Source organism: Rhopilema esculentum, chromosome 3, assembly GCF_057945365.1.
Source record: "Rhopilema esculentum isolate cy_ngs chromosome 3, ASM5794536v1, whole genome shotgun sequence".
NCBI lineage: Eukaryota > Metazoa > Cnidaria > Scyphozoa > Rhizostomeae > Rhizostomatidae > Rhopilema > Rhopilema esculentum.
The window spans coordinates 1832852-2295680 of NC_142817.1; the positions used below are offsets into that span (position 1 = coordinate 1832852).

Below are 462829 nucleotides of genomic sequence, written 5' to 3' on the forward strand. Positions count from 1 at the left end.
CCGTGGCCCCCTCTGCTTCCATAATTTGATGGATTTTCGGATAAAATCATTGTTTTGTCGAAAAATTCCCAGACTTGAGCAGTGGATGATTCTCAAACTTTTAGCAACATAAATTACAACATAAATTACTGCTTCTACTTAAGTAAAATTAATCATGCCCCCTCTAGAATTAATTCACCACGGCGCCCTTGTTATACCTTATCAGTTTCGGTCTACCACCTTCAACATTTGTTTTTGCCGCTTTCATAGAAATCCTTACATTGTCTACCCAAACCTGGTACTCCTCCATGTTTCTTTCTTTATCTATCGTCAGCTTCCCGATCTTTTCCACCAGGGCACAGGGATGCAAATAAAATAATTTTTCATGGGGGTGTCAGGAAAAGTTGAACCGGCTCATGTACAAAATTGACTGTCTCTTAGAAGCCAATCCAAGCAGATAAACTGAATAAAAATGTGTCGAGAATATGTTTGGGAAACTTTCAAGAGACCCTACGATGTGGTAGAATGAGGGTTTTGTTCTCTTTGTAACTGTTGTGTTCATTTGGCACGTTGGAGGGGAATCCAAAGCGCCAGATAAAATATTTACCTTTGTTTTGCTAAACTTGTACTTTGGGGCAGCTAAACAAGCTCAAAACATGCATACAACTCAACTAACAGTCAAGGGGCAACTTAGAGGAGTGTAGGGGTAACAAATAAGAAAAAAAAATTGAAAGAGCCGGTCCTAGCTAATAAGTGGAGGATTCCAGTTACTCATAAGGCTAGAAAATGCGTTTCTAACATATCTTTGAATGCATCATGTCATTTGATACAAAATAAAGTAAATATTCCATCGAACTTTAAAGAAATATTATTAAAGGCCAAGCAAAACGCAACTGTTAAGAAAATTAGGCCCGATCCAAATTTCTTGTCATAATCATCCTTTATGAAAAAACCTAATAAGAGCTTGTTAGGCTTTAAAACCTAAAAATAACATATGGACTAATCTAGGATGAAGCAATTGAACAATCAAACTGTCTGTTAATTAGGTCTCTGAAGGCCAGCAGAGCCAGAGAGACTCGTCGAAAATCAAAATTTTCCCTGGAAGTCCGGACGGCATGAGTCCGGACACCCTAAACACAGACTGTCCTCCGACACCCTAAACACAGTCTGTGTGCCATAGGCGTAAACTGGGGGCTCTGGGGCTTCAGCCCCTCCAGACGAAAACAGAGAAAAATAGGTAAGTGCTTTAGCAATTTTTAGATTAGTTTGTTATATTATTGGTTTCACGCATAAGATTTGTTGCATTAGATAATTGCGTTTACAGCAAAATAAAGTATGAAATTATTGTGAACATAAGATCAGATCCAACTCGAGGCCAATCCTTCAGAGAGGCTGGAAGCATAAGAGGAAAGCAAAATGCGATCTTTGCTGACGTGATAATAGCGTGAGAAAGGGTACATTTTGGGTGCCTAAATAGAACTGATGATCTCAACCTAAAGAAACTGATTATGATTTAAAAATAAACTTTCAACCATTTCATTTGAAAAATCACCTTTAAACCCTTAGCTAATCCACTTTCTATCCTGTGACACCAGCAGCTGCCATTAGGAATTGTCATTAATTTGTGCCTAATTTGAGCCCCCCCCCCCCCCCCCCTGGAAAAATGCAAGTCTACGCTTATGCTGTGTGAACTACAAGTGCTGTGTTCTCCACAGCGGACGTTTTCGAACTTTCGCGAAATATTTTCGGCTCACTTGGCAGCTTCCTAGCAACAAATGTTATCTCGTGCATTGTAAGAGCAAACAGACATAGTTACGTTAGGATATTTCAAAAAGAAGGTTTTCATAAATGTTAACAACTTTGTGGCATCTGATTGAGGGTTGATATGTTAATTTTAATACTTTTGAGCATTACAAACGAGAATCTTCAGTGACACGCAATACCTCAGCTTCATATTGTTATCGAAACTCTGGTGTGGCTTCTCAGTAAAAGATCAAATAAACAATGGCCGCACGAGCAGTTGGTTTTTTATTCATCTCTGCAGTTACACTCGCAGTCGTTGTAAACTTTGCAAAAATATCAGAATTGTTACACTCTAAAAATGGCGGATATTCAACGTGGACGTCATGGAGCCGTTGCAGTCGAAGCTGCGGTGGAGGAAGGAAAGGTAAGTGAACTATAAACATAAGTTGGCAACTTCTTGCTTGACACATGTTCAAATCTTTTCGCACGACGAATTGTGGTCTTTACGAATAACTAGCTGTAGTTTAACCATAGTTCCATGAAAAGCTACATTACTGAAATATTTGCCTTCAAACTTAAGGTTTATTTCTCTTCTACAGCTTTTAAGATACTAGCCCTGCTCAGGTTTAGGTATCTAGCCTTGCTAGGGCAATTGTAGTCGTATTTCCGCCTAGGGTAGCGAAGGTACGAAAATTATTCTAAATGATGACTGTATGTTGCGAATATTAGGCAAAAAGAATCATATGGATAAATATATATTTCTGCAGACTACGCTTTATACTCTATCAAGCATGTTTTGAAGCGGCTTCAAGAGTTTAGAAACGTGAGCGAGTTTAACATCCTTGACGAAGCAAATGCTATTCCAAGTGTAAGAGAGCCTCACACTGGACCAGGACAACGTCCATGAAAAGTGCCAAAACAGTTTAATGATAAAAATGTTATGCTTTATGCTGTTTACCTGACAGGTAGCCTACCTGAACGACAAGATAAAACAGAGGTAGTGCGTATACAAAGATCATTTTATGGGGCCATTGATGCAGTCATTGTCAGTCTTACAGACATATTTGATCAAAAAGAGTTCATCCTTGCCAAAAGCATTTAAAAATTTTTATTGAACTCAATGAAAGAAACAAGCATCTCTATATCTAACCTGAAGAAAGATCTTTTGAATAGAGATTTGCTGGGAACGCAGTTAGATAACCTCCCCACCATCTTTGGCCTCTGCAATGATGAAAAAAAGAAGATCACCTCTGTGCTCAGAAGTTATTATAATGATCAATTGTATTACACAGTTCCACTTTGTTCAGCATCTTGTGAGCGAACATTCAGTACCATGCGGCGAATGAAAACATGGTTACGAGCTTCAACTGGTGCAAATCATTTAAACCACATAATGTTTGCAAATATCCAGTAAGAAAACAAGGACCGAGTGCATATCAAGTCTGTTGCAAAGGAATTTGCGGAACAGACAGAAACAAGACTGAATTACTTTGGAAAATATGGACAATAAGCACACAAATACCTTCTTATTTTTGTTTCTGTTGAAAGGGATTTTACCTTGATTGGTGACAAACGGCCTAAAATTATGGTGATAAAACCAAATCTGAGCTTGAAAAATTTGTATAATGGATTTGGAAAAATTTCCAAAACGAGGCAGTGAATCGAATTGGTGTACGAGGCAGTAAATCGAATTGGTGTACGAGGCAGTAAATCGAATTGGTGTATTGCTCAGCGGCAGGCACTGATTGCAATGAGACTATCGCTAGGAAGGGGTGAGCCTAAAAAGGAAGAGAGGGTTGCGGCTCCTCCTTTCTAACGATAGTCACAGAAGTGCAAGCAGTCTTTTGTCACGTGACCTGTCCTCATTTTGGAATCAGGGTTAATGGCGCTATTGTCTTTCCAAGGCTAATCTTAATATTCTACCCTAGGGCCACTGGCTGCCCGCGTAGCAGGCCTCGAAGGGGGGGCTATATGAAAAATATTAGTGCACTGTTGTTGTGATTGATCAAAGGGATAGTAATGTCATTTTCTTTAGTTTGAATTGTTCTCAAGGAAATACCTATTGAATCTAATTCCTGTGTTTTGTTCTAGTTCGGACAAGAAATTGCACAGCTCCAAGACCAGAAGGCCTAGGGAAAAGTTGTTTACAGCTAGGACCACCTTATCAGTTAGAGATTTGCAATTCGAATCATTGTCCCATACATGGAGCTCCCGGTGGATGGGGAGCATGGGGGCCTTGTGACCACCAGTGTGGGGAGGGAACAATGGAGCGCCGAAGGGAATGTGACTCCCCGCAGCCCCAATATGGCGGGGCAGAATGCTTGCAGATGTATCTAATCGACAAGGCTTCATGTCCAAATCTAAAACCTTGCCCTATCGACGGGAAATGGAGTGACTGGAAAGATCAACCATGTTCAGTTACATGTGGGGATGGAAAATTGAAAAGGGTGAGAGAATGCAACAACCCCTCTCCCCAGAATGGCGGAAAGGAATGTGAAGGCATAGCCGAAGAAACAAAAGACTGCAAACAAAAGGAGTGCCCTGTGCCCACGACCGCACCTCCAACTACAACTGTAGCTACAACCGCCAAGCCAAAAGAAGATAAAAAACAAATGGACGAAAAAAAAGAAGAGAAAGATGGAGAAAAGAAAGATGAGAAAAAAGAAGAGAAAAAAGAAGAGAAAAAAGAAGAGAAAAAAGAGGAGAAAAAAGATGATAAAAAAGAAGAGAAGAACGAAGAGAAAAAAGAGGAGAAAAAGGAGGAGAAAAAGGAGGAGAAAAGGGAGGAGAAGAAGGAGGAGAAAAAGGAGGAGAAGAAGGAGGAGAAAAAGGAGGAGAAGAAGGAGGAGAAAAAGGAGGAGAAGAAAGATGATAAAATTGAGGAGAAGAAAGAAGCGAAGAAAGAAGAGAAAAAAGAGGAGAAAAAGGAGGAGAAAAAGGAGGAGAAAAAGGAGGAGAAGAAGGAGGAGAAAAAAGAGGAGAAAAAGGAGGAGAAAAAGGAGGAGAAGAAGGAGGAGAAGAAGGAGGAGAAGAAAGAAGTGAAGAAAGAAGACAAAATAGAGGGAAAGAAGGACGAGAAAAAAGAGGAAAAGAAAGACGAGACAAAGGAAGTGAAGAGGAATTAGACAAAGAGGGAGAAGAGCTATCATGATAATCAAGAACGCGACAGAAAAAATTGACGAAAAATGTAGAGAAAGTTTAAAATAAAAATGCTAGCTAAAGGTGGTTAAAAGTTGCACGTGACATAAAAGCTAGAAATATTTTATAGGATTGAAAATGTAGTTAAAAAAGACAAATAAACCAGTTGTATTTCTGTAGAATATTGTTTTATTTATTCCAATGCAGAACGATGTAAGTTTTTTAACAAATGCAAAAGTTTGTAGTGTTGCGTTGATTCCTTGGTTGATTTGATCACTCATTTTGCATTTAACAATGTGCAATAGCTGTTATAGCTTTAGCCTATATGGATTCAATGTTACGTAACAGTACCAACGAGTAAATAAGTGCTGATGGAGAGAAGATACAGAGAAAGGCAAAAAATACTCTTCATAGAGCAGAATGTAAAATTAACCAGAAGAAAAACAGCAAAGATTGATTTCTTAGCCCGATTAAAGACGATACTCTCAACCAAATTGGAATTTTCATGCTAGCTTTTCCAGTGTTATCTTTGTTCCACAACTTTGGTATCATATTTTCGAAAAAGTGAGGGGGCTAAAAACCCTTTATACCCGGCTCCGGCGTGCCTGTTTCTTCAAACTTTTCTAAAAAAGAGTTTATTACAAAAACATTGATAATGAGTAGATAATTTGCACATGTTTTCCAACTCAGATGATAGTCACTTCGGTTAAAACACACACAATTGGGGACAAAATATGCAAAATCATTGAAACATGCTTCAGTATTTGCCGGAAAATTTCGGAAACTCTCGTACTTTGTCGGAAATCTAACTCCCATAGCGCTCCTAGTTTACAATCACACTCAGATTTCCAAACAAGACTTGATATGTGCATTAGCAGGGCCTCCCACAAGGTAATAAACAGTGTTCAAAATTTTCGAATTAAGTCCGTTCTCCTTGGAGTAGAATCGCAAAATGCCCGAAAAGCATTTAAGAATCCAGTTTTTTAAGGACTGAAGCAGTTTAGTTTCTATTTTATCGGTTGTCTAAAGAACGTGAAATTCTTTTCTACATAAACCCTAAAACGAGGGAAAATTGTAAAAGATTTTGTAGAGGTACAGATGAGGAAAAGCTTTTGCCACCACGTCCTTTGAATTAGCTTAAAATACATTTCAGAATATTTCTTACAGTCGTTTGCTTGCAGTCTCTAGCAACGTTTTAGTTTTATCTTAAATATCAACCCCCCCCCCCCCTGAGGTACTAATTCTATTGCAGATCTGCACTTTCTCAAACACCAAATTGCAGAGCCAAATTTCTCAAACACCAAATTGGCTACCCCCTCGCCCCCTCACTACGCCACTGCCCCCACTTTTCAACCTGCGTCGGAGCCCATGATTAGCCATGCCCACTGTAATATATTGCTACAGAAGCATTGATTTGAACATATCATTGGATGATTACGATAAGTCAGGCCCGTAGCCAAGGGATGGCATGGGGTGGCAATGCCACCCTGGATCAAGAGAATAGTAGCTATTTGCCACCCGATAATTTTTTCTCTAAACTTTTTAATGGCGTTTTTCTTCGTTATCATGGGATTGTCATGACAATTTGAGTTAAGCTAATTCTGACGGATAGAAAATTGTTTATTGAGGTCTCTTATTATCCATTTAGGACTTAAGATGGTGCCTGGCAACCAAAAAAGTTTCGCTGCTAAGCAAAGTCTTGAATAGAAATCAGGGCCGTAAATCTGTCATGTCAATTGGGGTGGTCAGCAGAGCAAATGAATATAAAGTGTGCAGTGGGTCATGGCACCACCAAGCAATTTACGGTATGTGTTATGGAAACAGCTTGAGCGGCAAACGACTTAAAAAACAAAAAGAAAGATTATTAGATTTGTAAGGTTTTTTTAGCTCTATAGAAGGTATTTACAGATATTTCTTAGCACGTTGACTTTTTTATAATTGAGTTGATAACATTTTTCAAATACAGCTTGAGGAAATTGAACTTGAGGGGCTGAGAATCGCGCTTAGTGATGTAGGAGGACCCACCATGTTTGGGGCCGACGCGAAAGAAAATTTTTTAAACCATACCTTCTAAATAGCAAGAAAAGCATCTCCCAGACCAAGTTTAACAAAATACTATACCGTTCAGGATAGACAAATCGACGTTTCTGAGAAGAACACTGATTATTGTTCTGGGAGAAATTGGGAAAGGGAAGAGTCATGCTTAAACTCTAGTGACAGACGTCGGGGAAAGAAAGAAAAGGCGTTTTCTATTCGAGAGCAAGCGATTTTTTCCTGAAATCATATCGGATTAAAAAAAAGGATGTATCTGAGAACATATTAGGGCTCAAAACGAAAATTTTCTTAAAAAAATAGAGGCTGAGCAAAAATATTATATTACATGCAAAAGTACTTCTTTATTGACGTGGTACTTTTACGCAAATTAATTTAACTTCTTTCCTTTTTTGTCTTTTGGCATGTTCCTAAACATAAATAACTGCCATCAACAATAGTCAACTTGTGCTTGACACCATGACATAGAGTGGCTGTGGTTTGTTGCAAGAATACATAAAAACTTAGTTTAGTTCTAACCCAGTTACCAGGGATTCCTGAAAATAATTTCTCAAAAAAGTCGTTTTGCTAAAGATTTTTTTTTGGGGGGGGGGGGGGGTCCAGTCCCCCCCCCCCGTTCCCCCGGGATTTACGGCCCTGATAGAATTGCTGAAACGTCTGCCTGCAACAGGTTTGGGGATTTCGCCATCCCTACCCCACAGGCTCTGCTACGGGCTTGCAATTCTCCACTGTAATGCTTATTGTGTGTGTTCCCAAAAAAGATCTTTTCCAGCGTTATAGGTATTTGCTTCAACTGCATCCTCGTTTTGGGTTGAAATAGGCGGCAATATAAGCCAGAGAGAGACTTGCCAGGGTTTGTAAATATCAATCAGTGAATGTGTGGATTTGCGTGTAGCAGTTTTATCACAATGGACACGAGCAAAGATGATGACTCTGAACAAAGATTGCAGGAATGCCCTTCAGATAGTGTAAGTATAATGTGATTCATATGAAGTCGAAAGATAGTAAGCTTAAAATGCTTATCAAAAGTGTTTGTGTAGCTTTCCAGTGTTGTGTGTTCCAGCTTTAAATAGTCACATCAGATGCCAAATATCATACCAGTGTCGCAGCGTCTATGTATGCTACACTTGCGGCGTAAAAATTCTAGACAAATTCTGAAATCTTGCAATACGTAGGAGGGGCAAAAAATCCAGGGCCAGTGCTCCGATGGGGCCCGCGAAATGTGATAATAAGATCTATTTATAATGCAAAAAGCTATGTATTACTTCAGCTACTTATATGGAACCAATGCTTGTAATTATCGCAGAGAAATGCCTGCAAACTTTTAACAAGAAGCAATACAAGAATACCCTTTGGCTTTCGGGGTGTGACAATTCATGTAAATCATTTTGCTGACCATACTAATTTCTCTAACACTAATTTCTAGAGAAAAGGAGCCATGGGGTACCACAGGGTTCTCAAACCTCAGCATACTTTCATTGTCATTGAAGAGGCACAAAACACCTCAAAATCACTTGAATTGGATTAGAATTAGTTTAAAATTTGGTGTTTTGAAAGACATAATTTATAATTATAATGGTTGCCTTGAATTACCGCTTGGTTTTTTAAGGAACTGAAATTATGATTCAATTCATTCATCATAACCATATCACATGTTTTTATATGCCTAGGTTCTGTGCTCATGTCATTTCACCGTTTCATACTCTTCATTTACCAGAAAAAAACTTTAAAGCTAAGTTCATTTCTGAAATGTTGAAGTTTTTCCATAATACAAACCCAGCAAGGAATAAATGCAGAGGGGATTTCACTGGGCTTTAAGATTACAGCATACAGACTATATAGAGAATTTTGGCACAAGCTGATCTATTACTGTGCGCAAAACTTTAGTAATGAAAGGAATGTAACAAAAGGATTCAACCATGCTTGAAGTAAGTTGTTGCCAGCAAAAGATTTTCCCAAGGACTTATCACCCTCTCATTTCAACTGAAAAGTGAAGCACTTTCCAGCAAGATCTTGAGTAGGACACTAGATCTTTAGAAAAGTTTGGTGTGACATTGAAACTTCCTTCAGGTGCCTGATTAAAGTGTGCTATGTAGTTCAACAGAATATGTTTTAAATGAAATAAAGGTAGTTCAGTAGCCTTGTTGCATATTGAGCGTTGGGTCTATTTGCCAAAGAAAATAAATATATTTATTGATAGTATTTCAGGTCACTAATGTGGAAATCAGGCCTTGCCGTTTGAGGCGAGCGATGGCCTCCACGCTCACCTCCACGCTCCCCTCGCAACCTGAGGCGAGCGATGAATTGCTCTCCTAAACAGAACATGAAGGAAGAATCGCTCCCCTAAAATTTCCTATTCAGAGAATTATGAAAATGCACAAGGGTTAATTGGTTTATTTTTGTAACAGCAATTTCTCCCGACATTGCATTTTTTGCAATTAACTTTTTGCTTGTTGGGCGGTTTTTGTTATGATAGGCATAAACTTCGATCTATTTGGAAAAAGATAGTCAACCGAAAGGTACATTTGTAGCGATTAGAACCTTTCAATCTTAAGAAAACAGGAATATTTTTGGAAGGAAAGTCGAAGAAATTGGTAGGAATTGTAGATTGGGGATATAATAAGACAGCAGGTCCCTTCCAGCAATAGAAACAAAACTATCCCTCAAAGAGAACAAGGTACTCTGTCATGCAGATCAAAAACGACAACCAAAACATGGAATTCCACTATCCAGCGGCATTTACTGAAAAACCCAGATTGGGTGAAAACTATAACGGCGACATGTTTCGCATTATTGGCAAAGCCTGATCATCATTCCATCTAGCAGTTTGTGAATCTATCTACTATATAAACATGACCAACCGCTTTTGTTTAGACATAAGTGAGTTCGTTTTCACCTTAGGACTCCGTTGGTAATATTTTCAATAGGAAAGCGGCACTGATTGGACAACCTCAACAGTCATGTGCTCGCATTTTCTGATTGGCCTATTTCGATCCAAAACTGGGTATTTCAGCGTAGAGTTTTCCATCTATGTCCTGACGTTTTATTCTCTGAAGAGTGCTAGACGTATAACTTCAGCTTGCTTTAAATTTTTTTTTTCAAAGCCATTTTCAAATTCTGTGCAACAAAAAGATTGTTTTGCAAGAGAATTGTTGTTTTTGTGTTGTGCCAGCTTTACATGAAACTGAAAGTCTGTTCTTTTAAATACTTCAAGTAAAGGGGGTGCCTAAGTCCCGGTTAAAGCAAATACAAATTGAAAGAAGTAAAACAGCATACTCCTGACTGAGGCTATTAAAGGCAACCAACAGATACTAAAGGGGCTTATTAAATCATCTGTTGATTGTCTTTAAAGTATATTCTATGTGTTACTGATTTGGGAAGCGATTCACAGCTCATCTATAAAAATACAAACGGCCAGGCCTGGTGGAAATCCTAAAAATAATTTCCTGCAACTATTACAATGTATAAATTTTCTACTATTCCTTTCAGGCTAGCTCCCAGGCTTCAAATTTTGATGACCCTACATGGTTTTTGAAATATAGCATCCTTGTTAAAGTCTTTGCTTGAACTTAAAATATGATTTCAAGTGCATTATTTTTAGGCCCCGTTTCTTGATAAGAAAACCACTAAAAAACAAAGTTTGAGTAGCATTGATGGCGAAATCTTTCACTCTGTTTGCCCAGTAACTTGAGAGGTGGCCCTAGATACATGAAGTGAACCCAGTTGTCTCATAGATGCTCTTTAGTAACAAACTTGGTGTCTTTTTTATTTTAAGAATCAAGCTGGGAAGGCAAGGGTATGCCAAGGATGTCCAGGACAGGCCTTGTGTCAAAGTGGAGGTGAAGCTTATTTATACAAAATCATATTACTTTTACAACAAAGATAACAACACAGTATTACTTTGCCAGCAAATTGTCATATTTAAAATTAATACTCCAGACTATTTCCCGGCAAAACAAACATGCCATCTTTCAATTTTATTTACTTCTTTATTTTCATATATCTGTTGTTAATTCTTTATCATTCTATGATACAGTTTTCAATTTATTAGAAAGCAAAACCATCTCAAGTAAGGTGTAATTCAAAAATCAAGATAAAAATGATTTTTTTAATGCATCTCTCCTTTAGGGGTATCCAAAACATCTAAATCACATCTTGTTGTCCTAAGCATTTTTTTGTTATAGAAATTTTAAGATTACATGTACGTTTTTATTTTCATCATATTCAAATTATTTCAATGAATTTTTATTCTATTATGTTTCTTTTGAACTTTATTTAATTTTTCAAATTAATCCAAACACATGATTTTTTCTAAAATTTGTAACATTTGATGGCTATGAATTATCAATGATTTTTTTCTTCTCAAGGGGGCATTGACCCAGACCAGAAGTACATTGATGTCAGAATGAAGGCAATCAAACACAAGATTCTTGTTCTTTCAGGAAAAGGAGGTATAATGGCTAATTGGCATTCTCATGTTTTTGCTGCGAAATTATTGCTGCTAAAAGTACTTTGACCTTAATGTCTGATTTTGCCAAAACCATAAATTCCTCTCAGATTCTGTAGAGATCTTTTGATCTGTGTGGTATTTTAGTGTTTTGGTTGCGATTTTACTAATGGCAAAGGAAAGATGGGTTTTGCTACTTGCCTTTCATCACTAATCTTTTGAAGATGAAGATGAATTGCTACTTTTTTTCAATACTGCAAAACCAAGTCATAAATAGGAAGAGTTCCTATTTTAATTACAGTTGTTTCAACACTGTTGTCTGAAATTTGAAGGGAAAGGCTCCAGAAAACTACTGCCATCTCAAATAGCTTTGTAGTGGATTTTCAACCCCTCCCTCTCTTTAATAGTATTTCTGTTGCCTTATCCTTAGTCTATAACTATTTTAATTCAATCTTACCTTGAAGAGGCCTGACAGACATGCATCACTCGAGGAATACTGAACAGTTTTCTATGCATGTCAATTGAAAATGAAACTATTTTTTTAAATGAAACTGTTTGATGTTAATTTATGCCCTGCTTTTCAAATTGATGTCAATAATTATGTTGATGAATGCATGGAAATGAAATTTTGTGCTTAAGGAACAGCTTCCTAAAATGATATGACATGAAATACAAATAAATGAATGCAATTTTAAAGTTGAGGTTTGAGCAATGAAGATGTCTCTTATTAGAGAAAATTATTTGATCTATTCTTGAATTAATTGCATTTAATAAAGTATGGTTGTGTGATTCATTCTGTTCAATTTCTATTTTATTTTAGGAGTTGGAAAGTCAAGTATTGCAGCTCTATTAAGCATGGCCCTTGGGAAAAGAGAGAAAACAGTATGAGCTCAAATTGGTTTATATATTTCTTGATTTATATTTTAGAGATTTTTGCAATCAAACCATCAATTTTCCACATCAGCTAATGCCAGTAGAGTGAACCAGAAATTTTATTTATGCATCGGATATGCACCCATGATTTTCATCTAAAAATACAATGACTTTTGCTATTGTATGCCTAGAACACTTTTCATCCCATATGTTGATAGCTTAATGACTTTTGCTTTGATATTTTAGGTTGGTCTTTGTGACTTGGATATCTGTGGCCCCAGTATTCCTCTTATTTTGGATGTGAAGGACCAACAGGTGGTGCAAACACCTTATGGGTGGCAGCCATTAAAGTAAATTGGTCTTATATATTAATCTCATTTACCTTTTTTGTTCAAAATAGCCTATTTGCAATCTATGGAGCCATTTTCATATCAATATACCAGTTCCTACTTTGAAGATTACTTTAATTGACAATCACTACTATATAAAGGATTAACTTTCAGACTATTTGTAATTTTGTTCTTCATAGATATTCATATTTTTGTTATTCAAAAATACCAAATTTTCAACAAAAATAATCTTTGGGCAATTTTCTCATATTATAGAAAGTATTTTATTGAAAGGTACACTCGCCACACAAAAGTACTCGGACAGTTCGAAGATCGATTGCGCTTTCAGACAAAAACAAATTTACGCAATAATGACTTTTTAACTTAGTGACAATACTTTTTTGAGAAACCCTTTCAAAATAAACCAGAGCATTAAAATGCTGCAAAACTTCTGCCCTTTTTATCCGTAATCATTTTCTGTTAAAATCAGAAACCTTTGCGCTACAAGCCTTATGCAAATCAACTGATGTCAAATAAGCAAGTCTTGCTGAAATCGGTCGGTACGAGGGTACATTCACAATTCTTTATCATTTTCCTTGCAATATTTTACGACAGCTTTTAAAAGTCCAATTGTTTGTGAACATTTTTTGCAATTTCGCGTAATGATGCAAACCAGTTTTGATGCAAATTTGATTAGGACGGAACACTCAGACGTTGGTGTCGCGAGAGCTCTTGCGCGAGAGCTTTTAACCGTGAACAATTTTTTAGACTTTTGTTTTTCAAATCTTTTTGCATATCTCGAAAGCGGCAGTCTTTCTGCATCCAATGATACTAGCAATTTAATGATAACTTTTCCCCATCATTGTGATAAAACATTATTTCTAGACACTGCTCAGAAGTCAGTTCTGATGTTTCGGTCGCTACCATTTTGAGGAAAAACCTTCACAGAGTTTGCTTACATATCGATAAGATTATTTTTTATCGACGAATAAATAGGTTAAAGGCCAAAAAAACTTCATGAAAAAATTCGAGGAAATTGATAAAAACGTTTTCATGAAAACTGACTTTGAAATTTGTAAACAAATTTCTCTAAGAACAGATTCGCAACTGAATTTGAAACTGTCCGGATACTTTCGTGAGGGGAGTGTTTGTGTCCAGCTAGAGCAAGCAGCTCTGCGGTGGTTTTCAGAAACATGCGATTTTTCATGTTATCGCCCCAGCCATTTCGATTGTTCTGTTTATCTTCTACACTGCTAGGCTAGCTTTTCATGTGAGCAGTTTTGAATCGCAAGAATACTGACCAATCGCAAGCCGTTATTTTGATGTTACTTGACAAGTTAGGTATATGCAGCCCTTTTAGATGGACACATTACCTTTAAGTATGATAAAACTTCTAGAAAACCTTTTGAAAATGGCTTTGAAAAAGCAAACATTTTGAAACAAAAACCTTTTGAAATTTATCACTTTCAAGAATTAGGAGTAAAATCAATTAAAAAATAAATAAATGTTTTTTAGGTTTAAAGATATTAGATGTGTTGCCTAAAACACTGGTGCCCAGAGCGTGGGCTATTTCCTGGGTCAGAATAAATGAAAGATGTTTTTCATATAGAGAATCTCTTGTGGTATTTATTTAAGTTATTTTTGTAAGTCATAAAACCATATTTTGTATCATTTAATGGAATTTTTTTTAGATTTGTTTGTGACAGTAGGTGAAATTTGCAGTTTTCATTGATGTTTTGTTTGGTATGAGGTATCTGATTGTTATATTCTTGAAGTAAATTTGAGCTTAAAGAACAGACCTGCATCCACTGTCTTCGTTTTAGATCCCGTCATTTTAACGTAAAAGTAATGTCAGTTGGCTCGCTGTTGCAAGACCATGACTCCGCGTGAGTAAACCTGGATTTTTTACCCTCGTTATGCATCACTATGGTGATATTCTATCCCTGGCAACTGAATAGATCGTCTAGGTGTAAGCGAAATATGAAAGATCTCATGCTATCAACAATAATAGCGAAATGACGCTGATTCAAGAGTTTGTTTTTCTTACTAAAGATAAATATTGTCCAACTCTTGCCAACGTAAGTCTATTGCCTTAAGCAAAACAAGCTTTCTGGATGCAGTACACTCATATTTAAATGTGTTAGGCCTTTGTGTACAAGGAAATGTGCCAAAATTCCTGCTTCAATTATTGCTTTTGAATACTTATAAGATGTATTTTATCAAAATCTTTCGATCATGGGAGATTTCAAGCAATAAAATGTCTTACTGAATGGCGAAATTTTTTTCTAAACAAAATTCTCAATTGATTAGAAATTCATTTATATCTCTTTAAATATCATGGAAAGTTTGCTTGAATGTTAGTGTCGTCATGTGAACTGATGTATTCATTCGCTTTTTCTATTCCCTGAACACGTTTTATAAAAACAATATTGCTCTCGAAAGCAAGACTTCATAATTATGCCCACGTGTTTGCTGTTGTCTTGCAAATGATAATTGCCACCTTTACTCTGGCATATTTGACTTGTGGTTTGAGCACAACAGTATTTGATAATTGATACTATTTAGTCTATAAATACGTTCATTATTTCTAGTGTTGTTTGGAGAGGTCCACGGAAAACGGGTAGGCCCATTAACACTCTACACTGTACTGATATTGAATCCATTCCTTGTCTAGGCTTGCTTTACGCTTATTGACATAAACGAAGTAATTTCGCTAGTAATTTTTTATGTCTTTGTAGGTTTTTATAGGTTTTTGATGGATAAGACTTTGTAGATAAGAATGAAAGACGAGCAAGGGACAATGGGGTCCTTGTCATGTTTGTAAATAGCATCTGCTGTTTAAATTGAAAAAAGATCCAGCATCGTCTCTGCATTTCGAAAATTGACAATTTTTCTAATTTTATCATTAAAATAACAGCCACCCGCATTGTGTTCTTGAATGAACCAAATGGGCATGTTCAGGCCGGCCGTTTGTATACAACGCAATATTCACCTGCGTAAAACCAGGCAAAGTTTAGCAGTAGGCAAATTATACAGGCGGTATCTTTAAATAATCAGCATTTTGAAAAGCTCTTTCCTGGACCTACATTCCCCCTACGCATGTTTGTCGGCTTCTTAAAGTTTCAAGAATCGTGAACCATTTTTTAACAAACGAGTTAGTTATCTCGAACATGTCATCTGCTTGCAGCCTCGTACGAAATCGATTTCATTGAAAACTGCCTCGTGGGGATTAGCGTTAGATTACGAAGCGGCCTTGACATCTTCTGAATAAATTCTATGTAATCGAGCCTAATCTGACTGTGCTTTATTTTGACCTTGTCAGATAAACCTTTAAATAATTTAAAAGTTTTTATTTGCAGGAATGATAAAAAGGTTTCTCAAAGATACATTTTGGGGAAGACTCGATTTTCTAGTTTTTGGTAAGCAGGATAATTTTTGTTGATTGAATTTTAAGAAAAATCTAGTTAATGATGTAGATTGTTGCATATTTATTAAAATGCTAGTTGACAATACCTTGAAGATCAGCTACATCTGTTGCAAGTTGAGTGGAATATGCCAAACCTGGGATGAAAAATTGGGATGAAAAACAGGAAATTTCAAATTTGTCTGTTTTTGGAGCTATTTGAGATATTCATTTGAAATTTCTGTACAACCCATAGCTAGCTACATTTTCTCAAAAACCTAGCAAAATCTGAAAGGATGGGTGACAAAGATTTTGTCCACTTTGACATGGAATGACCCAAGTGATAGAACTAATTTTCCCTAAAGGATTACTGTTGTTTTGGTTCGGTTCAAAGTTTTGATTTCTGTTGATACCAAGAGAACGATGTTGGGACGGAACCGTCGCTCTCATGCAAATGGTACCCCACTATAGCCGAACCATGCTAGTGTTTCGGTAAGAAACGTCCGTGTTTCTTTGGTTATGTTTCAGCCAATTTGAACACTTGTAGCTGATTTTGCATACTTAGAGACATTTCATGGTGTTCTTTTATGTGATAGGTCCAAACCCAAGAATTTTAAGAATACATGTTTATGATGTCATATCGTAATACATGAAGCTCTATTTGCAAAATGAATCTCAAAATATCAAGATAAACTGCATCAAAACGTCGACAAAGAATCAATGAAAAAATCTGAATACATTTTTTTTTTCAATCGACAAGTTGAACTACACTCACGTTTTACTGAAATGTGCTTAACAAATTTAGATAGATTTGTCTTCGAAAGTTAAAAATCTCGAAGTAAACGAAGTCTAATTTTAGAGTTGGCTCTTTTACATAAACTTTTATGGTTTGAGAAAGTTCTCAAACAAATGTTAAAACATAATACCCAGTCACTCCGAAAAAATATCCTATTTGTTTACATTTTTCATTATATTCTGTGCTCGAAAGTAGTGCGCTGTACGCTTCTGGATAGTATTCAGTCAATCAATTGAATTTAAGGGAAATTTACAATTTTTGGGTAACGATTCAAGGAACCTAAAGTGACTATTTAGTCAGTTACCAAGGCAACGATGGTGGTAAGAGCAGGTATCATCAGGTATTTTGATAGAAATTGGTTTAACGAAAAAAAATTATATTTTGTAAACAATCCTGAATGGACGAGAAGAAAAGACCATCCTTGCAATGTTTGTGCTTCACTTTTTTGTATGTTTTGTATTTGTTTCTACCCATCATCCGAAGGTAGTTTTTAGTACACTGAAAAGCAAGGCTTATCGAGCAGTGTCCTGGTCCTTCCTCTCGATATGACCGCTCCTCTTGATTCCTGCGCCTGGAATTGCAGAGAGCTGGCGACTCCCCTCACTCTGTGTGAAAGATTGGTCATGTCATGGACTCGAACTCCTGACCCTTGAGGCCCTTAAGTGCAATTGCCTACAAAAGTTAGTTTTTATGGGTCTTACAAAAAAACAAAACTGAGTTTCTTAGTAGTATTTATATAATTTTTCTGCAGATACTCCACCGGGTACTTCAGATGAACATTTAACAGTTGTCAAGTGCTTGAAGAACGTATCTCCTGATGGAGCTGTGTTAGTTACAACCCCACAGGACATTGCTTTAAATACCATCAAAAGAGAGATCAGCTTTTGTAGAAAAATGAACCTGAAAATTATTGGAGTAATTTCAAACATGTGTGGCTACGTGTGTCCCTGCTGTCATGTGAGTATATTATGTGTTTTTGAAAAGCAAACATTTGGTTGGATTCCACATGCGTCCGTGTTGTGATTGCCTCATTTGGGACTTAATGTAATTTTTCATGAATATTTTTATGTTCTGAGACTAGGTTGCGATTTTGAGACCAAGATGGGCCTCTGTGTTTAATTTGCCCTCGACTATCTCAAGTCTTGGCAAAATCTGTGTTAACAGCAAACACGGAAATATCATTCCGATTAAATGAACTGTTGCATTTCTCAAATTTAACTGCGTCGTCCTTTGACCATGGACTTATTCGCTCCTCGTGCACTAAAATTTTGGATTCAATTTTGATTTCAAGTCAAAAATTAACCAATTGCCTGTTTAAGATTGGTAACCTGAGTTTGATGGAAGCAAAGAAAATGGTGCAAAAATGTTATAAAAGTAGCATAAAATTACCACCTGGCAATTGTAGATATGAGATATGGGATTAAAACTTGCGGAAAAGAAAGGTCCTGCCAGAAGTGTTTATTTTATAAAAATGTGGATCTCATTTCGGCATTTTTAAGTCATCAAGGCATCATACATTAGAACGCGAAAAAAATTTAAGATTAGCAAAAAGCGTTGAATTAGCTAATTCTATAAAGGACAGTGCAGCTTTAGATCGTGCTCTGGACAAATTGGATCAGGAACAGAAAGTTTTGCATTTCATTTCCTTAGAAGCCAAGCTTTAGCTTTAATCATGTCGTTTGTTTTGAACTGAACTGGGCTGATAAAAGGTTTAGTTATTGTAACTGGTAATTGGCCGGCTTTTCACGTGATATATCGCTGTCGGCCAAGCCTGAACGCAGAAGATGTTGCAAAGGAAGTTAAACCAATCTTCAGTATTTTCCTTAATCTTATTGTCATCAGTTAAAAGGCTTCGACAAAATGTCTATAGCCAATGTGATGCTCTGTCGAAGTTTTGACGGCATATTTCGATTCAGAATCGTGAAATGTAAAAGACAGTGTACTAGCTATGTTTAATGCAGCGTATATGTGTAAATCCGCGAAAAAGAATAACTTTATTCGCCTATTATTCATAATTTATCCATAACTCTTTTAAGTATGAACTTCATGTACAACTTTATGTTTTTAAATACGTTTGAATCTATGTAATCATGTAATTAATATGTGTAAAATTTATTTTGTAAGAAATGGGCCAAAAATCTTGTGTTTATTGCCATTGACGAATCAGATTCTGTTAGTTGTGATGGTAAACTTACCCTTTTAAAAAACATTGTTTTGCAGTCATCCAGGATTAAAAGGGCTAACATTTAAATGCTTTGTCCACTTATATTTCCTTTAACCTCTATTTTTATTGGAAACCATGCCCCACACTCCATATTGAAACTCTAAGCACTCTTAAGAAGTTTCTAAAACGCTGTTTCATTAAAGAACACGATTAAAGGCACGAGTTTAACAAAGAATCGATTTTCATAAAGCATGTTTAGTTGAAGTCCAGAAGTAATATCTATATGTAGAAGAAATTGAAGTTATTATCTAAAGGGTATGATAAAATATTCATGGCAGCTCATGTTTGCAATACACACATGTTGTTGTGAGAAATTTTATTTAAAAAGCCTAGCGAAAAGGTAACCATGAAATTAAGAAAGAAATTTCTCGAAACTCTTTCTTTAAGACGATTAAAAACCTACTTATGATTCAATTGAGATTTATACTAGAAAGAGAATTACCTTGTGACTGACTGCAATGCCTGCCAAAAGTCTTGGAACACATTTTGGAACACCAACGGCATTTTGGTCATTCGCATTAGCAGTTTCCCCTCCCCTCTTTTAAACAATGTTGAGTTATTCACCATAGCATTTCTCTATTCGGACAAAACTTGCAATTTCAAAACTAAGATGGCTGGGTTGCAATTCCATGTTATGTATAATTTTTGTTATATGTTATATGTAATATGTTTTATGTTTTATGTATTATGTTACATGTTATGTTATGTTATGTTATGTTATGTTATGTTATGTTATGTTATGTTATGTTATGTTATGTTATGTTATGTTATGTTATGTTATGTCATGTTTTGTCATGTGATGTTATGTGATGTTATGTTATGTCATGTTTTGTCATGTTTTGACATGTGATGTTATGTAATTATTTTGTTATGTTAATTGTGGAAGTTTATGTTCTATTCTCGTCTATATAAGCTGGAAGGGTTCGGCTAACCGGAATTTAGTGTGTTATCTTCTATTCTATCTAAAAGTAGCTAAAAGTAGCACTTTGGTTGTTTAAGGAACCTTCAAGAAACTTTTGGTTCTAAGATCAACAACAATAATCAAGAAACCAAGAAGGAATTCTGAGCTAAGATTCTTAAAAAATTCGTGTTTTGCTCAAGTCAATGTAGAGACACAAACTCTAATCTCCAGGAGTCTCTCTTCAAGTAGTCTAACCTCGAATTGAATAAATGAATCGTTTATTGGAAGATGTGATGGAAATAATAATTTGGACGAGTTGGCAGCTATTTCACGTTGACATATATTATGGAAAGAAATAATTTGTTCTGTTTAAGGTTACATTATGTTACACTTTTGTGTTTCTTAAATTTGTTTTTAAAACTTAGTGTACAAGAAACCTACCAGAACTTTAAGTACTATAAAAATAATATAAAAAAATTAGGTACAGTAAAAAAACAATCAGGAAACTGGGCACTTATCCCTAGCTGCATTTATCAAGCACTTATCCCTAGCAGATTGCGTGAAGCTCGCTGTATCTGCCGAAGGTTTAGCTTGAAAGCAACTGCTCGAGCACATTTGCACAGTATTCTCTTAACAGCCAATGCTTTTAATATCTTCTGCGAGTATTTAAGTTTTAGTTTGAAGATCCATTCCGGAACCGATCGTTAGTAGATCATACGTTTAAAGAAAGCCTTAAACCGTTTTTTAAAGAGAGTCTTATTTCACCGTAGGAAGAGTTTGATCTGTTCGTTAACAAAGGCACACAAGAGCTTTGTAATCAATATGGAATTGAGTTTCTAGGACGACTTCCTATCGACCAGGTGAATTTTTCTTGCAAAATTTAAAATCTGTGAGAGTGAACTCAGACAAAATAGATAATCTGAAGATGCCTTTTTTCTGGCTTTGTTTATTTCTTCCAACTATGCTAAGGTTATAATGTTGAAAATCCCGCAAAGTTATAATATAGAAATGTTTTGACATCCTTCTTAAATTTTCTACATAAATCCGCTTTTTTTCTTCTATTTTCTCCACATGCGTTCAATTTGTTGAAAAACATTGCGTTTATTTTCCGCCAGGAGACTTTGTCTGTCAAAAATGCATTAGGTAAGTGAGAAAGGCAAACTACGTTAAGAGTCATAAGAAATGTTTCGTGTTTAGACGGAATAATCATCGATCTTACTTCATCTTATAGGAGTTCGTCAAATGCTGCGAGCAAGGATCATCAATATACGAAAAAGAGAATTCGACATTAACTAGAGATTTTGATATAATCGTGGATAGAATTTTAGAGAAGTTATAGCAAATAAGATTCCTTGACTTATATCAATTTTTTCCATAATTTTTTATATCAATAATAAGTGTTTATTTTAAAAAAGAAAAGTGGAGCGAGTGGCTTTTAAGAGGTCGTGTTGCGAACCCATGACTCTATGAATAATATTTTTAACTTTTGCAAAAAATGATTTCTGTGAATTAATTTGTAAATTGAATTGAGTAATCTGTGAGCGAATATTTTGGTGAAATGCCTTTCAGAGTGAGAGGAGAATATTTTTTCTGCAGACCTGATGTAAGGAGTTGGTTAAGTTATTAGTAACTAATAACAGAATACTCCATTGCTGGTGTGGTACTAAAAACAAGCTTCGTTTTTGCATGTGTAACAGCATAACAGTATAAACTGAAAGAAAATAGGGTTAATGTACAGCTAAACTGTGAAAATTAATAGAACAATTTATCATTTTCACCATCACGATTTTTACTCTAACTTAAAGTAAAGTATGAAACACATAATATGGTCTTAACATATCCAACATCATATTTCTTGTATGTTCTGTGATATGCAAGAAGAAGCTTGAGGCACAGTGTTGTATGTAATGGGCATTTACTGTATTTCCATAGTGCTTCTCTAGTGATAACTGTAAATTATTCAGTCTTCAACTACAACCTGATTTGAACAGAATTTCCAATCTTGTCATATTTCGCAAAAGTCGAACTCATTTTCCTCTTCGTTGCATCTAAAAAGAGATAAGCAGCACTTGTGAGGTTTTTTCGGAGCCCACGTTTATTGCCGTGTGTTTTGCAAGTCATGATTTCTCTAGATAATGGCTTCGACTTAGAGAAAATCGAACGAATTCGTTTTAAACAGAATGGAATGTGCAACAAATTGCTAAAATCACTAAGCCAGATGCAGATGGCTTTCGTTGGGCATGTTTTGACGTAAAAAATGTTGAAAAGGATTGATTCACAGGAGCTGTATGTGGTAAAAGAGGCAGAGGGAGACTTTGAAGAAGTTTTCAAAAACCTTGATTGGAAAAAGTTGTGTTGAGATTCCAAACTGGCCCAAGCTAGCGTCTATATTAAAACCACGGTTGCTTTTTACATAAAGCTACTTTGGAATTGAAATTCACTCAATGGCTTGGTGGATATCTACAATGTTATGTTTTCTCTGCAGATTGAAGCATAAATGAAAATGTTTAGGATTCAAGGTTGTTTTATCTGATTAATTGTCCAAAAGTGCCACGGATGTGTGTCAGAGATAGCAAGAACGTTTTTGAGAATTATGTAGCAACACCGATATGAAAAGGTATTTTCAGGTTTATGCCATTTTCAAGTTTAAATTTTGAATAGCACCACTTTGTAGGTATAGAGTTATTTCTCAATGGATTAAAAGCTGCAGTGCCCGCAGGGGAGGCTTTCATTTGACAATGAAGGGTGTTTGGTGTGTGATGTCTGGCTACTTGTCAAATGTCAAAAAATACAAAACGACTTCACTACTTTGGATTTCACTACGTGTTATAGATAAAAAGATATAAAAACTTACTTGCTTTCGTCCACGAACCAGTCCCCAGGCAGCGACCTACACCTAATATCAGATATAAGGGGCATTAATGTTTTGCTTGGCAACAAGTTGTATACCAATGTGATTTCAACCAGTAATATTGTGCAATGAAAAGAACAAGGAAGCCATACTATACAATTCTAAAAAACAATAGCAAATTTAGAAAAGGACTTCTTAGACCCCTCAAGCTCCCTGGCTATACCTACTTGATTTTAAGTCATCATTAATAGTGTGTTACTGTATTCCTGTTATTTTTAAGAGCCAATTTGGTTCAGGCCAGGGACTTTTTGGGTGGCTTAAGTGAGTTTCTAGTGGATTTAGTATCAGGGGGCTATAGTAATTAGCAGTATACAATTATTTTTTCGGCGATTTTGCTGAGTATTTGGTCAAACAAATTTGTTACTCTGGTGCAACAGCAATTTTGTCAACTCCGCAGCTTGATACGCATCTTCACTTACAGCACTGTCATCAATCCCTTTGAAAATTATGCTGAACTGACGTCCCTCCATTTCTTAATTTAAATTAACAAATTGCAAGCTGATTAACTGATATTGCATGAGAGATGCTTCATACGTCATACCTTTCTAGCTCAGCCGCCTTGCTGGTAGATTCATCTGAATCTATGTTACCATTAATCGATAAACCAAAGTGGCCTGTTTTCCGCTCTTGTACCCCATTTCCAGTCTCGCTCTCTGCTGAAGAAATTGTTAGCACTTCTGTGTCGCAATTTATATCTCTTTTGTAGACAGGAGAAAACAGCCCTTGATCATTTCCCATGTTTCCATGCATGCTTTGGTACTGGGCATTTCTTGATAGTACTTTGAATGGTTGTCTTTCGGTTGCTTCATGCTTTTTCTTTTCTGGTTCATAGTCTCTTCTAGAAACTGGGTTGCTATCATACGTCAAGTTACAGAAGGGGCTATCGCTTATATCTACATCTTCTATATCATAATAACCAGGCTGTTGTACAAACTTTCCAGTACCTATCTCATCAGATGCTGCCTTTTTTCCCTTTGAAATGCTTTGTTGTTCTTTTGAGTGGTTCTCATTGGTCCATTCTACAACCATAACATCTGTATCCCAAGATCCTTTTGTATTTTCATCGAACTGTCCCTTAATAGGCTGCTTGGACCTTCTGCTATCATTCTGATCCGACCCATTAACGCTACTTAAATAAGGTTTTCTACTAAGCACAATATCATTGTCGCTTCTCGTGAAAGATCTGCCTCTTGTGGTTAACTTCAGTGCATCTGTTTTCTCTCCGGCAGACTGATTCCTAGTTTCCCCCACATCCTTTATATGATTCATTTTCACAAATTTCCCACTTTTTTGCCCATTTGAGAACTCTGGACCATGCCGTGTCATATCGAATTTATTGCCCATGTTTGTGGCACCTGCTTGGAAGAATTTTCCAGCCTTAATCTCTTTCGTCGTGTTGCTTTTGCTCCAAATGTCCCACTGAAATATAATAAATGTTTTTCATTAAAGTTTAATAGTCAGTAAACATGCAAATTTGCAAATGAAATGTTGAGTTTAAAGACAACTATTGCAACAAATGAATTTGGTTGCGAAATGTCGTTGAATTTTGTATTTCGTTATGCATCGCACAGTAATTTCATTCTAATCACAAGGATAACAATTTTTTCATTTCATTTTCCCTTTCAATTATTGACCATTGTGGATGTGTTCAGTGGTGTATTTTTCTAACCTCTTTACAAACATTTGAGATTTGATTGTAAAAGTTTTGATTGTATACTCAATTAGAAATTTGAAAAAAAAATAAACCGGATGAGAAATGATTTTATTTGCTTTTCCAATGTACCTCATTTTCGATGTTCCTCTCCAACTCATATTTTAATTCATCGTCATCAAACTGAAAACATCCATCATCTTCATCATAGATACTGTTTTTTTCTGATTTCCGCTCATTGTTGGCCTTATTTCTGATAGGAAGACTTTCGGTTCCCTTGTGAAGGAAGGTAACCCTATTGTCATTCAGAATGTCGTCAGGAAGCAAGCTGAAGTCGCATTGTATTTCATCATCTATATCATTGAATTGGCCATCGCCAAAGACGTCTGCAAAAATTAAGCAGTTAAGTTATTTTGCAATATAGAAGTTATACTGACAGCAATAAAGGTAGATGATGTGCCACGGCATTGGAAAGTAAATCGTACAATACCGTAGTGTGATGTGGAAGATGTTTTGTTTCCACTTCCAAAGGAACCAGAATGTCTGCTGCCAGATCTTAGATGTTGGAAGGCGTCCACAATGCCGGATGGGGTTCTCATGTTGCCTTGCTTTATTGGTGAAGGCTGGAATAAATGAGGAAGTTTGAAGTTTAGTCTTACGTAGCACGTTGACCCTTGGTCTGCTGCAGTTTTCAAGTAAAAAAGCTTTCTTTCATTCCTATTGTATTTGTCTGTTGAATGTGATGTAGTGGCCTTGGTAGGGGGTAGAGAGAATATGATGAAATGATGAACTGATGGCGCCCAATATAGATAAAAAAAAGCCAGGACATTTTCTGAAATCTGATTCGAGAAATTTATGGTTGACTGCACGCGATCGTTGGACAGCAATAGTTTTTCCTATCGGTTAAGCTTTTCCCCATACTTATAGAATGCTACTTGCGATCTTTTATTTTTTAACCATGGATAGGATTAAGTGCTTATTCCGTAAGGTAGAGGAGAAATTCCTACCGATGATGAACTGCTAGTAGTGGAGTTGCCATTGTTTAGTTTTTTGAGTAGTCCCTTGAAACTGACTTTCCTTGGTTGGTAACTGAATTTCATCTCAAGGTTAGAAGATGGTACAGATCTCAACAGATCATCTGTGGAGTCATCGTCTATTTCTGAGGGATGATGCATGGTACCAGGATACTGAGAAAATGGATTTAGTTTAGGGCGTTAAAATATGCTTTTACAGAAGTAAATTGTCATTCATAATGCAATTATGATAGCTATATTCGTGGTTCCACTTGAAGTATGGTTTTGATTCCCCTTACATTCCAGTATAAGAGTCTAAAATATGCCCAAGTGGAGTAGTATTTTTGTATGCCTTTGTTGTTGTGTTCTCCAGGCATTCTTAATTTTGAAATGTACTTCCAGGCATTCTTAATTTTGAAATGTACACAAAAATATATTGCGAAAAACATGCTTGTTGTATAAATGACAAATGTCATCTTTATATCTTCAAGATCTTTAATGTTTTCGTGACGATTTAAGTGGTTGTGTTGTCGTCATGAAGAAAAGTATATATGGCATATGAAAGTAAAACAAAAATTATCTAGTAGATAATGCGGCCAGTAAACTGAATACTGACCTTGATGCGTTTGGCTCCGGGAGTTTCTGGCAAGGTAGATTTTTTGCTTGACAGCTTTTCTAAGAACCCATCCATAGCATTGCCTAGAATGATTGCCAATTTTCTTAAGATACAGCGTTCTTAATCAATTATCGTTTTCAAGAGACTACGAGGTTCCCGGCGGAGAACGTTATTCACGTGTCACATACTAGCCTGACGTACTCAAGGCACGCCTATCATCCGTACTGAAAATCACTTGTGGCAACCAATAGCTTATAAACTCAGCTATCTACCCCGAGCTGCTTACCTGCCTTTTTCCTCCAGTTATACACTATCAGTTCATTAAACTTTGCGTTTGCGCAGGAAATGCCTGATGTTTTACTGGTTAGTGATGTCAGTTATGCCCTATGAACATCATCATAGGTAATCATTCATTTTGAAACTCAGCACCTGACGTCTTCTATAATAAAAATTGATGTTTCTTTGAACATTGTTAGATATGGTATACCTTTTCGCTTTGCTGGTGTTTTCGGATTCGTTTGTTCTGATTTTTGCCTCTTTGGTGTCTAGAGTATTTTACATAAATTTATGAGTAATAATTTATATCAGCATATCAAAGAAAATTGGTGTCTCTACTCTAGAAATTGTTTCTTGAAACCCCTAATAAAGTTCAAAATTATGAATATATTTAGAATTCATTTTTCGCTTGTTGTAACCCACTTACATGGATACTAGAATACTTAAAAGCTAGTATAGTAAGAATAGGCAAGTATTGATTAAGCATTAACATAAACTTTTATATGATATTTACTCGGGGCACATTGCCTTAAGAATTGCCAAAAATAGTAATAAAACGTAAAAATCACTTTTCTATTAAATGAATTCAGTTTACAAGAAGCTGTTTCAAAGGCGTTATGAGTCTGTTTACATACCTGGTCATCAGAAGCCTGGTCCAATTTCTTTTCACTTCTTACCTCTTTTACAGCCACCCCATATTTACAGCATTGGTGGCCGCACGTGGTTTTTGTCAAGGATATTTGCTGTCTGGCCATCAAAAGAACAAGCGACCTTCTTGAAAAACAGAATTTTGCTTCTGAGTTGCATTGATGTTGCATGGTGAATGGCAGGTTATATGTTAAATTATTTTCTAGTGATTTGTGATTGTGATTTTGTAATGGTTTATAAGTGATTGTTGTGGTTTTTGATGGTATTTTTATGGTTTCTGGTGATCCCAAACCCCCTTTAAGAAGTTTTCAATTTTTGGTAATTCCAATCTGCCACTGTCCGTAATAGTGATCCTATGTGTTCAGCAATATATAAAGCATTTTAAGCTAAATGGACACATTAATTGAAGGTAACCTACTAGATGCTTCACAATATTTGCTTGACTGCTAGCATGCTCGTTGATATGAGAAATTGAGAGAGAAGTTCTGGTGTTAATGCTGGCTCAGAGCTTTGATTAATAACAGTATCAAGTGCAGAAATAATAGAGAATATCCGATTTCCACTATTTACTTCCATTTCTGCGCTCGCAATTTTGTGGCTCTAGTATCCTGGTTATTGTAACAGTTGCCAGTCTGCGTTATTCCTAAGAGAAGGCCAAAATATACGGTTTCTTGTACATAATTGAATCCAGAATTACTTAAAAGATTGATAAAAATATTATCCGATAAGCTATAATTATTGGCAGAAAAAGGATATCAGTTTTTGTTGAGGCATTTGTGTGTGCAACTTTTCCTTCTTTTAGTTTTTGAATCAGCAGCTGCATTTTCTGCCAAAAAATGGTACATTAAGAGTGATCTATTGAATAAGGTCATGCTTAATAAAAAATAGAGAAAGACTTTCAGATCAGAGGTTCAAATGAAAAGCTGTTTTGAAGTTGGTCTTGAGGAGGCATTCGATGTTATAGCTTTTAGTAGTGTTGGTTTAACTTGGTCAATATTTGACAGATCATCTTACCTTTGTTTTCCAAGCATTTTGAGGGCGTTTTGTCTTCATCCCGCATCGTGTTTTCTTTCTAGCAAAACACGTAGAGAATTAAACTTTACATTATAATGACAATGATCCAAATACAGGCTACTTTGCTAAATCTGTAATGCAAGGTTGAGTTTTGTGAAATTGATGATTTTTAGTTCTGCTGGAAATACACTTCTAGGAGTTTAATCGATCTTTAAAAAGCTTTCTATAAAATCTACCCTGTTCTTATCCCGGTCATGTACTGATTTTATTATCATATATATCAATCTATAAGATATCGTAGGGTATATATAAACAATGTTTGCCAAAAGTGCTTGGAACATCCAAACAGTTTCAGTGATTTCTCAATCTTTTTTCCTTTAGCTCATTTTAAAAATAAATATACCAGATTGCGTGCGGTGCAATATAATGCTATAATAACGATTAATGTAAGTAAATTGTACCAGGAGATAAAATGATTAAATGAATAAACGACGCTTCGACCATAGCCCGTTATCAAGACATTCATCGTTATCATTCATTTTAGAAATAGCTATATTGCTCCTTTCCCTCTAAAACATTCTTGGAACTGCACCTTAGCTCAACCACCCTAGTTCAAAATTGCAAGTTTCGTTCGAGTAGTGTATTTTTACGGAGAGAAATCCCGCAGTGTTTAAAAATGGAGAAGGGAAATTGCTAGTGTGAATAACGTAACTTAAGTAGAGAGTCTATTACACACGATTTAACTGTTTGTCTGTACACTAGTATGATCCACTACAAGTAGAGTATACAGAACCTGCTATCTTTCTTTCGACAAACAAATAACATGAAGGTATTCGATACACACCGGGAAATAGGTTGGGAAGCCAGGCAGGTAGTTTGGTGTAAAGGAGAGCTGCAAGTCGACGCCAACTGAAGGTAAAATGGGAAAATGGTAAAATGTATTAGCCAGGAAAAATAGTGATTCGGTGAAGATGTGTTTATTAGAAATGCAGTACTTTGGGCAAGGAGTTGTGAACAGTTACAATTATTACGTCAATATCGGAAATATTATTGCTTTAAAATATTACAAAAACTCAACGAAATACCGAATTAAATTTTACATTTTTTAGAAAGGAATACACCCAAAGTTTTTGCAAAGAGTTTTAATATTTCCAAAGCTGACTGGAAATTTTTAAGTAGAAAGTTGAAATACCGTAGTCAGAGCTTATAAGATTTGCAGTCAATTCTGCGCTTCTATGTGTTCGCTTGATTGTTATATGTTTTGACCAACTGCCTTCCTTGAAGAACATTGAATCCCTTAAATTATAAGATTGATTTTGTCAGATGGATGCAACCATTATATCCAAATTGAAATTGTTATATTTGGGCTTGGTATATCTACAAAATATCTTTCATTATGGAATATTAAACAATGTAATTTTTTAATATTGGTAAAAGCAATAAAATTTCATTCAGCAGGTTAAGGACTGGATTTATAGACATTTCCAGAATCGTTCCAAAAAGCACCTCAGTGACTAGGAATTGTGTAATAGAGAAATTTATGTAATAATTATTTTATAAAGAATTGGCACGTACATCAATCTTTGTTTGAAAACGATGGCATTTGAGGCATCAGCGATTAGAAACAATGAGCTGTGATGGAACTGTGTTTTCTTTGTTTTGGTGTGCTTCGAACGTGTCTCCGCATTTAACATTGTCAGCTTTATGTATAGCTCTGCTTTGTCCTTCTGGTAGTTCTCGTCCTGTGTAACATGAGAGCATACCTATCACTTGAGTTAGTGAGACTCTTGAGTAATGTGTTAGCATACCCGTAGCTAGAAAGAGAAACATTGTGTGTGGAAGACCCCTTTCTTTCTCCAATTCCGAGTACTTGTAATTGAACCCCATTCGCTGAGGAGACGGCCCCTTAATTTTCTTTCCGAGCAATACATTCAGTGATATGCTGCTAGCTGTAGTTATTCAAAAACGTGGACTTTATTTTTATTAAGTTGAAACTTATAAATATAAAAGATGAAGACATTTACTCTGCCGCGGGTTCCACCCTGTCCTTCTGGTCATGTAACTCGCTTACATTCTCTCTCAGTATATCTTTTTGAATCCTGTTCTGCTATCATTTTAAAGCATTTTCGAAGCTGCAGTTATCCTGACATATTTTTCATTTTTCTTTCAGTTTAAATGTATGAAGAAAAACATGTTATTATCTTTGAGATTACAACGATACCTGGTCGATAGCTATATCGTATTTTGGAAGGGCTGCCAATGCGTCTTTTACCTGGGAAACATTGAGATAATTTTGAACATTGTTGCATTTACCAATTTGGCTGATACAGTGTTATGTTATTTAAAAGTATTTTAATCAACAGCTGCAGTGAGTACTGAGTTTAAATTTGATCTGCGTTCCATAGAAATGAAGCATAATTCGATGGATAAACTTTTTTAAAGAAGCATATGCTTCAGTTCATTCTATATTCTCTGCTAGACTTCAAGACACTTAAATCAGACACGATCTTTTCAAACGAATTGTACTTTGCTGGATCTTTCTTATTCAGTGTTTCCAAGAACGAAATTCCATTTTTTAGGATCATAGATTTGCCAGTGTGGTAATAAGAACTGTCCTTTTATAAATGATACTTTATCAGTAAAGTTGTAATTGAGGAAAAGAAAGGGGCAACTTTTAACTTGGTCAGACATTTACGAAAAAGCTTATATTGATTGAGCATTAATCAAGTCTGTGGCAATAGTGGCAGTTAAAACACTTAATATGCTTTATACCTGACTGCCAAAGGGTGGATGCCTCCCAACGATCTAAATGAAAATAACAGAAAGATTGATTCCGTTCAACTGAACAAATAACTGAGTTTATTCACAAATGCATTTTGATATAGGCCAAAATGTATTATAATGATATTGTAGGAATGTATTATAATGCTATTGTAATTATAATTATGCATAATAAATCTCAAATTTCCTGGCAGTTATGTATCATCGAATGACCCGAGAGAAAAAGTAAAAAAATAGGCAGATGAGGGTGTGTTGACTAATTCTTAAGTTTTGATTAATGAGAGGCATTGCTTATCACTATTTGAAGCTTATGTTAATTATGATCCTACTTTAGTACTGACATTGAGAACACAAAATACATATCTGTCTGATAGCTTGCAGCTCAATGAGAACGAATCATGAAAATACTAAGTAAAAAAAATTAGTTACCATTTCCAGTTCTCTAGGGTTTATGTTCTCCATTTTCTCCAATGTAGTAAGGCCTGCATGCACTAAGGCTGTTGACATAGTAGCCCCTAAAAAGAGTAAGGTTATGAAACATCGTATTATATAATATAATATAATATAATATAATATAATATAATATAATATAATATAATATAATATAATATAATATAATATAATATAATATAATATAATATAATATAATATAATATAATATAATATAATATAATATAATATAATATAATATAATATAATATAATATATAATATATAATATAATATATAATATATAATATAATATAATATAATATAATATATTATAATATAATATAATATAATATAATATAATATAATATAATATAATATAATATAATATAATATAATATAATTTAATATAATATAATATAATATAATATAATATAATATAATATAATATAATATAATATAATATAATATAATATAATATAATATAATATAATATAATATAATATAATATAATATAATATAATATAATATAATATAATATAATATAATATACAGTAATACATAACGATAATATAATAAAGGCTTTATTACCTATTTTATCCAGTTGCCTTGATACAAATTTTGAGTTCTCCCACAACCTATAAGCAGGTAAAAGCAACATTTACAGATTTGGGGAGTGTCAGGCGAAAAAGCTTTTAACCAATATGTTATAAAGTGTTTGCTTTTTCAAAGCCATTTACAAATTTAGTTTGAATTTTTTCAAAATTTCATTATTCAAAAATTTTATTTCAGAGTCTTAGCACTTGGCACCAGAAGGCCAAGATACTGCAAAGATATCTGTATTTTGCTTGTCTTTCTTTTTTCCAGACAATACATTTTAGTTCCGGGAACCTCCACCAGAAAATGCAGTAGAAGCAAGACGGGGTTCGGGTGTTTAATTAATTTTCTTTCGGTAAATGGGCCTTTCCCACGGCCGTTGACCGTGTGATCGTCACGTTTTCTTGGCTCTGAGGATTTTGTGATGAACAGTCATGCGTCTTTTCTTTTTTCCAAGATAGGATCACTCTGCAAAATTGTCAATCACTGAATATTTTGGAGATTTTCATGGCACTACGACACATTACTTCTGCACTTACGCTCACAGTGCCAAAAGCGTATACCTAAAATCAGAAACTTTCTTACTCCACTGAACCAATTACTGTCCTCAAGATTTCTGTTCAATATATTTTGCTAATATATTGCCAATGATTGTATCACTTTGTAAATACCTGGCTCTGATGCATTTGTTTAAAATCACTGCATTCATTGCTGCTTTGTGAGCTCCCTTCATCAACAGGTATTCTGAAAGGACTGCAGATAAAAAGTGTAAAGATTGCTCTAAGAATTAAGCAATTTCACTGTAAATGATTTTTAAAGGATCCATGATAAGGTAAAGTGCAGGAAATGTTGTTTAACCTCATTGTATTACTCTAGCAAGTGTTGAAGTTTCATTTTCAATGGCTGATATTTTGACTTCATAACAGATTTCTCACAAAATTTACTAGATTAATAATAAGAACAACATAAAGATACCTAAAACCAAATTCTCTATAAAAAACGCAAGTATATCGGTTTTTATTTAGTTTTCGCTACAAATTTAACGCCAGCATAATTCATTTTTTTGGTAGAATTCACAACTTACAGCGTGACACTCTCTGCCCAGATCTGAAAATTTTCTGAAAGAGAATTTCACATGTTATTCTATATTCTCCAAAAATCAGCATGAAATATATTTCCATGCCTTGAATCATATTTCCTTGCATTCTCTTAGTTGGTAAAATAGAGCTCTGTAAGTAATAATTTGTTTGGAAGAAGCTTCTACATTATGAAACACGAGCACAATATGCTATAGGATGTTAATGTTAGAAATGCGCCTTAAAATTGCAATCCATACAGTAATCAGCTATTGCTTTAGTTGATGAATAATTTCCTGTCGAGTTATTAACTAACTCAATTTTTTATGATAAAGAGGAACTTTAGTGCTGTAAACTAGAACCAATGTTGAAGTAACATTTTCCCCACGTTCTTTTATTTCATTTATTAACTAATTCCAAAAGAGAGAATATAGTGCTAAATTTATACTAGAAACATCACTCTGAGAGCATTTCAGGTGGTAGACTTGTCAGGGCGATTGAAAGTTTAATGTTAAAGCTATGCTGTAGCAGAATTCTATTGGCAACAGGCGGGATGATCCATTTGCTTTGTATAAGATTCATTATCTTGAGTTCAAAACGCATTTGACCTTGGACCTTTATATGCGAGAAAGATATTACCTTTGTATATATCTTTTAACCTTGATTTCAAACTTTACAAAGATGAATGTTTGAAAAGTAAAGTATATAAAATTTGGAAATAATTTTCTGTCTTACTGCAATATCTTGCATCAGTGAGAATTCACTGACTGTTAAACAACCAAGAACAGCTTGAATCAAGCTATGAAAAAGAGATAAATTGTATGTTGATACTTTAATGAAAAGGTCGTGAACACGATTTGTGTATGATGTACCACAAAATACATAATGTACTTTAACAATAGTTCAACGATGAGCTTCGTACTTTTTGTAATGACTTAACAACATTGCCAAATTCTGATAGTTTTGTTTTAGCCACTAGTGGCAACCAGATTGATGAAAAAGCTTATCTTCTGAAGGGAAGTAATTGTTGTTTATTTTGATTTCTTCCGTCATTATCGTTATCTTATAATTCAAGAAAATTGTTTACTGTAGACAAAATTACACTTGTATTGGCTTAATACCAGAAGCAGTTTAAAAATCATTTTATAGATCATTTAAGAATTTTTTTATTCATTCGATAGTTTATCATTTAGTAAGACGCTGATAGTTTTTGAATGGCATTGTAGTACCTAGGTTTAGCCCATCATTGGCTTTCTGTTGTCCCACCTTTATATTGTTAGATAGTTTTGATCACCTATTTAAGTGAAGATAACCCTAGTATCACACAGAGGAAAACCCTCTAGGAAAACCCTCTGTTATGCCAGTTAGAATTTCACCCAATTTTATACTAAACATAAACCATAAATTAGAAGATAATTACAAACCAGTTAATTTTTTGGTCGGTTGTTTTAATCTTGTTTTTCATTTGAAATCTGAAATAAAGATCAATATTTATGAGAATATTTTCCCATGAAACTGATTTAAAATAATTTCTAAATCTCTTTTAATTAGTATTAGCAACTGATTTTTTCAATGTCCAACCTGATAGTCACTCTGTGTTTGTCTTTGTTTAGCGTGTTCAGCACCTTCTTCTCGCTGACCCTCAAAGTTATGTCCTCAAATTCCTTCGATTTTGAAAGAATTTCCACCTGTGAAAGTCATAATTTTAAAAATGTGCATCTTTCCCAAACACACTAGCTTTAAGAGCCTTTAAAAGACCTGTATTTTTATTAAATTTTATGCCTTTAGACATTTATTTTTTCCGGTATAGAAACAACCCCTAGGTTTGAAACCCACGAAGAGAATAAAGAAAGCTCAAAGGGGAGAGATAATTTGCAGTTCATGTAATATCTTTACCGGCAAAAAATAATTGGCCGATAGATAAAAAAGTGTTTAAAACCGCCATATTTGAATCCCAGGTTTGAATCTTCGTACGATTTTAAAATTTTTAACAGACAATCTTTTCATGGAAGTATCTTATTCTTCTTTAATCTGTACATTATGAAATGTCATTCTTCGTTTGAATGCTTTGAATGATAAAGTCATGATAAATTAAGAGCTTAAATTTACCTGTATAAACCTAGACCCATTACTAAAATATTAAAGATGATCAAAAGTCGTACTCTATATTGATGTCGTCTTACCAATTCTTCCATGCTCTCGGATCCTTTTACCTCAGAAAAACTCTTAACTGTGTTGAAAGCAATGCAATACCGTGCCATAAGCTTCCCTGTATCTGAAGCGGAAATAATTATGATCCGCATTTATAAAATTCATTTTTACAGTTAGGCATTAGAGGAAGAGAATAAGAACAAGGGTAGCTTCTATAGCAACGATATCGATGTTTTTTTGTATTTTTATTATCATTTCGTCATAGCTGCTACTTTTTTTCCCTCTTCATCCCATGAGCGATGGCTATAGCCTAGGTAATTGTTATAAAATATACACGAAAAACATCTGCTTTGTATTATATTATATTGCATCAATTCTTTAGTGTTGAGAAATCGGAAATTGTTTAAACCGACACCTTTCGAAGTATGAGGGATTTTGTTGAATAGAACACTGACGAAAATGTATTCCTGTATTTCTGAAATTTGTTCTCTTTTAAGCTAAGTGTTTTTTGCGACAGTGTATTAAAGATAATTTTCACCTGTTGGTATGAGACTGCCGTCTTCCTTTATCTCAAGAAGGTTGAGACTTTGAAGTGACCTCAGTGCCCGTAGGCCCATAGCTGAATGGAAAACCTCAAGTATCACAAAACTGTACCTTGCAACAGAAGTTATAAGTAAACAAAGGTGAAGCTAGCTAATTTACTTTTATAGATAGTGGTAGATAAGCACGGGCTGGAATTGCAATGTGCTAAAGAAATGAAATGAAGATTTTTTCTTCTAATATACTATATCAGGACCCTTATAGACCAGGCTACAGTGGCGGTAGGTGCCACCTCAGGGCGGAGAAATTCAAATGGATATTTTCAGGTAGCTATTGGTCTGGTTACTTGGAAAAGTGATGGTGAACGGGGAATTGTTGGGGTTTAAGGGGTAAATACGGGGGTTAAAGTTCGTCATATTAGCATATTACCTCTGCGGAGGAGCCACTGTTTTGTTTACGACTTCAGAGCATGGCAAGTGCTTGTTATCATAAAAAAATGATCTAGAGGGAGTCTTTTAGAGCCTCTTCTTTAAATTCCGACATATTGCTACAATTAGAGTCGTCACGTGACCAATTTTTACCCCTTACCATATTTGGAAGGTGAGCCTTTTCTAACAGAATACCTGAAATTTCTTTTGTTTAATACTCTTAAATGTTACAATAATGTATAAATCAGCAAGATTATTCTACAACCGAGCTGTTGTTGATAGATGCCCTGAATAACTTTGGGTTTATGACTGGTTTTAACTATGTGTAGAATAATGGTTGCGAAGACATGATACTTTATTAGGTCCGTTTGATTTCATGCGCATTTGGTTTTTTCGTGATGACTCCACATCTCCTTCAGATGCTGGGCAACTTTTTTCGCAATTCATCGCTTTGAAAATATTTGTACAAATAGTAACACGAATATGTAACGCAATGAACTCAAGAAATCACGGAAATACGTAGCAGAACAAAAAGACCTGTGTGCATCATTACCAAGAAGGAACTGTTTTGCTCCAAGCGTCATTTTCAGTATTTAAGTTGTTATTTTCGCTCTGAAAATTGGATACTCTGTGTACCTTTAAAGTATTGAGGAGGTCGTGTTTTATTTATATTTTTAAACATGCAAGGCCTAAGCTGTATTGTTCATTACCCGAGCAAAGATTGTCTGTACAGTATTATTAAAGATTTGTCTGACATCAATAAAGATAAAATTTATGCTGCAAAGGCTACTCGTTTACGACTTGGTGGCAAAAATCTCCACGAAGAACAATACAGCTCCATTCCTGACGAGGTTGATCCAAATTAGCACAGAGTTCGCTTAGAACCTTGTTATAAAAAATTTACAAAGATCCTGTCCCATGAGAAATTCCTCGCAGAAACTAGCACTGAAGCTATTCAGCGTCCACAAAGACTAAAGACTGCAGCTACTCAGAGACCAGATTTTTATCCCCAGGTGTGTAATTTTTGCCAAAAGTACCGGGTAAAGAGGCAACAGAAACATCATGTACCAATAACGATCACGACGAAGCAGGCCGAACTAACGTATAAGAAGCTGCTGAAGCCAATATCGATCAGAACATTTATTATGAAATTAAAGATGTTGATCTCATAGCTAAATAATTTTGATACCATGAATTCTGCTACAAAGAGTTTACAAGGAAAAAGAAACGCTTTAACTCGGCATCCATCGAAAAAAGTTGTTGTACGCTCTCCATCCTCAGACATCGACATCTTGGTAATTTTATTAAGTATTATTAAAGAGCAAAGTCAAGTATATCTCGATTTTGGAGTTGGTTTGAATTGAAAAGGACTATTTTTGTCTGGTATTGAGATGGAAGATGGTTTGAAGAAGTGCCTGATAGGCTTTCATGCATTCACGGGGAATGACTATGTGTCATCTTTTTTCCGCAAAAGGAAATCAGAATGTTGGGAGGTTGTCCAGAAGAACAACAGATTTGTTAACACATTTTCGCTACTTGGGCAGGTATGGGAACTTGATGAGCAAAAACCTTGAAGAATATGTTTGCCATTTATAGAATATGTGAATATGTTTGCCGGTATGGATACCGGCAAAAAAATTTCAATGATGTGAGGAAAAAATTATTTGACAAGAAGTATGTAAGGCAAGGCAAAGCCATAGACATTTCACTCTTGCCTCCATGTCAATCATCACAGAGGCTACACATATTGCGATCAAACATCATTGCAAAGATTTGGAAGTCATCGGGTGAAAGGTCCATAAATTTGCCAGATCTTTCTACTTTTGGCTGGAAATGGAATCTGACTATAGACTGGCAACGACAAGCATTTCCAGACGAACTGACTGACTTGTTCCTGGATCTTGAAGAAGACGTGACCTTCGGAGATGATAAAGAAAGTGAAAATGAAACCTAAAATGGATAAACAATGACAAATGCAGGTATCTTTGCCTTAACTTGCATCTTTTAACATTTTAGAGTACCAAACAAAAGAATACGTGGTACAAAAAAAAACAAAGGTATTCTGTTAAAAAAGCTCACCTTCCAAATATGGTAAGGGGTAAAAATTGGTCACGTGACGACTCTAATTGTAGCAATATGTCGGAATTTAAAGAAGAGGCTCTAAAAGACTCCCTCTAGATCATTTTTTTATGATAACAAGCACTTGCCATGCTCTGAAGTCGTAAACGAAACAGTGGCTCCTCCGCAGAGGTAATATGCTAATATGACGAACTTTAACCCCCGTATTTACCCCTTAAACCCCAACAATTCCCCGTTCACCATCACTTTTCCAAGTAACCAGACCCATAGCTACCTGAAAATATCCATTTGAATTTCTCCGCCCTGAGGTGGTACCTACCGCCACTGTAGCCCGGTCTATTAGTTGAAGAAGTGCCTGTCGGAGAAAGCAGTTATCCTAGGCAAACTCTCTGATAAAATAGGGGGTCAATTTCTTTTATTATTTTTTAAGCCTTCCCAGCGTCAACACCTATCGCTATCAGATTGATAAGGGCGAGTTTCTAATTGCTCACACCTCACACCTTGCTCACACCTTGGCTTGACCCAGCAACCTTGCGCATGCACTATCCACTTGGCCCTAACATAGTACAATGCATGAAAGATGTGTTAATAAATAAGCGTATAGTTGGAATACAATTTGGGTGGTAGAATATTTAGATGGATGAGAAAATAAATTGTCTAAGTTATGCAGATCTACTATGCCTTGCAGTTTCCGTCCAAGTACGTCTTCACAGAGAGTTTCCGGGGCATCTAGGAGGAGAAGGTCCATTAGAGATGGTCCATCTTTTAAATGCAGGTATAACTGTTTTATAGATTTTTCATGTGATGAATTCATAAGCATTTTTGATCAAATAACCTAAAAGAGAATGTGGAAATATTTCTGAATGTGCAGTCAGTCAAATGTGTTATGAATTAACAACATCTTTCATTGGCCATATCGCTCCCAACTTTCAACAAAGTCAGCTGATTGGCAATTTCAAAGTTATTTCATGGTGAAATTTTTGGTCTTGTTGAACAAAAGTTAAAACCTCTTTATTAAGTTTTTTTGAACTCGCACATCGAATCAACAATACAAGTAATTAGAGTTAAAATTACCCATGGTATATTATATGTTTAAGCTTAGATAAAATAACATATCTGATTAACCTTGCAGAAAGGTAAGCCTTCGATATTCCCATACAATGCATAATTTTTGTTTCAATTCATCCAAACAGACATAGTTTTGCATCGCCACTAAAGTGGTATTAAGGCTGAAATAGAGCTATTCGTTTGAAGGGTCTTCATTTGAAAGGTGAAATTGCTTACGGAGTGCTTGTTGATGCGTCCCTGAAAGAATACTTCACTTACTATAATGACTTGGGTTCTTCTGCATGCGCTTGTACAAAAAAGTCGACTTCAGCCATTCTTCGGCCATTTTCGTGGTCGGTATTGTTCCAAGAACAATCTCTGCATTTATATGCTCAATAAGATGGCGATGTAAACTGCAAGAGAGTTTATGTCTATATATTCTCATGTGTAACTTTTCAAAACGTTTCTTCATTTGTTATTTATATTAATACGATAATCCTTTTTTCGAATGCTTTTTCGGCATGATATTCTTTCCCAGACTCTGTTAACAAGCATTTCGGCTTGAAAATTCACATGATATCAATTGGAATTTCTCTGCTAATAAGAATGGAAGTACAAGAATTTTACTTTCGGTGCATATAATTGCCGCCAGATCATGCCTGCTTTTGGCTTTCGATCAGACGTAGAAAAAAGACGATACATAAAAACTTTTGTAGATTAAAATTACACTTTTCTTAGTTTACCTGCTTTCGATGGTCTGAGCACCGTTGACAAGGGCTTGGTATTTTTGCTGAAAAAGTAAGCATCGAAGTAACAGCAGCATACCTATTTACTGAAAGAGTGTAGGTTTATTTCATCTTGGTTTACTGTGGAGACGGCCTTATCTTAATCTATTTTTTTAGATTCTAAATTTATGTTCCTAAATTTATTGTGAATTTGTTTAATGTTGACATGATAATTGATACGGTCATATAAATGTTGACATGGTCATGTGGAGTAAGATTATGCTTGGCAATTTCAAAAGATTAAATTTTGTTTGACAGTTTAATATTGGTGTTGTTTAAATTTTCAAAGTGGCAGTTTCATTTATTCGTAGATGATTGTCGCCTTCTACCTTGTTGCTTGATTTTGTCATTATGACGGCTGTGGCACTTGTGTCAAACTAGAAGAGACAGTGACTTGTGTCAAACTAGAAGTATTGTGATGGAATTTGAATGCTGGAGCATTTTGATACAAATTGCTTTCACAACATTTTAGCGCAAAAAAATATCACATTATTTTCACAACATTAACAGGTTCAAATTTCTTTTATTTGGCATTTTACAAAAATAAAAGCTATCTAAAATGTTAATATCGATTAAGCAGCAATAATATGGTAATATCCTTAAAACAAAAAAACAGTATCAAGATTTTATTGCTGAATCGATGTAAATCATTTCCGTACAGTATCAATATCACATTATATCGAATCAGCGAAAAAGGAAAGAATATTGATAAATTGTAAATGTAGTGTCACTGCTAGCATTATGTTGCAGCGTAAATGTAATAGCGTCTTTTGATACATTATCAAAGTTTGACATATTTTCTGTAGAAAGGAAACCAAGTACTTCATGTAGAACCTACACAAAGTACTACCGTGCAATACCAATATTGAGATGTGTCAACCAGTATTATCACTAGAGAACTTTCATTAAGAAAACCTAATAAGATATATGTATTTCAGTATATATCTAGTGTATATGTGACATAAAATGAATATTCTACTTGGTTGTCAGAAATAAAGAACACGTACAATTGTTATCAACACTGCAGTTTTATGTTGCTTCAGTTGAGCATTAATACCTGTGGCCTGCCAGCTCTACCAATCATTTGCAAGACTTGTGACTCAGTGTACTCCTCGTACATCCCAACGACGTAGTGCATAGTTGACTTTATTACAACCAAATGGGCTGGCAAATTTACCTGTTGTGTGTGTTAGAATATCGTGTAAAATGTTTTCAGAAGCGTTTAAACTATAAGAAATGTTAAATTCTTGCCAATATCTCATAAACATTTTCTAAATTGCAATCTTCTCCCGATTTTATCAAGTTTTGATGCGGAGGGAGGGGAAGCAGAATGTTTGAATAGCGTTGATAACTTGTTCATATTAGCCCTGCAAGGTTGAATGGTTTAGGAACTGTTGTGTGTTATACTACACATTGAAGAAGAAAGATTGCGTTGAGAGCATAAGAGATAGAACACTAGAATGTTCTGTCAGCGTGGTGTATTTTGCTTTTTGGATACCTAGACAATGGCCTAGAAGATCATCCACTATTTGTATTAAAAGGTAGACGCATTTCCTCAGATTAAGAGTTAATCAACAATTACAATAGTTTTACGATTTGAAAAATATCTATAAAGACTTAACAGTAGAGATTTAAATGTTGCTTTTAAGAATAATGACATAAAAACGAGTTACATATTTTAACAGTAGATAAGAAAGATCCAATTCTTCTGCTTTTCCACTATGATTATGTGGAATCTATGGCTGCATTTCTTATTCATTATATTCAGTAAATCAAGAGTTTAAATCAGAGCATCATATTTGTCTAATTATCAGAACAACATAATTCAAAAGACTCACTCCCATTGCCAATGTGCTTGTGCAAACTGTGAAATAAACAAAGTATCAAACTAGAAAACTTTGATTTTTAGCAATGTTAAGAAAAATCTGTATCATTATATGTTTTATGTAGCATGGTACCTTTGATGATGCGAAGTGTTAAGCGAACTAATGTAGAAGATAAAATGCTTGATTGTATATTTCATGTTGGATATTGCAGAATAATAGCTTGATACTAGATGATATTTTGGAAGACTGCCTTTTTAATTCTTCTATAATACGTACAAAGTACCGGAAGCTCTCCTCGGACAAACATTGATTCTATACTTTTTCTGTCTGAGACATCCATACCAGCGTGATGGTAGCCAACTCCGAAAAGGATAATATCTGCAATTTAAAGAAAGGATGTCATATTACATTTTATCATATTGCTAAAGTACAAGTTATAAACACAAAATATTAGAGCTATAAGTAAACATCAATAGCTCTTGCTTTCAAGAAAAACCTAGTATCAAAGAATCAATTTTTTTTTTAAAAACTGAAACAATTGTTGTCGTGTATGGTATTTGAATATTTCCACCATAAAACCATTGAAATCGAGGAAAAAATTGTCAAATTTTGAATATAATTAAATCTTATATTGAATATTTTATGTTAACAAAAATAGGTCTGTGAACTTTCGCTGTTTCTGTAGAAATCTGTGAAATGAGAATTAATGAACAGCGAATAATGTATTTTGTGGATAATGTATAAATATATAGAATAAAAGGGTAATATTGAGTCAGAGAGAATATTGATACAAACCCCGTAACTTTGCGTCGTGTATGGTATTTGAATACTTCATAAGCCTTAAAAAAGTTAACAGAAGAAATAGTTTATAAGGGCTCTTTTATCCGGACATTTCTATACAATGATCGTTTAAGCAATTGATTTCTTCTTCCTTAAAAGCTGCGAAAGAATGTCTTTTTTCTTCTGGTTTTCGAAACCTTATAATCTAGTTGGCATTTAAAAGTCATATAGGAATTTTCAACAATACTATGTCAATATTGCTTTTAATTGATTACATGTAAACAATTGCATGAAGGAGTTTTTCTGCTTTGGTTTCAATCACTTTTCAAGTGTTCATTCCATTCAAACTGACATTTTTGCTAACTTTCTTTTGCTTCAAAGTTTCTCTAAGCCTTCTTATGTATCTCTGAAAAAATAAATCTTAAGTGCAAGAAAATGTGAAGGAGGCTAGTCTCAAAATACCTTGATTTGTGTTGTGAGTCCATAATGAATCTTGCCTCTTTCGACAGTGTTGCTGCAGCCTGGGCTACTCCTTTTCTCGTTGAACAAAACTGGATTGAAACATTGTTATCTCAAGTTTTGTTAACAATTCTACAAGTGGAATCTTTTTTTCTTATCAAATAGCACTTATTTTTATTTTCGAGAGTTGACATCCCAAATTTTTCATTTAGAGAAATCAGTTGGCTTCTTTAGCTCTAATATTTTTTGCATGTACTTTGGTGTTATGTGTTATATGCTATTAGCCATCATGTTGAAAAGATAAAATGATTCCTTAAAATATTCCAGGCTAAATCACTTACAACCAATGTTGGCTTGCAATCCGAGTATGTTTGAATTATACCACTCAGCTTGTAGTTAAGAGATAAATCAAATTTAAAATCTGACATGTTCTCAGAACAAGGGTAGCCAAGGACAACTCTTCTTAAAGTAACCGGCCTGTATTCATCACCCATGCTGTGAAGATAATTGCAAAAATGGTTATAAGGGTTTATATAAAATTCCAGAATGGAAATATGGAGAAAGGGTGATCAAAATTTTGGAAAATTCCTTGATCCTTTAAGACTATTGTACACAAGTCAAAATTCCTTGGCAATATGTACAATTCCTATCAAAAGTCTTGGAACAATGACGTCAATTTCCAAGGTCAAAATCAATCATCCCCCTCTCCCCTACAGAACAATGTTGGTTTACTATCAAACGGATCAGGATTTTAGGAAGCATATTTCTCTAAATTATCAACATTGTTTTAGGGGGATGGGGCGGAAAGAGGAGCAACTTTTTCTTCATGAAAGAAATGAAAGATATCAAGTGCAGCGTAAATTGCTGGGTGTTCCAAGTACTTTTGGCAGGCATTGTATGAAGATATTATTTCTTCAACAATGTTGTTTAGAATAAACATGACCTTTCTTGAGGAACATGAAGATATGTAGACATGTTGAGAACATATCAACATTTGTTCCAATCACATCTACACGTTTTCTCCCAAGGATTGCCAAATTCAAAAACAAATGAAGCAGTTATTGTGAACATCTTCCAATCTCATGATAGTACACAAACCTATATGATTTTGCACAGCAGTCGTCGATTGTCAGCCAATCTGCAATCTAGAATTAAGGTGAATAGATGGTTAGCTAAAGCAGTAAACGTATTACTGATGATATTCTTTCTCTTTGCCAACATCAGTAGAATATATTTAAGATTTTACAAAGGATTGTTGGCTAGTAGAACCAATTAGATTCTTGTAAACTTTGAGAAGAGGGTGATTGTGAAAACATTGGAATACCCTTGCAGCGATCTTCAAAGTATCCCAAGCACCCCCATTTCAAGGCAATAGAACAAAAAGAGACAAAGAAAGTCTTCACCAGCTATTAATGGATCGTACAAGACCTTAGGATTGGATAAGCACAGCCCGTAGGCACTGCAGAAATATGGTAGTGCGTGTGACTAATCTATGGGCCTAGTGGATTCAAAAGGTTTAGGAGTGGGAGGTGGATGCATATTATGGGTCTTGCCTGAATATTATTGCTTTGAGGAGGTAGAGCTGCCTGAATGGGGCCTGAAATGTCTATGAGTCCGAGTCTCTCCTATACGCCTACGAACAAATCTAATACCCAGCTCCCTGTGGCATTGACCATTTATTGACGACATTTCATTCACAAAGTCCCTAGTAACAGGCATGTGTCAGAGCACTTCATTTATTTGTCCTCTCAAACAATGATTTGATTTATTTTTATGAAATGCAGACTAGATCTGTCTTTTAATGCACTGCCTCAATACTGCAGCAAGTTTTGAAACCTGTTCAGCGTTTCAATGTTTCATTAGTCGTGACTGATATGCTGTTGACCTACATCTTCAACATTTGGAATCGTTGCCGATACAGCAATGATCCTCATCGCCTGCATTTTTTTATTTTCAGCCTTCTCTTTTGTTATTGAACACTGCACAGTCTTCATTCTGCTTACTACAGCCTCCATTGTTGCTCCTCTGCTTTCGTCACTGAGAAGATGTACCTGTCAGATTAACATAAGGTTATATGCATTCACTTCAACATTCACTCATTCCTTTCACTGATAACTGCATCTCAGTACAACATTAAGTAATTTTTACGATATACATCAAGCTTAAAAGAGTAGAGTTTAGCCAAGAATATGATCCATATGTAGGTAGAAGTGTCTGTTAGTTAATTTTCGTTTCATAAGTGTTGCTAGCGTGTTTTCTTTTTCAGCTGCTTTTACGCTAAGCCACTATCATAATCCTACATTTTGATACAAAATTTAACTAACTTAATGATATAGCTATTTGGAAAAATATAGATGTGGTACACGGTCAAGAAAGGTCTTACCTATCCTCATCAATAATTTTGCATAGTAATTTTCATTATCCATCATACTCAAAAAAAGGAACAGAACGGAAACCTTGTGACTTAAGTGTAGTATCTTTCTGCATAAATATGTCTAAAAAAATCTTTCTGAGTTGTAACGATAAGAATTAAAAAAGATTAGAAGGCGAGTTTTGCATGTTTTGCAAGACATCAAACAGTCCAGTGACATTATTTCATTGGTTTTAAAGCCATTTCTTATACCTTTGGGGCACCCTTCTAGCGACTGTGACAGGCCAACAATGTATCAATCCCAAATAACTCGTTAGATAAACCCTTACTTAGTAGCTCAATAGTACCTCATCGATAAGAAAAAGCCTCACTGATTGTACCAGACTTTTGTGATCCTTCCATTTTCTTGTCATGCTGTCCCATTTTTCCTTAAAATAGAGTCACAACACTTAAAAAAGGTTTTTCAATTCAAAGAACAAGAGTAAGATATTCAAAGCGTTAAAACAAGCGTTAAAGAGGCATTCAAAGATTGAGTAAATCTTCATCATCAAATCTGATATATTTGCATATAGAAGAAAAGTAAAATTCTTTGCTGTTTTGCTGCTTTGAGCTCCTATAGCTTAGACATAATAGTAAGTGGTATGTAGTAGGTAGAAATAATGAAGTCAAAAGAGACTTTTTGTAATCTGAGTATTTCATGTTGTTTCAAATTAAAATGTGTTCTGTTTTCATTTTCAAATACCTGTCAAATATAATTAACTTGGTATGTACAGTATTCATAACCCTAATAGCACTTGATAAGATTGTTCTTGAAGTAGTTCAATCAATTTATTGGTCACGAAAGTATATACAGATATATTGTACTGTGTCCTTTGTTGAAGCGACATGGCCTGAATAACATGAAAGATCTCGGAGTAATCACCGGTGTTGTTAGAACAACGTGTGCGTATTGGAGTACATGGAAGTCATCCATGTCAGTGTCTCCAGTCAACTCTGTACATTTTAGGCCACATGACTCAAATTTTGTCGACCAGTCCTTGTGTCTCTCGCTACATAGTGCTTTGATGGGAGCCACTGCATTTAGAAAAGAGATTTTAGGTCATTATTAGGCATTGTAAACCGTCCGGAATGGACTTATACTAGCAAAAGAAGTCTACTGCTTTGATAACTTAGTCTATGGTCAAACAGAGTGAAAGGATGACTTTGATGTTGAAAGTTGGAATAAAAAGATGAAACAACTTAACAGCTGACTGCAACATGGCACCATCTCTATATAAGTTTAAGATTTTAACTGGTAAAATGATGATGGTGGTAAAAGGGCGCGTTTTTTAAATGCTTTAAAGAGATTTAATGATAAAATTGTGTTGATGTTAGTCATAAACTATACTTATCTGAACAATAAACTATGTTATCTAAAATGGGAGGGCACTTTAAAAATCAGTTACTTTGCTAGACAGGTACCTTTCTTCTTTGTATCTATAAATAAAAATCAAATATAATATTTCCAAAGCAAAAATGATCACAAAGCGATATTTAAATTATGTTTGGGTGAATAAGAGAAGACAGCTTGTGATCGAAGGTTATCAGTCATTCTGTGGTGGTGGTTATCAATCATTCTGTGGTGGATCTTTGGTACATCTATCTCTACATCTTCCATTTTACTCTCAGCTGTACGCTATATCTCTTTGTAAATAATCAGCCCCAGTCTTATTTAATGCATTACTATCATTTATGATGAATATAAGATGTAGGAACGCAGGTAAACTTTAAAATTAAGCACTAGCTATTGACAACAGACAATTGGCTTACTGTATACAATCTTGTACTCAAGATCAGCTTCGAGTGCATTACACAGCAACAATCGTATAATTGCCAGCTCAAACAGAACAGTTTTTCCAGACCCAGTTGGAGCACATATCACAAGGGGCATGTCTGAATAAAGAACCTGTTTGGAAATTATTTAACATTCTTTTAGCAAGAGGAATTGACGGAGCTTTTGCATCAAATATCATCAAAAAATTTCTGTCTGCCTTGAAAATTGGGAGAGTCCTAGTTTTGACCTTTTTTCTGTCATATAAACCTTAACCTGGGCATATTTTGATAAGAAATGGGGAATATTTCTAGAAAATAAGCAAAAATAAATATAACAGCCTTATTGAGATTTGGTCAGAAGTAAAAAAGAAAGGTATTCCTGTTGTCTATGATCTAAAATACCTAAGAAAAATTTTCATATATAAATTTACTTACATCATCAAACACCTTTGATTGCACCACGTTGAAATATGGAAAGTCGAATATCTTTCGATATTTTTCGGCTATTTATCAACAATATCAAGGAATTAATGCTTGGTTTTAGTAAAAAAAGTTCGTATAACACTCATCTTTGTCCACATTTACTTCAAAAAAGGTTTCAAGTGTTTTCAAATGTTTTCAAATGCCAACTTAAATCCTTGAAGAATTACCAAAAAAATTACCTCTGAAATCCATGTCTCGCATGCATTTCAAACACAACCAAGTTAGCATAGTATAGAATTATTAAACATTTTTTAATGTTATAAACTGTTTTTTCATAAGAAACGTTTTATAAGAACACGAGCCTTAGAACTAGCCAAAGTTAAAAACAAATCAAGAACAAGCTGAGGCTGAGCTACTGTATAATGTAAGTTTGATCAATGTTGTGAGTACATCTAGGGCCTTTTTTGGTGAATTTTGAAACAACTCAACAAATGAAGGATGTCTCACTCAGTTTTTTTGGCAAACGAGGTCTGAACACTTCCTAGAGCACAATAGATTGCAATTGCACTTTTTACATCCTAACAACTTAAGAACAATTAAGAACATAAATTTTCGAGAAAATTTAGAACATCCAGCCTGAACTTCAAGTTACTAAAAGCGCAAAGAAATGATTGCATTTCCATTTAAGAAAATATTCGTGTAGACAAAATCTCTAGATAATTTAAAACGTCTTATGAACAAATTTAGAAATTCATCCTGCAATTTGCCATTGCCTATTTTTTCAAAAAGGATACGGATCTCTGATACGGGTCGAAGGGAGACGCTGTTATCACTTTTATTCCCACCACAATTCACTAAAAGAGAAAAAAAATGAGGACAAAGTTGCTTGATGGAGGTCGACAATGCTATTTTCTTGTTTAATTGCAGCTTTTATGCTTTGGTCTATTTAAAGACACTGTGTACCTATCAACAAGGACCGCGGGAGCCCCTCCATTGATTTCAAAAGTGTACTTAAAACCATACAAAAAATTGCTTTGCTTTTGGCTTTTACCATGTTAAGCCACCCGAAACGTCCCTTCAATCCGTAATATACTTCACATTCTTAGCCTATCGAAAGATAAAGGAATTTCACGTATAGCTAGGAGTTTCATTCTTGCAAAATTGATAAATTGTTGTAATAAAAAATGGTATGAAAAATTGTAATATTTTGTCGCACTATATCTAATTTATTTTCATACAAATTAATCAATGTAAAGATTGCCAGAGATAAACATCTCGTAAAATTCATTATCTTTATGATTGAATTTTTAGAAAATGTTTTTAAGAATCGTATCAAGGAATTCAAAAAGTCTTGTAGCTTGCGAAGATGGGATGCCAGATTCATCGGATGTGAAGAAAAGTCTTGTGAAAGGATTTATGTTTTTTTAAAAAATATAATTCTTACCAGAGATCGAAGCATTGCTAGGTGTTTCAAGATGAATTTGTTGAGATCCTAAGCCAGGCCTACCAAACTGAGCTGAATAGATATAGAAACATTATTAACGGCAACTTAAAAAAATTGAAGGAAAAGACTGGAGAAATACAGACGAAAAGGTTTATTTAAACCATAGTGAATTATGATTAATTTGAAAATAAAACTCCAAGCATGCTTTATAAATTGAATTGGGCTTATAAGTTTATTATGATTCATCCTTCAAAAAATTGTTTTTATGATCCACTATTCCTCTATTCACAAACAATGTAATCATGTTTTACTATGGTACCTCCTTGCTTTAGAATTTAGACTAGGCAAGTCTAAGTTGCGAGTGAGAAAGGAAGAAAAAATATAAAGAAATGATAGCTCAAATGTTTTTATCCAAATTAACCTTAAGCCAAAAATTGATTAATCAAACAATCCTTTTGTGGTACAAAATTTAAAAATGGCTTTGAAAAAAGCAAACCGTTTAGAAAATACTTACGCTTTTTGTCTGACACTCTTCAGAGTATGAAACGTCAGAACATAGATTAAAACACTATTTCCTATCGTAGTGTTTTGATATATTTTCTGACGTTTTATATTCTGAAGAGTGTCAGACGAAAAGCTTATTTATTTTCTAAAATGTTTCTTTTTTCAAAGTCTTTTTTGAATTACTTAACCTCGTACCTGATGCTTGAGGTTCTGCTTTTTGAGGTGATCTTGGAGTGAATGAGCTGCCATATTGAAAATTGTTATCGAACAACTTTCTCTTCACCGCAGGAAAGGAAGAAACTTTTATATCTCTATTATTAAAATCAATTCTATTAGAGAATGGCGTTGAATTATAGTCAGCAGCAAAATCTTCGCGAGATGTTTCATAGTTGCCTGTTTTTGCTTCGAATTTTTTATCGTTGTACTGATCAACAAGAAAGTTTTGAACTTTCTTTACAGGCTGACTTTTTTGTGAGGCCCAAATCTCCAAAGTTGGCGCTGGAGGAACAATGTTGGCTTCGATATGTGGTTTACATCCAGTTGCAATGTTTCTAAACCTGCAATTGACAAAATGTAATTGATACACAGTCAGAATTTCAAGTGCCTCTCTTATTTGCTATCTCCTTGCTAATAAACCAAGATATAAAGAATATTGCACCAATACGGTCATTAAAGTCGTTAAAGAAGGGGTGCGTGATCCTAAACCCCACTAGCTATGACAGCCCCGCTAAGCCAGCTGATAAAGGCATTTGAGTGGCAGGTTTACGCTTTAAACACATCGCTAGTAGATATTTATTATAAGGCAGAAAGGTCGTTATATTCAATTTTGAATTTTGCTTTACGTGGTAGATAAGTGATTCTTTAAATCTAGATTCAAATTGTAAAAATGCGTCGTGCCAACAAAAAAGTTGCAATTATATATGTTTATAAATTTGCGAAACCTACATAGAATTTAGCTTTGAGCAACAGCATATTTTGGCTGGCGATTTAATTGTGTTAAAACAGGTTTTCAAACCTGAATCAAAAAGGATTCTTGAATCACTGTGCAAAAGAAATGTAAGACGGCCAATGAATTAACTTTATATTTAACTTAACCAAATGCTAAAACTGAGACCTCAGTAGTGTAGCGATGAGTTGCTAGACACGAACTTTTAAAACATTTCATGCAAATAAATTTCTTACGGTGCCACAAATCGTTTTTTCTTGATTGACTGAGAAAACAGCGTACCAAAGTCATCCCCACTTAAAGACTCTTGAGATGTCATTATCAAAGATCAAGAAGTCTATGCCTTCAAAATTACCACTCTTAATCTAAAAGGCCATTTGCATTCAATCAAGATGGTTACGATGAAAATGTTGCTCCCATTCCAGTCCTAGGATAAACTGGCGTCATCAATCTTTTTTTATTTTTCGCGCGCTGTGTTTTGACCCGAGGCTGGTGACGAAATGGAGGCAGAAATTTAAACTGTGTTCTTAAATTGTTCTGGAGGAGAGGAATAACAATAAGTTCTTGGGAAGACCTGGACAACAGAATATTTTGATTTGCTGTTGTACCGGAAGACCAGAGAAGGAGTTTTCACATGTGTCTTAAAGAGGTTTTCACACTTAGACCTTCTCGTTAATACGACAGAGGTGGCATCAGCTTTTGCAGAGTACTTTATACCATGTGCATTTTGCTTAAGGAAATCTTAAAAGACACAACCCACCCTTACTTCAAGCATTTTAATAACTTGTTACGATTTGTTTTGACAAAAGTGGGGGTAGGGGAGGGGTGATGAGTAATTACCACTTTCAGTCGAGGATTAAATAGGAGTTGAAATTCGACTTTTTAAGTGACGAGTTACACTATATGTCACGAGGATGAGTGGTGGACAAAATTTATCTGTAAATTTGAAGATAAGATTTGCATATTTTTTATCTTTTGTATTTTATAGATCTTTTGTATTGTTATTCGTTGATGCTTATTAAATATTAAAGTCAAAATAATTCATCAGATCCAATCTACACATTTTTGCTTCGCATGTAAAATTTTTAAACAGTTGTTAAGAATCAATTCTAAATTGTGTTCTTTTCCGAAGACAAAAAAGGAGAAACGACTAGCTTTGAAAGTACAAGTTCTTAAGTATTCTTTCTATTGGTAAGTAAATTTTGTATTTTATTTCTTGCATTTGCTTTCATTCATTTGAGATTCTCTTCAGGTCATCTAATCTTGTTTTGACTAGCATCACTCCGCCCTACCAAAACAAAAATTGGTTTGCAAGGTCAGACCTGAAGTTATCGAGCTTTTACTTCAAATATTTTTTGATGGAAAATGCTTCTCCACGGCAGTTGCACAGTGGTTACTTTTTCTAGGGTGGGCTACCCTGGGTGCCAGAGCCTCAGAGAATGGAACAGGAAAAAGTAGGGTGAGGTCTCCAGCAGGGGCGTTGTGGCTCCTAGAAAAAGTTCGGGAAAAAATGATCATAAGGAGGTGCGCTCTTTTGTTTGACATCTCCAATCACAAACCACAGGTCACCAAAAATGGTACCTACCTGAAAACCATGCACCTAAATTAAAAAGATGCCAGTTTTCATCATTTTTAAAGGTCCATCTGCTATATTTTTGGGGTGTATCCCCTTTTCTCTAACCATAGTCTCTTTAAGACTGCAAATGCATTTCAGAATGTCTATTACAATCGCTTACCACGTTTTAAAATTTTCTAGGCATACGTTGCGTTTCTTTAAAATTCAATTCTCGAGGCCCTGGGGCAGTTTGCCCCTCATTGCCCCCCATTCGGCGGCCCTGTTCATATTCAACGCATCTCTTTCACAGGGGCCTGTTTGTGTATGTTGTAGGCTTGTGCAGTGTGCACAAACGTAGCATATCCACAAATGCAGTTCAAACCGATGGTGGTATTTTCATATGATATAATGTATTCTTTGGTATGAACATATAAGAATAAGCAAGTCTTAAATATCATTGACGGAAAACATTTAGAGAGAGGATTTCTTGAGAAGAAAATAATGAAACTATGGTCTATATGATGAAATCATGTTAATTGTTTACAGTAAATGCTGTGAAGCGAGCAAATTACCTCTGCAAGCCTTCACCCTAATGTAATATAGCGCACTTTTCTCACTGGTTCAAAAAAATGGATAGAACAATCAGGAAGGTTTGACATCGGCCAGACATCGGTTCGACATCGGCGTACAGTAAAACCCCTCAAACAAGAACATAGGAAAATAAGAACCTACAGACTGATTTTGTGGAAAATAACACCCAAAGATAGAAGCCAAAAACAGATAGATTTCTTTCCATGTTCTTATGAGATTTTACATCATATAAAATAAAACATGAAATTCTCAAAGTCAGAATATATAGTTTTCAAGTCGTCATTGTGGTTTGATTATTGATATTCAGAGCTATGTCATTTTATTTTAATTTTTTCATATTGTGATTGAAATTAGTTTGTCCCCAACAAAATACTATATCCTCTACAATTTGAAATTCAGTCCGGCCATTCCCAAATCTAGTTACGTTTACCTTGTGCATCATAGTTGTTAGTGTCCTTGCGATAAGAGCCACACCCTGAAAATATCATGAGTACCACATTTATAAGAACCTAGTCAGTCTGTTTTTTAGAAAAGTAGGTTCTTGTTTGCGGGGTTTTACTGTATCTTAGACATTCGAAGGCAAGTATTTTGGTATTTCGACACAGTGAATGGCATGCAAGACTTTCCTTGTCTTTCAGACAAGGAGATATAAATTGGTAAAATTTTAACGTCATTTAAAGAGTTTCCATGTTTTTAATTTCTGAGCGCAAGAATCTCGAGAGCTTATAAATAGTCACTAGAAATACCTATTATAGTAAAAGAATACCTTTAAATTTCCAAGATGGCCTTCAGGACTTGTGTTGTATTGTTTTGGCTTGGTTCGTCAATTTTAAAACTATGGTCAAATTACAATAATTTAATGGACAGGAGCCTGTGTTCATGTGTAGCTAAATCTCAACAAATTTCTGATAATTCCAAATCACGTTTTTCTCTTACGCATAACTGGCTAAATTTGTAATACCCATTCAAAAAATAATAATTCAAAATTTCAAATTTTCAAAAAAATGTATAGCATTAAATACGAATAGTTTGGTGTCTGAAGCTAAGGCTAAGCCTGGATCAGTTTTTGTCCATAAACCTGTTCACTAATTGAATCTTTACTGCTTCATCTCCGCTAGAAATTTCGCCAAGGCGTTATCAGTTGGATTGAAAACTTCACTTTCAAAGTGTAGTCCATCAAGTGTGCCCTTTGGATACGAGGCAGTGATGCTATATACATCAAATATATCAACTCCTATGGAGCATAGCTTCCAGTTAGCGTAAGAATTGAAAAGCTGAATTCGCTGGTTTGTCAGGAAAAATCTGCCATAAAAAGGATGTTTGCTGTTTTCTAAGACCGCACATGTTGTTGTTTTCCAGATTATTTTCGCTGCGCCAAACTTGCCTTTTTCACGTCGCAATTCCAAGATAATGCTAGCAAAGGAATCGACAACATCTTTTAATTCTTTGATATTGAGGCCGGTAATCAGGTGCAGCCCAAAGTTAATGATCAATACACTGTTGTTTGTCATTCTTTTGTCGTATAATATTTTCTTTATTGGTGAGAAGAATTGCGTTTTGTTGAATTTCTGACCAGCTGGTATCTTTTGCCCTCTATCTCTATCTTCATAGGTATGAGTGTATGTGTGGTCACATGACCTGAATGCTCTCCGGCACAGCATTTGTCGAAATGGTGTGTACCACCATCGTTCGCAAAGAGAATCTCCGTATGCCCACAAGAAATCATATTTATCAGTTAGGCTTTCAGGGAAGCTCTCATCTCGTTCTCTTTCAGAAAACCATTGAATATTACCTTTTATATCCTTCCAGTACCCAAAGTTTCTCCATATCAATCGACAAGTACTAAGCTTTTTGGCATCAGTGTGGCTCAGTTTGTCGGAATCAGTTGATATGCCACAAGGCTCGCTTCTGTCTTCTTTCATCCTTTCGTCACACCCTTTGACTTCAAACTTTGGCAATGAAACTGTCTTGAACAGCCAATCAGTGTTATTTCTCATCAGACTTTCAGGCTGATTTTGACCCTGCTTATTGCCCATCTCAAACCAGCCAATTGGAGGATCTCTTAGTCCGTTGCACATTGAATATTGCAGTAACAAATCCAAGTGATACGTCCCTGCTTCGTGAACCCAAAACGTAATTTCGTATGTCCCATCCATGCGATCTATCACGTAAGCCATCTGCCTTGTTCTTTCGCCACTCAATGTTGTTTGGCCGCGTAATGTTGCTCGCCACGAGTCACCACCGACAGTTTTTCTAATACCACCATCTGTATATGTTTGTATTATTATCCTGCTGTACGAGTTCACAAAGTTGATATTTTCCATAATTACTGAAGTTCTCTTTGCACTTGTCTCCATACCGTTTAGTTCCGCTCTCTGATCTCTGTCCACCCATGAGATATTTAATTTGCATGGTTCGAGAACGCTTTTCCAGTAGAACAGAAAATTTATATCAGGGTCTGTTTGGCAGTTGTTAATCTTGCAAAAGTGTTTAAAATCATCAGTCATTTGCTCATTATTAACTGCCTCACTGAAGCCACTAACTTTGAAGCTGCTGGCGATGCCAGAAAGTACAACGATAGTTCCAACAAAGCTGTGCATGGTATTACGTTGATCTTGCCAAACTGATTTCTGGACTTTTTAACACCCTTTATGAATCACACATGTCTGTCAATCACCATCGTTGCTAGGTAATCGATTGCTTCATTTTGTGAGTTAAACACTAAAACTCGGTTAGTCTACAGTTACATCACTAGAATGTATTTTGTATGGTTTGTGATACTTTATATCAATATAAGCATACGCTGCTATCTTGCAAACCTTGCCTTTATTTCGAAAGAAGATAAGTTGGTTGCTATTTTACAGAGGCATCTCTCTTGTACAAAGAAGGTGATAGGTGAAACAAAGAATTTAGTTCTTCGCTTAACTATCTTTTAATTTCCATGTTGTTTTCACCCGTATTGTTTTGTTAGTGTCAACCACGTGACACGATGTTGCCATATTGATAACACCGTGAATTTTTAACATAATGTTTTTATTATCTACTTTGTTAAGCGCTTGCAATGTTCAATTTAAATAGATTACCGAGGCAGTTTCAATCTCGAAACTCTTATCTTGAAATTTTACGCAGATGTTTTATCTATTATGCTTTTCCTTTAGAAATGATTGCATCTGAGGCATAAAAAGACTAAAATAAGCAGTTAAAGCCTTTCTGATTACGTTCCAATTTACGTCGACATCAGCCCCGGTAATTTAATTTCTTCATTGGTGCCTCCTATATTGCTATACGGTGTATTTGTTTTCCAATATTATATCCCGTATACGGTACTGTACTGAGTATGGCCTATATTTACCGTATTGAATGTGTGCAAAACTCCTCAGTTGTCTTCCAATGCTTTTAATTTTCCAGGGGGTGTTGACAAGCTTGTTTCTCTGAGCAACTTGGCATAGCAGAACATTTCCATCCAACAAGAAGCTCGACTGAAATTTATATCTCCCATTTTTGTAAAATTGATGAGGGCTAAAAGAGTTTATCCCACCTAGGTCCTGAAGTCGGAAGCAACTTGCCAACAGATATTGAATCAATTGGAAATTTGAACACCTTTAAAAATTAAATAAAAAGTAATTTCATGCAAAAGATAAAAAAGGCAGCAGAAAATTTCCACCTCTAATTAAAGGGTAATGATATTTATAAAAACGAAAAGATTTTATACTATTTTTATGAACCGCTAACTTTTTAGGGGACCAGAATGGAAACAACACCTTCGACATTTTAAGGCAATCCCTGCCCCTTCAGTTTAGGGTTTCGTGTATTTTTAACTTGTAATAAATATTGTAATAACTTGACGCAACCAACAGATTAAGGGAATCTGCTTAGTCAGGCTGATTGTAGCCTGCGCCCCAGTCCACAAATGCTGCAATATTGATGGACTGTGCATTATTGATATATATATTTATATCCTGTCTACTTCTTATCTTCTTTACCTTAAAGTTGAAAATCGAATTTTAAAAATGGGCTTTTCCATCATTTATCAGTGACCTGAAGGGTCTGGCACCAAAATCCAGTTAGTGTTAAACACCCCTCCCCCTAATCGTTGTTGCTTAAAACAAAGCAGAAATTAAAAAACAGACGATAAGTACAATGATGGGTTCATTATCATGTGACAGTCACGTGATGCAGGCGTCATCGATGAATGCGTGCGGTGAGATCATCTGATTGCTTTTTAATCATTCTCAATTGCCTAATGTGGACATGTGGTTTAGTTTGTAATTCTTGAAGCACTTCATCAATGTTCCTAGTCGCTGTAAAGGTGCAGTAACTGGGTGGTTGGAAAGAGTCTCACAACCCTTATAAACATCGACAAATTGATTCAGAAATGAGGGCTTGTTGCACGTCAGAAGGAGACATGCTAATTGTATGGATAACTTCGGAGAATGTTGCCACCCAGTAGTATAAACCCTTCAAAAAAGCCCCCCCCCCTCTGGTAGAAAACAGGTGAAGTTTTTATAAATTCCCACCCTGTGAAATTTTGAAATGGTGACCTAGAGTAAGGTATATCGGTTTATGGGCAATTTCTGTGTACACTTGTTCGAAATGTGTTGTACCAATTTGAAGAACGAGTAATTTGCAACGAATATTACCTTTGAAGTCCAAACTACTTTTGTGAAGCTATTAGACGTCATTTTAAATTTCAAAACGAATAAAATATATCTTCAGAACATTGGCAACATTTCAAGTTTAAATTTTGAGAAAAATGTTAATATGATATCAAATAGAATATCAAAAATATAAATTTTTAATGGCCAGGAAGCTAAATTTTATCAAAAACTTTTGAGGCAGGCTGTTTCATATGTCACATGTTGATTTTAAAAAAACATTCGCAAGATCATATTTAGGTGTCTGAGCTCTCACAGATGATCATTATTGGCCTTGAATTTTGCAGAATATGGCACTTTTAAGGCCGATTTTTAATGAGGACGCTTTCGATGCCATAAACAATATCGCAATTGACTTGAAAACATGAAAGTAAAGACTAGTAACATGTTTTATGGATTGGATTCTTTTGAAAGATGCTACGAAATACTCTTGCAAATTAGGCCTATTGCAGTACAAAAAACGTGCGACCAAGATTTTTAAAAAGTTCTTTAATATCATTCAAGGAAATATACAGTTTTTGACACCAAAGCAGAAAAGGGATACCTCTGAGTTCGCCTTTATAAGATCTTATAAGTTTGTGCTAAGAAAAGCATTTTTATTGCAATTATTTTTCAGGTAGAATCACAGCTCGCTTTTCGTGTTTTCGCAGTGGTTGGCATTGTTTGGAAATAGGGAAATATCAAGCGTATATCCTTATTTTTTATTTTCGCTACTATTCCTTAATGAATTTTCCATTTTTTTCCACACAAACTCTATTCCGTAATCAGGGACGGACTTAGCGGGGGGTGGGGTGGGGGGGTGTAGGGCGTGCGACACCCCCCCAATATTTCTGTCTCCTTCGGTAAATTTGGTTTTATTCAGTAAAAACCATTTTTTGATAATCAGCAGTAACAAATTAACGTCAAGATTTCACTTTATTTATCTCCTTAATATCAGTATTTATCTTCTTATCAGTAGCGGAGCGGGTGGAGGCAAAAGGAGCGGCCGCTCAGAAAGTCGGTGACTGACAAAAGTACAAATCTGCAATAGAATTAGTACCTTAAAGGGGGATTTTATATTTCAGACAATATTAAAACGTTCTTAAAGACTGCAAATGACTGTAAGAAATATTCTGAAATTTATTTCAAGCTAATCTGAAGGGCGTCGTCGCAAAAATTTTCTGCTCGCTTCGCTCGCACAGAGACCCTTTTTTATAACTCTACAGAATGTTCAACAATTTATCGCACGTTATAGGATTTAGATAGAAAAGTATTTAACGTTCTTTAGACAATCCCGATAAAATAGAAACTAAAATGCTAAAGCGCTTCAATCCTTAAAAAAATTGGATTCTGAAATGCTTGTCGGGGATTTTGCTCCAAGGAGAACGGAATTAGTTTTTGGAAAACATTTGAATCCTGTTTGTTATTTTTAGATATTTGATTAAAACTGTGGAGAATCCCCGACAGTTTTTCCAAGTAGTGCTTCCTCGCCTTACATACTTCAGAATGTAAGCGTTTGATGAATTGTCAAGGAAAGAGGCAGTTGTAGAATGGGGTCAGCCATAAAAAGCCAGATATGACCTTGTATAAAGCGAAATTGCCACGTATAAAAGCCAGCAAAAATTTTCTCCTCTTTGCCCCTCCAATCTTTCAAACCTGGCTACGCCACTGCTTCTTATCGTCTTTACCTTAAAGCTAAAAAAGGAATTTTAAAAATGGGCGTTGCCATAATTTACCAGTGACCTGAAGGGTGTGGGACCAAAATTAGTGTCTAACACCCCTCCCCCCCCAATCATTGTTGCTTAGATCCGCCCCTGTCCGTAATGAATTTTCCATTATTTTCCATACAAACACTATTCCGTAATGAATCTTTCATTATTTTCCACACAAACAGTAATCTTGAAACATTTATTTAACTTGCTATAGCTATTTGAATTTCGGTTAGCTAGAAAAAATTGGCGGCAGTGCTGCCATTCTGTGACGGTTGGTGCAATACTTTCGAACGTAAGTGTATTTTCGAGTTCCCTCGACCGTCATTTAGATAAGAGGACTGGGTAACAAAATCGCGCGCGAACCTGAAGCCGAATCACAGGGGAGCAAGTTCAGGCGCGAAAACAGGCATTGAGATTCTGCGTGTTCTAAACATCACGAACATCGAAACAAGAATAAAGACAAATCTAAGACATAAACATTGATTGTAAGTATTCTGATTTTCTTAGCTTATTCCGATCGCTCAAATATGTATAAACACATTTGTTATTTTGATGGTGAAGCGCTCTACACTACAGGGAGGCCTGGCCTAGTGCCTCTAGGACAACATTTGGAAATCTGCTCCGCAGCCATCAGTTTTACCGAGTGACTCAAACAGGTTTCAATGAGCTAATATGTGTAATGTTTTGTGTATGGGCCATGGAAAGCAGTGCGTAACGACTGCATACTCTACAAATGTTTTCCGACCTTGTAAATTTTCGCTTGAATTTCTAAATCAACTGTTTACGTGTTTTTTGTAGTGTGTCGCGAGGGAGGGCGTTGTGTGTAGCAAAATTACTGCCTCGAACCCCACCAAAAACAATTCTATTGATCTGTCTTTGAACTGACAAATGGACTAGTTTCTTTCAGGCACCGCGGAGCGTTAAGAAAAGGCTAAAACCAAATCAAAAGTGGCTTGACTGCTGATTAATTGGTACATTTTTGCATTTTTGGCAAAAAGTAGGTGGGAGGGCTATAGCCCCCAGCCCCCTACCTCAGCAGTGCCTGTCTTTGACTGCATATCCAAACTTAGCATGTCACCAAAATTGACTAATTTTTTGGACATGTAAATTATAAAGTAATCTTAGCTTCTTTTTCCTCAATATATCAAGCAATTGCAGGTTGTATCACTTTATAGTTGTTTAATTACAATCATAAGTGTAATTTGTGAGATTTGATTCACAAAATTAAGGATAAGCCACATAAATTTTCACTAAGTTACCTGATGGTCACATGGAAAAACTCAAGACAGAGCTATCAAAGCCATGTGCCCAGTTGATCAGTGGCGTAGCGTCTATGTATGCTACGCTTGCGGCGCAAGCGTAAAAATTTATAGACAAATTCTAAAATTCTTGCAACACTTTCAATGCATAACAATTTCCGCAATAAACGGCTTCTCTTTCTTGTCATGAGCAGCATGCAGTGAACTCTAGCGCCAACAGGCCAATTGGCCCCAAATTGGCTATTTTTCCAAGTAAACAGATCGCTAAAAATTATGAAATTCGAAAAATCTGAAAAACTGAAGCCCCTCCACATCACTCTTTTTGCCTGTCCAAAATAAGTGAAACATGTGATGCTCCAGTGCAGCTTCAGTGCAACTCGAGAGAAGCTTCTGAGAGAAGTGAGAATTTTCCGGACTGGAGCTTGCGGTCGGCCTGAGCGCAAGCCTTCCCAAATATTTGATAATCCACAACATGTTTCTACCTATAAGCTGCTTTTTGCGAATACTCTTTGCGTGATACATCATTTCAAATCCAATTATTTTCCTTTCTTTACTTTGTGACTGTTGAAAAGAGAAAAAGTTTCGTCAAAGTGGGGTCAGAGTCTATTTGTCATGATCTGCATTCCGTAATTCAAGTCAAAAGGCTTGCCAGTATAGTCAGAATTTACGGACCAGGGCATGCGGTAGACCTGAGCGCAAGCCTTGCTAAAAACATGATGATTTGCCGCGACTAACTTTCTGAAACTTTACACATGGAAGCATCTTCAATTCTAACAACTCTCACAGCTCACTATTTTCATCTTAGTTAACTATGAGAGTAAAAAATGAGCAGAAACTGTTGCTCCTGTTCGCTTAGGCTCTGCAGTGTGTTAACAATTTCGCAATGTGGAGAGCTCCTTCTTGCGGAAATCCCCAGCTTCATTATAGCATAAAAAATTCTTACATTAGGTGGGCATTAGGTGATGCCTTTTCTTGAGGAATATGAATAAGAATAAAATCTTTTGCAAAGCAGTTTTAGCACTAGGAGTTATTCTGAAAAGTCTTGCTAAACAATTGAGCTTTTTTCAAAAACTTTCGCACGGGTGATAATTTTTCCCTTGGCCCCTCTTCACTTTCCAACCTCTGTCGGAGCCTCTGATGCTAAGAATAGACACCTTGATTGATTAGAATTAGAGTACAAATGATTTGTTACTTTGAAAATCAAAATTTGCTATCACGATTATCATTAATTACCGCTTGTATTTTTTAGAAACTGAAATTACCATTATATTTATTCAACATAGCCGTATATTTTATGTTACCGCATGCCTAAGTTCTGCGCTCACGCTACGCCACTGCAGTTGATATGATTTGATGATATATCTATTTTGATTTTGAAAAATTATTTCGGATTGAATATTAACAGCAAGAATCAGCAGAGATCAAAAGTCCATTAAAATCAGCACAGATTAGAAACTACTTTGAATAAAAGTTTTTTTAGAGTTCGAATCACAAAAGCTGGAGGGTTTTTGTTTTTCTGGAACTTGTTTTTCTGGAAAACAAGTTGAAGGCAGACTCTTTTTGAGGTTACAGGGAATGCTTCTTGAAAAAATTTTTTAAGACAATTCTTATGTAAAATATTATTGTGGCTAAATTACGCTGGAGGCTATTACTTCTGATAACAATTTAAACAAATATGATTTATCAATATCATAATGCATAAAAAACCTTTTAGCCATAAGATATGCAGTTTTTTGTTGGTGGGTTGGTGTGATACACCCCTAACACTTTGTCCGTTGACATATTAAGGATTTTTGCCATGCATTAAAGCAATTTTTGTACTCACCCTGTGACCTTTTTGCAACAACTATAACATATTAACATTTCTGTAGTAGTAGAACTTTCAAGTATGACTGGCACTTAACTCTGAAACCAACATGCATGAAATTCCTGAGTGTGCATATCTTTATTTTTAGCTTATGCCATATTAATATCAGGTCAAAAAATATTTTGCTTCTTCTTGTCTTGATCTTGTTTGAGTTAAATTGTTATTGGTTTGCAAATTGTTGTAGCATTCCAAACCAACAAATTTAATATCATTTTAAACTTCAACTTATTTTCAAAATATTTGTTTATCTTCACTTCCATGAACATTAATCATACCACCTTTTTTGTTTCCTTTTTTCAAAACCTGTTCTTTTGAAATTCGGTAGTTCAGGCATTTTCTATTGTACCAGTGTTGTCAGAAGGAATTTCATTTTTGGGTGCATGCCCATTGTATTCCTTCTCATTCTGTACACTGTTATAAAGATAATATATTACAGTATGAGAATTAGGGGGGGGGGGGGGCTGCCCAGCCCTCTGCATCTGACAGCCCTATGTAACATTGTTGAAGTGATAACGGGCTACATTGCTATTTTTTCTAGAACATCTTGAATTAGACAAAAGAGGTTTTCCTTTTCTTTTTCTATCTTGATGTCAGAATTTGATAACCCATCCTTACTTGCAGTCAACGAGATGGATGATGATTTAGATGATTTGGTTGACTTCCTTGATATGGGTGATGATAGTGACTCTGATGAAAACAAATTGACAAATTCAGACAAGAATAATGTTGAATGTGTTGATTCTGATTCTGATGATGATTGTGGTATATGTGTTGCTGAAACAGAAACCTTCAATGAATGCAAAAATGACAAATTCAGCAAGAAAAAGCAGCTAGCTGATTCCTCTCAACTGAAACCTACAAATGAGAAAAGTGAAGAAGAGGAAATCCAGTCAATCAAAGGTAAGATTTCTGGTCATGAGTTTCAGCTCAACTTTATTCATTTTGTTTCTTTCCCTGATTCAGATGGGTATATTTGATGTCAATCTGAACAGTTCTGTAATTTGATACAATTTCGCCATCTGTAATGAGATGGAAGTACAATATTGAAAAATGTGAGTGTTTGAGGTAATTTGAATTATTAAAGTACCTTCCAAGTAAATTTTGGTTAACAGCACTGCTGGGTAAATTGACAAATTATTTAGATTCAAGTATAAAGATAATTGCAAATATCATATTGTGAGAAAATATGGAATTAACTACAATGTTTGCTAATACATTGGCACTCTATTGCTTTTTTAAAGAGGTTTTATCAAGGATTGTAGCAAATCTGTGGCATAATATTCTAACTTTCAGTCTTTGTAATATGAAAATAGGCTGTGTGTGGCATTTCCCACATTTTGATTACTTTAAAGCAGTAGGTGTTGATTGCAGTTAGTAATCTGGCACCCCCTTGGCACCCCCTTGGTTAATAAACTGTTATGTCAAGTGATCTTGGATCTTGCCCGTAACTACTTTGTGGTGCCGTTGTTAAATCCTGTATGGGAATACTTTAACAAAACCCTAGAAAACGATAGAGCTGCCTTTGAATTTGGCCGCTGCTTTAGAAAGCTTCAAAACATAAGCAACAATTAAGAAATTTGTATGCCTCATACTACAAAGACTGAACTCTTATAGGATGTATGTATATTACTGAACATGTCCCTTCATATTTGAATTGTTAGGTTTTTTGTCATGACCCTTATGTATAAATTCTAGGTTAATGTTAAACTTTTTAATCAATGTTTTTTTTTGTTCATTCATCAGTTTTGTTGGCTTTTTGCGACTGTTTTTTGTTACCTTAATTACAGATGAAATAAAATCAACAAAAGAAAAGTTAGCAATTTTAGAAAAGAAACTAGCAGAAAAAGAGCATTTGAGAGATGCAAAGAAGTCAAAGACTGTTGAGAAGTCAGATCAAGTGAACTCATCATCAACAAAAACAAAATATGAGTGTGGGTCACATGCAAAGGAGAAAATAGAAAAGACACCTGAAGGATCAAATATTCTTTTTAAAAAGACAGAAAGGGTGGCTCATGCAACAAAGCGTGAACCTAAAATGGGTATGACAATTATATATACTTTAATGCCATTAACATAGGAACTAATTGGCTCATGGGGGTGCTTGCGCCCCCACTTTTTGGAAAGAATGATGAAGTGCCTGTTTCCAGCTCATAGAGGTGCCTCTTTTTGCCTGCATGTGCCCCCCAGTTTCAAAATGCTTCGTAATTCTATAGTTAATGCAGTTTGATCAGCTTAGAACGTAAATGTTTTGCCACTCATAGCAAGTTCCTATGTAGATTAATGTCAGGATCATTTTGGTACAAATTATAACTGTAATTAACTGCTAAAAACAACTAAATATAATAAAAACAATGGAAGTTATTTTTGATTGATATGAAGTATTTATCTTTTTCTTTCCTAGATCGAAGTGGAATTGACAATATCCAACATGAGAAGAAGAAAATGTACATTGACAAAAAGAGAGCACCATCTTCAAAAAGAAATGAAGAGGAACAACCGTGGCAGATGGAATCATATTCTGGGATTCGAATTGTGTACTGTCTTCTTTGCTTCTTTATTCTTCAAGCAAGTTTCCTAGACTCCCTTTAAACAGGCCCTAAAGTTCCTAATCCTTTTATTGTATCATCCAATCTATGGCTATGCTCATAGTACAGGAATGAATGCCACGATGATCAAATTCTAGAGAGCAGGAGGGGGGGGGGGGGGGGGGAGAAGGGGTTGTGGGAAAGGTTGTTCAAAATGAAAACAAGCTTTAGCATTGAGATTCAAGAAGCGTAACTGTAATATTTCTTATCTATTGTTTTGAAAAATTTATCCCAAATTTTCAACAAAGACAACATTTCTTAGAAAAGAAGATTGGTGAATGACCATAGATTCCTGCACCCATGCTACTCAGCCACCTAATTGCCAGCAGACTGAGCCTTTGCAGAAATTTGTTCTTTAAAAATTAATTTTTTGAATTACAAAGTGTCTAGATTTGCTACTCAAGTATTTGTTGCCTGCAGTTTGAAGATTTTGCAAGCTGCTTTTGATTGTGAATTTTCTTACTGTTTTTAGGAACACAAACTTTTCATTTTCTTTTGCCTGGATTTCCTTTACTTTAAAACATTACTTTGAAAAAGACCCTTTTATTCAAAAACATTGTTCCCTGTTTGTTTGTTTTCATTGTTTTCATGAAATGATAAATGAGGGATAGTTGTGTTTTGATTAATTCTTTCAATTTTGCACTTTTTCATTCATTGTTATGGCTATTCATGTAGAAATCCTCGAATCTCGAGCCAAGAAATGGAGACAAAAATGGATGACCGTCGGTTTATCAAGCTGCACATGCTGTCAAACTACGTAAGCAAGGGTGAAATAACTGGAGATTGGGTGACAATGGGCGTGGTTGTGAAGAAATTGCTACCGAAAACTGCTGCTAATGTGAGTTGAAAATTTGCTCTTAAAGGCGATCTTAAAGGCTGAGTTTTGTTTATTTAGAACAGCAGTAGTTTAAATCCCGTCAGCATTTTGTCTCTGTTGCTAAATTGGCTTAAACCATAGGTGAAACTGTCACAAGAAACAGTTTATCTAGATAATTAAACATTAGTTTATGTATTGTTTTTAGACCTTTATTCGTTCTTGTCATTTTGTAAACCGGCAGCCTATCGGGATATAAACAGCGTTGAAGATTTCTCTTTTATACGACCATTTTCATAAGCGTAATAATCTCCACACGTTTAGAGATTGACCGATAGTTGAGTGACAGCTGCAGTAAACCGCTTCAGTATCTGTTGATTGCTTTTGAAAAGAAAACTGTTATTGCAAAACATTAGATAACAAAATGTCCTTGCTCGTCAGAATTCTAATTTATAATTTGTTTTCCGCTAGTAGAATATTTCTGTTTTTTGTAAAAAATCATTCTTTATTTCAATCACTGCAAAGTAGCCAGTTTTGCATTGGTAACAGATGGGTAACAGATCATATTTTTATTTGCAATGTCATCTTGAAGTCGTTAAAAATTTCTTATTACCTTGAGTTTTGTCGAACCTTCAGTACTCTCTTTTACATATTTTCTTGTTTCAAGACAGCTTGGTTTTTGCAGGGGAAAACCTTCAGTATTTGGAAGCTCTCAGATTTGGCTGTTGGCAAAGAAAATTCGGCTGTTAGCTTCTTTCTTTTTGGTGATGTATATAAAGAGTATTGGAAGATGGCAGAGGGCAACGTGATTGCATTACTCAATGCCGCTATAATGCCACAGAGAGATGTAAGTCCATGGTTTGAGACCAGTGGCGGACACCTGGGGGGGCGGGGGGGCGAGGGGGGATGTCGTCCCTAATATTTTGGAGGCCAATGGTCTTTTGTTCTAAAACAATGTGAACATGTTATGTCATCTTGCCAAAACAATAGGCTTGCTCCCCCCAATGTGTCCACATTTGTTTGACCACCAAGTGAACATTTCATGTATTTTAAATTATAGCTTTTATTTCGATAGCCCCTTTTAATCCTGTTTTAAACGATTCTCACGTGACAGGGCAAATCGACTTTCAAGTTACTGGTCTCTTATAGACATATGTAAACATACCGTAAATTCTCTTTTTAGCCCCGCCGGGCCTTATTGTTTGTCATCGTCATCGTCAAAAATCATTAATTCTAGAGGCATGGTGTGAATTTTGATTTGATGCGAAGAATTGAACGACCAATGAATGAAATGAGAATCTCTGTTTTATGTCAAGTTTACTTATTTCAGCATCAGTGAAATTTGGGCAGGGGGGCTAAATTGAGAGGGGGGGGGGGCTAATTAAATTTTTCCTTCTGAAAAGGGGGAGAGAGAGGTTGCTTAATTGAGACGGGGGGCTAAACAGAGAATTTACAGTAATTAAAATTACTGTTCACTGGTCTGTCATAAAATGTTCTATGCCGTATATACATGGCTGTACACGCTTTTGGTATACAGAACAGGATGCCTGTAAATTACTACTCCGAGTTTTGCACTTAATCATCATCTGGCAATTCATATGATATAAGTTTATTATGTTTTACTAAAGTAAAACGTAAATATGCCAGGTAGGAAATTTTGGCAAGACGCAATTAGTGTCAGTACGTTCTGACTCTTTGATGACTTATTTGTGAGAAGAACCAGCGTTTGTTCAAAGGTCTGTAGGCTTTATACATTTCCAGCATATGCCCAAACACAGTTCAAATCGATAGTGGTTTTTTCATATGATATAATGTATTCTTTGGTATGAACATTCGTGGGTCTTATAAAAATAGGCAAGTCCTAAATATCATTGACGGAAAACATTTAGAGAAAGGATTTCTTGAGAAGAAAATAATGAAACTATAGTATATATCATGAAATCATGTTAATGGTTTACAGCGAATGCTGTGAAGCGAGCAAATTACCTCTGCGAGCCTTTACCCTAACGTGATATGGTGCACTTTTCTCACTGGTTCAAAAAATGGATAGAACAATCAGGACCGTTTGACATCGCCCAGACATCGGTCCGAGTCAAACTATGGTCAAACGGAAATTATTTAATGAACAGGACAATTCCTGATAATTCCTGAAAAATCTTTGATAATTTCAGATAATGATTTTTCTTATGTCCAACTAGCTAAATTTGTTATACCCATTCACGTAATAAGAATTTCAAATTTCAAATTTCCAAAAAATGTATAGCATTAAACACGAATAGTTTGGTGTCTGAAGCTAAGGCTAAGACAAGATCAGTTTTTGTCAATGGACCTGTTCACTAATTGAATCTCTATCGCTTCATCTCCGCTAAAAATTTCGCCAAGGCGTTATCAGTTGGATTGAAAACTTCACTTTCAAAGTGTAGCCCATCAAGTGTGCCCTTTGGATACGAGGCAGTGATGCTATATACATCAAATATATCAACTCCTATGGAGCATAGCTTCCAGTTAGCGTAGGAATTGAAAAGCTGAATTCGCTGGTTTGTCAGGAAAAATCTGCCATAAAAAGGATGTTTACTGTTTTCTAAGACCGCACATGTTGTTGTTTTCCAGATTATTTTCGCTGCGCCAAACTTGCCTTTTTCACATCGCAATTCCAAGATAATGCTAGCAAAGGAATCGACAACATCTTTTAATTCTTTGATATTGAGGCCGGTAATCAGGTGCAGCCCAAAGTTAATGATCAATACACTGTTGTTTGTCATTCTTTTGTCGTATAATATTTTCTTTATTGGTGAGAAGAATTGCGTTTTGTTGAATTTCTGACCAGCTGGTATCTTTTGCCCTCTATCTCTATCTTCATAGGTATGAGTGTATGTGTGGTCACATGTCCTGAATGCTCTCCGGCACAGCATTTGTCGAAATGGTGTGTACCACCATCGTTCGCAAAGAGAATCTCCGTATGCCCACAAGAAATCGTATTTATCAGTTAGGCTTTCAGAGAAGCTCTCATATCGTTCTCTTTCAGAGAACCATTGAATATTACCTTTTATGTCCTTCCAGTGCCAAAAGTGTCTCCAGATTAACCGACAGGTACTAAGCTTTTTGGCATCAGTGTGGCTCAGTTTGTCGGAATCAGTAGACATGTCACAAGGCTCGCTTCCTTCTTCTTTCATCCTCTCGTCACACCCTTTGACTTCAAACTTTGGCAATGAAACTGCCTTGAACAGCCAATCAGAGTTATTTCTCATCAGACTTTCAGGCTGATTTTGACCCTGCTTATTGCCCATCTCAAACCAGCCAATTGGAGGATCTCTTAGTCCGTTGCACATTGAATATTGCAGTAACAAATCCAAGTGATACGTCCCTGCTTCGTGAACCCAAAACGAAATTTCGTATGTCCCATCCATGCGATCTATCACGTAAGCCATCTGCCTTGTTCTTTCACCACTCAATGTTGTTTGGCCGCGTAATGTTGCTCGCCACGAGTCACCGCCGACAGTTTTTCTAATACCACCATCTGTATATGTTTGTATTATTATCCTGCTGTACGAGTTCACAAAGTTGATATTTTCCATGATTACTGAAGTTCTCTGTGCACTTGTCTCCATACCGTTTAGTTTCGCTCTCTGATCTCTGTCCACCCATGAGATATTTAATTTGCATGGTTCGAGAAGGCTTTCCCAGTTAAACAGAAAATTTATATCAGGGTTTGCTTGGCAGTTGTTAATCTTGCAAAAGTGTTTTAAATCATCAGTCCTTTGCTCATTCTTAACTGTCTCACTGTGGGCACTAACTTTGAAGCCGCTGGTGATGCCAAAGAGTACAACGATAGATCCAACAAAGCTGTTCATGGTATTACGTTGATCTTGCCAAACTGATGTCAGGATTCTTTTTAGCACTCTTTATTAATCATACCAATCTGTCAATCACGATCGTTGCTAGGTAATCGATTTTTTAGTTAGTTAAACGCAGTCCGTGACGTCTGTAGAAATGTCTATTAATTTTTAATGGTTTGATTGTACGCTGGTATCTAGCAAACACTCTTCATTTTGGTAGTAAATACCATGGTTGGTATTCCACAGACGGATATCTACTTGTGATCAGAGGTGATCAGTTCAGGCAAAGAATTTTGCCCAAGCATTCAACTACTGACACATTCCATTTTCCAAGCTTTCAAGATAACCACAGTAAAACATAGGGGATGCCTTGAGGTTGCCTTTGTCAAATGCCTTTCCATATGGTTCTTTTCTACTTTACTCAAGAGGTTGCAATGCTCAGCCGTTACGAACAATAGCAAAACTTGCTTAAGTCAGTTTGATTTTCGAAACTCGAAGCTTGAGTTTCGAAACATACATCTTATTTATCAGGCCTTTCCTTAAAAAACAGTTGTAAATGAGGCATAAGAATACTTCAGAAGGCGCTTGAAGTCTTTTCTGAGGGCTTTTGCTTTTTACGGGAACATCAGCACCAGGCACGTAAATACTGGGGGGTGTGGGGGGTGTGACACCCCCCCCCCAATCTTTCATCCAGTCGGAAAATTTGAGGACAGTCGGAAAATTTAAAGCTGTTGGTAGAAAGCTGGGTTAATCGGAAACAATTTGAATTGTTTGTGAAAATTGAAGTTTTGACTCAAATGACCTTGTGAACTGTAGCTCAAAGAGAAGCATAAGAAAGGTATAAGTTCAAAAGAAAACAGTCCTAAAAAGAATGAGAGGCGACGCAATACAGAAAAAACGAAGTTTTGTATTAAAATGCAAGTACTTTCAACTCCATTCGTCGTAATGGGGATAGTGCGATGGTCATTCCATCAAATTGCTTCTAAAAACGGGATACGAAATTGAATTTTTTAAATAATATTTAACAGTAATGCTTAAAGAACCGCAGTACATTTCCCATGACTTGTCAAGAACTTTCTCCGTTCGAGGTCGACTGATGAAACATAGGCGGCGCCAGGTGGAGAGTTTGGGGCTTCAGCCCCCACTTTTTTGCAAAAATGTATTGTTAAGCAAATAGAAAGAGTAAAGGAAAAGTATAAAGAAAAGAATAATCCTACAAATCCTTTAGTTGCCTAATTTCCAAGGAATACGCCAAAGTCTATTTTAAGACTGAATTAATCAAACGTAATAAGAGCATGCCTTAAAAATAACAAAATGCTTTAAACGATTGCAAGAGAATACCTGCAAGAAGTATTCTGAAGTTTATTTTAAGCTAATCTAAAAAGCGTGGTCGTGAAAATTTTTTCGCTCGCAGGGAAGCCACTTCTTCAGGGAATCCCTAAGGCCTCCGCCAACCTCCCGCCGGCCCCTTCAAACGTACCGCTAGCATAATGAGTGCCCCATAAAATATCGTGAATCGTTTTAATGAATTTTTCAAAAGATGGTTGTTTAGTCTAATAATTCTATCAACTCGAGCACCCTCCCCCAACTTTGAATTTCTGGGCGCCGCCTCTGTGAAAGTCTAAACGACCTCATGATTCTTACTTGCGAGAAAGACATTTTGGACAACGTAAATTTAGATAAGATAGTGGAGCAATGGGCAAGTCGTAGAAGGAGAAAGATTACCTGATACCTGATACCTGATTTTTGGACTACGTATGTTTTGATGCACTAATTAAACTAACATTCTTTACGCTCGATCTTCCAAATTTACGAAATCTAGAAAGTGAAGAGACAATTTATAAGGTTTCGTTGGTAAACAATTATTAAAGTTTAGGCCCTTAAACAATAATAGAATTGACCTTTGTCAGTCGGAAATTTTGACCCCTTCACCCCCCCCCCAAAATATCTGCCAATTTACGTCCCTCATCAGCACCTCCATTTTGCGATCCATCTGGTTGATTTTTAATTTTTTGCAGAACGATGAATCATCTTGCGTTGCAATCACCTTGGACAATCCAAGAAAGTTGATGATACTGGGCACATCAAAAGATTTTGGATATTGCCAGGCAACTACTAAAGTAGGAAAGCAATGCAGCTTTATTGTGAATAAGTAAGTAGTCAACTTCTATGCCGCTTAATTAATATTTGTTTGTGATTTAAGGCACTTACTGCTGCGAAAGCAACTGAATGATGTAAATATCGTTCTATTTATTGTTCTGATATAAATATCGTTCTGATGTAAATATCGTTCTATTGATAACTGACAATTTTACGGATTTCAAAGTGTGAAATACTTTAATAGCAAGTCATATTGTTCTCGTTTATAGCAGGCTTTGAAAATCAATTTCAAAACCTAATAAGAAGATTAATAATAAAAATTTGGTCAGATTTCTCTCTGTTTGGTTCCAACATCTAAAAAATTGGACTGTTTCGTTGTTCAAGAAATTAAAGATCGATTAAAATTTTGGAGGTTTAAAAATAATGTTTGCTTTGAAGCCGGGAGTAGCTTGTTTTACGTAATATTGATTTTCGTTGTAAAAATTAATTTTTATTGTTAAGTTGAAATGAATCTTTTCTTAAATTGATTATTTTTTGTTATATCATTACGTTTTTGTCTAAAAGATTGCATGTTTAGGTTGAATGCAATTATTATTGCTGTTTCACCGTAGACTGTGGTTTTGTTCTTGTATAATTGTCTCCCTTATGACGTTTTCTTTATATTGATTGATCTATTTTTAGGTTTCACGGAGATTTCTGTGAGCATCATATTTCACGCGAATACAAGAAGATTAAATCAAAACGGATGGAGTTTCAATCTGCGTAAGTCTCGAAAATTGCTCTTCTTTCAATCGACTTATTTTGTCCAATAACCCTGTCTGTTCGCAAATCTACCATAGATGCTCGAAAATGAACTAACTTTGAAGGCACGCCCACTCTAACCAAACTTCAAGGGAATCACCCCTAAAACAGGCCAAATCCTTTTAGGGGGATACCTCCCTAAAGATAACACCTTTCCAGAATGATGCCTTCTTACCAAAACATCTTCCCTTATAAGGAACACTTATAGATAATAACATGATTCCGATAATATGATACGGATGAAGGTAATATGACTCTGGATTTTTAGAACTGCTCCGTTTTATACAGTTTATAGAGAATATTATCGTGTCAGTCTTTCTTGATCTCTTGTCCATTGTAACAGCGCCTAGTTTTAGATGGAAGGACAAAATGGACCTAAAATTGAAACTATCAACAATACTGTGTAAGTGCAGTGCCGGATTTAGCCTAAATATGGCCTGATCCTCCAGCAAAAATGGCCGATTTTGGTTTAACTTGAATCATTACTTGTCTAGCCCCTATTGCACATGAAAAATTATGACAGCAACGACATATTGTCAGGACATTAACTTGTGAAGCATAAACACTCAATATAGTATTATTGACGTGCCCCCCCTCTTCCAAGTGCAACGAAATGGTCTTTTAATCAGCAGATTCGGTATCAGTTGCTGATGACAAATTCTGCAACCTGGCGTTAGTTATAAATCAAAAAGTCAACTTGGCAACGAAAAAAAGCGTAATATGCAAAAAACTGAGGGCGCAAAACTAGCTATTTCATTTAGATATGGAGGTCGATTCGAGAGAATTTAGACTAAACCAACATTTCATCCCTCAGAAAATGATGGGATGTTTTCTTCATTGAAGCATCAAAACATAGCAAGTCAACTTGACAGTTATATGAGTTAATAAAAGGAAGGAAAACTCTTCAGCTTCAGGAAAATTCTCGTCGGTTTTCACCTGAGCCTATTTGAAGAATGGGCCTAATTCGTTAACGTCAATTGCTCCCGCCTTTATCGGTGCAAGTGAGATCTTATACATCACAAACTAAGAACGTAGTTAGGATGCAGTGAAAATCCGCATAAAAGAAACACCAGTATTAAGGACCTTTACCCTAAAATTACATTATTTTTATCAATTTAATAAAAACACAACTGATCTCATAAAATTTTAGGTACTTGTATACATAAGACTAAAATGTGAATTTTAATCGTTCAGTAAGATAGCTGGCGCCTTCTTCCAAGAAAACATGGAGGTTCTTTTATGCGGGTTTTTCACCGTAGTGCAAAACTCTTGTACCAAAGAGCAATGCATTCGGCTTTATAAAGATACATTTTCCTACAGGTCTGTCGGCCCTGATGCTAGAAAGGCTCGAAATATGAAATCAGTGAAGAAGGAAATTCACTCAGGCCAGCTGTATTACGGAGGGCAGGCTCTTACTTGGCATGATAAAGGGGCATTGAAGAAGAAAGCAGACACTAAAAAACAGACGTTAAGTGCACTGATGGGTTCATCAACAACTGAAAGTCACGTGATGCAGACGTCATCGATGAATGCATGCAACAAAGGTTAGATCATCTGATTGCTTTTAAATCATTCTCAATTGCCTAATGTGGACATGTGGTTTAGTTTGTAATTCTTGAAGCACTTCATCAATGTTCCTAGTCGCTGTAAAGGTGCAGTAACTGGGTGGGTGGTTATCGTGAGTTGTCCGTTATTGTGAGGTGTCTGTTATTGAGAGGTATCTGTTATTGAGAGGTATCTGTTATTGAGAGGTATCTATTATTGAGAGGTATCTGTTATTGAGAGGTATCTGTTATTGAGAGGTATCTGTTATTGAGAGGTATCTGTTATTGAGAGGTATCTGTTATTGACAGGTATCTGTTATTGAGAGGTGTCTGTTATTTAGAGGTATCTGTTATTGAGAGGTATCTATTATTGAGAGGTATCTGTTATTGAGAGGTATCTGTTATTGAGAGGTATCTGTTATTGAGAGGTATCTGTTATTGAGAAGTATCTATTATTGAGAGGTATCTGTTATTGAGAGGTATCTGTTATTGAGAGGTATCTGTTATTGGCAGGTATCTGTTATTGAGAGGTATCTGTTATTGACAGGTATCTGTTATTGAGAGGTGTCGGTTATTTAGAGGTATCTGTTATTGAGAGGTATCTATTATTGAGAGGTATCTGTTATTGAGAGGTATCTGTTATTGACAGGTATCTGCTATTGAGAGGTGTCTGTTATTTAGAGGTATCTGTTATTGAGAGGTATCTATTATTGAGAGGTATCTGTTATTGAGAGATATCTGTTATTGAGAGGTATCTGTTATTGACAGGTATCTGTTATTGAGAGGTATCTGTTATTGACAGGTATCTGTTATTGAGAGGTGTCTGTTATTTAGAGGTATCTGTTATTGAGAGGTATCTGTTATTGAGAGGTATCTGTTATTGAGAGGTATCTATTATTGAGAGGTATCTGTTATTGAGAAGTATCTGTTATTGAGAGGTATCTGTTATTGAGAGGTATCTGTTATTGAGAGGTATCTGTTATTGAGAGGTCTTTGTTATTGAGAGGTATCTATTATTGAGAGGTCTTTGTTATTGGGAGGTATCTATTATTGAGAGGTATCTATTTTTGAGAGGTATCTGTTATTGAGAGGTATCTGTTATTGACAGGTATCTGCTATTGAGAGGTATCTGTATTGAGAGGTATCTGTTATTGAGAGGTATCTATTATTCAGAGGTATCTATTATTGAGAGGTATCTGTTATTGAGAGGTATCTGTTATTGGCAGGTATCTGTTATTGAGAGGTGACTGTTATTGTGAGGTATCTGTTATTAAGAGGTATCTGTTATTGAGAGGTATCTGTTATTGACAGGTATCTATTATTGAGAGGTATCTGTTATTGAGAGGTATCTGTTATTGACAGGTATCTGCTATTGAGAGGTGTCTGTTATTTAGAGGTATCTGTTATTGAGAGGTATCTATTATTGAGAGGTATCTATTATTGAGAGGTATCTGTTATTGACAGGTATCTGCTATTGAGAGGTGTCTGTTATTTAGAGGTATCTGTTATTTAGAGGTATCTGTATTGAGAGGTATCTATTATTGAGAGGTATCTGTTATTGAGAGGTGTCTGTTATTTAGAGGTGTCTGTTATTGAGAGGTATCTGTTATTGAGAGGTATCTGTTATTGAGAGGTATCTATTATTGAGAGGTATCTGTTATTGAGAGGTATCTGTTATTGAGAGGTGTCTGTTATTTAGAGGTGTCTGTTATTGAGAGGTATCTGTTATTGAGAGGTATCTGTTATTGAGAGGTATCTGTTATTGAGAGGTATCTGTTATTGACAGGTATCTGCTATTGAGAGGTGTCTGTTATTTAGAGGTATCTGTTATTGAGAGGTATCTATTATTGAGAGGTATCTATTATTGAGAGGTATCTGTTATTGAGAAGTATCTGTTATTGAGAGGTATCTGTTATTGAGAGGTATCTGTTATTGTGAGGTATCTGTTATTGAGAGGTATCTGTTATTGAGAGGTATCTGTTATTGAGAGGTATCTGTTATTGAGAGGTATCTGTTATTGGGAGGTATCTGTTATTTAGAGGTATCTGTTATTGAGAGGTATCTCTTATTGAGAGGTGTCTGTTATTTAGAGGTATCTGTTATTGAGAGGTATCTCTTATTGAGAGGTATCTATTATTGAGAGGTATCTGTTATTGAGAAGTATGTGTTATTGAGAGGTATCTGTTATTGAGAGGTATCTGTTATTGTGAGGTATCTGTTATTGAGAGGTATCTGTTATTGAGAGGTATCTGTTATTGAGAGGTCTTTGTTATTGAGAGGTATCTGTTTTTGAGAGGTATCTGTTATTGAGAGGTGTCTGTTATTTAGAGGTGTCTGTTATTGAGAGGTGTCTGTTATTGAGAGGTATCTGTTATTGAGAGGTATCTGTTATTGAGAGGTATCTGTTATTGACAGGTATCTGCTATTGAGAGGTGTCTGTTATTTAGAGGTATCTGTTATTGAGAGGTATCTATTATTGAGAGGTATCTATTATTGAGAGGTATCTGTTATTGAGAAGTATCTGTTATTGAGAGGTATCTGTTATTGAGAGGTATCTGTTATTGTGAGGTATCTGTTATTGAGAGGTATCTGTTATTGAGAGGTATCTGTTATTGAGAGGTCTTTGTTATTGAGAAGTATCTGTTATTGAGAGGTATCTGTTATTGAGAGGTCTTTGTTATTGAGAGGTATTTGTTATTGTGAGTTATCTGTTATTGTGAGGTATCTGTTATTGAGAGGTATCTGTTATTGAGAGGTATCTGTTATTGAGAGGTATCTATTATTGAGAGGTATCTGTTATTGAGAGGTCTTTGTTATTGAGAGGTATCTGTTATTGAGAGGTATCTGTTATTGAGAGGTATCTGTTATTGAGAAGTATTTGTTTTCGTGAGGTATCTGTTATCGAGAGGTCTTTGTTATTGAGAGGTCTTTGTTATCGAGAGTTATCCGTTATCGTTAGATGTCCGTGGTTGATATCTATCTGTTATCGTGAGGTATCTGTTATTGGGAGTTGTCTGTTATTGTAAGGGAACTGTTTTTGAATGGTGTTGTTTCTGAATGGTATCAGTTATTGAAGGTTGTCCGTTATTGAAAGATGTCTAATCGCGTCTTCACTATTTTGACATTACATAAACTTGCGTTAGAAAGGCATTTTCGCTCTATGGTAAATTGTTTTCTGAAATTATGCTTAATCGATATCGCCGTTCAGAAATATAGCCTCGTTTCATCTCTCTAAAGATAAAGATCAAGGTGAAGTGAATGGAATATCAGAAGAGTTGTAAGTTTTGTAATATACGAATTTTTATTACTTTGGTTGTGATTACTATAGCATCATTTTTGGTTAATTTAAAGATTGCATAAATGTTCAAGAAGGGCTTTATAAAATGACATGAAAACTTATCATTTAAGGAAGACGAAATCAAAGCATGATCGGAGGCACATCAATGCCTCAATATTTTGACATCTTTGTAAGAATACCCTACTGAGAATATCCTACCATCCTTAGCAGAGATGTGAATTTGCTATAGAGCCAATCTGTATTTTGATACTTTAGAATTCTAGTGTAATGACGTCGCAAAAGTATGTTCTCAGCATTTTAAAATTTGCTTCACAAAACCTGAAAGAGCATATGCAAGATCACTCATATCGTAAATCTTCGAATTAGCCCCCTTGGGGCTTATTAATTTTTGATATTTTTAGATGAGGGTTTATTAGAGGGGGGCTTATACGAGGGGGGGGGGCTTATAAAATTATTGTTGACATTAAGAAGACATTATTAAAATACCTCGTTTATTTTAGTAGGAATTTCTTTATGAGCATTTAATTAATTGCTACCAAAAGTATGAATTTGTTGTGGTAATTCAATAAAACGCCATATGGAAACACAGATGGCGAAAATCATCAAATTGAGGGGTCCAATTCGAGAATGTACGGTAGCAGTAGGGGCTTATTAAAAGCCAAAATAACATTGATCCGTTGTCAAGCTTCGAAAATTTCTTAATTATATCCCAGCCAATGGTAAAGATTTGACGTCTTTTTAGAGTCAGTGGTCAAAAGTTACAAATTCTTAAAATAGATTTTTTATGACGTCACGCTTTTGAACTTTATACTTCTGTAAAGACTAGTGTTTATTTCCCTTAGAATCCAGGAGAAAAATTGTGTAGACTTTGCTGTTTCTAATTCATTACAATCTGTAATTTCGCGAAACCCTTGAATGTGATTCCACCTGCCTATTTGTTTTCAAAGACCTTTTAATAGCCATTTGCTTTCAATCTGTGGTTGCTACTTCGCTGAAGGAAAACATTTTTTTTCAGCAAAGATCGACTGAGAATGCCCACCGTGGGGTCAAGAAACCTAAAGAAGTTTTTGCAGAAAGATGAAGAAGGTATTAATTTTGAAGATAATTTTTTTCATTTATTGTAATTATTCTCCTATTATCCTGGATTGCGCATTATCCATTTTGCGCGCAGCTGCGAGGAGAAGGGTTTTGTAGATGTTACCCTTGGTGCTAATTAGATTAAAGAGCATTTAAGAGCTTTGCTTGCATTTGTGCTTGTGCTTGTGTTGCTAGTATAGACCAAGCTTTAACCCCAACTTTTCTGGGATCGTTAGGCGGTGTAGCTTAATCTGGCCCTCTGTACTCATTTTTTCTACACACCTCTCTGCATTGTGGATTTTTATATATCATGAGATATGCGTAGTGTGGTGTCTACTTGAAAATATGCAAAACTTGTTTTTTGCGGACTTTTAAGAAAGAAAATCGATTTGTTGTGCCTACATACAACAGCCTTTGGCAAGATTGGATCCAGAATCCCAAGGCAAAATATTTTTATAGGCGTTTTCTCTAGGCGAATGTTGATCAAAATATAAAAGCTTGTGCTGTATTTTAAAATTTTATTTCCAAATTTCCAATCCTATTCTACATTACTTTACAAATATTCCAGCTTATATTAACCGTAAACCCACTCTGCAAATACCTTGTACCTTTTGTATTTAAACAGAGCAACAAAGTGCTGTAGCTGAAAAAGTTGAGATAAAATCAGCCAAAGATCTTATCAAAGAGGAAAAAGAACTCAAAAAACATAAATTGAAACCAGCCAAAATTGAAATTGCATCTTTGAAACCAAGGCTTTCAACTCCGCCAGCTTTTAATTCAAAATTCAAACCAGTAATTGGAGGTGTTTCTAAAGAAGACGATTTTATAGAATTTTGTGATTCAGATGATATTGTTAGCGATTCATTAAATTCAAGAACACCAAGTGATGTTCCGGTTGGCTCAAGCCTGAAGAAACCCCCACTTGTTCCCAGACCAGCTAAGCCAAACGAAGCAAAGGTATCGATACTTAAATTAGATTGATATTGGCTGACATCTGTCTTTCCATTTTTCATTTCATTATGTTTATACACGTAAAAGTTTCAGTGGATGTACTGTTCTTCAAACCGAAATGTTAAAAGCAAAATTAATAGACAAAGCAAATTCATGCTTAGTGGTAATATTGTTTAACAACGATTTATAGTGAAACAAAGATAAGAAAGCATTAACTCTAGCTCTGTGCGTAGATTTCATCTTTAGATAGCCGTTAGACGTGCCCCTTTAGTTCTTCTACTCAAGCTGCTCCAGAGGCTTATGCCATGCAAAGCCCTTGTATTGCCTGTCGAATCATGTAGCAATTTTTCTTAAAATGTTCCCATTAAAGTTTTTTTAATATCTAGAATCTAATTTCCGGTTGTCTGTGGTTATTTTTCGACGACAGGACAAGGTTATTCTAGTATTTCACGCTTTTCCGTGCTTTCTCCAAAGCAACGATCCAGCACCTTATGGTGTCAAATTTGATGCAATTATCGCGCATTAATAAGAACTCTTTAAACAACAAGCAACTGTTTTTGGTATTTTTTGGCTCATATTTTATTGATCCGTCTTTTCTAAACAGATGAAGGCCATTTCACTTCTTCGTGCCCAGAAAATCAAACTAGATTCGGAGAAAACGGAGACGAATGCGAGAAAGAAATCTCCTGAATTTTTAAAAAAGATCAAAGATAGAGTCAGAAAGAACACCATAGATGAAGGTTTGTTCCTTCAAATGTATTCCAAACTTTCATATGTTTTTCTACTAGACCTGAAGATCCTTGTCTACTGACGGATGCCTAGATGAAGAATGGATAAGGATCACTAACTTCCAAACGAAGTCAGGCGAAGCGCTCTGTAGATTTTTGAAAAAGTTAAAACTTTAGTCATAACATCGTTAATTTTGATTCAGACACTAACAAAATTTTATTTATTTTCGTTGCATTTCTCCCAAAATTAACGCTTGTTCTGTTTCTTAGGGTAAACGAATTAGGACTTGGAAAATATACAATCATCAAATTAAAAAGGTCTTTTCAGTTTTTTGTAAGTAAGAATCTTACAGTTTACATGGTCTTTTTAACTAAGGAAAACGAATTTCCTCTCATTATCCCGCCTCAGCCATAATTTCTACAGTTCTTGTAGTCTGCCCCCTGTTTTCTTCTTTTACCGTGTTTTACTTCATTGAACTTATATTCCAGATTCAGAGAATCACGAACCTTCAAAGAAAAGACGCAAAGGAATTTTAGACGATGCTTTAGGTATTTTGGATTTAGAATCAGAGGAAGGGAAGAAAATTTTGAAAACACAATCTGCCCATGCAGACACCGTTCAACGGGTGGGTAGCATCTATACTAGCTTCTATGTACTAGGTACGGATGGCAACGATAATACAGCCATGAATGTTGTAAATGCAATGATTGCTGTTGCTCAAAAGCATGTCGCATGTTATGATGCTAATACTGTTGATTCTTATTGCAGTAACTATTATTCATTGATCATTTCGTTCTTTTCCGTAATACAAACGTTAGAATGTTTTCCCCTTCAGTTCTGGTTTTTAGGAAATTGCATTCGATTTCACCACTCATTTTGTCGACGTCGAATAATAAGTCGAAGAAAAACCTTAGAAAACTCTTTAGAATCTTCGGTCGAGTATCTTATGATATGTAAAAGATTGGAAAGGTCACGGTACCACTACTTTTTTGACAGACTTCAAAAGAATAGTTTGTAGGTGAAATATTTAAAGTAAGGAACCGCGCAATGCGCCAATACCGGAGAACAACGAACAGAAATAAACCAAAGATACTTAATTATTTTCCCCGATATACCGAACTTCATTAGGGCGAAAATTGTTGGCTGATGAAAGCTGTATTTATGTTAATCGCGACATTGTTAATGTTTAATTTATTGTTGCTTCGATTTTATGCGATATCTAGGCTGAGGCTGAAAGAGAGGCGGCCTATTTTAGCGTCCTTGAGAAGAAGGAAATGTACGAAGAAAAGATGAAGAATATCACTGAAATGGATGTCAAAGTCGTTTGCTGTAAAATTGTAAGTTTTAAAAACAAGCGTCAAATCAATTTTATTTGTTCTTTACAGCAATAAGTGCTACCAGACAGCAATGTCATAAAAATTCTCGTTTCGCCATAGTTTATTGTGATTACCAAACACATAAAGATATTGTGTTGGTTTGATTTCTGTTTGGTTCGGATTTGAATCCTTCACCTTCTCTACATAACTCTGAGTAATCTAATAAGAAGTATTCCCACACAAGGTAGACACTGAATGAACTAGCAAGCATAAGTATTTGTTGCCCTTCAGAACTGGCTGTAAGTTTCGAAGATTATAGTCATATTCTTTAAACAAGATAAAATATATAAAGAGCTTTCTTCTAGAGTTCGGAATTTTATCTATTATCATGTTCCACTCTACCTGATTTTTCTGCTACATTTTCTTATTTTTCTGTCTTTGCCATTCTTTCTCTGGTCTATAGGGCAAAACCTTGAAAGCCTTTCTCAAGAAAATAATGAAAATTCGAAGGCTTCGTTAGTGATGAAGTCCTAACAGTCTTTTTCATGAATTCATTAATTTGGAACAAATTACCTAAAAGAGCATCATGCAATACCTCTAAATATTGAAACTCAATTAACTGTGATACGAATTAGCAGAGCCACATAAGTACAGACTCTTTCCCCATCAAATCGCTGTAACTTGGTCTCTGATAATGGCTTTTAACATAATAGCAGTCACCCGGATTAGCAACTTCACATTTTCCATGGGCCATATTTCACCGGATCTTTAACATATTTCACCGGATCTTTAACATATTTCACCGGATCTTTAACATATTTCACCGGATCTTTAACATATTTCACCGGATCTTTAACATATTTCACCGGATCTTTAACATATTTCACCGGATCTTTAACATATTTCACCGGATCTTTAACATATTTCACCGGATCTTTAACATATTTCACCGGATCTTTAATTTATTTCACCGGATCTTTAACATATTTCACCGGATCTTAACATATTTCACCGGTTCCTTAACGTATTTGATTATTTTGCACTTTCAGAGGTATTAGTTGTGTTCTATCAGGTCAAGAATAAATATTTTAGAATTAGATCTTTGTGACATCTTCACTTCAGAACTAGTGATGTCAGTGATGCTTCCCACTGTCGTCGTTGATTCAGTTGCACCTTTACAGGCCTCTATTCAAAAAAAGTACAACATATTTCCAAAATGATTTTACAATTAATGTTTACTTCTTTCAGTGTAAATATATGCATGAATTCCAGTCAAGTTATTGCAAAGATAAAGGTCATTTCACGGTGAAAGTGGATGCAGTCAAAAGGTTTTTCATGTGTAAAAACTGCAAGCATAGGACAACCAGTTTTAAGAAGCTTCCAGTCCAGCCGTGCAGGTATGCTTATGAATTTCGTTTTTGCATTGCATTGCCTTTGGAGCAATCTCAAGTAATCTTCCACGAATGGGCTAGTCGCCTCGTTATGGATGTAAACGTCCGTAGTCTCACTCGATCGACCTCATAAGTGGACCATTCGCCTCATAGTTAGTATCTGTCTCATTAATGAACCAACCTCGTCATAATCGAAGAGTTTGAATAATTTAACGCAGTCCCATTTACAGCAGGCCAATTGTTTTTGACTTGAGGGGACTAATAATTTCACATGGTCGGCGGACATGAACAATCCGGAATGGTTTCATGTCCTTCTTGATGTCATATTTTTAGAAGAGCGTTCCCTGACCCTAGGCAACCCGTGATTCGTTGATGCAGTCACAAAACTCCTTGACGTGTATGACACGAGGTTAATCGGATTATCCGAACCGGATTCTTCACCTTCGCCCACATAGTCAAGACTGAACGGGAGTGCGAACAATCTAAAATAATCTGACTGACGATTAGACATTAGCATTTTGTATAAAAGAGACCAATGGAGTAATGTCACATGATCTGTCTCAGGAAGAGGGCCGATAGTATCTTGATTAAGCAACACAGTCTCGCGTGATTTACTTTGTTGTTTTGAGGTCTGTCTTCTCGATGCAAATGTTTGCTCAATGTTTACTTTTATAGCAGGTTGTAGCAGGAATCTTTCAACTTTGATGCATCACAAAAGATAACTGATGCAGTCATTGTATTTCGCACAGCCAAATATTGAGTAATATAAGGCATGAAAAGGAACAATGTTACTGTTCATCACTCTTCTTAGAATAAGATATCTTATCAAATGATGACAAGCAAAAAGTGATCGAAAATTAATATTCAGGTACCGATTGACAATAGCATGGGTGAAAGGATGGCGCGTTTTTGTAGCAAATAAGCTTCCAGAAAAAGACCCTGTTTGTTCTTATTAATTCGAGATAACAATTGCTTAAAGGCATTCAGTCATGATAAAAGGACAGGGTACGCCCAAACGTAACCAAATCCGCTGAGTCATGGTTTTCGTGCTGCAATGCTATTGGTTGACCTGGAACTGGTCACATGAATTACCTCGTACTGAATAACATAACAGTTTCCATCAATAGCAAGTTGTCAACAACGGATGCCGATATCACGTGAAATTGCAGCGATCACACCAAAACCAAATGACCCCCTATATAGAAGGCCTATTTACGAAACCGAATCCCCCCTATATATAGAGAAGGCCTATTTACGAAACCGAATGACCCCCTGTATATAGAGAAGGCCTATTTACTACCATGACTCAATGCTTTTAATGCTTTTTGAGCATATTCAAGCGGCAACACAAATATGCTGCAAATTCTTTTCGCTTCTCTTTTTCTCATAGCTTTGTGACTGTTTAATTAGCAAGGAGTTTTAAACTGAATTGGCAATGAGTAATGAATAATGAATAATGAAATATAATTAACTATGTTTACATAAAGCAATATTTACTCGTCATTTAATCACAAGACAAGCTCGGTTAAATGATTTTTTCATCATGTTTAGCATTTGTTTGTGCGAAATATGCATCAACACGGGGCTTTTGAAATACAACCTTTCTCCTTCCACAGTCAATTGTTTGCAGTTTTTATTGAAAAGGTGCCTTTCCCGTCAATTTGCTGAGTAGGCAGTTGCAATGCTTATGTTGATTTCTTTGTTTCCATAGCACCCTGCCATATTGCTCATCCACGTGATACCATCCATCTGTGTGTAGTCATGTTCATCTTCTATTTTTCATCACAGAGTTATTATTTTGTATATTAACACCAGGGAGTCTTAAAACTAATTTGTTCTCGTTGTTCTCGACGCGGTAAGATATCTGCTGGTGTCCTGAGCATATGATCGCCATCCCTTCCATCTTCTTTATTGTTTCCATCAGTTGAAAGCCTTTCATTTACGTGTTGTTACTTGCACACTTCTGCTTTTCCAATCTTATACCTGGGTTAATGTTTTGTGCTTATCTTGCTTTGTCGATGCCAGTTTTGAGGCTGTTCATCTGTGTCTTGTTGAAATTATTTATGTTCTCCCACTTTTATAACACTTTTATCAATCTGTACACATTCGAAAATGCTTAATGAAGACAAAGAGTGATTCCAACTTTTAAGCCTATAGGGCAATCTGCTATCTCAAACCCAGCAAGATTTTGGTGTACACGCGTTAACCAAATCACATCTCGTCAACATAAACAAAATATATTAAGCATGTATATGTAAGAGAAAACAAGATAAAAGACCAAAATATTTGCAATATTTTCTTCAATTTCTCAATATTACAGATATATTGTGGTATTGATAATGAAATAGAGCAAGAAAGTATAGATGTTGAAAAAAGCATTGCAAAGAAGGGATAAAATGCTTTATTTTAAGAAAAAAAATTGCAAGAAGAGAGCATATTAAATTATAGCATTGATCCTGCCAACTTCCAAATGCGGAGAGAATAAAAATATAATAGCGTTCGAAAGAGTAATGCAGTTGTATAATTGGGTAATTTTGGAGTTACAATCGAATAATCCTGTCGATTAACTGTGTGTTTTCGAATAGCTTTAATATTATATAAATTGATAAACTATGTGTGATGGCACAGTGTTCATTTTGGAGTTACAATCCAAAATAAAAAGGATCCTTTACAGAGTAATTTCGCTAATTTGATCCACTATTTATTAAAATACCAACACGAGTGGCAATTTCATCTGAATTTAAACACTTTTTTCCATATCGTATTAGATTAGCTTAGATTTTATTTTATTTTTGTTCTGTACATTAGTTAACTGATTTTTCACAGAGCAGGTCAACCAACTATTTTTTTACATTACTTAATATCATATAACATACATTAGCCTGTGTAAATGATAAAAATGAAAAGTAGAGACGCGATGGCATGAAAACGTGCTTTCGTTGCTATAGTTGTTTGTAGTATATATCCTTTAAATTATTAAGAATGGAATATGTATATATGCATGAGCGATATAATTCGACAATGTGTGTGCTTACCATATTTAATCGATTATAAGCCGTGACTAATAGTTATTTTAAGCACGTTTTGGTGCGGCTTGTAAACGAGGACAGCTTATAAACGAGGACAGCTTATAAACGAGGACAGCTTATAAACGAGGACGGCTTATAAACGATGACGGCTTATAAACGAGGACGGCTTATAAACGAGGACGGCTTATAAACGAGGACGGCTTATAAACGAGGACTGCTTATAAACGAGGACGGCGTACATTATTTATCCAGGTTCTACCAAGCATTCCTGCAACCTTGAAGGTGAGGGTGAGGGTTGTAAAGGAACGAAGAAGAAATACTTCTGGACGATATCAATGACTCGTCATCTGGACGATATTATTGTTGGTTGGACTTCTACCGTCTATTTTGTGGTTTATGTACATAATCAGGTTTTCATCAGTTTTTGTGTCCGTCATTCCAAGCCAAGTATTTCTTCATGGTTTTGTTGGTGCGGCCTATAATCAAGGGTAGCCTACATTTTTATAAACCCAATTTGCTGCAGCTTATCATCGAGGGCGGCTTATGAAGGAAAAGGCTTGTGATCGAATAAATAACGGTTTGCTTAACAGAAGTATGCATTTTTTGCATTGAATTTATATACAGAGAATGCTTACTCTAACATTATAACGTTTACAAGCTCATAATTTTAGCAACATAGAATACATAAGATTTGGCATCTTCGAGGGAGAGAACGGATGTTCTTGTCACGATAGTTCGATTTGACAACAAAACTTTATTTCACCGAAAACGCCTTCACTCTATTGCTGCCAAAAAATTTATTACCAAGAAAGCTGAACAAAAGAGCAAAAATTTCAATTAAAGATAACAACGAAGCTCCCAAAAACAAACCCATTTGCCCCCCTAAGTCACTGGTAAAAGCTGAAAGATCATACATCTCTTTTTCTTCAAATGTTGTTTCCGTCATCTCATCGTAATAGACACTTAGCCTCATCAGCCTTTCTCTAACCTCATCTGGGCTCACACTTTTTACTCCTTTCATCGCCGAGACGATATGTGACACTGAGGATGCCTGCCAACTTTGCGGCCATGGGTTACGATTGACTTTAACCTCGTAAGTCTCTTCTTCGCAAATAGGACTGCAGTTGCATTTTCGATAGTCATACTTCGCTATGGATTTGATAAAGCACTTCCAAAACTGTGGGTCGCTGTAGTTAGCCACTTTTGGGTACTTTGGGGGACCCATGAAGCCTCGCATCTCTAACAATACACCAGGGCATTGTTTATAGCAGTTTGTGAAGAAGCACGAACTGTAACATTGCATTTGAGTGTTCTTGCCAGGATATATGCTTTCTTTGTCTTGTTCGTCCCCTCGAACGCATTTCGACGGGTAGGGGCTGGGTTTTAATTTTATAATTCTTCTTCTTATGGCAACATGTGTATGAAATCCTTCTGGGATGGGAATTCCATCAGAAATAGGGACATGTTGCTTTGGATCGTGTATATGTACAATTACTCCTTGGCGCCTCTCTGTAAGTGGTTCGGCTTTTTTCGCATAAGTGAATGTTTCATCAGCCATTTCTTCGTTGTAAAGGATCATTTGCAAACCATATTTTTCACCGGTGGCTTTTTGCTCAAGTGTAGAGTTCCTGTTAAGAGTGACACACGGATAAATGTTTGGAAGAAATGAGAATTTTTCTGGGAAACGAAAGTATTCTGGCAATTCCTGACCAACTCCTGATGTTTTTGCGTCAAATATGCCGATGAACAATCTGCAAGCAAAGTAAAACATATGTTTGTTCATGTCATTCACAAAATATTTGTCGTCCATGAAACTGCAATTTTTTGGAAAATGCTGAAACATTGGTGCCTCTTCGCCATAAAGCATTGGGTTGTAGAAATTTGTATGGCAGAATGTGACCGCAGGTAGATGCATGTGGTTGGTAGGTTTTGTACCCACTGCAATGAAGACTTCGTATCTGTAATACTTGATAAGGCTTCTTGTTGCCGTAATGACAAGAAATACGAGGGCAGAGACGCAAATAACCAGCCAGATAATCCTTGAAATGTTCGTTTTTGATGAAACAATTTTTGGTAACCCATGAATTGTCAAGGATCCGATGTCGTTTGTAACCTGTTCCTTTTCTTTGTCTTCCATCTTCCCTCATAAACCTTTTCTTTTATATTCTCAGATTCTCTTCAGAGTTGAAAGCATTTAAACTTCGACGTAGTTGACAATCTGTACGAGTCCCCGATGCGTTGATGTTACTTTAGATATGGTGGCATCTGGACTACATGTCGTAACTTGTTACCAACGCTTCAAAATATCATGCCCATTCAGCAACTTTACTGCTAACCAACCCACCACCAGGTCACAAAATAAAAGATCGTTATTGTTTCTGGTTCACACCCTACATATGACACCTTGTTGAAATACTTCCCTTCTTTGAATCAAACTTGTTAGATTCCAAAAATAATGTTTGCTGCTGGTGCTGGAATCTTTGAAAGTTAACGAGAAGCTAGCATTTCATGAAGTTTATTGCTATGACAGCCCGATACCAACATGCGAGAGAGTCCAACTATTCCAACACAAACAGCTCGTTAATATCCAACCAGTAGGATCCTAATTAAAACGACCAGATTTTTTTACAATATGTTCAAACATGTTTGGGCAAAGGCTCCTGACATGCCTTTTTACATAAAGAGTATTAGCGTCGTTTGCTTAATCAATTTCGCCGTGCATTATTTACGGTTATTATAGAGTACCGAAGTGATGACGTCACAAAATTCTATTTTTAGAATTCTTCAGTTTTGACGATATATCCCAAAAGGACTTTATGAAGTACCACTAAATTTGCAAAATAAGTTTAAAGTGTTATAAATTCGCTGAGATATGGCCACATAAGCACAGGCTCTTTCACCATCAATCATCTGTAATTTTGTCGTGATTCATAACTTAAATTTACCAGGCCAGTACTCGTTGGCAAACTTAAAATCTTTGATTGGCCATTTCTCGTGCAATTTTGAACACACCTAACTGATTTTGCGTGTTGAGTGGTATTATATGCCGCTCTTTCAGGTTAAGTGGTCAGAATAACGAAATTTTAAAAATGCATTTTTGATGACGTCACATTTCGGTACTCTAGTGATTGATTATACGGAAAGCAGCCTGCTGGTTTCGAATTTCAAATCAAATGCATGTTTTTTAATGACTAATTGCCTTGTTTGATCTTCAATGTTTTTTTTCACTCTGATGTTCGGGCTGCTAACACCTTTTGCAGGACTGTAATGGTTGCGTGTGGATGCGTCTTCTTTTCATCTGTTATACCGCACATAAATATGACATTTTCATAAAGCATACATCGACTGCAAATTTGTTCAGCGTGACAAACTTTCGGATAAAGATTTGCCCGAAAATTTAATTGTGAAAAACTTGGAATTGTCCGAAAGTTTGTCGCGCCGAAAAAGTTGTACCAACTGTTATATTGTGATATGGACACCCTATGAATGCTTTTTAGGCACATGTCAGTTATGTAAATAGTTAGTTGAAATTTGAGGATCGACTCGAGAACATGGCGTTTCTTTAAGCATTTCTACACAGTGAGAATATAATACCAACTGCGAATGCTCATTGCTGATCACATTGGAAACTATGTGATATCCGAATCTGTACTCCTAATACCAAACAAAACCTAAATAGTTTTTACAATCTTTAAACATGGGTAGGTCTGCAAATTTTTTCTACAACATTTGTTTTTCCAAGGCAATAGAATGGTCAGTCCATACAATTAATGTTCATTGTTTTCAGTTTCCTTTAAGAAAGCAATCCTTACCGCCAGTTATTGCACAGACCATCACCAGTAAGGATATAGAACTTGAACATGAGCCAGAAGACTTTTGGAAAGTCTAAGAAAGCAATAAAAATTGAAATGCGTCTGCAAAAATAATGTGTAATGAAATGAATGAGCACCTTAAACAAGTCACGAAAATACGAACGTTAGCAAGAAGTTTTTTTTATTTGTATTTTAGAAACTTTGATCTCGGACCGGTACTTTGTTCGAGCGGTGGCTAGTTTCAATGCACGTATTTTTTTGGTAGGAGATTAAGAATTTGAGCCAGGTTGGTTCTTAGAGCTTCTTAACGTTATCATATTTTCAGTACTCAAAGTTGCTTGCAAGTTTCTCAAGAATTCAATTACAGTCTTAAATTTGTTTGAATCAGTCAATAACTTGAAACATCCAAAGCATCGGTCAACATTTGTTTGAAAATTTGTTTGTCCGAAATGTCAAAAATATGTCCGATACTTTTCGCCAAAGTTTATTGTCCGAAATTTATCCACTGAAAACTTTTGTACTTAATTTTGTCTATGCTTAAAGGCAATCGACAGATTCGAGTGGTTTGAACCATGTGTCAATCAAAATTAGCCAATCAAGAAGCGTAATTCCACTCACGTGATTATTGACTGGCCATTAGCTCATGCACAGATGGCTTGAGCCACTGAAATCTCAACTTATTGAATCATATACTGCAGAGAACACAACAATCAAGAAAGGCCATTTGTAATACGTGATATATTCTCATAATGTCTCAGCATCATGCTGACTCAATCCGACTAACTGAACAACTTACTTACAAATAATATAATGCGATACCATCCACAACTGTCAGGAATAATAACAACTTTTTATGTGAAAGTGCACTATTAACCTCTCTAGACTTTACACTAATCAGTCTGAAGCCTCTCTTGTTAAATAAACCATCCGTGTCCACTGCTTATAGAGTATAGAGGTGCAAATATTATACTTATCAAAAGTTATTCTTCTTACTAACCAACAAAATTTAAAATCATAGATGACCAAATAACTATTGTTGCTACTTGGTAGATTTCGTAAATTTTACTAAAAACAAATTTAAAAATGAAACAGACACTAATAAATTTTGAAATTTCCTCTTGCCGTTATTTCCTCTTCTCTGTTTCTCCATACTATATCATGTTTAGAAGACAACTGAATAGCAGTTTGCATGGCATTTTTAAAAGCATAATTCATTAGCTGATAAAATCTGCTCTGTTTTGTTAAAACGAGAAAGCACGTCCTTTTTTCTAATTTACCATCCGAGCTGGACATGTTCTTGTATTTTCTGAAAATCGAATCTCAATGTTTTTATAAAGTGTTTTCCTATAAAAAAGAAAGTAGTTTGTCCCAAACCAATTTTGATAATATAGCGGTTCAACGAGGCTTGAAGAGAAAGGATTTTTGAGATTTATGGATTTAGAAGAGTTTTCAAATATCTTATGTTGCGTTTATACCGAAAAGCAAAGGGAAGAAATTAAAGGATAATCTTGTTTAAACTCACCAGCCACAAGACTTGGGTGCTATCGATTGCAATTCTACCAGAAAGTTTGTTCCCACAAATATAGCGCAAGATTCAAAGTAAAGCTCCAGGAAAAGACTAAATTGTTCCGTGTTTTTTTTCAGCAAACCGAAAAAGGACGGTGCTGAAAAAGAGGAAACCAAACTAATAAGGGGAAAAAGGACCCCCCGATTGCTTATTTGTTTGAATGATGCTGTATTATTCAGCTCTGTATATCACCCCTCCCGATAGAAGGACGGCAGAGTAAGCCTTGTAAATTAAGACAACAAACACTTTTAGGAAATATGTATCCTTCGTTAGCAACATGAAATACATTAGATTAGATGTTGCATCTTCGTGGGAAAAACAGTTTTTCTCGATCTGTTTGGACAACAAAACTTTATTTCACCGAAATCGTCTTCACTTTATTGCTGCCAAAAAATTTATTACTAAGAAAGCTGAACAAAAGAGCAAAAATTTCAATTAAAGATAACAACGAAGCTCCCAAAAACAAGCCCATTTGCCCCCCTAAGTCACTGGTAAAAGCTGAAAGATCATACATCTCTTTTTCTTCAAGCGTTGATTCCACCATCTCATCGTAATAGACACTGAGCCTGATCAGCCTTTCTCTAACCTCATCTGGGCTCACACTTTTTACTCCTTTCATCGCCGAGACGATATGTGACACTGAGGATGCCTGCCAACTTTGCGGCCATGGGTTACGATTTACTTTAACCTCGTAAGTCTCTTCTTCGCAAATAGGACTGCAGTTGCATTTTTGATAATCATACTTCACTATGGATTTTATAATGCAATTCCAAAACTGTGGGTCGCTGTAGTTAGCCACTTTTGGGTACTTTGGGGGGCCCATGAAGCCTCGCATATCTAAAAATACACCAGGACATTGTTTATAGGTTTGTTTGAAGAAGCACGAATTGTAACATTGCATTTGAGTGTTCTTGCCTGGATATATGCTCTCTTTGTCTTGTTCGTCCCCTCGAACGCATTTCGACGGGTAGGGGCTGGGTTTGAGTTTTATAATTCTTCTTCTTATGGCAACATGTGTATGAAATCCTTCTGGGATGGGAATTCCATCAGAAATAGGGACATGTTGCCTTGGGTCATGTATATGTACAATTACTCCTTGGCGCTTTTCTTTCAGAGGCTCGGGTTTGTTCGCGTAATTGAATGTTTTATCAGTCATTTCTTCGTTGTAAAGGATCATTTGCAGACCATATTTTTCACCGCTGGCTTTTTGCTCAAGTGTAGAGTTCCTGTTAAGAGTGACACATGGATAAATGTTTGGAAGAAATGAGAATTTTTCTGGGAAACGAAAGTATTCTGGCAATTCCTGACCAACTCCTGATGTTTTTGCGTCAAAAATGCCGATGAACAATCTGCAGGCAAAGTAAAACATATGTTTGTTCATGTCATTCACAAAATATTTGTCGTCCATGAAACTACAATTTTTTGGAAAATGCTGAAACATTGGTGCCTCTTTGCCATAAAGCATTGGGTTGTAGAAATTTGTATGGCAGAATGTGACCGCAGGTAGATGCATGTGGTTGGTAGGTTTTGTTCCCACTGCAATGGAGACTTCATATCTGTAATACTTCATAAGGCTTTTTGTTGCCGTAATGACAAGAAATACGAGAGCAGAGAGGCAAATAACCAGCCAGATAACCCTTGAAATGTACGTTTTTGATGAAAACACTTTTGGTAACCCATGAATTGTCAAGGATCCGATGTCGTTTGTAACCTGTTCCTTTTCTTTATCTTCCATTTTCCCTCATAAACCTTTTATTTTATATTCTCAGATTCTCTTCAGAGTTGAAAGCATTTAAACTTCGACGTAGTTGACAATCTGTACGAGTCCCCGATGCGTTGATGTTACTTTAGATATGGTGGCATCTGGACTACATGTCGTAACTTGTTACCAACGCTTCAAAATATCATGCCCATTCAGCAACTTTACTGCTAACCAACCCACCACCAGGTCACGAAATAAAAGATCGTTATTGTTTCTGGTTCACACCCTACATATGACACCTTGTTGAAATACTTCCCTTCTTTGAATCAAACTTGTTAGATTCCAAAAAAATGTTTGCTGCTGGTGTCGAAACCTTTGAAAGTTAACGAGAAGCTAGCATTTCATGAAGTTTTATGCTATGGAAACCCAGTACCAACATGCAAAAGAGGCCAACTATTCCAACACAAACAGCTAAATAATATCCAAACATTAGCGTCGCAATTAAAATGACCAGATGTTTTTCATAGTGTTTTCAAACGAGTGGTCATGAAATGCCGTTTTACGCTAAAGTGTGTTAGCATTGTTTGTTTTATGAATTTCGCAGGGCATGATTTCTTCTTTACAGTTATTCTTGATTAGTTATTGGAAGAATTGGCAGTTTATTTGGAGCTTTAAATTAAATACAGTTTTGAGTAAATTAAAGCTTTGTTTTAACCAATGTTTACGCTTACTTTGATGTTCAGACCGCTTACACATTTTGCGGTACTGTAAAGGTTGGGTTGTCAATGGATGCATTCTTTTTAAAATGTTGAGATGTAAATAAAGGTGGTACATTGCAAATCAAGTAATTAAAAATTGGCCAATTAATAGAGTTCTTAAGTTTGAGGTCATTAAATTTTTTTGAAGTTTTTGAATTTTGACCACGTAACCTAAACGAACACCACGAAATTATTTGAAATGTGCAATTCAGTTAGAATGTCTACGGATTACCGTTCTTTTGGCTCTGTTGATGAAGTTATGAACAGAGAGACCAAATTTCAGATATTTGATGGCGAAAGAACCTGCCCTCTTGTAGCTTTATATCAGCCAATTTGTAACACATTTAACTAATTTTGCACATTTAGAGATTTTTCATGATGCTTTTTTGGCAAATTCAAAAATTTTAAAAATAGATTTTTGTGACTATTAGATGGACTATAAGCGTAATATAACTTACACGCTTTTTGATTGGCCAATAGTTTACCGACACGTGACTTGAGCCACTTAAATATCCTCCGATTGCCCTTTAATGCAAAGTCCAGGAAAATGTAACAGTTCCGCGGCTATGACCCGAGGAAAGTTTTCCAAAGTTACAATAGTTTTGTGAAAGGTCAATGAATAAATTGACAAGAGTATACGATGTCAGAGGAATTTTCCGTCGTTTTGCCTGGACTTTTCTTTTTTCCTGTCAAAGCATAAAGCGCATACCATAAATGTTTTCACTTAAATTCCATTTCTATGACAATTATTGAACGTAATCTTAGTCAGTGACCTAAGTCACCTAATTTATGGGAAATGTCATACACTGCCTATTCTTCATATAGCATCTCTGCCATTTCTTTGAAGAACACGATCAGAGTATGATTTTCGTGTTCGCAATCATGCTTGTTCATTCTGGCAACGTTTGCCTTTGTTTGTTTTGCTTCTGTTTCGGAGCCTCAATTTTCTTCGATAAATCTCACTTCTTTTTGCATGTTCTGTTGGCTCTAATGAACGGGTCGTAAATTCAATTTGTTTTCTCTAGCGTGTTTTCTATGACAACAACCTAGACTTATCTTCTGCGCAAGTTTTTTGTATGCTGTCTCTTATTTATTCTTCCTTTTTATCTTCCTTCCTTAATATCAACACCTGCATTGTTTTCCTCCTCCTCCGTGCAGTTTCTTTCTAAAAACTTCGACTATTTGGGTATCCTAAGTATTATATGTAGCAACGGCAGTAAACTGTTTTTGTTTTCTTTCCATACATTTTATTTATTGAATCTTTTAAATCTTTTGATAATTTACAATGTCATGTGATTTATTTAAAACGACATTAAACGAAACTCCATTTTTCGGCTTATTCTACTTGGACAATGCTTATTTTTTTCTTAAACTATATTCATTTGGAAAGAAATCCTAGGTCTTATATCTGTAGCCCTAGGAACGTTTAATAAAATGAAGTCAACATTAACAAATAACCACATCAATCTTGAGACGAGAAAGAGAATTCTGAAATGCTATTTATGGAGTACCTTATTGCATGGAGTAGAGACATGGACTGTAACAACAACACTTGAGAAACGTCTTGAAGCATTTGAGAGGACGGAGAAAGTGAAAAATGAGAAGGTGCTTCAACGAATGAATGAAAAAAGAAAGCTGATCAATATCTTGAAGGAAAGGAAACTGGAATATTTTGGGCATTTCATACGGCTAAATAACATATACAGAACACTGTTAGAAGGATATATAGATTGAAAGAGAGGCAGAGCTCGCCCAAGGATGAGTTGGTATGACAACATCAAGGAGTGGACTGGGATGCAGTATGAGCGGGCAACAAGAACTGCAATGGACCGAGACAAATGAAGAGCTACTGTGTCATCCAACGTCGAAAGATTTGGAACATAAAGAAGAAGAAGATATTAATTGAGTTGGTTTCGATACGTCAGCCCACAGTGACCTTCTCGACGATGGTTTATGCTGTAGCTTCTGGTTTTGCGTTTTTGTTGTTGTTGTTGTGTTCGCTTTTTGTTGTTGCTTTTGATGGTTGTTGTTGTTGTTGTAAATTTGTTTATTTCGATCTTTCATTTCAGGTAACATGTACACAATTGCGCACATATACAGAGTTAGCTTATCAAAATCAAATCTTCCTAAAGAATTAATTTATCATGTCTAAATGAGAGGGTTATAATTGCAATGACCTTCACTATAAGCTGGTCCTTGCAGGTTGGTCCGTTCCATTTTTTATTTGGTCCTTGAGGTTTTTGGTAGGCTATTTGAACCATAAAGGCTCTCGAATTTTCTGCTGAATTTCAACTCGTTTGGTAGGCTATTCCAAATCTCCGGCTGTTGGGTCAGACAGCAGACTATTGGGAGTGTGTTGACAAAGTAGCTACGCTATTTCACGAATCAATTATATGACTAAACGAAACCGGGTCTCTCACAGAGTGTCTTCCCCCTATCCATACCAAGGACCATACCATACCTATATATACCAGGACCATACCATACCAACTTGTGATTTCGTAACGATAATTTCAGAATTTTCATTATAAAGTCTAAAATGACACACAAGAATTCCTTAATGTAAACAAAATCAGTGAAGTATATCACAGATTGTATGCCAGCAAATAGCCCGAGGTTTACTGATTAAGAATCGCTATTGGTTTTTGCTTTCTCCATTAAATTTTGAACCAAGCCAAAAATTCAACGATTTGTGAGGGAATGTCAATGCGTTCGTTCCATATCAACTCAGTTGATACAAAAAGTAAATGCGTTCGTTCGGCTTTATCAATATTTATACACGAGATACATTTCAGCAAATAAGTAACCTATTAACAATATTTGCTCAATATTTGTTCAAGAAAGGGTTCGTGTTTGGGTCCTATGAAAGGTTCAAAAGATGCTCTCTAAAGCCTGTTCTAAAACGAGCGATTGATTCTTTTTCTCGAATGTTGTTAGGGATACCATTCCAGTTTTTGACACCAGAGAAGTAGAAACTTCGCTTTGCATATTCTAACCTAACTTTGGGAATTTGCAGATCTCCACGGTTTCTGGTCCTATACTTTGAAATCATGGATCTTGCAGTGAATTTACAGCGAAAATTTTTGGGAAAGAGGTCATGCAAGAGCCATTTACAAGTCCATCCGTCCTTAAACTTGGCATTCACTATTAACTTCTTTGCCCTTGTCTGTAATCGTTGCAGTTGGGGTAGTTTGGTGTTGAAGAGGGCACTCCTAGCAATGATTACAGTGGCGGATCTAGACAAAAATTTAGTGGGTTCCTATATGGGCGTGGTCCCATATTTTCGGGAAACGCCCTTGACTTTCGCTCAAAGTTGATAAGATAAGATTTTTGATAAGATTTACAATGGCAAGATTTAATGCTAACAAGATAAAATGTTATTTCAGCCTGATTCCAAGGCATGTAAGAAAAAACAGTCTATAATCCAAGCCAGAAGTTGTCATTGTGAATTCTAAAAAAAGATTTCAATTTTGTGCCAAACAGAGAAGTTTAAAAATTCCTTTAGCTGCATAAAGCAGGAGATAAGCTTACTGACTGTTGCAAGGTTTGAGCAAATTCATGCTATACATATTACCTAATAATAAACAAGGCCAAATGCTTAAGTATTCAGCAAATGTTTCAAGAATGGATAACGATAGACAAAGCCTCTCAGCACATATAGCGAACAAGCCTAATTATTCAAAGTGCAAAATATGGTATATGGAATAATCTTATCCCATTCCCTAAAATCTTAGTCAATTTTATCTTGATAAATTTCTCACTCTATAGAGAGATATATTATATATACGATTTCAAAATGTCAATAAATTTTGCACGTCAAATGGAAAATGTTTTCGACATCCCTGAGTTTCCTGCAAATAATTCTCTCCTGCTTATTGTAACATCTTGTGAACATCACTTAAAAAATATCTAGCATTTCAAATTGACTTTCGTCTGATCCATGAGCAAAGAAGCCATGATATGTCTTCTCGAGAACAGAATAGTTAGGCCTGTCAAGAAAAGTGAGCGAGGCGTGTAGGAAAAGATCTGTTGAAAATCCACAGCACTCTTCGATACCAGCCTTTAATTTCATTGAACTTCAGATGCTTTTCTTTTCACGTTTGAGTACTGAAAGCAAGCTCTCGTCGTCACTCGTCATACAGTCATAGCCTTCACCCGCAGCTTCACGTCGCCATTAAGCCTAGTTTCCATATAGATTTTATGCGTCGGCGATGCATCGTCGGTCGCCTACGAGTGAAAGTTTGATGGAAGCACTACCACAAGGTTGTCACCGTCGTGTCGGCGATGCCCTGCTGAATCTAGTTCAACTTTTTTCTGTCGGCGATGACTGAAAATTTTAATAGAAACATGCATCACCGACACGTGGGTGACTCTGTGTGAACACGTGACCCACACTAGCCGATCAAAACTATTATCAATCAACATTCCTACTCATTAGGCACGGTTTGTTGTCAAAAGGCTCCCTTAGCCTGAGAGCCTGATCTCAGGCTAGGCTCCCTAGAAGGCCTGTGTTGAAAGTGTCGCAGATGCATAAAAGCTATATGGAAGCCAGGCTTTATGAAAACAGGACACATTTATGGTCAGCGGTTGAAATGAGGACAATCAACCGCCATGGCTACGACAGGGTTCCTCTCTTAAATAATACAATATGGTACAAAGGGCTGCCATGGCTACGACAGAGTTTCTTTATTTCGAGGAATATAATATGTTACAAAAGAACAGGGTTCCTTTTTTTCTCAATACCATATTTAGAGAGCACCAAAGGCTGTGGAACAAGAGCCCATTTGCCGTTGGGACTCGTTGCGATTTATTCGAAAGTAAAGGGAAAACTGTTGCCATTTGTCTTCGGAAAATTCGACAGGGTTCCAGAACCCTTGGAACCCAGTCTGGATGCGCCACTGGTGAAGGTGGCTTTCAAAGAGAGCTTTGTAAACTTTAGCCTATATCCTACGGCCTATAACCATATATTCATTTTTGCTGGTATTCTAACTAAGTTTGTGAATCCACATCCAATTCGATATATTTTCCAGCTCGTTTTTCGGACACGATATTCACACATGTATCATCAGCATACATATTCACACATGTATAATCAGCATCGTGCTTTCTAGACGATTCTCAAAATCATTAATGTATAGTATGAAGAGTAAGGGTTCCAAACACGAGCCCTGCGGAATACCACGCTCAATGCAGCTTTTGCTTGAATTGGATCCTTTAAATTAACAGAAATGCACCCTATTGATCGAATAAAAAGTGAACCGGCTGAGGGAAGTACCCTGAGCACCATACTCTTGTAACTGCAACAATAAAGTTTTATGGTCAATTGTATCGAATCCTTTTTTGAGATCAAGGAATATACTCAAGTTTTTTCCCCTCATCAGAGATCTTGAACCATGGGTCTATAACATTCAATAGACATGTCATTGTACTGTGCAGTTTTTGGAACGCAAACTGGTTCAAACAAAGCCTGTTTTGTTCCTTTAAAAACTCCATTAGTAGGTCGTGTACAATCTTTTCTAAAATTCTCGAAACAACTGATAACATTGAGATAGGCTTGTAATTTGTTACATCTGTTTTCGTGCCCGCCCTATGAATAGGTGTTACTACTCTGGCTAATTTCCAGATTTGGGGGAAAATACCCCTTTCTAGAGATGCATTATATATCAGTGTCAGTGGTTTCAACACTAAATTTATGGCATCTTTCAATATTTTGACTGGGATTCTGTTAACACCAGGAGCCTTAGAGTGTTTCAGAGCTTTTATAGCATGTTCTACAGACCCTACATTTGCTGGCTGTAGTTTAAATTTGGTTCCTCTGGCTTTATTTCCAAGGTACTTAAGAGGGTAATCGAAAGGCTGACTTTCTATTTTCCCCGCTAACTTAGGTCCAACCGTTGTAAAAATTTTGTTGAAAGCTTCTGAAATTTGTGAAGGTGATTCTGGTTCTGTACCTTTAAAAATGATGTTTTCAGTTACCGTGTCATTTGAGTTCTTACAGACCTGTCAACCTAAAATTTTCAAAACCTGGAGATTTCAGTTTTTGGTAAGAAAAACAGAGAGATTTGGCTAAAAGCATGGAGATCCTTGGAATCTGTCGAATTTATAAACAGCATACCTGTCAAAAAAGTCATGTTGGACAAACAGTAAATGGCAATAGTTATCATGCAAAGCTTTTTCTTAATGGTTTAACACTAACAAAAGACTTTGTTGCGAAGAAAGTCATTTCTGTCATTTTTATTGTAAGAAAACCTCAGCTGAAAGACAAGGAAAAACAGGGAGACGATCATAAATAACCGGGAGACCGGGAAAAAGCAAGCAAAACCTGGAGTCTCCCAAAAAAACCGTGAAAGTTGACAGGTCTGTTCTTATGTAGAACCTTATTTATTGTTTTCCACATAGCTTTCGGATTGTTTTGGGTTTCATCAATAAAGTTATGGTAGTATTCCTGTACCCTGGCACGAAATTCAGAAGTGACTTTGTTCCGCAATTTCTTATATTCTGATTAATAGGAAGCATCTCAGTTAAGAGGGAAAATGAATACGCGCATTCGGGTTATCTCAGCTAATCTTTTTATATGTTAACTTAAAAACTGTTCGTTTGATTTTAAGTTAAAAATTTTCAAATTTCACAAATGCTACAAAAATATTTTGATTTGCTCATCACTTAACTATTCTATACTCTTCATAATTCTTTGGAAACTCATTTTCACCTCGGTAAGAAGCAAGATTTGCTTTTCTCGTTACTTTCTCATTGCCTTTTTATTTGCTACTTTTCTAATTATATCATTTATAAAAGATGTTCCGCATCTGCATATGATATTTCTAAACTTAGTCACTTTTCAGGAATTCAAAGGAGATTATCTATGTACACATACGCTTTCCGTTATTCATATCTCACATGTTTTTCTTTTCACTGTTTTTCCTGCCAGATCTGTTTTCTTAAGGCCTCCTTTCTGTGGAATTTTATTTTGGTATTATTACTTGACAGATCCCGCTTTTTCAAGTTCCGAGTAATTGTGTTTTATTAATTGCTTCAATTTCTCTGCAAGCTGATGAATTATTGAATTCAAAATCAAATGAAACTAATTCGACAGAAACAATATCTTTTTGTCTTTCTTGTTTACTTAGACAAGCAAAAGTATTGTTATCAGGGTGGTAGTTTTCTTTAAACTTCTTTAATCTGCCAAAGCTTGTTTGTTTGTACCCAAATGCCCAATCTAACAATTCCTGTAGAAAGTAACGCTGTAAATTGATTGATTTGTTTTATAAACGAGAATTTGTCAAATAACATTGTGTGAATTTTCTTTAGTTTCACCTTTTAATGTTTTGAGGAGACCTCGACACTTATCAACCGAACATTGAAACATATCACAAAGCATTGATGGGATAATTTCTTTGCTTTGCGTTTTGTTTCCCTTTTACTCATGGTAAAAAAATTGTTTATTTCAATGTTCCATTAATTATTTTCCAGCAATTGTGGTGCAAGTAACTTTGAAAGAACATCAATGTTTCAGGTGAGTCCTGGCTCAGCTGATATTTATTTTATTCAAAAGGGTGTCTGCATTGCTCGGGCACAGTTTTCAGAAGGATAATACTGAAATAAATATATTCAAAGTCAAGGTTTGACGTTAGAAGTATAGGAAGGCGTAACTCACCTTAATTGCAAAAAGATAGAGGGTAGGAATAAATAACATGTTAAGGTAGCAGTCTACCATGAAAATGGTCAGTTATGAAAATTTTGTCAAAATTCCTTTTTCCTTGGATATGATCAGGAAAATTACTGCAAAATTTGATTTTGAAGGAAGTTTTCCCGTAACTGTTGTAGTTTTTGCGAAAATTTGATTTATTTATCCCCTGGGTTGATCATCTTTCCTTAGCAACCAAGTTTCTATCGGTTGCTAGGGGGTCTGTTGACACCCATGGGACCCGTTTTTGAAAAAAAATTATACTAGAAATAGCTCTTGCTAGTACTGCCCGCAAACAATTAGTTCCTTGATAATGATTGTTTTGAAAATGTAGGTCAGGATATTCGAAGAAGACACCATCTTGGGTTTTCACAATTCTATAAAAACAGCTGCTCTAGTTGATGCTAAACTATTCTTTTTATCAAGAATTTTTGGTGTTCAGTTTGCCTTTGATTTAAGTCCAACGCCCTTTTGAAAATCATGAAGTTTTTCGAGGGTTTGACATTAATTTTTCGATAATCACGATAATCATAACTTTTGCTCGTACGGTCCCGAGTTTTTGGGAGAAAAGTGTGGCATTCGACTGGTTTTGATTCCCAAAACTTCGAATCAAAACTTCAATCCATTGCGGAGAACAGAGCTGTGATGCAGCACCGTTTTCGTGCCAAAAAAACCGAAGGCCTTTAACAGAGTCTTGGCAGAGCAACGCTCCGAAGATAATTCCCTTCCGCACAAAGAGGTGGCGGTTTACGACCTCCTCGACAAAGCCGATTGATTGACAATGAAATTGATTGACAGTTGTCATGGCAGCAGAAAAGTGACAAAATCTGCTGAAAAAGTGCTGACAACATGAACTGAAGCTTCCATATGCTACTTATACGCGGGGCAGACTATAAGCCCTTCACTCGCGCGCTATCGCGCGCGAGTTGCGGGCAATTACGTAATCTATGGTCTTCTACCCTATCCCAAAATGCATTTATACCACATTAAAAAGCACAGGGAACGAATGAAGCATAGTTTCTGTTTGGCCTGGCCGACGAAAGTTGTTCGAAGAGTCCTTCTGTTTATGAAGCGAACTTATCCGACAATGAACGCCCTGAAAAGAGAGTTTTTAATCGAAAATTTAGGTCGGTAAAGCGAAGAAAAGAAAAAGATCTGCTGGAAGTAGAAAAAACTATGTATTCGAAGCAATGACAAGGATTTGGATTACTTAGGCCAAAGCGAAAAGGTGATGAAGATGTACTGCCTACTTCGTCTTCACAAGCAACAACGGATCAAAGCAAAGAATTAGAGGAACACAGTGCTTCACTTTATAAACTTATGAACTCTTTCTTTGGTTCAGAAAACCTTAGATCCATAAAAAGACCAATTTCCGGATAAAAGGAACGAAGGATGCTGCTGCTGGCAATATTGGCAGTGCTGACGATGGCTACAGCCTTAAAGATAAGAAACTTTTGATGAATGCAATCAACAAAATTGCTGTTTGTCGTACATGTAGGAATCCAAAGGCACAGTTAAGCCTGCTGCTTAGTTTGGCCTCTAGTTTAGCAATAAGTTTGGCCTTGCAGAGAAATATTATCTTGTATGTAGCCATTGTCATACAAGTTAACCACTTGAGACCAGTGAAAAGCTCAGTGGATCTAAGAGGGCAGACAAGAAAGGGGGACAGACCACATATGAAATAAACTGTAGATCAGTTGTTGCTTTACTAGAAACTGAATGTGCTGGGTTGGAGAGATCTTTTGACTTATGAGTCTTCCAAACACTGTCTCAAAGTCACCTTACAGCAAACATTTAAAAAATCTTGAGGAAGTGGCAGTAAATGTATGTGAAAACATTATGAATGAAGCAGCTGCTAGGCTTATAGAGATCATTGAAAGAGAAGAGCATACAATGATTGAATTTGATAAACCATCCACTGGAATGAGTCCTTGCATGGTATGGTATGGGCATGATGTCCAAAAACCTGTCAGGTTTAGTGGTTAGAGATCAGTGATTTAGTGGAAAACGAAAAGTCACTGTTTGCCATTCTGTTGGAAATTTCACTATTGGGCCATCATCAATTGTAGATGTTTTGAAGGCATTACAACTTAAATGTGGCCAAACAAACTTTAAATTATTTGAAAACTGTTGACAATAGAAGGCTGAAAGATGCTGCAAGGAAGGTTTCACAGAAATACAAAGATCGGAGACAAAAATTACAAGCTGCCACCTTAAAAACATCACAGAAATACAAAGATCGGAGACAAAAATTACAAGCAATAAAGAAGCGAAGACTTGATGTAGCTAGGAATAGCTATTTATCAAGGGCTTTTGGTCTTTCTGCAAATCCTGAAAACATTTCTAAAAAGGTAGTTGATGCAAGTCTAAAAAGGAAAAGAGGAAATAAGGAAGGAAAGAAAAAGAGACCTAGAAAGTCGACGGACCTGTCGAGTAATGAACATGGATATTTCAACCAGTTTGAGCCCCCAGTTACCTTTATGATGCCTCTAAACATTATTATTGACTTCTTTTAACATTTTTGGTTGTATCTATGGGTACATTATGTGTGATACACAACCAAAATTCAGTCAAGTTGCAAAAGATAAGAAAAATTAGTTATTCAGTACATCTCAAAACTTCAAATGCACTTTTCTCAAATCTCAAATACGGACATCTATTAAGCTTGTGATTAAGATATCTTTGGCTCTGTATAAGATATGAAGATGAAATTTTCAAATAATATGTATCTTTTAATGCTCTATGCAATAAATACATAGATTTTTGATAGAAGAAATATTTCACAAAATATTTTAGAAAACTCAACTTTTCACAATAAAATATCTAGCTGACTTGGTATCATAAAACTGTGTGTTCATTGCATAGATTATGTAAGTAGAAACTTGTTGCTAAAAAATTTTCACCATAGCCTTTAGCATTCATGAGATATCATTTCCACAATTTGCAGAAGTTCGGCCTTTGTTTTTGTGTTTCTATGGCAACGTCATTGCCACACCCTTCCAGACATCTATTTTTGCTTTTTAAATCTTACATTGTTTATAACCTGAAAGTTTCAAGCTTCAAGCTCAAGCCATTATCAAGTTTTGGCCAGTTTTCCATATTGCTGCTTTCAAGGTAGACTGCCACCTTAAATATCAAGGTTTGCTATTAATCATGCTTAATAAAGCAACAGAAAAGGCTTCCTATGTACATCTTTATGCCCAAAATAGATAGATCTTTAATTACACTTTTTGTGCATAGAGCAGGACGGTTTTAAGTTGTTACTCTGAATACTTCACTCCTGATGCGATCAGGCAACACTGATGGTCAGACTGAACAGTCGCCTTATAATGGATGGGTGATGTGACGCCTGATGAGCGCATCAAGCGAGGATCTCGTAGTAGCAACGTAGAACCGTCATGTTCTATTCACCAAGTGTGTAAACCTTTGGCTTTACGGCATCGAGTGCCTCATGACAGAGAGGTAGAGAGTAATTTTCATTTAATATATAATTATATGGATACACCGTAAAATATCTAAAACCGCTTTGATATTAAATGGAATGCTATCTCTTTACCTCCCCTCTTTACCTGCGATATCGGTTTATCTTTTAAAGCAATTGAACAGCTAAAGAAAATTTATTGTAATTCTGATTGGCTAGTTGATAAATTTTTTTTTCTCCCTATTCCAGGGGAAAAAAGGACCAAAAATCGGGGCTGAGACATTGCTTGTTCGTGGGGAAGAGCATTCGAAGTTTCTTACTACTTTAAAATGAACTAATTAATTATTGTCTTTCTGTTTTTGTAATATTTTAGAATTTGAAGATGTATTAGTCATTGACTGAATGACAAAATCAAATCAGTGCCAAACTGCATATTCTCCAAATAATTTCAATCTCGTTACGCTCTTATTATTCTAACGTTGTCTAGGGCCAACGAGAGGTTTCGGATGCCCTAGGACAAAGCCGAAAGACAAGTCCCCCTGCGAGTGGAACGAACAGGAAATTTTTGCGAGCACGCCTTTCAGATTTAAATACATTTCCAACTTTACTTACAGTTGTTTTTCTGCAATCGTTTGAAATGTTTTACTATTTCAAGAAATTGCTAGGTCTGATTAATTCCATTTTTAAGATGAGATCCATTACTTTATAGGGCCCCTAGACCTTGAGGCCATAGGGCAATTTGCTTATCTTGCTCTCCCTCTAAGCGGCCCTGAGGCTGTCAAACAAAGCCGAAGAACATGCTCTGAGAGCCAGTGTCTTAGGTCCTGTTTATATGAGCAAATTTATCCCACCTATCAGCCCATAATCTTGCAGGTCGGATGAAATCATCGAATGTTTGCATGCAGATGCTATCCCACCTTCAGCCTGTTTGCTGAAAAGTGAGACAAAATTTGATCGCGTTTATATAAACATTTCATCCCATCTTCCAGCTTTATCCCACGTTCAAGCATTTATATGGAAAAAATTCATCCCACCTCAGTGAGATCCCACCTTCATGCAGTGGGATCTCACTTAACCGGACTGGTTTTTTCCATATAAACGCAAAACGAAAAACACAAAGGACTCTATAGAAGAGTGGGATCTCACCTCTCAGCTCACAGGCTGGAAGGTGGGATGATTTTCTTAATATGGCCAGGCCCTTTTGACTCTAAGCATAGGGAAAAATCCAAATATACATGAGTTCGACAACCAAAGGAAGAGTGAGAAAATGGATAAACTTGAAAGGAAGATGTTCGTTCGGACAAGTAACATGCATGGCGGAGCATCAAGGGGACTGGGAGGACACATGTTTTCACTTTTACTAGTTGGATGTGTGAATGTCGAGGAAGGGGTAATTTTTGGGAAAATATTTGTTGTGACGTGGCTCTATGATTTTGAAACTGCCTGTATGCATCTTGAGCGTTTGCAATGGAGAAAATTTGTGTTGCCTGTTGAAAGTACACTTTCTGTAGCAGAAAAGTAGGCAGCCTAAGTTTTTTGATTTTGTCTCCCTCAAAGCCCAATGGCCAGAGCTGCCACTGAGCAACAGTAGAATTGCCTAAGCATTCTTTAAGATATATCGATGGCAGGCGGACACTGTCACTGTGGATAGAAAAGTTGGATATACATGGATGTTATACTTTTCAAGGTGTTGGTTGACTGAGCTGGCGAATCATCTGTGGACTAGGGTTATGGTACAATCTGTTCAGATATGACATCCAACAAATCCAATTCCGTATACTGATTTGAAAGGACCTTCACAGCCAAAATCTTCATTTTCTGCATTACGATCAATAATTTATCGAGAGCATCTATAAATTTTTTAATCACTCAAATTGGCCAGCATGTAGGACAATATATTATTTCAATCCTAGAAAAATTTTGGCGTCCAGTTAATCAAATCAAATATCATCAACATATAACGCTCGTGTAAGCAAGTATAGTGTAAGCTCGAATAAAGCCATATAATTCAACATTGTGTGTGCTTACCGTATCTACTGTATTATAAGCCGCGACATTACATAATTTCCTTTGTATTGTTACCAATGAAAAATGTAGAATTAATCTTTTCTTAAAAATAGTGATATAATTCAACAATGTGTGAAGTCCGCATTGCATCCATTTTTATACAGCGAATGCTTACTCTAACATTATAACGTTTACAAGCTCATACTTTTAGCAATATAGAGTACATAAGATTTGGCATCTTCGAGGGAGAGAACGGATGTTCTTGTCACGATAGTTCGATTTGACAACAAAACTTTATTTCACCGAAAACGCCTTTACTTTATTGCTGCCAAAAAATTTATTACCAAGAAAGCTGAACAAAAGAGCAAAAATTTCAATTAAAGATAACAACGAAGCTCCCAAAAACAAGCCCATTTGCCCCCCTAAGTCACTGGTAAAAGCTGAAAGATCATACATCTCTTTCTCTTCAAATGTTGTTTCCGTCATCTCATCGTAATAGACACTGAGCCTGATCAGCCTTTCTCTAACCTCATCTGGACTCACACTTTCTACTCCTTTCATCGCCGAGACGATATGTGACACTGAAGATGCCTGCCAACTTTGCGGCCATGGGTTACGATTTACTTTAACTTCGTAAGCCTCTTCTTCGCAAATAGGACTGCAGTTGCATTTTTGATTATCAAACTTCGTTATGAATTCATTATAGCACTTAAAGAGCTGTGGGTCGCCATACTTAGCCACTTTTGGGTACTTTGGGGGGCCCATGAAGCCTCGCATCTCTAAAAATACACCAGGGCATTGTTTATAGGTTTGTTTGAAGAAGCACGAACTGTAACATTGCATTTGAGTGTTCTTGCCAGGATATATGCTCTCTTTGTCTTGTTCGTCCCCTCGAACGCATTTCGACGGGTAAGGGCTGGGTTTTAGTTTTATAATTCTTCTTCTTATGGCAACATGTGTATGAAATCCTTCTGGGATGGGAATTCCATCAGAAATAGGGACATGTTGCTTTGGATCGTGTATATGTACAATTACTCCTTGGCGCCTCTCTGTAAGTGGCTGGTCATTTTTTGCATAAGTGAATTCTTTATCGATTATTTCTTCGTTGTGAAGGATCATGTGCAAACCGTATTTTTCACCGCTGGCATTTTGTTTAAGTGTCGAATTCCTGTTGAGCGTGAAACACGGATAAATGTTTGGAAGAAGTGAAAATTTGTCTGGGAAACGAAAGTATTCTGGCGAATCCTGACCAACTCCTGATGTTTTTGCATCAAGTGTGCCGATGAACAATCTGCAGGCATAGTAAAACATATGTTTGTTGATTTCATTCACAAAATATTTGTCGTCTATGAAACTACAATTTTTTGGAAAATGCTGAAACACTGGTGCCTCTTCGTCATAAAGCTTTGGCTTGAAGTAATTTGTATGGCAGAATGTGACCGCAGGTAGATGCATGTGGTTGGTAGGTTTTGTACCCACTGCAATGAAGACTTCGTGTCTGTAATACTTGATAAGGCTTCTTGTTGCCGTAATGACAAGAAATACGAGAGCAGAGAGGCAAATAACCAGCCAGATAATCCTTGAAATGTACGTTTTTGATGAAAACACTTTCGGCAGGCCATGGATTGTCAAGGAATCGATATCTTTCAGAATATGATTTTTCTGTTCGGAGTCATGCTTGTTCATTATGGCAACGTTTGTATTTGCTTCCAAACTTGCTTCTGTTCCAGAGCCTCCATTTCCTCCGTTAAGTCTCACTTTTTTCTGCATCTCCTTATGGCTCCCGGGAAAAGGTCGTAAATGCAAGTAGTTTGTTTTCTCTAGCGTAAGATAACAACCCAAACCAATCCTCTGCCAAAAAGATTTCTGTGTGCTGCTTCTTGTGTATTTTTCCTTTACCTCTTCAATATCAACACCTGCATTTTTTTTTCTTTCTCCGTCCAGTTTATTTCTAAAAACCTTTTGACAATGCGGGTATCCTTAGTATTATACTGTAACAACGACAATAAACCGTTTTTGTTTTCTTCAATAAATTTCATCAAATATATTGGAAATGGCAGGTGATATCTTCAAGCAACATTACAGCAACATGCTACAACAGCAATATGTCTGGATCACAGGCTACATTTTTCTTTCGGCTGATTCTTCTTGGCTGACTCTTCTTGGCTGATTCTTCATGGACAACTGCTGTATTCTTTCAAGAACTTTATTCATCGAGCTGGTTTCGAAACGTCAACCTACAGTTAACTTTTGCGATGATGGCTTTTGCTGTAACTTCTGCTTTTGCGTTTTTGTTTTGTTGTTGTTATTGTTTTGTTGCTGCTGCTGTTCTGATTGAGATTGTTGTTGTTGCTGTTGCTGTTGTTGTTGCTGTTGTTGATGATGATGGTTGTTGTTGTTGTTGTAAACTTAATTTAATTCGATCTAACATTTCAGCTAACATTATATGCAAAATTGGTTTATTGAGGCCATACGTCTTGACTCCAATGTTTAGATCGTTAAGCCTTTTGAATTTTCTTCAGTTTCACCTTCAATTGTTCTGAGGAGACCTTGACGCTAATTGATGGAACATAGAATCATACGAGAGAATCACTCTGTCGTGTTTATTAAAGAATGTCATCTGCATTGCTCGGTCACAGATTTGAGAAGGATCATACAGAAATGAATATGTGACGTCAAGCTTTGACGTTAGAAGTATAGGAAGGCTTCACTCACCGTAATTTCAGAATAGACAAAAGGCAGTACTGATGCACCGTAACAAGGGTTTATAGTGTATAATTATGCTTTATGCATATTTATAATTGAAATGTTGTAATATGTACTTTTTCCAAGGCCTGTCAGGGGGGGGGGCTGTCATTCTCACTCTCCGTAAGACTTACGAAAATTTTCGCTGTTTATGAAAATTTTTTATGTTTTTTAAGAGGTAAAAAGAGATTTTTGGACAAGTATCCCAGTACAGTTTACAGCTGCCACGGTCAACAAACAATTTTTTTGAAGAAGATTCCAACAGGGAAACGAAGAAAATATTAAACCTGCTAGATATCGAGGTTAACTGTTTGTTTTATTTAATAAAATAAACGATTGTGCTTTTATATTTTAAGATGACAGAAGGATATTCAAAAAGGCTTTAATCTGGAATGCTTTGATCTTTAATCTAATCTGTTGACCTACCCACTTCATCTACTATGCCGGTATATCTGATAAAGTAGTTAAATTGTTCAAATTTTTTATCATGATTCGCTAGTTGATTAGTTTTTCATTTACCTTTTACATCTTTTCCTGGAGAAAAGAGGGCCGAAGATTGGAGCTGAGATGGTGCTTGGTCGTGGACAAGAGCATTCGAAGTTTCTTAGTAGTCTAAAATAAACTATTGATTGTATTATTGTTGTAATTTTCTAGAATGATAAGTGTTATTAGAAAGATATTCACTGAATGAGAAAATCGGTGCCAAATTGTGTATTACCAATCCTTTTAATTTTATTCTCGTTACTCTCAATATACCGTCCTTGAAAATACAGGATTCCAAACAAGATTCCAAGCAAAACAAGAACCTCAAAGTAACTTTTTCATTTCGCTTTGTGCTTTTTCCAATCTAAGACTCTGAGGTCTGAATATACATGAATTTGCTAGCGGAGGAGAGAGGCCGTGGATAAACAAGCTTTCTGCTCCTCTGTGACTTTTGATAATCTCCCGAATCTAGTGATTCATAGTTTTTTGTCTCGTTTATTCTTAATTGATATCAATTTTACTTCGTCCATGTAGCTTGTAAGTGGTTGAGGGGTCTGTGGATTACATAATACGATTTGCCAAATTGTCATACATGTCAGGAAGTTTGCTAACTGATCGTCTCGCGCATCATTGATCGTTTAGGGACAGGCCATGCTCTGTTGCAAGTATGACAGCCATTAAATCCTATTCCTTATCCTGATTTGCTGTGACATTTACAGCCCTACGAAGTGAACACTTTACCGACAACTGCTGCTATTGCTCGAACCATTCTGTTTACGCGAGCGCGATGCGACTGGACCAGTGCTTTCTTCATTTTCATTTTCAAATAATTTAAGGAGGTTAGTTCTTTAGTAAATACTGGTTTACAAGGGACCCTCCATTTAATTATTTTAATTGCGTATGCGTATTTTAGGATCGCTTTGGTCACATAGAACAGATTTCACTGGCCTTGAAGGAAGCTGTGATCCTACTCCTAAAGCGCTACTTTGCTCCTTTAAAATCTCATCGTACGCACCTAAATTAGGGCTAAAAATTTGCTACTGACCAAACCGTCTATCTAGTTTTCTTAGATCTTTTTAATACTAGGACCTGGGTTATGAAATTTTTTTGAAATTTTTCCTAGTTACCTAGTATACGGTACGTATGCAATCGTTCGCAAAGTGACTCATTGCTGATTTACTCAACCCATTTCTTGTCTATAGATCATTTCAATATTGCATAGAGCAGCTTTTTGAATTTGATTGCAAGAAACAAGCTCATAGCTACTATTTTTATGGAGGTGAGCAGCCTTGATGGTGTGCGGTGCGAGGATGACTCTGGTACAAGGATGGCTCACTAGTTAGGGTTTCGGACTAGAGATCCAAGAGCCTGAGTCACTGACATGTACAAACTTTCACCCAGAGTGAAGAGAGTCGCCAGCTCTCTGCACCTCCGGGCGTAGGTAACACGAGGCATGGTCACATTTAGAGGAAGGACCAGGACACTGCTTGATAAGCATTGCTTCTCAGTGTCATAAAACCACCTTCGGATGATAGGTACCGTAAATACAAATTGTAATGTGTGCGGGCGAAAAGCACGTGCAATATTGGCTAAGCTCACTGCGCATGCTCCAACGGGGGACGGAGAGGGTTAGCTTATTCGACTGAAAAACTCTCTGTCATTTAGCTAGCTCATTTAATTTTCTACAGCAACTTTCAAAACTACCTAAAAATGATGATTCCAGCTGTTCAAGATTTGATTAATACTATGACTACATAATCAAAGATTGCAATATAACTTCTATATATTTTCATTAGGTAATTAGAGATCATGAAAATTATGACTGATCTTGTAGTTAAAAGTTTGCATAAGCAAGTCTAAATTCAGAAGTATTAGCTTGTTTTTAACTAAACTATTCAACTAAAGTATTTCTTGCCAGCTGCCATTGGAGGCTTTGTAGGGTGTATTTCTGTATAGTTGTCGATCACCAAAAGCGTTCGGTTGGGCCAGTTTTGCAGGCGACTGCATACCACTCTGCTGGCGTTTCTCTACGTTAAGCCTTGAAAGTTGAAACAAAACAGTTTGTAATACTTAGAGGAAGATTTTTAGATCCAAAATTGCTAAGATAAGACATACTGAGATAGGTATCAGAAAGTTACCTGTGAGTTTCCTGAAGATAAGGCATTGCTAACATGAAAGAACAAGCTACATGAAGTTAACGGATGCCGAAGACTAAAGACCAATAATCAAAAGCTGTAAAGCCGTACATATGAGGGTGAAAAGCTGTTCCATGATAATATAAACAAGATCTACCAACAATTGATCATTCATATTTCATCGAGATATATTTAACTAATAAAAATATATTTTACAAATAAAAATTACTAATAAAAGAATGGAGTCAAGGACAGAACAGAGGAAACTGCAGCACAACATCAGTTCTTTAACGATTCATGGCTTACCAAAGATTTTTTCAGTAAAGATATATTGTTCTAAACTACTATGGTTGACTTTGTGCAGTGCAGCTTTTATATCCTTGTTTTATACAAGTGCAATATCTCTAATCAAGTACTTCAGGTATGACGTTTTTCTATCTTTTGAGAAGAAGCCAACAAACAGCCTAGCGCTTCCTTCAGTGACTTTCTGCAATACAAATCTTTACAATCCATCAATGTACATGAACGAGGCACCAGTGTTTCAGCATTTGCCAAAAAATTGTAGTTTTACAGACAGGAAATACTTTGCAAATAACATTACCAGAGAAATTTTTCAACACGGCTGTAGATTGTTCATTGGCACATTTGATGCAAAAACATCAGGAATGCGTCGAGATATGCCAGAATACTTCCTTTTCCCAGAAAAATTCTCAATTCTTCCAAACATTTACCCGTGTTTCACCTTGAACAGGAATTCTATCCTTAGGCAGGGTATCGGCGGTGAAAAGAATGGTTTGCAAATGATACTTTACAACGATGAAATTGCTGACCATACATTTGCTAATGGACACGAAGAGGAACCGCTAACTGAAGTGCACCAAGGAACTGTTGTTCATATTCATGACACAAAGGTTCATGTGCCAATTTCTGATGGAATTCATATTCCTGCAGGTTTTCCATACACACATTGCCATTCATAAAAATATCAATAAGCGGAAACCTAGCCCATATTCATCGCATTGCGTACAAACCAATGAAGAAGACAGACAAACCATTTTTCCTGGCAAGAACACCCAACTGCATTGTTTCTATTCGTGTGCAATGAGGCGTTTCTATAACAGATGCAATGGCGTATTGATGGAGTATAGGAGTTTTATGGGACCCAAAAAGTACCCCAAAATGGCAAGTTATAGCGCCTCCTTTCTTAATTGTTTTTGGAATCATTCTTCAAGAAACCAGACTTGCTAACTTGCAACTGCAAGCCGCTCTGCGAACAGGAGAGTTACGAAGTTAGAGTAAATCGTAATCCATGGCCGCGAAATTTGCATGGTTCAGCGCTGTCTAATATAATATTTGTTATGACGTGGCTCTATGATTTTGAAACTGCCTGTATGCATCTTGAGCGTTTGCAATGGGGAAAATTTATGTTGCCTGTTGAAAGTACACTTTCTGTAGCAGAAAAGTAGGCAGCCTAAGTTTTTTGATTTTGTCCCCCTCAAAGCCCAATGGCCAGAGCCACCACTGAGCAACATTAGATTTGCCTAAGCATTCTTTAAGATATATCGATGGCAGGCGGACACTGTCACTGTGGATAGAAAAATTAGATATACATGGATGTTATACTTTTCAAGGAGTTGGTTGACTGAGCTGGCGAATCATCTGTGGACTAGGGTTATGGTACAATCTGTTCAGATATGACATCCAACAAATCCAATTCCATATACTGATTTGAAAGGACCTTCACAGCGTACATGTAGGAGAAAGCGAGAAAAAAAGACCGAAATATTTGCTCTTTTTTCTTCATTTTGTTAAACTTACATATATAATGTGTTCTTGATGATAAGAATGAGCAAGAAGAGAGCATATTAAATTTAAAATATTGATCCTTCCAATAAAGAAAAGCAGAAAGAATATAAAAGATAATAAAATTTGAACGAGTAATGATGTTATATACTTTGTTAATTTTGGAGTTACAGTCGAAATATTGTGTTCATTAACTGTGTGTTTTCGAATACAGTAAAAACCCGCGTGTAAGAACCTAATTTTTTGGAGTTTGGCGAAACAGGTTCTTGTATTATAGGGTTCTTGTAAAAAGTTTAGGCTAAATAGGTTCTTAGTTAAGTTCTTAATTTCTTAAGACTAGATACTGCTGTTGATTATCAGAAAATAGCATTATGTCTGGTCTGTTATTCGTTCTAAATGTTTTATTGTGTTCCAATGTTGCCAAAAGTCCACCAAAAATTGATCGATTATACAGTACTGTATATAAAATAGCTGCAATAATTTTCTCATAATAACAGTTCAAATTTAACATACATTGTGCATTTTGTCACCTTTTTGGTTTTTGGTAAAAAGTAGGTAAATCAAATGAATTACAATCGAAGATAATAAAGGACCCTTAACAGACTAATTTCGCCAATTTAATCCAATATTCATTAAAATACCAACAGGAGTGGCAATTTTATCTGAATATAAACACTCTTTTCGTTAACGTATTAGATTAGCTTAGATTTTATTTCAGTTCGTTCTGAACTTGGCTTTTCAACAGTTATCAGCAAATCTATCAGTTTTTACGTTTTGAATATATTATCCTGTATAAATGACTAAATAGAAGAGATGCGATGAAATGAAAACGTACTTTCGCTACTATAGTTGTTTGTAGTGTATCTCATTTAGATTATTGAATAAGTATAGTGTAAGCTGGAATAAAGCCATATAACTCAACATTGTGTGTGCTTACCGTATCTACTGGATTATAAGCCGCGACATTACATAATTTCCTTTTGTATTGTTACCAATGAAAAATGTAGAATTTATCTTTTCTTAAAAATTGATCTTTTACGGGGGCTGAAAAATTAAATTGTGCGAAGTTAGCACGGCGTTCTACAGCACTTTTAAACTCAACTGATTAGGAACTGAAACTACGATGATATCTCAAAATCGGCACTTTGCAATGCTTAGATATTTAAATTAAGGCAATGTGAATTGGTCACGATGACAATGCTTGTATGCTTGTAAGTGGGAAAATATTCCCTTCAAGGCTACAATTGATCTTTTACGGGGGCTGAAAAATTAAATTGTGCGAAGTTAGCACGGCGCTCTACAGCAACTGAAACTACGATGTTTCGATATAATTCTGGAACTATTTACGTCTCACCTTGTAAATTTCATTACGTTGTTCACAGAGTATTATTTTATTCCTGTTTACTGGCACTGACAGTTTCATCTTCGCCTCCCAGATTTTACTGGGCACGTGTTAGGTGTAAATGTGCACATAAGCCCGCGATACTATGACCAGCGGCAGACATTTTTCCTATCTGTTCATTGTGTGTGCTTACCGTATCTACTCGATTATAAGCCGCGACATTACATAATTTCCTTTATATTGTTACCAATGAAAAAATTAGAAGTTATCTTTTTTTAAAAATAGCGATATAATTCAACAATATGTGTGGTTATATCTAACAGAAGTAAGAATTATTTCCGTTACATTTATATGCAGAGAACGTTAGCTTTAATGTTAAAGCATTTACGAACATATAATTTTAGCGACATGAAAAATATTAGATATTGCATCTTCGAGTGAGAGAACAGGTGTTCTCGATCTGTTTGGACAAAAATGTTTTTAGTTCACCGTAAACCCCTTTATTTTATTGCTGCCAAAAAATTTATTGCCAAGAAAGCTGAACAAAAGAGCAAAAATTTCAATAAAAGATAACAACGAAGCTCCCAAAAACAAACCCATTTGCCCCCCTAAGTCGCTAATTAGAGCTGAACGATCATACACCTCTTTTTCTTCAAACGTTGATTCCACCATCTCATCGTAATAGACACTGAGCCTCATCAGCCTTTCTCTAACCTCATATAGGCTCACACTTCTTACTCCTTTCATCGCCGAGACGATATGTGACACTGAGGATGCCTGCCAACTTTGCGGCCATGGGTTACGATTTACTTTAACCTCGTAAGTCTCTTCTTCGCAAATGGGACTGCAGTTGCATTTTCGATAGTCATACTTCGCTATGGATTTCATAATGCACTTCCAGAACTGTGGGTCGCTGTAGTTAGCCACTTTTGGGTACTTTGGGGGGCCCATGAAGCCTCGCATCTCTAACAATACACCAGGGCATTGTTTATAGCAGTTTGTGAAGAAGCACGAACTGTAACATTGCATTTGAGTGTTCTTGCCAGGATATATGCTCTCTTTGTCTTGTTCGTCCCCTCGAAAGCATTTCGACGGGTAGGGGCTGGGTTTTAGTTTTATAATTCTTCTTCTTATGGCAACATGTGTATGAAATCCTTCTGGGATGGGAATTCCATCAGAAATAGGGACATGTTGCTTTGGATCGTGTATATGTACAATTACTCCTTGGCGCCTCTCCGCAAGTGGCTCGGCTTTTTTTGCATAAGTGAATCTTTCATCAGTTATTTCTTCGTTGTAAAGGATCATTTGCAAACCGTATTTTTCACCGCTGGCATTTTGCTCAAGTGTAGAATTCCTGTTGAGAGTGAAACACGGATAAATGTTTGGAAGAAGTGAAAATTTGTCTGGGAAACGAAAGTATTCTGGCGAATCCTGTCCAGCTCCTGATGTTTTTGCATCAAGTGTGCCGATGAACAATCTGCAGGCAAAGTAAAACATATGTTTGTTGATTTCATTCACAAAATATTTGTCGTCCATGAAACTACAATTTTTTGGAAAATGCTGAAACACTGGTGCCGCTTTGCCATAAAGCATTGGGTTGTAGAAATTTGTATGGCAGAATGTGACCGCAGGTAGATGCATGTGGTTGGTAGGTTTTGTACCCACTGCAATGAAGACTTCGTGTCTGTAATACTTGATAAGGCTTCTCGTTGACGTAATGACAAGAAATACGAGAGCAGAGAGGCAAATAACCAGCCAGATAACCCTTGAAATGTACGTTTTTGATGAAAACACTTTTGGCAGGCCATGGATTGTCAAGGAATCGATATCTTTCAGAATATGACTTTTCTGTTCGGAGTCATGCTTTTTCATTATGGCAACGTTTGTATTTGCTTCCAAACTTGCTTCTGTTTCGGAGCCTCCATTTCCTCCGTTAAGTTTCGCTTTTTTCTGCATCTCCTTATGGCTCCCGGGAAAAGGTCGTAAATGCAAGTAGTTTGTTTTCTCTAGCGTAAGATAACAACCCAAACCAATCCTCTGCCAAAAAGATTTCTGTGTGCTGCTTCTTGTGTATTTTTCCTTTACCTCTTCAATATCAACACCTGCATTTGTTTTTTCATGCGGGTATCCTAAGTGTTATACTGTAGCAAAGTCAATAAACCGTTTTTGTTTTCATTCAAAAAGTTTCATTTATCAAATCTATTGGAAATGTACAATGTTAGGTGATATTTCAAGCAACATTACAGCAACATGCTACAACAGCAATATGTCTGGAGCACAGGCTACATTTTTCTTTCGGCTGATTCTTCTTGGCTGATTCTTCATGGACAACTGCTGTATTCTTTCAAGAACTTTATTCATCGAGCTGGTTTCGAAACGTCAACCTACAGTTAACTTTTGCGATGATGGCTTTTGCTGTAACTTCTGCTTTTGCGTTTTTGTTTTGTTGTTGTTGTTGTTGTTATTGCTGCTGCTGTTTTGATTGAGATTGTTGTTGTTGCTGTTGCTGTTGTTGTTGCTGTTGTTGATGATGATGGTTGTTGTTGTTGTTGTAAACTTAATTTAATTCGATCTAACATTTCAGCTAACATTATATGCAAAATTGGTTTATTGAGGCCATACGTCTTGACCCTAATGTTTAAATAGTTAAGCCTTTTGAATTTTCTTCAGTTTCACCTTCAATTGTTCTGAGGAGACCTTGACGCTAATTGATGGAACATAGAATCATACGAGAGAATCACTCTGTCGTGTTTATTAAAGAATGTCATCTGCATTGCTCGGTCACAGATTTGAGAAGGATCATACTGAAATGAATATGTGACGTCAAGCTTTGACGTTAGAAGCATAGGAAGGCTTCAGTCACCGTAATTTCAGAATAGACAAAAGGCAGTACTGATGCACCGTAACAAGGGTTTATAGTGTATAATTATGCTTTATGCATATTTATAATTGAAATGCATGTAATATGTACTTTTTCCAAGGCCTGTCAGGGGAAGGGGGCTGCCATTCTCACTCTCCTTAAGACTTATGAACATTTTCGCTGTTTATGAAAAATTTTTATGTTTCTTAAGAGATAAAAAGAGATTTTTGGACAAGTATCCCAGTACAGTTTACAGCTGCCACGGTCACCAAACAATTTTTTTAAAGAAGACTCCAACAGGGAAACGAATGAAATATTAAACCTGCTAAATATCGAGGTTAACTGTTTATTTCAATTAATAAAATAAACGATTGTGCTTTTATAATTTAAGATGACAGTAGGATATTCAAAAAGGCTTTAATCTGGATTGCTTTGATCTTTATTCTAATCTGTTGACTTCCCCACTTCATCTACTATGCCGGTAATCTGATAAAGTAGTAAAATTGTTCAAATTTTTTATCATGATTCGCTAGTTGATTAGTTTTTCATTTACCTTTTACATCTTTTCCTGGAGAAAAGAGGGCCGAAGATTGGAGCTGAGATGGTGCATGGTCGTAGACAAAAGCATTCAAAGTTTCTTAGTAGTCTAAAATAAACTATTGATTGTATTGTTTTGTAATTTTCTAGAATGATAAGTGTTATTAGAAAGATATTGACTAAATGAGAAAATCGGTGCTAAATTGTGTATTTACAATCCTTTTAATTTTATTCTCGTTACTCTCATTATACCGTCCTTGGAAATACAGGATTCCAAACAAGATTCCAGGCAAAACAAGAACCTCAAAGTAACTTTTTCATTTCGCTTTGTGCTTTTTCCAATCCAAGACTCTTGGTGCCTTATACTTGAATCAATCTCAGAATAATAGAAAGGTCTGAATATGCATGAATTTGTGCTTTTTCCAATCCAAGACTCTTGGTGCCTTATACTTGAATCAATCTCAGAATAATAGAAAGGTCTGAATATACATGAATTTGCTAGCGGAGTGAGAGGCCGTGGATAAACAAGCTTTCTGCTCCTCTGTGACTTTTGATACTCTCCCGAATCTAGTTATTCATAGTTTTTTGTCTCGTTTATTCTTAATCGATATCAATTTTACTTCGTCCTTGTAGCTTGGAAGTGGTTGAGGGGTCTGTGGATTACATAATACGATTTGCCAAATTGTCATACATGTCAGGAAGTTGGCTAACTGATCGTCTCGCGCATCATTGATCGTTTAGGGACAGGCCATGCTCTGTTGCAAGTATGACATCCAATAGATCCTTTCCTTATCCTGATTTGCTGTGACATTTACAGCCCTACCAAGTGAACACTTTACCGACAACTGCTGCTATTGCTCGAACCATTCTGTTTACGCGCGCGCGATGCGACTGGACCAGTGCTTTTTTCATTTTCATTTACAAATAATTTAAGGAGGTTAGTCCTTTAGTAAATACTGGTTTACAAGGGACCCTCCATTTAATTATTTTAATTGCGTTTGCGTATTTTAGGATCGCTTGGTCACATAGAACAAATTTCACTGGCCTTGAAGGAAGCTGTGATCCTACTCCTAAAGCGCTACTTTGCTTCTTTAAAATCTCATCCTACGCACCTAAATTAGGGCTTAAAATTTGCTACTGACCAAACCGTCTATCTAGTTTTCTTAGATCTTTTTAATACTAGGACCTGGGTTATGAAATTTTTTTGAAATTTTTCCTAGTTACCTAATATACGGTACGTATGCAATCGTTCGCAAAGTGACTCATTGCTGATTTACTCAATCCATTTGTATTCATATTCCTGCAGGTTTCCATACACACATTGCCATTCATAAAAATATCAATAAGCAGAAACCTAGCCCATATTCTTCGCATTGCGTACAAACCAATGAAGAAGACAGACAAACCATTTTTCCTGTCAAGAACACCCAACTGCATTGTTTCTATTCGTGTGCAATGAGGCGTTTCTATAACAGATGCAATGGCGTATTGATGGAGTATAGGAGTTTTATGGGACCCAAAAAGTACCCCAAAATGGCAAGCTATAGCGCCTCCTTTCTGAATTGTTTGGAATCATTCTTCAAGAAACCAGACTTGCTAACTTGCAACTGCAAGCCGCTCTGCGAACAGGAGAGTTACGAAGTTAGAGTAAATCGTAATCCATGGCCGCGAAATTTGCATGGTCCAGCTGTCTTCAGAAAAATTTTGCCGTCCAGTTAATCAAATCAAATATCATCAACATAGATAAAACATATAACGCACGTACATGTAGGAAAAAGCGAAAAAAAAAACCGAAATATTTGCTCTATTTTCTTCATTTTGTTAAACTTACATATATAATGTGTTCTTGATGATAAGAAAGAGCAAGAAGAGAGCATAATAAATTTAAAATATTGACCCTTCCAATTAAGAAAAGCAGAAAGAATATAAAAGATAATAAAATTTAAACGAGTAATGATGTTATATACTTTGTTAATTTTGGAGTTACAGTCGAAATATTGTGTTCATTAACTGTGTGTTTTCGAATACAGTAAAAACCCGCGTGTAAGAACCTATTTTTTCGGAGTTTGGCGAAACAGGTTCTTGTATTATAGGGTTCTTGTAAAAAGTTTAGGCTAAATAGGTTCTTAGTTAAGTTCTTAATTTCTTAAGACTAGATACTGCTGTTGATTATCAGAAAATAGCATTATGTCTGGTCTGTTATTCGCTCTAAATGTTTTATTGTGTACCAATGTTGCCAAAAGTCCACCAAAAATTGACCGATTATACAGTACTGTATAAAAAATAGCTGCAATAATTGTCTCATAATAACAGTTCAAATTTAACATACATTGTGCATTTTGTCACCTTTTTGGTTTTTGGTAAAAAGTAGATAAATCAAATGAATTACAATCGAAGATATCAAAGGACCCTCAACATACTAATTTCGCCAATTTAATCCAATATTCATTAAAATACCAAGAGAAAGGCAATTTTATCTGAATATAAACACTCTTTTCGTTAACGTATTAGATTAGCTTAGATTTTATTTCATTTCGTTCTGAACTTGGCTTTTCAACAGTTATCAGCAAATCTATCAGTTTTTACGTTTTGAATATATTATCCTGTATAAATGACTAAATAGAAGAGATGCGATGAAATGAAAACGTACTTTCGCTACTATAGTTGTTTGTAGTGTATCTCATATAGATTATTAAATAAGTATAGTGTAAGCTCGAATAAAGCCTTATAATTCAACATTGTGTGTGCTTACCGTATCTACTCGATCATAAGCCTCAACATTACATAATTTCCTTTATATTGTTACCAATGAAAAATGTAGAATTTATCTTTTCTTAAAAATAGTGATATAATTCAACAATATGTGTGGTTATATCTAACAGAATTAAGCATTGTTTTCGTTACATTTGTATCCATTTGTATCCATGTAAAGTCAGCATTGTATCCATTTTTATACAGCGAATGCTTACTCTAACATTATAACGTTTACAAGCTCATACTTTTAGCAACATAGAGTACATAAGATTTGGCATCTTAGAGGGAGAGAACAGATGTTCTTGTCACGATAGTTCGATTTGACAACAAAACTTTATTTCACCGAAAACGCCTTCACTCTATTGCTGCCAAAAAATTTATTACCAAGAAAGCTGAACAAAAGAGCAAAAATTTCAATTAAAGATAACAACGAAGCTCCCAAAAACAAACCCATTTGCCCCCCTAAGTCACTCGTAAAAGCTGAAAGATCATACACCTCTTTTTCTTCAAACGTTGATTCCACCATCTCATCGTAATAGACACTGAGCCTGATCAGCCTTTCTCTAACCTCATCTGGGCTCACACTTTCTACTCCTTTCATTGCCGAGACGATATGTGACACTGAGGATGCCTGCCAACTTTGCGGCCATGGGTTACGATTTACTTTAACCTCGTAAGCCTCTTCTTCGCAAATGGGACTGCAGTTGCATTTTTGATAATCATACTTCACTATGGATTTTATAATGCAATTCCAAAACTGTGGGTCGCTGTAGTTAGCCACTTTTGGGTACTTTGGGGGGCCCATGAAGCCTCGCATCTCAAAAAATACACCAGGGCATTGTTTATAGGTTTGTTTGAAGAAGCACGAATTGTAACAATGCATTTGAGTGTTCTTGCCAGGATATATGCTCTCTTTGTCTTGTTCGTCCCCTCGAATGCATTTCGACGGGTAGGGGCTGGGTTTGAGTTTTATAATTCTTCTTCTTATGGCAACATGTGTATGAAATCCTTCTGGGATGGGAATTCCATCAGAAATAGGGACATGTTGCTTTGGATCATGTATATGTACAATTACTCCTTGGCGCCTCTCTGTAAGTGGCTCGGCTTTGTTTTCATAAGTGAATTCTTTATCGATTATTTCTTCGTTGTGAAGGATCATGTGCAAACCGTATTTTTCACCGCTGGCATTTTGTTTAAGTGTCGAATTCCTGTTGAGCGTGACACACGGATAAACGTTTGGAAGAATTGAGAATTTGTCTGGGAAACGAAAGTATTCTGGCAAATCCTGACCAACTCCTGATGTCTTTGCATCAAGTGTGCCGATGAACAATCTGCAGGCATAGTAAAACATATGTTTGTTGATTTCATTCACAAAATATTTGTCGTCTATGAAACTACAATTTTTTGGAAAATGCTGAAACACTGGTGCCTCTTCGTCATAAAGCCTTGGCTTGAAGTAATTTGTATGGCAGAATGTGACCGCAGGTAGATGCATGTTGTTGGTAGGTTTTGTACCCACTGCAATGAAGACTTCGTGTCTGTAATACTTGATAAGGCTTTTTGTTGCCGTAAAGACAAGAAATACGAGAGCAGAGAGGCAAATAACCAGCCAGATAACCCTTGAAATGTACGTTTTTGATGAAAACACTTTCGGCAGGCCATGGATTGTCAAGGAATCGATATCTTTCAGAATAATATTTTTCTGCTCGGAGTCATGCTTGTTCATTATGGCAACATTTATATTTGCTTCCAAACTTGCTTCTGTTTCGGAGCCCCCATTTCCTCCGTCAAGTCTCACTTCTTTTTGCATGTTCTGTTGGCTCTAATGAACGGGTCGTAAATTCGATTTGTTTTCTCTAGCGTGTTTTCTAAGACAACAACCCACACCTATCTTCTACGCAAGTTTTCTGTGTGCTGTCTCTTATATATTCTTCCTTTACCTTTTCAATATCAACACCTGCATTTGTTTTTTCTTTCTCCGTCCAGTTTATTTCTAAAAACCTATTGACAATGCGGGTATCCTTAGTATTATACTGTAACAACGACAATAAACCGTTTTTGTTTTCTTCAATAAATTTCATCAAATCTATTGGGAATTTACAATGGCAGGTGATATCTTCAAGCAACATTACAGCAACATGCTACAACAGCAATATGTCTGGATCACAGGCTTTTCTTTCAGCTGATTCTTCTTGGCTGATTCTTCTTGGCTGATTCTTCATGGACAACTGCTGTATTCTTTCAAGAACTATATTCATCGAGCTGGTTTCGAAACGTCAACCCACAGTGACCTTCGCGACGATGGCTTTTGCTGTAACTTCTGCTTTTGTGTTTTTGTTGTTGTTGTTGTTTTGTTGCTGCTGCTGTTTTGATTGAGATTGTTGTTGTTGCTGATGCTGTTGTTGTTGTTGTTGCTGTTGTTGATTATGATGGTTGTTTTTGTTGTTGTTGTGAACTTAATTTAATTCGATCTAACATTTCCGCTAACATTATGTGCAAAATTATGTGGCCATACGTCTTGAACCCAATGTTTAGATCGCTAAGCCTTTTGAATTTTCTCCAGTTTCACCTTCAATTGTTCTGAGGAGACCTTGACGCTAATTGATGGAAGATAGAATCATACGAGAGAATCACTCTGTCGTGTTTATTAAAGAATGTCGTGAAAAATTGGTTTATTTGGTAAATTGGTTTGTTATTAAAGAATGTCATCTGCATTGCTCGGTCACAGATTTGAGAAGGATTATACTAAAATGAATATGTGACGTCAAGCTTTGACGTTAGAAGTATAGGAAGGCTTCACTCACCGTAATTTCAGAATAGACAAAAGGCAGTACTGATGGCTCAGTGGTTAGGGTTTCGGACTAGATATCCAAGAGCCTGAGACACTGACATGTACAAACTTTCGCCCAGAGTGAAGAGAGGCGCCAGCTCTCTGCACCTCCGGGCGTAGGAACCACGAGGCATGGTCACATTAAGAGGAAGGACCAGGACACTGCTTGATAAGCATTGCTTCTCAGTGTCATAAAACCACCTTCGGATGATAGGTACCGTAAATACAAATTGTAATGTGTGCGGGCGAAAAGCACGTGCAATATTGACTAAGCTCACTGCGCATGCTCCAACGGGGAACGGAGAGGGTTAGCTTATTCGACTGAAAAACTCTCTGTCATTTAGCTAGCTCATTTAATTTTCTACAGCAACTTTAAAAACTACCTAAGCATGATGATTCCAGCTGTTCAAGATTTGATTAATAATATGACTACATAATCAAAGATTGCAATATAACTTCTATATATTTTCATTAGGTAATTAGAGATCATGAAAATTATGACTGATCTTGTAGTTAAAAGTTTGCATAAGCAAGTCTAAATTCAGAAGTATAAGCGTGTTTTTAACTAAACTATTCAACTAAAGTATTTCTTGCCAGCTGCCATTGGAGGTTTTGTAGGGTGTATTTCTGTATAGTTGTCGATCACCAAAAGCGTTCGGTTGGGCCAGTTTTGCAGGCGACTGCATACCACTCTGCTGGCGTTTCTCTACGTGAAGCCTTGAAAGTTGAAACAAAACAGTTTGTAATACTTAGAGGAAGATTTTTAGATCCAAAATTGCTAAGATAAGACATACTGAGATAGGTATCAGAAAGTTACCTGTGAGTTTCCTGAAGATAAGGCATTGCTAACATGAAAGAACAAGCTACATGAAGTTAACGGATGCCGAAGACTAAAGACCAATAATCAAAAGATGTAAAGCCGTACGTATGAGGGTGAAAAGCTGTTCCATGATAATATAAACAAGATCTACCAACAATTGATCAATCATATTTCATCGAGATGTATGTAACTAATAAAAATATATTTTACAAATAAAAATTACTAATAAAAGAATGGAGTCAGGGACAGAACAGAGGAAACTGCAGCACAACATCAGTTCTTTAACGATTCATGGCTTACCAAAGGTGTTTTCAGTAAAAACATATTGTTCTAAACTACTATGGTTGACTTTGTGCAGTGCAGCTTTTATATCCTTGTTTTATACCAGTGCAACATCTCTAATCAAGTACTTCAGGTATGACGTTTTTCTATCTTTTGAGAAGAAGCCAACAAACAGCCTAGCGCTTCCTTCAGTGACTTTCTGCAATACAAATCTTTACAATCCATCAATGTACATGAACGAGGCACCAGTGTTTCAGCATTTGCCAAAAAATTGTAGTTTTACAGACAGGAAATACTTTGCAAATAACATTACCAGAGAAATTTTTCAACACGGCTGTAGATTGTTCATTGGCACATTTGATGCAAAAACATCAGGAATGCGTCGAGATATACCAGAATACTTCCGTTTCCCAGAAAAATTCTCAATTCTTCCAAACATTTACCCGTGTTTCACCTTGAACAGAAATTCTACCCTTAGGCAGGGTATCGGCAGTGAAAAGAATGGTTTGCAAATGATACTTTACAACGATGAAATTGCTGACCATACATTTGCTAATGGACACGAAGAGGAACCGCTAACTGAAGTGCACCAAGGAACTGTTGTTCATATTCATGACACAAAGGTTCATGTGCCAATTTCTGATGGAATTCATATTCCTGCAGGCTTCCATACACATATTGCCATTCATAAAAATATCAATAAGCGGAAACCTAGCCCATATTCTTCGCATTGCGTACAAACCAATGAAGAAGACAGGCAAACCATTTTTCCTGGCAAGAACACCCAACTGCATTGTTTCTATTCGTGTGCAATGAGGCGTTTCTATAACAGATGCAATGGCGTATTGATGGAGTATAGGAGTTTTATGGGACCCAAAAAGTACCCCAAAATGGCAAGTTATAGCGCCTCCTTTCTTAATTGTTTGGAATCATTCTTCAAGAAACCAGACTTGCTAACTTGCAACTGCAAGCCGCTCTGCGAACAGGAGAGTTACGAAGTTAGAGTAAATCGTAATCCATGGCCGCGAAATTTGCATGGTTCAGCGTTGTCTAATATCGTTTCGACAATGAAAGGCGTAAACAAATCGAATCCTCAAGAAGCTCGAAAATATTTGGCGAAAGTAACGGTATATTACGAGGAAATGACAGAAAATATTTTTGAAGAAAAAGAGAAATATGATTTTTCAACTTTTATCAGTGAAACCGGAGGGCAAATGGGGTTTTTTCTGGGAGCTTCACTTATGTCTTTTATTGAAATATTTGCTCTGGTGTTGAGTTACATGAGGGATAAACTTTTAGGTCCAAAAGAAAGGAGAACAGTTTCTACAGAATAATACGTATATATATATATTTTTAACAGTCGCCCTATTCGGTGTTTTTGGGTGTTCTTTGTAAATGTTCATAAATATTAGCAATATTTATTTTTTAAGCTACTTGTCTTACATATATAAAATATATAAATATGTATAAAATTATAAGATTATAGTAAATATCCTTTAGCTGTTAATTATGTCACCTTAGCAGCTGTTAAAATTGTTGTTTCGAAATACATTAAAGGTATTTATGTTCAAGTATTTGAGTATTTAAAAACTTAAAATGGGACATTAAAAATGCTCCAGTCAACTCTGGGTAATTCAATTTGTCCAAGGAACCGTTAAAATGCTCGAATTATGAAATGTTCGACTTATACGAGTTTTTAAAAGATCCAAGGTTTTGCCAAAAGCCTAAAACAAACGGTCAGTTTTTATCAGTTTTAAACTGTAAGTTTTCAGTCTTCAGTCAAAAACTGATCTTGTATTAAAAAAAATTGACAAAAAATGATGCATTATTGACTGAAGAAGTTGAACACTTGCAGACTAAAATATTTTAAGCCGGCACCATTGTAGTACCCTAGCGCAAGATACACATTTCTCAGAGCAACGTTGACTTGAAAATAAGGAAAAGCTACAAGCACAGATGAATTTATATATGCATGGAAGTACGAAAAATCATTATGAAACGTCGGATTCAAACGTAATTTCGATAAGCGAATAGTTTGAAAACGATTTTTTTCGGTATTTTCCCCTTTTCTTGTCAACCAAAGCTGCAGCAAAAAACCTGCAGTTCTTTCACGATCAATCTCCATATCAAAAGAGAGTGAGCTAACTGAAGAAAACTGATCATATATAGAGATCAGTTTATTCAGTTTATTATAGAGGCTATTCGCAAGGGTTTGTTAAGAGATTCTCAAGGGGCCTGAGAATTTTGTTCGAATTAGCAGAATTTCGAATTAAAGGAGTTTAAATTAAACAGATATTTGGATTTGTAAGAGTATATACTTAGAAAACATTTTAAAGTGTCAAAGCAGGAAAGAGGGGACACCTTTATGAGCTGCAGATAGGCACATTTCTGAATAGTGGGTGTTTGGGGTGAGTTGGGTACACTTGCTTGGGAGGATGGGTTGGGTACACGTGCTTACTAAGGAGAGCCAGGGCAGAACCCTTCTTTGCATTTTGAAGGTAACGTCTGCGCACAAACCGGATACAGGAACTCTGGAGAAACCCAGTACGCAGTTCCTTACGACGGGAGTTCGTTTAACCAAGCAGGAATTCCTTTACCAATTTGTTAAGTAGCATTGAGGGGACCAGTGTGTTTGTTCGTCATATCAAGAGGAACGTTTTATCGGGTGCTCGTTAACTCTATCAGCACCTGACGGCCGGTGTCATATGCGTTTCGGTAACCTTATGCATTTCGGTCTGGGTACACAAACACATGGCGCTGACTACAGATCCAAGGTTCCTTGGTTCCTTGGGACTCACCCTGGCATGACAAAACTTTCAAACAGAGTGTCGCCAGCTCTATTGCGTAGGAACCACGAGGTGTGGTCACATCGAGAGGAAGGACCATGACACTACTCGATAAGCATAAGCTTCTTAATGTCCTTAAAAACAATCTTCGGGTGCTAGATAGAAACAAACACAAATAACATCGCACTACGATGAAATCACATGATTTGAAACATTTTGCGTTTCACAATGTTACACTTTTGCATAGGGTACCAAAACGCATATTACACCCGGCACTTCAATTAAGGATCTTTGTATAAAGACCATCTTTGCAAACGCGTTGCTTGGTTACAAGGCCTTGAAAATACCTAGGTGCTGCTTCACTTTTAACGTTGACCTGGCATGAATACTTTGAAAACTGTTTTTTATTAGTTAAAAATCAGAATATTTTGGTAACATTGGCATAGGTTTATAAGCCTTGCTATAAGAATAGCTAAGTGTTTTTGATGTTTTATTGAACTGAATATTAATCCTTTGTTCTACAATTGCTTAAGAATGAATTCATCTCATTTTTTCACCTGGTAATTTTGATCAATGATTTTCAACTTAATGAAAATCAAAAAATATTAAGATTAATTGATGCTGAAACCGCTTTTCATCAGACGGCAACGGAATAAGCTATGTTGACCTTAGGATCAACGGAATAAAATATGAATTTGGGCACCATATCCCAACTAGGCGTACTTGCCATGCAAGCCATGTTGACAAAAACTCGCATCATTTATTGAAGAATCGCACGAGTAATTAAAGTTATTCTGGTCATAAACAATAATAAAGAAAATCGACGTTAATTGTCTTTCTTTCGGGATGCAAGCAATCCATGATTTTCTGCCTCGAGTTGTTGATAAGGGAAAAGCAATAAGGGGTGTGTATGTGCAATCTTTTGCACTTTCTCCTTCACTCCTCGAATTGACAAATGCTGTGACTCAATTAATGTTAATTGGTTTCTATAGACCTTATTATGTTTCCGTTTATTGTGCTTTATACCCAAAATTACCTTTTGGAATCTACGTATATCGCTTCAGTTTTCCATCAGTTCATATGTGATCCTGCTGGGATGACAAAGATTCTGAAGAACTGAAATCGTCTTGTGACAAGAAGGCCTTGATGTAGATCCCAGAGAACTTGTATTTATCTAACCCTAAATTTTCTCTATTTCACTCAGTTTTTCTGTATCTACCCACAAAGTGTGTTTCCACTGTTTAAGACAATGGTTTATTGCCCTTCCCTCTACAGAAAAACAGACCTGCCCTCCCCTCCTGTGACATTTGTAGATTTCAGCTCTTTCTACTGAAATATTCAGCTACTCATTGGAACTTCTTTCAGCTTTCAAATTTTATTGCTTGAACATTGTCTTTCCAGTCGCGCTCTTCTTGATCTTTTGTTTTTATTTTTGTAAGAAATACAATAATAAATTACTTTAAGTGAAGAGAAAGAAAAGTTTTCGTTGTCGTTGATTTACGTTTGATGTCAATATCTAGTTTTTTTTGTTAGGATTCCAAGGAATGCTTCAACTACCTTAAAAAATTGATGTTTTTTGATGTTTTTGGATACCGATATCTTTAAAGGCATTTGACACAGGTCAAAGTGGCTTACAGCCACTCGACCACGAGCGGTTGACCAATCAAATTGCACACAGAGAAAAGCACGTGAACAGTTTCTGTCTTGCTTCGAATCGGTGAAATCCTAGAGCAACGCGCAGTGGTTTCAGGTGAGCGGTTTTCAATACCTTTCTTGTGCGAGTGCTCTGATCAATTTGGCCTAAGTTATTTTTGGATTCGCTGTACTTATGCACGTCAAATGCCTTTAAAGGCAACGTGTCCATATAAAAGGACTGCGTATACCCAACTTGTCAAGTAATATCAAAATAACGGCTTGTGATTGATCAGTATTCTTGCCATGCAAAACTGCTCACATGAAAAGCAAACTTCGCAGAAGGGTAAATACACAAAATGACCGTGATGGCTGGGGTGATGATATGAAAAATCACATGTTTCTCAAAACCCCCGCAGAGTTGCTTGCTTTAGCTGGATACCTTTAACCCTGAACAACTAGCAAACAGCAGGACATCTTGTTTTTACTTTCTCTTTAGATTATGTTAACCATTACGTAGATGATTATGCAGAAAGAAGGCCTGGCCACCCCCATCAAATAAACATCAAATCTGTTTTCCCTGTTTCTCACAAGCTAGTCACCAAATTATGATTGTCCTAGCAGATCTTTCCCATGCATGTATAAAAAACAAGGTGAAAAAGTATCACGCAGCTGCTTTAAAGGAAAATCCATAGTTAAACTTTGTTAAATTAAGTGTGAGAGAAAACAGACTGACCATTTGCACACAAGTTTGCACGCATGAAGAATGCAGAACTGGCCTGTCTCCCGTAAGTCAATGATATGTCAAAAGTTTGTTTGGACTCATTTTTGCTTTTTCTATGGAATTTATAAAAAAAGGTTTTCATTTTTTTCTAGGCATGAATAGAATTTCTTGGATATGTAAACGTTTGTTGATTTGTAAGTGAAATGTAATTGGTGATTGGTAGCCCGATGTAAACTTATTTAGTCTTTTGAGATACGCTAATGGTGAAAATTTAGTTTGAAAGATGCAAAATTAATCTATCAACGAGAGCAAAGGTTTTGAAAGACGTAGAACGCAAAGCGTTTAAATCAGTATAAATCTGTCATTTAGCATAAGAAATAAAGATTTTCTAGCATAAAGATCAGCTACCTTTAGCTCGTGGAAGTTTAATGGACTAAACCAATACAAAAAGGTACGGACGTTTTGAGGCTTGAACTTATGGCATCATACTTGGTAATCTTTGGCTATCCTCTTTCCAGGCTGCTCACTCTTACAAATACAAACGGACAAGCAGTGAAATAACGAAGAAACAGGTATTACTACGAATAAGTACATTGACACTAACGAATACTTTCATACATATGAGACATAGGCAATGAGCGACGACAAAATTGTATTGAGAAACTCAGATAGAGAAGCAGAGGAAGATAAAAAGAATGTAGGTCAAGGAGAGTACTCGAAGACGACTTTTAGCCGCCAATTAGAAGTGAAGCGATATCAGCTTTGCCAATCTCTTAGTCCCAAATTATTAGAGGAACATATAGATTTTTATTTCAATGATCAACCAGTAGTATTATTTGAATTCAGCTTGGTTTTTTTTAATTAAATGTGCACGGGAGTAGGAGCTGGTCTAAACAAGCCCACAGAAGGTTGTTTAGGCATGAACTGCGAAAAGACCTAAAAAACTTTTTCTCCCGGTTTAAAGAACTCCCGATATAACGAACTTTTCTCTGGTTCCATAAAGACGGTATTCGTTAGTGTCAGTGTACTCATTCGTAGTAATTCCTGACGCAATCAATATGTTCATAGTTCTTTGTATCGGGATTCTACTGTAGTTCTTAAAAATAAGCTTGAACTTTATAAACTTTGCGTTGTATTCATTTTTAGAGAATTTTGACAAATTCTGAAGGCGTTTATCAAAATAAAGCGCAACGAATCTGTATCCTAAGAGTATTTAAAAGATGAATGGAAATGGAAAGATGCTTGGCTAATCTAAGCTTGGAACTTTACAGGTGTCAATCATGGGATGTTCAGCCTCGATTGGACACTACGCTCAAGCGACCGACCCAGAATTCGATAGAGGGTTTGTTATCTTGCTTCTTGGAACGGCCAACTGTGGGAAAACAACGCTTTTAAAGCAGATGAAAATAATACATAAAAATGGTTTTCTTGATGAAGAAAGGAGGGAATATTCTCTCTTGATTAAAAACAATATTTTGGAGAGCATGCTCACCATAGTCGATATCATTATGCTGGATTCCGAGTTATGCTTTAAAGATACAATCAATGAGGACAGTGCCACACAGCTGAAGCACATGCTCAATCGACCTGTGGACCAGATAGACATACTTGCCACCCTTTCTATCGTGGAGACCTTACTAAACGACCCAGCCGTAGAACAATGCATGTTCACACATCGCTCATCGATCCCGAATTTCGAGGCTGTTAGTTACTTCTTCAACGAAATTGAGCGTATATGCTCAGATGATTTCATACCAAACAATGACGATATACTTCATACTAGACTATCCACAACAGGGGTTAATGAAGTTAACTTTGATTTTGGCAGCCAGAAGCTAACTCTGGTCGATGTTGGAGGGCAAAAGACCCAGAGGGACAAATGGGCTCGTTGCTTCGACGGGGTTCACTGTCTTATATTTTGTGTTTCACTGGATGACTATGTACGCAATTCAAAGGTAAATGTTGTATTTGTTGTTTTCTATCTTTTTTCAATGAAACACCAACAATAAATAAGAAATAATAGCAATTGCTCGAATGATAGGTACCTCTCTGTCGCTAGGAAATGGCAAGATGACATTGAGCAGCAAATTGCATTGCTTTCATTTTAAATTTCCTCCGTGTGAAACTCTATAAGTACCATTTCTCTACAGAAAAGCAGAAAATTCAATGCTTAGAAGACACACGTATACAGGTACTTTTGAGTCCGCATATTTTTATACGATGACGTAATACTGGCTTCAGTGCACGATGGCGCATTCTCTAAATGAGATTTCAGGCATAGGAGCTGTGAAAAATTCAGTGAATCTAAATTTTGTGGATGGCTGAATTCGATTTGAACACGCTACATATGTATTGTGGACCCAAAAAAAATTAATCCACAAAGAAAAGTTTGTGGATTCAAATGATTTGAATCTACATGGTATATTTTGAAAAGCAATAGAAATCAAAATTACTTCATTTTCGCATTGTAGCAGTTCGTACACAGAGAAGCTCTACTGGTTTATTTCCACATGTCGTCTATCTTCAAGAGATATTTATTGACCATCTAACGATGTACCCAAACAACTATCAAAGGTGAAGGTTAGGAAGAGATGTCACATTTCTAATTTGATAATTCTGATTCAAGGAAGCAAAACTAAGGAATGCACGTTTTTTGGTAATCTGTTAGATCTGGGGTGGCACCAGAAATTTTTTGGCGAAGGGATGAGGCTGACTATGTCGAAAAGGGGTAGGGGCAAAGTATCGAAAAGGAGTAGGGGCACAATGATAATGGTCTTTCAACGGAGCTTGGGCGATAGTCCCCTAATCTTCATTGCAACGATTGAATCTTTCGTTTGCTCTGAATTCCTCTTCTGAGATCTTCAGACAGACATTAAAACCTTAGTACTGATCACCCTCAACCTTATGAAACTGTTCAAAAATCAAAGATTGGCTGGAAATGATTGTCTTCGATGTTTGAGCACCTATTTACTGCTTAGTTTACGCAAATAAATAGAATGAGGAGCTCCTTGGGGTTTATAAGGTCTTCTACTTTATGTCATGCCCATAAGGAGCTCTTTAGCATTTGGTATCTAAGATACCTTCAAAAGACTTCTAGTACAGAAATCAACAGAGAATGAAAAATTTGAATGCATTTGAATTGATGTTAAGTTAAGATGCAATATAGAAACTTACAGGGTGTCTTCCTAAAACTTTGAGGTGTGGGCTGTGATGTAGGCAAATTTTTAAAGCCACAATCAGAATACATCTATTGTAATACTCAGTATACACGTAAAAGAATTTGCTGCTGTGTATATGAAATAATTCAAACTGCTTATCTACTACAAACGGATGAAAGAAGTTGCTCATTCACGGAATATCAATAGCACGTAAAAGGTTATTTCACATTGCCAGGTAAGGTATTCACCCATCTAAACATGCACTGGCTATTTGAGGGGGCTGTGCCCCCAAATTGCTCTGAATTTTAACAAGGTGGATGAGCCCCAACCCCTTCCATCACACCCCTGTATAAGCTGATGTTAAATACGTAACGTTTCATAGACATTTGGATTTTTGCAGGATAACCCAAACATGACGGCGTTGGATGAAAGCCTAGAGGTGTTTGAAAAGATTGTCAATAATAACTGGTTTAAAAGTAAGGAGATCCTGATTTTCCTCAACAAAAAGGACATTTTTGAAAACACACTAAATCGTCATCCTCTTTCAAGATATTTTGCAGACTTTGATGGTAATTCAGAGAGCTTTGATGACTCTTACAAATACATTATGGCTTTGTATTTAGCACGGAATGAAAACGTAGAAAGGAACATGTATATCCATGCAACATGCGCTGTTGACACAAGAAATGTGGAATTGGTATTTTGTGTCGCCATGGACTCAGTCCTAAAGCAAGGAGCACAACAGTTTGGTCTGTTTTAAAAGGCAAACTCTAGAAACAAAGAATGACCGAAGAAACAGCTAGCGAGTGCAATTTGGAAATACTTCGATGATCGGTAGATTGCAATACATTTGTGAAGTGCTGCTGAACAGCAGGAAAAATTGAAAAAGTATCATTAGAGAATTTTTAAAAAGCAATTGCGAATCGTTAGGTTCTCGATGAGAAATTCTACAAATCATGTGAGAACAGAAGCATAGATGGCGTGTTTACATGACTTTCTCACAATTCTGTTGACTCATTTTGTGGAGATCTTTATTTGAGATTATCGGGAGAAATTTGGCTGTTAATTTTGGCCATTTTTCAACTCTAGAGGTGGGGTAGGCTCTGCAGCATTGGAGTTCCCTTGCCTCTCTTAACGTCTTAAAAATTGTTACAATATCACCCATAACGTACAAATTTCTCAAGTGTTACACCTGTGATTGGAAATAACTAGTTCTACCTGAAGAGAAAGAACACAAGATAACGGAGAACTCTCTTGAAATAGAAGCGAAGTATAATGTTGTTTTTTGAATCGTAGAAACAGTCTTTTTTCAAAACACTTATGTTGTTTTCACATATTATAACTATATTAAATTGTTTTACTTATAGGTTATCTATGGAGGTTTTTCATTTAAGTTCAGTCAGCCTGTTGTGTGTCTTAGTTCTTCAAGATGTGGTTTCGTGTTAGACCTTCAAGATATTACGACCACGGGGCCCTCAAGGACTTCATTGCCATGGGTGGGGTGTAGCCTAGAAGACTTAGAATATTCAATTATATCAATGCTACTCGATAATCTACTTGATGGGGACCAGTTTGATTTGCTATTCACTAATGACGAATTCGAAGAATAGGACAATGGCTGCTTAGGGAAGTGTAAAGTTTGTATATCCTTCATCAGCGGTTATGTAGAATATCAACGGGAAGCACCACCCCTGTTGGAATACATCGTGAAAAATGAAAGTAAAAGTCTGAGTTTTTGTCATAGTAATAAAAGAAAAAAAGTTTTGTCATCGTAAAAGTCTTTCAGTATCATAATATTTTCATGGCAAATGTTGAGCTATTTCTGGGAAAATTTCTCAAGGTCAAAAGTATACCTTGTCGGTATCAAAAGGTCAGATGAGAAAGGTTTTCTTAAAAAGAATAAATTTATAAACATAATCTTTTACTATCAAACAAAATAATTATATCTTTCTTCTGCCACTGTTGAACTATTGAGTTACCAACAAAAGTATCGTCAGGCCCACTAAAAAAATTGATACCTCAATACTTCGAAAATCCAGTTTTGCTTAAAAGAATTAAATCAGTAGGTTTGATTGTCCGATCTAAAATATACCTTTATATGACATAAAATCAATTTACGAAGAACGGTGTGCAAGCATATTTACTTTGAAGTAGTAGGAGGATCCATGCAGATACCTTACCTACCCTTTTAGATAATCTGGGGCCTTGTAGGAAGAGATGAAACTAAGGGAAAAATCATTGCTTAAATTTTGAATGATTTTTACACTTTAGTCACAACTGAGGAATTTAATGCTGCTAAAAGTTTTTCGAATTAATGGAATATTCAGTCAATCCATCGCTCTATAAATAGCGATACGAGCTTGTCAAAAAAAATTCGTTGACAAAGAGAAACTTCTTCAGGATACGGAAAATGAATAGCTCAGTGACAGTGAAGATTAAGGAGCAATTAACGACATGATAGCTTATGATTTTGAAAATGTTATCTAGACAAAATAAGCTAATGTAAATGTGTTATGGTTTCAAGTTTGAATGTTGCAGAGAACTTACAGACCAAACGGATTCAATAATTTATTTTTCCAAACCAGATGATCCTAATTTCATCCCTCTCCCTAAATCAAGAGCCCAAGTGCTGACAGCAGTGCTAGTCTATGTCCACTGGAGATGATTTTTTGCTAAACATGCATAAAAAATGAGCTTGATCTATTTATAGGACATTCAGTGGATTTATCCCAGATTTTTTACAAAGACCCCTGTATTTCGGAATAGCCTCCTCTCCCACCCGATCAACATTTAGTTTTGAATTATACTCATAGTAAAGTTCCTCTTCGGGTGGACATGGGACAGCCAGGACCGCGGAGAGGATTGATGGGCCCCGGGTCAGGACAAAAGATAAATAGTAAAGCATGCCTAAGGCAGACGCTTCTAAAGGGTACGGGGAATGTTCCTCCTGGAGGGTACGGGGAATGTTCCTCCTGGAGGTTACGGGGAATGTTCCTCCTGGAGGGTACGGGGAATGTTCCTCCTGGAGGGTACGGGGAATGTTCCTCCTGGAATTTTTGAAATTGATGATTGCTTAAATTGCTCTCGTGGCTATTTTGGTTGCTAAAATTGCTATGGTGGCTAAACTGCTTTGGTGGCAGTGGCGCAGATAGAGGAGGGTCAGATGGGGCAAAAAACCCCTGTAGAGCTAAACTGCTATATTATTGGAAAACCTATGTTTATTTAATTGCTATGTTTTGATAGGAAAGAATTCAAAGCTGAATAAACATAAGAATATCTGAATATATCGAAAGATTTATTTATTCCAGTTCCTAAGTCGTTATGTTATGTTAAAACTTGTCAAAAAATACAATTGCTTGTTAGATTTAAGTTTCTCACCTTCCTACGGATTTTCCAATCTAAGCCATTGTCTGGTGGCTATTTTAATTCTGTTTGCTGTTTGATATAATTTGAGCATAACTGATATCTTAACACCAAAACGAATAAAAATGAAAATTTCTTTAAAAATTTTGAAAGTCTTAGAAAATGAAAAATGTTGAATTCGTTAACTGAATTCGATCACAACCGACACACTGTTGCAAATAGATGCGCATGCCATAGTTTAAGTCTGTATGACATACATATTGCTGTATGTTGCCCTGTTGCAATCACATTTTCTAGTTACATTCAGAAGCTTTTCAACCGCAAAGATGAAAAATTCTCAACAAAAATATATTTAACACTCAGGCAGTCAAAGACTCAAACTGCTTCTACCTTACTTCATTCATAGACTTTTGTCACTATTGTCTCTACTAATGACGGTAATGGAGAGGTTGGATTATCACTTAGAATTTTATTAAATTTGTTTTCTCTTTATGGGCCCCTAAAGCAATGGGCCCCTGGGTCAGTGACCCCCCTGACCCCCCTCTCCTCAGCACTGGGGACAGCTCATTCACAGGCTGCGTCCTAGTGTTTTGACAAAACCCCCCTGTATCTACCAAAATCTGGTCCAGAAAAAGTAAAAAGTTTGAGTCCCAATCCCAATAGCCTCTGCGGAGAAGAGTAATTATTTTGGTGGGAATGTTTATGGAGATGAAAATCGAATTGAATTACTGAAGTTCAAAGATACTCTGAAATAGCCATAAGTAAATGGAAAGTTAAGAGTAACAACTGGAATAAAGTAATGAATAAATGTAGAGTATTTATAGTCATAATCCTGTTTTCCTCGTCGTTTATTTTCATTCAGACATTGATTTATGGATTGCTTAACAACTGGGTAAGTATGCATAAGGTTGATATTCACATCTAGGCCTAGGCCCTAAAATATGCAGCTTTCAATTCTGTTTTATTTCTTTTTGTTGCGAGAGATGGGATGGAGGCTTTGCTCAAACCTGTGTGTATGCAATGGGTATGTTAATTTTTTGACTAAACCCCAGATGCCTTTACAGTTGCCTGATGATTACATCAAGTGCGAAACTTGAAGTTCAAACTTGCAAACCCCCTGTTCTATACATCAAAGCATAAAGAGCTCCTTTATAGCACGAAGCACTTTATGACAGACAGTTACAAAATTTATTTGAATAACCTCCAGATTGGATGTAGGAAGGCTATGTAGCAAGGATTGGCAACAAACTAAAGGAAATACTTGTGTCTTATTTCCCATGGAATGAAACTCTAATAAATTGGGGTCCATTTGCTCATATTGTCAAGCAAACATGGTCAACTGCTCCTCACCCCCCCCCAAATGTGTAAACTTATAGATGGTAAATTAACTTTTTGATTGTCAGAACCAAAACGAGCAGTTTTTCTATTTGTCTTATTCGAACATGTTCATTTTTGTTTGTATTAAATTTTAAAATGTAAAAATCAGTTAAATTTTCTTCAGGACTTGTTGGCTTCTTTGAATCTAATTGCCATCAAGAGGAATCATATAGATGTCAAAAGAAGAAGTAAAGATGTGAGAGTGAGTAACTTTTGCCTTGAGCAAAAATATTATTGAGCAATGTGCAATGTTGTTGAGCAATATAAATAATCCTATGTGCTCTTTTCAAAAATATCAGAAATGGACAGTTTATAATAAGGAATGTACATATTTAGTAATTTTGAATTGTTTTCATGGCAGCATTATGAAAACTTTTTGGAAAATTAGCCATTCATGTCTCTCTCTTGATAAAGCACATGTAAAATTATCACCTTAATGAGCAGCTTGGACATTCAGATATAATTTTGTCACTTGCCCAGTGTGGGAAGACAATAACAAAACTTTAAAAGGTGCAGGATCATAGATACTATGGTAAATAGGCATTAGTCTGAACCATATTTTTTAAAAAGTAATGCAATAACTTTTTCAAATATCTCATAATCTAGAGATAAATTACATCCAGAATGATTTTTTAAGGTCAACTGCTTGATTACTTCAGTCTAAATTGAAACCTATAATCATAAGCTACTTTTTACTAGTCTGTGTGACCTGTGACCAGAGAAATAAAATCTCATTTTCTTATAGATTTTACCATATAGTTATTGCTCTCAGGACATCAGAGATATGATCCCAGGTCCACCAGTGGCATAGCATGAACTTTCTCCCTGGGGGGGGGGGGGGGAGGGGGGGGGGGTGTATAAGAGATGCAAAACCATATTTTGCCATTAGAATTCCTTTTGTTACATTGAGCATGAAATTATTTTGTTGTGAATGTAATTCTGCAGCTTCTATAGAATTTGAGAGGATTGACACCCTACACCCCATTGCAAGCTACGCTCCTGAGGTCCACTTTCCCAGTACTAACCCTTTCCAAATCTCTTGTTCAAATTCACAACATCTGTCCCCTATCTATTCCTTCCTCCCTAGATCTTGTTAACTTTGGAATGCTATAGTATAGTATACCCCCCTTCCACCTTCTTTAGACTCTTGGAATAAAGACTCATACAACCAGTCTTTATTCAAACAACAATAAACAAGCTTGATATTTCTTATCTCTCTTCCTAACCCCTCCTCCCTTTCCCTTGTTTGGGCTTAGCTATGGGCTCCCAAGCCTTTCCCTAACATTACCAACTAAAAATCAATGTCTGATTAAAGCTTGTAATTAATAATACAAATAATAGCAAGACTGATATAAATGATAAGGATAATGACTTCATCTTTATACAGTATTATGATGATAACAACTTTTTATACATCATATGTATTTACCTAGTGTGTTTTTAGGATGCTGTTTCAGAGTTTCTGAATGCATGTGGAAAGCTACCGTTAAAAGTTACATTAATTGATCAAAAAATACTGGGACACCTTTTGGAGAGAATAGAAAGATTTTCAAAGGATGGAAGGACGGAGAATGATGGACATGGAGGGTGTCATTACTTTTGCTCTCAAAATGTCATCACATTTGGGACCTTTGGGCCAACTTTCGAGGACAAAATGCAGTGGGTATGAGATATTTTTATCTGTAACTTGTTCATTTTTCATGCAAATACTTCTAAACATTTTGGCCTATATGGCAGCAAGCACTAAAATCAGCATGGTTACCAATCTTCTTGATGAACAGTTTTGGCAGTACATAACTTGAAAATATCTTTGAAAAAAGTAAACATTTTATATCATTTTGGCCAAAAGCTTTTTCGTCTGACACTCCTCAGCGCATAATACGCCAGAATAAGGGTCTGAAAGAACACAATGAAAAATATATACCCTGTTGTGGATCGAAATAGGCCAGTCAGATAAATGCTAGCACAATAACGGTATAGTTGTCCAATCAGTGCCACATGCCTAAAGAAAAATTACCAATGGAGTCCAAGAGAGAAAACAAACTTCTTCTGTCTACAGAATGGCTGCTTTTTCGTTTTTATATAGATTGACTCCTTAAACTGCTAGATGGAAGGACAACTGGTCTCTGCCAATTATCTAAAACATGTTGTCATTATAGAGTTTTGCACAATCTCGGTTATCTAAAAGATGTTGACCAATGGCAAAATTCCTTGTTTTAACAGTGTTTCTAGACCTACAAGATCTACAAGATCTTAATTTTTGTAGACCTACAAGATCGAGGAGGCTGTTCTCTTTGAGGGGCAGTCTTGTTTCTTATGTTGGTTCCAACATAACTGTTATACAGGACATAAAGCTTAGGCTGCATTTATTGGGAGGGGGGCTTCAATAAGTGAAAATAATGTAAAGTTCAAAAATGGAAATAGAAAAAGAAATGATAAGGAGTCATCACTACCATCTGGTTACAACCTTAAACACAGATGGGAGGGACTGACAGAAGGTTCTCGAAGAATAGAGATATGTATCAGGATTTAGCAATGCTAGAGCCAAGAAGATTTGTTGGCACAAAAATGAAGCAAGAGAGCAACGAGAGCCTTCTTTTCAAGAATTCTCGTTTAGAGAATGTCAGAATTGCTGGCATTGGAACCAACTTCCAAGGAACATGTTGTTTTATCCTATCCCCAAACCTCTTTGGTTTGTGCTTCCTATGTGCCAGTGTGATTCTGGCTACGTTCCTTCCAAACTTAAGAAACAAGACTGCCCCTCAAAGAGAACATCGGCCTTGACAGCTCGGTATATATTTTTGATTGTGTTCTTTCGGACCCTTATTCTGACCTTCTATGCTCTGAAGAGTGTCAAACGAAAAAGCTTTAAGCCAATATGATATTAAAAGGTTGCTTTTTTCAAAGCCATTTTCAAATCTTCTTGATATTACACACATATGCATGAATAAATTTAAAAGGAATATATGTCAGAAAAGAATACATGGATATAGTTGTAAAAGCTAATCTGCTTTTTAGGTTGTTGAAGGTAATGTGTCCTACTAGCAACTCTGCAGGGGTTTTCAGAAACATGATTTTTCATGAGATTGCCCTAGCCATTATGATCATTTTGTTGATCTACACTGCTGCAAAGTAAGCTTTTCATGTTAACAGTTTTGTGTTGCAAGAATACTGACCAATCGCAAGCCATTATTTTGATGTTACTTGACAAGTTGGGTATATGCAGCCCTTTTATAGGGACATATTACCTTTAATATGTTCATAAACAATTGATATTATTTTTTACTAAGGTACGGATTATCCTTTCAAAGTTTTGTTCCAAAAGAATAGTGTTTTGATTTTGTAGGAAAGATTCTCAGAGCTGGTAAGCATAATGAATTTCAAAACTGATCTACTGTCTGGTCCAGACAATAGGCAAGCTAAATTGGAGAGTGTTGGAGAATTTCCAAGCATTCTGTCACATGCAGTGTTCTATAGAAGAAAAGTGATAATTCATCTTGTACTGTTTCATAAAAGACATGATCACTGGTGGTCATCAACTTGTCAGCCTAAGATCTCAAACAGGAGGCTAGAATATTATTGGAGGTTTCTAAAGAAATCATCATTTTGTACTCAAGAACATATTTTGCCCAGGTAATTTTGTTTGTATTTTGATGTCATTTTTGCTGGCAGTTTCTATTTTACTATTTTATGACAAGATAGATCACCTTATTGCTGAACAAAGTTTTACATGAGTGAGTACTCATAGAAATAAATTTTTCGCAAAGTCCTGCTGGATTGAACAGAAAAAAGTTATTTTTGCATCAAAAATATGATTGCATTTTAAATGTGACAAGAAACAAAATATAATTACACTCTGGCAGGGAGGATGTATAGCAGCAAATCAAGTTTTCATTGAAATGTAATTGTTATTTGAAAGTATGGCATGAAATCCATGCCAATGATACTTGTCTTAAGATTTCACCTTTTTATCAAAATTTTTTATTTTTACCAAATTTCAATAACCCAAAATTTGCGGACTGTTCTAAAATTTCAACAACTCTTACTCCTGTCCAACTACTTAAACAAGAAAATGTTGATACTTGTCTAATATGTTTGTTACTTTGAGCCTTGGTTTGCTTGTGCTGATGGTTGACAAAGTCTTCATAGGGAAATAAGTTTCTTTTTATATTAAAATTAAATATCTAACAGGAGAGGGAATATCTAACATTAAATATCTAACAGGATTAAATTATCCAGAAGAATAAAAAGTTGCTGTTTCTTATTCAAGACCTTTCGAGGCATGGAAGTATTCTAGCTTTGTTTGGAGAATTTTTGCATTTGAGTCGGTTTTTGCAACCCTTCATTTGCTAAAAGAACAATGGTCATAATCATGTATTTAGTTGCCTTTTTCTCTCATGAAGGACCTCAATAATCCCAGTCCATGTTTGAAAATCGGCATCCATACTCATTCATTAATCATAGTTGCAGCGATCTGTTCAGGCCTGAGTCAGAGATCCCCAGAGAAAGTCAGAAACACTAAAAATTTCACAAAATACATCATTGACTGATTAACTGAAATAATTGAGAAAAGTTGGTAAAAGCTTAGAACAGTCTGGAAATTTTAGCCTCTTGAAATTTTGTCAAAATTAAAATTTGATTATTAAGTGTAATATTAGAACAAGTATTATTTGCAGGTATTGGATTCCATGTAAAATTGTAGAACCAAATGTTTAATTGCTACATAACATACAGTCATAAATCTATATTTTTATTTCAGGGCCATTTGAACCAGGGGCCCTGGGAGGCTGCAGTCCCCCCAAAAATTGCCAATTGTATATTTCCTTTTTATTGTATTTATTTCCAATTGTATTTAAAAATTTTAATATATTTCCTTTTTAAAGTGTAGTGAATTAGAAGACATACAATGGGCAACCCCCCCCCCCCCAATATGAATTTTTTCCTAACGGCACTATATTTACATGTTTTCTGTTTGATTTCAGGTTGCAAAAAGGATAGGTTATGTGAATGTTTCAAATAGGGGTTACTTGACTGTAAACATGAATTAGTTTTTTTATCAGACCATTGCTAACTTGAAAGTGTATCTGTTATTGGTATTATATAATTTCATTTACTTTATTTAATTTCGTATCTAACTTTTGCAGGGTCCTGTCAACAACAACTCAGTTGGATGGTCTCAGTGTTTCTGTTCCTCTTTACATAAAAAAATTTGCTGGGAGAATCAATAATTCTATTTATATTAACTGTGATCATAGCAGAGCAAGGAAATTCTATTCAAAATATGGTAGAGACGAAAGCGAAGATGCTGAAGTATTTAGACTAAAAGCAAAGAACTTATTAAATCAAGTGAAATTTGCTTTGGACCAGCTAGGTGTTCCATTTTGGTTAAGCAGTGGGACATGCCTTGGTAAGTTAATTTATATTGTACCAGTTATGTCTGATTTGTATCATGGTCAGCAGAAGTTAAACCTTTTTCAACTACTGTTCTTGAAATTAATTATTTTGACCATTCTGATTGCAACAAAGTTGCAGCTCAAAGCAAGTTGAGACAAGTACAATTTTTAAATTAAATCAAAGCAAATATACATTGAAAAGGATAATACAGATGTATTTCTAATTTAAAGTGCAAATAACACCTCTTGGATAGTTCAGATTGCAGGGAGTATTGAAAAGGTCAAGGAGAGACCCTGTTTCCATAATGTTTTCTCTTAAAGGTAAAGTTGTTCCTTATTTGGAGTCTGAAGGGTAATGAAAACCTTTCTCGTTTTAAGGCTGGTTCAGGCAATGTGACTTTATCCCACATAGTAAAGATGTAGATATTGGAATTTGGATCAAGGATTACAACCCAAAAATTTCTGATGCATTGCAGAAATCTGGTTTGGTACCAAAGCATATTTTTGGTAAGGTATGTATTTGGTAAAGAATATTTTTCTAAATGGTTCTGTTTGTTGTAAATTGTATCATTTTACCTTAGACCCAAATAAATCCTCAGGAATTTGACAAGACATCTGTAAGATCTGTAAGATACACCAGACATTTGAATAATCTGCAAGACATGATATCATCAACCTGCTATCATCCAATCATCCATGCTGTTGGTCTCTTTAGTTGATTTTTTCGAGTCAAGAGCTGTATCATAAACCTTCAAAATTAAAACATGATAGTACAGGCAGAGTTATAGGCGCAATTCCTTGCTGTTTTACATTGCAAAGCTAAAGGAAGGATTGCTGGCTTTAAAATGGTAGCTTTCACAATAATAACATTATTCTTAATGGTGTTATGTTGAAGAATATTCCGAGAAGCTTCAGGTGCTGTTCAAAAGAAAATTCATCTTTGAAATTCTAGACAACACACTATTTAACCTTGGTAAAGCTTTATCTTGTTGGGAATATCTAGGTTTGCTCATGTTTTTGACACTGTTGAGAAACACCTATGTCCCCTAATCCAGTGATGTCACACCTTTCTGGATTTCAATTGGTTATTAGAAAGACAGTTTTTTTATAAGGAAAGCAGAAATTTAGAAATGTTATTTTCAATCTGCAAACAGCGCTGCTCTGCACTTTGTGGGCGCATCAGTGCAGCACAGAGCTGGTCTGAGACACAATCCAAGCCATGTTGTCACACAACAAGGCATTTTAATGTATTGATTGATTGTGGTAATGTTAGATAGGTTAAGGAACTATGTCATGTTTTGGCATGTTGTGTATGAGGGCAAGTGTCTTTTGTTTTGGTATTGCTCGATGTCTTTCTTGAACCCATGAATTTTTGGTGTTATGATACTAATGGTATATTTGCAGATAGGATCAGCTTTTTGTTTCTATTTTTGCCAGCTGGAAGATAGTTTGGAGTTGTCATTTCGCACACCCAGCAATGACCTGAAGCTAGACATATTTTTCTTCTATGAGGAAGGAGACACAATGTGGAATGGTGGAACCCAAGCGAAAACTGGAAAAAAATTCAAGTGAGATGTTACAGTTTGTTAGCTATGAGAATTTCTGTTATTAACTTCTTCCTTTTCTTGAAAGTAAACAAATCTTGTTTCAAACCAGGAGTCATTGGTGAAGAGTAAAGAAATTTAGAGGAAAAACTTCGGAACCTCAGTGGAAGAGCAGTAGACATGAGTGCCTTATGTAATTGTTCGTTCTTAGGAGGCTTGTGCGCCTTATGTTCTTATTGCTCACATAAAATTGCGCCCCTATTAATTCTTTCCTTTCTACGGTACTTTTTTTGACCCTTATTAAATTTGTCTTTTAGATATCGTTTTCCCAAGTTTACAATTTGCTGGACTGAATTTGTTGATATTCTTGTCCGCGTTCCATGTAATACAATAGATTACATAAAAGCTAATTATGGACCATCTTGGAATATTTTGGTTAAAGAGTGGGACTGGAAGAAAAGCCCGTCAAATATTGAAGAAAACGGTCAATGGCCGTCCGATGAGTTGGCAAAAGTGGTACAAGTATTTCAATGACAGAACACATTATATGAACACAATTTTGCAGGATCGAGGGAGCAACAAATTTTTTAGAGGGGAAGCCAATCATGCAAGGCTATAAATTTTGTGTCTATTGTCAAGAATATTTTGAAGATAATGGGAGGAAAAAGGCCCCTCAGCCCCAAGCCCCCTCAGCCCCAAGCCCCCTCAGCCCCAAGCCCCCTCAGCCCCAAGCCCCAAGTTCTGGTTTCCATAACTTACACCAATTTTCGTCTAAATTTTGTTGGTGTATTGTATAATAGGTTTTTATAATGCTAATAGGTTTTTTACATCTGTATTTCGTCTATGCTGATGTTAACAAGCAATTGTTGAAACTGCTTCCTGATAACAATGTGAAACTGCACAGAATGTAAAAAAGCTGTCAATTTTCAAACATGGCTAAGCAACCTTCTTGTAGACTTGATTTTCTTTTCCTGTTAATCTGATTTACTTTCGGTCAAACTACTTCACCTGATGGCATTGGAGATCTATTGTTGCTAGGGGTTGATATGCCTTAAATGTGAGCGGTCAAGCATTATTACCTCTTAAGTTTCTTTCAGTTTTCACATGACTCAAAACCTTTTCAAAATTTTGGCGGCAACTTCTCCTCCATGCCCCCCTTCCACTTCGGCAAAGCAGTAAGGTAAAATTATCACCTTGCTTGTTAATTTTCAATGGTTATTTTTTCACTGAAGAATGACAAACTTTGAGTAAACTCGCATGTGTTTAGTCAGGATAACATCTTGCCGTCATGCCATTTAACGATTTATAAATTGTTAATGTTGTAAAGTGATTGTTCTGGACTTCTGGACAATAACTTAACATATAGGTCAATAGAAAATTGTAGTTGTAATCATCGGCCTAGCCGATGCAAAAACTTTACAGGGGCTTAGTGTGGATCTTTAGGGGGACAATTGTTTTTGCTTCATTGAGATAAAACTGGGAGAATGGAGCCTGAAATGCGATAATTTTGCCTTATTTAGGGGCAGGGCTACATCCCTCCTAGTCCCTACTTCTCCTACCCCTATGACTGTAATTGAATTGCTTTTTTGTTATCTGTAAATTTTGATGTTAAAAGATAGGTTTGCACACTGATTCTAAATCAAACTTTGTTATTCAATGTAAAATTCACACAGTTTTCACAGCTACCATCCTGTGTTGTGTTTCTATAAATACTCTGATAGCCGAAGTGACAGGAATTTGTTTTTTTGGGGGGGGGGAGTGAAAATGGGGGGAGTACAAATTATGCAGAAAATTTGCTTGCATATCACCCTCACTGGTTGTTCTTATAAATTTCTTTATTTAACGTTGACATTGCATTGTTATCTAACAGCATTTCACTAAAAAAACAACTCGATCTTAGATTATCTCCACAACATGCATTCATATACAAGGAATTGATTCACATTTTTGGGAAAGGTCGCTATGGTATGGAGAGCGCTCGTTGAATTTCTGTATGCTTTTGGGTGGAGGAACTCATTTGAGTGAGGCCCGCACTCGATGGGGGCACTGATGTGCATAGACAATTTTGCTTGGGGGCGTTTAGAAAAAAATTGACCAACTATTCTTTTTTGACCAACTATTTTTCCATAGAAAATCTATTAACAGTGAAATAGATTACCATATACACTTAATGATAACAAAGTAGAGAGTAATGGCATGAAAGTATAAAGAAATTAAGTTTGCGGAAACTAAAATTTCTGGATTTCGCGTTTTTGGGTATATCCATGAGCATCTTTTGTGAAAACCAATTTTAGGTTAATCTGCAAAAATTAACTACAGGTTCTTTTTAACTCCCCATAACATCCTTCAGATTAGCTTAAAATGCATCTCAGAAAATTTCTTGCAGTCATTTTTTGCATTCATTTCTAGCAGTCATTTCGTATAGTCGTTAGCTAGCTACTTATAGCAAGTTATCTGCAATACATTCTTTTTTGTACGAACCAGTAAATTTGAGTTCAGGCTAACTGTTTTTTCGAAAATCTGAGGCTGGATTACTGGCGTTTTAACTCTAGGGAGGTGTTCAGGCATCATTTGCCAACAAAGTGAGTGAGGCAACCTTTATAGTTTGAAATTTGGTCAAACTTCCTATTTAATGCTAAGGTTCCTGCTGCATGACCAACTTTCTTATAGTTTGCAATATTGCGGGGCGTCACGCCCCCCCTCTCGTGGCCCCGGAGATGTACTGGGGTCGTCCACCAGATGTAAGAGGTGTTTCATAACAAAAATTGGTAGAGCGTGAGGCAAATAATAACGCACTCTTATGTGATCATCTTTCACGAATCAAATCAACTCAAAAAACTCCCGATCAAATTTCTATTTACAATATATATAGTAAAAGTCATGTGATTAGTAATTAACGGCGCATGCGTGATACGTGACAGGAGAGTGAACCTGTTACACATCCCTGGATGGAGGGTGCTCGTTTCAGGTTTCAGGTCAGGCCTTTGACGAATACGAAGGGAGGGCCAGGAGGGGCCATGGCCCCTCACTTTTTGCAAAACAATATACCTTTTTTCAAAAGCTTTTGTTATGATTGTTATATTTTCTCTTGGCTTCTCAACTTTCCAATCTGCGTCGGAGCCCATGTTTAACGGTACAGGAAAAATACAGGAATGAATAGCTTTGTTCTCACATATCGTCGTCCTCATCAAGGACTCTTCAGACGAATTAAGTGATCTGATGACGAAACAACCTATGTCTGCCGAAAAAATGTGATATGACATGACAGCCCGATGACAGTTCTGTTCTGGTGGGAATTCAAAAAGCCATGTGGCTTCAAACGATTAAAAACTGTATTTTCTTTGAAATATTCGATTAAATTAACAATTCTACAAATTTTGCGAAATTCAAGATTTGTCAGTTCCATAGTAACAAGGAATTTGCCCAAAATGGGAGTTTAGGGACAAATTATCAAAAAATTATTGAAGATCACTCCCTTTGGAGGATGCTCTCGTGCTTTATCTTATCAAATCACCAAATGCAAGGAAAATGTTGAGCACCCTAGCCTCGTCCCCAGCTCTGTGATTTGTGATGTGTTACATAAAGTATTTTGACATCACGATAATGGCGACCAACATGAAGAGAACGTTGGACGTTTTGAACGTCGAAAACACAGAATTCTCGTCCCTCCTGTTAGCAGAAGATGTTCTCAAAGGGCTGAAAAAATTGGGTTTTAAGAATCCATCCCCTGTTCAGCTAAAGTCAATACCACTTGGAAAATGTGGGCTTGGTAAGGCTTGGTTTTAATGCTTCTGTTTGTGTATTGGTAAATATATAAATTTCAGAATAAAAATGAAATTTAACCCATTTTCCCAAAAATCAAGATGTCATTGTATAGTGCATTAGTAGGGTCATTTAGTCTACTTTGACTTTATCATACAACCAAATTGTTGAAGGCAAGTAGTTTGTACTTCCACAAGTTGTGGAATTACAAACGACTCAGTCTGCAGAGCGTGACAGTTCTCGACAAGATTTTGTGTGTGCAAGAGCAAATATAAATGTGTGCATGTGTGCAAGAGTGCTGACAAAATGCAATGTGTGCAAACTGCTCAGTTTTGATCCAATGTGTGCAGCAAGTTTCTAATGGGCAAAGTCTTTGTCAATTTGTCTCACAAATGTGTGCTCAGAAATTATTTCTGCAAAAGTGCTTTCGAGCATTCAAAAAAATTTTGACTGCAGATTATAATTCAGCATGGGGTCAATCATATATTTTTTATGATTAAAATTCAATTATTTCTTGTACTTAGTCAAACTTCCAGGTGGGGGTATGGGGTTGAAATGTAACCACTAAAAGTTCACTGCAGTCAGTTGATTTTAACATAATTCAGTCCACAGAATGATCTTACAGAGTAAATCCTTGACCCTATACCCATGATTGAGCACAAGTCAGATACTGCAGTTTACCAAATAATCTTACTTTCTTTGATTCAGACTGTTTATGGCCTCTTCTTACCAGCCCTTGCTTAGGAAATTGAGAATAACCCTTCCTGACCAGCCTTAAACATAATTTATTCGACTATAGAATGATGTATCATATTTATAATGCTATAGATATGATTGTGCAAGCTAAATCTGGAACTGGAAAGACTTGTGTCTTTGCTGTTATAGCACTAGAAATGGTTTTGACATCATCTACTGAAACACAGGTATTTAATCTTTCTATGAGTGAAATATTGATTTATATTTGTTGATTAATTATTCTTCTTTTGTGGCATCCATCTACCATCCAGCTCTACCAATCAATAGTTTTTGTCTATAAAAGCAAAACAATGTTCTAGCCTTGCTCAGTATCACTATTCACTGATATTTAACGCATAGAAGCCCATTGTGAATTGCCACAGTGTGCTTTCTATAACTTTACTTTTCTCTACACCATGCAACATCTGACATTTCAAAATTCTAAGAAAAATTTCAACAATTATTATTCTATGTATACAATTATACACAACCCTTGTGTATTAGCTGTCCTTTATCTTAAGCAGTACCCACAAAATTAGGCAACCATACTTAGTTTTAAATGACAAACATAAGAATTGATTGTAAGGTACAAAAATTACTTAATTGTGAAAGTAGAAGTATTGTCTGCAGCCTATAATGAAATAAGTATGGTTGGTTAAATTGTTTTATAATTAGTCAGTCCATCAGTTTTCTCTGCTTTATCTGCTATTGGAATTGAAAGCTATATTTTGCCAAGGCACAATAATTACAGATCATAGGGTTGCACCTTTCAGTAGACTGCTAGACATGTGGTCTGCCTTTATTGTTGATATTATATATCATTACATCAAATGTTTTGGTAACCCATTGGCGGTAATCACATACCAAGAAAGCTAAAGGTTTGGCAGTTTCAGGTCCTGGAGGACCTCCTAAAACAAATATCTCTGGATAGGCAATTGCCTTTATAAGCTCATCCACATGGACGATATGTTACCCTTATGAAAAAGGCCAGTCCATTTCTCTTCTTTTCATAGGTAATCATTCTTGCTCCAACCAGAGAGATTGCAGTACAAGTACAAGGAGTCTTGTCTGAAATTGGTTCCTTCAAAAAGAACTTGAATTGCCATGTCTTTATTGGAGGCACCTCATTGGAGGATGACAAAAAGAAATTAAGAAGCTGTCATATTGCTATTGGAACACCAGGTATTTGAAGGATCAAAGGTATTTTAACTGTATGGTAAAGTAAAGTTGTAAAAGGTTTATGAAATATTGAAAATCAAGCATTTAAGTGGCAGAAATAGTCAACAGATGTCTTCAGGTAATGCTACAGAAACAGCGTATCACAAGAAAGTGTTTTCACAATGATTGCAAATTCTATTGATAGACTTAGGTATTCTAACCATTTCAAAATAAAAGATTTGAACCAATTTCTGGTAAATTACATGTATACAACTTATCAAATGATTATAATCATTGGATAGATATATGAACATGCTTAATAGTTAGGAAAGCAAGTTTTATTTTCAGTAAGTAGACAAAGATCAATATTGTAGAGAAAATATTCTAATTTCTAATGAACGTTATGATAATTGGCTCTAATCATCTTTGTAATTAATATCTGACTTATTAATTATGATCATCATGATTTGCATTTTGATGTTTCTGGTATTTTAGGTTTTTTACTCTCATCTTGTTCTGTATAAACTTTTTCTTTTTCAAGGCAGACTGAAAACTTTAATTGAACTGGAGCACCTCAAAACTGATTTTGTCAGACTGTTTATTCTTGATGAGGCAGACAAGCTACTAGAGCCAGGATCTTTTCAAGAGCAAATAAAGTATGACATCTAGCTCTTTAAAAGTCAGAAGCATAAATCAATGATATTTGGAAGTTCGAATTTAAGCTAGTTGTCTAGAAGGTTATGTATAGTGAAACAAAACAAATTTGCCAATATTTGAAGATTAAATTGTATGCGTTGTTTAGAGTATACTATGTTATTTTCTAAGTAATAAAATGAAGCTTCAATAGTCATTGGAGATTTGAAAAGTCAATGAACATGTCTTTTGCTTTATTCTGACCTCAAGGAATATTTCAAACATAATTCCCTCTAAATTGAGAGAAAATGGGAGTGAAAGCATAACCAGTGCAGACATTGAAAGTTTGATCTGTGTCACACTGGTTGTATCACTTGTTCACATTTTTCTTAGTATGCTTTCTCAATCCTGTTTTGCACTCATTAAATGCATCAAGTCATAATAAAAAGGGAGGGGATTTGCTAATTCATTTTCCTCATGCTGCAGTTCTATTGGTGGGCCTGACTTTCAGGCACTTATCTCATGAACTCACTTCATACTGATTTACAATACAGCTTCTGTTATAAGCAGGTTGTCAACAACAAATACCAATATCACAAGAAACTATATGCCAAAAGCGAATGACACCCTATAGATAAGGCCTATTTATAATGAATCAATGTCTTTAGGCTCTATGTTTTACCTGACCCAAAAAGAACTAGGCTATTTGACCGAAATGAAGAGAATTCAAAATATCTTCCATGTACCTTGAAATTCATTTAATTGCGAAAATTTTCACTTCTATGTACCTATGTATCTCTGAACCTTTTTTATTTCCTAGTTGGATATTTTCTACCTTACCAAAACATAAGCAAATGTTGGCATTATCTGCTACATACCCAGAGTACTTGGCGAAACACCTGAATAACTATATGAATGAGCCCATTCATGTGAGATTAAATACAGAAGAGCCTACACTTTTAGGTATTTAGAGTCGATTTTATTCTTGTTCTTCATCATTGCATTAGAAATCAGTATCTATTGAGGTAAATATTATCTTAGTGAAAATAAGGCCAAATCTTCTGGTCTCCCATAGAAATGTTTTAGTACTGTGTCAACAAAAGAAAATATTAGACCCCCTTTACTTTAGATATTTCGCCTCCTTAGTGTTCTAAAGGTATTTTTTCCTATCAATTGATACTTCTATTACACTAGACAAATAATTTCGACTTGAGGAAATCATGCATACTAGAATGACTTTTGAAGAAGATATTTTTCTACAACCACTATTTGAGATTTTTCATGAACTATTCATAAATCAGATAAATGTTTTTCTGTATAGTCTTAGCTTTATTGTATCATACATAAAGTTGTTTTCTTCTTGAATGTATCGAACACACCTTTTTATTCATTTTTTTAATATTCTAGGAATAAAACAGTTTTACTTAAAGGTACCATCACATCATTTGCCACATGTTGTTTTTAATCGAAAGGTAAGTACCTGTTTAAATAATAATAAAATGGTAACTAATATTTATTGGTCAGATGGAATATCATCTGTTATCATTCATCATTCAAGGACCTGTATCCCAATTACAAGCATTGTACTAAAAAGGTAAAAATTAAATAAGAGTAAAAAGTTTTATTTGCAACTGAAGTATACTATCTTTATTCTATGTCTAATAACTTGGAGCTGACCACTTGCACTTTACAATGTCCCAACAACAGTGCAAGTTAAAATGCCGTTACTTGCAAGCAATATTTAGATGGAACAAGTTTGGCATTTACTTGCTTTTAATTTGAAACCTATAATATCTAAACGAGAAAATATGTTGAGTAAGCATAGCTTCTTGAGCACAAAATTTCAATTTTTTCGTTAGGCAAAGAGGCTTACAAGATTTCTAAGGAACACACCCTTTCAGCAGTGTATGGTTTTCTCAAATTACCAGACCAGGTAACCTAAAATATTCTCATTTTGTCAGAGGCTCTCATGCACCTGGTGTATTTATGGTCCCGGTTGTACTGAATCCTCAATGAACACTCTTGATAGCAACCATGCTGAAGATCCTTAAATTCAATCAAAGCCAAGGAAAAAGCAGTTTATAAAATCCGAAGGCCAGACCATCCAAGTTGTTAAAATACCTTTGCATGAATTTTTCGGCCTTTCAACATATATTGGCGGCCCATATGGGAGTTTTTGTTAAATTATGATGTAGGCAATTCAATTGAAGCTTCTGTTAAATTGGTTTTCATAAAATGCTCGATGCCATGTAGCAGAGCTCTACGTGCTTTAGTTACCTGATAGTGGCATTAAACTCGGGGTTGCACTTAGAATCATCCTGTTCTGCGCACCAACGTATGTCTTTTATTTAATTTGTTATCGATAAATGTACCATTGTATGACATCTTGTCCATTCTGGCTGCATCAAGTCTTTGTTATGCATCGATGTTTTTCTGTCTGCCACTCGAAGTAACAGTTAAGGCCAGTCCCCGATGCAATCTGCACGTAGGGAAATCTTCTTTAAGATTGATCACCTGTCTTGGACCAATAGCTCGATGGGGTGGGTTGGCCCGTTCTTTTCCTTGCTTCCTTTATTCTCTCAATGTTGCCATTGGGCACCTATTGTTGATTCTGAATATTCATGTTTGTAACTTTACGCCACTTCGCACCAACTGCTACCCCTGTAGTCATTTGAATTCAAACTGCGGTGACAAGGATATTCTTGGTGGCTACACCTATTAGCTGCAGGGTTGGCCGGCGGCAACCTTCCAAATAATGGCACGAACTGCATCAGATGGGTCGTTTATGTACCATCGTAGTTGACGAAATAATGGATTGTCTTTTAATGCACATTATTCATGCACTTTTTCTTTTGCATTCAGGGCGCAAATTCTTGTCGATATCCTGTCATCAGAAGGCTGGCCTGCATCGTGCATTTCAGGTAGCTTTTATAATCAATTACGTGCTAAAATATGGATTTTGTTATGGTAATATTTTGCTTGTTGTCAGCATACCGAATTGATTTGCCATCAATCAAAGCCAAAGAGAAACCTTTTCCATGCAAAATCCACAGGCTGTAACATCTCACTTGTTAAAACTAGCTTTACCTGAATTTCTGCCAGATACTTTGGTGTTTTGGTAGAGTTGGTGGCAGGTTTGAAAAGCTAGTTGGTTACTGTCGAATTATGTCGTTTTCAATCCAATGAAACTTACCGTTTACCGCTCTGTTATATAGTGCTCGATTCCTTAAAGGCAGATATTTCGTTTACGTATAAACTGTGATTGATACATCAAATGGTTAAATATTAATCTTTCTTTGCAGGCAATCAATCCCAGGAAGAAAGGTTAAAGGCAATGAAAAAGCTGAAAAAGTTCCAATGTCGTATCCTTGTATCAACTGACTTAGTAAGTACCTTAACTGCATTCATTATTTAACAAAATATCATTAATAAGGTCGAACTATAGCCTAGCTTCTTCATTTGTCTTTCTGTTATTGCCATTTGCATGTTTTTGTCTAAACTAAACTTCTTAGTGCGATTTAAAAAGGAGGTAAAAGGTCTGAATTGCTTCAAACTGTAACTCGTATTTTCACGTTTTATGTAATCGCTTTCAGCGCCCATAATTATATGTAGTCACGTCCTTAACTTTGTTATATTCAGCTATAGTCAGAGTTTCGCCAACATCCGCACTAGTCGATGTGAAAAATTCCCCAAAGGACACTTACAAAAAATAGATGCTCCGGAGCAGACTTTGGTTGTGCCAGCCACTCAGGGGCAGGAGGGGAATAATACCCCCAGGGAGCTTGCAAGACAAATTTACTGACAGTGGCCAGGAAATTGTTCTTTGGTTGCACTTTCTTCGTGCTTGTTTGACAGTCAGTGGCGGCACCAGAAAATGGGCTGGTTTATACTTGAGAAAGACCTAGCAAATATTTGTCTTATGATGAAATGACCCAGCTGGTTGCAGATCAAACAAATCTGTATTCAGTACAGTGTGATGTTGCCAAAAGGAGCATTGCAATTACAAAAACAGTCTTTCTCAAGATGTGCATTGTCCAAATGCCAATATATTCAATATATTGGGAAGCTGAAACAAGGTACAGCCCAATTGCTAGCTTGATGAGCAGGGACCGCTTTAAGAAATTAAAGAGCTTCCTGCACTTCAATGACAACTCAAAAGCACCCAGCAAAACTGACAATACGTATGATAAGCTGTACAAGATAAGGCCACTGCTGCAAATGCTAAGAAAAAATTGTTTGGTTGTGGCACCTGAAGAAATAAATTCTGTTGATGAGCAGATGATTCCTTTCAAAGGGAAAAGTAGCCTACGAAGGTATCTCCCAAAGAAGCCAAAGAAATGGGGCTTCAAAGTTTTTTTCCAGAAATGGTCAAAGTGGATTCTGCTACGATTTTGAGGTAGAAGGTGCCCCGGACCCACAACAAGAAAACAGAACTGGCACTGCTGTCGTCCGCTGGTATGATAAGAAGCTGGTTCAGCTAGCATCAAATTATGCTTACACCCACCCAACTGATGTGGTTCAGAGGTGGTCTAAGAAAGATAATAAATATGTTGAGGTACCAAGACCTCAAATTGTTGTAACATACAATGCAGGAATGGGAGGTGTTGACCTGTTTGATACGTTTCAAGCCATTTACCGTCTCCATCATAAATATCGGAAAGGATACATGCGTTTCTTTTTTTGGATTCTGGGCACAGCTGTCATAAATGCATGGTGCTTATACCGCAGAATTATGAAGCAACAAGGTGTGCCCATTGCCAAGCAGCTTGACCTTTTGCAATTCACATGCTCAGTGTCACACTCACTTGCAGAGGCTACAATACGAAGAAAGGGAAGAGGGAGGCCAAGCATCGAGGCATCATCTGTACCCACAGATAAGCTGCCCCGCAAAGCACCCGAAATGGCACCACAAACAAGAATTCGCACTGATTCTGTCAACCATTGGCCTGTTCATAGGCCAAATCGTCCTCGCTGCTTTCACTGTGGGGAAAAAACCAGAATGGGGTGCGAAAAGTGCAAAAAAGGCTATAAACTACCACTATCATAAATACCAGACTACCATAAATAGACTGAAATACTGAAATATTTTGCATGATTTTGTACACTTTTGTTCATGCTATTTTTACGCAGTTTTACATGAAATATTTCATTGATTCGAAAAACTATCGTTCCTTGAATAGCTGGAAGGGCAATTAGTTTTTTTCAGAAAATTATTCTGAAATTCAACTTCTCCTTGTCTGTTTACCTAAAAAACATGTTTATTTATTTTTTATTTCAAATGAACCTATATTCAGCCTTGAAAGGGTTAAGCAAAATATATTCTAAGGCTTGCACTTAATCTTAAGTAAAAAAGATACGGTGTATAATATTACCTTAGAAATAACATTCTTCAGACACTTAGAAATTCATGGATAGTTTTTACCGAATTGTCAATAATTTGCATGTTTAAAATGGATAGTTTTTACCGAATTGTCAATAATTTGCATGTTTAAAATAGATTTTATTTTTTTCGGAATAAATAAGGTTGACTATTTTCTCGTATAATGGGAATGAGTCTCTTCTGCCTTCATATTTTTGAGTTGCGGGATCTCGAAAGTTTTCCTTTTGAGGAAGACGCATGTTTTTTATTTTACCTTAGATGAAGACGTTTTTATCATAATCGGTCGTGTTGCCGTAATAAATAAACCTTTAAGATAAGATTTGAAAGAAAAAATCTTGGATTGACTTTACAAAACAATTCTGTTAACTTTTGCCAGACATCTAGAGGCATTGACTGTGACAAAGTGGATCTTGTCATCAACATGGATCTTCCCTGGGACACTGAAACCTACCTCCACCGTGTAGGCAGAGCAGGAAGATTTGGAGGATATGGTCTTGCAGTTAGTTTTATCTCAGAAGGAGATGAAGAGTTAAAATTGAAAAGGATTGCAGATGAAATCAAATATGACATATTGTTTTATCCAGGTAAAACGACACCTTTCTTTTTGGTTTACTATAATGGCCAAACAATCTACATTTTATTCGCGACTAGAAATCACAACAACCGCTGCTCACCAGCATATATACAACTTTGGGCATGTTTTATTGTATATTTACCAAACTTGGGTATTCTCAAATAAAAAAATGACCCAAATTTTATTTTCGCCTCGTCTTGAGCATCTAGCATTTTAATAATATTCCAAAAATTTTGTAATGATAAAGACAACGGCAAGATAATGCCATCCCAACCTTTGATAATTTATAAGATTCTTTCGAGAATAATAAACAGGAGCCCTATGATCATAAATCTATTTAAAATTTAATAACATGTAAACAGCACTCCACCGTGATACAGAGTTCTCTTTTGACCACGCTATGCACAGTTCGATCCTTGTCAAGCTATATGGAATATTCCGATGAAATTCCAATGTATATCCATTCACTCGATTCTAGAAAAAAACTAAACCGAGCTAACATGAAAGGGCATCCATTCACTTCCCATATGATACAGTTATTAAATAGCAAATGAATATAGAATATTGAAGCATATATGCCTCGGCGTGACTTACCTGCAGAATCTCTAGGTCACTCTGATTAAATCCTTTATGCTAGGGGGAGTATGGGCAGATTTCCTTTAATCAATTCACCTTAATTCGCAATTAATTTTAGCAAAATCGTTTCTTGTTATTTTACATTGGTATTCGTGGGTCTGAATTTCACATTCCAGCATACATTTAATCAAGCTAACTTTGTAAACATTATTCTGATTTCACGAATCTCTAACATTAGGGTTTTGTTGCCTTAACATACGAACGGAAAGTCTAAATGTTTACTTTTTTGCCTATGTTTCATAAACTTTTTCTTTTGCAGTCTTATTTTATATGATATCGCCAACTTCATAACCCTCTTACCACGTAGTTCCGTCTCATCCGAAACAAAGCCCTCTACATTTCTCGCGATCAGTTTTTATACATTGACTAGAAAAATTTCTCAAGCAGTTGTTATTTTGTTTTGCCTTTCTCAAACTTTAATTTATCGAAGGCGTCCCTGAGTTTTTTTGGAAAATATGTGTTGCTTATTTCTTTTATATTTGTCTTGTATTTAAAAATTTGTACTCAGGGGCAGATGATGATGTGGTGAGCCAACAAAGAATTTACGATACCAAAAGCGAAACTCAGGAAAGTAGTTCCAATGAAAATAGTGGAAATCCAATACCAGATATGAGAGAAGAAGATAAACAGGAACACATGGCCGAGTCTGGTCATCAGAATTTCATGGATGATTTGCACGATTCCCTTGCCGCAAACCAAAATGGCTCGTTGAATAATAGGGGCTACTTAAACCAAGAAGATGCCTTCCTTGAAATTAACTTCTTTAGTAACAGTGCAGAAGAATGTTTGGATGGTGCAGTGGACTGCTCTGCAGAACAGTCATTGGGCAGTCATGGTAAGCATCCTAGTTTGATTTTCCTCGTCAAAAGTTTCCTATCTTTTCAAGATTAGAGAGCAAGAAAAATTTTAGAAAAAGAGTTTCTAGGCTATACAAATGGGGAATCGAATTTAAGATGACTTTTTCAGCAGTTTGACATTTTTGATGACATTTTTATCAAAAGAAACAATTTTTTATTCAGTAGGATTCATTGATGTAACTTCTGTTTTCTTTTTTGATAAGCATGAACATTTAATGCTATCTGAGATATCAAAATCGTCAAATTATGTTATTATAAAGTCATATACTTTTTTTGATTTTTACAATCAATCTTTCTTACCGAGTCCAATGCTAATTCTAAGAATACATAAGTTTAAATTTTGTCTGTTATAAGTATTTGGTATGATTCAAGATAGGGGAAGGGGGGTATTTTGGGTCTCTATTAAAAATGGTGGTCATTTAAAAAATATGTTTTCCAGGTTCGGTAGGCACTTAAATAAACAATATTGAAATGTGGGCACAAAATTCAACCCAAATACAAAGCTATTGACTTGAATCTAATTGTTTTTAGTGAATATATCTTGCTCGTAGTCTTAAAAATCGTAAAGAAAGTTTTATTTGAATGTTCTTTGATAAGGTGGAAAGAAGGAAGACGTAGAAGAAAAGAGAAATTGTCCATTCTTTGTGGAAGGGAAAATACATACTGAAAAGGCAGTTGGTGTTGAAATACTAGCCAGCGATTTAAAAATTTGCGAAAAACAGTCAATGGACAAGCCAGAAAGCATTTTAACTCCTAAGCGTGAACTTGCTGACTCAGAGTCAACAGAGGGCCTACAAATAAACTCTGGGACTCGGTGCTTGCATGACATATGTAGTTGTCCTTGTTCAGATTATGCTGGTGACCAACAAGAAGGCATATCAAAGTCAGATTTGGGTGTATCTTTGTTGGCTAGTAACAAAAGTAAACGTATAAATAGCACTAATGATTATTCTAGTGAACCACTTTCCGATAGCATGGTACAAACCAAGGAGTGCTGTAATGGCCTAATGAAAGGTGATTCAGACAACGCAAGTTCAAAACCATCTGATGAGTATGCTGATTGTGAACCAAAAATTGAAAACTCTTTTGTAGGTGACTCTTCAAATGCTGAAGAAAAAAGTAATAATCGAAAGGTGATATTGTCCTGTGACCTTGAAAAGCTGCTAGAGAATTTTCTATGTGAGGAGATAATAGAATCAGGGGTTCGATGTCTTGATGAACATTATAAGCAAATGGGAGTTAGTGAAGTCAAAACCAATCGATCCAACCAAACGTCTGCTGTTTTCAAAAGTAAAAGCTTAGACTCTTTTGATCCTGAAGAAAATGATACAGAAATTATGAGAGTTAAAGAACAAACAACTAATAATGATGGAGGATATTTATCGACTGGAGTATCAGAAGGGTCCTTTTCTGAAAATTCATCTTATGCTAGTAGTATAGTGAATGTTGACTTGGATAATACTTCAGTAAGTTTTGTTATGACCCATCAAACAAGTGAAAGTGCTGGACTAGATGAGGATCGTGAAAGGGATGGAAAAGATGTGAACATGTTAAATGATAGCAAAGAACTACCTAACGAATTTTCCGATGACAGTCAAGTTGACAGTGTCACTGCGGATGCACACTCTTCAGCTAGCGAAAACGAGGTTGTATTTAAGCCATATAGGACTCGTAAACAGAGGAAAGACCCAAATAAGCTTCTGTGCACATGTATAGAAGGAGAGAGGCAGGGACAGACAGCGAGACAGTCCTCTTTAATTAGAAAAGTGAGGTTTCTTCAGGCATGGAATAATGCATATAACTCACAGGTGGCCTGGCTACAGCATTATCGTAGGCAATTTAAAACATTTTAACAACAAGAGAGGTTAGATTGATAAATAGATTGCTAAGGGCTCTATATTATCGCCTTTGTGTTTACACATAAAATGTGTTGCGTAAAAATGTGTTATTAACATGGCATACAATGCACTATTTTTATTAGTATCGAAGACTTCAAACTGATGATTGGGTAAAAATTGCCTAAATATTGGAAGACTGACAGGGGGGGAGATTTGGCTGCAACGCCCTCATATTCGGTAATAATTGATGAGAGTCAAAACTTTTTTCTGGGTTCTTGAAAGGTTTTTTGTAAGCTCTTTAGGTAATGTTTAATTGGGTGTTGCTGGCTGGCAGTTTTGATAAATGTGTGACAAAATTGAAAGATTTTGGAATAACAAATTATCAGGTGTAATTTCGTCCGAAACTTAAATTCTTTGATGTCTTGTCCCGGCGTTTTATTGTTCTCTTGGATTTTTTAAATTCTTTGGAAAGAGAAAAACACAAAGAAACCTTTAAGCTTTTCACAGGAAATTAATATTCAAACGTTTGGAAAGTTAACTTGACTCTCAGAAAAATCTCTTAAATGTTTTAGGTGATTCATAACAGTTGCCTAAAAATCTCAAAACATATTGGAAGAAGTTTCCTTAAACTTTGTGATGTTCCGACTCTCCTTCATTGCTCTTAGTTTTCTCCTTCCATTTAATTTTTCCTTTGCACCCGTGATAACCTAAATAGTTGAAGTTTCCAATGATTAATTAACTTAAAATTACAAACTAATTATACGTTTATTTTGGTGACAATATATTTGTACAAAACTCTTGAAAATATATCAGAAGTTCTTTGTCAAATTGCTTTTGGGAAACTCTTTTGTCCAGGAGTTCTTCTTTCAAATGTATACCTTATCAACATATAAATATTGAGAAAAAAGTCAGCATCATATAAAAAAAATTTGGAGGAAAAATTCCTCTGGAAAGTTTCACATCATAATATTTTTCTTGCTGTTGCAGTTCATAGTTGCAAACACTCTAAAATTTGGTTAGTATTCTTAAGATTTAAAAGTGAATTTAAAAATAGAATAGAACTAGGCTGAAATAATCCTTTGGTAAAATAGTTAAAAACTGCTTTGAAGAAAGCAAATGTTTTGAAGCATACTAAAGCTTTTTGTCTGACATTTTTTGTCAGAGTATAAAACATCAGAACATAGATAAAAAACTATTTTGTTTATTGCTCTATTATTTTAAAAAACATTTTAGACTCATTCTGGTAATTCTATTAATTTTGGTATTTCTGAAGGTGAAAACCCTCTTTTTTTATTCCTTTGTTTTAAAATTTCACATTCTAAGATAAATTTTTAAGTGACATCAAATCAGAAATTTGTACTTAAAAAGCAGGCAAAAAGTCATCATACAAAGACAGTTGAAAATGGAAACCAAATTTATTGGATTTATAAAAGAAAAAAATTGAACACTATGTATTGGTAGCAGATAACGTTTAAAAGAGAGTATCTTTTGTTCTCTTATAAATATGATTTTTAAATGTTGATGACTCTGCTTAGTCTCTGTATTCTGTTCAGCAGATTGTCTCCTTGCTTTATAACAGCCTGAAAGAAGAAAACATTTTGTTACCAAAACACTTTGACAGAGCAAACCAATCTCATTCAAAATGATCACAAGCCTTTGGCTTGCATTATTCTTGATTGAAGCAATATTTACAATATAGTTATACTGCTTACATGTCCTTTAACAGTAAAAATGAATTTTCTAGCATTCATGGATGATATGCAAAAGTTCTCACCTGGTACTGATAGTTTTTGCTGTCAGGTCTAGAAATACAAGAAAACTATTATTAGCCAAATTACATTAAACATTGTCTGTATGTTGGAATGATTAATTCAAATGACAAGAATTATGAGCGAAAACAGGTACATGCCATATAGAAGTGTTATATTTTTGAAGTTGTAAAAATCAACACAATAAATGCATAAGTTTAAAGATGCTTAACAAAATCAAGTGATTGCCAGCAGTTTATAAATGTATGTGACATGTCCCTCAACAATCCGTTCTTAAGTCTTTAGAAATTAAAACTATTATTGGAAACATATGCTTTGTAGATGATGTAATATAAAGTTCAAATTCAACAGCTGTTAACTTTCGACTGAAAGTTGTTTGCTTTCAAAACATTAAAAATGTACCTGTTTGTCTCTACAATGCCTCCGACTTTATCAATTTTGCAGTTTAATCTACCAGCTGCAATGAAACGAGCTAGTTCCCTGGAGAGAAAATTTTTGTTTAAGGTTCATGTGGCTAAAAATGATTTGGCTCAAGGAGCTGAAATATCTCAACTACAAAAGAGCAATGTAGCTTTACAATGAAAAAAGATTTATTGCATTCAGAGCAATATAATTTAAAACAAAATAAGCTACAAAAATATGAAAAATATGTCATCAATAGGGTGCAAGGATGACTCAGTTGTTGGAGGAGCTAACTACAGACCCAAGGGTCTGTGGTTCGAGTCCCTGGCATGACCAAACTTTCACATAGAGTGGGGAGAGTCGCTAGCCCTCTGTAATTCCAAGCCTAGGAATCACGAGGTGTGGTCACATTGAGAGGAAAAACTTGGACACTGCTCGAAAGCATAGCTTCTCAGTGTCCTAAAAACTACCTTTGGATGCTAGGTAGCAACAAATACAAATCCAGATACAAATTAGTATCAAAAGATAAATAAAAAAACAAGGAAGGTACCTGTCAATGAAATCAACTGTGACTCCAAAAGCATTAGCCATGTATTCCAGTGTTAAACTGCGATATGATTCTAGCAACTGAGTGTATGCCAAGATGCGCATTTCCCTGACGTAATATGTGTAATGAGGCTCCAACAAGCGATCTTTCATGAGGTTTACCTCAATTTCAGCTAGAATAATAGCGATAAATTGTGAAAATAAGACTATGGTAATAACATCATATTTCCATTATTATTTGGTTCATAAAGACATATTTGTTTATATATGAGCAAAATTTATCTGTGTGCTTTGATGTGCAAAAGTTATTCCTCGCGCATCAACAAATATTTCCACACATAGTTCTGTTTAAGCTTCTTGCTACTTTTCAATGTTGCATTTTCTAAAGTCTTTGGGGATTTTTCAATCAAATATTTGAATTCAAATTTGATTGTATTACTTTTTTTTATTAATATTTCACATTAAAAAAGCTGAACTGTGTGAAGGGAGTGACAAAACAAAATAAAAATCTATGTTGTAAATTGCCATAATTTCTCCAGATTTTCATGCAAACACTAATGTATAACTGGGATATAAGTCGGTTTTACTTACCCAAGGCTTGGAAGAAATCTGCATAATGACACTCGTACAATGAATTCAAGTATTTTTTTGCTAAGGGCAACTGATGTAACTGTTCCTGTATTTCAGCTCCTTGAATGACCTAAAAAGGAAGTTTCTTGTTGATACATGCTTCCTTCTAAACATCCTTGAAAATATTTCTATATTCAATGACCATGTGGCCTTGGATATGCCTTTGAAATTTCATAATCTGATATAGTTTACATGCTAAGCAATAAGCTGAGTTTCGTAAATATGCTTATTGTGCATTATATGCCAGGATGATTCAAAACGTTTGTGTGGAGCCCAATATAGTCTTTATAATGTGAAGGCAGCTTTTATATCATTTTTTCCCTCTAATATCTTATACTTAAAATATCTTTGTTTACTAGCCTGTGCTTTCAACACTATTGAGAATAAGTTGATTTTTTTGTGATTTATAATAACAATTCTCTGCCAGTCCTTGTTTTTCTAGTTGATAATTTTAGTGGAAGGCTAAGGAGCCTAAAGGAAAGTCCTGACAAGGGAAAGGAGTGAGGGATTTGAAAGAGGGGGAGGAAAGATCAAGCGTTTAGATTTTTGTTTTGAATAAAGACAGTTTGTATATGAAACAGCTTGTGAAACTGCCAGAATATGATGAGCTCTGTAGTTCTAATTTTATAGAAAGAGTTGCTGAGGAAACAATCATGTGTAGTCTCTCAACTATATAAAATAATCCTTATGTCTAAATGTGTTACCTTTGTTCTTAATTCTGTCCTCTCCAATGCAATCATTGACACTAAAATTGTATATACAACAAAGCTTTTGTATTCCATCAATTCATATGATGTGAAAGTAGAGATGCTTTCCAGAAACCTAGTTGCTGCTGTTTTAAAATCTCTGACAGTCATTGAGTAATAGCCTTGATAGACCTTCAAACGATTTCTTCTGTCCCAATCACCACCTTCTTCTATCAGGCTAAAAGAAAATTTCAAAAATAAGGGCTTTAATAAAAACATTAGCAGTCTGGGAACCATAAACTCTGCAAATCTGGAATAATTTTATTGAAAGCTAAATTTCTCATCTACTTGTAAGTAGGAAATATGAACCTATTCACAAAAAACTTTATATTGTCAAATGGATTGATTGCAAAGTTTGTTTTTATGTGTATTGATGAAGAATTCAAAAAAAGGAACATCTAACATAATGGGGTCTGAACCATCTACTCCATTGTTGATTCATCTTTTCTATCAAAATATGAAGTTAAATTTATTGCATAAAAATTATTCTAGTGAAAAATAAAAATTACAACCACATGGCAGAAAGGCACAGGTGTTTTTTAATGTAGTAGTTTTAAATCTTACGTTTTGGCTTTTGCCAGATTCCTAGACATGATATCATGGTCTAAGAAAAAGAACCCAATACGAATTTGATGAAACACATTATCCAGTTTATGACCCAGCGTTGTAGTCTTTTCATATGCTTCTCTAAGGGCTTTAAGAGATCCATCCTGGAAAAAATTGAATTGATTAAATGAGCATGGTAAATGATAAGATTGATTATTGAAACATGTAATGTAAAATAAAGTATTTGAATTCAAAACCAGGCAGTAGGGGCTGAAACCAGAAATAAACTGTTATTATGTCAAATTATAAACAACCCATGAAAATCTGATAGACAGTTGGCTTTTGGCAGATTTTTCAATGATTCTACTGTAATCATCTTTCAATAATTTTTAAGGATTTGTCTAAAGTGCATAAATCTATCAAAGTTTCTATAGCTTAAATTAAACTTCGCTCGTTTTCTTCTTGTTTTTTTTAACTTTTTCTCAGGATCAGTTTAATTTAAGGCAATTTAGTATGACAAGGGCTTTGTTTTCAAGAAAATATAAAAAAGCAAATTGCTACCTTGTCTCCAATTTTGCTTAAAAATTCTGCCTTGGCAATCTTTGCATCCCTTATTTCAATTTCACCAAGATTTTCTTCTGCATCTTTAACAGCTTCTTCAAGTTTTTCAACTTCAGTCTTATTTGTTTCCTTCATCTTCGCTAACAAGCCTTGGTCGACTGGGAGCTGCAACTCATTGCAGACGTATTCATAGTAAGGTGCCATATCTAAAAAAGTATCGTTGTTAGTGTGGTTACCTTGTTGGTCAAATCAAGTGAATTGAAAATCAGCCATTGAAGAAAAACACTACTAAAAACAGATGATGACCGGACTTTAGGTTTAGGCAATGTGTTTTTAAAATGTTTAGAATATTTCTGCATAAAATCTGCATAACAATTAATTAAAAAGCTTACTGGCTTTTCTTTTAAAATGTGAAAGAAAACACTTACTGTTGTCCACAATTTCTTTCATGAGCTTCGCTTTCACGTCTTTCTTATCTTCCGCTGTTGTGCTTTTCGACTGTAAAGCAAAAAGAAACTCTGCGTATTCCATATTTGGGTTCTTGGGGAGCCCTTCGTCTGATGATATGTCAGTTGCCATTCTTATTGCTGCTAGAACGTACAACCAAGAAGTAGATGTATTTTAATTTAACAATCAAGATTGCCTAGGCCGCCGTAAATAATGGGATCTGAGATTGAGGCAAAATCCCCCAAAACGGATCCACGCCGCACACGGAGCCTCATTCTGAGCTGCAAACAGCTCACATGGCGAACAAGAAGTAAATGTTGATAAAATTTGAGGTAAGTTTACGAATTCAAATTTTACTATATTGGTTGTTCATAGATTTTGTGTAGAACTGTTACATACCCTGCAACATAAAAACGGAATAGTTAGAAAAAAACATTTTTATGTGAAAAAGGAGACGTTTTCCCCGTCATATGAATAATCAAGCAGAGAAATACCAAAACCAACCCGATGCAGAAAATCCAAAAATCCACCCCAGTAGAGAGCTTAGAATAAATTTTTGTAAACCTTATGTTTTCCAATAAACCACTAAGAAAAAACTGCGCCTTTGGGTTGTTTCTTTTACTAAGTTTCCAATGACGAGCTTTATTTTATAAATATCTCTGGCTTGAAGTAAATTTTGCTCCTCAGATTTGTCAAACACGACAGAGCTCTTATAGATTTTGTAAACTTGTGTACTTTTTGCACATCTGGGCCCTGGACACGCGCTGGAAAACTTTCTATTCACTGCCACATGTCCCTGGATCTCATCAAAGGTCTACAGTATAAAGAAATTGTTACCCACCTGGAATTCATCAACTGCATTCAAGACCTGTTTTGCGCCAGATCAGCAGCGAGCATAATTCTTTATAAAAGTTTGCCAGTTAAATTTTAGCAAATTTTGGCGAGTTTCATTGGTGTTTTATCAGCCAGGGTGGAATCCATGTGAAGCTCACACCGGACAAGCACCAATAAACAATAGAAAGGCAATGGGAAATTGTTAGTCTACACCGGATATCTCCGGCGTAAGCTGCATGGATTCCACATTGGTTTATCAGGTTGATGTGATAATGCAATTTTGTTCCCCATTTCAACTGGTGAGCCAATTTTTTTGGGATGAATTTTGTCTAAAGTCTGTGGCAGGTAAAAATTTAAGAATGCATAATGGTCCATTTCCAGGCTGATATGCAGAATTTTTCCATTTTGGTAACTTCTCAGGTGTGCAACTTTGCACTGTACAAACTCTTCTTACTGGTTGCCAGGGTTACTCTCTAGTCATTACATTTAAATATGGAATTATCAATGATCTGGGGTCAGAAATTTCATGCTAAAGCAATTATGGATATATTATGTTATCACATAATTGACATTAATTTCATTTGATAGCAGTTTTAGAGCAATGGTGTGTTGCTGGTTGTAGGTTCGAGTGGTCCGTTGACTTAACCTGGTCATTTCACTCACTGACGTTTCTCTCAGTTTATGTAAAAATGTTATTCTAAACCATTTTTAAATTGATGTGGGGGAGCTATGTGAGTACATGGTCCCTTTACCCCACCCAACCCTTCAAGTCAGTGGGAAAAAAGTCTTAATGATCCATGCTTTGATTGTGGATTTTGGATGATTGAGTATATTTGTTTCAATCAACAGACATATATGCAAAAGCTTTGGAAATTTTGATATTTTTTTAGCAAAAAGTTGGGGGAGGAAGGCTTGGCTCTCACATTTCCTTTGATGCTTGGTCCGTCTTCTTAGACATGACATGTACTGCTTTAATAAATGCTCAACAGTATGATTCCCATCCTTTGCAAATAGCTTTTTGTTGTTTGAACCCTGTTGATGCGTGAAAAATGAGAAGCCATATTGGCAGAGTTAAGTTGACAGTTAGCAAACTAGCAGCCAGTGGACATGGGTAACAGGTGTGCCCAATTGTTTTGTAACAATGTATATAATAAACATGAGCAAGGCTTTTCATTTTTCTGAATGGTATGTTATTTATAGAGTGGCTTGTTATTTGCAGGTCAATGGCTTCAAAGAAAAGTGGTTTGGATGATGCCAAAAAGAGGATCCAGGGAAAACTATCTGATATTTCAGAACAAGTAAAAATTTTGCATGAAATAATAAATTCTGCAAAAGATGAGGTATGACATAACTTGCACTGCTCAAAATTTGGAAGCATTTAAAATTTATAACAATTAATGTTAAGCCAGATTTGTAAAAGTATAATTATCAGAATTTGCAAATGCCTTGATGTGCCTTGTAATATCAAATATTTAATTATTTATTGAAAAGGTATGCAAAAAATTTAAAACCCAAGTTAGAAGGCCAAATATAATAAAGTTTATTTACACTGGCCCATCAACTAGGATGCAATTCATTTTTGTCTCATCCTTTAGTTTTAAAGCTGTCTTGTTATTTGTTTTTAACTCAGTCCCATCAATCATTTTCCCTTTTATTCTTCCAATAGGCAGAAAAAGCAGGTGCAGATCTTCTACAGCTGAAAAGCAAAACTAAATTCTTTCAAAAGTTCCCGACTGTGAGTCAAAAACTGGATGGAAGTTTAACTCGTTTGTTACTTATCAAGGATGCCATTTACTCCCTTGATGAAGAAAACTCAGCTTGTAAGTAATCTTGAGCAATTAATACTTAATGTTGCAATTTTTATCTAGTACTTAAACCCAGGGGAAAATTTCTTTAGCATTTAACTGGATATAATAGGGGATTATATTCTCTTCTATTTCTTTTCAATATTTTCTCCCTCTGTGTTGTATTAGTTACAGGGTTAGATTCATAAAGAGCTGCAATTTAATTTTTTAAATGCACCAGTTTAAAAAGTTAGGTTTAAGCGATTGTGCTTATTTGATCTTGTGCCCTTCTAGATATTTCTAAAGATAGAGATAGACCAATGAAAATTTTCATGTTCCACCTGTCAGCCCAGATATGAATGTGTTACAGGTTACAGTGAGCTATAACTTATGAGTAGTCATATACAGTAAGAAGCAAAGACAATAGCGTGCAACTTGTGTTGAGACTCGAAACTGACTAATAATCCTAAGATAATTACAACAATGCATACTAAACACAAGCAACATGAATTAACATAGTAATGTAGACTAGCATCAGGTCCTATTACAAATATGAGGATATATAAATATGAGGAAATATGAGGACAAATATAAAGGCAGGAAGATGTTTTGGTCAATAGACATGTAAATAGACATATATATGCCTAGAAAATGGTTGGCTGCACAACCTGTGTACCATCTGTGTACTATATGTGGGCATTTTCATAAAAACGCTAATTTTAGTTTTTCTTGGGGAACTTTAGAAACTATTGCTTTTTGCAAACATATACTTGTTGAAGATAACAAGTCATACAATGTCATACATTTAATCATTAATTAGGTATAGAGTAGGTATGTTCAAGAAATAATTAATTGTTATATCAGAATGATGTCCTAAATTGATGCTTTATTTCAGAAAAAGTTTCACAAAATTCTTCTTTGCCTCAATTTTCTCAGTATTGATTGAATCAGCATTTAATATTATGTTCATATTATTACCATCTTCATATTTTATCTGCCTTTGAGAAATGTCATCATTGATGGTTTACAGTGCTTTATTTCAGAAAAAGTTTCACAATATTCTTCTTCGCCTCAATTTTCCCAGTATTGATTGAATCAGCAGTTAATATTATGTTCATATTATTACCATCTTCATATTACCATCTTCATATTTTTATCTGCCTTTGAGAAATGTCATTATGTTTAATATCGCATTGTGCCGATACTATTATCAGTAAATAAAATATATGTACTCTTATTCTAATTTGTATCTTATGACAGCTGGTGATTCAGAAGATGGATATAGCAATATTGAAACACATTCAGAAGCATCTACCCATCTAGCAGCATCAGTTGTAACAGGCGTGGAGACAGTTGTAACAGGCATTGAGATAATTGTAAAGGAAAAAGAGTCTGATAAAGGTGCCAATAATATGTTATTTGTATATGTATCAAATTCATTACACATGAAATGCTTTCCCAGCATATAAATTCGGCAAATGAATCATCTGCCTAAATAATTAGTGTTCCTTGACTCAGTATTTCTGTCACTTGGTTCCTCTTGTCATGTCAATCTGTTACCCTCTACTTTTACAATGTCTACTTAAGCACTTCTCACATTTCTGAAGCTTTACTGAAGCATTGCAAAAATCAAAACACTGAAGTAAAATGTGGTTCTGCAAAGGGTGAACATGTACTCACAAATCCAGAGTGTGCTAAGACATATGGGGCTGACAGTTTCAAAATCATTAGATAGGCAAGGTTGTCTTTTCAGTAACGAGTTTTGGAACCTGTTCGCATCAAAGCAAAGGATGTGTAGACAGAAAGAGTTTGTTTTTTCATTTTGGTCTCTTCAGGGTCTCTGATTGGTAAAAAGACAAAAGAACTAGTCAAATGCATTTTTCTCTTTTTCACTTTGTCCACAACTGGATTTAAATTAAATGCTTACTTCAGTCATTATCTGAGGTCAAACGCTGAAGAGTGTCAGCTGAAAAAAAGCTTAAGTATAAAATGTTTTTGCTATTTCATGCCATATTCCAATTTTGCGGCATCAAAAACTTATTTGGTTTTTACAAGTCATCAGATTGTTGTCTAGTCATTCCAGTCATTCCAATCATTTGTATTGTTAAACATTTTTGTTCTCTAACAATTCATGCCTCTTGTCTGCTGCTTTAACTATTGATTTTGGTCAAATTTTTTTTGGTGATTTTTTGGTGACCTAATAACTTTAGGCTTACATTTGATCATTATATGAACCCTTATATCACAGTTCTTTTATGGTAGGTATATACTGTAAAAGCTCTTCAGCTATATAGCAAATCTTTTTCTGTAGATGTTCCTTCTATCTTAAAAGAAAAGCCTGTTGTGCAAGATGTTGCAAAAGAACAGAGGTCTCAGCAGGTAAAAGAGAAGAAACAGCAAGTAGAAAAAAACTCGGATTCAGTTGTTGCATATGTTGCAAAAGAACAGAGGCCTCAGCCAGAGCCAGTACAAGAGGAGAAACAGCAAGTAGAAAATAAACTGGACCCAGTTGATGAAGATTTTAAAGGCCAAAAATTGAAAGAACTGATATCTGCCAACTATGCTCCTTCAGAGGACAGTAGCACTGCAGGTAATTTTGTTACTAGCTTGCCCTCCTGTTTATTCTGTGTTGATTCGTTTTTATAATTTGCTGAAATATTATTTTCAACCAAACTTGTATTCCAGCTACATAAAATGCCAACACAGTTATCAAAATCTTATCCTTGCTCTCCGATTCATTTAAAGGCAATCTAAAGATACAAAAGTGGTTTAAATAATCTGTCAATCAAAATTAGCCAGTCAATAAGGGTGTAAGTGGAGTCACACTCGCTGATTGAGCAATTCTTGATTCAAAGACAGTTCATGCTCCTTTAGTTTCTGTTGATTGCCCTAAATCGATGGTAACTTTATTCTGCCTAACCTTGTAAAGCAAGACAAATTGATTGTGTTCTGGAATAACAATGAAAAGCAAAAACAAAGAACAAAAAAGTGCTACATCCTAGCGTTGCATGCACACTCCCAGCAATGTAGGCTGAGATGTCCAAAGGACCCAACATTTCGCCTGAAATTTCTTTGAACAATTTCAGCCAATATTTAAGAACTATATTTAGGTCAACCAACATTGTGTTCACACAACCCAATATGTTGCATGCATTTTGGGAGAAATTTTTGGTCATTTCAAAGAGATTTAGAAATTTTTCAGAATACTTTCAATATATTAAAGGTTTTTCCATGGGCTAATTATGTGAAAGGCTTAAAAAGTCCGTAAGGTGATGCAGGCCATGGCATATTTAAGTGTGTGTTTGTGATGGGCATGGAAATACAAGAAAGGCGTGGGTTAATTCTCAAACCATCAGACAATTTTTAAACTATGTGTGCCGAAAGGAATTTATATTGTCTAGGTTCAAAAATCGACATTGATTTCCACAAAGTAATGTCTATTATAGTAAAATATTTTGTAGCATTTCCAAAAAGTTGCATTTTTTGCTGATTTGAGATTTTCGTTTTTTCGAAAACCGAACAATATTGTTTTTTTCATTTCGTCTTATTTTTCACTGACTTTTTTTAACGAACAATTAATTCTAAAATGGGAGATATGGAAACATATTTTGTGTTTTCTTCAGATATGTTTTTGTGATTCAGTTTTATCAAGTTTTAGTTGATAAAGCAGCTAAAGATTATTAAGACGACCTTTCTAGTAGTTGCTCATTTTTTATCTGCAATAAACAACAAAAAAATTCTAATCTTTGTCGTGGATGGCTGCATAACACAAAATCAGTTTAAGACACTGATGTCAATTATTATTCTCATTTTCTTCCAGAAGCCCCTTCCAGAAAGGCCCAGAGAAGTTTGTCCATTTCACCCCTGCCGCCTGTGTTCCAAAGAGTTATTGCTGATGGTAGGTAACTCTTAAGATGTAAAAAACATACCTTATCTTGCTGAATAGCAAAAATGTTTTATCACGGCAAAATTACGTTACAGTCCATGTACATTCTGAAACTTTTGAGATTCTAAAATAGTACTCTTGTTCTTGAGACCTATCTGTGTACAAAATCTATTTTTTGTATCTGCCTGTGCTCAATTTCTTTATCTTCAAACATTTTTTATCCTGAATTAAGTATAATCATGCCATAAATTTATTTGAGATTGTTGGGACATAGAATTCTAGAGAACAGTACAGTTAACACATTGTTGATATAAAACAGTTATTCGCATATGTTTGTTCTCTCAATGAGACCAACACTGCGTTACAGATGTTCATGCAATAAGATGCTTTTCCAGTCCTGTAACGAAGCTTGAGGACTCGTGCTTGACTCCATGGTGTCGTTTTCAATGACAACACAATAAGTGCTCTATCATCCCATAAGTGCGGCTATTCAAACTTAACCGTTTCTTGTTCGTATCTCGCAGCCTTTCTCTATTGTTTTTTAATCAAATTGAGCCATGTTATTGCAAAAATAAAAGTTTGTTATTTTCCATTTTTCCTTTCAGATGTCAAAGTCCCGAAACCCGTTATTAAATACGATACAGCTTTAACCCTACTTGTACCAGAAAATAACACTCCTTGGGATTTCTATTTGCAGATTTTTGGCAATGCGTATGATCAATTGATGGAAGAGTTATGGTGCGTAAGTTTTCTCCAATTATCTGAATTTTCTGAGAATGTTTATCTAGCATTAAAAGGCCTATGAAAGTTTTATATTCCCGATGCAACAAGCCTGATTAATCAACGTTGCAAAAAGAACTCTAGGATTTCAATCCTTGTTGCCCGAAGTTATTTGCCTGGGAAAACTCAACTCGGATTGGGAAACCTCATATCAACGAATAAAAAAGACAATGGCAGTCACTCAAACTCAACCGGGGTTGATACTCAGTATAGCTCAACCTTCCTTGTGTAAGGTGACTCTTAGTAAAAGAGCATGTGCATTAAACTTAATTACTATTGCGCATGCTCACTACTTCAAGAACGGGGGTTTGCTCCTTCATGAGGAGACTTTAATTGGGTCGTCTTCAAAGCAGAAAATTTTTTAAAGTTTGTTTAGCTCTGTTTTCTGTTTACGCCTTAATCTTATCAGTTGTTGAATTCTTCAGCCGCTTATTTGATTCTTATCTTAATGTTTCTTATTGCTATTTCAATTGATGATACATTTTGATTTGGGGATAAGTAACAAATAACTGAAAACTATAGTAATCCACTTTTTATGATATACTGACCATTCGACGATCAACTGACTAGATGGTGTGTGTATCATAATTATTTAGGCCACTGCATGCCTACTTCCCCAACATATGACTCTATATTGTCTGACTCTATGCTTCACACACCGATACAAGCACTGCCTACCAATCATTTCATTTTTCTAATTTTTGAACCCCATTTTCCAGCCTATATTTCTCAAGGCAAGCCAGTCAGGGATATAGAGGAGGTATCATCAATATACCGTCTCCTGGATGTTATTGCTGTGCAAAGTCACCCATTGACGGAACTTGGTATAGAGCGCAAGTCATGGATGTCAAGTCAATAGATTCAACTGAAAACCCAATCAACACGGACTGTAAGCTGCTGGTGTATACATTCAGATTAGTACAAAATTATCATTAAACCAATGATAACAAAACGAATGCAGTGTAGGCCATTTTCAAACGTCTTTGGACGTAAAAACTAAACCTTCCGCCATATTTCAAGTCGTTTGTTACGCCTACATCGTTTTACATAACAGTTCACGGGGTTGCCTTATGACGCGAACATTGCAATAGCCTTTTGTGTCAAAGAAACCTTGCACACTGCATATTTGTACCTGATGTATCCTATAAGCGTTTCTTATAGGTTGATTAACGATCATGTGATCATTTGCAGTTTATTACGGCAACAAAATGAATTGTCTGTGCATGCGTACAAAACATTACATTGACTGATGATGGCTTTACTTTTGCTGATTTTAGAAAGCATTTATACACCAGGCTTTTCCTTCTCTTATTTCCAGGCACTGTTATCGCTTTATAATTGTATGTTGCTTTATGGTAGATTGTATTTTGGTTTTTAGACTGTCCATCGGAGAGTGCCATGAGCTGTTACGAGGACCCCATTCTAAATAATTTCAAAGCAAAAGTGTTTTTAATTGACGAAGGCATTACCAACGAAGTTCCTCTGAAAAACTTAAGACCATTAGATCCACAGTTCAGTCAGTTACCTGCTCAAGCAATCCATTGTATGCTTGCTGGAGTTGGACCGGCAGAGGATGAAACGCTTTCAGGTAGATTGCTATTAGCTGTTTAAATAATACACAATCCTTGCTAAACAATTCAATGCTAGAAGTTCTTGGAATGCCTTATTGCTTAGGTGTTGGTTTTTGGGCATTGACCTAACAAAAGTAAACATTATTGCTTGTAGACTTTAATATCATAACTATCTGACAGAATCAAATTCGACAACAACAAAGCCCTCAACATTGAATACAGCATCATTGTATAGGAGGGAATTCTATTGACATTATGCAAAATTCTAATGTTGTGTAGAAAGACTTTAAGCAAAGAATGAATTTAAGGTTTTTTTAATACCCCTAAAAAATCGCTCCTATCGTCAACTAGGACACAAAAATACGTCCTTAATTTGCACTATATGTAGTTTCAAATCCCAACTGAGCTTTAGGCCTTTTCGAATTGTAACAGGCTTTGTTACAATTGTTATCCTGTGTTCGCTGCCTGATTCAATCAGTGTAGATGTTTCTCTCGTTTAAAGCAACAGATCTGTTCACCACATAAGGCGCCTTTAGTTTCTGTTGATTGCCCTAAATCTATGGTAACTTTATTCTGCCTTACCTTGTAAAGCAAGACAAATTGATTGTGTTCTTGAATAACAATGAAAAGCAAAAACAAAGAACAAAAAAGTGCTACATTCTAGAGTTGCATGCACACTTCCAGCAATGTAGGCTTAGATGTCCAATGGACCCAACATTTCACCTGAAATTTCTTTCAACAATTTTAGCCAATATTTAAGAACTAATTTTAGGCCAACCAACATTGTGTTCACATGACCCAATATGTTGGATGCATTTTGGGAGAAATTTTTGATCATTTAAAAGAGATTTAGAAATTTTTCAGAATACTTTCAAGATATTAAGGGTTTTTCCATGGGCTGATTATGTGAGGGGCTTAAAACGTCCATAAGGTGATGCAGGCCATGGCATATTTAAGTTTGTGTTTGTGATGGGCATGGAAATACAAGAAAAGCATGGGTTAATTCTCAACATTGAATACTGCATCATTGTATAGGAGGGGATTCTATTGACATTATGCAAAATTTTAATGTTGTGTAGAAACATTTCAAGCAAAGAATGAATGTACGTCTTTCTTTATATTCCTAAAAAATCGTTTCTATCATCAACAAAGGGCACAACAATACGTCCTTAATTTGCACTGTATGTAGTTTCAAATCCCAACTGAGCTTTAGGCCTTTTCGAATTGTAACAGGCTTTGTTACAATTATTACCCTGTGTTCGCTGCCTAATTCAATCAGTGTAGATGTTTCTTTCGTTTAAAGCAACAGTTCTGTTCATCACACAAGGCGCCATTGGCCAACCTAAATGCACGAAATAACCGGTCTTTCAATTGCAAGAATTCTGGGGCAATGTATCAATAAACTACGCTCGAAGGGAGCTGTAAAATAGGACATAAAGCTGAATATTAAATGCTAATTTTTCTGCTTACTGTCTTTGGTTTGAGTGACGTGAAGCAGGAAGGTCGGGACTAGACAAAGATATCACGAGGTGGTTGAGGTCTAAAGTTTGCTAAACATAATGTACTGTTCGTATATTTTGTATACAAATGGACAGTTTTAAGGTGATTGTTATCTTAAAAGATTTTCTCTTTTTGGAGCTTTGAACTTAGACTTTCTAGGCTTTCTTAACTGTGTGAGAAAATGCACCTTACAACTTGATTTTTAAAAACGTGATTTTTGACAATTCTTGATTTCTACAGACATTGTTGACTGGTCTGATGAGTCAATCGATTGGTTTAAAGCGACAATATCTTCAGAGCATTTCTTTACTGGCTACATCCATCACTCGCACATTGATGGAGGCTGTTTGCCGATCGATCTTTACACCGGTGAGCAGCCAGTCAAAGGGACTGCTGCAGCATTGCCTCCAATTGATGACAATGTGGGTTGTATGATGTTAATGGTAAACATGGCGAGTCCTTTCTCTGCTACTCCGTCGCATTTGCGCTCGCATTACAAGAAAATTGACAGCATAAGTTGTACGTTAACACCAAAATTGCTTTCTTTCAGCTTTGTTTTCTAGAGGTTTAATACAGGCAAGCGTCATTTGAGTGGGGGGAGGAGGGCTTGGTGGGGTATTAGATTTTGGGTTGGGTATGGGGTGGGGTTGGTTAGGGGATGGACTGGGTATGAGAGGTGGGGCTGGATAAGGAATGGGCTGGGTAGGGGAGGTGGGGCTTGGTAGGGGAGATGGGGCTGGGTAGACAAGTTAGGGTTGGGTAGGGGAGTTGGGGTGTGGGTAGGGGAGGGGTGGAGGTAATGGGTAGAGGGTGGGACTTGGTAGGAGAGGTGGGTGACAGGTTGTACTGTATATGCTTGCTACTTGGCATATACTTAGGCTTTCTTCTAAAAAGCTGTATTCGGTTTCGTAGTGAGTAGCCCATACATTATCAAAAAATTTGTTACATCGATTGAAGTTTTTCGTCTTATAATTTCTTTGACTGAAAATTAGAGAAGTGAAAATTAACTTAAATTTGTTTGTATTGTGCTTCCGCTTCATTTTATTAAATCAAAATTGTCATGCTTTCTTGTCGTTATTGAAAATGCCGACTACTTCTTGTTGCAGATAAGCCAATTGTTTCTGAGAATGAGTTTCTTGAAGAAGAAGAAAAGCCACAGAATCTGCGAACTGAAACTAGCTGCAGAGATACGGAAACTTTTCAGTCGGTAGAAAATAATCAGTCTCCTGATATCAAGGAACCTTGTAATGTGGAATTGTTAGCAAGAGATGTAGAGAGGATAGCTTTAGCAGAGGCCACTGTATTCAGACAATCAGTGGATAAAAAACTTGGCAAGAAGGAAAGTCAAGTAAAGAATAAGCCAGTGGAAACTGCGAAGAGTGACGTCACAAGGACTCGTGCTTCTGAAGCAAAAATCAGTCCACAAGATTTGCCTAGAATAGAACAACCTCCTGCGCAAAACGCCACTTTTGAGAATAAGTACAAAGAAAAGACTTTTGATATTGGTCAAGAAGGGTTTTGCCCCGTTATAGTTTCAAGCGTGAATGATCCATCGCTATTTTATGTTCACCTAATCACCCCTGATGTGGCTTTGTTTGGCACAATGATGGATAAACTAAACAGTGTTTACTCAAATACAGGTAGTACAGTACATAGTGTTTCATTTGCGAAATAATACTGCAGTAGACCTCACAGTAAAACCTGTTATTTGACTATAGTTTTTGCAGTATACTAGAAGTAACACTATAGTTTTTGCAGTATACTTAAACCAAACTAGCACACCTTAGCTCTCCTGGGTCCCCCTAGCTTTTCTGAGCCCTCCCCTGCATTCCTTAGCCTTTCAAAGCCCTCCAAACCCCTCCAAACCCCCTCATTTTGCCCTCCCGAGCTCTCTGGTCTCTAGGCCTTTTATCCCATCTAGCCCCTTAAGCTAGCTAGCACTACAACTCTGTTGCCTTCTGAATGTCAGATTGAATAAATGCATCTGTCCTGGCATTTTGTAGAATTCAAAGTTTCAGAAGAACATCTAAACATTGGCAATGCTGTCGTGGTCAAGTTCTCAGAGGACGGAAAGTGGTATCGGGGAGTGATCAAGCATCTGCGTATACCACAAACTGGCATCGATTCTGCAAGCGGTACTGGTTCTTTGGCATGCCAGTTCGAGTATGAAATACTACATGTTGATTATGGAAGTTTTGAGTGGGTGAAACATGCTGAGGTCTGCCCAGTCATTGAAGAATTCTTCGAATTGCCAATGGAAACACTTCCTTGTTGTATGGCCGACATCGAACCAATGGGTACGGCTCATTTATTCATGTCTTAACATGGAATTCTTTTTTGAAGGCCAGTTGTATTCCTCAAGTGGTCTGTCACTCTATCTTGAACCTCTTTTTCTTTCTTACCTCAGAAATGTTTCCAGAATTACGTGTTAGAATTTGAACTGTTAAAACACTCATCTACAAAATGATTTAGGCAGTTCTAGGTTCCTAGTGTCCTGTTGTTGCATTAAACACTGTGACGGCTCAAAATGTGGATATGTCAACTTTGTAAATTTCTCTGTATTTTGAAAACAGTTTATGTAAATGTGACTCTTAAAATTGTAATCTTTTTTTCTTGGAAGGTAATACTTCACTTCTTCACAAATCTATCAAATTCAGATTCATTTGCTATTCTAGGTTTTTATCATACAATTAGTCCATCTTAAATATTTTGGACGTTACATAAATCAAATAAAGTCATAATTTAAATTTTGTATGAAATTTGCTATTAAATAGAGGTTTGCTTAAAATATGTTTTCTTCTATTGTAGAAATATCACGTGATGTAAGTGTCCCATCATCATCTGCATCAAATGGTATTGGCAATGACCGAAAAAGAACCTTTTCTCGGGAGATGAAGTCGAAAATAAAGAATAGGAAAGACAGGAGGAGTTCTGATGAGCTTATTGAAGTGGCAGCTGGGGATGAAATGTTTGATGATGCCTTTTACACGAAAGAACTGCAAGTAAAATGGTCAGAAAAGGCCATTAAAAGGTTCAGAGAGCTTACATTGGATGGTCAGCTGAGAATTGCGAGTCTTAAGGACAATGTTAGCAAGCATTTAGCAGACGATCCGTGGAAAGTTTGCTTGTATAACACAAATGATGACGCAGATGTCTTCATAAATCAGGTTCTGGTTGACGAGGGTTTGGCTGTGTCCCATGTTTACACTAAAGCAACCGAAGAAAAAGTTTACAATAAAGGTAAGATATGCAAGAAAATATCTGTAACTAGTGAACCTGAACTATACCAAAGCCAGGAACATCTTTACATTGTGAAATATGCTTTGCAGCACTATCTGTCCCTTTTTGTAATGGCATAAGAAATCTGGGATAACATGCAGTTTATTTTCGTTATTGAAATGCTCAATGTAACTTTGCCGATATATTGTTGCTGCCTGCTGCCTCTTAGCTCTTCGACTTGGAAATATTGGTTTATGTAGCTAGGGCTTTTTATTTGTGTGGCTATGCTTAAGTAATGGAGTTTGTTTTTTAGTAACAAGAAAAGTCGTCGTAACAGAGCAAGAGCTAGAGACAGCGCTTGAAGGAAGCAAGGGTAACATAACTTCACTCTTTCTAGCATACTGGGCAAATGCTTCAGGCTTTTTTTACACAGAACTGAATTCATCAGTAACCTTTTTGCATTTCATATTTGGTATAGCTTGAAATTAATGAAAATTGCTGTTTGCTGGTCTACCAAAAAGTGCGCGATCCTGTATAGGCAGAGCTGCCGAGTTTTGCTCTTAGTTCGATCATTAGGCAATTGTTCTAGTTAAAAATTACAGCATGCTATTTTGCCATGTTCCACACTGATCCGTTTTCAGGGAGTGCAGTGCATGCCTAAGGAATTGACGAGAGACCCAGCATCTAGCTCTTTAACAGCATAAACATAATGTGTTCCAAATTTGAACAGCCAAGATACTTAAGTTTTCGATACCTTATTGACCAATAAAAGTTCAGGAATTTTACAGCAAATGTTCCTCGTAGCTACAGATAGGCCACTACCATATCTACCATATCTTATTGGACACTCGGGTTTCACGAATTTAACAACAAACACGTCTTTCAGGTAGATTTAGGCCTGTTTTGCACATTTTTATCAATACCCCCTAGTATAAGATGGTAGGGTAAAATATGTTGAAAGATAATGTTTTTAAAAAAACCGACACTTTTTATTATATATAATAATAAAAATAATTTTTATACAGGATAAAAAACTTCAACAATTGATTGCTGCTATCAATGTTTGTCCTGTAGAAATAAAAGATACTTAAAAAGAAAAAAAATTAGATGATAATTAAATCTTTAAGAATATAGTTGTTTATAAATTGCTATGTTATGCATAAAATTGTTTATGATGTCCCTGAAAACAGCTGCATTGTCAGACCTCTTGCAGCAAGTGGCAGTTCAGTAAAAGTTATTACACCCCTGTAGAAGAAGCCTTTCCTTGCGTATTCAGTTCTTAATCCTGGGAGGCATACATTATATTTGTTTTATCTTATTTTCTTGGAATGTTCTTGATACGTAAAGAATTGGCTGAAAAGATGGCAGACATTTTTCTGTAGAATATTGTGTGCTGACATGCAGGTCCTCCTTTTGGTGGCATTCATTGGTGTTATAATTTCGCATGCTCGATTTCTTGCAATTATTTTCATTGCACGATTTTCGAATGAAATGAACTTATTTTCTTGTGTCCTATTCGTTTGATAAATTTGCAAAAAATGCTGTTGCATGCTTAGTGGAAATTTTTCCGCGATCCTCGGTTATAAAGGCTTGCAAATGGCCTTTCACAGCTCTCCTATTTATTTCTTGATGTTGGCTTAAATCTAGCTGCAGGCGTGTTTGTTGTCAAATTCGTGAAATCTGATTCTTCAGTAAGGTATAGAAAATTAAAATCTCTTAGCCAATCAAAGATTTGAAACCTTTGCTAGCATGAAATAATTGTACTACAGCAGTATAAGCCAGCAGTTGTTTGCTGTCACAGTGCAGATGTTTCAGATGTTGTGTAACTACAATCTTGTCATGTCCGAAATATGTTTAATTTCGCCACTGTCAAAGTAAAGCCATCCGATGCAAAAACTAATCCAGTATTGTATATTTAGAAGCTTAAAAACGAGCCATAACCCTTCACATTTGCATGGTCCACCGTCACCGAATTTGACATTATTTCCTTTAAACGCAGATGAACAGTCACCAACTTCTCCTGTAAGTCCAACAAGCTTATTGATGAATAAATGGAATCCGATGGAAGAGGCCTTCCATTCTTACAGAAACGCGTACTCAATCGACATCGATGACCCTGGTTTAGCTACAACCGGAAACGGTAAGTTATTGGCTTTAGAGAACTTCGCAGCTAATTTGTTTCAAACTTTATCTATGAAGAAATTAAGAAAAGGAAGGAAACACACAAATAGTATTACAGTTTTTTCAAACTTTTTTTCTCGAAATATGAGCCCAAATCTTATGTTCGAGGTAGTGGCTTATTCCGAAGTAAGTTTAATTTCCAGTAATGGAAAGCTACTGACTGTATTGGTGGGGGAGGGGGGAGTATGGTACATTCATCCTACGCATATACAAGACATGTAGAACCTACACAAAGGAATAAATCAGGACTTGGTTATGCTTAGACTTAGTAATATAAGCGGCCTCGATCTAGGTTATATTGATCTAAGTGAGGCTACCTGTGCCATGACAGTTAATCAGATGGTATAGAGCGGAATATCTTCTTTGATATGATCTAGCGACTATATTTCTGTCATATGATCTAGCGACTTTGTAACAGCTATAGACGTTTCATACATTTGAGTAATTTGCCCCATAGTTTTATGAAAACATGGCCTTCGTCAGTCTTCACTTGATTGTGTCACAAATTTCATATTTCAAAATTCTATGTGTTTCCATGTATTTGACACATTTATTCAGTTGCTCCTGTGCTTTGCCATAAAATACTAAAATGTTTTCTTTTGCAGTGGAGCCAGCGAGAAACATTTGCCGAAGTTTTTTGTCTCGCGCTGGGTGCCGAAGAGGTGCATCCTGTAATTTCGAGCACGCACGCCCAAGTGAGTACCTAATGTGGCTTAAAAACTGCAATGCTTTTTACCCCTTATCCACAGCTATAATAGTTTTCATCCATTCTATAAGAAAATCATAGTCAAAGATATGCCTCTTGGCGTCTACGAAATTTTATTAATTCTTGATATCATAGCTTTGTGATATTGTACCGATATCAGCTCGTTGCTGCTGGAGCTCTTGAAAAACTGTGGAATAAGCCATAATCTGTATTTGTTCTTTATGAATTTACACTTCCCTCCCGAAGCATTCAAACGGCCGGGCCAATCATTCGCCTTACTTTTTCTTACGCCATGTAAAAAGTTTATTTAAATTTTGGCGGGAAAATAAATCAATAGTGTCAGGAAATAAACGAACTAAGCAAAAAACATAGAGATTGATAAGCCTTGTATGATGCATAAACCTTGCTTTGACCTGCTTAGCAAATTCTTAACTGCATTAAGATTGTTTACGTAAGGTTTTATTCTATACTAGGTGACCCTTCTAGGATGAAACACGAGGCATTTTGTACCACCGTTACTGAAGAGCAAATGTCTCGCTTACTACCAGAGTTTGGAGAATTTGTTCTTGTGAAAGTCACTGTCGTCATTTCACCATTAAAGTTCTACGTTCGGTTGCCATTTGGTCGTAAACCATTTGGAAACATTCTCAAAGGTAAGGGCCATTTTAAGCTAGAATCATCCGTTTGGAGAGTTACTTTTTTATGCTTGAATTCTTGAAAAAGATAATCCACTTTCACAGATTTGTCCACAGAACGGATATAATTCCAAAAGTTCACCTCTGTTATAGGTTTATTTCCTCGGGATGAAATTCTTCACCTTTCCTGTTTATGTGGCTCTATCTATTTTATTCTAAGATGGACAGGTTATTAATTTGATTTTTCAAATTAGCAATTGTAACAAAAGGGAGCTTTTTAGCGGAAGCAATAAAAAAGTCAATGTTTTTTAAGTTTAAATTTCGGAATAAATTTATAGATGACGGCATTTTAAGATTATTTCAAATTGTCTATGTAACGACGAGTATTTTGCAGAGTTGCCTCTTCGTCGTATTGTCATGTTTTGACCTTTAAATTCTTCTCCTTTCCTTCATATCTTTCATTGAAATGTTTTACGGATATAAAGTAAGAGTGAATTATGATATTTACTTGCTGAGATTCCAGAAGAGGGTTTTTTGAAAGTGTGGCATATTAGAAATACAACATAAATCTGATAATAAAATCTTTTTAAATTTTTATTCTGCCATGCAACCTTAAAGATGACTGATACTAGCAGCTTCTTAATTAGATGGTTATATATTATGTCCCATTACAAAACTCAGTGTCGAATCAGGGGGTTTCGATAGATATGGGGCTTTCTCCATAGTTTTCAGATTTTTGTTTAAAATGAGGTGGGGGTTGATCTAGAGGAGGCTGATAGAAGAGAGGTGGGGGGCTTGACCCCACTGTTTGTATCTTTTCATGTAACCATATTGGCGTATCTGCGTTTATAGGGTACTTTAAAAATACCATCTTTTTATCAAGTTTAGTCTAGCCATTACGGTCCAGCCTTAATTATGTTTATGAATTGCCTTTCTAGCTGCTTCATTTACCAGAGAATGTAATGAAGTTGACGAACTTTTTGAGCTCCGTGAGAAAATGAAGTAAGACCACAATTTATGTCTGAATATAAGATTTTTCCTCCTTTGTGACTCATGATGTCAACCTGCGAGGACTCTTTTGATGACATTAATGCACAGCAATTAGCTGACTTTGAGTTTAGAATGATCAAGTCTTCGAGTGTATATTTTAAAGTCTTCTGTTTCTCCTGTGCTAATGATCAATAATTAATTGCGGGCGGTCTTTAGTTAATGGGATTTCTTTTTCACGTGTTAGCTTGTGAATCTTTCCCATTTTATGACTCTTTTAGTATCAGGTTTTTCTGCCGTTATTATTTCAAGTGTCTTTTCATACCTTTATTAAAGTAAATGTAACAATTATCCGTACTTTAATTAGAATTTAAATGAAAGATATTGGGAAGGTGGGATCTCCATGAGAGAGAAAGAAACCTCTTTGGCATTGGCACATTGACCAATTAGTTTGTTCATTAGATAGTAACCCATTGATAATTTTTTTAATAATTTCATTTTAATCTCATCCATCTAAACTTACAAACAAATTTCCAAAAATTTATTTAATCTAAAAACCTACATGCTTACATTCAGTATAACAGTTCTTTAATTAATCTACCAAAAAACAAAAAACAAAAAATCTATTTAAACAAGAATTCAAAAAAAAGTCCCTGATCATTTTAAGCACAGCAAACTAGATTTTGTTGAGCTAAATGATACTTTCGTTACTGTCCTATCGTCACTGATCAACTCAGAATATTTCTCGTTCAATTTTGCTGACAGTTTCAAAGCAAGTTTCTTGTAGAAAATTTGACATTCTTTACCCATAGAGCCATTGGTTCCAAAAACTAAAGGGGGAAATGTTCTATGCTCTACCTCTATGATGCGTTGATTATTAGCCCTTTTTTCTCGTTTTCTGCATTTTTCAGAATTCTTTCTGTTGTCAAATTATTTTGTAACCTGGCGCTCAGATTAGACATTGTCACATCAAATAATGCCTTTATATTCAGGCTAGCACTATCTTCATAATTAGCTGTAGATGGTACTGGTGAGGGGGTAGCAGCAGTGGCTCATTTGCAACGTCTTTGCATACTTCAGAAAGTAGGCGAGCTTCGAGGTCCCTTAAGTCATTATGGAAAAATCCACCCTTTTTTTGCAGTTCGTGGCGTGGATCGGGTTAAAGGGTTGTTTGCAAGGACACCTACTTTGCAGTTCTTTTATTGGCATATTGTATCTTAAGTATAAAGCATCTCGAAATTCCTCTTTGTTTTACATATAACCCTCCTCTTCCAAAGGAAGAACATTCAGCCAGTTGGAAGTTCCTTTGTCCTTTGCAAGTGTGACTGCTCTTTTCATTTTATTTGGAAGTTTGTCTTCCAGTTCCGTGGCTTTATCTTTGAGCTTTGTTATTCTTTGGTTCTTTAAATTCCTAGCTATCTCTTTAACCTCTTCTTCTTTTGGAATTTCATTATATTTTTGTTGAATTATCAATACTGCCAGAGGTGTACTGATGGATTTTGATGCAAGATATTTTTCCCGAGCTTCTCCTTGCCTGTTATCAAACCCCAGCTCCCCCCCCCCCCAAAGCTGTGTTGGAAGGGATAATGTATCCTGTAGACCTCTGGGGTTTTCCACATCCAAATATTGCTGGTAACAACTTATGATGTAGATGATCGCTCAATGATTTCCGCAAATGGCTTATGTTATGAATTGTTCTGAAATGAAAGGTGAATTTTTGCTTGTATCCTTTGACATAGGCACAATAGGCTGCTTGTGGTTGGGAGTTTGCAATCTCACAGAGGTTATCTAACTCCTTTATCCATTGATCCACTTTTCCACTGATGTACTTCTCTTTAAAGCTTGTTGATCCTATTGCTGCTCCAAGGTGTCTTTCGCCTTCGGTTGTCATTTGAATTTCATAGCTTTTGAATATTTGCTTGGCCTTCTGATGATCTATTTCATTTTTCAAGATCAACCATGACCTTTTTGCATTTACATAATAGCCAAATTTCTTTCCTTCAGCTAATAAGCTGTCAAAATATGATAACAGTGACTGCAACTTTCCTTCAGCAGAGGTGTCATCTGCAAGCCACACTTGTTTCACATCTGGGCTTGCGCTGCGGAGAGTTAAGATAATCAGTCATGTAGATACCGCATTGAAGGGCATTGCTAGGGGGTCCCCTTGTGTGGTCCCTTCTCTGGCGACAGTTATGCTCTCCCAGTGATGAACAGCCTTGAAGGAGCTCTGTACGTGTTGATGAGAATAAACGATGCTCTGGGGCAGAGAATTTGAATGTTGTGGAGAGCTACTTTGCGGTTCAGGGAGTTGAAGGTATTTGACGCATCTACTAGCAATACACTAAGTGAGTTCTCTTCTGCAAAATTTCCTGCATAGCATGGGTGGCTGCCTCAGCTTCAGCCTTGTGGCCGGCACAAACTTGAATGGGGCCAGCTGGAACTTTGAAATCCTCTTTCAGCTCATTAGCATCCCACGGATAGTTGCATGACGTCACTGTAAATATAAATAAAGCTGGTAATAGATGGTTTCAAACTCTAACCTCTCTCTAAACTTGCAAAATCTGTAAACCTTTTCGTAATTTTTTGTTAGGGCAACAGTTTTCAATTTATTCCAATACTTTATTTCAGCAAAATGTATGCAAGTATGCCATACAAAAGATCTGATATTGTGGTGTTCTTGGAGGGGGAGCTCATAGCAACTAAATACGCTCATGACGGACATTGGTACAGAGCACGTATCACCAAAGTATTGGAAAGAGAGTATGAGGTGACCCAATCAAATCTGTGTAGCCTTGTTATTGTGTTGTTGAAGAAATGATATCAAGCGAGTTCTGATATTGCGCTTTTCAGGGCTGCCAAGAGGGGGGAGCCAGAGGGCCAACTGCCCGAGGGCCAAGAGGTCTAGGTGGCTTCATATAGTAATGAAGTCAATTTTTAGAATGGAATTGATCAAACGTAGCAAAATCATTCTTAAGACTAGTAGAACATTTAAACGATTGCAAGAAGGACTGCAATAAATTTTCTAAATGCATTTTAAGCTTATCTGAAGGGCGTGGTCGCAAAAATTTTGTGCACGTCTGTTCGCAGGGGCTTTATCTTTCATCACTGAAACCTTTTGGCGGCCCTGCCCCTATTACAAAGTTCAAGCAAATTTCGAAGACTTTTAATTCGGGAATTTGCTAAAATTGTTCTCGACTTCTCTCCAAATTTTTGTCTTGTTAGCGGTTCTATTAGTTTTCTTATAGAGGTATTCAGGATTCAGTAAATGCTTAAAGTTTTTTAGGATACTATAAGGAAGGTATTTAAGTCACACAACAGGCAATAGATGTCTGTTAGAACTGCGTTGGGTGACTTTGACTTTCTTTAATAAATACTACTGTTTACCGGCCTTTCATGATGAGCTTAACACAAATTTCTGCTGATAGCATTAAGCTTGAAACTTGGTTGCAACAAATCAAATCACTTCTTTTTTTGATTGAATGATCGATCAAAATGATTCCTGTTCTTTTATGATGTATTGATTTTTACCTGATAGGTGTTTTACATTGATTATGGTAATGTTGAAGTGGTGCAAGAAAAGCAAATCAGAAAACTGATACCAGAATTTTTGTTTGTGGACCCACAAGCAATGGAGGTTTCTTTGTCAGGAGTTGAGATGAACGAGAATGTTGATGGGAAAGGATATACAGTGGAGGAAACTTTGTAAGTAGCGTTTGCGCATCAGTACATTGATGGATGAAAATAAGTGTTTTCAAAGTCTGTTATATAGTGGTCGATTCTTTTAAGCAGAGTTGTACACGCTGTGGTGTATAGAACTTGGAACTGTCTCCTTGAATTCTGCTTAAGCCTGCAAAACTTTGTTATTCCCTTTCCTGTATAGCTTTCCATCCCGCTTACATGTTGCCAAAAAACCTATTCAAATAACAACAGCTTTGTATCTATACTCATCAGATTTAGATATGTTAGTCCATAGCTCCAGTCTTTCTTTTGTCAAGGTTCCATTGACTATAGGCCCCTGCGCATGGCTTTTCTAGGCACCCCTGAGTAGGCAAGCTAGTGTTATGCAAGAATTAAGAGTAAAATAGTTTTAGTTAAGTGGGGCAAGATTTTAATCAGTTGCTATCTTGCATTTTAGGGAGTGTTTGAAGGAAATGCTTGGCGATGGTGTGGCTATAGCCCGGGTAATGTCAAGGTTTGTATTCATCTTCCATGTTTTATACAAACTATTGTAACTGAATTTCTTTATCTTATTATTAATTTAACTATTTTTTGAGTGTTTTTACGACATTATGCCTTTCTCTATCTAATTATTTATATAGCTATTTGCTTAGCGTTTTTAGAACATCATTGTTTTAAATCGCTTTGGGTATCAAAAGTAATTAATAGGGAGGGAGTTTTATGATATCTTTTTCAACTTTATATACATTAACAGATTAAGAGTAAAGTACGGAACCTCTATACTGAATATATACTTGAAATAAATATTTTCTGCTTGCACCTTATGAAGCTTTAAGTTTCTCATTCCCCTTAAAATATGATCTACTTTTTGTAATCTCAATTTCAGATGGATAAATGGGACCCTGCAGATCGAGCTGTTTGACAAGAAGACAAATGTGAACATAGGCAAGGAGATGATTCAAATGGGATATTTTCAGCCCATATCAACCAAGAAGGCGTTGAGCACCGCAAAGCCAATTAAATTTAGCTCTGCTAATCCTCGTATGATTCCAGCGTAATCCTGGATTGTTTGTAAATGAAATGATCAGATCTAGCTGTGACTCTGATAATCATTCAATTTCCAATTACAATATCAAGTATCAAATCGTAACAGAGTATATCCCCCAAGAAATTTGGCTTTTTGATAAGTTTCTCTTACAGAACATAAAGCACTTGATACGTCATAAGGGGTTGATTGTGTTACATTTAGATGTTGAAATGGGAGTAAATCTAATGAGGTTCCCGTTTCACCAGTACTTTTTTGTTTTTGTTGATTGACTAGCAACATTTCAGTTATGTTCTACTGTGTTTTTGTTTATTTTTCATTAAAATGATTTCATTTTGTAAATTAACTGTAAATACTATTAAACTTCTCCCAAATTTCTTTTTAAGATTAGTCAAATTATAGTATCTGTGTATAAGAGACACTTAAAAGAACTTGCTCGTGTTACCTGACCTGGTCTTATCGACCGCCAGGTCATATTTTAACATAAGCCATTATGTTAAAATATTTCGGTTTGCAGTAAAAAGGAAATATCTATATAGGGTTTTATTAAAAAATCCATAGTCAACCATGTTAGGATATTTTTTAGCTTACTTACTTTTTGAGCTAAGAGTTTTAGTTTCTAACGTACCTCATTGATGTACTAAAGCACCGAATATTTGAATAGGCACCTAGGCAAGTCAGTTTTGCAAAACTTGGGTGCTAATACAGATTTTAATTTACTCTAATACAAATTTTTTGTTATTTCTACGCTAGTCAAAAATTAGGTGGTATTGTTGATTTTTTATCACAGCTACGATTTGATTTGATTTTCTCTGATTTGAAACTGATTTTCTCTGAAATCTTAAGCTTGTCCTTAAGCTGGCAAAATCATGTTGAACTCAAAGATTTAATTTGTTATTCTATTTTTAAATATTTACCCTAGAATACAATTCAGTTTTGAATAGGCATGTTTTTTAACTGCTCTCCATGCCTCGAGAAAAAAAAGAAAAAGATTTTGATATGATTTTAACTATCAAGATTAGCACATTTTTACCATTTTCGTAATAAAAACTTCTAACTAAAGATTATAGAAAGACACTGTAGATCAGATTTACTAAAATAAGGTCAGTTCTATTCAAGATGTGCAGTAAAATCAGATGCATTCCTAAGGAGAGAAGATTTTCGAGAATTAAGGAACTTAATACGGTATTTTTGTATGTAATGACTTTTTATTCTTGCGTTTGTTTTATTATACACAAACTTGATATTTAGCAGTATATATGGTCGTATTCTCAGTATAAATTTTTAGAATTTATGTGCATGTTCGTTAAAGATCTTAATTTTCGTTGAAATAATGCTTTTATGACTTCATTTTTGACAAGAAAATATGCTTTTAGATCAGAAAATATCGTTGAATTTTTATTATAATTTGTTTTGTTCATGTTTCGTCATTATTACTTCACATGTAAAATTTTTAGTTCGATATTTGTATATTGTTATGTTATTTTAAGCAGTGGTATTCAAATTTAATGGTTATTGTGTAACACTGAGAAAAATTTTTATGGAAAACTCAAAAATCTGAAAAAGAGTTTGGTTACTCAGCTTGAAAGCTCTCGTGGATACTTAACTTATCTATTTTCTTTTGTGAAAGTAAAAATAACAATTTTAGCCAATCTTTTGTCAGTACATACTTAATAAGAATACCCTAATATTTTTCTCAACATTCTCAAGAATTTCCGATATTGTACCGAAATATGTTTTTAATGATTCTTTAACGACACTAAAGGCAATAGTAGAAGGGAAAAAAGTTTTTAGCCGTGAATATATAATATGATTAACACATATAAAATTTTCGTAAAAGTAACTGTAATATTAAATAATATTGAAGCTTAAAATTGCAATCAAAACTCTAGTAAATACTTTTTTATGAAGTTATAGTATATCTATTATTTTCAAGTTATTCTTAAATTTTAGCAGTTTCGTGCCTCGATTCCTATAAAAAATTCTTATAAAGTGCGTTGAAATTGGTAATGCATATTCTACTAGGTGTACATTCTTAGATAAAATGTTCACGATTTCATGTTATCGATTTCCCAAAAATGCTGTATTTTCAAATAAAGTTTCGTAAAGAATTTATATCATATTTGAGAAAAGTTTGGAAAATAAGAAGAAAATCACAATGCTCGAAAATAGTCGTTGTCAGTTAGGGAACTTAAAAAATTACGTTAATAACCAAACTTTTTAATTTGATAAAAGTAGAGTATTGAAAGAATAAAAGTTCAGCTTGGTAAAACATATGTTAATCACATTTGAGCAGTTTCGCAACTATAAATTTACGCATTTATAACCAAAAAATTTTTTAAAACATTTTCTGCTAGTTTTTAGGATATGTAACGAAAATTGTTTAAAAGGTAAACTTTAATGAAAATAAGTAATACCTACATTTACGAACTTAACGAGCAGAAAGGCCTTGGAACAAATATTCGAAATTAAATTATCAGAAATATCGATGATTGATAAGAACACTTTAAAGCAATACTAGTTCTTGTACAAATATTTTTTAGAAATAGAAAGCCATAAAAGAATTTCAGACAATATTATTACAATTTATAAAAAGTTAGTGTTTGTCATATCTACTTCGTTTATATTTACGGGTAATATTGAAATTTTGCCGAAGCTGAAGAATCCGGTCAGGATAATCCGATTAACCTCGTGTCATATACGTCGAAGAGTTTTTTGACTGCATTAATGAATTACAGGTCGCACAGAGTCAGAGAACGCTCTCCTAAGAATATGACATCTAGCAAAACATGATACCTATTCGGATTCTTCATGTCCGCCAAAATTTGTAAGTTTGGTGTTTCTCAAGTTTAGACAAAACAGCTTTTAATGTCTAGAATCCTGTTAGATGTTGCTACTAAAAAGATTAGCAATAGCATACATGATAAGATTGTTAAAAATAACATAAATTTACTGTTTTCTACCCTGACTTGATTTGCTTTTTCCAGTGTTCTTGATATTTGGTGGTTCATTGTTTCAATGCTTCTTCTGATTCTTTTGTTTGCCATTTTGGTGATTGACTCTGATTCATTTGTGATAAATGGATGATTCAATAAATCTTTGGCCAGTGGACGGCTCTTGGGATCCCTGAATCATACAGTAGTTATATTGCCAATGTAATCAATTGTATTATTATGCATGAATAGCCTATGCATGAACTATGCGTTTATACCATGCTAGCATTCAAACTTTTTGGCTGCAAAGTTATTTTCAGATTAAAAGAGAATACTAGATTAAATAGATTGACGATTAAAGGCAGTCTGTCCCCTCAATGATTGGCTTATATGAAAATTTCGCCTTCCCGCCTCAACGGATTACGCTGCTCGCTTTGGCTGGCCTAGCTGTGGTAATGGACGACATTTGAAACTGCGAGCAAAAAGCTATCGGAAATGGGTTGCCTTTAGGAAACAGAGAGCAAATTGAATTCACACTTATATTTCGTGACAGAAGAAAAACCTAGAGACGTGTGGAAAGTGGAATGTCAGGGCATCTTTACAAAGCTTCCAAAAATTGCAATTTAAAGAAATTTTTTTCATTAAATCTTTTCAATTTATTCTTAGAAAAGCCATTTTCTTTTTTAATATGACTTTTAGTTTATTTGTGCTCAAAAATAAACCAAAGTGCTTGAAAGTGCTTTGTATTCCATTTTACAAATGCTTCGTACATCTCTGTCTGTGAACAAATTTCTTGTTACGATAATATAGTTAGCAAATAAATTTAGTATAAGAATCAAAATATAATAGTTTGATTGTCAAAAACACGACGTTTCGAGTACATGCTGTTATTCTGGATGAAGTACCACACGCAACGTACATATTTTATTGAAATTTCGTGTTACCTTTTGAACGTCTGTGATAGAAAGTCTCTCAGGCTCCCTGAAAGGTCTTTTGGTACCTCAGGTGATTTGTTTCCGATTCCAATGTTGTATACTGCAGACATTGGTTCCATGTCACTCCACGGTGGCTTGCCAGTTAACATTTCAATGACTGTACAACCAACGCTCCTTTTATTACAAAATAAATATAATCACATGTCAATTTGTTTCAGTGTGCTTTTTGACATTATACAAGCTCAAAATGTTCTTCTTTCATATTATCACAAAATAGGTACTTCTGTATTTGGTACTTCGACGTTTGTAGAACATGTGTTTAAGTTTTTTGGTAGCTCTATTCTGGTCAACCCAGACTTCTAAATTTTGTTTAGGTGTGTTGATCTGTCAAAATTCGTATGAAATGTTTCAAGGAAAGTGGAAGACAATACGAAACAAAACCTAATTCAAATATCTTTGTATAATTCAAATAGCATTTATCTTCTTCAAATATTCTATCTGACACGACATAATTTCTCAAAAAACCTCTTTATTTGAATCTCGATTGATAAATGTATATTCGCTGATATTTCTGACTATATAAAAAGAGAAAACCAAATTGTATGTACAACAGGTTTAACTAAATGCATCAAAGATACGTCACGATAAAAAAACCATTATTGCAACTGCGATCATGATTTTTCACTTGTTTTGAAGTCTGACCAAACTTTGTAGAATGTTTACACATGCCATGCCAGAACACATACCATATATCTGCCTTTCTCCCATATCCTTCTCCTTTAGTTGGCGAGGCTCTTATAACTTCTGGGGCCATCCAGTATGGCGAACCAAGAGTGGCGCTAAGGCCACTTGCGGCACTGCAGCGCTAATGAACGATAAATTTTAATACCGCGTGCATCATTAGGCATATAAAAAAACAATTTAGCAAAATGTCAAAATTTCCTTGTTAGAGATTTTGCAAAACTTTAGCAAGAGGAAAAATGCATCATTGTTTGCAAATATTAATCTACTTTGACTAAATCATAAATTGATAGATTTTGATTAACTGCAAACAGGAAGCCATTTTTCATTTTTCAAACCAGAAGTTGGTAGCATACATTCTCAGAAGAAATAAAAATAGCATTGAATCTTAATTCTGTATTGAGTCATATCGATCTATGGAATTCTTCTAAGTAAATATGAAAAAGGGGTACAACTTACTTGAAGTCGTTTAGAAAGCCCAAAGTCAGCCAATTTAGCGCTGCTGTAATCCGAACTAAGAAGTATATTAGCACCTAGGATTAGATGTAAAAGAATTGCACTCTGTTTTTGACTTTAACCTCTGTGGCGAATCTTCGTTTTTAGACTAGGTATACAAGTTATGTTGGCCTAAGCTTCAAATAAACTTTACATCGTTTCTACTTTGTTCACATCATATTCTAATATTAGGCATTTTATCCAACAGCAAAGCTTCCAGAGACGCAAATCTATCTTTATTTGTCACCGTGAAGTTAACATTTTACATTCAGTGATCAAATCGTTTATTCTCTTGAATCTTTTGTCAGAAAAATCTTCGGGTCAGTTAATTAAATCAAATTAACAACAGCATTTGACCCATCAATTACAGTTGTATGGTGTCTGATTTTTCAATCTAATTTCTAATTCAAAAGCAATTTGTATATATATGCTTAGAGTAATTTTTTAAGTTGCTTTTTATTACGAAATTGCCAAAGCTGATAATAGATAGAGAGTAGAAATTGTTATGCAGTAAGGTATTTTGCAGTAACAGAGACTTTGGCTTTGCAAAGGTTTATTCAATTTTTCACTTCGAATGAGACAATTTGAGTAAAACGTCTAACGTTTTTAAGATTCTCAGTGAAATAGAATCAAATCTTAAACCATTGTTTCTTCTGCCATGTTAATCAGCAACTGTCGTGTCATCATTTTAGTTATATGAGGTTTCAGGTAAGCAAGATAAAAAAGTTTTCATAAAAATAGCAAGGCTGTTAAAAGCACTAAGAAAAAGTCACTGGAGAGACTTGATGCTGTTTCAATAAGCACGTAGGTAGCAAAGTTGAGAGAGGGAGCTAAAGAAAAGCATCTCTTAATGTCAGAATATTATAAATATGCCAGAAAATGAATCATTTTAATATTCGATAAAAATGAGGCAAAAAATGTAGTTGTAAGTTGAAGCTACATTTTAAGGGGAGAAATTAAGGTGGCTACAATGCCTAAATACTATGTTTTTCTCTCAAAGAGAGAAACAAAAAAGAAAATATTTCTTAGAATGGACCATTGTTTTTGGATAAACACTTGATCCAGAAGAACGGCCATTTTTAGGTAAAGCAGGAAACATTTTTACAAAATGGGCACTTTTTAACTTTAGGAAAAGGTGAGAGCTTGGAATGTGTTGGTTTATTATTTTCAATTTCTTTCATAGCACTTATTTCTGAATGCTTGTATGCATTTTCTATAAAATTTTTTGTGGTTTAGGGACATATGGCCACAGGTTTTAAAAATACATGAAAAGATGTGAACAATTATAGCTTCTTTTTGAAACCTTTGTCCTGTGCTACCTTCAAGTTTGATATGCTTTTCACTTCCCTACTTTTTGGGTTTATTTTAACTTTTCATGACAGAAGCTAAAAGCAAAGAATTGATTCTGATGTCTGCTTACCCTTGATGTCTCTATGAACGATCATGTTGGCATGGAGGTATGCAACTCCATCAAGAACCTGATGACAGTAACGCCTAGCACTGTCCTCCTTCAATCCTCCATGTTTCAAGACATAATCCCGTATCGATCCCTGTAAAACCCAAAGTTTGCGTCAATACAAAAATGAATTAAAGGCCTTTTCAACCGACAGTTCATAATTGATCAAAGTTTTTTGTTTCAAATGTTAAGCAAACAAGCAACGATAGGCAAGCAGCGTTATTCAAAAACGTCATCCTAAAAACAAACATACATTTGCCAAAAGAGCAATATTTTAGGGCTGGAAAACTTGAGGGAAGTTGCAAATAGTGCCGCTGGCTCTCATTTTCTCCTTTTGCTTGCATTTTTGTTGACATTTTAATGACTTACATTTGAAATTGCTTTAAGTGTCGAATTTGACAAGAGCTGCTCTTTTCAGTTTGATCGCTCTGGTTTAAGGTCCAAGAGTATAAACGTCAAATAATGACCAAAAGTAAGCTGAAAATCTATATCCAGGTGCCATGCCGTAATACTGGACAATGAAGAATTTTTTCTCGAGCAATTATCAAAAATTGTATAGCAATTAGAAAAATATAGAAGAAAAATAGTAGGATGTAGTGAAAAATTTTATACGAACAAGAAAGATAATGCTAATACTTTTAATTTCAATGAATTTTCCGGTTAAATAAAGCTGGTTATTAGGTAGAACTAACTTACTCCGGGCAAATATTCCATGAAAATGTGCATAGTTGATTTCACCATTTCCATACCATAATACTGCACTATGGAGACATGACTTAGATTTCTAAGAACCTTTATCTCAGAATCCAACGCATTCATTTCCTAGAAGGAAGTAAATATTCAAGGAAGTAAGTTATTTAAAAGAGGAACGAAAATCTATGGTTTGATTAATCATTCACATATGAAGAAAAAGAATGAAGATGCTTTCAAAGCATACTTCAGCTTTTTGTCTGAACCTCTTCAAAGATGAAACGTAAGAATATGTTTTTTATACTCAGAAGAATGTCAGGTGAAAAGCTTAAGTTTGTCTTAACGCTGGTTTTCATTTCACTTATTTCGACGTATTTCATCGCAATTCAGAGTCTACGATCTACCCACCGTAAATAATCCTAATAGAATGTAACTCAACGTAACTCATCGGAAGATATCAAAAAATTTTGTTTCTCCCGACAAAATACGTTGAATTACGATGAAATACGTTTTCGGTTTTCATATACCATGAAAATCGTGGACCCTGAATTACGATAAAATGCGTCGAAATACGTCATATGAAAACCAGCCTTAAAAATGTTCGTTTTTTTCAAAGCCATGTTTAAACTCTTTAAGGACAAAATTTGTTTGGACATGCTTGGCAATATCTTTGCATGCTTAATAGAAAAGTATGAAACAAACTTATTTCTTGCTTTTTCTTATATCTTGAAAAAATTTGATTTTAAACTAGTAATTAGAAACAGAAAACTTACAGCGGATATCGAACTTCTTTTACCATTTGTGTTGACTTTTTTCACGGCAATTTGACAGTTTCTGATCAGATCATAGCCAATAAAAACCTTTAAAAATAACACGTGTTTTCTCACTATGTCTTGCATGTTTTATGAATAAACTGCGAAAGTATATGACATTGTCTACCATAATATTTAAAAAAAAGCATTTGTATAATTTGTTTTCAGCACAATTTTCCAAAAAGAAGTTTTTGAAGAATTAGAATTAATAATTAATGGCTTTCAAAAAGATATGACTTCATAAGAGCTTTAAGAGTTTTTATAATAAATCTGAAAATGTATCATGGAATAGTTTTTCATAGAGAAACCAGTCAAAACACACAAATATTATCTGAGAAATAGTCTAGATTAGTTTTGTTTATCAACTTTAAGAGCTAAGCCAAAACGAAAAACTCTTAGCAAATTTCAGGACTCGTCATAACTTAGCCGATCAACCAAGTTTAAGTATTACGGGAGTGTGAGAATGGCCCAGTTGTTAGAGGCGCTGACTACAAGCCCAAGGGTCCGTAGTTCGAGTCCCTGGCATGACCAAAATTTCACCCAGAGTGAGGAGAGTCGCCAGCTCTCTGTAATTCCAGGCATAAGAATCGTGAGGCATGTTCACATTAAGAGGAAGGACCAGGACACTGCTCGATAAGCATAGCTTCTCAGTGTCCTAAAAACTACCTTCGGATAATAGGTAGCAGCAAGTACAAATAAAAAAGTTTAAATATTTGGAAGCATTATATAAAGCTATTTCAATTTGTAAAGTGAAAATTAGAAAATTCACATGCATTTTTTTGTGAAATCATACTTCTTTTCATCTCTTTACATTTTATGTAAATATTATAATGAATTAGAACGACTGCAAAGCGTAGAATGTACGTAAAAATGTCAATTTTAATGAAAGTAAAGATGAATGAAATGAAATTAATGTTCTTTCATTTACTTCTACATGATTTTCGTCTTTCAATCTCATTCTGGTTTACGGAGCATTGGATTTCTAAATGACTTGTAAATGATGTCACAAAGCGTTTTTCATCATGACTGCATTACACTTTATCAGTATTTGATAAAGATCAGTCTAAAATCCTGTCTCTCTCGACAAACCTTGTCTATATTTACCTTTCCAAAACCTCCACAGCCAAGTAATTGTCCTAATTTCCATTTTTTTGGTATTTTGATGCTGAGATTTTCCCTCTTCTATAATAAAGAAAAAAATAAACACGTTATAATAGCATATAATTTAAACACTTTTGGTGTATAGAACAGAATGGTTCTAGCTTGGTACTCTGAGTTTTACGCTTAATGCGGTCATGAGGCAATTGAAAAACGGATACAGTATTACACCACCTATGCAACAAAACTATACCCCAAAGGAATGCACATATCTGCCTATACATCATCGAGCACTTTATAACAGCCCAGTAAACAGTAATTGTGATTAATATGATACTCTAGATTAATAAATGATAATAATAAATATACAGATAATAATTTATATTAATGAAGGAATACTTGTTCAGCTTGCACGGAAGCTGCTGTTAGTGCGAGATAAAAGATTAGAAATTTTAAAAGTTAAAACTCGCAATCAAGTTGATCTTGTATATTGTCTATTATTAATAATATTGCTATTAACATTAAAATCGTTCAATAACTGTACCAGAAAGCTAGTACCAAAAGATCTAACTACTTTACTTTTCTTACTTTACTGAATATTAAACTTATTCAACTTTTACCTCTTGGGCGGATTGCAAAACAAACAGGATATCACCAAATCCTTTTTCTTCTGCTAATTCAACAGGACTTGGCAGATTCTAGAAATATTGAGTTATCAATTAGCTAACAAAATACCTTTGATTACAAATATTGTTAGCTGTATTTTAGAAACGCTTAATTAATCTCTAGTATTTTGAATTTGTTGCGTAGGTCGAATCAAATTGGAAATGAACTGAAGTGCGTTTGAGGTCGAGCCAGTCGTGTCTTATAAAACCTTTGAATACTATTTGTTACTTTAGACTTGGAATAGCTCTTTAGATTATATTCGCCGTCACTATATTGCTTTGTTCATGCTTTATTCTTTATTTAAACTTAATTCATACTTTTGAAATACTTTTTTGAATGCTGGCATATTGAAATGCTCCAGCAGAGTATTACCTCGTAGAAGATCAAATACATGCGTTTCATGAGGAATCTTGTACTCTACTACTTAGAACAGCTTTGAAGCTAGCAAAATTGTGAAATGCAACCAAGCTAAATGAAAACGTTGAATCTACAAACACAGATATCGGAATATAGTCAGAATTTAAGGTTCTGCCAAAAGCTTACTAGTTTATGATTGTGTAAAAAATTTCTTGCAAGGATTCAAAATATCTCTGGCAGTGTTTCGAAATCGCTTTTAATGCAATATTGTGACCACCAAGATCATTTCAGTGGTAACAAAAAGCAATAGAAATCAATTCTATTTAGATGGGGATAAGCTCCTAAAAGTCAGGTTGGGTCAAAAGAATTACGAGAATAGAATTAGAAAACAAAGGCTTTACAAAATTATTATTGGAAAAGTTGTTGCCAAATTCATCATCAACTTTAATAGAATGCTTTTCTATAACGTCTTCCATTTCTATAATAGAATAGATTGTTAAGAAAAAGCCCACTTATAATCTGTCATTTGTCTAGAAAAGCTTGCGGAAATATTTTTTGACCTAGGTTTCCCCATACATGGAGCATCTGCTGTTTACTATAATGAAAAAGGGAGGGGCTTCTGAAGAGAACTTACCCTTTCAAGTAATTAAACATATTTAATTATGATCGGTTCAATCAGTGTCTCCCTAGCCACTGACATGTTTCAGGCCTTCATTTCATGCCATGTTTTACTACTGTTTTTTTTGCTTTTGCTAAATTTGATTCAATATCGCGTTTGTGACCTCTGTGAAATTACTCTGGCCAGAATAAAAAAGGCAGCGTGAATATAAGCAAGGGGGGGGGGTCACTATTGTACAGAATAGGGATTCTTAGGTAGGATTAGTAACTGCTTATCAATTATATTTTTTCGCTTCTACATACTTGAACAGGCTGATTTTAAGACTTTTGCTGTCTTACAGTTTGCCTAAAGAAAACCTTCTTTTTTCGATGTTATTTGTTCGACTAATATTTGTCCTTAGTATTGCTTTTTAACTTATCTTTACAAAAAAAGAACTGGGTAACAATTTTTTAGTCCTTCGGTTTCCAGAAATGAGACTTTGGTTGAAAAATTGGAAAACTGGCCTCCTTAAAGATACACCTTTTACAGTGTCTTTGAGTCAGATAACCTATCTTTGAGCACAAGATACTTTAGAACCAAGATTTTTTTTCCAGAACAGATTTGTGATTGAAAGGTTGTTCGTGCTTACCTGTTGATTGCCGTTGATTTCAGCCCCATATGTTACAAGCAGCTGAGTAATATCTTTGTGTCCTAATTTTATTCCAAGTTGCAATGCTGTGTATCCATCCTACATTGATAAGAAAATGCTATGAATTTTGATCAAGATAAAAAATATAAGAAACTTCAAGAGATTGAAGTCCAATTCAAGAACATCGTTATGCAAGCTAAGTTGACAGAAAAAAAACAAGATTTCTGCAAATTGAAGGGGCAAAAAATTTGATAAAAATACTGGACATCAAAATCTTGAACATTTTGATTGGCTGTTGTGTTTGTCTGTTAAGGGGAAAAAGGCTTTACAGACAAGATATTTTGGCTATGTCATCTACATATAGAAAGCTAGAGAGATAGCTCAATAATAATTTTCCTGTTAAATATGGTATTTTTGAAAACGGTTAAAATGGAGCTACAGTACCTTGTCTGGAACATCGACATCTAGTCGCTGGGATCCGTGTGTTAGTAACGCATGCGCACATTCCGGCCTGTCGTAAAGTGCAGCCCAATGCAACGCTGTATAACCACACTATTTGTTGAAGAAAAGTATTTAGATTCAGCTCCTTAAAGTATAGGATAAAGAAAAGGACGATAAATGCAAATCTTTATTTTCTTACTGCTTTCAGCTGTTTACGGTTTATGTTGTTTAATGGCTCAAAACCAAAAAAATAAAGACTTCCTTCTTATCTTTGCCATGTACCTACTTCTCTTTAAAAGCTGTAGTTTCGCAGCTTTTCGTTATCTTGAAGCATCCAGCCTACTAAAGGCCTATTTTCTCTTTAATGTGCCCTAATAAGCAGACCTCAATGTCAATTGGCGTTTCTTTTCTTGATTCATTCAATAGCTTGTAAATCTCTACACAGCAAGCATTTGACATTAGTTTAACATTTGTTAGTTAAACAATTTCTCACGAAAATTTTCAAGAAAGCTTTTTCGCTGCTTCTAGATGTTTTGAACATATAAAAAATCATTCCTTTCCCTTGTGTGTGAAGAAAACATCGAAATTACTTTACTGAGTGCAAACCTTAATAACAAGGCTTAAATTTTTAACGTTGAAATCGATAATAATTCCACGATAACAATGATAAGTACTATGTGTTAAAGAAAGAGGCTTCTGAAAAGGAAATACAGTCTTCTTGCTGTCAAGGAATATGTGATTAATGCATGTGAAACAAAACCTCGAATGGACGCAACCTCAGTTTTGTTTCACTCGATTATCTTGCTGCGTACTTGTATACAGACCTCATCAATAGCATCAACCGGTGCACCTTTAGCCAGGAGCATTTTCACCAAATACAGATCATTCTCCTTGACAGCCTCAATAAGAGACTGTCCAAAGCAGTCTTTAACAAGCACCATAGCCGCTCAAGTCCAAGGCAGGAAGAATTCCATTTAAACACGATATAGTGGAAAATGGTCCTATAACGTCGTTTCAGCAACTGGCTTGATATTGAGTACAAATGTCTTAACTGGAAGGTACTAGTAGATCAAAACAGGTGGTCTTAGTCAGTAAGATACACACATTTAGTTGTGGTGTCTTTAAATGGAAAAGTGAATAGGTCACCATGAATTGCTTTCAACAATCCACTGCAGAAAAGTTGTCTGCATTAGAAAGTCATTCATGCTACATCCGAATCATTAATCTGAGTCACCAAGTGATTCTATCTGATATCCAAGCGTTTCGAGACAATCTTCAGCTTGTAAATGGTCACATGATGTACCTGCATGCATTTTCACTCCTGCGAGTGACTCGCACTGAACATACGCGTAAGCAGTACAGATCGTCTAAATGAAAAGGGGACAAAAGGTGTGTCTGAAATAAAGAAGCAGAGGATATCCCAAGCAAAGAGGAGCCGAGAGTTGCCAAAGCCCGAAAGAGTGGAGGGTAGCCCAAGCATAAAGAAAAAAAATTGTCTTAAAATAAGATCTTTCTCCTTGATTGGGTCATTGGCAATCTTGTTTTTCCATTTACGGAGATATTAGTTGGCCTTTTGTCTGGGGCCTGGGCAATTTATAAATGGCCACCAATCGCATCTCCACTAATTTGTCACACTCTACCCCGTTGTTGCGAAAGTTGATATTGTCGTGACAGTAATGGCAGAGCATTGCCCCCTGCCAACAAAAGATAAACTGGATATAGAAGAAAAAGTGAAAGATGTTGCAACAGAGACTCTTCAGGGATCAAGTTGTAATGGCCTAGTCAAGATATTTCAAACATCCGTTGTCCATGTCCTTGACAGTTTTTGATGTTGTTGTTGAAAATTCATATCCAACTTTACTAAAACAAAATTGACCGTTTCACAACCATCAAAATCTAGAGTCTTGTTTTTCTTCTGTCCCGCGCTAATTATATCTATATCTCCCTTGTCTGGCATCCTTCATTTGTATTGTACACTATCTCTAAACAATTTAGACAAAATACTTCATTTTCTAAAATTCCTCAAGGGTCATAAAAGGTCCCTTAGCATTCCCTTAGCTCTGGCCCCAGAATTTTAGCATATCAGCAAAGTAAAAGCTACTTCGGTGAGCTTGAACATGCTACCTAGTGAAAAGCTAAACGATTCTTTTATCATTCTTTTCAAGAAAGGAAAAGAAGTTTTTATCGTATCAAATCTTGAAGGATAACATTGCAAGGTTGTTCAATTCAAAACTTATAAATGACAAACCACAAACCACAAACCACAAACGTATTGAGAAGAGCCTTAATGAACTATCAACGATGTCTTAGAAAGGGTTGACGATCATATGTCCTATTTATTCAGACCTTTATACATAATAGCAAGTGACCAAAATATCATAAATCCTTTATAATAAGAATATTCATAGATAAAAAATTCTTTATAATAGCGTGTAATCAGAAAATAAAGAATAATTTTTTATCCTAAGTCCTACTTATAAAGACAAAACGTTAAGGGCGAAAGTAGCTTTTTACGAAAAAAAGAGTTATTTCGAGAGAGAATTAACTTTTCTCCATGGCTGTTGTATAATTGTGCTCAAACTTCACATATAGTTTGCAATTTATATCTTTTTGTTTGTATTGCTATCGAACATAACAACATTCTGTTTTGATTAGGAGAGGCCGGGGTATAATTCTGCTCTCATGACGTAACTTTGATTTCTAGGTCATTACTAGTTGCAGGTGAAACCTGAGGCATGATCAATAATAATTATTCAGGCTGCCTACAAAGCCTTTCGCGGAAACAAAGACGATTTTATCATCAAATTTAAGGTTAAACCAAACTGCATTTGCCGATTCTCAATCGGAATGAAATTATTCTGATTTTCAACATCACGTAGATTGATCTCATTGCATTCTCGCACTACTGTTAAAATAGTCATTCCATGACCGCACAACAGAGGAAATCAATACACTTTAAACTTCATTGTAAGACGTTTTAACTCAGGTAATCATAAAATCTAGGCATGAAACATAACAGGGAGGGGGGGAGACAAGTTGGAGGGTATTTTATATGGCTGTTGGTTATAGGAATGAAAAATACACACTTAATATGCTTTCAAATGAGTTTTAATGTTTTGGAAATAAAAGATTTACCAAGTTTGATTGTAGTTTTCCCTTAATTTTAGAGAAGTGCTTTCAATGACAAAAAATAATGGCTTGAAATACTCTGTCTTCTAAAGTTTGGAGAAATTTCATAAAATAAAATAATTTTAACTTACATTATGAACAATTTTTTTGGCGGTACAGAACTTGAAAAAATATTTTTTTTTCATCGTGTACTTTCGGACCCTTATTCTGACGTTTTATGCTCTGAGGAGTGTCAGACGAAAAAAACTTTCTCGTTTTCTCTCTTGGACTCCATTGGTAATTTTCTTTAGGCTCGCGGCACTGATTGGTCAACTATACCGGTCTTGTGCTTGCGTTTTTCTGATTGGCCTATTTCGACCCACAACTGGGTATATATTTTCCATCGTGTTCTTTCGGAACCTTATTCTGACGTTTTATGCTCTGAAGAGTGTCAGACGAAAAAGCTTTAGTATGTCGTAAAATGTTTGCTTTTTTCAAAGCCATTTTGTAATCTTTTCCTTTTTCTAGTTCCTTATATTCATAGTTTTTTGTAAAATCTCAACCGTACAAAGTAAACCCTTAGATTTCTGATTTTGTATATGAAACAAACAATCTTGATTTATCTTTGTATGAATGCAATTTTCTCTGAAACTATGCAAGATACTGAAATGAAAATTTCACAGAATATTTTTGAAGGTACGGCCAGTGCAAATATGGTCAGCAATTGTCAACAAAATATTTGGTTCATGTTTTATTCACAATTGAAATGTTAGTTTTCAATTTGCAGTTTGAAAAAATTCCTCAAAAACTTTGTAATTTCAAACTCTCAGCGGCATTAGAGAACTCAAAAGTGTTTTTAAATGTTCCAAAAACTTATTTTTCTGGTTTGGTTGACTTTCTAATTGATAATTCCTTAGTTTCATAGTTTTTTGTAAAATTTTAACCGTACAAAGTAAACCCTTAGATTTCTGTTTTTGTATATGAAACAAAAAATCTTGATTTATCTTTGTATGAATGCAATTTTCTCTGAAACTATGCAAGATACTGAAACGAAAATTTCACAGATTATTCTTGAGGGGACAGGGAGTTCAAATATGGTCAGCAATTGTCAACAAAATATTTGGTTCATGTTTTATTCACAATTGAAATGTCAGTTTTCAATTTGTAGCTTGAGAAAATTCCTCAAAAACTTTGTAATTTCAAACTCTCAGCGGCATTAGAGAACTCAAAAGTGTTTTTAAAAGTCCCAAAAACTTATTTTTCTGGTTATGTTTTGGTTTTATAATGAAAGATGTTGTTAGAAGACAGTCTTTCATTTCGACTCTCAAGAATTTTTAAGGGAAAGCTTGTGCCATAACCCATAATTTTGGGTGTTGTCATCACTTAGTTTAACAATAAAAAATTACCTATAAGAATGTAGCTTCTAGTAAGCATATATTCGAATGAGACGATATCTATTCTTAATTTGATAAAATGCCAAAAAAATATCTTGGCTATTAGAGTCCTCACTTGCTCATCGATGTTGGCAAAATTGAGGCAATAACCTGTGTATTTCTTTTGCAGATTTTTCTCCAACAGATTACAAATCTGCTAATTTTTTTATTTCATCTTTGACATTGGCAGACATTCATAGTTGGTTAAATCATTAAATTGTTCTGAAATATATGTTATATCAAATATATGAAGTCTCAATTATTCACCGTGCAACAAGACTCTTTTTTTAATCGTCCACAAGATAGAAAACATTACAATATCGCAACTGTATTGTTTAAAATTTTGTCGTCAGAGTTTGATAGTTCTACTAGATTTGTTTGTGTTTCAAAGTTTTTAGATACTTCTTTCACAAGTACAATAAACCCACTGTTAGATCGTTACCTTCCATTCAAAGTAAAAAAGCCATATATTTTTGCAAATAAGTGTCTCCATGCCATACCTTCTCCTGTGTTTAAATTAGATTGCTATTGACCATAATTATCGGCAAAGAGTTATAATTTTAATGCAATTTTTCAAAGATATTTATCTACAAAACCCCGCAAGGTCTGAGCATATTTTGATAATCAAATGAAAAATAGCTAAAAAACTATTTCTTGATTTTCTTGCTAGCAATTTTTCTCAAAAACGAACTAAAACTAAATGCTACTTAGATGACTTAAATCATAATCAAAAAATGATCTTGCACCTGGTAATTTTTTACTGAACTTTATAAAAGTAAAAACTCATTATGAATAATATGATTAAAGGTCTTGTCTTTTTTCTATTTGACCTTTTTCTCATTGGAACTGAATTCTCGGAATATTTTGTCAGACGATCGTTTCAAGGAACAATGACTTATTAGTCCTTCAAAAGCCTGCCACAAACGTAAAACACTACACCTTGTAGTAATCTGACACAACAGGTTCTTGAAAACAAAAATTACAATCGTAATGTCTTTTGTACGAAATCATTTTACAAGAAGCAAACTGGATTGAATGTTTACAACAATACGAATTTCACAGTTAAGAGGATTACACTTAATCTAAAACAATAAATTTTATGAAAGAATGAGTCTCATTTCAATTGAGAAAACAAGAGCAAAGGAATAAGCTCATTACTAACTTCATGTCACTTTGTAACTTTCCATAATATATAAGCGATGATGATGGGGATGACTTGATTATTATCATGATCATAATGACAAATGAAATATCATGATTGATTATAATAATGTATGACGATTGATGATGATCGATGATGATCGATGATGATTAATGGTGATTGATGGTGTTTACGATTGAAGATTTTGATTGATGAATTTGATTGATGATTTTGATTGATGATTATGATTGATGATTGATGATTGATGATTATGATTGATGATTATGATTGATGATTATGATTGATGATTATGATTGATAAAGATGACTGCTACGTAGGTGCTACACATCTTCATTATGCTTCCTATTTGATATCTATATATACATAATTTCCACTAACACGACGATCCCTATAGCAAGTTATCTTTTGTACTTCATCTAAATCTTGTAGCAGTACTCTTTGCACTGTCCTTGTCAAAAAGAATTACATGTCACATATGAAGTAGACTTGTGAGGCCACATTTTCATAGCATCTATAATTTCAATTAGCAAGAGCCAGATGGGACTGATCTAAGTATACCAACCAATAGCATAGGTTGAAGACAATGAATAGCAAAGGAAAAAGTAATCTAGAAACCACATCCACCGCTGATGGTTCTTTCAGCATCATGAGTTCCTCAAGGAGCATTTCTTGGCTCTCTTTTGATAAATGGTCTGTAATTGAGCTACCTTTTGAGTTATTCAATTTCAGGGTAAAGTGAGACTTGCCATTTTGAATGTTCCCTCTTTTCCGAGTATTATTTTCATAATCACTGTAACCATTCAGATAAGTGGACTCGGAGATGCTGTCATCGCAAACCTTCACTACCACACTGTGGCTCTGAAATCAAGGAAAAGAAATGGGTATAGTTGAAAGTAATTTATCTAGCTAAATAGAATACAAGAGCAAAGTTCAATAAATGATTTGATTTTGTAAACATTAGATCTGTACGGTCTGTTAACATTAGATCTGTACAGATTTGATTTTGTAAACATTAGATCGTACGATCTGTTAACATTAGATCTGTACAGATTTGATTTTGTAAACATTAGATCGTACGATCTGTTAACATTAGATCTGTATACAGAGAATCCAGTTCTATTGAAAAGTCCATTTTACGTACATGTTTGAAAATAAAGGCAAAAACGAGATAGACTGAGTATAAGGAAGAACTAATGATCTCAAAATTCCAATTAAGTGCTTTATTCCTCAAGGGTGGTTATTCCTCAAAGTCCAAAGAACATGACAATCTCACTGATGGAAGAACTCTGTTTTGGAATCTGATTCTTTATTCTGAATTCTTGGTTTAAGCTTTTCAAGATAAACATATATAAAGAAAGTAGACTCTGAAATAACTTACCTTGTGGTTGTTTGAGAAAGAGTCATTTTTCTTTTTCTGAAGTCTCCTTTTGCAGAATGCCTCAAGGTTAAGAACTATTATATACTCTAGTAACGACAAGAACACCATCAGGAAGGATATAAACAAATAGAAATCGACAGCTTTGACGTATGAAACCTTGGGCATGTTGACGTTAACAACCCCAAGCATTGTTATTATTGTTAAAATTGTCGTCACGCATATAGCCGCTCGAGCCGGAACTGCTTCTTCGTGGATCCAAAACGAGGCCCAAGATACCATTACAATGAGAATACACGGCAGGTATACTTGAAGTAAGAAGTATGTCGTCTTGCGTTGAAATACGAATTTGCCAGTGGCTGAAGAGAAGTTTTCTGAAAAAAAGACGTTTAATGGGTTGATTAGTCAGCAATATTTGATGATGAAATATTTTGTGAAAATTTTTGAGCATTTGTTATTTCCCAAGTATTTTGCTTAGGTTTCCAAATCGCTTGCATAGATAGGCTTATCGCTTCGAGGAAAAATTTCCATTTCCGAAGGGGCAATTGAAGAAGAAATTTGTTCACAATACCCATAATTCTATTTTGTGGCTTTCCGGTACCTAGGTTTCCATTTTCTTATACTTTATATTTCGAAGTCTGAACAATTAGCTCAAACTGCTACGTCTCAGCCTACTTTGGCGAGAGGCAAGAGTTTAAGGCAAGGGGCACTGATTGGTCAACTTGAACAGTCATATGCTTGTGTTTCTGATTGGCCTATTTCGATCCACAACTGGGTATATATATTTCCTAGCGAAGAGTTTTCGGTCTATGTCCTGACGTTTCAAACTCTGAGGAGTGTCAGACGAAAAGCTTTAGTTTACTAAATGTTTGCTTTTTTTCAAAGCCATTTTCAAGAGTGTTTTCCAATACACAGCAGAGACAACAATTTCCACAACTGCGTCTAAATATAGCGATTATCTTTATTTTCCTTTGTGAATCAACAATTTTACAGAGCATGGAAAATTCATGCATTCATACTGTAAACCTTTTTAAATGATTTCTTGTTCTACAATATTTTTAACTGAACATTACCAATTCAAGGTAAAAATTCCCCGTTTTCACCTTAAAAACGATACTAACAAATGGCCAGAGGAGACAGAAATCTAATCCTAACATGAAATTAAAAAAAACAAGATGGCCAAATTCTATATTTCTAAAAATAGATTTTTATTCTGCAGATTATCAATATTGTTTACAAATGGAAAAATACATTCTTCCTATATTGTTGTAAACAAAATTTTCTCTGCACCTTCTCTAAACGTCTTTTAAACTTTCTTTACACAGATTCTAATGCTTTTCAAGATACTAAGAGATACCATCTATGCATCCATATGATACATGTCAGAATATCATCAGGAATAGGATTATGCATCCTTTCTAAACATGAAATTAATCTTCCATCTCAAATTAGAAATGCGAAGTGACTCACCAGTATGATAAATAGTTTTCTCAAGTGTCTTTACAGCTTCAATAATTTCAAAGTTGGCTAAGTTTCGTTCGTATATATAAACAAGACCGCAAGAGTCATTACAACCTCTAGTAAACCATTGATACTGGATATCAATTCTGTCATGTCCATCTGCGCAAAAAATACAATAATATTAAAAAAGACTCTTTTGAAGTAAAATGTATAGTGAAACAATATTATGTCGAAAAAATATGTGCACTTCTGCCAATTTCTTTATAGTGTTCAAATTCATCAAAATTTGCTCAATTATTATCCTCGATTAGTCTACCTATTTAGAGATCTTGAAAAATCTTATTGGATCGTATCGTTACGTATCGTATCGTATCGTTACGTATCGTATCGTATCGTTACGTATCGTATCGTATCGTATCGTATCGTATCGTATCGTATCGTATCGTATCGTATCGTATCGTATCGTATCGTATCGTATCGTATCGTATCGTATCGTATCGTATCGTATCGTATCGTATCGTATCGTATCGTATCGTATCGTATCGTATCGTATCGTATCGTATCGTATCGTATCGTATCATATCGTATCGTATGTACTATGGTACTGTATCTTATGGTATCTTATCGTATCGTATGTACATTGCATTGCATTGCATTGCATTGCATTATGGTCATGATTATGATTATTGTCATTGAAGGTTATGATCTGACCTTCAAAAGCAAATCATTGTAAGTCTTATCTTGGTTTTTAAGCAATCATTTGACCTGAAGAAAATAATATCCCGCTCTTTACCAGCTGGATCCTAACTGATTTTTGTTTTCGTGTAAACGCGAAAAAAATCTGCCCTTATGGGATGAACGTTTTACATTGGGTTGGAATCTGTGGTTGTGGGCAAGCTTACACACACTGGGACGTCAGACGAACTATTCGTACCTGTTTATGCAAATTTGCAAGTCGTTTATGGAAAAAGTTCAATTTAAACTCAACTATAATCTTACTAGCTGGAAGATTGTAACTATATAGAAAGACTTAAAAAGAGCTTGGGTCACTGGTGATCATCTTCTAATTAAAGAAAAAGCAAGAATCTAAACGATTTTGATGTCGCAAATTAAGCAGCACTGTTTAGAATACTCAGCAATAGGACTAAATATCTTCAGATAAACGTATGATTAAAATAACCATCTCCTTTTGAAGCCTTCTAAGGATTCCACTGTAAATTTTGTAAGCTTTTTTGCAGGCCAGTGATTTATTTTAGCAAAATGTCTAGATAACACCTATCTTATGAAAAAACATCGAGAAATCTCTATTATTCTGGTAATCTGAAACATTTGCCGCATCTGTTTAGAACTGTCGTTATCAAATAAAGCTGTGAGGCTTTAGAAAAACAGATAACTGTTTATGAAAACAAAAGCTAGAATCCATAATTTAATGTCAAATGTTTTCAATAATATTTATAAAAATAATGAGACAATCCATTTATACTGTGCTTTAAATTCAAAAAGTTGTTTAATCTTTTAAAAATGTTTCCAGGTAGCAAAAACAGTGAACCAAGTTATTTTTTTCAACGATTTAAATAACCAAACGCAGTTGTTGCCCAAAACAGCTTGAATGAGTGAATTTTGGAACATTTTCGTATTAATCTCCTTTCCTGTACTCCCCAGAGTTTCCTCCTACTCAGGCTTGGATTTCGTTCATCAAAATGCCGTTGTAACAGTTGAAAGAGGGGAATTTAGGGAGGGTTTTTTTTGGGGGGGGGGGAGAAGTTAAAGATGAAAAAGCCAAGATTCAAGATTTTTGAAATATTGACAGCTTTTGAGAGCATTATTGATTGTGCAGAATTATGCAAAATAAAACCCACATCTGTGAAATACAAGATTTTGACACTTTATTGCTTGCAAAAAGCTCAACCTTAACGTCAAACAGAAACATTCTTTTATCAATAGTAAATAATTGTGATAGTCTTGGGCATATTGCTGTTCAAAATTTTGCAATCTTTAATAACCTTCTTGTTACGTACGACTTGAGTGCAGATTCTTGTTTGAAAAATTGTTGCCTATTTTTTCCAAAATTTATAGGTTTATGCATAGAGCTTCACTTTAGGCTCTTTTTGTTTTAATGTGCTGCACGCACCCTCGATTTTTGTTTATTGTCAAAAAAGTCTCTACACATCCTTACTGCCTTAATAACAGTTTAATCTACAGAATAAATTCATCTGTAGAAAAACAAAACTATTTCAAGAGATACTTACAACTCTCTAACGCAATGTAGCAGATTTGCTGATCAAATGGATAGTAACGGAGGTTCATGTGACAAGCACCTGTCAATGTTATTCTGAAAAACGAATGCATATCAATAGAACTTACAAGAAAGCATGAAAAAAATTACTAGCAGTATACGTCATAAGTAATAGTAAGTAGATCAGTCCTAGAAAAAAGTTAGACTTAATGTTTCAACTGTTTCTAGGCAAATATTTGATAGACGTTGTTGAGAACAAATCATCAGTTTTCAAAATGATAACTGGTAATGCAGAATGATTTAGTATGAGTTTGAGAGAATTATTGTAGTATAGACGTTTTTTGCAGGTATGTTCATCTTTTTAAAATCCGCACCATCTTCATGCAATACTGTTGATTTGAAGTCTGGGTGTTGTCCAATTACCTGTCATTAAATGATTAACTGCTTTTAGGATATCGTGAAGCTAGACATTTAGAAAAGCTTTAGTTCTTTACGAGCGGTGAATTAAAAGCTCTGGTGTGCATTGAAAATGTGCAATAATTAATAAACTGACCTGGCATGATAAACGATTTCGCCTGTTGATAGATTAACAGTCATAAATCTATTTTCAAGAGTCACGTGGTGGAAATTCGATTTCTTTGAGTTAATGAATATGGTGTCAGGCACCCAGATCTGCTCTACGTCAGAGCCAATTAGTTCTATTGTAGCATTCTCATGATGAATCCCAGATATATTGAAACGAGGATCATTCCAGAGCTGCAGAAAGTACAGATCCACCTCGAATTCCTAACAGAACAATAGACATTAGTAAGCAATAATTTTACTAACGTTAACAACATAAATTTACAATAAGACATCTTCTCAACGCCACAGATCACGAGGAAATGTCTCAAAGACGCAGAATATAAGAAACACAGTCAAACAGTTCTTCAAATTTTGTCCAAATTCATTTCATTTAGATTCCATCATAAATATCCATACGTTCTTTTCACATAAAAAGATGAAAAAGATAAGATAGGAACTGCAATTCATGTGATAAAGTAAGTATTTAAATAAAGTTCACAAAAATATTGGTTTTACTTGCCATTTCTACTTCACGGATATTTCCAAAGGACAATACAATAAAATTCAGCGCAACTTGAAGTGCTTTCTCTGCAAAGTTAGATAAAGATTTAAAAACATTAAAATAACGATCCATTGAATAGTACGAATGAATATGATACCTAGAATTTACAACAATAAAAATAGGTTTTACATAAAATGAGCTTTTTCAACTCTCTCGTGTTAGAAAGTTTTTATTTGGGAAGAATCTTATAATTTTCACAGTAATACAAAAATAAATTCATCTTTGCTGACATTTAAAAATCTCGCGTTCTAGCGCACGATAAACGCTTGAAACTGTTTTGATTCGTCTATTGACAACGGAGCAGCTCCCTGACCAATCGGACCAATGAAAAAATTTGCTTGCAAACACCTGCCAATCACCATTGTTTTAACCTCTGCCTTCCCCCAGGATGCAGTGTGGCAATGAAAGTCTCTGTTTAGACAATGGAAAGTCTCTATTTGCTCATTATTTGCTTTCTAGATCATATTTAAAATTCCATTCTTCTTCACTTTGTCTTCGATAATCCTCTTTGGGCACAACTATTGCCATATCTCAGTTAGCAAGCAAGCAACTTTTATCACATTCAAACTTCCAAAAGTTACCAAAGAAACAAATTTTGAAAATTGGGGCAAAATTAGACCTTTTTTATTTCCTTTCAAAAATCTAACTACCTGAAATTTCAATCTCCCAACTTTTCTCAGTACATCAAAGGAGAATTAACCAATCACTTAACAGGTTAGAGGTTATTTAGAGAAAGCAGATAATTGTTTTGGGCATGAAAGCTTGCACCTTTGCATGACTCACCCAAATTATGCAGTAGATCTGTTAAATAAATTATCTTAGAGGTTTAATTTGATTTATTACATACAAGTGAATTGAATCAAAGCAGCAAATCGTCTTATTGAAAATACTAACTGGTTTTGTCACATAGCACCCTTCAAAGAATATAATTTATCTCGGACATCAAATCTTGCACCAAAAAGGATTCTAAAAATGTAATTTGGGCATGTCAAAGAAGCCCGTTAACTTTGATTTAATTTTGATTATGTCTTTTCCTTAAATCTCAATGTCTTTAGTTTTTTTTAAGCTCAAAGACCTTTTGTTAAGGCTTTAGTTTAATTTGTTCTCACAGAATTTGAAGGTCAGGGAGAAAATTCGTTCAATACGATGAATGCACCTGCTGAATCCATTATTAGAGCAGGCTTTTTCTCAAATTTTGGAAACTAAGAGCATCGAAACATTCATTAAATCAAAAACATTATTGACCTTCCTTAATTCATGAACAAAACGCCAGCTCTGTATTCAGGCATAAGCTTTTGCTGTTAATAGCTAATAATCCTTAAATTTGTACATACTTTGTATAAGCTTACTTTTTTAATTTCTTTTCCATGTGGTGTAGCCTGAACTCCCAGAATAGGGGCTGGAGGGTCACGAGTAGTAAAATTTACCAATGAAGACATAGATAAAGAGAAGTTTAGGTGCTCTTTCACCTGCCGATAGATGATTTTACCATCATTTAAGGGAATTTTTGCGCCAACAAAAAATTTACCGACAAACTCATGAAAAACGTGTCACACCCCCTGCACCCTCGCTAGCTACGCCCCTGTATGTTGTTTATTGTTTCATTTTATTGCTTTTGATATGCATAAATCGCATATGACTATTCAGCTTATTCACATGATGGTAGGTGTTTCATTTGAGACCATAATATCTGACTGAAAAGTTGCAAGCAAACATTTTTGGTGCTTTTAACTGGGAAGTTTACATCTCTGCACTACTCTGTGATGGGCTCATAGAAAAAGCAGAGGATGCTCTAGACTTCAAATCACTTAACAGTTTAGTCTAATACGCTGAATATTTTGATTGCAGTAATGTTACCTCCATATAACGGTCTGAATTTCTTGTCATAGGTTTTCATTACATTTTCAAACGCTGTAGATAGCTCTGCTGGTGTTGGCCTTTTGTCTTGTCTGTAATGAAAAAATAATTGCTCAGAATTGGTTTGATTTATAAATGATTGTATTCGGTATTGAGTATTTCCCAGCTGATTATAATAATTAAATGATCAACAAGCGTCAAGATCAAAAGAAAATTATTTAAACATTTCTTAATCAGTAACAGCAGTATGAAAGTTGAGGCTAAGTTCTAGATTTTTTCATTGATTGTCAAAAAATTATAAACTTGGACTATAATGGTAAGGTGAGTACAGGCCGAGAGTTGTAATTGAGAATGGGGGAGAAAATGAATCTGGTACATAAATGGTTAAAAGATCCATTAATTTTGATTTAAGCCAGAAACTTATTTGTGGATATGATGGAAGGAATTCAGCTTTCTCGACGCTCAAAATAATTTTTTTCGGGATAGATCTTCAATTCATATGGATTGATCCTGGAATTTTTATTTTGAAATAATCAACGTTGCAAAAAAATAGTTGCGATTACTACCCAATAATGAAGGAGTATCTAAAACCGATGCGTGTAGTTATCCCTTCGGATCTCAATACCTGGAACTAATAGCTTTTGCTGGTTACAAATCATTGAGGTTCTAGGGAGCATGTATGTATCTCTAGTGTATATGTAGTTTGGTGAAGGTGACAAAGTGGGGCAGTATAAAGAGGAAAGACAGTATCCTTGCTTGTTACTATCTTAGCCAAGCGCTCTGCATGCATAATATTCATTTTTTTTCGTGCTGATTTAGTTCAACGAGCATGCCGTTGTTTCAAAGTATTAAACTTTTATGAAACTTTGATTTCAAAAGATGACATGACACTGCTTGTTAGAGGCCGTATGTCCCCCATTGTCCTCAGAACCTCTTTTCATGGCCACGATATTCATGCATCATCGATTCAATGCACAAATAAACAATCAGAATGAAGAACCACAATAGCGTAATTTCCCTGAGCATCACGAAGGAGACAGACTGCCTTTAAGCTAAAGTATTCTAACAACATAGACTTGGGGTTAGTCATCTAAATGTTGTTACTTGTTTGTCTGAATAAACCAATTTCTAAAAAACTCTTACTTGATGCCATAAATAATTTGCTTGAGCATGCTGTAGTATTTTGTCAAAAAAACAAATAATCTTACTTTCACGGACCAAAGTTCTAACAATGTAAATGTATAAATCATACTTATACTCAGGATTGTAAGCGCTTGCTTTTATCCTATCTCTAAAAGATAGCTACAAATAAGTAAATTTTCGTTGCTGCAGCAGTTGTGTTCAGTAAGCCATGCTTGATTACAACAGTTATCACAAGACAACCGGCAATGCGTGCTATTGTATCCATACATTGAAATACAATGCCATATTGCATACGGTTCTCGGTTTGTCGTCTGATGTGTTTTCTGAGGCTTAGTAATAATTTAGAAATCATTTAGCAAATATTTACAAAAAAATGTCTTTGTTTATAAAAAACATTCACTGTAGATAATATTTTGACCACGAGTTGCCTTTTAAGAATCTGCATTGAAAACGTCTGACGGAATCTTGTAGAGACATTTAGTATATACTATTCAAAACCTATAAATACACTAGTCATAGCAGAGGAGCCTCCTGCAGAGCAATATAGAAGAAAATGTTTGTATTCTAAAGTAACATGCAAGTGAGTAAAAACAAGGCTTAATTAGATGCGTATACAATGCTATTGATCAAGGCCGTGATAGCAAAGAGAGACAATTCTCTGCCGTTAGTAGCAATCAGGACCAACTCTCCCACATCACTAAAAACTTTTTAAGGGTTTAATAGTTTAATCATTTCATTTCACATTATTTTACGCTATGCTAAACGTTTATAGAAATTTTAAATTAAGGTCCTTTTCCAAAAGCAACATAATGAGTTTTTACCTTCACATGCAATATTCTAAATTTGAAAACAATGAAAGCAATTTTAGAAAACGAATAAAATACTGAATACTTCAAAGAAAAAGTATTACGACTAGTTGCTTCTATCAGTGAACCAAAGTTGATTCAGCATAATATAGTGAACCAAAGTTGATTCAGCATAATATAGTGTCCTTTCTTAAAAAGGAAAGAAAATTTGCAAGGGCAGTACAATGCATTAAACTAATTACATTTTTAAGCAAAACTGTTGAATTTTATGGCGGTTCGTACTATCACCAATGTTTAACGGTCTATTGCAACTATCAGCTGCTTCTTTCTAGTTATTCTGATAATTATACACAGAAAAACACTAAAGAGGCGTCATTTTAAAAGCAAAACATCTATCAAAATGCTAGTTTCATGTTTTCCTAGAAAGTTCATTTACTTAAGAATAAAAGGACTTTAGAAATTCAAAATACAGCCCACGCCCAAGTTCAAGGTACAGTTTACCCCTCCCCCCTTTTTGCTTTGGAGTCTAGAGTGTCACTATCCAAAACCTACCTCGTTTAGAAGCTCACGCAAATCTGATGGTAAGACTGTAAGGGAACTAACTTTCTATCTCCTACATTAAACAGTTCCTTGTTAATGTTCAAACAATATAAATTGCCGGTTTTGGTGTCATACATCAAATTTAAATTTGGCTCTTTGATCATCACTACCTTCTTTAACCTTATCAAACCCTTTTCTGACACTTTGTAAAAGTCATCCCTTTTCTGCCAATCCCTATAATCCGCCACCTATCTGACCCAAAAAGCTAATAGCAGCTGCCTTGACTTAACCCTCTTAATCTACTGCCACAGTCTATGTTTTTGAATATCGTATAGTCCCAATAACTCCAACTGCTTTTGCTATTCCCTTGAACATTTTCCAGTACAGTTGAGCTCCTATAACCCAAACTCTCGTTAACTCGAACACGCGTAAACTCAAACGCTCGTTACCTCGAACACGCGTAAACTCAAACGCTCGTTAACTTGAACACGCGTAAACTCAAACGCTCGCTAACTCGACGAACTTTCAACTTTTGCTTGAAGACCGAGTTATCTATCTTACCATTCATCAAAATTCTCACTTTAACTTTATTTCGAAATTCTTCGTTGTTTTGATGATGCATTGTCAAAGATTTTTCATCGTGCTTTTGATTGAATAAACTCACCTTTTCATCGGGGGCTTTGTATTGGGGTCTTTAACAAGCATAGCTGGTCTCATCGTGTTCAGGCTGTTTGTTGCTGGTGTCTTTAATAACTTATTGTCGATATTTTTTGCCCGAATTCGTGCCATGTTGACAAAAACCATTAGCAAAATAAATGAAACTGGTGTGTTCATGTCGGCTTGGAAACAGTCACTTTCAGGCGGGCAATACGTTCTTTTCATCGATAGTCTAGAAAGTAAAAATCCATTATCACCAGCAAAAATTTGAAAAACAGTACTTGAAAATATCACTAGACTTTGACTTATATTGACCTGTACCAAATCTCCCCTGTATTCCAAATGTATAAAGTGTGATGGAAACTCAATGAAAACAAAAACACAAGTTTTCCATTAAAATTTACCTAAATTTTGTGATAAAAAGTATTGAAATGAACCAATCCTTGCCTACAAAATTTAAGCAACAACAAAGGCTTAGCCATACACTATAAGCTAAGAATTTTGTCAACAAACACAGTACGAAGCATATTAAAAGATAAACATATTTTGGAAATATGTATTCACCTTCTAGCACGGTGGATTTGCTGTGTTTGATAACTTACATTCAAAACTACTTGTGATTCTATCACTTAAGCGAATGTTTAGTTTAAACTAAATGTGTTTCAAAACATGTTTTTACCATGGTTCTTATCCATGTGATACCGTCAAAGTGCATATATGTTAAAGTAGCGTACGTTAGAAAACAGCTGGTAAATACCCCTTATGCGTTGCGTTGGTCATACACTTCGTCTTCCATTATTTCATAAAATGCTTCTTTTCCTCTGCTCGATCGAATTTCATGCAACTGAGTTACAACAGATTCATATTCTATCTATGCGTCTATGCTGAATTTCACATTGTTTTATATTTCTATATAATAATCTGCTGTTATTTCGCTATTAGGAAAATGGCGATAAACTTAACGATGTAACAAGATTAAAAGACAAAACTCCTTTGTATTTGCTTTGTTTCTTTGACTGCTGGACCTGCTAGACTCGTGTTGAAAGCAAAAATGTTTTTATAGACAGAAAGACGTCCTGGCAAGGTGGGTTGAGTTTAGACTTTCTGTATCAGCAGGAGTTGCATTAAAGCCCATTATTTGCTTGAATCTCTTTGTAAATCTAGTCATAATTTGGCGCTAATTAAATGTGGAATGACGCACTTTCTTGAATTTCTATTGTTCTTTTAAAAAATATCTTACCATTTTATGATAATTTCAGAATTGAGTTTCTTCTACTCGAAAGCCCTTTTAGACTTGAATGTTTAGCTTAAATTCGGAAAAAAGTACAAGTGCACTTTTAAGAAAGCTTTTGAAAATTTGCCTTCCATTTCAAGCAGCAAATATTGAAAATCTACAGCATTTTTTGACTCTATATTTTACAATGTTGTGTCTTCAAAATAGATAAAAGAAATTTCGGAGAACTCTAATAAAGTTGCTCAAGAAATTGTTTAGAGAAAGCTGCTGTTTTATTTGTTAATTATTGCTAATGGGTTTTAATGTTGCTGCTTGTCGAAAAGTATAAGCTACTGAAGCAAAGTTTAAGGTCTTATCTTTGAGAAAATTTTGAAAATAAAGTTTATTAAACTTTATTTTTGCTCTTTCATCATATTGAAAGTTTTTCGCCAGGATTTATACGAGTTAGACAATAGGCTATAGTCTATATTCTAAAACAACAGATGGCATTTTGAGCCATATTTCATAGATACATCCTAGGATCTAAACTTTAGAATTGTAGATTAACACTATTTAGATCAAACGGAGCTGGTGAAAGTAACACCTGCTGTATCTTCAAGCACTCGGATTAGCAAGGTCGTTGGAAAGTGGCTTTACGAAAATGTCATATTGCTTTTCTGCCTATATTTCCTTGACGTCTGAGAAAACGCCTACGGAGATCCAATATAATGGTAAAGAGATCGTCAACATAAATCGATAAACATTACAAAACTGGTCCCATAACTTGCAGAATATAGAAAATAATAACTTAAGCCGCATTCTTTGCAAGATAACTGCAGAATAAAAAAAATCAAAATTTCAGAGTGAATAAAGTAGGCTGGGAATTTCCATTTGTGGTTAGAAAGCAAAACGAAAACCTGCTTTTTATCAATAAGCAATCATTTTGACAGATATTCTTGAATGACCCTTTGAGAAAGGCTGGTTTTTACATTCAGTTTTGCGTAAAGTTTTGTCAATGAAACATTGTGTTGACATTCATTATGCAAAAATAGGAAGGCAGAGTTGGTAAGCTTATCTACCCTAAACCTAACAATTTTAATCAGTTTGTAAATCTTGCAAATTCTACGCTTAGGATCCATGTGATTGGTTGTAAATGTCAAAGTGACTAACTGATTTAGAGACAGTATAACTGATTGCAGGCACCCCCAATGCTTTTCAAAACAAAACGATAGATAATTCATAACTAGATCGTAACATTTGTTGATCATAGTAGTATTTTCGAAAAAAATTGCCAATTTTTTCTTCCTGCTGACTAATCTTCGTTTCAGGTGTCCATTGTTCGTGCTTAACAGGGTTTATCTATTGGATTTCAAGCTAATCTAGCAAGTGTAGTTTTCCACTCCATGAAATACCTTTCTTTCTGCCGGATAATTGCTCCTCAACATGTAAATGAACCCTATAAAAATATCCCTAACAGGCTGTTACAATGCAAGTTGCCTACGGTACCCTTTGATTTTGACAATCGTGAATTCTCTGTTATATATTTCTATTCGAAACTCCTCCTGCCTGAAGATGTAAATAAAGCTCAGTCTATTATGAGTTGTGGTTTCGCAACCAATTACGTAAAAGCTGTTGCAGTTAAATTTAAATTTCTTACCTTATCCTGTTGGAAAAATCATATTACTGGCGAGTAAGGTAGACGTGGAAAATAACAAATGTGTTAAGGTGATGTAGAAACTTCTTCCCTCTCAGCTATCAATCTGCTTATGAAATCCCACAACGAACGGTACGTGGTCTATCTAAGCATGTATAAAGGCTTATGCATGGAAAAAGTACGAACGTAGTCTCCAACTGCACGACCATCATACCCCCTGCAGCTCATCGTCATAGATGATAGAAACAAGATAATTTCCAGGAGGTTAACTGATTTTCTTACAGCGTGGTTACGCTGCTCAGAAACTTACATTGCTAAATGAAGTTTATGATCATAAGTAATAATCAAGCGAATAAAACTTCAAAGCTTTAGTCAATTTAATCTGCATATTTCTTGAGTTTTATAGTTGTCTTGGGTTCTTTGGAAAGGTACACAGCCATCGAATAGAGCAAATAACGAACAAGCAAGTTTTTCAAATATTTGAAGGTTTACAAACATTCGGTAAGCTGATGTGGCTGAAGATATATATTGCAGACACTTACAGAGGCTCTGCTAGTTACAGAAAGACCGCGGAAAACTTGCTTAGGAAACACAGTATAATACGAAGCTAGAATCTATCCTTTTCTTTTCATTTAAATTAAGGGATTATTAATGATTACGTTAACTAATAATTTTCAGGGAGATATTGAAGAAGTTCAGGTAGTATATGTAATGCCAAGCTTATAGAAACAGTTACGGTTGCAAAATGTTAATATATTTTGCATTCGCGATGTTAAAATTTTAGAATTTTCACTGCCTAGGTAATCCTGTGTGTTCGAGATTTCAAAATACCTGGAGACACCCCGCAGTTAACAAAAGAAGACGTCTTGTGATGTAAAGTTGTTTTGCAAATGTGACTTCTTGGTGACATTAGGGGGATACCACACAAATGCTAGCAAAGTAAAATTGTTTTGCGATTTTTGATACTGACTATTCTGATAAAGTACAGGTTATGGGTTCGTTGCCTCACCTTTAAACTTATGTGCATAGGTTCAGACGAACTTTAGAGTTGGTGCGAGTAGAATAGAAATATATTGAACTGAGCAAAACCTTTATGAAAAAAGAGGAAAACTATTCTTGTACGTAAAAATTTATAAATAAAAAACATTACCAAAATGGCTAGAATTCTCATGATGCATATCACTTTATGTAACTGACCAATTGATAAATTCAGTTTGGGACTTATAGCGCCATAGATGCAAGAAGAACACGATATTTAATCACGTCACAGCTTGCAAAATTTTCGCAAATTTATCTGTATGGGAATTGTACGGCTTGAAATTCGATATACTTTACTCTAGTTCAAAATTAAAAAAACTTTGTAGGGCGTTGAAGAATGAGAGAAAGAAATTGAGTTTTTAAAGTTTACTGTTCTTTCAAAACACAAGATTGTATCTGTTAACGAACTCAGAAGTGGTCGTTCATAGAGAAAACTCTCCTTTTCTCACGCTTTCTTTTTCGGTCAAGTATTTAATTTTGGCATGCAATAAATTTTGTTTCCTGTTATAAGGCAGAATTTGTGGTAGAAATTTGAAAAAAGATAATAATGACGCAACCTATTAATTATAAAGCTACTGACGAGTAATTTTTAGTTTTCCTAAGCCATTATCTGGCCTCTAAAACTTCCATGTAGGAGAAATAATCTACAAGTTCCTTGTGGTTGACCTGTCAATGATTATATTGCTCAACATCGATACCAAAAATTTCAACGTAATCTGTGGACAGGAAAATCCATTTACAGACTTACCATTTCTCTTGGCAAGTAACTTGAAATTTCATCACTGATTAATGAAAACGAACAAATGCAAAGAATAGCTGGTCAAAACCATTTTAATCGCAGGTTGCTACACTGTTTTCTGATGCTTGAATCTTTATAAATAGCAATGTACTCGATATAGCTTGCTATCTATCAAATGCTTCAACGCTTTAAGCCTTGCGGTTCAAATTGCTTCCCGTTGGAAGTAGCATTGTCCTTCTATGTTGTTGTACTTGAATCTAGAGTTAGCCTGTTGCTTATCAAGTCGATAGTCTTTTGCAGAACGCCGACAATTGAAACAGTGAATGTAAAGCAGGTATTCTGCTAAGGAGTCCACTTAATGTTTAGGGCGATTCATTCTTTACTCATTCTTAACAATAGCTAATACATAATTGATCGGCAGAAATAGGGAGACCATTAGCTGTGCCTACTGGGCTTTGTTTCTAAAGTCGTGTAGCATGCATCACACGTTATTGGAGTGTGGCTATTTGCATGACTGCATACTCTTTTTTATTTCATTCAAAGACATAGATAATAGGTTTATGAGAATTCATAATAGGAACAGAACATACTCACACAGATAGTGTGGTATTACGTAGAATTTTCCACAGTGATACGACTATAAATGCTTGCCTGCTTTTGCAAGGGTTGCAGTTTTGTTTCTAGAATACAAGCTCCCAGGTACTGCTAGTAAGGAACTAAATTTAGAGAAAGAAGAATCTTTCTCTTAATTACTTATTTATATCCGTATTTCTAAATTTCTCTATACTACTTCCGACTCTTACATTCAATTACTTGGAACGATAGATTATCATTGCGACATAAGTAATATATGTGCGTATGTAGAAATGTAAAAGAAGGTTCAATGATTGAAAAGATGAACAGATGAACAGATTAGATTATGATGAACAAATAGGTGAACAGCCTTTGCTGAATAAAAAGATACTTACCAGAAAATGTTCTCGTTTTCATTGCAAGCTTTAAATTTGGTAGCATTGTCGATGTAGACTGTAGCTTTAAAATCTTTACAAGGAGTTCACACCACAAAGCAAGGGATAATCGTTTCTTTACTATCTTACAGCCAATTTAAACCAAGAGATTACAAGAAAATTTCATTGACGATATCTTAGCATCTATAAATGCAAAGAAACTTGGCATTAATGCTCTCAATTGAAAATTTTCAAATGAATGATTAATTGAGACTCAGATGGCAGGCAGCAAGCTACTTCATGATAATGCACTCCAGACTGACTTTTCACAAATAAAGTAGTGGATGAAGGTAATTGAATAGCAGAGAATACAATGGAAAGAATTCTGTTACCTTCGGTGCACCTGTAGCAGAAATTGATATGGAAGCTGGCATCGAACTTTTTAAAGCCATCTGCATAGAGACGTTATAATCATAATACCCTGCCTTGCCAGCGTAACAAAAAACGTTGCAGAACTGTATGGGTAGCTTTAAGTTATTTATCCACTAAAAGGAGGTACATAGACAGTACTTAGCCAACTAAAGAGGCGATTGAAGCATGATTCTTTGAAATCTTATTAATTTTACGCTGCTGGCTACAGTATTGTCAGGATTCTAAAAAAATGTATGCTCATTGACCGACTGTGCTGTCCTTAGAGGTTTTCAACTGCTAGAAGGTGTAAGATAGCTAGCATATGTCGCAGTACTAAATACCATCCAATAAGTTCCTTTTCACTTCCCATTTTGAAGTATTTAGGTACGGTAGCCCTCATTTGGAGAAAACTGATCTACAGGGGCAATGCAGATCGTTTATTCTCACCTATGCTGGGATGGGAGATATCACATGTTGGTATCTCAGTAGAAAAAGCCCACAAAAGGTGCCTATCAAGATTAGATGTCCTCTACATATTATAATATGGAGTTTTGCATAGTCTCCAACAGTTTCTTTAAATGCTTAAGTATTTACACGAAACCTGCATCAATTTCATGAATATAGTCGATGAATTATGAAATCAAACAAGTAATTTAGTCATGATGCCCTCAGACTGTTGAGGATTACAAGCTAATTTATCTTTGTTTTTATGAAGTATCAAGCCATAACCTGAGATGCTGCAGAGATCAAAGTCGTCTTTGAATTCTTGATACAAAGGTCCTCTTTCGAAAAAAATCTATACTTCTGTACAGTATATAAATCGCTAGAATTTTCAATGAATTATTCCGAATTAAGAAATATACATTTACTAATTTTTATCAATATGCGGAATTTTTTCTTATTCTAGATGATGTAACTAACAAAAATTTGTGATTTGCAATTGTGGAACAATGTTTTCATTTAAGGATGATTAAATGGTCTCCAGAAATCATAAAGTATTTCAATTTTGGACATTGCTTTGAATCATTTAAGCGATTGATTTGTCATCTATGATTTCACATGTTTCAATTAACAAGTACTATGATAAAAACGTAGAAATGTATCAAATGCATCACATGCAATGTTAAGCTATAATTTGATTAGTCTAAGTGATTAATCATGATTAATCGTTGATTATGTCAGTATGATATTAATGGGATTTTGACTTGTGGAAGCTATAGACCAGGATATAGCTATGAAAGAGCATTCTCCGTCTTATACCAGCAAAAGCTGTGGTTATGTAATGAAGCTCATACTTCCAAGATAATGCGATGAACGAATGATGCAGCGTTTACCAAAGAATGCTATTGAAAACTGATCCGTATATCCTTCGTTTGAGTAAAGTCTTTCAACATACAAAGTTATATTGAATAACAAAATTAAATCCATAAACTTCAGTAGCCGTGCAATTAAACATTTATATTGGCAATGAATGTTTGGTAATGTAAATAAACAAATGTTGGGTTACACTTTATTATCAAAAGCTACTATGTTTGGTATCTGATACTGGGTACTCTTGAAATTCCTATTCTATTGTTTCTTGATACTTTAAGACTTGATATCAAAGAAAATATCTAAAAGCTATTTTTGTGCTGTTCTTTTTATGTTTTTCTTTCTCAATTTGTAATGTTAGGGAGAGGCCCAGGTGCCAATAGCTAAGATTATGGCATAGGGTGAACACCCTGGCTGTCTATTTGCATAGTTGTTTCTAAAAATTCAGGAATTGGCATGGACCCTAAATATGTGTGACTAAAATAAACACCCAGATATTGAGCCTGCTTATTGCTTGGAAAAAGTGAACCTGCTAAGAGCAAATCTCTATCTAGAAAAGTTAGTTATACCCTAGCGACAGGTCAATGCCTAGTTTTTAGCTTCATAGAAGCCTCTTAGAATTATTCGGCAAGATAAATTAATCTAGACAAGTAAAGTATGACATTTGGAGGTTAATTGCATTGTATCTCAGTTTTTATTAACAAAGGCGATGTCAAGATGGGTTGCCTAAGCAGAGTTGTGGTTTCTAGCTAAATCTGTGCAAATGAATTTCAGCTAAACCAAAGATGCTGCAACTTAACAAAATTATGTCATTTATCTCATTAAATCATTAACTCATCAACTCATGCGTACGATTATGGGCTTGGAAAACATCGAAGCTGTTGCCGGAAAATTCGAAAATGTGAACTAAGAAAAATACAGTCAAATCAAGTCACAAGAATCAATTCTCGAATTAGCCCTTGTCATAATTGGGTAGCAAATCCTTTAGAGAATGCTAGAAAGTAATTTTTTGCCTGTCTTCTTTCAACGTTAAATCAATCAGGAAAATTTTTACATATGTTCGGTAAACCGTAATGTTTGGAAACAATATGTGCGGTAAAGTAATTAAATTTGCCATCTTTAAGGTAATGAAACTTGAATGATTTGTCATCTTTCCATGAGGAATATACATAAAAATTCTCTAATTTGTCCTTGACCGCATTTTCGTAAACAGAAGGGGGACCACGCGAGCATGTTCAAAGACAAAGTTTCAAATATGTATGAAAGGAACCATTGAAGTTTAGAAAAGTATTTTCGTTCTGCTTTTTTTAATCCTTTTAAAGGCATTTTTCAATTCTTGACCAAAAATTGTATTTTTCCAAGACAAAAACAATATTAAAAAAATTTTCTTTGGAAAACCTTATAATAATAAACGTACAAGAAAAAGGGCCAAGAAAGGTATTGAAGCTTTTAGGTGAGACACAGAAATAAACATAGATAAATATGTATGGTAATTCGTCTTGTATAACGGTATGTATGGTATGGTATATATAGCATAGTATGAATTGAAAAATGATGTATTGTATAAAAGGCTATTTTTCTTGTAGGGTGTAGTATAGTAGAGTATGGTATAATAGGGTGTGATTGGATATATATTGTATGTCATGATATGGTAGGGTATGGTTAGGCACGTTTGGTACGGTATTTGTAGAACGGTACTTTAATGTATGGTATGTTGTAGTATGGTATGGGCTCTGTTTACTAAATACTCTGTGATAACCACTTAATGATAAGTGGCATTACTCAAAATTTATTTTATTCGTAAAATCCACGGAAAAGGTGGGAGCTGATCTCACTGACATTACTAAAAGACAGACTTAGCCTCAAATTTATTTTCAAGGTTCCAAAGTTTGCCCTGAGTTTAAGCATTTTCTGAATGGATGAGTTAGCTTGCATACTTTCTAGGATCATGTTTAAAATTAAACTCTGTATCTTTCCTTATCTTGAAATATTATAGAGAGCTGGAACTGCAGCTAAATCAGCATCTGTTCATCTAAACATCTGGCTTAATGTTGTGCTTGTCTACCGCATTGAAATGAAGTCGTAATATTTTGTTATTATATCACGTATGGTTGTCCTAACTAACTTTCGGCGCTTTTGTTTATATTCTATCATCTGTAGTTTTGAAAATTTTATCAATGCATTCAATCATAATATTTGTTTTCCATTAAAATATCTTTCAAAATAAGGCATATGAAAATTATCATTGCTGTTTATTGAAAAAAAATTGCATCATGGATCTCATTTAAAGCATTAACGATTTTCCATTCTTGAATATAGCACCTTCGCACTATAACGTCTGATAGTATGCAGTCATTTCTAAACTGTGATAAATAGAAGAGTGCAACTCTAAGTTGCAGCTCAAGTCGTTCTGTCATTGCTTGTTGATTGTTTTAGACGCCAAACTTGAACTTACAGCTTCTTTATAATATTTTGGATTTGATTCCCTTTTGATGATTCAATGACTGTAATTGTAGAAAATAGTTCTTCAATTATGATGCCATTGTACAAAAGAAAGTAAGATTTCTATTGTTTTGATGTCCAAAATAAACCAGTAGCAAATTTCTCTCAATGAAGCTCGCTTTTAACAGATCAAATTCCAGGATATTTACGGCCTCTCTGCAGATTCAAACTCTCAAGACCATATATATTAAAATTCTTTTGTAAAGATAAAGAAGCTAACAACATCTATAAATTTCAAGCATTCGCAGATTAAGTCAAAATAGAGGTCTGGAAATTTTATAGGAATTGGTCTATCCGTAGAAAGATATTCTTGAACTAAAATAAACTTTGCTATGCCATCAAATTGACAGCAATTCACTTCTTTACAGCATTGCTCCTAAAATCACCCCCAAGAGGGTGTGGCAAGGTACAGTTTCATAGAAAATCGTTTTTATAAACCCTAATAGGTTTTCTATCTGGCAAGTGGACAAAATTGTCCCTTCCCAAATATTCCACTCTTGTTCATTGGCCCAATATATTCTTCATAGAATTACCTGCTACTTGTGGCGGAAATTGTAAGAAAGAGTAGAGGTTGAGTGGCACTTGACATCGCTCAGACAATTTCCTTGTATAACTAAAGTCGTGGAAAGGAAATAGCAGAGAAAAGCCTACTAGAACAAGAAATACGGGGAGGTTTACTTCGCTTTCCCTACCATCAAAAAAGCTTCATGTCCGACGCTACCAGCAACATTCTTTCAACTATGAATGTTCTGAAAATTGTTTTATTAGAGAAAACTCACATGAAAGGTGTTAAAATCGGCTTTTCTCTCCAAACATCAATAGGTACCTTCACAATATCTTAAATTCACTACATTTAATAGAAGAAGAACTTGAGCTTTTTGCTTGAAAACTGCAATACGGAGAGCTAGAGAGGCGTCTTAAGGCGCATTAGAAATGAACTTTTGAATCAAATTTGCGAGAGACTACTTTAGCTAAATCAATTTTCCTGAAATGAGTTTAGCATCAAAATCTATTGGCAGAGTTTTCATTTGTCTCCATGAGACTTTTGCAGTATGCAGGAAGAGGCAAAATTAAAAGATTACACTTTCATTAAGGTGCATTAGTACGAGTATAATTTTTATCTCACTTTATTACTTGTTAAGTTGATAAAATTAAATGGTAGGCCTAGATATCTCTCATGCTTCCTTTTTAAGATTTTAGACTAGCTGCAAGTTTCATTTAGAATCTTAGCAAAAACCGATACACTAGAAAAATTCTCTTGCTAAATGAGTTGTCTTTTAAATCCTTATTCGTTATCTTACAATTTGTGCACAGCCTTAAGTTTTTTTCCAAATGAAATCGACTTATGAATAGGTTTAAGTTTTACTTGGTGGCATTTTATTCCTTTGTTCTTTAAAGAATTTAGGAATATCCACAAAGCTCAACACGGACAAACGACAAATGGGCTATTTCAAAAGTTAGTAACATGTATTACTGACATTTAAAAACTTTTGAAACAAGAAGTACTTTGCTAAGACAGTATAAAAGGTCTTTAAAATTGAATTTTGCGACCAAATCTATTGATTGTAATAAAATGGTATTTTCTCTCTATTTTCGAGGATGTTTTTCAAAACCCCTGAATTCAATGTCTAATATAAGCGCAAAAACACTTTCCGAGATTAAAATTCTAGCCACACCTTGATCCAGTTTTATCTTTGTGATTCCAGTCACCTGTAGATAAAGCTTAGCTAATGTGTTTATTGCATTACCTTGGTTCTGACGCCTAATTCAGCTATTAAGTAAGATAACAGATTTCAAAGTTTGCCTTACAACCTAGCGTTTTTTCTGATAACAATCCTGCTTTACTGGTCGATTTAGAATACTGTATTCAATGATATGGTTCTTAGAGATGGCTTTGTATAAAGCAAGCATTTTTTAACACATTGGCTAGAAGCTATAATTCTGCAAAAAAGCTATGAACAGATATGATTCATTAAAACAAAGCAAGTCTAACTTTTTTAAATGTCATATACATGACTATTATACATAATCACTTGTTTATCTCGAGCTATCTTAACATTTCCGAAAATCTTATCTACTAATGATAAATTTACGAAAAAGTTTACAAAGCTTCACATTTGCTAAAATCTTCATGATAAAAAGACGTCTCATAATGCTGTCGGGCGGATTAAGGCAATGCTAATTCGTAATCCAGTATAAAAAGGTTGGCCCTACCTTTGTCAATACAGATGTTTTATTGCCAGGACCATCATGATAACGCATAGACTGTAATTATTCAGGCAAAATCCATGGGTGGCAATACCAACGAAAATGATATGTAGCGACACGGGGGTTAAGTTAAATTTTTCTTAGAAGAGGTATTGACAGAACGTGACAGATCTTAGTTGTTTGTCTGAAAAATGAGATATAATTTTTTAACAGGAATCCTATTGTTCTGCCTATTAACTGGTGAAAGAATTTGACAATAAAAGCCAAAAAGCCCAAGTTTGTACTGGAAAAAAGCCCTCTGCAGACAATGAATATTATCAGTTCAGCATGAGTCTGACAATTTGAGTCTAGACAATAGAGGGAAACAGAGTTTTTTGAGCAAATGAATTACATTCTTTCGCTTCGATAATTTATTCACGTACGTCTTAATGCCAAACGTATTTCAATTATGATAGTAGATTTCAGAGCCAGAAAAGCACTATACAAACACAAGAAGCCTTATTGAGAAAAAGAAGCATATTGTCTTAAGGTTGAGAGAGATGGAGTCTTGAACTAAAATTAATATGTTCCTTCTTTTCAAGATTTCATGCAAAAAAAGACATTCCTTTTTGCTTTGAAACGTATCTTAGTCACTTATTGCGCATAGAGTGTTTCCTGAATTTCCTCTTCATCTTGAAATCATTATTATATTAAAAAACGATATATTTACTAGGTCATGTACACAAAAACAGATCAAGAAAACAACTCAGCGAAAATCACGCTCTTGTTTTGAAGTTTTCACTGCTACACACACCAAATGCTGATTAATTTGCTGGGTAACAGCAAAAACATATTTTAAGTCTAACTAAATTATCCGGTGGTTTTCAGGCTGTACCGTCTATCAGGCCTAAAGAGACCGTTAAAATGCAGACAAACGCCTTATTGCGGCAAAATTGCAAAGAAGAACCTCAGATATGATTAAAAAACTTTAAGAACAGCAGGAACCGAAAATAGCGCAGCTGTAATTGTAGACGAAGAAACTTGCAAAAATATGGTTTCTGCTGGTTAGCGAAAAATATATTCGAAAAGCAAGTACTGTGTATTTTTATTGTATATATTCATTCCAAAGTCATGATAAAAATTAGAAGAGTGACGTCACGATCAAAGAATATTTTCAGAAAGAGGCTGCTTCAAAAGACCCCTGTTGTAAAAATTTCTATACAGTATTTTTTCGAAATTGATTTTCGTCTGAGAAGCACTTAGAATCAATATAATGAGATAATTATAGCTGCTTATAATCTATATATATCTGAAAGTGCTTGCATCTAATTTGTGGTCTATAACATCTTTCTAAGCCCAGAAAAGACATTTATCTATTTGCGTTTAATGTGACGACATCACAGAAATGTACTTAATTTTTTCAAAATTCTGACCATATACCCTGGAAGAACATAATAGAATATACCCAACTGTGGAAAATCAGTAAAACACGTACTCCGAGACAGGCCGAAAAGTGAGGGGGCCAAGGGGAAGTTGAATACCCAAAGCAAAAGATTTCGTGAAAAGTTCTATTGTTTTGGAATAAAGTGGGGAGGCCATGCCCCCCACCCCCCTTCGCCGACGGCCCTGTTTAATGTATAACAAATTGGCTGAGATATGGTAAAATGAGCAAAGACTCGTTCCTCGGCAAATACAGTGGAATCCTGATATAAAGAACTCCAAAGGGAACCAGAAAATAGATCGTTTTACATGAGGAGTTCGTTAAACCGAGAGAAAATGTTTTTTTAGAAAAACCTGCGTTGGGCTTGTTAAGGCTATCTTCTGTGCATATTTTGCTCCAAAAAACAAAGCTGAATTAAGATATTACTAATGGTTGGTCAGCGAAAATGAAAATCTTTATGTTCCTTTTATAATTTCGGACCAAGAGATTGACAAAGCTGGTAACATTTCACTTCTAATTGGTGCCTGAATGACGTCTTTGATTACTTCACATTCTTGTTTGTTTTCTTTTGCTTCTCCATCTGGGTCTCTCAATAAAATTTTGTCGTTGCTCATTGCCAATGTTTTATATGTAAGAAGGTGTTCGAGCATATCTTCCAAAAGTTTAAAAATTTAGCGTATTTCATCATTCTAAAGACAGTCAGAGAATATGTTACACGATTCTTAATATTTCTAAAGACAGACAAAATCTTTCACATCGAAGTGTTTGAAAAAACAGCAAACAAACATTGTGTTCATTCCTTAGACCAAAAAAAAATTTCCTTGTCCTTTTTTATCTAAATTTACCCCAACATGAGATGTTAAAACTTGTAATAATCTGATGGAAATTGAAGTTGAATTGCTATTAAGTGCACACAACTACAGTTAAGACAGCAGTTAAGAATAACCCTTTTTGCAAACTGGGGAAATATAACTAGATTTATCAGCATACAAAAGCCAAAACCTTTTCTAAATAAATCGATATTTACTAAAATTCGTCACTTCTCCGTTTATAAGACTTTCTCTTTCTAATTATTATTCGATAAACTAAATTTCCATTCCTGGAGATAATTTTGCTGCAATTTTTTTCTCTGAATATTCAGAAATAAAGTTTTCTTTATGTTTTGAGTTTGCAAATCTATTTTGTTTTAAGATTTTATTCAATGTAGCAAATTATATTGTAATTAGTAAGAAACATAAGTAGTAAGAAACTGGCATCGCTTGCATAAAAAAGTAGGTAATTCTCTTTTTTTGATTTTTTCAAAACATTTCACAACTTTATGTTTGACAAATGGATTAAAGTTAACGCATGTAATCCTTTTCTCAGTTTTCTAATACTGCGTAACAGCCTAAAACCTTCTTGAAATATGTAAAAGATAAATCAAGATAGGCTCAAGGAAAGTATCGAGTGTAAGCATTGAAGAAACAAAAGATGCAAGTCTTGATATTGATAACAATAGGTTCTTAAATGGTGTCATTGATTTCAAATCTTGCACCAATATCATCGTAACTTATTCTAAGATTCTAAATGGTTCATTACAAATTGCATAGTGCAAACAAAATGTTGATTCACGTAATATAAATCGTACAGACAGTGAAACATTGCCAGGCATAATTGAATACTGCATAACAAAGGATGTTGATAAATAGAGAACTTTATTGATCAGCTATTTGAAAATCGTTTCTTTCCGTCAAAAGTCTTTTTTGCACTCATAGCATTTATCATATCGAAAGAGAGAAAACACCTTTAATACAGATCCCAGTTCTAGACAAGAAGTGAACGATCTTCGATATAACTTTTATAGAGAAACAGTTTTAAGACATATTATCTTACCCTTGAAAGAGTGAAAGCCAAGGACAGTAACTTGGTTCCAAATCATAACATTGCTGCACACTCACGACTTTTGCATGTCAGCAATTCATCAAATATGGTTAATACAAGAAGGCCCAATACATTCGGCACTTTGAAACATTTCTTCTCTGTTTGGTCTTTTTTATAATTCATGAGTTCCGAACTAATGTTATTAATTATGAATAAAATATGAAATTATGGAAAAACTTTTTCAATTAAAAAGAAGAGAAATCATAAGGACCTAAACAGGTATTTTTCACATGTAACAACTAAACTTAGTAAGAGCATCATTTAGCAAATGTGTTTTTGCTTATCAATCTGCCAACCTGCCCTTTAGCAAATTCAGAAGAATTAGTTTTCAATGTGCTTATACACATCAATTTGCCAACAGTTTGAATTTAGTCATATTTGCTAAAAATCTTAGTCTTAAATGTTGCCAGGAAACAAACCAATCCCACGCTTGCATACAATAACAACAAAACATTTCGTTAAATAAATTTCCGGCAGGTAAAAAGCATCGAAAACAATTTCGGACATCTTTTCAGAATTTCTTCGTGATTGAATTTTGTCGTGGATTTTAAACACAGCAGAGATAAAAATTACTTTCAACATTCTAAGCGAGGATACCCCAGCTCCGTGGAGACTTGGAGGTTGAGTATCCGCTGGAACTTTGGCTTAACCCACCTGGTAGCTTTTTAACACAGAACATCATTTCGGAAAAAAGAGACAAAAGCAAAATTTTCTTAGTTTATATGAAGGCAGAATAGAAGAGATGCTCCTAGCATTAAAAGAGTCTCTCCTCTCTATCAATATGGTATGAAAGTTTATAAACAGAGCAAAATTAAAAGTAAAAGCACAAATATAAGTATAAGAATTGGAAAGCGTAAGACCATCTCTAATACGAAAAGATGGTCTAGTAATTTCGCTGTCTTTAAAGTTCAAAATTTGTGCTTAAAGGCACAAATAACTTGAATGAATGAAAGAAATAGTACAGTTGAACTATAGCTGAAAGCTGAGGTGGCCTTTATTTGAAATCGATGACAAAAGACAGTTAGAATCATTATTCATCGAAAGATGGTGGAATGAATGCAGTTCAAGAACCGACAATGAAGATACTGATGATGATAACGAGCAGGACGGTTAAGAAGACGATTGAAATGCGAATTATGACAAAATTTGCCGTAACTTGATTTGGTTTTGATCATAAATTTGGTCCTGATCTCATTTTGATAGTTTTTATGTGAAAATTCTTATAAAATTTCTAAAAAGCAAAAAAAATTTTTCTTGACCAAATTCTGCCTCCTTTAAATTTGAGTCGAAAAAAATTTCGTCAAAATAGTGTTCCGAAAAAGTTTTGTGGTTAATATAGGTTGTTTCTGTAAAATAGATTAATCTAAGATTGACAACGCTTTCGATAGTCAATCTCAGGAAAGCTTAGTAAGTCTATATATTTAGAAGGTTCTTTGTAAATAATTGAGTCATTTGTTTTTATGACATAAAGGTATTTGAGACATAAGACAAGATCTAACAAAGGAACGGGAACAGGAGTACTAGACTTAGCATCAACATCTTAACATCTTACAGACAAAAAATATAAAAATTAGCCAGCATATAAAGAATGAACTAATAAAAACATAGCATTGCTTACGACTACCGCATCTCAAAAATAGTAAGCCTAATTAAACTATATGAAAATTAGCTCCTTCTTGAAGACAGCTAAAAGCTATTCAATATGAGAACTGGAATGCCAAATGCAGTTATGTTGTTTTGAATTTTTTCGCCTTTATAAGTTCGCATAAGAATGCAGCTATAAATTTTGAAATAGTTGATAGTGTTGCAAGATAGTGCATAGCTGAAAGTAAATTCACTAGGGCAGCAGCATCGAAGATTCAATGCAATGACGTGATTGAAACACTAAAGGCTGCACAAAGGCCATGATAACTAGCCTGAGATCAGGCTCTCCGGGCAGAGGAAGCTGGGGCAGAGGAAGCTGGGGCAGAGGAAGCTGGGGCAGAGGAAGCTGGGGCAGAGGAAGCTGGGGCAGAGAAAGCTGGGGCAGAGGAAGCTGGGGCAGAGGAAGCTGGGGCAGAGGAAGCTGGGGCAGAGGAAGCTGGGGCAGAGGAAGCTGGGGCAGAGGAAGCTGGGGCAGAGGAAGCTGGGGCAGAGGAAGCTGGGGCAGAGGAAGCTGGGGCAGAGGAAACTGGGGCAGAGGAAACTGGGGCAGAGGAGGCGGTTTTCCGTCAAAACCTGATCTCAGGATTCATGATAACTGGACTGTGGAGATAAGGTTTAAGACTGACGTTCTAGAGTTTCATAGTTACGACATCAAAATTAATTTCATCGGTGAAACTTGCAAGTTTCATCAACGTCCATCTAAAGAGCCGTGCTAATTGCGGTCAGAAGTTTCCGACGATTTTTATCGTAAAGCGAGGTCTCAGATGAAAAATGTTTGAAACATTATAAATCGCTACGATCAAAGAAAAGATGCAATCACAAATGTGTTTTTTTAATTTGTGGATTTTGAAGGCATGGCTCAAAAAACAACCTTAAAAACAGGATGGCTCCTTAAGGGCTTAGCAAACCCTGGGAAATATTTTATGCAAGACAAATTTTAGGGGAACTGTAAAAAGCTAACTATTTCCTCACTTTTATAGAAATAACATATAAAACAAAGTGTTTTTAGGAATGGAGATTTCAGTTAACAAGGTCTTTTTAGTGCGTTTGGCGCAAGGCACAGAACTTCTATCAGCGCATCCTCCAATTTTTAGCGACGTCCATCTAAAGAGCCGTGCAAATTGCGGCAAAAAGTTTCCGAAGATTTTTGTCATAAAGCAAGATTCTCAGATAAAAAATGTTTGAAATGTTATTCATCGCTTACGATCAAAGAAAAAATCGTACTGTGTGCGGTGCTCAAAGAAATCGTTAAAGCTTCAGAAGACGAATCAGCACATTTAAGGAGCATAACAAGAAAATTGTGGGCGAAGGGGCACCATACAAATTTCTTAATGGAAGTGATACAGTCCAGTCACAAAAAGAAGGGTATGCAGTACATTAAAATAGCAAAACTACTATGTCATGTTCTCGAAGTGAATTTTTATTGGCACCTTGCTCGCTGCACCTTTTTTAAATCAACAGATAGAACCAACATTTTCTTTCCCTTTTTACATTATCTTATGGCTATTTGAATGATCTGCATTGCAACATGCAAGTTTATTCCAGATGCAATGATTTTATTCAATAAAATATGATGTTAAATGGCTTTGACTCCGATCTGAACAGTGCTTCTTTTCATCACACTTTTTGTATATCAATATCATTGCAACAGAAACATTTCTCATTTATTGTCTTTAATTAATAGCTTAGATTCCAAACGCCCTGGCACGAAAAAGTCCTTGAGTGACCTGAAATGACACTGCGTCAATAATTCACAATTATTTCTTTCGGTTTGAAAGTTCTCTAAGGCAAAGCGCTGAGGTCAGTTATAATAACAGAAAAAGTCTTTAATTATGCAAGAAAGTCTCATGGGAAACCAGCAAGTGTTGTTGCTAGCTAAGCACGATTTAAAACGGGACATCTCATAAACAGCACAGCAGTTAATTGGAAGAGTAAAAAGCTTGAAAACAAGCAGGGTTGATATAAAAATGACCAAGGAGTGATTATCTATAAGACTATCCCTTTTCCTAGCTATCTACTTAGGTCCTCTTCAGCAACAGAGAATATTAGAGATCAAAAAGTAATACTATTCTTGAATGAGATCCATACAGAACAAGATCTTGAAATGTGGACAACAGTTCTTATATGCAGTTCAAATTTCAGCCCCCCCTCTTTAAGTTACCCTCTGAAGGAAAAGTATTTTGCCAAAATTAATAGCCCTTTCGATTGGTGTCCGCCAAAAATTTCTCTTTACACTTACTAGGTAGGCCTGACAGTAACGTAATAAAAACATACATTTAATTTGTCGATGTTAATGAGAAAAATGTAGTTAATTAGTTTATGAACAGTTTCAAGTTTTGCAGTTTAATATTTATTAGGATTACGTCACAATAGCAATATTCATTTATTTAGATACAATAAAACAAAGAACAAAACAAAAAGAAATTCTACTTTCTTACCAATTTAGGTACAGTCATAACCAAATTTATGAAAGCAAATTGATATGTTTATATGTAGCTTGTTATTTAAAATGACTTCCAATGAATTAGTTGCGGAGTACTAGATACGCTCTTTGGTATATAATGTATAGATGAAATTAATGTACATAGCATTTGTAAAGATTCAAGCAGCGCGTTAATTTCTCTTAAACAGGAATGCAACAGTTCTTAAGATTGTTCGTGAAAAAGGACAAATGTAAAGCACAACGTTAATACCTATATTTTAACCAGAGATCTCTAAAAGATTGCTTGACATTTAGCAAACTAGAAAATTTGATAAATTTGAAAGAAAATGCATAATAGAATGACCATTCCAAACTTTCCCCTTAAGCTAGCTGGCTTCAAAACCCTTTTATGAACTCTGACAACTCTAACCATGAATTTTAAGTTATCTTCTAATTGCAAATTGTTAAAGCACGACTGCATCTAGAATTCTTCTTTAGCAACACTGGTTTGAATAGCTTTGATACAAAGAAAGTAACTTACGAGGTCTGCAGGATGTGCCTACTATCATGACTGGTTGTGACAAGCAATGACTACTTATTACATTCAGGTCCGTCAAGAGCAACACTTAGGTACACCTGGTGCAATATCTAAGTAAAACGTTATCAAAAAAACCCTTACCCACATTTCATTAAGTATAATAGTCGCAACAATTTGATCAAAAAGAGCCGTTCCTGTTCATTCGCTGTCACAATTAAATTCTGGCTTCTTATGATAGCAGTCATTGGGGCTAAATGGAAGCTTTGATAAATCTGCGACGATCTGCACAATATTGAACGATCTGTATACCAAGCAATCAGGTGCTTTTTAGCAACTACATATTTTGTGTTAACGCTCCCCTTTACCATACAATAGTTCAGAAGGGTAAAGCTAAAAGGCCATAGAACATTTAAAATGAAAAAATTATACTATACCTTGTCTGCCTTTACGTCCCTTTCACGTCTTGCACTGAATTAATTGTGTATTATTTGAAGAATTTGATTCATATTTTCATCCGGAGAAGAGCCTCTTTTGCTACTGGTCTCAGCCTGAAATAACAATGTGAAGTTAATGAATTTCTATTGTCAGTCTCGGAAACCTAATGTCTCGCCGTTAAATTCCATTGACATTTTATCAAAGTAGCCTTTAAATCGACAGACGCCCTCAATAAACACTATACTTTATTTACAAAGAATTGTTTATTGAGCTACTTTGCAAGCTAATAACTATCTTCGATTTTTGTAATTCTTAGACATTAATTACAGTAAACAACTTCAAAGTAAGTAATATGTCTCATCTCTGCTTATCGTAAAAATCACAAAAAGCCGACAGTAGAGTCTAAAAGTTTTACGAAAAATTTATCTCTGCAAAACCGGTGTTTTTGTTTAGCCCATTTAATTTTTTTACGATAGATTTCGCATAGAATTACTCCTTTTTTGAAGAATATTTGAGACAGAGCAGTTTAGAGGTGAAAGATGGCTTATGATACAAAAAGAAGTCAAGAATATAGTTCCCTGCTTAATTATTTATCCTAAAGTTTTCTAGATTCAAGCACAGAAAATTGACTTGTGACCATATTCGAAGAAGATTGCTCACGTTAATTTAACAAGAAACATTTTTGGAATCTGGAAATTTTTGTCCACTTGATAGAAGCCAATCGATTGATTTTTGGACTCTTTGCCTTGCCATTTAATTTGTGAACGCACTGAAATTCATCTTCAACAACGAAAACCTCAACATCAGCACAAAATTAAAAGCTGTTAACACCTACGCTACATCCATGTTCTTATGCAACTCAGAACTCTGGACATTAACGAAATCTCTTAAAAAATTGACAATTTCAATAGAAGACTATTACGAACATACATCTTTAACATAGTTTATCCAACAATAGTGAAAAATGACGATGTCTACCAACAAAGCAAAAAAGCTCCATGGAACAAGATGATCAAACAACGTCAACTTGGATGGTAAAGAGTTGCACTTCGTTTACCAGAGCAAGCCCCTGCAAAACTAGCCTTAGCGTACGCAGATGTGAAATATACAAGACCGAGAGGCCACCCAAGACTAATTTGGCTCTCAAAAAAAATCAAACCTACAGGAGAAGTAATGGGGGAGGGGGGGTTGGGGTTGTGGGAAATAATATCCCTAATTTCTTCTTATACAAGCTCTTGCTTGTAAATTTTGCTCAATGTATTGAATTAAAAAAGTGTTTTGAACCACATTTATTTAAAGATGCCGAACCCAGGGATACTACCAGAAAATATGAAAACAGCTTTAACTACGAAGAAAGATCCAACGCCATCCACGGCATTAAAGAAAAAATCAAACCTACAGGACATTTTTAAACTCTAATGGAGATAAAAATGTGAACTAGCAAAAGATAGACTTTCCTGGCAAAAATATTTAAACTAGAAATCATGTGTTACGCTAAAAAACTTGTTCTGTAATAATGATAATATTGATAGAGGCTCCTAATATTTGGCTCATCAAGATTTTTGCTGGTAAAATAACAGTCCATTAACAGGTAGGATGTAAACTGAGGTGACATATGAGATAACAACTAACTTTATTTTTGTTTCTTCGATAAATATTGCAAGAAAATTATTCCTGGTATGACGATATAAAGAGAGGATAAAGAACTTTGTAATATTGCAATAGATGTTTTGTAATGGTAATTGTGGAGGTCAGGTTATGATAATAAATGAGAACATATCTTTAGGCATTGATTATATCTCAAAAATAGGCATTTGGCGTTACAAAACATATTAAAATTTCAAAATGAAACAACAGAAAGTATGCCAGAACTTAAAGACTCTTGCGCAACCGGCATGCTTTGCGACTATAATTCAAAGAAGCGGCCTAATATCGTACTGCGTGAAAATACAAATAAAGTCAATTTCTCAAGACAACTGCCACTGAGCATGCCGGTTGGGCAAGAGCCTTTAAAGTGAAGAGAATAACCTGATAAACGACAAAAACATATTATTTTTGAAAATATCGAATATTTTTGCAAAATTCAAAGTGATTTCGAGAAATGAAGAGAACAGGAATATAATATGTGCCCAAAGTGACAGATGTTAGATTACATGAACCGGTTGTTTTTATCATAAAAGGTTTTCACTTCGTTTAGCCTCCCGACTCAGCAGTCGAAGGGCTTGCTTCAGGATCACCGTGCCTGAAAACATCTGGTTTGAGAACTGATTCATCCTTTTTAAATGTGAATTCTGTAAGATGGATCTTACTGAGAGCTCCAAAGCTTAACGGAGTCCGTACACGAAAGTTTATGAAGTCTTAAAGGGAGACTCTCAAGATTAAATTTGAATTCCTATTTAAGCAGAATTCTTCCTGCGTCTTAAGCGTATACTTGTTTGTTGTTTATCTTAAAAACACATGCCTTACCTAACGTTCTTCACTACAATTTTGGTCTATTCTATTCACCTACTGTGGTGATAGCAAGCTGAATAGGTCAGAGAGCTCGCGTGTTGTTTCTGTTCTGATAGAGGTTTATAGACAAAATGATGATAAGAGTATTTGAAAATCCTAGCGTGCAATGAAACTTTGTGATGTTTTATAATACTGTTGTCTAAAATGGCTATAAACAAATGTGTGCTATTCAGCAAATAATCGATGGAAATTTAAAAAAAAATATCGAGTCCTTTGAAAACAGAGAGGAAAATTCAATTATCTGTTAAATTGATGGCTGTTTTGGCTGAATGAAAGATTTTGCAAACATAGCTTCACAATAGAACATTTATTAAAGCTATATATATCACTGAAAAACAAAGTCTTGTTACTAGTGAGCATTGAACTAAACAGGCCTATAGTTTCAACTTCAAGAAGTGTCCTAAACCTTAGAGTTTGGCAGAAATCTACAAGGTAGAGTCAAAGAAAGTTTTTGGACCCCTCTTAGCTCGAGGCCTTGAACAATCTCTTAGCTTCATTTTCTTCTTTGATCATTTCTAAATGCTCATCGTTATATCTCATAAGCTCTTTCTGATATCCAGATGTTTCTTTACAGTTCTTCAAACTCTTCCTTCAGTCCTCATCAAACTCTTCCTTCAGTCCTCAAATTTCAGCCCTCATCCTTTTCTCCGGGCAGCGTTTGTTTCCATAGGTATGTATAGGATATCTTTTTGTATTTATTACCAGCTCTCTTAATTTGATCCTTCAATTCTCATATGTTAAGTAGATGCAACTTCTACCAAAGTTAAAAAACATATCGCATTTTAAGGCTTCATAATAAGCTCTTGTCTTGTAACGAGATATTCGAGTTTTTTTAACTTGATAAAATCAATTTGACATGAATCTTTTTCATTGAACTTGTATTGCCTTTCTAAAGTACTGTTGATTTCAACATTGCTCGTAGCATCCTGTAACTCAAGTCACATTCTTTGCTTTCAATGACGTCTCAATTTAATTTTTTCATTATAACATGGCACTACTTTCTCTTTGTAATTTTTGACTTTCTTTTTAAGCCCACTTAATCATCATCTTGCTAAACAAAAAATAATTTGTCCTATTCTCTCTCTAGCTCCTGTCTTCTAATCGCAATTTGCTTCATGTTCAGTTCTTCTTCTCTAATCAGTTTGTCATTTTTTTGTTCAAAGCTTTGATCGTAATTGTGGTGATATCTTTTCAAGTCGTTTCGACAATCATTGTGATAGTCCTTTCACTGTCTAAGACACCATTTAATCAAGTAATGATAATTTTATAAAACTGCTCTCAAACGATTACGAAAGGAATGGAAAATCAAGTTTTTTATTTAACCTCTAAAACTTTTTTTAAACTTTGATTACTGATAAGTGTTTTTACAGCTGGATCTTAAAATTCTTCATATTTATAAACGTGATGCAAATAATATTCCATATTTTGGCAATGTTTGTAAATTTCTGAATTTCTTAAAAAGTTTTCTTTAAAAACTTGAAAAGCTGCAGTCTAAAATCAAATAGAAAATGTAACAGCAGAGAGCATATTCTTTAGACAGCTTTTGGTAGTTGATTGAAAATTCTTTGCAGGATAATAACGATTTGTTTAAAATTGAAATGAGGGATTCAGAAACTAAGTAAATGCAGGTTATGTCTGCTCCTAAAATGGTAATCGTGTTAAAGTATGATCTATAACATTTTGACAAGGCACAATAGTCTCCAAAAATCACTAACATCATTCTTAATCTGCTATTATTGTGACTTTTTAGCCAAAATAGAAATTTCTTAAAGAAATATGTTCTTTTCTGTCCAAGTACACAATTCACAAAGAAGAAAGCAGCTTGCTGCTATTTATCAAGCTTTTATGTCTATGATGTAAGTAAAAATGAATAGCAAAATAATTAAAAAATATTGAAAATTAAATAAGACTATATATTCAGTTTTGAAAAATGTTAATTAAGTAAGCACATTAAAGGACTTTTATTTTGGTAGACATAGAGATATCATGAATATAATTTTACGTATGGCAGATTCGTCACATCACAAGGTGTTAGCAGGAGCGAGAAATATGTATTACTAATAGCTATAATTGCCTTCAAGGCCTTCATGAACTGTAAAATGAAATAAGAGCTTTTTTTAAGTTTGTGCTGATTGCATATACATTGAATCGATTTCACAAAATTTCTAGTGGCGATAATTTAGGTAATCTTACCAGTAAAAATGTCATTTTTAGGCATTAAATACTTTTCAACACTCGGGTAGATGACAACAATTTCACAAATTGAACACCAATAGCGCCATCCATGCATCGTACGTCGGTATTCAATACCATGTTTCTTTGTCCGCATTTTTGGCAATTTATTTTTTATACATTTTTTGCTAAGGAGTCAAAGTTCTTCTTTATTCTACTAGATCTTTAATTGATTCTGCATAATTCTAGGTTTGGCTGATTGTTTACTAAAGATTCTTCATCTACACTTCAAAATGTGATGCTATCTTTAATTAAGTTTACAAAACATTTTCTGAATAGGGGATGAACGAAATACCTTTTGTTTGGTATAGATGATAGGTATTCAGTGAATGCAAGCATGCATACAAGCACTGTATACTGTAACAGTATACTAATAGCTTTTTGTGTCTGACAATTCTAAGAGAACTGAATTTTAAATAGCCAAAAGATGAATTGAAGCATTACTTTAAAGTGTTGGTCATAGATACCTAGAGACAATGAGCCCTGCGTTGAAATGACTTCTTGTTTCATCGATAGCCTTTTTTTCTTACACAACACTTTGGTACGTTTAAAAGGACATAAGAATTTTAAGAAACACAAATATGCTTTTCTTTTACTGTAACTTTGCATTTCAAAAAACAGGTGGATACGATGTATGAAGCTTGCTCTTGTATGAAGTCGGTATGCTTTGATTTCAAAAGATGTTTCATAAAACGATTTCATCTCAAAACGAAAATTTAGCGAATATATGAATTACCAAAATGAATTAATGAATAAATAAATAAATAGATTGTTAATAACACATCATTTTCAGCATGGATTCATGATCAAGTCAAAATCAGCTGAACACGAGTGAACACATGCTCAGAAGTCGTGTTTTTAACAATTTATTTCATTTTGGTACTCAATTTATTCGTTTATCATTTTTGTTATTTGGATTAAGTACCAAACTAAACTCAAATATTTTAATGCAAGTGGAAGAACATGTCAAGTAGAAGAATTTCCAAATCAAAATTTTGTATAATATGTAATATTATCTCTACCTTGTAATATTACCTATAAGAACAGATTCATAAAATCAATTATCCAGTCCCGTAATAAAACATAAAATCTTTTATTAAAACAAAGTTTCCCGTGTTGTATGCACCACAGCAGTACAATTTTGGTTATTTTAATCCCATTCTGATTGTTCATAATTTTTGACACTTCGCAAGCCACAAAAATCTTATACTAAAAAGAAGGATCCAGGAAAGTGTACGCGTTTTAAAATGATAGATGTTGATTGCCCTAAGATGCGCCATGTATAGGATACCTACATACCACAGGTAAGTTCTGCGTTGTGAATAAGTAACAGGGCTGTGTAAGGCTACCTGGCTCAATCAAAAATAAAACACACGAAATACGAAACACACGAAAGGTGATTCACATGAAAAATTCCGTCATGTTATACTTGAAGTATGTTGGGCAAATTGTTTGAAATGAGGACCACAACTATTGAAGTAAGACTTACTTGGTAAGTTAATAAGTAGATTTAGGTTTTTCTTCACTCTTTTATTTGTCAAACGATAAAAGGTGTTCAAAGAGGCCAAGGAAATTTGTGGCTTTGTACACCTGCTTGATAGAGTCTAGAAGAAATTAACGAAATTTATGTTGCCAAAGCATTAATTTGGAAAGCACAGAAAAAATGTGTTTAGATTAAACAGGATGAGATTTCCAAGCACAAGCTTTTTGCATACTTAGTGTTCTGTCTCACAAAAGTTGAATGTCAGCTTTGACGTAATTAAACAGCTTTTTCTATAATTAATTTGTGCACTTTTTCAGAGATGACGTGGTTTTCGAAAAGAGTATGGTTTGTACGCTTGTATTTTTGTAGAAAATTATAAAACATACCTGTAAGAATCAAAAAATGAGGTTCAAAATGTAGACATTTTTTACTGGAGATGTAAATAAACCTGGTAAGCTATAAGATATTCTTATAGAAGCTTATCAATTTATTTTCTCAGCGATTAGCACCTGATAGAAAGCCAAAAATTTATCTTACAGCTTGCGTATAGGGAGTATGTTGTTTGTTTTGAAGAAGAAGTTTCAAGCCATTTATCAATAAACGGGCAGATCATTTCATTCTGGAGCAAATATAATGTATTCTTATTTGCCTGGAAGAGAACTAATCCCAGTTATTTGTGCTACGTCTTTCAATCAATCTTGGTTTTGAAGGTCAGAAGGTCTTGTCTTTTCCACGATCAAGATTTCGGCTTGCCATAAAAACGCACCTGATCTTCTTTGACGTGAAAATTATGCAAATTGGAAAACATCAAAATTCTTATATTCACACAAGACATCCACTATAAAAGAAAATTTGACCTTAGGGCTGCAAAAAATTAAAGAACGATCAACTGAGCACCTTCGGGCTTTGGAAACTGTTTGAAAATGACTCTATTAAATACGGGATGGAAATGATTGTTCGGATGAATAAATCGACTTATTCATCTTACTATCCATCTATAAATCTACAAGTTTTTCTGTTTGACTGTCATAGATAATTAAGAAGAATTTCCTGCGATACAACTTGTTAGGTGTCTGAAATTTTGTTGTCTTTTGTTACTTTTTAGCGTTTTTAAAAGTAAGCTCTTTACAACTTGGTACAATACTTCAGAAATTCAAATTTCATTGAAAAACTGACCATTAAAAATTTCCCGTACTAACAATAAAAATAATAAAATACTGAGCACTTCACTTATTTTCTTATAAAAGAATTCTTTACACAAATAAATTCATTCAGAAATAATGATCTTGTTAAACAATTTTTTCTCTGTTTTGCTATCTTGAAGGGAAACCAATTTTTCATTATAAATAAACATGAGAATTGATTTATAAGTGTAAAATTTCTTTTGCGCTTTGTTTAACTGATCGGTGAATTTCCATTTATCTTTCCTCTTTATTTTAACGATGAAATATTTACATTGTCTCTAATCTCTTTTTCTTGCCGATTTTGTACATCAGAGGATCTCATATTGGCAATAAAAGTTCACACACCCTTAATCCTTTCAATAGTTCTAATGCAGACAAATACACGATGGTGAGATTAGTTATCACTGGCACAGTTTGAGTCCAAACGCATTCTAAAAGCTACAGAAAGACATATCACCGTACACTATCGAATATCATGATTTATACTTTGACGTAGTACTTAAAAAGTGCGTTTGTATTGAATGTCATAAGGATGTCATAGATTATGTTATCTAGCAAAGGCTGCTATAACTTATCGCTTATTGCTATCTGCAGCAACCATTCAATGCTTTGACAAAGATATGAAGTTGAACTACTTTCAAAGTGCAATTGAAGATGCAAAGATTTTTTCAAGCCACGCCCATTTCTCGGATGTTGTGCAAACAAAAAATTTACTTACAGTTTCTTCTGTCGTTACTTGATTCAGAATAGAGAATCCGAATATTTACTACAAGCTTTCGCATTTCAACCAATCTATTTTCTTAAACCGATGTTTCAATATATTTCGCCGAAGAGAAAAATATTTTCACAAAAACTAATGTTTAGAAGAGCAAAACATGGAATGCTTTCTTTAAAAAATTTGAAAATACCTTGGCAAATCACATTACAGTTCGTGCAAAAAAGGGTATTTCTTAGCCCGCCTTTACCAAATACCTCATCTAATCATAAATATAATTGCTTCCTGGCACCCCAGTTTCCTGGCAATGGTGCAAGTTCATCACCATTACTTATACATCATATGTCTCCAACCACGAATGCATCTTCATTTGTTTGGGTTTAATTTAATCCAGCCTTTTTATTCTTAATATTTGCCGCCCTACGATGCCATTAAATTCATTAAGCTCAGATTAAAACTGCCTGCAAACTTATTCCTGAGAGAAAATTTTTTACACTATCGATACCTAGCAAATGTTTAAATTCTACACTAGTGAAGGCAAAATATGATGAATTAAGTCAATACAACAAGCAAGAATTATCACTCACCTTACACTCACAGCTATTCTGTTTTTCGAGTAAGTTGGTGGTACTGGAAAACCTTGGGTTTTAGTACAAATTGATGAATCATTAATCGAGCCACGGAGGAGCCAATAGCCGGGTTATTTGAGAGATTAGCGTACAGAATACACGACTAAAGGGTTTATAACGGTGTGTGCTTTTGTTATGCAAAGCTGAAAATTTGGTCATGACTTCTGTCGTTTTGTTCTCTAATAACTTTTTCAACATTTGGTAAACACATTTTCATAGGAGCAAAAACAGACAAACAAAAAATAGGTGGTACGATGGAAAATACAATAGTAATATCAAAGCCATTTAGCACTGAAAAGGTCAGGCCTTCCATTTTTCAAAGAATGTCAGAGAAATGCTATGTTTAAGAAAATTTAATTTCGTTTTTCTTTTATGGTGTTAAAAAATAGACTAAAGACTTCCAAGATTCAACGATTAAATTTTTGCTCTGGACAGATTTGAGCAAGGTTTGAAATTAATGTAAAACAGCTATTAGCAAATTTAGCTGAGTGAATAAGCAAATATAAAATTTCCTGACTGGATGGTTGTTTTTTTAATTTAGCAAATGTGACAATTACTGTGCGAGAAATTTTGAACTTTAAAATCAACACAATGTTTTGCTAGAGATTCCATTTAGCGTTGTTTTATTTTTGTTAATTTCATTATCCTGTAAAATGTGTAGGGGGAAGAAGGAAAACTACAACGAAAAGAGAATTGAAGCTGAAGAGAAGGAAAACGTTTTTGGCAAAACTGAGTATATGACTAGAGAAAGATTTTCTTGATCAGCTAGAGTTGACGAAATGAATTAGTTTTAGCTCCAGATAGAAGAGCAAGGGAAGTTGGAAACTTATGAAAGTAAGACACAAAGCAAAAAATAGAATGAAATAGGTGATTGCAAGGTAATAATGTGTTTATAATAACTTTATAACTCAATGTTTTAGGTATCGTTACAAAAGAGACACTATTGTATGCATCAAGCAAGTTTCTAATCAACATAAACATATCTTTCATTTCTGTTCATAGGATTAACGTGTCGGATTCGATGATCACTAACTATATTTTAACACACTATGTTAAAAACCAGGGATACCATCACATACTGTCTTTTAAAGGTCTGGTCGTCCCTACATGTGCATCAAATAAAGCTGAGCGTTATTGCTGGAAACGAATCAAGACATAGCTTTCTGATGGTGCAGAACTGTGTGAACATACAGGGCATGTGAATTGAATATGAATACAAAAGTATGCGACAGAATACGTTTAATGTATGCAGGAATTGACTTATTTCTTCACAAAGCTCTGCTACAATTTAAGCGTCAAATGTGAATATAGTTTTGATGGCCTTGAGAAAAAATTATTTGTAGGCCAACAGAAACTGCAACGGAAAGTATCACGTAACCTATATAATTTTTCGTTTTTATTTTTCTCGATATTATACATTAGCCTCTGTAACAGAGAAACTAGAAAAGTTTACATTTTAATTTCGCTACAAGACACCGCAAGGCAATCTGTGAATTTTCTGTAATAAAACTTTGAAAGAAAATTGGATTTAGCCTAAGATGTGTATTTGTCTGCCTAAGAAAATTGGATTTTGCTACACACTCAATATTTCGCAGATAAAATATTGAGTGTGTAGCAAATATTTATTAGTAGAAAAATTTATTTACAAGGGGAAAAAACTGAAAAGACCAGAAACAAAAAAATTGCAAATTTGTTAATGATTTGGCTTGCTCGACAAAACTCAATGAAAATTGCACAACATTGTATACAAAAACTGAATATTCATTTTGGATTCAGAACACATGCAAATTTGGTGCACAAAATTATGAAAACTAAAATAATTTCTTTAGGAAGATTTTTTTAATGGCATGCATATCAAAGAAACGATGGAAATTTAAATTTATTTAGCTTTTAAAACAACAGCTCTGTTTCTTGTGCAATAATGCTTTCTCTATGAAGAGTAACCAAAGTAATAGTTGGTTTTGTAAACTAATAGGCTGTTTATATAAATCAAAATTATTGACTAATTGCATTAGCCAATTTGAAGATCATTTATAAGTACTCTAGTTTTCTATCTTTTCAATTCACTGACAAATTAGATGTTCTATAAAAACTTCAAATACAATATATAAGATTAGAATCCATAAAAACAAGATTTTCATCAATAAAATTTTTATTTCGCTTGGCTTTCTTTGTTGAATTTGTGAAGGCATAACAGCTGACAAATACAATAATGACGAAAAAAGTAAAATAATAATCTGAGCCTTTTTTAAAGATTAAGAAAAGACACAAAATAGTCAAGACCAACACCTTACTTTCTCATGCTGCTATTGCTTAGAACAAACACTCGAAATTGAGACAACCTAATCCTATTTGGCGGTATATTTCACTTTTAAGTAGTATTTTCAAAATGCGAACTTCAATACTGTAAATATTTTAAACACGATTATGCAGATTTAATACAACTGAAATTAAATTGTGGGTGAAACTAACCATTGAAATACTGTGATAAGATGTTTACCATGGGTATTTAAACCAGCCAGTCAACTTTAAGCTTGAAAGGATCAATTTCCCATTGATGCTAGAAGCATTTATGCAAGGATTATTCTTGCAAAGATCAGTCATTAAATCCTGGATATCATTCGTAATCAGTTTTAATAAGAAGTTGCTCAGATTGTTTCAGGCAATGCTGCTACATGCGTTTTGAGGTTTGATGTCAAGGAATGAAAGCTTGTGCTGTCAGAACGTAAGTTTTGCAAACGTTTATCGTTGGGTTCGATAGTTATATTTTCAGTTGTTTATCTTTTCGCTGCCGTCTTTACATCGTGTAATTGCTTCGAACATAAGCTGAGGAATATTTTTTAGGCATTCAAAAGTACAGGTATATATGTCTTAGGCTAGGCACATCTGGTTGCTTGTTTATTGCTCGAGTAATATCGCAGTGGCTGAAAAATTTTATATTTAAAAATGGCTTTTGAACTATTTAAAGACGGATCACGGATTTGCATTGCCCTGATTTTCAAAAGGCAAGTACTGGTGTCTTTCTGTAAGACATTCCTGTATTTACACTTTAAAATGATGGCATAAGAGAGTTATGAGTGTGGTGTATCCTCTGATAACCCACATGCTTTGTACACTTGTAGAAGAAAAGTTCTATTCCATACTCATCAACTTATTGCAAAAAGTAGCAATGTTTTTTTTTACAATTAAAGATTCTTCTAAAATGCTTCATTGCATATACAATTTTCCTATAGTCAGAAACTCGAGGAAGCAGACTTCACCTTATGGATGTGAAAGCGTACTACATTCCTAGGTATCAGTCAAAAACTGATAAAATTACAAACGCTATCGACGTCTTTATCAAAGATCCAAAACTCGCTTTGGTGCTTGATAAATGAAACGAAGATGATGATTGCCGCCAAAAATAAAAATATTAAGAAATAAAATAAGTATTTCACGTGAAATCAATAGCAAACAACGGAAGGATGAATATGTTTTGATGTATAATGAATATACTGAGGGACAATAAAAGACATCAAGACTGTGCCGTGTATGTATGATTTCACAGTGGCCGTATAGAGAGCTTAATTTGCTGGTTCTTGAATTAACCCGCCGTTACGACAAGGACCATCTCTTTTCCCCATCAAAAAGAGAGGTTTTTCAGAATATTCAACTCTGACATGGCAGGGTATTGGTAATGATCTTTTAAAATATCCATCTTCAAGGCGATCGCAAATTTTTCAGAAAAACCCTCCATAGGAAATTTCAGCAGGCATCAATCAGACTTTAATATAAACTCAATCATAAACGATTTTTCTGTCCAACTTTAAAAGATAGTGATTTCTAACTTTAAAACAACTAACAAAAGTTGGTGCCATCATATGTAGGCGGGAAGTATTCGTGTCTCAATCATAAATAAAACTCTCCAGTCGAATTTAACATTGAAATTCATTCACAAACATATAAACATCGAAAAGTATTCAAATTACTCACGAAAGATTGCTTTGAATGAAAATTTTTCACGAAAGAAATAAAACTTTTTACGAAAGAAAGCTTTGAACATTCATGAAATCAATTAGAATGAAGCTTACAGATATCACGTTTGTAACAAAGAATCCCTTTATAAAGCAAAAATCAATCGAATACTAAAGAAAGAGAGAAGATTTTAATGCAAGGCCTCCTTTATGTAAACCTTATTGTCTTCAATGCTATTTGTGGTTGACAAATTTATTTTCAAATCAGTTTGTAGCAAAAATTTTTGCTTTGGAGCAAAAAGTTTGTAAAGCCAAAATTTTACAAGAATAAAGTTATGGTGATAAGAATACACTTAGTATTCACGTTAAAACCACTAGGCAACCAGGTGGAAGCATTCATTCTGTCTTGTTTTTAATTATACGATACAGATATTGAGTTACAAGGAGATCTGATATCGCCTTTGAACAGGTAGCTTAGAGCTTCTGATGACCACTTATTGTAATACTCGGCAACCACACGCTTCATCTCGCTCAACCATTAAACGGCACATACTTCATGTCACTCTCGCATCCAGAAGTTAAGCACAACTGCCTACTTTGGCAATGTGGCAAGGATCTTTATTGAAAGACAAACAAGGTATCGTTCATGTCTAAATGAATTTGCTTTCATGTGAAAATTGCTAGCAATGAAATTAATGCTTATCTTTTACCTGCTTATTATAGGGCCTATCTCATCTAATTTTGGGATAGATGTATAACAGTTTCCTTTGATAATATAACTGCATCTGTGACATAATTGACCAAAATGTAAATACAAAAACCATTGGGTTGTCGCCTTAATGACTGAAAAATATTGAATTTTGAAAATTTTAGCTTAGAAAGAAATGACAAAACCAAAATATTCAAAGTCGAGTTCAATAAAGCAAATTTTAAATTCTATTTAAATCTCTTGTCCACGATAACTCCCAGCTAATGTCATAAATTCTGCTTAGCCTATAGCTAGCATACCCATAAATTTTGAAAAAAACAAAAATTGATATTAGATGTTAAAAGAATAGTTTACACTGAATAAATATATCATATAGATATAGTACCAAATAGCTTTCAAGGACTTGTTAACCATTTTTCAACTTTAGGCAGTATGTCAAATCACATTATAAAAATTTCAGACTGCAGATTGTAAAAATTTCAGACTGCAGATTGTAAAAATTTCAGACTGCAGATTGTAAAAATTTCAGACTGCAGTAGATTCAATTATAAATGAAACTATTTTTTATGGAAATAAAACTCACCTTGAATCAAGCTCCTATCGTGCAATTTATAAAGCTCCTATTTCTGAATCTTTTCCACCCAATAATTCCGAATGTTAATATTTGTGGCATTGGATTCTGTTCATGGAGCAGGTTCGATATCAAAAGAAAAGTACTGTATTAGTGCATGTAATACTTCCTAATTAGTCGTGGGTGCTTTTGAAGTTGCCAACTAATCCGAGATAATGCCAATGAAGTGTTTTGAGGCTCCTTTTTAAACAGACTTTGCATAAAAATGATCTGTACAGAAATGGTTTGAGTACAAAGCCAGCGAAAAATCTTTTGTTTGAACTGTAAATACTTTGCATTCAACCAGATGTCTATAGCCAGAAATGCGAGTTTCAAACTTTCAATAATTGGAATTGTCAGTAGTGTAGTCTGAAGATAAATCACATCAAACTTGCAAGAGCTCAAGTGAAGCCAAAGGCAAATTTCTGCATTTGCGATAAAGGAAAATTTAAAATTAATGCTTATCTCTTCGCGAACTGAAAGTAAATGGCTTTGCGCTGGAAATACTTTATCTAAATAAAAAAGGCCAAGACGTTTTGCCAAGCAAACACGCCAAAAGTACAAGATTAATTCAAACGGGAAAATCTTTTGGGTAATAGACTAAGCTGCTTAGTGTGTTGACTACGTTTACCATGTTGGGTTTGAGAATTGTTCCCGCGCTCTTTAAAACGTAGTCCATATCAAGAACCATGGAGATTCAAGGATGGGCTATTTAATGCCAAAAAGATACATCACTCTCCAAGAGGGTAAAACTACAAGTTTTTAAGATTTTCAGACTACGAGAGTCAGAAAGTTCTCAAGATTTTCAGTTTCATGATACACAAGGAATTTCCGATCAAAACAAATCTAAAAAACGCATGGAATCATAGATATGCGAACACCTTATCTATTAAATTAATTTCATTATCGTTGTTTCTTTCTAAGACATCTCCGTTTATAACACTCATTTATCACGACATATCATACCTGCATTTTTAATAGAAAAACGTCTGTATAAACCTCCGCACCTAATGCTCATATTTAGAATTTTAGAATCTATGGTTCCCAGCACCCTCAAATCCATCCCATTTATATGTTGGTAAGCAATGGTCCCCAGCACCCTCAAATCCATCCCGTTTATATGTTGGTAAGCAATGGTTCCCAGCACCCTCAAATCCATCCCGTTTATATGTTGGTAAGCAATGGTTCCCAGCACCCTCAAATCCATCCCATTTATATGTTGGTAAGCAATGGTTCCCAGCACCCTCAAATCCATCCCATTTATATGTTGGTAAGCAATGGTCCCCAGCACCCTCAAATCCATCCCGTTTATATGTTGGTAAGCAATGGTTCCCAGCACCCTCAAATCCATCCCGTTTATATGTTGGTAAGCAATGGTTCCCAGCACCCTCAAATCCATCCCATTTATATGTTGGTAAGCAATGGTTCCCAGCACCCTCAAATCCATCCCGTTTATATGTTGGTAAGCAATCTCTCTCTCTCTAATTTACCAACTCGCCAATTTACCAGCTTCTTTTGTTGAAATTTAAATTGTCGGCCGACGCAGCACTTAGCTTTTTCCCTGCTAAATTTTATTATTCTTGTGTGTGGGAACACACTGGCTTGAACCAGGTTTAAAGAACCTAAATAAGATCTTTCACAGCATATTGGCTAAAAGCCTTTTCGTCTGACACTCTCCAGAGCATAAAACGTCCGAATAAGGGTCCGAAAGAACAAGATAAAAAATATATACCCAGTTGTGGATCGAAATAGGCCAATCAGAAAAACGCAAGCACAAGACCGGTATAGTTGACCAATCAGTGCCGCGTGTCTAAAGAGAAATTACCACTGGAGTCCAAGAGAGAAAACGGACTCCTTCTGTCTTTAAAATGGCGGCTTTTTTCGCAGCCATTTGCAAGTTCTATATCATTTCATAATATTAACATTTCATAACATCATTCATGACATCATAATTAAGAAACTTTCAAGAAATAGCGAGTATTGAAATTTCCAGAATATTAAGAAACTGGAGTACTCAACATCGACCTTTGTTTCTTATAAAAAAAATGAGTAATCCTTAACCCTACTCTTGTATTTCTATTTTTGTCAAGACTTTTTCAGCCTACGTCTAAATAAAGGGATGTTCTTTTATGTTGGTTTCTACTGTAATTATAACGATGTTTCGCGCAACCACAAAACGGAAAACTGTCACTTAAGATGGTAAACACATCATGCAAAAGAAATTTTCAAGAAAGAAGCTAGCATATTATAGCAGACAATCTACCAACAGCTAGAACCAAAACACAAGCGTAATAACGATATGTTTACACAGACGTGTGTGATTCCGAGGTCTAAATGTAAATTTACTCCTCTTGTTTGCACAAGAAGTTCCGTTTACTTCATACAACAGAAATCCGTAGATTAATATATTTTATTATTGAGGAACTTCTAATGCTTTGTCAATGTGAGACAGCTGTGAAATTTTAATATTTCAATGTCATGAAAAGACAAATGTGCATTTTAGTGTTATTGTAAAGGTTGAACTATTTTAAGCTTTGATTTATTGTTTCTGAATGGAGTAGGCTTGGAAAAACCTCCTCATTTACTGTAATTCAATATTCCCTAGATAAGTACACGCCTTTTTTTATAAGAACACACTTTATAGGAACACTGAGGCTCGATTTGCCCAAAAAATAAGAACGAGGCTAGAACATGCTCAGCTTCAGATGAGAAATTTGAAAAAAAATAATTTGTATTTTGAAATTTATGTCATGTCAACAGAACAAAACTATGCAAGTCTGTCCATAAACGCTAACAGTCATTGCTTTATTTTTAAACTTTACCCAGTAAAACGTCTTAAAAAATATATACAGTATGTAACTTCTCAACTATTTGCAAAAAGATCACTCTTAAAATAAGAACAATTTTAAGAACATTTGGGCCTAAAATTATCAAAAAGTTAAGAACATCGAGGCTCGGTAAAAATTATCTTGTTGTTATAACAAGAGTGTATAGTGTTTTAAGTCACTGAGTTGCATTTTTTTAACGGTAAAAGTAAAAGGGTCAAAGCCCGACTGCTTGCTAAATCATATCATTGCATAAAAGTTGATATTGCTTGAATTCATTTTAATATTTTTTTATTCATCATATCTTAATGTTATAAAGGTTAAAATCTTTTTAGAGAAATTCGCTGTTTGATTTTCCACAATATAGTTTGCTTTTCTCACGCTTTCTTATAGACGCATGAACCGTGACAATAGTTGACAATTCCATTGCACGCTTTCTCAGAACGTATAAATTTTCACTAGCTTGCCAAAAGTCTTGGTTTTCATCCGCATTATATTTTTAAATGTTTAATACTGCATCCCCTTTTTCCCTCTCTTTTCAAACAATGTTGCTAAATGCCAAGCTAAGATGTTCAGTGGGGGAAAACTGATTAATTTCTGATTGATAGCAATATTTAAAAGCTACACAACCAATATTTTTTTGGGGGAGAGGGGTGTGGTGTCTTTTTTACAAAATACAATTAATTATCAATAGGGTGTTTCAAGGAATTTTGGCAGGTTGGAATGTTGTCCAAGTTTTTGCTATCAAAAGAGGTTGCCCCAATAATTTTGCAGAAGCATCAATAATTAGTCAGCTATGTTACAACTTGCAATGACTTTTGATAAAAGGCCTAACGAGACTTATCAGCTAATTCTCCGAATTAACAACCAACCTTGATGTAACAATAATAGAAAACCATGTTGTAAATCATCCAACACTTTTCTAATGTCAAGATTATCCACTTTCTGATAATTTTAGTCCTTCAATCCCTTGATTAGCAGAAATTCTTTAGCTATTTAGGGTTGGTTGTTAATTAGATCTTAGCTCGATTAGTGCGCTAAAGAAACAATGTATAGTTTGGGCTTTTGTATTTAAACGTCTTTAGAAAAAAAGTTTAAACGGAATCACAACATTTAAAATTTGCTTGTAGATCAAACCCCAGCTTAGTGAGATTAAAGCATAGTGATAGTTTTACAATGGAAACAGAGATTTTTTAGTAAATAGGGTTAAAATTGTTAGTCTTCGTTCACCTTGTTCAACTATAAAAACTGACCAGGGGTAAATCTAGGCTTGTCTAACAAACATCAGACCTTGTTAGCTCATGCTGGAGATCCTCAAAATAATAGATACATTGCAAAATAAACGGGAGAAATTAATACGAACACAATGTTTTGAAAATATTGCTACTTGCCAATTGAGTTAGTGATTATGGGTGATTTTAAATGAACGGTTTTCCTTTGTCCTGGACCACTTTTCTGGTTGGTGACGTTCAAGATAAACATCTTTTGAAAAGTCTCGTGAATCCGACTTCCATATCGTTAATCCAATTTATAGGTGTAACGATTTCTAACAGAAAATGTGTTTAATACATTACACTCTCGGGTTTTATTATTTGTTTCACTCCTCCTACTAATAACTTAACGCCTTTTATCAATTTTTTTTGCTTTCTCTTGACAGACTTGTCTTTTTCTATTGTGGTTTTTATAAAAAAAATTGATATTTTGGAATTTTGCATAACTAGACTTTCTTTCGTGTGCCTAGCATCAGCAATTATCGATGTTTTTGCTACAGATTTTTCTTCGTAGTGCATTTTGTTGATAAAGTTCACAGCTCATACACAGCTCAAACTAGGGTTAATTTATGGATTCTTCTCTAAAGTACAACCCTGCAAGATACAGGTGTGATTCTGACATATTGTTAAACAAGGGGAGCCAGAAAAGAAGTTTATTGTTAAATGGAATGATCGTTATAACGGGATATTTTACAGAGGGTTCGCTAAACTAAATTTTTTTTCTTGAAAAGTAGCAAGAGGATATTTTGTTTAAAACGGGAAATTTGATATATTGAGGACTGGTTAAATCGTGATTCTACTGAAAACAAAGACAATCATATGTGGCCCTGAGACAAGCTTTCTGCTTAATTTTATCATCATGGTTTTTTTTTATTTTTCTATCTGTTTAGTTTATATTTTATCAATTTATACTTAGCCCTCTGTTTATAAGTGCTAACATAAAATAATAACGTGTAAAAAGAAAGAACACAGACAATTTTCTGTGGCCCTGGGAGAAGCTTTTTGCTTAATTTTATCATCATGGTTTTCTTTATTTTTCTATCTGTTTAGTTTATATTTCATCAATTTATACTTAGCCATCTTTTTGCAAGTGCTAACATAAAATAAAAAGGTGTAAAAAGAAAGAAACGCAGGATATACTGTCGGCCGGATTCTATGAATCTTGCAAAAAGACGAAAAATTGTCAGAAACAAAGCAACACGACGACGAGAATCAAATGTAGTGACAAGGAATTATTAATTTAACTGACTTTAAAATTCTATGTGACTGCTTTGGATTCTTTTCGCTATATTGATTTGTTATGACGATTAGTCCGATTTTATGAAATACCATTCCATACTTAAACTTGGAAACTTAAAATGAGAAGTTTAACAAACATGTTACCAAAGAAGTATAGTTTATTAATCTTTACATGCCTTGATTGACAAACATGAAAAACCGCCAAACTGGAACATGCACACATCGATGGTCTTATCTATGATTGCAGTTATCAACATCCATTTTACAGATTGATTATCTTCAAAATTCAAGAGATTTTTAGAGTCAGATCCTTGTAAAAATGTCTAAATTAATTAAACTGAATTAACCTGTCATTGGAAGAGTGCAGAAACGTTATATTCAGAAGGGTCCTATACAAAAACCATTGTCACAATTCAATGCATAGCATGGTTTCCCATATAAAATAATCGATGCTGCCTGTAGATGCATCTGACTAATATTTTTTCAGATAGTTCGTGTCATTAGCAGAAATTGTATCTGGACTTCTGATTTCAACTAAAAGTTTGCTTTTACCAGCTTATTACCGTATAAATTGTTCAGTTACAGAAGCAATTAACGTTTAATATAATTCAGAAATATTTGCAATGTCTCATATTAATACTTAAGAAATCATAAAGTTTAAGTGTGCCCATACGAATACTAATCCGGGCATACCAAACGTACTGCAAGTTCATTTCGGTATGCCCAAATGAGCTCAAGACCTAATGTTTAATGTAAGCTCTATGCTACAATTCTTCCATTTAAAAGCAGTCCATGATAGTATCTTAAATAAAAAGAGTTTGTCGTGATAAAATCAATTAAAAAAAGAAATCAGATTCTGCCGTGAAGGTTTCTGTTGATACCAACAGGGTCATTTTTCAAGGAGCAACCTAACAGCGTCATTTTTCTAACAACTTGTCATCACCAGATCCATCAGATACAAAGATAACTTACTCGAGATGTTATAAAGATATTATCCAGAGCTATTAAAAAAAACCTTTCAAAAATGTGACGGCATGAGTAAATAATTTATGGGAAAATAGAGATTAACTAATCTAAGAAGATAGATGCAAAATGATAACCACATGACTGATTCACTTAATCAAAATTGTGTATCCAATTGGAGAACGTAGTTGGGCAAATACACTAAGAGAAAATATGAGCAAGTGACGGGACCAGCGCAGGACCCGGCCCCTCGACCAGTGACTTGGCTAATTGTCGATACGGCAGTTGGTAGGGCAGACTCATATTGAAAAATTGACAGAACGCAGACGCCAGTTGACACATGTCCCTTATTGGTATTTTTAGACTGAGGTACTATTTTCCAGGCCCCAAAAGTAATTGTTGTATTACAATAGTATGAGCATCATTCATTTATGATAAAGAATTGATAAATATTACAATTACTTATTTGAAAGATAATAACTGGCCTATACTTGCCTATATACCAAAGGCTGTATTTTGAATAAAAATGACATTTATCACCAACAATGTTCCACGATAATAAGCTGAATCTGCTCTCAACCAATCGATTGTTACACCATGCCTTACTTATATTGGCCGAAAATAACGAAATTTTGAAAATTAAATTCAGAGAAAGGTGAAGGAGTATCAGCTTGCGGTTTTGTATGCATTTCTAAGTATATTCTGCTTTCAAACGCTCCAAGAAATTCATGTAATGCTCTTCACAGTTCCAAAAAGCCATTTCTTAATGCATTTGGATTATTTCTCAAAATAACGGATTTTCAATTCTCATTTTGTATTTTAATTTGCTTTCTTTTACATTTAAAATTGCACAATAATATCAAGCATAGTAACCTATTTCTTCTTTTAATCATTTATCTCTTATATCCAAATAGAGTAACATCATTGCCTATTTATCAGGTAACAGTGCCGGTCATATCAATCTACCTTTAGGTGAACTAAAAATTTGATATTTTCAGAACGCCACTGACATAACGAATTTCTGTGTATGTGGTTTTACGGCAGATAATGGCCTATAAGAACAGATAGGTAAAGATAGAACAGATATAAGCAGTATTTTTTGCAGCATTGCTTCAGTTATTGAAATGTATTTATCAGCAGCGACCGGTGTAAGCAAAAGAAAAGACAATTTTTTCATGTGCTTTCAAAATATTTTCAAGACATATTAAAAATCAAAAATCTCTTTGACACCTTCACGGTCAAAATCTCTTTGAAATTTCTGTCACTTTATGATTGATAATTATAATATTTTTAATTGTGATTACGCTTAGCAACCTATTTATGGTGCTTTAAACCTTGTTAAGAAGTTTTATAGAAATGTTTTTCCAGATTGCTGATTTTGAAAAAAATTTCAATCTAGAGTTGGTCTGAAACAAATAATTTTTGGTATAACTCCATGGCATTTCAAGCTATGCAGATCTTAAAAGGCTGCAAGCTGTATAACATTTTGCACTCCAGTTCATTCCATTGTTCTAAACTTTTTGCTTCCTGGAATAAGCTTAATTCTTAAATAGAAACTGCTACTACAATCTTGGCAAAAATTTCCGAGGCACTTGCAAACAGAGAAGCTGCTTACATTTAAACCGGTGGCTAGGTCACCGGCATTTATAATATATAGAGCTAGTGCGTCAAGTATTTTCAAGTTCAAAAGTTTCAACTATTTTTTGCCAAAATTTAGCTACGTTTTTCTGTTCAACTAAAAAAGTTTGGCAAAATTACAAAAAAAAAAGCTTAATAGATTTTGGTTTTAGAAAAGGAAACTTTAGAGGTCAACAATAATGAACTTTTTTACTTCTTTAAATATAAGAACCAAATCTTGATAAAAAAATATAAATATTTTTCAGTAAATGTAATGTTTTGATAAATTAGCTTTAATTAAGAGCTTAATAGATAATTTCACAGCACCAATTTTACAGCCATTTCACAACAAGCGGCTAATAAAAATTCCTTTTAAATATCAATTTTAACGAATAATATAAACTGTTTGATCAGTTTAATTATATCGTTATTCACTACAAAGATAGGAGGAAATCTATTTTTGTTGATGGAAAAATGCAAGTAAAACAAATTAAGAACGACGAAGATCAGAAATTTTATGTTTGTTTTAGGAAGCATAAAATCTAACAACCCTTTTTTGAAGCACAAAACCATTAAATCTATTCCAAAAATACATTTCAGCAAGGTTTGTCTAAACCAACTATATTTTCTCTTTGTGCCCTTGAAGCACGTAAAATTTTTTGCAAGTTTCTAGATAAACTAGAATTTATTTTAGTATAAGAAATTGATAACAGAGTGTTCCAAGAGCATTTTTCTCAGTTCTTGGTCATTTGCTTCTTATGCAATGATTTATATGGTACTTGCATAAAAACCAATTCATAACAAAAATATGCTAATGCAACATCTACGAAATCGTGCCGATGATTCTTCTTCATGTCTATGTTCAGTAGTTAATTAACAAGAAATTTAGGCATTTATTCAAAGTAATTTTCTATCAAAGCAATAAGGGCTTTAATAACAGGCTTATTCTGCTGTATAGCACAACCGGAAAATAAACAAAAACATTAACAGGATCGTGTTCAATTTGCACTTGAATTCTCTTATATTATCTAAAGCAAAATAATTGACATTAACAATCGATTTAACTTTGCAGGCTTTTTCACCTTGCATCTCCAAGAAAATCAAAGAATTTTCCATATGCACATTTCTATAGTAGTTTAAGTGAATTTTCTTCGCAAATAGCCTTATATGTGTCAACTTGGATATGCAGAAAGTACACTGTCAAATCTAAAGCAACAAATAAGATTTTAATTTATTGAATCATTCTCTTTGCGACCTGCAAATTGTTATTTGCTGTTGCTAAAAATTTGCTTACCATTAAAAGCGTTCGATCTCTTGCAATTCAAAGCAAAAAAATACTCACATTTCCAGGGATATCTTTTGTCATCAGAAATTTTACTTGGATAATTAACGCAGAAGACTTCCATCGGTGTCTGAAAGGGATAAATAAACAATTGAAGAACAACTCTACATAATTTTTTATTAGAAAGGTAGTTAAAAACAAGACTGTAAAAATTGCAAAATGACACATACCCAGGTTTTGAAACTTTCATCTTTTAAACTATATGCACTTAAAGTCTTCAAGTTATATTGCTGCCTTGCCGTTTGTTAGTAATATGCTATCAATAAAAACATGCTCGAAAAAGTCACCAAAGAACATCTTGACATGACAAGCGTATTGCAAGAAAAGATTCAATAGAGTTCATGGTGGGCTTTGATTGTTTACATTCAACTCAAGCTTCTCATTCATATAAAGAAAATCCATACTGATTCTCTATTTTGGTATGTAAAAAGAGATCTTAATCGGCCAGTACTTTAAGTCTCTCAGTATTTAAACAGCTTTGACCTATCTAATTTTTCAGCATATAAACTGCACATGTTTCTCAACCAGTAATCTAGAAAAATTCCGATACTATATCCGATGTTTGCCAAGAAAAACACTGGACAACCAATTTCTTGTACTAAAGATATCACCATCTAAAGATATTTGCAAAAACAAGCTCAGATCATGGCTATAGAAGCTTTTACAATTTTAACGAAGCGAAAACAGTTCTGGCAGATCCTTTTAATAAGTAACTATTCTTACTGTTACAGCACTTTTAGAAACTTATGGTACTGAATATCTTGAAAAATTCAGTGTAAACTATAGTTTGCTAAGCATGTTATCAAACTGCTTAAGATTTTTGAGGTACGATGGTTTTTATTTGTTTTTTTCTCTAGCCTTGGCTATTACAATGCCTAATATTCTGGTTAGCTTCACTTGTTTATCTGTATTTCTTTATGCTATTGACTAATTTTACGTTCAAAATTGACTCTGTTTCTGAAATGCATGTGTTTTATATGATGCAGTGTAAAAGATTTAAATATAAAGGCTCAAGTGTTTTGAACATGTAGAGGTAGTTCAAAGCTTTTACAGAGCAAGAAAGAGCAATATTCGTTAATGTGCTAACGTATTATAGACAGGATAACAATTTACTCTTACGTGTCAGTTTGTTTAAGTTTCACACTACCAAATTTAAGATGCAATGCAGACTTTATATAATTGGCTTTACTTTTTCACGTACAAATTTACTTTAAATTCGACGATTTTAAATAGAAAATAAGTCATCATTTTTATTCACAGAAAAGTTTTCCTATTAAAACTCATGAAATATTTTACTATTACTTACAAATATTATAAGATTATCAAGTATTGCTTCCTCAATGTTTCTGAGTTGAAAAATCTTTCTCCTGAATGGAAAGGTCGTCATATCGTCTTGCAAATAAATACAAAGACAACATTTTTTTGATAAAAAGCGATTTGCAGAGATGGTCCAGAACTATTACTTTTTAGATTCCATTCATGCCTGACGCGTGCAGACCAGAGAACTGCTTAGAAAGCTTCGTTATTAATTCATGCTCTCAAACTGATTTGCATGTTTTGAAAAGCCGATAAACTTTGCAGATTAACAGCTTACAAAGTTTGATGTATAGGAGACTTTGGGCAAATATTTGCTAGCAACTTGCAAAATGCTGAATACTGACTGGGCAGTTGCAAAATGCTGAATACTGCATTCGTTGCCAATGACGTCACATCCATTTGATACATATGGTTCATAGTCAATGTTTACAAGTGGAACCTCTACAAGGGGAGTGAGTAAAACTTAATAAAAGCGTGTAAAACGCATTGCAATAAGAGGTTGAGGAGTATTGTGAATAAAAATATGAAACCATTAAAACATACGGCCTATATTGAGATCTTCAACTTCAAAAAACAAGTATTGTCTTCCCAAAGCTAGCAAATGCCATTTGGGCACTTGAAATATTGCTCCATCACAGTAACTCCCAAAGCATTCCTCCAATCAAAAATACCTCTTAATCGGTTACAAGAAACATACTGCTGCTATCAGAGTATAATCTTCTGACAGTAAAGTTTAGTGAGCACCGTATATAATAAATCCTTTGAATCTGTGATGTATTAGAATTAGGCTGTGACAATGTGCCTGCTAAACGTCTTCAAAAATATGCCGGAACGCAAACCTAGCCTCCCATCTTGTCATTCCCTACTCATTTCTTCGTCCGACTAATATTAACAATCCCGTCTTTCCACCTGTTTCATGTTAAATTTACCAATGACTTACTTAATCAGGATCTATCAGTCGAATCTTTGAGGATTTTCATTTAGTTTATCGAAGTCGAATACCATTATGCGAACACCGCCACAAAAAACATTACCTGTCTGCAAGCACGCCGCATATTCTATGCTTTGATAACATCTATATTCTAAGCAATTTTTTAGCAAAACCTCATTGAAAAATGTAAAGGATTTACTTTTAAATATCACAATTTAAAATGAAAGATGTATTATCTACAAGTGTACATCAAAACACATTCATCAAAGTACGCCGACCATATAAATCTTCTTCGACAAATAGCAATTTATATCATAGCTTCGTCTTTCGATGCTCTTTTGGTAGGCTGCCAGAAGACCTTAACTCTGACATGCAAATTAGATTCTCGATCTTCTATCCTGGCAATGTCGATCCAGTCTTCGTTAGCGCAAATCCGTTAATAAGTTGTGAAATTAGTAGTTGTACCATCGCAACTGCAATGTGCAGGATTTGAAAAACAAAGACTTTAATTGTTTACAAAAACACTAACACTATATGAAATAGATACCTTTCTCATAATAACATCCTTTATGCTCTACCAACAGTCTCTGGCCTGTTCGATTCACTACGTGATAGCGAGTTAATCTTTTCAGGTTGTACAAACTCCTCAGTCTTCCACCTTATCTTTTTGTTTCAATGGGTAATCTAATTAATACTGATTGGGCTCCTGAATTCTATATTAGAACACATAGTTTGTAGTCTTATACACCGGGATCACAAGCAAACATCAAATTCTGTGCACAAAGAAAGTTCGCAGCTGCTTTCGAGCTACGCTGCACCTTTCTTACAAACATGCAGTATGCAACGGGAAAATGTTGATTGTTTAAAGAGAAGACGCAGTGCATTAGACAGGCAGGGGTCTAGTGTTTTAACTCGCTATTTCTGAATTTAACCATTTCACGAAAAGTATCTCAAAGTCATAGATACGGCTGTCATTTTTGAAAACGTTTTCTCTGTAGCTATGAAATATTAATCAGGTCACAAAAAAGAAACGCAAATAACATGTGACGATTCTAGTTATCTTCTAGCCAATTGCAAACCTAAGTTTGCCGCAACCATGCTTTTGAGAGTTAATAGTTATCTTTTACTCCACTGTGTATCTGCCATTATGCAAAGCAATATCTGTATAACACAACTAACCCATCAATCCTTTCTGAGTTGCTGTCCACTCTTTTTTTAGATTATAGTTGCTCTCTTAATTATGCCATAACAATGCACCTTTAGACTGACCCTACACGTAAGTTTGTTAAAGAACAAAAAAATGAAGCTTTTTACTTGGTGATATTTTTGATACAGCAAACCCTTGTTACTTTTGAGATGTTTACTTAATATGTAGTTAAAGTAATTTTTACTTGTAGCGTAACAAAAATGATAAAGAAAGTCTCGAAGGTAGCCATGATTAATGTCGTGTTTACAAAAAAAATCTAGGCAAGTCGGCTTTAAAAAGCATCTACAGATAGCCATTGTACCCGAATTTTAACATGTAAAGAATATACTTTTCCACGTTAAATATAATGAGTATAGGCCAGTTCTGATCCTGGTGTCAGTCTCATTCCTTGAGAGATTCTATAAGTCAGGGCTACTTTTTCCCATGCTTCTTTGGTAGTAGAGTTCACTGGCCCTTTTCAACCTGCCTCTGTGGTAGTAGGATCCATTAGCCCTTTTTACTTTGCTCCTCTGGCAAAACGATTCATTGGCCCTTTTTACTCTGCCTCTCTGGTGGTAAGATCCATTGGCCCTTTTTACTCTGCCTCTCTGGTGGTAAGATCCTTTGGCTCTTTCACTCTGCTCCTCTGGTAGTAGGATCCATTGGCCCTTTTATTGTGTCCTTGGTAATAGTGATTCATTGCCCCATGCAGCTCTGATTCTCTGGTAGAAGAATCTATTGATTCTTTCTACTCTTATTCTCTGAAAGAACGATTCATTGGCCCTTTCTACTCTGCCTCTCTGGTGGTAAGATCCATTGGCCCTTTTACTCTGCTTCTCTGGTAGTAGGATCCATTGGCCCTTTTATTGTGTCTTTGGTTATAGTGATTCATTGCCCCATTCAACTCTGATTCTCTGGTAGAAGAATCTATTGATTCTATTTACTCTTATTCTCTGAAAGAAGGATCCATTGGCCCTTTTAACTTTGCCTCTCTGGTGGTAAGATCCATTGGCCTTTTTACTCTGCTTTTCTCGTAGTAGATTCCATTTGCTCGTTTACTCTGCTCCTCTGGTAGGTGGATCCATTGGCCCTTTTATTGGTACTTTGGCAAAAGTGACTCATTGCCCCATTCAACTCTGATTCTCTGGTAGAAGAATTTATTGATTCTTTTTACTCTTATTCTCTGGTAGAAGGATCCATTCACCCTTTAAACTCTGCCTGTCTGGTAATAGTGATTCATTGCCCCTTTAAACTCTGCTTCTCTGGTAGATGGATCCATTGGCCCTTTTTACGCTGCCTCCCAGGTAATAGTGATTCATCGCCCCTTTTTACTCTGCTTCTCTGGTAGTAGAATCCATTGGCCCTTTGATTCTGCGTCTCTGGTAATACGATCAATTGGCCTGTTTTACTCTGATTCTCTGGTAGTATGCTCTTTGGCTTTTTTGTTCTGCTTCCCTGGTGATAGGATCCATTGACCCCATTTTACTCTTATTCTCTAGTAGTATGATCTATTGGCCCTTCTCACTCTGCCTTTCTGGCAGTAGGATCCATTGGCCATTTTTGCTCTGCTTCTTTGGTAGAAGGACCCTTTGGCTCTATTCATTCTGCTTTTCTGGTAGTGTTAGTTAAATGACCTTTGTACCTGGGATGAATTTACGTGCTATGACATAACATGCATACGTATGCAGCCATTACACATTGATTTAAAAGTACGAAAAACTCCGAACATCATTGCTTCTCTTAATTGTATTTTGGTAGTTAAACGCCTTTTCTGGTACAACAAAAACTTGTTTAATTTTCTCAAGCCTGAAGAGCATGCCGTCAAAGTTGCATAGCCAAATGTTACCAGTTCAACTTGATTAAAAAACTTCGGAATGAGACAAGAGAAAGCAGTGTTTTGGAAGAGTTACCTGATGTTTTTTAGATTAGTTCAAATATTCAAATTAGGTGAAGAAATATTGTCACAAAGTTCAACGAATTTTTAATATAGCATGATGATTATAACTGAAGGTACAAGTTATTTTTTCTTGATATCAACTTTTTCAGTCCAGACTTTTATGAAAGATATACTGTATGTTGCAAAAGTAAACATTCTTGAAGCTTTGCTAAAAAAAATAGTTGATAGCTTATTACATGACACGAACTGTTTAACAAACATTTAGCTTGAAAACATGTTTTCTTTACAATCAGATGCGCATATCTGGAAAATCCCACAGGCAGCTTACAAGGTCATTCACAAAAGAAGAGGCGTTTTCAATATAGCCATGCTTGATATTTGACCTGTTGCTAACAAGCGAGAAAACCGTAGCTGTTTGCTGTTAACCAGTATTCGAGAGCCTTTTGAAATAGAAAAATATTTTCTAGGATAGATAAAATAGGACAAGCAAATAACATATGCAATTGGACAGATACATTGCGAGGACAGCTGAAATTGGTGTCAAGATTTCCTTGGAAGCTGCAAATCTAATACAGCTTTTGCTATCTTGTTCAACGCAGTTATTTTAATTAATGTTACGTGACTACTTAAATTTAAAGTTTCACCGGCAACTTTCGGCTTTAATTTGCTATGATACGCGTGAAGCAAGTTTAAATTGTTAGGGTATCTGTCGAGTTCAAGTTGTAGGTTAACATCATGGATGATGAAATGTCCTCACGACATTGAATTTTTGCATAGAAAGTTCTTTACACGACTTAATTTTAAAACATTTTAGGTGATGTAAACAGTTCACAAACTTCATTGACCAGATGTTTATTCGTTCAATTATGAAATCAAATGAGGTCAAAATGCTTTTGTTATTTGAACAATGCCATTATTGTGTTAAGAACGGCTAGCTGAAACTCATTTCAAAAGGATTGTTTTGAAATGGTAATGTACTTAATACTCGGTCATCCTAAGCAACAAGCTTAAGAACGTCTTAAACATTTGAGAAATTAAAGGAAGTTAAAGACAGCCAAACAGAGGTTTCAAAAGCTAAAGAATAACAGTGAATGTAGGGCAGCTTATATAGGTAGGCATGTGCAACACTGGAATAGCAAGTCGTGGCCGGTATCAACTCGTCAACATATAACCAGAATGAATGTATTGAAGGGAACGATTAAAGGTAAATTCTCAGAAATATTGTATAATTTGATGTTATAAATAACTTTATCTAGATAGGGAAAGGCTGATAAGTTCATCAAGATCGCAAGTCAATTAGACTTAGTGTTTAATGCTGAGATTTTTATCAGCTATGAAATACGTTGCATTCTCATTGACACTTAAGCTTGCGAGAGCTGGGTTGAATTAACTAAGACCGAAAAAGGCTATTTAAGCAAAGTAGTAACGTTGGTACTGCTAGATCCTCAATGATGCCATGAAATTAATCAGCAAACGCTTTTCTAAAAAATTTTTCCAAGTCGCCCTTGGCAGGTCAAATGCCTTCAAGTTCAAAACAATGAACATCTAGCAAGATATGTTTAAAATGCTCTGTAAAAATAGCAATTCTGCAACAAAATTCCAAGGTAATTTGGCCGCTAAAATCAGGATGATTTTACGGATTTTCGTATTCAAAATTTCAAAAGCGTTCCCTCTTATGTGAAGCCCGCTATATCACATGATAGTGGACTGAATCACGTGATATGTTATTTTCTTATTTGGAAATATACTAAGTGAAAGGCATTGACTTTCTATTTTGACTTTTCAGAATGGAAATGTTCTTACAATGAAAATAAAACTTACGACTAGTAATTCACTACTATCAAAGCTGTTTTACTATGAAGACGCACTGGTCAACTAAAACTTATCAGAGATCTATGATCTAGGAATCCCAGAAGCCCATGGCAATGCATACCATCAGATTAATGATATTACCTGTAAATGGGATTTCTTTTCCAGTATGCATCTTTAAAAAAAGCTACACTTCAATGTGTTTTACTGTATTAAAAGAACATTTTGAGAATCGCAAAAATCAATAATTATCAATTTTCACGTTTGTTATCAATTCTCATAATTATCAAGTTTGGACTAAAAGCCCTTAATCTGTTTTTAGCATTTCTGGAGTGAACCAAAAATAGCGAAATCGTTTGAAAAAGGCTAAATTTTTAAAAAAACATGGCCATGCTCAAATTTAAGATTTCGAGTAGAAGTCTAGATTCCGTTGTTTACTTTTCAAAGTTTTTTAATAGCAAAGAAAAGATATACTATTGATTGACATACAGAAATGTTTTTAAAAATGAGGACTTCAATAAAGTGTATATTTTTGCTAGGGCTGGATATTTTCCGGAATTGTGTTGTTTAGCAAAATTTGTTAACCCGTTGTAGCCGAAAAGTTCCTGTTCGGCAAAATAGATGGCAAATAGGATGCAAAAGTCGCTTGCAACTAACCAGCATAGGCGTCCAATCTTGATTGGCTACAAGCGAAATCACCGTCTGGGGAATCCTCTTTGAATTGGAACAATGAGATTTTAGAAACCTTACGAGTATCTTACAACTTTCGGTATATATAAGCACTGTCAAAAAGAATAAATTAAAGCACACTTGTAGTAACAAGCTTACGGTTAAGACAACAGTCTCCATAAAAACTTTTCATTGTAGTGACTAATTTTATAATTCCCTGACCTGATTGATTCAACACTATTGAAGCTTAAAAACCCATATAAACGACATTTTTTAAAGGAGGGGAAGAGGATGCAGTTAATCTAGTGTGACCTGTGACAATAAAGATGTGTAATTGATATTTCTATTAATCAGATAATTAATTACACAATTAAGATATCAGCATCAGCTACAAAAGTTGACGAATGAATCTTTTCTATAATGGTTTAAATTTTTCTTCCATTGTCTTTATACCTTTGAGCACATTAAAACGCATATAATGCACCACATGATTTTTATCTTTTGACTTAGATTTGTCAGTTAAAAACAGCATAGTAGATTTTGTTGTCGAATTTCCCTGCTACGATTTATGTTAAGGATCTGTGACTATGCAAGCGGTAAACTGCATATGCCATCAGCCCACTATTGTGGTACCCTAAGGATCTGTTGTACAAGCACTCATATTCAATTTCCAAGTTTATATTATTTTCATGTATTGAAGAATACAAGGATCTTTCATTCAGAGAACATATCTATTTATACACTGGAAATTAATCTGTACATTGATTCTTAAGAAATTAAAGCAATATCTATCTAATGCGTTTAGTAATGTCTTTGGAAAAGTTCAGTGAAATATATTGCCTAAAATTGCATTACGTGGTGCAATTTTTGAAAAGCTTTACAGTATGTCTTCATGAAAGCTCTTTATGAAAATTTATTAGTTTGGTAAAAATTTTTTTCGATTTCCTGGAAAAATTGTCGGAATCTTATCGTTGCAAGAATCTTTTTTTATATCAAGAATAGATAAAGATATCATTTTCATTCCATACCTTAAAAGCTGAGTGCAATCAACAATGGAAAATTTAGAATGTTGTGATAACAAGGAGATTTCATATATTAGCATTTGTACATGAACGTGGAATGATAAGGAATATTTTGAGCAAAAATTTTAAAGATTGCAAGAGCAGCTGGGACCATTATTTCAAAAGCATCATATCACCAGAATATTATTACAATTTTGAAATGTCGCGTTATGAGTTACAGAAAGTTTTTCTATTTAACTAAACTTTAATTTTAGAGTTAATTGGTACCAAATGCCTAAACAGCGGGCTTTTCAAAAGCACCATTCATTTTTTCCATTAATTTTCACTCCACGCGTGAGTTGAAACTTTAATAAATATTCTTATTACACTATATGATAAATCTACATTTTGAGCTACCTTATGGATATCCGAGAGGCTTTAGCTACCTCGACTGCCCTAAGAAAGTTACTAGAAAGTTACCTAAGAAACTGAATAATTTGCATAGAGCTTAATACATAGTCTATTCATTTTAAGTGCATGGCAGGTGTCGCGCTGGAAATTTAAGGAAATCTTTCCATATAAACCGATAACAAGGCATTAGAGATAGGGAAGATTACAGTTATGTTTAAAGCTTGGCATTATCATCAAATCAGAAAGCCCGCAAAGCATATAATTTTTATCAATGCGTCGCAGATACAATACTTTGTATATGAAATAGAGGATTTCGAAGCCACATCTCATTTTCTTGCATGAAAATGTTCAAGTCACATAGGGATGATTGAGGGTAATATAATCAGAGACATATGTCGTTTTAATTGGATTGGTATTAATTTAAGGTCATATACATTTGCGGGAAGAGGCATTGAAATTCCCTCTCTCAACTCCAAAGTAGTAAAGAGAAAACTCTATTATATTTGGCAATTGTTTCTATTCCCTGAGCCAGACATCCTGATTCCATTTTGCTGTGCCAACACTAAACATACAGCTGACATTTTATGAAATTAGAATGAAGATGTTTACAGGACATGTCAGATCGGCAAACAGTTTTTGCTTAACTAGGTCATCTGTGTAGCAAAGCAAGTGAATCTTGTGGACGTGAGAGGAAAACCATATTTTATGTTGTCTCTTCTATCTTCTCCCAAACAGCCTTACTTGCAACTTAATCAACACTTCCTATCTTTAACAGGTGGAATGCCATAGTTTTGTCATTAAGGCCCTTCTTTCAAATAAGATTTTATCTCGTTTCAGTCATTGCTGAAATTTGCTCTAATTATCAATCATTTTACGTTGTACTGTTTTATAACACAAATACTGGTTTATGTTTTCCAATAATTAAGCGCTGATGTACTTGTTATTTTAATGCTGAACAGCTTTATATAACTACTGTAAATTGGGAAATTATAATTTACCCGTCCTTATTTTCCGTGGAATTTAGGATATATCCATTAAAGCTTATTAATTTTACATGCACAAATTACTTTTTTTAGATTACCATTATCCACAACTTTATTCCTTGGTATTGTTCTCTCAAAAACTCAACTGGCACTCACACATAAGCAAACTATTTGCCAGAGTGACTGCAAAAGCAATATATTAGCCTGCTTACGAAAACTTAAGTGAATCTAATGCATCAGTTTTGCGTGAATCAGATCTTGTAAAACCAAAAAAATTTTTGACAGAAGTATTGAATACAAAATTACATACATGATTACAAAGAATAAAGGAAGAAAATCCTTGGAGATTATAATCTACTTTGCTTTAAGTGTAATTTTCCAAATAATAAGAAAATTTTGGGTTAGATGAATAATTTACTTTGAATGAATAAAAGTCAAGGGCCTACCTCGAATCTGCTGTTAGCTTTTTAACAAATGAGTGTGCTTATATAGAAGTTTATTAAATCGTTATCTCTGATGTTTACATGCAATTTATTCATTTACCAATTAACTATCACACAAATAAACATATAATGGTCTTTCTATTCTTGAATGTGTTTTTGATATAAAAGATGACAATGAGTTTCTTTCTTAAGCTGCATCCACTAAGCTTTTGGTTGATATTTACAAAACTTGAAAAAGAGAGAAATTATGTCGACATGTGTACGGATATTCTTGACAGCTGAATCTAATCGTGCTTTGACAACTAAATAATGGCAGTTCTTTTTATTGTTCACAAAAATATACTGCTTTTCCTTTTTTTCATTTACAAACTTTTGATGAAAAACACTAAAGGCTGTATTTATAAACGTTTGGATAAAGATGGTTACGCTTTCATGTGAAAATGAATTTCATTTTCTCTGTTTATATAATATAGATTAATAAAGTGTTTTCTTTTGACAGAAAGATATTTCTTTTGCTGAGGATTTCGAGACCATAAAAGCTTTAAATATTAACAAACAATGATAATTTTTGGCTTAAGTTGCTTTTGTTTGTGGTGTTTTCCAGGAAACACTTATTAATACAGCAAATATATTTTTAAGGTAGTCATAGGGATATTTCTAAAAAATTGTAAGTCAGGAAAAATATTTAGCAAATGGCTTGCTTGTTATTTTCTTAAGTTTTGCAAGTACTTCGCCAGATTTTAAGTACTTCGCCAGATTTTAAGTACTTTGCCAGATTTTAAGTAATTTGCCAGATTTGAATTTTTAAATGTTCAAATGTATGAAAAATTATGCCAAGTAAAGACTAAGCAATGGCAATTGAAAAGTTTCCCACATAGAAAATATTGCTAGAGTGTTGTTTGAAAATATAATTGTTGCTTTAATCTTTGCTCGAGACACGGTACAAGATGTTGGCTGTGCATTCATTGCTGGTATGAAACCTATATCATTGTAACAATTCTAGTTATGAAAAGCGAAAAAAAAGCACGCTAAATAGAATCCTAAAGTGTGAAGTCATAAAAATATGTCTTTAGAACCTTTAACTTCTGACAAAATCACCCTAAAGAGAATCTTGAAACATGTGAAAAGTTTGCTAAAAATGTTAGTTTCTAAATTAGATATGGCTAACAAAAAATTCGAAGTTTGCTAATGGATTACTGTAATCTGGGCTCTGTTCATAAAGTAATGAACAGAGACTAAATTACAGAGGTTTGATGGGGAAAGAGCATGCGCATATGTGGACATGTTTCAGAGAATTAATAGCACAGTCAGCGGATTTTGAAAGAAGTATTCATTGATGCTCTTTTGTGATATATGATCTAAATTAAAAATCGCTCGAAATAGATTCTTTGTGACGTCATCACTACAAAGCTCTGAAATTGCCAGCAATAGCTACGTCATAATCCTCTCCATCTTTATTTGATTTTGAAGCAGACTACACCTTTGAGTTATTCATTTAGCAACATTGTTTTAGTTGTACCAAATGCATGTAACATGGATCCCATAATGCAAATTTGCTTAAAATACTGAGTTTATACAAAATATTCACATGTTATATTCAAAGTGTAATGGAACTATGACAAATTCATCCAGCTTAAAAATTATGCCAAAAAATTTGTTCAAGCCAGAGGCAAGCACTTTTAAAATATGCCAAAAATGCCAAACCTGGCAGATTACGCTCCAAAATGTCACCTTTTCATTTAAAAATGGCTTTGAAAAAAGCAAACATTTAGTAAACTAAAGCTTTTCGTCTGACACTCTTCGGGGTATAAAACTTCAGAACATAGACCGAAAACTCTACGCTAGGAAACATATATACCCAGTTGTGGATCGAAATAGGCCAATCAGAAACACGAGCACATGACTGTGGAGGTTGACCAATCAGTGCTGCTTGCCTATTGAGAATGTTACCAATGGAGTCCTAAGGTGAAAACGAGCTCCTTTTGTCTACACAGTAGCGGTTTTTTCGTGCTTATGTAGATAGGTTCTAAAACTGCTAGGTGGAGTGACGATCGGGTTTTACCAATAATCAGAAACATGTCGCCATTATAGTTTTTTGCACAATCTGGGTTTTCCAGTAAATGCTGCCAGATAGCAGAATCGCATGTTTTAGTTGTATTTTAAAGTTTTGTACCACCAAAAGGTTCTTTTCATTTAACTTTGCTTTTGTTAAAATTTATTGTATAACTGCAGCCTAATTTTTTCCAAAAATAGCAGCAAATTTTTAAAAACGTCCGAAGTTTTTGCTTCCAGCAGGGCAATTTCTACGGTAAAACATGGGAGTGTCAGACCCCGTTGGAAGAAGATTTCATTGTTAAAACGAGACGCTTTTGCCATGTGGGAGTCTTTGTCGGCAAATTTACAGCCATGTCGGCAAATAATGGATGGCTAACCTACTTTGTCCCGAAATGGGATTATTGGATCTGAGGTTCCCCTTTCACCACCCCCCCCCACCCCTGAGGACAATAGCCAGCAACGCCCTTGTTTACAGACAATTAAAGCAAATGATTTTCCTTTTACTTCACGTAGAAAAAGTTGATTACATCTTGAAATATTTAACTTTTTCATGACAAGTTTATTCATATTATTTATGTGAGATTTATTCTTCAAAAGGGTTGCAGGATTAAAGCTACTTTCGATACGCTAGCATTGAATTCTGCTTGTTGTATTTCAACATCTCTATGTAATATTGCTGTGCCAGTTCAAAACACTTAATTATCAACACATTGGTCGTCTTAGGCAAACAGATTTTTTCGGGGATGGACTTCAAAATCTCGTATTTGTACTTTTTAAAAATAATGAATCAGCAAATTAATAATTAATTCGTTAGTTTTTCTGCTGCACAGATAATGTAAAACAATTAGACAAGAGTAAAGCAAAATGAGCAGAAAAAATAGTTCAATCAGCGTTCATTTGCAGTGAGTTGTAATCCCTGACTTTACAAGATAGAATACGACTTGCTTAAAAAGAGATTTGATTTCCTTCTCAACAGGCTAACAGCATCGTATAGGACACATAAATTCCCAAAGTCATAAACAAACCGCCAAATCAGAAGTAAATGGAGACCTGCTAGAAGTTTAGGTAGGTGTTTTATGTCTATTACTTTCTTGTGCAGAAAAAATTCTAATAAGGCTTATTCTATAATTCATATAACGTTTATTCTAGGAGGTTGGAGTTCTTGGTAGGAATCGCTATGAAGCGATTCTGAAACCTGGTTTGGATAAATCAGTGCATTCAAAAGCTCCTCACCTGCTTTTTATGTGCGTTTTGCATATTTCGGCTTTAATGTCTAGAATGAAATATAGAAACAAGCGATTTGTTTCTAGAAATTATAGAATGATAGAAATATCTGGAGAATCACTAATTTCACATATTCTAAAGGTATCATTAATGCAACGAATTCTAGTTTACGATCTTTATGACAGCAAAAGCCAGGGACTTTTCAACTAGGATTTTGTTGAGACCGAGCATTTTAGAAAATCCTATATCGATTCATAAGTAGATATATGTTATCACATTTCTAGAGAAATCACAATAGATAACATTTCTAGCTATAGATTAGAAATATAAGCACTCTTCTATTATCTATGATAGGCATATAAATGCAAAATTTATACACAAAGGAAGATTCTATTAAATCGACATTTTCCATTGAAATTCGATATTTTAATTAAAATGAAATTAAAACTGCTTGGCAGCAATCAGACATATTTTTTAATACTTCTGTCATACTCTATTCACTTTATTTTTATCATCATCTATTAAATATATTGAACAAAAATGATGCAGAAAAATTTTAATCAAATTTTAATTTTTTTCTTCATAAAAACCTAAAGTTTTCGCAATTGAATTCTTAGGTATTATTTTTATACAAAATGCTAATGCAGCAATTTGATTAATTCACGTTCATGGAAAATAGACTTCCTTTCCTTGGTGAAGTTATAGATAAAGTAATCCCTGAATGTTTATCCAAGCTAAGCTAGTATTCATAAGATACCTTTCTAGAGGCCTCTACTGAACCTCATCACTAGCACCCAATTAACACATATGCCTTTAACATTACAATTTTAAATGTGTGGTTTAACGAAGATAAGTTGTGTATAAGCAATGGGATGTTCTGTGAGTTACAATGGTGATGACATATTAAATAGCTTGATCTTTTTAAAAAGTTTCATGCATATGATGGGATAGATTACGATATGCTTTCTTCATGCTAGTGGGGGCGATAAGCAAAAGGATTGTGCAAATTGTGATACAAGCACCAAAACTTCAAAACACACGAAGTTTGATACGCTGAACCACATTTGATATAGACCCAAATCATATCTTGTCTCTAATTTTTTTAGAATGGGGTAGTCTGGTACACTACTCCTGATTGTACCAATGGCAATAAACAGAGAACGCCATATCATAGAATGTTGAAAGTGACAATATAGAGGCAGTTTGACACGTTGAACATCCTGTGATTTAGATCCAAATCAAATCTTGTCCCTAAGTTCTATTCTAAGATCCCAGTCTAAGTGTGTGAGCATATTATGAAGACATCCTTCAAATTTGATGAATGGAGATCTAGATTCTTCAGACTACAGTCACGAGCAGATTTACTGGCTTTTTTCCCCTGACCCTGTCTTTTTGAATAGACTTGAATTAGATATTCAATGGTATGTGAATAAACTAGTAGGCTTCCAAACGTGAAAATGATTGAGTTCAAACGGCTGCTTTGAATTTTGGCCTTTCAATTTCAACAGAAAAAATCCCCTTACTCCAGTCACTCGAAAATAAGAGCCTCAAGATCTTAGGGAACCTTTTTCATTTGAAAAAGAATGACTTTATCTCCTAGGACGGGCCGTTAGGCCCTGTTCAAACGATGGCGGATGTTTTTAAGTTTCACCCTACGTCCAGACATAGCCGGAGTTTTCGTTCAACGAAAAGGCTCATTTTTGAAAACGCTCTCGAAAGAAGATTTCTAAGATCTGCTTCAGAGCTACAAAAAGACTATCAAGGAGCAATAGCGAAGCGAGATTTAATCAATGACACCTGCTGTATTTGAGCACAGGGGAGGGGTACAAAAAATAAAAGCCTCTTAAAGGTTAACCATATTTTGAAGTAGGCGATTGAAAATTCTCTGTGTCATCGGAAAAATGGAAAATGTACATGCCAATTGCTGTTCAAGGTATGCAACTCTGTATTTGTTCGCTGACTATACATCCCAGATTATTCTCATTTCCTATGGCCTATTCTCAAAAATATTCATAAACACCATACAAATGAACCCTTTTAAACTGATAAAAACTAGTTTGCCATGACGTATATGACTTTACAGCTTTCTTATCCAGTGCTTAAATTCCAACAATTTGCATCTACATGTAATCCAAGACACCAGGAGACTGCGTGCGAGGATTTGGAAAGTCTGCTTTTTATCACTACATACTTTGAGATTGGACGAATATCTCGATCCTTGGCTAGGCAACAATACCACCAAATAACAGCTGAGATTCAATTGGCAACCACAGATATGCAAACATCATGAGATACATGATTTTCCACAGCTAATGTGTAACTTTTAATGAAGATTCTTAAAAACGTTTTTACAAAAGCTACAGTATAACATATCTGAAATTTGCTTAGCCCATCAGTAATATTGAATGCAAAACCAAGAGTTTAACCATACTTTTTAGAAACATGATAATATTGTTTAGAAAGAATGCAAAACATTAAGAGCATTGTTTAGAAATTCAAATAGGATAGAATTTCAAATCAATATTGAAGTACCAAAAGAGGGATTTTCTGAAAAGTCAGGTCAAATTTTTGCCGATTTTGCTAATAATTAAATCCAAGTGACATTTTGAATGTCTTTACTGCCCTCCGAAACACTTTGCTTTAAGAAGGGCACGTACTCCTAGACCCTTGCAAGTCTAGCCCGGAAGCCCAGGAACATGGATGCCTAGAAACATGGAAGCCAAGAATCATGGAAGCCCGGAAAAATGGATGCCCAGAAACATGGAAGCTCAGAAACATGGATGCCCGGAAACATGGAAGCATGGAAGCCTGAACATATGGAAGCCTGGAAGCTTGGAAGTGTGAAAGCCTAGAAGCTTGGAAACATGGAAACCTGTAAGCTTCAAAACATGGTAGCACGGAAACATGAAAGCCTAGAAGCCATGAAAGCCCGGAAACATGGAAGTCAAAAAACATGGAAGCCTGGAAACATGGAAGCCCAGAAACATGAAAGCCCGGAAACATGGATGCCCAGAAAAATGAAAGCCCGGAAACATGGAAGCCAAAAAACATGGAAGCCTGGAAACATGGAAGCCTGTAACCTTCAAAACATAGTAGCAGGAAAACATGAAAGCCTAGAAGCCATAAAACATGGAAGCCTGGAAGCTTGGAAGTGTGAAAGCCTGGAAGCTTGGAAACATGGAAACCTGTAAGCTCGGAAACATGGAAGCCAGAAAAAATGGAAGCCCTGAAACATGAAAGCCCAGAAACATGGAAGCCAAGAAACATGGAAGCCTGGAAACATGTAAGCCAAGAAACATGGAAGCCCGAAAACATGGAAGCCTGGAAACATGGAAGCCCGGAAACATGAAAGCCCGAAAATATGGAAGCCCTGAAACATGGAAGCCCAGAAACATGGAAGCCTGGAAGCCTGAAAACACGGAAGCCTGGAAGCTTGGAAGTGTGGAAGCCTGGAAGCTTGGAAACATGGAAGCCAGGAAAAATGGAAGCCCTGAAACATGAAAGCCCAGAAACACGGAAGCCAAGAAACATGGAAACCTGTAAGCTCGGAAACATGGAAGCCAGGAAAAATGGAAGCCCTGAAACATGAAAGCCCAGAAACACGGAAGCCAAGAAACATGGAAGCCTGGAAACATGTAAGCCAAGAAACATGAAAGCCCGGAAACATGGATGCCCAGAAACATGGAAGCCCGGAAACATGGAAGCCAATAAACATGGAAGCCCGGAAACATGGAAGTCCGGAAACATGGAAGCCCTGAAAAATGGAAGCCCGAAAACATGGAAGCCCTGAAACATGGAAGCCTGGAAGCCTGAAAACACGGAAGCCTGTAAGCTTCGAAACATGAAATCTCAGAAATATGGATGCCCGAAAACATAGATACCTGGAAACATGGAAAACCGGAAACTTGAAAGCCTGGAACCTGAAAATATGGAAGCCTGTAAGCTTCAAAACATGGTAGTAGGAAAACATGAAAGCCTAGAAGCCATAAAACACGGAAGCCTGGAAGCCTGGAAGCATGAAAGCCGGGAAGCTTGGAAACATGGAAACCTGTAAGTTCGGAAACATGGAAGCCTGGAAGTATGGAAGCCCGGAACATGAAAGCATGGAAGCCTGAAAACGTGGAAGCCCGGAAGCCTGAAAACATGAAAGCCTGGAAGCCTGAAAACATGAAAGCCTGGAAGCCTGAAAACATGGAAGCCTGGAAGCTTGGAGACATGGAAGCCCGGAAGCTTGTAAACATGGAAACCCAGAATCATGGAAGCCCGGAAAGATGGAAGCCCGGAAACATGAATGCCTGGAAACATGAAACCCTGGAAGCTTGGAAACATGAAATCCGAAAACATAGAAGTTAGGAAACATGGAAGCCCAGGAACATGGAAGCCTGGAAACATGAAAGCCTGGAAGCCTGAAAACATGGAAGCCCGGAAGCTTGGAAACATGGAAACCCAGAAATATAAAAGCTAGGAAACATAGAAACCCGGAAACATGGAAGCCAGGAAATATGGAAGCCCGGAAACATGGAAGCCCGGAAACATGGAAGCCAAGAAACATTAAATCTTTGAGATGTGGAAGCCCAGAAACATAGGAGCCAAGAAACATTGAAACCCAGAAACATGGAAGCCAGGAAACATGGAAGCCCAGAAACATGGAAGCCCGGAAACATGGAAGCCCAGAAACATGGAAGCCAGAAAACATGGAAGCCCAGAGACATGGAAGCCCAGGAGCATGGATGCCCAGAAACATGGAAGCCCAGAAACATGGAAGCCAGGAAACATGAAAGCCCGGAAACATGGAAGCCCGGAAACATGAAAGCCCGGAAGCATGGAAGCCTGGAAACGTGAAAGCTTGGGAGCCTGGAAATATGGAAGCCTGGAAACTCGGTAGCCTGGAGACCAGAAAACCCACTAGCCCAGAAGCTTTAAAACAGGAAAACAGGAGGCTTGGAATTCAGGAAACCCAGAAGCACAGAAGCCTTGAAATATAAAAACCCGGCAGCTCGGAAACCTGGTAGCCTGGGAACTCGAAAGCTTTGATTCTAGCTTTGTCCGTGCGATATACTTTTGCTGTGTAACAACCCCCTTTCTTCCTTTTTCTAATTTTCTTAGAGACGTACAGCAAACGAACAGTTGGTACCACCTGGAAATTACTAACTAGAAATTCAAGAAAGCTATTTTCACTAGCAATTGCTCTTGGTAAAGACATTTTTCAAATTACATCTATTATAGCGACACCGAATAAGGGATAATTGACGCTTTTTCTGGCAATCATGCATTCAAAATATTGTTGATTCATGCGTAACCAAGACCGTTAACAACATGTGTTGTCTTGATTCGATTTGGTGGTTACGCTATGACAGATACTCAAACAACACTGGCGTCCTCGGTGGCTGCAAGCTTGTTATATCACAGTTCTTCAACTGAGAAAGCACATGAATGTGAAAGCTTAAATTTTTAATTTTACAACTCTTCACCACTTTTTTGCTGGAGCTTCTTAAATATTTAGAGACTTTGCAGAATTTAGCAATGTATTGCTAACACGCCCATCCCGTGAAAAAACATTTCTTGCATTCTTGAAAAGCTGATTTTTCGAGTTGTTTATAAATAATTAATAGGAACAGATCAAATTGCCCTTGCTTAACCTTAATATCCGATAGTTGAAAAAGAATTCACGGTGCAACGGAGAGGAAGAGGCAGGGTCAGTTATCAGAAGCAGGTATTTCATTAAAGCTACATCATTTTCAGTCTCTAATCCTTTCTCTTATAAGTCACAAAGGCACAAGGTTGGTGTGTCTGTTTTTATCTGAAGGTCGTGTCAGCAGTGCAAGTGATTATTTGATAGATGGGAAATTTTCTTCTCTATTTAAATGTTATATCAGCAGTGCAAGCGTTAAATCAAAGAGATAAACAAATCTTGTTGCATTAACATAGTGGCTGTTTTCCCTTGATTGGTCCAATTTGAGTTACTGCTAGATCATAATTGTGACATACTTGTGGGTTGCTCCAAGTAATGTTGCTCGTCACTTCGTTTATGTTGATTTAACTTATTTTACATTTCTTCTGATCTTTGAGTACCAACGCCTCTCCTCATTGTAAATATAAAAAAGAGAAGAAGTGATAACTTTAAAAAAATCATTTTTCGTTTACGCCTTGCTCATTATATTGTGGAAATCAAACAAGATAAATTTGAAAATGAATAACAAACATTAAACGTGATTGAAATCACAACTTGCAGGTGATTCAATCACTGAATCACTCCGTTGATTTGTTAATGTCACTTATTTGGGACTTTGACAACAAATATAATATGTATACTACTGATTAATAAGCTCTACTACTGATTAATTAGATAGCAGTTAATCAAAATACCTATGTATACTACTGATTAATAAGTTAGCAACTCTAAATTGAAACACTTTCTCACTTTAAGGAGGAATTAGAAATGTTCTGTCATTTTGAAGCTATAACTGCAAAATCCACAGAGTACAGGGAGCTACATTATCATCATCCCTAGAGCGCATAAAAACAATTGTTATCCTGTTCAAACTTCTAAGAAACACATCCTGATAAATATACATTCTTTTCTGCTTTTCATGTTTTCTCTATTTTGCATTTTAAACTTTAAACATTGTCTCTCATTATTTTGCAGTATTTTTGGTAGCCATTGTTTACAGCTTTAGAAGTTGCTTAAATTTTTTCTTTTTGCCAAACCTGGCCTTTGAATATAATTTCTTTGTGGTATAAGTTTTTGTGGCGTTTTACGCAAACACAGTAAGGGATTTTCATGATGTTGGTTTGTTTTGGTGATAAATGAGGAGTAGCTATAATGCAAACAGTAATGAATTCATCTGCCTTGAGAGATTTCACCGCCCTGCAGGTTTACTGAAAATATTATCGAAAATAGCAGCCACACGATTGTGAAAGCCTATACCCAGTAAATGCATGCCAATTTAGAGCTCTTTATTCAAATTTATTGAAGTTTTGAAAACTGAAAACAGAGAACAAGACTACGGGCATCAGCACGAGGTACACTTTTCATTGAAGACTTTTAGTCTCAAGAGAACAACCCAAGCATGCAAAAGAAGTCTCAGAAAATATTTTCAAACGTCTATAAGATTTTTATGCCAATAAAATCATATTCATGTTGGACTTTATTGAAATGGATAACAAGCTGAAATTAGAATCTGCATTAGCAGCTCTTTGTCAAAGCTTCCGTAGCTAATGAATAAATTAAACCATCTAATTCCATCTCAGTTCTTTTCAAACATGAACCACCAAGATCTAGTTAACGAACACTGGAAAAACTAAAACCATCTAGATTCTTTATTTCATTCAGCAAATTTTTACAAACATTTCAGATTAAGAATAAAGTTGATTAGAGTACACACCCACTTAGGCTGGCGCCTCTGATTTATGAGTTGTTAAATTATCCTTGCTTTTCAAAAATACGATTTTTCTTGCTGTTAATCTTTGTATGAGTTATGTTATAATTGCAGCAGTAACTTCGAAATATGTCAAGGAATAATCTACAATTGAGACTCTCTTACTGAAACAAACATTGCCAACCCAATGTTCTATCCTGAAAATTATATTCATAAAAGAATAGATTCCAAAAAGATTAAGGATTAATCATATATAGATAAAGATTCAAAATAGAAACACAGCAAAACTTTAACTTATTTTGTATATTTAGGCGTGGACAGACTGTAATTCAAACAACTACAAATAGATTGCTCTAAATGAAATCTTTTGATTTTGAACAAAACGGCAAAAACTGCAAAAAACTAAATTTTATAATATATTTTGTAGAGGTGATCGTCAGGATTGCAGCAAAAACCACCGTTTGATCAGGGATTTCACAAGCTTAGAATTCCAGCTGGTTTTATTTTGTAGGAGAGTCGATTTCAAAATTTTTATTTTGGAGGCTAATTAAGTTAATGTCATAGCCAATTATTAAGATTCTTGGAATGAAACGGATATTATAAAATGTAATAGTTATTGGTGGTTGGAGAGTAGCGCTTCGTATAAGATTATATTGGTCTAAAATTCTTCCTTGCATTTGAAATGAATTGCTATTATATTATGCAAAGCAACATCATCAAAAAGTATAATTTAAAAGAGAGAATTCAATTGAACATCCTTAATTCGGAAATAGAAAGTTGTTATGGTGGGCTGTGGTATCGACTGACATATTTAACTTCGTTGCTACTTGGTTATTATAACAATCAACCGTATTAACTGTAAATTCCTAGGTACGACAATGCTAATTTAGGCTGTGTGGTTTTCCATTATGCTGCTAGTGTCTAACATTTAGTTACTGGTTGATTTTCAGACTAATGATGACTGATGGCCTAATCTTGTTAACTGCAGACCTTTGTGTGTATTCCTTTGTGTTAATGCCTGGTTTTCGGAACAGTTTTTGGAAGCCTTAACGGATATTACTCTATCTCTATCTCTCTGAATGCTTGTATTCTTAATCATATTTTGTTTATGGCCAACTAAGAAATAAGATTAAAGAACATTTTGATCTAAAAGACTATTTTTTGCTTAATTTGTCGATCTAAATCTCATATGTGCTCGCTCTGTTGTCCGTTGTTTGAATAAATAATATTGCATAAGAAATTCTTACATAGATTAAACAGGATTGGTTCAAAGATTGAGCCTTTTGTGACACCTTTTTTATATTCACATTAGAATAGAGTTTTGCTTTTGTTGGACAGTTTTGTTATCAACGACAGTACCCATAATCATTATTTGCAATTAAGCACGCATCATTGATAAGTATATTTGCATGTTTCAAATTTTTATTGGAATCTTTTATTCACAGTGTTCTCCATGTCTTGCAATTTTGCTTGCAGTTAAACTGATTCTGTGAAGGTCTTACTATTAAACTTAATTTCTGAAACATTAATGCATAACTTCAATGAGTTTTACATTGTCTGGTTTATAATTCCGCGACAAGCGCCGAAGATCTTCTAGTGACTTTACGCTAATCAATCATACCTTATATCTCGCTGGATTTAATGGCGTTGATGAGTAGATTCAAATTCTTAGAACTGATAGCAAGCTAAAAGACATAAATGGACAACGGCAAAGGCCAATATCTTTAGAACATGTCGAAAACTTATGATTTTTTCTGAACATTTGAAAATACATTGGCATGAGATTGACTTAAAGATATAGTGCAGGATATATTACAAATTACGTCGATTATTTTGTTAAGTAAGGCAGACTTGCTTCTCGAGTTTCCTAAGACTCATTATAAACCTTTACTCAGATGTTAACCGTTAGATTAGAAAAGCACTGTAGCCAAACCAAGCACATCCACCATTTAGGAAGTTGCTATAGTTTTCCCTGTATGTTATCGAAATCTGATTACCGTAATCAAGTATTCTCGAATCTTAAAAAGTTTTGCGTCTCCATTGAAAGTAGAAGAGATAAAACCACTTCAATTTCCTATACATTTAAATAAGATTCAGCTGTCCAGCATTAGAAAAAAGCTGAGAAAATAAGACTCCCCGCAGTTCTTAACTGGAAGCACAGCAACTAACAACGCACTGAAGTGCAAAAGCATCAATAAGTATTTATCACTGTTGCAGCGAAGTATCGCGTTGTATTTTGTTTAATCAACACTTTTGCATATATTATGTATTTATTTTCTCATGTAAACCTTTTTATAAACAGTTTTGAAAATTTTGCATCGCAAATGAAATTAAATCGTCTTCATTTGTATAATACAATAGTGCTAATGTTGTTTCATAGATCGTTTATCTTTAATACATTTCAACACATATTTTCTTCTGTACGAAATTGTAGGTATTGAAAACAGTCGTTGAAAGTTTTTCCTCTGAGGTAAAATTTTTATTTGCCCAGTATGGACTTTTGGCACCATGGGCACTATTTATTATATTGCTGATTAGAAATAATACCAAATAGTTTTGCTTTTGTTTTTAGAAACAAGAAGTTCCTTCAAAATCAGAAGTGCAACACCATATCAGTCATTTGATATGTTTGATAAAAGATTCTTTGCTGCTTCTTTCAGTACTGTTCCGTTTGTGGCACATCGGGGAGTAATGCCAGCACTGTATACCTTGATCATCGCCACTGTTTTTTCAAGTTGTACATCACTGCATACATCAGTTGGAAATGGTAAGACAACAACCCCACGGGTTATGAAGAATGCTTTCACTACCATGAATCCAACCACGGTTTATGGCATCAAGACGAGGAGACGCAATGAAAGTCACGTGACCACCATGTAAGATCTATAACAGCGTTGCTTTGGGCTACTAATCTTTGACTATTAAATTGTTTAGACAACAACAAATCAATACATCCACTAGTTTTACAGACACTAGAAACATGTTGGTCAATCCCTAGAAACATTAACTTTGTCCAGACAGAATCACAGTTTTATTATTGAGTCATGTAAAATACTGATGAGAATAATAACAACAGGTGATGTTTATCACTGGCAGCGTTATCAAATTCAAAAAGGATGATTCCTTTGATAAATCATTCTTATCTAGCCAGTTTTACAGCAGTGCACATCATATAAGCACAACTGCTAGTTCAAGTTTCATATGCTGCAGAATAGCCAGTAGAAATGCTTCAATGCAACTCTGAGGTTTATTAATGCTGAAGAAGAATTTTGATCAATTTTTATGACTGATTTCCATCTGCCATCAGATTGTTAAAAAGATTAACACTCCTTAACTTTGTCAATATTTGATTTACTGGTTGATTTTGCAAGAGAAAAACCTTCCTTTAAAACAGGTGATAGTCTTACATTGTTTATTGCTTGCACCCGATCTAGATACGGAAGAAGGGTTGTCTGGGGCAAAATGCCTCATGCTTTCCAAAAAAATGGGAAGAGAGAGGCTTACAACCGTGTTTTCGAATAATTACAATTTGTGAATAGAACAAATTAATGTTTCTTCAGTTTGATTCAAATAGGCTATGTGATGAACATCCAAGAATTTTGAAATATATGACATGTACTTTGAAATATCTGTTTATACTGTGTACCAAATCATTTCAACAATAGGTAAAATACAATGCTGTGTTGCAAGGTCGTATCTTTGTAATTTGTCAAAAGTTCGGTTTAGTTTATTTCATTTATAAAAGTTTTTCACTTATTGAGGTCATTTATCAGATTTTAAGTATTTGAAACTCGACGTATATTAAAAAGAATCTACCGAGCATGACATGAGCCCATGGTATATTCTATGATAAAGCGGTGTGTGTTATACATTCTGTTTCATTGACTAAATATTCTTTACTGTAGGCCTAATACAGTGGTCCCTACAATACATTATTCTGCGGTATCGAAGATATACGCCCAGCTGTTGTTATCATATGACAAAAAGTTTCGACCATTTTATGGAGGTGAGAACAAAGTAGAACATTTCTGATCAAAATTATTTCTTAGTAGTTATAATGTTACTTTGGTAGTAATTAAATATTTTTTTTGTGGAATCGATCTAAGCCCCATTCATCAAATACAAACCATCTATCTACTCTAAAAACTCCCTTCTTACATAAAGTCGCACCCAACCAGCTGTTTACACGGAGTCGTATCCAACAAGCTGTTTACATGGAGTCGTATCCAACAAGCTGTTTATACGGAGTCGTATCCAACAAGCTGTTTACACGGAGTTGTGTCCAACAAGCTGTTTACATGAAGTCGTGTCCAACATGCTGTTTATACGTAGTCGCCGTTTGCCAAAGGACCTCTTGCATTATGAACAGACCTTTTCTGTTCTGTTAGCACAGTTCTGAAAACAGTTCTGTTAAGGTTCTGTCATTTCTGGCATCGATAATAATCTTGACGTGACAAGGCACAAGGCTATGTTTACACGGGGCCTATGAAACCGTTTAAAGCGCTTATGCCTTGCATTTCAATAGGCCATTTCTTTTTGGAAATGGACAGGGCTCTCCATTGGTGGACACAGTTGGCACATTCTGTACATATGATAGAAAGGACAATTTTTCCATTAAATAAATTAGTCCCTGAAGTAGGCACGAATAGTTTACATCTTGAATCTAGAAAAGATACCAATAATAAGAGGATAATGAAAGGAGGTATTGGAAAGCTTTGACTAGCTTTTGAGAAACCTTGTCTTGCCACCATGTTTCTCTTGGCCTGACGCTGATCATTATTGGTGATGCGCCTTACTTGAAGGTCGGCTTTTTATCCTTCGCCCATCAGCACTTTCTAATAAAGAGGTTGAGACTGGAAAGCATGTTAGCAGAAAAATGTCACAAAAATTTATTCGGACAGTATGCTCTATGCTGAGATAAATGATCGGGAATGGTTTAAAACCACATTGCAGTAAAAAGTACTTTTAGCCTGCGTGTAGACTGTACTGTGAACTTAAGGTTTTATAGATTTAGAGTCTGCAAGCAGGCTGGGAATTGTAAACTGTAGAAGTAATAGAATGGAGCAGAAATCTACGAAAAAAGCAAAAAAGGATACTACCATCTTTGGTTATCAAAGTCCAGTAAATGGGCAAACATGCCGCAAAAGATCACGAGGGACGCAAATGAAAACAAAAAAAATTCATCTACTACACCAGTCCCTGTTTACATTTGAGGAATGTTTCTAAAGCTTTGGCTTACTGGCCAGAGGAAAGAAGAGCACTTTTGTATGCCCTAGTAACGAATCATCCAATCAAATTGTTTCCTATCTGATCCTTTTTGGAAATGCTAAACTCTTTGCACTGAGACCTCCAAAAGAAAAGTATCGAACAGGATCCGTTTCAAAGTCACATAAGAATACTTTCAAAAGGCATCAAACGGGTTCCGATTCAATGCCCAAATGACTTTAGAACACTTTAAACAGTTTTCTTTGAAACACAAACACAAAGCCTATCCAGATCAACTATGAAAAGTTCTGCAGCAGACTAGAATAAGATGGTCAAGAACTATTTCACAATCCTGTTTATTGGCATTTGTGCGAGATATCAACGGCAAAATGATGGCAATTTGAACGAAAAGTGGAATTAGCTTCCAAAATTCAAGTGCAAAAGATGAAGCGAAGTTGAAAGCTGAATATTCCGATAAATTTTGGTAGCTACCTGATGCCGTATTGGTTGCATTACACAATGGCTGCTTTCCAATGATTCCCATTGGTTGCTTAATTTTCCAATCAGAAACGTGGGCATAATTCACAACAACTTCCCTTTCTGTAAATGTTCAACAGAACCTGTTTTGTATATTTATATAAACTATATAAAGTTGACGAAACATAGTGTCTTCAAATAATAAGTTTTATCTACCGACAATTTTAGAGCAATGCTTTGTCAAAATACAATTAGGAATGTAGAACTAAAATCAAAGGTTTTAATTTTGATACAACTCTACAGTCATTTCTCCATCATTTTCAGAAAAGCCTGTTGAAGTTATCATAGATTGTCATGTTTTATCATTTGGTGACATAAACGAAGTTGAAATGGTGAGTTTCTATTGAATCTATTAACCTGAAAACCAAGATGAAGGAAAAGTAACAAAATAATATGCTATTTGATTTCAGCATTACATGACATAGGATGAACTTGCAGTATCCCATAACGAAGTTATAAGAAAACTGTCAAGTCAATTTTGTGTCAGTGTGCTAAACCGATTTCCTTTTCTAATGAAATTCTTTCAACCATTGTTATTAAAGTTTTTAGAGGGTGTTAAAAAGTAGCTTTTTTGCATTACCTGGTTTTCAATGTACGGCTGGAAAGTCAATGTTTGCTTGACGATCCAGGTGTCTTGGTGATTACAGCGAAATCCTTTTAAGCTTTGCACCATCACTCTGAATTATTTTTGTTAAGCCTTTCTGTCGCCATGTCTGTAAGCTACGTAAGAGTAAAAGAGTTTCTTACATTCACTGTGTTCACAAGACTTTTTCGTTAAGATTTTCACGGAAACACAAAGTACTAGCCAATAATATATGTACAGTCCTCCTTTGTCTGTTTGAGTTATCTGTTTGCTTTTCAAGGAACAGGCAATGTTTCTCACAGGTCTAAATCTCACATTATTTTTTCTCAAGCTCTAGGAAACAGTTCGATTTACAGTCTCTTCTTCGAGCAACTATTTTAATACCAAAACAAATAAAGTTCAAGCCTTAAACTGTATTGGATAAAAATGAAAGATGCTACCGTTTTATATTTAGCCTATAGCAAGCAACCAAGTCATGACATGTGCAACATTCTCTGTGACTATTTTTGTTGTTACTGAGGTGTCGCTGTTGGCCTGGAGAAAACCTTTGCCATCCAATTTAACTAAAACCTACAAATAAACATTTTAGGAATACACATTGGACGTTTATTTCCTGCAAATCTGGTTTGATCCAAGATTCAATGTCAGTGACAAGCGATATGAGAATGCAACAGTGGAGCTCATTGGACCTCAACTGCAAGACCTATGGTTGCCGGACACCATATTCGTAAACTCAAAGAGATCAAAGTTTCATGCTATCACTATTGACAACCGATTTCTTACCATCTATTTAAGTGATGGTATGATTGCATACCATTCAAGGTTTGTTATTACGAGATGTACTATAGAATTTTTTGTCATTACAATGTATTGTTATTATGTATAGCTCACAGCAGCATGCCAGCACGTTTCCAGTAAAAACCTCTATCAATAGATAAATCGTATAAAAGGACACCTTTAAACTGCATACCGCGTTCTTTGGTTACTATGAATGGCCCGTTAGAAAATTTAGAAACGTGACGTCGTAGTAGTTCAATTCGTGTTTATTGGTCAAATTGGTGGTGGCTTCCTTGGTACATGATTCGGCAGAAATTCCTTTCATCTTCTTGTTTTCGAAACAGTATCATGAAGCAGACCAGTAAAATTTTATGCTCAAAGAAATAAAGATAATGAGGATTTTGCTTTGAATCAGCTATTTAAACCTTAATCGCTCAAACTTTCATTTTGATTACAAATGGTACGAGACTTTGCTTGAAGTTAAAGTGGGTGGAGCAAGCCAGAACAGCAACTGTACCTACATCAATCAGTGACACACCAATCTATTTAATGACACCCAAAGATTAGTAATCTTGGCCAAAAAGACACTATACGTACAACCAAAATGCCTGTATATCATAAGGCCAACCAAAATAACCATTAAAAGCATATGTTACAGTATGGTAATACAAAGTAATGATCTGTCTAGAGATGGATAATTAACTTTTGTTTATCAGTCGGCTTTCACAATTTTCAAGCAAGTTACCACCATATGAGTCTGTAGGCGCCGAAAGTTTTTGGCCAGCTGCCCGTTAACTTCACAAAATCCCAATTCTCTTAACACACACAGAGGTTTTTCCGCAATTTCGCAAAGGCTAAGACTGCAAGCCGACGGGAAATATTAAGTACAAAGTACAATAGCCAGCAAAATGTGTGCTCACCTTTGTAACTTGCTTACAACAAAATAGGCCACTTTGCATATGTAGCTGCTCTGGAAAAACGGCAAAATAAAACCCACAAGTATAAACAATAAACAAATTGAGATGGAATTTGCATCACGCGGGAACCAAATAGTCTACGACAGAGCAGCGCGTGGTGGTTAAGAAAGATCCGATTTGGTATAAAAAAAATTTTCAAACAAAAGATTCTCAGAATAAATGTATATTTCACAAGGCCTGGGAATTGAGATAGACACCTGATTGGTCGAATGCTATGGAAATGTGGACGGAAGGAATTTGACACGCTTTCTGAATGAGTTATTGTCTTAATCACCAGACCTTGCCATTTGGAATAGGCCTAGCAAGTATCAATTATGTTTGATAATTCATCCATATAAGACCACCATTTCTACTATGATATAACTAAACAGTTTTCAATACCAATATAAATGACTTTTATGTAAAAATCATATGTATTATTTTTTTGGCAAAATATGTACACATTTCCACAGAATAACTATGACAGCGGCATGCCGAATGGACCTCCGTCGCTATCCTTTCGACACACAACAGTGCAAGTTGGCGATTGAAAGCTGTGAGTAATAGATTTTTAGTCATCAACGTTTTTGTTCTGTTTGAAAGTTTCGAGTTTCGTCTCGTGATACACTTGTAAAAATAAAGGTTTTGTGAAATTTCTGCCTGATTGACCAGTGGAGTCAGGAAGGTATTGAAAAATTTCAATGATGTAACTACTTGTATATAAACATTTGTGAAAATGAGTTTAAAAATGGTTTTCAAAAAACAACAAACATTTTGAAAAATAAATAAGCTATAATTTCGCTTCACTCCGAGCTAGAAAACATAATTTTCAATTTCTACAAGTTAGCCATCAAGAAAAAATACATTTAACAAAGACATGATCTAAAAATTTGTAAGCGAAGCGACAACAATTTATGGATAGAATAGAAACTTCTGACCTGTGCAGACCGAAATTCTATACTTTGCAATAATTTGTATTGTTAGAATTAGCACTAAACCATACAGTGTTTAGATATGTAGCATTTTGAACCATATACGTTGCATCACACTGGATCATATTCTGCTTAATCTATCTACAATCCATTAGTCTCTTATAACGATAAAACGTATTCAAATGCTCTTTTTACATGTTCATGATCGCAATCTTTTTTGAGCTGTTGAGTTGATTGAATTTTTTGAGTTTTTAGATGGGCATGATCAAAACCAAGTCAAGTATACATGGAGGCAAGACCAAGGCTGTCGACACGAGTGTAACAAGGTATACATCTATGACAAAGACATGGCAAACTTTGAAATACTTGAAGCAAAGAAAACCAAGGAAGCAACAGTATACCATGCAGGTAGGGCACACAATATCTTCTCAATCTTTAATAAAGCTCGTAGGTTGGAGAAAGGATCAAGATTAGATATAACATAATAGAAATAAAATTGATACTCTTCAAGATGGCTTTTTCTTCAAACAAGCTACAGAATTATTTATTTTCTTCAATATTGTCCTGTATTGAAGGCTTCAGTTACTATTCATCTGGGACAAAATCATATTAATTTAACATAATGTTAACGTTGTTATTTAATATTTCTACCTTTATTTCATAATCTTTTGAATCTATGAGACTTTTCAAGTTTATGTCTACTGCTGGGAAATGCAAACAAATTAGGCAAAGATGTCATAATCGCAGAAAATTTTCAATAAAATTAAATCCATTTCGCATAAAATGCGTTGCACGTTTGTTTAGAATTATGTCTGCCATACTTTACTCAAAAGAACTGCTCGAATTCTCCTGAACGGATAAGGTAGGATACAGTAGGTAAAAATACTTATATAGACCGTGAGAGTGAATCTGAGCTGCGTGGGAAATATGTGACTATAAAGGACGTTTTTCCTCCACAGCCACTTCTCAGTGTAAATTTTTTTGCTGTTAGGATTTATAGAAGAATAAGCTTTTGGGACAGAACAATTGAGTTTCAGTTCTTAAAACTTCCCTACGGTTCACTGTTATTAGATGAATTTATAGAATCTGCGCCTTTAAATACTTTTTGTGCAATGGAGCTTCTCCATCAGCTCTGTAATATCTTTATTGCTTCTTAGAGAATTTCTCAAAAGCAACAGCATCATTTGTCTTCAGAAGGAGGCGTCAGTACTTCATCTTCCGTATATATATTCCTTCGATTCTCATTGTTATGGTTTCATGGAGCACGTTCTGGATATCCCAGGATGCAGTGCCTGCTCGAGCTGGAATTTGCATCACGACCATCCTAACGCTAATCACGATGCTTGGTGTAGTGAACACCAATATGCCAAAAGTGTCATACATAAAAGCAATCGATCTCTATCTACTGGTCTCGTTCATATTCGTATTCTCCTCCCTAGTGGAATATATAATAGTCTTGAACTTTGAAAATTGCTTTTTGAAGAAAAGAAATAGAAAGGACAACACGAAATGGAACGAAGACCACTCACATATCATCAAAACAAATGTGCGTATCCCTCCATTTTATCATTTTACAGAGATTGATTTTAGCGATAAATATAAGCTAAATCAACAAACTTTCTATTCATTCGTACAACGATTATCGACAATTAAAATTTTCAGACGAATGCTAAGTTCGATAACAAGTTTTTAATGTTTTGGGCAGCTAACACTGAGAGGACATTTTTGAGGTAAAATCTAAGAAATAAATTAATGTGCATCTATCAGCCGACAGAGGCTGCTTGAAGATCTCTGCGCTAGTCCTTGCGAGAAAATAAAGGAAAATTAAAACAAAGCTGGGGTAGGCTATAATGAATGGTTCTATGAAAGCTATATTACCGATAACTGGTTGTTATAATTTGTTATTTATCACGTAGCATTATTGAAGACTTTTCCATTGAACTCAAAAAATTTTGTACTTGCTTACCAGAACTCTTTTTTCAAAATCCTGAAATCCTTTTAGATCTAGAAACATTCCTTGCAAGTAACTCTACGCTAAAATGAGTATAGAAAAGTCCATATCGCTCTCAGAAAGCTCAAGATTCTTGCAATCCTACATCTGTTTTATTTCATCAAAAATGCTGTTTTGCCAGTCGGCCATAAAGAGCTCTATGGTGTATAATCAGAGTTCATATGCTCAACATAAATATAGCATAGGTTCCAAATCTTTGATTGGCCGAGCATCCTAAATTCTGCATACCACATTGACCAATCAGAATTCAAGAATATGATAACAAACGTGCCACACAGCTAGATTGTGGCCCTATTTTGCACGTTTATTTTTTGTGGGTAGTAGTAAAAACGTGCAAAATAGACCTAAATCTAGCTGCGAGGCACGTTTGGTGTCATATTCTCGAATTATGATTGGTCAATGTGGTATGCAGAATTTGGGTCACTCAGCCAATCAAAGATTTGGAACGATCAATCAATCTATGCTCATAGATATCAACCTTCTTTCATCAGGGGAGTATCAGCGTCACTGTGAAAGCCGAGGAAGAATTATCAGAAGAACAACCGTTGGGCTACTTCGGAGGAAGCAAGGGTTGTGTCCGACGTCAGTCAAGCATATCATCAACACATCGCAACAACGATCTAAGCTTGGAGGATAAACTTGCAAGGAAACTTAACAAAATAAAATATAATTGGCAGAAGCCCGCAAAAAGGCCTCCACCACATCTAGTTGACTTGATCGCAAGGGTGCTATTTCCGTTTATTTATGGTCTTTTTAATTTCATCTATTGGTGGACACAGATAAGATAAATAAACTGATCAGTCATGAACTTTAAAATTGCTGGAAAGCAAAAATTAATTCATAAACTAAATGATGTGAACAGGGTACACTTAAACATGAATGATGAAATCAAGAAGATAAGAAATACATTCATTGTTTAAAAACCACCACTTAAAGAAAATTAACAGACAAAAATCGTGTTTAAAATTTCATTCAATTTACATAATTGCTGAGTTGTATCTGAGGACATAACTGCGTGAACTGACTCGTAACAAAGCGGAGCTTCATTGCAACTTGTTGCCAAATTTTCAGATGTTGATTAACACATTTTTACATAATTTGATGTTCTTTGAAAGACAATTTAGTAGTGTCACATTCTTCATAAAAGGAAATCTTGTAGGAAAGACCTGGATGTCAACAAGGATGTTCAAAATTGTTTGCTTTTGAATAATTAATTATTTTTACTTAATTTCAAATCAAACAAATGAAAAATTAAGCATCACTTTTATAAGGGATCGATTCCAGAAATTTCTTTATCATTCTCCCAGCAGTACGACTGTATTTATTCAATAATAAAAATAGCAGACTTCGTCGAGCTGTAAAGAAAATCTTGAGAAAAAGACTGCATTAAATTGACCTGGAATCAAGACCCCTGATACTAATTTAAGAGGACAGCTTTTTGTAAAAATGAGCAGACTTATGGTTCATTTTCAGTACAAATCTATTGATCTCCCAATGCAAAATATTTCAGGTTAAAAGAAACTTCAAATTTGCAGGAGTCTATTAAAGGCGATTTTAAAAATGGCTAGCTTCCTGCCCTGGCATAATGCTATTTTTGAAAAAACAAAATTCAAAATATGCTTTTTGGATACCCTCAATGTATAGTTATAAAAGGGGAAAAATCAGTCACATTTATAAGAGCTGATATTAGATGGGTGGCAAGTATTTTACATTCTTTTATACTTGTGTTGTGAAGCATCAAACAGACAGTCTGCCAATAATGACCTTTTGGTGCCATATCTGAATTCTTAAGGGTGGCCAAAATATTGCTCATCCTTTATTGGGTTGTCAAGAATTGATAAAAAACAGTACAGATCTTATTTTGAGTCATCTTAATTGGCATTGAAAATGATAGTTATCATCCACGGGTTTCATAGAGCAGGAGCATCCTAAGCAGAGCATTGGAAATGAATTTTTGAGTATCACATGGTCCATAATCCCTTGAAATGTCATTACCAGATACTACCAGATGATTTTGATCAGCGATTACAAGAGTAGTCAGTGCATATGCTCTAACAATCTAACAAAAACGCTAACCTTTGTTTTCTCAACAGATTCTGTTAAACTAAACTCTAAACTTGAAAATTTCGATTTGTATCTTTCCAGAAAATCCTTTGTTGTCACATGATCGGTGACGTCATTTCTGGTATAATTTCAGTGTTTAAATGGCCATAACTCAATGGTTATTCGTCAAATGACATGAAAGTTTACACATACTAAAAGATCTTGAAGAGCCCTTTTTATTGATATACATATTTACTATTTGCTCAAGTAAGCATTTTGTTGAACATGTGATCTTTTAGATCTCTAGGGTTTAAATGGCCATAACTTGATCGCTATTCGGTATATGACGATGAAACCTGCATGTAATGCAAAATCTCAAAGAGCTCTTTCGACTGCTATATTCAGTATTTGCTGATGTCAGAATTTCAGTTATCACCTTATTTCAGATAGCTATTAGATACAAGTGCTCCATAACATTGTGTTTATGTGATGTAAATTTAACTTTCCCCCATAGAAATGGTATCTTAAAACATCACTTTCATATTTTACTCCAATAAATGGCATTCAGTATTTTCCCACTTAATACAGACATGTCAAGTTTCAGTTTTTAAAATAAATGAGTTGTTTCAAAAGGAAGTGAAAATGTTTGGTCATCATGAGGGGATCTTTACCAATCCAGAACGAATCCTGACTGCCACATACGAAAAGTAGAGTTCAGAAGCCTAGCCCGAGAAAGTTTTTTGCCATGCCCATTAGTTCTTCAGGTGGGGAATTGAAAGGGGCTTTGTTCTTTGCTAATTTATTCAGTTTTTATTAAGAAAAAAATTATGACAGTACATGTGCTCCTCTTTCACATTTCCAATAAATTCACAATGTGTCATAGTCGCAAAAAAGCTAACCTGCTATTTGTGTAGGCTTGCCAATAAATGTACCATCACTTAACCTGTGTAGATTCGCTGTTATCCTAGTCATCTAATTATCTAGTCACTGCTATTGTGCTAAAATGCCTTGTTGGGAAAGAGGGATTTTGCTAGGGCTTGGAATAAAATTTAAAAATTTAAATAAACCAAGAAATTTGTTGCAAAATGCGTGAGAATTCTGCTTTCATGTGTGTGAACGTGAGAAAAGACCTAAATGCATATGTGTCTCACTCAAAATGCATGTGACTTGGTAGGTCTGTGTATAGTAGGTTTACATGTGTCTTTGGTGTGTGAAAATATCAAGAACTTGTCAAAACTAAGAAAATGTTGAATATTACCAACCCTATCAATGCTACAAAATCATGTATTTTATAGTTGTTTGACTCATGTTCCGTTTGAAATTGTATCATGCCTAACATTTGATGCAGAGTTCCTGCTAAGCAAAATGGGCATATCTTTTACCAATAAATATTTACAAAACATCCTAGCTTGTGACTTGATCTCAAATGCAAGGCATATGATCTTTATGACAAAATAACACCATGGAATATTTGATTCTTTGAAAAAATTGAAAGACAAATATTTTTGCAAAATGTGAAGATATACAAAATTACTAGATCATCTAAAACAAACAGTATATTTATTTACAAAGTTTTGCTAGCTTACAGTTTGAGTGAAGGAAGTCATTTATTGAAAATCTCAATCATTGTTACATCTTGAAAGAATTCATCAAGTTTCCATTATAATTTCTTGACTATGACAATGTTTGTCCCCTAGTCACCTAAAATTGAAATATGCCAGGTGAATCAGATAAAACTTACATATGATTTCACAAGTACGATATCATGAAACAACTTTAAAAAAAAGCATAGAGCACCCAAAAAGCACTGTAAACATAATTCTAAACCTTAGTAATTTTACAAAAACTGAAAATTGCTGAGAAACAAATGAACTATTTTGAGTATTTTCTTTGAACCAAAATAAATTTTTACTTATTATCCTTGACAAATCATATTCAACTGTTTCATAATCTGTTAACAAAGCCTGCCAAATTTTTGAAAACAACAATAAAGATTTTATTTAGGAAACACTTAAATAGTAAAGTAAAGTCCAAGAGAGGTAAATTTTCTATAAATTTTTGCAGTGAAAAAGGAAAAATGAAAGAAGAAACTACAAAAGACACTATATATAATATAGTTTTAAAGAGATAAATACTTTATACAAATTATTTTTACTTGAACTCTGCTTCAAAGCAAATTCATGTTTAAGAAAAAATCTATCAACTGGCTGCCTTCAAAATAATCAAAGTGAATGGAAACCAAAGTAACTAAGTGCTAGGTTTGGCATAACTTTACTCAACTATTATTTAAAAAGTGAACAGTCTAAATACCCCCTACATGAAGAAAAAGGTCTACCATTTTTAATAATGACTACTGCATTTCACTAAAGATCAAACACTACAAACCCTTGCTTCCACATATTCAATCTTCTGTTCTAATGATGTGAGCTTTGCATTCAGATTAGCAAGTCTTGTGCGACAGGAAACATCTACAAAATGAAATTTCAACTGCATATCATATACCACTCTTACTGGTACTTTTACAACTCTTTTTATTTAATAATGAAAACAGATTAGAATGGTTGCACAGTAATCCATGCAATAAGAAATAAAGATTGCAACAAACAAACAATTTTAAAAATTAATGTACATAGATGCAATTGTCATCTCACAAAAAGGTCTGTCTCTTCAAGGCTAAGGCAAACATTTGAGCAAAGCAGGGGGTACAGAATAGGGCATACAGAGTAGATAAATAGGTCATTAAGTTGGTGGTTAAATATAGCTAACAGATCCAGACTGGAAAGTACAAGCTGCACTATTGAATGAGATCTTTGGTGTGCCAGAAGCACTTCAATGAAAGTGTGCTATTAAAAATTGGTTGGATTTTCCTCAGGGGCACTGGGCAGACATACAGCTCAGCTGGGAGACAAAGGTGTCTATTTACTATGAAACGTAAAACTACAGAAAATAAAGTGAGCTCCTTTAAATTGCAAAAAATATTGAGCATTGGGTGTGCCAAATATTTCTGGTTGTTAGGACCTCAGATGCACTTCTTAAAAATGTTTAAGTCTGGCAAAGATTGCCTGTACCTTACCAGACATGGCATATTTGAAATTTTCAATAGACCTAGAAGTGATGACCCATCCAAAGAGAGGAACATACTTCACTGGCATACTAGAGATGATTAGGCCTAGAGATGATCAAATGGAAACCGGCCTTTACAGTTATAAGCACACTTGGAGCGGCGAACCCTTATTATTCAACATGTCAGTACTTGATTTTTCTTTTTTGTAGTTGTTTACCTAGAATCCATAGGTGTTTTTGAGGGTCAGTGTCCTGGTCCTTCCTCTCAATGTGACCACACCTTGTGATTCCTATGCCTGGAATTACAGGGGTCTAGCAATTCTCTTAGCTCTGGGAAAAAGTTTAATCATGTCAGGGACTTGATCCCCAGACCCATGGATCTGTAGTTGGCAACCTTAACCATTGAGCCATCCCCCAAACACCAGAGGAAACATCGTTGCAACTTTGATAATTGCATAGGCAAGCTATCTGGAGATCTGAATTTTTGCACATATTGAACCAGAACCTTGCTTACATAAATCTGAATATATGTACATTTGAAAATTTTTTACATACAAGCATGTACAAAAACTGGTATCGACTGAAGAGTTTAGGTTTAGACTAGAATCATGCTGAAATAGTTCTATTAAGCTGCCACTTTTCACAGCTTGATTGGAAAGTTATGGCAGAAATGGTAGAGCTGGGGAGATCTTTTGCAGCTAGTAATAATACAAGGAGACATGTATATTCTCTAAGATTTAAATAAGATTTTTATTTTGTTCTATAACTTTAAAAGATATTTGGAATGAATAAAAATTTTTTTTTTGATGTTTAGTTCAAGTTCAAGTTCAAGTTTTCATTTCATGAAAACTATTAGCTTTTATGTGAGTTATAACATTTATAGAACACTGTAACCAAGCTCTGGCACTTCATTTCCCTGCATTTGGTCTGTATGAGTTTTAATTTGTACCATGAATTTCCTGGCTAATCTGAAAACAGATCCATGTTGGAATGGATGCAGCAGCTCCAGTGTAAATGGGAAGCCTATGTGTAATTGTCACAATGGCATTGATCAGTTTGGATCCATAAGCATGTCATTTTTCGTACAATGCAAGTTTATGATAGGTTTGCTGCCAAGACACCTTAGAAATGCGCAAGGGTAAAAAATTGTGTATTCACTATCCACACTTTGACACAACAGCCTCAAGACGCAGGCACAATAGCCACGCATAACCCCAGATCTCGACAAAAAGTTCAGCACTTTCCAATCCATCCAGGCAATTTAAATCCACAAAACTTTCATGACCTTTTGTCTCCGTTTTGCACTTAACTTAATTTTTAAATAGCAGACTTTGAAAGCTTCTTTTCGAAGCATCAAGACTATAGTCATTTTCTTAAACGATACAACGATGCTGTTCAAAAAGCGGAAATTATTTGGTTGGGCCTAAACAAAACAATTAGAAAAATTATAAATACATCCCTCATAGCTGTATGGCAATAAGTTGTTATATTGAACTGGAATTCTTACCAAAATTATTTAAGAAGTCTGCTAATTTCTTTACTGAGCATGTTAGAGTTTCAACAAACTCTCTGTTTTCCCAATCAGCTTGAATTTGATCTCTAATGGTAGCCATCTTGGATTCTTAGGACCAATCCCAAGCTCCTTCTCAGTCACAAAGATGCCACTCCTTCCTGGGGTAAATTACTACTTTTCTCAAGTAGAAGATGCAACTTCATATTCATTGACATTCTACTTTAGGGCCCTTTAGTAGATCAAACATACAGGTGGTAACTTTTTTACTTCATGTTGCAAAAACAAACCGACTAATGACACCGGAAAGTCTAAATGTTACTTACAAACCGGGACTCTGCAGGCCCCTTAGACCTGCACCTGCCAACATCAATAAAGATAAAAAAAATACCTATATTTCAGTATCAATATTTCCCTGTTAAAGCTAGAGAAGGAATCTTTTTCATAACAATTATGGTTGCTGCCACGTATGCTCCAACATCCTGGGACACTGACTGCCCAGGACATCAATAATGATTGTGAAAAGATTCATCAGATTGCTGCCAAAGTGATCTATTATCCAATACCCAGTGGTGTAGTGCTGTCTAAATAACAAGGGGGGCTCTTGCAAAAAATGTTGCGAAAAACAATAGCAAAAGTAGAAATTTGCAAATTTTTGGCACTAACAAGGGGGGCTAAGTCCCCTGAGCCCCCTAGCACTACACCCCTACCCCTACCAATACCGGACTAAACAGAGGAAATAATAGAGAGGAGGGAAAATCTGGATTAAAACTGTAAGATAAAGATTCTAACAATTATGAACAAGTTTCGGTATAGAACTATTATTGACGTTATCCAAGGACGTATGTCATTAGAAGACCATTTCAGTGGAACCATTTACATCTGGAAGCTAGAAACCTGATTAGAGTTATGGGCCACCGTTTAAAGCAGGTTAAGAATAAAATGCAAATAGGATTGAAATCGTTTACATCAAAAAGTTTTGGAAAAAAGCGTTCATAATCAAGAACAGTAAGGTGTATTTCCACAACTTTTAAGTAATCGAAAGTGAGGTTTGAATTATCAATTTTCAAATTGATTTGGATTAATCAATTTATACATTTAATTCTACATTTCTGTAATAGATAAATGAACTCTTAAATCCTTCGAAAAAGACAGGAATTTATATTTTAGATATTTACATTCTATTTTACTTTTGAGCATTTGGAGAAGTAGCATATTTACATCAGCTTCAGCTGACACATAAATTCTAATCTCCTTTATCAATACATAATGTTTGTATGTGTGCCTGGGTATGGGTGAATGCAGAGTCTGTTCATATAGAGAAAGTTTCCCGGTATTTTCCCGTTCAATTTCCTTCCTCAGATTTCTTTGCTAAAATTGCTTTCTCCTCAAGAAACACTGGCCTCTTCCATGCAAAAAATCCTGGTTACGTCACTTTACCTAAGATTCGATGGCAGTGATGAAGGAAAAAATTAAAATGGTAATTTTTCCTTTTCAAGTATATTTCAACATTCAGACGATCCCTAAAATCTTCAGTACACTAAGAATCCCCCTAAAATGGTTTTTGATTTTTGAATGTCCATCCCGGGGTTTTTGTGGTCCCAACTCTGCAATCACGTCACCGGCGTCTGTGATCTATTGGAATGATAGAGGACCGCAAGAATAATGCATCGTCAAAGATAACGACAGTAATGAAAGTATTGAACACATGTAATACGTATTTATCAGTTGCATACATCAATATAAAAAAAATTGACCGTATGACAAAAGTCCAACTTTCTAATTGAAATCTAGATAATTAAACTATGTTCGTTGTAAATAAAGAAAATCTAAATGTCATACAGCGATAAAAATATGACACATTGTACCAGCGCTCTCTACTATATCTAACCTGAGGTTGGATTACAATATACTGTTGGAATGGTTCAAAAAGACTTAAAATGATTGCCCTTTCCGAGGGATTGTGGAAAAGGCTAAACTTCATGTTCTTGTGTTTGCTATAAAGTCCTAGGCATGTTCTCGTGTTTGCTAAAAAGGCTTAAATGTAATGTAAGCATACATGCAAACAGGCGCTAGTCCAATGCACAAAAGCAATGCAACGCTACTTGCGTCAATATTACACATTTAGGTGAAATCAGTATTGTAGAAAATTGAACAGAGCAGTAAAATCTCCTATGATACCATACGATGCAATGAACGCAAAACCATGTATTACAGAAACCCCCTTAATTTAAAGAAAAGGCTTCAAGTTTGAGAGATCTGAAAAAGACATTCATGTCTTGAGAGACAACAAAATGATACAATAAAACACAACATTTTATAATGAAATACAATACAATACAATACAATACAATACAATACAATACAATACAATACAATACAATACAATACAATGAAATACAATTCAATTCAATTCAATTCACTTTAAAACAACACAGTGAAATCCAATACAACACAACACACTATAATGAAATACAATACAACACTTAATAATGAAATACTATAAAATACAATAAATACAATACAATACAATACAATACAATACAATACAATACAATACAATACAATACAATACAATACAATGCAATAAAATACAATACAATACAGTACAGTACAATAAAATACAATACAATACAGTACAGTACAGTACAGTACAGTACAGTACAGTACAGTACAGTACAGTACAGTACAATACAAAACAATACAATAAAATACGATACGATACAATACAATACAATACAATACAATACAATACAATACAATACAATACAATACAATACAATACAAATCTATGCAATGAAATACAACATAATATAATGCAGTAAAATAAAATACAATACAATGAAATACGTTAAAAGGCAAAACAATACAATATGGTTCGACAAAAATAAAAAATGAGAAAAATCATATTGAATTGGTAGTTTAAGTTGTATTCTAATGAAAGTGGGAAAGAAGCAGGTTTCAAAATAAAAAGATAAAATTAAAAATCATTGTGCAATATGACATTTTTGAAAGTAGCGATCAACTGGAAAAACAACCTAAAACTTTGGATCTGTTAATGGTAAATTATACTGTTACTGTAATATCATTAAGAATAGGCTTTAGGTTAAAATGTTTTACGTAAAAACATGCAACATAATCTTCAAGTATATATATAAATTTTTGCTTTTACGATTGCAATCGCAATGCTATTAAGGCTTGATTATTTTGGCTCATCGACATTGCAGTAAGGTATAAGCAATATTTTTATTACAAAAATGTTCCAAAATATACCTCAATTAGCAGCAAAAATGGATAAAAATGTTCATAAATTACAAATAATCTTCGTTTTCGCTGGTGGATGATTTTGATTTATAACTTTCTTCCATTTTTACTTCCCTGGATAACATGCTTGATTCAGTGAGGTCCAATACAGCTTTTTCAGTCTGCAATTTAGAATATGCGGCCCTAAACTGCTCTGTCTCCAAGACTGCTTCAGTCAAGCCTTGGTCTTCAAACAGCCTACGCGAAGCCTGAATCAAAACGAAAATGCATTTGTTATTTAGAAATGAATATCTTCATACGAAGTTAAGTTTTCGAAAACAGTCAAAATTAAAGCTAAGAATAAGAGACACTTGAATCATAAATAAGAATATTTGAAAAGATAAGAAAACTTTAAAAAACTTTAAAGTTCACAATGTACAGTGAATAATCAAATTAACCTTTGGTACCACAAATTTGAAGATCGCATTTCCTGCTTATCTTTGGATATTATCCAACGTTTATACCCAAAACAATTTTGGTATGATATGCTGCCGCTCTTACGGACAGTGAATAACATTATATATGCAAGATTCCAAAAGGTGCTTTGAAGCACAAAAATACACAACAGAAACGATTTACCTCAATTATACAAGACAGCACATTAAATTGCTGCATGTGTAAAGGTAGATCCTGTCTCTCTACAAGCCAATCACACCACATTTGACAGTGTTTGTCCCAGATAACCTACCAATATGAATTGCAAAAGTTGAAGTAATATAAGACTACTAGAACAAAAGTTGTATCAACATGAAGTAATTGGTAAGCATCAACATGTCTTATAAATATGACGTCATTTTCTTAACTGCTCTGGATTGTAAACGTGAACACCACGGGAAAACTGTAATTGATTCATAAAAGTAGCTTTTAGGGTAAACATTTTGCAAACGTCAAATTCAAATCTAGCATTGGATCGATTACTAGTTTTAACAATTGTAACATTTCTATTGATAGAAATAATAATGAAACTACATATATGTTTAAGCTTTGTTTCTAGAGAGACAAAGATCCAAAAGGCCATTTTATAAACTATTGCTAAACATAAAACCGAATTGACGTAAAGATCCTATTGCGTCAAGAAATTTCAGACAGAAAATCTGGTTGGCACTTGGTTGACACCCAAATATTCATGAAACCATGAAATTAGTGTGTTTAAATCATAGAGGTTAAGAGTTAATTTGAATATTGCTCAAATTCTCAGCTGTTAATATATGCTATAAAAACGAAATCCAAGTCATAGTTAATAGAGCGACAATGGTAGCCTTATTTAAGCACAATATGGTAGTCCATACCTTAGACACGAAATCCAGCAGGCGCTTTTGTCTAATAAACTTCCTGAAATTACCAAGGTTCGAAAGAATGAACTCAATGAATTTGTCTGCCGTTTCTTCACTGTTTTGCTGAAAAACAGTAAACTTACTATGTGACCATTGCTTTACATGAAGAGTAGGAACAAGGATTCTATTTTCACAAGATAATGAATATGAATTGTAAAGCTTTGTAAGGGACAAATAATATATTTGGACAGCTGAGTGGAAATAGGTGTCTGATTCTTAGCTCCAAAGCTCGCAATAAACGCATAAGTCCAGGATAGGATAAAAGCATCTGTTTTATCTAAAAACGAGCCCATCCAACACAAGCCTTTAGATAAAAAAGGTAACCACAATTTCCTGGTGCAAAATACAATAGTTTGTTTAGTAGGAAAAACCTTGAGCATGCAATTTCATATTTTAAGCTAAGTACATGTGAATTTTATTATTTTTTTAATTTAAATTGATCGCAGACATTTCTCGTGGCGTGTAATTTGAGACAGACTATAGTAGTTTACTTTAACCTCTGTGTCTATGGCCCTGGGGTAGTCATTATCTTTTGCTCTTCGGGGTATCGTCCGAGTAGTATTGTAAAGTAAATTTGTAAGTAGCGTAGCTTGTATTTATGTATTGTAACTTTTTAATGGATATGAAAAAAAAAATTATTATGAGATAGCGCTGAAGAATTATTTGTGATATTAGACAAAATTGAATCTTTCAAGCTTCAGCCAACATTGGCGAAGAACCGCTTAGGCCCTAAAGTCCATACCTCAAAAACAACACTTTGCGAGACAGTCGATTGGTTTTCTCAGTCAGGTCATCCATATCACCTTTCAGATTTTCCCAACCACTGTTTAGCAACATCGACAAAATATTCACAAATTTTCTAAATATAAGTTCAGGGATCAAATTAAAGTACAGCATCTGCTTGAAAGCCCATAACGGCGGGTGAATAAGTCAACTGATCAATCGGCTTGTTAATAAGGCTTATTGCAATGAAAATTAAAAATCTTTTTATGAAGACTCTACAGCGAAAACCTAGTCGGTTCACAGCAGAAAATAAAGGAGAAAAGAAGCGCATTAGCAAAGGTTTACGGGTGTTTTTGAAGGGATTCCTCGACAATTAATAATGAAAAGAGATTTGCATACCACGACTGAAAACACGTAAGAAGTAATTTTTCCATGGTCCAAACGTGCCAATTTCTTAAGAATATCATCCATTATTGTGCTTAACTGTTGAGAATAAACAAGAAATTCTGTTATGAAAGCAGTTTTGAAGTCTGAAAGTTTCTAAGCCTGTGGCTTTCATCAATTTTCTTTCAAAGAAACTTGTCAACTCGGAAAGAGCTATCAGAAGAAGGTATCATCTATTCGAATCATTAAAAAAGCGAGCGATAAAACTAAGCAAAAAAAGGAAGAAGATTAAGCAAAAAAATTTTGTTCGGATAAGGAAAACTTCAAAATATTAGACAGTCGAATTCTAGGATATTATAGCCGCAATCCCCACCATCCCTGTCAAAATACAGCATACAAACGCACCAAAATTCAGAGCAGGCACATATATGTTAAGATACGAAAATTTGGAATGTCAGTTGCTAAGAAGAAATTCGGCTCTAAAAGCCACAAAAGGCAGATTTCATCGCCAATAGCGTCAAAGATATAACATCAAAAGAAAGATATCAGAATAACTGTGATCAGAATAAGGTAGTGACAACGGGAAATAATATGTTTAGGTCAGCAATTAGTTACAATATAAAGTCCCTATCCTACTCTAATAATTCATGTTATGTGTTCTTATTGACTGAACCTCGATAGCGATGAAAACAGAACCCGATTAAAATGGATAAAATATCTCTGATGTACCTATTGAGCCCAACAGTTAAGTAATAGCACATTGAATTCATTGCATGCAAACAATAAAAGAGGCCCCCCTTTAAACAAGCATTTGGTGAATGGCTACCCCCACTTAAATTACTTGAAAATGAAAATAAGTGAAAATGAAAAAAGAATTGGTAACATATACACGGCGAAGTCCATTTTTGCCGTTTCTTAGCAAAGAAAAATAAATTTTATTTGCATGAACAACATTTTAAAATATTTTTCAAAGACTTTAGAGATTAGAAGATGCAAATAAAAATTGGCGTGCTTAGAGTGTAGAATTGCTAATCTTTAGACAAAGTGATAGCCTTGCTTTCTGTATTTATGTAGACTTTTTCACAACTAGAGTGAAGACATAAGTTTGTTATTTCAACAAGTAAACCATTTAAATGTTTGTAGTTACCTTGTTGGAGATAAGCTCGCATACTGTAGACTCAGCAACATCCAAAACGTGACTTGCAGTGTTGTGATAACGGTACTGAAAGGACGAAACTGGGCGCTACACATAAGGTCAATGTTATTTCGACTGGCAAGGTGATTATTAGAGGTTCTCTAATAGCTGACACAAAAAAGAAGACGATTTTATACAAGACTAGAAAAGACGAACAATATTGATTTGAGATAAATCAACATACTTCCTCAAGAATTGCATTTTCGTCGACGCAAAGGTGCTCAGCCTGTAAGAAATATAGACATAGAATTTAAAACAAATTAATAGTTTTGTTTTAATCTTTTCATTCATGTTTTTTTTCAAATTGAAATGACTACAGTCTCTTTGATAATAAAAGGGATAAAACTGCTTTTTGTGACAAGTTTATCATATCTAAATATATTTGTTTTCATTTCTCAGTGCTTGCAGCATCGGATTTTACAAAACTAGCATGTCGGTTTTTGCATGAAAATATAGTCCTAAGTCTTAATCGCAAGAAACAACGGTTAAAGGTAATGTGTTCAGCCAACGCAAGCAATCTTTCATGTCATCGTCCAAGCCATCATGACCGTTCTGTTTATCTGCAGAGTGAGGCTAACTTTTCATGTAAGCAGTTGTGCATCGCAAGAATACTGACAAATAGCAAGCCGATATTTCGATGTTACTTGACAAGATGGGTATACGCAGCCCTTTTATATGGACACGTTACTTTTAAGATTGCTAGAACAGCCTGCAAGCGTCTAAAATACCTCAAAAACCAAATTTTCTCGCTTTTGATTCGAATATCCAATGCTACAACAATATAAACAGAGTTGAAAATGTAACCAAACCTGGGTCCGGGCACTTGAAAACACGTTGAGCATGACGCAAATTTCTCTGTCAGTCATATATTGAAAGTCAACTTTAGCATCCTTCAAAAACTGTTGAGCAGCATGCACAACCCTGAAAGCATTTACATTACACAATTGAGTTTTATCTGCATAGCTATCATCAGTATGCGAATTACACTAGATAAAGCCCCATGTAAGGCGAAATATAAACTAAATATTGTTCGTATTACAGATTTTCAAAAAATTAAAAAAACTTTACAATAGCAAGATTCATTCCCTTCAATATAGTACCAAAAATTGAAAAATATGAGAGGTTACTATCTCAATTTTTATTTAAAGATTTAGGCAATCTTATAAATGGCCGATCTAGCCATATAGTTTGATCACAGCTTTACGGCAAATTGACTATTATTGCCGTGTTAAACGATCTGAAAATGTTTTCTTCATCTTGACTTTTCCCCTAAAAAATTCTGACTATGAACAACACTTTTATAAAATGTACCTCTGAGCGACTGCCTCGATCATATCTGTTGCCATTAGCTTCAAACGTGTGTTCAAATGACCCGCCATCTCTTCGTCTGGCCAATGCAAATCTCGAATAAAAGCTTGGAGCGATTTCAGTTTCCAAAATACTTCTTCTGATGCAGCACAACCAAGACTAAAATCAACATCAACGAAAGATATCTAAAATTGATTGCCAATGACAATTGACAAGTCAAGTCAAGTCAACTCACGTCAAGTCAAGTCAACTCACGTCACGTCACGTCACGTCACGTCACGTCACGTCACGTCACGTCACGTCACGTCACGTCACGTCACGTCACGTCACGTCACGTCACGTCACGTCACGTCACGTCACGTCACGTCACGTCACATCACGTCACGTCACGTCACGTCACGTCAAGTCAAGTCACGCCAAGCAAAACAAGTCAACTCAAGTAAAAAAAAGATAAAGAAAGTCGGAAGATGCATCGAAACCGTACACGTAAAAATATATATACGTCAGAATCAATATTATATTTGACCAAATTTCAGAAAAGTAATCGCAAAAATTTAAAACTTTAAGGCGCATATTAAAGCCTTATCTTCACATGCAATTTTTCCTTGACAGTTTTTCCTTGAAAACCTTTCCTTGGCAACTTTTCTTCGCTACTACTGTCGTGACACCAATACGTAACAGTTTCTTACCCGTTAACGAAGTTGTTTGCCTGAAACCTTTGTGGCAAGGAAAAATGCAGACTTTGCTAGAAAAACTTGTCAAAAACTTGTTGGCTTAGATAAGGCTTTATTTGAATTGTTTTAGATAGATCTCTTTAGATAGATAGATCAGCTGTTGCGTTAATGATTGCATGTTTAAAGCATGTTTTACTCCAAATCAGTAAATTGGTCAAATGAGAGATGATAATCGTGAATATGGGTGAGATTTACATTGAAAATGGTCCGTCTGTGTTGTGTAAGGATGAAAAAGTAGCATTTTGCAACAATAACACTGAAGAAATTGCAAGTGAAATAAGACGCAAAATTTATTCACCCGACTTCTGTCCAGGTTTCTTTCGTGAATGTTTTATCCAGCGATCTTGCAACGGACGACTCCATTAAATCGATGTATCGAATCACAAGGGGAGCAAACTTATTACGCAGATGGCAGTGAAATGGGCCTTGGCACAAAGTTGCTGTCCAAAAAAACAAACCACTAGAAATTTCAATCTAAGAAGCAGCACGGAATGAAAAAATCAAAAACATTCTTTAACATAAAATAACAGCGTAAATATTTAGGCTAAAAGGTATGATATCTTTAGGTGGCAGTCTAAGTCTAAATTGGCATTTGTTGCAATGCTTAAAAACGTCATCACATATGTTGAAATGAATAAGATATCGACACAGGGAAAAGATAAATGATAAGAAAGGCGTTGTCATATACCCTGGAATCCTGCCTTAAAGCCATTGAGTCATGATAAAATGGATTGGGTATACTCTAAGTGCCAAAATCCGCTGAGTCACGATTTCCATGACTGCGATGCTATTGGTTGACCTAGAACTGGTCACATGAATTCACCTCGTACTGATTGACAAAACAATTTCCATCAATAGCAAGTTGTCAACAACGGATGCCTATATCACATGAAACAGCAGCGATCACGCCGAAACCAAATGACCCCCTATAGAGAAAGCCTATTTACCATGACTCAATGCCTTTAAACATTTATGTGAAAATATTATGGACAATTTTGAAGTTGCAAATGGAGTAGCGAAATCGTGTACAATGCTTCGTCATTAAATCATACTAAATGTTTCAAAGTCATATTTCATCTCCTAAAGGATGAGCTGCAATATCCCGATTTGCAAAAAGTACTTTCGAAATGATCTTTTAGTTTATATTAAAATGTGTTTATGGTTATACTGACAGAAAATGTGAGCAACTGACACGACCTGGGCAGCACTCCAGCCTACGATCAGTGACACCACATCACCGCTTCACAAACCGAGCTGCCCGGCCATGTTTTCAAACTCACGCCAGTCCTGCCCTGGTCATGTCATTCGCTCAAATTTTATCTTAAAATTCTTTTCAAATCCTGTTCTGTACTTATTCATGATTATATTGTTTAATTTAAATTGACCCAAATCTCTCCTTCTAAATGAATTTAAATTTTTGTGGGAATCATCATTTTGATGCGCACATTGCAAAGAATTACATATTGGAGTAATGACCCTTTGGGAAGGTCACCCAAAGATTTGCTGTTGTAAGAAATCCCCAAAGTAGAAGATGGATAAACCAGCCTTGGCTTAAAAATTGCAGAAATACTCACGCTCCATGCGAAGGTAATTGTTGAGCATTTGAAAAAGAACGAAACTGTCCCAAGTATCGATAGGCTGGCAGGCTAGAACTTCGTCCATGTCAACAGCATAAAGACTCCAGAAAATCTCAGTGTGCTCAGTCATTAGCTCTGAATACCAAGCCAAGGCCTAGTAAGAATTAGGAGAAAAGTGGGCATGGAAAGTTGCGTTTTCAGCGAAGGGAGGAGAATCGTTAGGGAAAATTGTGGGCATATGCAAAGTGTACTAATAACGTCAAAAGTTCGATTGAAATCATAAGGCATATGTTGCGAACAATACATGGAAATGAAATTTGAATCGAACTAGGCTCTATGAACTATGGACTAGGGAAAGTGCTTTTTACCAAAGACAATCGTTACCAAACGCATCTTTGTCCCATTTGGAATATACACTGCCAACTATCATTGACAGTTAGCAAAACATTGAATCTTTCATCATACTAAGTTAATATTGAACGACAGCAAGAGACTACACTGCCTTCTGTAGTATGTTAGAAAACATCAGGATTATAATAGCCTTCTCCCTGCTTCAAAATAAAGATAGAAACAAGAAATCAAAACAGCGAAGTAGCCTTAAAAAAACTGGGATTTGGAAAATAATGAGAGACAAACCTCAGCATGGTGCTCCTCATTCTGCTGAATCAACTCAATACACAGCTCAGCCAGCTGTGTGACCTTTTCCAACTTTTCTGATGGGCTTATATCAGCACCTGAAAATTCTGTAAGATTCAAGAAGAGTCTTCTCAGTGTGGTCTGCACAAATACGAAGAAGAATGTGATAACATCCACAAAGTTTTTATAGTTTGATGTGAAATTTTGCTAGCGAGAGTGCCACTAGAAAAAAAAACTAGTACTTGAAAGCTAGCAGAAATTTTTAGCTCCAGTGATTTCGCTAAAGAATGTCAATTAAAGACTGAGCTGCTTTCGAAAGTGACATGTTCTATTGTCTTATCAATATCTTCATTTTCTATAGCTCGAAAGCTTTCTTCAGTATTTTCCAAGCATATATCGTCTTTAAAACAGTCTCTGAGATTCGATGCTGTTATCAAAAGTAATCCTGGTAAATTGCAATTAAATCTTTATGCTGACTAAAACTGAGTTTGAATTTGACTTTGAGTTTCTGATCTTTCAAAACACCCCAATTTCCAATTTTCCAAATAGCGTTCCTTTTCAACGTCTTCCGTTACAATCTACAAATGTTTGACCACTCCTAGCCTAGAATACTAGATAATTATGTAATAAAAATGAAATAATAACAATAAATAACTTGCTTTAAAGTTGGAAAATAAATCAAATAGCAACGTTGAAACCATTTAGGCCAACAAGCTGTACTATCGAATATTTACAATGTAAGAAGTTAAAGTAAGAAATATTTTAATTACAATGTAAAATGCGGATTGAAAAGAGATTGAAAGGAAAAGAAAATTTTTCGAAGAAGGGCAGAAAAGTTGAGGATAAGGCTTCCATCAAAGACCTAGAAATGTATGTGAGCTACCTTCTATTCTTGCGTAGCCAGAAAGCCTTGTGTAATTCACAAGAGCTGCTTTGCGTAGACAGTTTCGAACCGAAGAGCGAACATCGGCAGGATCAACAGGGGCAGCAGCATCCTTTGTCAACACCTTGGGATAGAAGTAGTCAGGTGCTTATTTCTAACGATATTGGAAATAAGAATAAAGGCTAGTATTTTTATTCTGCTTTTACTGGATAGGTGCAGTGAGATACAATTCTCTAGGGCACAATATAATGCAATTGAACGCAATGGAACGAGTCGCAACAATATACAATATATGAAATCCATTAACTTTATAATGGGAAACTTTATATGGTACAGAATATCGTGTTGTAAAACTGATAAGAGCTACACAGACTCACTGGTAATTATTTTGCAGTCAATCCTTGCTGATAAAAAGGTGTTAACAAGCAATTGAGTGGATAGACAAAATGAGAGAATGAACTCCGTTTGACTCCAGAATAATGGTCTGTCTAAAGAGCTTTATGTAGAAATAAATTTTTTTTAACAAACAGTATTGTTTTCTATGATTCCGGTAATTGATTTTAACACGTTACCCTTTCGTACAATGTCAGTGTGCTTTTAAGAGCGCCTTCCGGTCTTCCGAATGGGAAACAATATCTGAAGCAAATAAGCTTACATTAGAAGAAAATATCTCAAAAGTAGTTGTATGAAGATCCGAGGAAACTATCAGAAACGTCTTACTACAGAATATACAGTACAAAAATTCATAGCTCAAGTTTTTGCACTCTTTAGGAAAATTCAATGAATAATATAGCTAAAAGAGAAAACTCCTCAACTAGTTCAGGTCAAATATCCATCATTAAATCATTTTATTATGACATTCAAAACAGTAAAAACTTTAGGCCAGCTTAACAGCCAAAAGAAAATTACGCAGAGGATCTAGAGGATCTATAATTTATGGCCATTTAGACATATAAACTTCAACAATAAAAAAACTCACAAGCAGGTAGAAAAAGGAATGGAATGAGGTGAAATGCAAATGAAAATAAATAGTGAATCAAAGCTCTCATATTTATTGAAAGTTATAGAAATTTAAAATCTATATTAATTTAAAGGTTTTTAAATTATTAAATATGAAAATTTCTTTCAAAGAAGAAAAATCGCATTTCCACAAAGAAAAATCATGTTTGCCATATTCATGGCCACTCGCCCAAGAACCGATAACTGGATCAAAACTCACCGGAATTGCGTGATTTGATTGGCTAAAAAGTCTCTCAGGCGTTCTTTGATCTCTTCAAAACGCTGCTTCTCATCAACTGTGACTGTGTTTACACCATCTGGCCTATTATAAAACAGCTTTATTAAGAGACGGTTTATGGGCAAAAGAGGCGGTCTTCTTCAACTAAAGAAGATTAGACGTACCGAGGCTCGGAAAAATCCGTGAAAATATCACCTGATCTGGCTTACAAAATTGAGGTTTCAACAAATTACCTTGACACCATGTGCTGTTGTAAAATGAATTTTGGTACCAATATTTCATGAAAATGTCACTTTAATGATAATCAAGAAACCATTCTTATCTTTAGCTCTTTGCCTCTTCAGTCTTTAAGGTACAGTCAGTACAAGATATGGAGCACAAGAAGCATATAACTTCAAAATACAATAAGACCGCTAATAGAATAAACTTACAAAGAAAAGTGATTCACAACTTCTTTTAAAATGAAATAAACATTGCAGCTTTAGAGACAAACATTGTTTTGCCTGCAAATGAAAGCTTGAAAATTTTTCTTCTTGTACCTCCCAGATATGAATGAGGAGAAGTGAAATTGTTTGCTCTCAATGAAGTATTTATCCACACAACTTTCTACTGATCTGACTATTTTCATTTTCAACGAGCAAATAGGTAGGCCTCGTAAGTTTAATTTGACAATTATTACTTCACCTTCTCGTTGCTAACAGTAGACCTACGTGTTTTCTATTGTCGCATGTATGAACCTGTATTTGTTAGAGAAGCAATGAAGGAAGCAAATATCGAACTGGTGACCATAGTGAGTTCGGTTACAAAGGAGCAGTAGAGCCTTCTTCACATAATCCTAACGACCATAAACTGAGGTCAAACTCTTCAAAGTTTGAAATAAAATATATTGAGTTGCTTACAGTTGTTTATAACTGTAGTTTTTTGTTTCGTAGAGTAATTTTTTTTAAATGTGAAAATGCACCCCTGTCTAATGCGCAAAAACCAATGATTTGTCCAGAACAATGATTCAGAACTAAACATCTGATTTATAGAAGAGGAAGGTCGCTAGCAAAATTAAGGCTTCAACGGTGCTGAGACGGTAAGGCTGAGATATGGGAGACTTACTTGTTGCCAAGGACATGAGATGCACAGAATGCATAACTATAGTGAAGCAGTGTTGGATCGATCATAACGCCATTTTCAGCTCTTTCAAGCAAGTCGGACAAGTAACAAAGGTGTCTATGGCAACCTCTGACACCATAACGGGAACAGTATTCATCAAGAACAAACAGTTGGCCAGGGGAAAACCATCCCTATGGTGAAATCAGGATAATTTTATAACAGCATAATTTGTTTCGACGCTTGATTAAGAAACAACACAAGGAGAATCAAAGAATATGTTACGACTAGCCCAGCAGCCTTGTCAGACCCAAGTTGAGACAAACCCTTTAAAAAATCGCAAAACAAGCATTGATATTTCAAACATACCAGGATACATCGGTTAAGTGAGATTGTTTGAATAAAAAATCTTATATTTAGCAGCAAAATAGACGTTGCAGTGTTGTTGCGATACTATATTTTTAGAATTTGAGGTGGGGTGGCGGAAGGGTGGGGGGACGGTCTAGTAAATTCCTCATCAATTGAACTAATTCTTGATCGACTGTGTTTTGACAAAATCATTTTCTTGGATGAGCCTGCCCTTGATTCAACGGACGTGAAACTAATAATTCAGATAAAAACGCCTAAGTTGAATTAGATTTAAAATACTTTAGTGCAGAACAGCATTCGAAAAATATGTTGGAGGAAATGCGAATGAGTGACACAACCAGCGCAGGACTCCAACCTATGATGAACGACACTGTAGGTCGTTTCTTTTCCACAAAGCTACCCGGAAGTATCTCTAATAATGGTTGCGCGAGACCAAAATTGCAAACTGAATAGACTGATTAACAAATATACTAGATAGAAAATCAAGAAAAATGACAACGGCAATATTAGATGCCATGTTTGCGATACTTACTAGACAGGTGTAAGAATCATTTAGGCGATGAAGGAGGGTCAATCTTTGTAGAAGTTCAAATAATTTGAAATGTAAGGCTTTAACTGGGTCTGCTTGAATGACTTCATCAAGACCATGTTTGCGAGCTCTATCAGCGTCTAAAGATGAAATGCATCATTACGTTAAAAAAGAACATTAAAATCAAAGCTTCGCTGAATTTAATCAATGTATCGCTGCGTTCAAAACTATAAGATGGCAAGAGTGTGACGTCATGCGTGATGAGGTATACTCGCAAGGAGCTCGATGATAATGAAAATAATATGATGTATAAATAGAAGTACTATTTGATGTTTCAATGTTTATAACAAAATTTTAGTGTATGGTGCGTTGTTTTTTAAAATATTTCTGCACAATTTTGCAAGGGTTATAAGGAAAATTGCAAAAATATAGGGGAATGTAGGGGGAAACAAGGAGCTGGCCGTAGGGAAATGTAGGGTAAAATACATGGGCCATTACGGAATATAGCAGGCGTTGAGATGGGGCAATGGAAGAAGGAAAGAGATACTGACAAAACGTAAAAACATAAAAAGAACATCAAAAAATATTCATGCCTGCCAAATTTATTTTGGCTGGCTCTTTGATGTCATTTGAAGCTAAATCAAAGGTAGAGTCACCTACTAGCAACCTCTTTGCAATTAATGGTATTTTCCATATTCATAAATATGAAACTTCAGTAAGAAAAAGAGATGACAATGGGGAAATGAGCTGAAAATCTAGGTTGGCAGAGTAATAAAGTGTAAAACATCTATTTTGAGTAGCTTTAAAATGCAGTTTAATCGAAATTTGTTGGTATAGGCCCAAAAATACAGGTCTTTCCCTATCAAAACCCTTGTAATATCAATATCAATTTGTTATAAAAATTTTCAAACTTTGTCTTTTCTACTGGCCATATCACCCATCCTAACTAACTTTGTACATTTAGAGGGAACTTTTAGTGTGTATGAAGATACATGGTTCAAATAAAAATCATTAAAACAAGACATTTTTTAATGTTATGCGTTTGCCAGTAGATAAATAACCTTTTGGCCTTGGCAAGGTGTCTCCACCACTGGCAGCTACAGCATTGTCAATTTTGGGAGCAGCAGGCTTGAATGATTGTCCAGTTGCATTGTACAGTTTGTAAACCCAATGTTGACGGTCAATGTCTTCGTCAGACGCAAATTCGACAACATCGCCTTCTTTGACAGCCCGGAAGAAAAACCTACCTCCCTGGTGTTCGTCATCTGTCAAAGCAGAACAAAGCAACTTATTACTGGCGTAACAGATTTGATTAAAAGGCCTGCAAATTAAGCATCCAGATGTTGGTTTGCAGAACTAAGGCATTTACAAAATCTCTATGTGAAGAATTAATCCAAATCTGAAAACGACGCGTTTTCAAATATTTGATAAGCTTTCAAAATACTTAACTTTTCTAATATTGTTTTGAATACTTTGGTTACGACGAGAAACGAATTTTACAATACGCCTCAATTTGAACAAGTAAATATTTATCCAAATACGCATCTTATCAAAAGACTAGTACATGGCAAAGCTTCTCCTTTGAACGATCATCGACAAATGATTTTTTTTGTGGGGATAAATAAGAACATACGTTCATGAGTAATATGTTTACAGAAATAGTAAGACATTATTCTAAAAGACGGAGGAGAAATCTACAGTTTCCTAGATAAAAGAAGAAATGCAGTTCCATGCAATAGTAAATTAATCATACACAATAAAATGTGTAATATGCAAATTAACGATAAGTTTTGAGTTGTGTCAAAGAATTACACTAAACTTTGTGAGCGCATTCGTTAAGAAAGTACCAAAGTGTGACGTCATAAAATTGTATTTTAGAAAATCTCAACTTTGACAACATTGTCTGCAAGATTAGGAAAAGTAACTTGGAACATGCAAAATCAGTTAAATAATTTTAAAATTGGGGATGAGATACGGCAATGAAAGATTTCAAGTTTGTTCTAACGGATTACTGTTATTCTTGCCTGATTAAAAAAGTTATGAACCAAGACCAAATTACAGAGACTTGATGGGAAAAGAACCTGCTTTCAGGCCGTATTTCTCAAGCATTTTGAAGACATTCAACCGATCTTGCGCATTTAGGGGCATTTTATAATACTCCTTGGGGTATTTTTGTCAGGTTATTGGTCAAAATTGAAAAATTCTAAAGCTAGATTTCTATGACTTTGGAACTCTTTTCGAATAAATTCAATCCAATATTCATAAATTCCGGCCATAAATATATTTATATACAAAACTGCAGAAGGAAATCGAAGGAATGGTCTTCGAGAATCAAGAACTTTTGAGAATGAAGACTATGAGAATCAATATTTGCATAATGCCTACCATGCTTTTGTTCTGCGAAATCCACAGTGTATCCTTGCATATTCATTTTTTCAGTTGGATGAGCTCTCTTTGGTCGATACGAGCACAGTGTGAAGTTGTATTGGCTTACCTAAGAAGATAAAGATACTGAACTGTCATATATTGTTTGGTGACGTACACGCAGAATTTTACACGGCTCTATCACATTTTCAACAGTAGGCGCATATCACCACGTAGAAAGTTTAAGTTTAACAAAACATAAAACATGACAATATTGATAAAAGAACAAATAGATTGAAGAATGAACAGTCCTGGGTTGATACTCAAACTAAATAACAAAATGACAACTGATTCTCTGCAAAAATTTATTGATAAGGAAAAACCTATAGAACTTGGCATTGCTTCACGAATTTTGAAAAATTCTATGACATATCATATCAAAACAACTTTATGCTTCAAGCACTTGATCATCCAGTAACTAAGCAAATGACAAGATGACTTTGAGAAAAATCAATTCTTCTGAAATATATTTTAACCATGTTATCAACTTAAAAGAAGCAAGGATAACTCTTTCCTGTACAACAGGACGGACCATTTTTATGAAATTGATGAAATTCATTCAGAGGTTTAGCCTTATGGATACGAGACTGAAGACTACAGAGCCTTAACAACATATCATAGTAGAAGAAATTGAATTGTATTCTGATAGCTTCGCAGTTAAAAAATTACTTCCAGGGCACCTAAAACAACTTTGCAGCGTACAAGATAAGAAGAAGATAAAAAGCAGATAACAAGAGAATACTCGTACAAATATATCTGAAATACCTGATATAATATACTGAAATATAGTCTGATATATACTGATACTGATGTACTAACATAATATACCTGATATAATAATATAATATACCTGATATAATAATATAATATACCTGAAATAGCATACAAAATCTTTTCTTCCACTTTTTCCACTTATTTTGACCTTTTATATACAGAAACCTAAAACATAGTATAGAAATATGTTCGTTAATTTTCACGCTTGACAGTGCTTAATATGTTTGTATGTTGTGCGCAATATATTTTGAGAGAAAATCAAACTTTAATTCTTATCCCTACAAGCCCGTCTCTTGATTAAAATACTCTTTAAGAGATTGAATCTCCAGAAGAGTGGTATGATCACAAAAAGGCTTGTATCACAGTTCATGACAGATCACAAAGCAAAAAAATAGTTGAAAATAAATATTCAAGAAATATACACAGAATATTCTAATGTCCATAAAAATAATTGTGACCTAAACAGCTTTTGCGACGAGAGGCAAAAAAATCATTATACAAAGACAAAAAGAGCTTTCCAAGCAGCTTTATCACACAAAGGTTTTTAAAGGAGCATGATGTAAAAATGAAAAAATAGTCGACGTAATTAAGGCATTTTCGAAGTCACTAGAGTTGTGCAATTGAAATTTATACCCGCATTTCTTGACATTCTGTGGTTTTTCAAATTTCACTGATACTTTTATTTCAATTGGGTCACCATTCCAACCTTTTGAAGGTACCATACGATACCAATCGTAGCCCTCTGACATTCCACAATGCGGATTCAATGTAAACTGTTAAATAAAAACATCAATTTATTTTACAAATAAATTCAAGTTCAATGTGGAACAAAATGATGATTAAACTAAACTTATAACAACAAATAAGAGCGTCGTTTAATGTTAACCCTTCAGGAAAAAATTACAAATTTTTAGGTATTTTGAAAAATAACAATATATTATTTTTCCTACATGAAGAATCACCTTTATTTTGCTATATGTCTGTTCTTTCAAAAATACCAAGAACATAAAAAGATTATAGTGCACTCTGGAATAAATTTAATTTTGAAGAATTTTACAAAAATAAGAGCTGAAGCACAAGAGCCAGCTAAAGTGTCACTTGACTATAAAAGCTATTAAACCTTAGCAAGCTCTTTGTGACTGTCTAAAGCAAACATTGAACTGTCCTCTGCCAGCAATCGTAGCCTTAGTTCAGGCAGTGGTTGATTTAATGTCCAATCGCCATGAGTTTCCCATCTGCAGAAAAACAAAGAATCTCAGAGTTGGCAGTAAAACTTTTAGTAGAATAAAATTCATAAGTCAGAAAACACGAATTTTTTTGCAGTATCTGCCATCTTTTATTTGCAATGACCTTTACATTGTAAATTGTACTTTTTCACTTTCGTTTGAAGAAACCGAGAACTTCAAACTTATTTTGTATTTCATTAGGTAACAAGTGAAAAAACCATCGTTTGCTTGCATAAAAAAGCTGAACAAATTTGTTCTCGCGTAAAAGGTATTACAATGTAATATTATTACTAAGAGCCTAAAAATATGCACTGTTATACATTCTGCTGAAATTTTTTCAATTTTTTTATCGTTATAAGCCTTCGAAAATATCTAGGACAAAACTGCCAGAAAGCGAATATCTCTGAGCAGATTCTGAGCAAAATTTGCAAAACCCCAGAAACTTTGTCTGAGACAAAATTTCGGATTTTCGCCTAAAGTACATATATACCCAGGTGTGGATCAAAAGTAAAACAACACAGGGAAAGAAAAACCTAAAAAATACAACAAGTAGGTGGAAAAGGTAAACTGAAAAGAGGTAAGCATTAAAAAAAGTTTAATGAAGCTAGTAATGCAAATCGGAAGTTGCTATACGTACACTGGTTTTGAGGCCTCTGCCTGATCTGTTTGTAACTTTTCACCACCTTCGAGCTAGAAAATGATGTTGAATCAAAATAACTTGATTTGCATATTGAGCAGAGTCATACCACAAAACTGAACAAGGAGAAAATGTTGGTATAAAAGCTTCTTGATATACATCATGAAAAAATTGGACGAATAATTATTTATTTGCCAATTGAATTTCCCGGTATATGGTAACTGTATGCAAGAATGCAGCCTTCTTTGTAAAAATGACTTGTAGAGAGAGTAAAATATAATTGAACAATAAAGTAATGCCTTCCTACAAAGTAGCAAAAAGGTCCAATCAAAAGGCTTTGCAGAATTAACAAAAGAGAATGTACTTTTCTTTTCCATATTGTCGAGACAAATTTTGCTAGTTCTTAATTAACCACTAACGTCAGTTGCAGTTCAGCACTTCTAGATAGAGTTGGTATAGAATGATAGAAAACTTCTTTTTGGTTGATGTTAGTTTGCCTTGGTAACAGATAGGTGTTAGATAAAACCTTGGAAAACTAGTTAGCACTGTTGTTTGAGATTAATGACTTGAAATAAACACTAATCAGTTAGCACTGACTTGAAATTAACCTATCGTCATGACTTCATTAATTGCAAGAATATTTGATCGACATCATTCAGCCTTGTCAAACAATAAATTAAGTCATTTATAGCTATAATGCTTGCCAAAAGTCTTGGTACACTAACGTCAGTTTCCAAGCCATTCCCTTTCTCCCCTTTGGAAAATGTTCGTTTACTACAAAACCACGTAGGGAATAGGAAGAACGCTTTTTTGCGACTTCTGTGTTATTTTTCTAAAATATCAACATTGTTTAGGGGGTAAATGGGTGCGAAAATAGGAGTATCCAGGAAAAGAATGGATAAATATAAGAACACAACGCAAATTGCTTGGTGTTCCAAGTACTTTTGGCAATGATTGTAGCTTTCCAGCATATATCATAAAAGTTGCCCATTGATCGTATTAAGCGTAAGGCAATGAGTCACGTCCTAGACCTGCACTGTTCTATACACCAAAGCGTGTACATCTCTATCTATACAATATCGAACATTATATGACAAACTGCTAAATTTGTAACGTCCATATATCATAAAACCTAGTTATTGCCTAGCCAAAAATGTTCTCATAGCTTCAGCTTTCCGTATAGTCAATGCACGTGACCAGTTTATAGACGTACCTCCATTACAATGAGAACTGTTCGATTAGGAGGCAGAATCCCAAGTCCTCGTGCTTCAGATACAGTAACCTAAAATAAAATAGATATAAATGCTGACTCTTCAATAAAGGCAACTAGGTAGTACAGTTAATGTCAAGAATTTCATTATTTTAGCAATTCTTCTTGAAATAAACACATTAGAAGAAAACATAGTTGAAATAATCAAGCCCTTGTTTTGACGTGAAACCGAGAAACGAGACAGCTCTTGAAAAAAGCTTTCAATAACGTTCGTTAGAGGCTAGAGAAGACTGAATGGTGAAAAGAAAAACGCATACTGAATTGATGTGAAAGATGGACAAGAAATTTCGTCCTTACGACAAGTTATTATCTGATTTCCGTAATGCTCTATGTAAAATCTTAGCACATTTTTATCAGTAAAGAAGCAATAAAGCAACCTCATCTAGGTAGTACTTTACGAGGCGCCTATATGCAACAAAGTAGCAATCAAAAATAAATTACCTGAAGGGAAAATGTTTGCGAGTGAAACTTTTCTGACACTGCTTCGCCATCTTCATGAACATCCATCATTGTTATTGCCGATGTCTGCGCTCTTATGAGAGAGCAAGGAATACAATAGCAATCTCAAGCCAATTACAAACAGCTCAATATACTTTGTTATGTGTTACACTCTAAATAATGTTGTCAAAAAAGAAGCATATATTTCATACCAAGCTCATTGATGCTAAATAGCCCTTTAATATATCACAAATCTATAAAGAATGGCTTTAAAAAGGATTAAGAAAATGCGAAGAAAGGCAGAAGGCCTAATTTAGCGAGAAGGAGCAATTAAAGGTTTGGCCAGCTTTCTGTAATCTCTAGTGAAGGAATGGGAAAGACCGGAACACTACTCAATGGTCAAATGGAGAGGAAGGACAAGGACACTACTCAATAAGCATGGCTTCTTAGAATCCTTAAAACTACCTTCGGATGCTAGGTACAAATGATCTACCCACGTGGTCGAGCACGTTTCCTGCCAATCATTATACTCTCCACAGGAAAGAAGTTAGTCTTGTAAACGAAAAAACTTCAACTTTTCTTCCGCACTAAATGTGGTTAAAAAGTTTTTTTTTATCCTTACTTTTTCATTTTGTAGAGTGCATTTTTTCCTTCTGATCCAGTTTTTCCAACGGGACACTGCTCTAAATTCATCATCAACTGATTAATAATCGTTTTTTGCTCCTCAATAAAACTGTTCTCCATATCTTTGATAAGAAATTTTGGCATTGCCTACAAAATACGAGCAAAATCTTATTATTTGCAGTACAGCTCAAAAGTATTAACGATATACTTCATAAAGTACACAGTAATCCAAATACATTCTTAACCAGCAAAAATATATTCATATTCACAATAATTTTAATCTTTGATATATCTCTGCTGTTTCGATGTTATTATAAAAAATCGTTATTCTTTGATATTAAGTAATATATTTTTATATTGGTTGTACTTCCAACAGTATTTGCCATCAAAAGCCACTCGCTAAAACATATATCAATTAGAAATAATTCTGAGTGATGACGTCAATATCATGAACTGTTTGTACGGCAGGGTTCTTAGGCGAAGTAGGGTTCTTTTATTCTGCTTGAGTATCAGGGTTAAAAGGACCATCTCAATATGTAATTTGGACTTATTACAACCCTCCTTCAGTTCAACGTTGAGATTAGCACCACCCTCCCTTAGTTCAATGTGGATATCCCTGCTTCTCAAGAAGACAACAACTTTGAATTAGGAAGCAGGTGGACGATGGATTTCACATTCATGCTACCCTGTATGTGATTAGCATTTGCTTGAACAGCTGTGGCCAAAACTGTAAATACCATGCTTTAATCACAATATAGCTTACAATGGCCGTTAAGCTACAAATCTAGTAGATTTTAAAGGTCCCCTAAACAAGCCAGGCAAAATGAAATTTAAATGCTGTATTGTGCCAAATGACTGAAATATGAAGGCATTCGCTGGTGCACTATAAGTTAAGTCTAAAAACCTTTCGCATTGCAGCTCCATCATCCAGGGCCTTTCTTCTCGACTGAAGTTCTCTCCTAATACAAGCTGCTTGTTCGTCAGCGTTGTCAAGCTTTAAAATAAAGTATGTATTTAACAACAGTGAAACTTTACAACAGTAAAGCAATACTACATAAAAACAAACGCCAGAGATGCCGTGATTGTTTGGGAAATCAGTAAATTGAGCTGTCCGATTACCCTTGAATATAAAAAAGGAAATGGGAGATGAGAAACAGAAGGGTCTTGATGAAAAGATATAAATTACAATATTATTGAGAGCTTATCAATTAATCAAATTCTGTAGCACAAAAATTAAGGTTTTATTAGAAATCAATCAATGTCATAAGCAATAGAGCATGAGTAGTGTTTCTCGCTTTTATGGTCATAAGGCAACTAGGAAATAAAACTGCAACTCATTGATTCAATTTCATTAAAACAAAAGTGACGAAAGAGGGACACAATCTCGAGAAAAATCAATCACAAGATGGAAGATTCATCCCTAAAACAGCATAAATAAATTGAGTTGCGTTCAAGGCAAAAGCATAAGTAGGCAGGGATTTATATCGTGAAAGCCCAAAGAAGGCAACGACCCAAAGAAGGTCTAATGGAGTTTCTTTCTTTTAGACTTTCGCTGTCCTTTTTATACGAAGACACTGCGAGACCCTATCTACATACCCTGCCATAAGTCTTTGCTACGCTCTTTAACTTATGCTTTATTTTGTGTTTTGAATTAACTATTTTGGGTAAAAAAGAATGACACTGGATTCGTCTCTCCCCTAAATCAATTTTTGTTGTAGATTTAAATATCATAGTTATATGAAATTAATCAATTGAGCAACATCGAACGTTTAAACGTTTAATATAAGAACATTGTTCGCAAGGGGGAGGGAGTGCAGTACAACATATTCTAATTTAGTGTAGTGTACCAAGACTTTTGGCAAGCATTATAGCAGAATAATTTAAGAGGCCGTCCATGACAGCACAAACCATGAAGGCAGAAGCAATTAGAGCTGTGGTACTATAACAAAAGACATTTAATTGGAGGTACCTGGCATGCGTTGTAGAGAATAATGTGTTCATACTTTCGCACACCAAGAATAGTTTGAAACATTTCATACAGTTGATCTTTGGATAGAATGAGCTCAGCTGCAGCAGTGGCAGCTAAACGTGCTGGTGTCCTTTTCTGGTCTTCATCACCACGGTAAATTGCATCAAATTTGGCCATCCACGAACTCAGAACAGTCTCTTTACTCAGCCCTTCAATTTCGGGGAGATTTTTAACACGCTTCTCGATATTGGCTTTGAATACTTCCCGAAAGTCGTTAGATGAGTAGCCTCCACTGTTAACCTTTAATTTAAAAACTCAAAAGTTTTTCATTAACATACCTGGGGAGGTCATTGGAAAATCTGTCGCATAGAAGGGAGTTGGGGGAGGGAGTTTATGGAAAAAAGGGTTGGATGGAAAGCATGAGGAAAACTTCTTCGGACCAGAGCACCTTGCAAAACCTTGCTCAATCAAAATACGAGAAGAAAAACAGAAATGAAGGCTTCCATAGCAAATATAACAAAATGGATGTCCCGGATTAGCCAATAGAATAATCTTAGGATGGATACAGAGGAACCAAATGTAGAGTATATTTCGGAAAAAACAGACTGGGTCAATCAACTTTGACTAGATATATGGAAAATATGTGTTCAGGAATTTTATATTAATATATGGGTTACAAAGTCATAGGCCTAAGTTTAACATTCATTGATATACCGCTTGACCAGTTGAAGAATGATTTTCACATTAGAGATATTCTGAATTAAATTACTGTCATTTATACAAACCATTTTAGCAACCCTATCGCTGCAAAGAAAACTTTCATGGTAGGATCTGACAGCATTCTTCAAGGCTTCATCTGCCGGAATGTTTGTTTTTCCATCCAAAAACGAAGCAAACCGTTCTTTTATTGCTATTAAATTTTGCTTGGTAACTTTTGCTTGCCTTCTAGTCATATCGGTTGGTTGCTTTGCATTGAATGGATATGCAATACATCTTGAGATGAAAACGTAAATCTGCAATTTCTCCTTTCTCTCTGCCTCTTCATCATATTCAGCATCTTTAGATGATCGAATGGAAGCCTGGGAAGATGTTCGTCGAATAATTGGTGCATTCTGGCGTGATAACAGAGGGCTTCCTAAGAATAAGGAAGGTATTTTTCATTAGTAACGTTGCGTATGGCAAGCAAGAGCATAATACCTTCAATCCTTGCAAAAATTGCTAGAATACCTACACAATTGTCACAGATTTTCAATTTTCACCCCTTTCACATTACAATCCTGCTAAATTGCAATACTTTATGGTGGCGTTTTAAATTAAGAAATCTACATTGTGCAGGGAGGGGGGGGATTAGTGACAACACTGATAACTTGGGGAGGTGTACAAATCATTAGGCTATCAACATTTAAACTTGAGCATTTAGGTGTCCATCTTTGGCAAGGGTTGTTCCTTTGACTGGTCAAGGATTTCCTAAAGTTATTGCCTTTGTGTAGAAAAATGCATTTTCCAGAAAAACTTTTCAAGATTTAATTATTGCAAAAGATACTTTCCCTAAAAAATTTCAACTGGAAATTCCAACAATTTGACAAAAAATTGATATAACAGCATTTTGTGAGGCCAGTATATTAAAGAAGACTTTTTTTATCACAATAAAAACAAATACAAAAAGAATTGATCATTGTTGAGATGGAGGCAAAAAACATAACATTATTGAGTTGCCTCCACACCCAACCTTACAAATATTCCAAAACTTAACGCTATAAGTACACTATAAATACACAAAACAGAACATCAGTACAGCCCAATACGATAGAATAAAGTACAAATACAGTACAATACTGTAAAAAATGCAACTTTGTATAGGTCATCATGTTAGTTTGGGACAACAGGATTTAATCTACCAGATATAGCAGACAACAACTAAGGAAAATTCATTGAAATGGTTTAGTTTGCTTGACATATTCAACTGTGCATTTCAGTATTAATTCATTTGCTTTCTCGTTGTAAGCCATGCTTCCAAAAAGAAGTAGATGACATAAATGGTCGTCAGGCAGTTGAGTAATATCATTGCCAACTATATCAGATAACAAACTATTATATCAGATAACAAACTTTTGCCAACTATATCAGATAAAGACGACTTCAAATAAGAAACCAAATTTTCTTGGGGGAAAACAGACATTCCTTTCAAGGGCAATTATGCATTTTTTTACAACAGTACTTCAACAAAGTACGGTATGGTGGCTGCTAGTTTCAACATACATTTTGCTGGTTTGCCAATTGATTTGACCAGATCAATAATAATGATCATATGACCAATAAAAAAGGTGCAACTAGTCGACAATAAGCCAGGCCTCACAACACCTAGCAAATTTCAGTAATAATATTTCATCACACTACCAAGCGCAAAGGTGACCAGAGAAATGAGATTGATGAAAAACTAACATGCCAGGGCAAAAATCAACACAAACAGACTACTGACTCACAGAGATTTTTTGCTTTATTTCAAGCCTGAAAAACTAGGATGAGTTCTACAACTGATTAGAATCTTCATACTGAATTATTGTAAAGTGAATAAAAGAAAACAATACCAGTGTCAAGTCCTAATCTTGCTTGGTTTTTCAAAACAAAGGAGCCTGATGTGTTACTTTGCCTGTCTGGTTCTTGGGCACTGTGCTCCTCATTAGCAAATTCATTTTCCTCCTCTTTCTCTGATTCATGCCCAGATAATTCATCATCAGTATCTGATTCAATCATTTTTCACTAAAGAATAAATAAGGAAGATCTTTTTAGAAGTCTGCAGGTTATTTAGCTTTTTTACCACCATGGGTAATTTTACAAACAAATATGATGATATCTATTAAGAAACAAGAAAAGGTTATCTATTATATATGAATTCCTGAAAAAATGAATTGAAAATGCACCAAGGGCTATAAAAGCTTGAACTAAAATATCAAAAATAACTTGAACATCTCACTCAAAGATTTCAATACTTTGCAATATACTAGCTTGATGCATGCCAAACAAAACAGCAAAAATATTTCACTTAAAAGGGCTTGATCATGTATTGCAAACAGAGAACCATTTTCCAGGTAGCTTGCATTTTGGCTGGATAATGTTTAAACTGCATAAAAAGGTCATCAATAAAATTACCAGTTTGACAAAAAAGTGTATCTATTAGATAAACTTGTTATCAAACTTCTGAACATTTTATCTGGTTCATATTTTCTATGAAGCTCTGCTGTTGACTTTCTCTTTTGATTACTGTCCTATAACTGTACTTTCTGTATCAAAGAAGGACATGGCAGTTAACTAATGTTCTGCCCTTGATAACCATCCTTTTTTATTTGGCAGACCTGTAATGGTCAGATATTTTGAGAACCTTTTTGGTTCTCTCAGTTTCCTGGGCATCCTAACTACGAATTGTATTAGATAAAACATATTGTATCCATCAATCTTTAACTTTTAAGGCCTATCTTTTAATACCGTATCTTGTAAATATGTTGCTGAATAACATAAAATTAAATTCGAATTTATCTAGTGGGTTCACATTTGCATATGGCTTGCTTGACAACTTTGGTTTAAAAAGAAAAATGAAACATTTTACACTTGACTTTCAACATGAAACATTTTTTACCTTCCATGTCCACTCTTTCTGTCAGATTTTATCAAATGTGTTTCGGTTTCGATCATAATAGTCTAATCAACAGCGTCCATGAACTGTCCTCTATGATCATGTTCAGATTCATTCTATTTTACGAGTCCACATCACAAGGAAACAAACAGGAATTTTTCCTGCTTTTTATTCAATACATGTGAGGTTTCGATTGTATTCCATGGCGTAAGAATTTTGCGTTTTGCATCCATTAAAAACGACAAAACACCCAAAATTCTCGCGAAAAAATAAAATCATACCTTTGCTCTTCAACTGATACCATTCCAGCGGAACACTTTGCGTGCGTATGTTAGGGCCTAAAATAGTACTTGAAAATAGAAGGAAAAGGTCCAATCTCCGCTATCGAATGCGTTTATTAATGCAATGAATTGACACTAACGGATTGTTCTCAACTTCAAAAAGGAACCTTTTTCGCACCTGAGTATTGTTATTATGTTAATAATTTTCTATTTTCAATATTTGCAGCAAACGCCTCCCTATCGTTTGCTCACATTTGCACAGAATACTGAAAGAAATGAAAGCAACAACAGCAGCAATCAACAATAACAATTCAATTCAATTGGAGTGGTGCAGTCGAGGTGAAGAAAGGAGAAAGGAAGGAAAGTCAAGCAAATTCAGGAAGAATCTGGTAAGGTTGGCTAGTTCTTGCGCTGTAGCAACATTCAATAAGATTTCCCCCTCACAAAAAACTGGGCCTAGCTTTGCACGCCAAAGTTTGAAATTGCACGCAAAATTTAAAATGCAGTTTCATATAAAATCAGCATCCGTTGTTGACAACTTGCTATTGATAGAAACTGTTTCGTTAATCAGTACATGGTTGACCAGTTCCAGGTCAAAACTAATAGCATTGCAGCACAAAAATCATGACTCAGCAGATTCGGGAACGTTTGGGTATACCCTCTACATTTTTGTCCTGACTCAATGCCTTTAAAAATTTCTGTAGGAGGCATCCTTAGCTTTTGCTTTACTTTATGGAAAATATGCCACATTAAATATATCTATAGGCATTCAGTGTTTTATATAGGTATTTAAATTTGAAATATTCAAATTCTTGATACCAATCTCCAAAACCCTATATAAGCAATCTTTTGGTGGTACAAACTTGAAAATGGCTTTGAAAAAAGCAAACATTTAAGTCAACTTAAGCTTTTTATCTGCCACTCTTCAGAGTAGAAAACATCAGAACATAGATTGAAAACTCTACGCTAAGAAATTTACCCAGTTGTGGATTGAAATAGGCTAATCAGAAACTTGAGCACATGACTTTTGAGGTTGCCCAATCAGTGCGGCTTGCCTATTGAGAATGTTACCAATGGATTTTTAACAGGAAAACAAACTCCTTTTGTCTACACAATAGAATTTTAGTTTAATTTTCAGATCTGCAAGACTGGGGTCTGTATTTCTAATACTCGACAGAACATGCTGTTTTATTCTATCCTCCAATTTTTGGGTAGTGTGTCCTACATGGCCAGAATTGCACTGGCAGGTAAATTCATAGATAACAGTAATCTTTTAGGTGGTAGGAATGCAATTTGGTGACATGTTATACATGGTGCATGGCAAGGGTTGAGCCTTTGTCTTTGTTGTTATTATCTTTTTGTCTTGAAAATATTTAATTCCATTTTTAGACTTTTTCATCATAGGTTACTTGATGCAGTAAGATAACAATGGATGTTGTTAAAGAAGTAAGGCTTGTGGTTAATGGTTTGGAGTATGTCGTTGTCAACCCTGATCCTGATTTGTACCTCACAGATTGGCTGAGAGACAAGGCTTTTTTAAAAGGTACATCATTTTTTATAGGAGATAGTAGAACTATATGGAAACATATCTGGCAGGATTTTTATAGGATTTTTTAACTTGCTTGTTGTCTATTAATTCTTACATTTTCGTCAAACATAATACTTCCTTAATAATGCACAGATCCAGTTGAATCCCTGCATTTTTTGCAGATATATCTTATGCCCAGCCGTTTCCAACTGTTTGAAAAAATAAAAAAACAACAAAAAATTCAAAATGAATTCAAAGACGAAAAAATCTATGCAAAGCTTGTTTGGGAGTCTCTCAGGTCCCATGGATGGAGTAGACGCATGACCATGTTTTACAAGGTCATGGATAATCTCACTTCCCAATATACTAAGGAGCCAACTCCAGCACCTCATAAGTTTCAATACTCTCTTTGCATCCAGGATGCTATTGGGTGATTGGGGGCAAGAACTGAAAAATTTCGATCTAGTTTGTATCCCAACTGCATATCTGAATGGGATAAGCTCAATCCTGAGTTTAGGGATGCTTCATCAACTACTCTATTATAGTTTAAGCTTCTATCAATAATTCCCCCCCCCCCCTCCCCTCTGCAAAATCTGACTTTGGAGTTCATGAACCAAAAGATCTATCATATCTCACAAAACTTAGAGTTGGTCTCAGCAAATTGAATTTTCACAAAATCAAGCACAACTTTTGGGATACAATATAATCCGGTTATAACATACTTTAAGGGACCAGTGTATTAAGTTCATTATATCCGAAGTACGTTGTAACTAGGGTAAGTAAAAATTGACTAAAACCAAGCATACCTTTTGTCGGGACCAAGCACACCAGTACATTATATCTGAATGTACGTAATGACCAAGTATGTTATAACGGGATTCTACTGTACCATAAACCCAATGTGCCCTACAAACGATGGTATTGATGATACTGAATACTTGTTGCTGCTCTGCCCTTCCCTCACAGTACCACATAGAGATCTTCTCACTGGAGTTTTTGCTTAATTACGACCAATTGGATATACAAATCTTAAAAATAATGTGCTAATGCATATTCTATTGTATGATGATAAAGACTGCCCTGACGAAAAAGATAAAAATATACTCCTGCTAACTCTAGAATTTATCCAAAAATGTGGTCGATTTGATTAGAAAATTTAAACACTCCATAATAAACCACACAGATGCAACCAACCACCCTGTCCCATTTTTGGTAAAAAGGCGTTCTCCTTTTCCTTCTATTTTTTTCTTTGTTTTTTCTTTTAGGTCATGTTTCTAACATCTATCTGCTGATCTTAATCGCTGTGTCCAAATGGCCACAGGGTAGTCATAGCCTTCTGCTCCCCAGGGTATCATCAAAGTAGCATTGTATAGTTATGTAGTAATTTTGTAAAGTAGGGTAGCTTGTAAATCTGTTTTGTAATCTTTTGATGGGAAAAATAAACTTTTTGAATTTAGTTTTGCTGTGTAGACTTTTTCAACAAAACAATTGATATGATATTCTTGGGTGCTCAAATCTAGAAAGGTACCTTGGTATTTGATTTTGCAATACTAAATGTCACATTTGATGGTGCATTCTCTGTAGACAATATTTTCAGAGGGTGCCACATGTAACAATAACTTCTAATGCGCCTGAGCTTCAAATTGGATTTGAATACAGTCACTTGGTGTTTGGGCAAAGAAGTGTTTGCAAACTATGCAATTTACTATATGGATGGGACCAATTATCAATAGCCTTTTCTCTAATCTGATTACAAATAAGGATCACATGTGTCTCTATGATTCTGTGTCATGTGCTTCATTGAGTTTCTGCATCATATTGATAGGTGTAAAGAAGCTTTGTGATGAAGGAGGCTGTGGTAGCTGCATAGTTGCAATTTCAAAAGATGATCCTATTGCTCATCCACAGTCAATTGTTGCTGTTAATTCTGTAAGTTTTGCAGTTCTTTTGTCAAGTTCATTAATAATCTTGGAAACTTTTTGATGTAAGATTTATTCATCTTTGCAGTTATGAAGTCAAATTCTACCTTTGCAGCTACGTGTAAGAATTGCACAAACAGGGGTATCTGGTGGATAATTCTATATAAAGCTTTCATTTCCGTTTTTTTTTAAGTTTATACTAAATAATATGCATATACAGTGTATCCTTGTTTAGCTGAACCTCTGTTATCTAAGCTTCATTTATTGAAACACCGTTTTAACTGTCTTTTTATATCAAAACATATTTTCATTTGATAGAGAACTAATTTAAGCTAATTTCCCATTAAATTTGAGCCCTAAAATGCATCAAGGAAGTTGCAAAAACATTTAAACGATTCAATCTTCTTGAAATCTCTATTAGCAAGTCTATCTGTAAGATCAATGGGTGTCTGGCCATTTATTATCTCTATATATTTTCCCTATGAAAGAATTCAAACATCTGACATATTGATGTAATTAGTTTTCTAGTTTCATCTGTATGGAATGGTTTTAAAAAATAATTTGCCACATATTTAGTTGTCTTAATCAATTTGCAACAATTTTTTCTGCTCACTGATTCTATATCGCTGATTCTATACAATTATTATGTTTACTGAAACTTCCTCTTTTTCTCCCAAGTGTCTTCAGCCTGTTATTTCTCTTGATGGCTATCACGTTATTACTGCTGAAGGCCTTGGAAGGTATCTTTGATTTTTCTCATATAAAATTATGTCTGTTTTGAAGTTATTGTATAATAACAGTCAAATTTTTTCAAAAGTTTATGTTTTTTAGAAAATCTGACAGTGTGGCTGCAGATAACCTTGCTTAACTTGTTTAGCTTGAATATGTTTAATTTTGAGAAACTTCTAATACCTAAGTAACCTGTAGATCCTGATAATCTTTAACTTTGCTAATTTCTGACTTATTCATATAAATACAAGTTGAGTTTTTGCCTAAGTTGTGCTTGATTTTTATAGCAAAAAAGATGGCTTCCACAAAATTCAAGAAACATTTGCAGAACAGTTTGCCAGTCAATGTGGATTTTGCACTCCTGGAATTATAATGAATGGATTCAGGTATTTCATTCTGTAGCAAATAAATTGTGGTTTTATAAGCATATAAAAGGTGCTAGTTTGGCCAGTTGTTAGGGTCACAGAATACAGATCCAAGGGTCTGTGGTTCGAGACCCTGACATGACAAAACTTTCAGCCTAGAGTAATGAGAGTCGCCAATGAAATGCAAAATAGAAACTGCAAAAAATACAGTCATGTATTTTCTAACAAATGAAGGGTGCCTTGATAGGTGCTCTTTCTGCTATCTTAGGATTGTTCGAAAACAAAGTCTACCAAATGTCTTTAGAATACCATGGAGCCAAATCCCTGCTTTTTTATTTTGATTTTCTGAAAAGCATAATGCAAATCTTGTTATACTGAAGTTCAAGAGTTGCTGCAAGGATATCGACTTTGATTTTTAACTTTTTCTCTAGATTTAATTATTTGTAATAACTTTTTTAAACTATATTGTTGTAACATTTATATCGTAGGTACATTAGTTTCACAGGTCCTTGATTGATAGCAGCAAACTCATTTTTGCTGAACAAGTTTACCTGTATAAATATGGTCTTATTATTATTATTATTATTATTATTATTATTATTGCATTCCCTCTCTGTCCCCAAACAGTCTTTTTTGAAAAGTTAGCACATATAATCAACAGATTCTCATATGGGACAGTATGTTAAAAACGGAAGCTAAAGTATCAGTTTTATGAAATGTTGGTTTAGTATCAGGGCATTCTACGTTTCTTCATGGCAGACACCTATCTTTTTTGTTCACTTTAGAAAAATATACCTTAAAGAACTCTATTGATAGCATAATTAATTTATTTGTTGACAGCTATCTTGCCAATGATTCAAATGAAAGAAGCAAGGAAGAAATTGAAAAGTCATTGGATGGAAATATTTGCCGGTGCACAGGTATCTGAAATTTTGGTAGATAGAAATTTTGTCTTATTTCTATATATACTTAATTTCAGCAATCATAGTTGTTATGAAGCTGACTTCATCTGTTCTCTTAATGCAAATATATAATGCCTTTTTAGTTAGGCCGCCAATACTTTTTCCTTGTGACAAATTTTGAGTGTATCTAAACCATATGCAAATTATTTTGCTCTCCAGGCTATAGGCCAATATTAGATGCCATGAAGAGTTTCTCAAAAGATGCAGGGGTAGTTGATATTGAGGTGATGTATCGTTTGTTATGAAAGCGTTTACTAGTTTTTAAGGTTTAAGCATTTTCTAACTGGCCTTTATGATCTGGTTCAACTGTAGAAGGTTCGGGAAAACATCTTTCCTCCTCTAACACGTGACTTGAAGGCCGGAATACCCAAACTTGAGAACTGTGTTAATTTTTTTTGACAGTCGTTTTTAATTACGTCATAAAATCAATTTAAGTGATTATTTTTTAGAACTCTCTGCAAATTTACGCAAGTATTGTAAATCAGGTTGTATTAACAAAATGACTGAAGCCCTCATTGTCCTCAGTTACCTTAACCACGGCAATGTTCAACTGTTAATCAAGTTATTTAAGAGATGTGATAAAGTGTTTTGTTACTTCACAGGATTTTCGTAAGATCAAGAGCTGCATGAAAAACTGCACGAAACAAAAGCCAAAACTCGTTGACCTCAGTCTAGAAAAGCTTTCGACTAGCTCTTGGTACAGCCCAGAGTGTCTCAATGAACTTTTTGCAACGCTGAAAAAGCTCCATGGAAAAACAATCAAGCTCACATCGGGAAATACAGGAGTCGGGATTTTTAAGAGCGAGGGCTCTTTCGATGCTTATGTTGGCCTTAAGCGAGTAAAGGAGTTGAGAGAAATGAGGGTAATTATTTTTTCTTACGATGATGTCATTTATCAAAAGAGATAATAGTTTCAAGCTTATGATGCTATTTTGACTTGTTATTTGTAAATGGTCGCTGTATTGCGTTTCGTTTATATGTTCTGCATATAATGAAGGACTTCCATGAGTCCCAGCGTTATTAGAACCGACTCAAATAAACCCATGAATGAAATCTACTGAAGTCGATAAACTTTTTATTATTTGTTTATAAAAATACATAATTAGATTAATAAAAACGTTATTTGTCAGGTGAAAGGTGACGTATTTCGTGGCTAATCAGTTGCTTTTGTAAAGTTTCTTTGGTTTACTTACAGAGCCCTTTGATTGCTTGCTAGGGTTTTCAATTTACGAAAAACGCACGATAAGATGGTTTTTATTTTCCATACAGTATATTGCCTTTCTAATCATTCTATAAATGTATATTTTTCAAACAGAATAAACGATTGATGTATAAGAGGCTAATAATTGAATCAATAATATTTTCAAATATATATCAGATGAAATGTTTTGCTTCCAACAGTCATTGGAATATTTATTTTATTTTTCTTGTTTTTGGTCAAAGAAATGCACATAGAATCCATTCAAATTTAATTTTTTACCTTCTCTTTCTTTCAACAGATGTCCGAAAATGAGATCGAGGTTGGGGCATGTGTAACACTTTCTGATCTGATCTTGTTTTTCAAGAAAAACTTTCCACAATCAACTGCATTTTCATCAGTTGTGGAGCACCTTGAAAAGGTAAATTCAATTTTACTTTGCAATTACTTATCGAACATTTGCAAAAATTATGTGTTGTTTGTTTTTTTAACAAGTATACACTGAATATACAAGTTAAGTCGGCTTCAAGAAATAAGGTTTTTCGATTCCAATAGTGCCAACGCTGTTATTATGGGTGCTATTAAAGTTTGTACAATATGCTCATGGTTTTACAATAACGATCAATTTTTGGGTACAATCTCTGCTTTTTGTAGGTACTTAAGTATTCTAGGAAAATTTGGATACTTAAAACAGTAACAGCTAAACATTTTAACATTCTTGAATTTCGATTCTTCTAACATTTTCCTCGCTCTTAACAAGGGAGCCTCATGTTGAACAAAATTCAATCTGTCAAATGCTATTCACTGACAATAGAGGGTATTTCACGTCCATTATATTTTCCACAGGTTGCATCTCTTCCAATCAGGAATGTAAGTTGAATAAATGATATATATTTCAAACGTCCTTTTGAATAAATTTATTCTTTGAAGATGTGTATTCGTTTTTAAGTTCTACAGTAAACACCGTGTTTATTTTTAATTGGTATTTTTAATTGTTTCGTATCACGTGCATTTGAAAATCCTACTATGGTGATTTTTATAAACAACAATTTTAAAGTCGCAGGCAAAAGGTGGATATTCTTACTTGCTGAATTCATGCTTCAAACTTTGATATACTTTGAAGCCTTTCTTAGTTTTTCAAGCAGCATCCCGCAGCTTTCTTGATTGATTCAACGTGAATTGTTTCTTCAGGTAGCTACATGGGCAGGCAACATAATGCTTGTTAATCTTCATAAACATTTTCCATCTGATGTCTTTGTTATCTTCAGTGCCATTGGTGCCAAACTGAAGATTGGTAAGTCAACATGCTCATGCTCAAAGTATAGTTACACATTGCAGACCTTTAGTATCACGCCAAGGGTTCCGATTTCCAACTTAGTTCGACTGGATGAAAAATTATAGCATATAAGACATAGACAAATGTTTTTATAACATTTCAAAACAAACGAACCAATTTTAAAGAATTGATAATAAAAATGCTTGTATTTTGCATTGATAAGCCCATTTTTCAAATGCAATTAGACAGTTTTTTTGAAGCAAAAGAAACAAACAATCATTTTTAAGGAGAATATAAAAGAAGCTACATCCCCTAAATGAGGAGTTGGTAACAACAGAATGACCCAAGCATGGAAAGACTTATTTTTTATCAAGAAATACATTTTGTCATGAAATAATTTTCTATTGAATTATTTTCTCCATATTTTATTTGATATATGCCTTTGATTCCCTGTCGATAAGCTAGATCTTATCCTTAAATCGCTGTGCCATTTTCATTGTAACAGAATAATCTCTCAACGTTTTATCCCTTTTTTACGCAGCTGACACTACTGGCGTGACTTCGTACTTCAGCATGGAAGAATTCTTTACTTGTGATATGTCGCACAAGGTTCAACACAATTCTTTTCCTAACCAATTTTATATTCATGATATTTACCCCAATCTATGTGACTGAAAGCTTTGTTATTAAAATCGGTTAAAATTACCAAATTTGGTGTTATGTGTAGACTTTATCATATCCAATCCTTCAACCTGAAATATTTTGTCTCTTAAAAATTATCGCACAAATACTGCGGTATGTTAGATACGCTCCAGACATTAGACACGCTTACTTCAATGACTGCATCATCAAAAATCTACACGTACATATTTTTTTACTACCAGATCTAGCATCATCACCTTCAATATCTTCTTTTTACTTTCGTTTTTTTCTGCAATCTTTTCGCCAAAGAATTTTTACGTTGTTATTCTAGGTCATTGTTTCTGCGTCCTTACCTGTTTGCAAGGCTGACGATGTTCTGAAAACCTTCAAAGTTATGCCAAGAAAACAGGTGCCGTTTTTAAATTGATATTTTGAATTAAAGTGCAAAATTTTGCAGTGACTGACCAGACACAAACTTGACTATTTCTCTAATCTAAATATGCTCGCCTCGTTTATTGGTTTCAAATATAAAGCAACTATGGATTACATAATGAGTTTAAAAGTAATAGGTTCAGTTTTCTTTCAGACTATCTGATGTATTTCTATTCATACAGGTTTTTTATCACATTATTTGATATAGCAGAATACGTTTTCTCTAATCTTCCTAACTCTTTCATCTTGGACCTACTAGCCTGCGTGCAGCCTCTGTTGACAATTTTCAGTAGATTCTGCGAAACCGAGCCAATTTTCTTGTTCACGGGTTCCTCAAAATCAAGGAACCGAATTTGATTGGTTGGGGGAATTTCAATTGTTCTTTTTCAGTTTTCAAAGTGGAGCCTTCGAGCAGAAGTATAAATGAATGGTATAAGGATAATAGAATAAGTCTGTTCGTTCTTTTGAACAACTAGAATATCAGAAAAACATTGCACGCTAATGGAGTTGTTGTTTTAGTGCTTAGAATAAAATGTTGATGTCAGCGAACAAGAAAAGTAGCTCTGTTGCGCAGACTCTATTTTCTCTCCTCTTTTAAATTTCCAAGTCTGCACGCAGGCTGGGACCTACTTGTTGTTTAATTTTGTACTCGCTTCTAGCTAGTTTTCCTATCCTAACATCTATTTCATTCTTTCGCTTTGTATAATCTTGTATTGTATGCCTATAATTTTTTAACTGCAAAGAACTATTTATTTTTGAAGAGCTTTAACCGCAGCTGCGTTAACCTTGAAATGTTATACCGCTTCTGTAATCCCATTTTACTTGACTCTTACTTTCTGCTTTCTAAAAATGATTTATGTAACCATTTTCGGTGTTATTTTTCCCCAGAATTCTTATGGATATGTCAACGCTGGATTTTATGCCACTTTTGATAAAAGCAAGTTACTGTTTACAAAGAAGCCTCGTTTGATTTTTGGAGGTGTTGGCCTCGAAATGGTAAATTTCATCTTGAAGATATTATTTGATTAAATACCTCTGTAAGTGATCGTGTAATTCACCATTTAATTGTTTTGGTCAAATATTGACAGTGTTGAACATTTCTTTTAGCTAAGAGCAACTGATTTGGAAAACTTTTTGGAAGGAAAAAATCTCGACGAGCCAGACCTTTTTGCAAGTAATTGACTGAGTTGGAAAATGACTCCTTTTTTTAATTTTTCACGATCAAATCTCCATTATTAGAATTCCTTATAAGGGACACCTCAAAATAAGGACTTTGTAGCAAAATACTGGTCAATGTCTAGAACAAGAAGCTTTCAGGCCAAAAAAACCTCTCTACAGTGCAATTTGTAATGCACTCATTATTCTCAGTGCTATGTCCAGCTGTTTAAAACTTTTTGACTGTAGAAGCACATGTTTTTATTGCTTTTTTTAGTATGAAGTATGAAACTTATTATCAAAATTCGACGTGGATGTTTCATTCTTATGTAGAAATAAATTGTTTTAGGCTAATTTTATGATTTATTTAGCTCTTTTGTTTTTTGACTTATTCTTTTAACTATTGCATCACCAACCTTTATTTCTCCAGAACTACATTTTTTATTTCGTTTTTAACCTTTTTACTTCTAAGAAACAGGGAACATTAGTTCAACTTAGCAGAACTTTTTCCCTTTTTTTCTCTAGATGCTGCTAAAATGTTGCAAAACTGCTTGAAACCAAACCCAGAAAACAAACTAGTCAATTTCGACTACTGCAAAAATGTGGCAGTGAACCTTTTTTACAAGGTAATTTTCTTTTTAAAATATTTCTATTTATTATACAAAGACCTAAGCCTAACAGTACACTCTGGTGTGTAGAGCAGCATGGTTTCAATTTGCTTCGGTAAATTTCACGCTCGATGTGATCACCAGGCAAGCCTTTTATATGCGTTATTAAGCCCTCTGCAATTGACCATTTAACAGTATCATTCATAAACCTAGAGCTATATCGAAAGTGTCAAGTTTCACTGCATTTGGCAGTAGAGAGTTTTAGAAAATACCTTTCAGTGGAATCGCTAAATGTTTGTAAAAATCAGTTATCTGTTCTCAAACAAAAAAAATGCGCAATTTTCGTCTTGAGTAAAGAGTTGCAGCTTTGCTGAAAGAAATGCCTAATTTCAAATTTCTCAATATATATCTTCTTTAGGTTATAATGAATCTCAAACTGTTCAATGTTTGTTGGCTAGCCTTATATGCTGAAATGCTGTTGATTTTTTTAGTTTTGCCTGTCCTTGAACGAAGGGAGATCATCAAAGAGATCCTTAAGTGCCATTGAAAACTTCGTCTCTCCTGTTTCGTCTGGTGCACAAACATTCCATGTTTCAGAGGATGAAAATTCATCTGTTAACAAGCCATTCATCAGAATTGAAGGCAAAGTCCAGGTATATATCTATTCACATTTCAATTTAGATCAAAGAAAAATATAGTGCGGACTTATAGCATTTTTTGAATCGTTTTAACCCTTTATGGTTTGTCGATTTTGTATAGTTAGTGCATAACCATTTAAGAGCCCTGTTGTTTCATTCTTTTTAGACTTTGTCAGTTGAGGCTTTCGATGCTTACTTAGTAACATTGCAGCCTTTTATCTTCAACAATGTATATTCTTCTTACAGCCACTATACGTATTTATTGTCAAAATTTTAAGACTTTTTTGCACACACCTAGGCATCTGGAGAAAACCAGTATGTTGGGGACATTCCTCTTCTTCAAAACGAGGCTTATGCTGCATATGTGCTCTCTCCTGTGGTTTGTCTGTTTTACAAATCTCGCTTTCATTCTTTTCTTTTTTGTATTTCTATTAAATTTAACATGATGAAGTTTAAAGCAAGATTCACGCGAAGATGTATTTTTCTCGAGAATGGCTTGAATGGGATGGCTGAGGACAGTGCCTAAAAAACGAGAAATTTTAGGAAACAAATGGGAATGCAGCGCCACAAATGATCTTCAAAATAACCAAATTATAGATTAACTTTTCTTTTTTTCTCTTTTTCTGTTCAGTTTTGTATCTGTAAGGCAGTATTTGAGCCTACCTCTAATGTAAATATTCAATGTAAATATTGAGTCAACTGTTCTCTGAGCTTGAACGTCTTTCCATGTTTGTCATTTATAGAATGTAGGGAAATATTTGATTATATTGTTTTTTTTCTTTTTTTTAATTCGTTAAGATAACTGTTTCAACTTTTAGGCCAGCGCAACTTTGGAGGGTATTGATCTATCTGAAGCCAAGGTACAAGCTTGATTAACTTACTTCTATCTTACCTCATACCGCTTACATTAAGTACCAAAGAAACCAGTGCCATAACCTTCGGTGGATTATTTTTGGTGAATTTCGGTGAGAACTTGAAAAATATCGTTGGAAAGAAAACATTTCGGTTATTTTTCACCCGTAGTTGTTGAATAGGTACTGGGATAAGTCATTTTGAGATGAGTCTATTAATAATATGGTGAATGCATAAATCAACGATTTATTGATAAAGAGGTAGCCATGGAGCTGTAGCGAAAAAATCTTATACACCAAGACAAATTGATGAGCTTATAATTATTTTCATGACAGCTTCTTTCTGTCTAACATAGGTTTTTATTTCAGAACCACCCTGGTTTTATTGCGTCCATTTCTGCTAAAGATGTCCCTGGAGTGAATAATTGGAGAGGTCAGCCCTCTTTTGAAGAGGTTCGTGTTTTTGTATCAGTTTTAATAAAAATATTCAATTATATTTTAATTTCATTGATCTTCTGTGCTTTTTTGCAAATCTGGGCACGTGTATTTATGTTTTTCGTATCTCGATATTTTTTCAGATTTTCCCTACTAAAGAAATATCATACTATGGCCAACCAATAGCTCTTGTCATTGCAAGTATGTATAAGATATTGTCTCTTCCTTGTATTTACTATAGTCTCCAATCTTTCCTCAAATACTTTGATTCGGTAAGAAAATGTGTACTGCTCTGTTATTTAGTTCTTGATTCACTAAAGGCAGAGCTATATGCGCTTTGATGTGAAGAATAGGACACTTCTCAGTTGCAGCCCTGAGATTCACGCTTCAATGTGCTTCAATCAAGGAAACTGCATCAAAAACGCGCCGAAGCGACAGAATATAAACATAAAAATTCTCTTCTGTCTCAAGATTTGTATAAGACTCAAACGATGGGAGAATTTGAGAGACGTGCAATACAAGATATATGTAATATATATGTGCTGCACCACCTTTAACCAATGGTTTAACTAACATAAAGGAGGTTGGTAGATTCACCTAGCTAAGCTAAACAGGGCGATACATCAGAGGGGAAGTTGAAATAAGTAAATGAAATAAACAGAGGAGTTATCATCAAAGAACATTAGCTCAATTTTTCTTGCAGTAATTTCAAAAGCTGTCTAGCTCATCGCCAAGGAATAGCTTTTCCCAATATGCAGCCTTTGAAGTCGATCGTAAAAATGCTTTCTTTCATTGTAATGAATCTCCTCTCGTCTCATTATGACGTTTCGTCCTGCTATTAGTCTCTTTTCCTATCATGTAGACAATTATATTCTCATTTAATGTTTATTAAATGCATTCATTTTTAAAAAGATGCAAATATCGTCGATAAATTGTTGACATGAGACACATAATTCAAACTTGCATTGCCGCTAAAACTTATAGCCGAAACTATTAGGAACCTTGGGGCAAGTAATCATATGTGCACTTTTATTACAAGTAAACGTGGTTGCTAGTTTTATTGCTTTTGCAAAGAAGGCAACGTTGAATAGATTTGTCCGAAAATAGATTTACTAACAAATAAAATGAATAGATAGCAGGGAAAAGTTTAAACATAGTTAACTTTGTACTATTCGAATAGGTAAGTTCTCAGAGAGTACGAATGTCAGATAATGACTTAAGGTAAGCATAGATTTATATCCAGATGCCGATCGAAAATATAGTGAAAGGATTAATGGTGAATTTAGTTATTTCCATGTTCTTGAACAAGCTGAGACCACTAACCTCTTATTCAGTTGAAGATTCCAGAAGAGGTCTAGAAGAGATCTCTTTCTGTCTTTTGAAGTCGGGATCATTTTTCATGAAAGCAGATTCCTAAATACTTGCGAGACAACGGCGTTGCTTGCCTGATAATTCTGTAATGTCGTTATCATACATTTTTGGGCACTCTGTATTCTTGTCTAAATGCTGACCTATGGCCGAATCGCATTTAATTTGGGCATTGTGATTTTTGCAACTACGCCTTTCCTGTTTTTTGCCTAATGTTCGATGCGAGGGACCAACTAACGTAATCGAATACCAGATACCCTACGCTTAAGTTTTACAGTTCTGCTTCCTGCGCTCTTGTGCTCGCCACTTTTTTATCCTTCTTTCAGCATTCTTAAGATAATGGCTGTCATGCTAGAAATCAAAAACCGTGCTGTTCTTGCCCAAAATAATGTTAGTTGTAAAATTAGCTTTCATAAAGATCTGATAGGAATCAGTCCGATAGCAATGAAGCCCTGAATATTTTATAAAGGTAATTGTTTTGGGAGTATAAAGGGATGCGATTAGTGATTTTTAAATGCTTTAATCTGTCCTTGTAGCTTCTTTAACTACATCTGATGATATCCTGAGCAGTATTAAACGCTCTAGTTGATGATTAATAAATTTTATAACGTAGCAATGAAAACTGGAAAGCAAATATATTTGATGATATCTTCATTTTTAGCCTCGAGGCCTTTTCTAGCCGCAGGGCCATTTCACATTGCTCTTAGTACTTAGATTTGGTGATTTAGCAAAATCAACTTTCGAAAATTTGAAAGGCACTTTTGAACCCCCTCCTTGCATTCGCCTCCTCCCTTATTAGACCAGACCAAAATGGCGGGGAGTACTACTTTTGGGCAGGGAAGTTTTGATTACCGGTTTAGAGTTCTTTATCAACTGGGGATATTGAATTGTGATGGTAAATGGGGATTTGCCGCTGTTTTTGGGGTAAAATTGGGGTTAAATCAAGAGAAGTTCTGCTTATCCTCTGCGAAGGAGAAACGTGACTGGATTGACGTTTTTAACACGTTTAAGGTAGTAAAATGAGTTTTAATTATTCACGTGACGTCTAATTACCCCCCATATCCTTATATGGATATCTTATTAATAAGCGCAAAGCCAAATCATTCTTTGATATTGGAAATTCATTTTAGCATGCAATTAACTTTCAAAGTTTTAAGCAGGGACTGTCGTGGTACTCAAACTATAAAAAAGGGACTTTTTGTCGTTTTTTCCAACCTACATTGATAGTTTTAATTGGTCTTAAAGAGTATTACTATGCTAATACAGATAAGATGACTGTGGAATCTTACTGAGGAAATCAAGAGCTAGAGCAACAAGTATGAATGATAGGTAGGAACAACATACTTATCCAAAAAATGCCAGTACATCAGCGTGTGGAATCATGATCAAGTATTGAACATGTGCCTAAAACTGTAGACTTGTCCCAAAAATATCTGATAACATATCTTGGACAAATGAATTCTAAGAGATCCTGCTGCCATCTGTTTTGTGCAAATTGGTGATTTTGTGCATTAATAGGCTCCCTTTGTATGAGTAACTGCGCGTAGACATGGTAAAAAGGATAACGAATTTTCTTAAAAAAAAGTCTCTATCCTGGGACAAAAATTATTTAAGTTTGAAGAAAGATTGGAATACTTTCATTGCTAGTTATAAATTTGAAAACAGTTTTTTTCCAAACAGCCGGTTTAATTCCATTAAGTTTTATAAAAGGTTCTTACATTAGGACATAAATCCTCGACAAGTTTTGCATAAACTTGGGGCAGAGGTCGCACCCGGAAATTTCCCGGTGTTCCGGTGGGCCAGTCCGCTTCTGCTCCTATGTATCCTAGTCTGAGCTGTTGAGCGAAACGTTTTGAGCCATGTTTAAAAAATTTTGATAGTTTAGAAAAATATTACGAAATGGGCTGGCCCAACGGACTGTAAATGAGACTGTAATTACCACTTCGGCCACGAAAAGAGACTGTAAATACCACTAGTAAATGAGCATTGTTCCTAGGGGGAGAAGGGATGACCGAATTTTCCTTTGAAAGCCGATGTTAGTGTTCCAAGATTTTTGGCAAGGATTGTAGCTTGCGTGTTTAGTACAACTTTTACATCTGACCTGCTGTCCTTCTCCCATTCTGAATCAGAGAATCAAGCATATTGGTTGCAGAATTATTAACATTAAACTAGTTGCAAAATTTCATCTCCATCTATCAAGGGTTGTAGCTAGTATTTTCATTTTCAAACAACATGGAGATTTTGAATGCTATTGGAGAATGTGGAAAGAGAAGACTCGGTATTGTGAAAACATGCAGGGGAAAGTCTTATAAACCTATATATAAAAACAAGACTCCCATTGTATGTTTTGTGAAAATAGTACTTTAAAATATTTTTATCAACTTTGGAATCTGGTTTTTTCTTAAAAAGGTTTTTCACGCCCCAAACGCATTTTTCTACACGCCTTTTTTGGTAGCCGTTCTCATAAATGTTGACTCGCTGACTCGTTTTCTTAAAACTACAAGCTGACTCGTTATTTACCTTACAGCTTTTAAGATCAATGATTATTATCTTCGTTTGATTTTTTCTAAACACAAAGGGGATGATAAATCAGATAGAAAACACGAAAGCAGCAGCATTGGATATTTGAAAAGGTTACTGTGGAAAGGGGGTGGGTTGGAGAGGGGGGGGGGGGTATTTGTACGTTAGCATGGAGCTGAACCTGTTCAAGCGTTCTTTTTTCTCTATTTTACCTATGCGCAAACATTCTTGTAGTAATGAATATTGGTATACAGAGTCCTGCAAAAGATTTATGAAAATTTTTAAAGAGCTTTTCTTTTCAATCAACGATTTTCTTTATACGAATAAACATATCCATGCTCATATCTATTAGTTGACTCTATTGGCTCACCCATGTTGCTCACTAGTCGCCATGCCAAGAAAGCATCTGTCAATCTTCCAAAAAAATGCAGTTTACAGATACCATCTAAGATATTGTTACCTGTAAAGAATGCCACAGAAGTTATCATTTTCAATTTACTGGTTTGTGTTTATAGAGAAGGCGGTCAATTTTCAAAAAAACATCAAACCGCATAAGACATGAGCCTCATTACGTTTCATCGCATAGGCGTACCGTGCATGTCAGGACACGATGCTTATAAAACTAGATCTATTTAGGGTACAATTAGCCTATTAATGAATGAACCGTTTGGTATTAAGTATTATTTCATGTCCGTTAAAATGATGCATGTTTGGCTGTTGCCTTCTTGGCGTTTTTTAATTGAAGATTCAAGTAGCTATTACATCAAAGCATCTAATTATGGGGGACGCTTCATTGTATATTGTAACTTCTTAGCTTTTGCTGGTAAGTGGTAATATTCTAATCATCCTTAATGGGCTTTGTATAAAAGAGACTGTAATGCAGAAGTTTTTCAGTTGTGGGTCTCCAGAGCTGACAGCTAACTTTTTGGTGCTCAGAGCTTCGGGTATGTATTACGGTTCTTCTGTTCATTTTTGTTTATCCTTAATTTTTTCATTGAAGAATTCCTTCAGTTGATAGTTTCTTCTGCTCGAGTTCAAGTTAAAGTTCCGTTCGATTGGATGTACTAAAGATAATTTGAAACATTTGGTGATGCATTTGTTTGCAAACTGATCATCGTATATTTCTTTTAGATTCGAAATGAAGGTGCTTTGCGTCTTTCTAGTGCTTGGCCTTGTTGCATGCTTGCATGGTATGTTGACATTCGAACTAATTTTACATATGTATATGTTTTATTATCACGCTTGTAACCTGATTATCTTTGCAAATTTTTGACTGCGTATTTAAAATCACTCAAGAATTGCAGGCAGAAAATGATAGTTTGTTTGATACTTTTCTTAAGCTGGTTAAGGTGGCAATTCTTTGCTTACAAATAATTCTTAGAATAATTAAATGATGTCATAGTGAAATCATCTTACAGCAAAGAAAATTTTATCATTTATGGTATAAACATTTCACTCCTACAATTTTATAATCTGTAGAGAAGAAGTCTGCAGGGGCTTCTTCCTTGTCAAATTTTGTAAGTTAAAACGTGCCAATTATGTTGTGCAGGTTTAGTGCCTGGAATTGCCAATTGCAAACAGGAATCAATTTGCTTAATGTGATTCGCAACACATCAAGATTAACTTACTCGTAGGCGATTCTATATTTGCCAATTTCACAGCACCTTAGCATGTCCAATAACAGGTTAGAAAGTTAAACATGTACGGGATTGCTAGCTTCAATTTTTCCCGTGCAAAATTTGGAACATCTATTGTTCAATTATTCTGTTTCCTTTTTCGGCAGCGGAAGTATCAAAAGACGATACTGTTAAAGACGCCGTGCAGAGCTCATCCTCCGCAAGTCCCTCAGAAGAATCTAAGGATTTAGCTTCAACAGCAAACGACATCAGCAAGGATGTCAAAGAAAATCCGCTAGAAGCATCAAAAGTCGAAGCTTCTTCTGATAGCGAGGAAAGTGATAATCTCCAGGAAGAAAATGATGACAATGTAGAGGAGGATGACTTCCTGGAAAACGATTTGGAGAACCCTGAAGATACTGATGAGGAAAATGAAGACATTGCAGAGGCTAATGATTATGAGGACGGAATTGCAGAGGCTGATGAGGATGATGATATTGCAGAGGCTGACGAAGGTAACTTCCCACAATATTGAGCTGATAACGTTCCTTTACCGGAAGCATTATATCGCAAAGTTTTTCACGCTTGTCTGACTTACGAATTTGTAAGCAATCAAATCAAGCCCCCACTTTCAAACTGTTGTTTTCTTAATAACTTGTTCACTCCTTTATCAAGTCTCTTTGTATAGTTTTTTAATCATTTGCCATATTTATTTGAGTAAATATTTAACAATTTCACTTCATTCTATTTAGACGAAGAGCTGGCAGACGCTATGTTTTACTACCCCAAGAAGACACACTACTACCCAAAGAAACCATACTACCCCAAGAAGACTCGCTACTACCGAAAGAAACCATACTACGCAAAGAAAACTCACTACTACCGAAAGAAGCCATACTACGCAAAGAAGACTCACTACTACCGAAAGAAGCCATACTACGCAAAGAAGACTCACTACTACCGAAAGAAACCATACTACCCCAAGAAGACTCGCTACTACCGAAAGAAGCCATACTACGCAAAGAAGACTCACTACTACCGAAAGAAGCCATACTACGCAAAGAAGACTCACTACTACCGAAAGAAGCCATACTACGCAAAGAAGACTCACTACTACCGAAAGAAGCCATACTACGCAAAGAAGACTCGCTACTACCGAAAGAAGCCATACTACGCAAAGAAGACTCACTACTACCGAAAGAAGCCATACTACGCAAAGAAGCGATACTACGCTAAGAAGATTCACTACTACCCAAAGAAGCCTTACTACCCAAAGAAGCCTTACTACCCAAAGAAAACTCACTACTACCCAAAGAAGCCTTACTACGCAAAGAAAACTCACTACTACCGAAAGAAGCCATACTACGCAAAGAAACCATACTACGCAAAGAAGCCATACTACCCAAAGAAGCCTTACTACGCAAAGAAAACTCACTACTACCCAAAGAAGCCTTACTACGCAAAGAAAACTCACTACTACCGAAAAAAACCTCACTACCCAAAGAACGGTCACCATTAAGAAGGGTTGCTAGTATCTTGGACAAGGCACTGCTACCATAAGAAGCCCTTAAAGAACAGAATAATAAATAAACTTTGCAATTCTTGTATCGACTAGAATTAAAATGCAGCCGATAATGCTTGAGCATGTATATATCACCCTACATGGTTATTTAAATGCTGAAATTAGTAAAAGAGTTTATTTTCTCTTCTTGATTCTACATCTCTCTCATCAGGATGGTGAAGCTCGTATGTGCTTAAAGCTGAGTTCGTTATTTAATGTATAGAACATAGTTTTTCATGCTTGGTTTGTCGTTTTATTTGCAAGTAATACCAAAACTTTAACAAAAGCTTTATAAAAGTGGTTCAACTTTTTTGCTTCCAACATAACACTTTCTTGTGTTATAGAAAAAGCACAATGTCTTGTTAAAGGCAACAAATATCGAAGATAATAAAACAACACATTTTCTTACATTTCATTATTAATGATGATCAATAAACCAGTTCACAAACTCGAGTTCTCATTTTCTCGTTGCTTCTAGTAAACTTTGAAAATTATTTGCCTCTGAACAAGCAATAATCAACAAACTGGGCCCTATCCCCTTCACATCGGTCCTCGTTTCCTTCCCTAGTTAGAGATTTGTTTGTAGGTCACTTTTGACACTACCTACAGCTTTGATAAAGATTATTGAGCAGCTTGCCTGACTGCACAACGAGTTCTGTTTAAAGCCCTAACATAAAAAAAAATTAGAATAGCCGTGGTCGATTATGATGTTGTGAAGTTAGCCGACTGATTAACATAAGTAGCCATTCAACTAAAACGAGTATGCTTACTTTTTGTGCTTTGAAACTTTTTACCTAACTGTCTCAAACAGAAAATATTTAGTTTTCCGAATTTTCAATATCGCACAGTTTCAAGATTTTGCTATGAAAATTTCAAAAAAACTTTTGGCCACATTGCGGTGCTTAAACTTCCCCTACCTAATGCATGAATACCATTTTTAGATTAATCTTGGGCAAAACTTGTATTTCCCCTACCTAATGCATTTGTATTCATTTTTAGATGAATTATATGGATCATGTTTTAATTTAAGTGGGGGGGGGGGGCTAATTACTCCCCATAACATCCCTTGACTTTACCACTAATACCCATAGAATATCAGTATACAAATCTGTCTCTCGTGCCACCGTTCTAAATGTTAGTTGACAAAGTAAATGAGTTGAGATGTTTATTCTGCCAAACCGGCTGCCCTTTTGGTAGGCAGCTTAAAGTTTATTTGTGAATTCGTTTATCGTTTGCTGAAATATAGTACGATATTTCAAGTGTTCGTGCAACCATAAACGATTTAATTTGCTTTAAAATGTCACTACCAATTCTGTTTATTAAACAACCATTTTGACTCGATCTGTATAAGTCATATATGTTTATTCTTTTTAATATCTTTCAACGTAAACTGTTGTAAGATTGGCTGCAGTTTGACGTGAATGTGGTTGATCTGCCAATAAAAAAGGCTGTTGAAGTCTCTTGTGTTCTTACCACCGATTATCTCGGCTTTCAGATTCACAAAGAAATGCAGAAAAAATTGCCAAAATGGTTAAAGTCAAGTACAGTAATGTGAAAGAGCCAGTTACGACATTGGAGGAGGCGATTAGAAAAAAATGTTTCCACCCTACTCGCTTTCCAGACATTAAAGTTGGAGACACAGATGGTAAGAAGCAAAATCTTAATATTCCCCAATCATCATCATCATAGACATCATAATCATAAATCATTATCGTCATCATTGATCATAATCATCAATCGCTATTGTCTTTATCATCTTACAATCAACCAATCAATCAATCATGGCATTCAATCAGTTTAGCAATCAATCTATCATCGTCCTGGTCCTCTCAGTATTATTAAGATGAAAATTTTATCTTGGTAGTATCTGTAGTGCTAGATCTAATGAATCGGTCAAACATATGAAGCCAATCATTGCTAACATGCAATCTTGATTTCCATTACAGCCGCTTTTACGCAGTGTGATCATGTAGTTGAGGGTGAAGCTAAATGTGGATCACAACATAACTTTTACATCGAGCCACAGGTAACCTTTATTGCAACATCGATACCTGACACTTGAGAACAACCGATCATGCACAATCATGCCTTTCAACATCCACCAATCCGGCATCACCATCTCACATTTCAAATCCATTCACTCGTTCGTTTCATTTACTCTGATGAAGCCCTGTATGCCGGGGCGAAATATTAGTATACGTTTAATTTAATTTATTTTGAAAATTTATCTTATTACATTGGATTCGCGTCGCCGTTTTGCTTTGTTCCTTAATTTTATCCTTGTGTTTATATTTTACTCATTGCAAGATTCGCAGTATCCGGCGGACAGCCTATTCCGCGGCTCCTCCTTCTCACACATTATATCAATATTAAACTCATGTCTTTATCTTTTTGTGCCCTAGCAATGGATCCATATTCCATATACAATGTGTACCATATTTTATAAAATGCTTGTTGTTTTTCAGACCTGTTTAGTTGTGCCTCAGGATATTGGCTATAAAGTATACAGCACTACTCAATGCTCAAGACTTGTTCAAGAATATGTATCACGTGCTCTTGGAATGAAAGCGAGCAGGTTTCTTTTAATATCATTTCCTTCAACACAGAGCTCTTTGCAGCCTCTATGTATCTTTTTGTAACTCAGTGCCTCGTTAATTTTCACCTATATACATTCTGGGTGTCTTAAAATTGGGATATGAGATGTTAAAGCATGAGTACGTATTATTGTTTATTTCTTAAACTTATATAAGCTTCTGTCCATTCCAAAGCATTGATATCCACGTGCCTCGTCTCGGTGGTGGTTTTGGCGGGAAAATCGAATACCCTTCCAAAATAGCAAGCGCTGTTGCTGTTGCTGCTCACACTTTGGACAGGTGTGTAATTTGATTAATTGAAATAGCAGTTAGAAGGGAATTTTGTACATAACTGTGACAAACGTATCTTTTTGTGCTATGAATATTTCGTACATTAGTAATACTGTCAGGCTAAAAAGATGTAGCTCTATAAAAATATTTTGTTGCTCAATGGAAAATGATCGCGGTAAACGCCCAAGCCGCGCCTCTTTTTTGAAAATTTTGAAAAGGGCTGCGAGCTTTAACTTATTTGTCACGATTGCTGGTCTTCTTTCATGGTTTTGAGTCCAATGTATATGTTGTCAAAACATATTTTTGAAATGCCTTGTTTCTCTAGGCCTGTTCGTATGACGATGACATTATCTGACAATCTGAATATGGTTGGCAAGCGTGCTCCGTTCATAGCCAAATACAAGGTAAATGTTTATCTTTTATGGTAAATGCGCTTAAGGCAATCGACAGGTACTACAGTGGCTTAAGCTATATGGTAATGAAATGGGCCAACTCTCACGTTTAGTGACTGATAGATGGTTCAAACCATTTTAGTATCTGCCGACGGCCATTAACAACAGTTGGTATTCTCTGTACAAGTTGATTCAAATTATGCAAAAAGGTTTTGCTCAAACAAACGTTAACAATTTTGATCGACTTTTTAATGTTTTACAGTCATATCATCTGAAAATTTGTTTCAGTATGCTTCAGTTATCAAAATAGTCTCAATGAAAATGATCAATAGTGCATATTTTTCGCATCATAAAAGCAGAGCTAAAGATCGAAATTTGTTGCTTTCAAATGAACATTTTAAAATAGTACTTAATCTGTAGTCAATACTACGCAGCCTTATTGTAGAAATTGAAGTTTTGCTATCTAATTGCTATCTAATTCAAGTTCCCTTTTTCGTAAAGCAATCTCTCTTTACGATTGGATTCTTACCTGTGTCACCTAGCAATAAAGCCATGACCCAGGGTGCACTGACCAGAAGAAAGGGCTACAACCCCCCACACCTCCTTTAAGCTGGTGGGGGGTTGTAGCCCCTTTTATTACCTCGATGGACACATTGCCAGATTTGACTGATGGTTTTATTGTTCAAAATTATCCAAAACAAAAATAGAGATCTGCATTTTCTTTTCTTGCACACAATTGTACGTCTTTAGAAAACTTGAGATAAGCAAGACAGTTTCTTATTTCTTTCGCCTAAAGGTTGGCTTCTCTAAGGAAGGAATGCTCCAGGCATGCGATGTGATACTTTACAATGACTCTGGGATCGCAGGCGACAATTATGATGGTTACCTAGCTGGACAATGTCTTGATAATGGTGAGACTAAAACAAATTCTATTTACTGAAGACCAAGATGTGGAGTTTTTTTAAGGGGTGAACCTTGAAAATAGGGAGAAATTCAGGCAGGCTTTTAACCAAAGACCAATCAAATATAGTGCAGATTGAGGGGGTAAAAAGGTTTTTTGAGGGGGGTCAACTTACTAAAAGCAAGACGTTTTTGGTTTGGTTTTTAAGTATAATTTTGAAGCAATTTGGGGGAGGAAGCCCTCTATTTTTGATTTAAAAAAGGAATTTTACTGGTCTGTCATAAAGTGCTCGTTTTCGTATAGAAAACGCTATATACATTTGTATTTGTTTCTACCTATCATCCGAAGGTAGTTTTTAGCACACTGAGAAGCGTATGCTTATCGAGCAGTGTCCTGGTCCTTCCTCTCGATGTGACCACACCACATGATTCCTATGCCTGGAATTACAGAGAGCTGGCGACTCTCCTCACTCTAGATGAAAGTTTAGTCATGCCAGGGACTCCAACCACGGACCCTTGAGTCTGTAGTCAGCGCCTCTAGCAACTGATCCATCCTCGCACTAGTAAAAGATAATATATACGTTATAAGATAATATATAGATGCCTTATTGCTTTTAAATTGTTGTATGGTGTTTATAGTCAAGAATCTGGTTTTTTTCAGCATATTTTTGCCCAAACTGGAACATTCGAAACATAGATTGCAAGACCAACACGCCTTTCAATACATTTGTGCGTGCACCAGGTAAGTGTAATATTCAGAAACGAGATCATTTACTAAACACTTGAATTGTAACTCGCCAGATTCTATCATTTACTTTCTAGATTTCTAATAGTTGTTTCATTCGGGGCCAATGGAAGTAACTGCCATTTTTATCATAACTATAGGACACGTGCAAGGAATGTTCATTGGTGAAACAATCATTGAACATGTTGCATCATTTCTTGGAAAAGACAACTCAGTTCAGATAAAAGAATTGAATCTTTACAAAAATGGACAGGTACTGTTAGCTTACCCATAAATTATATATTTATATGTAAACTTTTTTCAAAAACATGATATATAAACATAGGTAAGGTACGAACATTATTTTTAGCTATTATTGTACTACATATTGAACTACAAATTAAACGTATATCGAAATTTATAGCATATCGAAAAAAATGCGGATTTGGACAGAGTATTTATCGAATACGTATGTACTAGAGTCGCATGAGAGAAGAACAGATTGCGATTTAAACTACCCATATATGTATGGACGATTAAAACTATCCCTTTAATTGTTACACTATCAAATACCCTGTGTTTGTTAGCTATGTAAATCAATTTATTTTTCGATGTTCAAACACTCAATGTCAACAAGTACCAACTTTTGTCTCGGAGCTTCCAAAATAATGCATCTATTTTAAAAACGATTTTTATCGACTGAGAAATGGTTTGAGAACTTGTTTATTCGAAGACAAAACTTCATGCTGCTGTAAATTTATAGAAATAGAGATCCTTGTTTATACTTTTTTATTCAGCGTAAGAATAATGATAATATTTTATTTTTGTTTTGTTTGTGTTGACAATCAACACTTTTGTTATTTCTTAAACTTGATTATAGATTCGTTTTAATTACTGCCTAACCTATGGTTCCGAAAGAATACTGTTTCTTCATTTTTGCAGAGTGTTAGCTTTTTGTTAAATTACTCCTTTGCTAAAGCATAATGTTTATAAATTTCATTTGTTAGGTATCAAAGAGTGGGGTAGAGATTTCAAACTGCTTACTTGACAAGATTTGGAATGGTCAGTTCCCATACGATTTTACTCAGTGTTTCAGTGTTTAATCTTTTTTATTCCTTTCTTTCGTGTTGATTGACAAACACGACGATGAAAAGAATGCTAATTTATACCAACAAATTAGACTGCAAGCGATACAGGATAATTATTCGGTTAATGTTTGCTATTGGGTTATAACCGATACATTACTGACATAATACTTAGACACGAGAGCATTTGAAATATTTTCGTATTAAAAGCATCTCTAATACACAAATGATGAAATATCAATGCATTTGTTTCCTTTTTCTACTGTAGATATAAAGATTACATCAGACTACGATCAAAGAAAGAGTCAGATTGAGCAGTTTAACAAGGTTGGAGAAACTTCGCTACTGTTTCAATTGAGCAATAATTGTTTCGCCAATCAGCAAAATTAATTTGCCGACTTTGTTTCTGTTTTTCCCAACCGATATATTTTTCTTCACGCGGCCGTAACGAGAGCAGAAAATCGTTGTCTAGTGGAAAAACTCTCCAGATGTTTTTACGTAACGTCCCTTTTGGATAGAATGATTAATTTTACAGTAACATCACTTTGTTATTATCTGATATTTTGAAACTGTACACCATAGCTGCAACGACCCTGCTTAGCAAAAGTTGCAATACGTTATTCCTCCTCTTCTAGTCATTCTCAATCCCTACCTAGGTATGAATTTCAGTTAAACTTGTGGCTGTTCTACGAAGTCTCGCAAACGCAAAGAAGTTCTGATGGAATAGTGTTTTCCATCTGAAACAAGATCTAGTATGTTTCTTAAGCTAATTATCGAGTGCCAATAAGTAAGCCCAAATCTTGTTCTTTCTTATTCTGTTTAGTCTCACGTTCAATTTGTTCCAACAGCCAGCCAGTATTGAAAATTGCATTTAATTTCCCAACAGGACAACCGATGGAAGAAGAAAGGCATTTCAATGATGCCTCTGAAGTATGACACGGCATATGGATCCTTCAACTTCACAGTCATTATCTCAATCTACCATGCAGATGCAACAGTTGCGGTATCCGTGGGAGGCATCGAGATGGGCCAAGGAATGAATTCAAGAGTATGTTATCATACCTAATACTTTTTGAAGTTGTCTTTTTTCTTGATTCGCCATTTTCTATATAGGATAACCGTAAATCTTCAATAAGCCCCTCTAAAACATTCGAATGAACGTTTCATTAGAATGGGCGCTCCACTAAAGCATGGAAGAATTGATTGAGCCCCCGGGGTGGGTTTATAGCAAAAATACACCAATTAAACTTGCAGCCTCATTTTGAAAAATTCAGATTAGGAGCAAGAATTTGAGTCTTCTTGGAAGTTTTCATTTTGTTATAGCTCAAGGTATTGATTTTATGACGTCATAAAGATGAAATTTTATGGGATTTGAGCGTGATCATCGACCAAGAGGAAAAAGTTTCACTCGGAAAAATTTTTGCAGTCAAATCTCTTGCAAGTGATCAAGCTTCATTTCTCCGTAAAATTTAAAAAAAACAATATGAGAAATTGTATCTGGTCGAAAGTCTTACAATGAAGTTTGGAGTAATTTTCAAAATGGCGCCGTGAGTTGAATTGGTGTTTTGTCGGTGGCACAGTTTTTGATAATTAGGGATGACATTAGAAAAAATACTGAAAGAAAGAATACCTTTAAAAGTTCTGATATGGCTTGTTGCTGTGTCTGAAGTTTTTTGTTAAAATTGCTCTGCCACGATTACGTATGCTTTGAAAATTGCACGGAAAAGCGGAAACATGTCATACTAAAGAACTTTTCAACTCTGTCATTCGTCATGTTTCCGCTTTTCGATGCTATTTTCAAATATTGCGGTGCTAAAGGCTTATTTACTTTAATATGCCTGTTCTTTTCTTCGGTTTTGAATCATATCTATGCTTGTATGCTTTCTGTTTTAACTTGTTTGTAATGATTTCATAAAGGTCTGTCAAGTCGTGGCCAATCAGCTGCAGATACCCGTGGATCTTATCACTGTTAAGCACCATTCAACCATAACAACTCCTAATTGTATGTATAAAAACATTTTATTTCAAGCAATATCAACTTGATAACTGCTACTTTGTCTAGACAATCACACAGAAACTGAGTCCTGACGTTGACTGTTTTGTGCTGTTCTTAGAAAATGATTCGTATGAACCCATCAATTTTGCTGACTCTTTTTTTTGCTTATGAGATTGCTATTGTCTATTGGATACAGCGTGATTCGGGATTGTTCACGTAGATATAAAAAATGCCTTTGTGTGAAATCATAACATATATATTCTTGGCTTTTGATCATATAACCTCGAAGAAAACCAAAAATGCAACTATGTATGCAAAATCAGTTAAATATGTTAAAAATTGGGCGAAATATGCCCAATGAAAGATTTGAAGTTTTCTAACTGATAATTGTTGCTATTTTAGCAGTTTACAGAGGTTTGATCGAGAATGAGCCTGTGCTTATGTGGCCATATCTCAGCCAATTTCTAATACGTTTAACTGTTTTCGCTTATTTAGAGGTATTTCAAGGTGCTCTTTGGGTTATGTAATCGAAATTCAAAAATTCTTGTGATAGATTTTTTCGACGGCATCATTTACGATCTTTATAGTATTGTAAAACTATTCTATATCGTATGCGCAAGACAACAAAAGTGAATTTTTACTGTTTTGTTTGCTTGACTGTACTTATGATGTCTTATTTAGGCTTTGAAACAGGCGGCAGTGTTTCATCTGAGATCAATTGTTTGGTAAGGAAAAACTGTTAAAATCTTTTATTAAAGCGACACAGAAAAACCAAGCCCATGTCGTTCCATAGAAATACAAAGTCGCTAAGTAACAGGATTGGGGTATTTGCCGTATGTCTTTGTCATATGAAACGCAAGAAAAATAGCATTTTTAAGCAAAATGTCACACCAGTGATAGATGCCGCCTGCCCGTCCTTACATTGCTTAAACCTTAACTTACATCATAAAAACTCGTGAGGTAAACAGAAAAACTTTTGTAGGTTAATTCTAAATATATTTATAATTATAATTCGTAGCTCGTAAATATCTTCCTTGTATTCAAAAGGCTCGACAAGTGGTGGAAGTATAGCATCAGAAATAAATTGTCTGGTAAGATAGCAAATCTTTATCTCCGAGCCCTTTAATTTTTTAAAAGGACTTGAAAATTCCCTCTTAGATTCAAATACTTCGATGATGTCCCTTACAAACCCTGATGGGTGGCTTATTTTCCCTAAAAAAGACATCACCAGCTTTGCATTCCCATATGTTATTTTGAACACTTCCTTTATTTACTCCATCATACATAACACGACCTTGTTTCTTGGAATATATGTTTTTAATAATGTATTTGCTACATTGCATGTATATTTTTCTTGGCTAAAATGCATCACAGAATGTAAAATTCAGCAATCATCAGGTGTGGGCACCTGAGAAATTTTGTTAACTGACACATGACAAAATATACTTTGGAGATTCGTATTGGTAAACATTGAAACTCGATATTTGATTGGCTCTGATTGACTGGCCTAAGCCACCATTTATGAAACAGTCTGTCTAGTTAGAAGTTTAAAGGGTCCTGTTTTGTGATTTCCTAGCACGAATTATTTTCATAATATCCCAAAACCAGTCTAAGAAGAACTGAAGTTTTCATGGAATTAAGATTCCTTACAAAGTTGAAAAATTTGAAAACTCTAACCCCATATTAGATTTCGTAGGTCCTGTGCCTAAAAATATTAAAGATTTTGGCCCTGTTCATTGGTAGAGACAAAAATTGCAGACATGTTTATATAAAAAAGAATCGTTTCAAGATATTTGATTAGAAGTTTTGACATTTTATCTTGAAATATCAACATGATTGGTGGAATATCTTTGATTCATTCTTGGGAATCAACTTATCACCATCAGCACCATCTTAAACATAATTCTGATTAAAAGTGACATAGTTTCTTCTTTTGAACTTCTTTTTGTCAACTCAAATCTATTTCGTCGTTTTAATAGATATCATTTATTGACTTGCACTGTTAGCGAATTCATATAGACGCTCGTGTTTTTAGGCTGCCCACAAATGCAGTGAGGTCCTCATAGAGAGGATGAAACCAGTAAAAGAGAAGAATCCAGGAGCTTCTTGGCTAGAGCTGGTGAAAGCTTGTGCTAAAGAAAAAGTTGAATTGTCTTGTCAATACATGTAAGTACGATTTTTAGCTTTTGTAGAAATACAAACTGGCCAAGCTACGTTTACCTCCGCCATGCATGGAACATGAGAGTAAATGTGGAATCAGTAGCCATTTAATACATTGCTTTGAAGTTCTGTCGAGGGAAGCTCTTTGAAGTTTCAGAAAGGAAGAAATGTACTGTAATTGCAGAAAAATACTGTCTTGTACATCCTCGTTTTAGTCAGCACAATCAAAGCATCAAGAGTGCTTGCTCAGGCCTCAAGCATTGGCACGAACAATTATCTAAACGCTGGCCTCTTGCCCACCCAACAACAATGATGACACTGGGTAGGCTTCAGAAAGGCAAATAGGACTGGGCATTCTGCTCTATCTTCCTGTTTTTCCAGAACTCGTGTCCCTCTACTAACAAGCACTTTCCTTACATAAAATCAAATAGCATTTTTGCCTATTTTTAAAGGCCACCGATACCTTAAGAATGACTTAAATTTTTACACTTAAAGAGGTATGGTCGCCCAGCATCCCATAAGGCTAAGGCACTTTTCTGACAGTTTAGCATACTTACTCAATTAGCCTCTGTTTCACTATTGCCTCGCTTTACGTATGCCATAACTCGCTTTCTTGCTCCTGTTTTAGCGTCCATAAAAGGCGGAAATGACGAAAACAATGCTTGTGGAGCAATCTTACCTGTATAGTTGTTGTCGTGAAGCTGTCAAAGTACGGAATCTATCTTATTTCAACGTTCTTACTTTCTTGTCTCAACGTTCCAGGTTCTTTGCTCCGGACAAGAAGTCATTTGAATACTCCAGTTACGGAGCAGCATGCTCTGAAGTTGAGATAGATGTGCTTACGGGGGAGCATTGGATATTGAGATCGGATATTATATTTGACTGCGGAGAAAGGTAAAATAAAATACAAAGATATGTTGTATTGTTTTTGATATCTTATCTTCATTTGATTAATTGCTCTAGCTACATTATCAATGAATGTTGTAATATTAATAAAGCGTAAATTTTTGTAGATTAGTTTGAACGCTGAAATTTATATGTAATTAGAAGATTCGCTGTTCAAACCAAGAACTACTTTTTACATTTTAAAACAAAAGGAGCAATCGAAGCATAAGTTTCAGTTCAGTTTCATTTTGTAATTTTAAAATTCCTCTACATACAAACATTTTCAAATAAGCTAATTAGGTGTAGATAAATATGAATACAAACAATAATAAAGATGTAAGGAAAAAAGTCATAATGTGTGCTCTTTTATTTGTTTTAGGATCCCCCTGTTATAACATTAAGCTTTATGAAAAAAACATTTGAATAGTTCACTTCATATCAAGTGAATTATTCAGAAAGATTTTTGCTTGTCTGTTTTTTTCAGTGTCAACCCCCAGATTGACATAGGTCAAATTGAAGGTGCTTTCGTAATGGGCATTGGCTATTGGTTCACTGAAAAGATTGCTTATGATGAAAAAACAGGGAAACAACTGACGACAAGTACTTGGGTAAGCCCAGTATCTTTACTATTTCTAAAGCTCAGCGCTATAACAGGTTTAGGCCAATCCCTGCATTGCTGAGAGGTAAATGAAGATAACTGTTTATCGGTCTGGCACAAAGTGCTCGATGTCGTATAGGTAAAGCATTACACGCTTTTTGTTTAAAGAACAGAACGGTTGTTAGTAGCTACTCCGAGTTTCATGCTTAATGCCATCATACAACGGTTGAAAGACCTTTATACAACAGCTGCCTAGTGTTCGAAACTCGGGGTTGCAACTTAGACCTTCCTTAGTTCGCCAGATTTGCTGCCTAATAGCGTAGTCACTAACATACTCCTTTTGAATCGTGTTTTCTTAAAGCATTCGTTTAAAAATGAGCTGTCTTTGATACACAGAACTACAAACCCCCGATGTCACAAGATATACCGAAAGATTTTAGAGTCAAATTGAATCATGATGCAGTTAACCCCATTGGGTACATCAGATCAAAAGGTAATTTCTTTTATTATTATCAAAAATAACAATACGTCACTAATGGCTCATACTTACAGGATTCGTCCGTGGGTGTATATTATTGTTTACTTTTGCTCGTGTCATGTATACGAGCATCTCCTGTACGAAATCGTGTATTCCCTAACAATCCTGTCATAACCAAGATTTTGGCGTAATTTTCTACATGTATTAAATCATCTATTGCTACTGTAAAGCTTCTTTGAATCCTCTATTCAAAAGATGAAATTTAATTTTCTGTATCCAACCATGGTAAAAGACGATAATATATAATCAAGAGCGTCCTAGAAAAGCTTTTATGATTGAATGCACGTTATAAGTACTTTTTACGCTTTTTCTTTATTTCTTATTTCATTAATACTTACATAGACATGAGCGTTCAATGAGCTTTGCAATTCCTTTTTCAACCAGCCATTGGTGAGCCTGGAATTTGTATGGCGTCAACATGCCTATTTGCTGCCAAAAAGGCCATTGAAGCTGCCAGATCGGAACTTGGTAAATCCGCAGAGTATTTCCAGCTTGGTATGTAGCTAAGTATAGAATTGTTTTTACAATTTCTAATCTCTAAACTGTTTTAACTCTTTGGATTTCTACCCAGCACCTGCATTGTGGCTAAAGACACTTGAATATTTGGCAGCGCCCTGATGCTTCCACTAAGTTGTGATTCCTCTCTCTTAAATTTTCAACAGTTAGCTGTCATAACTCTGAAATTTAGTTCAATCAAATGTTGAGTTGTCCTGGTTCCTTTATTGACAATTTTCAATATGATTTATAGTTATTTTTAGATAGTATTAAAGAGATTTTAGCTAGAATAAATTTAGTAGTCTCAATTTTCGTTTGAAAATTAGGTCGATTTTTTCTAGATGGTCCTGCAACGGTGGATAGGATTCAAGCTATGTGTCAAGTTTGTCAGACAGATTTGACAATGTAGAGAAGAAATAAAGAGATGAAGTTAGTCGCTGATTTTCAATGGGAGCGTATATTTTTATAGTTGATCTTTATAGCACTTGAAGATCGATGGTTTACAAAGTAACAATATTCCGCCCTAGCAGTGCATAAAACGATCAAGAGTTTAGAAAAATTTTCAACCTTCCTCTGGATGAAATTTTCCCTTTTTGCTTTCCACAAAATTTTCCTACTTCATTTTGAACAAAAGTTTCTTAGATTTGGTATTCAGGTAAAATCATCTATGCTTTGGCCTTTTTGCTTTGTCAGGAGAAACGAAAAGTTAAAGTACAACAGTAAATTCCGCTCATTGTATCCATTCTTATCAAGCTATGCATTGCCCTTCCTCACAACTACTGCGTCGTTGGACATCCTTCAGCTCACATCCGTGAAACCGTTATGTTCCTGGGCTTTGAATGAAAACACTGTTATAGCTGATGTTACTTTGTTGCCAATTTCGAAACTGTTTTTAATGTATCTTTCTCATGTATTCACGTAAAAATTTTCAACCGATTTTGCATTATAGGGACCATATTGCGTTTTTAAATTAATGAACGTGATATCGGTATATCTGTAGTCCATTTGATATCAATCAAACTACACAATTTTCATTTTTTCCTAGTTCCTTCTCTTTTTAGACCTAAAAAGCTCAATACTGATTCCGATATTTGACCAGTCATAATGTGCAAATTTAGAACTTATCTACCAGAACTTATAAGACCATTAGAGAATAACTGCCAGCAGCATTTTCTGAATGTCTGAATGTAAGTATTGGGCTGAATTGCCGTTTTACTTAGATACGGTTGTGTAGAAAACGGCTGTGCAAGACAGTGTTTGTAGGACTAATTTAAAAATGCTTTTTTGCAGCCACCGCACACCAACCTAATCGTTATTATAGAAGCTAGAGATCGCAATGATTGAGTTTGTGCTTTGCAAATAAAATTATCTTCTTTGCTGCTCAAATTTTTTCCAAAATGTTTGTTGGCTCCTCAGTTTACTTTGTGTGCCAGATGTATTAAGTTTAAATTGCCTTAGTTGGCTATTCCTATCAAATTTAGGCCATATTGTTCCAATGTTTACATTAGGTTAGTTTTTTCGGCAGATAGCAGATGCTTTGAGGGCTTCAATTACCCAGAAATCTATTTTGTTCCTGCATCATGTTTGGGATATGGGCACAAATTCATCTTTGTAGGACGGGGGGCGTTTTGGAGTTCCCTTTTTACTACAAACAGCACTTTCTCTCAGACGGTGGGGCCACTCTCTTGTGATGACACAAAGGGACACATACGTGTTCACACCACTCCACCCACCTTTCCCCCTTTTTCTGGGGGTTATCTTATTATAGAGGGAGTAGGGTGGTGTGTTGATGTATTGTATTGACAGCTTAACAGTGAGCAGTCTAATGGTATTAATGGTTGAAATTTTTGTTGCATAACATTGGTATGCCAGTCAGCTTCGTTTCAGCTTCAAATGAATTCAATAATGAACTGTGAACAGTGGTAGATTAAAGAATTCTCACGACTACATTAAACTACGCTTGGATGTACAAAAACACTGAAAACTTTAAAAACGTCGTTATAATCAAGTTAAACTTGCAAGTACTATAAACTTTAAATCATATTTTCAAAAATGAAAATCATTAAATGTGACAAAATGTACGACTAGCGTACGTACGTATACGATGACCTCATAAACATTAGCTCTTATACGATACACCATCATATTATAACCTCGTATATATGAACCTCGTTAAACGCAGTATCTTGTGGCTAATCTCCCTTTAAAGACTCATTGCTAACAATGGGCCTTTGCGAGCGTGGCGACGATCCAAACAATGGCAGTAATTTATTTAAGACAGTCTAAAAATGCATTATGGGATGCTTACGTAGCGCAATGGCTTATTGTTAGCAATGAGTCTTTAAGCTGAAATTTACTTTCTTTTTAAGAGGGTGGTTTAAACCGATAAACAGCCAAATTCATTCGCAAAGAGTAGTTTTAAAAGGAGTTCCTAGCATCTTAAGAGCTAGAGAATCGAAAATGTTTACTTGGGTGACAACGCGTGTATAATGAGAATTCGCCAGCAACGTACCATTTAATTCATTTAATTCACAAGGGAATGGAAAACAGTTCTAATTGATCCTGAAATCCCTCTTTCTTTCCAAGTCTAGTATATTGAATACAGCGCCATAAATTTATACAAGTCACTTGGCGACAAATACTATCGCTTAGTTGTACATCATTCTATGTGTGAGATTATTATAAAATATTGAAGTGCGAATAAACACTGTAGCTTTCAAAGCAATGGGGGGTGTATTATTAGACTGATATAAGAATTTTAACTGCATGCATTAAGATAAATGATTGTACATTGAGACACGTTACAAAGATTACAGATATAAACAGAGTTTACGACTAGCGTACATTATGAAATAACATTTCTATGAAATATTTTTGTGATCATAACGGTTTTGACTACAGATACATGATAGCTTGCCTATCAAAGCTACTTTTAACGATGCAGCATCACTTTAACATTATAATATCACTTTGTAAGGACGGTAAAATCTGTAGCGTTTTGTATAAAATCTATATAAAACGTGGTATAGAAAATAGCAACTGACTCTACTGACTTGAGCATCTGTTAAATTCTTTTCTAAATTGTCAAGTCTCTGACTTGAACTTGGCACAACGATTGGATTTTGTCAACAGTGGCAGGACCATCTGAAGAAAAAGTAGGTATTCCTTTAATAGCATGGATTTGACACTGGTAACTAGAGTATTTCAACAAGTTTAGAACCTAAAGAGGTTCAAACATTCTGACTAATAGTAAATCTAGCTAGATTTATTGGCTGGAAATGTTAGTAGTTCTAACAATCAGGAAGAAAGGAATTACTAATTATAATAATTTAACGTTTACGTCTGTCTAAAGGGCTGCCTATACACCAGATAGTGGACTTAGACCGTTCTATGCTAAATGAGATGTTATAGGGCTCATTTAAAGAGAAGAATCAACAACTTACCAACTTGCAGGTATTTTTGAGAATGCCCTAATTCAGATCGAGCAGCTTCAATTGCCTTTCTTGCAGCCAGCAAACAGGAAGTGGCCAAGCATATGCCAGGTTCACCAACGGCTGTTCAGTATGCGTAGAATAATACAATGTTTACCAATTAGGACATAAGGCAAAATACAGTACATTCAGGGTTGTGAAGTAGATAGTATTTCTACAACATTAAGTTAGTTAGACATAAAGTAGGACATTCTAACTTTATTACGATGAGACAAAGTCATTTTTATTGCGAGTTGAGTTAGTCATTTCAAGCAAATGCGTTCACTATCGGTAAATGCCTTTTTAATTAGTATGATGCTTCAGAAGGCCTTCCAGTTAATAGACAGATCATATCTAAATGAGGTATCACTCTCGGAATGGCAGGGATCTTGAGAAAATGTATCGTAGTTACCTTTTGATCTGATGTATCCAATTGGGTTAACTACATCATGGTTCAATTTGACTCGAAAATCTTTCGGTATATCTTGAGACATCGGAGGCTTGTAGTTCTGTGTATAAAATAAAATAACTTGTTTACTTTTTTAATAGAACTCTGAAAACGTCCTTTATGATTCGGGAGGGGGGTTTATTGATTCGTGGTTACTAGCGAAAGATAAGTATTACGAAGTATATGGAAATAAATTATAGAGTGGTGGCACAAGCACCCCTTCTTCCTTGCCCCTCTAAGTGGTTTCAGGCTTGGTCGCTAAACTATAGTTATAATTAGTTAAACCCTGAGAGGCTGTTTCTTTGGTCCCTCGGAGACCTAGGAAACGTTTTTATATCTTGATACTTCGAGTCTGAAGAATCGTGGATGCTCTGTTGTGGACTAAATACTCCCGAGATTCCCGAGTTTTGATCTCTGGGAATATGAGCGTCGCATAAGGCTTGGAGCATAATATTGTTTAGCGTCCTAAAACGTATCATCAGATACAAGGTAGAGAAACAAATGCCAAAGTCAACAGGAAATTATGAATTGCATCTTACAAGAACTGAAGGTAAATGTAACCAATTTTCACTTGCTGCTTGTGTTTTTATTTCAGCTTGATACTTTAAGATATGAAATAAGCTGTATAGGAGGACTCACCCATGTACTTGTCGTTAACTGTTCCCCTGATTCTTTATCATAAGCAACCTTTTCTGTGAACCAATAGCCAATGCCCATCACGAAAGCACCTTCAACTTGTCCAATATCAAGCCGGGGGTTAATACTGTAACAAAAATGCTAGCAGTTTAACTACATATAGGAAGCAATAAAGTTCATTTCATGAAATGAATATTCATTCATATCGCTGTGTAAGATGAAATAACATAAGCGAGAGACTTCTGTTTGTTTTGAATTTACATGTTCATCTACAACATTCATGTGTCTTTTTTACATTTTAATACATTATATCATATCATACCTTTCTCCGCAGTCATAAATAACATCAGATCGCAATATCCAATGCTCCCCCGTTAGCACATCTATTTCAACTTCAGAGCACGATGCCCCGTAGCTCGAATAAGCAAACTTCTTCTTTTCTGGAGCATAATACCTGTAAAAGGTAAGATCTTCTTTTTAGAGGTTATTTGATGGTCCATTCATTTTGCATTCGTTCCTTAAAGTTTGCAAAAATTTTACCACGCTTTTTCTTCATATAATGTTTATCTCTTGCAATGAACAGTTAATGGTTTTTAAATAAAAAACTTCTGTTTAGTGTATAGTACCAGTATAGTTCTTAAGATTATTGTTAAACCAAATACAGATAATGGATCTTTAAAATAGACATTACATGGTTGCGACTAGCGCCTGGTTGGGACTTGTAATAGCTGCCATATCAGACCGTGATTAAAGAGGGGGGATTTGAAAAATAATCAAAAATTAAAGGGGTGTATCATTCTCTCCAAACGGCGTACGAGATTTATTGAAACATTAAGATTTTCTAAAACTAAAGGGTTTTCGCCCAAGGTGTACTTGATATGGTCCTTGCAATTATCAATGATAAACAGAAAAAAAGGGCTGTGACTGAAGTGTTCACCAATCTGAAAACTTACATGTATTGAGCAGATAAATCCACTCTTTCTTTGGCACATTCTTGTATCAGTTCTTGCCAAGATGCTTCTGCATATTTCTCTTTTAATGGCTGTATTCTGTTCTTTAGTATTTCACAGCATTTTTTGACTGCCTAAAAGGTTTTGAAATTGCTGTTATTAATAAACAGAGATAAAAAAATTTTCTCTGAAGAAATAGCAAGACGTTTATATGATTGAGAATTACTTATATACAAACATGTTCTGTGCGTGAGATGTTATTCTCTTGCAAATCAATTTTTTCCATAGCTTCATTTAGGTGCTAGTACGTCACTGGTAATGACGATTTTCGTTTCCAAGCAAGGCCAAAACTGTTGGTACTTGTTAATTTAGTATTTCAAAGCTATTTAAAATTATAACCTGCCATTTTGTTTAAGGTCGATTAGAACCATAAAGATGTCACTTCACAAATTTGGAGTTTCTAAAAGTAATTAAGGTTATTTATTTCAATGATTGGTTATTTAGATCTTGTCAGAAACACATTTGATTCTATCTAGAATTGATTTTGCTTTTGAATTTACCATACAGTTGATCTCCGAAGAAATGCTTGCTCCTGTTTCGTAAGCTGAAAAAACAGAAGTTTGCTTAATCATTTCTAGGATAAAGAGCAAGGTTTTGTTACTTTAAAATCCCTAGCCAAGGTGCAAATCACTCTATGGAAGTCTCATACATCTTTTTTGGAGACCCCTTTGATTTATCAGAAAATCTTTGGAAATTCTTTTTTTGCGGAAATCTTCTATGTTAAATGGAAGATTGAATTGCCCCTCCTTCTTGGCAATATTGTAAATTGAATTACAGCATGGCATTTAAAAAGTATGAGTAAAGATATAAACGTCACCACCATCTTGTTATATGATAACTTGCAAGTCTTTTGGAATGTTTCAATTCTTCTGCTAAGAAGAATAAAATTCTGCTACTGTCAGTAATCAAGGAAGATATCACGCCTACAAGACGCTATGCAGTGAAATGTTCATACATACAATTAGGAGCCGTTATGGTTGAATGGTGCTTAATAGTGATTAGATCCATGGGTATCTGCAGCTGGGTGGCCACGACTTGACAAACCTTAAAAAATGAATATTGATCAACTATTTTGAGAGCAAAACAGATAGACGCTTTTGCACGAACAGAAGCCACACAATACTTGTTAATGGTTTGCGGGGGTGAAATGCCATTGCGATACACACTTTTTTAATTGTTTTTAGTTGCCTAACAAATAGATCCCTTCATCCTTTCCCAAATGAAAAATACTCTTAAAAACCCATGATGAATAAGAAAGCAAAGTTTGTCTTATCAAACACATAAACACCATTCTGACAGCCTCTTTTCTAATTCTTTAGTGACAGCCTCTGGGTCAAGGGCTACGCTTGGGGAAGAATAGGGGCTAAAGCTTCTCGTCAGAGCATGCTAGCGCCCTATTAGAAGGTCGAAAATCAAACTCGATGTTATAAGTATGGGATGGGGAAGATATTATAGCCCTCTGTCAGAAAAACATCTAGGGATGGGGTAGATGATGTGCATACAATCTATGATAGCTCAGATGTCACCAAAACTGTAGAAATTATGAGTTAATAAGCTGCAATTTTAAAATGCGAACCAAATCAAATTTAAGCCATCACATTATGAATTTTGCAATGATTATAGGAAAGAATTCAAATGTAAATATAAGAAGCAAGAAAGTAAGCAAGATTTATTTCAAAAATATTATATTTGAAAATGAATGATTCCATGTTGACGTATCAATTGCAGCTTACAAAAAGCAATTCTAAGCTTAGACTAAATATGAATGACGCTGTGGTAAAATAAACCAAGAGACAAAATTCATTTATGTTAAGGTATAGCAACATACCCTTGAATTCATTCCTTGGCCCATCTCGATGCCTCCCACAGAGACAGCAACGGTGCCATCTGCATAGTAAATCGAGACCATCGTGGTGAAGTTGAAAGTTGCATACGCCGTGTCATACTTCAAAGGCATCATTGAGATTCCTCTCTTCTTCCACCTGTTATCCTGAAATTAAATGTTATAGTGCTGATGGAATAAATGTAAAATGGCCTCGACAATAGAGTACCGAAGTGTGACGTCATCAAAAATCTATTCGTGACGACCTTAGTGTGACGACTCTAGAATTTCTTTAATTAGACCACATAATCTGAAAGAACGGCATAAAATACCTCTCAACATGCAAAATTAGTTAGATATGTTCCAAATTGGGCGAGATATGGCCAATGAAAGATTTCAAGTTTGCTAACGGATTACTGGTTTATAAAGTTATGAACCAAGACCAAATTACAGAGGTTTGATGGGTCAAGAGCTTGTGCTCAAGTGGCTATATCTCAGCTAATTCGTAATTTGCATATTTAGAGGTATTTCATGATGCTCTTTAGGTTTTGGGATCAAAATTCAAAAATTATAAAAATAGATTCAAATGACGTCATCACTTCGGTACTCTATAAGGTATCAATCTCTTTTCAGCAAGAACAAGAAAGAAACGTTTTCAGATTGTAACCGATAAGCTTTCAAAACGTGAACCAAATACAAATGTAATTATTTCAACCCGTCCCTGACAAAGTTGATGAGCCATCCTTGGCTAATTTGCCAGCAAGCTTGCACATTTTCCGACAAAGCACCCCTAGATGGCAAAATAATCCTCATTTTGGCAATGGAAACTTTTTCAAATGGCATCTCACACCCACGACACTCCCTTAGCGACGGGCCTGGTTTTCGAAAACTGTCGTGTTTTCCAAACTGAACTTTGGAATGTGACGATAGTGTTTAGAGAGTGCGTTTGGTCAAATATCCGGAATTTTGTTTATAGCAGGAAGTGGAATCGGCTTTGCTGTGTACAAAATTCTTTGAATGTTTCTTTTGTGATTTTCCAGGGGAAAAAAGGCATAAGAAGTCAAAAGCATTGAATTTATTCATTATATTCTTCAATGATCATTTCTGCAACCTACAAAAGATAAAAATTATCAAAAACCTTGTTAAACTGATCAATCTTCTCGCGCCTCTCTTCGTAATTCGACATTATCTTCATGTCTACAGCAAAGAAAATACACGGTTATTTGATTCATACAATTCAATAAGTAAATAATTTTCACAATTGTAAGTAATTTTTTCGATACATCATATCCCAGCAAAAAAGTCTCGACAATGTGAAATTGGCCATCTTCCATCTTTAAGTAAATTTATGGGACTTATCACATCACATTACGTCATATCACAGTGAATCATTAACAGTTGTGATCAATGAAGTCATAAGTCTGTGTTAAATTAAATATCAAGATAAAAAACTAACCATTCCAAATATTGTTAAGCAAGCAGTTTGAGACCTCTATTCCATTATTAGCTATCTGTTAAAATAAAAAAAGTAACAAAATCTGGAATTATTTGAGTTTGATAAGAAATTTTCGCAAAGGGAAATGGAAACGAAATCGCAGAGGCAAGGAGGCAAGAAGCTAGAGCATAGAAAGAAAAATGGAAATTTACACGCAGTTGAAAAGATGTTATAAATTTACTTATATAATATTTTATAAAGGGTTACATTAAATACAATGTATTCTGATTGAACGTAACATACTCAATAAAATATTATTTTCCTTTAATTTTGCACTCACCGGTTTCATTTTAAAGTCCTTCTGATGTCAAAAAATGAATTAAATTTTAATGCTTTTTTTTACAATTGTGAACTCATTAGAGGAATAGGCCTAGAACTTGCAAGCATCGGAGAATTTGTGACGTAATTGGAATCCTAGAGCTACGTGGTTTTATCAACGATAACAGCCACTGAGTTGGAGTTGACCACGATAACAAAGAAATGAGTTCTCATTTGTACATAGTATGGAGTAAATGAGCAAACCATAATAAATCAATATTGATCTTCTTATGATTTGATACAAGTACCTGTCCATTTTTGTAGAAGTTTTGCTCTTTGATTACATCTGAATTTTCTTTTCCAAGAAATGATGCAACGTGTTCGATGATACTTTCACAAATAAATATGCCTTGAAAGTGCCCTAAAAATTTGGTAGATAAAATACAACATTTTGAAGTTATAGAACTGGTAGAGATAATAAAGCTTCTTCTCTAATGAGTGCACAAAATTGAAATAACCTAACCCAAAAATTCAGTAGATCAAAAAAAACATTTCGAAGCTTTAGAAATGGTAGAGATAATACAACTTCTTTTTCAAATGAATGTACAAAATTGAACTAACCTGGGGCACGGAAGAACGTATTAAACGGCGTATTTGTTTTGCAGTCCACGATATGAATGTTCCAGTTCGGGCAAAAGTAAGCTGTAAAAAGAGCCCTTGCTATCATTACCGTAGGAAGAAGATGCTTGAAGATATTTACATCATATAACTAATTACGACTGAAAATGTTTTGTATTTAATACAATTTACTAATAACTGTTATGAAGGTGTCTTATGTCGTATGGAGTGGAGTGATGTGATAATATAACTATGATGGCTTTAAAATGTAAAATGAAATGGCTTCTGGTCGCGGCTCCTATATATATATTTATTCTGGCCATTAAGGAACAAGTTAAGTCAATGTAACTAAAAAACACATGTATCGCAGGTACCGTCCCATTGGCAAAATTAACATATATTACAGTTTACATTTCATAATGGGTGCCTGAAACTACCACTGATCTGAAAAAAGACTGGATCGAACAACCTATTGTTCTCCTACATCAGTACGATAAAGCTGATCGAGCCTCTCCATCTTGAGACCTCTCGCGCCTAAAGCTTTGGGCTGCCATTTGTTGAAACGGTGCACAGACAGTGCTGCGCCTTAAATTGTGCGTTAACCATTAAATTTGAAAATATTCTAAGATATGACAGGCCTAGGAAAATAAGTGAACAGTAAATTCTTTGCTACATAAGCTTAGTACTATGGCAAAAATGTTTAACGCCCCTACGAATGATGCAAGTTTTTGTTTCAACGGTTACTTTAAATTTTGCTATGAAAAAGCAAGTGGAACTGAAACCAACATGATTGCTCTCTAGTCTCTAGTCTCATACAACATAGCGAGGTCTCAAGATGGACGCTGCAATGTGGAATCAACGCTGGGCTGGAAAAGCTCGATCCAGACTTTTTTTAGATCAGTGGAAACTACGGGGTCAATTGACATAAAATAAACTACATCGACCTTTGCAACCATTTCTATTTTGTTATAGGCAGTATTCTACTCTAAGAAATTTATACGCCATCTTACCATTCGCAACATGATTGGATGCGTAGAAACCGTCATGATTAGTATTCAAACTACCGCAATCGTTGAATAATGTAACATCGCATGCTTGTAGTATCCCTTCCTTTGAGAAACCAACCTTTAGGTACAGAACAGTAAAAAGTTTCAACACTTCTACATGTGTTTTACGTTATGTTTCATGCTTAATCGGAAATAATATATTTGTATATTTCAATCAAGATTGAATATTGTTCAATTTAGAGACGTGATTTCAATTCATCTAAAAAGCCAGTCAAACTGTTAATTAATCGCTGTTTCAGGGGGAGTGTTAATTACCCCTTTTCCTTACTTTTATTAAAACATGATCCTCACAATCTGTTTAAAAGCTACGAGACTGCGAGGAAATATAACACATATATCGGATAATTTCGTATGTTCTTAGTGCGTATTCTCTTTGCAACCAAGACAAAGACAAAGGAATATAAAAAAAATTCCAAAGGAATTTACCTTGTATTTTCCGATAAAAGGGGCACGTTTGCCAACCAAGCTTAAGTTATCTGATAATGACATAATCATTCGTACAGGCCTGTAGAAACAAAAATTTTGTTTAGAAAGTTGTTCTGACAATATAGGTATTATTGAAATTTTCCCTAACGACAGCAATATATAATAAAGCCAATCAAAACACGTAACAGATTGAGCTATGTGAATTGCTAGATACGTCAATAGAAAAAAGGCAGGGGGACCTCTGATATTAAAATTTTTCACAGCCATACCGTATTTAACGCCTGTGTTGCTCAGTGGCCACTGAGAGTGCTTTTACATATAGCCTGCGAGCAGTCTTTACTGCTTCCATCACATCATTGAACTTAATCGCCGAAAACCGAAAAATTCAACGATTGGGCCCTAAGTATGTTCTGCACGCAGGCTAGCTTACAGGCCGAAGCCTCAATCCCTACAATGTATTAAGTGTATTTTTTTTATTCTTCAGCAGTAAAATTATTAACGTGTTTGGTGCATTTAAAACCTATACACTTGATATGAAATTCTTGAATCCATTTTCGAACTCAAATTTTACTAGGACTGGAGGACCTTCCTTTAGCTCGGAGTGGCAATCATCCTGCTGGGCAGTCAGATGCAGATGAACGTCATTTATGACTCAATTGGTAGTGCTTTGTGTGCCAGCAATTACTTTTAATAGTGATAATATAAAACAACTTGAACCTGTTTAAAGAATGAGCAGCAACAGCAACAGCGCTTGCTATCTTGGCAGGGTATTCGAACTTGCCGCCAAAACCACCGCCAATACGAGGTACGTGAACATCAATGCTGGGTGAAAATGAATCCGTTTTTTAACTTCTTCCGCAACAAGTGCAAAATTCAAACTTTAATTTAGGTCAAGTTTAAATTCAGCACGATATAATTTCTATGAATTTAGGTAACTGCTTTTTGCATATTAGGCTAGCAAAGGTGTAACAAACTACAAATATTTAACAGGAAAACAAGTACTTTTATAAAGGCATTTTAGGCATTTTCGGCTTCTTGGTGAAATATACAATGCCTGCCAAATGGCTTGGAACACTGGCGTCAGTTTTCAAAGTCAAAATCAATCACCCCCTCTCCCCTACGGAACAATGTTGGTTTACTATGAAACGGGTTAGGATTTTAGGAAGCACTATCTTTTGCACTTCTTTTATGATATTTCTCTAAATTATCAACATTGTTCTAAGGGGAAGGGGGCGGAAGTAGAAGTCTTTCCGGAAAAGGAATGAAAGATAGAAAAAGCAATGCAAATTGATGTGTGTTCCAAGTACTTTTGGCAGGCATTGTAGACAGGGATTGCGCTATGGGGTGTCATGAGGGGGCAGCTGCCCCCCAAAGTTCCCAATGACACCCCGTTGGCAGCCCAATATAAGTAAAGAAAAAGAACTGTCGGCACATTAAAACTGTCGAATGCGGAATTCACATTTTTTATAAGAACCATTAAATTGAAGTTCAGGCTGGCTTTTTCAACTTTCAGTAAAACCATAAAAACTAATAGAACTACGAGGCTTGATTGTCCTTAACTTGTTCTTAAAACATAAGGGTGTAAGTAGTGCAACTGCTAAATATTGTGCTTAAGGTGAGTGTTCAGGCATCATTTGCAAACAAAGTTTGAAAAATTCAGCGTCAACTTGACCAACTTGAGTCAATTAAAAAAGCAAATTTGGAGGGTCTTGTTTTTATCAAATGTCCTTTTAAGTAAAGGCTCTATCAAAAACTGTCGCCCTACACCGTGGTTTATTAGGAATCTGAGAGGCATCAAATAGCCAGGGCCGCAAAGAAGGGGGCAAGGGGCTAAGGGGAAAATTTCCCTAGGGCTTCAAGGCTCTATGGGGCCTTTTAAAGTAATGAATTCGATTGTAAGAATGGAATTATTCAAGTATAAAAGAATTATGCCCAAGAAGAGTAAAACATTAAAACATGTCTTTTCAGCTAAACTAAAGAGCTGGTCGCAAAATTTTTCTGCTCGCTTCGCCCGCAGGGAAGTTTTTCAAATGTCTTGCCCCAGGACTTGTGATAACTGTTGAATGCGTAGCCATTTTCACTGTCAACAAAATATTTCCATGATATTCAGTCAAAGAGGTGCAAGATGCTTGACCTTTACGTTGTCGTCGATCTTTTTAAAAGAAGGTATTCACGATTTGATTGACGGATCAAAACATTTTTGTCATTCATTTTCAAAACATTTTAAGATTTAAAGATACTGTAAAGGAGAGTTCATGAAATATGTCGGCAACCATCTTTATAGTCATCGGCACTTCAATTTTACTAAGATCGTCAGCACATACTGGTTTGGTTTCTAGCGCCACCCCTGATTGTAGATTTATCCAAACATACCTGCTTGCCTTCATTCCAAGAGCACCTGATACACACTCCTGGACTAGTTTGGAGCACTGAGTGGCGCTGTAGACCTTGTAACCAATATCATAAGGCACAACCAAACAGGTCTGAAAATCCAGTTTGAAAACAGTTAGAAAGGACAAAGAATTCTGATTCATAATTTTAAGTAAAAATTCATAATCAAATCTAAAATAAAGAAAGATTGGGAAATACACCGTACTGCATGGATAAGTTATAAAGAATTGTTTTATTTTTACACAGAAGACATAAATTAAATGCGCTACTATCAAGATGTTAAAATGCATACCTGAGGCTCGATATAAAAATGATGCTGTGATCCACACTTAGCTTCACCTTCAAGTACATGATCACATTCTGCAAAAGCAGCTATAACAGAAATAATGGTAGCGCGTTAACATTGATATACAACATTGTGGACAAAATGATTTTATCAAAGATGTGATCGATCTAGCGCTATATTTTATACTGGAATGACTATGATGATGATTAATGATGGTTGATTAACTGATTGAATGCTCGAGTGATTGATTCAATGACTAATGATAAATATATTCATGGTTGATGATTATGGATCATGACTGATAATGGTGGATTGACTGATTGATTGTGATTGATGATTGTAGTGATTGACTGATGTGTAGTGATTTAGATTACGGTGATGGTCGATGAAGATGATGATTTATGATTATGATAGACAAATTGATTAAGTAACTGGCTGCTTTCTGATGAATTGAAGTAACTGATTGATTGGTTGCTTGGTTGTAGATGATTGGTGATGGCAGTGAAGATGATGATTAATTATAATAATTATGCAATGCTTAATATTATAATTCTCCTTCTTACTCTCGGTGTTTCCAATTTTAATGTCTGGAAAGCGGATTGGATAAAATAATTCTTTTTCAATCGCCTTCTCCAATGTCGTAACTGGCTTTTTCACATTACTGTATTTGACTTTAACCATTTTGGCAATATTTTCTGCATTTCTTTGTGAAGCTAAAGGAAAATATAATGAAATGTACTAGATACTGTGCATATTTAAAATTTGATAAAATAAAATAACGACTTTGTAGAAGAAATAAATATTTGCTACAACGTTTCGAGCATAACTCTCCATCAGTTAAATAAAGACTTAACTATATGGAACGTAGTATGAATACGACGTAGAACGTAAGACGAGATGGAAATATGTGAGGGGTGGAAAGTATATAGATAAGATAAGGTGAAAGTAAATAATAGCTGGATTAGGAAAAAAACGAAAATTGTTTATGAAGACCATAAGCAATAAGAGTATCAAGATTAAAAATAATACGTTTTTTGAGGGTTTTGCGTTTAGTGTTGTTATGAGGTGCGTAGCAGAGTCCAGTGATTTTCATGTTGGCTGATGTATGGCCATCTTTGTTGAGATAAATTGAGACTGTGGCATCTGGCTCCTCTCCTCTTGATTCTTGACGGTGTATTTTCTTCTCTACATTGCGGAGATGCTCACCAAAACGGGTATTTATCTGACGGGACGTCTACCAAATGTAGTGAAAGTCGCATTTGATGCAGCTGATACAGGAAACAAGGCAGGAAGATGTGCATGTGAAATGTGTCTTTATGTGGAAGTAGCTGTGGTGATTGGTAAACGTGGTTGAAGTGTGAACATGGGAGCATGTGCCGCATTTTGGGTGGTGGCAAGGCGTTGTTTCAAAAGTGTCTGTTGTTGTTTGTATCTTTGTGTGGACAAGTATATCACCAATATTCTTGTCCTGTCAATAAGCCAGCCATAAGGGGTGGATGTTTGAAAATGTCTGAAGCTTCATGGTCATCAGTTAGCAGGTGGAAATTATTGTATAAAACTTGTTTGATCTGCTTGTTGAATGGATGGAAGGTAAGGGTGATTGGTATGCGTTCATTGGTTTTTTGTTTGTTGGCGGAATTCAAAGCGGTGCATTAATAGTTGACTCTATCATACCAATATTTTATCAGGACATGTTTGGACTTTTGTGATTGCATATTATAACAGGGAACTCAGTAAGCCTCGAATTGTATTACATATCATAAGGCAGGTGTATCGTTCCAACTTTGGCTGGAATGAAGTCACATGAGCAAACTCTTTTGCTACAACTAATATTTTATACTTTTGTTTCAAGTTAGAATAAGTAGTTCAGAAAAATTAAACATGTTAAGACCTAGTAAAATGTTTCATCTTTTCAAAGTTTAAAACTAAAAGTTTTGGTATGCCTCAACATTTTTGGTTTTTCAAAGCCATGTTTGGTCATATTTCAGCTAACTTAATTCAGATTTAACTAATTATGGACAAAGACATCTCTAATTTTATAATCCAAGTTGAAAAAAGTATCAAATATTTATTGCCAATTTTTCTTCTATAAGTCAAAAGATCTTTACATACTTGCAACAACAAGAGCAATTGGCTGACCATAGTAAGAAATCTCTTTCGTAGGAAAAATCTAGAAAAAGAATAGAACATGGTTTAGAGCTAAAAAAATCAGCATTCATTACAGTGACTTTATGATATTGATTTAACTACAAGAAATATCATGTATGAAGATTTTATCATTAGAAAGATGAAAAATAGATCTTAGCTCAGGCAAGCCCGAGCTAGAAGGCGGGGGGGGGGGGGGACTGAAGCCCCTACATTTTTCAGCAAGTGTGTTATCAAGGTTGTGGCATCAGATAATGGTGGCAAACAACCATAGGAGTTTGCCAGCTTGTCTAAAGCCACTCCCTCTCCACCACCACTCTAAAATATGCACTGGCATCTCGATGTTTTGAAAATATGTACGAAATCTAGTGCACTCTTTATGGGAAAATATTGTGCTATTGATACTAGACCATCAAAATGGCAATTAGACACGAGCAATGCTGTCCATACACTAGATTTTTGTTGCATGTGAAACTGGAGAAGCTAGGAGATACGTCATTAGCTACCCACCTCTTCAACGCCATATCTCCAGGAATTTACTCCAGGGACATCTTTAGCCGAAATTAACGCCACAAATCCAGGGTGGTTCTAAAACATTTACTTAATTGTCAGAGATTGGTGAAAATTTTCTTCAAAGGATACCAAGAAAATGATATCCTTTGCGTTCTTTGTAACAATATATATCATTTAAAGTTAATTGTATAGCTTTAAAAAGTTGAGTACCATATAGTTATTCCTAATAATCGCTAATTCTGTCTATATTTTTGAGCAAACAATTTGTAATCTTAAATTTGAAACTTCTTATACTTTTTATTTTTACAAACTCCAATGAACCATACTCGAACCTGCAACTTGTTTGAATCAGTTGCAAGAATTTCTTCTTATTTAAGGCTTTGTGAAACAAACAGAACTTTGAAATAAATCAGGTAAGTCACTCCTATTTCGTTTTTTCATCCAAGCGATATTTGTAAGGGTAAACTTAAACAGAAAAAGACTTGGTTTTGAGTGAAATAGAAGCAATCATAGCAAGAAAACAGGGTTTATACGGCACAATTCAATTGACAGGATATTATCCTGAATATAATCACAAAAAAAACTGAAAAGCAAGAAAGACTTTTTATCTATAATAACGTTATACCTTTGCCTCAGTCACATCAATCATATCCAAAGTCGCACTGCCCTGAAAATTGACGCATAAAGAACAGTTAAATCGGAGTGTTTTAAATTATCCGTAGATATTACAGCAACATGCACAAGAATGGGTTCATCAGAAGTTATGTTTTTTTAGGAAAAAGGGGTGCAAGTAAGACGAATTTTCCGAAAAATTTTGATACAGAAGCAAATTTCCTAAAAACAATTTCGAAAATTTTTTTATTCTTCTGCATCAATCTACACAAGAGAATTTTTTTTTCGATTCAAATCAACATATGAATTATAATAATTTTTTGTTTTTTTTGCTAAACTAAGCAGCCATCTAAAATTGCTTTTCTCATTTTCATAGCTCTAGCAAATAAACATACTTTTTTGAAAGTAAATAAAAAAAGGAGGAATGAAAAAGAAAGTTATGATATATTAGGACAACAAACCACGGTTGACAGCACATATGCAGCATAAGCCTCGTTTTCGAAAGCAGGAATGTCTCCTACATACTGGTTTTCTCCTGATGCCTAAAGGATATGTACAAATAATGAAGAAACTTGTCAAAAATTATCTGTTTGCACTCATTTCCAATATTATAAATCAACCGTAGTATTTCAAAGCATTACCCTGTCGTCAGTTGCGAGTTTCTTTGCAACAGAAACCAACAGCACAGACCTTCTTACACAGCACATCAGATATCAGTGTATATTTAAAGAATAACACAGTATTCTGTTCTCCTTTGTTCATTTTTCCTTGTCCCTTTTACAAATTATAAGTCGCATTATTTCAGATTGTCACGCTTTGCTCTTTTTTCTTTTTTAAAAACTAAAATCAACAAACTTGATCACATCTTCCTCTCCTAGCCTAAAGCTTTGCTATAGGCCCCTAAGGCTCTCCTTAACATTACCAACTAGAATAATATTCGTGTTGAGCATCAAAAATCACAATACCTGGATTTTTCCTTCAATTCTTGCATAAGGTTTATGAATAGACGAAGTTTCGTCTTCCGAAACGTGAAAGGATTGTGTGCCGGATGAAACAGTTGGAACAAAACTTTCAATTGCATTCAGCAATCTCTTTGGCGCTGTCTCTTTCCTCAAAAATAGCCAAAACTATGAAAAGGAAAGGATCATCTTTAAGTAAAGAAAAAAGCAGAAGGTCCTATGATCTTAACTTTGTCAATATTGATTTTTTTTTTAAATTAGGTCTTTGTCATAACAATCTAGCTAGACTTTCAAATAAGACAGAAATGAGTATTAAGACCCCATTTCAAAAGCTCTCAATATCACCTTTTTTATATATTAATTACTGGATATTTCCTTAAGGATTATATTGATAACAAACAGCACATAAAGTGAATAATACCTTGTAAAAAAGGTTTATTGCAACATTTTTGCAGTAATCAAAACCGACAAGTTTGTCCTCTGGATTCGCCTCCAAACAGTTTTGCAGCAATTTAACGGCGTCTAGAGAAATCGAAAGAGTCTTTTAAATGACGTAGTTTTCAATCATTCTTAAAAAAAATCGAATAAAATGTTTAAACGACTTTCATTTTTACCATTGTTACCCAACCTGTTAAAATCCCAGCCTCCTCTTGATGTGAATTCCAGAAGATGATTTGCAAGAGAGTTTGGATATCAACAAGCAAAGAAAACAAAGTGTACGCTTGTGATAATAAAAGAGGTATTAGTAATATTTCCGGGAGACATAATTTTTGTATGAAATTTTATGCAACAGTTGCATTTACTTGAAGATTTACTTACGAAAACGTTATAGAGATCAAATTTCAGATCTTGGCAAGCTCTTAATCTCTAAAATTTATCCTTAATATTTTACATTATTGTTCTGTTTACCGGGACTGCAGAATGTAGAACTATTAAAATCTAGGAGATTCTGTTTTTTTTTCAAAGTAGGCCTGAGACAAAGCTTTTTAAAGCATTCAAGTAAAAAATTAAATATCTTGTCCCTTAGATTGGATGAAAAAGGTGGCATGTCAACAGAGTTTGTTTCAGCCTATAGACATTTTTATCTTGAGTGACTAAAAATCCTGAGATATATGCTTTTGAGAGTAATTTTTGGAAAGATATATAACTTATTACTATTGATGATAATTTTTTCATTTTTTTGAAAAATCGACTTCATATTTTTTCATGACTTATTTAGAAGGTGGTGCAATATGAATCATGTTGCTCGAGTATTTTACCCAAAGAAGAAACAAGTTAGGAAAAAGATTAACTACAAAGTTTTTATAGTCTCATCGACGAAAGCTTCTTTCAATTTTTTCGAAAAAGAGCAGATCCTGCTCGGTTCTTTTTGACATTCTGTACTTTATTGCCTATGATGAGCCCGAAAAGAAACATTTTGCTTGTTCTTTTTAAGAAAAATTTTTTTTTTAGCATTATTTTTTTTAAGGTTGATTTTTCGATAAGCATTAGTAGAGTGAGACTCTGGTGACGGTGGCAAAAACCATAAAATGATAATAAAGAAAAAAGTGGTTTCTCTGTCAGCTACATCAGCTGTGTTACTCTCAACCTTCTCCAGATGAAATTCTTTACTTTGAGCTGTGTGAATCCCATCCAATTTGGAATTCCTTGCCAAAATTGATTGGTTTTTACGAGACTCTTGTATATGAATCTCATCCTTTCCAATTTTTTACTAGAATGAGCAAAGCTTCATGTTATATCATCCTTGACCTAAATCCAAGAGATAAATCTATTGCGCGTAGCATATAGAAGCTACGTATCTATGCCAGATATCCTGAAAAAGGCTCCAATAGCATTGCTGGAAGTGCCTTAAACGAAGACTTCTGACTGCTAGAGGATTTACAAAGCGTGATTATAAGGGACCGTTCTTGTAAAAAGGCAGTTGATGTTATGCATTAACTTGCTGCAGATAATTAAGCCAATAGGTCTCTTTGTACACCGTTGAAATTTGATTCTTGGTGCTAACGAATAAAGGCTCTATAATAGAGAAAAGAGGATCACTCAACAACCGGGCATGCAGTGAGAACCTAAATAAACACGTGTAACTCTTTAGTCTGTTCTTGATCAACCGATATTATTCGTGATTTACTTTCAGAGACAAATCTAGCAAAAAGAGGAAATTTTTCAGCTAAGCTTTCAGATGATCGCAGAATAAGTAATTTGGAGGAACGTTTTTAGTGCTGTATTTCGAGTTGTCAATATGTATGCCCGGAAAGTTGAGTGCAGCCTTTAAGACACTAAAAAGAAAACGCAGAAACTAGCTGCTAGTGGAAGTTCTCTAAAGAGGTCTTTTATTTTTGCAAAGAAAGATCGCCTAAAAAGGGATTTCTGGTAGATTTGGTTGATTATATATTTTTAAACAGAAGCATCGCTCAGATCTTTATTCGCATTTGTTGTGTTCTCTGTTGATACCTAGGGACACAATCGTTACTGTATTCCTTGGCTGATTTTGTCTAGATCAATTGCAATAGGTATCTAAAAGTATTGAAGTCGAGCTTGAAAATGACGTAGTAAAATAAATATAGTTACCTGTAAAAACTTCGTTTACAGCTCTTTTTCCCTCCAAAAAGTTTTCCAATTCAGTAGCTCTCACCTTAAACAAAATAAAAGATTAAATCAATTCAATCACATGATTATTAATTAATAAGTCAGTCGATTGTTAGTCAATTAATCAATCGATTGTTAATCTAAAAATCAGTCGATCGTTGATCAATAAATCAGTCGATCGCTAATCAATAAATCAGTCGATCCTAAATCGCAAACACTGTTTAAGAAAACAGCTTACCATCGCAAGGCCAACTCCTCCGAAAACCAAGCGAGGCTTCTCAGTAAACAACATATTGCTTTTATCAAAAGCAGCGTAAAAACCAGCATTGACATAACCATAAGAATTCTAGAGAAAAATGATTGTCGTTGATCAGTGGAGATTAGTAGAATACATAAATCTCAAAATATCTCCACTTTGGAAACAGTTTGCGTAGGCCTCATTTCTCAAATACCTCTATGATCAAATATTCCTGCTTTTCAATTTTTTTGTGTTGATGCTCAACAGACGGTCAAGCGGGTATGTGCTTTGTTTAGATACAAAATCTTTACAGATGCAAAATTAGATACAAGTCAAAACTTATTGATTGCTAGCCAACAAATAAACTATTTAACGACTGTTGCTTGAGATCAGAACTTTGTAGTAGGATTCAAATACTGTTAACAATTTGTGAATAGTCCTGGTGCGAAGCTACTTCAAAGTTTATACGATGAAGAGTATTTTGATACTTTCATCATATATTTAGAAAAACATTCTTTTGCTTTCAAAACATCTACAAGTACCAAAAAAATTAATTTATTAGATTTGGGTAGATTACCTGCTTCCTTGGCATGATTTTAAAAGTTTGAAACACTTCGTGATTTTCCAATACTGGCAAAGTTGCTGAAACGATTATCTAAAAGAGAATTTGAAAAAGGATGCATTGAATAGTGACTTTTTCTTAAAGCTTATTAGTGAAATTACCAAATGATTATAAACTAAGGTTTTCAAAATAACTTTTCAAGGTATAAGGTTTCCATTATTGAAGTCTTGTGCTTCTATAAAATTGAAAACATTTACCAACAGTTCATAATCTTACATTGATGACGTACATTGAGCTTTCATCGAAATAATCTAGCAACATCAATTCCTTCTTTGACTTCCAGAGAAACACACATTTAAAAGTAATGCATAATCTTCTATTAGTTTCATTCCTTCTTTTGACTTTCAGAGAAACACACATTTATAAGCAATGCACTATCTTCCATTATTATCTGTTTCTCGTTTCACTTTCGGAAAAACATACATTTAAAAGTAATGCGCAATGTTCCACTACCATCAGTTCCTCGTTTGACTTAAAAGAAATTCTAAGGTTTCTTTGTTTGTCTTCTCTCTCACCACCTTACTCCAAGCATGGTTTTTGACATTTCTGGATACTTCTATCATACAATTGGGTAAACTGCTTAATTATTTTCTACAATTCCGAATAGGCGGTGTTGTTATTTTATACTCTCTTTCCCAGTTCAATATAAATATCACTGCTATTAGAATACATACGCTTCAACTTCGAATTGAGGGAAAGGAATAGATATTGGACTACACGTGCCTGTTTCTGGACACGTATTTTAGAGTTTTCCTTATCACCCAAGGACCGCTGAGCAGTTTACATATTGAGGGGGCTAAAAGCGTTTTTTTGAGGGGGGGGGCTAAACATGCCAAAACCAAGGATTTATGTATGATTCTGAGTATGTTTTGGAAAGTATCTATGGGGCTAAAGCACCCCATCCCCGCTTACACGGTCCCTGTCAACATTTCTATCCAAGATTGTAGCTACCTATTGACTTTGATTACCAACCTTAAATGACATGTTCGTGACAAAGAACTCCTCCATGCCTATGATTGTAGTCGAACCAGACGAGTCAGCTACGAGAAGAGCATTAATGGTCAGTTGACAAACAGCAACGTGTAGGTTAAGCTTTCATATGCATCGCAAATCTCAATTGAAATATTTTAATAACAAGCACCTTTTAACAATTATTAAGATATACAACATATTGAGCAGTTGCCTGGTGATCAGTTGCCTGGTGATCTCATTAAGAGTTAAACTTGAAGAAGCAACTTGGAACAGTCCTGCTCTATACACCAATGCGAATACAGCGTCAACACCACGGCGTCATGCTAAACTAGCAGTTATCACGCAATACCTTTTCAAAATTTTTCAATACCAATTTTCAAAATTCATATACCACCTCAGGGCTGACTTACTTATCTGCAATTTGGCACCAATTGCACTGAATACCACAAAGACATCTGATGGAAAATATTTGTGACGGTTTATAAGCATTAGATTGCCTGCCCATGTCCCTACCTAGAAAAACAAACACATAACGGTAGAATCATTAAAGTACGAAGATTAAAGATAGTTTTGCAAATACTCATAGCTCCCTTGAAATTCTGTTTTAAAACTCATACCTCCTTTGAAATATGTATCAAAACTATTCTTAACTGTATTTACCTGTCAAGCTGTTAATCAAGGCAACAGAGTTCACAAATGATGACGTCACACAAACCATTTTTAGAATTTTTGAATTTGGATCTCATAACCTAAATGAAAATACCTCTCACTGTTTAAAATCAGCTAAATGTGTTACGAATTGGTTGCGATATTGCCACATTAGCATATTGCCACATTTGGCTCATTCCCCATGAAAGTTCTAATATTGTCTCTGTTCATAACTTTATGACAAGAGCCAAAATAACAGTAATCTTCTACCAAATTTTCAAATCTTTCATTGGTCATATCTTATCCGATTTTGACATACGTACATGATTATAAAATTAAAAAGTATTTTGTGACGTTCTTTTAGGTTACGTGGTCAAAATTCAAAAATTTTTAATACACATTTCTATGAAGTCACACTTCAGAACTCGTAAGAACTCGTAGAACGCTTGCTCAATTTTGCTGTTTATCGAAATTCAACTTAAAAAAGAATAATGGACATTGTGATAATGTGTCTTTGAGATTATTGAAACTAGAACTCATTTGATTTCATTATTAGAAAACAAAATTTGTCAAAGATCAGAATTTGTTACAAAAGATGTGTCTCAAAAAAACTCAGAACCACTTTTATTTCTATGTAATGTGAAATTGTTACAAGAAGATCCAGACCCTTTATTAAATTCCAATTAAAAAATGGAAGTTCAAAACCAAGTAAAACACGTTCAGAAGAATATATTTAAAAAGTGTTGGACAAATCAAGGGCTGGCAGAAAATCAACTAAACTTACATTTCGAACTGGAATTGAAGCAATCTGCAAAAGTAAATATTTCAATCAATCGAAAAATCTAGAACATTAATACGTAAAAAGAATCTAAAATGTTGCATTTTTTATAATGTTATGAGAGCTCCTGCTTAGGAGCATTAAAAATGGATTTGTTTATCTTTATCCAATAGTGAGGGTAATGAAGGGCCCTGGCTTAAAAACCGCCCCTAACATAAACTTATGCATAAACAATTTTGACTGAGAACTTCCGATAACGATTGAAAGACAAGCCCAAAATTTACAAGAAAGTCGGTCTTTTCAATTTTTTTGGGAGGATTAAATGTAGCAGTGTCACTCCCAAATCGCAGGCCACGCAAAGGCCGTCAAATAGGCAGCTATAATTTGTTCATTAAAGTCTGATCGTGAGTTTGTTTGTGGCCATACGACAACATAAATTTTAATAGACATATCGTCTTTATCATTTTGTAAACATTCCCACAGCCCGTGCTATCTTATTTCATATCGATTGGTTTTGTTGATATCTCATGATTTGATCGACATATTTTCATATTTAAAAGTCCTTTTTTAAGTTTTTAAGAAATAAACATACTTTTTCTAAGTGCTGCACAACTGCCGCAAAGGCAGATGAATCTGGATAGCTTTTCTTCAGAAATATAATCAATTCCGAGAGGGTCACGCCAGCTCCTATTTCAATCTCGTTGTCAGATTTCTGCAAACATAGGAAAATAGATTATTCATTCAGTTAGAATCCCATTACAATATAATAGGTTAGAACAAAAATTGAAAACAAACATATCACTTTGTATCAAAGTGTGACGGCATTAAAAAATCTATTTTTGACTGCATAACCTAAAAGAGAGCCATGAAATACTGCTAAATATGTAAAATATGTAAATATTTCAAAAATAGGTTGAAAGATGGCCGATGAAAGATGTCACGTTTGCTAGCAGATTACGTCTTTTCTGACTTGGCATGGTTAATAAATCACAAACCAAGACGGAATTAAAGTGGTGGAAAAAAAACCAGTCATAATGTCACAACTCTGCCAAATTCAACCGATTTTGCAGATTTAGAGGTATTTTACGACGCTTTTTAGGTTATATGGTCTAGACTGAGAAATTCTAAAAATGTTTTTATGACACCATTACATTAGAAATCATTTACAATTAAAGTTAGATTTTATTGGTGCTGATTTGAAAAAGTAGGGCAAAAATGATGACGAGCAGTTGCTTTCTACAAGCCATGAGCGATTTTTTTTTCGTTCATGTTCCTTCAATTTGTTGTTGATTTAATTAGGTTTCCAGATGTTTTGCAGGTTAAGCAGATTTCTCGCAGAAACGTCCATGCGCTGCACTACGTCAAGTTTTTCAATGAGAAAATTACCCTTGTATTACCTTGCTCAGCAAAATTTCATTGTATCTGCCTAGCATTAGCAATATTTCTTAGATTCCCCGAACATTTTCTAAGGACTTTCAAATTATGCTTTGATGTTTAAAACTGACATGTATTCACGAATCTTAGAATCGCGCAAAAAAAGAATAGCCACCTTAATTTCTTTCATCTCCTTCACTTTTCTTAGACTGACATAAGTAGCAAATGGGCCTTCATTCTTAAAAACGCCAATCCCAGTATTCCCTGCGGTAAGTTTGACCGGGTTGCCATTAATCTTTCTTCGCGTTGCAAAAAGATCATCAAGGCATTCCGGGCTGTACCATCGGTTGTTTGAAACTTTCTCTAAGCTGAGATCAACGATTTTCGGTTTCGGTTTAACACAGTTCTTTATGCAGCATTTGATCTTGTGAAAATCCTACAATAAATCAAAGGTTTGAATCAACTTTTTTACCCAACGTGAAAATGCCATAAGATGGCCAAATAAATAAAGCTTCTTTCATAGTTCAGTATTCATAGCTAATTGATTCTTAAATGACATATAATGATAATGCCATAAATACATTGTGACATCGAATTACAAATAGGGAAAGGCAGAAATTACAATGGAAGAATTTCATGAAAATAATAGAGAACAGAGACGATTGACAAAATGGGACACAAGTGAAACCAGTAAGTGGAGAGAGGAGGTAGCAAAAGATAACCAATTAAATTTTGGAAAGTGGCTGTAAAAGACAACAAAAAAATGTTTTATATTTCAACTGCACCATCCTATCCATTTGCCGACCATGAAACAATGATAACATTTCTGATTGCGCCTATATAGAAAGTAGACAGTAGATAGGTAACATGATTTTATGTTGATGACGTATTTGAGAAGCAACTCAATTTATGGACCTAGAACCTGCTTCGAAAAGTCAATAATTATTTATGGTTTTTTGTGAAGATTAATTGGTATTTATGTGCATCTACTTTACCTCGATGTTTCTTCGTTTAATTGGTATTTATGTGCATCTACTTTACCTCGATGTCAGCTATGTCTTTTGAGAAAGACTTCATTGCATCCAATATTGGTCTATAACCTAGAAGATAAATCAACGATGTATTGTACTGTAATTACTACCTAGCACCCGAAGGTAGTTTTAAGGACACTGAGAAGATATGCTTACAGACCAGTGTCCTGGTCCTTCGTCTCGAGGTTACCATACCTAATGAATACTACGCCTGGAAACACAGAGAGCTTGCGACTCTCTTCACTCTGGATCAAAGTCTGTTCATGCCAGGGACTCAAACAACAGACCCTAGGCTCTGTTATCAGCGCCCTTAGGAACTTCCAACTATCCAACTGTCTATGCGTCTTTGTATTCAGCTATCCAACTATCCAACGTGGATATGTATCGTTTACGAATCTACACGCTATCATTCAGGCTAGCCGCATTTATTCTACTCCCGCCCGAGTCCGGAATAGACGGAGGGTCTGGAATAGATGGGTTGAGGAAAAAAATTTCTTCAATACCAGTTCACAGGGGACCTTAAATGAATGAGGTGGGTTGACAATTTTCAAAATAACAAAAACCAAACCGGACAATTGCTAGCAGTCCGCTTCAAATTTGAAGCAGAACAACTTTTTATTTGTGGGGGAGCAGCTCCGATAAAAAAGTGCAACAACAGCCATATTTTGCAAAATAAAAATGTTTTACTTGTGCTACTCAAGTTTTTTGGGGAGAGGGCCAATGCCCCATTTTTTCGGTCTTTTGTTCAGTCATGAATAATGTTTTATCTTCAATTCATTCTTGATATTTTCTTACACTATGACCAGCTCTGTTGCTTACACCTTACAGTTTAGTAATCAAAAACAGGGGAGGATTTGAGTTAATTTTTTTCGAAAAATTAATAAGTGGGGCACACTCTCAATATCGACATTCAACCCTACTAGGTTATGTAATTTCCTACTTTATAGGTCTTTTTCTCATCGTATATGGGAGTAAATCTCCTCCACTTTTGTCAAGGGTGTTCCCGCGAGATATGTTTTTTTCACTTTTAGGCCATATAACAGAAGCATATAGTACGATTTTGATTGAAGAATTTTTTTTGTTTTTCTTTAGGTGGAATGAATTTTTCAAATTGAGAATATCGACTCGAACGAAGCATGTGCTATTCTTATTAAAATCATACTTTTATGACATTTTACGGTCAACATTGTCTGATGCGGAAGTTTTGCTAATAGTGATTGCGAGGAAATTTCAAATTTCTAAACTTTAGTCGAACGCTTTCCTCGAAGGAACAGAAGGAGGCTGGAATAAAGAGTGGGGGATCTTCAAAAATTTCCGACCTCAGACGACAGTAATCAATTTATACCTGTGCAGCGGCAAATGTTTCCATCCAGTGTTTTTTCAATATCTTCCTTGCTTCTCCCATTCAAGTCGTTAGCAAGGTAGCTATTGGAAAGATTTAGGAATGATAAAACTATTGTATATGTCTGAAAGATTATCTTAATGAGAGAAAAATATCACAAACAAAGTAATCGAATAAAATTTCAACTATATTGCTGGCACACAAGTTTCAAAAAAGCTTTTTTCTAATATCATTGGATCTTTCAATTTGGCTCATGCTGTAGCTTTTATTACTTCAACAACTATAGGCTAAATAGTCTTAAACCTCTAGTGTAATCCAAAACACTTTGACAAGGCATTTGCTGGTTATATACAGCAATAAAGTTGACAGTAAGGCCGCTTCTACCTGTAGAAATTGAAATTACCTGAAGCCATTCATTACAATTCCAGGAGTACAAAATCCGCATTGACTCGCAAAATATTCTGAGAATCTCTCTTGAATTTTGTGAAAACCTTTCTTTTTGCTACAAAACAAGTCATGTATTCAAAGTTACTTTTCAGTTATGGCTGATTTGAAATATAATAATAGTGGCGTAACCAGAATATTCATTAAAGGGTGCAAGAATTTGTGTGGTCTTTGGGCCTCTAGTCTAGCCATTTTGAGGGTGCACCTTTAGCAGATTTCTAACGAAGAACACATTGTTAGGGAAGAGCATTCAAGATTCTCTATCGAAGGAACCTTTTTGATACAGCTACACGTGTCCAGGATTTTCGCTATCAGCAAGTTTTGAGATCAGAAAATTTTGTATTAGCCGACAATGATTGACTGAATGCAGAGAAAAAGTAGTGGGGGCAATCAAGCAATTTCTAAACACTTCTAAGTAACCCACTCTGGTTACGCCACTGAATAAACATTTTTTACAGTCAATATTTTAAGTGCTAGAATTTGCCAGCACCTTTATCTTAGGACTTGACTACATTAGAGTTTTCATCACAGAGCCATGATTTAAGCCCCCTAGCCCTCCAACACTGATCTCTGATGACATTGCATTCCGATTTTTTGAACGATTTTCAGCCCCAGGTTGCAACTCACGGAAAGGTTAGAATCTTAGCCCTCCCTGTTTCATTTGGGATAGAACTTTTAATACTCATTGCTGACCAAGAGATAACTAAGTTTAACAATTGTTCAGCCCTGTTGTAGAAATTGTCGTGTAATCGTAAATATTTTTACAATTGGAGGAGGGCTTAAATCCCAGCCATACAGTGAAAACTTTCATTTGATCAGACCCTTTTCTACAGAATCACACATCAAAGAAAATAATTATCTGAGATAGAAGTTGAACGTTACCTTCCAAGGGCTTCAACAGTAATAATGTGATATCCGTCAAGAGAGATTACAGGCTGAAGACACTACACAAAAACATATCAAACGTGTTTAGTACATTATGTTGTCAAATAACTTCATTTTCTTTACTTATATAAAACTGCTCTATTAATATTGATCGACACAAATTGTTTCCAGGCATTCAAAGAGGCATTTCTAATAAAAGCATTTTAAACCAGTGGAAAGCATTTTGGTGGGCATGCTGCTTTTTATTAAAATGTCTTTATCAAAATGTTCAGACTAAGAGTCATCTAATTTTGAAGAATATTGTAAGAATATTGCTTAGTCTCAGTACGCATCATTTGTGTCTCATCAGCAACTGCATTTTTTGCAATGTTCATAAAATTTGCTATGTTTTGTTTGTAAAGAATTTTGTGATTGTTTAAAACTTCATATTTCTAAAGGACATTCTTATTGTTATAATTATAATTGCTATAATTTTTCTTTTTCAATCGTTTTCTCATAGTGACATGAAGTTTCATTTAACTATGTTCACTTGAAACGACTTTAGATTTGAAAGATATGAAAAGTCTAAGATTATGTTCAAGCTCAAGGCAACAATCTTTGTCAAAAGTCTAAGAATATCAAAGTTTGTCAGAATATACAGTATTTTGATATATTAAAAGTGCATTAAAGTCACATGAAAATTTGTAATTTTCATGCAAAGCTAGAGTAATTTTACCAAATACTAAATAGCTCATGAATAACAAAGAAAATATTTGGTATCAATCGATAAAAATACTCGAAGAATTCCTTCATTTTTTTCATTAGATAGAAGAAAAGTCTTTAAATGAAATGCTTTTCGTCATATTACAATATATCATCGAAGCAAACAACATTCATTTATAATCGCTTGCAAAATTTCAGAGTGCCGCACAAGATTCTTATCTTAAGAAACGAGTTTGTTTTTTAATAGTAATTTGATGACAAATTGATCAACTGGTATTAGAAATAACTTTTTTTTGGTTTAAAACTTCTTATAATAATTTGTATTTGCATATATCTCAGTACAGTGAAAGAAATTCTTCGTTATGATCAGATGCTTCAAAGCAATCTGTATTATGTAGATATTGCAACTTTAAATGTTTTCTCTGCATTTAACTGTAAAACCTTCGACAAATAAATTTTTGACTCAAGTAAATCAATTTTCAAGTATCGATGAGCTTTGTAAAACAAATTGAAGACGTACTGAATTGACAGCAACAATTGACTGTGGGTGAGCAATGGGATCATCTTTTGAAATTGCAACTATGCAGATACCACAGCCTCCTTCATTGCAAAGTTTCTTGACACCTACCAAGATGAGAATTAGAGCAGACTGTAATATGAGTAAAGGAGATGCAAAATACATTTACGTGCAGGTTTTTGCGTGTTAGGCAGGGAAACTTAGAAAAGGTTCCGTATGATCTTTGAATTTTTGAATCTTTGTAATTTCAAATTTCATTCTTCCTTTAAATGCATGATAGCGATAAAAGTTGTAGCTACAATGCACTACAACATGATGCTATGTAAAAAATGCCTGCCTTTATCAGCATAATTTGTTAAACTTAATATTTTCTTGCCTCAAGTCTCTTAAGTTGGATGCACTTTTTGATGACAATTGTGATGATTTTTTATAGATTCAAATATCCTTATTTAATCCACTTAGATCTCTTGAATGAGTAAAATAGCTCTAAAGTCTTCATATTATCATTGCTGTATACCAAATAACTGATATATCAAAAATTAAAGCTTTTGCAGGAATATTCGTAATAGCAAAACATTAAGGATGGAAAATTTTTGAAAGCACAAATAGCTACATCCATTTTTAGGTTGTGACCTGCTAATGACTATTTGTCAGACCTCTGAGATAGGTTCTCAACATGTTTTTATCTTAAAATTTTATTTAATGAAAGGAAACATATTTTTTAATTTTGATAATTTTGATGTAAAAAATGGTCAAAATTTCGTGATTTTTCATTTCATTACATCCTTAAAATTATTTACTTTTTATTTCATAGTTATCGTTGTGAGATTTCAAAACTAGAGAAACAAACTGAATCGTTAGCTCCCAAATGTCCAATCTAAGGACAATATTCGATAATCATTTGCTATAGGCACATTTTATCAGAGAAAACTGCCAACAAAGATTCATTTCTCGTTGCTCCATCATAAAAAGATTAGTTCCTGCTCCAAGTTAACCTGATTCGTTGCAAGCCCCCTGTTCATAGTACCAATGCAACTCAAGCCACTGTCTGAATGACTTTTTCCAGGGATAGACACGAGCGCTTTTTTAAAGGAGTGCTACCCTATGTTTAAATAAAGCTCAAATTGTGTTTATTGGTATCCAGGAGGACCTTTTAAGCTTGAAAATAAACATTCCTGAAATAATGTCTTATCAAAAATTCCACCTCGAATCATTATTATTCAGCAATTTAGCAAAAGTTTAACTGAGATCAGATTTAGAATCCAAAGCAAAGGTTATTTTCATGTTGAGTTTGGTTAGATTTCTATTCTTTGGTTATACCACAGCAAGAGCCACTCGTACCTTAAAAAGGCCAAGTAGAATTTGAATGACTTTTTGATTGGCTGTATTGTTTAAAAAACGCAAAAACTTGACATGCCTAGAGGAATTAACCCATGCTTTTCTGACTTTAAACAGACAATTGAAAAATTTCGAAATTTTCTTGTGTCCATCTTCATAAAATTTATATCTTGTATATGCTGTATCTTTGCGATTATTATGATCATTTCATATACGAGAACAATGGAGTAGTGACAATTCTAAAAGAATAGCCAACGATTTAAAGATCCTATCAAGCTGTTAACCTTTCAAGCTGTTAAGTCTATAGGAACATTGAGCATTGAAATAAAAGAGACAAAGATTTTCAGCATGACCAAAAGCAAACGTTTGCTGCAACTTTCTTGTAAAGTTAGAAAACAAAGTTGTCTTCAATTCATGGATTAAAAGAGACCCATTATCTCATGAAGGATAAGTTATATCAAAAAACATAATTGTACTTTTTGTTTCTCTGAAAAATGCATGAAAAGCAAAATTTGACCGATGATTTTGAGTGATCTTCAAGTAAAAAGTCTCGTTTAATATATTTTACATAAATTTTCAAATGTAGAAGGCCAAAAAGCATTTTCTTACACTGTCTTGTAACGGTTGCCTGAGCCAACTCTTGAATTTGAAAGTTTATTGAGCATTTTTCAAACTAATTTCCTAAGTAGTTGTCCCACAAGGCTCGTTCCTTGGCTCCATTTTGTTGTTAACTGCTAGCCTAAAGGTTTATGAGTCCAACCACTGAAGTCTTCACGGTATGTAATAAAAGTATCACAGTTAATTCCAAATTGAGCTTCTTTTACGCCTCTATAAATGAGTCCAAGCAGGGGTCGACCGAAGTCATTATGGCTTAACACCAAAATGTTGCCAATACTCATGCTTTCTATATTACCTTCTAGAAACAGCAAACTAAGAGAACTTGTTATCAATTTTATGTATGAAATAGCTTTAGTTTTAAGAAAATATGGCCTAAATTAGATAATTGCAACATTTAAAACTTGCTATCAATGATTGCCACTTTGTGGTCACGAAAGTCAAAATTTAGGTATATTGACAAGTATTTAGCAAATTTTCAATTTTTTTAAAAAACAAGGTATTCTTCACATGGTCCTTAACTTTTTGAACATCATTGTAAGAATATTGATCACATTTCAGTACTTGGTGACCAATGTGTGAGATTTGCATTGATTTCAGGGAAAACAGCCACTGTAGCTTAAAAATGCGTGTTATGGCAATCTGAATATATCATTTATCTTTAATTTGCTGCGTGCTCGACAATTACGCATATTCACAGAAATTTCAGCTCGTAGAGTCCAATTATCGTAGAGTTTAGCTCGTAGAGTCAAATGTCTGGAAATGAGGGCAGATGTATGATAGGGTGGAAATGAGGGCAAAAATATGCTCAATAAAATATATTTTATTTTGCTTTTCAACCAAAGCTCACCGTAAAGCCAACAGCCAGCACGCTACTGGTTAGAAATGGCATGAAGATGCTTCTTTTGAAGGGAGGGGGCTTCTGGGGTGGTGGGTGGTGTACTTATCGAACTCTGAATAATGCTGATGTATGGTTAGCTTGCTACCAAAAGCTTGCTTGATTTATAAGTCGTTTCATGATCATTTCTAACGTATATATGAAGCAGCTAAGAGATGCTGTTGTGTGAATGTTGCCTCTTTATGGGTTTAATGACTAGATAAACAGAACACAGAACTGAGGGTGTACGCAGGAAAAGAGGAGACGCTACAAATGTGTGATTGATAACGTGACTGTGGATACAGTGACAAGTGACAATGACACAATGCTGGATATGATTAGTGATCGAACTAGCAGCAAATCATATGTGGCAAAATTGTCGGAAAATATTTCTATAATCGTGTTTGTTACATGTTTGTTATAAAGTTGAGACATCCCTCGGAGAAATATTGCCCCAAAGCATGTGTCGTGACTAGCAAAAGATATCAGGTAGCAACTCGATACCACATCACACAGCAAGAATATATTCTCATACGTCTTACGCCTTTAAATACCACAAGATGATGTTTGGAATGCATAGTTTTGAAAGGGAAATCGAGCCTAACCTCATAGCTATTGCACAATTACTTTAGAGGCTCATTCTCATGAAACCAGTAATCCAACACTTGTGCTATCCCATTCGTTTAATGACAGCTAGCAACATAATAGAAAAACCGGTTTATATCTACTTTCAAGCTGCTCATTGCCGGACAAATGTATGAACTTATTACAGTTACAAATGCATTTATTCATTCAAATGAAAGTCTTGAAGAAACACAGATTCTAGAAAAAGTAGGATTGTTTGCAGAAGTCAGTGTTCCCCTGTTTCTATGAGCGTGGCTTTACCAAGAGCTTAAACAGTATAGTGTATATTTTCACAATATTCTGTACACTTTGCGAAAGAATATCAGACAATGTTGTAACACCAATGTAAATAAAGCTTTCGAAAATCATACGAATAAGTCGTCTGTAAACCAATTTTGTGGAAAATTTCCCTCTACATTTCCGTTTAAAAGGCGATCATCCTTGAGAAGCTGTAAATTTTGAAACTGCAACGATGTTCTGAAGCAATTCGTAAATTGTCTACTTGTATATTATTTTCTCATGACATGGCTGGAAATTTTTTTCGAATAGGATCATTTCTTCTCTACATAGTACCTCATCGTTGAGTTCTAGTTATTGTAAATCATCTATCATTTAAGTATCACATACGAACCCGTTATTTCTAAGTTAATCTAATAGACATTGTTCATAGGTATCTAACATTATAACTGTCACCCTTAATTATATTGAAAAGTTCTCTGTCGTCGCTCTTAATGTTCCAAAGATATTCCCTGCTAAGCATTGTGTCACTCAAGGTGAATCCAGTTTGTTCTTCGTGCTGTTAGTTATGCCTGTTTAATTATCTTTTTACGTTAATTGTTTTCATAAACAATTCATAAAGAGTTGAGGAGCGAACACTCATCATCGAAGAAAGCGAGTGATTCAGTGAAACCGGTCAAAATGCATGTACCTTCTTGTGAGACAACATTTTGTGAGTCAGTTCAAGCAAAACAAACGACATTAACTTTGTTATAAACATGGAACTAATTAAAAAATTAACTTAAACTATATAAATTCATTCAAAGCAAGCAAATAAGCACATAATAGTTTTTGAAAGAAGGACGGATTATCAATATGCCCAATTATCCCTACCCTATTCACTCACATATATGTGCATACGCTTCTAAGGATTCTTAAATTCAATACGCTACCATTCTTAAATTTTCAAGAAATCTGATAGATTTTCCACACGATAAAATTTTCTTTTGCATTTAATAAATTTATGCAAACAATTGCTTATAAAGAAGAACTTAGTCAAGAAACTAAGAGACACCGGAGCACACATTTTAGAGTGGTGGGGGGCTCTAGAAAGGTGGAGGGCTCTTTGCCTGGTTTGTCACAGCTATTTTTGATGCCACAACCTTGACACTCGATCCAATTGCCCGAGGTGTTTTTGTCATCAATCTCTTCCTAAATTGAACTTTCAGACTTTCAAAAAAATGTGATGAGTGGGCAACGGGACACCGCATGAATTACCACGGGGCCATAAATGTAATATGATTAGAGCTTTTAGTTAATTATCACTTGCAAAACAGTGAGATATTTTGACATCTGGTTTTCTTCATCTCTTTTAAATTTCCTTATCATATAGGCCTGTGTGTCTTTATTCCGATAAAGGCGCATGCGCCTACATACAAAGTGCACGTATATGTGAGGAAGGAAGGTATTTAGAAAAATTGCATTGTATTCTATTCAACTGCAACTCCTAATTTCTAGTGAGATAGGAAGTTAACTAGAATATAAAAATCAATGGAAAAGTTACAAAATGTATGATATGTTAAATTTTTAGAGCACATATTGATTGTTTTCCTTCAATGTGAAACGTTCCTGAATGAGCTTGTTACAGGATATGTATTAATCTAATACTGGATTTAATATTTCTTGATAAGTTTTGGCCAATTTTAACAAAGAGAAAGCAGAAAACTGACTGCGGATAATTTCAAGGATGTTCAAAGAGGCAATCATAGTTCCCTGCTAGAAAGTATCAGACCTCCGTAAATAGCTTTGTAGAGTAATTTATAAAACACAATAAATGCTCTTTCATGGGTGCGTCCTTAAAAAGACTAGCTGTAAAGCCTGGCTTGATTTTGTTTCGAAATTTGTCTTATCTTTTGAATCGATTCTCTCTGGATAGCACTCATTTGTTTTTGCTTTAAGAGGCAGAGCGATTTATCTATTGGTTCAAAAGTCTTTACTAAGGTGCTGTCTCGTTTCCATACTGCTCGACCTGATGACGTAACTAGTTTACCATAAAACCTAACCCTAACCCTAAACCTAACTCTAACCCTAACCCCAACCCTTTACTTGAAATGATTAATCATACTAATTTCTGACTATTAATCATGCTTATTTACGACTATTAGGTCGAGCAGTATGGTAAGAATTCCAGGAAAAGCATCTCAAGACATTAATTAAGAAACGCCTCTTGGCTGATCCCTCAGATTCTAGTGCTCACCCTGGGGCCTCTATAACAACCCTTTATCTTATTTGTCTAAATAAATTCAAAAAGCTACTGTCACGATGTTTCAGTATGCAATCTGAACTTGACCGTTCTGGGCATGGGTTAACCCAACGGTTAATCCTTTGGCCAGATCTAAATGACAGCAATCAGCATTCATAGGCCGATGTTATTCTGCAATGACAAAGAGGTACTGAATAAGAAACATTAAAATAGTGTTAGCAAGTTGTTGAAAGATGCGATCTTGTAAATAAAGTCAATTCTGAATTGTCTTGTGGACTCGTCGAGAAGTAAAAACCACGATAAATTTTAAAAAAAATTATATAGCTTTATTCTGAAAGATAAAATGTAACATCAAATTTTGAGAGGGAAGGGACAGCAGCCTTCTTTGAAAATGGAGAAATAGATAGAGCATTGCTTGACGTAAATAGGGCCAGAGAAAAAGCTTGAAATTTTCCTTTTAATTTGAAAAAGGGTTTTCCTAAAGATAAGTTTCTTGTTCTGTTCAAAAAATGATAAACTCGTCTTGGTATGCCCGCCATCAAGGGACGTCAAATTGATTTGAATTGGTTGTTTGTTCAGTTTGTTTTCGTAACACCAAAAAATAATAATAAATAGTCTCGTTTTACTTTAGTCTCGTTATCTTTCAGTAATTGTAACGTTTTAAGGTGGTTCGACTGGCGAAAAAACCATACGCGACGTGATTACCCAATTTCTTGTGAGGAATTGTTCTTCCCGTACTGCCCTATCTTGTTTGTCTTGTTTGGGGAGACAAACAAACAAACGTGCCTAGCAATGTGTAAAGTAACCCCCAGTTTTGGAATCAAAGAGCATGCGTAAAAAACGACTTCCATGCGCATGCTCTTTCTTTCCAAGTTTTTTATGTATGCACGGAGGCTAACCTCACTACTTATAAGACTTTATCTAGGTCGTCTTCCGAACGATGTCCTGGTTCCTTTCTAAACGTCACAAAATAAAATCACTTTCAGTTTCAAAACTAACGACCTCATTCCTTTATCCCCCCCCCCCCCCCTCCCAGCAAAAAGCTTTCCCTTCAATGCAGGTATTCTTGATGTGATAAACGAGTATAGGGCCCTAATCCTGCATTGTAACTCGGTCTTGTAGCTAGGGGACCCAGAACTGAAAGATCCTTAAGGGTCCCACCTGCCTCCGTTACGACGCTGCCTTGCAATTTTAATGGACTGAAAGCACACATTTCAGCTTGTCCAAAATGTCGAATCCCCGTCTTTTCTTTTTTCTTGCTTCTTGTTTGCTATCTTGCTTTTCTATTTCTGCTTTCCTGGAAAATTCAAGGGACAGTCGGAACAGTCGTCTTAAGGGTAGGCGCATCAGCAGGGGAAAAAGTTTTGCTTTGGATACAGAGAGACTTTTTCTGCAAACAGTTATGTCTGGTGCACTCGCAAGCCCGATTTATGGGTGGGGTTTTCCAAAGATATTAAAAAATTCAAAGTCTTATGCATGATTAGGTAGCTTCAGTGGTTTGTCATTTTGAGGTTCGCGTATTTCTTTTGTATGTACGAATAAAGTGACCTACAGATGATTAAAGTAGCTGTTACTAGCGCACAGTTTGTCTTTTGTGACAGTATAATGTTAGGTAGCGATTTCCGGAGCTGCAAAGAATTGGATTACAGATAAATCCTTCTCGGGAACTCTGAATGTGAATGCAGTCATCTCGCTTTCTCTTTCTTTCTGACATATTTTTTCAATAGTTTGTTGTTTAAAGCGCGGAAAGAAATTCTTCCAAGCAGAAAGGGAGAAGGAGCTGCTTGAACATCAAGAGTGGGGAATCTATCATTTCTCATAAAGAAACTTTTATGAAAATGATAGAGCATTGTGTTAAGATTTCAGGGGCGTTGGCACCAACATCCTCCCTTTGTTGCACGGGGGCAAAAAAGCAAAGAGCAACCTAGCCCCCTTTTTTGTAATACTTTAGCTGAAGCTCTTTTAACTGTGGGTTGTGGTACAGTGTATTACTTCAAGTTGAAGGTTAATCTATACGAAAATTAACGATTATTCAAAGTTGTGTGGGCATGACCCGCAGCGTCACGTTTCGTTCGCGGCCTATCGTTGGGTGCAGTACTGTAAAAGGCTTGATATTGTTGTTGACATCTGCATTCTTTCGTGGAATGGGAACGCTGTCTAGATTTAGTTTGTTTAATTTACGATTATCCACGGGTCAACAAACCATCTTTGTGGCATTGTTACGTAATGGATAATTTTACGATGCTGTTTAGGGAAAACCACTTGCTGTTTCTTTTTCTTAATTCAACGACCCTATACCAGGGATTCATCGCCTCTATAATCTAAAAGAGGATACCTATGCAGCAAAATTTGCAAGAATGATTAAAAGTACCTTTTGTAAAGTTACAAATATTTTGTATTATGCAAAAAGTAGAATTGTTATTATGTTAACTTTTGGGTAAGGCACCGGTCGGTGTTTTCTATTTGTTGTCTTGGTTAATCAATTCTGCAGTGTTACACGATAATATAACCATGCAAAGAGAAAATTTAATTATTCTTGTTTGACCAATTTCTCTACCAAGGGGCCCGAACGTAGTGGTTATGATTCACGCAGTCACGCACTATTTTTTTACTTTTCACGCATCCACGCACTGCAAAATTGGATTTCCACGCTCACGCAAACAATAAATGTAATATCAGCTGTTGCTCATCAGAGCCCTGTTTGAGGGACTCCAACACCAACACTACTTTGAAACTATGAATACTAATTTGAGATTTAACTATTATTGGTTAATTACGAACTAAATTAAGGCAGTTTTTTAAATTTTATTCAAAATTTCATTAACGCATTAAAGGGACAGCTAGAACCTTTTCACAATATAACGCAAGGAAAACTCATGTTCACGCTTCACGTAGGAATCTTAATTCGCTTTCTTTTACGTTTTGAAAGATAGACACAAAACAGCACAAAACGATTTGTCAAAGTCATTGTTTGTTAACTTAACATGTTTCTGTTGTAGTTTATGTCTCTTTTGGTATGACGCAAAAAGTAGAAGTGTAGAAGAAGTAGAAAAACAGGAAGTGAATTATTTAAGTAAAAAAAGATTTTGCAAACCTTTCAGGAATACTTTATCTCTCAGCCAGTCTGTAAGGTACAAATTCGGTTCAGGGTTGATGACGACATATTCTGTGCCATTGACAAACATTCGTACTTCTTTTACCAACTCCATCGTAAACTGGCTTGCTAAAGTCTGTGCTCCTCATCTCTAAACTGCCATGGTGTGACAAACAATTTGATTGGTGAACTAGAACAATTGAACATTGTTCTATCCATAAAACCTTTACCCTGTTTTTCAAGATTTTCAAGTTTTGCAAGTTTTGCTGAAGAAACAGGTTTGTATCAATTGATTTTAGCTTTGCGTCAGTAGATAAATGAATTGAACAAGTCTTTTCAGCCCAAGGTGAACAAAGACATCATAAGATCAAGGAGAACAATACCACAAAGCAACGAATGGACCTGAACATAAAGTATCAAATAACAGAGTTCTAAACATGGCAGGCCTTAAGGGTGTAAAAGCATTCTTGTTAATTTCAATTTGAATCGTTGCACAGTAGGTAACTTGGATTTAAAATGGAGCCTCCAGGCTTTTGAAATATTGGATGCTTGAACTCTTTAGAGTTTTAGAATTCACAACTGGTTGTACTCAAATTAGCGTACTCTTACAAAATATCATTAAGACATCACTTTATCTCGGTTTAGTTTTCTACTCTTTGTGGATTTTAATAAGCATTATCATCGATTCTCATTTTTTAATAACTTAACTCCATTTGGAAGTGAGTTCCAAATCTTTGGAACCAAAAAGCTTATAGGCTTTTTATACTCAAGGAACAAACAATAGAGTTCTCAAATGTGACGTCTCAAAAAAACTTTTTTAGAATTCTTGAATTTTGATATCATAACGTGAAGTGCTCCCATACATGCAAAATCGGTTAAATTTGTCAAATATCGGGTGGGCTATGGCCAATGAAAGATTTGAAATTAGCTAACAGATTACTGTTATTTTGGCTCAGTTCATAATGTTAGAGGTTTGATGGGGCCAGAGCTTGTGCTCATCTGGTCATTTCTAATCCAATACCTTTAACTGATTTTGGGGGTATTCCATGATGCTCTTTCAGGATATGGGAACAAATTTAAAAAATTCTAAAAAGTAGATTTTTGTGACGTCATCACTTGAGAACTCTATTGTAACTTTTTGCAGATTACAGCTAGTCGATTTTGGAAGGAAAGAGTCTTTCAAAGAGGTTTGATTCAAGCTTAAGTTTGTTATGTTCGAAGTTTCGACAGCTTAATAGACTGAATACGGATCGTGTAGATTCAGCTTTGGTTAGAAATATTACAATATGATAAAGTATAATAGAATAATAATGAGTGGTTAGATCGTTGTCTATGCTTACATTATTCATGTTTCTTTATTTAAACCTCATTGCTTTGAAATTATTTAATAATTTCCCGATTACTAATGATTGGAAGTTTAGATGCATTAGCAGTCAGTTGACTTGAATAAAACCAGTCAATGCACTAATTGGCAGTGAGTCGAACTAAGCTATGAAAATTCATCAACATTGCAGCAATGATCGAAATCTGCAAAGTTACATACTTAATGGCATAGAGCTCTCATTAGTGACAATAAAAATATCATCGATAAAAAGTCTGAAAACAGTGGTTCAAGCATGTTACCTACATAAAATAAGATACCCGCTAAACTTTAGCGTTCGTTTCGTTTCCTGTCTGAAAAGTGAAGCCTCGTTTCCATTTTTTGGTAATTGGGGATGCGACGGAGACGCTGCGATGATACGGAAACATTTTTTTAGATATGTCCCCGTCGACCCGTCACGACGGTGATGGTTGAAAAATGTTGAAACATGTTGAACTTTTTTGGTCGACGCCGTTGCATCCCCGTCGCATCACCGCTGCTTGCCATGCATTGAGAACACATTTTTCGATATGTGAACATGTTTTTGGTTCATCGGCGTTCGACAATGATATGACTATCCTACAATGCACTGCAAGCAAAACTCAAAATCTAAATCAAAAATGGTTGCCGCAAATGAAAGTGTATATGGTAATAGTACCGAACTTATAAAAGATCATGTTTACCTGAAGAAATACTCTCTGTCATGTATACTCAGTTCTCTGAAGAGAGTGTGGAATTGGCCTAGTTCTCGTCTCTTTTGAAGAAATTCTCGCATCCATATTTTATAACGTATTTTTTCACGAAAATTTTTTGTTCTTCTTCGTTTAACAAGGATAAGCATGTACACCAATTTGACTTGAGGCAGAAAACGTTTGTTTAATGTCGGCATTTTTCTTTATCAGGAATCGCGCGCTTGCGTCCCCATCGTCCCAGCACTTTTTTATATGGGAACGTGAACAACGCTGTCATGGCGCCGTCATGGCGGGGACGCGTCCCGATGCTTTCGCTTACGACGATATGGAAGCTAGGCATAATGTCCAACTCGATAAGCATTTAGGCAGTCTTTCCTCTAGCCTGGGTTAAAACATATCCGGGTTAAAAGTTATCCGTTTTTAAAGCGAGTCAATGGAAACGGCATTTTTCTTCGACCCGTTTTTAATCCGTTTTTGATCGTTCCCACTAAGCCGGGTTAAAATGTATCCATGGTGAAAAGTTGTAAGAGAAATCAGTATTTGCATCAATAATCCTTCAATTTCTATCGTTGTAGGTTAATGGAAGCAACATCGACATAGAGGATTTTGTTTCCTTTTATTTTTGGCGCCATCTCAATATTCAAACGTTGCTGTTGTTGCAAGTGGGTCAGAAGTTATCCGGGTTTCGGCGTTTCCATTAACTCACAGGTGGGTCAAAAGATACCCGGGTAAAAACTGACCCACTTTGAGACCCGTTTTCAAACTTATCCGTCTGTCAAGTGGGTTAGTGGGAACGTGACGCAGAAACGGATAACTTTTAACTCGGATATGTTTTAACCCATGCTAGTGGAAAGGCTGCCTCAGTTTTCCATTTAAAATATTGACGAGAAGGCTGCGAAAGAAAGGTTTTGGAGAAAGATATGGGTACAACCGCAGGGTGTTTGTTTTCTTTTACACCAGTCTTCGAGACTTCTATTAGCACGCTAGGATGAGAACTGTTTTGGATAGGCTTTTAAGAAATTAGATAACTTTCTATTTAGAAACTGGAAACAGGAGCGTTGCTAGCCACTAAGCTTTGAAGGGGGGGGGGGATAAAACAAAATATCTTAGGCCACGCCATTTTAAAGGTTAGAAGAAGCTCGTTTGCCAACAAAAAACACCAATTTTGCCAAAAAGAAAAGCCCATGACAAACTTCCCGGTCTCAACTATCTTTTTTATTAGCAAACACCAGTGACTCATTCTCCGACATCTTCTCATTTCAGTTCAGGGACGCCTGCAAAAGATAAGGGCATGAAGGGCAGTGTTGGTGCCGAGGGCAAATCGTGGAATTTTTCTACTAACATAATGGAGTATTCCTGGGTGGGAGGGGGCGAGGTTGGGGTAACATAATAAAATATTAACTTGAATACAGTGCCACCCATACAGCTGGGGTTTTTTACCATTGTAAAATGGAAGTCTATAATCGCGAGAGATGATCCGAAGATTAAAGAATGGCGGTTTCTTGCGAGCGGCTATACTTTACCTTTCCGTAGGATTACTCCTCATTAGGATTACATCATGTTCCGTTATCATTAGTTATTTTGGGTAACATTTTAGGCTTAGTTATGCTTTTCTGGTATTTTCCTTGTACATATAAATATACGTAGTCAGTTAGATTCAAGGAAATTCGGAGAGAAATTCAAATGGGTATCAAATGGCTTTGTCACTATTCACAATATTTGGTTTCATAATAAATCATGGCTGTTACAAATAGGCTGGTTGTAAAATTTTGATTGCCCGCTAAGTTTTTATATTATATGATTTATCCTCCTTAGGTTCCTGGAGTACTTCTAAGGGAACACGTCGTTTGTTTATCATCTATTATCTTTGTCGCTCTCCTTCTTTTGGTTGACCTTGTCACAGACAAACTTTTAATCCTTTGCGTTTTTGTGCTGGTGTTAACATCTTTCTAATATTTTCTAATAGATATTAACATAACGAGGGTGGTCAAAGTGGTGCCCCTCCCGCCCCTGTTTCAGTTTACCACAATCCAATTTGGTCCGTAGACACCTCTCCTAATGGCAGCTGTCCTTGACTTTTTCATTCTATCATATCTGTTGCTATTGTGTTTTCCCAAAATCAAAAAAAGACCCAAAATCCCATATTGGAATTCTTACAATGATCTCAATCTTCATCTGAGATTTCTGGAAATTATCTGAAATTTTTCAAAAAGGGCCTTTTAGATAAAAAACAATAATCAGAGATCTTCAAAATAAAATCAATAGCAAGATTGTATCACTTCGAATAATAGGTACATCATAACAAAAGCCAGATGAAAACTAAATAATAGGTACATCATAACAAAAGCCGAATAATAGGTACGTCATAACATTTCTCTGATGGGAGAGGGGGGGTGGGGACTGATGTTATCTACCAATTCTGTCTTCCGTCTGCCTCATCTTCAATTTCCTTCCATGAACAGCACCCCGATATGAACTTCGTTCCAACGGCACTGCACCTCAGTGGTGGCGCCAGGGGAGGGCTAGGGGGGGGGCTACAGCCGGAAGCATCTAGCCCCCCATCGGAGGAAATTTTAGGTTATTGTCGGAGCAAATTTGACAAAATAACGTACGAAAACTGGTTATTTTAGTCATTTTAGCCCCCCTGTCGGAAGCTCCAACCCCTCTGTCGGAAGATTTCTGGCGCCACCACTGCTGCACCTTCTATTGACGCCAACGCAACACTGTTACATTTTCTGATTACATTTGGTACAATTGAGCTGACTTTTGCTTCTTTCTTTGTATGGAGCATGAAACTCGAATTTGCAATACACTAACTAAGGTATTTTGAGCTTTGCCAAAACGGTACCGATTGTCGGAACTTTTCCATTGCTTTCCGGCATTTTTCTTCTTACCATAATTGTTACACATAGTTGGTAAATTATTTGCTATAAATACAGAATTGCGTAGTGATTAGTTGTTTTTCCTGCGGTTCACTTAGATGGATCGCATGGTGAACTCGTTAGGATCGCGGTAGAACCTTTAACATTGCCTGTATACTCCATAACTTGGCTACAGATACATGTTTAGGTAAATTTAGTTATAAGCGTTCAGCGTGTTATAGGCATGCAGCGTTATTTCTACATAAAAATTGCTGTTAATTAGCTTTAGTTGACGTAAAACTGCACATGTTATTCTTGCTTCTTATTGGTAGTTAAAATTGGAGAATTTTTGTAGCGTTAATCAGAACCAGGGACTGTAGATTTAAAAGAGAGCGCGTTAATTGTGAATTGAGATGCATCGTAAGATGTAAACACGGTGGTTGATACCAATGAACAAGATAGCAGAGCAAATTTGTCTTGTTATTCTTCAGCGTTCATCTTCAGATACTTCAAAAAATCTTTAGAATTAGCAACTGGGGAGTTTATAGTCCCAAAACCGATCTGTGGTATCATATGTAAGTGAGAGCCAAAGTTGGGGAATTTTTCACAATTTTACTCCCCATGAGAAAATTACAGCAAAGGAATGGATAAACAAAACAATAGCATGGCTAAAGCTTTTTCAAGAGTAAAATAATTTTAAAAGGAACAGCATTACTAAAGCTTTTTCAAGAGTAAATTAATTTTAAAAGGAAAATTATTTCTTTTTTCTGCCTCTACAGCGATGAGCAAAAGAAGTAGTCTCGTTTTCAAGTTCTGTCGAGTTTCTGTTGAGTGTCCTAGCAACAAGGCCAATAGTGGCAACTGCTTTTGAGAATTGCTTTAGCCGCGAAATATTTGCAATGTTGTAGTTTAAAATTAATGTATTAGACCACATAGAAACGGAAAGTTAAAGTTGACATTGCTTTCATGAATTTTTGAAATTTGCTGTTGGGATTGTTATTGGACAGGAAAGTGTGTCAGGCCAGTAGGCCGCTGGTCTCAGCAAGAATACTTAGGCCTCTATAAAGCCATGTCTCGAATAGACCCGGAACAACTTAAAGCAAGGCTCGTTGCCAAACCAGAACTAGGACCAAGTCCAGGCTCTTTAAAGTTCACTAGACCAACACCTGTTCAACGCAAAAAGGTAATTACAAATCTTTAGCCGTCGAGAACTTGACTTTATTCTTCTGGTTTGACAAACAACATAATAGATATAAGATAGGACTGTCATGTATTAAGATTGCTAGCTGCTTTAATATGGCTTGTAGGCTACCAATGTAAAAAATTCACTACAGTTTCAAACAGAATACTGTACTTAAAATCGTTCATGGCTTGTGCTTAAAATTTACAGCAGAATTTGAAGATGCTCTAAAATCTATTAACTTTATTTTGTTTCTAAATCCCATGAGATTGTGATTTAATTTTAATCAATGAATCATTAGCTTGTTAACTGAATTTTCATCTAGTGAAGTGTAGTTTTCATCTGGCTTTGTTATGATGTACCTATTATTCGAAATGATACAATCTTGCTATTGATTTTGTTTTGAAGATCTCTGATTATTGTTTTTTTGTCTGAAAGGCCCTTTTTGGAAAATGTCAGATAATTTCCAGAAATCTCAGATAAAGATTGAGATAATTGTATGAATTCCAATATGGGATTTTGCGTCTTTTATTAATTTTGGGAAAACACAATAGCAATTTTATCCATAGAACTGGTTGGTTCGGTTAAGATGATCTTAGGCTTTGACATTAATGCTAAGTCCCACTCCCCCTTGTTTTCTCTTAAAATTTTTGTGGGTCTGTTTCACATTGAGTGTATGGTGACTTTAATGTGATTGACAGCCCATCCATCAAATCTGTAATATTGTGACAGCAAAGGTGCAGGGTTTTTGGGCGTTGGGGGCTTTTGGGGGATGACAGTTGCGGCAACTGTGGTTGTCAGTGGTGTTCTCTCTACTGGGGCCTCTACGTCCCAGCACTGTCACCTGTGCTGGCCTGGCATCCAATGTGAAACAGATCCTAGTATGTTTCTGTTTTTAATTGTATTTAATCATATTCAATCTATTTTGTCAGTAAGTTAGTTTAGTGTTTTATGTAATGACCCTTGGGATGTCATGGGTACTGCTTCCTGGGGCCATCGTTCTTGTTATGTTGTCCAGTAGTTTGTCTTGTTTTTGTAAAATTTTTATATTGTGTAAAAAAATTCTTGTTTCTAATCATAGACATACTAAAAAGGAGCATCTGGGGGATCTTCACATGTCTCTGTTTATAATGCCATCATTAATATGCTTATACTTATTTTTCTTTTGTAGGATGTGCCATCCCAAGTTGTTCTTGACCCGCTGGTATGTACAAGTTCATCAAAGTTTTATCAGTTTTTTCACCTGTCAAAACATTTTCAACATTTCAAGATTTTAAAATTGAATTTTTTGATTTTGAACTGTGGCTCCAAGGTATAATTGCCAAAATTTCAATGTCTCCTATTTCAACATGTCCCTCTATTTTTTTGAAATTTTCTTCATAGCCTCATTTGACAGAGTATCAAAGAAAGCAGAGAGAGAGGCCAAAGATTGAGGAGTTATTCAGTAAGCAAAATGCTGAACCATCAAACAAGAAGTTGAAGAGAAAGTCTTCTATTGAACCACTTGATGATAGAGGATCCCCCTTGCCAAATCTACCAGATGATTTAAAGCAAAAGCAAGAATGGATTGATCAAGCTGTTGGGAAAAAGAAACCTATGTCACCAACCCCTCCTCCTGAAAAGCCAGTCAGTCCAAATGGCATCTATCGTAATGGTGCAAGATATGTTAATGGAACTGGTAAAGGAAAGAAGCAATCAATTGAAGAAATTGTTGCCAAGGGCTTAAAAAATCCTTTAGAAATCATTCAATTGATGAGAGAGAGAAAAGATGTTGGTTTTTTATATATGGCTGCTGCAGTTCCAAGATCATCTATTGAGTACAATCCATACAATCTTAAGTAAGATTTACTTCATTTTTTCCCAGATATTAAATTTACAACTCAACCAGTTATTTTGTTTTTCAGGGTATTGTTACCTTATGGATTTTAATTGTGCTAAATTCAGAAATTGAATCAATTTTATAATTACATCCAACTCTTTGGAAATTTTCACTTTTTGTTTAAAATTTGGCTAAGGAGTTAGGTATCAAGGCCTTTAGCCTGACAACTAAAATGCATACACCAGAATGGTATTTAGCTGAAGCAGCTGGCTTCTCATCTAAACTCATTAGTATAAGAGCTCTTTTGATTCTGTGCCTCATTATCCCAAATGGAAGAATTCCTTGAGAAGCCTAAATTAATAGCTACAGTTACACCACCATGTTTTGCTTATTCAATCAAAGATTTTACACAAGAAACATTGTATTTTAATGAGAGTTTCCAACCTTTGCTTTTAAACATATTTAATGCTGAGTGCACCAAGGGTACGAGCCCATGGCCTTGGCTCTAGTCAAAGACAAATATTGGCCAATATTTTTTTGAGGCTTAAGGGTACAAGACTTCTGACTGACAATTTGGTACTAAAATGATTTGGTACTAAATTGAACTAAATTGTGAGTTCTGATTCTGATTTGTGAGATTTAACCCCTTGGCATTAACCCTATGTAACATTATTCTCTGACATGAATAAACATTGGATTTATAACATTTATCACTTACTGTCAAATTTTCTGACTAATTCTGGGAAATGTGACACAGCATTTACATGCCTGATTCTAGAGCTGGTGTGTCAAACTCATTATTTACCAAATTCAGCCAGAGTTTGAATTTTTGCTATTTTTCATTTGATTTGGATCTTTTCAATGAATTCTAGAACCCAGAGATCCCACTTTAGTTTGCTATTAAGAATACCTGTTTACTGTTGACACTGTTGTCAATGACTTTATATCTCAAGAGCTATTGCTTCATGTTCTTGAATTACAAATTTATTGTTTATTTTACTTTTGATTTCAGGATTGTTCCTCACTCAGAGATTGATCCCAAAGATCACTACACTATAAGTTTGCAAGGCGTCACACACAATACTCCTGATGAAGTTGAGTTCACCAAACTCAGCAGATGGGAAAAAGAATATAAAGATTACCAACGTTTGATAAAGATCCCATCTTTTGCAAACTTTAGAAAATGGAAAGCATTTTATGTTTGGAGGAAAAATGTCAGAGGAAAGTATGTTTTTTCATAATTTTTCATTTTTCCATGAGTGTATGCTAGATGATACTTAAATATATTTTATCTTCACACAAATGCAAAAGGATTTTTCTGATAATAAAAGCACTTTTTTGTTCAAAACTTCATAGGCAAATAAAGTACTATGTACTGTAAAGTGACCAAACTTAGAGCAAAAGTTTATACCATTGTGTAGATTCAAAATCCAGTTGCATCAAACTGAAAATGATGTTGTTTACCCAAGAGATTTTTTCACCCACTTTTGACATATAATGTTTTAATGTATAGAAGAGTCACATTCAGTTTTGGCAGTTTAATGTTTACAACTGTCAATTAGCTACTTTCTTCTTAAGTATTTGAGTCCTGGCAATATTAGGCATGGGATTGCACATGCACACCTCCACACATGCCTAAAACTCCAGAGGTGTGATTTTCATTGCACAGGCAGTTCCAGGTTTTGAGTTATATAATATTCTTTTTGCCTTTTGTTTCTTTTAGTTTCTTGTTTATTTTTTCGAAAAAAAGTTTTTGGGGGAGGGGCCATTATATTTCTTTAAGGCCCGGTTTCCATTACTCAGTTTTCGTAATGTCTTCATTTTATCATTCAGTTTTTATTCACTTTCTTTAATTGAATCATTACTACGGCCCCTCAGTTTTGGTCAAAATGATAATATGGGTGTTCCTATTACTTCATTTTATTCCGTTTCCATATCCTTTGTTCGAGCTCTTTTTGAAACTGGATTGAATTACTGATAACTACGTTTTCGATCATGTCTTCGCTGTTCCTGATTAAGTGACGGGTTCTCAAATGATTCCGTTTACGAATGACTCCACTTTGAACAGCGTTTGGGAATGTGTCCAGGGGTGTTTAAAATGACTCCGGTTATGAGCGTATTAATGAAACATAAAATCTAAAACGGATTCATTTGAATCCGTTCTCATACGAAAACGGAGTAATGGCAACATGACCTTAAGAATTTGTATGCTTTTTGTTAAATCATTTTATTTTCAAGAAACCTCTTCCAAAATTCCGTAAAAAAACATTTGGTTTTATGAAAACCTAATACCCTTTTTTCAAACACTGATACACCCCTTCAAATCTTCAAATACATATATGACATTTAAAAGGCTATCAGGTCTTCCCTCAATATCATAAGGTCTCCATTTTATGGATCACACACAATCACACACCACCACATGCCATTGCATGCCATCGCATGCCATCGCATGCCTAAACTTTTCAAGGCGTGCAATTATTTTCAAAATTTTGTGTCTGTAGCTGGAAAAAGTTTCGTTACATTTTAATCATTATCTGATGCTCACGGTTCCAAGGAATGTCTCGGAAATTTTTTTTACAGTATGTGAAGTGGGTAATGTTGAATGTTTTTAAAAAAATGTTTAAAAATCAAAGAAAGTTATTGGTTATGATTTTTTCAAAGAAATTTCTTCATAAATGTTTTCGGTAGAGAAAGTCTCTTTAATTCACTATATGACTCACTATATTTAATTCTTATATGACTCTAACATGCGTTCATTTTTTTCAAAAGGAAAATTATCATTTGCAAGAGCGCACTTCATAAAAATCTGTTCATTGTAAACCCAGTAAGTACATCTACAGAAATGAATACTTTTTCCAAAGGTATGATGCATAAATGATATCAGCCTCGCTGTTTTGTTAAAAATCTAGTACTTATGGATCCTTAATTTTAATTGGCTAACAGTGACATTAGATGACAGAAAACAGGGACAATAATTATTGCAAGAGGGGATGGATAACAAAATGAAAGACGTCGTTACGCCATTATTTTTTCCAGTAGCTCTAGCCTTCAAAATGTCATAACTGGTTTTGATTAAATTAAGTTAACCGGTCTTCTAATGAATGATTTAGTACCGTGGCGTTTTAATACTTAGTTGTGCAGCATTTTAAGAGTATTCATTTTGTTTCAATAAAGAATTGGTGTTGCTTAAAGCAGGGCCCTACCAAATTCAGACATAATGGCTAGGCCTCGCAGCTTTGCGAAGTAACGTTCGTACGAATGCATTTAAAGTCCAGAGATAACGAAATGCCTTTTATCCACACATCCTTGTGTTGTATTTCAGGCCCTACGCCCTGCATTGCTAAGTGTGAGGGAAATGTGCTATCGAATCAGTGATATGGGCTTGTGCAGTGTGGAGAAAGGCAAGACATACACGCTGTCGGAATTCAGAAGTGCACAGTTTAGGCAGCTGCGTGAGGTATGGAGTTTTGCAGTAATTTTTTGACTTAAACAATTATGCATCAATAGCACCTTTTTGGCATCTTCTTTGCTTTTCTTATTGAATTGGGGGTTGCCTTGATCGTTTTAATAAGATGATTATCTGGATTTCTTTGTTGTGTGTAATTAAGGAAAGAAGTTGTCACTAGGTAAAGATAGACCTGGACGCAATTACTAATATTGTTTTAGTTTTGATCATCGTACCTAGGTAATTTGTCCTCAGTAAGTGAATAGCAGAATAAAGTTTTAATGAATAACACTCAGTGGATTGCTACTTGCTCCATGGTTGGCTGTTCTCTGACATCTAAAGCTTTCTCTTGTTTTCAGGTTACCAATCGGCTGGCTGAGTTCCGTGAGCTAGTGAAAGAAGTTGTCCGAAGTGCGTGCCGGACTGCTTTGCTTGAAGCCGGGTTTGTTCCTGATGACCACTACCCTGACGCGGACAGTCAGTACGGAGGTATGATATATTAATTGAAAAGCTGTCTGTGACTTTCATGATCTCTTTGTGATCATACTAAGCAAGGTAGACTGACTTTTTAACACCCAGCTTAGCAAATTCTACTGGAAGATTCTTCAAACGCTTTCATTAATTCAAATTATTTTTTAGATATGATGACAGGAGGCATGTTTGGAGACTCTGCCTATGGTATGCAGGGCTTTAATGATTATGATATGTACGAGGAGCCAGACAAAATGACATACACAGAACAAGCAAATAAACGAAGCAACTGTAAAAGACTAACGAGGTATATAAGCAAATTGATAGATTAACTGCTGTTTTTATAAATATATTCTCCATATCTGTTTACATTCCAATTTTTTCTTGGCAGTGGGTTTTGAGCATAGAAATGGACGATGCCAGTTTTATCCTGTTACACACTTCTCCTAGTACCATTGCAGCATTAAACCCTTATCATTATTTCGACAGCTTTATTCGACTTGCTGACTATCTCATTGTCAACACAATGCATGTGCTAGCTGTCAATTCAGTAACAACCTTACTCAATTATTTCATGGAACAACTGAGAGAAACTCCATCTTTGGACATTATACAAAGGCTCCAAGAGGACATCCTAGTGGCGTCAGATTCTAAGGTACCTGTGTATTTGATTGACAAGATCTACTGCCGTTCATGTTTAATGTAAATGTCCCAACAAAACCTACTCTGTTTTGTTTTTTTCTTAAGCGATTTCCCAGTAGAATAAACCTTTAGGAAATCCTTAGAAGAATTTTCCGGTACGAAATCTTTTGTTTCCTCCTGCCCTAGCAAAGGGGTCTCTTGTTAAAACGCCTTGTTAAGATTTCGTTTTTCGTTCTTTTAGAAACCAGTACAGTGGCAAAGGAACTCTACTGTATATCCCATGCGTAACATTTATGTTTCCATGTTTTAAGAGATCGTCTACATATACTAGAGTCTTAGGCTACCATTTATGCTGCCAGTGAGCAAATATTTTCTTCGCCTTGAACTTGATTTTGATTTAGTTCTTTTCTCTTAATGCAGGAAGACGGAATTCTGGCATCCCTGTTCAAAACCGAGCTTCTTCTTGAGCCCCAAGCACTGCTTTTTAGCCCCAATATGCACGATTTTCAGTCTGGTGTCAGTGAAGTTGTTGTCAGTTTTCAAGATACAGTTCTCAGCGTGGAAAATTTGGTTCCTGATCCATACTTCGACGCGTTCACAAGGTAAAAAGATGGCCCAGTTAATGAGCGCAATATACTTGATATGTAGCGGAAATCCTTTCTTGCAATAGTATTGCATGTATTAGCTAACAATATCAACCAAATGAACGTATTAATACATTGAGGATTGCCATAATTTGTGTGTTATTAGCCATTCAAGATGTAACCTTGATATCACTTTTGTAATAGCCAGTTGGCCATCCAACAAGCTAAGTAATGCAAAATCTTCTAAACTTACTGTACTATGCCTGACCTGATTTTGGAAAATGTTGATTAACATAGCTGCATTACATTTTCCTGTACTTTTCATAACTATTTGGAAAATTTCATTATTTTCTTGATATAAACTTCTTTATATATGTGGTAAAAAAATATCGCCCTATAAAGAAATTTTTGTGTCTTTAAAGGCAATATATAATCACATTAATTAGGATCGCTAAATAGGTCTCGTTCTAATCTTAAAATTTTTATATTCATAAAGGTTTCTCATTTTTGATTTTCCCCTAACATAAGTGATGCATAAAACGCTGGAGTTTCCTTTGAAGTCATCGAGTATCTTATTTCGTTCCATTAAAGGCCTATTATAAATGGAAAAGTCGAGGAGAAGACTTGCGGAGAAGGACCAAGCCTTTCCAACATGTTTGATGACGATCGACATCTGCAAGAGGTCATAAGCAATATTAAAGAATCTCTAGCAGCTGGCTTCGAGGCTGCATGGCATTATGCAAACACATTTGAAGTCTACCGAGAGTTCTACAGTGAAAACGAGAGACAAGATCTGGAGGCTCTCAGACAAGGGCAACACGGTATGTTCATGCATGTTACTTTTATCACCTTCAATATATAGCCCTGTCTGATTACTCCGACTTTGTAGTCGGTGTCAGTGTCGGTGGATGTCCAACGGATTCATGCTCTTGTCATACAACCTACCAACCTAATTATGGAGCCAATGCCTGCTGCCAACCACCCTTAATGTTACTAAACTATATTTGTGACTTGAATTGACGAGTTTTATCAATCTTTTCCATGGTATGTTCAGCAATTTTATCAATAAGCCATAAGCAATATGCCATCTGATGCCGGTCACATCAAGTTCAGAAATTACTGTCACATCGGATCATAGAACATTCCAATCGATTATTCACAACAAATATATGATTGATCTTAGTTGCCCAAAGATACTCGTTTTGTCATTTTCAAGTTCGATTTTTCGACTTTATTTACGGTTATCCTTCCTTATCTAATACATCTTTAGAATCTGAATTTATTATAACGTTGGTCTTGCTTATTTTAGGTCTAAAGAGAATTTGATTATACTGTTGATTATACTGTCAGTATCGCGCAATGACACCTGTAAACACTCGAAAACAACAGGAGATATAACTGCATCTTTGTCTCAACGTGTTCATTTGCTCTATCGTAGATGTTCCCTTCTACTCTGAATCCCTTGCGAAATATACTCAGCAACATACAGTTGCACAGGGCATAAAAGAAGAGAGGTCTGTTGGAATGCTTCTTGTTGACGCTAGGAAGCTGAAAGAAGTTCTTATTCCTTCGCCACTAAAGTGCTTGAAGGTGTGTAAAGTTTATCAGCAAAATTATTCAGTAAAAGTCGATAATATTTGTTCCATTCCCTCTAAGAGAACTTATCTCAAGAGAACTTATCTTTATAATGTCATGTACAGCTTCATAACCGCATGTTCTTTCAGTATCAAGCAGATTGCTCTTTCTCTTTGCATTTTTTTGAAAATATCAAGCTATCAGATATCACTTGACAATCAAATTGAACTTGGCCTAATAATTGCATTAGGTGTGAAACACCGAGTTGCAACTTAGAGCTGTCCCAATTTGCCCATTCAAGCACGTGCAGAGCATTGCGCACTCTAAAACAAAATTTCTGGATTATCAACTCGTTATTCTTCTATCACAGGCCATTCATGAAAACCTTCCTGTCCTCGCGAAAGAGCGTGTTAGAAAACTCAACGAATTTGCGTCGAAAGCTCAGTCGAAACTTGAAGCAAAGCCTACGACAACAGAAGAGTTTGTTGAAAGTCTCAACTTCCTTGATTCAATCCAGGAGCACGTAAGCATATAAATCACTTCCTTTATATTAATTCCTTGCGCTTCACTGTTCCTTCGTGATATATTTATATCATTACTTAATTCTGGAAAGGAATTGCCATCTTGTAAATTTTCTTCACGGTAAATCAGAACATTGGCTTTTAGTTTCATTTTTTTTTTTTAATTTCCAATATTTTACACCATGTTTTTAGACCCCAGTTAGATAAGTATATATTCTTTTTTGCCTTTTTATTCCATTACATTTTTATCGTTTTAGAGTAAGCGAATACTGATTCAATTTCTATTTTGTAATTATTTTCTATTATTTTCAGAAGATTTTCTAGTGTAAGTAAACCCAAATGAGCTGAAAGACAAAGTTTTACCAGGAAATCGTTTTGCAGTCCAATGTGACTCTATTTTTTCTTTTATTTGTTTATACATTGAGCTTACTAGATACCCACATCCTTGATGACAATAATAGTTAAAATGATATTTGCTGGTTCAATTCAGATTGACGAGAAAGAGCGTGATGCGGAGACTGTCAAGTCACTTTATGATCTTATTGATTTATACGAAGTGCCAACTCCACCTGAAGACCTTGCAGAGTATCAGGTATTTCAAAAGCCTTTTTGATGTTTTTTCTTTGCCGGATGGAAAAAAGTGTTAGCTGTACTGTCATTATTTCAACCTACGGCTCACTGACCGTCATTCACAGATTGTATACAGTTTTTGTTATTCAATGTATTCAGGTTTTGAAATACAATTTTCCACTGAATTAAATATGTTTGATCTCAAATTTGCAAAACTGCCTTTTTTCCCTATTTCAGCCGTCTTTAATGTATTTTAACATACGTTTTAATGCTGTTTGTTAGACTATTGTTAGAACCTAAGTCACCATTAATATGCATGTTCAAAAGTCTATCACAACCCTTCACAACAGTAGGATATTTTTTAATTGTAAGTAACTTTGTTAATTAGCAATAATGTACAATCAACGACTAAATGTGTATTTCCTATCCTGGATTTCTAGATGAAGGTAGATGATGATTTACTAATCACCATAACAAAATTATTCTAAGAGTTTTTCTTCGACGTAAAATCAAATAAGTATTATAAGAATAGCTAGATTGTTTTATCTTTGCTGTTAGTGATCCTGAAGATGTTATTTCGCACTGTTTTTGCTATCTTGTAGACTCTACGGCCATCAATGACTGGTGTGAGGAATGCCATTGATAAATCCCTTGCTGAACGCGACTCAAACATTGACAGGTTCTGCACTTCACTTGATAAAGATATTGCTATATTGAGCAAAGAAGTCAAAAAAGTGAAGCAAGAGGCGCAGGTAGGCTTAGAAGAAGGGTCATACTCTTTTTGTTAGATAGCACCATCCTGCCCGTTTATATCATTCTTCTATTCACAATTTTTATTACAATGTGTAAGGACAACGTCTCTGTTATTTCTTCTTCAGAACCCAGAGATACTTGATGCAACTGCAAAGATGGATAAGACGATTCCCTTGCTTACCGACCTGTATGAGCGTGTTGATGAACTAACTAAAAGATCCTTGAAGTATAAAGGGTATCAGAAGAACTTTAAAGTCGAAGTTACGAAATTTGAAGAGTTGGAAGAAGTTTTTGCAGAAATAAAGCTAAAACAGCTCTTATGGGATTCATTAGCGAACTGGGATGAGGCACATGAAAATTGGCTCCAGGTAACTTGAAAACATGACTTTGAACAGTTTTTAAAATGATTTATATTAACACTCAACTCGTAAAAGATGGCGAACATGTTTAGAAGTTTATCCTTTATGTATTTTTTTGTCTTTTAGACTCCTTTCGATAATCTTGACCCGGAAAATCTTAATGCTGACGTCATGAAATACGTGAAAGATACTCTTAAGCTTGAGAAGGGCTTGCCTCCCAATGGTGTTGTCCCAATATTGAAAGAAAAAGTCGAAGACATGAGGTTGAAGGTAAGGCCAATATATTAATTTTTTCAATGATTAAGGAATAATTCTTCAAGACGGTTTTTAACAATTAATGATATTGAAATCTGAGCAAAACGTTGCTTTACATATAATTTGTTTTAAAATTCTATTCTGCAATACATCTTGTCGTCGTGTGGCGTTGTCCCTGCCTATCACTTTACATCACATTTTGCAAGATTCACAGAATCCAGTGAAAAGCCTGTCTTGCATTTTTTCTTCTGACATACAAAACGTACTTTGATTGGTCTTGCAAGTTCTTGGTACCCTAGGCATGCTCCTTTATCAAAATGATGAGACCCTTTATGCCAGAGAAAAACATATATTTTGGTATCGATTTACATTTTGATATTGCTGTCTCTTTCATGCTTTTCATGTCTTTTTCGTGTTTCTGCGCTCTTACATTCCTTATGCTAATACATTCGTTTTCTTTGCTGTTACTAAGATATCTTTGCTGTTACTAAGACTAAAGTATCGATGTATTCATTTATGCGAGCTATTTTAACCCTTTATTTTAGGTTAAGTGGATGAGATTTTTTAGAATAGGCATTTAAATCGTAATTCTGATCATGTTAAGTTAGTGTTTTCTGCAGCTGCTTCAATTTAAGCTAGATAGTGCTAAAAACTGTACTGGCGATATGTTTCGAATTATTGATAGAGCCCGGTCGCTGCTCCAAATAGCAGTTATAGAATCTATCTACATAGAAATGAGAAAATGCTATTGTGTAAACAGCAGGAGTTCGTTTTCACCTTAGGACTCCGTTGCAATCTTTTGAAAAGGGAAGCGACACTGATTGGGCAACCTCAACTATTATGTGCTCGCGTTTCTGATTAGCCTATTTCGATCCACAACTGATTATATATATTCCCTAGCTTAGAAGATTCGACCTATATTCTGTCGCTTCATACTCTGAAGAGTGTGAGACGAAAAGCTTGAGTACCTTTCAAAATGTGTGCTTCCTCAAAGTCTTTGTACTTCGACTATTGAAATTTGATGTAAACAAAAAACAAATGAAAAGATAATCTTCTTGTTTTAGCTGCCTGTAGTATCAGACATGCGAAATCCTTCATTGAAGCAAAGACATTGGGATGCTATTGAGCATGTTGTTGATTACATTTTTAAAGAAGATGAACCAATCACACTTGGTCTCCTTGTACAAATTGGCGCTTTTGACCATTCAGAGAAGATTCAAGAGATATCTGCACAAGCATCGAGTGAGGCATCACTGGAAGGTATCCTCAAAAAGGTAATTAAGCTGATAAACCGCTGTGTTTTTCGTTCAATTTCCATGTAAACGCTTCGTTGAAATGTTTAAGATACTTAGTATTTTTTAAGACATATGTTGCCAAAATCAAACACATTTTTTGTAAGTTCAGTAAAAGTTTTGCTCGCCCGTTTCTGCGAGATAAAAATCCTTGTACAATTTTTCAATCATTTTGTTACGCTATATGATCTAACCAAGCTTTGATATCAACATCAAAGTCAAATTTTGATTCCATTTCTATAGGTGGAGGATTCTTGGAAATCAACCGAATTCATTGTACTTCCGCATCGCGACTCTAAAGATGTCTTCATACTTGGCGGCATTGATGACATACAAGCTTTGCTTGATGATAGCCAAGTGTGTAAATTTCTCTGCTGTCTTATTGTTATTTCTTATCAATAGCCTTGTATTTCTTGTCAGAGATAAACGATACATTGCTTGAACATTCATCCTATCGAATGCTATTTTGGTTTTCTCGAATGTACGCGAAGAGCAGTATTTCACTGAAGCAGATTGAATCATTTTAGTAAAGTAGAAATTGCTAATGGAGCTCAAAACACTTTCAAACATATTGTTGATGTCATTAAACCGTCTCTTATATTGCTTCATTTACAACTCTGTCACGTCTTCAGGTCAACATCTCAACAATTGCTAGCTCACGCCATGTTGGACCAATCAGAGGGAAGGTCGAGGAATGGGTCAAACAATTGGCTCTTTTTAATCAAACTTTAGTAAGTCACTGTTGTTTTTCTGCAATCTTTTAACAATTAAGCTCTTTTTGGCTCACTGATGAGAAGACAATACACATTGAGATTTTGAATTTTCCAACTCAAATCTTCATTTTAAACAAACTACTGTAGCTCAGAAATTTTGAAACTTTAAATACCCAAATATTCTAGAAATCAATTAGCTATATGATATATTACAGCCCATCTGAAGTAAAATATTTTTTGTTATCGCTGTCATTTATCATCAATAATGTTTCAATATTGTTTTTAAACCGAAAAATATCAAAAGCAAATTTTTCTATAAGAATTTCTGGAATATCATACCATCATCTTTGTAGGATGAATGGATGACATGTCAGAGAAACTGGCTTTATCTAGAAAGCATTTTCAGCGCACCAGATATAGTCCGGCAATTACCTGCAGAAGCAAAAATGTTCATGCAAGTTGACAAATCATGGAAAGATGTGATGAGGAAAGTTTACAGACTGCCAAACGCACTCCGGGCAGCAACCACTCCGGGTTTGCTGGAAACATTTCAAAACAATAACTCTTTACTGGATCAAATTCAAAAGTGCCTTGAGGCATATCTTGAATCAAAGTGTATTATTTTTCCAAGGTAGGTTCTAACTTGCATTTGTATTTGATTTGGTGATTGTTTGTCGCTGTAGAGGTGAATATGGAAGGTCAGATTCAAAATGAAAAATTTCTGTATTCTCTGATCCGGGTGATTTTTATCTTCACATTTTACAAAAGTGGATCATAGAATTGGAATCTTCATGTTAAAATCGATCTGTGCCGAAAATTTCAAGTTGTGTGGGCCGTCAAACTGCGAATTAACCCATTTTCAAAATTTAGCTTTTCCTATACATTTCAATGGAATATGTTGCTGTAGTGAAATTCTTTCACTGCAGCAGCAAATTACGGTCAGATCTGAAGAAGTATCTAAATATTCAAAACAAAGTAACTCCTGACCGAACGGTCCAAACAGTATGATTTTTCAGTATAAACTAGTTTAAAGATGAAGATTTCAATTCTGAAGTCAATTTTTGAGAGAAATCCATAGATAGTGAGATACAAAATTGATGACATCAGGGCGGAACGTAGAATTGGAAATTTCATAATCTTGACATCGTTGAAAAATGACCATCCCTGCACTAGCTGACGCACAGGAGATCAATTGCATTGGCGAAGAGATATATTTTTGCGTTATCCTCAATTCCAAAATTTTTAGTTTTGTTGTTTGTCTCTCTATGCAAATAAATAGCCTCGTACTTTTGAAGCTAATTGTATTCTGAAGATGAAGCATAGTACTGCTTTGTAACGTTAGTTTTGAAAGGATTAGCCTAGACCAGAATTAGTCGATGATTTTTCTCACAATATTTTTATTGAAATGTCGCTACCATGAATTTGTGTATTTTTTGGATTTACCAACCCTGATTTGGCTTGAAAGACTGAATAATGACATTTGATTGTCTTCGCAATTTTTGTTCTCCTTCTACTCAAATGAAAACTTCCAGAGCGTTTAACGACCTTATGCAGTGTCTAGAGTCTAGCAAGACAGAGCTAGATAGGAAGCTAAAAAGCTATATATATTATCACACGGTCCTGATTACAATGCTTAAATCGAAGTTATCAATATAAGTTTGGATGACTTGGTATTTGAATTCTTGCCTTACGGCTATTTTTAATTGTTGGATTTCTTATCAGAGCATTATTTACTGTATAATTTTTTGTTGTACTTGAACGAATTTTGTTCAATTTTTAGATTTTACTTTCTGTCCAACGATGAGCTTTTGGAAATCCTGTCACAAACGAGAAACCCACACGCAGTACAGCCTCATTTGCAAAAATGTTTTGATGCTATTTCAAAGTAAGTGTGGCTTAATATTTCTTTGTTTGTTTCCTTAGCATTTTATGGTCCTTATTACGTTTGGTGAAATTCCTAATTTCGTGTTTGACCAATCAGCGCCAACATCAAATTCCTTATTTTTAGGAAATAAGGAATTTAATTTTTTTTGTGGTAAGTAGTAAATTTACCAATATATGAGGGGACCATAAATTTACCAACAGACCATAAATTCTAGAGATTTAATTCATTTAAATAACATTCATTATTTTTCTCAAGTACTACATTCTAGCCTTTCTTTCGTAACATATTTCGGTTTTGCTTTGCAGACTGGAATTTGGAACTTTGCAGCAAACGTCTCAGACGCCCGAAAAGCCAGGAACCTCATCAGGAGAAAGACGTAAGGGACACTAAAGATTTCTCTGATTTTGGTAGAAATTGTCATTATATGCCTCATATTGCATAAAACATCCAAATTATGTGGCAGTTGCATTACTGACTTTTGCAAGTTAAAATAAACATACAATATTTTCTGAGAATTGCCAGAGCATCGTAATGTTCGAGTCTTAAAGTTTCTAACCCAGTAATTAATTAAATCCCTAAGCTATCAATGCTGCAGCAAAAGTCCTTGTCATCCTTCCTCCCGCTTAGTGTTGATTATACAGACCCCATTTTTGATCCGTGCTAGCGGAAACACAATCAAAAATAAGTATGGATCCACAGCAGCTCACGTTTACCCTGGGAATTTGCTGGAATGGCTCAATTAAATTGCCTCCTTTGAGAGCTTGAAGCGCTGTCATAACAGAAATGATAAAGCCGAGGGTTTAGTTGCATCTATTCGTTGTTTGAATCTCTGATTTTTTGAAAGAGTTAATTTCTGAAAGCGACATTAATGAATATACTTTTTTTTGGGCGTCTATAAACAAATGAGGGGTGTTGAGGGCGAACGATTTAGTCAAAGAGTTTATATTTGGTTCTCGTGTAATGTATTTCTCTAAATTTTGTCTCAGGTTTAAGTTAATTTTTTAAAGACTTAAGTTAATAGACCTAATTTCAATGATCATGTTTTTCCTATTTTTGAATAATTTGCTACTTTCTTGTTGATATTTAGCGCATTCTCCAACCAAAAATGTTGAAGCCAAGAGTAACGATATTATTGCAATGATCTCACCGGAAGGAGAGCGAGTCAATCTTGGAAAGGTTTGTTTTTGAGAATTTTTTAGTACGGCAAAAACGCCAAATTTTCCATCTAGAAATTATTTGGAAGGCTCATTTTTTTAATATTGTGTTAAAAATAAGCTATTTAAGAAAAGATTGACTTTTTTGGTAAAGAAGCCGTTAAAACAAGATTTCATCTCAAGTAATTTTATTTGCAAACATTTTTGAGGATTTTTTATATTTCTTTATTTACACAGAAAAAGTTTTTCATTTACAAGATTCCTCATTTATGATTGTTTGTTGTTTTTACGAAACGATGAAATTTGATAAAATTTGTTACTCGGCTCTTGCAGGGTTTAAAGGCACGTGGGAACGTCGAAGAGTGGCTTGGGAAAGTTGAAGACTCGATGTTTACGTCACTAAGGAAACTGACGAAAGGATCTCTTGCTGAATATGAACTAAAGCCGAGAGAGGAATGGGTGACAGAACACCCCAGCCAGGTAATTTTGACTCACCTTTAAAACTGCAGATGTTAATTTTTGTGCGGATAGATGAATGTCTTTTTTCGTAGTATCAAAATATATGTTGTGTTATTTCGGTCCAGTTTTTAACTTTCTTTAATTGAGTGCAACACTTCTTCATGCCAAAAGACAACACAGAATCGTTATTTTACGTTAAAACATAAATCCTTCCTTTATTCCTCTTATTTTTATATTTGTATTGCATTCTGAACGGCCTTGAAACCTATTAAACTATTAAGTAAAACTATTAAGCTTGAAGCCTATTCAAATCAAAACAATTGACTATATCATAATCATAATTTTTCTTCTGCAGGTTATTCTAACAGTCTCACAAACCATGTGGTGTCGTGATGTCACTGAAATACTCACGATGGAAGGAGACAGAAATGCAGCATTAAAAGTTTTTGAAGACAAGTGCTTCAAAGTGAATATTTATTTCGATATATGACATTATTTAAAAATAAAGAAGAAACGGTGATTGTAGAAAATGTATTTTTAAGAAAGTCCTTTGGCAGACTAACATTCACATTCTCCCTGTCATTTCGTGAAGGCGAAAGTGAAAATCTTATCTAGGTGAAATCCATCACCATATTTATTTGATACCCAAAATTCCTCTATGTGTGTGAGGATCTTTACGTTACAAATGTCTTGTTTGAGGCTGTTTTAAGCAGTTTTCATTAATTTCAATTTAGCAGTGGTGTATCGAAGTAGCAGAAAGCAATCAAAATTTTTACGCTCTTGGTCAAAGCTAGAAGCATTTTCCTGCCAGTTGTCTTATACTCATATTCTTTTGTCAAGTTGAAGATGAAGAAAATCTTTTCTTTGTCTTTTTAAGAACTTTTTGTCCGTATAGTACAGTTGCCGTTTCTTAGAAATAAAACCTGTACGGTATTGTAATTTATCTTTGTAATAAAACCTGTAATGATATTGTAATTTATCTATTGTAGAATCTGAACCAGCTTGCAGCTCTTGTACGCGGTGAACTGCCAAAGCTTGCTAGAAGCACGCTCTGTGCTTTGATCACAATCGATGTCCATGCCAGAGACATTATCACCGAAATGGTCCACTCAAAGGTATGTCTGTTTACCATTTCCAAAAAGGATTTTAGATTAACATTTTTAAAAGCAATTTCCTGGCTGCCGATCCTGGATAAGATCAGATAGGATAACGATTTAGGTATTCTAGAAGAAAGTTAGAATTTCATATTTGGATAGGGATTGAGTTGTATCCAAGTTCTTAATTCTATAGAATATCTACGATGTCACCCAAAAGCCTCGGAACGCTAACAGCATGTTGCCTGTTTGCCATATAAAAACACTATTCGAACCTAAATGTTTATTTTGAAACAAGGATGGCTGTGGTGCACTTCCAACATTTTTTTGGGGAAAGTGGGAAAATTAGCCATTTTTTGAATGTGAATGGAAAAAAGACCAAATTGACTGAGACTGCATGGATGTTCCAAACACTTTCTTTCTGGTGAAATTTTTATGATGATTAGTTGCCTATTTGTACATTTAGCGATCATCATGTTCGTGTACGTCGATCCTCCTTTATCATTTAAAACTGAAAAGATTTGTATTTCGTTCTTTGCTGTAACTAAACGCTTTATTCTCTATAAACTTCTTTAAGGTTTAAAATGGATAGGTATCTAAAGGAGAAGATATTTTGTTTGTTAAACTTTGCATAAATGCATATTAACAGTTGTTTCCTTTCCTGGAAGTTCTGTATACATTTATTTCTGTTTCATTTCATTTTTCACATTGTTTACTTCCATGTTAAATTTTATTTACAAATTCCAGGTGAATGATTCCAACAATTTTGAATGGCTGAAACAGCTGCGTTACTACTGGGACAGTGACCTCGATAACTGTATCGTGCGCATGTCAAATTCTACATATGTGTATGGCTACGAATACTTGGGCGCTTCTCCACGCCTTGTCATCACCCCCTTGACTGATCGTTGCTACTTGTGTTTAATGGGAGCATTGCAACTGAATCTCGGGGGTGCCCCTGCTGGACCTGCTGGTACAGGAAAGACAGAAACTACAAAGGTATAATCTCATTTTTCATTGTGCTTATCGTGTATTATTCCTCTTAGGACAAATCACCTCATTGCATTTATACAGATTTTTCATGAATATGTTTTAATATCCTCAACTTTAGTATTTGCTCAAATAACTGTCTTTTGTATCAACTTTTGGCCAGAAAGTTTCATTCTTGTTTACTGTGCATGAGTTTCTTATAAAGACCTATATGCTTTGGAGAAATATTCATGGTTAAAATTGAAACGATAATCCAGAAAAGCAATGAAAAATTAAATATATTTATATTCTTGATGTTATTTTCTACTTCATTATTTTATTCTTCCTCTAGTGGCGTTGTTTTTTCTCGCTGCTTATCAATTTCACGTCTTCTCTGATTTCTTCAATTAATCTTTTCAGGATTTGGCAAAAGCCTTAGCCAAACAGTGTGTTGTTTTCAATTGCTCTGAAGGTCTGGACTACAAGGTACTGTTTACATTCATTTTTGCAATGCTCCCTCGATCTACCCAAATTGTATAAAATTTCCATATACTTTTTATTGTCTTTTGTATTATCAGACCTTCCGGCAGAACGTTTTTCGCCCGATTGCTTAGCTACGAAAATTTGTGGCTTCTCATTCTAAGAGAGGTGTGTATTACCTATTGGTTTTACATTCCTTGTTGCGGAGAATAGAAAATGGCGGTTGCACTGCTGACGAACTTGATGAGGTTTTAGACGTTAAATGAATTTTTGCTGCCAGTCGAAAATCGGCCTTGTTTTTACTGGTTTTCTAGGGAGGTTTTTGAAGCTAAAGTTTTTTTCAGAGTGGGATGTGTTTCTGGGTAATTCTGAGTTTTCCCGAACTAAGTGACATGTACTCATTAGGTGTTGGGCCAGTAAAATATTATTTATTTCCTTCTTGTTAATGCATTTCGTTTTGGTTGACAATTGCTCTTTTTACAGATGATGGGAAGATTCTTCTCTGGGCTGGCACAGTCAGGTGCTTGGTGTTGTTTTGATGAATTCAACAGGATAGACATCGAAGTCTTATCTGTCATTGCTCAACAGCTCCTAACCATAAGGAATGCAAAAATTGCCAAGGTACATGATTTGATTTTTGATTTTCTGTGATTTTCGTGTTGGAATTAGCAAGGATTTTATCAAATTCACAACCCTTTTAATTTTATCCTAATAGATATTGTTACTTTTTCGGCAAAATTCATCGTTTATTATAACGATTGAATTTGAATGGAATTTCTCGATATTCGATATTATAACTATACGAATATCATAATCACAATTCATTTGCTCTACATTTCTCTCCATTTTTTGAGTTATTTAGTTTTTTATATTTTTGACAATTATTTTCACCGTGAAATGGACCTATGACTGATCTATAGTGTTTTCCAAGTATAAAAACCTCTTAACCTTTCTTATCTTGTATCTTACCATTGGATCGGAGTAGATTCTGCTACTATGATATCCAATGTTTTCTTTTAGGCTGCGCGGTTCATGTTTGAAGGACGTGAGATCCGATTGATACCAACATGTGCAGCGTTCATAACAATGAATCCTGGATATGCAGGCAGAACAGAGCTGCCTGATAACCTGAAAGCTTTATTCAGACCTATGGCCATGATGGTTCCCGATTATGGTAAGAGAAAAACTATTGTTGTTTCTTGGTAGTAGTAGTCAAGTTTTAAACTCCAAATTTCTCGAAGTCAAGGAATAACATTATTTATTTTAAAGGGCTTTGTTTGAACATAGTAAACATAGCATGGTTGGCGGGACAGTCTGCGTGTGTATGGGATCGTGCGGGATAGCGTGTGCGCGGGATAATAATTCTGTAGTTAAAACATATATAACCGTTATGGATCAGATAATGAACGGTACACGGTAGATGTAAATACATTATACAATTACATATACACCTTAAATCCAGCATTACGTTCCTAATTTTAAAGAGTTGTTTTCTGCCTCGCGAAAAGTAAAACACTCTTCTCGATGTCTATCAACTGATTTTCAACAAAATGTTACTTCGATTGCTCTCAGCTTCATTTTCCCGGAAACCAACATGCAGTCGTGCCCTTCCAAACAAATCTATATTGTAGTATAGCTTTAAAGATTCACTCAACATAAAAGTCATTCCAAAATTGATTCATAAAGTATAGTCAATCAGATAATTGATTACGTTATACTTCAAGTTTCCTAATTCGAAATTTTAACTCATTTTCCTTGACAGTGATAAGTACTGGACAATGACTCTAAAACTAAAATTGCTGATAACTAACAAATCTAGGCTATTAGACCAATAAAGCTAGGACAGGGCATTGTTAGGTTAAATGGTCTATTGTTAAGTTATAGGATATGCTTGAAGCCTTGAAGTTTGAATAAGCAATGCATCTTTATAGTATCATCTCATGATCCTTTTTATCCCTAGCCTTTTCTAGCATTAGTGGTCTATTTTTTCACAAAATATCTCTCTTTTAGCTTTGATTGCCGAGGTAATCCTGTACTCAGAGGGTTTTGAGTCCTCTCGCGTGCTCGCTAGAAAAATGGTACAGATGTATCAGCTCTGCTCTGAGCAGCTTTCACAACAAGATCATTATGACTTTGGTATGCGTGCAGTCAAATCAGTGCTTGTTATGGCTGGTGCCTTGAAGAGAGACAACCCAACGTTGCCTGAGAATGTTGTACTTATCAGAGCCTTGCGAGATAGCAACCTGCCAAAGTTTCTATCCCAAGATGCAGTTCTGTTCAGGGTAAGCGTAGTAAAATCATCTTCTTGGCCGAAGTAGTATTTTGCTTTGTTTATCTAGCCTTTCCCGAGACTAGGCCATTTTTCTATGCGTTAAAGTTTTTCTGAGGACCTTCCACTATTTTGTAACTCTCATTCTTCACATGACCAGATGAAAACAAAGTTTTCCAATGATTGCGATTAAAAAGATGGGTTAGATACTGCACACGAAAGATGCCTGTACTTAATTTTAACGGAATTTCAAGCAGGGGTTTGTTATTACTTCAGCCCTTGAGGTTCGCCAATGCACGCCGAATGCATTCGTTTTTATTTCTTCTCTCCAGGCTATACTGCAGGATCTGTTCCCTGGTGTACAGATTCCAGATCATGACTATGGTAGGCTTCAATCTGCTATTGAGGATGCCCTCATCGCAAAGGGATTACAGGTAAAGACTTTCGCTACTTTGACTTCATCATAGGCGCTGACCCTTTTTTTCCAGAGGTGGCTCAAAATTTCAAATGTGAAATATTGTTATGAAAAAGGGATGGCTAGATCATAAGAAACAAACTACATTTACTTTGATTTAATATGGCTGGCCTTCTGTCGTCGCCTTATCAAATTACATATTTTCTACAATTCAGGCCAGGAAGGTTATCCAGAGGTTCATCGGAATGTTTGCCCCAACATGCCCAAAAAATAAATAGTATCCAGGGGGTGGAGCCCCGCGAGATATTCTGTGCTGATCATTTACTTGCCCAGAGACATAATTGCCTACTTTAACATGACTCGCTATTCTCAACTATTCTTAGTTTTCACATGGTCGTTTTGTATTAAAACTAATAGGCCTCAAGATTTAATGAGCCTTTAATGTGCAAAATCTCAAGATTTAAGTGAAAGCGGAGCACCGTTATTGCTCACTTATGGGTGCAAACTTAAAGATCAATACCTTAATTTCAAGCTTACTTTCTACTCGACGTTGTACACCCTAAGGATAAGTAATTTTTATCGTTTCAGCATGCAATTGTATCATTATTTTTCGTACAATGCCATAATTTTTCTTCAGAATTATGATATAACAAAAATCTTGAAACAGAATTTAGCTCATTCTTGAATGTTTTTTTTGTTCCAGTCGTTGCCTTCTATGGTGCGCAAGACAATCCAACTTTACGAGACAATGATAGTTCGTCATGGAGTTATGTGCGTTGGACCAACAGGAGGTGGCAAATCGTCAAGCTATGAGGTATTCGCTCGTTGTAAAGCAGAATGTTATAGACTTCTTTGCTAGCCTACATGAAACTTTCTGAATGACCTATTTTTCATTTCTTTTAATGTTTTATTGCATTTTCCAGGTTCTAAAGGATGCTTTGACAAATCTATTCAAAGATGGCCTTGACAACCCATTTTATAGGCCTGTAAACACATTTGTACTCAACCCCAAGGTAGGCGTCTTTAGCACTTGGACTCTCTTCCAAATTAAGCATAGCTTTTGGAAAATGTAATTTTTTATTGATGCATTAAAAAATGTCCAACCGATATTGGAGTCCTGTAGAAACTAATCTACATTGAATTAGCTTACAATTTGATTGCGTAAAGTAGTGAAAAATATGATTTCCTATTTTCTTTGCATTTTTCCAATTCTTCTTTGTTCTTATTTCTTTAAAAGGTGTATTTTTGTTTATTTTTGTTTATTTTTGTTTTTTGGAAACTCCGCTTCAAATTGTACTTTGTAGTACCAGAATAGATAATGTTATGTGTTAACGATATTAATCACAGGCTAGTTCAAGTTCTAGCAGTTGACTTAGATACAGTAAAGATGTTGTAATTGTCTGTACCTGTTTATGAACTCTTGACTAGTTTTATTAAGATCTGAAATCCTAACTATTTGAAGGTCCTTCTGACTCGGCCATATTTTCTAGCTGTTCTTGTTTTACTCGCTGTAAACCTTGAGATGTCAAGCTTAATTTCCTGCAAGGAGATCTTTTCATGTGCTTACGGCAAAGCTTGTTCTTTCAGTCAATAACAATGGGTGAACTTTACGGAGAAGTGAATAAACTTACGATGGAATGGAAGGACGGTCTTATGGCAATGACAGTTAGGCAGTGTGTTCAGGTAAAATGTCAAGCTTGCTATCTTTTTAACAATTTTTAGAGCTTTACAAATGTTTTTAAAAGAGCTTTTTGACTAATAATGCTGCTACCTACTGGAGATCTATAGAGAACCCTCCAAAGCTTTGATAATAACCTAGATTTGTCGGATACTTTTTCAGACCGGCTTCACATTCTACCGAGAACAGTCAAGTTTAGTTTTGTAGTTTTCCTTGACTTCTAAATTAATGATTACCTTGTTGATAGAAAAGGGTCTTCAAATTGTTGCATTTTCCAGTCTTTATAATACCTGCCTTGCATAGGTTGAAACAGCTTGGTTTCATGTATCCCTTTCGTCCAACTAAGAACCGTCGATTTTTCAAGTCAAATCATAGTCTTTCAAGATACCACATGGCTTATCTTTTGCGATTTTCTGATATAGGAAACAAATGAAAATCATAAATGGATTGTATGTGATGGACCTGTTGATGCTCTTTGGATTGAAAACATGAACACAGTACTGGATGACAACAAAATGCTTTGTCTTGCTAACAGCGAGCGTATCAAACTCAACAATACAATTCACATGCTTTTTGAAGTGCAAGATTTGGCAGTGGCATCTCCTGCAACTGTCAGTCGGTAAGCCAATTTAATAGAGAATTAAGTGAGCCCAGAATGTTACATGCCATCTCTTAAACCTATAGGTATCTTCCATTAGAGAGTTTCTAAATGCTCTGTTATGTTGTCAGTGCTATTCACTGAGACATTGAGACATTGTAACCCTAAATTTTAATGGATCAGGAACTTTGTGAGAACAATTTAAAAGCTAATAAAAAATCGCTAAATCCTTGTTGTTTTCCCTCACTGTTTTTCCTCAAATAGCAGATTAAATAGGATGAAGCCATTGGTGCTATCTTCATTTCTAATGACATATATTGCCAAATCAGCGATCCAAGTACAATGTGTGTTTTTCAAGAGTAAAGGAAAATTGGTAAAAAAGGACTTCTGTTGTAGTTCAGAAGTTTATTTCTATCAGATATTCAGCGTTTTAAGGTTAAATTTTCCACGGTTAGGCTGTTTGTTGTACTCGAAAATTTGCATAGGTGCTCTATGTTGATAGCCATTTAAAGGTTATTTCCAATGCATTTGATATTAAGAACAATGTAAAGGAGGCTTCTGCAAACCGGGGCTTGGTATTAGGGGCTCTGCAAAACGAGGGTCTAAATGCGAACTATCATCTCCTAAAAGGGGAATGGTTTGGGCTCTACGGAATGGATACTACAAAAAGGGAATTATGCTAAAAGAGGACTCTGTGCTCAAAAGGGATCTTTGGCAAAAGTGGCTCTTTCGAAGACAGCTCTTTAAAAGTAGTTCTGTAATGTAATGTTTCTATTGGCAGATGTGGAATGGTTTACTATGATCCTGGAGACCTAGGTTGGAGACCATATGTGCAATCGTGGTTGCAGAAAGTTGGGCATCGATACAAAGAGGAAACGAGAGTATGTTAGCTTGGGTTTTATAGATTTTATAAAACGTGCATACTTCTAAAAATGGCTATTCTTTTGTTTTGAAATCCTTCATCCATATTAAAAATGATGTTATAAGATAAGACTGACTTTGTCTTTTTTGTCTCGATGTCATTGTTAAAGTAAAGATTGCATTTATGTTATTTATGTTTTGATGTTACCGAGCAATATCCAAGGACCGTTTTTGCAAAAACTGTCTAAAAAAGAGATCGTATGATTTGGTGGAGGGTGCTTTACATCGTGCTTTGCCCTCTTTCCGATATTATGAGTTTGATCTACTTTGTAGAAGAATTTATTTATTTATCATCAACTTTAGCATAAAAAGATTGTCTCCTACTTTTCGAAGGGAATCTTATATGAATGCACGTGATTGATATATTTGAAAAGCATTTTTCTCTAATTTTATTGTATTTTAATGTTTAGAACTACTCATACATCTTCTTTGATTTCGCAGGATTACATGATGCGACTTTTTGAGCAATATATTGATAATGGCCTGAAGATTGCCAGAAAGAAATGTGTTCAAGCCATACCACAGGTGAATAACGACCAAAATTTCGATTGATTCGATTTAAAATTTGTAGAGGCAGATAAAAGTTTCTTATGTCCTCACTTTTAATGACGAGATCCAAAGTAGGATGGATTTAGACCTGTGGATAAGGTTAACGGCTTTGGATAAGTACAAACTGCTAGACAAACTCGCATAGATTTCAGAACCAGGTGGGCAAAGAGGAAGTATAGGTCTGGTTAATATTAAGATTTAGCTTGCCCATGCTTGGAGAGTCATGTTACAGTAATATTTATCGCAATACAGTAAAATAGATTAACAGTAAAATATATCATAGTTTCGTTATACCGCAAAATAATATCTTTAAACTATGTAAATGCCCATCAGCTTTGTAGTGTAATCATTCTTCGGCAATTAGATTTGGTTTTTCTGTTACCAAATCATCAACTAGTTTTGTCACGCTGTTTTCACTATCATCTTGTCTCATCATTCAGGTTGATATAAGCAAAGTCAGCACTCTATGTGCGCTGCTTGAAAGTCTAATCTTCCAAGATGAAGGACCACCAGATCCGAAGATGGACCCTGTCAGGCTGCATCCGTTGATTTGCACTGTCTTCGTGTTTTGCTACGCTTGGGCTATTGGTGGCAACCTGGTCGAAAGCAGCATAGATATTTTTGATTCCGCCTTGCGGGAGATGTTTCAAGATAACAATGATGTTAGGGTGAGTTTATCAAGTCCTTGTAAAAGTGCTTGCAAAAATCTAAAGAAACTAACAGTTTAGTGATAAAAAGAACTGACACAGCACCGCATCTTTCCCAAAAAAACGTTTTTGGTAGAGTTGGTTTGGTATCTAAATTAAAAACTAATTGAAAGGAATGAATTTGACAAGTTTTGAAAAGTGTTGAAGACAACATTGCTTGAACGATGAGATTGGGATGGTATAAGCAGTATATTATAATCAAATTTGTTATGTCAAGGCGTTTTGCAGACTTTAATACATGCAAGTTTGCAACCCCTCTTTGCTCTGTCTGATGACTTTCCACTCGCTGTGAGGAAGAATTTTCATGTATTTGATGCCAGAGAAAAGTGTACAAAATGGAAGAATGAAAGTTTTGCGATTGCAATTGTGAACAAAACTGTTCCACGAGACTTCGCAATTCTTATCAGCCTGCGACAGCAAAGCTTAACGTCATATTTCATTTAAAATTTTATAAAGGTGGTATTTTATAGGTCGAAAAGGACCTAGTTCTCATAAAAAATCATAATTATAATTCTGCATATTGTTGTTTTAAGACTCTGTATCACCTGAAATATCGATAAATTGCTTGAAATTTCCTGAAAGCTGAATTTCTTCTTGGTTTATCTCACAGCAACCTGCCTCTGGTGACATGTTTGGCTATTATGTAGATCTTGACACAAGGCGATTTGAGCCGTGGGAGAAGATCGTCCCATCATTTCAATACAACCCAAAGGTAACATTGAATGATCTTTGCATGAAACTATTGAAATTTTGCTTTAGCTAGCGTCTTTTTCAAAGTTATTCTTCGTTAACGCATAATTGACTCTATTTTCAATGCAAAAAATTTTCAGACTTCTCTGACGTTTTAGCCCAAACGTTTTAGCTAAACAAAATTTAGGCAACTGTTTTTTATGAGATTTTTTATCTATAACATTTAATTTTAATCAATGTAGGCTTAAATTGCATCTATGCTTTCTGAATAATTTTCAGATATCCATGTTTGAACTATTTTATGTCAGCTTTGACTGTAATACAGAACCAATAGTTATATGAAGTTAAAGAATGAAAGGTTGATCAACAACTTACAAATGGTTAAGGAATCAAGAAGCAGGAAATAATTCTAAGCAATGGCATTTTAAATTTATTACTTAATTGGCTTGTATAAATATTTTCTTAGAGTGTTTATAACTAACCAGGTGTATGTTATTTGATGTCCTATTTACTTACATATTCTAATCAATTTTCAGATGCCATATTTTGATATCCTGGTTCCAACTGTTGATACTGTGCGGTTTGGATATCTTATGGAGAAACTGCTCTCAACAAGACGTTCTGTTCTTTACACAGGCACGACTGGCGTTGGCAAGGTAAATTGATTTATTTGATTGTTTAGGCTTACGTTCTAAATGCAATATACCCAATGAAATGAAAACTCAGTTTGCCAATGTTCTTTAAAGCTCTTCTATGTTTTGGATTATAAAGAAAGTGTACAGAGTTTGGTCTTTTTCGAATTCTTTTGCTTTCGTTGAGGATGAGATACTTTGATTATCAAGTGTGTATCTACTTAATCCTATAGATGTACATTCATCGATCCTAAATCGTTTGCCATTCTTTGGGCTGAATATGATAAGTTATACTTTAGTTATTTCTCATCACTGCTGACTCAGTCCCTCTTTCAAATTTTTCTTCTTTAGTCTGTGATTGCCCGTGGGTTGCTTGGAGAAATTGCAGACAAATACAACTATGTACCTGTGTTTATGAACTTCTCAGCGCAGACAAGCAGCATGAGAAGTCAGGAAATGATCGAATCAAAGCTAGAAAAGAAAAGAAAAAACATTTTAGGTATGCTAGATTTTCTCATGTTTCTCCTTGACTCTTCTTTTTTAATTACCTAGTTGAAAACTTGTAATTTATTTTGCACACATCAAAGCGCTCGTTATTACAGAGGACATCGTCAAATGCTATGGTATGTTAGATGGCATACTGGTCGGTATTACTGTCCCTGTAAGTAAACAGATAATTTCCCGCACTACAATCAGCTATTAATGGACAACGCTCTTTTTCTAATGCCGTTTTGCCTAGGGACTTTACAGCCTGTATGAGAGTTCCTTAAGGTTGGGATTGGAGATGACAAAGTTATTTATGACATCATTAAGTGAAAACGTTATGACACCATCAGTAACGTTCATTTATGTGTTAATAATGAATTTTTTTCATATAAATTTGAATCTAAGGTGCACCTGTTGGAAAAAGAGTTATAATTTTTGTCGATGACTTAAATATGCCAAAACTCGATACCTATGGATCTCAACCACCAATAGAGCTGCTGCGACAGTACCAGGTAAATTTTTCTGCATTAAGCTCTGAGCGAGAGACAAAATATTCTCATTTCTCCTTATCTATTTGCTTTTATTTCATATCGATTATTTTCTAACTAGTTTGTGTGATGAGTAAAAATGTATTGATGGCTAAATCGCTTTGCCCGCTTTTAAGTCATGTTCATATTTAGCTTGACAGATCGGTACTGAACTCCCAGCTATTGAGGTTTTCCTTGTGTCTTATTATTGGACTGGCGCATTAACCCGTTTAGTAGCCATTTAAGTTTTAGAAAAGTAAAGGATTCGTAGATATTTTTGTTTAATTATTTTTCACAATGGTATCCTTTATGTATAACTTTGGCGTACCAACTGCCAGTAGAAACCCATGTTTATTACTGGAGGAAGGGAGGTATTGAATCTTAATTTCCTTTTTATTCACATCTATCTCGATTCACTTTTATCCTTTAGGATTTTGGAGGATTTTATGACAGAGAAAAGCTTTTCTGGAAGCAGTTACAGGTGGGTTAATTTGTTTTTAGTTGGAGTTTTTATAAACGATCTTTGTTCGTTGTTTTAGTTTACCTGAAAAACAAATTGATCAATCAAAGTTATCTTGGTTTTTTATTTGAATGGGGCAATTTTGCTCTCTAAGGATTTCTTTTTATGGTGCCAATAATGGTTTTCCTCATTGACATTTTCCTTTAACCAAAATATGTATAATAACAAAAAATAGTATAGTATAAAAGCAAGTAATTGCAATAGTATAAAAAATTTGAAATATGTGAAATAGCACTATATATTTTTTTCCCAATTTTTTTGAAGAAACATTCTTACCAGTAGAATCGTTGTTTATGTATCATTAAATGCTATGGTTATGAAAAAGAAATTTTCAGATTTCAAGACAGTAAGTTGTGTCTTGTTCCATTGTAACGAACTAAAATTAATTCTCATGCTATTAAAATTCCATTCAATCTTCACAGGATGTCACAATAAGTGCAGCATGTGCTCCTCCTGGCGGTGGACGAAATCCCGTTACGCCACGGTTCATTCGACATTTCAGCATGTTCTCGATCCCTTCCTCAAGTGACCACACACTGAAGCATATTTTCAAGGTAAAATCATTCTTAAATGTTTTACCTACAAGATCAGAGTACCGAGTGAGAGTTCTATTAAGCACTAGGTAAAACAGTCGCCTGGTGATTGCATTAAGTGTGAAACTGGTTGTCGAACTTAGAGCCGTCCGTGTTCAATTTGGCAAACAGTTATCCATTAGACATTCAGCTGTGGCTTTTGCTTACCTTTTTGATTATCAGTACATTTTCTGTATTTTAGCAAAATTTTACACATTCGATGTTCTCCTTTGTTGGGACCTGAGGTCCCATTTCTGATTTAATTGTCAGAATACTGTTTGCCAAGTGTTCTGGAACTTTGAAATGGAAACTGATTCAATCGGATTCCTCTTAAATTGAATTTTAATATCTCATTGGGCCTTCTGTGATGACTATACATTTGTTGCTAATTTTCTTTCATTTTCAACGCTTTATTCCTGTTTATACTTTTGTAATTTTAGGAGGATGAGATTGATATTTCTCACCAGAATCCTTGAAATTTTCGCTTCTTTCTCAAGTTATCTCTTCTTACTCATGTTGCGAATTTCTACGATGAAAATCTTTATCATATCCATTTTTACAGTCAATTTTGAAAGGATTTCTCTTGGATTTCCCAAGTGCTGTTAAGGAAATGGCTGAAGCAATTGTCAGTGCAAGGTATCTACTTTGATATAATCCTATAGAGTTTTGCAAATAAACGAAATCAGCAATAATTGATGTCATACTAACTGCGAAGATAGATCCTTGATCTTAGATCATCGCTTTTATTATGACGTCATGGTCTGCTGTTGCACAGTTTGCTAATCTTTTGTATGTATTCTTATCTGTCTCAGTTAGCTCAGAGGTTTTTTCAGATTATATATTTGCATAATTATTTCAAGAGATCATATTTTCATTTAAACATTCTTAAAGAGAAACTCGCATACAGAAAGTGGACAAAACAAATGATCTAGTACAGTTGCCCTTCAATATCTGTTTTTAAAACTATCATGAAGCTTCAACGTGTTTAATTCTAGTGAATTTTTCTCTTTTTATTAACGGTGCGATTAACGTCTTTTTATTGTTTGTCCTAGTGTGGAAATCTACTGTCAGATGAGCACAGACCTATTGCCAACTCCAGCCAAATCTCATTACGTCTTTAACCTTCGAGATTTGTCAAAATGCATCCAAGGTTAGTATAGTTATCTTGATAATCAATTGTAAGTATTGATCCTTTCTACAAGTCTTGTAGGCGTCTCATTTTCCAAAAGCTATAATTCCCTGACCCATAGATAATATTTACTGCTTTTTAGCCATAAAGCCAAGAGAAGGCTGCTAAACATTTCCCAGGGACACAAATTATCTGTACCTACAGCTGATCTGCTGATCTAATGATATTTTCCCGGTATTTTGCTATCTATCGTGTATGGATTTTAAAAAACGGTAGAAACTCAGCCAAAAGACCTATCTTGATGTCGTTGCTACACCCCCTGTCTCTATTGCATTCAATTCTCTCAGAGGCCCTTACTCTTCGAATCTCTACTTTTCAGGTGTCTTGCAAGCTGACCCAGGCATCATCAGGGACAAGGAACAGATTTTCCGCCTCTTCTGCCATGAGGCTCAGCGTGTGTTCCATGACCGTTTGATCAATAACGAAGATAAGAGCTACTTCAATACCATGCTCTCAGAAATGGCACAGAAGCATTTCTCAATAGTAGGAACATCCAGATTTACCTAATATCTTTCTATATTTATTTAACGTTTATTATTCATAGTATGCTTTCTAGGCATTTTAATGTTAAGTATTGTCTATCAAATGCCACGGAAATTTCATACATTTCATTAAGGCTCTTATTAATGGTATGGTCAAAGCACTTGGTTATTTTTTTTATCTTGATAATAAATTAACATTCAGCGTGGTATGTCATGGTATTATTCTGCAAATTCTAGTAAATCTTTGATTCGATTTTCGCTATAACTTGCGAATAAGTAGATTATTTGTCCTTTTAGTCAACAAACGCAGAGTATTTTGAAACTGACCCGATTCTGTATGGCGATTTCATGAAAATGGGTGCTGATCCATCAGATCGAATGTACGAAGAACTGTCCAACGTGACAAAGTTGAAGACTGTTTTGTCTGATGTGAGTATCTTAAGATAGATAAAAAAAAGCCCTATCAAGAATATCACCAATTGGGTTAACATTACTGTGCACATGACGGGTAGGAAGCAAAGGTATGGGATTTAGTCAGTCAATGATTTCAATCCCGAAGCATTGATTAATGCTGTGCTTCTTACATTACTTAGATTCACAGGCGACACTCAAATATTGTTGAGATGTTAACAAGGTTTACATATTTAAATATTTCACTGTTACATATTCCAAATAAGTAATACATCAGCATAAGAGTTTTTGCACCGTTTGCCAATACTAGTAGCTATTTTCATATCGCCACGATGCCTCTATTAACTAACCTCATGCATTCTCTCGTGTTTATTTTGTAGTATCTTGACGATTACAACATGTCATCATCTAAGGAAATGAAACTCGTCTTCTTTATGGATGCTACCCAGCATTTATCAAGGTAAGCGATTTCTGATTGCTGTAAGAAGAAAATTTGCCTTTTAAACTATTTAATTTTGATGCTTTCTATAGATGAAGCCATTTTATTCAGTGATTTGAAGAATTAGCGGTATATCACAATTTCTAGAAGATTTAAAAGTATGTTCATCAAGCTCTTTCTCTATCCAAATAAAAGTGAAACGCCGCTAGTTAGTTTTTAAGTGCCAAGTTTTTTTTGCGCAGGATTGCTCGAATGATTCGACAGCCACGTGGAAATGCGCTTCTGGTTGGAGTTGGTGGAACAGGGAAGCAAAGCTTGACAAGGTATGACGCATCATATTTTGTGAAATATCGCTATGGGTTTTCGCGAAATATAGCCGTATTTTTCTATATGAAGCTTATTTTAAATACAGCCATTTTGATATAGGCAGGCATTTGGCACTGCCGAGGTAAAATCCGCCCTGTTTATACTCATCCTTTTTTTACCTAGCTGATAAGCTTATTCTGATTGGTCAGCTACCAAGTTAACTTTCAACATAGTATTGAGTGGATGCTTTCTGGTGCAATCTCGCAATAAATTGTCCGGGAATCTTATACTGCCGCTGATATCATTTTAGTCTTTAGATACACTTGTTGAGAGGATGAGCGAAAGGAAATCTTCAAATATGTGAGGCAATGCTCCGTCCTTGACCAAAGAGCACGCTTAATAATGACTTACACACAAGCAGATAAAATTGTGCTCTCTTTTTTGGTGATCCACCGCATGGTCACTCACAAATTTCAATCGGTAAAAATCCTTTAGTTTATGAAATCGCTGCTATGTAATTGTAGCTCTAACTCATAGATCTTGTTATTTTTTATAGACTAGCCTGTCATATGTCTGGCTACAGATGCTTCCAAATTGAATTGACTAGAGGTTATGATTATTCATCGTTCAGAGACGATCTCAAGAAACTCTACACCTTTGCTGGTGTTAATGGACAAAACACAGTCTTTCTTTTCTCTGACACTCAGGTCTGTCTTTTAAATCTAGTTTCAGTAAATCTAAATTGTAAATATAAAATTTCGTTCGTAGACTGAAACAAATTTATTTCGTTAATTCCTGCTATATTTTCGTCCATGTATTTCAGTGGATAGAACTAGTCCCTCTCCCCACAGTCCACAGTAAAGGCATAGTTATATATATAAAGGCATGTTGAAGTTAAAATATCTTTCATGAAAAAGACTCTTTCATGAAAGAATCTCTTTTTTGATGTTTTTTACTAGATCGTTGTTGAGGAGTTTTTGGAGGACATCAACAATATACTAAACTCTGGAGAGGTAAGTAATTCTTTCTTCCCAGAAAGTCCATTAATTTACCACCATTTTGTCTGCTTGTACACTTTTGATGCTAGGTTACAGAGTTCATGAAAACATGAGTCTTTTTGTAAAATTTTACTTATTTTCAATACTTTTTACTGTATCAATAAATATCTTCAAGCTTCATGATGATTATTTGTGTAAATTTTTGTATCCCAGGTGCCAAATTTATTTGAGCCAGAAGAATATGCAGCATTAATAAATGGCGTCAGACCTCATGCAAAGGAGGCTGGAGTTCCAGAACATGACAGGTGAGAAAGCCTGGCCACTTTTCAAAATGCAGAATTATTATGCAGATTTTTGCTGTCAAACATTATCGATACCAGTTTAGTATCCAGGCATTGTCATAAACTGCTTGGTATTTCAATGTATGCTGAAACATGTCCTAGATTGAAATTTCTCTTTATTGCTGTTTTATTTTACTTTTTCAAACAGAGATGCCGTGTACAACCATTTGATCAACCGTGTGCGAGAGAATCTCCATATCGTGTTATGCATGAGTCCAGTTGGTGAGGCATTCAGGACTCGATGCCGTATGTTCCCGTCTCTTGTTAACTGTTGTACCATTGACTGGTTCTCCGAATGGCCAAGGTATATTCACTACGTTTTTGCCTCTATGCAGCCACTTTATCAAATAACGTGATCTTAAAACCTTATGTATTCTCATGTTTATTTGGAATTCTTTTTTTGTTTGTCTTTCAATATCCAAGAAGGCCTGTTTATTTATTTGTTTTGAAGCTATTTTGTGATAGTCCATATTCAAACAGCTAACTTTCATTTTATTTCTTAAATTCGCTCGATGATCTCATGATTGTGTTCATCTTTGTAGAGAGGCATTGCTTTCCGTCTCCAAAAACTTTTTCGAAGAGATTGACCTTGGCGAAGATGGAATTAAGGTGAACAATTACTTTGCTATCTCCCTTACCAATCGCATTTTTGTTATTCTACCTTGTCATGGATTTTACTCAAAAATACGTATAGTTTTATTTTTCCATCATATTTGATCATTTTATCATAAGTGGTTATGACTACGATTGTTCAGATTCTTTTTCAGATTTTATCGTTGATCACCCAAACAGTATAAGATTTATTTGTCTGATGCAAATTATTTTGTGTAACAGGAAAATATAGCAGAAATGTGTGTCGAGATTCACACAAGTGTTACATCAATGGCTGATCGATATTACAACGAGCTGAAACGACGATACTACACAACGCCAACGAGTTATTTGGAGCTGATCAACCTGTACCTTTCAATGTTGGAAGATAAACGACGGTATACATGAGCTCTGATTTTGAATAATTATAGATTATGAATGAAATACCAAATTTCTTTTAAAATTTTTAATGTTACCACAAGGTTCTTTCATTGCTCATTATCAGTTGATCATACTCTCGTGTGAAATTGGGGTGCTTCTTTCTTATAGACCTTGAAAAGCCGTTCTTCTTTCTAACCGTTGCCAGTTTGAATGTGGTGGCTGAAAACTTTGTTTAGTCGATTATTTCATGGATTTTACTTATATATCGTCATAAAGGCTTCTTTCTTTTACAGACAACTGGTTACAGCAAGAGATCGTGTCAAAAACGGTTTGAAAAAGTTGCTGGAAACAAATGAACTTGTTGATACAATGCAGGTGTGCTTTGCTCATCATTTTTTTAGAGCTAAACACATCTTCATTTGTCATATGATAAATTATGTTGCGATAAGGGTGACCTCAAAGGCTGGCGGTTTTTCGAAAGCAAGCATTGGATATCGCCACATCTAGCTTCTGCTAACATTTGATATAATTGAATTTGCCGCTCCTCAAGATATTTGCCTCTACATTGCACCAAACAGAGTTCTTTGGTCAATATAATCATCATCATTATTATCATGATTATCATCAAAATTGCATTTCGTGACTTATAGGTCGATACAAACAACTACGCCAAAGAACAACAATATTAACACATCTTGAATCTGAAGTGGCTCTTGCTCAGTTATACTGATAACCAACAGTCATTGATTCTGCAGAAAGCTGGATATCAATACCAAGATGAAAAGTATATTTTTGTGTTGATGAGCTGTGTTTTGTCATGTAGGTAGAATTAGTTGCATTGGAACCTGAACTGAAACAGAAGTCTTTAGATACGGAGAAGCTCATGGAGAGGCTCCAGGTTGACCAAGAGGAGGCTGACAAGGTAAGAATTGCTGGTTATGCATTTATTTGTCTGTTAGTGAAAAAGGAACGGTTATTTAGTTTCAAAGCTATTCCAAAAGTTTTTCGTATCTTGCTTTAAGAATATCCCGTATGAACATTTGCCCAAAGTATTGTTACCTAGTGGCTTTTATTGATGACAACAGTATGATTTGGCCACGGGATCAGATCATTTTCTCGCTGTGTTTTTTAGTCCCCATCTTGTTATTGGGTATCAATTTTCTGCTGGCTATTTGGTCATATTTTCACTTCACTTGAATTATACTCACAAATAAGATGTTGTTTTTAATTAAGTAGTTGTTTTTGTTTAAAACTGAATAGTTGTCTCTAAGGAATCTTTTGACATAACAAGAAAGGCCATACTAATTTATTGTAAGGTGATGGGCTATATATTAACATGCATTTCTTCTTACAAAATTTGAAAATGGTGAGATGATGCAATTACATTCCACATTCCTGAAAAATCGTTTCTTCAGTCATTCCTTAGAGTATAGAACGTCAAAAATGCAAAAAATCGAACAGAAATTGGTATGACATACAGAGCTGCTGGTCATTAGTTTGATTCCTGTCCTGATCATTTCACTTACTCACATTATCTCTCAGTTGAAATTCAAATCTAACTCAGCATTAAAATTACTGTTAACCATTCTATCGTCAAGTACTCGATACTGTATAGGCAGACCTATAGACGCTTTTGGTGTACAGAACCGTTCTGTTCTATGTGTGGATCGAAAGTAACGAGCATATGTGTTTCGTTCCTTGATTGAGGCGTATTTTAGTACGGCTGCGTGCTATAAGGCAATCGGTCTTAATCTATTCATCCTTGAAGATACAGTGCAAAAAAGTGCAATGAAAAAGCACAATTTCAACACAACACGAGATTGTCTTTTAATATCTAACGAGATGGCAAGACTTTTGTATCCTTCTAGAATTCTGAATTCATACCTAGTCAATTCGTCTGAAAAACCTTTTATGAAGAAATGTCTAAGTCACATCTTTACTTTTGGTTTTTTTTTCAAAATAGATAACCATGTTGAGATTCCTTATTAACAAACGTATTAACTTTTAAACCGATTGTGTAAATTTTCAGGTAAGGAAAGTAGTGATGGCAGATGAAACTGTTGCCCGTGAAAAAGCCAAAGAAACTGAATCTATAGCTGAAGACGCACAAAGGGATCTTGATGAGGCATTGCCTGCTTTGGAAGCTGCAAATAAGGTTTGAGTCTTTACCAGTTGTAAAGCACTATCAGGCAATTTTCTCTGCAAATCGCAATATTCTGACTTGGTTTTAAAATATAACTTGATTTTTCTTCTTTTATAAGTATAGGGTTGTTTCGATCTACATTCTACTAAAAATGTTTAATCTCAAACCAGTTTGAACAGATATTCACCTTTTTGTGGTACAATGAAATTTTCTAGTGTCTTCTAATTAGCTGAACTGACATAAGTTTTTCAATGTGCTAGGATGTGCTACGTCTATTCAATATTATCAGTATTATCCGAATGCTCTCCAACTTTAAAGTTTAGGCAGCAGTCATTTGCTAAATTTTAATACCTTTGGTCACAAACCTGCTCTTAACATCGTTGCCTTTACCTTTATAGGCACTGGATGCGTTGGACAAAGCTGATATTTCTGAAATTCGAGTCTTCAATAAACCACCAGATATGGTCATGACTGTCATGGAGGCTGTTTGTATTCTTCTTAACACAAAGTATGTTTTCAAAATCTCTTATCTCTAAATACAGGAGTAAATTGTGTCACTTACTTTTTCAAATGTTCCATTTGATTAGTAAATACCCTTTCTGCTGTTATGTTCTGTTTAAACGCCTATCATAACACCGTCTTTGAATGACGTACCTTTTCCTTCAACGGTAATTAGTGCCTCTTTCAAACAAAATTGTTTTAAACCATTGGATGTAGCTCTCAAAATCCTTGGTTATGTCGTGATCCTGGAATCTTGTAAATAAAAGTGTTTTCATCTACTCGAGTTTATTACGTCTTAATTTGTAAACAAAATCATATTTTCAAGTGCTTAGGGTAAGTCATACGAAACACACTGACCTAGATGAACTTAGATTGAATTTTAGCAATAACCTAAGCAGAAATCAGTGATTAAAATAATTTTCACATTTGAAATTTGTTTCGAACATTATCATGGTGGTGCTTAAAGCTACGCTGATTTATTATCTCTGTTAAATTTGTTATACCCATCATTTCGTTTCCCGATTGATACATTCAAATGCCCTGTTTTCAATTCTGGTGCCACACTTCTTTTAGACCGGACTGGCCGTCTGCAAAGACGCTTCTTGGCGATCAGAACTTTCTCAAGAGGCTTGTCGACTTCGATAAGGTACACTGAGATGTCAAGTTATTATTTTGATTGGCCTAAAGTTAGATTTTTTATCAATGCCGGTGTTATTACTTCGGTAGTACAAAATCCTGTTATGTGTGTGCTAGTTTTTTGCAACATCTTGCAATTACAATATCAAAAAAGGTCTTAATAAATTGTTCTTCATCTTTTTGGCGATTGGCTTCTTTAAATAGGTGTCAAATTATCAATGCACTTTTCTTTATTGTAAATGATAAGTATGCAGCTCACTGTACTTAGCGATGACAGTTTTGACTGTCACTAGCAGAAGTAATTCAACAATTCGCTAACTCTTTCGCACAATTCAATTATGCTTCAACTTCGAGATATTTTCTTTTCACTAGCCTATATCAGATAAAGTTCAGTTCTATCTTAACTATTTTGCTTCTGATACATCTTGAGAAAGTTTTATCTGTGAACGGCTTTGGTGGCATTCAGTAGTGCTAAAATTAATTTTTTTCTGTTCAGGACAACATCCCTGACTCTGTTTTGAAGAAACTCAAGAAGTACATTGACAATCCAAAGTTCATTCCAGAGATCGTAGAGAAAACGTCAAAGGTGTTTTTTCTTCACTCTTTTTTACCTGATCCTAACAATATCATTATTGGTTTTCAATAGTTGATGTAGTATTGTGTAATATTGTTTTCAATATTTCATGTAGTATTATGTTATATTGTTTTTCAATATGTCATGCTGTGTTATGTAGTATTGTTTTTCAATATTTCTTGTAGTATTATGTAATATTGTTTTTCAATATTTCATGTAGTATTATGTAAAGCTTTTACTGTGCTTTTTATATTGACGCTTCCTGCTTGACGGTTTTTAACTAAGAAATAACGAAAAAAGTGTCGCTATTATTTTCACCCTCTAGATCTTTATTCCCATTTGCCATGCTCTGTATCCATTCTCTTTTCTGCAGGCTTGTAAATCAATGTGCATGTGGGCTAGAGCGTGTGACTTGTACGCTAAAGTCTACAAGACGGTCGAACCAAAAAGACAAAGGTTTGGATTTATGTTGCTTGCCTACAATCATTGCCAAAAGTACTTGGAACACCAAGCAATTTGCGTTGTGTCATTTTTTTTAATTCTTTTCCCGGATACTCCTATTTCCACACCCCCTTCCTTTTGAAACAATGTTGATAATTTAGAAAATTATCATAAGAGTCGCGGAAAAAATCGTACTTCCTAATCCCCTACGTCGTTTTGTAGTTAACCAACATTGTTCAAAGGGGGGAGGGGAATGGCTGAATTTGCCCATGAAAACTGACGTTACTGTACCAAGACTTTAGGCAAGCATTGTGGCATTAACTTTTCATTTCGTGAATTGCTTGACACACTAACTATTTTCTCTTGTTAACATACATGTAATATCATATCATAATTTCTTTATAGACTTGCACAAGCAGAAAGTGAATTGCAAGCAACTATGGCGACACTCAAGGCAAAGCAAGAGAAACTGGCAGAAGTTGAGAATAAGGTAGAATTTGTTTATAAATCGTTAGATAAAAAAACAGTTTATTTGCACCAAACATTTTTAAGTCCAGTGATTGCACTGACCTCTGTCAGAAAAAGTGCAACTTTTGCCTTCTGCAAAAGCAGATGCAAATTCAGATATTTTAAAATCTCTCTGAGCTCCGGCTCGTGTCTTTTATTTCACTTTTTTCATAAAAGTTGCTTTAAACCTCTCTTGACTCCAGCCTCTTTTTTTCGTAGATTGCTGAGCTACAAGCCTCTTATGACCAAAGTATTGCTGAGAAGGACAGACTCACTAAGAATATCGCCCAGACGGCTGCTAGGCTGAAGAGGGCTTCTAAACTAACGACAGCGCTGGGAGACGAACAGGGAAGATGGACTGAAAATGTGGCTGTATGTTTTCACTATTAGTTGAATAAAGGATCAATCTGAATTCGTGATTTTAGTAGTTTTAAGGCCAATACATTGTCAAGATTTTGCTAAAAGAAGCATTGGCTCAAAAGGCGAAGAGACAATCGATAGAAGGGGAGCGTCATATGAAACATCCGATCATAGCTAACTTATAATATTGGTACCGTGACCATGATAAAATAATTTTAGGTGCTGTGTGTTCACAGGAAAGTTTAACATGAAGGAGACTGTAAAAAATATTCTTTTAGAAGAGAATTGATATGCTACAGTCTTGTTGGACAAATATTTGGGTAGCGAGGTAAAGTGCAAAGAAAATTTTGTATCAAAGACTCTAAGAAACAGAAACTCTTGCTAGTTTCATAAAACAGTTTTTTATTTCACTTTCATTGTACACTCTATTATCGCCTTTTGAAATACCCAAACGCATCAATCTTTTAAGGCTTTCGAAGTTGATATTGGGAATGTTGTTGGCAACGTTTTCGTGGCAGCTGCATGCGTGGCTTATTTTGGTGCATTCACAAGCTTGTATCGGCATGAGGTAAGTAGTCTTTCTTTGCATATTTTTATACTGAATTCATAAGCTTGTCAATTTTTTCTAAATTACAAAATTTTGGCTGGACAGAGTTCCCAATAGCAGTCAATAAATTTGCTGTTTAGAAATATTATTTTTCTCGATATTTTGAATCAGAAAGTCAAGAAAATCAGCATTTAAAACTATGATTTATCATCTTTGAGTTATTATGTCCTTTAAAAAATACATCAACTTATGGTAAGTCAATCAATTTTGTGGTCTTGAATAACAACTTTTCTGCTTCTTTCAAATATTTGGATAACGTGTGTGTTTTATGATCCTTTTCATTTATGAATTATTTATTTTAAGCTTGTCACTTCCTGGGTAGCGAGATGTAAGGAATTGGACATCCCAGTGACAGATGACTTTAGCCTCATCCACGTCCTAGCAGATCCATACGAGATTAGACAGTGGAATTCAGATGGCCTACCACGTGATACTGTGAGAATGTTTTCATTAACGTTGCCTATGAAGTCTCACTGTACCGATCATGAGAAATTATTAATTGCCTAGCTTCTCTGCTATCTGCTCCTTGGTCAAGGAATTTCAGTTGATTTTCAACGCTGATATAGTGACCTGGTTCCTATGTCTATTATTTATCAATGTTTATGTTGCCAGTTATTGTCTATTACGCATGTCTATAATGCCTATAATTGAATTATGTTTGGTGTTGATGGTAAATTCTTCAAAAATGCTCGAACTCTTAGTGGTTTCTTCGTAACCATGTATTTTGCTCATTTTAACCCTTTTGGCTTAAAGCAATAATACGAAGTGTATTCTATCAGTGTAAAATATAGAATGTAAGACACTTCCATAGTGGAAATTCATTTTTCAGGTAGGGGGGGGCAGTGCCCACATTATCAAAGCAATTTTGCCAACAAATGACATAATTTACCGACAAAAGCGTGTCTTAACCGACAATTTAGCAAAACTTGGGGGTGCTTGCCCCACAATCTCCTCCTACCGCAATTTTCACCACTGAGATACTTGTTGGTGTCAATTTAATTTGATAGTAGCCTCAGTGGCCTTGGTTCTTTGTACAAATATAATTATTTCATCTTTTTCTCTATAATCTACTCAAGGTTTCTATTGAGAATGCTGTACTGGTAACAAGAGGCAGGCGTTGGCCATTGATGATTGATCCCCAAGACCAAGCTAATAGATGGATCAGGCAGAAGGAGTCAAAGAATAGCTTAAAAGTCATCAAGTTAACAGATCCAAATTTCTTGCGAACACTTGAAAATTGTATACGAATCGGCATGCCTGTGCTACTCGAGGAGATTGGTGAATCACTTGATCCTTCCCTTGAGCCTGTGTTGTTGAAACAGACGTTTATTTCCGGTGGAAGAATGCTGATACGGCTTGGGGATAATGACATCGAATACGATAAAAACTTCAGGTACATATCTTGTATCTTACATTATAAATCTGTTTGTATTTTGATCATAGCTGATGACTTAACCTATTTTCATTTTTGTTCATCTTTTCTTATTTAGCTACCCTATCCTTTGTTTGAGATATACGTGTATTTAATCGATTCGTCATATTTAATTGATATTAAATAAATTCGTGATATATCATATATTTTAAATTTCCTTCTGAGATATTCTTTGGCTCCTTGTTCTGGTGTAGCTGTCTTAGGTTCCGAATTGTTCTAATAAGCAACAGATATATCTATAGGTAATAAAAAATGATTTTCTCAAATTTGATGGGGATAGAAAAATTTGATTCAAAGATGCCAGATGCAATATTTTTGCTTTGGATGTTTATTGATTTTTTGAAGAGCTATTGTTCAACCTCGTTTGTGATTTTTTGTAGATTTTACATGACTACGAAACTGGCCAACCCTCACTATTTGCCGGAGGTTTGCATCAAGGTGACAATCATTAACTTCACGGTGACAACATCAGGACTGGAGGATCAACTTCTAGGGTTAGAGAAGTTTTTTGTTCATTCTAGCATTCATTTTATTCACCTAATCCTTATTTAGTTTAACTTTTAATTTAACGAATAAGAGCGTGTTGATAGTGTCAAATCAGTTTTTCAGGAAAATCAGTTACAAGCTCGAAAAAGTTGTCCAACTACCAAGTTTTTCAGGAAAATTGCTTGCTATCTTAAACCCACCTAAAATTTTTGCATTTATTATAGTTTCTTGTTTATTTGTGTTTTCGAAATGTTGCCTTTTGGTCCTTTTACTTTTTTAAGTCAGTTAAGTCAGTTTGATATCAACTAATTATATCCACTTTTATTTTGCAGTGATGTAGTAAGGCTAGAGCGTCCAGACTTGGAGGAGCAACGAAATCAATTGATTGTGCGGATTAACACTGACAAGAATCAGTTAAAAGCGATCGAGGATCGAATTCTTAAGTTGCTGTTCACATCCGAAGGAAATATTTTGGATGATGAAGTACTAATCAACACTTTGAATGAATCCAAAGTAAGTTGAAGATAAAAGATTTTGATATTTTTGTTCTTTTCACTACTGTGTTTTTGTAAATAAAACTTTTTTTCTTTGTCACATTAATTTCCAAACTTTAAAGGGTTTTAATTTCAAAAACCTCTGATTCTAAATTTAATTTGATAGTAGATTAATGATCTCCGTTTTTGATTTGTATCTCTTCCTTTTAGGTAACATCTGGTGTCATAACAACGCGTCTAAAAGAGGCTGAAACAACAGAAGAGAAAATAAGCACTGCCCGAGAAAAATATCGTCCAGTGGCAACAAGAGGCTCCGTGATGTATTTCGTAGTAGCCTCTCTTGCAGAAATAGATCCGATGTATCAATATTCATTGAAGTACTTTAAACAGGTAAATGTTTTCTCACAAGCTGTGGTAACATTTTCTGACAGCAACTGTTCCGATTGCAAGGGACTGTTACATACCTATCGTTAATTGTAGACACCTTTTACATTAGGATCAAACAGAACATTAAACATGTTTTTAATAGATGTTTGATTCACAATATGCGGATGACTAGACGTTGAATTTTAGTGTTCAATGATTTGTTGGCCTTACCTTTGCTGAAGTACAGTTTTGATTAAAGTTCCATCAACCGTAGTTTTTCGATGAAGTAAAATATTAGCTTTTATAAAGCTATTGGCTTCTATCGAGTTTATATATTTTTTCACAGCTCTTCAACACCTGCATAGATAACAGCCCTCCTGCCGAAGATCTTGATGAAAGACTAAAAATTCTGCTAAAGAATTGCACTGAAGCAGTCTACGCTAATGTTGCAAGGTACAGTGTTTAATGTTGCAACTCTTTGTCTAACAGACATAATATATAGATGAGTAATAAACATAATGAAGATTAAAACTAGGTTGCTGAGATTTGTCGTTCTTTTAAAATTTTTTCAGATGTTTTGTGTAAGAGTTTTGCTTACGTTTTCTCACTTATAGGGGTCTGTTTGAGAAAGATAAGCTTGTTTACTCATTCATGATGTGTGCTGATATAAAGAAAGAGAAAAAAGAAATTTCTGATGCCGAATGGAATTTTCTCCTGCGAGGAAGTGGTAGTATTGAAAAGGTATCATGTTAGTTACCACTGATTTTTAAGTTTCACTAATAGTATTATTTTGTTTCTATATATTCTGATTATTAACAGTGATTTATATCATACTCTAGAAGGCTTTAAACACATCAATCAAACATAGATGGCCTGAATGAAAAATTTTCGGTTTATAACATAAGGCTCAAATCTTGACTCAGAGTTGCCTATGGAGTAATTTGATGAGAGATGCTCTTCATCAATATGAAATATGATAAACTTTAGTTATCTCTATATTCCTAAGTGAAACGTTCAATCGATAAAAAAGGGTTTCATTACACTGACACCAGTGCTTGGGATGATACTCCAGTTCATATAAGAGAACTGTCATCGCTACGTCTCTTCTTAAAGCATTTGATAAGCCTTTACAATCCCCCCCCCCCCCCAAGATCTACTTGCTGGAAAACAGTTTTACCAGTATCTTTACATCAGTATCAATTTCTAGATTTGTATTTTTTGTTGCTTTTATTTTTTACTGAAAGATATCGCTATAAATGAGTCATAGTTAGCTGGTTTAGAGCATATATGAAGTCACGTGGCCTCTCTCGCCGCTAAGCCAATGATAGCCCCAGAACATTTCGACAAAATTAGGCTAAGGCAAACATTTGGGCATCTGTGCCAACCTCCGTTTATATAACAACGTCTACAGTTTACATGTTACATTCAGGTGTTCAGTTTTTTGCGCAAGATAATATTTTTATGGCTTTTTATTAATAATAATAATTTCAATTTGTGCAGGATTACCCGCCAAAGCCATCCGCCCCATGGCTCAGTGAGCATGACTGGCAATCCTGTTGTAATTTAGAGGTTTGTTGTCATTCCTTTTATGAATTTGTGTATGTTATCAATCTCAAATAATTGTTTAATGCCAATGCTAACACCATGTTATATAACTACTCTATGCAATTCTACCGACAACGAAGTTATAGTTATTGCAACGATATGTCATTTGAAGAATACAGCTTAGCATCGACATTGCTACCATAATAGATGAAGAGACGGGCGAAAAAGGAACGCGAAAGCACCACTGCTCTCCTTTGCCGCCAAGATATGAACAGCTCATAAATTAAACATTTCGAGTAAATTTGATACAGTGACCATTATTGTTAAGTGTAGGTGTTGGGGCACTCACTGAAGTAGGATCAGGTACAAATTGGGGTTTCTAGGTAAAAAATGCAAAAAGTGTCATATCCCTTGACGAAAGTCTAGAATAAGAAAAGAGTTAGGGAAAAGATAGAAAAAGGATGCAAAAGATAGAACGAATCAGTCACCAAAAGTCTTTGTGCTAGTACCTATTTATCATTCTTTGTTTTTTCTATTTATTCAATGTTTTCTTTATAGGAGCAGATTCCAGAACTTAAAGGCATAAAATCTTTAATAGCAACTCGCCATATCAGCATTCAGCTTGGAAACTTGAAGGTATAGAAATTCCAAACTGTAACTTTAAATTTGAAGCGTAAATTTATTTCAGCTCTAAAAAAGATTCGTTCTTTTCTTTATCTATATTAATTCCCTGCCCTAACAATTAACAATATGCAGTTATCAATATAAAAGCATCTCATGTATCTGTAATGGATAACTAGCTGATGAATGTGAGATTAGTTTGGGTTTTTCAGTTTTTTTCCTACGAATTGTATATATAGTATTTTGCCAGTGTTTAAACCACCGCAAACTTTAAGTCTTAATAAAAGCAACTTTGGCAATCGTTTTAATGTTCTTTAAAGAATAGAATGAAAGTAAAGCCTTTTCTTGTTACCTCCCGATTCAAAAATCCAAAGCTATAAAGAAAATTGCAGCAGGCTATGCTTGAAAGTTTTTTTCAAGCTCTGGCATTGGCCGTCCTTAACAACATTCAAAAATCTTTGCATTTTCTTATTTCAGATTACCCTGAATCCAGAGAATTGGGAAGGATATAAGAAAGAAGGTGATATGAAGGAGGACTTTGAGGCGCAGCTTTCATCCTTTCAAAGACTTATGTTGATTAAGTGTTTCAAGGAAGAAAAAGTAAATACTTTTGCAATTTCTTCATGTATTTTTATTCATTTCTCAGAATCTCATTTAACCACCTTTTAGTTTTCAAATTCAGTTTTAAAGCGAGAAGCATGTGAGCAATGAGCTTTGTAAAATAAACGCCAGATATTGGCATTAATGATGGCGTTTTTAAGTATAGTATTTAGCCGTTATTTGCTATTTGTTTTACAACAGAATGGTTCTAAGTTGCATTACTGAGATTAAGTCTTGTTAAACTTCTTATGTTTATGATATTAGCCAATGGGGCTCATAGCCTTCAAGTTCATTAGAATCGTGTACATAGCTCTAGGAATTCAGCTAGACTGAAATGTATACGCTGCTGTATTTAATAGAGAGAATTTTTAACGTGATTTGTAGAATAAAACAAGAAAGCGAACCAGTGAAATCATAAAGTGTTGCAGAAAATCTTGATATACACTCAGAGCATTTGCTAATATGTCATAATACTCAATAAGTGACCTTAGCTTCCAATGCTTTTCATCGTTGTTTATATCTGCTTTTTTCAATTACAGGTGACTCATGCTGTTACGGAATTTGTGTGTGAAAATCTTGGCAAGTCATTCGTTGAGAGCCCAGCAACAGACCTTCGAATCTTGTATGCTGACATGTCTTCTGTCATTCCTTTGGTGTTTGTTCTCTCTACCGGATCAGATCCGATGAACGCCTTCCAAAGATTCGCCAAGGAAATGGATTACAGCCATCGGTAGGTGAAATCCAATCCAGCCAGTATATCCAATCTTTAAGTCCTTTTAAGTCACCAAGTTTCTAAAGGACATATGAGAATGAATTTCATTGCATGGTGATAGAGATCCACTGATAGCTTCCATAAAGACAATTAATCGATTCTGGATTTCATCTACAAAACTGTTCGGTTTAATAAAGACATCTTGTAGATCACGTAGCAGGCCGCCATTTGTAGATCCCAAATGTCAATGTTATTTGTTTTCCGTTTATCTGTAGCGTGTTGTACATTTAAGGTAACCAAGTCCTATCTTTATTTTGTTATGATTCAAGGACAGTCCTTGTCTTTGGCTCAATATGATATTGCCTTTTTATGATTTACGATGATTTGTTAGTTATATTTTACGTAGCCTGAGCTGCTTTTTAACATGATTTCATATACAAAAAATTGCAAAATTTTCTACATCTTAACTGCAATCCTAGCAAACATTTTTACCCAAGCATAAACCCTTACCATGTTTACATTTTTTGTTTCAAACCCACTAACACATTTCTTAAATGCTGTTTATAGAGTGCAAGCCATTTCGCTTGGTCAAGGTCAAGGCCCCGTCGCAGAAAAGATGATATCCACAGCTGTACAAGAGGGTGACTGGGTGTTTTTGCAGGTAAATGTTCTTTTTTATTTTGAAAGTACCCCAATTGCAAGCTTGAATCTTTCATTGGACATATCTTACCCGATTTTGAGGTATGTAAATGATTTTGCAAGCGTAGAAGAACACATGATTAGTCTGCCAGATAACATAAACTGCAGCTTGTTAAGGATTTTTGGCAATGCAAGGTTTTTTCATCGTGTTCTTTCGGACCCTGATTCTGACGTTTTATGCTCTGAGGAGTGTCAGACGAAAAAGCTTTTAGTATGTTGTAAAATGTTTGTTTTTTTCAAAGCCATTTTCAAATTCTGTACTGCAAAAAAAATTGTTAATGCAAGGTATGTTAACTACCTATGGTATTTAAGGTGGTGAAAATGTTGCATCTATTTTAATGTGCCATGAAATGTTTCATACATTAAAGTGACTAAGGAACTAAGAAGGGACCTAGTTAACATTGTCTGGAAAAAAAGAGCATTTACACCGAAGTGATATTCAGGAAAATTCAATTCTATTTAGAATGCTTTTTCTTTACCTAATACTGTTTTCTTGCACAGAACTGTCATTTGGCTGCTTCCTGGATGCTTTCCATGGAGGGTATTGTCAAGAAAATATCATCTGGTGAAACTGAAGTCCATCCTGACTTTAGGCTGTTCTTGAGCTCGATGCCTACTAGTATGTTCCCTGTCACGGTTTTGCAAAACAGCATCAAAGTGACCAACGAACCACCTAAAGGCTTGAGAGCTAATGTGAAGAGAGCGTTCAATGAATTGTCCATAGATCCCTTTGAAACTCACAGTAAGTGCTGTAAAATCCATGATTATCTCGTGCACATATAGTCCAAGCCAATTTTTCAAAGAAAGTGTTGAAAGAGTATCACCTTAAAATTTGTCAGTTTTCTTTACTCGGGCTATGACAGTCATATTTTCATTACTCAAGTTTATAATTGTAAATTTGGAGCTACTTCAATTGTGTAAAAACTTAAACTTTTGTTAATATTTTACAGGCAACATTCCTTAAATGCCTCTTTTTCTAGCTTTCTAATTTGTACAAAAAGAACTGAATTTAGACATTTGCACAAAGGCAGTTTGGATCCTTGCCATGATTGTTGAAACACTTAACAGAAACGTCTCTCACTCTACTAAAGCTCGCCCTTCATTTGTTACAACAAATTTAAATTTGATATTCTATCATTATCAATGAATATTATTTCCATAAGTTTTATGCAATCATTTACCGATATCCAGCATTGTGCTGAGGAAGTTAATAACCATAAAAATCGAACACTGTAGCTTTTGAATGTTCTTCAATTACTTTTGCATTAAACCTGTAAAAATAATGCTTCTTTCAGAGAGCTTAAAGCCAATGTTCCTGACAATAAACATTGTTATCGCTTCAAACTGAGCTACAATTCAAGTTAATATATATTTTCTATCGTTAGCTTTGGGTGTTGTCTGGCGTCGCCTTGTCTTTGGTTTGTGTTTCTTCCACGCCGTCATCCAAGAGAGAAAGAAATTTGGTCCTCTTGGTTGGAATATCAAGGTTTGCTAACTTCACATTTGCTCGAATTTATTGAGGAGAGGAATGAGCCCCTTCGTGGCATTGGCTAGATTGAAAATTTTATCTGTAATAAGGAGAATAATTTTATGCAATGGTGTGAATATTTATACCATTTGAAAGTAGAATGATGTATAAATAATGTGTATTTTTCAAAACTTCTACTGTAATACTTTTTAGGGTTTTTAGCGTTTAATCTTTGCATTTAAGCATTAAAGGACTTTAGAAACAGGAACATGAATTGAAAAAGTGAACATATGATTAAACACATGAAGAAAACCACTCCCCAACGCCCTTTTTGTCCTGCATATTTTTTTATTGCTTCTGGCGCTGATTTTTGAAGATACCACATCTCCAATTCTAATTTCGTGAATGAAGCTCTACTAAAATTCAAAACCTGTTAGCTTGTGATATGTATTAACTGCAGTTTTTTTCCAGTATTTCAGTATGAGTTCATTAGATTGGTTTGATGTATTACCTTCAATATTATATTTTCAATATTACAGTATGAGTTCAACGATTCAGACAGAGAATGTGCTTTAGATAATTTGAAGATATTTCTTCAAGATGGAAAAATACCATGGGATGCATTGATTTTCATAGCTGGAGAGGTCAGTATTCTTCTTACTTCTTTGGTATTTGCAAGATCATCCTACTTCTTCTTGTACGTAAAGAAAATTCTTCTACCAACCTATATTTTACTGATATATAATTCGTTTTCACAAATTAATGTTTGATGCATTATGTTACAAACTAACAGTAACGGTGAAACACTACTCAGCTACATTCGTTGAACTGAACTGTATCATTTGCAGATCACCTATGGTGGAAGAGTCACTGATTCGTGGGACCAAAGGTGTCTCCGGACAATATTAAAAAGGTTCTTTGCTCCTGAAACTTTAAAGGAGGAATACCAATTCTCTGATTCTGGTATGTCTAGTGAAAGATAATTGTTTGCATAATTGCTTAATACCTTCACAGAAAATCAGTTATTTTATATTCTTCTTAACAAGTTCATCTTTAAGTTCAATTATAATGATTTCAATGACCAAAATTATATGAAGACTGGAATCTTTGAAAAAGAGTACATTTCGTGAATGGAATAAAGTTGTGACTTTGAAATGTTTACGACATTGTTACTGAGGCTTCTTGTCGTATTATATTGTGTTGTTTAGAAATCTGCTGTAGAGCCGATTTCAAGGTTTCAATACGTTAGCAGTTTGAAGGAACAATATTGCTGATTATAGATTAATCCCCCCCCCCCCCCCCTAATGACCCCGCTAGTATTCTTAATTTCTTGTTCCTGAATATATTATCGGCAACTATATTGGCAGACTTTTGAAACATTCTAATTCAAAGCCAGACAGGACATAAATCAGGGTCCTACAAAGGCACCATTCTATAGGAACCCCAAAGAAAGACACCATGCATTCCTCTTAACTCGTTCAAATCTATTGATAGGTATTGCTTTTCTGTATAAAAAGGCATATAATTGTGTGCTGTTTCCAATATATAAAAGCTGTTTCCATCTTCAGGTGTGTACTTTGCACCAAGTAAAGATCTGCTTGAGGATTATCGTCAATACATTGAGAATTTGCCAATGAGTGATGAGCCAGAAATATTTGGTATGCATGAAAATGCCAACATTGCTTTCCAGGTAAACTCTTGTCAATTCCTGGTTTATGTGTTCATGCAGAAACTTGTTTTGAAGAAACAAATCTTAACCGTGTTATATTCTCTCTAAAAACTGAAAATATCTACCGTCAAAAATATCAGTAAAAACTAGAATATCATTTTGCAATTTAATGCTCTTTATGGTACATTTTCTATTTTATTCGATTCAAAGTCGTCAATCTATTTAACTTCCGAGTTGATAAAGCTCTTACTGTGATCATTGAAACCTTTCTAATAAAAAATTTTGGTATAATTGTTCAATGTTTACCAATGACACTTTGCTATCTCGCTAGTTGACTGCAGTATCCATAACCTGGATCTTTAGAACTGTATCTGACATAAATTTATTAAAGCTTCTTGTTTATAAACTCAATCTAGATTCAAGAAACAAATACACTGATACGCTCAGTACTGGAAGTGCAGCCCCGAATGTCTAGTGGTGGTAGTGGCAAAACCAGTGATGAGATTGTTTACGAGTTAGCAGAAAGTATCCTTGGCAAACTTCCTGATATTCTCGACATGGAAAATGCACAAAAAGACCTGTTCAAGGTAAAGATCAAATTTTTTTTCCTTCTGTATATTCAAAGTTTTTGGCAGTTTTTTCACCTACCTCTTAGCTCAGTGATGCTTAAAGCGTTAGATTATGTAACTGTATAACATAAAAGTCATTGTTGAATGCCAATCCATAGACAGTTAAGCATACATGTATTCAACGCTTAAAATATCAATTAAAGAATGAGGACCTACGTAAATCGTTAGAAAAGATGATAACCAAACATCACTTAAAGACTTTATTATCCAGCCTCTTAGATAAACATAACTGATCAAAAGTTTATGATTTGCATAATTATATGAACCCCATTGTTGCTGATGGATTTATTCTTCATTTCTTTTTCTATCATATCAAATGGTCAATTACTTATAATTATATTTTCTACCTTTTTAACGTGTACCTTAACAATTTGTCCTAGACTGATTCAAAGGGTCGACTTAATTCTCTCACAACTGTACTCGGACAAGAGGTTGACAGATTCAACAATTTGCTGAAAGTCATCAAGGTTAGAAGATATAGTGGCATTCACTTTTATTGTTTTCTTTCAGTGGGAAATAACCGTAATTTTTACTTTTGTACAGTGTTGCTCGGGTTTTCTTCTATTGTAAACCCTTTTCATGTCTCAGAATTTGTGTCTGTCATTGCATGTTGTTTGCTGTAACTTTTGTCTTGCAATTTCTCTTTTTATTTTGACTGCATTTAGAATTTTGACCTTTGTAAACTACAGATATACTTATAATTTAATCAAGTTACTCGGAAAACATTTTATCTTAAACAGCGAGTTTTACATAATTATTATACAGTCCATTTGCACAAACAAACAACATCAGATTTTAAATTTATTTTGCAGACTTCACTGAAGCAGCTCCAGAAGGCGATTAAAGGCTTAGTTGTCATGTCCCTCGAGCTGGACAAAGTCTACACAAGCTTTTTGAATAATCAGGTAATTCCTACTATTCAAGAAAAAGGATTTTGTATTGAAATTCTAATATTTGACTGAACAAAATTATCGAATTTGAAAGGCATTTTAAACAGAATCGAGACCCTCAATTGAGGCTGGAATAATTTTTCCTTGTCCAAATGTTATAGGAAATTTCCGCAAACTTTTTCACAAAATGCAGCCGCCCATCTTTTCACGTAGCAACTTTTTTTATTTACACCTTACCGCAACATTTTATGAATATTGATAAGATGAAAGGGGAAAATAATTATTTCTCTTGGTAATTAGGGAAAGAGTGATTAAGTTAAACTGCATTCGATTTTTATCAGTTTCTTATAGCATGGTTGGTTCTAAGAACATTTTTTATTATTTTTTCATGAATTCTGTGAGCAATAAACCAGGACTAATCCTTTTCTAGGTTCCCACCTTGTGGGAGAGTGCTGCCTACCCATCTTTGAAGCCACTTGCTTCCTGGGTGAAAGATTTGGTTCTCAGAATCAGCTTTATCGAGGTATTTTCAACAATTTTATCTCTTTCTGGATATTCTCGGCTATGGTAGATTCTGTTCCTTTTTAAATCTTTTATCTCAAGCCCATTGCTGTGTGAGAGCCAGATAAAAAGACAGCACCGCTGTAAAATTCTGTGTTAAATACGTTTCCAGCTAATGCTTGATTTGCCTATTGGCAGAAATGGATCGTCCACGGCCAACCAAAGTCGTTCTGGATTTCTGGATTCTTTTTCCCACAAGGTATGAGATCTGTTTTTTCGACATCGCTTTCTATGCTTCTACCTACTTGTTAATTGATTTTGCATCAAATAATGATGAAATGGGATGAAATGCCACTCATTTTTTAAATATAATTGGAAATCTTATGCCGAGAAATATGTTAGAATTGTAGAGACAGTGTGTGTTTCGAGCCGCATATGTTAATTAGAATCGTGTTTCTCGAGTTTTTCCTTACTTTACAAATTAACAAATCCACATTGATCTTAGGTTTTCTGACGGGAACACTTCAAAATCACGCCCGCAAGTATGACCAACCGATTGATCAGCTTTCATTTGGATACAAAGTCTTACCAAAGTACCGTAACCAGGAGGAAGTAGCCGAGGCCATGGCAAAGATGCAACATGGAGACACACTTGAGCTTGACAATGAATTGCCGTCACCAGATGATGGGGTTCTGGTGCATGGGTTGTTTATTGAGGCAGCTAGGTGGGATGATGACAAAATGCAGCTGGCTGATGCTCTACCTGGTCAGATGACAAGCGTAAGTCTACAATTAACTAGCTTTATACTCAAACTCTACTCTCTTTCTTCTAAGAAAATTCTTCTGTAACATTCACACTGTACGAAGCTTGAAAATAATTTCCTTTTAAAAAAACAGCTCTTTTAAAAGTGAAAAATCTGTGACGAGCTTTCATAGCAAGATGATAGTGGGATTAATTGTAAGGGCTGCTAGATTTTTATCTTAACAAAGGGCTGCTATCAGGCAGTTTTTGCTTCAAGCGCAGAATTTTTCGTGCCATAGGTTAGAAGAGTTGGTTATTTTTATCACGGTACCCAGCGTAACCAAAATTTGATCTACAGTAAAGAGAAGTTTCTATAGTTTTTGCCTGAAGCAATGCTTTCCACGAAAATTTAACTTTTTACTAAAGAAATAGCCAACACTTCCCTCACAGAAAATCTTGTTTTTGTGTCTGTGTCCCAATGTCTCTTTTTGATTTTATTGATGCGAGTGACATTTTTACATTAATTGTTCTGCCGAACAGAAGTTTGTGGCTTCTTGTTAACACAACTTTTTTTGAAAATCACATTTAAAAGCAAAATAAAAAGAGTAAAAAGTACCTGTGAGTTGCAAATTTGTTACTTTCTCAGAGCCTCTCTTTAAAGCAGCACGTTTTTTCGTTCCACAGTTTATATGACTAATGATTTCGTTTCACAATAGAACCTTCCCGTCATGCACATGGAGCCTGGCATTAGTTTAACACCGGACCCAAAAATGTATCGCAGTCCACTTTACAAAACCTCCACTAGAGCTGGTGTATTGTCAACAACAGGTAAATTTCAATTGTGCACATTATTTTTGACAAGGATAACGTTAAAGGAAATATCTTAGTTATGTGTGATTTATATGATCTTTGCGTCTTAATCTGAACTGGTTCCAGGTAATCTGAATTTCTGTCCGATATAGCTATTTCAAATAGTGAGAGCTTGTTTTCAGTATTCGTCGAGGGTGTGAGTTTTCCAAAAGCTTGTTGTGAAACAGAGGGAAAGCCTCAATTTTAAGTGGGTACAGATGCCCATAAACACTATGTATTTGTACTTATGTCGAGAAACATTGAGATTAAAGACCTCCATTTGACCTTTCACTGGAGGGAGGAGGACAAAGCTTTAAACACTATAAAGATTTTGTGTTGGTGTTCTGATAATTGTTGCAAGGATTTCAAATGTTCTGTTCTTTTAACAATATGCATCATGTCTAGGTTACCAAGTTGTTAAAACGGAAAAGTGGCTGCTGAATTCGACCTCCTAAATTAGCACTATGTGTTTCAATACATTTTGTTATGACTGTAGCTGTTAAGGCCCATTCTTTGCTCCTATTGGCTAAGTAATTTCTTTCTTTCACAGGACATTCAACGAACTTTGTTGTCGCCGTTTATCTACCAACTGACTTGGAGCAAGATTACTGGATCTCCAAAGGCACTGCTCTCTTGTGCCAACTGAATGACTAGAAAACAAAACTGTAAAACGTAGCTTCTGTGAATAAAATATTTTTGTGCTATCTTTGGATTAAGATGTACGTATTCCATTGCTTTGCCACGCCGTTACTTTCCATTTTAAACTCAAGCTTATTGAGTAGTTCATATCTGATACAAAAACTTTAAATAAATGAAACCGAAAGCAAAAATTATAACAAATGCGGCATTTCAGATAAATGATTTGGCTTCATTGAGCTTAGGTTTTACTGTGTAAATATTTGGGTGCATTTTGGGCGTTCATTATGACTTTCTTATTGATATTACACATTTCCATTGATTACATTATTGCGTATTAGGTTTTTTGCTGTAAATAAATGTTATCTGTAAAGGTTGTCAATAAATCTAAATACCTGATTGTTAAACTCTTTGTCTTTTTTGTCTTCAATTCACATGTCCATTATTACACCGTGAATTTTCCTTCAAATAGCTTTTGGCTAGCTGGTGCTCAACTTCTTGCTGAAACACTGAAAAAATTAATCATGTAGAAAAGCTCTTTGTTCAAAACAACATTGAAAACAGTGTCTTGGGCGTTAAATCTAAAGTGACTGAAATTGATTTGCTCTGACTTCGAGATTCCGTTTATAGCAAAAAATTTAGTTTAGTCTAGTTAGTATATTCTAGTCAGCTGTACACATGATTTGACAAAGTAGCAGTTTTGAAATAAATGTCATGATCAAGCCCCAACTTGCAGAACAGTGTGAGAAATTCTGTCTGCAGCATAGAGAAAAGTTATTACCTATTCCCACGCCTGCTTTATTTACAACTCTTCTTCGTTATGGTATTAACTGGTGCTGCTTTACCTTTTCGCCAATTTTTTCCTCCATTAAGCTACCAAAATGAGCATTCTTAGCGTGTGCTTTGAAAGACTACAATGTACGCAGAGCCTGTCGATCGCGCACTCAGGATGCAGACATATTGAGGGCGCACCTAAAACTAGATATATTCAATTTTTTATCTAGAAAAACTTATTGCTCTGGTGCACCTG

The 462829-nt window shown here is 35.1% G+C and overlaps 23 protein-coding genes and 1 pseudogene across 51 annotated transcripts; 10 read left to right on the forward strand and 14 right to left on the reverse strand.

Moving 5' to 3' along the window:
* Nucleotides 1-1738: 1738 nt before the first annotated feature.
* LOC135692676 (uncharacterized) lies at nt 1739-5110 on the forward strand. The gene is made up of 2 exons (XM_065210920.2): nt 1739-2146; nt 3814-5110. Exons 1-2 carry the CDS (start codon nt 1984-1986, stop codon nt 4845-4847), a joined length of 1197 nt encoding a protein of 398 aa, XP_065066992.1. The 5' UTR covers nt 1739-1983; the 3' UTR covers nt 4848-5110.
* Nucleotides 5111-7626: 2516 nt separating this feature from the next.
* Nucleotides 7627-21590, forward strand: LOC135692677 (cytosolic Fe-S cluster assembly factor nubp1-A). Its single transcript, XM_065210921.2, has 11 exons — nt 7627-7880; nt 10688-10751; nt 11280-11363; nt 12180-12241; nt 12479-12582; nt 14385-14447; nt 15153-15181; nt 15921-15980; nt 17512-17717; nt 20656-20745; nt 21117-21590. The coding sequence occupies exons 1-11, from the start codon at nt 7788-7790 to the stop codon at nt 21222-21224; spliced, it is 963 nt and encodes a 320-aa protein (XP_065066993.1). The 5' UTR covers nt 7627-7787; the 3' UTR covers nt 21225-21590.
* Nucleotides 21591-21792: 202 nt separating this feature from the next.
* On the reverse strand, nt 21793-26617 carry LOC135692675 (uncharacterized). Its single transcript, XM_065210919.2, has 8 exons — nt 26564-26617; nt 26077-26159; nt 25455-25634; nt 24938-25070; nt 24580-24833; nt 23338-24215; nt 22740-22781; nt 21793-21933 (listed from the first exon to the last, which is right to left on the reverse strand). The coding sequence occupies exons 2-8, from the start codon at nt 26149-26151 to the stop codon at nt 21891-21893; spliced, it is 1605 nt and encodes a 534-aa protein (XP_065066991.2). The 5' UTR covers nt 26152-26159; nt 26564-26617; the 3' UTR covers nt 21793-21890.
* A 989-nt stretch (nt 26618-27606) lies between these two features.
* On the reverse strand, nt 27607-50810 carry LOC135692863 (putative ATP-dependent DNA helicase HFM1). The gene is made up of 35 exons (XM_089112982.1): nt 50728-50810; nt 49741-50102; nt 49042-49113; nt 48392-48451; nt 47610-47677; nt 47172-47307; nt 46285-46436; nt 45710-45790; nt 44862-45042; nt 43333-43544; nt 42995-43083; nt 42548-42591; nt 42029-42130; nt 41765-41790; nt 40984-41103; nt 40256-40303; nt 39885-39931; nt 39421-39554; nt 38776-38823; nt 35586-35666; nt 35080-35171; nt 34478-34584; nt 34321-34368; nt 33632-33695; nt 32905-32938; nt 32492-32573; nt 31815-31861; nt 31225-31310; nt 30787-30819; nt 30236-30286; nt 29590-29756; nt 29207-29310; nt 28859-28923; nt 28015-28072; nt 27607-27826 (listed from the first exon to the last, which is right to left on the reverse strand). The coding sequence occupies exons 1-35, from the start codon at nt 50808-50810 to the stop codon at nt 27756-27758; spliced, it is 3255 nt and encodes a 1084-aa protein (XP_088969108.1). The 3' UTR covers nt 27607-27755.
* A 1671-nt stretch (nt 50811-52481) lies between these two features.
* On the reverse strand, nt 52482-55280 carry LOC135692566 (uncharacterized). The gene has a single exon (XM_065210742.2). It carries the CDS (start codon nt 55235-55237, stop codon nt 53735-53737), a length of 1503 nt encoding a protein of 500 aa, XP_065066814.2. The 5' UTR covers nt 55238-55280; the 3' UTR covers nt 52482-53734.
* Nucleotides 55281-59327: 4047 nt separating this feature from the next.
* On the forward strand, nt 59328-104958 carry LOC135692562 (protein MCM10 homolog). Its single transcript, XM_065210737.2, has 18 exons — nt 59328-59468; nt 62731-63009; nt 63897-64148; nt 64511-64643; nt 65370-65532; nt 66194-66355; nt 71363-71496; nt 72126-72206; nt 73566-73789; nt 77027-77066; nt 78103-78173; nt 78790-79121; nt 79720-79855; nt 80333-80469; nt 81068-81181; nt 82409-82557; nt 100890-100932; nt 104774-104958. Exons 2-18 carry the CDS (start codon nt 62739-62741, stop codon nt 104855-104857), a joined length of 2526 nt encoding a protein of 841 aa, XP_065066809.2. The 5' UTR covers nt 59328-59468; nt 62731-62738; the 3' UTR covers nt 104858-104958.
* LOC135692565 (bile acid-sensitive ion channel-like) lies at nt 83427-89001 on the reverse strand. The gene has a single exon (XM_065210741.2). The coding sequence runs from the start codon at nt 87715-87717 to the stop codon at nt 86335-86337; it is 1383 nt and encodes a 460-aa protein (XP_065066813.2). The 5' UTR covers nt 87718-89001; the 3' UTR covers nt 83427-86334.
* LOC148960488 (bile acid-sensitive ion channel-like) lies at nt 91044-94837 on the reverse strand. The gene has a single exon (XM_089111226.1). The coding sequence runs from the start codon at nt 92692-92694 to the stop codon at nt 91312-91314; it is 1383 nt and encodes a 460-aa protein (XP_088967352.1). The 5' UTR covers nt 92695-94837; the 3' UTR covers nt 91044-91311.
* A 1191-nt stretch (nt 104959-106149) lies between the features above and the next one.
* On the reverse strand, nt 106150-108877 carry LOC135692564 (acid-sensing ion channel 1-like). The gene has a single exon (XM_065210740.2). It carries the CDS (start codon nt 108299-108301, stop codon nt 106826-106828), a length of 1476 nt encoding a protein of 491 aa, XP_065066812.2. The 5' UTR covers nt 108302-108877; the 3' UTR covers nt 106150-106825.
* Nucleotides 108878-114204: 5327 nt separating this feature from the next.
* LOC135692567 (bile acid-sensitive ion channel-like) lies at nt 114205-118806 on the reverse strand. The gene has a single exon (XM_065210743.2). The coding sequence runs from the start codon at nt 116993-116995 to the stop codon at nt 115520-115522; it is 1476 nt and encodes a 491-aa protein (XP_065066815.2). The 5' UTR covers nt 116996-118806; the 3' UTR covers nt 114205-115519.
* Nucleotides 118807-120295: 1489 nt separating this feature from the next.
* LOC135692864 (bile acid-sensitive ion channel-like) lies at nt 120296-123979 on the reverse strand. Its single transcript, XM_089111237.1, has one exon. It carries the CDS (start codon nt 122998-123000, stop codon nt 121525-121527), a length of 1476 nt encoding a protein of 491 aa, XP_088967363.1. The 5' UTR covers nt 123001-123979; the 3' UTR covers nt 120296-121524.
* Nucleotides 123980-130935: 6956 nt separating this feature from the next.
* Nucleotides 130936-135263, forward strand: LOC135692781 (guanine nucleotide-binding protein G(i) subunit alpha-3). Its single transcript, XM_065211079.2, has 2 exons — nt 130936-132219; nt 133823-135263. The coding sequence occupies exons 1-2, from the start codon at nt 131545-131547 to the stop codon at nt 134180-134182; spliced, it is 1035 nt and encodes a 344-aa protein (XP_065067151.2). The 5' UTR covers nt 130936-131544; the 3' UTR covers nt 134183-135263.
* A 2194-nt stretch (nt 135264-137457) lies between these two features.
* On the forward strand, nt 137458-147699 carry LOC135692544 (ribitol-5-phosphate transferase FKTN). Of its 2 annotated transcripts, XR_016144251.1 has the most exons (9): nt 137458-137677; nt 138287-138364; nt 139607-139825; nt 141509-141795; nt 143307-143569; nt 143934-144067; nt 144993-145123; nt 145417-146279; nt 147000-147699. XR_016144251.1 is itself a non-coding variant. In XM_065210708.2 (8 exons), the coding sequence occupies exons 1-8, from the start codon at nt 137585-137587 to the stop codon at nt 145631-145633; spliced, it is 1422 nt and encodes a 473-aa protein (XP_065066780.2). In that variant the 5' UTR covers nt 137458-137584; the 3' UTR covers nt 145634-146784. The 2 variants fall into 2 exon arrangements, 1 of the variants encoding a protein (XP_065066780.2); XM_065210708.2 differs by lacking the exon at nt 147000-147699 and having other exon boundaries at nt 145417-146784.
* Nucleotides 147700-147842: 143 nt separating this feature from the next.
* Nucleotides 147843-161076, forward strand: LOC135692542 (uncharacterized). The gene is made up of 12 exons (XM_089111302.1): nt 147843-148868; nt 149690-149784; nt 150610-150778; nt 151296-151410; nt 152208-152350; nt 152795-152859; nt 153247-153320; nt 154250-154308; nt 154690-154772; nt 157144-157351; nt 158486-158812; nt 159432-161076. Exons 1-12 carry the CDS (start codon nt 148670-148672, stop codon nt 160685-160687), a joined length of 2793 nt encoding a protein of 930 aa, XP_088967428.1. The 5' UTR covers nt 147843-148669; the 3' UTR covers nt 160688-161076.
* Nucleotides 161077-162068: 992 nt separating this feature from the next.
* On the reverse strand, nt 162069-166543 carry LOC135692546 (26S proteasome non-ATPase regulatory subunit 6). The gene is made up of 9 exons (XM_065210709.2): nt 166301-166543; nt 165873-166078; nt 165330-165475; nt 164724-164943; nt 163981-164089; nt 163394-163562; nt 162844-162921; nt 162447-162474; nt 162069-162252 (listed from the first exon to the last, which is right to left on the reverse strand). The coding sequence occupies exons 1-9, from the start codon at nt 166449-166451 to the stop codon at nt 162184-162186; spliced, it is 1176 nt and encodes a 391-aa protein (XP_065066781.2). The 5' UTR covers nt 166452-166543; the 3' UTR covers nt 162069-162183.
* A 29-nt stretch (nt 166544-166572) lies between these two features.
* LOC135692541 (uncharacterized) lies at nt 166573-190060 on the forward strand. 2 transcript variants are annotated; one of them, XM_065210705.2, is made up of 22 exons: nt 166573-166651; nt 168373-168493; nt 168820-168973; nt 170198-170338; nt 171270-171527; nt 172758-172835; nt 173429-173561; nt 174323-174492; nt 174982-175191; nt 176915-177193; nt 177781-178314; nt 178678-178971; nt 179483-179914; nt 180207-180266; nt 181893-182033; nt 182680-182769; nt 183254-183433; nt 184354-184417; nt 187031-187169; nt 187938-188104; nt 188538-188594; nt 188967-190060. In XM_065210705.2, exons 2-22 carry the CDS (start codon nt 168377-168379, stop codon nt 189136-189138), a joined length of 3870 nt encoding a protein of 1289 aa, XP_065066777.2. In that variant the 5' UTR covers nt 166573-166651; nt 168373-168376; the 3' UTR covers nt 189139-190060. The 2 variants fall into 2 exon arrangements, with proteins under 2 accessions (XP_065066777.2, XP_065066776.2); XM_065210704.2 differs by having other exon boundaries at nt 171249-171527; nt 188967-190058.
* Nucleotides 184915-186903, reverse strand: LOC148960489 (uncharacterized; annotated as a pseudogene).
* Nucleotides 190061-190867: 807 nt separating the features above from the next.
* On the reverse strand, nt 190868-203123 carry LOC135692543 (mitogen-activated protein kinase kinase kinase 2). Its single transcript, XM_065210707.2, has 12 exons — nt 201821-203123; nt 201000-201107; nt 200556-200654; nt 198906-198983; nt 198292-198369; nt 197149-197235; nt 196382-196507; nt 195650-195779; nt 194194-194267; nt 193740-193858; nt 193003-193167; nt 190868-192251 (listed from the first exon to the last, which is right to left on the reverse strand). Exons 1-12 carry the CDS (start codon nt 201935-201937, stop codon nt 191975-191977), a joined length of 1458 nt encoding a protein of 485 aa, XP_065066779.2. The 5' UTR covers nt 201938-203123; the 3' UTR covers nt 190868-191974.
* A 2132-nt stretch (nt 203124-205255) lies between these two features.
* Nucleotides 205256-264645, reverse strand: LOC135692716 (glycine receptor subunit alphaZ1). Of its 12 annotated transcripts, XM_065210980.2 has the most exons (12): nt 264381-264645; nt 261586-261655; nt 238302-238415; nt 223513-223695; nt 217908-218132; nt 214755-214846; nt 212856-212923; nt 212325-212557; nt 211785-211867; nt 209545-209694; nt 208078-208448; nt 205259-207557 (listed from the first exon to the last, which is right to left on the reverse strand). In XM_065210980.2, exons 5-12 carry the CDS (start codon nt 218123-218125, stop codon nt 207219-207221), a joined length of 1554 nt encoding a protein of 517 aa, XP_065067052.1. In that variant the 5' UTR covers nt 218126-218132; nt 223513-223695; nt 238302-238415; nt 261586-261655; nt 264381-264645; the 3' UTR covers nt 205259-207218. The 12 variants fall into 12 exon arrangements, with proteins under 12 accessions (XP_065067045.1, XP_065067059.1, XP_065067057.1 ...); XM_065210976.2 differs by lacking the exon at nt 223513-223695; XM_065210977.2 differs by lacking the exons at nt 223513-223695; nt 264381-264645 and adding an exon at nt 261756-262286.
* Nucleotides 249588-294988, forward strand: LOC135692717 (gamma-aminobutyric acid receptor subunit beta-2). 10 transcript variants are annotated; one of them, XM_065210991.2, is made up of 10 exons: nt 249588-249781; nt 275264-275352; nt 285463-285766; nt 286796-286896; nt 288897-288964; nt 289805-290037; nt 291422-291504; nt 292136-292288; nt 293038-293426; nt 294383-294988. In XM_065210991.2, the coding sequence occupies exons 3-10, from the start codon at nt 285516-285518 to the stop codon at nt 294677-294679; spliced, it is 1575 nt and encodes a 524-aa protein (XP_065067063.2). In that variant the 5' UTR covers nt 249588-249781; nt 275264-275352; nt 285463-285515; the 3' UTR covers nt 294680-294988. The 10 variants fall into 10 exon arrangements, with proteins under 10 accessions (XP_065067063.2, XP_065067068.2, XP_065067067.2 ...); XM_065210996.2 differs by having other exon boundaries at nt 285551-285766; XM_065210995.2 differs by lacking the exon at nt 249588-249781 and adding an exon at nt 251430-251646 and having other exon boundaries at nt 285551-285766.
* A 2416-nt stretch (nt 294989-297404) lies between these two features.
* LOC135692713 (calcium-dependent secretion activator 1) lies at nt 297405-329371 on the reverse strand. 2 transcript variants are annotated; one of them, XM_065210964.2, is made up of 32 exons: nt 329092-329371; nt 327768-327939; nt 325965-326314; nt 325180-325479; nt 324115-324204; nt 323209-323357; nt 322590-322680; nt 322092-322160; nt 320879-320931; nt 320136-320250; nt 319649-319788; nt 319114-319180; nt 318203-318311; nt 316879-317082; nt 315821-315957; nt 314926-315113; nt 313804-313905; nt 313157-313220; nt 312585-312708; nt 311702-311799; nt 311063-311219; nt 309787-309928; nt 308758-308913; nt 308256-308367; nt 307631-307672; nt 307399-307473; nt 306267-306350; nt 305100-305207; nt 304390-304494; nt 300505-304019; nt 298320-298402; nt 297405-297635 (listed from the first exon to the last, which is right to left on the reverse strand). In XM_065210964.2, the coding sequence occupies exons 2-30, from the start codon at nt 327931-327933 to the stop codon at nt 303819-303821; spliced, it is 3798 nt and encodes a 1265-aa protein (XP_065067036.1). In that variant the 5' UTR covers nt 327934-327939; nt 329092-329371; the 3' UTR covers nt 297405-297635; nt 298320-298402; nt 300505-303818. The 2 variants fall into 2 exon arrangements, with proteins under 2 accessions (XP_065067036.1, XP_065067035.1); XM_065210963.2 differs by having other exon boundaries at nt 311702-311808.
* Nucleotides 329372-329382: 11 nt separating this feature from the next.
* LOC135692714 (uncharacterized) lies at nt 329383-364525 on the forward strand. Of its 5 annotated transcripts, none has more exons than XM_065210967.2 (40): nt 329383-329480; nt 330496-330634; nt 332445-332548; nt 333217-333278; nt 333555-333653; nt 334473-334552; nt 334754-334818; nt 335197-335457; nt 336094-336213; nt 336639-336662; nt 336984-337086; nt 337610-337677; nt 338042-338119; nt 339031-339138; nt 339250-339316; nt 339823-339923; nt 340397-340558; nt 340842-340922; nt 341362-341403; nt 341764-341847; nt 341973-342030; nt 350390-350539; nt 350841-350920; nt 351360-351469; nt 351663-351767; nt 352084-352162; nt 352947-353061; nt 353712-353792; nt 353936-354048; nt 354782-354836; nt 355128-355186; nt 355746-355907; nt 356777-356861; nt 357537-357580; nt 358891-359021; nt 359778-359909; nt 360385-360508; nt 360895-360991; nt 361421-361531; nt 361873-364525. In XM_065210967.2, the coding sequence occupies exons 2-40, from the start codon at nt 330520-330522 to the stop codon at nt 361938-361940; spliced, it is 3783 nt and encodes a 1260-aa protein (XP_065067039.2). In that variant the 5' UTR covers nt 329383-329480; nt 330496-330519; the 3' UTR covers nt 361941-364525. The 5 variants fall into 5 exon arrangements, with proteins under 5 accessions (XP_065067039.2, XP_065067037.2, XP_065067041.2 ...); XM_065210965.2 differs by lacking the exon at nt 357537-357580 and adding an exon at nt 357903-357946; XM_065210969.2 differs by lacking the exon at nt 357537-357580 and adding an exon at nt 357903-357946 and having other exon boundaries at nt 361927-364525.
* On the reverse strand, nt 363477-401115 carry LOC135692715 (uncharacterized). 2 transcript variants are annotated; one of them, XM_065210971.2, is made up of 39 exons: nt 400854-401115; nt 391830-391933; nt 390605-390666; nt 389682-389780; nt 389282-389361; nt 387947-388005; nt 387081-387341; nt 386124-386243; nt 385538-385561; nt 384516-384618; nt 384106-384173; nt 383089-383166; nt 382512-382619; nt 382256-382319; nt 380109-380209; nt 379694-379855; nt 379190-379270; nt 378742-378783; nt 378114-378191; nt 377571-377628; nt 376022-376171; nt 375465-375544; nt 375155-375264; nt 373499-373603; nt 372782-372860; nt 372299-372413; nt 371292-371372; nt 370979-371091; nt 370374-370428; nt 370056-370114; nt 368924-369085; nt 368055-368139; nt 367596-367639; nt 367039-367169; nt 366408-366539; nt 366089-366212; nt 365414-365510; nt 364975-365085; nt 363477-364675 (listed from the first exon to the last, which is right to left on the reverse strand). In XM_065210971.2, the coding sequence occupies exons 1-39, from the start codon at nt 400966-400968 to the stop codon at nt 364608-364610; spliced, it is 3768 nt and encodes a 1255-aa protein (XP_065067043.2). In that variant the 5' UTR covers nt 400969-401115; the 3' UTR covers nt 363477-364607. The 2 variants fall into 2 exon arrangements, with proteins under 2 accessions (XP_065067043.2, XP_065067044.2); XM_065210972.2 differs by lacking the exon at nt 390605-390666 and having other exon boundaries at nt 400854-401011.
* Nucleotides 401116-406584: 5469 nt separating this feature from the next.
* LOC135692432 (dynein axonemal heavy chain 6) lies at nt 406585-462253 on the forward strand. Its single transcript, XM_065210547.2, has 93 exons — nt 406585-406949; nt 408118-408150; nt 408330-408784; nt 409778-409990; nt 411538-411592; nt 412091-412225; nt 412573-412702; nt 412853-412991; nt 413174-413339; nt 413747-413928; nt 414502-414731; nt 415349-415500; nt 415856-416008; nt 416497-416598; nt 417179-417328; nt 417455-417697; nt 417815-417958; nt 419008-419217; nt 419479-419592; nt 419868-419966; nt 420302-420579; nt 421729-421833; nt 422139-422209; nt 422921-423009; nt 423321-423467; nt 423802-423912; nt 424436-424561; nt 425288-425539; nt 425930-425995; nt 426473-426610; nt 427010-427163; nt 428000-428271; nt 428591-428692; nt 429377-429487; nt 429597-429686; nt 430261-430356; nt 430774-430970; nt 431731-431830; nt 432312-432395; nt 432860-433087; nt 433737-433838; nt 434353-434472; nt 434800-434947; nt 435340-435446; nt 435892-435942; nt 436404-436535; nt 437116-437189; nt 437606-437703; nt 438062-438225; nt 438522-438653; nt 439016-439095; nt 439317-439397; nt 439937-440087; nt 440340-440393; nt 440592-440683; nt 440868-441023; nt 441262-441328; nt 441554-441708; nt 441985-442066; nt 442515-442613; nt 443721-443846; nt 444233-444342; nt 444909-444981; nt 445468-445557; nt 445919-446001; nt 446392-446476; nt 446713-446865; nt 447323-447421; nt 447764-447895; nt 448537-448853; nt 449273-449386; nt 449711-449891; nt 450083-450262; nt 450585-450691; nt 450853-450979; nt 451739-451807; nt 452342-452419; nt 452882-453004; nt 453544-453734; nt 454284-454377; nt 454917-455157; nt 455801-455901; nt 456423-456527; nt 456732-456846; nt 457452-457573; nt 457969-458139; nt 458562-458648; nt 458994-459086; nt 459502-459594; nt 459771-459831; nt 460078-460352; nt 461031-461142; nt 461714-462253. Exons 1-93 carry the CDS (start codon nt 406836-406838, stop codon nt 461815-461817), a joined length of 12393 nt encoding a protein of 4130 aa, XP_065066619.2. The 5' UTR covers nt 406585-406835; the 3' UTR covers nt 461818-462253.
* The last annotated feature ends 576 nt before the right edge of the window (nt 462254-462829 follow it).

Coding starts and splice junctions, on each gene's coding strand:
- LOC135692676 (XM_065210920.2), top strand. CDS start 1,984: ATGGCCGCACGAGCAGTTGGTTTTTTATTCATCTCTGCAGTTACACTC. Junction 2,147..3,813: donor CTGCGGTGGAGGAAGGAAAG/GTAAGTGAACTA, acceptor GTTTTGTTCTAG/TTCGGACAAGAAATTGCACA.
- LOC135692677 (XM_065210921.2), top strand. CDS start 7,788: ATGTGTGGATTTGCGTGTAGCAGTTTTATCACAATGGACACGAGCAAA. Junction 12,242..12,478: donor TTGGGAAAAGAGAGAAAACA/GTATGAGCTCAA, acceptor TTGATATTTTAG/GTTGGTCTTTGTGACTTGGA. Junction 15,981..17,511: donor ACTCGATTTTCTAGTTTTTG/GTAAGCAGGATA, acceptor ATTTTTCTGCAG/ATACTCCACCGGGTACTTCA.
- LOC135692675 (XM_065210919.2), bottom strand. CDS start 26,151: ATGGATGGGTTCTTAGAAAAGCTGTCAAGCAAAAAATCTACCTTGCCA. Junction 24,834..24,937: donor ATCTTCCACATCACACTACG/GTATTGTACGAT, acceptor TAATTTTTGCAG/ACGTCTTTGGCGATGGCCAA. Junction 21,934..22,739: donor TGGTTCGTGGACGAAAGCAA/GTAAGTTTTTAT, acceptor ATCTCTTTTTAG/ATGCAACGAAGAGGAAAATG.
- LOC135692863 (XM_089112982.1), bottom strand. CDS start 50,810: ATGACATCTCAAGAGTCTTTAAGTGGGGATGACTTTGGTACGCTGTTT. Junction 34,585..35,079: donor CCGAGAGCATGGAAGAATTG/GTAAGACGACAT, acceptor TGACTTTCACAG/GTGGAAATTCTTTCAAAATC. Junction 31,311..31,814: donor AAGGCAACTGGATAAAATAG/GTAATAAAGCCT, acceptor TACTCTTTTTAG/GGGCTACTATGTCAACAGCC.
- LOC135692566 (XM_065210742.2), bottom strand. CDS start 55,237: ATGCACAGCTTTGTTGGAACTATCGTTGTACTTTCTGGCATCGCCAGC.
- LOC135692562 (XM_065210737.2), top strand. CDS start 62,739: ATGGATGATGATTTAGATGATTTGGTTGACTTCCTTGATATGGGTGAT. Junction 64,644..65,369: donor TATTCTGGGATTCGAATTGT/GTACTGTCTTCT, acceptor CTATTCATGTAG/AAATCCTCGAATCTCGAGCC. Junction 82,558..100,889: donor CTTCCAGTCCAGCCGTGCAG/GTATGCTTATGA, acceptor ATTATTTTCCAG/CAATTGTGGTGCAAGTAACT.
- LOC135692565 (XM_065210741.2), bottom strand. CDS start 87,717: ATGGAAGACAAAGAAAAGGAACAGGTTACAAACGACATCGGATCCTTG.
- LOC148960488 (XM_089111226.1), bottom strand. CDS start 92,694: ATGGAAGATAAAGAAAAGGAACAGGTTACAAACGACATCGGATCCTTG.
- LOC135692564 (XM_065210740.2), bottom strand. CDS start 108,301: ATGCAGAAAAAAGTGAGACTTAACGGAGGAAATGGAGGCTCTGGAACA.
- LOC135692567 (XM_065210743.2), bottom strand. CDS start 116,995: ATGCAGAAAAAAGCGAAACTTAACGGAGGAAATGGAGGCTCCGAAACA.
- LOC135692864 (XM_089111237.1), bottom strand. CDS start 123,000: ATGCAAAAAGAAGTGAGACTTGACGGAGGAAATGGGGGCTCCGAAACA.
- LOC135692781 (XM_065211079.2), top strand. CDS start 131,545: ATGGGATGTTCAGCCTCGATTGGACACTACGCTCAAGCGACCGACCCA. Junction 132,220..133,822: donor ACTATGTACGCAATTCAAAG/GTAAATGTTGTA, acceptor GGATTTTTGCAG/GATAACCCAAACATGACGGC.
- LOC135692544 (XM_065210708.2), top strand. CDS start 137,585: ATGAATAAATGTAGAGTATTTATAGTCATAATCCTGTTTTCCTCGTCG. Junction 139,826..141,508: donor TCGAGGACAAAATGCAGTGG/GTATGAGATATT, acceptor TTGATTTTGTAG/GAAAGATTCTCAGAGCTGGT. Junction 145,124..145,416: donor AAAACTGGAAAAAAATTCAA/GTGAGATGTTAC, acceptor TTTGTCTTTTAG/ATATCGTTTTCCCAAGTTTA.
- LOC135692542 (XM_089111302.1), top strand. CDS start 148,670: ATGTGTTACATAAAGTATTTTGACATCACGATAATGGCGACCAACATG. Junction 151,411..152,207: donor TCTTTTCAAGAGCAAATAAA/GTATGACATCTA, acceptor TTTATTTCCTAG/TTGGATATTTTCTACCTTAC. Junction 154,773..157,143: donor TCCTTGTATCAACTGACTTA/GTAAGTACCTTA, acceptor AACTTTTGCCAG/ACATCTAGAGGCATTGACTG.
- LOC135692546 (XM_065210709.2), bottom strand. CDS start 166,451: ATGGCAACTGACATATCATCAGACGAAGGGCTCCCCAAGAACCCAAAT. Junction 163,563..163,980: donor AGATTTCTTCCAAGCCTTGG/GTAAGTAAAACC, acceptor CTATTATTCTAG/CTGAAATTGAGGTAAACCTC. Junction 162,922..163,393: donor ACAGTTGATTTCATTGACAG/GTACCTTCCTTG, acceptor TTTTCTCTCCAG/GGAACTAGCTCGTTTCATTG.
- LOC135692541 (XM_065210704.2), top strand. CDS start 168,377: ATGGCTTCAAAGAAAAGTGGTTTGGATGATGCCAAAAAGAGGATCCAG. Junction 168,974..170,197: donor TGATGAAGAAAACTCAGCTT/GTAAGTAATCTT, acceptor ATCTTATGACAG/CTGGTGATTCAGAAGATGGA. Junction 188,105..188,537: donor TATACAGTGGAGGAAACTTT/GTAAGTAGCGTT, acceptor CTTGCATTTTAG/GGAGTGTTTGAAGGAAATGC.
- LOC135692543 (XM_065210707.2), bottom strand. CDS start 201,937: ATGGTGCTTGTTAAAGACTGCTTTGGACAGTCTCTTATTGAGGCTGTC. Junction 201,108..201,820: donor CGGTTGATGCTATTGATGAG/GTCTGTATACAA, acceptor TTCAACAAATAG/TGTGGTTATACAGCGTTGCA. Junction 195,780..196,381: donor TCATGGAATATTTGCCCGGA/GTAAGTTAGTTC, acceptor TGGGTTTTACAG/GGATCGATACGGGATTATGT.
- LOC135692716 (XM_065210973.2), bottom strand. CDS start 218,680: ATGACCAACGCAACGCATAAGGG. Junction 218,133..218,657: donor ACCAACGCAACGCATAAGGG/GTATTTACCAGC, acceptor TTTACTTTCTAG/ACTATCGATGAAAAGAACGT. Junction 214,847..217,907: donor ACAAAGCCCCCGATGAAAAG/GTGAGTTTATTC, acceptor TTTTCATTACAG/ACAAGACAAAAGGCCAACAC.
- LOC135692717 (XM_065210991.2), top strand. CDS start 285,516: ATGTTTGATAAAAGATTCTTTGCTGCTTCTTTCAGTACTGTTCCGTTT. Junction 288,965..289,804: donor ACATAAACGAAGTTGAAATG/GTGAGTTTCTAT, acceptor TAAACATTTTAG/GAATACACATTGGACGTTTA. Junction 291,505..292,135: donor CAAGTTGGCGATTGAAAGCT/GTGAGTAATAGA, acceptor TTGAGTTTTTAG/ATGGGCATGATCAAAACCAA.
- LOC135692713 (XM_065210963.2), bottom strand. CDS start 327,933: ATGATTGAATCAGATACTGATGATGAATTATCTGGGCATGAATCAGAG. Junction 320,251..320,878: donor GCAGAGGCCTCAAAACCAGT/GTACGTATAGCA, acceptor GTTTTTCTGCAG/ATGGGAAACTCATGGCGATT. Junction 308,914..309,786: donor GAAACCTGGACAGAAGTCGG/GTGAATAAATTT, acceptor TGTTGATTTTAG/TCTTGGTTGTGCTGCATCAG.
- LOC135692714 (XM_065210967.2), top strand. CDS start 330,520: ATGGATGTTGTTAAAGAAGTAAGGCTTGTGGTTAATGGTTTGGAGTAT. Junction 337,087..337,609: donor TGGTGCCAAACTGAAGATTG/GTAAGTCAACAT, acceptor TTTTTTACGCAG/CTGACACTACTGGCGTGACT. Junction 359,910..360,384: donor ATATTTGACTGCGGAGAAAG/GTAAAATAAAAT, acceptor TGTTTTTTTCAG/TGTCAACCCCCAGATTGACA.
- LOC135692715 (XM_065210971.2), bottom strand. CDS start 400,968: ATGGAGTTGGTAAAAGAAGTACGAATGTTTGTCAATGGCACAGAATAT. Junction 375,265..375,464: donor ATTTTTATATCGAGCCTCAG/GTATGCATTTTA, acceptor CTGGATTTTCAG/ACCTGTTTGGTTGTGCCTTA. Junction 372,414..372,781: donor CTTTTATCGGAAAATACAAG/GTAAATTCCTTT, acceptor CTGTACCTAAAG/GTTGGTTTCTCAAAGGAAGG.
- LOC135692432 (XM_065210547.2), top strand. CDS start 406,836: ATGTCTCGAATAGACCCGGAACAACTTAAAGCAAGGCTCGTTGCCAAA. Junction 432,396..432,859: donor GTGTTCAAGCCATACCACAG/GTGAATAACGAC, acceptor CTCATCATTCAG/GTTGATATAAGCAAAGTCAG. Junction 435,943..436,403: donor TTTTCTGGAAGCAGTTACAG/GTGGGTTAATTT, acceptor CAATCTTCACAG/GATGTCACAATAAGTGCAGC.